Source organism: Panthera onca, chromosome B1, assembly GCF_046562875.1.
Source record: "Panthera onca isolate mPanOnc1 chromosome B1, mPanOnc1 haplotype 2, whole genome shotgun sequence".
Taxonomy (NCBI): Eukaryota; Metazoa; Chordata; class Mammalia; order Carnivora; family Felidae; genus Panthera; species Panthera onca.
This window is the reverse complement of record NC_138342.1, coordinates 169,212,668-169,787,716: the sequence shown is the minus strand read 5'-3', so window position 1 is coordinate 169,787,716 and position 575,049 is coordinate 169,212,668. Positions and strand designations below refer to the sequence as shown.

The window sequence follows — 575,049 nt, the reverse complement described above, 5'->3', positions numbered from 1 at the left end:
GTGTGTAGTTGTCTCAGGTAGTAGGGTAAATATGCTCCCTGTTACTCCATCTTGGCTGGAAGCAGACGACTTTTCCCTGTCTTCTAACTAGACCAGGCAGTAACCAACTCTAAATATGAAGGTCTGCTGCCTGCAGTCTTCCCGTTCCAAAATGCTGTCAGTCAGTGTTAAGTTGCAGAAAACTGAAGCTACATCCTAGCTGTGTTAAGCAAGAAAGTACTTAATACAAGAAATTTAGTACCTACCAAATTGTTAGCTGGGCTAGAGGAATAGGCTCTGGTTTTGGCTTCCAGGATGATTCTCCCTGGAATAAAACCACCAAATCGGTCTACTGGAGGAGCGGCTTTTCCTGCCCCAGTGAGGAAGCCTGGGAATCAGGAAGCGGCCTCAGGAGGTGTTGACTTCAAAAGCACACCACAGCTACTACACCGGTGATCAGGAAGCTGCCACCATCTCTCAGGAGCCTCTCAGCTCCCATGAATCAGTAACCGGGCTTGAGAACAGCAAGTCTGAATGTCTCTGTCACTACATCTCTCTTCCAAGACCCATGAAGCTACCACCCAACACAGGAATTTTGCTACAGAGAAGCCCCAAAGGAGTCCCAATTGTGGAGACAATTGCATCAGCCCAGGAAGTAGTAGGCCTGGGCTCCAGGAAGTGAGCCTCTGTCTCCCTTGTTGCATCTTTTTTTAAAAAATATTTTTAAATGTTTATTTATTTTTGAGAGAGAGAAAGAGCACAAGCAGGGGAGGGTCAGAGAGAGAGGGAGACACAGAATCCGAAGCATGCTCCGGGCTCTGAACTGTCAGCACAGAGCCTGACATGGGGCTGGAACCCACGGACTGCGAGATCATGACCTGAGCTGAAGTCAGAAGCTTAACCGACTGAGCCACCCAGGTGCCCCTCCCTTGTTGCATCTTATTGGTGAATTTGAATTTCCACCCAGAAACCAAACTACATCGGAGTCTGGGAAATGCAGTTTTTAGCTTCCAGCCCTCACAGTTCTGGATGGTACCCTTGCAGGAGGCTGAAGAGGATGCCTGCCGAATGGCGATCAGCATGTGGTAAAGAAGAGCCTGCTTCAGGAATGGGATGAATGTGGGAAGTTGGACCAAAACGCACAGAACCATGACTTATCAGGGCAAAGCTGGGTTCCTTTTTTCCTTTGTGTCTTGATAATAGTCTCCTTGTGTGGAGTGGGGCTCTCTGGATGACTAGGGGGTTGTACTGTGGAGGAGGTATCCCAGAGATGGAGGAGGTCTGTGGGCCCTGGGCCTTCACCATTGGTGGTCCCCAAGTCCTCAACTGGTGGCAGCACAAGCAGAAATGGCCATATACAGCCACATCCATCAGGGTGACAGTTTTGTCAATAATTTCCTAGTCTTCATCTCTAGTGACAATGATCTAATAACCTGATGTAAGTACCAAGCTTGACTGAATAGGGATTGGGAAGGAAGAAAAGCAAACCCTAAGGTAGGAGGAGCACATGGCAGGTATTTTATTGCTGATATGCTCAGTTGTACAGAGCAGAGCCCTATCCAGGGCTTCATCTATAGTTTGGAGATCCTGGATGGGCTTTAGGAAAGTCACAACCCCCCTAAATTATTTGCAAATTTACTTCTGCAAGGTGTTTTCTGGATTCCATACCTTCTTTTTTTTTTTCATTCTCTTTGCAGCTCCACGAATTTAAAAAGTTAAGATTCCCTGAGGCGATAGTCATTTAAATTATTTATTACTAAAAATATAATAATAATAATTCAAAAAATAAAAGATGGCGGCACCTGGCTGGCCCAGTCAGTTAAGCGTCCAACTTCAGTTCAGGTCATGATCTCATGGTTCGTGAGTTCGAGCCCCACGTCGGGCTCTGTGCTGACAGCTCAGACCTGGGAACCTGCTTTGGATTCCATGTCTCCCTCTCTCTCTGCCCCCCACCCCCACTCATGCTCTGATTTCTCCCTCTATCAAACATAAATAAACATTAAAAAAGAAATTATTTATTATTGTTATTATTATCATCTGCCTCTGGAAAGCAAATTGTCTCAGTAGTTTTTGAAATTGTCATCGTTTCATTAATGTCACAATGCTATATTATCATGCCCATTTTCAAGCTATGAAAGCTGAAGCCCAAGAAATTTGAATTTACTCTAATTCCAAATTAAACTGGCATATAGCTGGCACTCTGACTGGAATCTTCTGGGTTCCTCAGTCTTCACTTAACCCATTCAATCATACTTCTTGCCAGCATACAATATTTGATGCTTGCCAGCATACAATATTTGATCACTCACTGACTGTCAAGACCAATTTTAGAAGCAGAACACAGGCTCCCACCTTTGGCTTGTTTATGGTAAGTCAGGGAAAACGAAAGGGTCATCCTGTGTGCCAATGACAGACAAAGGGAGGGAATACTAGAATGAATAGCTTGAGTCAAGGAAGCATTCTTAGAAGATCTGAGCCTTTAAGCTACTTGATGTTTATTGGTATTGTTGTGGATAAGAAAGGGCAGAGTGTTCAAGGTGAAGGTGGAGAGCTGAGCTCGGGGCTGAAGAGACAGCAGAAACCAACATTACTTGAGCATGTACATACTCTATACCTGAATCTCATGGAGTCACCACAGTCCTAGGGGGCTGAGATATTATTATCTCCAGTTTATTTACCAGGAAACTGAGGCTCAGAGAGTAAGTGGCTTATACACAAGGTTTATATACAAGGCTTAAATACAAGGTAATATACTTATGAATCATAATAAAAACCAAAAACCTGCCTTCAGTGGAGTAATGGAATAAAAAGAAACACCCAAAACTTCAGAAATTTAATCTAGGAAATGTGGACCTGGTTACATGTACCTATTTTATTCTTTTTAATATTCTTGCCACGCTAGCAAAATGTTATTTCCTAAATTTCGGAATTCAAGATTGATATTTTGTTGCTATACTCATAATGATAATAAAAAAATCTGCATTAAAATGTAACATAGAACATGTACAAAAAATTAAAATGGGCCAAGGACCTAAACATAAGAGCTAACCCTTAGAATATTCTAACTCTAAGAATAAAATATAGGGGAAAATTTCATGCCATTGGATTTGGTGATGATTTCTTGGATATGACACAAATAGCACAGACAACAAAAGAAAAAATGGACAAATTCAACTATATCAAAAGTTTTTAATTGTGTCAAAGTATTACAATCAACAGAGTAAAAAGGCAACCTACAGAATGAGTAAATAATTGCAAATTGTATATCTGATAACAGATTAATATCCAAAACATATAAAGAACTATAGCTCAAGAACAACAAAAATAATCCAATTTTAAAAATGGAAAATTGAAAATAGACGTTTTCACAAAGATATACAAATGGCCAACAAGCACATGAAAAGATGCTCAACATCACTAATCATTAGGTAAATGCAAATCAAAAAGACAATGTGATGCTACCACAAACCCACTGGAGTGAATGCCATAAAAAAACGGAAAGAAAAGAACAAGTGTTGACAGGGATGTGGAAAAATTGGAACTCTTATGTATTATTGGTGAGAATGTAAAATGGTGCAACTGCTAAGGAATGGTGAGTTCCTCAAAAACTTAAAACTATAATTACCCTATTCCCTAGCAATTCGACTTCTGGATATGTATCCAAAAGAATTGAAAGCAAGATATTTAACAGGTATTTGTATACCCAATGTGAACAGTATTATTTACAACAGCCAAAAGGTAGAAAAGACCCAAGTGTCCATTGACAGCTGAATGGATAAAGAAAATGTGTATTCAGACAATGGAATATTATTCAGCCTTTAAAAAGGAATGAAATTCTCGGGGCATCTGGATGGCTTAGTTGGTTAAGCATCTGATTTCAGCCCAGGTCATGATCTCACGGTTCTTGAGTTCAAGCCCCATGTCAGGCTCTGTGCTGACAGCTCAGAACCTGGAGCCTGCTTCAGATTCTGTGTCTCCCTCTCTCCCTGCCCCTTTCCCCACTTGTACTCTGTCTCTGTCTCAAAAATAAGTAAACATTAAAAAAAAAATTAAAAAAAAAAAAAAATAATAAGGGGCGCCTGGGTGGCGCAGTCGGTTAAGCGTCCGACTTCAGCCAGGTCACGATCTCACGGTCCGTGAGTTCGAGCCCCGCGTCAGGCTCTGGGCTGATGGCTCAGAGCCTGGAGCCTGTTTCCGATTCTGTGTCTCCCTCTCTCTCTGTCCCTCCCCCGTTCATGCTCTGTCTCTCTCTGTCCCAAAAATAAATAAACGTTGAAAAAAAAAAAAAATTAAAAAAAAAAAAATAAGTAAACATTAAAAAAAGAAAGGAAATTCTGACATATGCTACAACATGGATCAACCTGGAGGACATTATACTAAGTGAAATAAGCTAGACACAGAAAGACAAATACTGTGTGACTCCACTTATATGAGGTACTTGGGAGTAGTCAAATTCATAGAGAAAGGAAGTGGAATTGTAGTTGCCAGGGAGGGGCTGGGGGAGGTGAGAACAGGCAGTGGTTATTTAATGGGTAAGAAGTTTCAGTTTTGCAAAATGAAGAGTTCTGGAGATTGGTTGCACAACAATGTGCATGTACTAACACTACTGAACTATATACTTAAAAATAGTTAAGATGGGGGATGCCTGGGTGGCACAGTTGGTTAAGCGTCCAACTTTTGATCTCGGCTCAGGTCATGATCTCATAGTTTGTGAGTTTGAGCCCCACATCAGGTTCTGTGCTAATGGTGCAGAGCCTGCTTGGGATTCTGTCTCTTTCCCTCTAGACCTCCCCTGCTTGTGCTCGCTCTCTCTCTCTCTCTCTCTCTCTCAAAATAAATAAATAAACTTAAAAAAATAGTTAACATGATAAATTTTATGTTAGATGCATTTTACTATAATTATAAAAAACAGACCAAGTAAAAGATGTTACTTAGAAGATTATTTCAAATATCAAATATTTTAGCACCAAATAAGCTGACTAGTAAATTTTCATTTCTCATAAATTGGTTTAATTAAGTATGACTCTTAGTCACTCCACTTTCTTCTTACTTGGTTTTTTAAACTATAAAAGATCCTGATAGATCAGGGTCAGAATACCTAATTGTAATCCCAGCTTCATCCCTTCCCAGCTGTGTGAGGCAGGTCTGCTGGACTAGACTTTACTAAGGGCCTTAGTTGTCTCCCTGAGACTGCTCTCAAAATAATTCCCAACCTTCACCTCCATAACCCTGAACTCTACAAAAGGAATATCCCATGGTGTGTTAAAGGCAATACCATTCCTGACCATATTGTCATCCCCACACCCAGACTCCTCATTCCCCAAACAGCATTACTCTCTGGGTGGTAAATAATTCGTGCCAGAGCAAGAGGCCAAAATGAGTATTTCATGCACTTGTACTTGTGTTTCATTGGAGGAAGGTGAGGATATGGGAGCAAACAGTTGGGAATCATGGAAAGCAGGAGGAGCCAAGTTGCATCCCTCCCACCCAGCCCTTTGCCCTGGCTGCATTCTATTATATGTTCTAGGATGAGCCACTTATACTTTGTTTGTCTCAGCTGCCTCAGAAGTATTCATTCACTCATCTATTTGGCAAGTGTGTACTGAATAAATACAAAGGGAGCTGGTCCTTCTTGATCTTCTGGTGGTATCAGACTCTCTGTGTATCTTACCCCACTTAATAACAGAGACCTTGAGGAAAAAACTTTAGTCCCAAGTCACTGATGAGGAAGCTGGGTCTCCAGGAGGTAAAGTCAGTTGCCTAAGATGAAGCCTGCTTGTCAGTAAATGGTGGAATTGGAATTCAAATTCATCCTATCTAATACCACACTCGCTCTTTCCACCACACTGCATCACTTCCTGCCATCTGCCCAGCAGTATCCAAACATGAGTAGACTCTAGACACTCAGTGTCCAGTGCATGGCACACCGTGAGGTTGTCGAGTAGAAGCACAAGGGTGCCACAGTGAGATATATATATATATATATATATATATATATATATATATATATATATATATATATGAAAGAGCTAATGGTATTGTCTCCATATGAAGATCAGGGAGTCAACCAGATTACTTCTTGCGTCATTGTCTTGGGGTCTTTTCCAGCTCTGAGATTTGTGACTCTATGTCTTGAGGATGCTCCTGGTCTGGAGAATTGCTACCCAAAGTGTGGCCCATGGACTAGCCACATTGGCATCCCCTGGCAGCTTGTTAGAAGTGCAGTGTCAGGCCTCATGCAGATCTACTGAATCAGCATCCACATCCTAGCAAAATTCCTAGACTCTAGAGCACCCATTGTTATAGCTTCTCTGCTAGATGTTCTCTTGCCCTCCACCCTTCAGCCTCTGGATGCTCTAGAACACAACTCTTGCTGGAGGCCAGGAGGCCTCTTCTCCATTCACATCTACTTCCATGGCCTTCTGTCTCCCTGACTGTTAAGGGTGGTGAGTGCCGGCTTACGTCTCCTCACTCCTTCCAGGGAACGTGAGGTCTTCCAGGTAACATATGGTAGTGCTCAGTGGCTTGCTCAGAGACCTCAATATTGCTTGGCTCAACCAAAAATAAATTGGAAAAGAAAATTGAACATTGCATCAATTTGAAGCAAGTTTATAAATTCTGCAGCTAAGCAATACCAATAGAAAATGATAGATCGCTGCAGAGCAGGGCGTCCCTGCAGTGATGTATAGTCACATTACCTGAAATACCGTATTACATGATTCTGCTTTATTACCAGTGTTGGTGGCAGACAGAAAAACAGATTACACTTGAGTTCAAATCGATAGGAACTTTATTTACTGGCCTTTTAAAAACATATTTCTGCACTTTATAAAAACATACGGTAGATGCTATTGATAGAGCTTGTCTGCTTGTTAAAAAGCAATTTGCCCAAAACGAGGCTTTTAAGCTGTAATTTATGGCATTACCTTTTACCTCCTTTTTTTCAGGGTCCTGTTTGCCTGGCTGTGCTTTGACGACTTCCTTAGACTTTTCTTGCCTTTAATATTCTCTCCCACTTATCATCTCCCTAAACTCCGAGCTCCCCAGAGCCTTAAAGCAGGAGGGAGAAGGAAGCAGCATCTCCTCTTGATGGAGGCTGGAGTCTCTCCCCAGAGTCCACCCTCCTACCCTCAGCCTCCTTGCTGTTCTGGGTTTTGAGGGGCCTCCTGTGGGTTCAGATGGCGCAGCCTCTCCCTCCTTCTGTTTTTCACTCCCATGGACCCTCCTTTGCTCTCCCTCCTCCCTCTGAGAAAGGCACTTCTCTCCCACTAGCCCAGATTGCAATCATCCTGAGTAGTAGGAATATCATCCCCATTACATAGCTATGCAAATTCATCCAAAGAAGTCAAACTCAGATCTTGGGACTCAAGATCAAATCAAATCAAGTCATTCTTGAGGCTGCAGGATCCCTGTTCTCTCAAGCTCTTAGCTAGGTGCACTCCCCCCACCCCCCAAACTCAGATTGCTGTCACTGTCCCTGTTGCTGCTGGGTGAGGAGTGGGGGATTTGGACCACTAGTGCAGAGTGGCCAGTGCCCCCACCTGGCCACTGCACTGGGACAGGCATGCTGTTTGGGGGCTGCAGACTTTCCCCAGGACTGCCAAACAGCAGAGCCCTGTATGGCTCAGAATAGAAAGGGGTCACACTCATCCTTCCCCTGAATCTTGGCCTTGACCTGAGACCTCAGACTTCGGATGTGCTGAATGCTTTGTACACATGATGCCATTTAACCCTTACAATTCTGTGATGAGGAAGCCTGGGGTCAGGAAATTTAAGAGCCCCTCAAGGTACCCCAGTGATCAGATGCTATGATATTGAGGGCCAAATTTAAATAACTATTGGCTGCATTAAGTGGCCTCCTGATAACCAGCCTGGATTTAGGATTTGTCTTTTGCTTATTCCAGAAACGTGGCAATTTGCAGGCAAAGAAGGGGGAAATGTAGCCAGGTCATTGATCAGGAACCCTTGATTCCTCATACCCAAGCAGCTGGGTGCTGTATCAAAGTCCATGGTGGGGGGCTGCTTCTGATCAGGTCTGTGTGTCTATCTGTGAAGTGCAGAAGTGTCCATTTGCAGCAGAGTCTATATTTGTCTAGTAAGGGCTTTGCTATTGAAGAAATGATTGACAAATGAGTGAATGAGTGAGTCAACAAATAAATACTACTTCCCTCCTTGACCTGTAATCCTATGTTAATGATGCGTAAAGATCACAGAAGAGAAGCAAGCCTGACTCCTAACAAGGGATGATAAATCAACATCTTACAGGATATGTGACTAGAAAGTGATGAGGCAGATTCTTTGAGGGACCCATAAGCTGGCACAAAAAGCAATTCCCAAACACAGGTGTTCCCGCACTCTTACATCCTGGCCATGTGCATGGGACACAGGACTGGCTTCTCCAGAGGATCCCCAGGTGAACACAAAGGAGTATTCATTAGGATGTGAGTCCTGACTTCATTCAGAAAGTTGTTGTCACCTTTGCCGGAGCCGCTTCCATAGCGACAGCTCTGCAGAAGCCAGAGAGTGGCGGTAATGCCTGTGACTGCCCCGTGTCCTTCCAAGAGCGGCATCTTCAGAGTTTTTATTTGTTTGTTTGTTTCACCCTAAGACTAAAGAGTTCGGTTTCAGTGAAGCGTTTGCTTCAGCGAAAAGGCAAGTGTCAGCTTCCTGGAAGAGTAGAGAGGGCTCACAGCTGTGTCCTGTGCCTGCAGCAGAGGAAGGGTATGAACAGGGACTGGCAGCTGGAATAACTGAACTCAGCGCTCATGTTGTGGAAAAGGCCAGTCACAGCCTGATTTTTGTGTTTGATTTCAAAGGAAAAGGGAGGATGCTGGAGTCAGCCATACCCAGGTTTGAATTCTAATTCAATCCTGTACATCTGTGGGACCCTGAGGAAGTCACAACTCACTAAGCCTCGATTTCCTTGTCTGGAAAAGGGATAAGTAAGAGATTGCCTCACAGTATCGTTAGAAAACTAAATGAGATGTAAAGTGCTCAGCTTTCATAAACTCTCCATAAGCAAGGGCTGTCTTACTAATTAGCATCAAGCAAGACCGTGCACATGCCCTAGGGGCAGGTAGTATCTGTTTTCACCATCATCTCAATCTTCACTCTTATTGCCCAATACACCACCATGTGCAAAGACACAATATTCCATTCTTTCTTCTAAGAAGTGAGAAGAAGCGTATGCTTCATTTGGGAGAGTGCAGTGAACTCTGTGTTAGATGCAACCTGATCATTATCAGTAAATGTTGCTGTGACTCAGGACAGAGATAGCACTGCAGGGCAGGGCTTTCTGGAATAGGTAAACCTGGCTGCACTTTGAAGGGCGAGTAGAAATTACATGAGCAGAGAGAAAAGGGGAAGACTTTTCAGACATGGCAGGGGGAGGATAGGCAAAAATTCACATCAGAGGATGCAGCAAAATTAAGGAGACAACATCAGGAGAATATGGAAGTGGTGTGGACTTGAACTGGTTATGTAAAGGCTGGGGACAGTGAGAAGCATACTCAGAGGAGTTAAAGGGAAGTCAGAAAGCACTCGGCTTTGGTGGGGATGTCCAAGTCAAGGAGACAGATGCTACCCTCAGAATGGATGCTGACCTTCTCCCTCTTCCCTTCCCTGATGTGCTCAACAGTTGTGAACTGAGTGAATCTCATCAATTAGCTCTTCCTTGATTAACCTCCCAGCTGGAGCCTTGGCCATGATTTGCACTTGCTTCCCCCTGAGAGCCAGTGCACTCCCCCATCCCACTGGAATGCACGTCCTGACATTATAATAAGCTCTGCAGAGAAGGAAATGCTATCATCCTGGGTGGTGACAGCGGGCTCCAAGCCCTGCCAGGTAGCTTTAGCAACTTTCTAGTCTTCCTTGTCTTGTTAATTAGGAGAGTCTATCTCACAGATTTGGGCTATGCATCTCAGATAGTAGCTCTTCAACCTTCATAACTGCTCTTAACTAGGTGGTAGAACCAGGTGCATTCCATATGCATTTTAGAGAGGCCCCTGTGTTTAAGATCTGTTATGTGAGCTCTCTCCGTAGTGCGGGAGCTAGAGGAACTGCTGATGATGAGAAGCAGAGGGACACTTTCTATGTGCCTCTGCAGTTGCCTCCAAACTTGTTATCTCTTCAGCCCTTGAGCCAACGTGTGTCTACTCAATCCCCTTCCCCAGCTCCCTTCTTGTATTCAAGGGCATATGTCCAGCTGTCAGGGAGCCTTTGCACTTCAACATACATATTTGTGAACACCAGAGCTGAGAACTGGTGAGATTGGCTGATGGTGGAGATTCCCCCCTCTTTTTGTATTCCCCGCAAATAGTATACAGTGATCAAAGTTTAAGCCGCCCGAGATGAAATAATTGCTTAACAATCATATAAGGCGAAATGATTCAACAAATGACAATAAGGGCCTGTGATATACAGAACAGATGCATGCAGTGTACCATATTATAATGTGCTAGTACAAGATTGACAGCACAATAATAGGAGTGAGCAGCAATTCAGCCTATAATTCCAAACCAAATGTGAGGCTGTCCACAGAACTCAAATTCTAGCAGGCTGCAAAATTAGAGGTAACACCGCGCAGGGTTCAAGACGACTCATTAGCAGGTTGGCAGAGTGTTTCAGGAGCAAATTTGTCTGTCGAAGGAACTAATTTTGTGCCATCTTCAGCTCAACTTTTTTTTTTTTTTTTTTTTTTTTTTAATGTGCAGATACAATCTTCCCTGGAGAGAAATTCAGGGGTGGGAATGTGAGATCTGGTTGTAGCCCATGGGGCACAGTGAGGTTGCTGGTGTCAGCTTTTGAGTGGCCACTATTGGACGAGTAGTGTGGGCGTGTTCGGCAGCGGGGGTGGGGGGGTGCGTGGAGCAGACAGCAGTGATGATGACAAACACTATTCAGAGTCATCTCAACACGAGAGAGTAAAGGGACTCCCGCTGGCTCTCAAGGGTTGATCCCACATCAGAAAGGGTTTGGATCAAGGATACAATTAAGGTGTGATAAAGATCTTTCCACATCTTGAATTTCTGAATCTTTACATAAGCATCATAATCTCTGCTTTGTACAGGTGCCCTCATTGTTTCAAGGGTGCCCAGGATTTGTCTAAGCAGGTGTAGTAAGGCACAGAGCCAGAAACAATGGTCATGAAAGAAAAATTTTTATACCTACACATCCCTAGAAACAGAAGGCATGGCAGAGGCCACGCAGCACCAGACAGGAAAGCACCAGGGTCAGTCAGGAGGCACAGGGAATGAGAGGGGAATGTGGACACGAAACCTTTATTGTGGCTTCCACAGGAGGGTTGTCTGAGGAGGAGTAAATAGGTTTAAGACTGGCTAGTTTGAATAATTGTAGTAGGCTCTGGGGCATAGGGGCCAACCCAAGTCCTGTGTACCTGGCCCTGGGGAGATTAGGGTAGGGGATAGTGGCTCAGGGTGTGATAAAGGAGATGATTGAGGGGTAAGGACACTAGTTTGGTTGGTTAGCCTATGAAAGTCATGCTCTGCTCTCAGGACTTAGCTAGCTCTGGGAGGGGCAGTCCCCCCAGGGGCAGTGAGACCCCAAGATGTCAAAGCATCAGGACATAGAATAAAAGGATATGATTGGCACACTTTCATAGCCCCATCAGCTACCTTCCATTTCCTACCATTTCCTCTCCTTGTCCCTTGCCCCAGACCCCTGGCGAAAGCAGGGCATGCTGACATCACCATCTGCACAGATGAAAAGCCATGGTATATTCCCCACCACCACCCCAAACCTGGACCTGCGAGGTCAGGAAGGAGAGAATTCCACTACCCTTTAATCAGTGGAACCCTTGCTAAGCTTCTTCTGGTCCCTGGTTGCTTGGGGGCTGCCTGAGCGTGGACAGCACCAGCCACATCTCCAGGGCTGACTCAGGGGTCCTCTCAATTCCACCAGTAACAAGCTGTGTGGCAGTGACAAGGCTGCTTCACATTTCTGGGCTTCAGTTACCTGGTCTTCAAAGAAACAGGCTTGATCATAGCTCTAAATGCTTTGTTTCAATGAAAAACTGGGGGAAAGGATAGAAGCAGCAGAGAAGCTAAGGAGATAGGGACTGGCATGTAATCCTCACATAAAACCAGGGTTATCTGCAAAACCAGAATAGCCACCAAAGCCTCCTGAGCTCCCCTCCTCCATCCGTTCTGTGGAACTGAGACTCTCGAAGTGATGGTGACTGATGATGGTAATGATGGTGACCATGATGATGGTGATAATGATGACAGGAGTTCAGCACCTGAGGGTGGCCAGGCTTCTAAAGTACTACCTTGTTTGGGGCGCCTGGGTGGCTCAGTCGGTTGAGCGTCCGGCTTCAGCTCAGGTCATGATCTCACAGTTTGTGGGTTCGAGCCCCGCATCGGGCTCTGTGCTGACGGCTCAGAGCCTGGAGCCTGCTTCGGATTCTGTGTCTCCCTTTCTCTCTGCTCCTCCCCCACTCATGCTCTGTCTCTCTCCTTCAAAAATAAATAAAAACACTAAAAAAAAAAATTAAAGTACTATCTTGTTTAATTCTTACAACCCTAGGACGGAGTAGCCACTCCAGTTTAGAGAGATTAAGTGACTTGGGACTAGGTTAAGTCACTCACTGGCAGCTACACAAGCAGTAAGTGACAGAGCCAGATATCAAGCCCAAAGCCTCATTCCTAATCACTGTGCTCTGCTGCCTCCCTCTGTCATGGGCAGATCATCCCAAAAGGATTTCATGAAGTGTGTCCCAAGTAGCAATAGATACCACTTCTAGGAGGGGTGACCCCAAGGAGGGAGAATGAACCCCAAAGGAAAGGCATTGCCCCATGGGGAGAACCCTGCTTAGATGTCCTTTAGGATGCCTGACATGGCTCTAGGCAGTGAGGACACATAGCCGTGATGCCCCCGCATTCAGGGTGCTCTCAGCCCGGTGGAAGCAGACAGGTAGTAAGAGACAAGTGAACAAATAAATACAGTAGCTGTAGAGAGCACCAGTCTGACAGGCTCTGGTCTGCCCGGTGTCAAGGTCTACAAGTTGGAAACCACCAGACACCAGAGAAAGGTCGAGTCTTTCATCAGGCCGGAAGGCTGCTGCTGCCTTCAGTGACCAGGCCAGCTCTCAGGACTCAGGGAGTCACCAACTGGATCCCATCAGGTCAGCAGGAAGCCAATGTCAGCAAAAACAGAGATTGCTTGTAGGGATTTGGTTACGCAGGTGATGGGGGTCTGAGAAGTCGAAGAGAGGATAGGAAGCAACACCAGGAAGCCATGGGACAAGGGAGGCTGTCGCATTACCAGTCCAAGGGATGCTGGAGCCCTGTAGGGCCTAGCAGACACAGCCAAGGCCAGAGACATTGCCCGGCACTGAAAGAAGAGGTAGGAATATCCTGGCTTCTCCCTTCTCTTGCCTTCCAGTCTGCCAGTGACTCTCAGTGACCCAGCCAGACTAAATCCTAAAGATATGGGAAGTCTAGGAGACTCCACCTACAGGGCCCAATTTTCATACTCCTTCCCCCTCCCCTGAGCAGAGCAGAGCTGGAAAGGCAAGGGGTGGGCCTGAGTTTGAGCAAGCAGGCCCAGGCCCTACGCTTTCCATCACTGTGGGAAACAGCTTGGTCTTAGGGCCTACAAAATCCCTTGATGGGGCAGGGGAACCACTTGCTTTGAGTAGAGTCTGGAGTTGGGGCGTTTCCTCACCCAAGTCCCATTGGGCTTATGCCCTCTCTCACTGCTCCACCTTGGGCACCCCATACCCCGTCTCTGCAATGCCCACTAAAGGCTGCACATAAGGAGAAAGGCCTCTTCTAACCCCTGTCTCTCTGGGACATGAGGAGGGGGGGGAAGGGCAAGTGAGGAGAGCTGCCTGGCCCTGAGTATGAACAGCAGGGGTGGGGACAAGAGCACAGGAAACGGGAGATGTCTCCTAGAGCTGGCAGGCACCTACTAGTAACAGGCACCTGCTCAGTGAAGGGATGCAGACTCCACTCTTAAAAGGCCTCACTATCAGGAACAAAGCAATGCGGTCCAAGTATAAAACAGAATATAGTGGAGTTAGGAGAAGTTTGAACAGTTTTCCACTCTAAGGTGGCCATACATAGCGCCTATCAGCATGTTTCTTACAGAGTAATAACACCTCACATTTATGTAGCCTTTTGAGCCTCTCAAGTTCACATGTCATTTGACTCTCACAAAACCCCTGCAAAGTAGATAGGGCAGGGACAGTGAACAAGTGGACGAGGTGACACCAGTGCTCACTGACAGGTGGAGCCAGCCTGAGGCTCCTTTCTGCTCAGCTGGGTCATCCCAAAGGCCTGCATGCCCGTGCTTCTTGCTCTGTCATCCCCTCCCCATCATCTGCTGTCTTCTGTCCCATCCCATGCCCCAGAGTCCAGAGGGAGGAATGTAGCCCTGTAGACAGCTGGCCACATTCTCCTCCTCAGCCCTTTTCCCTGGGCCCATGTGTGGGTGCACCTATTCCAGTTTGCAGCCAAACTTAAGTGCATGCAGCAATCTAAACAATATTTTCAGCTGCAAGAACAAAAAATGATGTTTTGCACCACCTTTTATGAAAATGCAGCATGCCTCTCTGTGTGATTTAGAACGTTACCATATTTTATGAAATAAACATACCAGAAGGTCTTTTTTCTTTTGTTCTTTTGGGGAGGATGAAGAGATTTTGGTAATTAAAACTTCCATCGATCAATGCTTAGATCTCAGAGATCATTGCATTGTGGCTACAGATGTGTGTTGAATCATGCGGTTTTGTTTTTAAGTGTATGTGTACCCCAAGGCCTAGAGTGACACCTTTCCCTGCATTAAGTAACCCTGCACTGCGCTCACCATCTTCCTTGACCAGCATGAGGCTGCACAGTAATATGTGGGTGGGAGTCCTGGGCCTGCCCCAAATCAGCTGTGTGGGATTGAGTATGTGGCTTAACCTCTCTGGACCTCTGTTTTTCTCTTGGTAAAGTGAAGAGTTGGAACTTGGCAATCTCCATTTTTTTCCCCACATCTTTTGATGCTTCAAGTTGTTGACATTCCCCTTGAGAGCCGGTCATCTTTGATTAACTAGCTGATTCATGTATCTAAGACACACTAATGGAGTGCCTTGTGTGTGTGCCAGGCCCAGTGCGAGGCTTAGAAGTACAAGGATGTCTAAGGTCAAGTCCTGCCTCTGGGGAGCTCCCAGTCTGGTGGGCTAGACAGTCCAGAAGCAGACATATTGCATGAAAGCATGTTGAATGCCTTTCCAGAGATAGGAACTCTCGTTGTGTGGCCTGCTGTCTTTCCTCACCATCAGCTATAATGAGACCACGAGGGAACATTAGCTATAGCAAATCCTTTCCCCCCGAGGAAGGGCCCATCTCTCTTTCTGCCCTGAGAAATCGAGTACACGGAGGAAATACCATAGGTGGGCCCATAGGCACACTGAGTTGGGAACAAGAGCCATAATTTGTAGCTCTTGCTCTCACCCATTGTTCTCTGATAAGAAGCAGATCAGTGTCATTCTAAACGGCCCCTTAGAGCCTTTAGGGTCTGCCCATGGTGGTTGACCGTAATAGTGACTACAGCTAAAGAGCAAGAATACTCTGAGAAGGAGGGATATTTTTCCCTGGGCCTCCAGCATGGCCTGGGCATTCACTTTGCTGCTCTGTTCCAGGAACTGCGAGCTTCCCGTGATGAAGCCAGGGAATGCCCTCCTGTTAGTTCTGGCATTCCACTCAGGGCTGGCTGGGAGTGAAGAGCCCCCGGGAGCAGCCTAGAGGCAGGAGAGCCTTTTCCCAGCTCGCTCTGACTCCAGGGGCACCAGGCACCCTCCTGTCTGCTCTGTGATCAGAATTGAGCAACCAGATGACTCAGAGCCTCTGCTGGTAGTGATCTCTCTAATGTGGCATGTCAGGTAAACTGAGCAGAAAATCGAGAAAGTGTGACCCAGAGACAGGTGCCTTCTGCAGCACCACCCGGTTCCACCCCCTCTCAGAGCTGTCTGAACATCCACTGCCCTCCAGCCCCTCCCCCAGTTGCCATACAGATTTGACCTGCAGTGTAGGTTTTAAGCAGAGGCCCCCAAATGCCCTCCTACTGCTGTATTCTCTAACCTCCTGTTGGAGGGACTTTAACCCCTTCCTCCCTTGCCGTACTCAACCCCGCTTTCCGCTCCACCCCTTCCAGGAGTTGCTGGTGCAGTCAGCCTCCTGTACTGGTGATGGGTTTGTTTGTACACACCCAGCCTGCAGTCGTGCTGGAGACCCTAAGAGTCTCCTTCCCCAGCCAAAGCTCATTTAAAAGGGAGTGTGGGAGGAGATAGCGGTGCTGGGGACAAAAGTTGAGCATAGGCCCTTTGATTGCACTGCCTTCTTCCCTGCTTCCCAGTTACTGCTGAGCCATACACAGTGGCTGGCTGGCTGGCTGGACGGATGGGTGGTTGGGCAGATGGATGGACAAATGTCCCCCTCTATTGTGGGGTGGGGGAGCTGTCGTCTCACCCTGTGTCTGCCTCTCCTCCACTGAGCATCCCGCACTGCAGGTGTCTCTGAGGCAGTGTTTATGTAAGCAGAGCTTACATGTTCTACAGTTAGACCAAGAAGCTGTTGTCAGTTTGAGGAAAGCCCCTCGCTGCCCACATGCTTAGTTGTGCCCAGCAGGTTTCCTAACAGGACAGTTGCTCTGGGGTAGGTGGGCTCCCCAAACTTGAACTCACTGGGCTGGCCTGGGGAGCCTCAGGCTTTCAGGGCACTGTGTCTGGAACGTGTGCCGCTCTTCTCTCTGCCCAGTCTGGCTTCTTGGCAGTTTGGCTGTGGAGACTGTAGTAAGCCCCAGATCTGGCCGGCCATGCACAAGAATGTAGTAGCTAGGTTGGATTGGGTTATTTAAGGGCAAAGAAGCCCAACCTCTTGAAGGCATGAAAGTTCCAAGGATTACCATCCAACCTAAAGGCTCAGATGAGTTTCATATTGTCCCTCAGGTTTGAATCTTGGGAAAAACAGCTCTTTGATTATATGCTTGTTATACATTAATAGTCCCTTTATTCCAAAGTCCCCTGACTTCATCAGTATGTACATCCAAGGATAGGGAGGGAGGGAAAAAGTCTTTGAGCCACTAAAACAGTTGAAATGGCTCAGAAACCTATCCCTGAGGTCGAGGGGGCTCAGTTTGGGGTTTAGGGGGGAAAAGGGTTCAAAACATGATGTCCATTTAACATATGTATGGGGCAGAATAAAATCCCTGAAACTCAAACCATAATTAAAATAGCTAATAGGATGCCTGGGTGGCTTAGTCAGTTAATTATCTGACTCTTGGTTTCAGCTCAGGTCATGATCTCATGGGTCATGAGTTCAAGCCCCACACTGGGGGCTCTGTGCTGACAGTGTGGAGCCTGCTTAGGATCCTCTCTCTCCCACTTTCTTCCCCTCCCCCTCTTGTTCTCTCTCTCTCTCTCTCTCAAAATAAATAAACTTAAAAAAAAAAGATTTAAAATAGCTAATGTTTATGGAGGGCTTCTCTGTTCCAAACACATGCTATGTAATTTACATTTAGATCCCCTCCCAAAGACACTATGAAGGAGGTGCCGTTGTTACCCCATTTTAAAGATAAGAGAGATTAAGTAACTGCCCTAGGGTTACACAGTGGTGGCCAAAGGAGAGGATCCACCGAGTCTTGAAGTCTTCCTTTCTCCCTTAACGTCACAGAAATTTGCTTACGTTTTTTGGCCAACCAAACCAGGTGTTGGCTTTGCTCCCTGGAAGCTGATGTCTTACCTGAGACATCATGTTTAAGTGGTGGAGGAAACAATTTCTAGCTCATTCATTAACTTGCAGTTTATATACTTTATGGACTGCTTATTTACCCAGCCTAAGTACCATAAGCATACTTTGTCATCAGGGAAGCATGTTTATGAAGTGCCCCTGGGCTGTGAGTTGAGGCAGAGATGGGATGTGTCACCACTGCATCATTGGATAGTGACCTCCTTTCCTGAGTTTCTGGCTTCTCAAGTGCTCCCAAGTAATCTCATGTAAATCCTTTCCTGGAATGGGGCCTAAAGACAAATCCTGAGAAGCTGGAGAATGAGCTGGATACCGTCTGTTCTGAGTAATTCATTCATTCAATCCTTCAACAAACACTGGCTGAACCTCACTGTGGACACTGTGTACCGGTGATGGAGAAAGTCATTAAGATCTCACTCCTGCCCTGGAGGAACTTGGCAGCATCAGTAGGGGCATTACTGCAGAATGTCTGGGATGTATAGGAGCTGCATAATAATAAAAGCAGTGGTCACACACGAGAGGACATTGGAGCATAGTATTGAAGACCAGGAAGACCACATCTAGAGGGGTTGGAAGAAGCGTCTCAGGTGGAGGGAAGAGTAAATTGCAACAAGATGTGGAGAGCCTGGGGTGTGTTCTGAAGCATAGCATGCAACTTTGGCCGATTTCAGGACAGGGTGGAGGGTAGACGAGCAGGACAGGGGGGCCCTGGCAGCTGGCACCGGACGCCCCGGCCCCTCATCATGGCCACCCTCCCCCCTCTCAGACAGCAGAGGAGCAAGTCAAGACTGTGAACAAGGTTCCGAGTATTGTGCCACCGTCAAGATAGAGCCGGAGTTTGTAAGCAGCTTCTTGTTTAAAAAGGGATCGTGTTTAAGATTATTACTAAAATAATATCCCACACGATTAGGGACTAGGGGTGGAGGGAGTGAGGTTACCTTTTGTGGGCAGAGAGAGCGAGAGAGAGCTTAAGAATCATTTTCGCAAGAGCACTGGTGAAAAGGCTGCACACAGCTGGCTCCAAGGGATAAATTCATTATTTCACCAACAGGATTGACTGCCAACACACTGGAGGGTAAAGATGTAGAGGCTGTGGGTGTATGGCCCAAATGGGGAAACAGGAAAGCAGCCAGAGACCCCACCTAGAAAACAGAATGGGGAGGTAGGCCACCAGACCCTCCATTTTTTAAAGCCCTGATGAACAACTGAAAATTACTTGCCCCTGGAAAAAAATAATAAATTCCACATTATCATTTCAATGGTTCCTCACATAAATACCAAAGAATCAGAAAAGCTGGTGCCTCATGTTGCTCCCAGAACCTAAGAAATGGTATCTTTCAGTTATCGGATTTTATTTCTTTGCCGCGTTTCATTTTATACATATTTATTCACGCAGAACAGAAGCGCAGCGTTATTGAGGATGCCATGGGAGCGGAAGGAAAAGCTGTTATACATAAGAATGCACCGCATTTACATTGTCGCACTTTGCAACAATTGAACTATATGCAACTGGTTTTTTTTAATAATAAAAAAAAAACTGGTTTGCATTTAATTTGCTGATTTTTTTTCTAACTCTTGAATTTTCCTATGCCATAGAAATGTGAAAGGGGAGGGGTCAAGATCCTCGCAGATACAGAGGGTTGGGGGCTAGCAAGAGGCAGCTTTCATGGGGAGGGGTTGGGGATCCAGAGCAAGTTTATAACTATTTCTTTTTTAACAGATGCAGTTAACTGAACTGCAAAACATTCATCTTCCGATTTAATAACTCATTCTCCCTGCATGGAGACGGGGGTATTATAGTCCTGGATATTGCTTTTCTGGCTTTTGAGTGTCAATGATGAATCCCCATCTTCTAATAAAATACATTTTCATAGTAATTGAAATAATAATTTTTTGCCTCTTCATTTTCCCAGGTACTTAAAAAGGGGGCTTTTGACTTCTTTCCCTTTCCCTTGTCCTGACTTTATTTTCTTTTAACTGAAATTCCTTCCGCTGTTGAGATGCAGAGTCTGTGCTTCTGGCATCAGTGTCCCAGTGGCCTGCACGCTTCCCTCCCGCCCCCAGAAGCAGCCACAGGATGCAGAGGTAGACCTCCCCCATCAGACCATAGAGCTAATTGAGGGGACTGGAAACATCAAGACCTAGAATTCTTGGCTGGGTTTGGCATCTTCATTTGCTTACAAGTTTAAGGGTCTCTATGGAGGGACAAACGTGATAACCAGGCAGCTGAGAGGAGCACAAAGAGGAGCAGGGAAAGGTCCTAGCTCTACACCTCCTGAAGCTCATGCACTAGGCTGCCCCCTAAATCTCCCCCCTCCCTTCCCCGACACCCTCAAAGTCAAGATCTGGGACTGCCCTTCTGCATTCCACGTGCATCCCTCAGGCTGCAGGTGAACTCATCCTTGAAGAGTTAAAATGAGTATCAGTGTGGGAGCACCTGGTTGGCTCAGTCGGTTAAGTGTCCAGCTTCCGCCCAGGTCATGATCTCTCACAGTGTGTGGGTTCGAGCCCCATGTCAGGCTCTGTGCTGACAGCTCAGAGCCTGGAGCCTGCTTCGGATTCTGTGTCTCCCTCTCTCTCTGCCTCTCCCCCCGTGCACGTGTGCACGCTCTCTCTCTCTCTTTCAAAAGTAAACATTAAAAAAAAAATTTTTTTTTAATGAGTATCAGTGTGTTAAGGACAGTATTACTTTCTCAATAAAATTTATATATATATTAAAAATAAATAATATATTAAGTATATCAAATAATCTGCAGCTCTGTCTGCAGGGTTACTTTAAATGCTGCATTGGTGAGATTGTATGGAAAAATGTGAAGTTGTGTCCTACAACATCTTTTCATCCTTTCCTCCATGGCTGACAATGACAAGAAGAGGGGGGAAAAAAACATAACTAGGACTGCAGAGGGTTTAAGAAGAACAATCGAGGTATGGCCTCTCTGGTAACTGTACCAGCTTTGGAAGATTTTCCTGGCCCTTTCTCTTCATACCCATCCAGGGAAGAATGATTTTGGTGAAAACTTGCTCAATTTAAGCTATAGTTTAATGTGGTCTGTAGGAATTCTCCCCTTTCTAAAGTGTCTAATCTTTCCTTACTCTAGTAAAAAGAATTTGGAAGTCGGGAATCAGGGTTTGGAGCCAGTCTGGACAAGGAAATCAAAGTAGCTGTCGGGTATATATGGTCAGGGTGACTGAAAGTGTTTGGAGGCACTGCCTTCCTTCATAGCAACAGAAATAATACTTTTCTGCCTGTTTTCCAATGTACTTAGAAAAAGGCTTTTGACTTCTTTCCGTTTTCCCTGTCCTAATGGAAAACACATGTGGCCCTGGCCTGTCTGGAGGGAGTAGGCTTCACCCGCTCCTTACAAATATGCAGGCTGTGGTCAACACACTCAACACCTTTGTAGGAACTACAGAAAGGAGTCCCCCCTTTTGGCCTGATTCATCCCTAGTTCAGGAGGCCTGGTTTGGCAAGGGGAGCACGGGCTGGATTTCAGCCCCTGGTCATGACCTTCCCTGGGGGGGCTTTTGTGTAGTTCACATTGCTTAACTCTACTGGCAGTAGATGGTAGCTTTTGAGTTAGACTCAGGTTCAAATCCTGATTCTACCATTTTCTAGCTGTGTTACCTTTGGCAAGTAGTTTGATTTCATACATTATAGTACCTATATTATAAGAATGGTACAAGGACTAAATGAGATAATATATGTAAATCTCTTGGTGCTAAATGTGTGGTGACTATTATTATTCTAGAGAGGCCTTTTCTGATCCTTCAGTATCCATAAGAGGCAAGAGTGAAAATACGTTTCCTAGGACAGAGATGGGGATGACACAATGTGGGCCCAGGCCTGGATGTTAATTGTCCTTCAGGCAGAAGTGCTCGGCTACAAGATCTGATCTGGTAAATATCAGAGGGGCAAGAAAGGAGAGAAATCCAGTGGCTTGTGTGACCTCAGCTTCCAGACAGAGGCCAGACTTCCATTCCTGCTTCTGGAGTCATCTGTCCCAGCTACTCTTGCTTTTCTGTTTCTCCATCCCTTACCCCCATGACCCAGCAGCATTTCAGGGGATTAAAGGTTCCTGCTTCTCCTGGGACTTTGGAACTGGGGGTGCAAGAGCAGCCACAAAAAGTCTTTCTTGTATGTCCCTGTCCGCATTCTCTAGTGGAGCAGGAAAGGAACAAGTCCAGGGCATCTGCAGAGCATCTTCCTGAGTGTCCTCCCCCAACCCCCCCCCCCCCCCCCATCTAGGGCCATCTTGATGTCAAGATTTTTGAGATGAGGGTGGTTCTAGAACAAAGCTCCTTCTCTGGCAGTGACCAGGGGCTTTTTTGGACAGGTGAGAAGTAGCCATTCAGAGTCTGTTAATCTACTGCTTGGAAAGACCTGTGGCCCATTCAATATTTTCTGCAGGCTTTGTTTTTTAGAATAGTTTTGGGTCCACAGCAACAGCGAGTGGAAAGTACAAGAAGTTCACCTATACCTTTTCCCCCACTATCAACATCCTGAACCAGAATGTTACATTCATTGCAATCAGTGAATCTGTGCTGAGACATCGTTACTACCCAGAGTCCATAGTTTACATTGGGATTCACTCTTGGTGTTGTACATTCTGTGGGCCTGGACAGATGTATCATGACACATATCCATCGTTACAAGATCATACAGAAGAGTTTCACTACCCTAAATATCCTCTAAGCTCCACTTATTCATCTCTCTTCCCCCTGGCAACCAGTCATCTTTTTAGCTGTCTCCGTAGTTTTGCCTTTTCCAGAATGTCATATTGTTGGACTCATACAGTATGTAGCCTTTTCAGATTAGCTTCTTTCACTCAGTAATAGGCACTTGAGGTTCCTCTGTGTCTTTTCATGACTTCATAGCTCATTTCTTTTTAGCACTGAAATAATATCCCATTGTCTGGATGTAATACAGTTTATTTATATATTCACCTACTGAAGGACATCTTGGTTGCTTCCAAGTTTTGGCAGTTATGAATACAGCTGTTATAAATATCTGTGTACAGGTTTCTGTGTGGACATAAGTTTTCAGCTCTTTTGGGTAAATACCAGTGAGCACAATGATTGAATTATATGGAAAAGTTACACTGTCTTCCAAAGCGGCTGTACCATTTTGCATTCCCACAAGTGATGAATAAGAGTTCCTATTGCACTACCTTCCCACCAGCATTTGATATTGTCAGTGTTCTAGACTTTGGCCATTCTCATTGACATGTGGTGGTATCCCATTGTTGTTTTAGTTTGCAGTTGTGTAATGATACGGTGTTGATCATCTTTTCATATGCTCCCCCTTTTTTTAAATTTGCCATAAGTATATCTTTTTTGGTGGCCTGTCTGTTCAGGACTTTTGCCCACTTTTAAATTGGGTTGTTTGTTTTCTTATGGTGGAGCTTTAAGAGTTCTTTGTATATTTTGGATAGCAGTCATGTATCAGCTATATCTTTTGCAATGATTGTCTCCCAGCCTGTGACTTGTCTTTTCATTCTCTTGACCCCATTCAATTTCATGCCCTCTTCCTGCGTGTCCAGCAGACCCACAGCTCCTTATCTCCTTGCACAAGCTGCAAGGAGGCCAGACTAACTAGAGGGGCATGGCCTCCTAGGGAAATGAGTGGGCCTGTGAACACCTTTACCTCAAACCAATACATGTTTATTCATTCCCTAAACACTTAACATTGTTTTAACTCCTAGGGATGCATCAGTGAACAAAACAGGCAAAGCTCTGAGAATTGTGGAGCTTACTTTCTGTTAGGGAAGACATATACTAAAAAATAAACATAGAGACATATACTGAAAAATCTACATAACCATATTATATAGCTTTCTGGAAGTAAGTCCAATGTGAAAACAATTTGAGCAGAACAAGGGAGATTGGAGATGCTGGCCTGGGGGAGGTTTTCCATCTAAATAAAGTGGCAGGATGGGCTTCATCGAGAAAGGGACATTGAAGCAAAGAGGATGCCAAGAGGGCACAAAAACCAGGCAGAGGGATCAGCCAGTGCAAAAGGCCACAAGGCAAGAGTGACCGGTGTGTTTGAAGACCTAGGACCTACAAGGAAGCTGATATGGCTGGAGTGGAGTAGAGGCAGCAATGGGAGAGGATTTCCTGATGGATTCAATGTAGGGGTGAGAGAAAGGAGAATCATGACACCAGGATTTTTGACATGAGCCACTAAAAGGATGTCATTAACTGAGATGGGGAAGAGCAGGTCTCCAGGTAATGGTGGCTGAAGGCAGAGATGAGGAGTTTTTTGGACATGCTGAGTTTTTGCTATTAGATATCTTGGTGGAGATGTCAGGTAGGCTGTTGTACAGATGGGTTTGGAGTTCACGGGAGTTTGTGTACAAGATTCTGGGCTGAGTGCTGTGGGAAATAGGGAGAAGAGTAAAACCCAATTCTTCCACCGCTACCTCTGTCCAGGGATCCCTAGACGGCAGCACATAAAACAGCCACCCCCACCAGAAGGCAGCTCTTTCCAGTCTCCCTGGAGTCTTGGAGGCAGGTGAACAAATCTAAGCTACCAAAAATTACAGTAAGGAGACCACCCCAAACACCGTTACTGCTCATTAATAAGTCAGGAAGAAGGGGAAACCAGGGTGTGGCTTTCCTTTCTCCAGCAGCAGTAAAATAGACACTTGAGAGTTTTGAAGATTATCACAAGAGCTCCTCACAGTCCATTTGCCTTTCCATTCACCTAGAGGCAGGTAAAGGAAGAGAAGGAAGGCTGATGGGGGGGGGGGGGGGGGGGCGGGGCGGTGCTGACAGCAGGGACAGTCACTTCCCCTCTCCCTGCTCCTTTGGCTGTGCCCCCAGCCACCTGTCAAGCAGCCAGATCAACCCCTGACGGGGCCAGGCTGGGCTGGGTCCTGCTCTCTGTGGTCTGTGTGTGCACAGGGCTAGCTGTTTCAAGAGAGGAGAGCTATTACTATTCACCACATACTAGACCAATATTAGGTCAGATCCCTAATATGAGTAAACCAGGTCCCAGGGTTAACATGCCAGCTGTGGTCCTCACTCTGAAGTATAGTCAGTTGCCCAAGTAAGAGCCATGTTTTCACATTAAACATCCCTGAGTCTCTCTTGTTCAAGTGGCAGATGGTGAATTTCATGCAATGACGTAAGCAGAGGCCCCTCTATTTCCAGCCTGGAACTCAGAATCTGTGGAAAAGCTGCATCTCTGCATCCTGAGCCCTGAATGCTGCAGCTCTTGGGGTCAGGATGTGTCTGAGAGAGCTGGGGCCAGGAGTGGGGGGAGCAGCGAACTGGCCTTTGTCCAGAGTTGTCCAGCAGCAAAAGGGGGACCAGGGCGCTTTGGGAGGCCTGGGATGGATATGGAGGACAAGACCTGCCATACAACCTGAAAATCTAGTGCTTTAATAAGCCAAGGCTGATATTGGAACTGGTGTGCCCAGGGACCTCACAGAGATGGGCAGCATGGCGCAAGTGGGGGTTATTGATGGAATGTCTTTGCAGGCTCGGATCTGAGCAAAAGTAAAACTGAGTTATGACACCAGGGCCAGATTAATGAAAATGTGCATGGGAACAGCCCATCCTCAGTGATTTCCACCCAGCACTTGGGCATTTTCTGACCCAAATACGTTGACAAAGTCTAATGTCCTACATGCAGCCCTTTCACTGGCAAAGACAGAAAAAGATTTATAACACAATAATAACCTTCAGGAATTTCAGCCCACTCCTAGGCTGCTTGCCTTAGATCCCCAAGGGAACTGACCCCTCCAGAAAGGTCCTAGGACATTATTCAGGATTTGGAATTCTCTATCTGAGGGGCTTCCCAAGAAATGTGACTTGAGGCCTCATCTCCCACTCTTTCGCCCTCTTTGCTCCTGGCACACAGACTTCCTTGCTGGGCTCTGGCCTCTTGCCATGACTTTGCAGCCTTGGGGTACCCAGTTCTCTCCCTTGGGGTGCCCTTCCCATTCTTCCCACTGGACTAACAACTCCTCTTCCATTAGGGCAAACTCAAGCCACACCATCTTTTGGAAGCTTTGCATTCAAGCTATACTTTAATAACATTTATTGCCCTTCTCCTCCTTCTCCTTCTCCTCCTCCCCCTCCTTCTCCTCCTCCTCCCCCTCCCCCTCCCCCTCCTCCCTCTTCTCCTTCTTCTCCTTCTTCTCCTCCTTCTCCTTCTTCTTCTTTTTTTCCTGAGCGTTTATCTGTCTTCTAATTGGGAGCATACTAATACTGTTTTGTGATCTGCTTTCTCCCTCCCCCTCACTTAAGGCTATATAGTTAAGGGAAAAGGGGGCAGTGTAGGGTAGTGGTTATGTGTGGGTGGGCTCTGGAGTCAGACTGTCTGGGTTCAAATCCTGACCGTGCCACCACAGTCCTGACACCTGAGCAAGTTACAGAAACTGTTTCCGTGTTTAGAACAGTGTGGTTTACACTGAATTTTAATCTATAATTTTGTTTTCTTCTTTTCTCACTCAACTGTGAGTTCCTTGAGGTCATAGAGTGACTCTTGTTCATCCTTCTGTCCTCAGCATCTTGCTCCTACATGATAAGCATCCCCAACATGTTCAATGGATGGAAAACCCCCAAAGAATAGGGCCCAGCCCTAGGAATCAGATGGAAGGATCTGATCCCGAAACAGGATCAAAGATTTGTGTCTGAGGCCCTGTTTGTTACCCGGATTAGCTAAACGGGACAATCAATTACGTTTTCTGAGGCTCCCGGTTCACCTTTTGTCGAACGGAGACGACAGCGTGAGTGCGAGACAAGCAGGACGGCTTACGACCCCGCTCCGCAAAGTAGGACTTGAGATCAGTGAAGTAACTGTTTTCCTGATTTCACGGGGCTCCTCTCCGGCTCCGGGCGGCGACGGGCGCTGAGCCGCTGCCCTCAGTTCGGGAGAGGAAGGAGCCGGACGGCAGGCGGTGCGCGGCTGCGGCTCGGAATTCGCGGCGCGCGGGGAGAGTCAGGGGTGCGCCCCCACCCCAGGTCCGAGCCCAGGAGGCCACCCCGGGCGCCGCGGCCGCCCGGGTCCCCGTTATCAGCCTCCTCCTCCTTCCCCCAGGGCCCAATGTTGCGCCCACCAGATCCGGTGGGGCGGGGTGGGGGGGGGGCGGGAATCCTCTCCCCTTTTCCCGGGGATCCGGGCGGGGAGGGGAAGGTGGCGGTGGCTAGAAATGAGGCTTCCTTTGCCTCCTACTCTCCGGCAAAATCCGATCTTTTCTGAGCAGGATGGGGCGGGGGCGGGGGGCCGCGTGTGCTCCCGGGCGGAGGGAATTCCTTCCCCGGCGGGCGGCGGCACCCGCAGCAGCGCCTTCCCTTTTTTTAGCTCTTCCCCGAGGCTCCTTCTCGGCGCGGCCGGGGGTGGCGGCGCGCTCCACCTCGCTCTGGAGAGACCGTCGCCCCGCGCCCCGCCAGCCTCCCGGGCAGCGGCAGGTGGAAAGGGCGGCGAGGCGAGGGTCCCATCGCCGCCGCCGCCGCCGCCGCCGCTGCCCGTGGGTGGGCAGCCGAGCGCCTTGCTGGAGGGAGACCCGGGGTGATTCCCATCCGCCCGCAGCTCTTCCAGGGCTGCCCTGAGCAAGGATCTGTTTTGTCATTTTGAAAAAACACCTTCCCCCCTCCCCGCCCCCCAGGCTGTTTCAGAAATGGCACTGAGTCAGACCTGAGTCACAGGAGGACGTGGGCCCTCTCCCCCCTCCCCCCGCGGTTCTTCCCGGTCCCGCCCCCAGCCCCGCTGTCTGCCCCCGCCCGGCTAAACACCCCCGGCGCCGCGGCCTCAGACACCGCGGGGGCCCCTGCCTGCCTCCCCCTGTCGCTGTGCTACCTGCCCACCCGCCCGGGGTGTGGGCCCTGCCGCGCTGCCCGTCGTTGCTGTGAAGACAGCTCGTCTGGGGACAGTAGTCCCGTCCTCAGACCGTGAAAAGGCCACAGTCTGTCCCCTGCCTCTGGGCACGGCAGGCCACCTGCCCCTGACCTTCTCTAACAGATGGTGCGTGCAGGGCGGTCAGGTTGAGAGGGGCGCTCAGCGGTGGCCACAGGATCTCCCATGGCAGTTCACTGTGATTTGTAACTTCCCTCGAGGACCTGGTCAGCTTTTTCCACCCCTGGCTACCTATTTTCTCACCCCTTCCACCCTTTCCTGAGCTCTCTGTGGAGAAGGTGCTACACAACTCTATTTTTAGTCCTAACAAGCTGCCTGCCTGAGCAGCTTCCATCTGCGGCACTCAGAGCCCTTTACAAATGCTAATGAATGGAAGCTGCTGCCTCCAGAGTAACTTAGATTCATCTTGCTTCCTCATCACCATCCCCCACACTCTCCCAGTGGGGAAACTGAGGCATGAGATTTAGGCTTGGAGAAGTGACCAAGGCAGTGTCAGAGTCCCAAGTTTCCTATGGCCTGCTGGTCGTTCTGCCTTTGCTAGTGCCTTCTGACTCCTCTTAACTTCATAATCAGTGCTAGGTCCCGAACTAAGTTCAGAGGTCAGACAGTCCCTGTCTTCACCGAGCTGAGGTCCAGTGGAAGAGGTAAACATAGAAGTTGATCATTACAGTACAAGTAAGTGGCCCCACAGAGCCGTTTTCTGCAGAGAGGGAGCATTATATGAGTCACAGAAGTCTCACCTAGCTAGGGAAGGAGGAGGGGAATGGGGTTAGTGCTATTAGTGTCCTATTTTATAATCCAGTAAGGCTTCCTGGAGGAGATGATGCCTGAGCTGAGTCTATAATTGAGAATTGGAGTTAAGCAAAAGGCAGGGGGCATTCTGTGACCAAAGAACAGGGTAGAGAAAACAGCAGTTTGGAGTTGCTGGAGGTGAAAGTGTTGCACATGCTGAGGTGGGAGGTGAGACTGGAGAGTATCTCTGTGCAAACAGGGAAAGGATCTGGTGGGGTCAGGGTCTTTCTTAAATGCATCGTTTTGGTGGCCAGGATGAAGAGTTTGATGGGAAAGGAGTAGAAGCCAGGAGACCAAACAGAGATGATAAAAGCCTGGATCAGGTGCCAGGGAGAGGTGCCACAAGGAGGACAGGGTGCATTGGAGAAATGTTTGACAGTTACTTTACTGGAAATCCAGGGGGACACAGTCTCCCCGTCCCTGTGGCCCACTGTTGGACTTGCAGGACAAACATCTCCCTAGGACTTCAACCAGATACCATCACCCAGGTGGCATTTTTCCCTTTTTGAGCTGGATGCCAGGAACTCCTGAGGGGCAGGACCTGCCTTCAGTGTCTGCTGTGGCAACCAGCAGCCGTTACAGACAGTCTGTGTTTCTGAATGTTGGTTGAATGAATGGTCCCTTGATGGCATACGGGTCATTAAAAGGAATGGGAAATACTCAGCAGCTGCAGGTGGATGGATGTAGGCTTGCAGCACCCTCACCACTGCTCATCCTCGCCAAAGTGAAAGCCCCCTGCACACTTTGAGGGAAAGCCAACCCTCCCTGCGTGGCTTTCGCTGTGAAACAGAAATTGCTGCCAACTGCAGCAAATGCAGCTTCAGAAGCTGTAGGAAGCCTCCTTACCAGTTTCAGGGCCCTCCTCTCCAACCAAAAAATCATGCAGCCATTTTTGGAACACCTGAAATGTGTTCCAGTTGAAGCAGACGGTGAAGAACATGAGTGTGTGCAGTGGCCCCTGGCATGCACTGAGAGGAGGGTGGCATAGAGGGACTCACCCACATTTGACAAGTTTTGTGTATTGGGGTGGCAGGAATTTGAGGATAGGCCTTTGCTCATTTAATTCTCCATGTTGTCTGTATCATGTCAGGAGATTCCCAGTGCTGCCTTTTGCTGCAAATAGCTTCCCAATACTAAATCCCAGTAGGTCTACCCTGGCAATAAAAGGTCAGTGTGCTACTTAAGAGGGGGAGCTCTAGTCTAGGCTCAAACTCCCATCTCCTCCACTCCTACTAGCTGTGTGACCTTAGAGAAGTTAAGCGATTCTGCCTTTTGAAACCTCAATTTCTCGTCTGTGGATTGGGTATATTCTAGAGTTACTGTGAAGTTTAGAAGAGTTAATGCCTATTTAAGCACTTAGAACAGTCTCTGGTACATGGTAAGTAAGCCCTCAATACATATTAATTGCTATGACTATTGACGGAGTCCTCTATCCTATATTTGGTATGGCTGTACTTACAGCACCTGTACCAGCTAATCAACCCACGTTGCTGTGTGGGTATCCCATAAAGTCTTACCTTGGTCCCTTCCTTTAAGTCTTGGACACTTAGGTAGAGAAGTACTTACCCTGTAATCTCTGAATTGCTATTCTGGGGGCAAGAAAATATACTCCATTTAGAAGAAAGTCTCATTTGTGATCAAAGATGAGATCTTCTTGTAGAGAATTGATTAGGACATAGAATCATAGAATGTTAGAGCTGGAAGACATCTTGGAGGTATGAATTCAAGCTGATGTTTTTCAGAGACCTGGAGAGATTGCGTTACTTGTGTGACTAGTAGAAACTAGAGGGCAGGAACCCAGGTTTGCTCCCTGTGTCCCCTGGTCACCGCTGCTCCGCTTCCCCAGGCGCTTCTCTCACCCCACACCCACAGGCCATCATCCCAAGTCCTCTTGGTCTTTGCTTTTCCCTCTCCCATCTCAAGTCTGGGCCAGTTTCCTTTCCCTAGTCCAAACCAGACAAGTGTTCTGCTGCTGTGTCGTTCAGGGTTCAACCAGGGAGACAGATCCAGTAGGAAATACATAGTAGGGGTTGTTGCAAGGAGCCAGCTTACGAGATTGCAGCGGCCAGCTAGGCAAACCCACAATCCACAGTGCAGGCCATCAGGAAGGGCAGGTCAGAAACTCTCTGGCAGGGGCTGACGCTGCAATCCACAGGTGGGAATTTTCCTTTCGGGAAAATTCACCTGATTGAATCAGACCCACTCAGATGATCTGAGATGATCTCCTTTTCTCAAAGTCAAGTGACTGCGGACATTAATTCCAATTACAGAATACCTTCAGAGCAACACCAGTGTTTGAATGAATGACTGGATTCTGCAGCCTAGCCTTACTGACACCTAAAACCGACCACCACCATCTTCTTGTGGTCTTGCTCTCTGTCCTCCTTTCAGCCTGACACACTGCTACCGAATTCATCTTCCAAAAACTCTGTCTTGCCCTCCTTTTCAGTTTTCCACCATGGTCCCTGGGTTCTAAGAGAAAGCCCAGGTTGCCAACTGTATCTCCCGCTTAAACTGTCCATTCTAGTCAAACCAGTCTCTCCTTGGTCTCTGAGCAATAACCGTCTCTGTGGCGTTCCTTCCTCCCATTGCTTCTCACTGCCTGAGCCCCACCCCTCCCTCTAAGGCCATTCTGTTTGCTTCCTGTAGCCCCCTGAGTTCTGTCTTTCCCTCCTGCGCCCCAGGCACCCATTCTCAGCTTCACTCACTTGCTCTTTAGCCAAGCAAGCAGAAGAGATAAACTCAGGGTTGGTGGGAGAAGGACAGAGAATCACTGTTAGTGCCCTTCCCTTCCCCGAACCAGCCAGTACACTGGTCAAATCCTAACAAACTGCTCCTAAGATCTTATTACTAAAGTGAAAGATTGGGTCTAGGTTATTATAAATGGCAACTGAAACAATTTTCTCTCCATTTCTTTTCATTTCCCCTGCCCACCGTGTCCACTCCACACCTCTCTGTCAAGAGATGTTCTTAGTTCTTGCTATCTCTTTTTAATCAAGTCGGCATGCCTCGGACCTAAGGAGATTCAGAATCCAGATGGGCTGCACAACACTGATGGAGCCCGAATGCAAAACAGGTCCCTGACATCAGAGAGCCTCCTTTTCATGTTTTAAAGAGATTCTCTAACAGGTTCTGCTAAATGTAATCTACATCAAATCTTGCCAAACCAAGATGTTCATATCAGAACAGCAGAGCATGAAGCGTTTTGCCTGGCTAGGTTTGCGGGCAAGTTTCTGGAAAATCTGATATCACCTAATTTCCCTTATGGATGCAGGGTAAGGTATTTATTTAGCCTCTCTGTGCCTCAGTTTCATTATCTGTAAAATGGAGAGAATAATAGATATTTGTTTATCCCAGATGAAACCTATCTCTTGGGTTTGTTGTAAGGATTCAGTTAGTCTGTAGAAAGCACTTAAAAAACCTGGCACATGGAAAGAGCCCAACACACCTTAGCTGCTACTATTATTAGCTGTCACAGAGCAAATTAGATGTCTCCTTCTGCACATGCTGACATCAGCAGACTAAGGTAAGATACTTTTATAATGTCCCCCACTCCACCATCGGGGGCTTGGAATCTCAGCTTGTGACTGGGCACGCAGATCAGGAAACGGCTCTGGCAACGAGGCAAGCACTGCCTTCTAGCTAGTTGTGTTACTCATCGGTCACTTAGAAGTCAAGAAGCCAAAGCCGGAGCCTTGCATTCCAAATTTAGCTCTATTTGAACAAATATCTATTCATTATTTCTTAATGTTGGGTATGTTGTGCTAGGTACTGGGGGCGGTGAGAGAAGATGTGGCCCAGGTTCTCCGGACCTTACAAGGGAGGTAGCCTATGTGGAAACCGTCCAGTAGAGCCCGAGGCAGCATGGTGTGTCATGAATAGAGCCAGTGAGGGCTGTCTTGGAGTCATTCCTGAGAAAGTGCCGGGAAGCTGAGCTTAGACAGACTAGGAGGGAAGACTCTGGCTACTCACCACTCTGTTCCTGTTGCCAGCACAGGACCTGGTGCACAGCAGATGCTCAATAGAGCTTTGTGAATGACTAGCTGTACACAAGGGTCTTGAAAAAAGTTTCAGCAGGTAGGTAAGCTTTGAAGGGTTTTAAGCTTTGTAGACAGAGTAAGATTTTGAGAGGGTGAAAAAGATAGAAATGGATAAACAAAATGCAGTATATACACACCATGGAATAGTGTTCAGCATGAAAAAGGGAGGAAATTCTTACCCATGTTACAACATGGATGAACCTTAGGGACATTATGCCAGTCACAGAATGGATGCATAGTGTATAATTCCACCGATATGAGGCACCTAAAGTAGTGAGATTCTTAAAGACAGGGAGTAGAAAAGTGGTTGCCAGCCAGGGGCTAGGGGGAATAGAGAGTTGTTTAGTGGATATAGTTTCAGTTTCCACAAGATGACGTAAGTTCTGGAGATCAATCACATATCAGTGTGAATGTACTTAATACTGAACTGTACTCTTGGGGCGCCTGAGTGGCTCAGTCGGTTGGGTGTCCGACTTCGGCTCAGGTCATGATCTCGCAGTTTGTGAGTTCGAGCCCCGGGTCAGGCTCTGGGCTGACAGCTCGGAGCCTGGAGCCTACTTCAGATTCTGTGTCTCCCTCTGTCTGTCCCTCCGCTGCTTGCACTCTGTCTCTCTCTTTGTCTCAAAAATAAATAAACATTAAAAAAATACTAAACTGTACTCTTAAAAATGGTTAAGATGGCACGTTTTTATGTCATGAGTATTCTAGCACAGTTTTAAAAAAAAAAGATGGGGAAGGAAACTGCAAGAACAAAGGAGTTAAAGAAGGTAAGGAGGCAGAGTGTAGGATGTGTTCAAGGAAAGGATGCTTAACTGATAGGATCAGAACTTAAAGTATAGGGAGGGAGGGACATGGTAGGAGATAAGGCCAGATGGAGGCCAAGTGGGCCTCGAATGCCATGCCAAAAAGAGTGGAGTTTAAAATTTTGACTTTGATATCACATATGGCTGAGGTGGGTCTTAACAATATTCTCTTTAACCTTGGCTACTATACAATCTTCATACATACTCCCAGGGCTAGTGTGCCAAGCTGTTATTCCAGTTCTATGCTAGCTCAAACTCTTCTGCTAAGCAGACCCCAAGGCTTACCTCACCTGCAACAGTGAGGGCCCGCTGCACCTGGGTGCCTCTCGGTGCTTCCTCTGCTGCCTTTGGTTTGAACTGATCCCCCATGGAATGTTTAAGCTCCAGCTGCACTAATGGAAACTAGTGAGATCTCAGCCTGATTAGCCAGACTCCTTTCAAATGAATATTCGTAAGCATCTTCAGTGTTACAAGCTCAACACTTGACAAATTACTGGCTCTGAATCATACACTACTTGGATTTCCCACCCCTGACTTTGTCCCGGGGTGCGGGCTCCAGGGTGTGTGTGTGATGGCCAGATGATAGGGTTCCCTGGTAGGTGCTGCCTTGTTTTGCCTCATAGGCTGGGCTGTTCTCAGTATAAGACAAAAAGCTTACTTGTTGAAAGTAGAAATGAGTTGGCCTATGACATTTTGGAGTTTGTTTTCCTTTTTAAGTGTTTGGGGGTCATGGGGATACCCATGCAATGCCGACTTCTAGATGGAGCTGTGAACCAGAGGGCCAAAGAGAAGACCTCTCCATATAGCTCTGCTATTTATTTAACATGCAATTTTAAGGCTCCAGTTATCTTCTCTATGTCTCCATTTTTCACATCTAAAATGAGTGTAATAATTTCTATCTCGCTTTCTAAGGATATCAAGAAGATGAATGGGGTACAGTTGATGACATACTTTGAAATCTGAATCACAGGGTGAATATTATTGAATGTGAGCATAATACTATGCATTCTCCAAGGATTCTGGAACTAAACATTTGCCTGTGAGGGTGTATTTTGTATGCCCCTTATTGCTACATTTACCAAAATGAGAACAGAAGAAGAAAATTCTTGTTCTGAGATTGATGATAAGCCTTAAACTAAGTGGTCATTCATTATAGCCTGACTAATTCTCTTCTTGAGCAGCGGTGCTAAAAGCAGTTCAGCTCCTTTGATGCCTTACTGTTTTGCTGCCCAGCCTCTGAGAAAGGAACTTGATAAGACATGCAGGAATCTTGACTGTTCTTTCACCATTTCTGCACCCACATCGTCCTGCTTTGACCAGCTGTATTGTTGGTGCAGTTGAAGCTGCACCTTCTTACTGGAGAGGACCCCTCCTTAGTTATAATTGCAGAACAAAATGTTCCAGCCCTGGTCACCTCAAAGGATTCTACCTTACGGGCCCCGCGCCCTAGAAAATGGTGACAGAGATGGTTGGGATAACAACAAAGAGCTTGCCCCATCCTTAGTCCATTACACATGGCCTATGCACCAGGCACCAGGCACCATGGGGCATCTAAAAGTCAAGCCAAAGGGGCGCCTGGGTGGCTCAGTTGGTTGAGTGTCCGACTTCGGCTCAGGTCATGATCTCGAGGTTGACGAGTTCGAGCCCTGCATTGGGCTCTGTGCTGACAGCTTGGAGCCTGGAGCCTGCTTTGGATTCTGTGTCTCCATCTCTCTTGCCCCTCCCCCACTCATGCTCTGTCTCTCTCTGTCTCAAAAATAAATATCAACATTAAAAAATAAATAAATAAAGGTCAAGCCATGAACAACCCCTATTTCAAGTAGTTCTCACAGGTGGCTCTCCTCTTATCCCTTATGCAGTGCTTCCTGTTCATCTCCATGGCTCACTGTTGCCTGACTCAATACATTGCTCTACATGTGTACAAAATGAGACAGACAGAAACTCATCAGGAATACTTCAGTATTTGACCTCAGCTACTGGCTTTTCAGCTTAATAACTTACTTCCACCTCCCTCTTTCATTATGGACTCTGCATCCTACTAGAATCAACTCTAAGTTCACCCAACTTAGGGTTCTCCTGTGGCTTCAGATGAAAAGTTCATCATATGAGCCCTGAGTTCAAGGACCTTACTGAACAGGCTTGCTCCTGATCCGCCATCTTGACTTCTCATTCTGGTTCTGGTATTTACTTGCTATGAATCTTTCTCACTGCACATAGGCCAGAATACCCTGGGCATCTACCCTTCCATTCCTGGTGGTTCTTCAAGAACTTAGCCCTGGCCATGAGTGTTTCTGAAATGAGTGATTGGGAGCCAGAGGCAGAGAGAAGAGTGTAGCCTTTGGTATGCAATGGAGGCATTAAACCAAAGTTTGTGTATGTTTCTGCACTCAGCCATGCATGTGCATGTGGGCTTACACCACTTAATGCACTTTATTTTTTTTAATGTTAACTTATTTTTGAGAGAGACAGAGAGAGACAGAGACAGAGACAGAGACAGAGCACGAGTGGGGGAGGAGCAGAGAGAGAGGGAGACAGACTCCGAAGCAGGCTCCAGGCTCTGAGCTATCAGCACAGAGCCCAACTTGGGGCTCGAACTCATGAGTCATGAGATCATGAGCTGAGCCGAGGTTGGATAACCAATAGACTGAGCCACCCAGGTGCTCTACCACTTAGTGCACTTTAAAAGTAACCCAAATATTTAGGATTCTGGACTATTCTGATTTTTTAAAAAGGAAGGAAGAAAGGGAGGGAGAGAGGGAAAGAGAGAGGGAGAGGGATTAAATACCCTTACTACAACACTAACTAAGAGATGACTGGTAATAATAATATCTTATGTAAATGCCTCCCAACTTTTATATCTATAAATTGTATCTTTATATACTTGTTTATAATTTAATTTTTCACCTAATCGTGTATCTATTTGTGTCATTAAACACTCATCTATTGTTTTTAATGACTGAATGGTATTCTAGGGGTTATGACTCTACCAGACTTCATTTCACCAATTCTCCTTTTTTGGACATGGGGCTGTTTCCAAGGATTTTTTTCCTTTTACTATTATAAATAATGTGGTGTCGGGAAACTTTGGCCTAAATCTTTGACTACATTTTTTAATTCCTTAGGGTAAAATCCTGTAAGAAGAATTAATAGATCCAAGAAAATGCTCCTTTTCAGGGTTTTAGATATTCAGTGCCAAATCGGCCCCAAGAAAGTTAAGCCAATCTCTACTCCCGTAACTTCAACCCTTCACCAACACTGGGTATTATAAGTTGTTAGAATAACTACCAGTTGGTAAGTGAAAAATAGTATCTCCCTCTTGAGTACAAACTAGGTTGGATTTTTTTGTGTGTGCTTTTTAGTCACTCGTACTTATTTTGTGATTTCTCTATCCATTGTTGCCAATTTTTTTCTATTCAGATGTTTTTCTTAATGATTGATCAGAGCTTTTTTTAAATACATTAATAATATAATCCCCTCTATCATATAAGTTGCAAATATTTCCTTGGTCTTTTGTCTACTTTTTACTATATTTATGGTGTTTTTGTTGTTAATGTTTTGGGGAGGGGTTGATGTAGAGGCATTGTACATTTTGGCATCGTCAAATCTACCATTCTTTTTGCTTTATGATTTCTATTTTGATATCATTGTTGGGAAGACTTTCCCCACGGTTAAAGCATTCTTTCCCATTTAGTTTAACTCTGAATTCTAGGAACAGAATACTTCAAGCTATTTTGTCTTCAGAACCCTGAACTTCAGGAAGACACTGCTTCCAAAAGACCCCCAGGATAAAAGGGAGGAATATGGAAAGTATAGATCTGAACACAGACCCCACATCTAATTGACCCACTGAGAGCTGGAAAGGAACTTAAACCTGTTCTAGTCTTCCAGTGACAGTCTGACAAGCCCAGACTCTACTTAAACATTTCACCCAGGGATTTTGCTTCTTGTTCAAATCTTTAGAAAAGTTCCCTAGGTTCAGAATAGTGTCAACGTTTCCCCAAGCATCCCTCTCTTAGGGGTTCTGCATGCCACCAAACCATGTGGCCTTTTCCTTGACATGTCCACCCTGTGCAAGGGCAGAGGGAGAGGGGAGGGGCTGCCTCCCCACCACGATGATGGCAGTGCTTCCAGTCAGCAACGGGAACACTGGCTGCAAGGCCATGTGCTATTCACACCTGGGCCATGACACCTCTGCTGGGGTTTGAAAATGCCTTTTTCCCTGTGTGTGTGTGTGTGTGTGTGTGTGTGCGTGCGTGTGTGTGTGTGGTACATGCTCACTTGTACCAGCTTGCACACACATTTTCCTCTAGTTAAGCCTAAATGGGAAAAACTGTCCCTGTAATTTTGAAGAGGGGGAGGGAGCAAATAAAACCTTCAGTAGAAATAGGAAGAAAAAGATGTGCACTGAGCATGTGCAGAGTAATTTTTCTTCTGCATGCTTTATTAAAGAATTATATGACATAATTACATGTTATAATGTCTTTACACATATTTATGGTAATTACGTCAATGCACATTTGATGTTCTATAATTACAGTAAATACACAACAATCCTGACAAATCACTTGATCAAGAATTCAAATTCCCTAAGTGAAGACGGGGAGAAAAGACATTAACTCTTCCACTTCCTGATTGCCCCAGTGCCTGATTATTCTTCTGCCTTTTCCTGGAAGTTTTGGAGGTTCTTTATGTCCCTGGGTGTCATCAAGGTACAATTACATTCATTTCCACCAGGGATGTTCCTGAGACTGGTCCCTACAGCAACACCACTTATTTTTATTTATTTGTAGTTTCCTCTACAACACTGTTGTTATGTTGATTGTGTAGGAGGAGTGGGTGCCAGGCCCTGATAGAGCCCCAGGAGCAGGTAGGTAGGGAATGTGTGTTTGATGCCCTCAGAGAAGAGAATTGCCCTGTCAGATGTGGGGAAATACCAAGAAGGTGCCAGTCAGGATTCATCTCCTGTGGAAATTGGAGCCTTATGGACAGAAACAGCAGTGAGAATGAATACCACAGAAGCAAGTGCCCTTTCCTATAGCCTTTTGTTGATCTCTAAGCCACTTTTTAACTCCGTAAAAACTCCTAAAGGATGGGACCATGTCCAATTCCCTAGTACCTGAAATCATGCGTTGAGTTTTTTTATGGTGAGGCTCTGATATCACACACACACACACACACACACACACACACACACACACACACAGCATGGCATGCATTAATTATACTAGATGGATAGTTTTCTTCTCTTCTATGAACACTTTTCATTGTCTCATTGCCTCTGGATTCAGGTGTTGCAGTGGGTAGGGGATAGGGGGGTACTGTTCTTGCTAAGTAGTACCTGTGGCTAGTTTATCAGAAACCATCAGGCATAATTGTTGTCCCTACCAAGATGCCTCTCCTGCAATCTGTCTAATCCCTTGTAAGGTCTGGAGGAAGTGTTTCTTTACCTGTGCCCTGACAAGATAAGAATCATCCAGATAAAAACCAACCATAGATTCAGACTGTCATGTATTTAGCCCAGAGTAGGAGTGTTGGGTCTTCAGGAGGCTATAGAAGAAACCGAGGCCAGGATTTGGGCTCCACATCCCCAAAGGGACATAACAAATGACTCACCATACTGGGTTTCTTTGGTGGAAGGAACTCACTTGAGGCAGGTTATAGAATTAAAAGAAGGGCTAGTGGTTTGTGACCCTCTGTCTGGGGGAAAGGGCACCTGCCTACCTACTTCAGGGGCCTTGAGCTACTAGATGTTAAAGAGTTTGAAAAGTTAAGAACTTTCAATAAATGTAAGGAATTTTTAGCAAACTCCTTCTTGTGCCTAGCACTGACTGCCTTTAGTATGGAAGCAAGAATAACACTCCTGTATGCGCTCACCGATTTCATCCCACCTCTGTGACCCGGAGAAACTAATTATCCCTGGAACAGGTGGTCTTGAAGGGAAATTGCACTGATCCCCCCAGGTGGAAAAAAGAAATCTGTTACACTGGTTCAGGCCAGTGTCGGAAAGGACTGAAATGAGAGCTAATGATTCATAAAAGTCACAAACTTATTGACTAATACAGTTCTTAGTCATGAAGTCTCCATATTCCATACATTCTGAAATCATGGCAATTACAGATTTAAATGAAGCTGGAATCCTTAGTGCGGAAAATGCTTGTTTTAGCCCCAGATGGGGGCTAGAGGTGAGTGACCCGTTACTCCCCTGGTAATGAAAGTGCCTGGCAGCCTGCAGGCTTCTCAGGATGGTAATTGCTGCGGGCTGAGATAGGGATCTCACTGCGCTAATGATGCCCTGTTCCTTTTTTGAGGCCTGACTCCACTTTTCCTCTAGCACCAAGATTGCAAAGGAATGCAGCACGGTAGGAATGAACACATTAACACGCACATCTTAGCATTTTGCATTTTTCAAAAATGTTGCCATCATGTTTTAGTCTCTTTTTTTTTTTTATTGTTAATTGCTTAGGACCTGGTAAATTTAGAGGGATGCCTCATCCATGTATTTCAACATGTGAGCAAGTGAAATGGAAACAGATGTAGCATTTTCTTTCTTTCTTATTTTTTTTTTCTTTTCAGTGAGGACTTTGCACGGCCAGGAACCATAATTCATATTTTCTTCACACTCACAAAAGACTCTGCTGGAACCAAGTTTGTGTTGGGAAACAGATTTTTCCAGGCTCTTTCTGGTTGGGCGTTGTTGTGGTGTGTTTCTAACTGCTGTTCATTTACCAACTACTAGAAAAGGTGGGCTTGGAGGGAAAGTAGACCAAGGCTTGCTCCCTTTTACATGGGCTCAGAAAAGAAACTGGGAGGTCTGTGCTCCTTTGAAGGTCTTTGAAAGTGAGAAGGAGTAGGAACCCACAAGATTCATGCTTGTAATCAGAGCAAAGCCATTCATTTCAGAAAAGCAATTTCTTGCCTCAAAACAACAGGTAGGGGGAAAAAGAAGAAAGAAACTCAGCGCTTCTACTTTCTAGGGGTTGATGCTTTGGAGGTGGAGGGCAGGAGTTTGAAATTAAATATTCGGAAGAGAATCAGCAAGAGGCAAAATCTCCAGCTAGAGATGTCCATTAAGTTGTAGTGATGGGATTGCCAATAAAGTCCGTTTCAGCAGTGCCTCCCCCACCCCACCCCCGCCCCGCCATGTCGCCCCATTGCCACCGGTGTCATTTGGGAGTTCAATAACTCTCCGAGAGGGCCTGTGCTCTATCTCTACAGGTCTGTATAATCCTTGGCTGCTGAGCTACCAACTGCAGTCTCTGGGGACTGAAAAATTAATTTCTTTCCCTGCCCCACACTGCTGATCCCAGCTGGCCTGTGGCTCAGCTGGGACCTGGGGTCAGATGCACGAGACCACCAGGTGCTTGGAGTAAATGATCAGGGCCTTGGTCTGAGTAGGCTTCTAACAATACGGAAATGGCATTTTCCACTTAACTCAATTGCTGTGCACCTGGCTGTCTCTCCGCACCAAGATTCAATTATCAGGGCGGGTGAGTGCTCCCCCTTACCCCATGTCCTCGCCTGCGCTTTCTGAGGAGCTGTGTAGTGTCCTCTCTTTCAGGCAGCTAAGGGTGATGGGATTCCAACAAGCAAGAAAGAGGAAGGATTTTTCTACTCATGTTCAGCTTCAGAACTAACTCTGATGTGCAGTAGGTGGCGCCGTGGAAGAGTGCTGGAGCCGTCTACCTTTGTGGCCTTGGGCAAGTCACTAAACCTTCCTGAGCCTCAGTTTCCTCCTTTGTACAGTAACAAAATGATAGCTGATGATCTGCGATCTCAGCATCCGGTTCTAAAATACCAAGGAGTTTATCCTACCATATTCCACTGAGGATCCCAAAGTACTTCCTTGATAGGAAGGTGTTCAGTCTCAAAAATTAATTAAGAAGAAACTGGAATACAAAGTCATGAATAATGGGCATTTGGTAAACCCAGTAATCAGGGTGGCTGGAGCTCAAGCCGGATTGTTGAACTTCCAGCCCAGGGTCTTCTGCATCCCCTTCCTCAGGAAGCCTGGAGGTCTCTGTAGAGTCCTACATGTCAGAACTTACTAGAGGCACCTTGCAAGCCAGACATGGATGGGAGGGAGGAAGTAGAGACTATCACCCAGGGCAAGATGCATTTGGCATCGTCCCCAGAAAGTTGCCTCCCCGGGTCCCCAGCCTCTCGATCCTGAGTTTGTGAAGCTGTCAATGGAAAGCAGATCCAAGTGTTGCTGGTTCAATGATGCTTGCCCAAATGCTGTTTCCTAAGAACTGTTGGATGCCCAAGATGCCTTCTGAGTCTGTTTTCTTTTTCCAACAAGCCCGTTTCTTTTCCTGGAAGTGGGACATGGCATGACGCCGGTGGAATCTGAACCCAAGTCTATTCCAACTCCTTTCTAAACTTGGATCCCACTGCAATGAGAAGGTTTGGGAACCCAGCAGAGGCCCCTGCCTCCTACTCCTCCCTGAGGGTCCTGGAGGCTGTGGCTCTTAGTAAGCACTGTAGGCATGCAGCAGCCTTCGTGCTTATAAGCTACACACGGCTCCATATATTAGTGCCTTATGTCATTTTCAAACCACAAAGGTATCAGTACCTCCATGATTGAAATGAAGAACTAAGACCAGAAGTAGTAAATGGAAGACTCCACATTCAGACCAAGGCCCATAACCCTTGTTCTTTTTACCACACACACACACACACACACACACACACACACTTGCTATGAAGATACGCTCTTTTTCACACCAAGGAGAACCCTTCCTAGGTGGCACAGCTTTGAGTCACTTTCTTAAAAAGGCAGTCCTGACCCCTGGGACAGATCATAGCTTTTGACTCACCATTGCTTATCTTCCTCATTATTTGAACATGACTTTCTTCTCTGGCTTCCCAGCTCTGCCAGCTGGCTGCTGTGAGGAGGCCGTGGCTTTGTTCTCTCCCAGATGCACTTCAGCCCCTTCCTATCACCAGGCCACCCCTTCTGTCCTGTTACTCTAGTTTGAAATGCTAGCCACTAGTACCAGCCTCTCCTCCCCTCTCCTTCCTGTCTATGGTCACCCCAGCTATCGTGACCCTAAACCAGGGGAGGCTCTGTCACGCACTGGCCCATGTCCTACACCCACCACTTCTCCTGGTTGAGCCGCGGATCTCTTTGTCTTAAAAGGGGGATCATAATAATAATGCCTTCTTCTCTCACAGGGTTTCTGGGAGCCCCATGAGTCAATATGTGTGGGTGCACTTGGTAAACTGTAAAGTGCCCAGTCAGACCAAGTCCCTCTGTGCCCACTACCCCCACCCCAACATACCCTCTGTTTCTTTCCACCCAGCTTTTATCAAATGGCCACACATGCCCTCTCCTTCTCAGAACATGCTCAGGTCCTTTCTCCCAGCACCACCCACAAGGTGGTCACATTCCACAGCAACAGAAGACAGACTAAAGCCATGGACTTATGAACGTCTCAGCTTGGCTCCATGTGAAAGAAATCAGAAGATTTGATTTTTGACATCTTTTAATTTTTTTTTTTTTTTTTTTGCATAAAAAGTAGATGTGAAGAGTGAAGAGTTGTAGTAACACCCCAGGCCAAGTAACACGTTCAAGACAGCATGGCAGGTGACACACAGGATGTCAGAGAGCGTGACAGCAGCACTGGGGACGTGAACAGCATAATGCCACACGTCAGCGTTGCCGGCAAAGCCAGTATAACTTGGCAGTGGGCATGGAAGTACCGTCTGGGTCGGAAGATGCCAAGAAGGGCTGGTGTGTTGTCATTGGCACAGGCAGCACTAGATTCAACCAAGGCTGCTGAGACCGAGTTGCGTGTCTTCCACCCACCTCGCTGCCCTCTAACCGACCTCCGGTGGGTAGCTTCTCTTTCCCCTGCCTGTGCGGTGGGATTTCCACCTTCACACCTGCACAGTAAAGCCTCTTGAGAGCAAGGCCCACGTCCTCAATGCCTTTGGTCTCCACCAGACCAGACCGGAAAGATGTCTTGCAGGTAGAAGGCACAGAATATCTATTAACCAGTTGACAGGCATAATTTGTTTTTACTCAGTGCCTCAACTTCTCCACTTTTAAAATGGGAAGATGGAAAAATACTTCCAATCCTCTTCTAAAGGATGGATAACAAGAAATACAATATCCATGGGGAATGTTTAAGTCATCTTCATTCCTTTTCTTTTCTTTTCTATTCTTTTTGAAGGAGAGAGAGTACGAGCCTGGAAGAGGGGCAGAGGGAGAGAGATAGAGAGAGTATCTTGAGCAGGCTCCATGCTCATTGTGGAGCCCTACTTGGGGCTCCATCCCACGACCCTGGGATCATGACCTGAGCCGAAATCAAGAGTCGGACGCTCAACCGACTGAGTCCCGGGCGCCCCTGCATTGCCCATCTGTTGCCGCCTAAAGTCAGTGTGGTCCCAAGCACTGGCTGGGAATTATGCTACCTGGTGCTTTCCAGAGCTCTGCCGGCAGACTAGAGTAGGGCGAAGGGGAGTGAGATCCTCTGGCTCTGGAGTAGCAGTGCTGGCGCTTCTGTGAAGAGATCAGAGGTGGGACAGTGCACCTCTCTGCCTTTAAGGGATAGTTCTTCAGTGGGAAACTATTCTACCACCTGGACAGTCCCATCTTTTTTTGCCAAACCCTTTTTTTCTTGGTGACACCCATCTTTTCTTGTCCAAAAACACTTCTTCCTTCCTACCTGCCTCTGCTACCACCAGAAAAACCAGTGTCTCCACCTTTGGGACTCCCTCTCCTCCTTTCCACTTGCCTATTTTTCTCTGGCTACCAGACATTCAAGATTGATCTGTTTCTTATGGCTCCAAGTGGAATTTGACTACGTGCGTGGAAACAGCCAGGCAGAGCTGACAGCTGTCAGACAGCACAGCCCCTGACATACGTGCCTTTCTCTGAGCCCCCTCAGGATTCCCCCTTTACGTTCCCTTTGGCTGGTCCCACCTGCTCATCCTCCCACGGTCCAGCTGACCTCGCCACCACGCAGCCCATCTCCACTCCCGACAGCCCTCCCCTGCCTTCCCACTCGTCACAAATCCAGGATGGGGCACCGAGAGAGCTTCACTCCCTTGGATAATGAATTGAGAACTTACAGCCCCTCGTCTCTCTCTGGCTGGTGACTGACACAAATGGAATTCATCTTTAATCATCTGTTAACTCGTTGTCTATTATAGCTCTTTAATAGCACCATAGATATTCTTAATGAAGCATGATTTAAGGTATTTACAGCACATGGACCGACAGACATCACTCACAGTGTGCAGGTAATGAGGCATAAAACGGCTTTTGAATTCCCCCCAAAAGAGAAAGCGACACAGAGAGAGACAGAGAAAGAGCTTTAGCACTGGGCTAAAAAAAATAAATAAATAAAAGCCTGTGTTGTAAGGTTTGTTTTTAAATGTTTAGGCATTTAAAGTCATTTTAGCTCTTTCGAGGTGTTTGGCTGGCAGAGTTCAGCAATTATCCCTGCTGAGAATGGGAGGCTCAGAACCCGGGCTCTCTCCAGCAGCCACCTCAGACCCAGGCATCTCTCCTGGCATACTTTAGGGTCTGGGGGAGGCACCAGGCAGGTCCCCAGGGTGGCCCTGAGTTCCTCCACGTGGAACACAGGCCTTCCTCTGGTTTCTCCACTGACAGTGTTCCCTGATGGTGTTCTGGGGCACCACATGTTAGAACAATAGTGGAACAGGTGGCAGGTGACCCCCCCCCCCACCCACGGGAAGGGGTCAGGGGCTGGGGTTGCCTTCCTACCCACCGACATGCAGCCTGGGGCTGCACTTGCACTTACACAAAACGAACCCTGAGATAAGTGGAGGACCTAGCCTGTCACCCCATCCAACCCTTCCTTTCACCAATGAGGAGACCTAAAGTTATCCAGCTAGTTTGTGTCCAAACTAGAGCCAAGCCCAGGTCTTCTCTCCCTTGGAGATGGAAATCCCCTCACTACACGGCGGTGTTCTTTGTTCCTGGCAAACAGCCCCCACAAAAAAGACCTCACTTTAAGACAGGATTTAAAGGGACTAGAGAGATGGGGTGGGAGACTCTTTCCCAAGGATATGCTTTAAAGATCAGGATCTCCAAAGCAAAAGAGCCCCTTAAAGACTTGTGTGCCAGGGCACGAGAGGGTAGCACTACACACCCCAGCTTCCAGCTCTGAACCCTGCTTGTCAGCTGGCCCTAGAACAGACTTCTAACATTGCTTCTTCCCTTCTCTCTGCCCTAGAGGGATGGGCCAACACACCTTCCCTGTAGACAAGGGACGTTGTAAGGGAAAATAAGTAGCTTGGGGGATGGGGAACAGAGATGAACATCACTCACAGGGATAGAAGCAATGTACTTCTATCTTGAGGCCTGGTTCCCCAAAATTCCCTTCATTACATTGCCTTTGCAACTGTCCATTGTCACTGGTACATGCTGTCTACATTTGGTCTGAACCCAAGGGAAGGGCCGAGCAAACACTATATGTCATATGTGTCATTTGCACCAAGTCCCCTTTCTGCAACTACCCAGTGCTGACCACTCGTGGGTCATGGTAGATACAGACAGGGAATAGGACCCCCCAGGCCCATGTGCTCCCTCTCAGGAGGGAGTGGAGTTGGGATATTCTGGTTTGGTGCCATGCCTCGCATCCGCCTTTGGTGGGCATAGACCTAGGCTCTCTGCCACTCTAGCCTTCTCTTCTCCCAGAAAAAGGGCTGAGAATCACAGTGAGGTGACTTTTGTTACCCCTGGGTTACAGCCAAATGAGGGGACTGAGGTGGGGAGGATCTCTCAGGATGGAGTTACAAGGATGCCCATGTTAGCTTAACTAAGGTTACTAGATCCTTTCCCAATCCAGGGTTCAGTGTTTTTAAAATCAGGAGCCCCTAACTTCTAACTTCATTTTACCTTTTCCATCCTGGAGAAGGAGGCACAGAGGGAAGAAGGGATTGATTCATGTCACGTGGCAGAATTCTTGGTCCCAGCACTTCCCAGGCTGTTGCCTTCCTGCTAAACCAATCTGCCTCTTGAGTATGCTGTCTCTTCTTGCATCTCTGAGGGGCCAATGACCATGAAAGAGTGACATTTTGAGGACACAGAGAGAAGCGGGTCTACTGTGCTCTCCCAAGGATGGAGGTCTGCATAGGAGAAGGGCATTGAGCTCAGCTCAAAGGATATTCCCCCTGGCCTTTCTAGCCGCCCCCCCTCCCACTTTTTGATGTTTATTTGCTTTTGAGAGAAGGAGAGAGACAGAAGCATGAGTGGGGAAGGGGCAGAGAGAGGGAGACACAGAATATGAAGCAGGTTCTAGGCTCTGAGCTGTCAGCACAGAGCCCGACACGGGGCTCGAACTCATGGACCATGAGACCATGACCTGAGCTGAAGTCAGATACTTAACCAACTGAGCCACCCAGACACCCCTCTAGCCCTTTTTGATATGTTCTTCCTATCCCAGCCTCTGCAATCCAAGCCAGTATGTCCCAGACCTTGCCGACCACATCATTCATTCATGTATTGATTCATACATTCATTCCATGCCTGGCCAGACATTGTGCCAGGTCCTGAGGATAACCAAACATCTTGCCCAGAGGAACCCTTGGTTTGGTCAGAAGACAGATTCCTAAAGGAATGATAACTAGGGTAGGGTGGGGACAATGAGTGGTGCCTTATGGGGCATGAAGGTAGAATGAATCTGGGTGGAATAATATTTAGGATGGGTTCTCAACCTTAAGTTTGGCAAAGCATTTCCCCTAGTAGGGCACAGAGCTAGATACAGAATGAGCCAGCCTTCTGATACGTGTAGACTCATAGAATGGCAGGATTGCAGGAAGCCCTACAGTTTCCCCTACAATATCCCCACCATGTGTTTGTGAACTTATTCTTCTCCCCTACCCTACCCTTACTCCCAAGCAGCCCATTCCATGTCTGCTCAGCACTGACTCTTAGAAAGTCCTCATTTGGGCTCAGTTGAAATCTGTCCCTCCACCTCTTCCACCAAGAAGCCTGCTTCTCCCTGTCAACAAAGAGAAGGCTTATGTTGGGATTTCAGGTCATGGGTGGCCAGCAGACCCCAGATCACCCAGGACTGGAATTCCATCCACATTGCTGTCCTCACCCCTGGACACTGGTCATTCTGGCTCCTTGTGACTCTCACTCACACATGACCCTGACTTCTACCCTTCTTCTACCTTCTAGAGAACCCTGGTTCAAAGTGCTGGGGGGAAATAAGATTGGCCCAGCCCAACTTTTCTTGGGCTGGGCAAACACTAGCTGGTTTATGGACTGCATGCCCCAGCCAACTGCCCACTGTGGTCCAGTCAACTAAGGACCATAGGTGGAGAGCAGAGAAGAAAGCATGGTCAAGTTTCAGGTACACCAGCCTCCTGCTGTGGGCAAGGCAGCAGCCCTGCCAGTAGGTTAGGGGCACACCCATAAAACCCCCTTAGCTAGAAAGGACTTCTCTGTCTCTGAACACCCAGAACCAGCATCATCCCCTGTCAGAGCTAATTTTCTAAATAGAAAAGAGTTGAGAAGTTAGAATGCAGCTTAGTGAAAAGGGGAATAAAGCATGCAAAACTTTATGGGGAAACTTGAAATTTTCTAACCAGACAAAGCCTCGTGATTTGAGATTTCCTTGTGGCATGGCCTCATCATAATTTAAGTAACTTCCTTTTTCTAAGCTGAATTTATACAGCTTAGACAATTTATACAACATAAGTGTCTGTGGAGCATTCCTGGGGCCTCATCTCCGTGTTTCTTCAGTAATTATTTCTGGGACAATATAAGCACGAAAGTTCATGACTTCTGTAGTGGGCTTTTTCCCCCTGTTTCCTGACCACCTCAGTAAGGACTCTGCCACGAATCAGCACCTTTGTGCCGATTTCTGAGGAGGGTTTGAGATAACTGGTTCTGAAGATGCAGAAGCTGAGGCCCCGAGAGTGAAGTGGTTGCTAGAAATGTCACTTCCAAGTGGCCACGGAAGAGACAAGAATGAATGGGGAGACAGGCCTGGGGCTCCTATGAGTGTCTTTTATTTTTTCTTCACAATATCGCCTTCACCCTTGATTTAGCATCCAGGCTCTTCAGGCTTCCCAGACAACTCAAGATGGCCCTTGTCATAAGCTAAAGTCATTACTTAAGAATCTTTCCAATAAACATGTATGTCTGAGGGTGAAACTAGTGAAAGGAGAAGGCTGCCATTCAGCCACAAAACATCTACTTGAGACCAGGCCCATTAAGGCTTTTTTTTTTCTCTTTTCCAGATGGTTCTGTTCATGGATTGTCCACACAGCAGGTCATTGAGCAACTCAGGTGTGCCTTAGGCTCCCCTGGGCCTTATTTCTCTCGTTTTATTCCCTGCTGTTAAGAAACGTTTTTAGTAAAGCATGTGCATGACACTTAGATGGGGCCACTAGTTGCCTAGGAAACTGTCCATTCTACACATGTTCCCCTTCCTGGCATCATTTGGATCCAGCTGCCTCGATTGGCCTTCTCCTTTGGTACTCCTTTGACCCCCTCCCCAATGTTATTATGCCAGCTGAGTAGATCCTAATAAGGACTGGCTGTGTAATTTGTGGGGCCCAGTGCAGAACGAAATTGCAGGATCCCTAGATGAAAAGTCACTGAGAATTTCAAGATGGCAAGGAGAGAGCATTAAACCAAGCACTGCCCTTGTAAGGGCTGCACCAGTTCTAGGCCTGCCTGGCACACACTTGGCTGTGGCTCTGAGGGCTGTTGAGATCCTGGCTGGTGACAGAGGCAAGCTCTTTTACTTTATTGTAATAGCTTTCCAAAGCTCCATGTGCTCAACCCTGAGATTTGTAAGGTTCTCCCTATTGACCTCCAGAGGGCAGGACTCATAATTGTAGGAACCAGGAATTACTTTTTGTTACCGATCTTCACTCTTCTCAGAATATATACATAATATTTCATATCTCCTTCAGTCCAAAAAGAACAGAATTGGCACTTTGGGTCAAAATGAACCACTGTCTGCCCAGCTGTGAATGCCAGCTGCTGTAGCCACTATGCCCAGAGACTTTGAGTGGCCCTGGTCTCCTCTCTGCCTCTAGGATCAAGCTTCTAGGATCTCTTTCTAAAAGTCACAATCTACCCAAGAGGCCATTGTGAATTGAGAGTCCACTAGTTTGTCCAAAACTTTTAAAGGGAAATTTGTATTTTCAAGCTGTCTCACCTCTTAGGTAGTGAAGTAGATGAATTTACTGCTCATTGTGTAGCCTAGCACTACCTTTTATCTATACTAACTGCTTGCTTTTTCAAGTGTCAAGAGTTCCCTCTAATTCTGCCTTCCAGGATTAGATGAACAAGGCTGCGTTTGAACATTTGTTCTCTTACTGATTTACATTACTTTGATCATTCCTTATCTCCTTCTCCTGGCCTCATCTGGCCTCTTCCTCCCCATCTCCCCTCCATTATATTTGACTATTTTAGCGGTGCTTTTCTGCAAGATGTAAAACTGGAGACAGTGCCTCCAAGCACACATGAGGACTCTACCCAAATGCAATGCACTAATTTATGCATGTTTACTTCCAGTTGAGCCTGACCCTTTGTCAGGCTCAACTTCCAGGTCACAGAGGCCCCTTGGTGTCTTTAGGGAATGTGATATCCTTTTCTGAGTTGTCCTCCCAGAAGTACCCAAGATTCTTTCTGCCAGGGCCAGCCTGGATTTATCCCCATCCAATGGCATTTTCATCTGCCACGGGATTCCCCGATCATCTGATTATGTGGGGGTTTCACTGCAAACTTCCTCTCTCACATAATGTACATAAAAGTGTAGAATAAAAGTCATAGAATTGAGCCCCAAAAGGATTTAGTCTAGAAGTGAATGGAGAAAAATATCCTTCTGTTGCTTGTTGCTGTCTCTAAGCTGTTCCCTATCAATGACAAAATATTTGGCACCAAAGGTTCTTAATTTTGAAAGTAAGCTTGTCAAAAGCTTTTGAAAGACTAAATATAATTTCCTTTTCCCGCCAATTTTTTACCCCCTCAAAAAGCTATAACAGATTAACAAAGCACTCAAGAGCCCCAGTTTTGGAATCTGAGCTGGGTTGGATTTTTGCCTTTGCCACTTGGGCAAGGTAGTCAATTTCCCTTAGCCTCAGTTTTTTCATCTTTAAAATGGAAATAATAATGCTGACCTTATATGTTGACTCTGGAATTAAGTGAGGCAAGGGATTTGAAATGACTGGCATATAATAAGGCTCAGTTAATAGTAGCCATTATTTTCTTTTTTTTTTTTTTAATGATTATCTATTTTGAGAGAAAGAGAGAAAGTGCGCAGGAACAGGGGAAAGGCAGAGAGAGAGAGGGAGAGAGAGTCCCAAGCAGGCTCTGTACCACCAGTGCAAAACCCAACGAGGGACTCAAACTCACAAACCATGAGATCGTGACCTGAGCCGAAACCAAGAGCCAGAGGCTTAACCAGCTGAGCCACAGGGGCGCCCCATGTATTATTTGCTTGTTAATCTTTTATTACTAATTGCATCAATTTGTACATCTAGGGTTTACTTTTTATGGGAAGAGCATTTGCTTAAAGGTTAAGTCCTTGGCTATCAGCACCAGTGCTTATATATTTCATTCATGCATTCAGAATATACATTTATTGCACATCTCATGTATATAGAAGACACTAAGAGCCCACCACCAGTCCCTGACCTGGAGGAGCTCATACGGAGGTGATGGAAGCAAACGCACCAAAAATTCCTATCATTTTATTCAGCTTTAATACAGACATTCTCTCAAGGAACTGATGCAGATTATCTCCCATCAAGTCTTTAGCCAAAGGAGAAAATGTGGGTTTTTCCAAGATAATTCTGGAATTTTCTGAATAGGCAGGAGTAACTTGAAACCCTTCCCTTTCCAATATCCTAACAAGAGGACCAGGTTTTGGGGGGACCCCTGCCAGCCAGCAGTGCCATATTTTTCTCCATACCTGTGTATTTCAAAAATTCTTAGATAAAGGCCCCTCAGTCTTGATGATTCACTGAGTCTAGTTTTAAAGTAGATCTGGAAAATCCTGATCAGTTTATAGGGTAATCTGAAATGGGAAAGACAAGGAAAATTTATTTAGTACCTGAGAATAGATTTGCACTGTGATCATCATCAGAAGATGGTTCCCTGATATCCACCTGAGCCTTTCCAGAATCTTTTTAAAATCATTTTATGGGTTTTGAGAAAAGGATAGCATACACAAACACACACACACACACACACACACACACACACACATCACACAATTTTCCCCAACAAATGTCTCCTTTGCAGCTGACCAGTCCCATTCTGTGCGTTTCTTTCAAATCAAAACACTTCCTTGAAATTGGAAGAAGCCCTAGAAATCACATGGCTGTGTTCCCTTAATTCATTTCCTTCTTTCTCCATCAGATTCTTTTTCTTTTTTTTTTTCAAAGTTTATCTATTTATTTTGAGAGAGAGTGTGTGTGCACAAGCTGGGTTTGGGGCCAGTGGTAGTGCAAAGAGAGAATCCCAAGCAGGCACCATGCTGTCAGTGCACAGCCCACCATGGGGCTTGATCCCACAAACCGTGAGATCATGACCTCAGCCGGAACCAAGAATTGGTCACTTAAGTGGCTGAGCTACCCAGCTGCCCCATCCATCAAATTCATTTCTTAAAAACTCAACAGTGCCTTCCTCTTCGGCCATTCCAAAGGGGGTTTAGGCAAGGGGGTAAGACCACTATTCTTAGCTTCAGAGGATGAAATGTGATACTTGGTACTGAGCCCCTCACATAGATAAGCTGGATGGTGGGAGGCAGGCACCAGAACAAAGACCCATTAGGTTGTTGTACTCACAGTTATGTCTTGTATAGCACCCTACAAAAAGATGGAAACCTCACATGCTGTGCTCACAAATCAGAGTGCTTCAAATCCACAAGTATTTGTACTGGGCTTTTAATAGTTAACTGTATTTTGCACACCACATCTTAATTGCCCTTTATACTTCTCCTAGCCCCATGCCAGCAGAATTCTTAATATTTTGTAGGACTCCTTCATTCTCGTAATAGCCCTTCCAACAAGAGGTCATTGAGAAGATCCCCTCCCATTTTGCGTGTCAAAAGAGGCCCAGACTAACCCAGTCACATCCCTCATAACCTTCTTGATTCCCCAGTATTCCTTCCACACCCGGATACCACCTAGCTCCCTGGAGTAGGACATGCCATGCCATCTCAAACGCCTCTGTCTCTTCCTCAGGGCCCCACCCCTTCACAGCACCTCCTCATTGGGTGGCCCGATCGGGGCTCCACCCACCTCAACTGGGACCCTATCCCCTGGTGACCAACACCACTTCTAAAAGGCTGAACCACCAGCCCAGCCACTCACCCCCATCTGGCTGGGCTTGGTCACCCCAAACAAGTGTGAAAACGCCACCTTTGCAGGCCGGAATCCGAAAGAAATTGGAAACCTGCTGTTAGCTTCATTCCCACTCTCTTCTCATGTTTGCTGTTATTTTTTAACACTTTTTTTTTTTCTCATAAAAGCACTATCCTCTTCCCCAGAGCTTGCCTGTAGCGAAGGCATGGTCTGTACAACTGCAATTATTTCAGAGAACAGATGGAGTGAGGAGCAGAAAGTCTGTTAATAGTAATAGAAATGCTACATGTTAACCTGGACAGCACATGATGACAGTCCCATGACTACCCGTTCTGTTCCCACCAGCTGGGCAACCAAAGTAGGAATGAGATATTCACAAACACAGCCATCAGCCACGTAGCCACCTAAAGTTAGAACTCAAATTCCTTCACACTAGGGGCCTTGGCGACTGCTTAGGCCGAGAGCAGAGGAGGCCAAGCCATAGCTCGGTGCCAGGCCTGGCAGGATGGCCCCAGCTCCATTTCCATGGCCAAGGCTACCTAGGTCAGCCGAGGCCCAGGCCTGGCTTTTAGGCAAATGCTGAATTTGCTGACCCCAGCCAGGAGCCAATCCAACTAGCTCTTGGGAGGAAACATTGGGTCTGGCTGAGCTGATCTTACGTCCTGGGAGGCATGGGTGCATGGGAGGCCTGATTCAGGAGCCAGATCCTCCAGCTTCCCCAGGCTGAAGCCAGGAGACAAAGGAAGAAGCTCCACAGAAAGGGACATAGTATCAGGGCCAGCAGTACACAGGGCTTGTCCAGCTATGGGATCAGAAGTCTTTTTCATTCTTCTAGAGCTTGAAAAATCCTGGCATAGGAAATGGATACATTTATTTCAAAGGATCTTTGTTAACCACCTACTATGTGTAAGAAAATATGCTAGGCACTTTAGGAACAACAAAATCACAACAGTCCCTACCTTCAAGAAAATCATAATCTAATAAGAGGGACCGAGACAAGCCCACATATAACCAGATACATAGCAGACTATGATAAGTGCCCAGCAAAAAGGTACAAACAAAATGTTATTGGAATTCAGATACTAAGGGCACCTTGTCTGGTTCAAGGAGCTCAGGAGAAGTCTTCATAGAGGAGATGGGTGGCATCTGAGATACGTCTTGAAGAATGGAAAGGATTTTCTGATGGGCACAGAAGTAGGAAAGCAAGTGTGATCCCTGGAGATCAGAAGCATCACCAGTCTTCATGGGCACGTGTAGTGCTGTGGTGGGATTAGCCAGGCAGGTTACATGAGAGCAAGCTATAGGAGGCCTCAAATGCCAGGTTACACAGTTTATATTTAAGTCACAAATCTGGCAGGCTGTTCCTTAGATTATTGGGCAGTTGTGTGCTTGCAGGAGCCAATTTTGTGCTTCTGTTTTCAACTCCACATTCTGTGACCTCACGTTGGTAACTTGGATGGACCACAGTGTGAATATTTACCCACGGAAATGAGGGAGCATTACAAATCAGGCTTTGTTTTTGTTTGTTTGTTTTCCAGACAACTGGTTTACCAAGCCAGCAGCAAATGAGTAGGAAAGGCAGCAGAGAGGTCAGAAGGCCAGGGAGCCCACTGTTGAAATACTAGAAGCAAGAGCTGGTGCAGACTCACCCACGGGTGTCAGAGAGAATGAGGAGAGGTGATAATGGAGTCTAGAGAGACCCTAAACTTGGAAACTAAAAAGGACTGGGCATGGTTGGAGAGGGAAGAGCCAAAAGATGATTCATATTTTGAATTTGGTGGCTGACAAAATGGCAGTGCCATTCATAGAAATAGGTAAGCCAGAGGAGGAACTGGTGAGTGGGGTGGAAGTGAATATAGCTTGGGAGGTGGAGATATCCTTCTGATAGATTAAAGAAATGATCCAACTCAGTGTTGCTTTTGAGCTCCTCCTTTCCCATTCCCTTCCGTCAGTCTCCTCTTTTCCCTACCATGCCGTGCAGATAATATCTCAATTCATCACTTGATATGCTGTGATTTCTGTGCCTGTGTGGCTGCATGCGAGACTTTGGAATCTGAATAAGTTCCTTAGCTTTATTAAGACAGAAAAGTTGCAGTGGACCAGAGCACAGGCTTTGGGAAGTGGAGAGAGTGCAGTGAACTTGCCAGGACTTGAACTCACCACTCTGCCACCCATGCTCCCTTGAGCCCAGAATCCACAGCCAGAATCCCATGAGCCCAGCGAACTTCCTTCCCCCAGCCATCTTGAGCAGGCAGATGCTGTGGAGGGACTGTCCTCCCCAGAGGACTGGCCAGCGCAGTAGCAGAAGGCACTTGATTCAGAGATGCTGGAACGTGTTGCCAACAAATACGTCTTTGTAGTGTGTGTGTTTTAGATTGCACAAGTGTGCAGAGACCTAGGTGTGGAGGAATCCGTAACACGCAAACAAATACCATATTGTTGTAAATAGAAGTCAACCCTAAATATGCCCCTCTGCCTTCTGACCTGTGCCTGCCCTTCTGTGAAGCGAGAAGAGGGTGGAATTGAGAGACCAGGCACATGGTTTTAAATCCCAGCAAAGCCATTCGCTTGTTCACAATGACTGGCATTTATTGATCACTTGACATGTGCAGGGTGCTATTCTGAGCCATCTATTAACTCACTCAATTTGTGTAACAATCCAAGATAAAAGCATTGTTATTATCATTATCTCTATTTTATAATGAGCCCGAGGCCCAGAGAGTTTAGGCAACTTGCCCAAGTCACACAGCGACTGAGTAGGATTCACATCAATCACTAAAGTGTATTGCCTCAGACAGATCCTCTAATCCCTCTGAGCCGCAGTTTCTCCAAGGGTAGACTCAGAATGGTAATCTCCATTTGAAGGAGTTTCCCATGCAGTGGCCCCTTGTTTCCAGTAATGTGACTCTGGCCACACCAAATCATGGCCTTCACTGACTGGGACCCAAGTCACCTGCAGCCTCCAACCCCAACATTCAGCCCTTGCCAAGTCATCATTCTTTTCAACTACCACCACCACCATGAAGGCTTACCCTCCCACCCCAACCCTTCCCCATTCTGCATGGAAGTATTTGGTCCCTCACCTGCATTCCCATAGCCAGCGTGTCACATTGTACTGTAGTTGTTTACACATCTGTCTCCCTTGTTAGTTTGTGAACCGTTCAAGGACATCTTTGTATAGACAGTGTAGGATGTAGCCCCAGGTAGCTGAACTAGTTGAAGGAATGAGGACCTTTGGCCTGAACAAAAGGTATTTGTGAGGCTATGGTAACTGCCTTCAAATGTCTGAAAGGCTGCCATGTGTAAGAAGGACAGGACTTGTTCAATGCAGTTCTTGAAGAAAGAACAGGATCAAGCGTGAGTTGTAAGGGCCAAGTTTTGGGCTCCATAAGACATAACCCTTTCTATCAATCTGAACTGTACTTGAATGAGTCACGTCCCCAGGAAGTGAGGGACACCCATCACTGGGAGCCCCATGGAGACACTAGACAGTTGCTGGCTAGGTTTGCTGTAAAGGAAACTCTGCCCCCAATTCCTTTCAGTATTTCAGAGTTCTGTAATCAGTCACATTTCCAGGTAAACATAGTCTCCCTGGGGACATGAAAGAGAGAGAGAGAGAGAGAGAGAGAGAGAGCGCTATATCTGTGCATGCCCCAGTGTCCCCAGGCTAGACTGGAGGTGCCAAGGAGTTCCATCTCTCTGGGTGCAGGCAGCTGGAGATGGGCTATTTGGAGGAAATCCTCTGCCTGTCAAGGTAACTGCTAGTCCAGAGACCACTGGGAACAAACACTGAGGCTATTTGTTCACAGTAACAAAACTTGACCCATGGACCTTGCTTCACAGTCTTAAACACTTTTAATTCACTGTATTTTTAGAATAATCCTGTTGTGTGAGACACATATTATTGCCATTTTGCAGATCAGTACACTGGACCTGGGTAAGAGTAAATAACTTACCCAAACACATCCAGAGAACAACCGGGGCTAGAATCCAGGTCCTGTGTCATTTACTTGAGTAATCTCACAACATCAAGATGCCTTTCTGAAGATCAGCCTCTGACACTCACTTTTAAAACCAGCACAGTAAACTGATGTGTGTTTTAGGTAGGAATGTGTTTGGGTCCAAGGAAGAAAATTCCCTCCCACAGGAACTGAACAGGTTTATTTGTTTCATGCAGCAAGTTGAGGGGCCAGGCAGATTCAACAGCTCAAGGACCCAGATTCTTTCCATCTTTCTGTTTCACCATCCTTACCACATAGGCCTTCAACTTCATGCTTGTCCCCTCTTTGTCACAGGATGGCTGCCACACATCCAACATCACATTCACATTCCATGCGGGAGGGAGGGGAATGGGTAGAGACAAAAGAGCCTGTGCCTTTTATTCAGGAAGATATCCCTGCCCAGGGACTTTCTCCTACATCTTCTTGGTCAGAATATGGCCCCCGCTTAGTGAAGGAAACACTGGGAGATCCAGTATTGCAGCTTTAGAGCCTCTGCAGTAGAGAAAAGCAAGGAAGAGGGATAGCTGATCCATAGTGACTACACAACACCTTTTCCAAATTGTATCAAAGCATGACATGAGCCCCAGTTCCCAGTCTGAGGTGCCTCTGTCACACAGCTCAGGAAGTGTCTTTGTGAGCAGCTATGGAGAGAAAGGCTGTCCCCCTGGATGCCAGCCTGAAATGTGAGTCTATTCCTGGGGATGAAAGGCTTTAGGCTCAAGGGGCAACACCCGAACTGCATCCTGGCGGGACCATCAGCCCTGGTGAGGAACAGCTGTTACACTCAACCTCCCCCAGGAAGAAGGCTCTTAACTAGATTTCCCATACAGAACTTTGTGGGGGAGGTTCAAACACAACCAACCCACCATGGGCTAAATTTGTATTCCAACCAACATCATAATGAATAGTGGGAGCGGAGGGTGAGTTGTGTTTGTGACTTCAGCTTCTCGATTTGGTGCTTGAGCCCCTTAATCTTCAGGGCCTCAGGCACAAGAGACTCCAGCAGGTCAGGGGAGGCTGTCCTCTTTACATGGAGGGCGCACGCTCTTCTCTGAGAGTGCACTAAGTAAGAGGAAAGAAGCCTGGATTTTAGTCAGTGGCAGATTTGATCAGGGACCTGGGAAACCAGACTTTAGGATTTTAGTTCTCACCCTTTAGTCTACATTAGTGTCACCTGGGAAACTTCCAAATTGACACCAATGCCATGACCCCATTCCAGACCTTTAAGTCAAGGTCCCAGCCTTGGTAGCTTTGAAAAGCTCCCCTAGTGATTCTAATATTTACTGGGGTAAGAGCTACTGCCTTGGAGAAGATGGGTCTTCACTCAAGTTGACCACAAAACTTAATCATATCAGGTCAGCTCAATCTCCCACTCAAGGACAAGCAAGTGCTGTAGGCAGCCAGCCACATCCATAATCCTATCTGAAAATGACAGAAATGCAATCCTGGTTACTCCCCAGTTTGCTGTAGTCTCCAGGTGGGCTTGGTGACTCTCTGAGTCAAGGAGTCAAGGACCCTGTTGTAAAATGTACTTGGGATTTGTTTTAGTCAGCTATGATAAGGCATGCAGATGGAAATGATGGTCATGAAGGAAGGTGTTTATACTCACAGATCCCTAGAGACAGGAGTCATGGCACACCACACAGGGCCACATGGGGAAGCATGAGGGTCTGTCAGGAGGCAGAAGGAGTGAGGAGAAAGTGTGGGTGAGAATCTTCACTATAATTTTCATGAAGGAAACAAAATGGGTAAGGGAGGATAGTCAGGGTAGATGGGTTTAGGATTGGCTAGTTTGAATAGTTCCAGTGGGCTCTGGGGCATAGGAGCTGCCCCTAGTTGTCTGGTCCCTGGCCCTGGGGTGAGTAGGGAAAGGGGACAATGGCTCAGCTCGATCAAGGAGGTGGTGAAGGGCATGAGCTCTGGGCTGACAGGCTTGCATTTGAAGAGCATGCTCTAAGGTGAGTGTTTGCTGTCCAGGAAGTGGCACCCCCTCCAGGGTCAGCAAAGCTTTAGATGTTAAAGTATCAGAAAAGAAAAAACATGATGAACATAAGCACTGTCTTCTCAGTACTACCAGGACTTGGGACTATCTACCCAAATCTTGTCATTTTCTGTTCAAATACTTTTCATTTCTCCTCTCTGTGAAAGGCAGGCACACATACTCATTGAATGGCAAGGTGGAGGGAGAGGGCCTTGAGACTCAAGGATGCACCCCCAAATCAGCCCCTTTCCTCAGGGAATCTGCACTACAGAGAGTGTGGCTTGCTGGCCTACTCTGGGAATGACCACTCTTAAGCCATGTGACCCATCCCTCACATGATCAGCTGTCACCGTGCCCACTCAGATCCACCCTCCCCCCAGCACCTGCAAGCATTTCATCTCTAAGCCCTGTGTCTGACCATGTCACCTCACACCCCCATTTACAAATCTTATTGGCATACGTGACCTTGCCATCTGCCTCATCACCTTTGCTGGCTGCCTCTGATGCCCTCTAGGCCTTGGCCCTCGACCTTGGGGACTCTGGGTTCCAGACACAGAATAACTTGCTCCCCCCTTCCACATCTCTGTGGCTTTTGTGCATGCTGTTTCTTTTGCCCGGCATGGCTTTGCTCCTGGACAGATCTTCCATTCACCGGGACCCTGCTCAGAGGCAACTTCCTCTATGAGGCTATCTTTGGTCACCCCAGGCAGAGTTAGTCACCTTCTCAGGTTGGCTTCCACAGCAGTAGCAGTGTGCCTGCTTAGAGCACAAGGGTACTTACATTATTTGTACATGCGTCCAGTGCCCCATGAGACCGCTGTCTCCTCAGAGGCAGAGGCCATGTCTCTCTCATCTCTTATCCTCAGCCCCTCTCATGTTGCTTAGTACATGGTGAGGGCTCAGTTAATGCTTGCTGAATGAATGAATGAATGAATGAATGAATGAACGAACAAACAAGTGAACAATTGAACCACCTGGGCCAGGTACAATATTCGTTTCATGTATTCATTCAAAAATATTTATTGAGTGTCTTCTATGTGCCACACATTGTAATCTGGGGGAGATATAATTGAGCAGAGACAGACACCATCCCTGCTTCCAAGGAGCTTATAATCCTGCGGAAGACGTAGACATTAATCAAAACGTGTGCCAATGAATGGGTTATTGACTGTAAACTGCAGAGAGTGTCTGAGGGAAAGAAACGTGAGCATGTTTAACAAAGAAACTTAGCATGGAACAGGAGGAGGGGGACCTTTCTCCAGAGAAGTCACCATGAGCTCTGAAGTATGAATAGGAGTTCACTAGATTAAAGAAGGTGGGCTGGGAATGAGGAAGCATTCCAGACACAAGGAGAACATATGCAAAGGCGGTGAGTGGGAGGGAGCATGGCAGACCCTAGAAATAGGAAGGTCCGTGAGAGCAGAGTAGAGTGCAAGGGGCATGTGCACAAAATGACAAGGAGAGGTGGGCAGAGGTCAGATTATTCAAGACCTTGTGAACACATTAAGGTTGTGTGGAAAGCCAGTGAAGGATTTTAAGCACCAGGATCATATGATCTTCCTTGTGTTTTGAAATGATATTCTGGATCCAGGTGGAAAATTGATTAGGGAGTCAAAGCGAATATGAAGAAACCATTTAGGAGGCTATTACAGTAGACAAGAAGAAAGATGATGGCAGCCTGGGCTGACGTGGTGGTGGTAGAGAGGAGGGGGAGTGGGTGGAGTTGAGAGATGTTTGGAAGGAAGAATTGACAAGACTGCTGGTGGATTGGAAGCTGACTCCTGGGCTTCTGGTTTGCAATAGCAGAAAGGGGTGCCTTCACTCATGCAAACAGAAAACTCTGGAAGACCAGCAGTGTTGTTGGGCATGATTAGCATGAGGTGCTTTGAAACAGCCACAGGGAGAGAAGTGGGTCATGGTGCATAGGGTCTGGAGCTCAGAGGAGAACTGGGGGTCAGAGGATAAACATGGCTGTGGTTTGAGACTACTGTGAAGGAGGTAAGAGTGACAGATCTTAGAGAGCTTAGGATCCAGCCATGAGGAAAACGAGCCATGGGGAAGAGAATGGCATTCACAGAAGGCATTTCAGTAAGGAAGAGGTGGCCCACCTTGTGATGTGCAGCTGAGAGGAACGCCAAGTATGATGAGGTTTGGAGAGTGCCCACTGCATTCGGTGACACTAGCAAGGGCTATAGCAGAAGCATCGGGGCAGAGTGGGTTAAAGAATATATGGGAAGTCCCAGGGATGAAAGTACAGCACAGGGAATACAATAGTGCTGTATTAACTCTGTATGGTGACAGATGGTGACCGCACTTACTGTGGTAAGCATGAGTAGCGTATAGAACTGTTGAATCACTTTGTTGTACACATGAAACTAATAGAGTGTTGTATGTCAACCATACTTCAATAATTTTTTTTTTAGAAAGAGTAAGTGGGAAGTAAGGAAGAGGAGATGGTATGTGTTGACAACTCTTCCATGGTGTTTGCCTATGAAGTGGGGGAGGAGGTGAGCACAGGGAGATAGTCAATATACTGGGAGCAGGGACAGTCACCAATGGTCAGGATGCCCTTTGAGGTCAAAGACTAGTCCTGGTGGGCATAGTTGAAGAAGTAAGCTGAACAGAGAGGAGGTTGTGGCCAGAATTTGTGAATTTTGGAGATGGAGCAGCTTCGGATGATGAGTTTCAAAGTGTGACTGTTGATGGTTGAGATAGAGAAAGAGAAGATTGTCTGAGATAGGGAGGCGCGGGAACCAGAGTGGCCACGGCCCTGGACGGATGTTCCACAGGTTTGCTGAAGTCACTGTGACGACAGCAGGATGTAGGGAAGAAAATATCATGAGCAGGTACCAGTGACTTTGATGAGTGAGGAGGAGCAACCATGAGCTCATAGGTGACAGCAAACAGGACAGAAAGAGAATGTATGGTTGAATGGCCTGAGCCACAAAGAAGGACGTGGCAACAGGGAGCAATGACACCTCCTGGTCTACTGACCCTGGGATTTGTGGGGCATAAGAGAACACACACCAGTACTTGAGAGTGCTGAGGGGAAGGGGCCCTCCAGGTGAGGTTCAGGCAAAGGCAAGGAAATAGAGCAATTTATGGAGAGACAGAGGACAGAGGGGAGATGTGTGTTACTCAGTGGCATTTTTGCTGGGCAGAGTGGAAGTGTCTGAAGGTGGAGGAGGAGTGAGGACTGACTCTCAGGCAAAGAAGAAAAGAGTAGTTAGGGCATGATGGTGTGGTAGAGGACCAATGGCTGGGAAAGAGGTCAGGGGGAGAGGCTTTGGCTGTTTTCAGGATGGGACGCAGGGGAGATTGGGGCTCAAAAGTCTCTCTCAGCATGGGCAGTGAGGCAGGGGACAGAAGACTTGGCTCACTAGGCTTGGGGGCGTCAGTGTCAGTGGGTGCTTTCTGCTCACCTGGATTGTGGTGACTATCTGTAAGGCTGACCTTTCCCTGCTGGAAGAATCAGTGTCACCGGTGAGCTACAGTTAGTAGACAACCCTAAGTACAGATGGTAGCCGAGGGCAGAAGCCGGAGGCTCAAGGATAAGGCATATCTAGCTCTGTCCCCTGTTCAGAGTAGAGTTCAAAGTCAATAGCCTTGTCTTCTCACTTTCCTTCCTTCTTTTCCACTCTCTCTACTGCTCCCATTTCCCCTAACCCCCAGTTGGGATACACCTATTAAAATTCCTTCTGGAATAATAAGAAGAATTACAAAGGCACAAAGCTTTCTACAGACATTTCACCAAAGATATAGGAATAGTCAGTAAGGACATGAAAAGATGCTCAACATCACTGGTCATTGGGGGAAGTGTAAATTAAAAACATGATGAGATGCCACTTTACGCCTGCTAGAATGGCCACAGTCTAAAAGACAGACAGTAACACGTCTTGGTGAAGATGTGAAACCCTCAGACACTGCTGGTCGGGTTGCACAGCGGTGAGACCACTTTGGAAAACAGTTTGGTGGTTTTTAAAAATGTTAAACATAAATCTACCTTATGACCTAGCAATTCTACTGCAGATATTTTCCCAAGAGGATTGAAAACAAATACCTACACAAAGACTTGTAGCAAATGTCCATAGCAGCATGCTTCATAATAGCCAAAAAGTAGAAACAACCCAAATGTCCATCAACTGGAAACATGAGATGCATATCAACATCCATATGATGGAATACTATTTGGCAATAAAAAGGGATAAAGCACTGATACATGTGACAACATATTTGAACCTTAAAAACATTATGCTGAGTGAAAGAAGCCAGGCACAAAAGATTACATATCATATGATTCCATTTATATGAAACGTTCAGAAAAGGCAAAAAGGAGATTCTAGAGACAGAAAGTAGATTAGTGGTTGCCTAGAGCTGGTTGGAGAGAACAGGGAGTAACTGTAAATGGCACAAGGTTTCTTTTTGGGGTGATAAAAATGTTCTAAATTTAAATTGTGCCGATAGTTGCACAGCTCTGTTAATTTACTAGAAATTTTTGAAATGTATGCCTAAAAGGAGTGAAGTTTGTAGTATGGAAATTATACTTCAATAAAGCTGCTTTAAAAAATTTACCTGGACAAGGGCACCCAGGTGGCTCAGTCGGTTGAGCGTCCAACTTTGACTCAGGTCATGATCTCATGGTTCGTGAGCTTGAGCCCCACATCAGGCTCACTGCTGTCAGCATGAAAGCTGCTTCGGATCCTCTGTCCCCGCCTCTCTCTGCCCCTCCCCCGCTCGCATTCCCTCTCTTTCTCTCTCAAAAACAAATAAAACTTAAAAAAAAAATTTTACCTGGACAAGTACAGATCTAACTCTGCTTCTCTATTGGCACCATCGCCTGGAGGCACCGTGATTTTTTTAACGTGACTTCCCACTCCTTGCTCACGTCCTGTGCCATGGAGCCCACGGCCCAGTCCATCAATTGCCCTTGACCTAAGTGCCCCCCACACATGGAATGAGGATTCCTGAGCTCTCCCTGCTGCAAAGGGACAAGGCCATTACCTCTCAGCCAGTGAGAGAGGGACTAGAGGCTGATATCTCCAAGATAGTACTCTATGATTACTATACATTTCACTTTGTTTTACAATTTTAGTTTATTTTTAGCAGGTTGTACAGTTGGCCCTTGAACAATGCAATCTTGAATTGTGCAGGTCTGCTAATCCACAGATGATTTTCAGTAAGTAGAGTACAGGGCTGCACATGTATTTTCTCTCATGATTTTCTTCATCGCATTTTCTTTCTCTAGTTTCACATAAGAATACAGTATGTAATACATGTAACATACGGATGTATGTTCACCAGCTGTTTACAGTAGTGGCAAGGCTTCTGGTCAACAGTGGGCTATTAAGTTGGGGGCAGTGAGAAGTTATACATGGATTTTCAACTGCTCAGAAGTCACCCCAACCCCGTGTTGTTCAGAGGTCAACTGTATGTTCACGTGGATCAAAACCTGATGGGGCGCCTGGGTGGCGCAGTCGGTTGAGCGTCCGACTTCAGCCAGGTCACGATCTTGTGGTCCGCGAGTTCGAGCCCCGCGTCAGGCTCTGGGCTGATGGCTCAGAGCCTGGAGCCTGTTTCCGATTCTGTGTCTCCCTCTCTCTCTGCCCCTCCCCCGTTCATGCTCTGTCTCTCTCTGTCCCAAAAATAAATTAAAAAAAAAAAAAAAACAAAAAAACCTGAAATAGTAGAACTGGCATGTATAAGAGACCTCCATCCCATCTCTATATCTCATCTGCCCCATTACCATCACCACTTGCGTCCTCTGTTAGTTTTTTGGGTTTTTTTTTTTTTTTTTTTTTTTTTTTTTTTTTGCTTTTAAGTATCCTGAGCCTGGGTGGCTCAGTTGGTTGAGCATCCAACTCTTGATTTCAGCACAGGTCATGATCCTGGGGTCATGGGATCGAGCCCCACATCAGGCTCTGCACTCAGCCTGTTTGGGATTCTCTCTCTTCCTCTCTTTTCTGCCCCTCTCCCTGCTCGTGCTCTCTCTCTCTAAAATTGAAAATAAATAAATAATAAAATAAAATATCCTTCCAGAGCTTGTTTATGCAAATACAAGCCACTGTAAAGAAATATCTTATTTTCTCTTCCTTCTGTAAAAGCGAGCTCCTAGATACACTGCTCTGCAATCCTGCTTTTTTCACTTAATTTATCTTGGAGGGCTTTTCATATCAGATCTTAGAGAGCTTCATTGTTTTTAACAGCCATAAAGCATTCCATTGTGAGTATGTGCCAGTGTTTATTAACCAATCCCCAACTGATGGACACTTGAGTTATTTCCTACTTTTGCTATTACTATTCAGCTCTGTCTGGAGCTGAAATGAATACTTTATATACAAGTTATTTCATAAATGTGCAGATATCTTTAGAGGGACAAAAATCATAGACATAGGATTGCTGAGCCTAAAGGTAGATTGCCCCCACCTTGCTTCCCCATAGCAATGCAGGAGGCTTCCCCACAGCCTCGCCAGCAGAGCATACTATCAAAGTCTGAGATTTGCAGAATGTTTGACAAGGATATTGATTCCATCTTGCTTTCTTCAAGTAGAACTGCTTTCTGTTTTATTTTTTAATTTTATTCTGTTGTGGGAAGAACATGAGATCTACCCTTTACCAGATTTTGAAGTGTACAATACAGCATTGTTAACTACAGGCACAGTGTTGTTCAGAGCAGATCTCTAGAACTTATTCATCTTGCAAACTCAAACACTGTACCCGCTGAACAGCTACTCCCCATTTCCCCCTCCCCTGACCCTGGCAACCACCGTTCTACTCTACTTATATGAGTTTGACTATTTTAGATACCTCATATAAATTGAATCACACAGTATTTGTCCTTCTGTGACCGGCTTATTTCACTTAGCATAATGTCCTCATGGTTCATTCCTTTTGTTATAAATGACAGGAACTCCTTTTCTAAGGCTGAGTAATACTCCATTATATGTATAGACTATAATGTCTCAGCCATTCATCCACCGATGGACATGTAGGGTTTTATTTACATCCTGGCTATTGTGACTAATGCTAGGACCAACATGGGAGTGCAGACATCTCTTTGAGGCCCTGATTTCAATTCTTTTGAATAAATACCAAAGCGGGACTGTTGGCTCATTTAAACAGGATTAGTTTCACATGATATCTAGACACCTCGGAATCCACTGAATGGATGTTAGAATCTGAAGGTGAGTAGACCATCTATTAGTCCCCTCCTTTTCTAGGAATAAGCCAGAGAGGAGAAAGACTTAGCTAAGATCCCAAGCCCGCAGTGCAGCAAGCAGGTCTGCGTGACACCCCCAAAGAAGTACAGAACAGTTTCATCATAGGCAAGAAAACATGTGGCAAGTACAACAATCTCTGGAGACAAATCCATTGTTGAAAGTATTGACTGCACATTCTTCTCTTTAGGCCGCACCTAGAAGATGGACCACCATGGCCAGACGTTAAGGTCATGTGCCAAGAGACTGGTTCATCTCTGTCACCCCACCTTACACCAGCCTGTCGGCTCCAAGGACCGGCAGAGAACAAGCGAGGGCCAAGTCAGACTTCCAAGGAGTCTAGCTATGAACCACGCTCTTGAATAGCCTGTTTCCCAGTTTATCTGCTGAACATCACCCCACCTCTTAAATATTTGCTAGGGAGCTTCTGTTGGCAATTGGGGTCTTTGATCAGCACGGGAGTTTTGACCTGCTACATTTCTGACCTGGGCCGGTTCACCCCTCCTTAGGCAACCTGGTGGTCCCCGCTCCCGGGAGGTCATCATATTGATGCCAAACTTAGTGCGGACACCGGGTCGGCATAGCGCACTACAGCCCAGCACTCCTGGGCTCAAGCGATCCTCCTGCCTCAGCCTCCTAAGTAGCCAGGACTACAAGCACGCGCCACCGCTCAGGCACAATTGGGGTCTTTGAAAGGGCTGAAAACCAGCTCCCTGATTGCACTGAGAGAGAAGGTATAAGACCATCACCACAGAAGCCCTCTCTTCCCTGCTAAGTTTTAGAAGAGGTCTGCTATGGGGTCGCTTAACAGGGAGGGATCTAGGGTAAAACCTCAGGATGTAACCACCTCAGACAGAACTGTGCAGCAGGGACTCACCCACAAAGACCAGTCTCCTGGTTCACCACTTAAAGAAGCAGACACCAACGGGGGCACCTGGGTGGCTCAGTCGGTTAAGCGTCCGACTTCAGCTCAGGTCACGATCTCGCGGTCCATGAGTTCGAGCCCCGCGTCGGGCTCTGGGCTGATGGCTCAGAGCCTGGAGCCTGCTTCAGATTCTGTGTCTCCCTCTCTCTCTGCCCCTCCCCCGTTCATGCTCTGTCTCTCTCTGTCTCAAAAATAAATAAAACGTTAAAAAAAAATTAAAAAAAAAAAAAAAGAAGCAGACACCAGTGTGGGAGAGCTTCAGGTGGGGGTCCAGAGGGGCAGTGAGGAGCCGAGGGGGGAGGGAAGGAAAAGTAGCCTGCCATAGAAAAGAATTCCTCTGGGCATTGTTTGACCAGAATTAAAATAGGGTTTAATGATGAGAAAATCATTTTAGAGGATATCATTCACACTATTCTGCAGCTTATTTCACCTTCTAGTATATTTTAGATATTTTTCCATATTAAAAAATCATTTTTTCTATGTGTAAAAACAATGCATTTTATTGCACAAATTGGAAAATGCAGAAAAATACAAAGAAGAATATAGTTCATAATTATCCCATCACTTAGAGATAGCCAACGTTTTGGTTCTGATTTTTCTGGTCCTCTTTCCATGGAGGGGTATATATAGTTTTCCATGGAGGGGTATGATACAGTTTTTGGTTAACAAAGACAATGAAATCATATTTTACATAAGATTTTGTAACATACCCATTGTTTCCACATACTCTGGGAATAAATATAAAAAGTATATATGTCCATTTTGTAGGCAAAATAGGATTTTAAAATAATTTGCATATCTTTGATTACTAATGAAATTGAATATTCATGTTTGTTGATCATTTGTGTTTCTTATTTTATGAATTGCCTATTCCTGTTGCTTATGTATGCCTCTATTGGGTTCTTATTCTCTTTCTTATTGATTTAAAAAGTACTTTACATATTAAGGATATTAATCCTTTATCATAGATCTTGTAAATATTTTCTCCTAGCATTGTCTTTGAATTTTATTTTGCTTCCTTTTTTTTGTCATATAAAAGTTTCAAAATTATATCTAGTTAAATATATCAATCTTTTCCTTCATGCCATTTACTGTTAACAGTTTGGTGTGTACTTTTCCAGACATTTTCTATGCATATGCAAATATATCTATAAATATATATATAGTTAGATATATAAAGTTTTCCTGCACATTTTAGATGATATCATTCACACTATTCTGCAGCTTATTTCACTTACTAGTATATTTTAGATATTTTTCCATATTAAAATATAAGGATCTAATTCCAACAGAGTATTCCATTATATGAATTTAGTAAATTTCATTAAATCAGTTTTTAAAGATTTTTTTTCACTTTCACATTTAAATCTGAAAATTTTTTGGCATATGAGAGAAATAGAGACTGAAGTTTATTCCACATGGTGACCCAGTTGTCCCAGCAGCACTTATAAAATAATCTATCCTTTCTCCACTTGTTTGATAATTTTATCATATATTAAACATCATATCTTTCGTTAAAGCTTGATCACCTATTAAATACACATATATTAAAGACATGGATTTCTGTCTAGATTTTCTACTTTGTTTCCACTGCTTGTTTGTTCCTAATCAACACCACATTGTTTGAATTATTGTAGCTTTATAATATATTTTAATATCTACAAAATCAATACCACTTCCCTGTTTTTCAATATTGCTTTGGCTAATTTTTTTCTTTTTCTGAACTTTAGAATTATTCCATGAAGTTCCCAAAACATCTCTTTAGGATTTTGATTAGAATTGTATTAAATTAGGTAATTAATTGAAGGATATTAACACATTGGCAAATTATTATTCCTTTTCTTTCTTTCTTTTTTTTTTTTTTTGAGATGGTTGGGGAGGGAGTGTGCAGCACACATGCAGGAGGGGGAGGGACAGAAGGAGAGCGAGAGAGAGAATCCCAGGCGGGCTCCACGCCCAGCACAGAGCCCAATGTGGGGCTAGATCGCACGACCATGAGATCATGGTCTGAGCTGAAATCAAGAATCAGAGAATCAAGAGTCAGGTGCCCAACCAATTGAGCCACCCATGCGCCCCCTGCAAATGATTATTTTAATTTAAAACCATAGCATGTCCCCATATCTATTCAAGTTTTCTTTTTATGCTTATCAGTAGTGTTTTGGTTTCTTTGTCTAAGTCGTGGATTTTTCATCAGGTTTATTGGTAGATATTTTATAGTTTTTATTACAATTGTAAAATGGCATTTTAAAAGTATATTTTCTGACTGTTATTAATAAGTACTGATTTTGTGTGCATGTCATAAAAACTCATTACTGAATATCAGTCTAGTTGTTTCCAACTGATTCTTTTGGATTTCTCATGTAAGCAGTCATGTCACTTGCAAAATAATAATATAATAATAATAATAATAGTAATTAAAAGACAAAGAGCAGGGGCACCTGGGATGGCTCCGTCGGTTAAGCGTCCGACTTCAGCTCAGGTCATGATCGCACAGTCCATGAGTTTGAGCCCCGCGTCGGGCTTTGTGCTGACAGCTCAGAGCCTGGAGCCTGTTTCAGATTCTGTGTCTCCCTCTCTCTTTGCCCCTCCCCTGCTCATGCTCTGTCTCTCTCTGTCTCAAAAATAAATAAAAACATTAAAAGAATTTTTAATAATAATTTTTAAAAAGACAGAGGATAGATGTTATTTCTTTTAGAGTATTTACACTTTTTTTCTTTTTATTTTCTTATTGCTTTGGCTCCCTATTCTTGGGAGTATCAGTTGTACAGTTTTTCCTTCTGGAATTCCATTGGAATCACACACACACACACACACACACACACACACACACACACACACACACACAGGCTCTTTGGGATATGATCCTACTTTGCCCCTAATATTTTCATCTGATTATCCTTTCTTCTGAGTTCTTAGAATTTCCTTGGACTCTGTCTTCAAATTCTCTCATTTAATTTTCTATAGCACCTAATATGTGGTTCAGTGATTCTTTAGGATTTTAACACTCAACTGTGTTTTTATCTCTAACCTACTCTTTGGCAAGTTGCCGGATCCCCCAGTTGTTGCAGCACGCACTGCTTGTGGTCCTCTCCCTGGATGGCTGTGTTTTATTGATCCCACCCCACTCCTTCTTCAACAGCCCCACCCCTCGGGGTCCCCAGTTCCACCCTACCCATTCTTCTATTCTCACTGTACCTGTTCTCCCTGACAGGCTCATCTGTCCTCACGCCCACTACTCACATGCTTAGTCGTGAGAGAGCTCCTACCTCAGAGCTCCATGTCAGAGATGTCTCTGCCTGCATGTTTTAACACCAAACTCACTGTCTCCCAAATTTGTTACTCCTAATATTCACGGCACCATGGTCAGCTAGTTGCCCACGATAGAATGTCAGGGTCATCCTGAACATCTCCCTCTCCTCTATCTGCCCTATCCAGTCACTTCACACTGTTGATGGGACAACACAAATGCCTCTTTCTGTCTTTATCACTACCACTCACATTTTTAAGCTCTTGCAGTCTCTCTTCAGGGTATCCCAGTTGTCTTTTTTCTCTCTCTCTTTTAGTTTTTTACTCAGTGTTACCATGCGCCTTCCCAAAGCACACATTTAATCATGTCAGTCATCTATTCAGTTTCGGTGGGTCCTATTGCAAAACAAATTCTAAACAACTTAGGACATGTAAGACTGTTTATTATCTTGTCCCAGTAACCTTTCAGCTTTGTCACCTGCCATTCCTTTCCAGATGTCTTATGTCCCAGCACACCAAAATTCTTGCCATTCCGCAAACATCCTCATGCCTTTGCACAGACCCTTCCCTTTGTCTACAGAGTTGTTTTCCTGACCCTTTACCTGCTTATTCTTCAAGATCAAGTTCAAAAGACAACTCGGTGTGCCTGGGTGGCTCAGTCAGTTAAGCATCCGACTCTTGATTTTGGCTCAGGTCATGATCTCACGGTTTGTGAGTTCAAGCCCCACATCAGCCTCCATGCTTGTCGTGCAGAGCCTGCTGGGGATTCTCTCTCTGCCTCTCTGCCTCTCTCCCTGTCTCTCTAAATAAATAAATAAATAAATAAATAAATAAATAAATAAATAAAAATTTCTTTAAAAAGACAACTCTGTGAAGGCTGCCTGGACTCCTGAGGTAGAGAGGTTTAGGCTCCCTCCTCTGTACTCCCTTAGTAATTGGTAAATGTTTCTCTACTCAAGCATTCGCATGTTGTTCTACAACTATGTCTGTGTCTGTCTGTTCAGATCAAGAGGAGTCCCAGCTCTTCTCTTTGTACTTTACTCACATCTTACTCTCCCACTCCCTTCTCATCCAGACTACTGAGCAGTCCGAGTCCCTATCAAGTGAAACCCACCTACCACTTATTTCTCAACTGCACTTTACCAGTTCAAAGCACACAGATGTGGAATGCAATATTACCTAGTAACCTTACGACAAACCTATGGTATAGTCAGTTTCTCACTTTCCAAAATGACTATTTCACACCTTCTTCTTTGTACCCAAACCTCCTATAATCCCTATTCCCCTGATGACCTTGCCTCTAATTCACTGAGAAAATAGAAGTAATCAGAAGACAATTTCCCCATTCCTCACCATCACATTTTCCAGTTCCCTTGCATCTGAACCTGTATCCTCTGTGTCTACCAGAGGCCGGTCCCTCCACTTTTGCTCTGGATCCTGTCTCCACCCACCTTTCCAGAGTCTTGGCTTGTGCAGTGATCCCCTTTTTCCTCTGTCATCTAGATCTCCCTTTCTTCTGGATCATTTCCACTGGCCTGCTGACATGCTTGACTGTCATCTGTCTCCTAAAAAAAATAAAAACAAGTAAAAAAAATCTCTTGGCTCTTCCTTCCCATCTAGTAATAGCCACTCCATGTCTCAGCTGACCTTCACACTAAAATTATCATCCCGTCTCATCTCCACCTATTCCAATCAAACCTCAGTCCTTTCTACCTCACTGAAACTGGTCTTGCCAAGTTAACACTGTTCCCAAGTTGTCCAATCACATTGTCACATCCGTGTCTTCATCTTGCCATACCTTTCAGCATCATTGAACACAGTTCACCACCTCCTCCTTTGGGAAACACTTTCTGGCTTGGCTTTCATGATCCCTACTCTTCAGGTGTGCCCCCCCACCCCGGATTCAGTCTCCTTTGTCAGATTTTCTTCTTTTCTAAACATTAGCTGTTCTAGAATCTGGTCCAGAGACTTCTTTTCTGCCCCATGTCTAACCTACCCATGAAGAATCTCATTATTTTATGGGTTTAGGACTGTCTATATGTCAGTGACTCCAAAACTTACATGTCTACTCCTCATCTCTCCTCTAGACTCCAGACTCTGACTTATATACTTGATTATCTTTTTCAGAAGTAATTCCAACTTAATATGTCTAAAACAGAAATCTCAATACCCTCCTTCAAACAATCTCATTGCCAAGTCTTTTATGTCACTAAATGGCACCATTCACCCAGTTGCTCAAGCCATAAACTCATGAAACACCCTCAGATTCTCTTTCCCCACCCTCTACTGCCCCACTGTCCCATCCATCCACAGATTTTATCTATTCTCCCTAAAAATACTTCCCCAATCCATCTACTTGTTTCTAGCTCTATTGCTACCATTCTAGTCCAATATACCACCATCCTTCACTAAGACAACAGCCTCCTGACTGGCCTCTTGGCTTTATCTGTTACCTCCCGCTCGCCATTCATTCTTCATCCAGCCACCAAAAAATCTTTGAAAAACATAAATCAGGGGCACCTGGGTGGCTCAGTCAAGTGTCTGACTTCAGCTCAGGTCATGATCTTGGAGAGCTTGTGAGTTTGAGCCCCACATCTGGCTCTGTGCGGACAGCTCAGAGCTTGGAGCATGCTTTGGATTCTGTGTCTCCCTCTCTCTCTCTCTCTCTCTCTCTCTCTGCCCCTCCCTGGCTCATGCTCTCTCTCTCTCTCAAAAATAAATAAACATTAAAAAATTTAAAAAAACCCATAAATCAGAGCGTATCACTCTCCTGGTTAAAACCCTCCATTGGTTCTGCATTGCACTTAGAATAAAACCCTCCTCCTCACCCTACCAAGGTCTACCAAGCCTTCTGTGGGCTCTCAACCACCTCTCCAAACCTGCCATGTCCATTCTCTCCATTGCTTGCTCCTAACCACATGATATTTTTTTAAATGTTTATTTATTTTTGAGAGACAGAGACAGAGCACGATTCAGGGAGGGGCAGAGAGAGGGGGGACACAGATTCTGAAGCAGGCTCCAGGCTCTGAGCTGTCAGCGCAGAAGCCAATGTGGGGCTCAAACTCACAGACCGTGAGATCATGACCTGAGCCAAAGTCAGAAGCTCAACCCACTGAGCCACCAAGGTGCCTCCCACATGGTATCCTTTCTGTTCCTCGAATGCTTGCTTTTTCCCATCTGAAGGCCTTTGTAGCAGCTATTTGCCCTTCTTGGAACGCTTGCTCCCTCTCATCCCACTCTATTTTGTTTTAATCATAGTACTGATCACAATTGGGCATTTCCTTGTGGTTTTGGTTTGTTTGTTTTTTGAGTTAAAAAAAAAATCTGTGTCTCTTACTGAGAATAAAAGCTTCTTGAAAGCATGGCTCACACTGTCTTGTTCTCTGTTGGATGCCTAGCCTGTAGAACAATTTCTGGCACATAGTAGGTGTTCAGAAAATGCTTTTTGAAGGGATGAGTGAATCCTAGTATTCCTTGCAATTGATACAATTCCTGACACAGACTAAGTTCTCCTGTGTTTGCTGAATTAATAGATAAGTTCCTCCAGCTATACTGTGAACCCCTCCCCCACTCGTGCTCTGTCTCTGTCTCTCTAAAAATAAATAAACATTAATTTTTTTTTAAATTTCTGCTTCCATCACAGCACTTAGCATGATGCTAGGGACTTCTGGATGCTTAGTAACTATGCTTGTTTGATTTATTCTTCTTCATAAAGGGAAAGCCAAGCTTTTCAACTATCTACTTAATAGACTTCATTTGTCTGAGAGTAAACACATGACATAAGAGGAATGGCACAAGAATGAGGATGGACTGGGTAGGGGTTGGTCAGCCCCTCTTGGCTGGAATAGAGATAAAAGGAGAGTGTGCACCTTGCAGCTTTCCTATCAGAATTCTAGTCATGGTGCTACATTTCTTTGTGATGAATCTGTTCCAGGGTGCAACCTACATCCTGGTGATGGTGGATCCAGATGCCCCTAGCAGGTCTTCCCCCAAAGCTCAATTTTGGAGACATTGGCTGGTAACAGATATCAAGGTAAGCAGGCCAGAAGGCGCTTTCTGATTCACTTGGGCTTATAGCTGGAAGATTACCGTTCTGGGCAGTTTTCAGCTCTCATTCAGGAGGGCTGGGGACTCAGGTTGCCCCCTACACTCAGCTGTCACAGCCCCTTCCAGGTTTTATAACACTTTTGAAAAAGGTCCAGGATCAGTGGTGCACAGGTAAACCAGGTGGGGAGAGCCCTAACTTGTAGTGTTTGCTGATTTCTATGGTGTAAATACTTCCACCATGGCCAATTTCAAGTTACTGATGATTTAACAGTTAACTCAGATTTTCTGAAAATTTAACAGTGGCTCCAGCACACCACCACGAGGGGCCTGGATTCGGAGGCACAGGGGTGACTGTGTGGTCCAGGTGGCAGAGCCGGCAGGGAAAGTCCTGCAGGGGGTCCTCCTGATGGGCTGAGGGGCAGTCTCCTTTTCTTTGTACAGAAACAAGTGGCCTCCCCTCATCTGTGTCCCTTGGCCATCACATAATTGTGAAGGAGTCTGGCTCATCCTTTCTGGAGTAGGTCTGAGGAACACAGATCTGGAGGGTTGGTAACGGGCATTATGTAGGGCGGGGGGGAGGCTGTATTCCCAAACAAGTTTTGGAGACCCCAGGCTACACTGTATTAATCACATTCCTCACTGACGGGTTTTTTAGTGCTTTTAATATTCTAATATACACTATATAATCTGCATTTATTTTCCAGCCTCATTTTCCTAGTGAATCTTTTGTTCATGAGCGCCTGGCCGCACACTTTGGGAAAATCCATGCTAGCTTCAGCCGTTCATGCATCTGTGCCTAGAGAGTTCACAGACGGCCTTTGCATAGTCATCAAGCCGTAAGATAGTGGGAACCCAGGGGCACCTGGGTGGCTCAGTCTGTTAAGCATCCAACTCTTGGTTTCAGCTCAGGTCATGATCTCGCAGTTTGTGAGTTCGAGCCCTGTGTTGGGCTCTGTGCTGACTGCACGGAGTCTGCTTGCAAGTCTCTCTCTCTCTCTCTCTCTCTCTCTCTCTCTCTCTCTCTCTCTCCCCCTCTCTCTCCCTCTCTGCCCCTCCTTCTCTTCCTCTCTCTGTCTCTCTCTCTCAAAATAAATAAAAATAAACTTAACCAAAAAAAGATAGTGGGAACCCAGAACTAAAAGACTTAAGTCTGGATCTAGGTTTGACAGGTTCCCAAATTCATCATCTCTATTAAGTCACTCGGAGTCCCTCCGGGTATTTCATCTTTGTCTGTAAGATGGGAACCATGTTACCTCCTCTATACGGTTGTCGCAAGAATCCAATGAGAGAGCATACTGAGAGCACTTTGGAAAACAGAGAGCACCACAAATGTAAGGAGTTTGTGTTTTTCCTTCCCCCACTGTGGGTCAGAGGAAGGGGTATCAGTGTGAACTATCCATTGATTCTCCTGAGCAAGGCAAGGGCTCTCACAGCCCCTAGAGTCGGGGGCTGGTGGGAGAAGCTATCCTGTCAGCCAACCCCTGCCAATGACCACGGGCCCTTCACGGGGTGCTTAGGTAGACAGCCCATCCTCAGAGGCAGTCCTGGCTACACACAGGCTTGAAGGAGCCCCCTCCAGGGAGGCCTCCAGCAGGCTTTTTGGACAGTGCCTGAGCCAGGCTCCTGAGGGAAAGCAGGAACATTGCTTCAACACACTTCCCCTGGCCAACCACCCGTCAGCCTGGTAAAGAGCCTTGGAAACACCATAAACGTGCAAAGGGGCAGAGCTGGGGGATTTTCATGCCATCAAGGCTGGGAGAGAAGCTGAAGGCACAAAAGGGAAAACTACTGGATCCGGCCCCAATCTAGAGCATTGCCAGTTTCTATACTTGGGATTCCCAGGCAGTCATAAGGGGAGAAACTCTCAAGAAAGGAGTACTGCTCCAGACATGACAAGTGTAGTGCAGCTCTTCACACACCGGGCTGTCCATAAGAGGGTTCTACTGGGCAGTTCTGAGGCAGATTTCAGAAACCGTGGTGGATGGGATAATTTCAGCATTGAGGGCACCTTGGGGCCATAAGACTGCCTCTCTTCCAAGCCTGAAGCCCCCCGCCCCACCCACTGCCCTCACCCCAGTATGCACTCAGGACAGTTCTCTCACAGAAGCTTTGCAGGGCAGACATGGGTTCTCAGCAGCCCAGCTGAGAAGCAGAGCAGGTGGCAGGTGGCAGGTGGCAGGTGGCAGCTGTCCGGCAAGACCGATAAGCCGCAGAGCTTATCAGGGCCACCTGCCCGGGTGTGGCCCCCAGCCTTCCCGCTCAGACCGGAGGAGGCTTGGGTTTCAGGCACATTTTCACCCACTTTCCCTGATCCAAGTGTCCAGCAGGAAGCAGCAGCTCTTGTCAGCTGTATCCACTCAGCCTGCCCACCAGCCCCCAGATTCCTTTAGCTGCATGGCCAGTATGAAAACCAGGCTCACTTAGGTCTCAGGCTGTGGCTCTTGGCCAAAAAAAGGGATGGCTCTAATCAAACCCAGAAGCACTTCCTTTGTGTTGGCGTTAGCTGAGGCTGAGTAGGTCTCAGACATTACAGCATGTTCAAATCCACTGGTGAATGTTTTAAAATGCAGATTCCCAGGCACCACTTCCGTCAGTCTGGAGAGAACGAGGCATACAAGTTTAACAGGTCTCCAGAAGGAATTTAGCCAATCGAAGGAAGACCACAGAGTTCAGTCTGAATGCTTTGGTCATTGTTATCACCCATCTGGGAGCAATTTTCAAGTGACAATCATTTTCAACCCTTCCTTTTGATCCCCATGATCAGGGCATGTGAACTAGGCATTATCCCCATTTTATAGGTGGGAAAGCAAAGCCTGGAGAGGTTGGATGATGCAGTCTCTCAGCTAGGTGGGTCTTCATTCCAAGGCCCCCAACTCCAAACTGCACACCCTTCTGGCCATACCACATGGTCTGGTTCACACTACATCTCTCCCATCAGCTCCATGGTGGCAAGAGGCATGCCACCTTGCCCTCTCTGTAAGATGGCAAACGTAATCTCTGTGGTTCTCCTACCATTCCAGGGCTCTCCTTCTGGTTCCCTCTTATGGACAGATGCTTCCAGGGAACCTCCCCAAAGACTGCTATCTTGGGAAATCAAATACACCTGGCTAACATTCAAACCCTTCAGGAATTCTCATCCTTAATATGTTGGGCTAAACGTAAACCCAGTGGGGTGCCTGGGTGGCTCGGTCGGTTGAGCACTCAACTCTTGATTTCAGTTCAGGTCATGATCTCACGGTTGGTGGGATCAAGCCCCATGTCAGGCTCTGCACTGAGCTTGGAGCTTGCTTGGGTTTCTCTCTCTCTCTCTCTCTCTCTCTCTCTCTCTCTCTCTCTGCCTCTCTCTTTCTCTCTATTCTCTTTCTCTCTGCCCCCTCTCCCCTGCTCATGCTCTCTAAAATAAAAAACTAAAAAGTGAGTCCTATATATTATCATTACCCTCAGCAGTAAGTGGCCTCAACAATAAGGCACACCATAAAGTCACTACAGACATAAAGTGATGATGGTCCTGTGATTCACAGTGACCACAGAGGTAGAACCCAGGCTGGCCTTGATATTAGGAATACAAACCTAACTGCGTGGTGGGTGGGCCATGGCCATGGGAGCCCCTCAGTAAGGACAATTTGGGGGCCATCTATCCAGGTGGAAACAGAAATAATTTCTCAGGAATACAGGAAACATCTGCAGCTCCCTGCCCTAAAGAGAGGCTGGCAAGTGTCTACTATAGGGTGGGATAAAGCTCTAGACCCCTGGACAACTTGTACAAAAACCAGAGAGAAGTCCACCAGGAGGAAGCAGGCATTCATGTTACCCTTTGTTCACTTAATTCAACAAATATGGGTTGGCCATTGTTTGCAAGCATAAAGGCAAGGACTCTGGAGCCAGACCACTGGGCTCCAATCTGACAGTATAGCTATGTGATCTTGGGGGGCAGGGTACTCAACCTGTCTTTCAATATGCTCACTTTAAAAGTGGGGATACCAATAGCCCCTGCCTCCTCACCCTGTTGTTATGGAGTTCAGATGAGTTGTTTTAAGTAAAGAGCTTAGAACAGTACCCAGAACACATAGCGAGCTGTATGTATCGTTGGTGGCTGTGATGTTACCCTTACTGCTCCTAAGTCAGGCACCAACACTGGCACTGGGGTTAGAGATGCAAACACAGCAGGGGAAGTCTCCGCCTTCTATGGGTTTCTACTCTAGTGAAGCAGAGGAAGGAGGCTGAGGCACAGGGGCTCTCTCAGGGAGGAACTGGCCACAGCCGCGGGTTCCTATCAGCTTGGAGACAGGACTGAACGTCAGACCTCGAACCTGGCCCGACCAGGACAGGCAGGGACTGCTGCAAGCAGCATGCCGTCCTTCTCCGCCCCCTCTTTGAAAAATCTCTCATTGAACAAAAGATTTCCAACAGAGCATTGACACACAACGTTTCTCTCCCTGCCATGTCCTCAGCTTTTCCTTTAAGATGTTCTTGAGTTCTGATTCAATCGAACTAATAGTCTTCATGCTAAAGCCTAATTAAGATATCAATTAATTTGCATCATTCATTTCAGAAGAAAAGCTTATTGGTTCATCTTCTGTTTGTCTCTGAAATTAGTGCTCAGGGCTTTTCATGCAGATATTTTCATTAGACTTTTTATTGTTAATGGGAATATTGAACACAGGAAGATGGTATATTAATACCTTCCACAAAGAATATCATGATTGGTGACAAAGAACACTAAGAACAATTAAGGAGACAAGAGTGCCTTTTTTCTTCCAAAAAAGAAAATCTTCCTAGAAACCGTCAATGATTCTAAAATTCGCCCTGAATCTCTTTTTTGTTTCAAGAAAGAAAGCGAAACGGCAAGTTCATGTTTCCCTTTCATTCAGTGCCCTCAACCTTTGGCAGCTGTAAGCACAACCAATTCTGGATAGAATTAAAAGGACTTCTAAGGGTCCATTATTCTGTCTACTTTTCTGTAAGGTTGAATTTTTCCATAATGAGAGCTTGTTTCCTAAAGGACCTCTAAGTGTGTTAGGTGAATAAGATACATGGGAAACCAAGTAAAGCGGGCAAATATCTTAGCCTCTTGCCTTCCAGTTATGCGGTTAGCACAGGCCAGGACACCTCTGCTTGAATCGTCGACCCCACTACTGAGTGATCTCAGGCAACTTACTTGACCTCTCTGAGACTGCAGCTTCTTGTTTGTATAACTGACATAAATCATTAGGCTTCAGGGTTGAGATAGGAAGAGGAAATTACATATGCAAAGAGGGGAAGCCTCCCTAGAGAGAGGCACTACAGAAAATGGCAAATTTATCCTGCTCCTAACCAACTGAGCAGCAGATCCTGTAGAAATTTGAATATACTCTGTGTGTGTGTGCGTGTGTGTGTGTGTATGCGTGTAGTATCAGAATATTATATATATATATATATATATATATAATATTCTGATATTATATAGATTCCAATTCCAAATAGATATACTCTGAAGCAAGCTAATGATAATACACGGAAGAAGAATAAACAATCTTTATCAGAACCACAAGTTCTGATGAAGAGATCAAACCAAGGAAATGGAATTAATTAGTTACTTTCTTTAGACCTATATTTTCAGTTTTGCAATGATATTTGTGCACTTGTCCATGCGTGCTTTGCCCTGTATTGTGAGGGTCCATTAATTTAAGTAATAAACACCTACAAGGCATGGCTTATGCTCTCTAGAGATCTATGGGCCATAAAGAACATTTGGTGATGGGGACAATACAGGGGGCCCTGGTTATAAAGAACATGGCCACCCTGAAGGGGCAGGGAAAGAGCCTGTACTTCTGGGTCAGATGAACCAGTGGAGCCTCCAGACTCTTCCACGTCCAGATGGAAATTCCTGAGCCTCAGTTTCTTCATCATTAAAATGGGAATGATAATAATATCTCTCTCCCAGTGTTGAAGAAGATCAAAACTCCTGAAACTGAGCAGAATAGTAGGACCTTGATAAATGTGATTCTTTCCCCTATGACCCCCAACTTGGAGATCTGACTATAGCAGCCACTTATAATTGAGCAATTTCCCTTAGGCTCTTGGACTCATCCTTGCAAAGTAAGAATTCTAGACAATGACACAGACCTTATGGTAAAAACAGCTCATCTTTTTGCCTTTGAAGACTGCAGGTGGGTTCAGGCCAGCTTGGAGGACTTGACCTGACCAGGATTTGCTTAGATGAAGGTAGCAGTAGTTGGAGTAGTGGGGTCAGTCCCATTATTCAGTCTCTGGGAACTGCCCTGTGTACCCCACCCCCACCAGACCACAGCCAGGGCAGGGGACTGGGCTACAAGTGACAGTCAGGCCTACAGTGTGCTTCCTGCCCCCATCAAGACTGCACTTTTTCCTCGACACCTTCCATTTTTATTTTTCACACAAGCCAGCACCCTTCGGCTTTTCCTTATCACTCACAGTCCCCATCTTGCTGTCATTGTCCCACCCCAAAGATGCCTTCGTTCCCATTCAAAGTAATTTAAATAAAATGTTGCTACAAAGTGGAATATTCTCTTTTGATGAATGTTTTTAAAGCCCTTTAGGTTTTCATGGTAATTTGCGGTGTAAAATTATTTGGAGATAAGAGCCAAATTAGCTCTCGTATGCTGAGGTCGCTGTGTCCTGTTATCCATGTGAGCAGTGTTTAAATATAATCAGCCCTCAGACTAATGCAGCATAATTGTTCATTTGAAATAGCTTTTTTTACTCCATTCAATGAGTCATTAAAATATTCAAGGGATAATGCAGTGAATTGGAAATGAATTTATCATATTATCCCATACATACTGTAGTGCTTCAGGTAACTAAGGAGAAAGAGAGAGAGAGAGAGAGAGAAAATATGAATAAAATGTGTACAGGCAGGAAAGGGGCCAGTTTATACAGGAATATGGTCAACAAAGCTTTTTAGTTGGTTTATGGAAACTATGTATAGAGAGGCTGACCGGGAGGGTGAAAAAAAAAAAGGAAAGTGCTGTTCTTCGAAGAGCTCGTGCGCGCTCTCTCTCTCTCTCTATGTCCCTCTCTCTCTCTCTCTCTCTCTCTCTCTCTCTCAGCACTCTGAGAATCTGTGCTCCACCATAGCTCCACTGTTAACTTATTTTTATCAAATATGTTTATATCAGAAAGTCGTTATGGAAACCAATTCTGCCATCCAGGAGAATTCCTGGATCAGGCAGAAAATTCTCTCTCTCTCTGTCTCTCTCTCTCTCTCTCTCTCTCTCTCTCCCTCTCCCTCCCCACCTCTCTCAGTCTCTCTCCCCACCCGCCCAACCCTGTCACACACATACTTACACTCACGCACATACACCTCACTCACACACACCCATGGACACCCCCAGAGGGAATAGCACTGCCTTGCTTACCGATTCTGAGCTCAGCTCTGACGGGCACAGAGGGCGGCACCCTGGCTCCCCTTCATGGCCACTCTGTAAAATAGATAAAACTGAAACAAACAACCCTGCCCTGACACCAGGAACCTGGGCTTGTCACGGTCCACTGGCCTCGGTCCCCCACCCCTGACTGAGCACACGTGCTTAGGAAGAGACAAAGGGGGATGGTGACAGCACATTCAAAAGAGTGATCCTTGCTTAATTTCAGGAAAGTTCTATTAGTGTGCACTGTTTATATCACACCTGGGAGAATGTCTTCTGATCTGGCCACACTATGTTAAGAAAGAGTGAGCAGCATGAGGAAAGCAACCAGAACGGCTAGGCTCTGTAAAAGCTGTGTCAGATGAGCAGGACCTGAAAGAGGCAGGGATGGGTAGCCTGCTGGAACAGAAGGGGAAGACACAAGAACTGCCTCTACAAATTCCTTGAAGATTTCATTAAAAATTTGAAGGAATCTAGTTGGAAAACAGGGGAGATCCTGCTGTGCTCCACGGGGCAGAATTAGAACCGATGGGTGAAATTTACATGGAAGTAAATTTTGGCTCCATATAAGAAAGAACTTTCTAAGAACTTGAACTGCCTAAGAACTGAGCATATACTCCACAGAGGAGGGAGCTTCTTATCGCTGAAAGTACTTATTCATGGGTAACCCAGGGAATTCCCCTACTACGTAGAAGGTTGGAGCAGATGACCCATAAGATGTTTCCACCTGCGTATTTCCTCTCCTGGCTAGTAACACTCTTCTTATAGCTTCTATTCATATAGCATATTAACAACAGCAATAATAACTAAAGAAGGAAGAGTAGAAAGGGAAAAGAGAAGAGGAAGAAAGAAAATAAGAAAAAACATCGGCACACCTAGCATGTGGTTTTGGGCACTGTGCTTTATTTACATGAACGTCTCATTTAAATATCTTAACAAAAGCCCTAAGAGGAAGATAATAAAGACAAGAGAAGAGGGGTTGTGCAACTTGTCCAAGATTGCACAGCAAGCAGTGGCTGATTGGGATTTGAATTTAGAGCCTAGACATACGATCATGACGCTGTATGGCCTCTCCAGAGTTTAGGTGGGTTCTACACCCACTCTCAGGCCTGGTCCACATGACAGCTGATGTCAGGGCCAGTTGTGGCTGCTAAGAGTGCTGGTGTGAGTGGTGTGGTTTGAGGTGCCTGGTCCTCAGTCCTTAGCCTCTGTCCTTGGCCACACCTGCCTCAGCCATAGCACAGCCCTGATTCTGGGCCTTGGAGTGCAGCATACACCCAAGAGGTAAATTCTCTGACTTATTGGGAAGCAAATTAATTACCTCCCTGAATCTGTTCCCTCATCTGTAAAAGAGGACAGTAGAATCAACCTTGCAGGAACACCGCAAAGACTTGGGAGAAAATGTGTAGAGCACAGCAACACAGCACCTGCCTCGTGGTAGGTGCTACTTACGTGCCGGTTCTCTACTGCTTCTGTCTGCTATCACCCTAAATCCTCCACAGGAAGCTTAGAAAGTAAGGAGCATATGTCACCTCCCAGATATAGGGCAAGGCCTGGCCGGGAGAATGGCCTGTCCATGTGGTTACCAGTTGAAAGACCTTAAGGGAAAAAGGCAACACAGGCATAGGACTTAACAGTGAAGTGTTGAGTCCAACTATTTAACATGCTGTGCTCAGCACTGTGTCTTTTAAATAACAATAATAGGTGATAGACAAGAGAGACAGATTTTTAATAAATAAATGTTAGAAGAATTTAAAATGTGATTTCTTTCCTGCTCTTCAGTTGGAAGGACAAGGCTAACATACAGGAAATGGAGAATAGAACTCATAGGGTATAGTGTCGACTCTACCTGGGCTCTTGAGACTCAGAGAGCTATAAAAGTTCAGAGCGCTTTTCTTTCCCCTTTGCAGTGAGGCATCTACTCCTCCTTCAAGATTCAGCTCATGATAACCTCCAGCTTTGTCCTTCTTTGGGTTGTTATTATTTGTGAGTCTCTTTTCCTGATTAGACCATGAGTTCCTGGAGAGCAGAATTGTATCTTATGTCTCCAGCACTTAGCATGATCCCCGGAACATAGAAGGCCCATAGTAAGTGTTGATTGAATCAATTGATGAAGGCATGAAGGCATGAAGGAATGAATATGAGAATGAAGGAAGGATGGAAGGATGGGCGGGTGGGTAGGAGGATGGATGGATAGATAAGGTGACATCACTCTATGATGACTTCACAGTGGAGATACAGGTTGAGCTGGGCCTTCAATTGTGAGCAGGCCTGAAAAGTCAGAGGATACCAGAGACTGTATTCCAGGAAGGGAACAGAATAACTAAAAGCTCAGACATTTGAATGGGATAGGAAAAGAAGAATCATAAACATAAAAGCCAAGACACTTGAGTCAATTAAAGCCCTTATCACTTCTCTCTAGATGATTATTACAGAAGTCTACTAATTGGTCCCCCTCCTGTACCCCCCACCTCCACCAAACGTATCTATTTTTCTAAAATCAAAATATGATGATGTTACTTCCCCGGTTGAAGCCCTTTGGTGACGCCTCAGTATCTGAGGACAGAGTCCTATCTGGCCTGAGTGTTATTTAAGGCCTCTAAGGATGTGGCCCCGCCTGCCCCACTGGTCCCCATTCTGAGGATGTGGCCTGCCTGCCCCGCCAGCCCCCATGATGCTCCTGCTGAGTGGCTTGTGGTATCTCACACCTTCTGGGTGGCTCAGGCCTCTGTGGACCGTTCTTGCTCCCCTCTCTGTAGAAACCCTGTCTGCAACCTGTAAACACTTACTTGCTTTGCACAAGTTAATTTCTCATGAGTTAAGACCTTCAAAGCCCAGAAAGAACTTAGATTTATGGTCACAAAAGCATTTCCAGAAATAGGAGAGGAAAATGTAAACTCCCGAATTTAGGCTGGTGAGTGTGGTATCAATCCACATCAAAATTCCATAACCATTTGATAAACAGATGGTCCAAGACAACATAGAAAACAGTGAACACTGGGAGTCAGCATAGGGTCACTAAAAACAAGTCGCACCTCACCACTCAGATGTCCTTGCTGATAAAAGCACTGATCCAGTGGACCAGGAGGAGGTCCACAGCACAGCTTGACTAACCAAGGTGTTAGACCAAGTTCATCCTGGTAACCTTGTAGGCAAGGGGGAGAAATATGGCTTTGGTGACTATTGTGGTAGGTGGGTTTGTGGCTTGTTAACAATTCCTGAAGAGTGTTGACTAATGTCAACCTTACAGGTGGTCCCTGGTGACACAACACAGGACTCTTTCATGGCCCCATCTTGTTTGATATCTTTATAGATAGATAGCATGCTCACCAAATTTGTAGATCACACAAAGTTTCAAGGAATTGCTGGCATGGTGGCTGACACAAGACAGTTAATTTTAGCAAATTGCAAGGATGGGCCTGCAATGAAAAATTTAAATGTAATAGGGGTTAATCTAAAGTTCTATATTTAGGTTCTAAATCAATTGCACAAGTACAAAATGTGGAAGATCTTGCATGGCAGGAGTTCATGAGGAAAAAGGCTCCAAGGAGTTTTAGTTAATTTTTAAGCTAATTTTAAGCTAATAATAGAATGTTAAACCATAATGCAGGAGTTAAGAAAGTTAATGTCGTCTTAGATCACATCAATGGAAGTAAAGGCTTTTAGATCATTGAAGATTATAATTTCCCTTTTTCTGCATCGGTCAGACCACCTCTGTTCACCCATTCATTCATTCACTCATTCATTCATTCGACATGTGTTCAGCACAGCTTGGGTGATAGTTTTTATTCAGGCACTGCAGAGTTTCAAAACTCTGTTTATAAAAGTTTCAAAAGTTTATAAAGTCAAATCCCTTCCAGGGAAGAGCAACCTGTCTGGTGAGAGGAGTAGAGAAGTAAATCAATGACTACGTACAGTACAGAGGGGGAGCGTCAGGGTGGAGTTAAGTCCCAAGAACCTGGGGGAAGAGGAGGTGAGCCCCTCAGAGGAGGTGACCCTTGAGCAGAGTAGAAATTTGGCAGGTGAACGGTGAGGAAACAGTATGTAGGCAGAGGAAATAGCAGGAGCAAAGGTCCTGAGACAGAAACCGGCTAGGGGGAGGGGGGGAGTGGTTTCCGGGAACAGAAAGGACCAGTGCAGCTGGAGCAGAGTGATCAAGTGCACAGGAGGTGAGCAGTGAGGGAGGCTCTGAAGGACAGAGGGTCTTAACCTTGACCTCTCCCTGGTTAGAATCACCTGGGAGCCGTTCTCCAGACCAGCTAAATCAGAACCCCTGGAAACAGAGGCTTAACAGCCCTTAATTTCTGTTAAGCTTTCCCAGATGATACAAACGTGCATCTGGGTGAGGAGGGGGAAATGGGAGTCACTAGACAAGGAGTACAAAGTTGCAGTTGCACAAAATGATTAAGTTCTAAAGATTAATACTGTACTGTACACTTAAAAATTTGCTAAGAGGGTAAATCTCATGTTGAGTGTTCTCAGCACAATTTTTAGAAATTTATTTAAGTTTATTTTTTTTGAGAAAGAGAGAGAGAGAGAGAGAATGCAAGCAGGTGAGAGGCAGAGAGAGAGAGAGGGAGAGGGAATCCCAAGCAGACTCCTCGCTGTCAGTGCAGAGCCCCCAGTGTAGGGCTCAAACTCACGAACCGCGAGATCATGACCTGAGCCAAAATCAAGAGTTAGACACCCAGCCGACTGAGCCACCCAGGTGCCCCTCAGCACAATTTAAAACAAACAAGGAAGGAAGGAAGGAAGGGAGGGAGGGAGGGAGGGAGGAAGGAAGGAAGGAAGGAAGGAAGGAAGGAAGGAAGGAAAACCTATGTGCATCTGGGAATGAAAACCACTGTCGCAGGGCTTTGTGTCCAGGCCTGTAGAGGGAGTTTGACACATGGTTATTGGAGGCCTTTAAAAAGAGGTTGATAACTGTTTTGTGTATTTTTGTTGCTGTTTAAGTAATCTCTACACCCATCATGGGACTCGAACCCACAACCCAGAGATCAAGAGTCGCATGCTTTACTGACTGAGCCAGCCAGGCACTCCTGCTTTGTGTCTTTGAAAGATCACTCTGGGGTGCCTGGGTGGCTCAGTCGACTGAGTGTCTGACTCTTAATTTTGGCTCAGGTCATCATGATCCCAGGCTCATGGGATCGAGCCCTGCATCAGGCTTCACACTCAGTGGAGATTAAGATTCCCTTTCTCTTTGCCCCTCTCCACAGCTCTCATGTGCGCGCGCACACACACACACACACTCTCTCTCTCTCTCTCTCTCTCTCTCTCTCTCTCTCTCTCTCTAAAATTAAAAAAAAAAAATCACTCTAACTGCTGTGTAGGGTGGCAGCAGGGTGGCCACAAAAGGTTGTGTCACTCCTTTAGGAGGGATGAGGGTGATTTGTACCACGTGACAGCAGTGGGCATGGAGAGGACAGCTCTGGGGTCTATTTGAGGTTGAGGGCCTATTGAACTTGCCAGTGGATTAGACATGGTGAGCGAAGGATGGTCCAAGGATGGCACCTAGACTTGGGGCCTGAGCAGATGGCAGTGCCATTTACTGAGATGGGAAACACTGGAGGATGGGCAGGTTGGGGTGTAGGAGGGGGGAATCTGAAGTTCTGAAGATCTGAAGCAAGCAGTTAATTCTGAGATGCTCTTTAGAACAACACCGGAGATTTCAAGTAGGAGACTGAAATGAAGCTGGAAGTCAGGGGAGATGCCAGAGGAGGAGGCCCGACTTTGGGCTACATCAGGTGTGTTTAGAGCCATGGGGCCTTTTAAGGTGGTCTCTTGAGGAGGGGAGTGAGTATATTGTCTTTGGAGATGTTCAAGAAGAAGCCGCCTGCCAGGGATTGAGCAAAAGGTTGGACACAGTTGGCTCTAGACTGCTTCCTCCAGCTCCCAGCTCCTGGGATTTTGTACTAGAGCCTGCCACCAGCCTGCCTAAAGCAGAGCACCATTCTGGGAGACGAGTGCAGAGAGGCAGTGGACCAGGGCTGTGGAGGGCCTTGGAGGCCATGAGGTATTGGTTCTAGTTAGCAGAAAACTGGGTGACTCTTTGAAAAGAGCTCGGGATTCAGAGATGGGTGTCCTACACCACTTGCTACCTGGATGACACTGCTCCAGGTCTACCCCTCCGAGGGCCCCAGTTACTGCCAAGGCAAAGGAGCCGGTTAGGTATTTGGGCCATAACATCCAGCTCTGAGAGTTTAATACCTTACTTGATCCTCTAATCAGCAAGCCTCAACCTTTCTTTCTGCCAAAACGTTGTTCTTATGCACAACACGCCCCTGGGTCTCTGAACACAAAAACCAAGCTCCACGTTCCGGGCAGTTCCCTGTGTGCCTGCTGTCCCAGTCAACAAAGTGTTTCAGAGTGCCGGAGAGAGTGGCGCTAGAGGGAGGATGTGGAAGCTGCTCCAACTGATTGTAAAAGGTAAACCATTCACTGGAGCTTTATTATTAGCAACGCCGGCCTTGGAACCTACATCCCTAGTGATTTTCAACCCACAGCTGGAACTAGTGTCAGGACAGTGTTGCAAACCTCAGCTACAGACCTTAGAGGATCAGAGTGGGCCAGTGAGCAGGGCGAGGCCTAAACAGCTCTGGTTTAGAAGAAAGTCAGCCGCAGCCTGCCGTATCAACTGGAGAAAGACAACCCTGTGGCAGGAGGCAGGCTGGGGGCGGCTGCAGGAATCCAGTCATGCCAGGGTGAGCAATAGGCCTTGAGTAGTGGGCAGTAGGATGGGGAGGAAGGTCCAGGTGTTCCTGGCTCTTTCCTGCCAGCCTCAGCCCAGAAAGACATGGTGGAGTCGGTGTGGGGCGATCAGAGACTGAGGGGCAGGAGACAGCAACCCCCACCCCACCCACCCTGCAGTGGGCGCTGTTGCTTCCCAGAGAGATGAGGAGGAGGAAACCACAGTCCAGAGCTCTCTGGAAGAATCCAGGACTCTGCTTGGGTAGGGGGAAGGGGCTACAGGGAAGGACCTAAATCGGGTGGAAAGACAGACCCCCCAGAGCTCCTTGGGCTGCTGCCCTGTCAAGCCCTTGGCTAAGAATTAGCTTTTTCCTTTCAAAGAGGGTGGAAGTCACTGTTTTCTTGTCTCAGTTGATGAACAGATTCTGGGTGGCAGGAGTCACCATAGAAACAGGTGCTATCTTAAGCAAATGAGCCTTATTAACCTTAAGAGTGGTGGAGTTTTCACAAGATTGCACATATAGGGTAGGAGGAGAGCTGAGTTTGGTTGGGGGAGGGCCACAGTGCTGGGGAGCCATGCTGTGGTGACTCTGGGTGTGGATATGTGTGTGTGTGTACATGTGGATGCATGTATGTGGATGCATGTCTGCATGTGCTTTTGCAAAACCATTTCTCAGGGAGTGAGCTCATGTTCTGCCTTTTCCCTAACAAATAAACACATCCCCAACAGAAACTTTGATCTCCTTAGGAACTGACCTCCAGGTAGCAGAGATCAAGAGCCCAGCCTCCTCCCATAACTCTTTCCCCCACTGCTGTTTCTAGTCCCTGCATTTACTGCATGTCAGGAACAAGTGCCTCCTTGAGGACCCGGCCACCAGTTAGCAGGGACCTCTGCTCCAGGATGCAGCGTGGTGCAGTAGTAGACTAGGAATACCTACATCAGGTGAACCTGGGTCCATATGGCTGTTCTGTGATTCTGAACCTGCCTTCATGAGCCCCAATCTATAAAAGGCAGAAACACAGGGCTTATGTGAGACTCCAATGAGATGATGTATACTGACACAGAGTGTCCCCTGGTTCTCCCCCTGTGAGGAAGGGGATCTCGCCTCTCAAGCACAGCTGTGACCTCACATAGGTTTTCCAAACCAAGGTATCTTTCCCCAGCATTACCTCATTGTACAGGTTTCCACTCATACCTGCTATGCTAGGTCCTGGGGGAGGTCAGGGAACATTAGGACAAAGAGACTGCCTTCAGGGGGTTACCATCGTTTGGGGGCAGAAGAAAGACTTAAAAACTAAGGAACAAGACCAGGAAGTACTGAATCAGGTAGAGAGAAGAGCTACAGCAGCTCAAAGGGAGTGGGCAGGGAGAGGGTAGGAAAGGGGGGTGGCCAGGGCTCCAACAGCCAGGGAGGGCTAGGGTGGGCAGGGAGGAGATGGCCAAGAAAGAAGGGCATATATTCATCTCTTGAGGCAAAGCCAGCCAAATTCTGGACTGCTCCCACGTTGTGAAGGATAAACAATGAGCTGACACTCTCCCACAGGATCTGGGAGATGTGCATTTTGGCTCCAAGAAGCAAGTCTGCTGCCCTCTGCAGCCCCACCTTGGGCAGGACACTCACCCTCCCCAATCTGGCTCCAATTCTGGGGAATGAATGTGAACTGTCATCCCAGGGGCTCTGAGGACTAGTCCCATGAGGCCCTGCATTGTATACCCTACAGCCTGAGGTGCCACTTGCCCCAGGAGACAAGATGGAATCAGCCTGCTCTGGGAGGGGCACAGCACTGGGGCACCTTTATTTTCCTTTGCCATGAGGAGTAAAGGGTCCCAACACATGCCTGAAGCTGGGATAGGGTTGGCATCATGGCTGAGGGATCCTCCCCTCCCTCACAGATTCTAGATCTCTAGAGCTGGAAGGGCCCTCAGAGTTATGTGATCCTAATCCTCCATTTTACAAATGAAGAAACTGAGGCCCAAGGTCATCTAAGCTTATTGTGCAGGATGTGGACCAGAATTGAGTCCTCCTGCTCTTTCCTTTCGCGTCCCAGGTGAACGAGACTGTCCCTCTGGCTAAATGAGAGAGGCTGCCGCCTTGCATGTGCCCTGCGGGCCTGGGGCACTCACTGGGTGACTGACTGGGCCTCCTGGGCTGCTCAGGTCTCACCTCCTTTCCCTTTCCAAATCAAAATTTGGCATTTCATGAGCTTCACCTGGCCCCAGCCAAGGACTGCAACTGTAGAGGCTCTGGGTAAGATCTCCCAGTCCACCCATCTCTGCCTCCCAAACTCTCTCCCCCACTGACTTTAGAAGTGCTTAAAATTCCTTAATGGCAGGGAAAGCATTAGGCCACAATTGAAGGCAAGGCTGGAACAGCTGCTTATTAGGGGAGAAGTCATGGTTTGGCTTAAGCCCCAGACTCAAAGTGGCAATAAACAATTCTGGAGTGTTGGCTGGGCCACTCATAGCAATCCAGAGCAGGGGGCCCCTGGGCAGTGAAGGAAAGTGAGATGGGGGCAGAGACAAGGAAGGAGGCAGATCTGAACCTAGCCATGTCTCCCCAAAAGTTTCTCCTCCACCAGCTGCCCCCTTCCCATGGGAGACGACACATAGACATTAATGCCATTTAAAAGAATTTTATTCCTCATAGTTCCTAAGAGAAGGGGACATGCCATACGTGCCACACCATGCAGAGCCACCTGGGGAAGCGCTGGGATCAGTCAGGAGGCAGAAGGAGCAAGAGGCGAGCATGGTCCACAGTCTTTTATCTGTGGTTTTTACTGGAAGGAGTGGATGAGGCAGGGGAGGTGAGTTCGAGCAGTTTTAGGATTGGAGAGTTTGAGTAATCTCAGTGGGCTCTGAGCTATGAGAGTGGTCTCTAGTCTCCTGGTACCTGGCCCCAGGGTGATTAGGACAGGGGAATATTGGCTTGGTGTGTGACAGATGTAGGATGTGGTTGGCAGTATGGGCTTTGCATTGGCTGGTCTGCATAATGGGTTGTTTGCTATCTCTAGGAATTAGCTAGCCCTGAGAAGGACAATCTCTCCTGGATTAGCAAACCCCTGGAATACCAAAGCATCATAAAATACAGAAGAAAGAAAAGGAAGGAAGGAAGGAAGGAAGGAAGGAAAGAAAGAAAGAAAGAAAGAAAGAAAGAAAGAAAGAAAGAAAGAAAAGAAAGAAAGAAAGAAAAGAAAAACCTGATTAACATACCGGGAGCCCACTTCTCTCCAAAAACTGCTCTTTTTTAAAGTTCTGCTCAAAATCCACCTTCCTTATTACTCCAGGACCCCTCCCCTTGTCTGGCCTCCCACCTAGCACTTAGTCTGTGCCGCACAATTTAGCACTGGCTTCCACGCTGTCTTGTTTCCTAGTTGTCCCAGGGCACTTGCCCTAGTTTCCCAGCCCCGTGGGAAGACTCTGCTCGCCTTCCTCCTGCCCTGGCACACATCTGGCCCTCTACCCAGAACACAGCCATTCTTCTTGGCATTAGCCCTTCGCAGCCACCATCCCAGCCAGGGTACTCACCCTGACCACCTCACCTTTCATGCTGTCATCTCCTGGCTAGGCTGTCAGAATACACTGTGTCGTCCCACCCACAGACAACAGCAAGACACTCTTCTCCCACTCCTCTGACCACATGGACCCCGCAGCAGTCTGCCAGCAGCCTCCTCCAGCAAATAGACACCCTCCACCAACCGAGCACCCACCACTGACCACCGTTCCCGCTCACCACTGACGACTTCCTCCCACCTACAGACCTCTTCTCCTACCATCCCCCTACCTGACGAATACACTCCCCACTTCTCTCCCAAATCAATGTCCACTCAGTTTCCAAACTCTGCTTACAGCCCACCACATCCCCTTCAGAATCACTCTGAACTCCTGCCAACCAGTTCACTGACTTTGAGTTGGATAATTCGTCCCCCTGGGGAAATGAGGAGCTGGCCTGCATGGTCCCCTAAGCCCCTTTCAGTTCTAACCACCTGGGGTGCTGGCATTCTCTGCAGAATGGCAGCATGTAGGCAAAGAATAGGGCTTTTGTGCTTGGCATGTCCTCTCCACAGAGCCAGGGCAGAATGCTGCCCGGAGGAAGCCTCCTTCTTATTGACCAAACTGTCCCTAGTTACGATAGCAAGGGACAATTCCGTTCAACTCAAATACAATTAACTGAGCACTCCTGATTCAAGATTCTGCTGGGCATCATGGGGACTCTAAAAGGATAGAATTAAATTCCTGCCCTCGAGGAACTCAGACTCACTGGGGAAATGAGTTACACACATATATACCATTCAGAATTGCCAGGGGAATTGGGGAACTTGTCATCAATATTTTCCAAGTTAAAAGAGCCAACCTGAGTCACTGCTTTTAATTTTTTTTTTTTAATGTTTATTTTTGAGAGAGAGAGAGAGAGAGAGAGAGAGCAGGAGAGGGGCAGAGAGAGAGAGGGAGACACGGAATCCGAAGCAGACTCTAGGCTCTGAGCTGTCAGCACAGAGCCCGATGTGGGGCTCAGACTCATGAACCGTGAGATCATGACCTGAGCCGAATTCATCCACTTAACTGACTGAGCCACCCAGGTGCCCCTTGAGTCATTGCTTTTAATTCTTACTTTGGGTTTGCCAGCACTCAACACTAAGTATCTGACAGTATGCCTGTGTGAAGTCATCCATAAATATCGAGTGTCCACCATGGTGCAGGCACTGTACTGGGAACCTTGGGCTTGGAGACCCATCATACCTCTGGGATTTAGCCACTATTCTTCCAATTTTAAATATTCCCACCTTGTCCTCTTAACCATAGAAATGCTCAGAAATTTCCACATTTCAGCATAAGAACTATACCTCCTAAAATGTCTTTGATACTTAGAAGGATAAAAAAAATCTTTTCAACATGTCTGTTGATTTCGGGTTCAGAAAATAAGATAAATCCATTTATATCTTATACTAATGTACCGTATAGAGTATTAATAAACCACCCAATAAATGTAAAGAGTTTCAATAAAAAAACTTTCAGAGAGAGTATGAAAGACTTTAATATATGTAGAGATAACATAAGTTCACACATCAGTATTTTCCAAATTAATTTTTATATGTGCTCTTTGTTGATAAGGAAGGGATTTTTACTGCAACTTGACAAAATGATTTTTATTGGAACTTAAGGTTACTTTTAGATATTAATACAGGTTATAAAACTGTAATTATTAAAAAGTATGGTACTGGTGGGAGAAGATAGACACATCATTGAGACTGAATAGAAGGATAGGAAACAATTTAAAACAGCATTTGATAAAGGAGTCCTCTCAAAATCAAAGAGAAAAGACTGATTATTTAATAAATGGTTTGGGGATGACTGGCTAATCATTTGGGGGGAAAAATAAGCTCTTTCTCATACCATGATCAAAATAAATTCTAAATGGATTAAATATTTAAATGTTAAAAATTAGACCATAAACGAACCAAAAGAAAATATAGCTTAATATTCCTCCAGTCTAAGATGGAAAAAACCTTAATATGTATTTGCAAAGGCAGAAGTGAAATGATCGACCGATTTGACATCATAAAACCTTCAAACTTCTGCAGGTCAAAACCTCTGTAGACAAAATCAAAACACAATCAACGCAGTGAAAAAAAAGTGATATATAGGACAAAGGGTTACTATCCTCAATAGATGAGGCACTTACAAATTAATAAGATCAAAATTGTACATAACTCACAGGGCTGTTGGAAGGAATAAAGGAAATGAAGCAGTATAAGAAGGTGCTTAGGGGAATGCCTGACATACAGAAGGTACTCAATTAGTGTTCGCTGTTAATTTATTTTTTAATAAGTAGAAAAATGGACAAAAGACCGCAATAGGAAGTTCTTTAAAAAGAAATAGAACATAAACATAGGAAAAATGAAAATGTACACTGTTACAGAAGTCCAGTGAAAACAAGAAATCACACACCAACTGTGGCCATTAAACTGGCAATGTTTGGGTTTTTTTTCTTTAAAAACCAGCAATAATAGCATCCGGTGTCCTCCCGTATAATGCTGATGGGCATGTAAGTTATGGAAAACACATTTGCAGGGTTATTTGGTGGTATGTATCAAAGATCAGATGCTTTCAAAATGAATGCATCCTTTGACCCAACAGTCTCCTAGAAACTTATACTAAGGAAATTATAATGAATGTGAGCACAGTTCATCCACAGTGCTGTTGAAAAACCAGGAACAACCTATCTGTCCAACAAGAGATGATTAGCAAATAAATTATGGCCCACAGAATATTATGCAGCCATTAAAACGGCTGAAGATGAATAGGTAAGGCCATCAATAAAAATACTTGTGCCAAATGGTTGTGAAAAAATAAAAAGCAAATTAAAAATAATTATACAGAGCGTGACCCACTTTTGTTGCGTGGGAAAATAGGCATGGCAAAAGGAAGCTGGAGAGTATATGCACCAAAATATTCATAGTAGTTAAGTCTGAGTAGTAAGATTATGAGTACTATCTTCTTTTTTCCAAAATGTTCTATTTTCCAAATATTTCCAGATTTTTTCCAAATTTTCTGTCATCTATTGTTTTACAATCAGAATTTTAAATTTAAAATGCTATTTGAAAAAAATTACATTGCACAGAAAGAAAATATGATTATCACAACTATGGGGAATGTAAGGAGAAGTGGGTAAGGTCCCTGTTCACAGGAGCCTGGTTTCTTTTGAGAGCATTTAAGCATCACCTCTGCTGCAGAGCCCCAAGTGCCACACCACCCCATGCCCCCTCCACTGCCTTACACCCCTCCCCACTGTAGCACCCCATGCACACCTCTGTCACAGACCTGGCACCAGTCAGTACAGGTTTGCTTCCCTTTCCCCCTACCGGGCTGGGAGTTCCTCACAGGCAGAACCATTGTCCTTCATCTGTGTCCCCAAGAATGCAGGGCCAGGTCCTGAGTGTTCATTGTTAGAGCAACCTAAGCCTAAAACGAAAAGAATGCCTACCAACGTAACGTCAAGTGCCTGCTGAGTTACATAGGCAATACGAAAACTCCTAAGAAGGAGACGTTGGTTATGATTGGGATGAATAGGGAAGGCTTCATGGAGAAGGAAGACACTCCCAGAAGCATGGCTAGGATGTGCCGGTCGCACTTATCCCTACCCCTAGCTCTTTCATCTCCACCTTATAAGCACCAGAAGTATTCCGCCCTGAGCCCTGAGAGGTGGCCTTCCCTGAGAGAGGGAACCCCAGAGCCACCCTTCTTTGCCACTGTTGGCCCCAAATGGTCTGTCTCTCCCGTAATAAGGAAACACTGATCTGTTGACATAGCCTACTAGCTCACTTGATGGATGTCAATACAGATTTCTGCTCACTTATTGGAAACCCTGTGTTAAGACTCCAGTGGATTTCAGTGTTAGTCCCCCTAAGGCAGGAGCTTTATCTGACTTGTTCATTGCTTTACTGCCAAGACCCAGGACAGTGTTTAATGAATAGGAAGTGCTAATTAAATGTTTGTTGAATAAATTAAATATGATAACTTAAATATTGGCTTACAGGAGTCTGTGCTGTATTACACATATATGTGATGAATATATATATATATATATATATATATATATATATATATATACACACACACACACTTCTGTAACTGCCTTGTGAATATGCATTATGTGTTTGTACATAAGTAGAGAACCCTAAAACAAATGTGCATGCATGTGCGTGCATGACACACACACACACACACACACACACACACACACACACACACGCACGCACACACAGACTTTGGGAAAATATCAAAAGGAGAAGCCCACAGCTTTCTCAGGAGTCAATTGCATCCTTTGAGATTCCAATAAAATAGAATTTGGATGGTGTCACAGATAAATTTGCCTTTCTAAAAGCTCCCAAGTTAAAATTTGAGAGAGGCTTGAGCATGAAGACAGGATGGCAATGACTAGATATGAATCTGCTTTATTTGTGTGGCTCAGAAATCCTCTCAGTACCATTTGGGTTGAGGAAAGGGGACAAGATGGGAAGAGCTGAGACTCTTGCCGCCTCCAGCCTCCTCCTCCGCCTCACAGCCTGAGGTTCTACAGAAGCCCATGGGCAGTGCAGCCCCTTCTCTTCCACCCCAGCCCACCCCCAAAAGCCCATGGAATTCAGCGTTCTGGGGGTGGGGGGGAGGGCGGGGGGAGGGGAGGAGAGAGTCTGCATGAAGGCAGCATTTAGATTAATGGTGCCTGTGAAATTACCCAGCTTAGCTGTCTATTCTTCTCGGGGCCTCCGGCCAATCAAACGGTGCTGGCTGCAGCCTCCCCCACCTGCCCCCCAGTAAAAAAGTTACTGCTGTCATATTGTTCCGACATCTTAAGCCCTGGGGGATCGTTGTGTGTCCCAGTCACTCACAGATCCCAGTGCCTCGTGCTAAAGACTGTATTTAAGGGTAATATAAACAGTTTGATCTTTAAAGTACCCTGGATGCATAATATCTATACATAGTTCTTGAATTTTTATTCTAAAAACAATTAGCCAAAAAGCCCTTTTTATATGATATTTGCAACTACACTGACAGTAACAGCAATTAAACCCCGTCTGTTTGCTGAGAAAGGAGCCAACTCTCCATTTCTCCAGAAGCCTGTAAAATGTACAAATTCAGAACTAGAAAACTAAGCCTCCAAAGGTAGCCACCAGACCCTTTAAGGTCAGGCCCTAGCCCAGCTTTTCTAACCCTCCTCAACCCCACATGAGCCCATCATTCCAACCAGCCACAGCAACCGCGAAATAGCCCTAGTGTTTTCCCCACTGCCAAGCCCTTGCCATGTATGCCTGCCAGGATGTCTTCCTTCCTCTTCCCTCTCTTACCCCACTCAGACTTCAAGGCACCCTTCAAACCGTCCCCCATGATGAAGGCTGCCTAGTGTACTGACCCCAACAAAGTGCTTCCACATGCCTTGTAGGGTAGTCTGTTCTGTAGGTGTCTGCTCCCCTTCTGCACTGTGATCCCCTTAAGGGCAGGACTGCATCCGGTTCTGTGCCTCATATGTGGAGAACAAATGAATGAGTGAGTGAATGAATGAATCATCAAACAGTCTGCACAACTGAAGGCTAGATTGGAGGCTAACACAACGTGGGGGGGCTTCCAGTATATGGAAGGAAGACTGTGTTTCTGGGCCTCAGAGTTAGAAATGGGGGTGGGGGTAGGCAGACTTCCATTTAGACATAAATGGAAGTTCTTTTTTTTTTTTTAACATTTATTTATTTTTGAGAGACAGACAGAGCATGAGCGGGGGATGGGCAGAGAGAGAGAGAGAGAGAGAGAAAGAGAGAGAGAGAGACATAGAATCCCAAGCAGCCTCCAGGCTCTGAGCTGTCAGCACAGAGTCTGATGCAGGGCTCGAACTCACAAACCATGATATCATGGCCTGAGCCGAAGTCAGACGCTTAACTGACTGAGGCACCCGGGCGCGCCTAAACCACAGTGCGTGCTTGTATACATTGAGGTGGCTCTTACTGAACACTGTCTTAAATTTCCTCCGTGTGCTTTCCTGGTAAGGGAAGCGTTTCTAAGTTCTTAACTTTTTCCCATGTTTTGCTTTCATTCAGCAAACATTTTTTGAGTGGCTACCCTGTGCCCCCCTCTATTCTTGGTACTTCGGATGCATCAGTCCACAAAACAAAGATCCCTCCTGTCATGGAGCTTACTTCCTAGAAGAGGGAGACAAACAGGGACAATAAGTAATCTGGTGTGTTAGAAGGTGTAACATAACATCTAAGTAATCTGGTGCGTTAGAAGATGTAACTACTTGGGGGGAATACAGTGCAGGACTGCAGAGCCAGAGTGCTCAAGGAGGGGCTCACTGAGAAGGTGAGATTCAAATGAAGACTTAGAAGAGGTAACGGAGCAAGGCAAGCAGAAATCTGGGAGGAGAACCCTGAGGGAGAGGGACGAGCCAGTGCAAAGAACCTGGGGCAGGTGCTGCCGTGTCCCAGGAAGAGCTGGGAGGCCGATGTGGCTGCAGGCTTGTGGGGGACAAGTGAGGATGTGTGGAAGAGGAGATCCAGGAGGTGAGGGGACCAGATGAGGCAGGGCCTGGTGAGGGCTCAGGCTTGTTCTGTGTGTGTATCAGGACACCCTGGGGCATGTGAGCAGACGAGGGGCATGTTTTTTTCTTGAGTTGTAGTAGGATCCTTCTGGCCTGCTTCATGTCAGGGAAAGGAGCAGGGAGACCTGTGAGGAGGCTATTGCAATAGTCCAGGCAAGAGATGATAGAGTGACCGTGGTGGTCAGCTGGCCATAGGGCCACAGAAGAAGCCAGGCCTGGCACCCTCTCTCCTGCATTTGGAAGAGGGCCGCAGCATTAGTACGTGACCATGCACTGCAGGACGTTTGCAGCCATCTCCCCAAAGTTCAGCTTCGCAAAAATGAAGTGACGCGGCAGGAACAGCCCTAAAGCCCTGGAGCAGCCTTAAACTGCACGGGTCTCCAGGGCTTGAAACGAGAGGAGGAGCGCAGAGCCCTACCTGAGAGTGCTCAGGGATCCGGTCACCTCATAAGCATCAACAGGGGCTCTCTGAAGGCACAGCCTGGGAACCCGGAGGCCATCTAGGCCTGGCCATCCAGCACCACACTGAACCAGTAACTACCCTAGACTTTCCCCTAAGCTTGAATTTCTTCATCAGAAACATGAGAAGAATGGGGCGCCTGGCTGGCTCAATCAGTGGAGCGTGCAACTCTTGATGTTGGGGTTCTGAGTTTGAGCCCCACATTGGATGTAGAGATTACTTAAAAATAAAAAATTTAAAGAAAAAAAGAAAAGTGAGGAGGGTAGGCCCCATGTTCTCTGGGGCAAATTCCATTTCTAAAATTCTATAATTTCAGAATTTCTCCACTCCTCGACTCAGTGACAGCCTACTTTCGATTTTTCTAATGACTTAAAAATTTACATGAAGACACTTAGTGTATAACTCTTTCTGCTTAGTTTTTTGGTTACATTATTCCAGATAATACTCTTCTTGCTTGCCAAGAGAAGAAAAAAATGACATTAATTAAAGATTTGGTCTGTGTCCTAATCAAAAATTTTTAAAATGAATGTATCATACTGTACATTCTGTAATGTAGCTTTTTACTTAGCAATATATCATTAACATTTTCCCATGTCAACACATATTCTTCTAAACCATGATTTTTAGTGCAGAAGTAGTTTACCATATGGATGTACTATAATTTACTCAGCCAATCCCTTACTATTGGACATTAGGTTGTATATGTTTTTTTATATTATTACCAATGCTACAATGAACAAAGTTGTGAATACCCACTCTTCATTCTCCTCTGTAGTGACTTTTTAGAATAAATTCTCAAGAGGCCGAAGGTTTCACACATTCGAAGGCTTTTTGCCATCCGTACGAAAATGCCATCCAGAATTTCGAAATTATATCCATTTAGAGTCTTGCCGATAGCTTAGGAATAACCATCAAGACAATCCAAATTCAGAGTTCAAAGGAGACCTAGCAGTGCTGTGGTACGGCCCCTTCCTCTCCTGAGTGAAGAAACTGAGGCACGAGAACGTGTGGGATGAGCTGGGTGTCCTGCACACTCCCCACGAGCATGTGTGAGACTTGGGACGTAGCTGGGAAGCACCAGACACTATTTGTACCACTGCCAGGCCCTGCCAACCTTGGTGCTGCTGCCAGAATACGGGGGCTCCCAGAACCCCCTGCCTCCAGCCACAGCCACCCCACCCCTCATCTGTCTTTCCCAGAGCAGGTGGCCTGTGCATTTTCTCCTTCTTGACTTCCTGTTCACCTCTCCCATGCAGACACTGCTCCTCCTTTGACCCTCGCCCTACCACGTCTGACAGAGGACTTGTCATCCTCATCCAGTGACGTCTCTGTGACCATTAGGCTAGAACTCCCATTTTGAAACACGCTTCTCCTGAGCGACTATGATCTTCCTCCCAGCCTCCCTCCACCTGACTTCCAGTGGCTATTGCTCCCAGGTCTCCTAGCACCCTTTTCCCATCAGACTTTCCCAGGATGGGCTCGTCCATACCCGCAGCTCACAGCACACCCCACATCTCCTCTTCCTGAGCCCCAGACTGGGTGCCTGTTGCCCATGTGTCTCTCTGGATGCCCTTCAAATCCATTCTCAATGCATTTAAAGTGAAACGGATGCTCTCCCCACCGCTACTCCACCACCCTGCTCCTGACCCCTCTCCTCCAGCATGGTAGCCACCCTGGGCAGAAATCTGTGGCTCACCCTGGAGCTTCTCTTCTCCCTGCTTCTCCCATTCTCTCATTCAGCCAGTTCCTGTGCCCCCTGACTCTCTGGAGCCCACACTGTCTTTTGCAGGCCCTCCCCCAGCTCCCGTCTGGAGTAAGGCAGTCACTTCTCAACTGGTCACCTGCTTCTAGTCTCTGTGCCCCCAGCCTGCCCTCCATCCCATCCCTGGAGATGGCCCCTAAGAGCGGCTGCCCTCATCAGACTGCTCCCCTGCTTAACCCCCTGACTGCTTCCCACACAGGGTAAAGCCGCCCACCTTGGCATGGCGTGTAAGGCCCTCCCTGACCAGCCTGGCCTCCTCAGCAGCCTCATTTGTCGCCCCCACATGGCCCTCCATTCCCACCCCAGCACTAACTTCCAGGACTCCTCCTTGGCATGTGGTCATTGAAGCTCTTCCCCACCCAGCCCACAGCTCAACCCTCTTGTCTACCTAGATCATCTTTCAAGACTAAGCTTAGACATCTCGCCCTTCACAAGGCTTTTTGTGGCCTCCCTCGCTTTAGGCAGCATTAAGCCCCCTCTCCTCTTGCAAACTTCCACGACTCATGCATTCCTCCATTACAGAACTGAGCACAGAAGTGCAAGGACTCGTAGTAGTGCCGTAGTGGTTTATTTCTCTGACTCCCCAGCTGGACCCAACTACCTGGGAGCAGAAGCCACGTTAATCCTTACCCTCAGGGAGAGTTTGTTGACTGAATAGCAGCGGAAGAGAAGAATGAATGTTATCATTACTACTTAATGCCTCCTTTCCCTTTGCCATCGTCGGCCAACTGGGAACCTGGACACAGAATAAGTTTTGACTAAAAGGAGAGGATATGAGGACTACGGACACAAAAATGACCTGACAAAACGCTGGTATCCACTCTTCCTCTTCCGCCAATTCCCAGAGCCGGAGGGTGTCTGCCAGGCAAGATCAGTTCGGGATTTTAAGAGAACTGTGTACTTCTTGCCTCTCTGACCACGTCCGCAGTACAAACTCTTCACCCTAACTTAGCTGTCACATCTAGTATCAGACCCCAGCTCTTCAACTTCACTCACTGTGTTCAATTCTCCTACAGATACTGCCCCTCTGCCCATCTGTGTACGTCCTGCCCCCGACCCCCCGCCAGGTTAGATCCAGGAGTTGTTTCCAGAGGAACCGGCCCCTGAATTAGAAGAGCCCAGCCCTCTTCTCTTGGTATGACTTCCCAGGTATTGATCATCCACTTTCCCTACCAGCTCCCTTGCCCACAGCCATAGAGCTTTGTGAGAAGTCTGTACTCTGACGAGTAGCCTTTGATCAGCCGGTTGAAATCCGACTGTTGGAGGAACTGAACAGAAAGAGATGGTTTCCTCTCTGCACCCTCAAAGCGCCATGGCAACTTTTTAAAAACCACCAAGAGATGGGTTTTCAAAGTCCAGAGATATACCTAGCCTCTTTCCGTAGGTCACACCATAATTCTCAGGAAAACGTGCCCCAGAATGCCATTCTCTTGTAGAGTACTCTTTCCCAGGTGCCACTAGTCCAGAACCGTCCACAGTGGATGGCTTAGTGGTTCCCTTGCTGGGAGACAAAGGGAGGATGGATGAAGTGGGGGGGAGGGGAATAAAGGGAAGAAGAGCCAGCATTTATTCTACCTCTGCCCTGGGCTGGGCACTTTCTGCACCTGCGTTATGTCAGTTCGTTGTCACTACAGCACTGTGACACAGAAGGAGACAGGGAACAGAGGATTCACTTACCTTATCCAGGGTCATGTAGTTGGTAAGGAGCAGAGCCAAAGTTTAAACGCAGCTCCAGGATCAACTTTGAGCAGCAGCGTCCCTAGGAAACCGCACTCTGCCGGTGGGTCCTGTTGCTGCCCTCTCTACCAGCACTCGCTAATGACTTCCTGGATGCCAGGCACCATCTGTAGACATTCTCTCCCTGGCTCCTCACAGGACCCTGTGTGCTAGCTGTCGTTCCCATTTTAAATGAGGACGCAGGCTCAGGGGTTTGGTGGCTTTCTCATCACACCACTAACGAGTGGCCCAGCTGGGGCCATCTGAGTCTTGGGCACCGCTGACCAGGCCTGCCTCCCCGACTGGGCTTCCCCCTCCAGCGCCTCTCCCTGATCACAGGAGCAGCAGCTGTGGCAGGGCATCAGGCCGCAGGCTTGTCCCAAACCAGGCTGGACCTTGACATTGGTCCACCTGCATCCTTGCCTTTTATCATCCTACCCCATCCCAGAGATGTGGCCTTCTGCAAAATCGGAGATTGCTCAGGATCCCCATTGGAGGATGCCTATGATCTTGATGTGGCCCCAGTTCTGTTCTGGGAGCCGGGTAGGAGGAACCGAGGCAAGGTCTGGGCCACGTTCCCTCAGGTGCCCCAGGAGGTCAGGGACGATCACTTGAGGAAGTGGCCACTCCCAATTCCACTGCCTAAGGCCTGGTGTCCTTGATGGTGGATGGTCAGAGAGACATTCCCTGGGTGAAGCCAATGCCATGGAGCGGCAGGGCCCCCGTGGGTCTATGCTAAGCTGTTCTGTTGTCTAAAAGTGGATCCGAACAGGGTGACAGAGTGTTTGGGGCACACCGGAGCCCCGAGAAGTAGGCCCAGCCACAGGTCACAAGCCTGCAGCGCGTGTTTGTGGTCATGGGGAGGCGCTGCATGGCCCACCTCAGCCCCCTTGCCCAGGTTGTGTCTTCAGCACCCCCAAAAGATAACAGAGCCCCACATGGAGTTCAGAGCATCTCTGATGGTCCTCCCTTCCTGCTCCCTGCCTTTCTCCTGGTGTCATTGCTGTTGACAGAGGATTATGTAACCTCCAAGGAAGGGAGGCCTGGAGTTCTCCCCAAAGCGGCGAGTGAATCCGTTTTTGCTGCCGTCATTTTCTCAGCAGGAATCTGCTTTATGCAGACTGGATTTAGGGGTTTTTCCTGGATGCTTCTGTTTCATTTAACATGCAAGGGCTAATAACTTGTCACAATTCAATAAGGCGGTGGTTACAAACACCCGGGCGGCTGCTTATTTAAATGCAGGTTTGTTAATTAGCTTCTCTTAACAAGGCGTGTGCTAAATCAGGCACCCGGCTGGCAGCACCCAAGCCTGGCATGTCTCCCAAGATAGGAGGTTGGCTACGGGGTCACATCCAGTGGCTGACAGCAGGGCCAGAATCCAAGCCTCCTGGCTTGTCCTGGCCACCCCAGTGCCTCAGTTTCCTTAAAAAGCAAGTTATCGATGACAAATCTTAACAACGGCAAAATAGCCCCAGTTTGTCTCTTCCTGCCTGTCCAGGTCCTCTTTCCTGCCTTTGAGGCCTGAGCCCACCCTCCCCTCTGTGTGTGTTGTTTGTGTTTACTCTTGTTGCTATTCTCCCTGGTCCCCACCTCTTCCACTGAGCCTTCCTTCTCTGTTCCTTCAGCCCTTTCTGGCACCTGTCTTCTGTCACATATCACTAGGTGCTCAGTTTTGGTAGTGGGGGTTCTGGTGTTGGGGACAGAAACAAAGATGGAGCACCTGCTCCATGCCAGGGTCCAGGTGGGCACTTACCATGAACTATCTCTGTAATCCTCACAACAGCCTATTGCTGGGGTGCCCTTGGCCTCCTGGGCCCAGAGCGCTTATGTAGCCTTCCCAAGTTCACTTGGCAATCACTCTGGGACTCCTCCGGCCTGGCTCCAGGGCCTGTGCGGTGTCCACTCCTGGTGTGCAAGAAGCGCCTGAACAACAGGCGTGTTAAGTGAGTACTACTCATTCCTGCTGTGGTCATGATCTCTTCTCTGAGATCTCATGGAGCACCGTGACCCTAGTTGAATGCTGGTTGAATCCTGGAATCTGATTCCACCAGAGCCCAAGCACCTGACCAGCAGCCTCCAGAAAGCAGCCAGGAGCCCCCGGGAGCCTTCAAGGAGTCTCTCCAGGGCAGTCCCAGCACCACAGGCTAGTGAGGACACTGAGGTGGGGCAGAGGGAAGGGGCCATGCAGAAACCCCAGGAGGCAAGCTTCTGCAGACCCTTGTCCTTCCTGCTCAGATGGTGCGCCACCTCTCCTCAAAGGGAAAGAGCGTTGAAAGCATTGAGAGAATTGCTAGGCATTGTTCCTTATGCTCACAAAAGGACTGAGAAAAGATCTAAATATAGAAAGGAAGTCAAAGTGAGGCGGGAATAGGGGAAACAGAGCCCTGAGTTGCCCCCAGATTGCCTGCCCCGTCCCCACTGAAGCAGGAGCACCACCCAGCCCATGCCTCTGGACCCACACCTCAGTGGGCCTGGCTCAGTGGAGAGGCCAGGTGTGCTCATCCCATACCCTCTGGCTGCGATTGAACCTGAGGTCTGAGCAGGAGGGCTGGAGGGGATCCAGGGCGTCTTCCCTGTGATCCTGGGATATGGGCACTGCAAAACTGACCCCGAGGCATGTTGCATGTGTGGGCTCTCTCCCAGGAGTATCTGAAGACACACTGCTTCCAAAGCTGGGCCAGCCTCTGATATCAGGAAGAATCCTTAAGGATTCTTGGAGGTCACTGACCCCAACCTGAGGAAAGAGAGGGGCCTCTCACTAAAGAAGTACACAAAGAGGCACACACAAATGTATACAATTTTGCAATTTCTGGTCTCTTGGAAACCCCTTGAAGCCTGTTCATGAATCTTAGGTTAAGAACCTCTGCTTGAAGAAGACGTTCTAAGAGACCTTTCTCCTAATTAGAACCCCTGTGTGCCCCCATAAGATTTCCTGTGTGTGGTCCATGGACCCTGTGTAAAAAGCGAAGTGTCCTAAAACTCTCTGATGGATGGTTTGGGCCTTTTCATGCCTTGAAGGCAGAGGTCTGGATCCAATGGTTTTGCAAGGACTTGTACAATGCATGTAGTAGATTCTCTACAGAATTGTTTTGAATGAATGAGGGAAAGGTTCCTACATGCTCTGTGATTTTGTGCCATACCATTTTTATAGCTCACCCCATCACCCTGTGGTATTGAACCCCATGGTCGGCATCTTGTGTCATCAGGACAGTCCCTGGGGCCTCTGAAGAGGGAGTGCAGAAGGGCGTGCCAGGTCTGGGCTTCTGGGTCCTCTTCCCAGTGTCTCCAGCACCCACTCTGAGAGAACACCCCCACTCCTACACCAAGTGTGTTTCCCAAGCAATCTGCATCCATTCAAGGCTGACACAGGCAAAGGAGCCAGAGAGGGACCGAGAAGACCTCACTCCAAATCCTAGACCCGTGGGAAGCTGTCAAGAGCAAGGAGGGTCCCAAGGCCCACAGGGCCTGTTCACAGGGTCTGGTGGCAATGTGGGTATCTCCAGCTCCAGGTTTCCTGGGCCTTGCTGAAATAGGCCCAGCTCTGCCACCTCCCCACCAACAGAGTGAGGAGAGCCTGCCATGTCTAAAGTCCAACATGGGTGCCTCCAGACGTGAGCTGGGAGCTCTGAACCTGAGCCAAACTCCAGGCCTAAAAATGTGAGGGTCTAGAATGGGGGCTAATGCCAGGCAGGGCCTTTGGTCTCCCAGATTTCTCCTGGTGGCTGGGCCACTTGACATTGCCAACTGAGGCGGGGAGTGGCTGTGTGGGAGGCCGGGTACAGGGGGAGGGAACTCCTACCCCCGCCCAGGCCTTGGATCATTTGAAAGGCAAATGTGCCGGGTTGCCTAGGGAACGGGAGAAAAGGGACTTCCCTAGCACCGGTGACTAGTAAGGGATGGAGACGGGAGCTGTGATGCCGAGAAAATTGTTTCCAAAAAAAAAGTAACAAGCGGTGACTAAGCAGCCCTGGTTATGTAAAGCGATCCCTGAGGAAGTGTGGGGAAAAGCCTGGAACCCACCCCCGTGTCCCTCCTCCCCACTCCCAGCCCAGTTCCTGCTGCCTCCAGGAGTTTCCAACAGCCCCTCCCCCTTCCCTACGCCACCACCCCCCCACCCACCTTGCTCCTCCACAAGGCTCTCACCGGCAAAGACGCCCAACATGGGGGTGGGGGGCAGGGCACAGAAGAGGGACCTGCCTTCATTGTCCCACAGGAAACTGCTCCTATCGGCTCTGGGACCACCACTCAGTCAGTACAGGGCACCCAGGGTCAGCCCAACAGGAGGCAAAGGGTCATTTGCCATCTCTGAATCAGAGGGGCTGTTCCACTCCGAAGACAAAGAGTTCCAGACTTGCTCCTGGACACACCTGGTTGCTATCTGTGAGCTTAGGCAAGTTACAGAACCTCTAGGTGGAAGTTACCATCTACCCCACAAGGCCTTGGAGGTAATGAACTCAGATGCTCATGTGCTGATGCAGGCACAGGGCAGACACATATGGGCACTCAACATGTGTCAGTTTCCATTCCCCTTAGCCAGCATACCTTAGAGACCCTCCGGTTCTTTCCTGGAAGGGAAAGTCTGAGGCTGATCATTAGGCTCACTAGGGATCCAAGGAGTCTAACCATCACTTCAAAGCCTTTGTCCACGGTCGTCCAGTGGATGAAGGGTTGCTGATCTGGCCACTTGATCTGCCGTCAGGCCTCATAATTCCCACCCCAGGTAGTTGCTAGGACCCTACCTCTGACTGCCTGAAGGGCATCCTCCTGAGAGCATCCCAGAAGAGCAGTGGGACCTCAAAGCATCAGCGAGATGTTGTCGCCCCAACAACCCCTATGTGCAGCCACTGGCTTCTCAAGTCTTCCCTATTCTGCATCCTCTGGGAAGAAAGAGGACCTGGTTGCTCTGGACAAATGGATTTCAAGGCATGAGCTACTCTGAGCCCCGGAAAGCTATAGAAAGGGTCTGGGAAACAAGGGTCTCTGTCACCAGTGAAGGTGACTGGGCCTGAGTAAGGAAGGAAACTGCAAGATGTCTGTGAAGCGACCCCACTTTTAACTACACCCAGCAGACTACCACGCCACCCTGCCTCTCAGGACGGTTTACACAGCCAGTCCAGACCCTCAGCCTGGAGTGAAAGCCGTTTCCTCTCATTTGACCTCCTTGGAAAATAAAAATAGCTATTCACCAGGACGCCTGGGTGGCTTAGTCCATTGAGCATCCAACTTTGGCTCAGGTCATGATCTCGCAGTCTGTGAGTTCAAGCCCCATGTCGGGCCCTGTGCTGACAGCTCAGAGCCTGGAGCCTGCTTCAGATTCTGTGTCTCTTTCTTTCTCTGCCCCTCCCCCACCAGCACCCTCTCTCTCTCTCTGTCTCTCTCTCTCTCTCTCTCTCTCTCTGTCTCTCTCTCAAACATAAATAAACATCAAAAAATTAAAAAAAAAAATAGCTAGTCACCTTCTGTATGCCTATATTTCATAAGCCCCAAACGCAAAGAAAAACATCGTTTAGAGATCAAGGCCTACATTTTCCCAGAAGCCCAAGGGATTGGGAAAGGCCCTTGTTCCTTTTTAAGCACTTCTCTTGGATAGACCCTTAAAGGGTGCCCTGAGTGGTGAGGACAGATTTGCCATGGCTCTGGAGCAGCTGGGCTGACTAATGGAGACCCCTTGGCCCTGTTGCCGTGTAGACACTCTGCCCCCCGCTGCCCGCTGGCAGATCCTGTTCCACTCTGTCCCACACTGTGCTCACACCCTGGACTCAGGTGCAAATCCATCTCCTCCCAGGCCTCCTGAGAGGCAGGCAGTAGGGTTTTTTTCTGGAGTCCTCCACACCTCTTCTTTTTGCTCTTGCATTTCAGCTGAGTCTCTTCTCCTGGAGCCTGGCCTTCCTTACCTTCCCCAGGGCTAAGCACCATGCTAAGCCTCCAGTAGGTATTTTGCTGGGTGAACCAACATGCCCAGTGGAGAGACTGCTCAGCCCCCTGAAGAAAAGCTCTTCCTTTCTGTGAGGAGGCAGTCGGGGGGCGAGGGTGCAGCCCCAGCCCTCATCCCCTGGGCTTTTCAGTGCCCCCATATAATGGCGGGTCGGGGGTACTGGTGGCCTGTGCCCTAGATGACCCAAGACCCTTAGAGCTCTTTTCCTGGCACCTCCATAACACCATAAAAACCCCACTGGTCCTGAGTCAGAGTCCTATATGTATCTAGCCTGATCACCTGTAGCTGGGTGACCTCTGACAAGTCACTTACCTCTCTGTGCCTCAGATTCTTCAGCTGTACCTTGAGGCCGATACCAGTGTCCTCAGGGATGTAGGGAGAATGCCTGAGATGGCCAAGGTCCTCAGGAAACATTAGATAAGTCCAAATGTGGGGTACCTTGGACCCCACAAGGGTGTAGGGTTCTCCTGTGAGGAGTCAAGGTCCCTAAAGATTTCCTTTCTTGGCATCTCAAACTCTCCTCTAGCCTGCACAGCCCTCACAGAGAGCCAGGCAACTGACTGGGTGAGGAAACCCCGACCCCCACCTCCCCCACCTCCCCCACCCACCTTCCCACCACCTCCTCAGAGGCTCATAATTGATATTGTGAAGATTAGTCACCGCGCCAGCACAGGGCTGCCTCCCCCACAGCCCAGGCCCCCCCACACAGGCAGACTGGCTGAATGCTTAATTGGAGTTCCTCACACCTCCGAGGACAGCCTCTGACAAGATGACAAGACTCAGAGCCCCGTGGCAGGCCCCTACTGAGGGAGGGTACTAACGACGAGCTGATGACCTTGCTTTCCCCAGAAAGGCACCCTTCAGATGGCCTCAGCAGAGAGGGAGAAAAGGCTGGGAACTTGCCTCAGTGCCCAGCACCCCCAACAAGACAGCACTTCCAGAACCTTCTCCCAAGAGGCTTGCTGGGAAGATCTCCACTCAGGTGTATTCATCTTAGTAGAAACAGTGGCTCCAACCACTTTACCCTCCCAGGATCACAAGAGAGGGAAATGGGGACAACAGAAAGGCTGGGAGAAGTCACTTGGGTGGAGCCACTCCTACTATGTGCGGGACAGTGGGAGAGGACTGGAGGAGGCCAAGGGACTACCCATGTCCACTCCATGTCCACCTTCCTACGCCCATGCTTTTATGTGCCCCACCACTGCCTCGAAAGAAGACTGAGAAAGGCATCTTGGAGGCAGAAGGACTGGCCTCATCATATGACTGTCCCTGCGTCATTGGAGTTATTGGGTCAGGGGAGTGAGGTCACTTGTCAGTTATCAGTGCTCAGCTGGAGCACAGCTGGGTGAGGACAATCACTACAGAGCCCAGAAGAACTCAAGACAAGCAGGAGAGCCTGGGTTCAGATGGGCATCCAGCTCCTGAGGTGCAGGGGGCAGCACCCCACATTCCAGAGGCAGAAGGCACCAAGCAAGAGGAAAGGAACAGTGGAGGCTACTGCCCAGGGTACACTACTATCCAAAGGGTCCACCACAGGACTCTGTCAGCCCTGAGTGAGAAGGGGGTGAGTGACAGGAGGAATCAGGGTGTGACGGTGGCCCTGGGAAGGGGAGCTGGGGGCTGCAGTGAGGGAGCTGGCTATAATTTCTTTTAGGGCCTGGGGAAGCCAGAAAGCAAAAAGAAACCTCCCACATGCCCTCAGCCTCCCCAGCCTTGCCCATCTAATTGGATTCCCTCTGCCTCCCACGAGGTTATCCTTAGCGCCAGGAAAATGCCTCATGGTTGGATGCTCTTCCCCCCCCCCCACCGCCCCTCCTGAAGAGGAAGTCTGGGACTGAGAGCAGCTCTGCCATTCACAACATTTCCCGTGCCCCAGTTACCGCCCCAGCTCTGGGGGTGACAGGAGTGCCGTGCTGGGTGAGTGAGGAGAGGAGTCTGACAACCACAGAGCAGGGCAAGGCAGGCTGGGAGCCAGAGAGTGAGCTTGCCAGCCTTCTCCTTGCTGTGACCTGGAGACCCTGCCAGACAGAGTCTCAGCTAAAGCCTGCCCATCTCCTTCAGGGGCCTGCCTGTCCCCTGGGGGCTTGGGGGCTGTGCCTCCTTCTCCTCCTGCCCCTCTTACATCCCAGGCCAAGCTCAGCTGGGCCCTGGCTCAGGCAATTCTCACAGATGCCACTCATAGTCTCAGCCTCCCTGGTGCAAAGGCAACCCCACCTGTCTCTTAGGGCTCTCCCCTCCCAGGGTCCACGACGCACGACCACAGTTGTCCTTAGCACTTGTGGTTCTCCAGCTGATCCTGGTGGCCCTGCTGCTAGAGTTCCCCTAAGGACAGGGCCACGCCCTGCACCTCCCTCCTATCCCTCTTGGGGTTGGGTTCAGAGAAACACTTTAGTGATTGGTTCTACACACTGTTCTAGGCCCAAGGCCCAGACTTCTTCCCAAAGGGCCTGCCTAACCTGTGACTCAGGGAGCAAAAAAATACAGAGGAACTTTTTCCTACCAAGAGGCATTTTCTCTAGTCTATGAGTTCCTGGAGGGCATCCACACAGCACCTGGTATCACACATCACAGGTGCTCAACAGAGGGAAGTGGGGTGATAAGAAGGCGTTATGACACTGCCTTTCTGCCTCATGGTCTGCACGGTGTCACTGATGTCCACTGAGGACAGCCAGCCTCAGCCCAGCTTCTGGCCACACTTACCTGTCCCCGAATATGGCCTGGGGCTATCTCTCTACCAATCCCAGATGGCCTTTTGGGCTGAGCAGGGAGAAGACTCAAATGTCAGGTGAAGGTGCTGGCTACTGCCAAAGCCATACTGCACTCTTCTGTCCCAGCTCTGCCACCAACTGGCTGTGTCACTCTGTGTGACTCTTACGTCGAGTGCTTCCAAGGTACCATCCAGCATCAAAAGATGTGCTTTATCCCATGGTCACTGAAAAGTGCCCTTTAGGCAATGTTTGCCACACACCTCGGTCTCCACTCTCCTTGCCCTATACCTATTTTAAGGAAATGTTATTAAAAAAACAAACACTTACATATGCCTGGTTTTACCATGTCAACATTCTCAACGCAGATATACCTCTCTCGCCCCACTGGCTCTCCTCTTTTCCTCCTCCCTGCACCCCTCACCTCCCTGCCTCCCTCCTTCTACCTCTAGCTCTTAGCTCTAAGCCACTGTGCCTCTGTTCCAGTCTCTGTAGAGGGAGGTGAAGCAGGAGAGGGGAAGGGGATACAGCAGCTACTGGGGGAGCCCACGTTTCTTCCTGTACAACCCTCATCGTTCTGATGGCAAACAGCGTTCTGGAAGAGCTTCTTTGGCCTAGGGTGGTAGGTTTTGTCCTCTCCAGAAGTTCTTCTGGAACGCCCACCCCGTTTTTCCCTTCTGAAAGTGAGATGGGATTGGGGTGGGGAGGGGAAGTGGGGAGGATGAGGAGAAATGAGAGGTGGGCCAGGGGGGGACGTGGAAGGACTGAAGAAAATTAGAGTGCATGAGGAAGGAGGCATGCCTGCCCTGCTGAGTCTCTTTCGCAGCCTTTCTCGTGTTTTCTCTGGCCCATGCTGCTTGTCTGCGCAGTTGTCCTCTGTGCAGCCCCTCCCCTCCAGACCTCAGCCGCTGCTGCGCCCTGCCCCGCTCTACCAGCACCCTTCCCTTTCTCCACCCAAGCATGCCCTCCCCAGAACCCATCACAAGCCATCCGTTTTCCCCACCCACCTGAGCAGTGGCCGTGTGCCACCCTTCAGAGAGCCCTGCCTGCTGGTGTGAGGCCACCTGCCAGTCACCTCCTGGCCCCTCAATTCAGGTGCTCCGAGGAGGAGTTCGCTGACTGGAGCTGCTTAGCCACCACCTTGGGTGTCCAGATGAAAAAAATGCCCTGCCAGCCCGTCTCCGTCTCCTGTTCATAACTGTTACTAAGCTTCTTATGCTGCCACCACCAAGTGATTGTGTTTTAACCAGCGGGGAGGTAGGTGGGGGAATCAGGGCTAGGGAGGAGTCGGTGTTGCTATAGGGAGAGAAATAGCACCAAGAAAATACAGGTGAAATAGCAGAGAGAGATGGCCCGAGCAGGGAAGGGGGCAGAAGAGGGTGGAGCGGCCGCCTAGGTGAAAGGCCAGTGGTCTGAAGGCTAAGAGCTTGGCTGCTGGCCCACCAGGAAGGCCAGCAGACCCTGCAGCCAGCCTAGCTGCTGTTCACAGAGCCTCACGTGCTGGGCCCCCACCGAAAAGTCCCCCCAACCACACGGTGTTGCTACTTGAAAGACTGTATCAGCCAGCTACAACATGGATCATTCTTTGTACCTTGAAGAATGTTCATGTTTTCTACCAAATCCCATCTATGAGAAAAAGAGGGATGAAAGGATGGCAAAAGGTTTGCAATGGCTTCTGGAGGCCCATGTATCCCCAGGTCTCTTTGGTGTGATTCTTCCACCTACCATAGGAGCCCCAGCGTCAGCATTTCAGGATTCTGTTCTTTAGAGAAACTGCTGCCCCAAACTGAGGCTTTCTAAGTGCTGATCGGCCATAAGGGTGGAGAAGGGGAGGATCCAAGTGGCCCCGGGGCCTTCCAGAGGTTATGGTGTCTGCCCTGGGCAGCCCTGGCCACAGACCCACCTACCTCCCCAGTTGGAGATGCCCCTGTATATGCGTACGGACCCCTGTTGTTTCAGAGGTGAGCCCAGACGACCCTGGCCAGCCCTGGTAGGGACAGATGGGCCAGACAAGCTCCCTGCCAGCGCCTCCAGAACGGGAAACCCCCCAAGAGCCAAGGAGTCGGGCAATCCTTCCTGCCCACTCAGAGATTCCGGAAGCCCTTCAAGTCTGGAGAACCCGCCTCCCCAACCTCTCTCTCACTTCCTCTGTCTGTCTCCTCGCGACTCCTGTGAGTGCACAGGAGGGCTGAGGGAAGCCCCGTGTGCCTGTGATGAACGGAGCTAATTTCTGGTTTGCTGGTATGCCGCAGAGACGCTGCCTCCGTTCCCCTCCTTCCCAGCAAACCCTCTCCCACACACAGACAAATAGGCTGCATATTTAATTGGAATTCCTCACACCTACAGGGTAAAGCCTTGTCAGTAGAAATAGAGCCCACAGCCAGCTGGCTTCCCCCATTCCACCCACCTTGTCTCTTAAAAAGAAATCCCCCCCCCCCATACGTGAACACCCACCCACGGGCCCTTGCACGTCCCTCCCAGCATGGTTGTAAAGGAAGGATTCGTTGGCAGTGACGCTCCTTTCCTGGGCTGCAACAGCTGGGCCCACCCCGCAGAGACCACCCAGAGGCTTCTCCCTGGCAGATGGACCCTGACTGCTTTCTCATGGCCCACCTCCAGAACCCCCTGGCCAAAGCTCTTAGCGCTCCACAGTCCTTGAAGGGTACTGACAGGCACCGGCTGCTTGGCTATCAGAGATCAGGTGATACGGAGAAGGAAGGTGAGGGGAGCCATAAAGTCCTAGAACATTACCCTAGAAGAGACCTGGGAGCCCCCTCTCATGGTACAGTTGGGAAAACCTATCACGCAGCTAATTTATGGCAGTGCTGGGCCAAACCTCGTTCCCGATTCCAAGGATGCTGCTCTGCCCCTGCCCCTGTGGTGTCTCTCCCCATACAGGGAAGGGAGATGGGACACAGAGGCTACCAGGCCAGAGGAAGAGGGGCAGGTGAGAGACTGGGGCCATAGAAGGGCAGGGGACCAAGAAGGGGCTAGACACATCAAGGAGTCCTTACTGGGGAAAGTCAGCTGGGTTTATTTCCCATATGGCAAAGGAGAAAGAGGTCTGGGTGAAGGAGCTGGGGCAACGAAAGTTAAAGGCAGTGGCAGGCCTGAGGCTGCACTCCTTAGGACAGCCTCGGGGACACCCAACTCAAGCTCTGCCCAGGAACCACAGCTGGCGGTCCTCGTGGGGACAGATGGGCCAGAGAAACTCTCTGCTAGCATCTCGAATTCTGAATAGGAACCCGCCCACTACACCCGCTCCTCATGGTGTGACCCGGCACTCAGGATCAGCAGTCTCAGCTGGGTTTTCAGGGCCTCGGGCCCCCATCAGTGAATATTCTTGTGCCTCTTTCCTCTCTGGCGAAATGCTTCCCGTCACATTGAGCCTGGCACAGGGCCACACCAAACCTGTGTGTCAGTGAGCAGACAGCTGCCTATGGGGCTCTGAGGAGCACTGTGACATCCTCATTCTCCCCCACAAAATATCATCTCGGTTTGCCTGAAAGTTCACCATTAGTGACTCATTTCTTTGGGTTAAACATAGCCCTCCCTTTTTAAACGCAGCTGCTCTAGGAAAGGGTAACTCATTGAGTTCTTCACACCCTAGTGTGAATGGGGATCTACGTGTGGGGCATAGAGGGGAGGAGTGGAGGTAGAGAAGGAGACAGGAGGAAGGGAAGCTACTGAAAGGGAAGAAAGCAAAGAAGGGAGCAGCAAAAAGCGGTCCTGGCCCCACCTTGAGTGCTGCCTTCCATAAGCCATCGCTGCCCCACATAAAGAACCCCTTTCTTAAGTGCTACACTCTGATTTACAAAGCATATTCATGTCCTGCTTGCCTGATCCTCATAGCTCTGTGAAGCCAGAAAAAGGGAGGTTTTTGTGCCCATTGTACGATCGAAGAGACTGAAGCTCTTGGGTCAGGAGGACTTGCCATCTAGCCAATGAGCTGGAGAGCCAGGACTCTACACCCTTTGTACGGAAACCTGTTGAGTGCCCTCTAAGCTCACCTTCTCCCCAGCTCACCCACAGTCCTCTGGCCAGAACAGGCAAGGTCCCACTGGAAGAACAAGAATGAAAACAGTGCCAGGAAGGGTGCAGGGGACAGAGGTTGTAGTGCAAGGTGCTCCACAGTGGGGGATGCAAGTACACCCCGCCTCACATCCTAAAACCCCCAACTGAGATTTGGCATGGAGAGAAGACGTGGATGGAGGGCAGAGCCCCCACTCACTCACTAGTAAAAGTCTCATGCCAACATCAGGTTGTCCCATAGCTCCTTTTGTTGACAGCCTCATTTCCCAGGCATCCACACAAGGGCCAGGAAGGCCTGGAGAGGGCTTTGCTGGCCTTGGACATGAAAAGGGGCTGGTTCTGGATGGAGTAGGGTAGGTTTGACCCAGAAAGGTCCCTAGAGAGACAGTGAGGGAACTGTCTCCAGGAGCCCTGCTGAGAAACCCCACAGACTTCCAGGCCCAGCTTTTCCTGCCTCTCTCCTATCCCTTTTTCTATTCCCACCTCTTTCTTCCCTCGAGTCACGGTTCTGTCTTCAAGCTTTCTACCCTGCAGGAAGTGGTCTGTCCGCCATTTTGAAACTGTCCCCTGTGCCTCTCTCTTAACGAGCCAGGTTAAATATGCTGTAATCAAAGTAATAATACACCTGGGCTGGTTCTCGAGAGAACTGCCTTTTGTACTGCGATAGGACATTAATAGCAATTATTCTGCTTTGTAATTGGAGCTTTAAATACTAATTCAAACAGCCAGAGGAAAACCAATTAGTGCTAATTTATCTCTATGTGTTTTCCAGAGCTGGTGTCTGTCACACTGTGAAGAAATAGGTTGGTAATTAGTACAGTTGGGTGGTAGATAGAAGTAATTATCAGATTCTTTCATTTTTCTTTGGAAAAAAAAAAATGGGTAGGGGGTAGGGAAGGCCAAGATAGGTTCTGGAAGTCTTTGTTCCCTGAAGTTTAGAAGGAGGGCCCACATTAGCTCTGGATCCCAGCTTCAGCATCCCAACTGTACAGGTATTTGAGAGACAAGTGGACTCTGGTGGAGGTGACTTTGAAGGCCTTAACAAGGACCCTCCAGCTAATAGGCTCATAGAAGTACCACCAGCAATGTTACAGGAAGCAGAGTGTTTCCTATTTGCCTGGGGGAAACGTTTGTGAGCCCCAAACAGACCTCAGGGTAAAGGGAGCAGTGGGCTCTGGATCCCAGGCCAGCTTCTCAGTCTCCAGCCGTGTGGTCTGAGTGGAGGCTCTAAAACTCTGTGAATGTTGGCTTCCCCATTTGTAAATGGACAGAATGATATTTCACAGGGTTGTTGTAAGGACTGAGTCAAATAAAATAACGTACGTAACGGGACTAGAACCCGGTAATGATAGATATGAGCTGTTGGGTGCTTACAATCTGCCTGGCACTCTTCTAGACGACCTTGTATGTGTTATTATTGCCAACCCTCCAAAGCCATGCGCTGACCCACTGGAGAGTTTCCTCTCCTATCCATACAGGTCACTAGCTATACAACTCAGGAGACGTTATCAATTTCATTAGGCCTCAGTTTCCTCTTCTACGTAATGGGGGTAATATAGTACCTTCCTAATAGAGTTATCATGAAGATCAGAGAAGACAATGATTGTGAAATCTCTTAGCCCAGTGGCAAGCATGGAGCAGGGGCTCCATTATCGTTATCAATATTTGAATAGTATTGTTCCATTGCATATGGCTTTGTTGTCATCTAAACAAACCCTCTATTGAATAGAGGTAGAGCCTGGATGGCTCAGTCGGTTAAGCATCTGACTCTCAATTTCAGCTTAGGTCATGATCTCATGGTTCATGGGATCAAGCCCTGTGTGAGGCTCTGCACTGTCAGCACAGAGCCCGCTTGGGATTCTCAATCTCTCTGTCTCTCTGTCTCTCTGTCTGTCTGTCTCTCTCTCTCTCTCTCTCTTTCTCTCTTGGAATAAGTAAATAAACTTAAAAAAGAACAAAGAAAAAAGAGAGAAGTAAATATGGCACTATAAATACATTTCATTAACTTAACCCACAAGGATTTATCAAATGCCTGATATATATACTCACTACTATAGAGAACCTGCTCACACCATTTACAAATGTAAGGCCAGCACACCCTGAACAACAGAAGATGGGACAATAGTGGCCTTTCATGGAGCCTCACAGTTTACAGAATGCCTTCACATATGATTTCAATGCCTTTCCACAATTGAGTGGGTTTCAGAATTGCTGAAATCCCATTTTACAGGTGGAAAATGAGGCTTGGAGAATTTACGTGATTTGCTCAAGAAAGTGGTAAAATCAAAACTGAAACCCAGGCTTTTTACTACAAAACCTGTGCAGGCACTGGCTGAATGCTTGTTGAACGGACGAATAAGTGCACTTTCCACGAAACCATAGCCTAAGCTGCCAACAGGTGTCTCGTAGTCCTGTGTGAGGAGCAAGGCTAGTCAAGGAAAGGGGGGCAGAGACACAGACATCTCAGAGGAGAGGTGGGCAGTGGCAGAGCTGGATGGCTTTGCTCCACCTGGGCAAGGCTTCTTGTTGAATTAGTACTGACATTGAAAAATTGGGGAGTTGCCTTTCATAATCTGGGTGAAGATCTGACAACCCAGGCTGTGTCCCGTTCTCACCGACCCCACCCCCTCACACACACAGGGGACCTGCCTGGACCCTGTGAGCATAAGAGGTGTGACCCCTGGGCCAGGCCTGCAAGGATCAGCAGCAGCAGGAGTGCAGGGAAGGGGAGGAGGGTGTAGAGGATATAGGGAGGGTGTAGCTTCTGCCAAGACCAGAGGAAGAGTGGAACATAACAGTGTTGGAGAAGCAGGGAAGAGACTGGTCTGCTGGGGAAGGGAGGGGCCGTGCTTAATAAGGTTTGCTTTGGCCAGCATGCAGCCGAGGGCATTTTTGCCCCAGACTACCTCCTGCAGTTACTGACTACTCCAGCAGCAGGGGCAGGCAAGGGCTGCCTTGCAACTGCACTCTGCCCACAAGCCATTCTCCCAGTCTGGGAGCTTCCTCCACCCTGCCGAAGGGGAGCCTTCCTTCTAATCACACAGAGACGTCCGCCATATGCTTGCCAAGCTGTGGGCTTCTACCCAGAGGGACTGTGTTTCCTGTGGGCTAGAGGCTGCCCTAGATTTAACGTGTCAGAGTCAGTGTCTGAGAAGGTTAGGCTGGCCAAGGGGGCAGGGTGGAGGAGAGGGAAGTCAGAGACACCGAGGGGAGGAGAGTGTAGACTAGTACAGCAGCAGGAATGGGAGATACGGAGAGAAGGAAAAGGGTGTAGGTATGTGGGTGTGGGCAAGTGACTACCTGGTTATGTATCTAAATAATGATAGTTACCTGTGGCTGGAGGAGTGCTGGGTGATTCTGATGTTCTTCTTTTTGGTTATCAGTGTTTTCTAAATTTTCTATAATGAGCATATTTCTCTTTTATACCAAAAAACAATGAAACTTATTTTTAAAAAAGGAAGGGACATATGCTGGAGACATTTTGAAGGAAAAACTGACAGCATTTAATAAGTGGCTAGATAAGGGTGATAAAGGAGAAAGATGAATCAGAAATAACTCTGGGGCTTTGAGCCTGGGTGGCCGGGAAACTGGCAGAGAAAAGTGAGCTAGTTAGGGGAGTGTTACAGAGCAGGGAAATGACCCGTTGGGTTACAGACTGCGACGCCCCAGCTGCCAGCGAGACATTGGAGGTGTTCATACGGCAGGAGAGGCAGAGCCACCACGCAGAAAGGAGAACTGAGGCACAGAGGCAAGGAGCCTTACCCACCAGGCTGCAGGGCAGCCCTGAGGTCAGGAATAGAACTCTGCAAACCCTCACCAGATGCTTGTCCAGAGTGGGGCGGGGCCTTTGAAAGAGACGCCCCCGGATAGGACCCTGGGGTAGCCCCCACTGTGGACCAGCCAGCCTTCCCGGCCTTGGAACGAGACCATTTGGTTGTGTGAGGAACATGGGCCTGAGAGAGGCCAGGACAGGCCTATTGCGTGACAAGAGAGCCTGGCCGGGAATGAAGGCTGTTGGGCCTGAGGCTGCAGAAGACAGAACACCCTGGCTGGGAGGTCCCAAGGGTCCCAATGTCATTGGTGATAGTGATATAGGGATGGAAAGCGAGGGAAGTCATCTCTGGAGGAACAGAAGCCATTTCTCACGAGAAGGGTTTGCCTGAATCATAGTTCCCAGCCCGCTGTCCACAAATGCCTTGTCAGTGCCCAGAAACCCATTCTGCCTGAGGCTGGCTTGACCGGGCTGCAGAGGCTTTGGACCTGCTGGAGCGCCAGAGATCAACGGTCCCAAGGCATACAAACACCCAGCATGGGGAAAGGTTGTTCCCTCTGTCCTCCAGAACCATCTGCCTTGTATCTGCTGGTGACACGGTCTAGGGTGGGTCTCCTAAAGGCTCTGAGTAAAGAGTTGCATCCTGACCAGCATCATCCAGTGGGCTAGCAGCAAACCCACCAACTCTTCCATTCGAGTCAGCCCTCATCCCTCTTCCTGCAGCCCTGTCCCCTGCCCCCCTGTGCCAGCCCACCAGCCCTCCAGCACGGGCTGACACACTGAACCACCATTGCCTTAAAAGACTCTGCATTGACTGAGCCTGAGGCCCCACCCGAGGCTGCGTCACTGTTTCCTTGGTAACCGAAGGGGTGGGTGAAAAGTAACACACAAAGCAAACAAAATGAGCTCCACCGGGGTGGTCAGGAGAGTCACCTCAGCATCTTGGGGCCACAGATGGGGGTGGAGTGCCCAGCTCCTCTCACTGAGGCTGCTCTGGGGGGCTCACGCCAAAGCCCAGGCGAGGAGCACCTTACAACGCGGGGCAGTAGGGTGGGTGCTCTGGCTCTGCGCTCAGCTGCGTTGCCGGGAAAAATGAGATTATCTGGTAAGGGTCCCGCCTCTGCATGCACTGGGCACTAGTGAGGCCGAGATGTCAGCCCCAAAAAGTCATCAGCCAGGAGATAGCTCTGAGGAGCACAGAGCCATTGAGAAGAACTCGTGGCCAGTCACTGCCCACCGGAACTGACCTGATGTGACCCCAGTGCTCCCAGGGCTCCTACATTTACCATCCTCACTCAAGGCCCCAGGCCATTTGGGAAACTTCCAGCAGGTGCCGTTGGGAAAACCCTGACAGGTGTATGCCTGAGACTCCAAAGTGCCTCTCATAAAATTTTTTAATTAAGTTATAAATATATACATCAGGTACCCAGATCGTAAGTGTAAAACTTCAGTGGTTTTTTTACCCATTGTCTTAGTCCACCTGGGCTGCTAGAACAGAATGCTAAGACTGGGTGGCTTATAAACAACACACGTTTATTTATCACAGTTCTGGAGGCTGGGGATCCGATATCAGGGTGCAGCATGGTCAGGGTCTGGTGAGGGGCTTCTGGGTTGTGAACAACCAAATTCTGTAAGTGTGCTCACAAGGAGGAGAGCCAGGAGGAGGGGAAGGAGTCTTCTCTCCTCCCATAAGGGCACGAATCCCATTCATGGAGACCCCACCTTCATGACCTCATCTAATCCTAATTACCTCCCAAGGCCCCATCTCCTAATACATTGGGGAGTAGGGTTTCAACATACGCATTTGGGGTACACAAACATTCGATCCATAACAACCATGTAACCACTACCAAGATCAGATGTGGAATATTTCCCATAAGGCTCCCACAAGCCTCTTCCCAGTCAATACCCCCGCCCCTAAGCTGACATTTTTCTGACTGCTACCCCCCATCAGTTGAGCCTAATGTAAATGGAGCCAGAGAGTGGGTGCTTCTTCGTGTCCAGTTGGTTGCATGCTACTGTATCGTGAGAAGCAGCCAAATTAGCGCAGAAGGCAGTGGTTCGTTCTTTTCTTTCACTCTACGGTGTACCTAGTGTTTCTAAATTTCTCAAAGCCTTTCACGTTTGGGTTCTCCTCCCAAGTCAGCGGCTGGCTGCTGTTATGTCCACTAGGCCGTGCGTGACTGTGGACACCCATGGCCAGGCACGCCCAGGTTGTCCTCAATTCCAGGAGGCACTGTTTTCTATCCCACTCAAGAAATCACATAGCAATGTGAGTAGGTATGATGGTATTATGGGGATAACCTTGAATTCCCTCTACTTTACCAAACAAGCTGGGGGGATTATTCGAAAACTGCGGCACTTTATTATTAGTAACATATTTGTTTGTGATACATCTCACAACTGCTGGTACCACACCAGCGTGTCACAGCTTTTAGGCTGAGAACTGCTAGTCTAAGTGGTGTGAATTCAGAAGTAAAGGAAGGCCATTTCCTGCCCCCAAAATATCTCTTTCCTCTACCCCACTGCTTCCCCAGAAGTTTTCACCCCAGTCAATTTATTGTGCTTTATCAAGTAGCCCCAGTGTCCTCTTTTAAAATGCAAGAACTCCTGAGGGGAGAGAATGCATTAAACCCACAATGTCTTAGTGTGACTTGTAGGGGGGCTGGAAACTCACATGTGCGGAGGGCTGACTGCATGCCTTGCGTTGTGTGGTACAGTTTTCCTGCATTTCATTCCCACAATGAGGTCATGAGGATGGTATTATTCTCCCCATTTTGCAAATGAGGAAAACTGAGGCATGCGGAGATTAAAGAACTTGCCTAAGGCCACACAACTAGTAGGTTGCAGAAGCAATAATTCAGACCCAGTTTTGTCTCCTCTGGAGCCCCTGTTGAGGCTGGGTGGACCAGAAGTATGGGGCATTTGTGAGTAAGGAGAAAGAAGGACGCAGAAAGGACAAGGGCAAGATTCTGTGCTAAGGAGAAAGGTGATAACCCTGGCCATAAATCAAGGTGCTAGAGAAAAATAGAGTACCTGATACTGGATTCCACATTCCCCCAGGCACTGCCACCCCAGAGCCAGCGGCACGTGCACCATCAGGGCTCTCTGCCCACCATCAATACCGACACCTCCTCCACTCTTGGTGACCACCAAGGCCAGGTGCCAGGTCACATCCCTACAGACATGTTCACAGGTGTTCCTGTCTCTAAGGGGTCAGTTCCTTCATGCACTTTTGGGGTGCAGAAGAATGCCTATTTGGAGACTTTATAGAGTGTTAACTCCATGCCAGCCGCCCTAAATGCATTATCCAAATCTCTGCAGCAGCCCAGTAAGAATGGGTATCCCAAGGCCCCTTTTGTCAATGAGAAAGCCAGTGCTTCTAGAGTTCAGGAAATCGCCATGGGGCTGCAAGTTCTGTGAGGGCAGAAGCCATATCCCTACTGGATGTCACCTATTGCCAGCATCTACCACGACACGTGCCATATACTGGGTGCTGTTACCTCTCAGTCACTCAGAGGTGTATGACGAGGTCTACATGACCCTGACGAGCATGTCCTCATCACCAGATGGCCTCACTGCAACAGGACTGGGCAGAGATCAGCATGAGGGTGAGGAAGTCCCCTCTGGAGAAGGAGGCATAGGCTTAGGAGGAAGAGTGTGTTTCAGTTAGGCCAAGGAACTAGCTGCCTAATATGTTGGTGTGAGGCAAGAGCTCTTCCTCAAAAATAGGCACTGTATCACTCGTAATTCCACCATTATATGTTTACTCTCTTGGGTCTTACATGTTGAGGGTCACGACTGCACAATTCACCAAACCCATTCTGTACCAGGCACTGTGTTAGGCTGTGAGATGACAAAATGGATACTACACAGTGTTGTACTCCGGGTCTAGAAAATGAGTGTGCAAAGCCCATGATTGATTGCCTCAGGCTATGGAGAGAGCCCACCTTGGGCTTGGGGCTAATATCTAGAAGGAACTTAGAACAGTACCTGGTATGAAGCACTGATGAGATAGTCACATATGCACATGCATACCCACCAGGGGTCTTGTACAGGATCCCAAGATGGGGAATCTTGTGGAATGGGTTTCGGTAAGAGAGTGACAACATTAAAGTCATTTTCTATTGTGCTAACTTTGGCAGCATCAGTGACGGGAGGGATGGACATATGGAGGGGCAGTGGGCCTGGAAACTAATTTAGTACATTCTGGAAGATTCACATATCATCAGCCAGCACCCTAGCATAGCTCAGCAGAGAATGACCTGGACTTGAGAAGAAACCACTGTAAAATGTGGGGTCGGGACTAAAGGAAAAAGTGTGTTCCAAACAAGTGGACAGATATAAAGGCAGCCTTCTCAACTTACTCAGGTGGAAGTGCACACATATACACACAGACAGACATGCATGCATGCACACACATTAATTGTATTCAAGAATGGGGAGCTTAAAAAAAATTTCATACCTGGGCCCCCTCCACCCAGTGGAATCCCGGTCTCAAGTAACAAGCACCACAGGGCGTATTTGGATAATGGACCCAAGGCGTGCCCTGGACTGAAGCTCAGCTTTGCTGCCATTTTTAATTCACCCCTGGTATATTAAATTTCTTTGAATGATTTCACATAAGGAAAATGGGCTGGAAAAAAGTCAGTTGAGGAACATGCAAAGAAACTGATGAATTTCCCCCCGGGGAAGAGAAGCTCTGAAGATAAACTGTTAGTTCTTCTGGATGTAAACTCTGTGAGACCAGGGAGCAGGTCTTTCCCACTTTGCTCTTCTCACCTGGCAGCAGGGGCAGTGAAAGCTGAGCAATGAGTGAATGAAATAGCTGAAAGCAGTCATGTAGGAGGAAAAAGTAATGTTGGGTTTTTTTAAGTTTATTTATTTTGAGAGAGAGAATCCCAAGCAGGCTTCCCACTGTCAGTGCAGAGACCAACGCGGGGCTCGATCCCACAAACCACGAGATCATGACCTGAGCCGAAGTCAAGAGTCAGACACTTAACTGACTAAGCCACCCAGGTGCCCTGAGAAAAAGTCATCTTCCCTTTTGGGGCCCCAGGGGGGGAACTACAAGCATGGCAGTTATTCCCAGGAAAGAGATGAACTTCCTAAGGACAGAATAGCAGACTTAGTAGATTATGCTTAGAGGTTAGGCTTCACAGGTTAACTTTAGTTCCCTTAGTAGGCTGAGCACTGCTTGGCAGGTATCACCTGGTCTCCTCACAAAACCCTGTAAGGTGGGCACTCATTCCCATTTTTACAGATGAGGAGGAAATGGAAGCAAGGAAATGTCAAATCGCTCATCCACGGTCACATAGCTGGGACGTGACAGTATGGGATTTGAACCCAGGCACTCCTGCTCCAGTGTGCACTGCTCTTAAACACCCACTTCTAACCATGAGAGCTGCACAATGATGATCCGACCACTGTGGGAGGGGGTCACCTACCCATTCATCCCGGGAGGAGCCAGAGCCAAGAATGAACAAGTCTTGGTGGGGACGTTGGGTAGGGGATTCAAGCAGCAACCAGAGGGGGTGGACTAGATGACTCTCCAGACTTCCAGCTCTCAGAGAAGGTAACTCTGTGTCTCAATCTGTTTGGACTGCTATAACAACTGCCATAGACTGGGTGGCTTAAAAGAAACAAACATTTATTTCTTAGAGTCCTGCAGGCTGGGAAAGTCCAAGATCAAGGTGTCGGCAGATCCAGTGTCTAGTGACAGCTGTCTTCTCCTTGTGTCTTCACAGGGCCAAGAGAGCAGAGAGAGGAAACAGACTCTGGCTTGTCACTTCTTAAAAGGGCACTAATCCTATCATGAGGACTCTGTCCTTGTGACCTAATCACCCCCCAAAGGTCCCACCTCCAAATACCATGACACTGGGAGTAGGATTTCAACATCTGAATTTGAGAGGGACATAAACATTCAGTCCATAGCACTCTGTCATTGAATGCTTTTGCCCTTGGTCATTCTTGGGAAGGAAGAGTTGCTTAGAGTTAGTCTGTTTGAAGGGGGGAAAAATGCTGACCTGGGGGTCAGGACTCCAGGGTCCAGCCTGAATTGCAGGCAGCACTGTAATATTAGGTAAATTACAAAGCCCCCCTGGCAGAGGTTCCTCCACTGTAAAACAAAGAGGATAGGAAATCTCTAATCCTTTCCACCCCAAGATCCCACCATTCTTTGATTTGATGTGGGGGAGGAAAAGGATGATCGCAGCAGAGAGATGGTCCCCACTCTGCTACTTACACAGAAGGAACTCTTCCTCTCTGGGACCCTGCGGTTCCTTTTCTCTTTAAAGGCATGATCATTGGAAGCCTGACCGAGAAGAAATCAGTTCGGTCAATATCAGGCCATCCATCTCCATGGAACTTGGCCTTTTCCTTCTTTAGGACTGAGAATCTGACAATCTAGGGCATCTCAAAATTGATCTTGCTTTTTCTCAACCACGGACAAGGACTGATGTCAGAAATACCCAGAAAAACTGATGGAGCAGAATTCTGGCTACATCTGTAGATAGGCATTTTGAAGGGCCACACTGCATTTTTGCTGGAATGATCCCTGCCACATGGTTTTCCACCCCTGTGTTGCTTTTATAGATGTATATTTATATACATATAAATATCTCTTTCCCTGAGGGACAATGAAGCTCAGCCAAGTGGGAATTCAGTGTGATCCAGTAGAATTTGTCACAAAGGAATTTCACTGGGGTGGGGAGCAGAAGTTGTATATTCAGGGCATCACCTGCCTAATAAAAAATTGCACAGCTCCCAAGAACATGAGATTTTTTTTTCTTTTAAATTAATGTAATGAAGGGTGTGTTGTTTCTTCCATTTTTGCCTATTTAATTTGCTGCTTTTTTTTTTGAGACAATAAGCAAACTAACAGTAGGAGTTAAATAATTTGTTAAAGGGTGGGGACTAGAGAGGAGTTGGGGTTTGGAAAGGGGGTTGGGGGACTAGAATCTGCCAGTAGCAGCAATAAATGCAGAGTTATGCCTCAGGCATAATATATCAAAGAAAATATAATGCATCCAGCTTAAAACTAATGATTGCCATATAATTAGATGAGAAGCATTGTGCTATAAATGTGTATTCTTTAGCGTGCTGTGATTTTACTGTAAAAAAAAGAGAGAGAGAGAGAGAGCAAGAGAGAGAGCGAGAAAGGAGACAGAAAAACACAGAGCCCAGCAACATACTATAAAAAGAACCTTCTGTTGACTTCTCTACTGTTTAGTATTCCTTGGCTGTTCTCCCTTGGGAGTGTGTAATTAGTACTTTATGAAGAGTACATTTAAAGCAGTTTAATATTCACCTCATTCAATCTGAAACAATGTGATCCATGCTTAGACAAATCAGTGCTCCTTGCTGACATAATCTGTCAGAACATTACCTCTGAAAAGACCTTTCAAGAGGTTTGGATGTTAATTAGTTGTCTATCATGTATAAACAGAGCAGTGAGCAGAAGGGGCTCCGACAGGCCAGAGGGATACGTTGGGAAATGCATTTTGTATGAACACGGCTTGCAGGGGGGTCTTCTGGCTCTGCCCGCCTCTCCCCACACCCCCGCCTCCCCCCTGTGTCAGCAGCCACATCGGCTTTGGACCTCTTCTGGGTGAGAAAAGAGCTTTCCAGTTGGCTTCAAGGGACACAGCTGGCCCCAGAGGGGACTGTGAATGCTAAAGGGCTTTCCCCACACACCAGCCAGCCACCCCTGCCCCCTGAGGTCCTGTGGCTCCCCAGGACAGGGCCACCTGCAAGGCGTGACAGGAAGCGTGACCTCACAGACCTGCTTGGGCTTCGGGGCCTGTCTGGGTCCCGCCTCCTGTGGATGGAGAGAGCCACAAGGAGGGAGAAGCCAGGCCTCCTGATGCCATCTTCCCACTCACCTAAAAGCTCTCCTTCTCTGGGAAGCCAGTGGGCAGTCCATGGTGCAAGAGAGGACTCGTACACACGGGAACTCACGCACATGTAACTTCTTTAACACCCCGGACTCACAGAATGCCAGCAAGGTTCCAAGCCTACAGGGCACATAGTCCAGGCCCTGCCTCCAGGGTGAAACTTTGCTTAAGTGTGTCCTGCAAGGACCAGGTCCTGCCTGTGTAGGGCTGTCTAGGGATTTGAACTAGCCGTCTTTAATTCTGGACTTAGCCATTCCAGTGTGAAGCGCTTCCTAACATACTGAAGATGCTTACTCAGTAGTAGGTCAGGTCATCATTGTGTTGTTCGTGCCAGGCTCGTGATTCCAACATGGTGTGGCAGCTGGCAGCAGGAACCTCCTTACCTCCGACCAGGGACAAGTGTCCCTGTCCACTCAGCTGTCTCCTTACTCCCAGGCACCCCACCTTCTGTCAGTGGCCTCAACCCCCACAGAGTCTTTATTCAACACCCATTCCATAAGCATCCACTAGCACCTACTATGGGCACTGCACCATGTTACATTCTAGGGCAACACAGATGAGTTCTTGGCATAGGAGGCATTTACAGACCAATAAACTTATCATTACAGTTTGGGGTAATTGTAAGTAGTGTTAAGGGAGGCAATATAATTTAGTGGTTAAGAGGGAGGGCACGGAGTCAAACTGCCTGGACCCAGATCCCAGCCTTCCCACTTAACAGCGAGGGCAGGTGATTTAGCTGCTCTAAGCCTCAGTTTCCTTGTCTGCAAGATGGGGGTAAGAATAGCCACCTCGTAAGTTTGTGAATATTAAATGGGATAAAGCAGGAAACCACCTGGTGGAAAGCATAGGGTGTAATAAGTATTCAACTAATGTTTGCCCCTCAAAATAGTACAATAGGAACACAGAATGCCTAAGGTGGAAGAGGGGGGGTACCAACGGTGCCCAGGCAGTCTTGGAAGGCTCCCTAGAGTAGGTGACGTTTGACCCGTGTTTTAAAGGACTTAGCAGAAGTTCACCAGGTAAAGATGTGATAGAAGGGCTTTTTCTAGAGAGGAATGTGCACCACTGGCAGAAGGGGCACAGAAATGAGCAGGGTGTTTGGGATCTGAAGACATGACCTTGTGCTTCGTGTCACGCTGCTGAGTTACAGCCTGGGAGGCTGGTCCCAGGTGAGGCTTTCAGAACCAGCCATGGGATGGCACAGGTACACAGAAAGGAGTGCTCCAGGTTCCATGGCTGGGTGACAGTGGGGTTCTTCTGACAGCTGAGGAACCTGTCACTTCTCCTTGTATTTCTCAAAAAGAAGCGTCAAGATCTCCAACACCCATAGCCTGGTATCTAACCTAAGCCTGAATACCCAGACAGAACTAGGACATCACATCAGAGGAAGCAGGAGCACTGGCTCTGGTCCGTTCTCACCCCACTCCTGCCCCTGCAGCTGAGAGCCGCAGCCCTCTGCAGGGCCCAGGCTTGCTGGGAAGACAGGCACGCAGCCTCCAGCAGGACGCCAGGAACGCAGAAAGCGCTCGGTACGTGGTGGGTTTTATTGTTAATGAAAAGAGCTTGATCAGGTCCACGCTTGTTTCAGAGCTGCTGTTTTACTTGACAAGAAGCCTGGGCTCTGGAGGACCAGGTAGTCCCCAGAGTTCTCTCAGTGAAACTCTGGGCCTCCCTGGACCTCGTTCGGTCTTTGTGGGGTCCCCTGTAGCCCGGCAGACTCCCAGGTCCTCACCTGCCCCTCAGCAGAACCCCGGGCCACTTCCTCTGAGACCAGGCCTCGTACACCCTGTAAAACATCCCAGACCCTAGGAGAATTCTGTCCCCCTACCACACCAAGGACAGGGCAAGCCAGCTTGAGCTGTATGTTCCTTCCCTCTCTCATTGAACGTAACAGTGCTATCAGCTCCCACCTAGCAGGTGCATAGACGGCGCCCTCACCACAGCCCTCTGAAACAGTCACTATTACAGCCACAGGCAGGCAATAAACTAAGTCTGAGGAGGCTGAATGACTGGTCCAAAGGCGTATAGCTAAATGGGTTCTAGGCTTTTCTATTTCCAAACTCCCCTCCACCCACCTCTATCGCTAGATTAGGGGCAGCGGACTACAGCCTACAGGCCAGATCGGCCTGTTTTTGTAGGACCTGTGGGCTAAGAATGGCTCTTACATTTTTAAAGAGTTATAAGTAAAGAAAGAACATGTGACCCAAACCGGCAAAGCCTCAAATACCCACTCCCTGGGCCTTGGCAGAAAGTTTGCCGACCCCGCACTAGAGCCCACCAGGCCGCTCGGGCAACATTCGACTCAGTAGACACCAGAGACTAGGGATACCAAGTGAAAAAGCCACGGTCATTAAGTTAGACGTTTGAGCAGGACGGTCCTGCTGTGTGACCCACCGCTTCAGAACCATTTTTTAAAAGGTGCTTACTGAAATGAAGTAGAGCTACAGGGAGCACCAGGAGTTTCTCTCTGTGCAGGCTTTATAATTTATGGTGAAACGTTTCGTACACAGTGTCTATTTCATGAAGTTATTCATATTTTGTGTGAAAAGTGGAAAAGCTGAGTGATGAAATGACTAATTTAGGGGCCTCTGGTGAATCCTCTCCCCTGGCCTCATAACCTCCAGGCCAGTGTTCTTTCCCTCACGCCATGGCTGCCTCCAAGCCCCAGGGCATCTGGGAAGGGAAGCTGGGGTGCAGAGAGGCCATGTAGGGCTGCAGGAACCTGGCCACAAGGGGAGCAACCATCAGCCCCAGCCGCCTCCCTCCCTCATACAGATTGAATTGATATGCATCTCAGATATCTTTTCTCAATACAAGCTCGACTATCTTGGAGCTATTTCAGCCACTGAGTCACCCCTCAAGAAGAGCACCCCAACTGCTATATCTCATCCATCCAGCCAAATAACTGTCCAGGAGGGCAACAGTGCCTGGTTTCCAGGCCCAGCTGACCCACCAGCTGGCTGTGTGATCTAGGGCAGGCCAGCATCCCTCTCTGTGCCTCCCTTTCCTCCCCAGGAAGTGGAGTCAACAGTTCCCCCCCACCTCCTTAGCCCACATGGGACTCTGTGAGAGTGAATGAGATCATGTCTGTGTGCTACTTAGTGGAAGGAAGCAGCAGGAGTACAAGGTAGTATTATTTTCTGGGTCGGCTTGGGCAGTTGCCATGAAGTTGCTGAGATGTGTAAGCATTTCAAGGCCTCAGGAACGAGTCCCAGGAACGCCATGGGAAGGCAGTGTGTCAGAACCAGCCAGGGCTTCCCGGTCACTGAGATGTGAGTTCAAAGCCCAGCTCAGCCACTTACCAGCTTTGACAAACGTCCTTGTCACTTTTGGCCTCAGTTTCCTCACTGATAAAATGGGGATAATCCCAGCCACAGAGGATTGTTTGTTTGAGGAGTATATAAAATAATCCCTGGCAATGATTATTATTAATGCTCTGGACCTTTGTCAGGACACCTCTTCGTGTCTCCATAAACTGTCTCCAAATAAGTGCAGAGGCCCTCCACCCAGGTACCCTCAGGACAGCTTTCCATAGCAGGGATGGGCTGAGCTTCCCAAGTACTACCTCCTTTGGACAAAGGAAAGTGAGAGCTCAGGCAGTGAGCACAGGCCTCTCCCAGCATCCCCTAGCAGCCTGCAACCTGCAGGGCCAAGGCCCCAAGGCCAGGGGACTGGGTGAAGCCAGATGTGCCCTGGAGCCCTCTCCCCTTGGAGAGTGGTAGAGAAAGTCCCCTGAGTTCTGAACCTACAGGGTCAACCTCCGCAAGCCAAAATTCCCAGCCTGGCCAGCTGTCCAAGGTCAGCAGGCCCTAACCCCCTTATCTCTCACCGGGTACAAAATAAAGGGCTTCAGTGAGCCTCCGGGCAAATGGTTCTTGGGACAGACGTAAATGAACTGTCTTCCTATCCTGTTTTTGCAAGGCAGGAAGGGACATGAAAGTGGGGGCAGTGGACTCACACGGAGAAGGTCTGCGTGGGAAGGAGTAGCATTGGGGCAGTGGTCGAGGTTGGTGGGACCAAAGCCAGTGAGGAAGCTGAGCTCCATCCAGCAGAGGGTGTGAGAACCAGCCACAAACTGGCCGAGGCCTCATGCGGCTCACAGCAAAGCTGCTGAGCCAATCTGGCCAAGACAGTCTGAATTAGTCACCAGTTTTGACAAGGAGGTAAATTGGTTACATAACATCCTCCCTCACCCTCCATTGGCTCTCCTGAGCTGAGCTTTCTCGGGTGAAGGGCCTAAGGCAGGGAGGGTCCCTTTCTGGGAGCCTAGGGGCTAGGGTTGGCTCACAAGCCCTCCCCAGGCCTGCTCCAGCCCCACAGAGCCAGAAGGAGGCGCCAGCTGTTCACCTCCTGTCTGAGTCTTTGCCTCCCTGCCTCCAAAACAATCCCACGCTAGTCTTGCAACCCTAAGACTTTGGGCGTTAGCAGGGAAAATGCCCCAGCAAAGAGTTACATATGTTTCCCAGCTCATGGCAGCTCGGTGGCTCTCTGAGCACTAAAGCCCACTTCCCTACTGAATTTATCATAAGACATCACAGTGATAATTATGATCAATAAGCATTTAGGGAGCACCTCTTGTTGTGGCCCTGTTGAAGGCACTGTAGGGGCTAAAAGATAATAGGACACATGTGTGCAGCAGCAGAAGCAGCTTGGAATGAGAATGCCTTTCCTCCAGGGAGGAGGGCACTTTCACAAAGAGGAACACTAAGCAAGTGTCCCCATTGCCTGCTGAGGGTCACATTAATCTCTAGGTAAGGTTTGGAGAAACCAGCCTTGACCTGAGAGACACCCAGAACGGTGCAGGTTTCTGGCAGCCAGATTTTCTCACTGATTTACTCATGCACTGCACACAGCTGAATGAAGAACAATAAATGTTTAACGATATTAATAATAGGTGATAGTGACAATGATGACGATGAGGAGGAGGAGGATGACAATGATGAAGCTACTGTTAGAGAAAAACATATGAGTCCCATTTTGGCCCCAAGTCCCTGGGACTTCAGTTCTTCCTCCCTCCCAATCGGTGCTCCTGTTACAGTCACTAGAGAATAGAAAACAGGAGTAGAAACTTGAGAAACATTTAAGAATCATTCGTGCAGACCTTCTGACTCCAAGCAGGACTCGACTAATTCATCCAGGAAGAGTCACCCATTGCAGCAAAGGGGCAAACACAGGAGCCAGTGAGTGGAACCAGGGGCTTTGGGACCCCTCCTCCCTCTCCCAACTCTAAGTCAAGGGAAAGTCCCCAGCCCAGGCTCTTGGGGGACAGTGATAACACCAAGGGCCACATTCCCTACTCATCATCCTATGATTAGGAGCTGGAAGAGATCCAAGAGATCATCTAGTCCAGCCTTCCCATGGTACAGATGAGAACATTGAGGCCCAGAGAGGATAAATGACTCACCCAGAGCCACAAAGCAGAGCTGGGACTGAAACGCCCATCTCCTTTCATTACCCTGTAAAAACCAGACAGAAAAAGATGATGGGGGGCACAGATGTGGGGAAACTACCAGCCTTCCCTATCTGGAGAGGTCTGAGTGACCCATACATAATTCCTGCCTCTCTGGCTGATATCAGGCAGCTCACAGCTTTGCACAGAGGGAGAAGCAGCTTCCCCAAGGAGGGCGTGCAAACAACCATGATGCCAAGTCAGTCTGTACAGTTTCTAGAACAATGAGCCTTTCCTCTCTGCTCAGAAAGGCTTTCCTCTCCTCTCAAGAAAAGAGCTAAAAGGGTAAACTACCCTCAGGCCTACAGGCAAATTCCCGATGAGAAGTCTGATCCAGCTTCTATCTCCCAAAGATCTCTGTGGGTGTCTACTTGGGATAAGCTTTCCCAGCAATATTTGAAGCCAATTAGAGAAAATTAAGGGATTAAATAGGAAACCTCATGTCGGTTTAGGCTACAAAATCGTTCACTCATTCAACAAACTTCTGCAGAGTGTCTACTCCAAGAGAATTCCACGATGAAAGAGATAGGGCCTCTGCTCTTAGTCTATCTGCAGCCGGGTAGGCAAGAAAAGGGAGCAGCGACCACAGGGACTTGAATCGCTACAATGGAGGACACTGGGGGAGCAGCAAGGAGGGAGGACTATCTGGAGTGGGGAGGTGAGAGGTGGGGGCAGCTTCACGGAGGAGAAAGCACCAGACCCTGGGCACTCGGGAGCCACTGCAAAGCCAGAAGCCCATCCTGAGCAGATGCAAATTGACCCATTTGCTTTCATTTTTCACTTTGCCGTTTGTCCCTCCTCTTCCCCAGAGTTCAGAGACATTCTTTTTTCCATGTGAACATACCTCCTCAGCCACCCCTAGCCTCTGTCTTTAGACTGTCCTTTCCCATCATTTTCCCCATTTGAGACCCAAACCCAGCCTATACCCTATTGATGAATAGGTAGATGTGGCATTGGAGGTTGTGGGGAGGGCCGCCACCAGACTCACCCTGGACAGATGTGCTCTGTTCCCCACACAGCTGTCTGGGCAGCCCATCTGTGCTCACTTCCTGCCTCCCAGCTCCAGCCCCTCACACCTCCCACGCTGGGGTGGGGAAGTCTGGTCCGAAAGCCAGTGTGGAGGCCAGGCCGCCCGCCAGCACAGCAGAGCCCATAGCCCAGGACCCTGGCACCCACCCTCCGCCCTCCTCCACAAAGAATGGTGCCCTAGGAAGGGCTTCAGCAAGGTGATCACTCTGGAGGGCTCTGCCTTGGAGTTTAACCTCAGCCTCTTGGCAGCTGCGGGAGCTGTCTGGCTCTCAAGTTCGCCCAGCACTGTTTGTCCATGTTAAACACACCGACATCACTGATCTCATGTCATTATTCTGTCAAAACTAAGAAGTCTGCTTCACTCTGGCCAGGTATCTCCAAAGGAAGAAAAAATTATTTTCAAAAAGAGTTTGATGCAAGAGGATGTCCCAGCTAAAAGTCCATCCCAATGCCCTCGAATCACTGACTCCTTATAGAAGTCCTTGTGGCGCCCCACCCACCCCCCTTCTTTGCTGGGAGGTGGGAGGAAATGGGAAATCGCTGGAAGAAGTGACTTCTCTGTTTCTGGGATGCTCACAACTCCCTCCTGCCCCCTGAGAAGGGTGTGTCTTTCTCTGGGACTATAGTGATAGTGCAGGTAGCTCTGGGGCTCCCATGGGCTGAACGCTACTTTTTTTTTTTTTTTTTTTTTTTTTTTTTTAAGAGAGAGCATGTACATGCAAGTGGGGGAGGGGCAGAGGAGAGGGTGACTCTCAAGCGGGTCCATGCCTACTGCGGGAACCCAATGCAGGGCTTGACCTCAGGACCCTGAGGTCATGACCTGAGCCAAAATCAAGAGTCGGACACTTAACCAACTGAGCCAGCCAGGCACTCCTGAACACTCCTTAACAGCAGGAACTGTAGCCCTGTGGCTCCCAGCCTGGATCTGTGCATGGTAGTGACTTGATAAGAGTGTGCTGAACTGAGCTGCTAAGCTATTCCCTGACCACAGGCCTGCATCAAACAGGCAGGTGAGGAATCTGATTACCCCTCTTCAGTTTGCTCATAGGAAACTCAGATTGGCAATCAGGAAAGGAGAGACATAGCAGTGATATATCTACATGATGGAGAATGGGGATGGAAAATATTAGAAGAATGGGAAATTTCAGTGTAAACTAACAGGTATCTCCTACTGAACCCAGAGCCTTTCCCTGAATACTGGGTCCTGGTGCACTGGGAATTAGACAGAAACCTGATAAATTGCTCCCTTTCCCTCAAAACAACAATGTCTTAGGAGTATATACAAACTCCAGAATCCTACGCTCCTGAACAGTGGGATTGCCTGGATGGAAACTGACTTCTCCAGGCAGAAATGACCCCCAGAACAAGGGCTGGTGCCAAGCAGAAGAGCACAGAACTCACCCAGCCTCTCCGGTTTTAAGAGGCGATTGCCTTCCTTGACCGCCATTTTTAAATAAGAGGAAATTCCAATTCACCCACTCTTCCCACCACATCTGCAGACATACATAGATCCTGTATATGACTTTAGGTAAGGGGCAGTGCCGGTCTTTCTGCCAGGCTGGAAACCCATGAGCCATGGGTGTTGATTCTGCTTTTTTTGTTGTTGTTCCCTTAAGATGAGCTGCTTCAGGGTGACCAGACAACCTTAAACGTAGGTTACTTGCTTTTGAAACTGTTTTGCTAAGTATCTAGAAAAGAAAATTTCTTTCACAAAGACCTCCATGTCACCACTTTTTCACTTTACAAATTGAGCCACCGTAACTGTGACAGAGTCCCTGAGATTCAGGTCCCAGCCTGAAAACTCTGATCACTTGATAAGTCTGAGCCTGCGTAGCAGAAAGAGAAGATGGATGAGTAAATGGCTAATGATGGATGGTGGCTAGGAAGGAAGGCAGGCTGCTAAGCCACTAAGCCAGAGCAGGCCAAGAGGCCAAGAGCCCCCTGCTTCTCTGGGGCCTTTGAGGCAAGCTCTAGCCCAAAGGAGGCACTCCTTTGTTTTAAGAATGGTAATTTAGGCTCCTGTGGTTTCACACACACACACACACACACACACACACACACACACACTTCTCCTCTAAGGCAAGCCGCCTTTCTAGCAGCCCACTAATTATTTGGGGCCTCTCTCCCTACTATAGATTTAAGAGAAAGGTAAAAAGCCATATTCACCTGGATCCTTCCATTAGTTCATCATGATAGGGAAGCCCTAGGATTGTACAGATGTTCCTGAGTTTTAGACCCAAAGTTCCTCAAGGCAGCTAGGGCTTGGAGGGAAGGGACAGGGCCTCATTCTGACCACCTCCCAGGAGTTGCAAATTGTCTGGAGGTCCTCAGAGATCCCCAGGTCTCACACGGCATAATAGTGTCTATAGGTTTCCGAATTGGGGACCCCAGCCTTTGCCCTCCTAATCTTGGGATCTTAGTTCAGGGTGGCCACCCTGGCCTACCTGAAGCCTATCTAGGAGCAGGAGGCTTGACCCCGGCAGCCCCTGCAGCACGGATTCCCTGGGACAGATTTCACAACCCAGCGCTGAGTTTTACTACAAGTTTCAGACAAAGAAGGTGTGTTGGAGTTGAGAGCATGCTTCTGCCCGCTGCGTGGGTGTCAAGTTCAATACCTTCTTGTCAACACTTGAATGTGTTGAACATCACTCACAAGGGCATTCTTTAAGAAACCTATTAACTTAATTACCCAGGTTTTTTTTTCCCCGCTCTCTCCCCCTATCCATGCATCTCATATAAAAGTTTGGCTTTCTTCCTTTCCGAGATATTTTTGATGTAACCTCTCTCCCCTTGGCACAATACCGTCTTGTTTATTTCTCTAACAGTCAGAGTGGCTGCCACTGTACAGACTGCCTCCTTTACTCAGGTCTTAGCCCTGAGGGAAGCTAAGAGAGAGCAAAGTGTGACCCTGGTGGTGGCAACTGGGGGTGGGGAGGATGGGTCATCTTGCACCCTTTCTGATTGCCCAGCGGGAGTGGAAATCTAGAGGATGCAAACAATGAAGGGCAAACCAAGCTCCTGCAAGGTATACCCCTCCTTCCTGCAGAAGGTGAGGGAGGAGTCACCCAGAGACACAGGCCAATCAACAAGCATTTATTAAACACCAGCCATGTGCCCACAACCATTTACCTGGATTTTAGAAGAGAAAATTCTGCCCAGATACATTTTTCCAAATTCTGGCCCCATGTACCTCAAAGCCCCTGGGAAAATGAAATAATTAATTTATTATAAATCATCTCACGCTGGGAATCAGGAGAACTATGTTCCCAGACCCATGCTGCCTACAAGGGCCCTGAGTTGGTTCCTCAGTGAAATGCAGAGGGCGGGGGTGGAGGGGACCTCACTGAAGGATTTCCCTTTAGAAGGACCCCCTTTAGAACTCACCCATGGCTCATCTGTGCTTCCACAGCTGCCTGAGGCTACCCACCCATATGGGGAATCTGCTCAAAGAAAGGGAAGGAGTGGCAGTGTTCAGACAGAGAGGCAAATGGGGACCATCTCAGAGAGTTGATCCATATACTGTGTTTGGTGGCCCTGCCCTGGATGGTGACTCACCTGTCCAGGGAGGAGGAGATGGACAGAGGCAGGGGCTGGGGCAGGCATGGCTTTCAGTGCTGGGGGGTAGGTGAAGGTCATGAGCCTAGGGAAGGCAGCTGTGCTTCGAGGACCGACATTACACAGAGGGGGCCTCTTGCCCACAGACCTAAAGCAAGAAGAGCTACACAGAGACCCATGTGTGGGGAGACGTGTGGGGGAGGTACCAACCAGCCAGACCTCATCGTATCGTGAGAAATCTGGGCTGCCAGCTATGATAAAGGAGGAACACACCCCACAGCTTTCTTGCCAAAACCATGCATAACCAAAAAGCAATTTTCAGATCTTTCTAACCATCCTCACTCTCTTTCCTATTTCCGGGAAGCAAAAACACTGGAGCAAATTCAGAAATTCCAGCAGGACTCTGTGGTATCTGCCCTCTGTACCCACACCTTTCTCAGTTCCCTGACCCCAGATTGACATATCCCCAACCCCCACAATAGCACCCCACCCCAAACTCTCAGTGGACCAGTGAAGGTCTACAGAGCCAAGAGGCACTGATGTAGTGAGTCCTGTGTGTGGAATTACAGAGTTAGAAGGGACCCACTGGGTCATCTGATCCAGTTTCCTGGCTCCAGGCAGGTCTGCTTCTGAATCATTCTCTTGTAGTGGCCTCTCTGTTCTCCTGTAGTATAAGTGATGGCAAAGAAAGGCCTGGCCTGCAGTTAGAGCTTCGTAGCTGCCCAGTCAGGGAGGGTTCTCTTTTCCCAGGAAGCTCTTGCTTCTGGGGAACCCCGAGACTACCTGATGTTGTTCCCACCTGTCTCTCTGACTCAGGGCTGATTAAAGTCTGGTGACCTCTGATTCAACCCCCCATTTCTTCACTTACCCCTAGCGACCACCTCCTTCTGTGTGCCATTTAGTGCAAATGAAAGGTCAGAGAGGGGAGAGCTGGCAGAGACCAAGGATTTGACCCCAAGTTCCTAAAGGTTGGAAGGTTTACATCACAAGCCCTCAGTGCCCTCTCCCCCAAGGCATCCAGCATGCAGTTTCGCTCTGATGCAACTCTCTACAAGGCGGGTCCTGTGACCTGAGATCCCCGAGGCTTAGATACCTTCTGAAGCAAAAGAGAAGGCATCCTCTTCTCTTTACACTGTGGTCACGCCTCATCATATACTAGCTGGTGGGCTTCTCTCCCCTGCCCTCAGAGGGCTCCTCTCAGTGGTCCCTCTGACCTCAGCCATAGGCTTGGAGCCTCCATCACACGCAAGGAGCCTGAGAACAGCCCTCTCTCGAGGAATCCTTTCCTTCTTTCCAGATGTGGGGAGATCTGCTGTAGCAGAAGCTTGGAAGGAGGACAAAGCAGCAAAGGCTGATTTATCTTCCTTCTACATACCTCCCTACTCAGTGTATGCACGTGTGTGTGTGTGTGTGTGTGTGTGTGTGTGTGTGTGCATGAGTGTCCAAGGCATTCAAGTTGACTAAGAATCTAAGCATTGCCTAAGCCAGGGCCTGGGTCCAGGTGAAGCCCCTCCTCCTTTCTCCACCCAAGCTGGGACAGACATCCCCTCCAATGCCAGGGCCAACATCGCTGTGGGAGAGCATGCATGTGGCCTGGGGCTCCTGCTCCACAGTGGCTGTGTGCACACACACTCATTCCCTGAGAAAGCCCCTGGGGCCTCTGTGGGAAGACTTTCCGGGAGACATTTATGGCAGAAGAGGAAGTCTGGGGCATCATCAGAGCAACCTGGGCCAGGGAACAGGCAAACGCCTGCCAGGAGTGGAGTCAGGCTGCAAACTTCCCCTAATTACAGAGCTTTTAACCCCTTTTCTAGTCACAGGCCATTCAATCAGACAGGGTCAGACTGATAAGCGGGGTCTCCAGAGTACCACTGCTGCCCCTCATAGCCCCCTCCGCCACATGTGCATATCTGTATATGTATGCATGTGCATAGGTGCACACACATGTATGTGTGTACACACACACACACACACACACATACCACCTGCCCTGCTCCTCATACTGACTCACCCAGATTGATGGTAGCAGACTCCTGCCCAAAAGAAGCATGGAACTCAGAGCCGGAAAGAAACCTTGAGGTTTGGGCACCTTCCTCAAGAAATTATCCTCATTATTTTACAGAAGAGGCTACTGAGGCTCACAGATCCAGTATCCATGTTTATCCAACTCCAAGCCCAGAACCCAGGCCTCCGTGGCCTCTTACTGGTCAGGAAGCTGAGCATGGGAGAGAAGCTAGGTCCACACAAAGGCACTTAGGGGATGGGACATGGCCTGGACAAAGGTGGGGAGTGCCCCCAGGGACCTCCCCAGAGTCGAGCACTTGGTATCACTTAGAGCTCTGATGTCTAGTTCACTAGCCACTAGCCACATGTACCTATTTAAATTAAAATTAATTAAACTTAATAAAGTGCTTAAAAATTCAGTTTCTTTACAGCAGTAGCTACATTTGAAGTGTTCAAGAGCCACATGTGGCTAGAGCTACTATATAGAACAGTGCAGATCTAGAACATTTCCATCACCGCAGATTATTGTATTGGGTGGACCGTGCTGATCAGGCAAGACAGACTGCAGGACCAGATGGTCTGAAGAAATCTGTTTCCTGGTGGAGGGCTGAGGTCTCGTTGGAAGGAAGGAGAGGAGGAGGGAGAAGAGGGCAGAACAGAGGACTCAAGAGAAAGATGCTGGAGAGAGGAGAGAGAACAGAGGAGGGGGAGGCTGGCGTAAAAGAGGAGGGGCAGGAAGGAAAGGGAAATCCTGTGTCTGTCCCTGTGGCTGGGGTCTGACCAACTGTTCTAGTCCTGGACGACTGACATATTCTCCCTATTCTACTCCAGAAGAGCCAGAAAACAGAGTCACAGACTGCACAACCAGGGGCCATAAATAGGGCGTCTGATAGCTTTCCAGACCTAAAGAGCCCAACCTGTCCCCAAACGGAGCACCCCTTGCACCCAGGACTCTCTCCATCCCCAGGGTGGTTTGCACACCTGGGCAACTGGACTGGCAGAGAAATGCTCCTGCCCCTTGCACTGGAAGGGCATGCCCTGGGGCCCTTTTACAGCTCACTGCAGCAAAAATGTTTCCAGGAAGGAAGGGAGGAAGGAAGGAAGGAAGGAAGGAAGGAAGGAAGGGGAAAGGAAGGGAAGGAAAGGAGGAAGGAAGGGATGGAGAATCTAGTGAAATAAAAATGCTTCTCGTGCCACAAGCTGGGTGCGTTTTTCAAACCAGGAGACAATACCTTGATTCAATTCCATAGACGCATAATCCATTTTGTCACTTTCTCACACATTCTTCTAAGCGAACATTTGAGAGAGGGAATTGAACCAGGCAAAGAGTATCATGTCTGAAATCAGAAATGCCTGGGTTTACTTCCCATTGTGCCACCTAATGACCAGGACAGGTGGCTGCGCTCCCCCAGCCTCAGTTGCCTGCTTTGCAGGGCCATCGGGCTGCTCTAGCGCACTGATAGGTGTGGAGCACAAGGACCAGGCAGACACTCGTGTGTCAGTCCCTCCTCCTCCACTGCCCCAGGGACTTACCCGCATCCTCCCCCTGCCACAAGAGCAGGAGAGGATGTACAGAACAAGATCCCCTGGAGGAGCTCAGGGCCAGGGGAGAGGCAGAAGAGCCAGCAGCTGCAGATTAGGCTGAGGAGTCCACGCCATGCAGCACGACAGAGCCAAGCACAGTGTGAGGGAGGAAGCCCTAGGGGAAAGGCAGTTGAGGAAGGCTTCACAGACACAGAGAAGTATGAACCGGACTGAAAAGAGAATCTGTGGAGGGCATCTGACACTGAGAAACCACATGAGCCAAGCTCATAAGGAACCTCAACTCTCCCTGAGAAGAGCCCCCAGCCTCAGATGGGAAAAGCCTCTAGCTTGAGCCTCGGGCCCTCCCTGAGTCACCTGGCCACCCCCATCCCTCCAGGTCCCACTTCCCCAGAGGGGGTTTTCAATGCCTCGTTATAGCCCACACCCCCTCTCAATGGCCCTTGGGGTCCCTAAGTCAGGAGGATGCTGGAGAAGTAGCCTGTCCCTGTCAGAAGAGCTTCCTGCCTCCAGGCCTGGATGCGATTCGGGAGAGATGTGGGGAGATCTAAACTGGTCTTACAGCCAAATTTAAGCACATCCAGGGTCACCCGAGAAGATTCCAGCAAAGGGGACACAAGTCATCTCTTCAGAACTGATTTCCTTAACACAGCCCCCTTGTTATGAGGTGTAGGCAAAAGAACACTGGGCTATGAGTCAGGAGGTTTGGAGCACGGGCCAGGACACCTGGGTTGCATTCCCAGATATGCCGCCGATTGGGACTGTAATCTCAGGCAAGTCACTTAACCTCTCAAGAGCTTGCGTTCCCCACCTGCAAATTGGGTGGGGGGGGAGGTGATACTCTCTGCCCTTTCTGCCTTCTTGTAAAAGGAAGATTAGATGATACAGTGGCACAAAGGTGCCTGACACACGTCCAGGATGGTGGTGATTGCTTTACCAACCATGACACCACCTCCCAGTGACTTACCTTAGCTGCCAGCTCCCTGCTCTCCCAGAGCAAAGACTTAAGACTTGTGCTTCTGTATGTTCCTTTTCTAGTCTGGTGCCCCCCAGCTGAGATGCTAAGTGTGACCTGGGAGCAGTGCTTTTTCTGCCCTACATTGTAAAGGGGCAATTGTGTCCAAAGGGAGGGGACGTGAAACTAGGGTATTGGCGAGGGGCACAGGAACCTGCATTCTTGGGAGTCTCTGCCCTCCAGTGACCTCAATTATCTGCAAATGGCCTGGAGGCAGGGCTGGGCCAGCGCCTGGATGGGAACACTGAGGCTGCAGGCTGACTCACTCGTGAGTTTCTTGCCAGTGGCAGACCCTGTCATGGTGGCCCGTGGCTTCTCTGCAGGCTCTGAGCAGAAGACCACGATTAGACAGTTCCATAGCTCTGGGGAAGGCAAAGTGGACTGTCTCCATCCTTGGGGACTGCCCATCCCACCTCCCTCTAATGCTACCAGTCCCAGATCCCTTGACTCCTCCCTACCCCGCCCCCCACCCCCCCGGAGGGGCTTGTTCATGGCAAGTGGACTGCTGGATTGTGTATTTCCACTTCCCATTTCATCCCAAGTGATCTCATGTTCCCCTGACCAATTTCTACAATCAGATTTGGGAGAGGTGTGGGGCTCGGAAAAACTTGAGTCTCTTCATGGAGCTAATGCTGGGAACACAGGGGCAAGTATCTCTTTAAAAATACTCCCTGCATAGCAGGTCACACTGGCCTGTAGCCACAACACCCGGGGCTGTGATCTCATCAAGCTCCAGGAAGCCAAACAGGGTCAGGCTTGGCTAGTCCCTGAGCGGGAGACCTCCCAAGCAAAACACAGGTGTTGCTGGTGATTCAGCAGGCTGAACCCCTCCCTGCACAAGTCTAGCTCTTGTCAGGTGTTGGATGATTCTGTGAGCTCCTATCAGTACCTGGGCAGAAGGGGGCATGGTGCAGGCAGCGGGTGCTAGACGCTCTTTCCTTGCGCTACGTGTTACAGGTGTCGACACCACCGTTCTTAAGAATCAGGGCGAACATGCTTCCTCCCTCCCTAACCCCTGCCCACTTCCTAAGGTTGGTCAGCCATCGACCTAAATTCTCGCAGCTGTTTCAAACAGATAAGGGATGGAAGAGGAAAAGGTAGCCCCCAAGGGGCTCAGGAACCAACTGGCCCCCACCCGAACAGCTGGGGTCTGTGGCTGCCACCAGGCTCTGGGTCTCAGGCCTCAGGATGGTCCCTTCTGGTTTGGGAATGGGTGAAGATGAAAGGGGTCCATGAAATGAGGGCAGTCATTAGGCTGTTTTATGAGTACACAGATGTTCATTACACCCCAACCCCATCATTAGAGGCTGTGGCAGGAGAGAGCTCGGGGCCCCTTCTTTATTGCAGTAGAAACCGAGGGGTTTCTCCCCTAGAAGGGACCTCTGCTTCTGCTTCTCAGCCAGGGGTCCTGCCCAGGAGAAGGTCAGTAGCCTCCATTCCAGTCCTAACTCACTCCCTCTCCTACTCCTGCCTCAACTCAAGGAGGTGATATGGGCCCTGAAAGAGCCCACGCCCAGTAGCTAGAGTCTGGAAATAGGGGCCTTTCCATCCCAGTGCACAGTTCTCCCTCCCCTCCCCCCGCCAAGCACCACTATCAGGTGGGGAGTCTTTCTGCTTCTTCCAGGAAGCCCTCCCTGCCCTCTGTAAATCCTCTTGCTAGCATGCATCACATCTGTAACTACCCCTTCATTGTGTTACTGTCAGACTGTAAACCACCCGCACACCTGCACCGCACTTGGCACCTAGCACAACAGTAAATGTGGACTTCATTGATATCAGCCAGGAGCCAGGGCAGGTGACCTGGCAGAGAAAGAGGGATTCTCTGTGGCCCCCATCCTTCCCCCTCTGCCTTTTCCCACAGTGCAAAGGATCTGAGGAACCTGCTGCTTTCTTGAGGCCACAGTCAGCAAGTAACATAAACAAACCATCTGCCGTTGTCTAGACAGTGCCCCCACTTACCTCCCAAATGTAACCCCTTTGCACAAATCCCACTGAGCACCTGCTTGCATCTTTCCTTGCAGGCTGCCCCCTTCCTGTAGGGGAGCACCCAGAGAGAGAGTCTGGCGGGGCCAAACCCACTCCTGCAGGGGTCAGCCCTTCATGCATGACAGGACTGCAGGCTGGGAGGCTTGCCCCTCTTCCCCATTAGGGCTGCAAGCGCAGTGGTAATAGGCTGGAGCCCACCCTGCTGGTGCAGGCCATGGAGGCCGAATGGAGCGTGGCCAGACCCCACAGAGAGGAGGCAGATTAATCAGCTGTCATTTGCGTTCATTAAAGACCCCTTGCTTGTGCACTGCAGCCTTAGATGCCAGGGCAATTGACTGCTCACAATAAAAAGTTCTGGGGAGAAGTTTGTCTCAGCTCCCTGTGGCCTAGCCTTGGGATCAGCCTGGCATCCTAGAATCGCAGACTCCTGGGGTGGAAGGCCTCTGAGGTCCAGCCACATGGTTCAGGGATAGGCAGACTGAGCCCCAGATCCAGAAGCTTGGGGAGTCAGCAGCTGTGGAGGCCCCTTGACCCTCTTTGGGATTCTTCCCTGTTATCACCCCATCCCCTTTCCTCCCATCTCCTCATGGCCCTGGGCACTGTCACCTGGAACTGCTGGGCCCTCCTCAGGCTTGTGCAAAGACTCATTTCAACACACTTGGAGACCGATGACAATCCCCATAGGGCAGGAAGCCAAGCACAGCAACTGCCCCAAGCCTAGCTCTCCACCTGCCTTCCCATCAGCCCACGGGGCTCAGCTGAGAGGCCCCCCAATAGATGACCACCCCTAAAAGGACAGCCTAGTGACCCGGGCTCCACTGGCCTTGCCAGAGAGGGCTGTAGATCTCCTTTCTCTTCCCCAGGGTTATGTCAGTCCCCAAGCATTCCAGAGGCAGAGCAACTGTGAGGCCAGGGTGTTTACAGAGTTCAGTCTCGGTTGTTTTTGCATCGTAATTGCCAAGCTCCCCAGATTGGCATTTGCCTGCCGGGCACTGTAAAAGGTGACACAACAGAATGAGAGAGCAAGCCCCAGTCCTGGCAGGCCTCCAGCGGGTCACATTCACATTTCCCTTGGCCCAGAAAAAGGAGCCTGGCCTGACACAGACAGGCAGGGGTGCAAAGGCCCACCACACAGGCCCTGGCATGGCCAACGAATGAGAGGGCAGACTGGCAGCTTGCCAGGGATGACGGCTTTACTTGGGCATCTCAGAGGGGGGAAACCTGAGGAAGTCACTTAATGGCAGGCCTCCTACTAGGACCAGGCCCCCAAAGCAGACCCTGACCCACACACCTGGGGAGCCTCATGCAACCCCCCTCTGGTCTACAGGCTACAAGGAAGAACAATGCTGTCTTGCCTCTTCCTTCCCGGGAGGTCCCTGAACACCTGGGGAATAAACGTTCCCCAAAGAGCGTCAGGAGTGAGGAGCATGATCAGGGAGAAAGGAGCTACCATGGGCGTGTCAAACATCCCCTGCTAGTGCCCATCAAACTGCACCCAGGTCCCCCACCCAGGTCCTCCACCAGCAGGAGGGACTGCCCTGCCCAACGCCAGAAACTCAAATGTCCAGAACAGCAAGTGACACTGAGAGTCACTGATCTGGGGCTGTTTCTGCAACTCCATGTGGGGGTGCTGGAGAGAGGATGTGCCTGGTGTCTTCTCAGTCCTGGCCAAGCCCCAACGCCTCCAGTCCACCCATCTCTGACCGCCCAGGAGCCTGACCAGTCCAAATAGTCAGACTTGAGAGCTGGGGCCACTTCAGGACCAGTCAGTGCTGCCGGGGAAGGGTGATTCCAAAGGTTCCGAAGCCTGAAGGAGACCTGTCAGGGACAAGAGCTGGGCTGGTTCCCACCATTGCTGCCACCAGTCCAGAGACCCCAGGGAAAGTGGGCAGAAAGGTCTGAGAGCAGGACTCTGAGGCAGCACTTCTCAGACTTTAATGTACGTATGAATCACTGCAGGTTCTTGTTAAAAGGAAGATTCTGATTCACGTGTGTCCAGGGTAGCGCCCGAGATTCTGCATTTCTGACAAATTCCCAGGTGATGCTGCTGCTGTTCTGAGTAGTGAAGGGCTAGGGCAGCAAGGCCAAGTTCACTGTCAGCCCCTGTGGAAAGAGCAAGATGTGATTTGAATGAGACTTAGCATTTCTATTTATTGTCACACTTTCTAATGAGTACAGGGCTTCACAGAACCACCAGGTCTTGCCAGCATCTTTTCTTGCTCAACATCCTGATCCCCAAGCTTTTTTTTCCAGAAAGTCTGTCCATTCCTCCCTCCCTTCTTTCTTTCTTTCCTTCCTTTCTTCCTTCCGTCCTTCCCTCCTCACTCCTTTCTTCTTTCTTCTTTTTCATAAGGTCTTACCAGTCCTGGGCCCTCTGGCAAGGAAGGAGAGAGGAGGCCCAAAATTACGGATTATGCTTTATCTTCCCACTAGAACTGAGTTTGGAAGCCTAAAGTAGGGCAGAGGAGGAAGAGAAAGCAGAGAACAGCGCCCAGGAGCCTGACTCCCACCATTGCTACCTGCCTTCCCCCAGGAGGCCACAGAGGGCCCGTGACTGCTGGGCGCCCCCGTCTACACTCCATGCCCGCAGCCCCCCAGCCCCATTGCCTGCTTCTCTAGGACTACCAGCTTCTCTTAGGCGGCACGTGGAGAGGGCAGAATGGCCCAGAGGCAGCTGGCAGTTTCCTGAGACAGGGTTGGGAGTGGTGAGAAACCTCTCAGGCAAAAAGAGAGGAGATAGAAGGACTAGTGGAACCAGGAGCCAGTAGAGAAGCTGAACCACGTGCTCTGAGAAGCCTCCCGGCAATTGTGAAGGTGATCCCCACTCCACCAGGGGAGCCCCCAGATCCCAGAACCCAGGGGAGCCCCCATCAAGCTCTCGCAGCCACCCCGGAGTGGTCCAAACACCAGTGCCCCCAATCATCCATAAGCCCTGGGGTACCCTCTCCAGGCCAGGTGGGCACTAGGGGACTGCTGGGCCCCCACTGGTCCAGCTGCCCCTGGGAAGCAAAGGTCTGACCTGGGGTCCTCGTCTCAGGTTATTGGCCCTCGCCAGTGTCTCCTGTCCTCCCTCCTGGGGTGCAGCCACCATAGATAGGCGCCAGGCCTGAGGATGTAGCTTGCTCCCTCCGGAGGGTGCAGTTTCCCAAGCCCTGTTTATTTGGGGGATTAACTACCCCCATTTCCCAACTGTTCTGCCTCTATACTGCACAGAGAGGCGAGTGGACCACCCTGCAGCTCGATGCTGGAGTGCTGGGAGGGGCAGGGTTGGTGCTCCCCGCTCTGCTGACCACCTCTCCTGCTAGGGCTCCCCTTCCTTCCTACCTCCCCACCCCATCGGCCCTCACAGGGCAGCACAACAGCTCTGTTCTTACTCACAAACAACAGTCCTAATCAGCCATCTCTTTGTCCTGGTCTCCTGCCAGGGGCCTGGAGATTCCCACACCCGCTTGTCCGAATCCTGCAGTCCAGGCTTTAGCCTCACCACCGGCCCCTTCCAAACGCCCCATCACCCTGGTCTTCCCATCATACTCAGCCCCTGACATCCTGACATGCCCACCAGTGCCAGGCGGCCTAGGAGAGGGAGTGTAAGTGTGTGTGTGTGTGTGTGTGTGTGTGTGTATGTGTACTTTGTGAGTATGTGTGTGTGACTATGTACGTGTATATTGTATGTGTACATGTACATGACTGTGCATCTGTAGGACTGTGAATATGCATTTGTGAGTGTGCTGTGTGTGTGAATATGTGAGTATATATGTCAGTGTGTGAGTACATGTATGTATGAGCACATATTTTATGAGCATATCGTATTTGTGAGTGTGTATATGTGAGATGCGTGAGTGTGCATGTAAGCATGCACGTGTGTGCATGACTGTGAACATGTGTTTATGTCAGTGTGTGTGTGAGAGTGTATGTCCATAAGTACACAAGTGCAGAGAGCTGCACAGCAACGTGCATGTGTGAGCATGTGAGTGTATGTGTATGAGCATGCATGTATGTGTGTGTGTGAGCATGTGTATGTGACTGTGTGGACATGTGTGAGTGTGGGTGCATGTGTGTGGGTGCATGTGCATAAGTAAGCATGACAGCCGTATGTGTGGGAATGTGTGTGTGTGAGCATGTTGTGTTTATATGCGAGCGTGTGTGTGGCTGTGAACATGTATCTATGTGAGTGTGTGAGGGTATGTGGGAGCACATGTGCCTAAGTATGTGAGTGTGAGGGTCGTGTGCGAACATGTATATGTGAGCATGCATGTGGGGGGCTATGAGTGTGTGAACACATGTATGTGTGAGTGTGTGTGTGAGCAAGTGTGAGTCACTGTTCTCCCCTTCTCTGACTCTCACCCTGCCCCCCCACCTCCCTGCCAAGACCCAGCCTGCGAATGACCTTCAGACTTCATCTTCTCTCCCTGCTCCCATGAAGGAACCCAGTCCCTCCTCAGCTCCTGAGGCTCCTGGGCTCCTGTCTCAGCCCCTGCCACTCCCCTTCCTCCCCACCAGTTTTGGAAAAGTCTTGCCACTGTTTTGCTTCCCTTGCTCCCATCGCCCAGCAGTTTCTGGCCAAGTTTCCACCTGACAGCAGAGCCCCAGCAGCCTCTTGCCTCCCTCATCCAGGATCCTCTGTCTGCCCCGTGAGGGGACTCCCATTGGAGCCCTTCCTTCCCGACAGCTCTCCCTCCTGTCCTTCGTTTTCTCTGTCTGCGTGTGTGTGTGTGTGCGCGCGTGTGCGTGTGTGTGTGTCTGTGGGTGGGGGGAAGAGAAAGGAGCGAGGAGTGAAAGAAAGAAGGAAGCCGGGCTCAGATGGTGTCATTAAGAGATATTAATGCCCCTCATCAAGGCATATTAATAAACATTATGTGTCATGCGCTCCGCACACCCCGGGTGAGTGCAGACCCAGCGGGACGGGCCCACGGTCACAGCCGAGCAACCTCTGAGCCCACGGCAGAGCCATCAGCCTCATGAGACCAACCCTGCCAGGAGACTTCTCAGGACTGCCACGCCAAGAGGGAGCTGGCAGGATGGGTTCCCGTCCCCTCCCACCCCCTGCCGCCCCACCCCACCCCTAGTGGGCAGCCCCGGGGAAGGGGGACCATGATGACCCTTACACTGGGTCAGCACTGGGAGACCTGAGAATATTCCACTTCCTAATTTCATCTTTACAACAGCTCTGTGGGAGACCAGGACAGATATCATTATCATTGCCACTTCATAGGTACGGAAACTGAGACACTGAGAAAGTAAGCGTCTTGCTCACAGTCATGTAGCTAATTGGTAATGACATTGGACTGAAGCCCAGGTTGCCCTTTCGGATGGCTGTGTTAACGACTCAGTCACTAATGCGGTGGGGCTGCTTTTAACTGGATGGCACCACTCCCCTAGTTCCTGCAGCTGCCAAAAATCAGACCACGAAGCACAACTCCTTCAGCAGAGCAGGCGGCCTCCGTCCTCCAAGTGGTGGGTCTCCTGAGGGTCACTGCTCCTTAGCAGGAAATGTCCGGGAAGATGGGGACCAGAGGGAGCTAACCTGTGTAAAGACGCTGGCGAAGTGCCTGCACATTGTAAGCACCCGGCAAGAGGTGTTTCCCCTTTCTTTATGTGGTGACCACGACCACATAAATATTAAATTGTTGGCTCCTGAGGAGGTTTGAGCAGGCGGAAGGCCAAATGGCCCGTTCGTTTTGTTTGTTTTTTAGCATTGCAGTCTGGTGCTATAGCAGGGTGCAAAACTGGTTATTCACTGTGACAACCACAGTGGTGTTTAAAATTACATAAGGTAGTCTCTGTGTGTGTTTAAGAAGATAAGAACTAGTGTTTAATAAGATCACTAACCAAAATAGTTAAGATGAGAGGAGTTGGGGAACTAAAACTATAAGTTTCAAGAAATCAGGGAAATATGCTCACAAAGAATAGCCAATTCTCTACATGCTTCCAGATAGTGGAGGCATTCCAGAGACCTGTTGTTGATTCTGAAAGCCTCGGTTTTTGTTCCATGTATCTAGAAATGGTCATCTTCAGTCTAAACTGACATCGATGCATAATAATTATATTTAGCTACCGACTCATGATATTGCTTTCAAACTATCTAATATGTCTTGTCTGTTTCTAAGTGGAGCAGGTTCAGTAAGAACCTGTGATCTTTATTCCGTTTTCCTTCCCATTCCCCCTCTCTAACCCTGCTCCAGAGCTGCATCCATAGAATGGGTGATCTGTGGTAGGCAAGGGGCAAAGAGGAGCGGATCTGCCTTCTCCTGAGGTCTAAACCAGTCTCTGAGCTTCAGAGACTGAAAGAGGTTCAGGAGTGTCCTCCACAAGAGGTCAGAGGGGAGTCCAGCCAGTGCAGGCCCCAAAAGGACCAGAGGCTCAAACCTGGTACCCGTGTGACAAGAAGCTTTGGGACCCAAATGCAAGGAAGGGAGCCATGGTGTTCTCAGAACAGTTATCTCTATACAGAATGATCTGGGGGATTCTTTTCCTTTCTAGAATTTTTTTTTTCTTTTTTGTGTTTTAAAACTTTTCTACAATGAGCATGTGGTACTTTAACGATCTGAAACAAAATTATCATTTGTAAAAGAGAGGTGTTTGCGTTTGGAGTCCCAGACTCACCTGTTCTGAATGAGGCCACAGTGGTGGAGTTCAGCCCCACGCAGCTCTGACCTGCCACGTGGGTAGTGCTCCAAAGCCCGGCCCCATCCAGACACTTTCTTGACCAGAGACAGCTCCACTGGCCCACTCTGATGACTCTCCTGGGTACACGATTGCTAAGCATATGGAAGAAGTCTTGCCTAGGGGCTGTAGACCCAAAGTGTAGGTTGCTGGTGGCTTTGATGCTCAGGAGCATTGCCTGCCATTCAAACCTAACCCGTTTACATTTCCAGCCTTATCTTGAGCTTCTTCCAGACCCACCTGCCCTTTTCACGTCTTGTTTGCATATTTATACATTCTTAATATAGTTCCCTCAAATTAAGCTGCCCCTCCCCTATCTGTCCACTGGAAAACTAAAAAACCCCTAAACGTCCTTCAAGGCCCAGAGAGAGTACAGCCTCCTTTCAATGGATTTTCCTAATCACTACCCCCAGACAGTTACAACTTCCTTTCTCTGTGCTCCTCCAGCACTCCTCACAGACTTCAATTATTTAGGCCTATAATAGAGTTATTTCTTTGTTGGTTTACCTACCTCACTAGACCACGAGTTCCTCAATACCGTAAAATGGGTCTCATTCATATTTCTGTCTCCAGCACAGGGCTTCTCATTCATTGACTCATTTATCTACCCATCTCCCCAGCCATCATTCCTCAGGGCCAACTCCATGCTAGATAATATCACATACACACAGGTGCGAGACACTGTGACTTATTTGGAAACCACATGCACTTCCACATAGCCTGGAACAAAGGGCCTGGACCAAAGGGCCTGGACAGCCTGTACTTTTTAAGCCACAGACAACCTTGACCTTGGCCTTGGGAAATCTTGCCTCTTAACCCAGTGTCATGAAGAACGCTGAACCCCTGGGAAAGGCTCCTCTCTCTCATCTGGGTAACCACTTACTCCAAGAAGCAGATAATAACCCCTCAGCCACACCCCACCGCTCCCCATTTTGGCATCTGGATACCCGAGGAGGTAACTGACTCCAGATCTGAAGCCTAACTAGGACTCAAAACCCAGGGGTCTGTTGCGAGTCAGTGCCAAGATACCAAGTCTGCAGGCTACCCACTGGCACATTATCTAAAGACTGTTCACCACTCAGCCCCACTGCCCATGAAGGTGCCAGGAAGAGGACTATCAGGGCTTTGATGATGACACTTCTTGAGGGAAACTGGGTACACAAAATAATTGGCCATCCTACACCCTGGAGTCTAGAAGCACTCAGTCCCCAAGAGGGCTCAGGTGAGTGACTCCTTCTCACCACTTCCCACAGACTCCATTTCACCTCCCTCAGCGGCCAGCCCTCCTTTCCCTGGCCTCAGGGCAAAAAAGCAGGCCACAGGATTAATTGATCACAGCCTCTCCCTTAAGCAGGCACCGGTCTTCAGGGCTGGGTCCTCTCCAGGCTGGTGTTAGGTGGCAGCCACAGCCCCTGGAGACCTCAGAGCCCGGGAGCTGTCAGTGCCTTTTACTTACCCCTTCTTAATTGCAGAATACACAGATTGCTGGGTAGCACTTTCCAATCCTGTGCCTTTTCCTGGATCCTTTGCCACTTGGCAGCTTGCAGGCAGCTGTGCAAAACAGCAAAGGAACTTTCTCATTTGGTGCCCGTGTCAGAGAGCCTGGAACTCTGTTTCCAGTTTCCCTTTTTTCTTTCTTCCCCTGCCGCACCCCAAGTACTGTTGCGTTCATTTCTCCCTTCAGTCTCCCTTATCCCCACAACATCTTTCTGTAACTCACCTTTCAAGTTCAGGACTCTTCTGACAGCGCCACCCACCCTGTGATCAAAAAGTGAAAGTTACCACTCTGACTGAGGTTTGCAGCCAGGCAGGAGAAGTGATTGAATCTTCCTGTCTAGATTGGAAGAAGTGGGTGAAGCGATTAAATCATCTCCCGCAGACTCTAGGAAATGTGCTGCTGACCCTCTACCCCAGGGGTCAGCAGGCACCAGTCCCTGGGCCTCCACAAATGCCCCGGTGGGCGGACAGTTGCCTGTAGGTAATTGAAGGGGAATGAGGAAACCAGGCTGGCCTCCATGCTGGGGGCCCCACCCACCAGACCTCACAACCCGAATCTGGCCACCAGTCTCAAGAAGCCTTTACCTAAGGCTTCTCCAGGCTGGGGAAGGGGTGCCTCTGGACCCTTGATTCTCAGGAAGTGCCACTCTCTGGTGTCCCCATGGACAAGAAACAAAAGATAGAAGTGACTTTCATCTAGTTGGCGCATCTGTTTGTGGTACTCCAAGGGCTTAATATACCCGGGACCTCTGGGACCTGGCCCGGAAGGGCAGAAGGATCCAGGTCCAGACAGTAGCAGTGTGGCCCCGTCAGAAGATATGGGACAGAGTCAGGAGTAGAGGCTTCTAGTCTTGGCATAAAGGCCAGCTACCCATGGCACCTTAGACAAAGCCTTCATTCATCTCTCTGCTCCTTCCACAAACGTCTGTTGGACTTATTATTTTAGCGTGGGTTCCCCCAAAGCAGAGCCTGAGACAAGGAGTCTATTGCAAGTAGTATATTTTCAAAGGGACGCAAGGAAGCACCAGCAAGGGGGAGGGTAAGAGAGCAAAAGGAAGGCACTCAGTCGAGGTTCATGAGCAAACAAGTTCCACTATGGGTACCTGGAGCCAGTGTTGAAATATGCTGCTCCATCATTCCCCCCAAGAGGTGAGGAGCTGGAGTATTTGTGCCTCATTTCCTAGCAGCCATTGGTTAGGAGCTGTTGTCAGAGGATATTAACACCCCCCACCCCCCAACATGTCTGCCCTATTGTGCAGGTGATAAAGCAGGCTCTGGAGGCCAGAGGTGATGCTGTGACTCTCTGACTCTTGGTCACGTTTCACCTTCTCTTAAGCATCTCATATGCCAGCTCCCAACTAATGTCTATAAACCCAGAAATTCCTCCAGAGAGTCCATAGAGTCAAGCTTCTTCTCTGCATTTAGAATAATTTGTGCCTCTTCCTACACCAGGCAGTTGTGCACATACCCTACATGCACACACATGCACACATGCACACATTCATACATGCAGGTGCACACATATTGGGGACCAACTTCTAAGAAAAAGAGGAGACTGTTCTTATATCCCGGGCATTTAAGGGTCCTACTGAGCAATCTTCCACCTCTACCTCTCCTCCCCTTGCCAGAGGATGCTAATAAGGAAAAGAGTTGCCTCCCTAAGGTCATCTAGTCTCTAACACTTAGAAGGGCCCTGGGTATCCTCCTAAACACACTGCCCTAACACCTCAGGTGTTCCTGTCCTGATACCCTGAGAAAGCCATCTTGGGCTTTTCGGTGTTCTTGAGGATCAGAAACCCAACAATTTCTATGCTGTTTGTAATTTCTATAATTATTTCCTTTTTTTAACCTTAGCATTTAGACAAGCTCCTTTTGAAAATGTCAATCTGTCTTAGCTATAGTAAGGGAAAGGAGGTTTTGTCTGGGATGGGCCCATCTTAAAGAGGAGCAGCATACCTGGGGGAGGGGGAAGGCCAGGAAGGAGGGGTCCAGGTGAGGAGGCCAGGTGTCGGGGAGCTCTCAGCAGCCCCTTCCCCACTGCAGACTCTCTTTCCAAAGCTCTTGTCTGCTCAGACTTGACAGGTGTGGGATCTGTTCCTTAAATGCTAGGTTCATTGCCCACCCTCAGGCTCAGTCCTGTCTCCCTAGGAAGTGTTTAGAACCATAGATTCCCACTGCCCACCCCATCCCCCCACCCTTGAAATATCCCAGAATCTCATCCATCCCCAGGGATTTCCAGCTTTCTAAGGTCATCTCAGGCTAATTGTGGTACTCCAATCCATGAAGACATTTCGGAAGAGCTCATGGTTTCATATGGGGTTGGAGGGCGGGGCAGGCAACTATTTAACCATTTCTGCTGTGGCCGCAGTCCTCCACGTGATATCTGTGTATTTTAATAATAGTCTTCCTAAAACAGTGCCTCCTGGGGAAGTGATAGGGTCATCATGACGTTGTAGGAAAAGCATAAGATGTCACTGTGGGTCAAAAGACACAAGATCTTGAGCTAGTGGGTCTCAAAGGTCCGAGGGTCTAAGGCGCCTTCCTCCTGGAATATTCTGAGATTCTCCCACTCACTGCTCTGTGGCTCTGGACAAGCAGTTTGAGCTCCTTGGAGTCTCAACTTTCTCACCCTTTGAATTTGGTTTCCTAAGGCTCCTACCACGTGTTGATTATATGGTAGAAATTTTGCCCACCCCCAGGACAGACCAATGGGGGAAGGCTTATGCCCAAAGGAAGCCTAGCCCATCCTCAACCCAACTTGAGTACTTACCAGCCACACTGACCACATGCTCTGCAGGGGCGCCTCTACAGCCTGGCGCTTCCTTAGAGCCTTCCTGCCCTTCCTTCTAAGGACCAGTGCCTGTCTGTATAACAAGCTCCAGAGAGACCCTGAAAACTCTAAAGCCATCAGTGCCCTCTGCTTACGCTCCCCCAGCAGCAGCCTCAGCTGAGCTCTCCGCCAGGGGAGGCAGGCAGGAAGGACTGCTGGCTTTACTCAATGAATCGGCGGGTGTGCGGGTGTGCGTGTGTCTGTGCCAAGCTGGCCCCGGTTGATGAGAAAAGACTCCCTGGAGTGAAAGGGAGGGGTAGGAGGGCCTTTCCACCCTGATCAGGGCCACAGATCAGACTTTCCATGCTGTTCTGCACAAACTCCCTGACCTTACAGGCCCCAGCCCCCACCCTCAACCCTCCCTGCACTCACACAGAGGAGAGAGGCCTGTTTATCACTCTGGGTGGGACCCAAGCCTGTGGGGAATTGAAAAGAAACAGCCAGCTTAGGTTGCTATTGTTTTGTTTAAACAAACCGCTGGCTGGGCTGACTTGGAGAGGAGTGAGGGGGAGGCTGGGAGCACAGAGCAGGCTGGGCTGGGCCGCTCTGGGCTTAGTCCCCATCTCTCAGTCGCCCTAGAGCCACCAGAGAGCTATTTCGGGAGAGTGGGTGCTAAGGCTTGGGCCCTCACGTCTTCTCCTGGGAGAGATGGAAATCAGGGGAGGGGCCTCCGTTCCCCAACCCCCTCCCTCTACCCTGGCGTCCCCTGGCTTCTCAACCCCTGGCCACACCTGGGCCCTCTGCCAGCCCTGGGAAAGACGGCCCGATACTGGGGGAGTCAGGGACCGTGCAGGAAGCCAGCCAAGGCAGAGCTGGCCACGCACGGCCCTGCTGTCCCAGGGACTAAATTTGAAGGCTGCCTGGACGCTCCGGAGCAGACAAGACTGCACGAGGGGGCTGGAAGGGTGCCAAAGGACAGAGATCTCACCTGCCCAGGGTGAGGAAAACCAAGTGGGAAGGGGGCCCAAGGTGGAGGGACCCATTCTTCTGCCGTCCTCTGCCCTTTCTCCCAACCAGGGACGAGTCTGGGGGAGGGGATGTTCTGGCAAAGGAGGCCCAAAGTGAGAACGGTTGGTGGACAAGCTATATCCCAAAGGGGAAGAGATCAGGGGGCTTCAAGAAGACGGGGGTGGGGCTCTGACTTTGTAGAAGGTAGCCCGCACTAGGAGCTGGGTCACCCAACTGACCCCAAGAGTCTCCACAGAGAAATGAGAGATCTCTTAGCTCCCTGCTCCCAAACCCTCATCCTGAGCACCTCTGTGAGGGGAAGGAGCAGAGGCTGCCTCAGGAGGGCTTGGTGGAAAGACAGCCAGGGCACAGTTAGGTGTTGGCAGAACCAGTGAAGAGCCATGCTAATCACCATCATTAAGGCTATAAAACCCCACACCTAGGGGCCCCGAGCTGTGGCACAGACCCAGGGGCCCTGCTCCAGTCCCTTTCATCTGAGCATCTCCCAGTCCTGCACAAACAATAATTAGCACCCGCCCCCGGGATCGCCTCATTATCCCACAGACGCGGAGCAGAGGAGAAAAGGGAGGGGAAGGAAGAAGAGGGAAACTGAGGCCAAAGAATCTGCCCAGAGGTTGTGGGCTGAGTCCCATCAAGAACTTGCCTCAGAATCAGCGGTCCAACCTCCTCCTGCCCTCCCTGCCCTTCTGGTTACTCAGAAGCCACTGGCCTAATATTCTGAAGGCCCCAAAGAGAACCTGAGAGGATGGGCTGGCTTAGCAAGGCTGTGAGGATTGCCAGCCCCTGCCTTAGATCTGACCAGACCCCACAGGCAGAGAGTCGTGTCCTATGCCCAGTCTAGGGGCGCAGAAGATGGGAGTGCCCTTCCAGAAGTGTCCTCTCATGTTCAGGGGGTCCATCCCTCACCCCCAGGCCACCCTCAGCGATGCCTGTGTCTGTCCTCTCTCCCCGGACCCCCTGAGGCGCCATTCCAAACCCTATAGCCGGTTCTGGCAACGCATCCCAGGAGCAGCCATACATGTTCCTACTCCTCCATCGTACTCCCTCAGGGAGAGAAAGAAGTCAGCAAAACCTACTTGGACTGAAGTGTGCTGGTATGGCCTTCCGCTGCCCCAGGAGTCTCTCACACCTGTGTCTGTCTCTCATTTCAGGGTGTTGATATGAAGAAAGGGAAGATTCAGGGCCAGGAGCTGTCAGGTGAGTATGACCCTCAAACACCCCTTGCCCCAGCCAGGGCAACGGTGATGGCCACCAGAACCATAATGAAGCAACTCAATGTTGAGACTTCGCAGTGTGCAAGTGCTGGCCCAGGAGTTTACTTGTATGCTCTAATGTCATGTTCACAACTGTGCTTTGAGACCACTGCCACCAGTATGTCTGTTTTAAAGAGAATGAAACCGAGGCACAGACCCACCTGTCCCAAGTCTCATGACAAGTAAGAGGTGGGGCCAGCGTGAAAGGCAAGGGTCTTCAGGAGAGTGACTGGCAGAGATTGGTGGGTCCCTCTCTTCCCTCCGCCTGCCTTCCTGTGTTCCCCTGTACCCAGTCCCACGTGATCTCCTTGCATGGGGCTCTGTAGACCTCCCGGAAAGGGCTGAGCAAAAAGATAAATGAGCCTCATAGTTCTGTGAAGCAACACAGGCCAGATAGGCCTGGCTTCAAATCCCAGCTCCACTGTTTACTGTCCACCTGACTTTACCTCTCAGAGCCTCAGTCTCCTCATCCAGAAAATGGCGACAACACCCATCTTACCAAGTTGTGGTGAGGGTTAAGGGGATATCACAAGGGAAAGCACTTAAGGCCTGGCACCAAGAAGTGGCTCGCCATGTGTATCCCTTCCCTTCCTCCTCATAATCTCTCGCCTCTACTCTTGGAGGGGGGATTCTTCAGGAAAGCCCTGGTGAGGGGGGTTCAGTCTCCCATCTCTCCTGAGGATAAATTCCCAGTTGCACTGAACCAGTGAGTTCCAACCACAGCCTTATGCACACAGATGCACAGACACCAGCCTTTGGCAGCGTGGCACACACCCACACTCCAGTGAGCTTGGCACCCAGCAGCCCCTGGCCTTGCTCAAAGCTGACCCGGCCGCATCTGCCCTCCACACACCATGCACGTGAAGGACACACGCCGGCACCCACCTATGCTCAGCAGCCTTTCTCAGCGTTGGCAGTGTTTGTGAAAAAAAAAATAATGACCCACATCTGCACACACACTGACGGAGACCCTCCAAAACAGCCTCAGCGAACAAGCACACTCTCCCAGCACTCGCACCTGCCCCAGCACAGACCCCAAGTCATACAAACTCACAGGGCTCCTGGCACACCCTGTGCTGTGCTCACTCTGAACACATGCACGCGTGCGTGCACGCACACAACACACGCGTGTATCAGATCTGCAACCAAAAACTCAGGGAGAGATGAATAGTCAGGAATTCCCCTAGCTGCGAGCATGCTGGAGGCCCCAGTGGCCGGAAGTGCACCATGAGGAACAATTCCAACAGCTCCAAATGGCGAGTCCCTCTTGTCTAATGACCAGGAGAGGGAGGTGACCATAAAGAACCAAGCTCCCTCCCACCAGCATCCTCGCTGCAAACACTCCATCCCCACCCACCCCCAGGAAGATTCTTGGCTCTTTAGAAAGGGAGATGAGGCGAAGGGGAGGAGGCAGAGGCACACGGTTTGGCAGGAGGCCCCACTGGAACCAACCGCAAAAGTCTGGCCCATAAAACCCCTGCATAGACTTGGGGAAAGAATGAGAGATGTCCCCGCCCCACTACCCCCCTACCTTAGAAAAAGATCTGCCTCCTGCACCGAGGGCAAAGGGGAGGGAGATGGGCCTTCTCCTCCGGAAGAGCCTGAGTGGGCTCCCAGTGCCCCGAGCACCCAGATCCTACACTTCCATGATCAAACCTTTGAACCGAGTCCCACCCACCCCCGTAACCACTTCCAGATCCTCCGGATCCAGCCAAGAAATTGGCTTCTTTGGGAATTGAGTTCATAAGGAAATGCTGAAAAAATAAATAAAAATCTGCTGCCAAACACTCTCACAGAGGAAGACGGGTTTCTCTTGAGGCAGGAAATCCATCAGGATAGACTAAAACAGCAAAGGGATAACACCAACACCCACCAGCCAAGTAAGGCCCAGGAGTCCCACCAGTGCCCAAGACCTTCAAGCAGCTCACTCCTCCTCCTCCTCCTCCTCCTCCTCCTCCTCCTCCTCCTCGTCCTCCCACCACCACCCAAAATAAGGTGTTTCCTAAAGGAAACTACTGAAGATGAGATCCTGCGAAAGATAAATCCTAGTAGTTTGCAGTGGGGTAAGCCCCCGGCTGGGACCCCAGGAAGGTCAGTGGGGACCATGGAAGGCATAAAGAATTATCTTGAGAGAAAAGAGCCAGGGGTCTCTGGGCTCTGTGCGGTGTGGGGCCCATCCTCTGTCCTTCTTCTGCCCCTAGCCTACCAGCCTCCCTCCCCACCAGCACAAAGTGGCTTCCACCGCTACCAGTTCTTCGTCTATCTTCAGGAAGGACAGAACATCTCTCTCCATTCCAAAGAAAACAAAACTCGAGGTAAGGCCTCCCCATCTGTCAAAGCCAGTGTAAATTCTGGGGTGGAAGTGGATGCTTTGTGCATTAATGGGGAAGCTGGGACCTTGACTCCTTACCCATGAGCTTTGGAGGCCGGAGTCAAAGGGTAGTGTTTCTTGAAAGTAGACTGGAATGAGTGTCCTAAAGATTTTAACATCAGATGTGTTCTCCCCCCATAAGTAAGTCCCGCAGATCACGATGGTGGCTTTAGCTGGCCCGGAGCCAGGTAGAGAACCATGTCCCCCATTCAGCCTTGAATGGCATGTGCAGGCAGCTACCCCACAGCACTTCTGCAAGTAATTGTACGCTCTAATTGAGTCTGATCTGGGCAAGAGGGCCCTGGAATGCCACCCTGCCAGTCTGTCTTCGTTGGTCATTAATTGTTCTGTCTGCCCAGTATTGCCACAGTGGTGGGGCAAAAACTTCCCAGCCATAACCCTTCCACTAGCTTCTCTGAGCAGCCCTTCTGGCCTCCTGGAGAGAATCCACTCCCCGTAGCCTCCTGATGGCTAACTGAAGGTGGCCTTGGTCCCCCTCCAACCAAAGCTGGGGAGCAGGAAGGAAGACTCATGGACATCTGGACACTGCCATGCCTCAGGCAACTCACCTGACCCTGTGTGAGCCATGACCCCTCACTGAGCTTTAGATTTCTCTCCAGGAAAATGGGAAATAAAGTATCTCTGTGCACTCTATCACCTCCCCCATTTGGGGGAAGGGAAGAAAATGTGGAATGCACAGATGCCATCTTGGGAGTGCAAACAGCACATCCCCCAGGCTGGCAGGAAGGTGAGTGGGCGAGTGGATGTCATCAGCCATTTGCTCTCACCCAGTGACCTTGACCAACTTCCACCCACTGGGAAGCCAGGAAAGGTATTGTTACAAGCCTGTTGCCCAAAGGCCCCAGAGGAGAGGAAAGTGGAGCCCCGAAAGGTATTGGCTGAGTGAAGGAGGCCTTCAGGTGTGCTGAGCAGGAGCCACCAATCACAGAAGGCTCCGGGCTGCCCTGAAAGCAGAGTTGGTGCAACCTTTCCACTGGTGAACCCTTCCCAGGTGCCCTCAGCATCTTGCCAATCTGTAAATCTGTTTTAAACCGCTTTCCCAAAGACACGCTTTCAAATTTGGATACAGAGAGAAAAGGAAAACAATAATGTATCTTGCCCAAGCCAAGATGAATTTCTCCAGTTCCCTGGATCACTCTCGCCAAAGACGTCATGAGCCCCCTTACACCAGTCCAGGCACTGTGCTTTCTGAGGGCTGAGAACTGGCACCTGAGCCCACGACGGTCCCCCAAGAGTACAAGTCTCACAAAGTAAGGCGTGCCTGAGTCCCACTGTTAAGACATCAAGATCACAATGCCCCCACCCTGGGCTAGGATAATGCTCAGACTGTCCCCTGAAGGAGGCTCCGGCAAGATCAAGTGCTTTCTGAGGGGCGGGGTGGGAGGGGAAGGAGAGAGCAGTAGGTGAAGCCAGGAGAAGCATGAAAGGGGGCAAAGGGAGAAAGGAGGTGCCTACCGCAAAGACACTTGCCGTCCACCGTGGCTGGGGTCCTCAGGTTCCACCCGTCCTCCAGAAAACACAGTGGCTGGTGTGCCCTTCCTGTGACACTGGCAGCAGGCAAGGAAGCTCTAAACCTCTGCGGCCTGACACCCACCATCAGTCCCTTTGAATCTTTGCCAAAACCACAGTTTCTTGTGCACAGCCCCCTCCCTTTACGTGAAAACTTAGGAACTGGACTCGCATCTGGGCAGGGTCCCTTGGCTTCTGTGTCATTTTGCTTGCCACCCGAGATGGAGGTGGGAAAATCATCCTCCCAGATGGGCCAGGGTACCCGTCCCATCATAGGACACCTTCCTGTGTCTAGCACTGTGCTAGCGGCTTAGGAGAGGATAGGATCACATAGCACAGGGAATGTTCCCTGCCCTCAGGGGGCTTACAGTCTACTTTGAAAACACTTATATAACAATGCAGAGCAGCTTATAATTAAGCACTTAATTGTGTGTTTCTGGCTGTAAGGACAACGGGAGATCGAGTGGATTTAGGGATAGTCCATACCTTCCTAAGATCCCCTTCTCTTCCAGAAGACACACCCTCTTCAGCTGGGAACAGTGCAAAGGTATTTTACTGCAGGGTGAGGAAATCTGTATTTCCAGTCTCCAGCTAGTGATTTGACTTTTGAGCAATTCAACTACCCTCTCTGAGCCTCAGTTCCCCCATCTAGAAAATGAGGGGTTGGATCTAGATGATCTACAAACCTATATGGCCCTGAGGCTACATGGAAGAGGTGCGGCATGGGCTGGGCCTGGGAGAAGGAGGCCATTTGAATCCTTGAGTGAAAGAGAAAAGGCGCTCTGGGCTGGAGAACCACAGATGCAACGATTATTTTGGAAAAGTGAGAAGGAGCACCCCTTGTGAGGAGCAAGCCCAGCAGAGGCCTGACCTTGGTGGGTGCCGTGAAGTGCCAGTAGGTCTTGCCCATGGGAGAAGTAATACACAGCAACCCCTCTTTAGAGGTGACTACGCTGGAGTGGTGGGCAGGCCGGAGAGGAACAAGGGCACAGGAGACCACCAAAGGTGCGGAGATGCATGCCCAGATGAACCCACGGGGCGTGGCAAACGTAGAAGCCGCCCTTGCACACTGTCAGAAGTCCAAGGCCAGGCGCTCTCTGAAGCACCCGCACAGCGCTTGGGGACTCATGGAGCCCCAGGCTGGACCAGCCCCCAGGAGACCAGAATATGGAGCCAAGGAGCACAGGCCCTAGGGCTCACTTTGGTCTAGTTTTCTTTCCGTGGGAAGGCGTCCTCGGAGGAACAGGGGAGTCCTAGGATATATGTGCTGTAACCAACCACTTGTGTTTTCTGGATGCACAGGCAGGAACAGCTTCCAGAGACTGGAAGGGAAAGTGGGTGTGTAAGAGCCAGGTAGAGAGGCATCCATGAAGGGTAGTTGACCTGAGCCAGTCCTACTGAATCCTTTCCTCCCTAGGACTTAGGCGTGGATGACAGTTTAGGTTGAGAAGCATGTGCGACATTATTCTAGTTGAATTTGTAGGACCGTGAGGGCCAGGGAACATTGCTTAGTGCCAGGGGCTGAAACCCTCCGCAGGGTTTCTCTTTATTCCGTGACCTCAAAACAACATCTATAGGATCAACAAATGGGATATCTTGACATCCATGTGTCACCTTGGACAAGCCACCTCACATCTCTGGGCCTCAATTTCTATATCCTCAAGATAAGGGGTTGGACTAGTTGGGTCTACCACTGAATGACCCATAACAGATTTGCTCCCAGCTTACCGAGTTCCCCCCACCTTGGAGTTCTGCGGGACAAGTGCAGGGAGCAAGTGACCAGTCTTGAAGAACCTATCCAACTCCACACACTTCTGGATGGAGGCCTTCAATCAGATATTGGCCTGCCAGGACCACAGCACAGGCCCTGGAAGGGCAAGCCAACTTTCTTCTAGTTTATGAAATCCTGCCTTCCCATTCCTCCTGCCTTTACACAGCTCCTTCTCCCCGCCATTTTCCCCTCCATGCTGGGCACGATTCACACATGCCCTCTGCATTCGTTGGGATGACAGTAGGTGCCGAATGTGTGTGAGGCAGTGTTCTAAGTGCTGTGGGCACAGAATTGAGCCATGTGGACCAGGTCGGTGTTCCCATGGATGCATGGTGTCACCCGGTGTAACCCTGTGGACAGTTGGGAGTTCACAGAGCTAGTGAAGGGAGATAGATAGCTCAAGCATGACCACATCCCCAACAGGGAACAAGAGTGAAGCTGAAAGAGCCTGACCTGATGCCCTCTGACCATGGCTGGCCCAATTTCACTGACATTTGTCCCAAAGGCCACACCGCCCCTTCCTAAATTTGGGCCTGTAACACATTGGACTTGTACCTCTGTCCAACCCCTCTCACCCAGCTCTAATCCCTCTCCCCTCCACCTTGTATGCCCAAAGCCCAGTCTGGCCTCTGGGCTCATCTGTGATTCATGACGGTTTGCCTGCGCATCGGCCTCACAGCAGCCTTGGATTCGGCAGGTGGCTTCCACGTTGTAGAGGAACCAACCAAATGAGTTGAGGGGCCATATCTGAAGAGAGCCCGCAGACAGCGCTGATTCGCACCTCATCCATGCACCCTTCTATACCACACGCTGCCACATGCCCACTAATTCCTGCTTAGTTCCCATCAGTGCCCACCATGCTCCCCCTTTGCCTGCTGCTGATCAGGGCTCACCATTTCTCCCCTTCCCCAAGCCTGGTGGCCCCGCCCCCCCCTGCAGAATATGAGTCTTGCTGATGGCCCCATCGTGCCTTCCCACGGGGCAGTCTTCTCTCAGCCGACAGGACCCTGCCCTCCCCTGCTGCTGTCCGTCTCCACATGCTCCGTAACACTTGGTTTTGCCTCCTTAGTCACCTGCTTTTATCTCTTTTGTATTAACCATTTTTCACTTGCACAGGCCTCACTGCCACCATGAGACTATAAATTCCTTGAGGGAAGAACTCACCTCTGCCATATGTTTCCTTTTTACCACCTGTCCCTGTGCTCAGCCCCCTGTGAAATTTCAGTCAATGAGGATGTTTGTGTATGGGACACACCCATGTACACACACACACACACACACACACACACAGCTGCACGTTCTCACACCCCCATATTCAAGTCATCGTCAGCTTCCTTTAACACCCGGAAAGACAGCTGCCTCTGTGAGCACCGTGTCCACAGATGAGTTTTGGCATTCACATCCTCCTTGTCCCAACCAGGTGGGCAGGCAGGACCACTTGTGCCCAGCCTCTCCACCAGCCTGCCCTGCTCCTCCCTGGCTGGATCCTGTAGGGCGACCAGGACAGTGGCCATTCCTTCTGCCAGGCGAATAAGGAAACTGACACCCAGCACAGTGAGTGGCTTGGTCAACCAAGGGTCCACAGTTAAAAGCAAATTACCTTTCTTCTGACTCCTGGGGCGAGGCTCTTTGCTCCTATCACTTACTCACCCACATTCCTCACCCTCACCCCTCTCTCTCCTCACCCAGACCACCTGGGCCCTGGTGTGGGGACAAAGAAAGAGCAAGTCTATCTTGGAGTCCCGAGTGTCCTTGGCCAGCAGCAGCAGCCACCCAAGGCAGCGTCCCCTCACACCCCCTCCCTGGAGAAGGTGATAGCCAAGCACTGTGTAGACACTAAAAGTCCTGCCGAGCTATGGCCTGTGTGGTGCCACACCTCAGCCACCTGGCCCAGAGGTGTCACGAGCCGGCCTCACGGCCTCAAGCTCCTCTCTCGAGTGAGCGGGGGAAATCCCCTCGCTGCCCCACAAGATGACATGCCAAAGCTTGTTCCAGAAGCATCTCCAAGGCAGTGAGCCCAGGATGGTGCCACAGCACCAAGGGAGCTAACAGGCCACACCAGTCTCGGACACCTCCTTACCGAGGCAGCCTTGGAGGCCTGCAGAGAGACTGCGTCTCTGGGAGGGGCAGAGAAGGGTCCTTGGGTTCTGGACCAGGCAGCCATAACCCACTCCCCAGCATCACAGACACCTGAACTGAGCAGCTCCTGGGTGAGCCACCCACCCATAGAGGTCAGAGAGGAGGGATGGGCTGAGGCTTGCCACACAGTGGGATTTAAGGCTTGCTTGTGGCCTCTAAAGGCCTGAGGGGCACCATGGGTGATTGAAACAGTAGGCACTGTGGGGAAATGTTTGAAAACACAGGCCAAGGGCAGGAATGCAGCAGAACTCCGAGAAGTGTCAACAGTAGGAGGCATTGATGTAGAGGAACTGAGGCTGGGAGAAAATCCACAGGCCTGGTGGCAGTGAGCTAGAAGTACATGGTATAGGCAAACGTAGAAGGAAGAGTGCCCTGCCTGCAGACCATCCCCAAACACGCACACAGACACACACAAACACACACAGCCCACTGCAAAACAGCCCCTACCCCCTGCCATGACCTCCCATGGTGGTTCACCTGGCCAGGCCCCAGAACCCACCCCCCCCCCACCCCACCCCAGGCCCAGCCCCTGAATCACTGTGTGGGCTTGTGTCAGGCAGTGGGGCCCCACCCACCTGGCAGAGCGGGTAGGACTGGGGGCCTGGCGGCGGCCCAGATGGGGCCATCCTGGGCAACTCTCAGACAGGCACCCTGGCTAGGAACTGCCTGCAACCTCCACAGGCCGCAGGCAGCCCTCTTCAGGAAGCACGCCCCAGTCAAGCCAAACATCAGTCGTCCAAAGCGGTATTGAACAGATCAGCAGGAAACCACAGATAATCCCCAAATTTCACCCAGAGTTCCAGCCAGCCACCACCAGCAAATACTGGAATGGAGCAGCGGAAGCTTAAACTGACAGGTTTGAGCCTCCTCTCTTGCTCCCTTCCCCACCCCCAGCCCCAGCCTCAGGACCAAGGGGGACATCCTGGGTGATCCATTTCCCCGGGTAATTAGGAATTGCACTTCCACTCTCCAATCCTCCCGAGTGCTCCAGAGGAGCTGGGTGACCGCTCCCCACCTCAGAACCATCCCCCACCCCCAGCATCCCCACCCTCTCACTCCTGCCAAAGTCAAAGTGGTCCCCTCTACCCCATGCCTCTCAAGCCAGCAGGATCAGCCACTCAGCAAATATTCTCCAGGAGTAATTGGATGTGATGGAACGAGGGCTTTTCAGCTCCTGAGTGGAAGTCTCTGGATGTCATTTAGTGGCACAAAAAATAAGAGGCCCGGGCCTCCCGCCTACCACCACCAGGACATCATTAATCTCAGCAGAAAGGCATCAGTGCCTCTATCACTGCAGCCAGCCCTGCGAAGAGCCAGACAAATTACAGACCTGAGCCAGGCGCACGATGGGGCGGTTATTAGGCTGGCGTTCAATTTTTGTTTTTTCTTCGGGGCCACTGTCCCCTAGGGGGAGAGTCAGGGGTGGGGGACAGGGAAGAGGGTGGCCACCTTGGTTAGATACACCTCACCCGCCTTGGGAGACAGGGCCACTCAGTGCCAGTAGAGGCCCCAGCAGCTCAACTCACAAAACAGCTCAGAGGAGGCCAAGCCCAAGTCTCAGGACCCCACCCCCTTGTTCTCCAGCCACAGGAATGGAGGCCTCCCTCCCAGTGGGGGCTTCCCAGCCCCCACTTGCCAGGCTGAGCAGGAAACACTTGAGGGCCCCAGGAGGACCAAATGGCAAGTCATGTGGGAAATGTCCCTGGGCTACAGGTAGGACACACAGGGAACACTGCCCTGTGCTATTGGGAAGGCCTAAGAGTAGATCCGCTGAAGAGACGAGGGCGAAGCTAAGGATGGGACCCCATCCGCCAGGAGCTGCAAAGCTGTGCTGCTGGCCAAGAGAAGGCCTGAGAAGGCCTAGCTTGTTACTAGTCCAGGGTTCATTGTCTTCTATTATAAACCCGTTGAGGACAGGAGCAGGGCCTCCATCCAGTATACCCCCCCATGCCTAGCGGACACCAGGCTGCGGCTCCCAGTTGGGCTGTCAGTCTCCCCTCAGCCCAGAGTTCTCACATTCCAGCAGAGGAGTCACCCATCCCATGCCCACAAGTCCTCCGAGGGGGAGGGGCTGGCCTAGGAGAATATTTCTCAGTCCCCCACAGACTGGGGAAGCTGGGGGCAGAGAGTGACTACAGCACCTGCCCCAGGGCAATTCCCACACATTCCAGCCATTGCTGCCCCTGGGACTCAGGGGCAGAGGATGAGTAACTGAAAGCTTAGAGCCCCTCTCCCAGGTGTTGAAGACACTGCCTAAGGGAGATCAGGCACACAGTAGTGGCTCCGAAACCTCCCCCCACCTCCGCCCCACAGCTTTAGGTAAGCTGACCCAGCACTCACTCCCCTTGGCCCATTTGTGGAACATCTGTAACATCTAACATCCTTCATCGCCAACATCTTCCCTATCAGCCCCAACCAGTGGGTAAGAGATCAGCCTCTAGTTTTTCGGAACGAGAACGGTGTGCCCTACGGTTGCGCAGGGAACAATGGGCACATCACGTGCAGCAGCCCCGCCCTGAGGAGACCCGGCCTATGTTCCAACCACTGGGTGGTTCAGGAAACAGGCGTCAGACATCCTCCTCCTCTCTCCCTCCTGCCACAGAGCCCTTTGCAGTACACTCACTACCCCTGCCCTGGACCCAGGAAGAGCCCATCCTGGGTGGCCCCAGGGTCCAAGGGGAGTGGCCTGAGCACAGCCAGCATCACCACCCTCTTCCTGCATGGCAGCAGCTTCTCTGCAGCTCCAGGATCGGAGCAGTGCCATACAGGATGGGACTTTCCTCCAAATGGTGACCACGAAGCCACAGCCTCCAAGCTCCCCATCTCTCCACACACACACACACACCCCTGAGGGCCTGACTCACCCCTCTTCCTTCTAGAACTTGCAAAGGGTCAGTTCCTCTTGCCCTTTGTGGCAGGAAACGGGGGCGTGAGGAGTCACAGCCAAACCAGGGGAGGAGGCAGCAGGAGGCTAGCAGCCAGCAGCCTGTACCCACTCTCCTGAGGGACACAGGGCCTGGTTTGAGGAGCTGCCTAAGAACCACAGCATTGTCGGACATGTGACCGGGAAGGAGCTGTGAGGCTCCCAGGGCACTCCAAGCTCAATCAAGAGAAGTCCTCTGAATTAGGGAAGAGCAAATCTGCAGCAGGGGAGCGAGGTCTCCCTCGGGGTGCAGGGGATTTCTTTCCACCAACTTGCCCTGATCTCGTGATGAGAGTTTCAATTCCCTCCTGGCCACCAAGGTTTCTTCCTGCCCTACTCAGTGGGGAAGGCCCCCTTGTCCCCATGCCTGCCACACACCAGTTCACCCATGAGCCCTTTTCCTGGCTTGCACATGCATAGATATGCATGCATGTACAGACATACACACCTGCACGCACTTTCCCAGGCTCCCTGGGTGTGAAGGCCACCAGGCCAGTGCCTCCCCACCTCGCCTCCTGGTGGAAGACCCCACAGCACTCAGTTGCCCACCTGTCACCCAGCAGCCTACCCCCAGGAGAGACTCTCCCAGGGCCCAGCATCTCTCCCGAATCCGAGCATGGAGTCACCAGATCGGACCTGAGGGAGCATGAAGAGGCCCTTCGCTCCATCATTGCCCCTAAGAAGCATTCTCACTGGAACCCCATCTTGTGCCCCATCCTCCCATGTGAGCACCGGGGATAAAAATAGTCTCCCCTTATGAGGATTAAGTAAGTGTATGAATATGCATGGAGTTTCTGGCACATAGGAAGCGCTATATGGATGTGTTATGACTATTATTATTATTATTATTATTTGCATTATCCTTATTATTGTCTTGTTTCTTTGGATTAAAACATTTTTGTTTTCCTTGAAAACCTCTTTGAAATGCAAACATCCCCTGCGGGGTGGTGTGGGGAGGAAAGGATGATAAGTGGAGTAACAGCACATCAAGGGACTTGCTTTCTTCCTTGTTAAAAAAGGGTAGTGGGTGGGGGTACCTGGGTGGCTCAGTCGGTTAAGTCCAACTCTTGACTTTAGCCCAGGTCATGATCTCATGGTTCGTGAGTTTGAGCCCCGCGTCGGGCTCTGTGCTGACAGTGCACAGCCTGCTCGGGATTCTTTCTCTCTCTCTGTCCCTCCCTTGCTTTTGCACTCTCTCTCAAAATAAATAAATAAACTTAAAAAAAAAAAAAAAAAGGTAGTGGGTCCAGACAGAGGACCACAGGCGGGTAGATGGGCAGCTCTGCCCAGGCTGCAACCCTCGCCCCTGTGCATTAAAGATTACTCTCCTCCACCTGTCCACTGCCTAGCTCTGCTCCAGGCAAGGTCTTCCTTGAGCACTCCCTCCACTCAGGGAAGGGTGGTCAATTTACCCCTCACACACCAAAAAGAAAAAAATACAGGATGCCCAGTTAAATATGAATCTTAGATAAACAAGGAATGAATTTTTGAGTAAATTCCATGAGTATGTGGGACATACTTACAAATTAGTTGTTGTTTCTCTCAAATTCAGGTTACAGTGGGCATCCTGTGTTGTAGCTGGCAGTCATGCACAGAGGGTGCCTGAGGCCCAGGGTTTGGGAAACAGAGCGTGGGAATATGCTTGTGACCACTTTCCGCAGCTTCTCCCCAGTGCCCCGGGCTGCGCCCTCCTTGCCCTGCTTCTAGGCCTGTCCACACTTGCCCCAGAAGAGGCCCCTCCCCCCCACACACACAACCCCGTGCTCTCTCTCCTTGAGGAGCACCTGGGCACCAGCCGGGGACTTCTTAACCATACTGCAGGATCCAGGTGCTCAGGAGGAGGCAGAGCCCTAGCCACGTGCCCTGCCCCCCAACCTCAGCCACAGCCAGGGATCTGGGGAGGAGGTTGAAAGACTGACGCAGACACTGGGGCCGGCCTCAGCCCCAGCAGCTGGGGTGACCACGTGTGAAGACAAGAAGCCTTTAAGGCCTCAGTCTTGGGGTGAGGAGAGCCCGCAGAAAAAGAGAGGTGGGTGGAGACAGTGGGTAGCCCACCCAATGGGGCATCTTTCCGCATGTGAGAAGGCAGAGTCATGCCAAATAAAGGGCCCTGGGGAAGGAAACCAGTCCAGATTCACTCCTCATTGTTCCCTGGGGAGTAGTCTCTTCCCAGACACTCTGCTAACATCCAGCTAGGAGCCAGAAGCACCTGGGCACTCTGCCCCCCACGGCCCAACGGCCAAGGTCCTTACTTGCTGAGGCCTCCACGTCCTCAGAGCGGCCTCCCTGTCAGGCCCTGCCGCTCCCAGGCCATGGTTCTCTCTCACGGCCTTCCTCTGGTCTGTCCTTCCAGGCAATTGGAAGATGGACAAATTCCTGAACCGCTTCCACCTGAGTGAACCCGAAGCGAGCACCCAATTCATGACTGAAAATTACCAGGATTCCCCAAATTACCAGCCTCCCGCAGGAGGAAGCAGTGAGCCCACGGACAAACCCAAACAGAGTTAACTGCCGGCCAGACATCAGGCTTTGTGTTGCAGGTGTGTGTGTCCACAGTGCCCATCAGTGATGGTCTGGGCATGGAACCCCTTCTCTCCCAAATTAAAAAAAAAAAAAAATCATCCAGGGCTTACTGGCTGGATGTGTTGCTTCCTAACCTGTTCTCTTTCAAAAACTAAGAAGAAGAAATCAATCGATGTCCAGCACTAGGAACCTGGGGCTTTGCTGTAAATGCAAGTGTGTGGGGTGCGGGTGGTGCTGGGATATAATGGATAGGAAGTGGGGGTCCCTAGGCCTCACCTGTCACTGAGGCACTGTGTGACCTGGAGCAAATCACCTATCTTCTCTAATCTGCTTCCTCTGTTGTGAAATCGAGGTAGGAAGGAGAGTTGGGGCAGTTGGTTTGTCACCATGGTCCATTCCAACTCTAACAATTCAGCATCATTCATTGAACAGGTATTGGCACCAGGTATGTGCCTGACCTCTTCCACTAGATGCTGGGGATACATATGGGAACAGGGTAGGCAAAACCTAAGGCTTGCTTCATGGAGCTTACAGTCCAGGATGGGAGGGAAAGGTTCATCAGGTGACCACAACCAAATTACAACAAATGTGCCAAGTGCTATGAGGGCATGAAGGGAACTGCTTTGTGGTGGAGGGGGCATGGTCAAGGCTCAGGTGAGGCCTGTCAGAGGAAGTGGGGTTTAACTTCAGAGCTGAAAAGTGTGGTAGGGGTTAACTGTGAATGGGGATGGGTGCCGGAGACCGTGCCAAAGAGAGGGAACACTACCTCCGAGCTCCCGTGGCTGGCAGGGGCATGCGTGGCATCTTCCAGGCCCGTAGGGTGGCCACCTGGACAGATGGGCAAAGACCATGCCACGCCTCGCAGCCATGCTAAAGTTTTAAAGTGTACTCTGAGAGCAATGGGAAACCACTGAACAATAAAATAAGTAGATTGGAGGGGAAGAACGAGTATAATCTGATTTGTGCTTTCAGAAAACTCTGAAGAAACTCCCTGGTGTCTGCAAGGAAAGGATTTTCGTCCCCTAACTCCCCTGGATGTCCTCTGAAGGTCCCGTGGCTTTCCCACCCAGGGTCCCCTTGGAGGTACCTCTTTTGCTACGGTCTCGTTCCCAGGCTAAACTCAAGTTCCTCGACTCCCCCACCCCCAGCTCCAGTCCCCTCAGCACCCCCACCCCCTCACTGCGCCTCCACACTCAGTTTCCTTCCAAGAGTTAATAGCCCCCGCTCTCCTTGGCCAGAATACAGCAATGTCGGTGATTCATGTGTGCAAGGTGCCTTGAGATCCCCAGATGAAAGAGGCAGGCTGCAGCTGGACACAGGGCTGTTGCCTTCTTAGAGCCATGCCCCACATTAGCTGGAAGGCAGAGGGGCCCCGGCCAGCCACTCAGCCCAGCTGAGCATATCTTAACTAGTTGGAGGATTTTAGTGGTGGGGCTCTGAAGGACGAGATGAGGTGGGAGACTGAGGTTGTGAAGGGAACCGGACCATGCTTCCTCCCACCATTGATGGATTTGGCTCCCATCCAGGTGATGGACACTAAAGTCGTGTTCTGTCGAAGGGCCTTCTGATGCCAGCCCAGGCAGTAGGAACTCCCCGTTCTCCTCACCTTGGCAGGCAAGCTTGTCGGCAGCGCTAAAAGGAGAAGCAAAGGGAAGTGTCCATGTGCAGTGTCACGGCAGGCAGCCTCGGAAGGGACGCTCTGGGTGTGTGCGTGAACCTCACACTCCTGAGCCCTTCTCCCTGCAGCCCCCACCCCACCAGGCCTGGAGTGTAATTGGCAGCCCCCGTTGGTGCCCAAGGCCAGGATAAATAGCAGGTCAGCTTGCTAGAGCAGGCCCAAATCGAGACACATCCTCCCCTCTTCTGCTTTTAATTCCTTGTGGCTAGCATGTTTATTTTGGGTGAGGAAAAAAAATCGGATGTTTATCCTTCGAGGAAATTATCGGCTTGCTTTCCTTCCTCCCCCCCCCCCGCTTCTTTTCTCCTGGTTTTTTGGGCTTTGAGTTCAACTGCAGGAGAGACCCCCACCCTCCTGGCCCCAAAACGTGAAAAAAGAACAAAGCTGGCCCAGGCTCTAGGCTGAAGCCAGCCCTGCCAGATGGCCCCTGAAAGCCACGGAGAAGGAGGTCCAGTGTCAGGAAAGGGAAACCTAGAGGCCAGGGACACCTTGGAAAAGTCACCCTTGACTCAGTTCTCTGCCTGCACAAGACTTTGGGCCTCTTCCCCCTTTTCTTTTCACTGCCTCCTCCAGGAAGAAACAAAATGAGCATGTAGATTGCTTCGAGATCTCTAATGAAGCAGTTAAGAAAGATGTAAGGGAGCATTGTTAGTGAGCCCTTTGCAGGGGTAGGAGAACTGACATTATTATTATCATCATTATTATCAGATAGTGTTTGTTGAGCACTTTCTGCATGCCAGGCACTGTGCCCTAACAAGTGGCATCGCATTTAACGCATTCCTGCCCTGCTTCCCTGCCTTCACGCAGATTCTCTCCTTCCATTGTCACAACCTAATAACATAGCTGTTGCTCTTCTCATTTTATAGATGAGGAAACTGACATTCTGGTTAAGTTGAGGAACGCACTCCCTGTTCCGTAACTAGTAGCACTGGCATCTGGTGTTAACTTAAGCCTTCTCACGCTAGGTACTCAGAGATAAGCAGTGCTCTCATTTTACTCTCTGAGCTACATAAAATAAAGGCCAGACCTTCTATTTTTTCAGAAGTGAGGTGGGGCAGAAGGAAGGCTGGGAGTTTCAGAAGAATTTAAGGGGAGTCTCACCCAGCATCTTCCCTACCCCCAGCTTCAGCTATTCTAGACCAAGTGTGATTTGTGAGGAGGGCCAGCTCCTAGACGTTCACGGCAACAGCCTGGTCTGCCACCCACCCCCCACCACCACCTGCCCAAGGCAGCTACCCCAACGGTTTACCGCCCTCAATGCATTGAATCACCCGTCTCCCCAAGAAACTCACCTGTGTGAAAACTGCTCTCAGGGAAGGGAGAGACGTGGAAAAGGAGGGAAGGCCATATGGGAAGACTTCCCGGTGACAACGATGATGATAATGATGATGGCAGTGGTGGTGGTGATGGTGGGTCCAGGTTACCCCTGAGAAACCACGGGAGAGAAGGAAAGCCTGGTAGATGCTTTAAGTGGTGTAGTTTAAAACCTTTTCTTACTTAGCAGACTTAAATTCACATAGAATCTCTACCATTGATAGCTCTGTGACCTCAGGGAATTTACTCAACTATTCTGGACCTGTTTCAACTGCAAAAAAAACAAAAAACAAAAAACCAGTATAATGAAAAAACCATGGAAATAAGTGCCTTTCCTAAAGATCTGTTGCAACAGTTAAATGAGATAGCAGGCAAGGCACCCAGGCGCAGTGCTTGGCATGCAGGCTGTTGAGTAAATGCGTGTTTTCCTCTCCTTCCCTGCCTCCACTCCCCTGCTCTGCTCCCCACCTGGGCCAGAGCAAGTAGTGTGGCTTCGGGTAGTGAGAAAGAGCCACCCTCCCCAGATGAGAGTCCTTCCCAAGAGCCCCATCTGAGTCTCAGTGGCCCCAGGGAAAGGGCTGACTGCCAAGGGATCCTCAAGCCCCAGCCCAGCATCCCCCTCCCAAGCTCAGCGAAACATTGGGAGGCTCGGATCAGGGAAGACAGCCCAGTTCCTTAGCAACTAACAAGCATTTCTCTGTAAAGACAAAGACCCTTCACTCAGAATGCTCCTTCCTACCGCCCCCCCCCCACCCGCCTCTCCAGGTGTCTGATGCACTTTGCAGGAATGGGGCTAGGGGCTGCCCACCCCCTGCCCAAGTTTAAGGCCTTTGCCCCACCCTCCTGGCCATCCTGATATTACCTGTAATTATCCCACAGCACCTTTCATCCTGGTGCTAATTAACCTTCCCATTTACCCCCAGGAGCTGCTTGGAGACACGTGAGGCATGCATACACACACACACACACACACACACACACACACACACACCCTCCTGCATGTACATATATACACAAATGCCCATATTCCCCCTTCAGAGACCCTTGCTCCATTTTCAAGATTAGGAAACTAAGGTTCTAGAGAGGAGCCAATTCCTTGAGGGTTCCCATTTGCCTTCTGAGTACTCAGAAGGCAAAACAGGAGCTGAATAGTCTGGTTCAGGGAGAGGGGGACACAGGGTCCCCCTTAGCATCCTGGTGGGAGAGGGACCAGGAAAGAGAAAAGCCTTTGGAAAAGACTTGAAGAAAACTGAGCCAGGACAGAGGTCTCGGCTCAGTGCCACCTTGGGGCCACCAGACACAAGTTGTCCTGCTTAACACAAAGAGGACATTTCAAAGGGAAGAAAGGAAATATTTTGATTAAAAAAAGAAAGGAAGAGACAGAGGCAGAAAAAGAAGGAAATAGAAAAGAAAGGCATGGCCATCTGGTCGGATGTAGGGACCTGAATTTAGTACCATTCACTGCTGTGTGAGCCTGGACAAGTCAGCTGGCCTCTCTGGGCCTCACTTTCCTCATCTATAAAATAGCTTGGGATGGGTGTTTCCTGAGGTCCCCTCTAGCTGAAAATTCTGCAACTCTATGTGCCTATTTTGGGGAATGGTAGAAAAAGCCACTACTACTGTCCCTTTGGCCGGATAGGAGTGGGGATAGGTGAGAGGAAGCCACCAGAACCAGGGAGAACCTTGGGATTGAGAATAAAAAGGAGCCAAATGCATTTGGCTGCAGAAGTCCCTACCAGGAGGGCCAAACTAAAAGGTTTTAGTCTGGGGAGCTAAAGACCTTGGGATTTCAGGAGAACCTGCTCCCAGAAGCAACAACCAGCAACAGAGCTCATCTTCCCCAGATCCAGGCAGGAGGAAGCCCATTCAGAGAGCCTGGTGGAGGGAAGGTGGAGAAGCACACGGCCCTGTGTCTGCACCCAGTGGCCACAGAGCCTCCTGACATGTTCCAAATGAGGGCAGGACACAGAAGCACTTCCTTGATTCCTCACAAGCTGGAGTCTGCCCCACTGGCATAAGTCACCTGGGCAGGGAGCAGAGGGTTCAGAGGAAAGAGGCTGAACTTATCAGAAAGGCAGCACAGCAAGGCGTTGAGTTCCCACTTTCGTTTCCATTCTCTGAAGAAAATGGACAGTGGGCTTGACCCTTCAGGGCCTGGACGGAAGGGCAAACATGAGCAGCACCTTAAAGGAGTCCAGACGCCGTCTACCCACACACCTACACATTCATACACCCTCACCCACACCACTCACTTCACTCCCTCACATGCCCTCACGTTCGCTCATGTGCTTGCACACTCATTCACACACACACACACACACACACACACACACAGAAACAGCTGGATGTGCACTTTCGAGTCACCATAAAGCAGCAGATCCTTTACAGAAGGCAATGGACGTCAGCCATTCTCCAGCATCGATGGGGGCTCTGTTGTGCGCAAAAAAAAAATGGAAGAAACTGAAAAAGAAACCTAATGGGGCCCTGCTCACTGGAAGGTCTCCCTCAGGAGTCCTGTGATTGGGAGACCTAAGGACCTCAGCTCCGGGGGTAGGAAGGCGGGCTAACAAGTAAGAAAGGGAGAGGCGCTGGAGCCAGGAAGAAATAGGGCAGCCTGTGGAAGGTAGAGGGGGCTTGAGGAGAGAGGCCTCACAGGGCTGTGAGGGTCCTGAAGTAAAGCGTAAAGGCACCGGGGGAGACAGAAAACTGGCCGGCCCCTAGCCAGTGTCCCCCAGGTACACACTCACATCTGCAGTTCACTACCCTGGCCTCAAACCCTGGTCCACTGATGGACCTTGTGTGCATTTGCCCACAAGGACGCGGGTCACCATTGTCCAAAGCTCTCCTGTCTTCCTCCCCCTGCACCCCAAGAACCAGGCCAGCCCACCCATACATATACAAACGTGCGTGCGCACGCTTACACACACCTCTACTATCCGCATCCTGCACACACATACTGTAAATATACCAGCCCACGCAAAATCACATGGTGTATGCACCCGCTAGACACTCCAGGGTTTCAACTCTGCCAAGCTCTTTCTAGACATCATACAAGCTGTGTGTACATGTTGTTCAGCCCGGGCAGTTGTGAACATAGGATTCGCATGTACATGCAGTCTCCATATGTGCACACCCACATTGTTCACAACCTATATACACACCAGCCCACCAGTGACACGGACATAGCACCCTTTGGAGTAGACTTAGGACCAGACAAATGGATTTGGGGCAGTGGCTGTGGACGTTGTGCGTGTGTGTGTGTGTGCGCGCGCGCGCGTGTGTGCACACACGTTTGTGAGGGGTGGGGGGATTGGAGAAGGGTAAGGGGGAGGTTCTGGCAGAGGAGGGAAACCAGGCCTTCCCCTGAAGTCCACAAGGAAGGCACCCAGACACACACCCATCCTCCCAGTGGCCCTACCTCGCCTGCTGCCAGGCCAAGGAAAGGAGAAGCTAAAAGTGGCCAGTCTGAATTACTAAATTGGTCCTCAGCAGAGAAGGGGAAACGCGTCAGTTCCCTGGGGAAGTGGCCGAGCCCAGGGTGGCCACAGGTCCCTGGGCTTCTACTCCAATGGAAAAAAAAAAAAAAAAAAAAAGTTGCTCAAATAGATCTGACGCTTTGTTTTCGAACCCAAAATACCCTGTGGTGGCTGCCGGAAGTGTGACCGCGCGGGAGGGAAGTGGGGCAAGAAGGGAGGGTTAGTTCGAGTTTCCATTGCGGCGACTTTTTCTTTCGTTTGGGGTCTAGAAGAAGCTCTCCCACCAATCTGAGAGACGGTTTGTACAAGAGGGGAGTGCAGCTCTGAGATTCGGGGCTGGGGTACCCACAGCCACAGTCACCCTTGGCCCACTGCCATTTCTTCCCCAGAAGCTGCTGAAAACTACTGCGTCCTCTGGAACTGTCAGAATTTTATCTCTGGCCACCTGGTGGCAGGCAGGAAAGCTGACCCAGGGAAGAGGGACTGATGCTGGGGGCAAGGGACCAAGTGACTTTGCCTTCAGAGACCTGACCTTCTTTAGCGGACTTTGATGTAATTTTTAAAGCAAAGATTGTACTTATTCAGAATTTTTCAGAGGGCACACAATAAAGTAGCCAGACTACAGCACAGACCCACATGTTCTAATTTCTGACTTTATTATCAGTGGCACTGAAGCTAGCTCCAAAATGCAAGGATGGGGAGAATTACTACATAAAACAGGATCTCAACATGTACTCCTCCTCACGCTCTCCCTTTCTCCTTATTTTTTCTCATATCACCTACCACCACCTCCTATATTTTTGCTATCGCCCATCCCCACCCTAAACACTCACTAGGCCTCGAGTCTCCCCACAGCAAGGACTTCCCAATTCCTGACACATAGTAGGTGCACAACAGATCCCTGTCAAATGTGGACAGCAATCGGACAGAGGGGCAGAGTCATCAGTTTGTTGCCTCACAGGGACTTGTTAATTCAGAAGCACAGAGGCCTGCTACACCTGTAGCAGGATAAGTGGCAGTAGAGGGGGCTGGGAGGGGGGGCACATTAGGTAAACAACGCACAATCAGTAGTGGGTGCCTGCCTTTCTGGAACGTTTGGAAGGTGGGAGGGGACGCTCATCGCAGGATGACACAAATAAATGTAAGAAGATATACAGGATTGTGGCAACCTAGAAGTGGAGTTTGGTTATCACCGGGAGGGGGTGTCACAGGGGAGGCTTTCCTGAGTAAGCGGGCGCTGAACTATCTGTCCCTCGAGGACATCACAGTCTAGGAGAAAACGCAACGCGGTGTGAGAGGTAGGGTAGCGTAGCGACGGGATTGCTTCTGGGGAACTCCGAGGCCACGGGCTCCTGGCCCCTGGATACGGAGGATTCCAACCGGTGGCAAGGAGGCCCAGCGGCGCCGCTCTCCGCCAGGGGTGCCTGTGAACCCGGGCCGCAGTTCAGAGGCAGCCGCGCGCGCCCTCGGTCCCTGGGTGCTATTTACCAGCCTTTAATGACGGCAGGGTAATCACCTTAATGAAAAACTCCCTCCGGGCTCGGTGCAGCCAGACTGTGATGAGGAAACCGGGAGGCATTCCGGAGCCGCTGGTGACTCACGCTGAGTGTGCCGTAAGCCGGCCTGCCATTGGGCGCCAGGGACTCCCGGGTCCCCTTCCCGGCTCCACCCACCACTCCAGGGCCGACCCTGGGCTCATCCTGGGCCTGGGCCGGCTCTCGTGGGCCAAGCCACCACCACATCTGATTCGCCTGGCCAGGCCCATGGCGGAAACTCCTTTCCCTGCCCCTCCCGGGTCTCCAGCACCCCCTCCTCGTTCATGATCCGGGCTCCCCAGCTGCCTGGGTTTGGGAGGGGGCCACCCTGCGATGTGTTCAAGGCACCCCTGAAGATTCTGGGCTCTGCTGGGCTTTGTATCCACTCTCCTAACCAGTTTCAACACCAATGCCTCAGTTTCCCCGGGCTGAGTAGCCTCAGCTCAAGATGCTCCACACCACCCCCCACCCTGCCCCCGGGTGGCTGGAGTATTAATTACAGTTTGTTCCTGACTTTGAAGATGAAAAATGCCAAGGATCATTACCACTCAATTAACGGGGCTATTACCACTTGAGTTTATGTATGATTAATCCTACCCCGCCCCCAACCTGGGGCCCATGTTGCCTTGGACTCCCTAGGCTCCTTCTTTCTCCTGGATTTCACACCTGGAGTTATCCCCCTTTCCTATCTCTGCTCATAGAATCAGGAACGGGACCTGAAAGAGTGTCTGGCACATTCATTCTCCCACAAATATGTATGGAGCACTGCTATAAGCCAGATTCCAGCTAGGGATAGAGCAGTGACGGTCACAGACCCAAGCCCTTGCTTTTCTGGACCTTACATTCTAGAAGGTGCCAAACATCTGATGGGATCTAGCATATCCAGGCTCAGTACTGTCTCCCTTCTCTCCCTCTGCGGTTCCTCATCCATCTGCACAACACGCCATAATCAGGCCGGGGCTAGGCACTCTGAGAGACAGAAGTCCTGGAAGGACAATGCTAATGGCTTCTAGTGTCAGAGATGAAAAATATTAAGTTGATAGGAAAATGAGGGAGGGAGAAATCACAGCCCTTGGCACAGAATCCCCCTCCCCTACTCTCCCCTCCTGTCTGCTCCCCTCCTCACTATGGGTCTCAGCCCCTCCTCAGGGCCTTAATTAAGCCCCCCTCCCAGTCGGGCCTTCCCCTCTTCCTGGACAAGTCCCTTCTATACGCCCAAGGTGGTCCTTGCCCCTCTGAACCCCCTGCCTGTGCCTCCTTTGGGACGCTTAGCAAGATTGCTTGGGCACGCTCACTTCCACAGAGCCTCACTCCTCATTCACTATAAGCTGCCTGCTCACTGACGGCAGGAGCTCAGTCTCAAGTCTGATTCCCTCCACAAACAGTGCCCAGGAAGTGCTCCCTAGATGTTTGCCTCACTGAAGCAAGAGAGCTAAGTCCCAGGCCTAGAAGCACTCCTGACAAAATGGAATTGTGGTGGACAAGGGGTCACCCACTGTGCAGGGGGCGCTGGGGCAGTAGAAATGAAAGGACCAGGTGGGAAGGGTCAAGTGGATCAGACCACTCCTCCAATAGACCATGTTTCAGAATCACCAAGGTGGGCCCTTGAACTGGATCAACAAGTTCTTACAGGGGCCCCCACTGGGGCAGGCCCAAAGACGACTGAGTTCAGTCTCTGCCCTCTGGGAACTTGGATGCCATCTCTTGTCTTCCAGTAACTTTCTGGGTAATCTTGGGGCAAATAATTCTAAACATCCCAAATAATTCTGCAGTATCTGAGAGAGAAATATCATGCCCTTTATCTTTTGTCCATCTGCCCTAAGCCCTGCCAGGGAAGCTCATGCCATCAGCCAAGCTGATGGGCAGACTTCCAATGGGCCCCAGCTGGCAGGTATTGTTCCCCCATCCCCCAGGGTGACAGGACAGAGACCGATGGGGCAGCATCAGTCCTTTACCCCAGTGGCTATAAAAAAGGGTTTCATTTTCTAGGACAGCTAAGGCATGACAAAGGTCAGGAAGCCCTGCCTAAGCCATCTTGGTGAAAGAGGATGCCAATACAACTGAGGAGCTCAAACTCAGGGCCCAAACGTCATTAACTGCTTTTCCCCGGATCCCAGATTTTTGGCTGCATGGAACAGCAAAGAAGAACCCAAGAGTCTATCCCCAACTCCTCACCTTGATGGATGAGGCAAAAGACCCACTCGTCTGAGGCTGAGGAGGGTCCTGAGACAGGGAGCTGGTAAGAGGCAAAGATCTAAAGACCACAGCTCTCTGGTTTCCCAAAGGTTTTCCTTACAGGGCTGGGAGGAGAGGAACCTGCCAGCCTCTTGGATCCAGCACCTGGCCCACGGGTGAATCTGCAATCCAACAAGAAGCTGCTTGTGTGGGGGTCTGTGGGGGGAGAACCTATTCTCATCTCTCTCCTTTTCTCTCTCACTCTCTCTTTGCCCCCCCCCAACTGCCTCCCCCCCCACACACACACCCCCCATCCCCTCGCAGTCACACATTTTCTGGTTCATTTCAGATGACAAAGTTCCTCTTTCCAAAAAGTCCCATCCCCCAAGAGTCCTTTCTGCTAAGACACCATCCCTCCCACCTGAGAAGGGGGCTGTCCCACAGTGGCCCCCAGGGGCAGAGACAGGCTCTCTGAGCACATGACTCCACTTACCTTCCATGAGCCCCTAAGCTACCACAGCAAAGTTCCCATTACAAGGCCTCATCCCCTGACCTACACCTCCTTCTCTGCAAGGATCCCAGACCAAGCATTACAGAGCCCCAGACTTGGTTAGGAATGCTAACCCAGCCCCTCCCAACCCTTTCTACAATGGAATCTGAAACTCAGGGTTAACGGGGCTGGGAAGAACTTAGAGGTGAGTTGTCTGGTCCAGTTCCTACCAGAAGCCCAGGAATAAGAGGACCTGGTCTAAAGTCACATAGATCATCCATGGCAGAACTCAGAGTCCTGATCCCAGGCCAGGGCTTGTACTTTCCACTTACCCATATAGTAGGTTTTTTTCAAATCTTGCCTTCTACCCAAGACCTTCCTTCCCTCCCTGCCCCGGCCTGGCCCTAAAGTCTCATCCTCTTGACCCCTGTGGCAGTTACTCACAACCTTGGACCTGTGCCTAAAGATGGGTCTCCAGGACCACTTGGGCCCCTTCCCAGCAAATGTTACTTTGTGGCAAGACTTTCTCCCTTTTGGTCACCAGACTCGCCCCAAAATTGCTGGAAGCTTGATCAAAAACCACCCTGAGTCAACATGACTATAATAAGTTACTTTGAATTGAGACACAAGCAGGTGTTTAAAATGGAAGCGCATGGTTGACGCAGAGAGGCCCCTGTGGTCTCTGAGACAACCTAGGGTTACGGGACCTGAGCTCAGAGTGGCACAGTGGCCATTCCACCTACCGAGAGCCCCGCGGAAACACTGCCCACCCGCCCCAATCTCCCTGAGTGCTGTAGCCCCCCGACTCTCCCTGAAGTCGGGGCTCCTCCCCTACCCCATGCTGTGTCGAAGCTGGTTCTGGGAGGCACCATTCCAGTTGATCTTTCTTCTCCCCTTCACCTTCTCCATAGACTGTATATACATCCATCCTGTTACCCACCTCTGCCATCTCATTTCTTCCTCTGACAGCCACGATGGGGACAAAGGCTGGAATGAAGAGCAGTTGCTTGGAGTCACAAAGCCCTGAGTTCAAATGTCAGCTCAGCCACTTCCTGGCCTAGTATCCTCCAATTAACAATTCAGACTGTTTCCAATGCGTTCATCTTTCATTTTTTCTTTAAAAGCAAAATGTTAAGGGGGCAGCCCTAAAAGCCTTTTCACTGGGTTGTTGTATAGAATAAAGACAATGCTTAACCGACTGAGCCACCCAGGCACCCACTAGAATAAAGACAATGAAGTATGTCCACAGGGCTCCCATGGTCCCATCTTCTGTGGCTTCGGGAGGACCACCACCCTCAAAAGTCTTCATGGCTGTCAATAATATTTCCCCTCCAAAAGCTTCTAGGCAAAGCCCACCTAGCCTCAGCTGACTGCCATTATCAGACAAATGGCAATGACCTCTAGAATGCCAGGGAGGGCTGGCCAGGGAGATTCCACCCATGACCCCTCCCCTGTGAACATCCTGTGGGGCACCCCAAAATGGAAAGCAACTGAATACCTTTGAGACAACTGTCATTCCAGAGCAATCCCACCAGGATGGGCCCTTAGACATAGGTGCCTGGAATGATGTGAGGAACCGCAGACACTCTCTGTAGCCCAAACCTCCCATTCCTTGTAGTGACAAGGGCCTGGTAGTCCACAGTCAGACCTCATTCCACCAGCATTAATGCACACCTACCATTTTCCAGGCATCAGGCTAAGCACTGGGCTTCATTCCTCTGGGTTATTTGTTACCCTCTCTGACCATTTTCTTTTAAAATGCAAATGGCTCCTGAGAAGAGCAGTACAATAATTGCTAGCACCCCAGATTGGATTAGCTGGGGTGGGGGCGGGGGTCTTGTAAGACAGGAGAAAAGGACTGGATATCTTTAGTGAAAGGGGACCTAAATAAAGTTCAGAAGTGACTGCGGAATTAAGGAGCAAGACAGAGCAACAACCTGGCCTTTTCCAGGGGTGAATTTCCAGGGCCACATCTACTCCTTCCTTTATCCTTCCGCTAAGACAAACACACCTGTCGCCCCCACAAGCAGTAGCAGCCCCCACAAATGTAGCCGGTGAGGCTAGCTGGGTTCTGTGGGAGAAAGCAACCAAGGGGCGGCCTTGGCCCCACTGCAGAGGGGCCGGGCCTGCCTTTCACCATCTCCAGGCTGAGGACGCCCTGAACCAGTGCCTACTCGCTCCCCGACAAGTCCAGGGCTTGGAGTTCAGGTAATTAGGCCCTTGGCAATCTCACCTGAGCCTGCCAGTAAAACTGAGACAATCACCCTCAGCCCCTGTTTAGGAGGGAGAGAGGAAAGAAGAGGGGGGAGGGAAGGAAGAAAACTTTCCTTCTGTACTAAACTCAAGCCTTGGCAACCAGAAGGGAGAAGGCCATTCCATTAGTCTATAAGCAGCCATTCGAAACACCCCACACCCACTTCATACCCAGGGTTGTCCTCTCCTGCCACAGAACCCTGGCCTCTGTCTGCCACCATCATCCAGGGTAACAGGGGGCACCTAGAGGGGCTACAACCTGAACAGGAGCCAGGCAGTGAGGACCTATGCTGGCAGAGAGAGTCTTTCCCCCGTGTGGCTCCTTCCATGGCAAAGGAGGGATGCAAGAGTCCGCCACCCCACCCCAGGAGCCAGAGCCACCCTCCAAGAAAGTCTAGAAGGATGCTCCAGAGTGTTAAAGTGCAGATGAGTGACTTCGTTATACCCTGCCTTATGTCACTCCTGCAGAGTGAGGACCTTTTTTTCAAGCATCTCTAAATTGGCAGAGTGCCCAGCGGGTACCTGGCGCACAAACAGGACTTTCTTTTCCCCCCCAAATAATAAACTTTAATACTTCTTGCATATGATCACACAGCTATGGGATACCCGGCCCTTTTTACTCCCTATATCATATCCATATCCTATATCCTTATGCTCACTCATAAGAGGGGAAAGCATTTTTCTGTCACACGGTAGAGTCGGGGGAGAATATAGTTCAACAATATTGCCGTTTATGGAATGCTTGCAAGGGGTCTAGCATAAAGACTCTATGAGGATTACCTAGCTTAATGCTTCCTAAGGGATAGGTACTATTCCAATTTACAAACAACCAAACTGAGGCTAAGAAAGAAATTCAGAAATTTGCCCAAGGTCACACTGAAGTTTTAATGAATACTTATTTAATTGAACTGACGGCTCCCATTCTTTATCAAGAACTAGGAAGAAGGATTGGGCGCCTGGGTGGCGCAGTCCGTTAAGCGTCAGACTTCAGCTAAGGTGGTTATCTCCTGGTTGGTGGGTTGGAGCCCCGAATCCGGCTGTGTGCTGACAGCCCAGAGCCGGGATCTTGCTTCAGATTCTGTGTCTCCCTCTCTTGCTGCCCCTCCCCTGTTGGCTGTACTCCGTCTCTCTCTATCAAAAATGAATAAACATTTTTAAAAATGTTTAAATAAAAAAATAAAAAGGAACTAGTAAGAAGGAGGGGAGAGGCAATCTGTGCCCAAAGACCCCTACCCAACCTCACCAACAGGTAAGCAGGGGGTGCAGCCGGCCGACGAGCTCTGCTACTCGGGTGCAACAAGTCCAGCTACCCTAAAAGTGTTTGAGGGCCATCTCTGGAGTGGCAACACTCCTCCACAGCCTCTGGGGTCCTGGAAGCTTTCAAGGATCCCAAATTCTCCCACTGACTCTGCCTTTCCTAACGTGGGCCCCCATCGAACAGGACTAGGGTTTCCAGCTCCTTACTCCCCTCGCCTGGGGAGAGGTCTCAACAGATGGCGAGGAGGTGCATCAAGGCAGGGTCCTCCGGAGTCGAGCCTGACAGCCTGTAGGTCTCCGGCTTCCTTCCCGCCACCCCCGCAGGCTGAGCTGTGCCTCGCGCGGGGAAACAAGGGCACTGCAGTCAATGCTGGGGCCTGCCGCACGCCCAAGGCCGCGGACCTGGTGGCGTCTCCTGGCCCTGGGCAGGAACCCGCAGAGACCCCTGCCACCTCCCGGTGCACGCTTAGCACAAAGCGCCACAGAAAAGGCCAGGTGCGGGCGTTACTCGCTAGTCACCGCGGCTCCCGGCCTCTCGCTTACTGCCAGGCTCTAAGGCCAGAGGCCCGAGCCGCTGGCTAATTTTTCACGCCCCCCAGACCGCCTCCCTAGGTGACGCTAGAGTCTGTGCGGTTCCTTTAAAGGCTGCGGGTTCCGTTCCTCTTTCCTTTTCCACTGGATGCCAAAATATGCAAATCCGGGGACCGGAATCAGCAGCCAAATCGAGGAGAAGGGGCGCGGCCGGCGCGTCACCGGATCCGCTCCTTGTATGGCTCTTCCCGGCTTGGCCCGCCGCCCCGCGACCCTCCCTGCAGCCGCCCGGGCCCCTCCCGCGCCCAGCCGGGCTCACACTGCCGCCCACGCCCCCGGGCCGGCCGCTCGCCCCCCTAGGGAGGGAGCCGGGGGCGGGAGGCGCTGCATGCCCTGATTCCGGCCGGAGCCGGGGACCGCTGCAGAGCGCTCTCCCTCCCAGCGCCGCGCAGGCGGAGGAGAGCCCGGGGGCTCAGTGCCTCCCCTGTATAGGTGTGGGGAGCCAGGCGGGAGCGGCGGCAGGGGCGGGGTGAGGGGGCTCGCGGGCGGCGGGAATCCCTCCTTTCCTAAGAACCGGAGAAGATCCGGGGGAGGCCGGGCCCTCCCACCCCCAGTTCTCCGCCGAGCGGAGGGGAGGGGAGCGAGGTTGTCATCCACCCCCACCGCAATGTGCAGCTCGGGAGTTCCTCCCACACGTCCCCGGCCCGCGTGGCCCTCCCACGGAGTGAGGCCCGGGGATCCTCTCTTCCTCCTTGTCAGCACTCCCACTCCCCCTGAGAAATGCACGTTCCCCCAACCCCGACTCCCCAGTGGGGGGGGGGGGGCGGGGGGGACACGGGATTCACCGCGCCCACACGGCCACCGAGGAGGGAATCCTCCCACGCCAAGCCGGTGCCGGTGTGATTCGGGGTCGCTCCCCCACGCTCCCTTTCTCTCCTCCCGCTCTCCCGCGGCCCGGCCGGAGCAGGCCTTTGGGGAACGTAGCAGCCGCCCCCGGAATCTGCTGCCGCTCCGGGAGGTGACAGCGTTCCGGTCGGCAAACTGGAGGCCCTTGACTGCGGGGCGCCGGCAGGCAGCAAAGGGGACAGCCCTGTGGAAGGCGAGGGGGAGGGTAGAGAGAGACTAGAGGAGGTGGTTCAGAGACTGTGGGTTCGGCAGGCTCCTGCTGCAACTCAGTGGCGGGCCCTTCGCAGGCAGCAATAGACAGGGACTGTGCCTGGGCCTGCTGGGCCCTCCTGCCATCCCGTGGCCAAAGGGGGTGTTTTGAACCGTTAGAGAATTATCAGGGGTTTGGTGCACGTGTTTCCTGTTCCCTCAACTCCATTCCTACTTCTCCACCACCCAAACCGCACATCCTCGACCCCAAAAGTGCGGGTTTCTCGCCTCCCGCGCAGCCGCTCTGCAGCTACGAAGCTCGCGGCCACCGCGCTCAGCTAGGAGTCAGCGCAGGGTCAGGGGCCCGGGGAGCCGCGGGGTGTGGGCGGAGAATCAGAGTGAGGGCAGCTCGAAAGTGATCGGGATGCTGGATCAGCGATCCCTGACACGCTGGAATCCTCCTCAAAGGGACGCTCTCTCTCTCAGTCTCGGGCAGGGTCCTAGATACGAGACTCTAATGCGGCGGGAGCCGGGTCGAAGCGCACACCTTCCGGGTTCCCCAGAAGTTCCCAGGTTGCAAAGGGACCTCGCCCGGTGTTTCCAACTCCCCTTCTCCCTGCTTGGGGTGTTGGGGGCCACTTGCAAACAACTCCATCCCACCGCCCCGCGCGGTACCAGCGCGCTCTCCTAGAGCGCACCTAAAATAAACACACTGGCGGCTATTGCTTTTTCCACCCTGCGCTGCGCGCTTTACGCTTTGCGTGCAGTTGCTTCCCTCCTTCCTCTCTCCTCTCGAATTTTCCTTCTTTCTTCTCTTCTATTTCTCTCTTTCTCTCATTTTTTTTAAGATCCGCGAGCGTTGCGGGCGCCGCACGTTGGCTGCGGCCCGCTTCCTGCTTTCTAATGTTCCATTGTGAGGAGCTTCCATTGTGACGTCGCGCCCCTTCGGCTGGGCTTTGTCTGTCCATATATGGGCAGCTACGTCACGGAGCTTTCCCGGGGCTCAGATAAATAGGCTGGTGGAGTTCCCTGGCTGGGAGCTTTTGGGCAGCAGTGAGCTTGCTAGGAAGCGGCGGGGCTGGTGGTGGTGGTAGCAGCGGCAGCAGCAGCGGCAGAGGCGGCGGCGGCGGCAGTGGCGGCGGTGGCGGTGGCGGATCGGGGGGCGGGGGGGCCGCCGGCGCGCATCTGTTTGTGAGATCAATACTGAGGCCGCTTCCAACCCCTCGGGCCGAGATTCCCCCAGCCCAGGCCCACCCCCACCCCCCGCACACGCCCCCCCCCCCCAGCCTCTTTAAGGCACCAGCTGAGGCACCCAAGAGGATTACCCCCCTTTGCCCTCTCTCCCACCCACCCCAAAAAGAGAAGATCCCCTCCCCTGGCCCACCCCTTCCCCTCTTCCCTCCCCCTCCCCCCGAACTTTCCCTCTCGCATGCTTTTCCCCTGCACCACGGATCGCCTCTCCGATGCCGCTTGCCTGGAAGCTGCGTTAGGAGCGAGCGGCGGCGGTGGCGGCGGTGGCGGCGGCGGCAGCTCGGGAGTGCTATGACCGGCAAACTCGCCGAGAAGCTGCCGGTGACCATGAGCAGTTTGCTAAACCAACTGCCTGACAATCTGTACCCCGAGGAGATCCCCAGCGCGCTCAACCTCTTCTCTGGCAGCAGCGACTCGGTAGCCCATTACAATCAGATGGCTACAGGTAAGGGCGGCGGGGAGGCGGCGGCGAGGCAGCGAGGAAGGAGAGGGAGAGAGAAGAGGAGGAGGGAACGAGCTATCGATGGATGGATGGATGGGTGGATGGATGGATGGTGGATGGATGGATGGATGGATGGAGAGATGGGGGGCGCGCTCGGAATTTTCCAGGGGGCGAGTTGCTTTTCCCACCCACTCCTCCCGCCCTCCCCGATCGGGAAGGCTCGGTTGGCGACGCCACGATAGAGGCTTCGGTTCTCCCGGGTGGGGGCAGCCGCCGACCAGAGGGAGGTAGGTGCGAGCGGCTCTGGGGTTCTCCACTTAAGGGGCGCGATCGCCAGGCTGCGCGCAAGGCGTGGTGCTATCGCCCCCTTTCCCGGGAGGAGCCCAGCGTCCCTTTCACCCGCGCTCCCCCCCCCCCTCCTTACTCCCTCAGCCTCCCACCCGGGATGGAGCCATGTGCGGCGTGGAGTCCCCGCGGTGGGAGAGGTACTGCGACGCTGCCTTTCCGGGGCGTTCAGCAACGCCGTGGGGGTGTGGGGACGGCGGGGAGAGGGAGGGGGTCCACCCGCGCGGGGGCCGTCACGGGGGGCGATCCCTTGGCCGTAGAGCTTGGGAAGAGTGGCCACTCCCGCCATAGAGGCACGGGCCGGTTTTCCGCCGCCCTCCACCCTCACTAGCTGAGGCTGGGCTTTCTCCCCCCCAGCAAGAGCCGAAAGCTCCTTCGGGCCTGGAGAAGGCTGGGGCCCTGGAAGGCTGCGGGAGAGCTCCCTTTGCGGGCAGAACCCCTCTACGCGCCGAGGACAAAGCGTCGGAGCGCTCCGGGTCAGCGACCCGGGCGCGGTGCGCACTGGGGGCTTCGTCGGGGCAGGAAAGGCGCGGCGTCCCGGCGCGGACAGGGCTAGGGGAAGAGGCCGAGTTGTGTGCGCTAGAGAGCGAGAGCCCAGCGCGCTCCGGGTCTGAAACTACCTGTAGCTGCAGCTACCTGCCCGCCCCACCTCGGAAACAACAACAATGCTTCTCGCGCGCGCGCGTGTGTGCGTGTGGTACGTGAGTGTGTGCGCGGCGTGTGCGGTGTGTGTGCGGCAGCCACTCCACACCCCGATCCGTAGTATTTTGCTGTATCCAGGTTGCGCCCGGGAGCGCGGCACCGCCCGCTTTGCGCCGGGGCGCAGCTGTCCTCCTACCCCATGCGCTGTTCACTCCACCCGGCCGCACCCTCCACACCTGAGCAAGGACCCGGGCGCCCCGGTCCGGGAGCCGTCTCGGCTTCACTCACCCCTCCCCTCTCTTCCCCGCTCTCCGCAGAGAATGTGATGGACATCGGTCTGACCAACGAGAAGCCCAACCCGGAACTCTCTTATTCGGGCTCCTTCCAGCCAGCCCCCGGCAACAAGACCGTGACCTACTTGGGAAAGTTCGCCTTCGACTCCCCTTCCAACTGGTGTCAGGACAACATCATTAGCCTCATGAGCGCCGGCATCTTGGGAGTGCCCCCGGCCTCAGGGGCACTCAGCACGCAGACCTCCACGGCCAGCATGGTGCAGCCACCGCAGGGCGACGTGGAGGCCATGTATCCGGCGCTGCCCCCCTATTCTAACTGCAGTGATCTCTACTCGGAGCCTGTGTCTTTCCACGACCCCCAGGGCAACCCTGGGCTCGCCTATTCCCCCCAGGATTACCAATCGGCCAAGCCGGCCTTGGACAGCAACCTCTTCCCCATGATTCCTGACTACAACCTATACCACCATCCCAACGACATGGGCTCCATTCCGGAGCACAAGCCCTTCCAGGGCATGGACCCCATCCGGGTCAATCCGCCCCCTATTACCCCTCTGGAGACCATCAAGGCATTCAAAGACAAGCAGATACACCCGGGCTTTGGCAGCCTGCCCCAGCCGCCGCTCACGCTCAAGCCCATCCGGCCCCGCAAGTATCCCAACCGACCCAGCAAGACCCCGCTCCACGAGCGGCCCCACGCGTGCCCGGCGGAGGGCTGCGACCGCCGTTTCAGCCGCTCGGACGAGCTGACCCGGCACCTGCGCATCCACACGGGCCACAAGCCCTTCCAATGCCGGATTTGCATGAGGAGCTTCAGTCGCAGCGACCACCTTACCACTCACATCCGCACGCATACGGGCGAGAAGCCCTTTGCCTGCGAGTTCTGCGGGCGCAAGTTTGCGCGCAGCGACGAGCGCAAGCGCCACGCCAAGATCCACCTCAAGCAAAAGGAGAAGAAGGCGGAGAAGGGGGGTGCGCCCTCTGCGTCCTCGGCGCCCCCCGTGTCCCTGGCCCCTGTGGTCACCACCTGCGCCTGAGGCTTCGGCCCCCAGATCCCCACTTTTCCCCTCCAGTGTCTCCCAGCTGCTCGCCTGAAAGCAGCGGGAAAGCTAGCCACGGAGGCGCAGGGGCCGCGCCCTGGCCTCTCCATGGACGTAAGGTCCCTTGTTCCCCTTCGATGTCCCCCGTTTCCACCCTTTCACACCGGCCAACGGTCGGGGGCCAGGGCAGGAGGCGCCCTCCCTTCGCTGCCCCCCCCCCCCAACCAAGGCGTGGGGGCGGAAAGGTGGCGTCTAGCCCGCTTTGTTCAGTTCGGATCGTCTTGATCCTGGGGCCGCTGGGCCGCGCCAAGGACCTGCGGGGGACTGAAGGCGGGGCCCGTCCAAGCCTCGCCCGACCCAAGCACCTCACGGTTCCCCCCACGTCTCCCTCGGTTCCCCCTCGAAGACCCGAGAGGGGGAGGGGGTAAGGAGCGCACCAAAGCGCAGAGCTTGCTGCCCGCCGCACGCACGCGCGCCTGCGTGCGGGGATGCGCGCGAGTGTGCGTGCTCGCGTGAGTGTTCTGTGTGTGCGTGTGTGTGTGCGCGCGCGCGCACACACGTGTGTGTGTGTGTGTGTGTGTGTGTGTGTGTGTGTGTGACTCTTGAGCTGAGCTGGGCTGTGTCCACCCCAAACTCTTCCCCACATCGGGTCCCCAGGCCGCTGGGGGAATGTCCCAGGTTGGGGGCCTGCACGTGGCCGGATGAGACGGTCTTCCATCTGCTCGGAAATAATGTTTCTTACAGAAATGCCTCGGATGCCGCCGCCGCGGTGCTGCTACCGCCGTTTAGGGTTTGGCCTCTCAGCACCCCTCCTTTTCCGAGCGCTTCCCTCTTAGGCCTCAGGGCAGTTTGATCTGCGGGGAGAAGGAGCGGCCATCACTAAGCCTGCCTTTTAACCAACAGATTTCCTCAACCCCACTTTTTAAACTCTACGTTCCTGAGTTTGCCCTCTGCCCTTTCTCCCGCTCCACTCCCTTCCCTCTAAGCCTTCTCCCATCTCTTTCAAAATCTTCTTCCGGAAAGGCAGGCCTCAACCAGCCACCTTTTACCATCTTTTTGTTTTCTCTCGCTCATACCCATTTCTCCTCCCGCCCCCCCCCCCGCCCCCCCCAGTGATGGGAAAGCAGGCTCATGTTTCATCCTTTGCCATCCCCAACACAACAGGTAGAATTCAGATCTATGTACTGGGGTGTGTGTGTATGTATGTAGGTGTATATACACACATATATACATATATACATATATACAACATACATACACACAATAAAATCTCTAAGGTACTTGGCTATCCAGTGCAGTGCACCGGCATAAAGAGAATTTGTAGGTATATAAGCTTTAAATGATTTATTTTTTATGAAAAATGTAACTGATGAGATTGTATCTACATAGGTGTGTGTATGTATACATGCACATATATATGTATGTATGTATACCCACATATACACACATGCACTCATCTCTGTCCAAATTTTCCTCAAAGATATGGGTATTTTTGCATTAATCCATATTGCTGAATGAGGCATATCTTTTCCATACCCCGGTCTCACCTACTCCCCACCCTACCTCACCTCTTCTCAGGCACCCCCTCCTCCCCAGCACTTCCCCCCACACAGGGGTGACTCTTTTGGAGTAGTAGGGAAGGTTGCTCTCTGACACAGCTTCCAGCACAGTCTTGACTGAATGTACTGTTCCCTCTTAGCGTGTGGTCACTGAGCTGCCCAGAGAGAAGGAACAAAGGTCTGGAGTTTACAGAATGTCTGTTTTTAAAGTCACTTTATGCGTTTCCCACTTTTTTTTTTTTAAGAAAAAAAAAAAGCACCGGGTTTTTGTTTTGTTTTGTTTTGTTTGTTTTTTGGGTTTGTTTTTGTTTTTTTGGTTTTTGTTTTCTTTGGTGGTGGATAAATAATACTAAAAGGAGTCTAGTGAAAGGGACAAAAAAAAAAAAAATCAAAGAGCAGGGGGCTTGTGAATTTCCAGGTACTTGGACTTTTTGTAGAAGGAGAGAGAAGAGGACGAAGTTTGCCAGGAGGGCCCATATTTTTTCAGCTGAAGGGTAAAATCTTTCTTTGCAGAGACAGTATTTTGCTGAATACTTTTTATAATGTGATGATTATTAAAAACAAAATTTTTGGTCACTTCAAAGCTGGAAGGAGGAATCAAATATCCTTTAATATTTTTTCCTTGCTCCTTCTGGTTTATGCATGCCACTGCATGATCATCTGAGTTTTCCTTTGTTTTAATAAAACTGTTCTCAGACATTTAAGCTTAAACTAAGAGAAAAATAACTTTGTTGCCAAAAGGTTGTGCTATCCAGATTTTTTATATGTCTGCATGTTTTAAAAAACAACAAAAGAAAATGCACTCTAACTTATGTGAACTGAGAGAAAAAAAATCAGGTTTTAAACAGGAAAACCTATGGGGAATGATATTTTTTGAAAGACTTTTGTATAAAGTTGAGTACTTAGAAAAAGACAAACCAGATGTAATATATTTTGTGGATGTTTTTATTTCTTGGATTTATAGTACCTTATACTAAGGTTAACAAAATATGCTTGATATTGTGAAAAGGTGAAATTCTTCACCAATATTTCATTTGCTCCTTTGTCACATTGTTATGCCAATATAATATAGTTAATGAAAACAGCATTTTTAAAAACCGAAATATTGAAATGGTGTAATGTTGTACCATTTGCACTGTGAGCAAATGCTAATACAGTAAATATATTGTGTTTGCTGACAATCAGCCGGCCTATAAATCTCCTTATTTTATTTCTTGTTTTCATAGTATAAAGTTTTGGTTTGGCCTGTTTTTTGTCTCGTTTTGTTTTTGGCTGATGGTTGGCTCGGTAGCTTCCTATGCCTGGTTTTGCTGTGATTGCTCTGTAAATTCAATGTAAAACAAGGAATTTGGCGATGTTAGAAGCTGGTCAGAATTTTGCGCGCTCCGGTGTTTCAAGTCCAGTGTCGAGTGTTTACTGTGGTTCTAGGAGGATAGGATTCTCCTCCACCCTTCTGGGAGTCTCACACCGCCAGAGAGATTAGGCAGATCAGATAAACTCATGGGAATCAGGACTAGTGACTGGAAACTTCTAGAACCTTTCTTCCTGATTTCTAATGGGTATTGAGGGTGGAAGGGAGGGGATCTTCTGGCTTATGAACTATCTCTCTCGAGGTAACAGGGGCACCAGAACAGGACCCTATAGAGTCACTACAGCCACACTGAGTAGTGCTCTTGCTAAAGGTTTTGAAGCCTGAAAAACAGGTGGAGACTTGACAGGGGTTCTTCAAGGTTGGCAAGATAACCAGAGAGATTGGAGGCTCTGCTGTGGTCAGATAATTGGGGAAAATCAGATTTAAAAATTATACAACTTCAATCCCACTTGGACAGGACTCTCAAGGCCTCACTGTTTGTAGCTGCCTGAGAAAGATGGTCTTGGCTGAAAAAGCTGCTCTTATGAACTACCCAGGGATCCGATGCTTCTGAGAGAAGAAAGAATATTTGGGATTTGGAGAACATACATGGAATATTTTATATAGCATTAACCCCTTGCATCATACAACTTCTATCTCCCATAAAAGTGATACTTCCCTTACTCTATGAGCTTCCTTGCCCAGAACCTTCCCCTTTCATAACTGAGTTTATTTGCCAGCCCTAGAGCTTTCTCTCGTTCTCTGAAAGAGATACATACCCTCCACTTTCTTCATGTGTCCCCGTCTCCATCCTGCTCCCTCACCTTATTTCCCATTAGGTTTTAGAAACTTCTACCCTCCTGAGACTTGTTCTAGAACAGTCTTTGGACGGATCAGTCCTATCTTCTCCCTTTCTTCCTACCTGCCCTCTAAAACACTCACTCACTTGGGCTTCTGTGTCATGTATTTCGCATATCATCTGCCTCATTGAAGCTTAGGGGCTTGGTGTCTGATACTGGGCTATGTAAATGTAGCACCACATTGCAACTGGGGGACAGTGTCTCCATGCCTGAAGAAACCATACAGTGACAGGAACTTCTCTTGCCGCCCCAGTCAGGCCCATCACACTGAAAAATGTGGGTGGTATTTCTGTTTGGCTGTAGTTACCAAGAAGTTGAGGGCAGACCAGGGTGGAGGTGGTAGGCTGTGGCCTTAGAAAAGAATGTTTTTGAAGTGAGAGATCAATAAAGAGAATGCAGTATGGAATCTTAACTTTTCTCACCCACACAATTCCAGGTCACTGGCTGCCATCTTGAATTCCCTTCTCTCACCTCATGAAACTTTCAGAATTCCAAACAACTACAGCCCCAAGGAGGTATCCTTTGTTAACAAAGGGCATCCAAGATGGCTGAAAAGTCCTAATGATTGAGCATATAATCCACCTCTATGCTAAACTAGACATTTCCTTTCCAGATTTCTATGTGTTTTTCAAGTGCATATTATCAGAGGAAGATAGCGTCACTGGGTGTCTTCATAGTTAGCATCCAGCCCCACCTGCACCTTCTCCAATCACATCAGGCCTTCAGAGTTACACTTTCGTCAACAGTGTACTATGCTGCATGATTAATAAACTCACTTCCCATTGGTGCATATTACTCAACCCAACCTGGTTCAACCACTGGGTTACTGGACAATATGGCAGCCCGCCTGGCTGGCACCAGCCCTGTGTGGTGTAATCTCTGATTCATACTTTATAGCTAGATAAGACTGTCCCAGATAGCATCATACCAGCAACCCAACCTGCCTGGGTTTTGTAAATATGGGGAGAGGAAACTCAACCCTCAACTTTAGGGATGAAGTAGGGAGATGGCAGAGGGAAAGCCTTGGCTTGGATGGAGCTATCATGAGAAAGGATCAATGCAAGCTTTGCCTGGAGCAAAATCAAGCATAAAAGTGTAGAAGAGGTAGAGGCACAGCTCTGTCTGAAGCAACCTGTAAGGTGTTGAGGGGTGAAATGGAAAGATCTCTCTCTCTCTCTCTCCACACACACACACACACACACACACACACACACACACACCTCTGGAGCAGCTTACTGAAGGCAATGACTCTGCAAAATTTTACTCAGGGAAAGAGGGTTGGGTACAAATGAGATACTTTGTGACAAGTGAGGGCAAAGAATGGAGTATGTTTTTAAATGGTGGTGACAGTAGTGATGAGTGTGTATAAGTGTGTGTCTATGTATTGTTCTCAAGTATATCAAAAGGAAAGCAAGGTGGATTCTGACGATAGCAAAGTGGTAGCTTATGGCCAGTCGCTACTAATCCCTTTTACTAATCCAGAATTTGCCTGCCATAGGTGAGGGGGTTGTGAGCTGCCCTTTCCTGGCCTTGATTGGCTCCCTTGGTGTCGTGGGATAATAAGCAGAGGGAAAGTAGGAGGCCTCTGTGTGTCCCAAAGACTGGGAGTCATACTGGCAAAATCTTAATGATCGGGAGAAAATGACTTTCTAAAAGGTGCCATGAGGTTTTCAAAATAGGTCATAATCCTAAATCTATCCTAAGTGGTCCTTTTTTAGAAAACCCATTCTTTGTGCACAGAGAGGAATGAGGTCTCCAGAGGAAGAGGAAAGAGCCAAGTGAATCTCAGAGCCCCTTGGCCACACCAGACCCTGGAATGATGCTACGAACAGTCACTGCTCCATCAGTCATCCACAGAGGCCAGAAACATGTCTGGTCTTGTCAGCTTCTCCCAACATCCCAGCTTTTGAAACTTCACCATTCATTTTGCTTGAAGGTTCCTTCCTACCCCATCTCTCATATTTTCAACAATTGATCATTTTCACAGCCTCTGAAAGAACAGAGGTGGGCCAGGTTTGGGGGCAGTGTGATGAGGCTTTCCCCAACTTGCACTAAAGTCTCTGACATGTCCATGCCAAGGCAGGAAGGGACCAGACCCTGACTCGCTTGCCTAAGATCCTCATTCCCCATCCTCAACATGGCTACTTCGTCTGGCTCCTGGAATTGGGACACCGCCACCTGCCACCACCTCTGCTGGCCACCGGGGGCACAGTGCTCGTCTGCCCACTGACCTGGGTGTGAAAACATTATTTCTACCCTTCCAGAAAACATGCAGATGGCTAGAAGAAAGGTTTCTGGGCAATCTTACTAAGGAACTAATGCAAACAGAACATGGCCCAAAGCCACGACCAAGAAGAATTAGAGAATACGAGGTTCTAGACGGTGCTGGCTACTGAACAAAACGTTCTCACTTCTAGGTTGGGTGGGAGTTTGGCCACCATATGGTTTCTTTAATGTTGCCTATCCTGCTTCTTGGACTTGTCTCCAGGAAAGCTTCTAGAACATTCTCATAGGACCAAGACATGGGGCTTCCCTGGTTTACCGATATCCTCCTCTACTCTCAAGGTCCTGAACAAAGGACAAAGGAAGTCACTCTCTGGGCCTCAGAATGCCTCTCATGGACCTCAGGCAGCCCACCCTCTGCCTACAGTCTCCTCCTTCAGGAGGGCCTCTAAGACTCTACAAGTGTCCCATCCTATCATTTCCCCCAATGATGTTCTCTGGGCCCCGCTCATTTTGCATGGAGCGTGATCACTAATCCTTCAGGCTGGCTCTCCCTGTGAGGCCTGCCCAGGGCCCGCAGCCATCTTTACCTTGGGCCTTTCACAGCGGCATCATGACCTAACGAGAAACAGACTGCCTTTTCTGATGCAGTAAACAGCTGAATAGAGTTCCTATTTGAGTTACCCACTGAGTTCCTACTTACAGTCTTAGGAACACTCCCATTTTTCAACTCCCTGGAGGAAAAGACTTGTTTGACACTACTGAGGCTGGGGACACCCCAACCCTCCTCAGGGAAAGTTACCCTTGTCTGTGGACCTGTATTCTCTGGGGTAGCTGCCCACCCAGATACATCAGGTCCCTATCTCCACCAAAGAGAGGTTAGTGACCAGAACAGAACTGGGCCTCCAGGCACATTGGCTTCTTCTCAAGCACACACTGCAAGAGTTCTAGCACTTTCTGCTCCTCAGTGTTTTGCCCCTCCAGGTTGTCTAGGTACCTAAAGTTCTTCCATTTCTCCTTGTTCCCTTCTCCTCACTGCTTAGGAAGGTCAGGCCATCTAGGCAGGAAAGCAGAAAACTTCCAGTGCCTGTGTGACCCAAGAGCACTAAGGAAAGTCTCCTTTGAGGCACTTGTTCCTTACTCAGGTCTCCATCCTGAGAATTGAGAGGTGCTGTGATAACCCAGCAGCTACTCGGCTTTTCCCTTGGGGCCCTGAGCCCGCTTTGGAATCTCCACCTCATCTTAGATCTGAATCTCAACTCTGCCACTCGCTTACAGTGTGACCTTTGACAAGTTTCTTAGTCTCTCTAAACCTCAGTTTCCTACTGTCTTAGCTTTGCTGTTATAGAGTCAAATGAGGCAATGTGTATGATGCCTGGTTCATTGTGGGTGCTCCACAAATGTTACTTATCTTCCTTGTCCCTTACCCTGTCCCCTTTCCCCATCCTCCAAACACAGATGCAAGAAAGAAGGCTCTGTCTCCACCAAGGGTCTGTACCCAAATTCAAATACAGTCAAGGGAACCTACGTGTCTTCACCACCCGCCTCCAACTCCAGCCCTCCACTGGACATCTGTATTCTGAAAATGGATCCTCTCGACCCCACCCCAATCCGCCCAGAGGACACAAGTCCTGTCCACTCCCGGCCGCAGCTGCTGTTCATTGTTGCCATTTCCTGGCTGGCTCCTGACCCCATCCCAGGTCCTCTTGTCTCTCTCACTTAGATGGGTGGATGTAACACCTTCCTGATGCAGTATCATCTGCAAAGTTAATTAATGTGTCATTGGGCTGTTGCCTGCTTCCTGATCCTTATCAGGGATTTAAATAAAACACAGCAGCCCCAGTTCCTCCCGTCTGTCCCTCTCTCTGGATCTGAGGCTTGTTCTTAGTCATCCATCCTTGACCTCAGCCTTCTGGCCAGTTCTCAGCTTCCAGCCTCAGGGCTGATGGAACTGCCCCTGCCCAACCCTAGTTTAGGAGCAGAAGCGCCATCCAGAGCTTTAATGGCAGTGATGTTCTATGAGAGAAGCATGGACATCAGGGCCTTTACCTCATCCCATCCCCTTAGGTGGGTTCCCCTGCATTTGTAGAGTCATAAGGGACCTTAAGAGGCCACTGAGTCTAACACCCTCTTTTCCAGGTAAAAAAAAAAAAAAAGTGGGGGGGGGGGAGGCCTCCAGAGGTTCTGTGACTTTTCCAAGATCACATCCAATAAAGGAAAAGCCAGGATCTCAGATTCAGACTATCAGTGGGAGGTCCCATGGAAAGCTGCTGATTGCTTCATTTATTTAGTAACTGTTTGTTGAGGGATATAGTAGTGAACAAAGAATCCTTCCATTCACAAAGCTTCCCTTCTCCAGGGCAGAAGCAGGTAAAAAACAAACACGTATGTTGGATTGTGATATGTGCTATAGAGGAAAAATACTGCAGAGCAATCGGAATGAGAAGTGCTGGGGAGGGGGTTACAGTGATGCAGGGTGTTCTAGGGTGGCCTCACTGGGTGGGGGCCTTTGTACAGATGCAGGAAGTGCCAGAGGTGGCCATGTGGACATCTGGGCAAGAAGGGACAGCAAGTATAAGGTCCTGGTGGTGGTATTCTTGAACTATTCAAGGAGCTGCATGGGGCCAGAGTGGCTAGAAAGAAGAGAGGAAAGGGGTCAGCCACAGGAAGAAGGGGAGAAAGCAGGGTCTATGTGAGGCTGCCAGGCCCTCTCCCTCTGCCCAGGCTGCCTCTCCTCTCTGGCCTCAACACTCCCCCTCCCTGCACCGATCCCTGCGGCGATCTTCTTAACCTTACTTTTATGTCCTCTCAGAGGCCAGTGATGATTCCTAAACCCTGGTTTGGCCAAGGAGAGAAAGAACTGCCTCCTTCAAGAACCCCAGCCTGAGAACCCTTTCTCTTCCTGTTGACATTTGCCCTACTGCTGAGTCCCTAATAAGATGGATGCCTCTTCCTGCTGCCCAGTCTCAGAATGGGACTCCCCCTGGGCCTCGGGTCTCAGAAATTGCTCCTGCGGAGCCAGCTTCCTCCATCTATGGCTGGACTGGCCATGTTTCCTGCCTTGGCAAAGAGCTGGCAGCTGGCCAGGTTCCTCCAATACGGTCATATTCTCACCCCTACCCCAAGCCTTGAATTTACGAGATGGGACAGCCCCCAAATCACTTGGTCCACTGTATACCTCACCACGAGCTCACTGCAAATCCTGGCGCTGTGGCATTATATCTATAGACTTGTCCAAGAAATTTTTCATTTGGAAAAGAGAAATTTCTTCCCTCCTCCTTTTTTTTGGTCTTCTGTGTCATGTCTTTCCAAAAGCCCCCCTCAGTGTCTGTCTTTCCCCGGCAACTTGCCATCATCCAGGGCTTCTTCACATGTCATTCGCTCATCCATTAATTCAGCAAAACTGTATGGAGTCAGGTGCGTGCCTGTCCATGGGGCTAGGAGGAGTCGCAGGCAATACAAAGGTGAACATGAACAGGACACCGCCCCTGCCCTCGAGGGTCTTCCCTTCTGTCGGGGGAGAGGCAGACACATAAACAGATGGTTTCGATATCCTGTGATGGTGGTCCTTGATAGAAAGACACCTAAATCAGAGCCTGGCAGAGCAAGGGTCGGGAGGAAGGAAACTTCCCAGAGGGTCTCAGAAAGTCCTCTTACGTGTCTCTCAATCATAATGAAACCACCAAGGTACTGGGCACTCACTACATGCCAAGCGCTGAGCAAAGGTCTCTTCGTAAATTATCCCATTGGACTCTAGGTAGAGTGGATCAACCCCAGGATGCTCACCTGGTGCCCTGTGGGGCTGCTCACTCTCTTATTGCTTTCCCTGAGAAGGAAAAGAAAGTCCCAGTGGCCCACGGGCCCCAGGAAGCAACACAGCAGCTTGGCATCTCTGGAGAATGCCTAGCTGGCTTGGTGGAGGTTGTCCAACCCAGATGACACTTCCCTGTGTTATATTCTGGTAGCTTCTTCTTGCTCCAGGGCTGGGGGAGGGCATATGTTGGGAGATCCATCTTCTGATTCTCCTTGGTCTGCACAGAGCATCCCTCTGGCTGACCTCCCTGCCTGTTCCTCAGTCCAGGACCTGAGACGGTGAGCTGCAAGGAAAGGCTACCGCACATCCTCTTCTCTGTGGGCACTTAGAATCCTACTTCCACAATTCCAAACACAAACCTCTGCTTTCCTTCCCTCAACCCATCCACCTCCTTCTCCTTTGCTATTCACTGGAGAGCTCAGACCTCTCAGCCAAAAGACCAAAGCTCTAGCTTTGGCCCCAGCGTCGCCTTTCTCTCTGCGTTAACCATATCAGACCAAGAGATGTGAGATATGACCAAGTCAGTCTCATAACCTGGCCAAGCCTCTGTTCTCCCATCTGTAGAATGGGGTTAATACCCCTATTCTACATGGCTGTTGAGAGGTCTGCTGCAATGTAAAATTATGAAAGAGAGCTATCCTGTCCCAGAAGCCTGAAGAAGAGTGTTGAGGAACACTTTTCTCCTTCTACAGGTGAATATTCCAGGCAGATATTCTAGGCAGAGCTGGGAGCCAGGTCTAAACTAAAGTCACTCTTCTTACTAAGTCAGATGAGGAAACTATATAGGTTCAGATGGGTCAGAGGTGACAAGCCCAGAAATGATCCCTGCCGCACTGTTAGAAACCGTACCTTCTGGGTCTGAAATCTTCCTCCAATGAGAATGCATATCATCAAACAGCTGTACATCTCTGGGACTCCTAAATGGTAATCCTGCACTGCACCAGGAGTACCATGGTGCATGGTACCATGGTACCAGTCCATGGCTCCTGATCTTGACTTTGATATTTGGACAAAGCTATATGATGTTTGCAAAGCCATAGTCCCCCTCTGGGTCTTAAAGTCCCCATCAGAAAAGTGAGTGGTGCTAGGGGCGAATCCATATGGCTCTTCAAGCTTGGATGGGACCTTGGGACCTGGGACCTTGGAGGTCCCAGGACCCTGTGCACATAAGACCCACCCCTCCACCTCATAGCTGGGGGATGAGCCCCAGCCCAGCAGGGGCAGGACAAGGAAAAGGCCTCTGTTCTTGTCCTCCTGGGCCCAAACTTGATCCTACCTGCCACTGCTCAGAAGCTCTGACCTCTTTCCATCCCTACTGGCTTCCTGGCCTAAGCCAAATATGTATAAGATGCCATTTAGTGAGGTCCCCTGGTCTGGGACCTGTGGCCTGTGGTGCATGGATCAGCCCCGGGTCCATGGACTGGAAGGCGCCAGAGGGTGGCTGGCTCCTGAACAGAGCCACTGCCCTGGGGAGGGAACTGCAGGATTGTGGAGAACTCAGAGTTCTGCCTTTAGGCCTCCACCCTGGGAATTCTTACTTCTAGGCATCCTCTCTTTTGGGATATTAGCCCCCAAGAGCCTCTGCCTCTCCTACAGGGCCCTCATCTCAGGAGAGGCCTCCCAAGATGTCCTGAAACCTCATTCATTCCTCCCATCCCCAAAATCCAAGCGCGCTTCCCCCCATCCTCCTCCCAAGCAGGCTGCCCGGAACCACCGGCCCCTCCCTGCCAGCTGCCTTCTCTCCTTTATCTTGAGCATCACCCATTTATTCCATCCCTCCCCGCATTGGAGCGTCTGCTGGGTTACCCAACCACCTCTAGGTCAAGCCTGTGTCGGATGGGTTGAGTCATTACCTCCATCTCCTCCCCAACCCTTCCAGGTCCCAGGGCTTGGTCTGGTTTAGCAAGCTGGGAGGGAAGGCTTCATCCCTTCCATGTGGGGAGCCTCCGAGGCCCCCACAGGCCTCTTGGGACCAGGATTTTCCTGGTATTTGGCCTGACTTTGTCTTCCCTGGAACAGTGCCTGGTGGGCACTCCTATGTCTTCAGCACTATAGTCCCTCCCATCACCAACTACACCACCCAACAGATGCCCTGAGTTTGCTTCCCGCCCATCTCTCCACCCCAGCTCCTTCTCTGGCTAGTCATGGAAACTTGGACTCCGCGACTAACCTCTCTGGGCCTCGGCTGACACTTCCATAAGATGGGAATAGTAACACTGCTCCCGCCTCAGACGGGACACCGGGCCAGCTGCCTTCCTGAGGCCTCCTTCCAGTTTTCTTAGGTCTGCTCACCCTCAGCTCTTTCTCGCCCTTGCTCTAGAACACCTCATCTGCCACCACATGGGATTCTTAGTTCACCATGCCCCTCTTCCCCGTGTACCAGCTGTCCTCGGCTCCTAACTCTCTCCCGTCCCCATCCTCCTACCTTCGGGCCTCTGCGGGCTGTCCTGTAAAGGTCTGCAAACAAGTCCAACAAAGCCCCTGAGAAAAAGCTCCCAGAGAGTCAGGTCACCGCTTCCCTCTGCACCCTCCCCACATTAACCAGGAAACCTAGAGGATACAGAGCGCAGCCCAGTTTCCCCCTGGGGACAGGAAGGCACAGCCTTCTGGTGCCAGTGGGGCCCTGGGCAGTCCCCTCTGGGTGCGGCCCAGCTTGCACAGCCCCCCATCTGTGTGTGTGCCCCCTGCACAAACACACGCAGCCCCCGCTCAATTCTCCCACAGCCCAGGCTCCCCAGCTTCCCCTCCCCCTCTCCGTTCTCTTTCTGTGCTATGCTCCTGGAACACACCCTCCCGGCCCACCAATCCTACACAAGCCACTGTGCCTTACAAGCCTCAGCTCCAGAATTTCCCAGCTTTCCACTTGCCCAGCCTGCCTTAGTGGGAAGGGTCTCTGTGGTCTGCTCCCTAAGCCTCTCACCCCTTTCCCCTCCCTAGGAGGAAAAGCAGCCCAGGCAGCCCCTTCCCAGCATCTGGGTGAGGGGACAAGAAGGAGGAAGCACTGTCGGTTCTTTTCCCTGAGACTCCTAGATTTTGCACCAAAATGCAGGGTGTGCTCCTGTTTGCATTTTTTTTTTTTTGTTTCCTTTCTGAAAATAACCATGAAACTATCATTTCCTCCCACTGCCTTTTCCCTATCTTATTTGGATGAGCAGAGTTGCTGGGAGAGGTGGTTTGGAGCCACTGGCGGTCTCCTTCTCTGACCCGGGTCCGGAGAACTCACAGGTGGCTTTCAAGCAGGTGCTGCCAGAGGGGCGCCAGGCCCCACGGTGGGGAGGGCAGGAGCGCAGACACTGGGCACCATGGATCCCTGTGAGTGTCTCAGGCAGAGACCTCCGGGACACCAGCTTTTTGCCCTGCCTGGTCCCGGAGTTGGCAAATACCAGGAACAACTCTGCCCTGGTTTCCCCTCAGCTATAGCTTCTGGGTGTGGGGGAGGGACCAGCAGCTCAGCCCCCTCCCTTGGCTGACTGGAGGGGAAATCACAGTGGTTGCAGACTCTCAAAGTGGGGGAGGGGGGTCAACACAGGAGAATCTATCCTTAAACAAGAAGGAAAATGGTATGCACGGCTGGGGGTATATTTCTCTTTGTCCATTTTGTTTCCATCCAGCGCCTCCTCCCATTCAGCCATTCGAAGCGTTCAGGCTGAATGCCTCCAAGAAGCAAGCCTCTAAAGATGCCAGATCCAGGTTGGGGTGGTGGATCAGAGAGGCCCGCAAAGGAACCTGCCGCTCATTGCACCTGAGTGCCTTGAGGCCCAGCCCGCTCCCCATGGCTACCTCCCCCAGCCTGTGCTGTGGAGGCACGGGCCCCACAGGTCTCAAGCCTCCTTAACACCTCAGATATGTGGCAGTGGGGAGAGCAGTTAGAAATGAAGGGGCGAGAAGCCAGGGCTCCTTGCCCTGACTACTTTCGCAAGGCACCCCATCCCAAGGGCTCAGGGCCGCCCCGCCCCCCAGGGTTCCAGTCTCCAAAGTCCACTGCTGCTTGCCTTTGTTACTGCTTGAAGACTGCCCTGAGGGAAGGGCCCTGGGGTCCTGGGGGGTGGGGGTGGGGGTGGTTACAATGTCCTCCAAGGCAGGGGAAGAGGTTGGAAGAGGGGCTAATGCCTGGGCAGCACCGAGACCTTGGCCTGGCCAAGGCAGGGGGAGTCTGTGCCCCCCGAACCCCCGCACGCTCCACACCCTCCCTTAGCCTCTCTTCCTGGGCACTGCGAGCCTTCTTTAAGAATTCTTTCCTGATCGGTCCAGAGATAGAGCAGGCTAGGACTGGAGGTACACTGGCCTGACCTCAGTGGCACTGCTGGTTCCTCTTGCAGGGCAATGAGACCCTTTCTACATGACCCTTCTTGCTGGGCACCACCTTCTCACTGCACATGTACCCTCTGAAAGGCTAGAGTAGTAGTGTCTGCCCCATCCACTGACCAGCTTCTCTGGGTTGGCCTGCTACAGTGAGGACCCCATCTCTTTCTTTGAGTGTCCTCGACTGCCCAAAAGGCAGAACCCCTGATGTGATGCCCTCTCTACCCCCACAGTCCTTCCAAACACATCCTCCCCATGCACCCCTTTGGTCCTGCCCGATCTTCTCCAGCAGGACCCTTCTCCTCCCCCCTCTTCACTCCCTGTGCCAGGCTGAGCTGCTGGGCTATTTGGGGCTTTGGCTGGCCCCGCAGTGTAATCAGTGCCCAGGGATAATTGCCACCTGCCCTGCCGGTGTCTGGGGGCTGTCTCGGCCGCAGCAGCAGGGGGCGGACACTGGGCAGCCAGGCCTGGAGCAAGGTCAGGCTAGGGCAGTCCTCCCCACTCCCTAGATCTGCTCTCACCGCATGTGGGATCTGCAAGGATTCCCTAGGCAAGCCATCCTCTCCTGGGGGCTGTGCTCACCTGGAGCACCCTGTGGCTTTGGCCCAGGGTGGAGGGCTATCCCAGCCAGGGGACAAAAGTCCTAAGGCTACTGTATCACCCACAATCAGCTCAAAGCCTGTCTTCCCTGTACTGGTCTGATATCATTGGGCACCCCTTCTGGCTGCAAGCCGACCTCTGGGCGGTACCACAGCCGGAGTACGGGCTTTGCAGCAAGAAGGACTTCTGTTTGACCATCCCAGGCTCTCCTGTGACCAAGACCAACAAGTTCATTGTCCTTCTTTAGGGAGACAGCAAGGGTTAATGAGATGGTATGTGAGTGAGTCTCCTATAAATGCCAGCTCCCCCCACTGACCCCCCACTTTGCTACTTTCTTTTCTACTCCAAGGCAGTTTACATAACCTGGTTTTAAACACCTGTCATTGTCACTTGGCCAACTCTACGACCTTGGGCAATTCGTTCAGCCTTGGTTTCCTCATATATAAAAAGGATCCTCAGAGGAGCTGCCTCATCAAGTTACTATGAAGAATACATTATCTTAGGGCGCCTGGCTAGCTCAGTCGGTAAAGCGTGGTGACTCTTGATCTTGGTGTTGTGAGTTTGAGACCCACATTGGGTATGGAGATTCTCTAAAATAAAATCTTAAAAAAAAAAAAAAGAATATATTATTGAATACATGTCACATGCTTCACCCAGCACCAGTAACACTCCACAATGATGGTTATTATTATGGAGAACTGCAAAGAGCAGAGAATGGGGGTGGGGAACATGAGGAAGCCAACTTTGCCACACTCAGAAAAGACATGCCAGGGCTGATGGGACAACTCACACAGCAATCCCAGTGCCTGGACATCCTCCACAGGAGTGAGAGGGACCTCCCTCGGGACTTCTCCTTCTTGCAACCCCGTCTGCTCTGAGGTGATGCCATATAAGCTCCTCGCGGTCATAGAACACCCAGCACCAGGGGACATTTTGGTTTTTTAAGAGAATCAGCAACAGCAAAATCAAGATGAAGTAGCTTTGATCTTGGGAAACGTAGAAATAAAATTGTTTCTTCTCCTTTACTAATATAATCCAAGGGTTATCTGTCCTCACCTTTGGGACTCTTTACATGGATATCCATGAGTGGCTGGCCAGTTGAAGGGCCATTCAGACAAATTCCTTCTTCCCAGGTGGGGAGAATGGGCCAAAGGGCTGAGCCAAAAGAACAGGATTCGCAGGGCCGTCCTGTCCCTCATACAGCCCAGCTTCAACCCTCCCTGCCTTAGTGCCTTCCCCAGAGAGGTGCAGAGCTCCCATCGCTGGCAGCCAGGACAACAGGGCAGACTGGGAGAGCGCGTTGGCTCCTCTGCCCCATCGGCACCAAGGCAGGAGCAAAGAAGGCCATGCAAGGTGCCCGATACTGCCGCCTTGAGGATGGAGAGGAAGGGAGAATGCTGGAGTATGGGGCATGGAAAATGGGACTGTCCCCACCTGCAGGAACTGCTCAACCCCAGGCTGAGCTCTGAAGCCCCAGCCCTAGGCAGCAACTGTCTAGCCCCACCACAGCCTGGGCCCCAGCCCTGTGTCACAGCCATCGTGGGCTCCCTCATCCTCCTCAGCCACCAATGCCCCACCTCAGGGGCTATGTCTCAAGTGACTTCACTCTGTCTTCCCCCTTCCAGGTGTACCCTGGACCCACCTGGAGGAACAGCCACCTGGAGCCAACTCAGACCCCAGGGAGCATGGGCTCAATGCTCCCCCTGCCAGTTCTTTCTAGTGGGTGCCTCCTACTACAGGTGAAGCCATCAGGGGGCTGCCCTGGGAATGATGCCTGGGACACGTGTTGTCCAGGGGCACTGTTTCCCCTGCTGGGTGCACTCTTTCTCACTCATGTCTCCTCCTTGGCTTCTGTGAGCTAATCAGGGAGAAGGAGGGGGAGGAGGGGGATGCTGCTCGCCTTCCCCGTTATCTGCAGCAATCCACGGTGACTAATGCTCCCAGTTGGTAAAAAGGCAGTGTAATCAAAACACTTTTTTTTTTAGTCCTTAAAGTTAGTCATTCTCCCAGAGTGGAGGAAAAAAAAAGCCCACAGCAGGCACCATGAAATGCAAGCTGAGAGGCTCACGCTGCGGGTGGAACTAAAGCATTGGCCATGGGAGCTCCCTGTGGGTCTGAGGCTCGGGCTTTCTTCCTCCTGGCCCTCGGATAGCCTTCCTGCACACCCTCCTTTGTCCTTGCTTTCCTCGACATCTGGGCTGTCTGATCCCTGAAGGACTTCCGTGCCAAGTCAGGATCTGCCCTCTGCTCTCACTCACCCTGCCAGGTGCTGCCACCTGCTGGTCCTCAGCTTGCCAAGCTGGAGGAAGCATATAAAAGCGCCCAGGATGAGGCCGAGCACCAGTCCCTTGTTAGGTGCCTGGTCTCCTGCGAGCCTGCCCTCCAGCCCCAACCCCACCATTCCATTTGTGTTTCTCCTATCTGCAGGCGTCTGCTGCTCCCTCCCACTTGGCCTTGACAGAACTATAGGTTGTCAGAAGTGGTAGGAACTTGAGGAATCACCAGTGACAGGTGATGTACCACCGCGGGGAAGAGCATAAGGCTCAGGGCCAGGTTGCTCGGGTCAGAATTCCATTTCCCTACTTACCAGCTGTGCTCTGTGTTGATCACAGTAATAGTACCTACTTCATAGGGTTGTTGTAAACAACTAAAACAGAACCACTCACTCACATCGTGAGAGCTCAATTATTAGCTCATAATAAAAACAATAACAACAACAACAAAATAATAAAGTAGAATGCACCTCCTTAGTCACCCAAAGCAGACATTGCTAATCAATCACAGAACTTCCCCGCCAATGGCAGACTCCAGAAGCCTCAGTATGGCACTCCAGGCAGCCAGTAACCAGCAATTGGAGCTGGCAAGTGGGATGGCACCCATTTGCCATCCCAGATCTAACCTGGACTCTTTATATTACAGTCAAGAAAGATGAGACGCCCCCCAAGGGGGGAAGAGACTCCCTCAAGCTACGTGGAGACAGAGCCAGGGTCAAGACAGTTATTCCTGGTCCTGACTGCTTAGCTAGTGCAGCCTCTGACTTGCCACTTTACCATGACCTTTGAGCCATTGAGGTGTGCTTCCCACCACTGGAAACTCTTACCCTCATAGCTTCCATCTTCCTCCACCCTTGCTCCTCTCCCATGTCCTTGGCCCATGGCTGCCCAAGGAACTCTCGTTCTGAGGCATCTCGCTGAGCAGATACAGAGCCAAGTGGGTAGTGAAAACATATAGAAACCTGAGGGTCTTAGTCATTAATTTATGCTGCAGGAGCCTCCTGGGCACCAAAGACTTTGGGGCTGCAAGGGGGCTCAGCCCACCAATTTAGCCCCTTACCAGTCAGCCCCTTGAGTCTCAGCCCTTATGTTGTGATGAAACCCCTAACGGCCCGGCTCCAGTTTTGGAATCCTTGCTCTTAGCTAATTAGAGGCTGGCGTGGTGAGATAATCAGAGAGTCAGGCCTAGACCTCTGTGTGCAGAGGGCATATACGACAAGCCCAGAGAGGAGGGTCAGTGGGGGCGGGGGGGGGGGGGGGGGCTGCTTACCAATTTCTGAGTGAAATGCTCCAAGAAGTAAGGGGTGTGGTGGCACAGCTGGTTCTCTGGCTGCTTTCCCTCTGGTGCACAACTTTGTCTGCCCAGGCAGATCTTTGCCACCTGAATACTCTTTGAACTTCAGGCTCAGACTCTGGGGGAGGAAGCCGTGTTCACCAGGCTTGCAGCCAGAAGCATCCACTTCTACCCAAGATCCTCCACTCTCAGCTTCCACATAGACACTGAATTTGCTCCTTTTCCACCCCTCCCCTGAAGGGGCAGGATCAGCCTGGGTGGTGCCGCTCTTTGGTTCTGAAGAAGGACATAGCTCCCACCCTTGGGTCTGGAGACCCTGCAGCTGAGTTTTCTAGGGCAGTGGGAGGTGTTTGTGCTTCCTGCTGTTCAGCTGCCCAGGGATCAATGCCACATGGCAAGTCATGCTCATGGAGGGAAGCTTGTGGGTCCACAGGGCAGCAGGGGACCTGGCCATCCATCCTCAGCGTGGCACACCTCATTAAGGCTGAGCAAATGAGCCACAGATGAGAAGTCAGAGCAGGGGCACTTTCCAGACAGACTCCTAGGAGGCCAGCATCCTTTCCAGTACCCTCCGAGGTCCTGCAGGCCACATTAAATAGCAGGGATTGGAGGTAAGCAACCCTAGCTTGGCCACAAGCTGAATCCTTCCCTTCCAGAAGATTCATGTTTGGCTTCCTCCCAAGATGTCACAGATTCCTCAGAGCTGCTCACTTCTCTCAGCTTGCTTCTCTGTGCAGGCCCCACCCCACAGGCTTTCCCCATTTTTCTATTTCCTGAGGGCTTCTTCAGTCAACAAGACAGTCAACTTAAAACCTCAGAGTGTTGGCAACTTAGGTGATATCCAACCACTCATCTTCTAGACAAGGGGGTCAAGGCCCAGAGAGAGGATGTGATTTCCTGAGGTCAGTCCTAGTGTCAAAAGACGGAACTAGAACCCAGGGCTCCTTCAGACTCTTAATCCAGAACTCATCATTCTTGTCCCATAGGATGTGTCTCCTACCCACAGCCTTGAAACAGACTTCCCTTGGGACATGGTGGTTGCCTAGGCTAATACTTTTAGAAATTATTTAACACTCTGGGACAATAACTAAGGGATACAGAGTGTGGGAAAAGGAAGAAGCAGGTGGGAGAGCCATCTGCAGGTGTTAGAATGTCAGATGGTTCCTAAACCACAGCGTCCACCACACCTTGTACACAGCAGCAGGGACTGTCCCTCCCTTTGCCCACTCTGTGCCCTGGCTGCCTTTTGGTGACTTCCCCTCATCTTTATTCTTCAAGCCTTCTCTAGTGCTCATTTTGGCCTGTTTCCTGAGGAAGAACATGGTGATGAAGCCGATCTGTGTAACACACTTGGCTGGAAAACCTCTGTTAAGTCAAACTCTAGACCCTCAAAGATGGAAACAGGAAACACAAATGAGAGACTGTCTCTTGTGGACGATCCTCTGAGCCCCCTACTCCTCCTGACCTGGGAAGTCAGGACAAGTAACACATGTCTTCTGTTCAATGACTTAGCTGCTCTCCAAATGACCCTAAAACACTTAAGATCCATTTGAAGGAAGAGAATTCTCAGAGAGAAGGCCCTTGTGGGCCCAGCAGTTAACCTGTACAGGCCTCACTGCCTGCTCCTCTCTTCTAACGCAGAGAGGTTCTTAGGGGTGAGGAGGCCAACATGGCCCTGGACCCCAGGCAGCTTCTGAGGCACTAAGGACCTGAATTCTGACTTTGGGAGACCCAAAGTGAGCCGTTTACCTGGAACTCAGTCCCCTTCTCAGCTAAGACGGGTTTGCTCTGCCTGGACCCTCTCCAGCCCTCATCTAGGATTAACCTACCTAGCCTGATTAGCCTTCAGGACTTGAATTACACATTGGTGTCTCCTAGAAGCCTTCACTAAAACCCATGGGCAGCTTGCAGGAGCCCCTTATAGGCAGCCACAGTGCCCTGTCCTTTTCCAACCTATGTTATTACTTAGTTGCCAGTTACTTCTCTCTCTAGGTAAGTAGCTCTGGGAGAGAATAAGGGCAGGATCCTTACTTCTTTTTCATGGTTGTATCTTTTAGGTTAACACAGTGCCTGGCACATTGCAGGAGCTCAGTGAATATTTGTTAAATGACCAAGTAAAAAGAATGGGACCATTCACATCATCTGGGTTCCGTAGAGGGGAGCAGAGGGAAAGACTGGGAGACATGGAGCAATCCTTACTCTTTTTTTCTCTTTTGTTGGTTAAAGCTACAGAACATTTCCAACCTGAAAAGCACCTGTTTATATTCAGAGCCCTATGCCATCTCACAGAAGGGAATAGATCCATTTGTTTCTTTGTTTGTAACAGGTAAGGCATGTGCAGGGTACAAAATTTCAAAGATATTAAAGACCATACAGTGAATGTAAGTCTCCCCAGACTTCAGATGACCCCATGGCTCCTTCTCCCATCAACAAATACTGCTACTGTCTCTGGATTAGAAATCTCTTTACAGACAGAAAAACTGAGGCAATAACAAGGTTAAGAGGCACGTGTAGTAAGCGAATGAGAATTTTACAAGCCAGTGTCTCAGGCAGAAAACGCACCCGGGGGTTCCCACGCCGCCGGCACAGGCTGAACCCCAAGCCCCGTGAGGCAATACCCCAGGTCGCGGGCCGGGGCAAGTGCGCGGGACGCCCGCCGCCGCGGAAGGGTTAACTCCCCGAGCCCCGCCCACCCCCGCCTCTTCCGGGCACAGTGGGCGGGGTTCACGTCACTTCCTGGAGACTGGCTGAATCCGGAAGTGATCCCTGAGGACCCTGTAGCGGCCGAGGACCCCGGCAGCAGGGCCAGGTTCAGGACCATGAGCTGGTGAGTGAGGCCGGGACAGCACAGCCGCTGGAGCCCCAGGCCCGCCGTGCGCCTTGCCCGCGCCCACCTGAGTCCCTTCGCCCCCGCTGCCTGCCTTGCCCACACGGACCCTCCACCCAGGGTCGTTCGAGGGCCCTTCCTCCGGTGCTTTCCCGGAGGCTCCGTCTGTCGGCAGGACTCACCGGGATATGGGGCGGGGGATCTCCTTGGCCTGGAATCCTGCGTCTGTTTCCTGACTCTTTCTCTTCCAAGCTCGTCCCGTCTTTTCCCAGCTGCTTGAAGTGAGGAACTTTCCTGTCTCCTCCTCTTGTAAATATCCGCTGAGGTGGAGTAAATGCCTTCTTTCTCCCTGTGGGCATCTTTTCACCGCTCCCGCGGCCCCAGAGCTGTAGCCCTCACTGGCAGTCTGGGCCCAGTTCACTGATCAAAAAGCCACTCGCTTTCAGATGACTAGCCTTTGCACCACTTGACAGTCTTCAAAGGACAAAACTTGCTTCTCTTTTGGAAAGGTCCAGAATTGAACACCCACACCCACACTCCCAGTGTGGGATTGGACTAGTTTTAATCATTTCCAGGGCCATTACCCACTCACTGCTTTCTCTTGAAAATAGCGGTTGGTAAGCTTAAACATTATGGGGACTAGCAGGCCATGAGAAAAGACGCTAGGAGTCTCAGAGATGTAGAGTCACGACTCCAGAGTTGGAAGGTACGTTGCTATATGTGCTAGGTTCATGGTAGATACTTCATAATATTTAATGGTTGATTTATTTTGTAAGACTCAGTTTGCCCAAAGGGCCTTACCTTCAGGCCCAAGGACCTGCATATCCATAATGCGAAACCTCAGAGGATCCAGCCGTAGTTTGCTTGTCTGAATACATTGACCCCACCCCCCCGGGGATGTACAAGATGAATCAAACCTTTTGGAATCCAAGATCCATTAGCATCGGGAACATGTTTGCCACTCTGTCCTCATAGTCTAGCTGTTTCTTTTCACAAAGTAAATGTGTGATAACTAGTCATGAATGAATGAAGATAGTAGAGTATCCTTCAGGAAGGCTCTTAACGGACTCACATTTGACCATTAGTGGAGACTAAGCTCTGGCGACAAGCAGCTAATGTCAGTCAGTGTTCAGGACAATTCTGTAATACAAAATTTAAACCATTTCTGTCCCCTCCTCCCTCCTGTTTCTTAGACAAAGATTGATGGACAAACGTTGGACAGTTGGTGCCTGCACACGAGGGCAGCCTGGAGCAGTGCCCTAATAAGCCCCAGTAGGAACTGCTCCTTTTCCCTCCACCTTAGCTCCAGGAGGCCGATACGGGGCTAGAGCCTTGAAAGTTAGCTAACTTTCCCATCTTGTTATAACCTAGTTAACGATGGGCGAAGTAGCAATCCTTCAGTTCCCTTTCCTAGAGGAATTACTTCCTTAAAATGTCAGCCTGGGTCTCCCAGCCTTGTGATACAGATGTCCTCTTGCCTGCTGCACCTTGAATCGTTGGAGTTCTCTTGCTTAATTTTTCAAGGTAAGAAAGCAGGAAGTTCAGTTGTTTTATATTGCTTACATTGGCATTTACAAATTTAAAAATAAATTGACCTTTTCTTCACAAATCGGGAGGAGAACAGAGCCCAGACCAGAGTAGAATATTCTCTTGGTGATCTGAGGCATGCTGTTCCCACCCATCTTGAAGAAGCTTTTTTCTGAAAAAGTAGTAGCCTATTTCCTGAGGTCTGTCAGGCTGCAGAGAATTGAAATTGACAACTAACTGTTCAGCAAAAGCTGCGATTTTTATCCTGTAGAATTAACTTATTAGTACATGTGCAGCTTGGCACCTCTTTGGACTGAGGGTCAGAACCAAAAGGGCGGCTTTGTCCCTCAAAGCTGAGATTCCTTTTTCTTCTTCTTTAGAGGGCGACTACGTCATCTCTTACGTGGACCCTGACCCTATCTCCCTGAGAGGGGAACAGCACCGGCGCCTGGGCACACAATCACACTCAGTTCCTGGCTCAATGGCTGGCAAAGGGACCAGGGCTGGGTCCTTCTGATTCACTCCTGGAGTGGTTTTCCTGCTCCCAGAATGAATCCATCCATTCATCCAAGACTGGAATTCTCAGTGGGGGAAGAGACCAGAGTGACGTAGAGCCATCATGGGAGGCCGATGCCCAAGGTCGAGTTCACCAAGCACATGGGGTATGCCAAGCCATCATTGAATAAGGCCTAGGGGCACTCAGCCCCTGGTCCCCAGAGGGTAACCATTGTTCTGGGCTAGGCCAGGCTTTCAAAATGTCACAGTGAGAAATGTCCAATATTGATGCCCTTTGCACACTGTGGATTTTGCATGAAGAGTAAGAGGTCTTTGTTCCCCGCTTCCTCTGTGCATGCAGCCCGCCCACCCCGTTTGTTTTGTGGGTACCTGCTGCCTTCCTGTTCATCTACCCATGCATTCACCCACTGACCACCCACGTGTCTTTAAGCCAGGCTGTCCAGTGGTGTGCCCTGCGAGGAAGGAGGCATTTTATGTTCATATGTCAGATCACTGATTCACCATTTGGGCTTAAGTCAGGTGCTTCCCTCTCCTCTCCTTCTGCTGGTCTCCTCTCTCTTCTTATGTGTATGTGTCTTTATTATTGTATGGAGGGAGAATTCAACAGAATTAAGAAGAATCTGGCTTATTTACCTGGCTTCGCTGTCATCAGGGGTTATAGCCTTCCCTGGAACCACATGCCTTGATGCTCTTTGGGTTCAAGGTCAAGGAAAAAAGTAGTCCTGGAGGAAATCTTCCTATACTAGGGATCCAGAGGTTTGACTCAGAATGAAGGAAATTAGAGTCAGTGCAGAAAAATGTGGCTGGGAAGTAGAGGGCTGAGTTCAGGTTCTGGTTCCCTCCTTCACAGTGTGGCCTGGTCAGGCATTTAACCTTCCTCGGTCTTGTTTTCTCCACCTCTGACATGGAATGGATAATCCAAGCTGACGCTGCCACCCAAGCCTGTTGTGAAAAAAATGGAGACTATGCAAATATGATTGTTTTCTGACTCTTCTGGGCTCTTCTACCTCTGTCTGCCCCTTAAATATTGGTATTCCTTGGGACCTGTCCCCCCCATGTTCTCACCCTATATGCCCTCCCCATCATCTTCAGGATAAAGGCCTGACTCTGGGCCGTAACTTATAAGGCCTTTCTGGATCTGGCTGTCCACATTACTCCTGTGTCTCAGCTTTCCCCGGCCTCTCGTGCCTCTGCCCCTCTATATGCATTGTTCCTCTGCTGCAATGCCCTTTGCTCCCACCCCTCGCCGCCTCATCCACCAGGCCAAGGTGCACTCATTCTTCCAGAATAACGGCAGGCTTTGCCTCTTCTGAGGGTCTCCCCTGAACAGCCCCCCACACCCCACTAAACTGAGCCGGGTCCCCTTGCTCTGACCCTCATTAGCATCTGGACTTGAATCGTTGGTTTACTTGTCAGTGACCCCCTAGTCTGCAAGTTACTGAGAAAGGGACTGTGGCTTGGTCATCACTATATCCCTAGTAGTATTCCCAGCAATCAGTGCATGTTTACTGAATGTATGAATGAGCACTTTTTTTTCCATTTCCTGGCTTGCCTCAGCTCAGGAAAAGTTTTCAGATAAAAATGTGCAGAACCTATAAGCCACTTCCTCAAATGAAGAGCCTCTAAGCGTGCTGTTGTTAAATCAAAGAGGGAAGAAGTGTCCTCAGCGCCTCCCTGAGGCTGTCTCTGATTGTTCTCTCCTCTCTCCTCTCCACCCCCTCCCCAAACTATCCTCTTCCGAACTTGCATAGAACTCCTGTAGCACTTCCACATCCTTCCAGGGACCAAAAACGTGTTCCTCTCCCACACAGACTCCATGGCGGCAGGATCTACAAGTTCTTCACGTTTGTGTATGCGCACTGTTTGCACATAGTAAGTACCTAGTCAGTAATTGTTAAATGAAGTTAATGGACTACAAAGGAAAGAAGGTAAACTGCTGGGTTAGTCTGAACCATCCATTCTGTTTCAAACATGTTCTCAGTGGAATCTCTTTTCCCTCTAGTATTACTCTTGCTATCATGCATTCGTATAGTGCTTTCACCTTTTCAAGTTACCTTCCCATCCATTATCTGATTTCGTCCCCACATCTACCCTTGGCAGTATGTAGTTCGGGTCTTATTATCTCCCTTTGACAAGTTATTAGAATTCACTCACGGAGTACCTGGGAGAGCTAGAACTAAAATCTGAGTATTCTCTGTGCTTGAAAAGTGGAAGACCATTCCCAAGCTGATTGGGTCCCAAAGGACGCTATTTTACTTTGCTGGTCTGTATGAACACTACCAGGTTGGTAGTGAATTACAGGAAGTTGTCAGTTTTCACATGTAAAGTGAAGAGGAAGTCCTGTGTCCTGCAGACCTCCAGGTGTTCTGGACCATGTCAGCTTTGTGGTACTCTGAGGCCTCCCCGCCTTGGGTGGCCCTCCCACTCACTTCGGACAGGCCAGACTCCCCCCAGGCTTTTTCTTCTATACAGAGCATGGTCATGCCCAGAAGGCAGGGACCCCCTGGAAGAGCCTGTGAGACCCTGTATTTGACGTTGCTTTGGGCACAAATGTAAAACATCTCACTCTTGTTCCAGCTGTTTGTAATGAGAGGGGAAGGGGCTCTTTCCAGATTTGGGAGTAGTTGGAAAGAGGCAAGTATGTTGAATCCCACAGCTTCTTCATCAAGGATGTTTTCTTCTGTGTTACACTCTTGACGTACATGTGTTGAAGTGGCTTTGGAGTTGGCAGTTAAGCTGTTGCTTCCCCAAACCCACTATTTTGGTAGTTAGTCCATTAAACAGGACCCAGTATAACATGTTGCACACAGATAATGCTCAATAAAATTTTTGTTGATTTAATGCTCATTGAACATTTATAATGTACTAGGGCCTGTGCTGATACTTAATACTGGTGGACAGTCAGAAGGCTGTAAGAATCGATACTTATCTTCAGCCAGTGTCTGGAAAGTGCCCGGGATTCATAGGAATGACAGCCAATAAATGTTGGTGTGGCATCGTCAAGAAAGATTTCAGAGGATGTGATTTGTTACAGTGGGGGGCGAGGGGTCCACATTAGAAGAATAGTGTGGAAAAGGTGTGTGGAGACGGAATGCATCAAGAGTATTTGGGGTGGATGGTCAGGAGACCAGCTTGGGTTTAGCAAGTAGTGATTTGGGTAGAGGCTTCGTTGATGGTGGTTGGGGCCCCACTGTCAGTACTCTGAGTGCCATGCTGAGGGACTGACATTGAGCTTAAGCTTTTGAAATTTGAAGGTTTTGAGCAAGGAAGTGGCATGGGGAAATCAGTGAGTTAATCAGATTAATTTGGCAACAGTCTGTACTTCAGGCCAGAGGAAGAATGGAGCCAGGGGGCTAACTTGGACAGTGGCTTCCAAAACTTTTTGACCACAACTTGCAGTTAGAAATACCTTTGAGGGGCTCCTGGGTGGCTCAGTCAGTTAAGCGTCAACTCTTGCTCAGGTCTTGATCTCAAGGTTGTGAATTCAAGCCCCATGTTAGGCTCTGCGCTGGGCATGAAGCCTAAAAAAAAAAAAAAAAAAAAAAAAAGGAGAAGAAAGGAAAGAAAAAAACCTTCATTATTGCAGCACACAAAAACATTTATACTTCAAATAAAAGTTTCACATGGTATATGTGTGATGCATTCCTATATTTTCTATTATGTTCTATTTCATTTTTAAAGAATGATGCATTTCAATTGATCCCATGTCTAATTTGGACCCGGTGTGTTGTGGGCAAACACACTGGAATAACGTATAGCAGTTTACATGATTGATGAGTGATCCCATTTAGAAACACACTGATCTAGGTGTTTATTACAAATATTCAGGCTATAAGCTAATAGCTATGACTCCGTGTTGTTGGTTTACTTAGTTGTTTTTCGTGGGTTATAATAAGAAATACGGAAGGGGCAACTATGAAGAGCACCAGCAATGTACTTTATAAGAACTTAATCCATAGATGTGAAAAACGTCATCACTTTATAGAAAAGAAAACCCAAATGGACAAAAGCCTATACCAAGATGTTGGTTTCTTAGTAATCAGGGAAAAGCAGATTAAAGTAACAATGAGATGCCATTTCACAGCCATCTGGCTGGCAAAAATTTTAAAGTCTGGCAATGCCAAGTATCTAAGGATGAGAATCAGGGGGAGCTCCCATCCACTGGCATCGGGTGCAGGGTGGCGTAGAGCGTGGAGGTAAAAATTGACACAATACAATCACTTTGGAGATTTCTACAGTCACCCAGAGAAACCTGAGCTCTCCTGCAGCAGGTGAGTGCAGGGGAGTATTAGTTGCTTCATTGTTCATAGATGTCCAGCCTATGTGTGCTGTCTTTACATAATGAAACACGTAGTCAAAATGAATGAAGTGCAGCTATATCTATCAACACGGACAAATCTCAGAAACAGAATGCTGGTCATAAAAAGTTAGTTTCAAAGTAATACATTCAATATTGTGCTATTTTTATAAAGTTCAGACCTATAAAACCATACTGTATTGTGCTCACGGATTTAAACAAATGTAGTGAAAGGGTGAGAATAATACATACTAAATTCAGGGTCGTGGTGACCGCTAAGGTCATGAGGAGAGACAAGGAAATGGAATCAGACTGTAACACTCAGGGAGCATCAACAGTATCTGAGCTGTTACGTTGCTTAAAGAATAAGATTTGAAGCAAGTGTGGCTCAGTATTGTAAATGCGGTAACAGTAGGTGAATACAGGAGTATTTATTATGTATTCTAACTTTCTGAGTGTTGGCAATATTTTATAATACTCTCTGTTAACTTTTGTCATGCCTAGCCTGACTGCCATCACGACTAGAGCTGACCTCACCGCTCATAGCAAGGGAATTATTGCCTCCTACGGCCGGTAGGTGAGGATGTCCCAAGACAGTGGGCCTAGGAGCAAGTTTCCGAGTTTCCATCTCAGCCCTCCTCCTCCTCCTCCTCCTCCTCCTCCTCCTCCTCCTCTTCCTCCTCCTCTTCCTCCTCCTCTTCCTCCTCCTCTTCCTCCTCCTCTTCCTCCTCCTCTTCCTCCTCTTCCTCCTCCTCTTCCTCCTCCTCTTCCTCCGTTCTGCTTCCAAACCTTCAGCAGATAAGAGAAAAGGTAGACTGAAAGCTCTTTGTACAATCCTTCGTTGGTAAGAGACAGAAGTGAACATGAGATTAGAGCTCGTGCCTCAGAAGCTAAACAACTGGCCCGGCACTTCGCAGTCTGTGGGCATCTGAGCCACCGTGGCCCCATCAGCATGGAAAGCAGGCCCCTGAGGCTTGTCTCCGGCTTGTGGATTAAGCAGGAGAAGACTTTCACCTCGCAATGCCTTCTGTTTCCCTTTTATAACATGGAGAACCCATTTTCTAAAGAGCTACAAAATAAACAAACAACCTCCCTCCCTGAATTGCCTTCTTTCCTCCCTTTTCTTGACCTTTAGATGCTCCATCAGCCTCCAGACTTCTGTCACAGATCCTTTTACTACTTGGGAGGAAGTCCCCATTCATTGTTGGCAAATGGATTCACTTGGGGGGCCTGGCAGTGGCTGATTGCCCCCCAAACAGAAAAGAATTGTTTCAGGTTTCCTAACCATACTTACCTCTGTGTAACTGAGTGTGAGCCACTCCCTCAGGCCTCAGTTTGATCTTCATCATCAAAATATCACCACCACTGCCTTTACTGCCAGTATTTACAGGCTGCTGACCTACGACAGGATCTGTTTTGAGCACTAAACTCATTTGGCCTTCACGGCGACCCCACATGATAGCTATGTTATTGTCCCAGTCTATAGACAGGGAAACTGAGAGACAGAAAGGTTAGGTAACTTGTCCGAAGCCTCACAGCTGGCGGCTGGCAGAGCAAGGACTTAAAGCCAAGCAGTGTGGCTCCAGAGCACGCCCCCCTATCCAGCGCACTGTCTCTTGTGAGGAGTACAGGAGTGGACCGCTTTAGATGAGCGGATGTTTCTGAAGTACCCAGCCCAAACCAGCAATAGTAGATGCTCCATAAATGGTCACTTTAATTGGATGATTTCTGTGATCTCACGTTCTGTGAGATCACACTGACCATTCTGTGATTCATTCTGTCTAAACTTCTCAGAGGTCAGCGTGGGGAACAGTGGAGAAGAAGGGATCACAGCTGAGCTGGGGGACTGTTCTAGTCCAAGTGACAAGTCAGCCAAGTCACAGAGTCATGCCTTTTATTTTTAAACACACACATACCTCCTCGGACTGGTGGCGAGTAGGGTAGTGTGTGTTGCTCTGGTTTTAGATGTGGCTAATTTCGAGGAAGGACTGCGGTGGGGGGTGAGAGGGGGCGCTGTGGTCAGAGGTGCTGGAAATGGGTATTTTGCAGCTCAGTTCATTTCCCCTTGTGATGGGGTCTCTCACGTCCTTGCTCAGGCTGAACTTCGTGTGGCCGGTTGGCATCATGGCCAGCTGGCCCTGCAGAGGGGATGACACCCAGCAAGCAGCTGTTCTGCCGGAGCCGGCTGCCTCTCCAGAAGCCCTGTCCGGCACCCGGCTCTCTGTTCTCTCTCCCAGTGTCAAGGTGGTGATAGCCTTGGTGGGGCCTCAGACCAGGGAAGGCAGTGACCCAAGGACAGGGTAACAGAAGGGCCGGGACGGGGGAGGGGCTTGTCCTTCCAGCCTTCAGAAGCTGCTGCCTCTCGCCCACCTTCCTGCTCTTGCCGAGACAGTGACTCAGGCCCAGACCACTCCCCGGGGAGCCAGGATTTCAGCCACTATCAGCTGCCGCCTACTCTTTGCTCAGCCCTCCCTCCGTTCTCACCTCCCTCACCTCCTCCCTGCCCCCAAAACTGTGATCCATCAGAAAGTGTGGGGTGGCATAGACTGAATCATTTCAGGGTTCTTGCCACCCCCAAGCCAGGCCGAGGCTTATTCACATTCAGCAGAAATGAATTCCAGAGGCCAAGGTGAAGACCAGGGAAGAATGTGTAGGTTTCAGCTTCTTTCCACTCATCTTTGTAATGGAAGCAGAGGACTCTCCAAAGAAGGCGGGGCTAAGGGATCTGCTGGGGTGACCAGGGGATCCCCACCCAACTGCCATCTGGGCCTGCCTCTTGTCTCAGCCTCTGCAGCAGAGGGGGTGGGGAAGCAAAAGATTGAGAAACCTAGCAAATTGAAAATGCAAAAGAGCTGTTTTTGTAAATAGACATTACACAAGAGCAGGAGCTTTTTTGGAAAGGTTTTACTGAGACAGACAGAATTAGCCAACTGGCATCGTGCTGCTAATAGAGATATTTACTGTTTGAAAAAGTGTATTTGTAGCTTTGGAGAACATCCTGTTGACTTTTCTTTATTGTGAAAGTAAATCTTTCCCCCTTTCCCTCTGTATACATAGAACTTTTTTTCTGTTTTGAGGTGGGGCATGTTGGAGGTTGGAGGAGAGTACGCTTGAGAGAACTGCTCTCTGCATTTTGTTGCTCAGACCAAAATATCCCTGCTCCTGCCCTCCGGTGCTCATATTTACGGAATGGCAAGTAGAACCAAGTAAGGAATCCTACTCCAGAGGCCGGGAGCTCAGAGCCCTCTTGATTTCTTCCAGGGCAGAGACATCCTGTGGGGAGCAGGCCCTGTCTTCTCTCCGGACCTCTGCTTACCCACCCCATGCCAAGGGGAGAGCCTGAGGAAAGCTGTGAGGAGGAGGGGAACTGAGGTCCCGAGGCCCAGTGAGCCTTCCCGGGTCCTGGAGGACTGTCAGCCTCGATCCACCACCCCAGTTGGGCCGAGGAGCCACTGCGATGCTGTTGCTCTTGCCACACGCCTTCCAGAGCAGCTGTCTGTCCCGAAGAAGTCCCTAGAGCCACAGGGGGAGATCAGGGAGGCAGTGGCAAGAAGAGGCAGAAGAGCTGCTTGAAGGGTGGCTGTTTTGCTCTTTCTACTCGCTTTCCCGTCGCCACCTTTGACTGCTTCAGTGGTGGTGGGGCACCTGCCCCAGTTTTCTGGCCCTTCCTCCGACAGAGGGGAGCATATCGACCATTTGGCAGCCTTGGAATAAGCCCAGGAGACTCTTCTCCCTTCATATTTCCTCTTAAGCTCTTTGAAATGTTGGTTTTCCCTAAACCCACACTCTGATAACATCACCTGGCTTTACTGTGGACGCCAAAGGCCACCTCCGTTTCCTCGGTCTCCACGAGTACACTTTCCCCTTTCTAGCTTTTGTTTGAGTTGGATAAGGACTGGGAGACCCAAAGACAGTGATATTACCTTTATTTGTTCTTTCTAAAGCCTTATCTGAGAGTAACTTTTTTCAGGAAACTTAAATTAGAGTATGGTATTATATAGGGCCCTTGGGGCCATGTACTTGTTTATTTGTTGAATCATTTATCCAGTGTTTACTGTGTGCGCAAAACTAGACCATGAGCTCCATGAGATCATAGAATGAGTTCGTCTTGTTCATCCTGATATTGCTAGAACCTAGCAGAGTTCTAGGCATAAAGGAGGCCCTCGATAAATATTTACCGAACATCCATTCAACGAAAGGTTGAAAATAACACTGTACCTTGTACGGTACTTACAGGAGTTGCAAAGAACCGTAACATTCAGTCCCTGCACTTGAGGGGCTTATGTGGCATAATCAGAAAGCAAGATGCATACACAGCAAAGCTAGTTAACCTGACCCTTTACCAAGCAGAGTTTTCTTCAGTAAGGAAGCAGTGGCTCGGTCTTAGGAAATACATTCGCACAGTTCATCACAGTACTGGGTCAAAGAGAGCAAACTGGTCATCTAAATGTATGCTGAAAAAGGCACTGTGATATAATTTAAAAATCCAATCTTTGTGTCTTTTAGGAAACTAGGAACAAAAAGATATTTCCTTGCTATTAGAAGTCTTTCTGAATGGAACCAGTAGCCTTCTTCCTATTTAATAGTGAAAGATCAGATTCGAACCATTCTTACTAAAGTCAGAAACATTTTTCTCCAATTTCTGGCCAATGCTATAACACACAAGACAAGAAGTGGGTATGAAACATTGAGAAAGAAAAGGGAAATTTTATCATTATTTTCAAGTGATATGACTTGGCTATTTAGAAAATCTAATTCTGGGGGTTTTTTCCTACCTGAGTTTCTCAGGCTGTATAGCTTAAGTATATAGGTGTGATGAATGGTTTCAGGGTAAATATTTAATACCCAATGGCTTTCCTGTGTACCAGGACAATAAAATGAGAAAGAGAATTCCATTTGCAGTACAACCAAAAATTAAAAATCTCGTGGAATGTACCTAAGACCTGTGTAGGGCTAAAAATTTCACATATAAGTGTTACTTTGGGATCTTGGTATTAAACAAAATAAAAGTAGAGGACCTATATGGAAAAACTCTTAAGACTAAAAGACCTAATAAAAAGACTTGAATAAATGGAAAGAAATGTTATGGCCCTGAATGAGCAAATGTAGTATTTGTAAAAATGTAAGATCTTCAGAAGTTAATCTATAAATATAATGCATTTTCAGTAATAAGTATCTTGATTTTGGAGGGGGGCGCACCACCTATGATTTTGAGGTTCATCTTAAAAAGTAACACAGGGGAGGGGCGCCTGGATGGCTCTGTCGGTTGAGCTTCTGACTTCGGCTCAGGTCACCATCTCATGGTTTGTAAGTTTGAGCCCTGCGTCGGGCTCTGTGACAGCTCAGAGCCTGGAGCCTGCTTCGGATTCTGTGTCCCACTCTCTCTGCCCCTCCCCCACTTGTGTTCTGTTTCTCTCTGTCTCTCAAAAATAAATAAATAAATGTAAAAAAAAGTTAAAAAAAAAAAAAAGTAACACAGGGGCACCTGGGTGGCTCAGGAGGTTGAGCATCCAACTCTTGATTTTGGCTTAGGTCATGATCTTGCAGTTTATGAGATTGAACCCCATGTCGGGCTCTGCACAGAGCCCTCTTGGGATTCTGTGTCTCCCTCTCTCTCCGCCCCTCCCCCCCAAATAAATAAACTTATAAATAAATATTAAGACAAATTAAAATAGCCAGTAAATTACCTGAAAATGAAATGTAATGAGAAGAGATCTGTTTGTCTAGAAATTAAGAGCTGTTATAACCCTAAATAATTAAATCTGTGTTACTGGCCAAAGAGTAGACAGGTCTGTGGTATGGAATAGAAGTATTTAACCCTAATAAAATGATTTTTCAAAGATAGTTTATTTTTTAGATTATGTTAAAATAACTAAACAACTGACTGGCCAACATTCAAACTCTAAATGGAGTGATGATTTAAATATAAAAAATAAACCACTAAAATTCATATGAAAATGCAAGGGACACAGAGTAGCCAAAACAGTCTTGACCAAGTTGGAAAGCTCAATACTTCTCAATCTTGAAACTTACAACAAAAGTCCAATAATTAGGACATTGTGGTACTAGCATAGACACGTAGATCAATGGCATAGAATTAAGAGTCCAGAAATAAACCTTTACATTTATGGTCAGTTGATTTTTTTTTTACAAAGATGCCAGGACAGTTCAATGGGGAAGGGAGAGTCCTTTCGACGGCGTCAGGACAACTGGATATCCACATGCGAAAGAATAAAGTAGGACCCTTACTTCACACCATATACAAAAATTAACTCAAAATTGATCAAAGACCCAAATGTAAAAGCTAAAACTATGAAATCATAAAAGGAAAACATAGGGATAAGTCTTCATGACCTTGAATTTGGCAGAGAATTCTTAGATGTAATACCAAAAGCACAAACAACAAAAAAATGGATTAGACTTCTTCAAAACCTAAAATGTTTGTGCTTCAAAGCATACCATTAAAAGAGTGAAAAAAAAACCCTCAAAAGTGAGAGAAAATATTTGCAAATCATATATCAGATTAGGCACTTGTACCCTAAATAAAGAACTCTTACAGCTCAACAATAAAAGAAGATGGGGCGCCTGGGTGGATTAGTCAGTTAAGTGTCCGACTTCGGCCCAGGTCAGGATCTAATGGTTCATGGGTTCAAGCCCCACATCAGGCTCTCTGCTGACAGCTCAGAGCCTGGAGTCTGCTTCAGATTCTTCCTCTCTCTCTCTGCCCCTCTCCCGCTCATGGTCTCTCAAAAATAAGCAAACATTAAAAAAATAATAATAAATTTTTAAAAAGACAACCCATTTTTAAAATAGGCAAAGGGTTTGAATAGATGTTTCTCCAAAGAAGACCTACAAATGACTGCTAAGCATATGAAAAGATGTTCAACATCATTAGTCATTACAGAAATGCCAATCACACCACAGTGAAATAGCCCCCAGAGTGGCTAAGATAAAAAAGACAATGACAAGTGTTGGTGAGGATGTGGAGGAATTGGAAACTCCATACACTACTGTGGAAATGTAAAATGCGCAGCCACTTTGGAAAAGTCTGGCAGCTCCTCAGAAGGGTAAACGGGTAAACGTGGACTTACCATATGGCCCAGCAGTTTCACTCCGAGGTATATACCCAAGAACAATGAAAACATATGTCCACACAAAAATATGTACACAAATGTTCATAGGAGCAGCATTCATAATGGCCAAAAAGTAGAAACAACCCAAGTGACCACCGCTCAGTGAACGGATAAATGGATAAGTGGATGTGTGGCTAAATGTCGTGTATCCCTGCAATGGACTATTATTCTGTGATAAAAGAGGGATGAAGGACTGATACATGCCCAAACATGGATCATCCTGGAAAACATTTTGCTGATTGAAAGAAGCCAACACAAAAAGCTACTTATTGTATAATTCCATTGGTATGAAATGTCCAGAATAGGCAAATCCGTAGAGATAGTACATTACTGGTTTGCCTGTGGGCTGGAAGGAGAGGAGAAAACGGGGCATGATGCTAATAGATACAGGGTTTCTTTAGGGGTGATGAAAATGTCTTTGAAATTAGATCATGGTGATTGTTGCACAACTCTCTGAATATACCAAAAACAACCAAATTGTACACTTGATGAACGTTATGGTGTGTGGATTATACCTCAATAAAGCTCTTATTTAAAAATTAATAAACCAGCTTCGAAGCAAAGATGACAGATTGAATACGTACATGTAATTTATCTCCCTCACAAATCCCACAAAAAAAGCACAATAAAGTGATTTTTTTTTTTTTTTAAGGCATAGATCTACAAATTCAGGGAGGATAGAGACATCAACAACATTTGGGAATTGGAATGCAGTTGCATGCAGTAACTGACTTAGTTCCAGGAAAGCCAGATCCCAAACTGGCATTTAGGAAAACCACAAGCCATCATGACTTACATCACAGAATCCTCAAAGGGTCAGTAATCGGTGGCACTGGGTACTTCCAGAAGTGGGGTGAAGCCGAGCGCTCGGATCAGAAGAACTGGTTGAAAGCTGTTTCTGAGTAAGTTTAGAGCCCTGCCATCTCCTCTCCAACTTCGGTGTCCCTGGGAGACTGTCCCTGCCTCACCCTAGCAAAAGAATGAAGGGGCCCCACCCCTTGGAGAGTATGAGACAGGGAGTTCCTATACTAGGCACACAAAGGTGGATTTACTATGTAAAAACTATTTAATAAAATTTAAGCTTCAGGGCCCCTTGCTGGCATGGACCTTGTCCAAGACCCAGAAGGAACCTTAGCTGTGTGTTCACATGATCCTCTGTTTTTGCAAACATCAACAATGTGTTTATACTGCATTCAGTTAAGAAAACGTCTGCCTTCACTTCCTCCTTTTGCTACTTGATACTACCCCTCATGTCAGGCAGCTTTGGAGTAGCCTAGGCCTTTTGGGATGCGACTGGAGGGTTGAATTGGAAATATGCTGTTTTAGCTGCAGTTTGTAGACATTTTTTGAAAACTTTGATAAAACCGTGAGAAATTTCAGGTTCCTGAATTGGAAATATACAGAGGGCACCTCTTTTGGTGATCTTTAAATGTATTTAAAAACTAAGGGAAAGGGGTGCCTGGCTGGTTCAGTCAGTAGAACATGCGACTTGATCTCGGGGTTATGAATTCAAATCCCACATTGGATGTAGAGCTTAATTAAAAAAAAAAAAAGTTGTATGTCTTTCACAGTGTTATATAGATCCATTGTATCTCAATAAAGCTGGGGAAAAAATTTTAAAGAAGAAAAAAACTAAGGGAAAAGTTGGGTAAAAAATAACACAAAACAAAAGTGACACAGGTGAGCAGTTAAATCAAGAGATATTCTGAAATCAAAGTGCAACAAAACATTTTCAAATTGTACTCAAACCTAGTCATTCATTAAGAGAATGAGATCAGGGGTTTGCCTGGGTGGCTCAGTCGGTTAAGCATCCGACTTCAGCTCAGGTCATGATCTCGCAGCCCGTGAATTCAAGCGCCGCATCAGGTTCTGTGCTAACAGCTCAGAGCCTGGAGCCTGCTTCGGATTCTGTGTCTCCCTCCCTCTCCGCCCCTCCCTCATTTGCACTCTGTCTCTCTTTGTCTCTCAAAAATAAATAAACGTTTAAAAAAAATTTTTTAAGAATATTTCTTAAAAAAGAATGAGATCAGTTTTAAAGAGGAGCGATGGTTTGATAATCTAGTTAATAAAGAGGCACAAATCATTAGAACACATTGATAAAACAATTTAAAGTTCTTAACACGAAAGATAACGAAGATGACAAAACTCATGATGGGCCCTCCGCCAGCGACATCAGGAACAGAGAAGCTGGTTACCCCCATTAATTCAGAGAGTGGTTAAGAGTAGTCATTATACAAGAAACCTTGAAATGTGTCCTGAAATCTTACAGTTTATTTATGAAGGAAACGAGATTTTCCTAAGTTTTACAGCAAAATTTTTATTATATTTATATATTACTGGTAAGCTGGAAAAAAAAAGCTTTTCTGAACTGTCAATGATAGAAAACAAGTTTCAGTCAACCATACTAGAGGAAAGGCTGAATTACCTTTCTTTTCTCTACGAAAATGATGTTACCCACTCGGTGTCACATGAAGAGGCAATCATAGACTACGCAGCCAAAAAATGCAGGGAAATGAATACAGAGGTGTGTCAGGCAGACGATTAATAAAAATTTTAGGTTATTCTTGATTTTTTGATTTCATGTTATTTGTCAGCTTTTATAACTTGTAATTTATTATGTTCTTTTCTCTGTCTAAATAAACACTTTCATGCCAATTTTAATATTTTTTAATGTTTTTAAAAGATTTTATTTTTAAGTAATCTCTACATACAGCCTGGGGCCCAAATTCACGACCCTGAGATCAGGAGTCCCACGCTCCACAAACTGAGCCATCTAGGGGCCCCATCCAATTTTGATATTTGTAAATGCATTTTCTTTTTCTTTAAAAGGCATACAAAATCATATAAGCTTCGGGCCCACAAAGCACAGATCCACTGTAAGCCCAGCTGAGGGCAGGACTGCCATCCTGAAGGCAGGAGGGTGAAGTGAAGAAATGCGTGGGGAGTGCCAAGACAACCCTTCCCCTCCCCCATGGCACCTGCACGCATGGCATGTGCTCGAGTGACCTCTTCTACTCACTGAGCTCTCGGAACAACTCTGCTGGGCCTTTACTCCCATGGCGAGAGACTGAAAAATTCTCTAGGAAATCTTACCTGCCCGGGAGTACAGATACTGACATCAGGGGCTCCCCACAACACTGCTCAGCCAGGTCACTGCACACAGTACGCAGACAATATCTGAGCGCTCACAGCTTCTGATCAGCTGTCTTGTCTCCAGTCCCGTATGTGAGCAGACACCCAAGATTACCACACTCCCAAGGGGAGTGTTTAGTGTGAAAAATGGAGGCAAAAGCAGAAAACAACTTGAGGGGAAACTGAGACTGAAGGAAGGCAGAAGAAACTTTTTGTAAATCTGTCTATTAAGATCATCAGAGAGAGATGGGGCGCCTGGGTGGCTCAGTAGGTTGAGTGTCCGACTTTGGCTCAGGTCATGATCTCGCGGTCTGTGAGTTCGAACCCCCCGTCAGGCTCTGTGCTGACAGCTCAGAGCCTGGAGCCTGCTTTGGATTCTGTGTCTCCCTCGCTCTCTGCCCCTCCCCCGCTCATGCCCTGTCTCTCTCTGTCTCTCAAAAATAAAGAAACATTAAAAAAGAATTTTTTTAAAGATCATCAGAGAGAGAAGCCATCCATGAAATAAAACAAGATACCATAAAAAAAAAAAGGACATCCTGAAAAGTAAAAAGACCTCTCAGAAATTAAAAATATGATAGCAGAAATGAAAAACTTTACAAGTATTAGAAGATACGAAATGTTGAAAAATAAAGAAACTGGAGAAGCAACCAAGGTGGGTCAGCACTGGAATTACAAGAATTTCAGAAATAAATGGGGCACCTGGGTGGCTCAGTTGGTTAAGCATCCAAGTTCGGCTCAGATCATGATCTCATTGTTCATGGGTTCCAGCCCCGCACTGGGCTCTGTGCTGACAGCTCGGAGTCTAGAGCCTGCTTCAGATTCTGTTCCTCTCTCTCTCTCTCTGTTCCTCCCATGCTTGCTCTCTCTCTCTCTCCTTCAAAATAAATAAAATTTAAAAATTAAAAAAAAATGAATTTCAGAAATGAGAAACAGAGAAAATGGGGGAAGACACGAGCCACAACAAAGTTTTTTAAGCCCAGAACGAAAGATTACAAATTGCCAAATTGAAAGAATTTGGTGCGTATCCCAGCACAGTGAGTGCAATTAGACCCACGAGGTACATCACTGTGAAAGTTTATACCACCAGGGACAAACATGATTCAAGAAGCTTGCATGAAGAATGGGTAGGTTGCCTACAAAGGATAGAAATCGGAGTGCTTTAGACTTCACCACAATAGCACTGGGAAATGAGAAGCCAGGGAAGCAAAGTCTGTGAGATTCTGAAAGAAATGAAGTCCAACCTACATTCTATACCCAGTCAGACTAACTGGTGTGAGTCAGAGCAAAGAGGTTTTGGTTATGCAAAGTCTCAAAAGGTGATCTCACACACACTTTTACTCTGCCCAAACGAGGAGTAAACCAGCAAAGAGGAAGACCCGGATTCCAGGTGTCAGAATTCCTATAGGAGGCAGGAGAAGGGCGAGCCTGGGCCTCCAGCTCTACACCAGGGGCCGAGGCGACCCGTCCTGACCGGAGCAGCTTGGAGGCTGCCTCGGACACCGCTTCAAGAAGTGAATACCTGACACGAGTGAATGTATTAAGAGTAAATTTAGACAGTAAATACATAGAAAATTCAGCACATGAAAGAAAAAATGACAATTTTAGGAGCAAAAGCATGCAGTGTTATTAGTTACGTATTGCTGTGTAACAAATTCCCCCACAACTTAGCGTCTCCAAACAACAGTACCAGTTTCTACAGGTCAGGAATTTGGGAGTGGCCTAGCTGTGAGGCTTGGCTCGGAACTCTGCAGCTTCTGAAGGTTTGGCTGAGGCTGAAAAATCTGCTGGCTGCCACATGCAGGAAGGACAAGAAATCACATTATTCTCCCAACAGTTTACTTATTGATCTGACCAAATCACGTAACTGCATCGAGAAGAAGAGATTCGGATGTGCCTTTGTGTAACGGGTAGAAGCCTGCAAGAGCTTGGTCAGTTGGTTGGTTTCGTTAAATCTTCCCCTTGCAAAAGAAAAAGTCAGCAGCTAGTGCCTAAAACCTAACCAGAGATAGAAATAGACGCATTTTTATTTAGAGATACAAAGGTACGTGCCAAAAAACCCAGCAGAGTCGAAAAGTGCTTGTCTTGGGCAAGTGAGATTAGGGCAGGGGGAGGGAGGGTAGGACCTCATGTTTCACTTAACAAACCTTGTTGTCCTATTAAACCATGCACACGTGTAACTTTGATAAAAGCAAACTCAGATTAATTGCACAAAAGGGAAAGGCAAACGCTAAGCCAGAAAAAAAATCCTGATAAACAGGCCAAAGGGCTAGTGGTAAAATGTAAACCATTTCAATCTTTTAAAAAATGTAAACTGTCTCAATCTGCCTCCAGGGCAATTTGGCAAATGTATCAAAGCCTTAGACATGTATATATCCTTTGACCCAGCAATTCCAATTCTAAGAATTTATCCTATGTGACTAATCCTTGATGTACACAAAGATTTAGCTATTAGTGTTTTTAATAATAGAAGAAAAATTGGAAACAGTTGAAATGATCATTAGTAAGTGATGTGGATCACAAAAATAAAATAGGGATATATAATGAAATACTAGGTAGCTCTTAACAGGGCAGGCTGATGACAACCACATCTTGGCATATAGAAGCCTTTATGATATGTTTAGGTTTTTTAAGTTATATAAATATGCATATGTACACATGTCCATGTATTTACACACAGATTCAGGGTGTTACTGTTTGTGTGTGTGTGTGTGTGTGTGTTTCCATGTTTTCCAAGTGTTTGACACTGATCAGGTGCTATTTTTGTAGTCAAGGAAAAAAACAAGGGATTTTTTTTTTAGTTTATTTGAAAAATATGGAAAGTGCAAAGAAGAAAACAGTAATCACACTCTTACCACCCAGAATTAACCACTATTAACATTTGGCATATTTGCTTCAGATTTTTTTCTTTCTGCAAACTTTTAAAATATAATTAACACCAAAACATTAGCCTTGGTTATCTTTAGATATGAGACCGTGTGCTGTTTTGGTTTTTTCCTTCTTTTCCTTCCCTTTCTCCCTCTCTCTTTCTCTCTCTCTCTGTCTCTGACTTTGCTGTATTTCCCAAGTTTTCTCTGATGAGTATGTTTTACTTTTTAAATGGGTAAACTTCAATTAATATAAAAGGTAGGCTATTTTTCAATGCCAAATGAAGTCTTAGACATTTAGAAGAAGGTAAGCAAGGTTTTGGACTTGAGAACAGCTTTGATCAAGCTGGGAGAAGGGAAGGCATTCCATGTGGGTGTAATGGCCATGTGTCCCAGTTGCCCTGGACAGTCCAGGTTCTTTACCTGTTGTCTCAAAGACATTATCAGTGACGTTTTTGCACTCAGCCAACATGATACCTGGAACCTATCATTTGTTCAGACGGAGCCGGGTCAGCACAAGCCTCCTTCCTCCCGATAATGCTGCCCTCCTCATTCCTTGCATTTCCAGTCTTTTCAAGAATAGTGAGCCCCTTTGAAATTCCACAGTATTTTAAGGTTAGGTATTTTGATCAGATGATTTTCCTTAGTTCCTTCAAATAAACATAACAAATTCATGGCAAAGAATAGCAGAGAGAAAAGTGGATTGTTTACTCCTGGTTCAGTCGTGAACCAGCAGGATGACCCTGGGCTAGTCACTGGACCTTTCCAGATTGGTTTTCTCATCTACAAAATGAGAGGGTTGAACTGGAACAATTTCTATGGTAACTTGCAATTCTAAAAATACTGTGATTCCAAATTAAGATTTAGAGAGGCTGTGGCACCACAAATAATGGCATCTAAGTTCTTCATTTCTTTATAGCTAGTCTGTAGTACTAGACTCCAAGTTAGAATCATTGTGAAGACCACTCTGAGAATTCTGTAGAATTTCACCCTGCCCCGTGTTCCTGGAACAGAGATTCAGTTTAGAATTCAAGTTTCCATCTCCTCTGTTTTAGAGTTTAAGAAATAGCTCCAGGGGCGCCTGGGCAGCTTGGTCAGTTAAGTGCTGACTTTGGCTCAGGTCACGATCTCACAGTTCATGAGTTCAAGTCCCACGTCAGGCTCTGTGCTGACAGCTCAGAGCCTGGAGCCTGCTCGGGATTCTGTGTCTCCCTCTCTCTCTCTGCCCCTCCCTGCTCACGTTCGTCTCTCTCTCTCCCTCCCTCTCTCTCTCTCTCTCTCTCTCAAAAATAAACATTAAAAGAATTTAAAAAAGAAAGAAAGAAAAGAAAGAAAGAAAGAAAGAAAGAAAGAAAGAAAGAAAGAAAGAAAGAAAGAAAAAAAAAGCTCCAGAGAGACCGTGATTTGTTCGCATCACAAAACTAGTCAAAGGCAGAGATCAGTTTTCTGATTCCTGGTCCAAAGCTTATTATCCCACAACATGCTTCGTGCAGGCTCAATCTTCTCTCAATGCCACCAGGACCTCATTTGCACTGTCACCAAAATAGTCCTTGAGGGCAGTTGTTCACTGTCCAAAACCATTGTGTCAGTCAACTCCAATCCCTGATTTGGGGAAAAGTAACTGGGGACACGAGGAGGGGACTATGGAGCTCAGCTTCCTTAACCTCTGTTCTTTAGATTTGAGGAGGGGAAAGAGCAATTTCTCCCTTTCTCTTCTTTTCAGTTTCAGAGCTTACCTTTCCCCTGGTAATTATATAGCCACTGATTATTTGTTTACAGAAGCCACGTGAATCAGCCAGCCCCCAAAGGGTTAATGCTCCCAAATTACCGGGCTGGGTTAACAATAAACAGGATGTCCTCCAGAAATTAAATTTAAACCACTGTGACTCAGGCTGGCCCATCCTCTCGACCGGATCGTTGTCTGGGGTTATTATCGGTGGTTAATTATACCATTGGGTTTAGCAACAGTGTTGGTCAGTTTGGGCCAAGAGAAAGCAGGCTTGGGCAGAAGGGGGTGCGGAGGGAAGGGGCGGGTGCAGCGGTGGAAGCTGGAAGCGGGAGGTTTGAAAGGGAGGGACTGCAGCGTCCTGAGCACTGAGAGAAGAGTGGGAGTGGAGTCGTGCCCTGGGGACTCTCCTGCTGACTCCCTGTGCCCTGAGCTGATCCCAGGGGTGCTTCACTCACTGCTACCTTGGGGGCTCTGGGGAGCCTCTTTTTCTCCAGCAGTTGGAATGCACTGTGTTTGCTCCTAGCGGGACCACGCTTCTCAGAATTGTAGAATCAGAATTTTTCATGCCTCAAGGAAGCTTCTGAATTATCCAGTCTAACCCTGTCCTTTCACAGAGTGGGCAATGAATCCCAGGGCAGTCGTTACCTGCCAGGGGGCAGCCCGCTCCTCAGAGCGGGAGACGGTGGGGGGCAGTGGAGGGGGGCCTAGATTTAGAGGCTAGATTCTTGACCCTCCTTCTGTTATGCCAAACTGCCTTCCATTTCCAAGTGGAGAACCTGAGGTGCAGAGGGCAGACCTGGGCTAGATTCAGGTCCCTCTTTGAGTTAGCCACGTTTCACGTTGTCAGTTCTCACCAGAAATAACCCAGCCTGGCTGGGCCTTAATGCCCTGTAGTGTATCCTCTGTCTCCAGCCACGTAACAAGTCCTCTATAGAGAAGTAGCGAAGCACCTAATACAGACGATAAGTGGTTCTCATGGTGTTTTTAAACGCTTGTTTTCAAGGATGATAGCTGCCCCAGCGAGCCTGTAATTCTGACTTTGCAGCTCCTCAGGGCACAGATTTACAATGACTGTCTGTCGTGTGGTATCTCCCCTTCCCTGCCCTCACCTTTGCAACGTGTTTCAACACCTGGCTACTAGTAGGAAAGATGCTCTGGGGCAGAAGGTGGTGCCCAGGACCTCCATCCGACACTGTTCATGGGAAGATCACCCTCCAGAGCCCAGCCTGGCTGTCGACGGCCCTAGATCCACAGGGCGTGTGGTTCGAGTGCCAGGAGCAGACCACTGGCTCTCATTACCCTTGAAGTCAAGTGGCCTTGACTTCATCAGTTCTTTTCAGCTACGTCCTTCCCCGTTTCTCCTAAAATCCCTCTTTGTCTCTTTCTCTCCTAGGATTCCTTTCAAGATTGGGCAGCCTAAGAAACAGATTGTCCCTAAAACAGTGAGTAACCCGATTCTTTCATTCTGAGACTCCGTCTGTCTCACATGGTCTTTGCAGAGAACCAGAGGTTTGATTCAGCACATCGTGGGGCTGGGGAAGGCAGAACCCGGGCTGCCTCATTCCCAGCCGTGTCGCTCTGGAACCTCACTTAGACTGGGGCTTGCGGAGGCCTCCTGGCCTGGGACATCTTCCTTCTGCAAATCAGGCTGGCTCGTCCCCATCCTGGGGCAGGTGGAGGAGGTGGGTGACAGGTGGGTGACAGCCCATCTCTGCAGTCTGGCGTGGCACTCTGCACTCTCCTGAGTGGGCTCCTGAAACCTAGGCCCCTGCCAAGGACATGTCCCAGGCCTTTATCTCCAGCCACCTCAGGCTGTGTGAAGACCAGGAAGCTTCTCCAGGAGGCTCCAGGTCCCTTTCTCTCCACTGCCAAAGGAATTCTTAGCCAGGACCCAGAGTCAGGAGGGCATGATTGAATCCTACCTCCTTGAGAACCCACGATTTTTATCTCTATTTTATCTCCAGAATGGGAGAGGAATCACAGATTTTTAGAAAGTTTAGAGCTGGAAGCCCTTACAGATCATCTAGTCCAACCTGATTTTCCTTACGAGAAAACCAAGGCCCACGAAGCCACCATGACTTTCTAAGGTTGTAAAAAACCTAACACTAGGGCAGCTGGGTGGCTCAATCAGTTAAGCATCCAACTCTCAAGCAGAGCTGCTTGAGCTGCTCTCTCCCTCTTCCCCTCCCCCACTCATGAGTGCTCTTAAAACAAAACAAAAAAAAATTTTTTTTTTTTTTTAAACCCTAATACCGACAGAGCCAAAATTGGAACCCAAGTCGGAGTCTCTGTTCAATGCACATTCCACTGCTCTATGCTGCCTCACTCAGGCTGTGAAGGTCTGCTGAGGTTTGGGAATTCTAGTAAAGAATGGCCTCTTGAACTCCCTCACCCCCAAATCTAATCAGGCTGTTGGTTTCACCGTGGGAACCCATAACTGTACAGTATCTCTCATTGTGACAGTTCCAGCAACTGTCAGCCTGCTGGAGCCCCTGACGGTTCTCCTTGTCTTAATAACCTCGGCCCTCCTTGGCTCAGAACTCAGGACTACAGGAAAGCTCCTGCTTCATTTTGGCAGGAAGGGAAGTTCAGCACACATCTGACCAATGGCTCAGTCTTTGGAAAATCCAAAGGCAGGCCACTTAAAAGGAAATGGGCTGCGTTTCTCTTTCAAGTGAAGGCAGGCCGAGGACAGACTGAGAGTTTACCTCCCATGCAGAGGCTGACCATCTGTGGAGGCTCTCAGCTGAAGCGCAAAGAATCTGGGCGTGCAAATGTTGGGCTCTAGCCGGCTACAGGAAGTGGGAAGGTGTGGCTTTGTGTCTCCAGAGTTTAATCCAGGGCAGATCTGAAAGGGAAGTGGTTTTGAGAAGGGTCTTTTATTCCCAGCGCTCACTACCAAAAAACAAACAGGCAAACAGAAAACCCTCCCAACACCCTTACCTCTATAGAGATAGCCGTTGTTCTCTACAGAAAAGTATAGGTTAGAATTCAGTTTCTAGCTTCTTTGCCAGTTTGTTGACGGAAAGATCTCTGGGTCTTTTAATCTGAGGAGTGGCAAGGACTCCCCAGAGGAGGGACAAATGGACAATCCCAGCACCTATGGACGGCCCTACAGACAAGCCCACAGATGGGCCCGTGGCTTCCCTCTTCCCCTCCTCACGTCAGTCTTGTTTGGGATGGAACTGCGGTCCTCTGACTTCTGGAATCTGCTCCCCCAGTCAGACTGGGCACCAAGTAGTGATTAAGAAGCCAGATGTGGTAGGTTTCCTGCCTGGATTCCCACTGGCTCCGCCACATGCTGTATGTGACCTTGAGCAAGGCCCTTTACTGTCTCTGAGCGTTGGTTTCCTCCTTCATAAGTGAGGATCTTAGTACCTATGCCACTGATATAGTATGAGTCTTGTGTACATGAGGTCATGTGTATGAACCACTTAACACAGTGTCTAGCACATGATGAGCCCTCAATAAATATTAACTACCTTGTGGGAAGATAGTTGATTTGACTCTTTAGAAACCACCGAGGACTCAGCCTGTTCCAAGCAGCCGGATCCCCTACTACAAGGAAATGGTAGGCCGGGCCTTTGATCTCTCACAAGGAATCAAAGCCGACTTAGGCTTTGGAAGAGAGTTACTTGCTCCCTCAACTCCCCAGAGGCACCGAAGTATAGGGAGCGAGAGCCTGCCTCTTCAATCTCGTTCTCTGCCGCACAAGCCCCTCCAGGCCCCCATCATAGGCCGAGCCCGGGCAGCCGTCTCAGCGCCTCCGGCAGCTGCCCCCAGACAGTGGTGACGCACTACCGTTCTTGCCCAGGCACCGTCAGAGGCGCAGATGTGGCTGCCTGCTGCCTGGAAGTCATGGCGCCCCCGTCATGGGAAGAAACGCTCACGTTATCTTCAGGGAGTTTCAGGAGGTTTTTGGCTCAAGGTACCCAACTGTCAGACACAAAGAAAGCATTGTGTGTTTGCTCTCACTGTTCTTCTGCACCCAGGTTATTAACACGAATTCCATTGTTGTCAAGGCTCTGGCGAGGGAATGGCATGTTCTCTGCAGGGGCTGGCCACTGGATGGAGGTGGAGGGACAAAAGCTTGCCCACCTCCCAGTCCGAACTCTCTGCACCCTCTGCTTACACCCCTCCTGCCCCACCACTCCCATAAGGTAGCCGGAGCATCTTGGCATGGCAAAAAGCAGCCGCTTCCCCGTCCGTAACCTTCGAGGAGGGAAGAGCTCTTGGAAGCAGGGGTCACCCTGGGTCTCGCACACGAAGGAAAGCACACTCTTAGACTCCGAGCTAGGCAGGCATGCCACAGCGTCAGGGCAGGGGAGCATCCTGCCACACGGAGCCCCCACTTGAGGACAATCTCCACTTGCAAAGTGGAGAGCCTCTCAGCCTCACTTGATCATGTGGTAACACATGATCCACCAAAGGGAGGCTGCTTTCCGCCCCTAGCACCCCTCCAAGAGGGGGCTTCCGAGATCACCCAGTGTGTCCTCTGCCTCAGCCAGCTCTGATCCGACACGGCTTAGCTCCGGGGCTAGAGCCGGAACCCTGCCTGCCGGTCTCCTTCTTCACTTCACCCCGAGTGTCCGTTTGGGTGAGACCTCAGCCCACTCATTCATTTAACGAATACGGACTCCTGCTCCATGCCAGCCTGACCCTAGGCACGGGGGGTAGAGCGCTGAGCAGCACAGTCTCACCCCTCCACCTTGAGCCTTTGCAAATGCCCAGAGCAGCGGGCCGTCTGGTGCTCATTCCCCCTTCGCTAACCTCGCCGCCCGGCCCGGCCCGCCCTGACCCGCTGACAGCCGTGCACATGTGTTTGCACTTGCATTGTTGACTGGGGGCTAATCGCCTTTTTGGCAAAAGCATCAAGCATTCAGAGATGTTCAGATCTTCCGTGTTTGGCTGTTTCCCTCAAAATGGAGATACCTTGCACTAGGACTCCAGTGTGTCTCCTTATTCCCTTATCCATTATCCGAGGGGCCAGAATCCTGGTGGTGTTGCCTCGGATCTTTCCCCAAGGGAGGAGAGCGATCTTGAGAGCAACCCACACCTGGCTGCCAGAGGCAGAAGGGGGACACGTTCATGAACATCTCAGGCTCTCACGTGGCCATGAGCAGCAGCAGAAAGATCGAGCTCCACCCCGACATACTTCTCAGCTGCCGGGGTAAGACCTCAAGCGACTCCCCAACCAGAATGTTCCAGCCCAGTTGGAAACCCGCAGTCGCTCGCTCTCTGTGCAAGTCCAAGCATTCCCAGCCAGGGGGACCAGGTGCTCTCTGACATCCCACACACGCACCGGCACACTTGGGGATTGCAAAAGAGAGCGCCAGGAGCCAAGGCCGGAGCTCTCTGCGCCCGCCTCCCTCTGGGAGCACCCACTGCATGTTCTTCATCTTTAGAAAAGCTGGACTCTGACCAGGACATCCTTGACTTCGTCTTTTTGGAAAAGAATACTTTTAATATGTAAAGACTCTGCTCAGCCGTCACATCCTACAAAATAAGAGGGGTGATATGTCCAGTTAAGGGAGGCCCAGGTGTAACCCCCAGGCACAGGATCCTGGCTTAGCCCAATCAGCGTTCATCCCAGCTATCAACTGACCCCGTGCCTTGCCAAAGGGCCACAGACCAGTCTGCACCCCCAGACTTCTCTGGGCACCCCCAGCACCCCAGTGCATGGGAGAAGAACAAGGAAACCCTATCCACAGGCCAGGCACCGAGCTCTGTGCTCTACACAGACTGTTCGGTGATCCTCTAAACAAGCCAACAAGACGGACACTGCTACCCCGTTTCCTTGGCAGCCATTGAAAATCTTCCCAGGGGAAGGCCGAATGGAGTTATCCCATTCCTCTAGAAAAGTACGTGAGACTCAAAATGTTAGGTAGTATTTTTAATACTGCACAGCTGGTATCAGAGTCCATCTGTCATCCGTCTCTGCTCATTCCTGTCTACCACCTTCCTCGATGGTGTTGGTGGAGAAAGGGCTGGACCGTCCCAGCGCGGGCTTGCTGGGCCCGGGCGAGGCCTCGCTACCCCAGAACAAATCTCCCGCCTGCATCGCACCAGACACTCTTCCGGCCTTTGGCTGAGACTTTGATTCCTGCCCAGCTACACATCCCCTGGGACAGGTAGCACTTTAAGCTTTTTTCAGGAACATACGCTTTAGTGGGAGCGAAGTTTGAGCTTCCTCTTAAGAGTAGCTTTTGATGGATCATAGGAAGGTGATGATGAAAACATTGCATTCCTGGATGGAAAAACAGGGGGTCTGTTGAAAAGAGGGCAAAGACTGTAGGGTGGGGGAAACCGATGGTGAATTTTACTTCACGACTTTGTGTCAGACCCCAGGTGCTGGGGTCAGAAAGTAAAAGGAAAGACCCTGTGTTCCTGCTTCTAAATTTTACATTTCAGTTGAGGAACGTGAGGTGTGTCCATGCAAGGGCGACATGTGGTTGTGCCCCGGGACCTTAGCTAAGTAGGTTCTCCATGCCATTCTCTAGCCCCCGTCCTCCACGGGGCTGTCCATGGTTTAGGTTAGAGGTGTATTTGTTTTATCTCCCCTGCCAGGACCCACATCTGTTTATTCACCAGAGCATCTCTCTCACCTGACAGATTGCGTTGCACTTAATAGGTGCTTAATAAATGTTTGTGAGGTTATTAAATGTCATTTTAAAAAGGGGGCCGGTGCTGAACTAGGAGTCTGAATTCTAGCCTTGGTTTGCCTCTGACTAGCCCTGCGTCCTTATTAAATCACTCCCCGTCTCTGGGCTTCGTCCTCTGTGTTTATAACATGAAATAGTCGGCCTGAATAATGTTTTGCTGTTCTGTGACTGTGTTGAGTTTACCTAAATGCACATGAGTGTGGGGTCCGTGGGCTTTCAGAATGCTCCTTCATGGGGCACTGTGACGGAAGGGTGCGCTGGCAAAGAACAATGGGGCCTTGACACTTTCCACAGCTTTGGGCTCTGTGACCTTCAGCCTGCTGTGAGAGTGAGGACCAGGGTTTAGGGCTCTCACTGGAAGGCATCTCGGGGAGCAGCCAAGAAGGCACCTTTCTTGGGTCGTGGCTTTAATTCATCAGCAAATACCTTTTCCCCTTTTTGGTAGAATGCTTGTTAAGAGGACAGGCCTTGGAGCCATGCTGCCTATGTCCAGATCCTAGCCCTGCCACTCACTAGTCGTGTGAGCTAGTGCAGCATACGTCCCCTCTGTCCTAGGGAGCTCCTTGGTGCAGTGAGGGCCACAAGTACACCTGCCTCTGCAGTTGTGGGGGAGAAGCCATTCACAGAAGCATGCGGCGAGCACCCCGTGAATGTTAGCTGCTCTTAATTGAGCGCCTCAGCCCAGAGGCTCAGCACGCCGGCCAGGGAGCTCTTGCTGCCTCTGCAGAAGGGAACCAGGACAGGCCTCGGTCCCCTCCTCTCGGCTCTCAGGTGTCATATCCCTCACAGGCCACTCTCCTGAGAGGCCATTGCCAGGGCCCTGTTTGACGGATGGAGAAATTCAGGCAGTGGACGTGCAAGTGACTTTCTTGACTTCACCTGACATGCAGGTGGCAGAATTGGGATCAGGACTTACACCCATCTGATGTCAGTCTTGCTGGCATCGGGGAAATCTGGTTACTTACCAAGAATTTTAAGAGAGCCTTGCCGGTCAGTAGCAATAGTATTTGTGCTCGGTACATTCCAGCACACAGAGCGCGCAGACAGGACATTTCTTGGTCCACCCTGAACCTCACAGTTGGTAAGCCCTGTGAGGAAACCAGGGCCAGGAGTAGGAGGGGACCCGCCTGCTTCCCCCCCTGCGAGTCTCAGTCACATTCACATTCCAAGCACCTCACCTGCCTCGCGATGGGAGGGTGAGGAGAGAGGGAACGCAGCCCAGGGCCTGGCTCCCTGTGGTAGAGGAACAGAGCCACAATCCGCTGCTACTTGCCTGGCTGGCCCATCTGGGAGGGGAGTCTTGTGCCCTAAATCAAACACTTAATTAATTTGGGAACACAGGGATACTGTGTCGTTAACGATCTGCTGGAGCTTGTATGAACTGGACCGTGTTGTTTTCTGCAGCTGGGGGGAGGGTGGAGAGGGAGTTTCAGTAGGCTGGCAGATTTTTTCCAGCGTGTTGTCATTTCTCCGATGATTGAGTTGTCTCTTTGGTTACAGGTGGAGAGAGATTTTGAAAGGGAGTATGGAAAACTCCAGCAGTGAGTGTCAAAGCCCAGAAGGATGGAGGCTGGGGGGAGTGGGGGGGGGGGGCGAGGGGGGGAAGGGCAGGAGCCTTCCACCAGGTCTCAGTTCTCGCACTGCCCCTTCCGGCACCTCCATCAGTGGGCCGCTCAGCTGTCCCGTAAGTGCCGCGGGAGCAGAGGGCAGCTCAGTTCACAGCCTGCCAGAAATTCTCCCCCAGCTGATGGCTATGTGACAGTCGTTAACTCATAGCCTTTGGGTGCTTGGCCTCATGCAGAGCCAGTAGCAGCCCTTCAGTTGGTGGGAAAACTCCCCATGGAGCAGGGGCCCCCTCTCCTGGCAGGCCTTCCAGGGCATCAGGCTGGGCTTCACTCAGGTAGATGGGAAGGAAGGGGGCTGAAGCAAGCTGACGATGCCAGGTGCCTAAGCCTGTGCCCCTGCCTTGCAGGCTGGAGGAGCAGACCAGGAGGCTGCAGAAGGACATGAAGAAGGGCACCGATGCTGATCTGGGTAGGTGGCATAGCCCAGAGCTGGGCCGGGCCTGGCCGGGTCACGGGTGGACCTCTGCCCCTCCGTCACGTCAGGGCTGGCTCCTGTGGTCTGTGCACAGATGCTCATGTCACCACTCATCCAGAGGACATGGGTGGGTCTGAACACGACTGTCCCTGGCATCTCCAGACTACGTGTGCAGCGAGCCAAGGGTCTGATTACGGAGCCCATCTGTTATTTGTTTTGTGGATAGTTCCAGGTTCCCTGGGTGGCATCTTTATCGTTCGCCACTGCCTTTCCAGTACAGGAGAAGCTGTGACCTATTGCTTCCTTTCTTTGGTACTTCTCCAGATAGACTGCACTGTCAGAGCACAGATGAAGGGAAGGTTGCGTTTTCAGAGTGGGCAGCTTTGGAAGCTGTGGAACGTCAGGGATCCATGAAGTGGAGAGCATGGTTTTCCCCACAAGAAATCAAAATAAATGGGCGACCCCTGGGGCCCAGGGTTCCTGGCCTCTTCCGCCCCCAGTCAGAACTAGAATCTGGGCAGAGAAAGCCCTCCTGAAGCAGTCACAGTCAGTGCATCAGGGTCACCGGAAGGCCCGCCACGAGGCAGATTGTCCAGCCCACCCCCAGGCAGTGCTGAGGCAGCTGGCCCGGGGACCTCATTTTGAGAACCACTGCCCCAGACAATTGAGGGAAATCAACTGCCTGGACAAGATCTAAAATCCCATTCTGTGTTCCCAAACAAGATCATCTGTGCACCGCCAGTCCCTGTTAGGTCTTTGTCAACCCTTATATTTTGAGGTGGCATCAGGGTTCCAGAGACCCACGTGGAGTTGGAGACCCACATTCTCTTTAAGGTTCAAAGACCACCAGCCTCCCAGTTGGTGCTGGGCTGGCCACACCCTCCCAGTCCCTGAGAATGGAGGCTCTATGGCCCTGCCCTGCGGCACTCACTCACTCACATAGGCCAGTGAGGACTCCCAGTGGGATTCCACACTGTTAATTGACTTCAGATGGTTCTAACAAAGACAGAGGCAGAGGCCTGAAGTGTGAGGCTTTAGGAAAGAAAAGGAAAATTGGGAAGGAAGTCTCCCCTGCCCTACCTTTTCAGGATTTTTGTCCTCAAATATTAAAAAGTAGTGGAAGAAATTTTTCAAAAACGTTTCCAGTTTTGTCCCAAGTTTCTATCCTTTAATTATACTGTGTGTGACCATTTCATGATCCAGTCCAGTTACACATGATGTTTGCTCCTAAGCCTACAAAGTCACCGCACAGATTTGAAAGAGGGTTCTTAGCTCCACTGCCTCAACATTTCTGGGAAGTATATATTTCCAGGCTTCTCCCATACGGTGCCTGTTTGCTGGGTGACTGCAGCAGGCTACCAGATTAGAGGGAGGCCCAGGACAGGGCGCTGTGTGAGCCAGTCATCCACTGTGGGCTTCTCTGCTGGCATGTGGAGGAGCCTGAGTGGAGAGGGACCCGCTAGGTTTCCGTTTCTCCCACCGGAAACAGAGAAGTAGGCCCTTGGGGCCAAGGAGTAGGCGCGTGGGGCCAACGCGCTCCCCACATGGCAAGGCAGGGGCACATCTCTGGTTAACTGGAGTGGACCTCATTTCATTGATTCAAAGACATTGTTTCGCTTTTAACATCTCAGAAATCAACACACCGTAACATAATTCGCAGCATAGTTTTTCTTTCTCAATGGCTATACATTAATGGTGTGTTACCATCTTAAATTCAGTGGCATAAAGTAGTGAGGAATACATTCAAAAACGTTTCTCCTGAAACCCTTAAACTGGTACAGACACTATGGAGCAAGCATGCCCCTTCTCCAGTCTCTCTGCCTGCCCCTCTAGAATTTTTTTGTTGGTTTGTTTGCAAATAATGGAGACCCGAAAACTTGTATGGGACTGAGAACCCCAAAGCTGCCAATAGATCTCCATCCTGCCTTGGAGCTGCCCTCTGATTTCCAGGCTCCCCATATCCCCATATCCTCTGTCAAACATGGTGTAGAAACATGTGAACAAGACTACAGCAGGGCAGTGGCCTCCATCTGTGGGGAAATGGTACCACAGAAGACCTTTAACAACATAAGCAGATACCCCAGCAGAGCCTTGTGGGGCCTGCCCACAGCTGTCTCCAGGCGGATCACCAGGAGAGGAGTGGGCGGCGAGGCGGGTGCCCAGGGTCTAGTCCTGGCTCAGCACTTACAGCTGTTTGACCTTGAGGGAGTTATAACCTCTTTGGAGCCTCACCCTCCTCATCTGTAAAACGGGGCCAAAATACACTACCTGAAATGTCTCCTGCGTTGTATGAGCCCTGGATAAAACAGTGGGGGCACGGGAACCCTGCAGAGGCAGGATGGAAACCTGTCAGCAGCTTTGGAGTTTTTGGTCTAAAGTACAAGTCTCTCAGTCTCCACTACGTGCAAACAAAAGTCTACAGGGGCAGGAAGAGACTGGGAAGGGGCCGTGCTTGCTCGGTAGGGTCTGTACCAGCTCCAGAGGCTCAGAGGAAAACAAGTTTCTGAGTGTATGTCATTGAAACCAGGGGTTGCCTGGCCACACCAAATCTGGCCTCATTTTGTCAATAAAGGGGCATTGGAACAAAGCCACACCCATTCTTTAGGTACTGTCTGTGGCAGAGTTGAGTAGTTGCAGCAGAAACCATGCAGCCCACACAGCCTGCCATCTTGATTTCTAGCCTTTATGGTATGTTTGCCAGCCCTGGTGGGGCACACTCTTACTCTCGTCCGTGAGAGGTTCCCAAACCAAGCTTCATGCCCAAACCACCTGGAGAGTTTTTTTAAGATACATGTTTCTGGATTACAGACTTACTGAGATAGACTCTTTAGAGCTAGAAAATAGGTATTTTTTACAGCTTCCCGCCCAAAGGATTCTGTTAAAACCCAGAGTTTGGGAAATGAAGTCATTGCCAAAGGTAAAGGTGCTCCGAAGAACTACCCAGAGCAGCCTCAGATGGCCAGGAGCAAACACCATCCAGTAAGGACCGCTGACTTTCGGCTTGTGGTACTCTGTAGCTTTTCTGGCCTATGGCCGGGATGGCGGTCAGGGTATGGCCGCTGGACTGAGGAAGGACAGGGTCCTAAGGACAAGACCTTGAAACCTGTCCCTTCATAGGTTCACCAAGCTTTGACTTCTTACAGCCTTATCCAAATCTGCTGTGAAGATATCCTTGGACTTGCTCTCCAATCCCCTCTGCGAGCAAGACCAGGACTTCCTGAACATGGTGACAGCCCTGGACACAGCCATGAAGCGGATGGACGCCTTCAACCAGGAGAAGGTAGCTGGGGTCTTGCTCTCCCCCTTCCCGTGGCTTCTGCCTGGGTGGAGCGCCCGTGCAGAGTCCTCCCAGGGCTCGGTCTTCCGACGCCCTCAGTGCTCTGACGCCCGTGTGTCACGAGCCCCGTGAGCTCGTTCCTGGACCTGCTTCGGCACCCTGTGCTGCCCGTGACTCCCACGAGCTCGTATCGCTCACTGTGAGACCCCGAGGGAGGCAGGGCAGCTCTGCTCACCCGGAGCCCCTCACACATTCTGTAGCTGCCCACCCAGCCTGCCCCCTGAGCACGGCTGTCAGCAGCCTGCAGACGGTGCTGGCGGGAGGAGAACAGACCTGGAACAAGAACAGTACTCCCTGGTGCCCTCGACGTCCTGGCCATCATCGTCCTCTCCGCCTCGCTCCAGCTGTGGAGTCAGGGGTGCCCCCCACCCCATCTCGTCCCCACCCAGGGCTCTCAGGACAGCCCTGACTGTCCCCTTTCTCAGGAACGTAGATCCTCCCCTTTTAGGAAGAGTCCGGCTTCCCCTTGGTCTTGATTCATTGGGTCTTTCTTTCAACAGGTGAACCAGATCCAAAAGACCGTGATTGAACCCTTAAAAAAGTGAGTAGTGGTCATCTGGGGACCACAGGCCTGAGGGAACTAGGCTGGGGGCGCTTATTGGAAAGGCAGGTCAACTGGCCGACTGGGGACCGAATATCATTTCCAGCAGCCTAGAACCCCAGACTCCCAGGGAGCTGACCGGAAACTCAACAGGGACGCTGGCGATGTGATCTGTGGCCCCAGAGCACCCGCCCTGCCCAGTGCACTCAGTGACTCGTGGTCTGCCCCAGCAGACAGCCTCTAGTCAGTGGTCACTTTGCCATCTTTCCCTCTGTTCCCGACTGAGAGCCAGAGGTCTCAGAGCTTGCTGAATGAAGCGAGCAGAGCGCTTGGCCAGCCCTCAGCGGGGATGAGCAAGGCCTTTCATCTCCCCGCCGCACCGGGAGAGCAGCTGCCTGCGGCGCCCGGCTTCGGAGATGTGGGGGTGGCTGCACATGGGGAAGGGCGCAGCAGCAGGGTCCTGCCTGGGAAGGTCCCCAAACTCGTGACCCGACAGGGTCAGAAATTCTTCTGCGAGGCTCATCTTCTCTCAGGCAGGCTCTGGGCAGCAATCAGACAGGCCTATCCCCCGGTCCCCTGAGGTGGTGGGCTGGTGGGGGGGGGGGGGGTGCGGGGGGGGCGGGGACAGGCAGGAGCATTGCCTTGAAGCTCCAGATCACTTCTTCTGCCCCCCTAGCCTCTCCCAAACTGACTCTGACCTAGAAAGGCTCCCGCTCCAGCCCGGCAGCTGCACTTTATTACCTCTTCTGTGGTGGTCCCTGGCAGCTGCCTCACCAGGCCTGGGTAATGAGGCTCTGCTAATTACCATTAGGCCTGGATCGGGGCCCGGAGGGAGATGAAGAGAGCAGGTTTTGGTCCTCTAGCCCCTGGCTTTGAGGTTACTGAGCTCTTCACTCCCTGTTCAGGTCCAAGGGGTGGGGTTAGGGAAAGCTCTTTCTGAGCCAGGCTGTCTGGAGGCTCGGCCCACCCTCCTTCCCTGGGCCCCTTCCCCTACCCCCTGCTCGGGCCCAGGTTGCAGGGCCACACGAGGAACTGGGTGCCGAGGAGGCTGGTGGCTCAGGAGGGAGGTGGCAGCAGGGGCTCCGTGGCTGGTGGCTTTCTGACCGGGTCCCCAGGACCGAGCGTTCGCAGTTGGGTGGGAAGGACCACGGGCAGAGCAGACCCTGCCCCTGGCGTTCCAGGAGCTGCCACAGAGACACCCATGGCTGGCAGAGCTAGGCAGGGGACACCAGCTCAGAGAGCTAGGGGACTGACTCCAACCTCGATTTCACAACCAAGGAGGCGGCCTTGAAATCTGATGCCTGGCTTCTAGAGCCAAATGGAGAGAAATCCCGGCTGCTTCCCACCGCCCCAGCAGCCCACCACCTGCCAGGAAGGTGGGTGAGTGGCACAGGAGGCGGGCACCATCTCCGCAGCAGATCCGCTGACCTCTGCCTGAGCCCCCCGGGCCTGCCTGCCTACCCGGCCGGCTTCTCCATCCCGTAACCGACATGCGATCTCCCCCAACCACATAAAACCGGCACTGCCTGTTGCCGCCTCTTGCCAGGAGAGAAGCTCCCAGGGACCCCAGTACCGGAAACAGGAAACTGCAGCTTTCCTGTCCTCTGATGAAGAACATCACCACATGGCCACCCTGCCGCCCCCAGCCTCCCCCCAGGGGGCTCGGCCTCTAATCCCCCAGTCTCTGGGCTGTGTTCACATGGTCGGATGGGGATGCTTTCAATTTCCCTTTCCTGGTGGGTGGAAGATCCCGGCTGTGTGGGCACAGATTGAGGAATGGCAGGCATTCCCCACCAGGGCCGGCTGCTCCCAGCCTACCTCCCAGCCGGCCTCTTTCTCCCTCCCCCTTTCCCTCCTCCCTCTCACTGCCTCCTCACCCCACTGCTTACCCAGGGGAGGCAGTTTGGTTGAACCTTAGGACAGTCACCTGGGCAGAGCTTCAGCGAGGGTGTGGTGTAGGCCCAGCCCTGTTCTGCTTTCTCTGGAGGGCGGACACAACACAGATTTTAGGAGCTTGTGACCCAGTGTTGAAGCCATGATGGCGCTCTCAGGAAGAAAGACCAGGATGGTCCATAAATGCCGAGGGGGCGCTTTGCAGCGGAGTGGGGAAAGTGCTAGGCGGGCAGTCCCAGCTGGCCCCCAGCCAGCCCATGACCCTGGCCAGCGCCCTGCTCCTCCAAATCTGTTTCCCCATCTGTGGAAGGGGAGGCCTGAACCCAACCCCTGCAATGGCATTTAGTTGTCGTTTCTGTGCCTTTGATCCCAGCCCTGGGAATCAACCCCAGCTGACAACTGAGGGCGAGCAAAGAGACGAGTGCTCTGGGGTCAGAGGGCATCCGGAACTGCTCAGCCACCAGCATGGTGGTCGTCCCGCCTGGCACCCACAGAATGCATCCCTGGTGCTGCCCTCTTTCCTAATAGGAGGAAACCCTCCACCTGTTGCTTCCTGCCCCATTCTTGTCCGTGCCCACTCCTCCCAGGCCGCCAGCAGCATGGACAGCAGAGGCCCAGGCACTGGGGCCACCTAACCAGGCCACTTCTAATGAGAGAATGAGGGTGGCCACTTGTGGCCTCTAGTCTGGTTGGGGTCAAGAGGGTGGTGGTGGTGGTGGTGGTTTCTCAGGCCCCGTTGCACCTGCTTCCTTGAGTCACAGGCCTCTCAGCTGCTGGTCACACTCCTCCCAGGAGGGGAGAGGGGCTTGCCTAGCAACTGAGACCCCCTCAGAGCTGCCGCCTGAGGCACAAACAGTGAGGCTGGTCCCTGCCCATGGTCTTATCTGTTCAGACCTACCCGGGATAGGGGGCCTTTGTCCTGAAGGTACTACTCCCCACACCCAGTTCACACAGCAGCAAGGAGGCTCCTCTGCTGGCAGATCAGTCATTCAAGTATCGATTTGATGACTGATTTGTCTAAGGGCATGTCTTACCCACTTCTAGCCTTTCCAGTTAGGTAGTGAGCCCATTAGGTCACCCAGTCAGTTAGAAGGACTCATTTTAGTGTCCTTTCTTGGGGATAAGGCTTTTGTTTGACCAGAACCTACTGCCTGTATCTATAGCCTTGGCTGGGGAATTCAGTGCTTTGGTCAAATTTATGCTCTCTGTTCTCTGGCAGAAATCTTCATTACTCTTATGTCACGGGCACTCGTGATTTGTTGGGGCTTTTAAAAACCAAATTCATGATCATGCTTCTTTGAGAGGCAGACTTGGAAAATTGTTCTTCCTGTGGCATGTGAACTGCCTGAAGATGGCCCGGGAGCTGACGGGCACCTCTGGCCCCAGCACTGTGGAAGGGGAGGTCCCACAGCATGTTGTCCCGGCCGCTCCTAGAGAAACCCAGTCTTCTGGCCCCGAGTGCCCCCTCTGTGCCTCTCAACCCCGAATAACCACTGTGCCACCATTTTCCTCAGTTGCGGGGCCCGACCTGCAGGGTAGATGCCTCCTGCCGCCTCCTGCCCTGCAGGCTTTGCTCGCCCCATCTCTTCCCGTCCAGTTCCAGAAAACCTGCTTGCAGGCTTGCCTTGCCTTCTCCAACACTCTAATCAAGGGAAATACAGCGTCCCTGCCTGGGATGCAGTCCTGCCCGGTGTCTGTCTCAAGACCTCATTGCTCTTCCCAGTCAAAGATGATAGTCATCACAAAGATGATGCCCACAGGGGCCAAAAGTGTCCGCTCCCACTCTTTGTGAGTGGCCCACTCCTCAGCATTCCCTGTGGTCCTTTTTAGTCCCGGTGGGGCAACAACATGTCCTTGAGTCATTTTCCACAAACATCTGGTTCAACGGTTCAGCCATTTCAGTGGCAGAACCAGAGGGTTCCTGCTTTTCTCACGGTCAGCTGATAGAAATAGGCCAAGGCTAGGTTTCGACTGCAGTTGTCACTGCTAGTGCCACCATGAGGTGGCAGGGAGGTGCCAGAGAACTGGGATGCTTGAGCTCTCTGCTAGACAGTCACTATCCTGGTTGTGACCCTGGACAAGTCATGTCATCTCTCTGGCCTCAATTTCATTTGATTGTGTTAAAGGAAGATGTTGGACAGATTATTCCCAAGAGTCTTCAGCTCTCCCATGCTCTGTGACAGGTCTCTGTCATGTGCGGGGTCATATGAGATGGGTGGGGAAGGGGCAGTGGCCATGCCAGTGGCTTCCTTGCATTCCTGCCCCTGTGGCTCACTCTGATCAGTAGAGTGACCCTTAGTCCTACTTCCTTCCTGTGGCCTTACCCCGGACGGCATTCTCAGCAGTGGGTGCTCCCCAGGGGCCACGGCCTCATCTGTCTTACCCACGTGAAATCCCCAAGACCTAGAACAGGGTCTGGCACTTAGTAGGCACTCAGTATGTATTTTTGAATGGACGCCGAGCTGCTGGGCTGCGGCTCCAAGAACAGCCTGTATCCGACTGTGCGGCAGGTTTAGCAGTGTCTTCCCGAGCCTCAACATGGCGGTGAAGCGGCGGGAGCAGGCCTTGCAGGACTACAGAAGATTGCAGGCCAAGGTGGAGAAGTACGAGGAGAAGGAGAAGACGGGGCCAGTGCTGGCCAAACTCCACCAGGTACTAAGAAGGGAGAGGGGGGTGTGGACAACGGGCCCCGTGGGTGACGTGTGGCAAGTTCCTCCTTCACCTGGGGACCAGCTTTGGGGGCTAGGAGACCAAGACACCAGATGTGATCCCCACCCCACCCCCGCCCCCAACGTACACATCGTGCCCCCAGCACACACTCTGGATAAGCTGCCAAGAGCTGTGACACCCAGTGTCTTGTCCCTCAGGCCCGAGAAGAGCTTCGGCCTGTGCGGGACGACTTTGAGGCCAAGAACAAGCAGCTCCTGGATGAGATGCCGCGGTTCTACAACAGCCGCCTGGACTACTTCCAGCCCAGCTTCGAGTCCCTGATCCGAGCGCAGGTGAGGCGGCTCCCCACCCTGCCCCAAAGGACGGCAAATGCTTGCTCCCCTGGGAGATGGTCCTGGGCTCTGTAGACACCCTCGCGCCCGTCCCCGCTTCCCAACTGGGAGGGTGGCTTAGCCGTTCTCCGCCAAGTCAGCAGTGCTGCCACCCTGCCCCCGGCACTGCGTCTGCGTCTGACTCTGAGCATCTGCTGGACTTACCGCCTGGGCTCCTCCGTTGCTCTTTGGTGAATCACAGTCCCAGGATGAGACCCCTTTTTGTCGAATGGCTTTTCCCTCAAGTTCTCTCTCTCCTCTCATTGTACCACCAGTGGCAAGAAGAGAGCCACCCTCTCAACACCTCACTTTGACGGGCAGGTTCTTCTTGCCTGGTGTGCTCAGGTCCAGCACAGAGGCCTGCAGGGCAAAGGCCCACACCCCTGCTTCCCCGCTCTAGTTGCTCCTCCTCGCTAGGCAGGAGACCACAGGCTCTCTTGACTTCTAGCAACCCTTGGAGGGTTCCCTACATCCTGGGGAGGGCCATGCTCAAGGCCTCTGCCTGGGTGCCAGGCCATAGGGCACCTTCCAGTGGAAAGGCAGGCCGGCCTCTGGCCAGGTGTGCATGGAGGTGCCCGGGGTAGCACCGGTGCCGGGCAACTGGAGGGTGGGAAGCAGGCTAAGGCCTCCCACCACTCGAGGGTTTGAGGACACAATGTCCAGCTGCGTGTAGCTCCTGCATAGCAACCCCCCCGCCCCCCCAGCCCCGGCCATTCTTTAAACTGTTAGCAGGGATTGTTCTCCCCATTGTAAAAGAGAGGAGGTGAAGGTGCCAAACCAAGAGGTCTCTGCCATGTGGGGCCCCCGCATCAGCCTCCTGCAGGCACTCAGCATCCTGCCACCTTTCCCACCGTTCCCCAGCCGGTGACAAAGCTAAAGGCTCGGCCCCCTCCTGCCCACTTCGGTGCTTGGCCTGGGTGTCTGGCGCCCTCTAGTGGACACACTCATTCCTTGCAGTCAACAAGGTGACGAAGCTGAAAGGCCTCAGGGCACCCAAGGAAAAGCCCGATCCTTACCTGCCCAGCCTATCAGCCTTTGGAGAACACCAAAACCCATGAGGCTGCATGCCTGTGCTCAGAACCCCGAGCAGGGTTGATGTTGGAGCTGGAACTTAGTGACCATGTTTTTGGCCGCTAGGGAGAAATGAGGCAGAGCACCAACATGCACAAGTGAAGGGGGGCAGGGAGGGGGGGTTCCACACCTGCCTCCAGAGCATTCTCCTGGAGACGAGGACTTCCTTCCAGAGGCTCAGCCTAGTCTGTGGAGGAATGTGTTTAAGGAGACCCGTGCTTTCCCTCCCTGTGCCACCACCACCCCTGCTCCCGGCCCCCTGCATGCTACCCTGCCCCCTCCATTCTGTCGCTCACGGGAGGAAGCTCCAGGGTGCCCAGACCTGAGGTTAGGGGCTAGGGATGCCCTGTAGCCGGGCAGCGGGGTGGATAGGGACTGTTTACTGCCTCCTCAGCACCAGCCTCCCCCTCCCGAGGCTGTCGCTGCCATTAGTCACTGGAGAAGTGAGCATTCCTAGTGACTCAGCCTGCGCAGTGCGGCTCTGGGGCGGGGAGTGGGGGTAGGGCAGGCCATCCCCTGCCCTCTCCCGACCCTGGTCTACGCCCCGTCCCCTCAGGGGACAGCAGCATTTGGAGACCCTCATTTAGCTCCTCTCAGCCCAGTGGAAATCTAGCTGTGGGGGTATGACAGACCCCTCCTCAGAAGCAGCTGAGCCATGGCCCTGCCACCAAACCTGCCACTCGGCCTGGCCTTCCCAGTGACAGCACTCCACTGTCTAGAGTGGAAGCAGTGTCTGAATAGAGTTTTGAGTAGTGTGGATCACTTTCACGGGAAGTGTTTGCCTTTGGTCATGGAGGTGGAGACGAGGCAGTGGCCCCTGGTCTGAGCAGCCCTCAGCCATCGGAGAGTTGCTGAGGGGTCTCCCCTGTCCTCAGCACACCCCCACCCCACTGCCACAGGCCTCTCCCATCAGCCCCGGTGCCTACACACATAGGGACACGGAAACGAGCTGGTCTGCGAGCCCTGCTTTCCAGCCAAACAGCCGCAGCATGCTTAATGGTGGGACAGGTTGGGAAGGAACACGCGGCTGGGGGGCAGGGGGGGGGGGTCACCTTTCTCACCTTTACCTCTAAGACTCTCAGGGTTCTGGGGGCCAGCCACGCCCCTTCCCCATGGACAAAGGTCTAGCTTCTTGAAGCACCTCGGGTCAGTTCCTGACTCCCTGGCTTCCCTTAGGACTCGAGGAGGGTCCTGCCAGTGCCCTCAGCCAGCCTCAGGCTGCACTGTCCTATATCTCCCGGCACAGGCCCCAACGCCCCTCAGCTGCCTGGAGGGCTCCAAAGTCAGAACCCCCGCCTCCATCCATCTCACCAAGGCCCCCTTGCCCCCCCTCCTCTGCCATCCTGGCAGCAGCAGTGGACGTTCCTGAAGGGCTGGGGTCTGTGGCTTCAGTTTCCCTACTTGCCCTGCAGTTTCAGGAGATGGGCTGAGAGGAAGGGCAGTGATGGAGGGAAGAGTGGAAGCCAGCCCCCTCCACCCAGCCTGAGCTCTCTGCTTAAGAGAACAAGCAGCATGTGGGCCTCTGGGACGCGCCCAGGGGGTGCAATGCTGAGGGGGCTTTGTACCCCAGGAGCCCAGCACCTGCCAACCTCCTTCTCCATCCCTGCCTCCAGGTTGGGTACTACTCTGAAATGCAGAAGATCTTCGGAGACCTGACCCAGCAGCTCGACCAGCCTGGCCACACTGATGAGCAGCGGGAGAGGGAGAATGAGGCCAGACTGAGTGAGCTCAGAGCCCTCTCCATTGTGGCTGATGACTGAGTCCCCACCACCGTTTCAGACTCCTGGGATACAAGTCAACCTTTCTGGTCTTGGCCCTTGTTAAGCTTAGGCTCAGGCGACAGCCAGCAAAAGGCTCTCCCCCGAGAGAAGTATGGGGACAGCAGTGGCCCCTGTTCTACCTCACCAGACCTCTGCAGTGAGCCTGGCACCAGGAGCCCCAAGCAGGCTGCTGCCTCCCCACCCATAGCAAGAACTCAGACAGGTAAGCAGCACAGAAAAACTCCAAGGGCTTTGTTTCCAAAAGAACCGTCCAAAGGGCAGCCTGGCCTAGGACCTGAGCAAGCTTCCAGCCTTCAAAGGCACAGGCTCTGTCCGCTCACCTGAGGTCTTAGCCTTGCCTGCACGGTTGTGATCTCACCTACCTCCAAAGAAAGACCCATCCTTGGGAGTCCACCCACCCTCGTTGCCTTTCCCCTTCAGACTCTTCTTTTCTGGGAGAGGCCCAAGACACTGCCTCTCCTCTAGCCCAGACTCCCAGCATGATAAAAACTGGTTTCACCCACTTCTATCCCTTAGGTCAAGTGCAGAGAAGAACCCCAAGCCTTGTAGGTTCCCTAGGAAACCAGACTCAGCTCATGTAAATAGGCTGTCAACCAACAAAATGTCACAGCCTGATTCACAGGCCTCAAAGCAAGAACAGTGGGTTTGTCTCACCTGAATATTTGGAAATTTTATTTTTTCAAGTAAAGTTTTCAATAAAATTGCCAGCTGTTACTGTGCTGTAACTGAGGAGAGAAGAGAGCCACCCCAGGTTTGTGTCAGGGTGGTGCTGCCCTCTGCTGAGCTGACAGCACCCCTGTGGCATAGTGTCTCTTGACCAGCAGGGGGCAGGACCCAGAGCACCCTGGGGCTCGTCTTCCTGCCACCCAGCCCCACCTTCTGGAGATGCTGCACCCCCCATCCAGCAGAGGCTAGGCTGAGGACTAGGAGGAAGGGGGCAGCACAGGGAGACCTAGAAGAGGAAGAAGGTAAGAGCTATGGAGGACACTTAGCTTGTTTTTGACTTTGGTTTATTTAAAAAACAAAAAGCCAAAAAAAAAAAAAAAAAAACCAACTTTATATACAAAGTCAAACTGAAACCACGGATTATGGAAAGAGGCGAGACTTCTGGGGAACAGGGAAAAAGGCTGGGCCAGAGCCAATACCACATTCTGAACACGGGGAGGTGCTGGTTTCTTCTGGCAAGTCCAGGGTGGCTGGAGCACAGTGCTCTCTGGCAGACACAGCCCAACACCAAGAGTTCGCCAGCACAGACTCCCATTTCTGCGATGGCCAAGGAAGACCCTTCCCCTAGGAACCTGCTCCTGTACCTGGCAGGACTTGTGCCATCCAGAGGAAGGGCTCTTACCCCCTGCCAGAGTCCACGTCTGTTTCCTCAGTTTATTGGCATCAGACCTTATGACATACTCGAAAGCCTTTTCCTCCCCTGTCTTATTCTAAACTGGAAGAGGACAGGAGAAAAGTCAGCACAAGACTAAAGGGCCCCAGGAAAAATCCCAAGGTGGAGGGCAAAATGACATTCGAGGGGTGCAGAAGGTGTTGGATTTAGTTGTTAAGTGGAACCAGGATTCCTCACGCATCCGTCCCACATAGCACAGACCCCACCCTGATGGCCTGAGCTCCTCTACGGAGGCTGAGCATAGGGGTCAGCCACCCCTGCCTGTGGCTCCCAGGTCCTGCTCCAGCTTCTTTCTGGAACCAAAAGGGCTCGAACGTCAGCAGGCTCCATCGCTGACCTCACGGGAGGACAGCTCCTGCACCAGGCCCCTCAGTTGTTAGGTGCTGGCTCCTCCTTCTCTACCCAGCTGTCCGCCTAGAACGAGAATCAGGACTCAGGACTCGAGAGGAAGGGCCAAGATGGGAGGACAGCAGCACTTCCTCCCGGGAGACCAGGCTGCAGCTGCTACCAACCGATTCCCCAAGAAACCAGTAGGTGGAGAAGGCAAGGCGAGGCAAAGCCCGGCAAGGGCAGGAGGACCAATGTGCGTGCTGGCTGGCTGTCACCTGTCACCCCAACCGAGCCTCCCGAATGACGAATGACCGTCAGCCGGCTCTGCCCTTAGAGGCTCACCTTTTCCACCATCCGCTGCATCTCCAGCTGCAGGGGGGTCAGGCGCCTCCGGAACTCCTGGAGCAGTCGCTGCAGCTGGTTCTTCTGCCGCTCGGCTGTCCGCGCCGTCTCCTCGGCCTCGGCCAGCCGGCTCCGCAGCTCCTGCATTTCCGCCGCCAGTGTCTTGTTGGTTACTTCAGTGGCTGAGAAGCGGTTATGGCTCTCCTCTGGGGGGGAAACGGCAGAAAGACTGCTGCTAAGCTAAGCACTGCCGCACAGGGCAACAGGCCCGAAGCGTAAGGAGGGACCCCTCTTAATCTCCACACCCACGGCTGCATGTCCTATGCGTGCCGGGTCCCTGCGACTTCGGGCCACTCACCCAGTTTCAGTTCCAGTGTGTGAATCTTGTTCTCCAGGTAGAGCCGTCCACTGTCCTGCTGCTCTGCGCGCTGCAACAGGTTCCCCACATTGATCAGGCTGCCGTTGTGGGACACCAGGCCTTTGTGTTCTGTGGGGGCGGCGCCCGGCTTTGCGCTTTTCCCAGAAGGAGGTAGCAGATCCAGGTTTCCTAGAAGGGGCCGAGAAAGAGATAGAAGGAAGAGTTCTCAGGAGAAAGCAGCGTGCCCCACCCATCCTCCACAGAAGGCTACAGGCACCAGGACGCACCAAAGAGCACCTCCTCAGGAAGCCCACCGTCTGTGCCCTCCTGGCGGCTGTACTGAAGGCTCCGGTACTGGCAAATGTTCTGGGTCACCACCCTGCTGACCAGCTGTTTGGCCTGCAGAAAACATACGCCCCAGACACCCACTGATGAGAAGACGCGAGCCCTTGCCCCCGTTGTATGCAAGCGCCTAGAACTAGAGCTCTCTGAGCCACCCACAGGAGTCCAGTGTCTGCATGTAACGTTAGGGGAGGCCGTCTTGGAAAGGGCGGAGAGGATGTGAGAGAAGGCACCTGCTCTGCACTGAGCCGGAGCCCAAGGGTAAGCAGGATCCTCTCCAAGTCTCGCCGGTGCAAGTAGCCACACCAGTTGGCGTCAAAGAAGACAAAAGCAAGGAGACAGTCCAAAGGGAGCACGGCAGAGGGGTCCAGCTCCTTGGGCTGCAAGAGAAACGAGGATGGACAAGATTTACAAAGAGTTCTTTCAGTGGCTAAAGCACCTAGGACGTAGCTGACCTAATGACACCGGGGCACCCTTCCGCCTGGAGACAGGCCCCCAGGCTACTTTTACACACAGAGGAAGTGAGTGCGCTCCTAGATCAGATACCTCACTCAGATTCACCCAGATGGAGATACTGAAGTGCCCTCGATCCTATGAACACCCCACTCCATGAGCCAAGAACCACATTCTGGTTTTTGTCAACCGGAATCAAATGGTAAAAGTTTCCCTCTCCCAGGAGTGAGTCAGAGACCTCGCTAATAGGCCTCACGGACTCTTGGGGGATGGAAGAGAGGCCTCACCATGTCCTGAAGAGAAGAGAACTCCATCTCCGATTGGTTTGAGGCAACCGACCGGACCTCAGAATCCTCCAGCTTGGCTCCTGCTGCAGAAAGCCTGAGATAAGCTTGGAGCAGGGACCACACGGGCCCAAATCCCACAGCCATAACAGGAAAGCAGTCCAGCCACAGAGCCAGGAGGCCGCTGTGTGGTGCCCGCACGTACCAAACTCCTCCTCTCCGTCGTCCCTCAGGAGCAGTAGTTCCGGATCAAGCGCCATCTCACAGAGGTCCTCGGATGCCTCACCCCGGGGTTTCTCTTCTTCCTCTCCCCCAGAAGATGGAGGTTTGGGCAAAAGCCCATCTTCCTTCTAGAAACAGACCCGGACGAGAACAGTCATCTCTAACTGCTAACAATTAGAACAGCCAACATTTGAGCATCAACCGTGTTCAGGCACTGTGGTAAGGGGTTTGTACACACGCTCCCATTTACTGCACTTCATTACGTGGGGTTCAGAGCACACCAGGGCGGCTCCAGGGCACCCGGAGTTTTCTTTGGGAGTCAGTCACGGTCTCGTAAGAAATTATATGTGTACTTGATGGCATCAGGCAAGAAACAGACCTATGTGCTTTAGAAAGGGCTAAGAAGATGCGGCGCTCTAGTTAACCATCAAGCAGCCCAAACACCCGTCCTCCCCACAGCATTAGTAACTGAGGCTTCTGTGCCACCCTGGCAGGTCAACCATGCCGCCAGGCCCGCCTCCCCTCTCCTCAGCACACCACCTCCTAGCTGCACAGCCAGGTGGGAGAGCGAGGTGCCCTGCTCCCGAGGACGTGCCAGGTGGCAAGGCACACACGGGCAGTGAGAGGAGCCCCGTGAGGCCCCCCAGCAGCGCCTGGTATGGCGCAGCACTACTGTGTGCAGCCCCAGTGCCTGTGCAGGGCAGCAGAGGTACTCACCGGTGGGGCGTCTGACTCGGCAGCTGTGCCCTCACTCTGTACCTCATCCTTGGACTCCTTGGCAGCCTCTTCCTTGACTGCTTCTTCTTCCTTAGCTGCCTCCTCTTTCTCAGGTTCAGGTGGGGCCACAACCTTTTCAGGAAGGCTCAGCAGCATCTTATAAATCCTATAGCCAAAATCCCTCTGCAGCATCTCCAGAAACAGTTCAGCCAACACCATCACCTGGTAGGAGAGTCAGCAGAGGTCCACGAGCATCAGGAAAAGGGGTGCCACACAAGCCCTGCCGTCCCAGATACCCTACTGCACAGCCCCCCCAGACTCCTACACTTACTTCAAAAGAGATCCTTTCTTTTGGCCTCCGGTCTTCCACAATACTGTGGAGGGACAGGTTTACACAGCCAGGGCGTGCCATGACAGCAGGTTCTAGAGGGGGTGGAGGGGCCTCTGGGAGATCGGTGTCCACTTCCTGCTGTGCGGTGGCCTCTGGGTTCTCTGCATTCTGTTTAGAGGCGTCTGCTGCTTGCTCTGATACATCAGCTGCCTGTTCCGTTGGCTCTGCTTCCTGTGACAAAAGCCAAGAGCGGTGACCACCTGGGCCCAGGGGTCAGGGCATCTACCCTGCCCCCTTATTTGTAAGGCTCAGTCTTACCACGGACACCTCTTGGGGTGGGGGAGCTGCCTCTGCAGCTTTCTGCTGGCACAGGGCCTCCCACTCTTCCAAAGTAGGCATGATGGTCCAGACGTCTGGCAGGTACACCACCACAGTCTGGAGCCGCCTCGGTGGGCCCGGCTGCAGGTACTGAAACTCAGCAAAGCGCCACCTGCTCACAGCAAAAGGAAGAAGGAAGAACTGACCCATGACCTTCACAAGCAAGTGCTTCAGTCAACACTTAATGAGCACATACTGCATACGAAGCTTTGAAAATACAAAAACAAAAGAGACCAAGTCCTCAAGAAATGGTTCATCAATGGAGAGACACAAATAAGGAGACAATTACTATCCAAGGTGCTACAAGCAACAAGGACCGCTAATATGGCAGAGGGATCACATCTGACGAGCCTTGGAGGGTCAGCTGGCCCTCAACACACATACACATTCCTAGTCATGCTCATGACCAAGGTGACCGTCACTGAGGGCCAGAGGGAGGAATGAGGTAGCACTAGGACACAGAAGAGAGCTAACAAGTCAGAAAGGCACAGGAACTTGACCTCCTGAACAGTCTCCCCAATACAGAGGGCCAGCCACAGACAAGCCTGGGGCAGCCACTCACCACTTTGTGCAGGTGCTCAAGTCAATGCCGGTCTGGGCTTGCGCACAGCGGATAGCGGTGCGGACTAGCACCTGCGGGTCGCCCTTGGGGTCGAGGCCATCCAGAGAGGGAGACCATTCACCCCCAACCAGCACCGCCTCTTCTTCTTTCCGGCCCAGCAAAAACTGCAAAAATGGATCCGAGATTAAAAACACAAAACAAAAACAAAAACCCAATTACCTGGATCTCCCGTGAGGCAGCCTACACCCCTGAGAGTGAAAGCAGCAGGATGTGGTGAAGAATCCCCCACACAGGGTGGGAAGCAGGGAGGGGTGGATCTCTCTACCCATGAACGTGAACCAGCCATGTAACTTTTTCTGACAAGAAGATCCTGAGCCATACGGTCCTGGTGAAGTGAGTGGTAGTGGTATTTCAGTTCTGAGACTGCTGGTTTCTACAAGTTCACGAATAGGAGCCAAGCTGCCGAAAACCTGACAGGGCCTGGACATTATCAATGACTGCATCCTGCCTCACGGACACCAGCTCTTACCTTAATCTGCTTCAAAGGATGTTCTGGTGTCTCCCTTGGCTCAGCCATGTCATCCACAAAGAGCATGCAACAACGATACAATTCCTCCAGTCCCGGGGAAGAGAGCAGCAGTACCTGTGCAGGGGCGGCGTGAAGGACACACTCGAGAGCTTTCTCAGCCTCCGACAACGGGACAAAGCGGCAGGACCTCAGCCCACTTACCTTGGAACTATAAGCGGGATCGCTGTCTGCAGGGATGGGCTCAGCACCAGTGTCTGGAGCTGGCTCCTTCTCAGAAGATACCTGGATACGGCTTGGATGATGGAGGGAAAAGGGCTGGCTCAGAGGAAAGGCTGACAGCCAGCTCAGACACACAGCCAGAAAATCTGAGGGAACCAGGAGGCTGCGGTAGCGGCGCTGGAGTTCTAAGAAGTCACAGGTGGGGCTGCAGGAAGAAAGCAAAGATCCAGACTGGGCAAGGCTAAATTATTTTTAAAAATGGAACCATATCATGAGTTTAGGCCCCACGTCAGGCTCCATGCTGACAGTGTGGAGCCTGCTTAGGATTCTCTCTCTCCCTCTCTCTGCACCTCTCCTGCTCTCTTTCAGAATAAATAAATAAACGAAAAAAATAAAAAATAAAAAATGGAACTATAAAAGACTTGGAGGGGAAAGGGCAAAATATTTTCTAACCTGGGAAAGAAGACGTCTCTGAAAAGAAAAAGATGGAGATTTGACCACTAAAATGCTTCAACCTCTAATTGCAAAATAAAGTCGAACTGGAGAAGAAAAAACAGAAAAACATTTACAATCCATGACAGCTAAGGCTCAACTGTCTTGATATGAGGAGCCCACAAATGACTAACAGAAAGTTGACAAGTCTGAGAAAACTGACATCAACAGATACTTAACAAAAAAGAAAAGAGACTTAACAGCCTGTGAAAACATGCTCTATCTCACTTAAAATTAAAGAAATGCAAATCAGAGGATCACTTTTCATCTATGAGACTGACAAAGATCCAAACGTTTGACAAGGTACACCGGCTGCAGCAGGAGGAAACAAGTACCTCATGCCCCGCTGGCGAGAACGTAGATCGACACAGCCTCTTGGACAGAACTGGCAATATACGTCCAGTTTAAAATCAGACCTTTGAGCCAGCTACTCCAGTTCTAGGAACTGATCTCAACAGAATACTTGTGCCTGTTCACACAGATGTTTGTAGAAGAATGTTTACTACAACAATTAAAAAGTGAAAATGGAGAACTGGCTAAAAAAAGTGTCTGTCCATTCAGTGGAGTATTGTGTAGTTGCTGAAAAGAATGCAACCCCAACCTAATAAATGTTAACATGGAAGAAATTCCAAGATGTATTAAGTGAAAAAGCAAAATGCCAAACAGTACATACAAGAAGCTTCTATATACATTCAAAAAGACACATTGTGTGTGGCAAATTGTTCGCAGTCACATTTGGACTGATGTGAGGAGGCTCTACATGCAGCCCTGATGCAGGGCTGATGCAGGGACCACACTGTCTTGTGAGGCAGGTGGCTCAGCATGGAGCACAGGAGAGGTCCTGCCTGGCCCCGTGGACAGGAAGCGGTGATGCCAGGTAGAGCGGGAACAGCCCTCTTTCCCTTGCACCTTGAGCAGTAGCCAGGAGGCCACCACCCCACCTCAGCTTGGGCTTAAGTGAACTTTGCTACTGGGGCAGTGGCTGGAGCCCTGCCTCTCCACCGCTAGATGGAATCTGGAATCGCTCATCTACCTCTGTCAGTGAGTTGCTAAGTGAGATAGGTAGGCTTGCAGGCCAGAGTCCTCATACACCGTACAGCACTTGAAAAAGGATTGAGAGGTTCCCTGGAAAACGAGTCCCAGGGCTCTTACGATCTGTAGTTTCTACTTGAATTAGAACTAGTATTGGGTACCCGAATTTGAATTGGTAAGCCTTAACGATAACCTGGCAGAAGTATTTCTGGTGATCAAATCACAGAAGTTCTATCAGGGAACCCATGTAAGTGGTGCTACGCTGGTCCAAATTTGAGACTTAGAAATTAAAAAACTGTCACATTAAAAAAACAAACAAAAAGGTCCCAAGCACATGACCCCATATACACAGTCTCTTGCATAGACTGTATTTCATTTACACAAGAAACTGTTACCAGCTGTGAGCCTCAGCCCCCACCCCAGCCTTGCCACTCACCTGTCCACAGTATAGGGAGTGAGATGGACCCGGTAAGGAGGCAGGTCATGCCGTGGTTTCTTAGCACCCCAAGGCTCTCCACCAGCCCGCTGTTTGCGTTTCTTGGAGTCATAGTCATCGCTGGAAGTTGGCCCGTCACCGGAAGGAAGAAACCACACTGTTACATTAAGATTCAATACACACTGGCCTGACAAGGAAACAGTCTGAATCCCCAACATCAAGGAAATGGGTAAAGAAGCCATGCCAACAGCCCTATGACACATAGCTATAAAGTTATTAAAATGAGTATTTAAATATTTCTAATAGCAGAAAACCACCCATGATAAGCAAAGACTAGTACACAGTAATATGTATACAGTAGTGCCTCAACTGTGCAAAATAACCTTTTAAAAACTGAAAAGAAATAAAGTATTGGGGCACCTGGCTGGCTCAGTCCATGGAGCACATGACTCTTGATCTCAGTGTTGTAAGTTTGAGCCCCACATTGAATATAGAGATTACTTAAAAAAAAAAAAATCTTAAAAAAAAAAGTATTAACCATAAATGCCTCTGGTAAAACTTGTAATTTTATTTTTTATATTTTCTGAACTTTAAAAATTACAGTGAACATATAATTTTTTGAAACGAGCAAAGATTTTAACTGATTTCTAACATGAGACACATATATGCTACCATGCAGAGGGTTCTATAAAGCAAGTTTTATTAAGAGACCATTCTTGTAACAAACCCTTAACAATACACGTTAAAGTCAGAAAAACACTCAAACCCTTTGGTCCAGTAATTCCACTCTTGAAAATTTATCCCAAGGAAGTTAATTCAAAAGAAAAAGAGGTTATAAACAGTGGAAAAAATTCAAACCAAGAGTAAGAAAACCATATTCACATCCAGCAACACCTGAACTTTTATAGTAAACAAATACAATAATCATACAGCCGTTAAAACAATCGTGAGGATTAAAATGCAATACGGAAAAAATGTTTAATCACCTTAATCATAATGTATAAAAATAATTTGGACTCTAGGGCACCTGGGTGGCTCAGTTGGTTAAGCATCTGACTCTTGATTTCGGCTCAGGTCATATCATGGTTGCAAGACCAAGACCTGAATGGGGCTCTGCACTGACAGCATGGAGCCTGCTTGGGATTCTCTCTCTCTCTCTCTCTCTCTCTGTCTGCCCTGCCCCCACACTCACGCATGTGCATGTGCGCTTACTCGCGCTCTCAAAAAAAATACGTAAAAGATAGTAATGTGGGCTCTAAAATTAAGACTTTTTAATTTTTTAATTAGAGTCATAAAAAGTATGTTTCCCTATAAAGACCAGAAAAGGACATAGGGAAAAAAGCAGCCGTAAATAATTTCTCTTTTCAAAATTATTTTCTAAAGGTGTTTAAGAATGATTATTACCTTTAAAGGGAAAGAGGAAATGACTCATTTTTATACTATTTTGGCTTTATATAATAGCATGTACTACTTTATACACTTCTATGATATAATACTTATTATAGTATCACTATGTTATGGATTCAATAAATAAAAATAGAAGAGGGGTGCCTGGATGGTTCAATTGGTTAAGCATCTGACTCTTGATTTTGGCTCAGGTAGTGATCTCATGGTTGTGAGATCTGGCTCCTGCTTAAGACTCTCTTTCCTCTGCCCCTCCCCACCTCTAAAAAAAAAATAGAAGAGAAAAACATTTAGACCATTAAAAAAAATGCCAGTTTGATGAGGGGAAAACAAACTCCTGTGTCTCTAGAGAAGTAAAATCAACTCTCAGGTCTTCCTGCCCAGGTAACTGGGCTGCCTGCAGTCTATTTGCCAGAAGGCCTCTGCTCTTCCCCTCAGACCTGCCTGCATTGTTTCCCTTGTCATTATGGCCCTGAGCATCGAAGTTCATTACATTTAACACAGAGGGGTTTTTTTTTTTCTCTATCTGCCTGGCTCATTTCCCTGCTCATTAGCATCTCCATCCAAAAGCTGCCTTCTAATCTCGCCTTTACAGAATGTCAGCTTCCACATTTCTAACACAGTAATTCTGACAGCTCTCTCCAGCTCACCCACGACTGGAGTGAACTCTTTGGGAAATGCTGTCCACCCCTAGTGAAACCGGACATCCCACTGAATCCTGGAATCAATGGCCAGTTTTCTCTCCTTACTGTGAATCGTCAGGAACACATTGGAAAGCAGTACCAGTGAGAGACATCTCTGTAACCTCAGCAGGATACTGAGATGGCATATCCCGCTGGACACACCTGTCCAAAAAACCTCAGTAGTTCAGTACTGGCAGTCCAACGGAGACACTGTTACCTCCATCCCAGAACCTGAAATTTAAAATAAAACTTGGCTTCCAGCCAAAATGCTAACACAGCCTGACTCCTTTGTAAACTGCTGTTGTCCCAGAGTGACCGAACTCCTACTGCCCCCTTTCCTACTTTGCAAATTCTCTGCACTGACTAATGGTGTTATCTCCCTGCCAGTGGTAATGTCTTCTTTCTCTAGAAACCATAACACAGAAGCATTATGGCGAAAGTAATACCAACAGGCCTTACACAGGGCTTAGCATGTCCAGGACAATCAAATGCATATGACTGTACAGAAAGACTGAATTTGAACCTAAAGCAAAAAGTCAATAGCAGCCATTGATTTCCACCCAAGCTACATTATCCCTGAGGGCACTTGCTGGGATTTGGTAATAAAGCCTTTAATAAACTCACAGAATGTGACAGGTAGAAACTCCTTGGAAACTGAAGACCAGGAAAATGCACAGGGACAAGGAAGGGGTGCAGGTGTATGCAAAATATATACCAGTCACTTGAGAACAGGACAAAGTGTTTCATGTAGTGGGGACATGGTGGAGAACCATCCTCCTAGTTACAAATCATAATGACCTAGCCCAAGGGAACCACCACTAGCTTCAGCAGACTATGCCCTCTGCCTAAACTTTTTCCCTGAGTTATTCCATGCTCCTTGTAAGAGTTCACATTGGAGTTCATTCTCAGCCCTCATCACGTAATAACCTACTGGCATCTGGAGATCTTCCTTATCAGTAGAGTTCTCATTTCAAAAAAGAACCTGAATATGAGAGACCTTTCTGGAGTGACGGGCATGTTTTATATCTTAACTGGGGTGAGGGTTACATGGGATTTCCCATTTGTCAAAACTGGTTGAGATTTGTGCATTTCAACCTATATAAAATTTGCCATAAAACATTTTTTTAATTAAAAAAGGTATAAGGCAGGGAATAGATGGACGTACAGATGAAAAAGAATGGAAAATATTGATACTTGTTGAGGCTGGATGGTGGGTATATGAGGGTTCATCATCTTTTTGTTTGTTTTACCTATATTTACAATTTTCCATAATAAAAAATTAAAATGAGGACCAACAGGAGAACTAAAACCAGTCTTAAGCAAACCAGTCCAGAGCTTAAGGATAAAAGCGAAACCTTTTAGAGAGAGAGTAAGGCGGAATAAGGACACAGGAGCTAGAGGGAATAGGCAGCATGCTCTCGCAGTCCCTGTAGCTCACGGATGACAGAAGATGGCCTAGGACACCTCCAAAGTCCCAGAGTCACTATGCCGGCTGCAGAGGGGCCATGAATCTATCTGCATGTTCAAGGCACACGCCTAGGCTTCAGGGCAGAGTGCAACATACACATTCTAACACTACACTGATGCGTAGCGTATATAAACAAACACGTTTTATATCAGCAAATAAAACCTACGCTACGATGTTATGTTTTTTGGACAATTACCATTTTCTTGATAGTTTTGATTTTTTGACACCTCAATCTTAAAGACTAAAAATAAAAGAAAATTATGTATTTTAAAAATTCAATATGGTATTTTGAAAGCTGAACTACATCAAATCCCTGCTTGCTGAACCAGTTTATATAGTTCTAATATTTGCAGATACATCTCAATGCATCAGCCTGCTTCAGGGTAAAGGGCCTAGCTAGAAAGAGACATCTAGCTGCAGAAAGAAAATGTTAGCGTCAACAGGTGGCAAAGAAAGAGACACTGTTACTAGGGGCAAATACAATATCTTCCCTGCTTAATCATTCTCTTACCTTCGGCCCTGATCCAATCGTCCATGAGGGCCCCGAGCAGGAAATCTGTTCAGGTGGCTCAGATGAAGTGTGTGGGATGTTTGGAAGAGACTCAGAGCTGCAGAGAAGAAATGGTTGGTGACTCAAAAACCCTAAATATCTGCCCAGCTTCCCTGTCCCTTTCTTCCAGTGACAGAAGTACCCACTTCCATTCTGAGAGCAAACCTGAGAGTTACAGGCCCATTCAACCAGAGTACCCTATAAAGCCAAATCCCAACATCCACGCCACTGGTACGCACGCTTCTGAGGAAAGAGCGGGGGAATCCGGTGAGGCTGGAAGATCAGCTGGGGCTGAGCTCCCAGAATCCCTTGCTTCTGGCCCAGGGCTGCCACATGTAGAAGGGGAGGTGCTGGGGATTTCAGCAGGGGCTGCAGAACAATAACCAGGAAAGTCAGGGCATCCCATGGTTGATCTGCTCACCACCTTGGAAAGATGCAGCCCCACCTCTTGACAAAAGTGAGGTTCTCGCCCAGCTTTCAGGGCACAGGGGCTTCCCTCCCTCCCCTTTCCAACGCACATGCCGAGGAAAGATGGATACCTGGTTGGAGAGCGTTTGCACCTTGACAGCATTCCAGGGCACTGCCTGGCCTGGGTTGTATGCAGCCTTCACCAGCACCTTCTCACCCAGCTGGGGCAGCCGGCCCTTCACCACACTGCCAGCACACAAGCCAGGAGACCCAGTCAGGAGAGAGACCCTGGCCAAGCCACCTTGACTGCCCCTATGAGGCCCTTCCCATCAAGATTTCTCACACCTTGCATAAAAACAGCAAAGCAATGGCTTCAGAGGGGTCCCACCAGCATGGTGACAGAACTGAACTGAATAAGCATTTCCAGAAGGGGACTAACCTCAAGCCTACCTTAGCTGAAAAAAGACCTCTTCATCCACCACCCCAAAGTAGTCATGCAAGCTGGTAACAATGCCAGTGAAGACCCGCTGCTTCTCCCCACCCTGTAAGAGAATAGTGCAGTTTGAAAGTCATAGAGAGCATCTGTCCACACTCTGCCATTAGCATCTCCTCTCCAGCCAAACCGCACCGGGCTCAGCAGAGTATTGCATCAAGGTTCACATGAAGGAGGCACGCGTGTGCAATAGTTATAATCTACTGTGGAGGAATGGGGGGAGATCACGCTGATTCTAAGGTCACCAGCTGCTTCTAGGATTTCCAGTTTTCTAATTCCCAGAAGCAGCCTAAAGATTTCCCTAGAGCCAGGACTTAGGACTCCCCAGTCAGAGGTGTCTAGTCACCTCCATCCTGGCTCAGGCCGGGAGTGTCAGGAAGGATGAACATAGCAATGCAAGAATGAAAGCACCAGGCACCCATGCATGCTGTGGTAGTCTTGAGTGTTGAAACTCACTAGAAAAAATGCCCAACCTACCTGAAGGTGCCTGGCATTTTGGGACAGGTCTGTGGCCACAGGAGGAGTGAGCAAACCAGGAGGAGGACCCAGAAGAGATGTTGAAGCTGCGCCTATGTGGACAGAGAAGCAACCTCCAGGAAGTGCGCCTACCATTTTGAGCACTGGAGTCAGCTCAAAGATACGGGAGGCCCAAAGAGCAAAGTGGCTCTAACCAACTCCTCCACAGGGTTTCACTGGCCACCACTGAGCTCATCTCCTAGTTTCCTATGAAACGCTGGCAACCAATCACACTCCACCAAGGAAACCCCAAAAGCCACATTTTAAGAGACTATCTCCAAAGCACGAACTACTACCCAGTTTGAAGCCCAGCAGGAATAAAGGTGATCACCTGAGAAGTTGCGTCCCCCTGGAAGCGGGTTGATCCGCTGGCGCTTAAACTGGGACATTGGGAATGCTGTCCTCTTTCAGAGTCTTAGAAAAAACCTTTAATTGAAAAAGCAGTGTTAACAGCTTAGAGGGAAATTTTCCAGGGACCCCTCCTCCCGCCCCCCACAAAAGTAACTGAGATCTTAATAAAGGTGAGGTGGGTACTGAAAATGAATGGAGATGGAGAGAACATAGAGGGGCAGGAAATGAAAAAATTACATTGTTCCAGTTTGCCTTCACAATAACTTAGTGGTGGGTGATACTGTCAAGCTATCTGAAAGAAAAGGAAACTGAAGCTCAAAGAGATTAAGAGACTTGCCCAGGGCCACACAGAACCAGTTGGTGACAAAACTGAGACTCGCACCCAGGTCTCCAACAACTTAACGCTCCTCTCACTATGCCACACCACCCGCAGATGCTTGGGGAGAGTGGGGGGATTGGAAAGAGCCCCAGTGGCATTCATTCATTCAAATACATCCGCCAAAACGCTCCACGCAAGGCCCGGAAAAATGGAGGAGGCTGGTGCTGGAGAGAAGGTGTGGGCCCTCTCCCCGGAAGCCCGGCCCGTTGTTCCCCGGACGGGCTGGTAGGAAGGTAGCCCTGTGGCTCGGCCGAACGCGAATCCGGCAGCGCGCCCGCCCGCGCTCCTGCTCCCGTGCTCCCTGGGCCTCCGCTCCCGCCTCAGCAGCCGCCGGCACCGGGCCTCCCGGGCCGGGCCGCGGCGGGGCCACCGTGGGAGGACGAAGGCGCGCGGTTTCTCCTCCTCCCGCCCGCCCCCAGGGCCGAGGCCGTTGCCAGGGAGACGGGACTTGCAGTCCGAAGGGGGGCTCGGCCCCTTCCGCGCCCCGTGCATCTTTGCTGCCCGGCCCTCGCAGCCCCTCGGCCGGGGGAGGGGCGAAGGGGCAGAGGGGCGGCGGGGGGCCCCCCAACCCACCTGCGGGCCAGGGCCGCGACACCGGGGGGACAAAGACACCCGGAACCACCACAGCCGCTGCTGCCGCCACCACCGGAAGCGCCTCTCCGGAAGCGCGACCACTGGTCGGAAGCTACCACTCTCCCGGATATGGTCCCTCCCTCCTCTCCACCGACTTCTCCCTTCCCCCACGCCGGTCTGCCATCCCGCTCCAACTGTGGAACGGAACTGCACCTTCCCCGATCGGATGCGCGTGAGGAAGCTGGGCCTCCGCGGTGTCCTCGCTTAAGTGTCCCATTAGAAAAACAGGCTTTAGAGCATTGGTTCCTTGTCCAAAGACAGCAGGAGCTGGACCCCCAAGTGGAAGAGAGCACCTATCACCCCACATCTGGCCTCATTCTGGCAGACCCCAGGGCTGCAGCTGCAAGAGAACCAGCCCCTCCTGAGTAAAGGAGGAGACGCCAGGTTTAAGCCAGTGACCTTATCCCTAGCCCTGTCCTTCCACTGATAACACACACACACACACACACACACACACACACACACACACACACACACACACACCCTCCTCTCCTGCCCTCTGAATATCTACAGGAGACTAAACTTTTGCTCTTTCTCAATTAGCAAACATATAGGAACCTGCCAGACTGTAGTAAAGAAACCACCACAACATTTTGGTAGACATTTATAATGTTCTCAGAAAGAGTTCCTTTAGGAGTGCCTGAGTGTCTCAGTCAGTTAAGCATCCGACTCTTGATCAGGTCATGGTTTCATGGTTTGTGGGCTGGAGCCCCACGTCAGGCTCTGCTTGGGATTCTCTCTCTCCTCTCTCTCTTTCTCTGCCCCTCACCCTGCGTGCACGTGCACTCTTGCACTGTTTCTTAAAAAAAAAAAAAAAAAAAAAAAAAAGGAAATATTTCCTTTAGTCCTCCCAGGGCTGGAAGATTAGGTCAGGAATTAGTGCCCTAATTCCCAGGAAACCTGAGACTTCAGTAAAGTGACCTGCTATAAGTCTTGCTGCTAATCACTGGCCGTTTTAGTCTCCATTAGCAACCCCAGTCCTCCCTTATCCTCTGGCCTTCCCATCATCCCTCCAGCTTGGCCTCCTTCCAACACCCATACCCTCCCCCTTCCTGTTCACAAAGCACTCTGAGACAGTTTCATCTCGTTTTATCTTCATTAATAAGACTGTGAGGTAGGTAGGGCAGGTATCATTAGACCATTTGGGAGATTAAGTAGGAAGCTATGAGTGTAGAGTCAAAAGCTAGAATGAGTCTCTGGTTTCAACTCTGATGTGTTAAGGTTATTAGGGACCAAAGCAGCTAAAGGCAGACCTTGAAGCTTACTCTGCTATTTTCCATGTTGTCCCTGACCTTTCTATTCCAGGTTCAGTCTTCAGGGGCTCTGCTCCACAGGCAAGACTCAATGCAGAGGAACCCAAGATAGCACCCTTCTCTGTCTTAGGGCTGCCCACGAGGGTGTGAGGAGGAAAGCAAGATTCCAAATCAGTAACTCTCCACTGAGGAATGAAGGTGGCCATCCTTTACCTCACCCAGACCAACCCTTTGAATGCATGATTCAGAAGACATGGTTGGATCCAGCCAGTTCACAACAGTGACAGACTTGCAGAGATACACGTATCACTTTGCATAAATACACATCTGTGACATGCTAGGCCCCAATAGATCACCAGGCCAAACATGCTCCATGGACTCCTGATAAATAAGTTAGTTCACATTGTCTAGGCCCAGGGATTTCTGGCAACCAGCAAGGCGCCCAGGGGCTGCCACACCCTGGGGCCACTCAGGGAACCAGGGCTCCTCTGCCAGGCTGCCCAGAGGAGAAAGGTCCAGCCTTCTCCTCAGAGAGAAGGGTGAGCATCAGCAGCTTTTCCTGGCAATGCCCAGAAACAGTAACAGGGCAAAGGGCGAGGAAGATGACTGCACTGCACACCCCTCCACCCAAGGTCATGTCCCTGCGCCAGGAATTCTCAGCATACAGAAAGGTTTTTGGCTCGTTGCTTCTTAACCACAAATGATGGCATAAAGGTCTTCCGGAGGGGCTGGAATGGAGGTCTTTCAGGGACACCCCTTGACTCAATCCTGTGAAAAAGGAAAGGAAGCATTAGGCTAGGAGGAGGAAACAAGGTAACAATGGCCCCAGAGTTGATGGAGCATTGCTTATCTGCCGTGGGGAGCCTGGGGATGTTGACGTAGAGCTTCTTATCGCCACAGAATTATTCAGCATTATCCCCCATCATCTCCTGTGGGATCCTCTGTGTCCCAACCTTGCTCTCCCAGCAAATCCAGGAGGTGGCCTAAGGTTCAGCTGTGAGGGGTGAAGGCTTTTGCTGGGCTTGCGTGAGGGAGACTCCCCATATGCTGGTCCTGGCTCTGTCACTGACTTGCATGCATGTAGATTCAGAAAGCGACTTCCTTCCCCAGCCCAGTCCCCATCCTCTTCATCTGTAAATGGAACACTTTAACTACTTTCTGTTTCTTCCACCACCCTCACCAAGACTATCTACACCTCTCAGATTTCAAAGGGACAAAAAAAAAAAAAAAAAAAAAAAAAACCCCACAATTGGCACTACAGTCTCAGCTTCTGGCTTCATCAGGCTCCTTCCTTTGCCCTAACCTGGGCTGGGCCTCAGGACTCACCTTGGGGCAGGGCCATCAGGAGGGGCAGGGGACTCAGAGTGTTTCGAGCTTCTCCAACGGATCCGGTTGAGCAGGACCTTGACCTTGTTCCAGTGGGAGAGATCCCGCTGAGCAGAGCGTGAGGGGATCACCACAGAGTTCCTCCCCACAACATACCCCTGCCTGAGCTCCCAGAGATAGCAGTCGCCACAGCCAGGACTGCTCCAATCAGGAATTCTGTCATTTTCCCAGAGTTTCTGGCTTTCAGGGTATCTACAAACCCAAACACCCCCTACCCTCGACTCCATCCTGTATCACCTGCCTCCACACATACCCATCACCTACCTTGTGTCCCTGGGAGGATGGAAAGATATGAGCTGGCTCTGCTGAAGCCTCTAAAAGCCTGGGAGGGTTGGCACCAGGAACCCCTACCTTTAGGGGTGAAGCTGTGTTGGCCCCTTCAGAAAGAAAATCCCATTACCCAGGGCCAGAAACAGGAAGCCACCCATCAAAACCAGGACTGAGGAGGTCCGCCCGGGGTGGGGGGCCCTGGGTTGGCAAGACACACAGGGAAACACAATGGCACCTCACCTGTCTCCTGGGTCTGGCTGAGCAGTTCCTGTACCTCACTGCCTGGGGCACAAGAAGGTGGAGGCGAAGGGTCCCGGGCTGGTGGCGGTGGCGGTGGCCGCTGCTGCTGCTCCCCCCACTCCCCCTCCACCGCTTCAGGATCCTGTGCACAGGAGAGACGGGTACTCAAGACCTGACTAGATGGCTGAGCCTGTTCTGAAGGCAGCCCTGCTTGCAGGGCTCCCAGCCCTCCTCTGCTTCCCCCACTCACCTGCCCGACCTGCAGCTCACTCGCCCCTGGGGGCCTCTGGGTCTGCAGCTGCAAGTAGAGCTGCTGGAGCCTTGCCATTTGCTCCAGCACTAGGCACAGGTGTTCCAGATAGCGGAGACCCTGCCCTGGGAGACAGGCCCAGGCCTTAGGCCCCAGGCCCCCCACCTGTGGGACAGAGTGAGGCAAGGAAGACTTCTGAACTCAACCAGACTCCCATCCTAGGCGGCCAGCAGATGGGAACAGAGGGGCCAGGGAGAGGAGGCACACACCCCTAGCTGGCTTCCCAGTGCCCGGCCAGGCAGGCTGCCAGGCCGTCCCCCATACTGCTCACCTCCACACAGCTGGGAGTGGGCTGAGGCAACAAGCCGAGACACAAGCCATCAATTAGAGGCAAGGAATGCCCCACCCCAAGAGAGCTCCAAGGAGAAGAAGTCAGGGAGGACCCACCAGCCACCAACCCACCCCTCCATGTAAAAAGACCGTTTCCACCGCACTCTTCACCCAGCCTGAGAGTTGACACTCACCACCTCTGCTCCTTCCAGACCTGCCTCTAGGTCAGTTTCTGCCTCAGCGGCCTCCTGTTCCCCTGCTCCAAAAGGGGGCATTTCACATTCAGGCTTGATAGGTGGCTTCAGGGAGTAGTGGTGTTGTGACATGCCGACAGTAGAAGTCGGGAGCTGGCGGGACCGCTCCAGCACCTGCTCCAGCTTATGGTTGGCCAGGAGCCGGCTCAGGTGGGCAGGAGGCTCCATGGCAGCAAGGGCCCGGGGATCAGGGCTCCCTGCGGGCTCAAAGTCCAGAGAGTCCTGAGGAAGACCTGGTGAGGTGGCCAGGGGGCTGTCCCCAACCACCATCTCCACTCCAGAGTCCCGAGAAGCCAGTTTGAGAAGTGGCTCCTGCCTCCTGACACCTCTCAGCTGGCCATCCCCTTTCCAGGAGTCCAGGGAGCAACCTTGAACAGCGTCCGGGATCCTTCGGTAGGTGCTGCTGACTCCAGGTACTACACAGCTGCGTGCCAGGTCCTCGCCAACCCCATCTGCAAGGACAGTCAGTATCAGGCTGGGCAGGCTGCCCTGAACACCCCCAGCATTCCTGGAAGCTGGCAAAATTCCCAGGGGAGGAGTGTCCTGGGCCAGAGGTGAAGGGAGGGGCCGGGACTGGACAGCCACGGCCCCGCCCAGATATCTCCCCATCCCTGGCTGGGAGAAGGTAGGACAAGATCCCTTCACAAATAGTCTTTGTTAAGGATCACAGACCCAGGATATGGGCAAAGCCTTGCAGGTCCTATTTATCAGCTCCTTATATGGCTACCCTCCTTTGAGGGAGTAGCTGCTTTCTTCTGGGGAGCCCTTGTGCTCTGGAGCCTAGGGTCAGCCTAAGACCTCCAGGTCATGAATGGGGAACCCCAGTCTCTTCAACTGCTCCCCACCGGGCAGCATGGCTACGACCTCCACCCCCACCCTCCAGCTTTCAGAGAGACGGGAAAGGGCACAAAGCAGGAAGCCTGGGGTCCAAACTAGCATCAGGATGCAAGATGAAGTCTCTCCTGGAGCTCCTGGGGGAGAGTAATAAAATAACAACAGCTACAACCATTGCGGCTTCTGTTCTTTTAAATGGGAAATAGTGAAGATTTTGCGGAGAGTTGGGGAGGGGGGGGAAACACACCCAACTGGAATTAGGAGGGGGTAGGAGGAGAAGCAGCGGCAGGGGTTACCCACGCGCTGGGTCCCCAACTGTAATAATGATGCACAAACTACGGCTGGAGAGGATGGAGGGCCGCCCACGTCTCACCGCCAGCCACGCAGGAGACCTGGGTGCCAGGCCAGGCCCCTCTGGCCAAGGAGGTCAGCCAGGAAGTCTACCTCGGGGACGGGTCCGCCGCCGCCGCTGGGGGGGGGGGGGGGGGGGGGGGGGGCTTTCGGACCTGCCGGCCGGGGCAAGGGCTGGGCGGAGAATGATCCCGATGGGGAATTATAGAGGGAAGTGGAGCCCGAAGGGAGTGAGACGGAAGGTGGTGGCTGATTTAACGCCCAAACCCAGAGAGTCTCCAGAGTGCGAGGCGCCATCACTCAGCCCGTCCGAAGGGAGGCGGCGAGGACGGGCGCCTCCGGCGGGGTGTGCGGGCTGGGGCAGGGGACACAGACCGGGGCCCGGGCGCAGGAGTCGGCTCCAGGGCAGGAGGCCCGGGCCGGCCTGGGGGTGGGCGACTCACCCCGGCCGCCGAGCGGCTCCACGGCGAAGACGCGCCGCCGGCCCAGCATGGCCCAGTTCCCGGCCCCGACGCGGCGCCCCGGCCGCGGCCGCTGCAGCCGCCCCGCGATCCCGGCCCACGTCCCCCAGCCGCTGTCGGGCGGGCGGCTTCGCACGCGCGTCCGGCCCCGGCTGGGCGCGGCCCCCGGACACTCCCCGCGGGGGCGAGGGGAAGGGGCGGGCAGTGGGGAGGGGCGCGCAGGTGTGCGGGCGGCTGGGGGTGGGCGCGCCGAGTGGGGCCGTGGGGGGCAGGGGCGGGGGCTGGGAGCCGGGTAGCGCGGAGCGCGGGGGGGGGGGGGGGGCGGGGAGCCGGGAAAAGGCCTGGGTCCCCGGTCCTTCGGGCCCCGGGCAGTCCCACGCTCCCGCCCCCGGCCGGGGAACGGAGGCCCCCGCCTGGGGACGCTGTCTGGCTCGAGGTGCGGGGTTACCGGGCACCCCCCACCCGCGGTTCACATGCTGGTCTGTCTTCCTGCCGCCGAAACGAAGCTGGGAATGGGGGTGGAGGGTCGGTAGGGACTGGACAGCCGTGCGGAAGGAAATGGAGTCCCACGTGCTGGCTGCACGCTTGTCCCTGCACTCCCTGCTGTGTGCCTGGGGCACGTCACTCGGCCACTCGGAAACCTGACGCGATAGAAGGGGGAAATGATTCCTGTCCACGTGGAAATCCTTTCCAACAACTGCAGAGCGCCTTGTTACTAGATCTGATCCCCTCCTCTTCCCGTACCTCTCCCGCACCCGAGCACCCTAAAGCTGGGGCCTGGTACGGTGGGGGGGGGGGGGGGGGGGGACTTCACGATCTAGGGAAGTGAGCCAGGCGAACAGGGAAGCAGCCTGGAGGCGGTGGAAGTGTGAATACTTCCCTGTCCCCCAACCCCAACCCTCTTTTGGCCCTTGGGATTCCACCAGCCCCCACCCTTAAAGGCTCCCAGCCTGCTTTCAAGCTGGTAGCCTAGGGAGCTGCCGAAGGTGACACAGCCTGGTGACCAGAGGGCTGCTGGCCTCTAAGAAAACCTCATCCTCCTGAGGAAGGGGACAGGGCTGGAAAAATCCCAGCAGGACCCAAATCCCCTGGAGGCAGATAAAGAGACTGGTGGACGTGCAAACTTGCACCTGAGCCTCTGGGGGAGGAGCTGGAACCAGAGCCCTTGGGAGGAAGCAGCTGTTAACTGGGAGGGAGAAAACAGTCTGCCCACCCCTTCTGCTCCATGCTCCTTCATACCCTTCCTCAAATACCTTACACAGGAACCTTCGCCAGAGAGCCACAAACTGTAAGGTTCCGACTGTAGAAGATGGGGAAACTGAGGCCTATATAACCAGATCTGAGAAAGAATGAGAGCCAAGTGCCTGAATTACCTGACATCTCTTAACACCTTGATTTTCAGGCCAAGCCCTTCTCTGCTAGCCACAGGTCGTCTGGGTGGCCTCCTCCTAACCCTGTCCTCCTAGACAGCACCCCCACCCCATTCTCTTTCCCAGATACAGGCAGGGAAATGAACGCAGGGCCTGGCAGGAACTGCTTCATGCAGGTCCCACAGGATGTGTGGCACCAAACCCGGCAGGCAGTGTCATACCCCACCCCAGCCCTCCCTGGGTCGGGGAGTTGGAGGGCTGGCCTATCAGGTGGCTTCCTTCCTCCAAAGTGAGAGGGTAGGGAGGGAAAGGGAGGGAACCTTTGTCGGATCTCGCCCTGAATTTGGAGAATGTGGGGCCAGATTCCAAGCGGTCTCCCTGGTGACTCTGGGGCAAGAATGCATCTGGAACAGGAAGCCCAGCCAGCAGGAATGTGGTGTCTCAGCACAAGGCTTTGTGTGGGCTCAAAAGAACCCCCACCCCCACAACACACACCCAAGCACACTCCCTTCCGGGTGGTGGGCTCCTGCACTGCCTGACCCCCATGTAGATGTGCCTGAGCCCTCATGTGATGGGGATCCCTCGCTGGGGGCCACACCCTTCCCTCCCATCTGCCTTCTGCGGCCCTGACTGGAGCAGCCGTGTGCCCAGAGCACAGCCACACCCTCGCTGCCCACCTGATGGGTGAGCAGCTGCCCTGAGTTCCTGAGATGCATGGTGGCTGAGCAGAGTCATTCCCTAGGCTGAGGCCAGGGATGCCCAGCTGCCCCTCCACCTCCATGGGGAAGTCCCAGCTTCAGGAAGCACATTTCCTGCAAGCTCAGCACTGAGCTATGCCCTGTGGGAGGAAGGGCAAAGCCAAGAAGGCAGAGGGCAGCTCCTGCCAGAGCAGAGATGGCTGGGAGCCATGGTGACCTCCCTGTGGCCTGGAAGGCAGCCTCTGGTGATGGAGGGGCAAGAGCCCCCACCCCACACCAGAAATTCAGAATTCAGACCCCAGGTTCCTTCCCCAGCATGCACACCCCCTTACCAAGTAGGAGTCCTCGGACCAGTCACTTTCCTCCCTGTCCGCAGTTTCTTCATTTACAGAACAAGGAATACCTACCTCTGTAGGTGGGTGATTAAAGCACTCAAAAAGTTCGTGCTGTTAGAATTATCTACCTTTGTGGGGCGCCTGGGTGTCTCAGTCAGTTAAGCATCCAACTTCAGCTCAGGTCATGATCTCACAGCTCATGAGTTCGAGCCCTGAGTCGGGCTCTGTGCTGACAGCTGGGAGCCTGGAGCCTGCTTCGGATTCTGTGTCTCCCTCTCTCTCTGCCCCCTCCCACTCACGCTCTCTCTCTCTCTCTCTCTTTCAAAAATAAATAAACATGAAAAAATTATTTTAAAAAAAGAATTATCTACCTTTGTAACTTAGGAACTGTCACCTTCCCATCTCTAACTGAAGGTGGCTATCTTAGATGCTCTCCCTGGGAAACTCTAACTTGAATCTGTCATCATTTCTGAGGTTATTCCCCAAAATGCCAAAAAAAGTAGAGGGTACAGTACTGGATAAATTGCAGTCATATAATTAGGTGGTCTCTCAGGGAGCCCAGGGGGTTCAGTCAGTTGAGCATCCGACTTTAGTTCAGGTCATGATCTCACGGTTTGTAAGTTCCAGCCCTGCATCAGGCTTGCTGCTGTCAAGACAGAACCCACTCTGTCCCCCTCTCTCTGCCCCTCCCCCACCTGCACTCTCTCTCTTTCTCTCTCAAAAATAAAGGTTAAAAAAATTAGGTGATCTCTCCCCCCGCCCTCACTGGGACACAGGGGGTGGGTGCTCACAGCTGGCTTGGGGTGGGGTTGAGGGCAGGGGTAAAAGATCAAAGACAGACCCCAACCTTCTTTGACAAATGGGTTTGACTAATAACTCCCATCTCCCAAAGAAGTTTGCCCCCAAGCTCGAGCTGGCTGTGTAGCCGCAAAGCACTCTGAAACCCTCCGACCCCTGGGAGGAGAGCTGCCTGCCACAACTAAAGAGGTGGATTTCAGCCTGAACCTGTCCAGCCTTCGAAAGGCATTCAACAACTCCCAGGCATACCCATTTCACAAGGGTCTTCATTCCCTACTTCTTCTCCTCTACTCCTCAGAACACCCCTGGCCCACCATGTTCATATTCCAGCCCACCCTTTCCAACCTGTCACTTCCCTGCTTAAAATTTTCAAAATGTTCCCTAAGCCTCAAGGTGAAGTCAAACCATTTCTTCTGGCATTCAAGGCTCCCATCTCCCTTTCCAGTCTTCTCTTGGTACCTCCTTCAGCCGCTGCCCTAAACTGAGCATTCCACCTGCACTCACCCCTGGCAGTGGATGTTTGTCTCCTCCACCTGCCCAAGTCCTGTTTGTCCTTACACACAGATGGTCTCTGCTCTGTACTCACAGGGCATAGGGCATGCCTGAATGTGCCACATCCGCTCTTAGCACTCATTGCCATGTAGCATTATTTAATTCATGCCAGCTCAGTGGCTGCCACTTGACTATTACCTTCAGGAGTAGATTTCTGTATTCTCACTGTGCCAGGACCCAACTGTTTACAGAGGGGTGAATTCCCCTTTTGCAGGCATTCTCCCCGGCCATGGGCTACATCTGACACTAGGTGGCATCAAGGAGACTATCCCATTGCGGACCAAAGTTCTGGCCCCACCCACTCCTGAACCACAGAAAGCCTTGATCTTTTCTATGAAAATAAAGGCAGCCATCCAGGCAAAAGGTGAGACAGTTAAATCAAGGTGTAAATTATATCAACAGGTGCCTGAGGAGCCAACACCAACAGTCCACCGAGATTCCTTCCCAAAAGAACCAGACAGCACAAACACCCTCTGGAGCCCAGCTTTGATCTTTTCTGTGAAAATAAAGCTGAGGCTGTGGCCCATTCCTCAGGCTAACTGGGGAACAGGGTGGGTCTGGAGCACCCATGCACCTTTCTGAAATGTCTCTGAGATGGGGGTGGTGGGTGAATAAAGCCTAAAATCTGGTAGGGGACCACTGCCCCCTGTGTCAACTCAAACATACCTGAGGGCAGGCACACCTAACACTAGTCACCCATTATTTTTGTTTCTGGGTTTTTTGTTTGTTTGTTTGTTTGTTTTTCAAATCAACTACCACTGAAGCCAGCAGGGTCTCCCAGGGAAGGGACACACAGAGCAAGCCTGGCTTGGATGTGAGGACCTTTGGGGGGTAGGTCCTTCAGGGTGGGGCTCCTCTGGTGTATGCTTCCCAGGCAAGACTAACCTGCAGCCCAGTTCAAGGTTATTGCTGGTGATTATCTTTCTCAAGTGCATGCAGACAGCCTTGGGGGAGTGCAAAAGATACTCTACATGTTGCCCCCTCTCCTCCCCACCCGGCTCATCTGGGTAGGTCAGCTGGGCTGGCAGCATTCACCCCAAGTAGAGTGAGGGGCACCGAGTGCCAGCCCAGCCAGTGCTGGTGGAGCATGAGACTGTCACTGAGCCAGGCCTGGATAGCATGGACATCCGGGCCTGCCTCCTGTTTGCTGCCCGCCCTCCGGCATTCCTCCTCTTCTCCAGGCTCCGGATGAGAAACTCATTCCTCTAAAGTACCAGAGATTATCCCAGTAAAACTGGCATCTTAATAAAAGAGTCCAGGAGGGGCACCTGGTGAGCTCAGTTGATGGAGCACGCAACTCTTAATCGTGGGGTTGTAAGTTCAAGCCCCATACAGGGTGCAGAGATTACTTAAAAATAAAATCTTTAGGGGTGCCTGGGTGGCTCAGTCGGTTAAGCGTCCAGCTTCGGCTCAGGTCATGATCTCATGGTCCGTGGGTTCGAGCCCTGCGTCGGGCTCTGTGCTGACAGCTCAGAGCCTGGAGCCTGTTTCAGATTCTGTGTCTCCCTCTTTCTCTGACCCTCCCCTGTTCATGCTCTCTCTCTGTCTCAAAAATAAATAAATGTTAAAAAAATTTTTTTAAATAAAAAAATAAATAAAATCTTTAGAGGCACCTGGGTGGCTCAGTTGGTTAAGCATCTGACTCTTGGTTTCGGCTCAGGTCATGATCTCACAGTTGGCGGGATCGAGTCCTGCGTCGGGCTCTGCCAGTGCAGACCCTACTTGGGGATTCTCTGTCTCCCTCTCTCTGTCTCTCTGCGCCCTTTCCACTCATGCTGTCTCTGTCTCTGTCTCTTTTAAAATAAATAAACTTAAATAAATAAATAAATAAATAAATAAATAAATAAATAAATAATGCAAGCCTCTTCATTAGAGGGTGTCATGTGGTGAAGCACCTGGTAAGGTTTGGTAAGGTTTGGGGATGTGGGGAATAAAGGGGAAAAATTGTGTCAATAAAAACTCTTTACCCAGTGGTAGACAGAGTTCATCCCCAGGGGCAGAGGCAGAGAAGAAGAGGAAAGAGCTACTTTGTTTCATCCATATATGTATATTTATAGAGTTCATATGCCAAAAAAGTTTACAGAGTGAATACCTTTAACCTCTGACCTATCCCTCTCTTTCTACATATTTATCTCTGTATCCCAACCTGCTTAATCCCTGTTGCACAAAGATATCCAATGCAGTGCCCACCTCACACTTTGGTGCACAGCCTGTTCTACAGGAGGAAGTGAGTATCCAGCAGAGGCCTGGGATGGTGAAGCTGTCCTCATCCACAGCCCATCACAGATCCCAGGCTCTAGCCTCACCCAGCCTGGAGGCAGGGGCCCCACCACCAACCACCACCCTTCCATGCCAACTTGCTATTGGCATGGTCCTGGTGCACAGGTGCCTACACGGTCTAGGGCAGGTTGAGAACCTAGCCGGGTACTCAGGCGTGGGAGCTGAGGGCGGGGGGCGAGGAGTAGCGCTGACGGGCATGCTTCTCGCAGTACAGCTCGTCTCCGACCCAAAAGTGCCCACGCATCTTCAGGTTCAGCCCACAGTCCGCACAGGTGTAGCAACCTGGGTGGCGGTACCGCCCCTCCTGGATGCGCACAGCCTGGTTCCTGCAGGGGCAATGCAGAAGGGAGAACCATTAGCCTGGGGGAGAGGGGGGGTGGGGGAAGGCAGGGTGATAGCATGATGCTGCCATTCTCATTCCCAGGGAGCCTAGTTCCTGGCCAGTTCCAGGCCCACAGTCAGGACCTGGAAAGATCCCCAAATCTCAGACACTGGACTCCCCAAGCCTTCCTTCAGGAATCTCACTTCAATAACCCCCAACCACCACCTCCGGGACTTCTAATTTTTAAAAAAAGGGGGACACCTGGGTGGCTCAGTTGGTTGGGCATCCCACTTTGGCTCAGGTCATGATCTTGTGGTTCATGAGTTTGAGCCCCATGTTGGGCTCTCTGCTGACAGCTCAGAGCCTGGAGCCTGCTTCAGATTCTGTGTCTCCCTCTCTCTCTGCCCCTCCCCCTCTAATGCTCTCTCTTTCTCTTCTTCTCTCTCTCAAAAATAAATAAACATTAAAAAAATATTTTTTTAAAGCTGTTTCTCCTTTACACATAGGCAAATAAACTCGTCCTGAATTTTCTGGGTTGTTAATGGAGCAGTGGTCCTCTGGGTGTGGTCCCAGGTACCGGGACCATAGCACTACATCACCTGAGGACAAGTTGGAAATGCAAATGCTGGGGCCAGAGACCTCCTGAAGAGGAAACTCTGGGGTACAGGCCAGCAGTCCCTCTAACAAGTCCTCAGGGACTGTGCAGCTGCTCTTTGAGAACCACCACATACAACACTTCCCTTGTGTCTGCACAGCAGGCATGCATAGTATCCCATTCTGGAGCTGAGACAGTAAAGCCTGCAGAGGCTAAGGGATTTACCTAAGGTGAGTCATCTGACCGTCATCATGGCATGTAAGAAATTTATGGCCGAGCGGGTGGACTTTCAGCACTTTTCCAGAGAATGTGGCTGCATTACAATGCCACCCTGTGAGGAAAAATGAACCTACCTCCTGAAAAGTCATCCTTTTCCAAAGGGGGTGAGGAAGGGGCAAGAACAAAATTTTCCAGGAGGAGGCACTGCATCTAGAGGCAGATCTCCAGAGGCCTTGAGATTGTTGCAGAGAAATCAGAAGCGTCATTTCTTACTCCTCCCAGGAGGGAGGAAGAAATCAGGGAGAAGGGGATGCGGCAGGAAGAAGCCAGCAAGACATTTTAAGAAGGCTTAAAATAACCAACATAGCCCATCACAGGTCTGCTGTGGAAACACCCCTCCAGGGTCCCTGACTGGTGTTGACTCCTCCGGGGGGCATCCCGTGCCCTGCCCCGCCCCACACCTCCCTGTCAGGGTGTGCCTGCCTCCCAGGCCGTAGACACTCACACAATGCTGGTGCTGCACTTCTCACACGTGTGGAGCTTGGGCGGGGTGGCCAGGGCCCTGGAGGTGGGCAGGGAGGACTGGGGGCTCAGCGAGCTGGGCAGGAAGGCAGGTGTGCCACCTGGGAGGGGTGGGGGCAGACACATCAGAGCTCATCCACCGGTCGCGGCACCCGGGCTGTGTTTTCCCACTCACACTCCGCTAGCACGGTTCCCAGGAGACTCCTAAAAGGTGCGCTTCTATGCAGACCCCTGAAGTAACACTGGGTGTGAAGGTGAGTGGGTAATGGAGGAAGGGAGTGATCATGGCAGTTCCCTGGCTGAGGCTGAGTTGGCCCAAAAGCTAGGGCAACCTGAGGAGTGTCTGCGCGGTGCCTCCCACGTCCCGCCAAGCAGGCATGGTGATATTGATTAAAAGATGCTGATGATAGATAGTAACAGCGCCACAACACCGTTATAAAGTTTTCAAAGGGTTCTTATGGGCACAGTTGCATGTGAGCCTTGGAACAACACGAAGACGAAGCACAGATGTTACTGGGCGGGTACGTTCCCTGTTTGCAGCCAAGGGCTCCGGGACTCCAGCGGTGAAGCCACTGACCGTCTGCACTCCCCTCACCCCGGGGCCTCTCCCAGGGCCTGCCAAGGCCTCCGGGTCATGATGCACAAGGTCTGCTCCAAACCGTTTCACCCTAACCCCAGTGAACACCCCCGGAGCTAAGTGTCAGAGTTGGAGCCAGCCACCAGATACTGTGCTGGTGAGGCTGCTGATCCCATAGTCCTGAATGTCCCATCCTCTGCCTCCCAGAAGCCACTGCCCAGGCCAGGCTTTCTCATCTCTCCCCTGGACTAGGCCGGTGCCCCCCCAACACACACAGTACAACTGCAGCACTGACCACACCTCAGGCGCTGGGTGGGCCTGCCTGTCTGCCCTCAGCCTCCACACTCTGCACATCACTGGCCCATCAGACAGGCACAGTGGATGTCTGTCGAGCAAACAACTGAATGGCTGGCAAGAGCCCATATCTCTTATGCACTTCAGCATCTGATGCACTGCCTGGCATCATTTAACCAGTCCTTCTAGGTGAGGGCACTCCTCAGCCTGGCACGTGAGGCCAGGACTTAACCTCTGAGACCACCCTCCATGCTGCCAGGCCCCCCTGTTCTCTCTCGCTCCCACACCAAAGCCCTCCAGCTGCCAACCACTGCATGCCACGGCGCTCTCTGCCACCATCTTAAGGCCCTTTGTTAAAATCTTGATCTTTCTTCAAGGGTCAAGTCAAATCCATCTTCCTCTACGAAGCCCACCCTGGAGACCCAGCCCCCACAGAGCCCACCACCCACCTTTCTCATTCCCCTTTGGCACTTTCCTGACCCCAGCCAGCACCTCTGGGTCCACCCCTACAACCCCCACCAGACTGAAAGCTGCTTTAGTGCAGGGACTCCCTTGGAGCCTATTCCTATGATGAGCACTTAGGAAATATGTGTTCTGTATCATGTCCAGTCAGGGTCCAGGGGTATCCTGCAGGAATCTCCTTCCTGCACCCAAGCCCCCAAGGGGCTCACCTCTCTCTTCAGCCTCCAGAGCCTCCTGCAAGAGCCGAAAGGAGCTGGACTGTCGGGGGGCCACCCGCCCCTCACGATTTTCCTGCAGCATCTTGTAGACTTCTGAATCCTCCTCCAGAAGGCGGCTTCCCCCCTCTGAGTCCACACTGCAGGGACAGGAGCAGCCAGGAGTGAGGGTTCCTTCCCGGGTATGAGGACCAGCAAGAAGGCAGGGAAAGAGTGTCCGGGGGAAGGCATTCTGAGGGAATTCAGAGGATTCAGAGGAAAGCCAAATGGGCTTAAAGTGGCCGGGGACCTCCCCCTGCCCAAATCCCTCTCTGGAAAGCCAATCTGTCTCCTGCCCCTCCCAGGCCCTCCAGGATTCCACCCCACCCTCCGGAATCCACCGGGTACCTGAGTCTGGGACTGGAGGAGTGGGGACCCGGGGAAGGCGGCAGCACCAGCACAGCCGAGTCACCAGCCGTGGCGCGGGTGAGGCTGGCCTGTGGGACAGAGAGGCACCAGGGGAGGAGTCAGTGGCTGGAGCCTTTGGCCCGCACACCCGTCTGGGCTGCCGAGCCAAGCCCGGCTGTTCCCCAGGCCCGACACCAGAGGGCCCCCAGCTCTTGCTGACCAACAGGCCCTCAGGCGGCAAGGGCCCAATACACCAAATCCTACCCTCGGGGCACTAGGGAGTGTTCTGCTCATTCCCAGAAGGGGAGAGAGGCCAGCACCCAACTATGGAGGTGTGAAGTTTCTGCAAGCAGATTGGGCAAGGGGCAGAACAAGCAGAGAGGAAGAAAGCAGATGCTTTTGCAGTGAGAAGAAAACACAAAGGGATGGAGTGAAGGGCCCAAGGACCCGTCTTGGAGTCAGGGATGGGGCAGCACAAGGGACTTCTCTCCTACACACACTTCCTCTCCTAAGAGGGCCCCAGGGTCTGGGCTGACCAACCTCTTCTGGCTGCCCTGGGAGGTCTAATTCTGCCCCGTGGAGCCTTAGGGGCCAGGCCCATTCTGGATCCACACCCCAGCAGCAGCTCCCCCTCCCCAGGTGTGTGCTATCCATCTTGGGCTCTTTTCACTTGCCACCTACCTAGAAATCTTGCCTTCAACCTCATTGTTGCTCTGCTTTCTGGCATGTACCTCTGCACCCTCCCCTACTACCCTGCCCCCTCTCCACGGCCATCCCCCACGGAAAGGGGAACCCCAGAGACAAAAAGACAGGCCACCGTGCACTAGCTGAGGGCACATTTCCCTGGAAAGCCAACTTTCTTCCATTTTAAAATTCAAAATCAAGGACAAGTTATGGGGTCAAATGACAAAACTGCATGGATTTTAAAGCTAAAAACAGAAACTGCAGAGTTTTGAGAAGAAAGCCCCAGACCCTCACTCCCCCAGCCGTCTTCCCCCAGTCTACATTCCTCCTACACTTGGTGGCCTGCGGTCAACTGACAGACGGTAAGATAATTTCCTCAGGAAGGACAGTCAGCACCAGTTACTTAAGAACGACATCCCATCTCGCTGTCCTGAGCCAGCATGTGCCCTGCACAGGGGCAGCAGCTCGCAGGGAGAAATCTGCCCAGGCTCCCTTTGTAAGCCCAGTTCTCATGCCAGCCAGAGGGGTGCTGTCTTCACATCTGCTCAGCAAGGCGTGTACCTACCCAGAGGTGGCAACTTCCAGTTTCCAGAAGGGTACTATGGAGGCTGGTGGTGTCCTGTGCCTTGGACTGAGCGCAGCCTCAGCCAACTCGAAAGCCAGCAGCAAAATCATGGCCACAGCAGACACCTCATCTATAGTCACCTCTAACCCCCTTCTTCCTTCCAGACCACTGTGCCCTGAGAGAGAGGAGCCCAACTCCCTTACTGGAGAAAGTTCTTCCCTCCCTCCCTCCTAGTCAGCCAGGGATACCTGCCTTCACAAAAGGAACCTTTCATCTCCAAGTCCAGAAAAGCTGTCCACCTGCCCAACAAGAGCTCATCTGTGGCCAACACCCCTCAACACGTGTTCTGGGGAACACAGGGATGTTAATAAGTGAGTGGCAGGTTGGGGCGGGGGGATTCCAGGAGAAATTCTATAGTTAAACAAGTTTAGACAACTAATAAAATTAAATCTATTTATCACGGGACTTCTTAGAATCTTTAAAGGTGCTAAAAGTACACAGTGACTCCCAAGAGGGAAGTGTGGGACCCCGACACTCCCACACCATCTGACCACAGCCTCACTGACAGACCAGAATGCAAACTTCATTGGATTAGGAATATCTGTTTATCCACCAACGCATCCCCAGAGCCTGGGAAGGGTGCCTGACACAAAGCAACTGCTCAATAAAAATTTGTTGAAGGAATGATCACGGTCCTTGGGGCCAAAGAAGGGAACCTGGTGCATGGGGACTGCTTATCCAAGGTTAGTTAGATGGTAGAGGTGGGACTAACCCAAGTCTCCCTGCCACCCGGCCCAGGGCTCCTGTTTATACCACATGGGTGGTCCTCAAATCTTTGGATGCATCAGATCCCTGAAGGCTCCTTAAAACACAGACTGGTCCCCCTGTCCACACTCTCACCCCTGCATCTGATTCAGTAAGTCCAGGCTGAGGCCTGGAAATTTGCATTTCTAACAGGTTCCAAGGTGTTGCTGCTGCTTTGGGACACACTCCCTGTACCACCAGCATCTCCCCTTTGCCCAAGTTTGGGACACCACAAGGAAGAAGGCCAAGATGGATGGGCCCTCTCCAGCCACGCCCTGGGCCAAGCACATTCCCAACTGGTCTCAGCCCAAAGATCTCCCAGAGAAGCCCCCCCTCACCGGGCCCAAACACGCCAGGTCTTGCTTACAAACTGCTTTCCCGTCTCCCTGGCTTATCATCCTCTAATCTAAACCCTACCCGGTCCTACCTCTGACGTCCAGCAAAATTCCTGACAAAGCCTTCTCAGGCCACCCAGCCCACATTCATCTCTCCCCTCCCAGAATGCCTCCTGCTTTTATAATTAAGACCACACTGTTTAGTACTTAATTGTTCCAAAACTGCTTTACATGTTTGTCTTATCTCCCCAACTACATTTTAAATTCTTTAAAGACAGGGATCTTATTGAATGCATTTCTATGCCCACATTGCCTGGCAGGCCACCTGGTGGGCCCATAGCAGGCCACTGGAGAGCCCCTACTGTGCAGCCCCCAGTGAAGCCCACTCCTTCCTTCTCCAGAGCCCCCAGTTTCTAATTCCCTCCCCCAGTCATCTCCAAAGACTCTGCTTTCTGGAATGCAGAATCAACCGGAGGTAGGATTCCAGCAGCTGGGCCTCATCCCTTTCACCCCAAAGGCTGGACATGCCCCCCACCAACTCTGCCCCCAGCAGCTGTGGCCCAGGACTGTTGGCCGACTCAGTCCCTCACTTCCTCACCACCCCTGCCCTTAGAGAGGAGAAATGTTAAGGGAGGTGGGGGGGTGGGGAAGGCTGTCACTAGTGCACAGTGGGATCTGGCAGGGGGGCATCCAGGGTAGAAGAGCAGGGAGAGGGGCAGACAGAGAGTAAGCCAAGTGCTACATGAGGCAGAACCACAGTCCCATTGGTGGTTCTCTGGGCTGAGTCAGACAAGGAGGAAGGGGGATGGGGTGATGGGAGTTGGGGGCAGGCATGGGGCTTGGAATGGGGAGGAATGTGTTCAAGAGATGCAGCCAGAGCCAGAGGGAACCATCCCAACAACAGCAGCAAAACTATTTCAGCCCTGGCCCAAGAGAAACACTCAGGAAGGGAGGAAGCTAGCAGAAGGGGGGAGGCGGCAAATGGGAGTACAAGAGGTAGAAGGCCACCTGGGACTGGCAGGGCAGGGCCCCAGGCACAGGAAGTGTGGCCTACCACCAGACACAGTGGCCTTCTGGCTCAGGAGAGGGGCATGCTTGTTGCTAAGAGATGAGGCGCTGGTTGCCCAGGTGGGACCTGCCATCTGCAGCCCAATGTGTGCCACTGGCAACCAGCCAGGACGGGAGGATCTATCCTCCCCACCAGGTATTCTTACCGGTCGACTTCTGGGGCGGCCCCCGTAGGAAAAGCGGTCAGCAGCAGCCAATCCCGGGGAATGTGCCAGGCTCTGGAAACTGAAATGGGGGAAATGGATGGTGTGCGCGCCGGGCATCCCACCCAGCCTGCCTCAGGGAAGAGGAGGGTGCCCTCAAACTCCCCTAAACCCAGTTACTCAGCCTGAGAGGCCTGGTCCAGACTCTGTGGCCACGGTGCTCACCCCCTGGGCTCACCTGCGGCTGACAACAGTCTCTCCAGGGAGGGCCTGCGGGCTGGTGGGGGGCAGGGCAGAGAACGGGCTGCCGGGCTGGGGGCTGGAAAAGACTGGGCTGGAGCAGGAAGACCTCAGGGAGGACTGGCTGTCAGTGTGCGTCCTCACGGAGCCCTGTGGAAAGAAGGACTGAGAAGGGGGTACCCGTCCCCTACCAGCCCTGCCCCTCAGGTCTCCCCTCATTTTGGGGTGCTGGAGTTCCCCGCAGAAGGCACCATCCTACCTGGAAGCGAGTCGCCAGCCCTTCCACAGAGCTTTCCCCATTGGTCTGCTGGGGGGAAGCAGCCCGAGACCTGAGGAGAGGGTAGGGGGGGGAGGCAAGTCACAGGGGTCCTGGCCCCCCACTAACGGGATAAGGGCCACAGATTGCAGCTGTTCCCACAAGATTCTCAAGACTAGTACAAGGTTCAAAACATTTGGACATCAGGCTGTCAAATTTCAACTTTGCCAAATTGAAAACAAACAACTATTGTTAACAACTACCATCATTTCTCAAAGGAATGGAAGGTTTAGCATCAGTATGTAGAATTTCAGCGAAAAGTTCAATAAATTCAATTTTAGTAAAAACTCCTCCTATTATCTCTTGTCTTTTTTTTCTTTTCTGTTTTTTAAAGTTTACTTATTTATTTATTTTGAGAGGGAGGGTGCAGGCAGGGGAGGGGCAGAGAGAGGCGGGAGAGTCCCAAGCAGGATCCATAGGCACTATCAGCTTGGAGCCTGAAGTGAGGCCCCATTCTGGGCCTTCACACGGGGCTCAGACTCATGAACTGTGAGATCCTGACCTGAGCCAAAATCAAGAATCAGACACTTAACTGACTGAGCCACCCCGGTGCCCCCCCCCCTTTTTTTTTTTTTTTTTTTTTTAAGTAATCTCTGTGCCCAATGTGGGGTGGGGCTCAAACTTACAACCCTGAGATGAAAAGTCACATGCTCCACTGACTGAGCCAGCCCAGAGGCCTTTTTCTTTTCCTTCCTTCCTTCCTTCCTTCTTTCCTTTCTTTCTTTCTTTCTTTCTTCCTTTCTTTCTTTCTTTCCTTTTTTTTTTTTAATTTCATACACACTTTGTCACTGGTCAGCATCAGCTTGTAGATCAACTTTGGGGAAGATTGCTGATTTCACATAAATAATTCTTTATCTTTCACCCATAGAAAAACTGAAGCCTAGAGAAGGAAAGTGAGTTTCCTAAAGCCCAACAATGGCTGGGCCAGCTGCTCACTCTCCTCTACCCAGCCAGAGGCTATTCCCCACCAGCTTTGCTGCTGATGGCTGGAATATCTTGGGGAGGATCATTCCTGGTCCCTTCTTCTTCTTCTTTTTTTTTTTTTTTTTAATTAATTTATTCTTGAGTGAGAGAGAGAGAGAGAGAGAAGAGAGAGAGAGAGGGAGGGAGCATGTGTGCTGCATGAGGGAGGTCAAAGAGAGAGGAAGAGAGAGAGAATCCCAAGCAGGCTCCACACTGTCAGTGGAGAGCCTGATGTAGGGCTTGAACTCACCAACTGTGACATCATGATCTGAACCAAAATCAAGAGTCAGATGCTTAACCAACTGAGGCACCCAGGTGCTCCATGGTCCCTTCTAAACATTTCTCCGTGAAACAAAGGGTGGAGCCAGCCCCCCTTCCTGCAGGACCTGGAGAGCCAGGGCAACAAGTAGGCCCAGCTTTCCACCAATCACCAAGGCAGCCAGCAAGAGAAGAACCCCAGGAGACCCCCTCCAAAGCCCTTCCCACTGGAGCCTTGAACAGGAGGACATTGGAGGGCTGGTACCAGCTGAGGGTGGAGAAAGGGCCTGCCATGTCCCAATCCCACTATACCGTTCCTGGTTGTCTGGTCACTTCTAGAGAGGTCAACAAGAACCTCAGTCACCACACACACCAGCCTCAGCCTCCCCAGGGAGGGGTGTGGGATCAGAGTGAAGGGAGCTTGGGCCTTGGCTCCAGTCCAGAGCACTGCTTCCTGCCACAGAGCTCTGGGTGCTCAAGAGGCTTCCTGAGGTAGGGAAGACTAGGAGGGTTTAGGAGCAGGCCGGGCAAGGGAAAGAAGAGGCAGAGAGTCTTGACCTGCCCAACATGGAACTGGAGGCTTGGAGGGGCTCGGCCAGGCCCACTCCCTGATGGGACTGGATCCCTCTAAGAGGGACCTGAGAGGAAATGGTGGTGTCAGCAGCTCCCTGTCCCTCCCCCACCCGACTCTGCAGTCTCTTGTAGATTTTGGTCCCCTTCCCAGCTGCCATGAGGTACTACTCTCCACCCTCCTCGTCTGGGTCCCACTCCTGCAAACACTCATGAGTCTGAGTGGCATGAGGGAGTCACTAAAGGGGCCGGGACATCATGGGAGCCAGCTTCTACAGCACTGTGGGATGGTAGAGGTGAAGAGAGGGCATGGAGCCAGGGCCCAGAGAGAGCCCAGTGGGGAAGGGGGGGGGGGGGGACAGAGAGGCAGGAGGTATCTGACTCAAGTTCAAGGCCCGCCCAGAGGGTTCTCCTGGCTGGGGGATCTTCCAGCATTCCTTCCCTGTGACTCACTATGATGCCCCACCCCAGGGAGCCACCTGTTCCCCTCCCCAACCCAGGCTTCTGGACTGAAAACCCAAGCCCAGGAATCTGCCTTCACCAACAAAGCCTGGAGAGGCAAAGGGGAAGGACAGAGGGGTTCTTTGGGGAATGAGCCTCCAAACTCCTCAACCTACTCCCCAGGACATGAACAAAGGCCATCCCCTCTTGGAGGCAGGGGCCCAGGAGACCCAGCCTAAGGCACACCTTTCCCCTCTTCAACCCACTTCATGCCCACACCCTGTGCCCTGCACACTTGGGAACCAGTCAAACCCGGGCATCCAGGTGGCTAATGCCAGCCTGCCCTGCCCATGGCTACATGCCCAGCTAGGTACAGGGACACCCCTCAGCCCACTCTGCTGCAGGTCCAGAGCCCAGACCGTCTAAAGATGAGCCAAAAGGGCCCAGGAAGGCCGGGCTGGGGCTAAGAACAGGGGGTGAGGGCAGCCACTGTGCAGCGGGCTGGCCGAGGGGAGGAGAATGCTGGCAGGCCCAGCAGAGGTGGAGGGCCTACCGGTCTAGCTGCAGCCTCAGGGGTGAGGGGCTCTGGCGGATCTTGCTCTGGGCCTCAGCATGAAGCATACCCTCAGCACTCTCCCCGTTGATGGCCACAATAATGTCTCCAGGCCGGAGGTCAGCAGCCTCAGCCTTGCTCCTCTCAGTTACCTGGAGGGGATGAGAAGCAAGTGGTCTGAGGCACCCCTGCTCAGACAGTGATGACATTATGTAGGGATGGAGGAGAGGGGATTTCTCTCTGTCCTGCCCAAGAAACACAGAACCTGGTTTGAACCAGACTGGCCTGTGTCCCCCTTTGTCTCTCTGCACAGCAGTGTCTGCCCAGCTTATCAGCTAATCCCCTCCAAAAGCTGGAGTGGAACCCCACCCCCCACCCCAGCACTGACACTCTAACAGGGGCCTCCAGAAGAAATGGCAGAGTTTCAGGGACTGTGCTTGGAAATACTTTTGGATAGAGAGCCCTGCCCGTGCAAATCACACCATGCAGGTGGCTGCCTGCACACAGGCCTTCTGCATGAATGCTCCCTGGCCTGGGCCTGGGTCAAGAGGAAACTGCCAAGAACTTGGGGCTCCTGTTCTCATAACCTCCCAAAATGGCTGCCAGCAGGTATGGGGTTGGTGAGCAAGGAGAAAAGAGCAGGCCCTGTACTTGGACCAGCTCCCTTTCACTCCCTAGTAGTCTGCTCCTGAAGTGGTCACCACATCCCCACGGCAACAGGGCCCAGGAGCCTGGTCCTCCCCAGGCTAACACTCCCAGAAGCAGGCCTTCTGGCTCCAGAATTAAAAAAGAAAGGTGCCTGTGGGGACCAGGTAGACAGAGTAGACCCTAACTTTGGGGGTACCACCTTAGCTCCTGGAATTAGCCCTTACCTTGGTCACCATGATAGGCGTGTGGAAATCCCTGCCCCCAGTGATCCGGAAGCCCCAGGGCCCTGGCCCCACCACATCCACTGTTAGGGCCATATCTGAGGAAGAAGGGATGGAGACACTGTAAGGTGATGGAAGAGGTAAAAGAGAGGGGATGACAGGTCCAGGGAGCAGCCAGTCAGGGGCTGGGCGGGTGAAGGGGAGGGTAGAGGAAGTGACTAACTCCCTCCCTCCCCCCCCCCAGTTTCACTTCCCCCGCCCTGGGAAGCCGTGACTCTGAGTTCCCCCTTCACCGCCACCATCTTCAGCAAAGCAACTCCCCAAAGGCAGGCTGTTAGGGTGCCTCACAGGGGCTTTTGCCGGAGAACAGGCGGCAGGGGCTAGCAGGTGGTAGGAGATGTCATGGTTTCCTGCCTCTCCCTCTCCCCCTCCCCCACCACAAGGTTAAGTCCCACCAGTGCTGGCTTCCGGTCCCCAAAACTGACTGCACAAGGTACTTCCTCCCCACTCTGGGGGAGGGCAGCACTCTGGGAACAGGAGTGATAGCAAACAAGGGGGTGATGCCACCACAGACTCTTCAAGTAGTTGGCTGGATGGGGACTGGCCCAAGGTCTTCAGGGGGGCCTCCTGGCTGCCTGCCTGGCCCCTGGCGATGTGGTCCAGATAGGCAAGACTGGGCTTCCCACCTCCTCCAGGGGCCTGCTGCCCTCTGAACAGCCCCGGCCAGGAGGACGGGCTCATCTGCCAAGTTGGGCACACCCACCCCCTGGCAATGGCCAGCAGGTTGAGCTGATTGATGCTGCCTGCTAGCTGGGGCCACAGGCCTCCCATCCACTGCCCCCTCCGCTGGGCAAGGGAGTGTCCTTGCACACCAAGCCCTTGTAGGATTTCCTGAGCCTCTAGTTATGGAGCTGGGAGCCAACCCAGGCAGGAAGCTGCAATGCCAGCCTGGGCCACCACCCTGCCCAGCACCCACCCTGGGGCTGCCCCTGGGGAGGCCCAGTGACTGCAAGTGCTGCCAATCAACATCAAAGACACTAGGGCCACTTCCCGTGTTTAGGAACCTGGGCAGAGGACGCCCAAGCAAGAGGAGCTGTCTGCCCTCTCCCCGGTCCTTGGCTTCCCCTTTTGCTCCGGACTAGCCCCTGTCCCTGCCTAGGTACCCAGGTTGGCGCTGGCGGTTCATAGACGCTTTGGAGTCTCAGACCTTTGAGCCTGCCTGTGGACTCCGCGCCCGGGGCCCCGGGGAGGTGCCCAGCCCGTCGGCCCGGCTCTCCCAGTTCTGGCACCTTCTGTGCTCCGAGGCCAAAGTACCCACGGGCCGGGGGCTGGAGGAGGAGCGCCCGGGACCAGGAAAGCCCAGCACGCGGGGCGCACCAGCCTCTAGGGAGGCTGCAGGCCGTGGGCGGAGGAAAGAGCCGAGGCGCTGAGAGCTGCGCAGAGGGGACGCGGCGCGCAGAGCTGCGAGGTCCCCGGAGCCGGGAAGCTCGTCGGCCGTGCGGACGGTGCGCAGGTGGGCGCGCTCACCTGGCTCCCGCTCACCTGGCTCGCTCTCACTCGTCGGGCTGGGAGGCCAGGCCCGGTAGGGAAGGGAGGGGAAGGAGGGAAGGTGTGGAGACACCGCCGCTCCCGCTGCCGCCGCTGCCGCCGTCTGCCCGACTCTGGGGAGAGCCCGCCCGGGGCTCCAGGACCTGCCTCCGCCCATGTGATCCCGGAGCCGCCCCTGCCGCCGCCCCTGGCCGGGGAGGACGCCTCCTCCGCGCAGCCCAGCCCCGGCGCTGCCACCTGGCCCGCGCCCCGCGGGGGGTGTGCGCGTGGGGGGAGGGTCTCTCCCTAGAGGCCCCTGAAGGCTGCGGTCGTCGTCCCCGAGGTGCCCTTCTCCTCCCGACTGCCCCCTGAGGGTGCCGCGGAGGCGTTCCGGTGACGGGTCGCGAGCCCCACTTCACAAACAGCTGAGACTGGCGCCCCTCCCGAAACTCCCCCAGGCCGGTCGCGCCCACCCGCCTTCGAAGGGCCCCTCGAGCACCCCCACACCCGGGGCGGGGGCGGGGCTGGGCCGGCTGGGTCTGTCTGCGGTCCGTCTGGCATCGCCGCCCACTCCGGGCTCCGACACAGGCGCGGGTGCAGCCCCGACACCCACAGATCCCCAGCCGCGGCCGCCCCTCCGACCTCTTCAACTCCGTTCCCCAACGGCCGGCGCCCCGGCTAGTCGGTGGCGCAGACTGCTGGGGTTTTCGGGCTGCTCGGAGCTTCCCTGTATGAGATGCTTCTCAAGCCTGCTCCGCTCAGGGAGACCTTCCAGGCCCAAGAGATGGAGAGACTGCTGGCTGGAGGGCGCTGGGCACTCTCCCGGGCTGATGCTCTTTCCGTTCCTAGCTGCCCTCCCCTCACGCTCTCTGCTGCCCCGCCTGGGGTGGGCCAGCCCCAACAGTCACCACTGGCCCTCGCTGCCCATGTGGCCAGCCCTCTGCCAACCACCTGGAACCCAGGCTCTAGGGCTCTGGAGAGGACAGCCGAAGAAAGGCCCCAGGCACCAGCTCAGTACCATCTGGCAAATGGTTCCCCAGAGCCATACCTGGCAACCCTCACCCTGGAGACCTCGGGGCCCACCAGAGCTGGCTCTGGCATCTCCCACCGGCCTCCCGTCTGCACTGTCTCTGCCAGGCTGGTTTGTTTTCAGGGAAGCACACCTGTGGGCACAGCTGTAACTTGCCTGCTTCAGGTATGAGTCATTCCCTCCAGGTTCCCTCTGCAAGGAGTGCCCTCACCATCCCTCTCGCCAACCTATGCCCTGTGTCTCGTCCTCCTTGCACTCACAAACCCGGAGACTCTGGGTCTCCCTCCCACAGCCTCTGTCCTCTGTGTGCTTAAGCCACTCTCCCACCAACCAGTCTTGGGCCTCCTGGAATGGCCACTTTGCCTGGTACATCCGCTCTACCTCCCCGACTAGGCTGGAAGCCCTTGAGGGAGCAGGAAGCTGCAGGACAGGCAAGCATAGCCTTGGGGTCACACAGACCTAGCCTCAAATGCATGATCTGCTTCTTATTGTGGGACTTTGGGTAATTTCCTCAGTTTCCCCACAGGTAAAGTGAGCATAATGCATACTTTAGCCTCCTGTTGCGTAGACTGTCCTCTTTCATATAAAGCTGCTGGCGTGCAGATTCCTCTTAGGGCAGGGTGGGGGGATTGGTTCACTGCTCCATTCCCAGAGCCTAGTACAGTGCCTGGCACACAGTAGGCACTCAATAAATGTTGAATGAATATTGTTTGAAATGATTGAATGGATTAATTTCCCTTCCTTCACCCCCAATTTGTGGCAGGGCCTCTGTTTTACACTTCTTTGTGCTCCTGACTTTGCACTGGTCTCTAGAAACATCTACAGGTTAATCTACAGGATTTCTGCTCTGTGGGCCATGCAGTCACAAAACTCATGACAAAGACAAAGTCGTCCGACCCAGGGACAAGATCCTGTGGAACAGAAGGGAGTACTGTCCTGCTCTAAGCAACTCTGTGGCCCTGGGCAAATCTATCAGCTCACCTCTCTAATGGCATGAGCATCCCCAGTGGCCTACAGCCCTTTCTGACTCTGACCCCACAGGTCCCCCTCACCCCTCAGGCCTGTGATCCTCCGGTGACCTCCTGCCTCACACCAGGTCAAGGCACAGAAGTAGTCATTGTACAGGCAGGTCTGTCGTGGCAGGCAGCCCAGGGGCGTAGGGTTGGCTTGCTGGGGAGGTTTCAGGGATCTATCAAAGAGGGTGTGGATTTGGTTTCTGCCCCAGGGAAAGGAAGTCACAACCCTGCTATCTTTGATGAGGGCATCAGGGAATGTGGAGAAGCTGGGACAGGGGATGAGGAACAGGCCAGTGGGTTCCTGGAGAATAATCATTTGCACAAGATGGGCTGGACCTACCAACTTAGAAGCAGATCACGGTGAGGACCAGGGTGGACAGAACAGATGGTGTGCACGTAGGTCTTGTTCTTCCAGCTGCTGTTTAACCAGTATTGGGGCCCAGGCCACACCCAGGCTATGGCCCTGTCATTCACAGGTCTCCCCCACCCCCATCCCGGCAGAGCAAGGCACCAGCACCTCTTCCCACCCACAGGCCTGGAAGACAGGATTGCCAGGAAGTATATAAAGGAGGCCCAACCTGGGGCGGCCCCAGGGAAGTCCTTGGCCTCCTGCATGACCTTTCTTCTCTGGGACAAGGACTGCCTGGGCATTTGATACACTTTGTGCAGACAGGTGGCAAGAGTCATTGGACCTGACTTCACATTCATGTGGCCCAGACAACTTAACTTCTCAGCCTCGCTCTCTTGTCCTATAAAACAGAATCATATACCTATCATTGAGACGCTTACGTCAGAGAACACACGTGTAGCACCTCATGCCCTGCTCAACTCCCAGCAGCTGCCAAGGACTGGAGTTTTCTTTCTTGGCAGAGCAGCCGGCCCAGACGGTGCCACTGCTGTCGCCTAGCAGGATCCACCAGGCCCCAGGACTCTGAAACCTTGGGCGAGAAGAGTTGCTTCGGGTAAGCTGTGCCCCACCACTCCCAGCTTCCCGCAATTGATGCTCAAAAACCCGAGCTCAAAGAAGAAAGTAAACAAACACACGAGAGCTTTGGTGTGGAACTGGAGCACACAGAAGGAAAACATTAGGAGCAGAAGAGCTAGAAATGTCATCTAGTCCAGCAACCCCATGGCCACTCCGGAATCAAAACAGCCTGCACACAAGGCCACATTCAGCTCCCATCTCTGGTTTCTCCCCACAATCAGGCCTTGCCCTGGGCCCTGTGACGTGAGTTCTCTCTCAGCATTGCTTGTCAGACTGCTGTCTGGTCCTGGGGGCTGCCCCATTCTGCCTGAGACCCCGGGGGCTGAGATCTTTAGAGACAATGATGGTGCTTTTCCAGCCTCCCCTTTCACACACACACTCAACATCCCACCTGGTTCCCAGCACAGCTGACAGCAGAGAGAATTCCCACAACGCTAAGCGGGAGGAGCCCTCTCCTGCCCAGAAGGAAAAGGACTGGCAAGGTCCCTGGTATCCAGATTTATTTGACATTCTCTTTCAGAGGGGACTTGGGGGTTGGAGGAGCTGGGGAGGCTGGAGGGCAGCACACATCAGTCTTCTGGGAAAACACCTGGAATAGGCCAGTCCTCTGAGGCCCACCCCTTCCTGGGCACTACAGCAGCAGGATGGCCCACACAGCCCAAGCCCAGGGCTGGCAGCCTTTGGGAAGAGGGTGCCTTCAGGCAAGACCTCTTACCAGGCCTTGGGCACTAAGGAGGTGCTGTGTCCCTCTCCCACCTCACTCCCAATCCCAGCTGGAGGCAGGAAGGCAAAGGGGCCAGCAGGTAAGCTGGACTGAAAGAGGAGGAATCTCCTCCAGGCAGAGGTGGCCTTTGGTCTCTGTTAGGTTAGGAAGCTGGTCCTTGTTAGAAGAACCCCATGGGGGTGAAGCTGGGAGCTGGTCCCTGTTAGAGGAAATGCCATAGCAGGGCGGGGTGGGGGGCTCCAGGGTCTGGTCTCAATAAGGCCTGGAAACAGTCTCCACTTCAAAGCAGACCTCTATATTTGGGGAGTGTGGTAGGGGAGGAAATAAAAAGGCTGTTGGAGGAATGTTTGTGAGTTGTGGGTGGGAAGCAGTCCAGGGGGCTTCGAGGGGGCTCCAAAGAATGGCTGCTGGAGTTGTCTGCAGATGCCAGCAGCTCAGGTCTTGGGGAAGGGAGGGAGGGGGGGATCTTCTCTCCCTCCTGTAAGTGCTACCGCTCCCCACCCCATCCTGGCTTGGCTCTGAGTTGCCACGGAGACCACCACTCAAACCGGAGCTACATAATTTCCAGGGAATGTCCCAAATTTCTGGGTCCTCCGGGAGACACCTGAAAGAGAAAAAGAGAAAAGGCATTCCCTAAACTTCTTTATTTAGTAGGAATGTGGGGGTGTGGGACCTTCTCCCTACTGGCAGCCCGCGAAACTGCATGTGGAGTCCCTGTCCCAGGGACGAAGGATTTGCTTTCCTCATTTCTGCCCCCTAGCGGGCAGCTGGGCAAAGCTACACTTCCTAAATTCAATGACTCGGAGTTTGAGTACTCTACAGTGTATAACTTTGCACACAGCACTGAATTACCTAGCCTTCCTCAGGAAAGTAAGCAGGAGGATGAATTCAGACCTTAAATCTGAGATATAGCAGACTTTAAATATGGAGGAAACTCACTGTTCTCACCTTTATTTTTAAAAACAATTTTAAAAAATTTTTTAATGTTTATTTTTTGAGAGAGAGAGAGAGAGAGAGTGCAAGCGGGGTAAGGACAGTGAGAGAGCGAGACACAGAATCGAAACCAGGCTCCAGGCTCTGAGCTGTCAACACAGAGCCTGATGCGGGGCTCGAACTCAAAGACCACGAGATCATGACCTGAGCCGAAGTCAGACGCTTAACCGATTGAGCCACCCAGGTGCCCCTAAAAATAAACTTTTTAATGTTTATTTATTTTTGAGAGAGAGAGAGAGAGAGAGAGAGACTGACAGAGAGACAGAGTGTGAGTGGGGAGGGGCAGAGAAAGAGGGAGACACAGAATCAGAGGCAGGCTCCAGGCTCCGAGCTGTCAGCACAGAGCCCGATGCGGGGCTGGAACCCACAAACCGCGAGATCATGACCTGAGCCTAAGCTGGATGCTTAACCAACCGAGCCATTCAGATGCCCCACCTTCAATTTATTTTTTTAAATGTTTATTTATTTATTTTGGGAGAGACAGAACCCCAAGCAGCCTCCACACCCAGTGTAGAGCTGGACGCGGGCCTCCATGTCACCACCATCAATGACCTGAGCCAGAATTGAGTCAGACGCTTAACCCATTGAGCCACCTAAGCGTCCTTCACCTTCACCTTACAGATGGGACAGACAGGCAAGGCCTAAAGAGAAGGCTGAGTGAATTCCCCAAAAGCACTTAGGGGTAGAGGTGGGAGTAAAATCCAGGCCTTGGGTCTGCTACAACCCCAAAGAAACCCATGTTCTGGGGGTGGAGAAGGGGGAATGCTAGAAGACACAGGAATATAAAATGAAAATAAAGTCCTGAACCTTCCCCTGCTAGCAGGCTGGCATCCTGACTTCCTTATGAGCAGCCTATGCTCACCCTGTCCCCAGGCCTTGCCGATACTGTTCCCCTACCTGGGATGCCTCCCCTAATCCTTCCCCTGCCCTTCAAGGCCTAGCTCCCCAACTTCCTCCAGGAAGCCTTCCCTGTCCAAAATGATAACCACTAGCCACATGTAGCTACCGAGCTCTTGGACTGTACTAGCGTGACTAAGATACTGAACTTTCCAAGTCTTTCCTCTAAAAGCACTGTGGCTTATACCACAAAAGTGGTGCTTTTTCTTCTTGTCTACATTTGCAAAGCTTTATTAGTAGTAAAGAAAAAAAATTCAAAAGCAGGGGCACCTGGGTGGCTCAGTCGGTTAAGCATCCAACTCTTGATTTCAGCTCAGGTCATGATCTCACAGTTCGTGAGTTCAAGCCCCGCATCGGGCTCTGTGCTGTCAGTGTGGAGCCTGCTTGGGATTCTCTCTCTCCCACTCTCTCTGCCCCTCCCCTGCGCTCTCTGACTGTCTCAAAATAAATAAATAAACTAAGTTAGTAAATCCAGCAAAAGCAGAAGTGTACAGAGGAAAATGAGGATGTGCCCCCCAAGCCCACCCCTCTGAGGCAAGCACTGTTAACATGTTAGTGCTCCGTGATCGCTGGTGTGTCAGAAACTTGGTCAGCAATGAGGTGCTAGGATTCAGATGAGAAACGGTGGGTTGCCAGGTCAAGAGACTGCCCCTGGGGCCACCAAGCAGTCTTGCCACCCTTTAGGCTCGGCAGCCTGCTGTGGGAGGGGGCTCTGGCTGCTCGCTACTCTCTGAAAACGCCCCTTCCTCTGAAGCTGAGGCCTGTATGGCCCTGCCCACTTGGAGGAAACAGGCTGTGTGAAGCCTGCTGGGTTGGTCACCTTGGACCAGGCCAAGGCCCACTTGAGGCTTCCTGCTTTAGTCCTTTGCCTGAGCTGCCCTAGGACCAGCCCTAAGGGCCGGGATCTTTCTCTACTCCCTCTTGTGGGCAGGGGAGCCAGCTGCTAACTGGGTGTGGGGGTGGGTATATTTGGATGTGAGACTTGGTCCTTTCCATCAGAGACAGGTGTGTGGTAGGAAGGACCAGGGCTGTGAGGGTCAGGAACGCTGCTGTCTTGAGTCCATGCTGACTTCATCAGTGACCCTAGGCTTGTCGGTCAGACTGAAAATCTTTGCTGAATCGACACTGGCAGGCCAACAGCCCACTAAATCTTCCCAGGGACCCCAAGATACCCACTCTGACCTGTCCCTTGGGTCATCCCCCAGGACCCTGGGATATTCCCCAGCTATCCTGCCCAGAACTCACAGATATCCCCTTCTGGTCTGGCCCTTAGCCCATCTCCCTGGGACCTTGAAATACCCCTTCCAACCTGCCACCCCCCAGCCCACCTGCCAGGCCCACATACCCACAAACCAGCCATCATCACACTGCTGCATGACGTCCACCCGATCCCCCTCCCGCAGCTCCAGCTCATCCTCATTCTGGGGCCGGTACTGGTACATCGCCCGATACCTGTGGGAGACAGCATCATGGCAACAACTAGAGTCTGGCCCCTGCCTCAGATCAGGCCCAGAGAGTCTAACTCAAGTGTTGCCATGTCCTCTGAGTTTTCCAGATAATCCCATTGGCCTCTGGCCCAGCTTCTAGAATGGCAACTCTGTCTGGCTTCAGTGCATCCTTTCCCAGGCCTGCACCCTGTGCTCCAAGCCCTAACTACCCCAACCCCTCCTCCTCCGAGCTCCCAGTGCCTTCAGGTCTGTTCTACCAGTTCCCACACTTCACACATACACGCACTGACCTCAGGGCTGGAAACACAGTGAGGAGACTGAGGCCAAGGGGCAGAGTGTGGGAAACTTACTTTAAGGACAAAGGGCTAGCAGAGACAGGTCAGGACCACCACAGACAAGTGGCCCCCCAGCAAATCATCCATCGGTGCCAAAGGCAGGAGTTTACCAAATCTATCTTAGTGGGAAAAGGGCAAGCTATGGGGGGGGGGGGGGGCGTCACTGTGCTCAGCACTGCCTGCAAGCAACACTCCACCCCTGACCAAGCACCCCCAGATGGTACTCACGGGGTCCAGTGTATCTGAGTGGTGTTGGGGGAGGTCCCCAGGTCCACGGGACGGCTGGAGCCTCCAGGATGGGACAGAGCTGACCCAGGGGTGCCTAAACCCTGGGGATCCACAGGAGGAAAGGCAGGCACATGCAGGCATGAGGGAGGGGAAGTGCAGCGGGCCCTCCCACTTTACCTCCTGCCCCCATCTCATCCTCTGAACCCCCACGGCAGAGAGGTCTGTCTGAGCATTGCACTTCACAGGGGCTGGGAAGCTGAGGCCCAGCTAGGGTAGGTGGCCGATTCTAAACACCAGCACAAAGCCAGGCATGGGACGTGCCTCATGCTCACATAGGTTTCCTGAGTGAATGGATGAGCACAGGAGTGAGCGTACCTGTTTGTGGACTATGTCAGCGTAAGAACCAATGATAACTTTTCCCCATCAGCTACTATAAGCTTTTAGTTCAAACCGACCTGAGTACCCTCTCCAGTGGGAATTATTATCCCCATTCCACAGTGGAGAAAACCTAAATCCAGAGACTGTATGTCATCTGCCTAAGGTCAGACGCAAGGGAATGGCAGACCTCTGACTCCCACATGACCCTGTCCTAGAAACTGATACAGGCCAATCACAAGAGTGGAGTCTATATGGTCAGGAGGTCGGGGCTGGCTTTGGGGTCACACCTAAAACTAGCTGGCTGCCCCATGCCTTCCTGGGCTGCAGCCCAAGAGCCAGAACCAACTTGAGAGGTCTGTGGTCCACAAGGCCAGGGTGGCTCTGCCGTGCAAGGTTCTGCCCAGCTATTCCACTGATCTGTCCTGGGGCAGACTAGGAAGGAATCCAAAGGATTCTGTCAAAGGAATGGAGGAAATAGTGTGAGAAGCAGGGATCAGCTCTCTAAGCTGAGGCAGGTCACCTTACCTGGCCCTGGGCTCTGGGCTCCTGGGTGGGGAAGGAGAAGCCAGTACGGCGGGGGGAGGTCTGGCTCCTCCAGTCAGGATCGACTGGGCTGTGTGGTGCTAATGGGGAGCTGGAGTGCCGGGCCAGACGGGCGCTGGTCAGACGGGGAGATGCAGGGAGCTGGGGGCCATCGTCACAGATCCGGACCCGGGGATCACGGCACACCTGCACGTAGCTGGCAGGGAAGATGCCCTGGCGCGCTGTGCCGGAGATGCGCCCCTCGTACCAGTTCTCATTCACCTTGCGGATCAGGCAGATGCGCTCCCCCTGGGGGTGCAGAAAAGCATCAGCATCTGCAAGGCCCTCCTGGGCACCATGCCCCTGCGGGTGCCCACGGGGGCTGTCTCATTTAAACCTAATGCCTTGCACAGAGCAAGTTCAGAGCAGGTCAGCAGGTTGTGCAGTCACGTCACTAGAAGGTGGTGGAATCAGGAGCCAAGCCCCGGCTGCCTGGGCTCTTCCCACAACATGCCGCACTGGGCACGGATCAAGTCCTGCCTCTTTGGGAAGCCTATGTGACATGTACCCCTCTGACTCCAAAGCACCCTCTCCCCGGAATTCCAGTCACAGGGGAACCTGGTGGCTCTGCCAATTTCAAGTTGTGTGGCCTCGGACAAGTTACTGTGCCTCTCTGAGCCTAGTTTCCTCACATGTTAAGTGGGGATAGCAATCGTGTTGCTGTGAGGAGCAAGAGAGATCAGTGGCCGACTGGTAAGAAGCACTGGACAGCCATTAGTCGCCACTGCCGTGACACGGTCCTGTCCCTGCCTTTTCACTGGGTGATCTATCACCAGTGCATCAAAAAACAAACTCCCAGGGACAGCCAGTGTGTCCTCAAGCCCACATGCTGACTAACATTAGGCAGGGCTGCCCTGGGGAGGATGGTCTCCAGCCCTCTCCCGCCCCCCACCTCTCATTACCCAGCCAGCTCCTTCCCTCTCTCTCCCTGGGGCTAGCTCTTCTGGAGGACCTTCACTAGGGGCATTCACGGTCTCTGCCCCCAAAATCAACCAAAACGAGACCAGCTCCCCGCTTTCTAGGACTTTTTCAAACTTCCTTATGATCTATAGTAAAAATTAACATTCTAATAACAACCCAGTACACACACACCCACATAAGTACATATGTAAGTGCCTAAAACTTTGATAAAATACCCTTTCTACATGCAAGGCATTATAAGATTTCTATTCTGTTCTTATAAAAATGCTGATTATGATCCTCACAGCCTACCAACCTGCAACTGAAAAAAGCACAACTACTCTAGAAGTTTCAAACTTTTAAAAAATGGGCTAAATTAGGGGGAAAATATGCAAAGAGATTAGGAAAATTTTTAAATACTGGGAGAAGATGGGTACATTTGACTCCTTAAAAAAATGTTTTAACTACACATATTTACCCATGTCCTCACCGGCCCCTGACCGCCCCCCCCCCCCCCCCCCCCACTTCCTGCCTGGCCGCACCTTGCGGAAGGACAGCTCCACCTCCAGATCCCCCTTGAAAGTGTACTGGGCCACTGCTTCTCCATACTCCAGCACCTGGTAGGTTGGAGGCTTGATGGGCTTAGGGATCTCATCTGCAGGCAGCACCTAGAGGAAGAAAGGTTAAGCCTGGGCATCAACTGGGCAGATCTGAGGCTCCCGGGAGGGTGAGGTAACAAAGAGAAGATGGTATCGGTGAGATGTGCCCCAGAAGCCAGCAAGGATACAGACAGCAGACACAAGCTTTGGGGTGGCCAGGGTGAGCACAGCCAAGGGGTGGTTAGTCCCAGAAGGCTACTGGAGGAAGAATTTCCCCTGTGGTATGTGGAGTAGGCAGTGGAAGAACAAAGATGGAAGTAGGTCCTAAGAGACAGTTTAAATTAGAGTACAGAAGTAAATGAAGAGTTCTAAAAAGCAGGGAACATCTTGCGACCTGATCTAAAAGTGAGGATCTAACACCACTGCCGATACCAAGTATCCTTCTTCCCTGTCCCTTCTACCCCACCAGGTGCCTAGAATCCCCACATTCCCTTTGCTTCACCCTATTCATAAAAAAAATCAAGAAGCTAGTAAACTATTTCATACTAATATGTAAATGACTAATAACACGGGATACTGCGTATATTTGGTGGAGTTTCAGAATCACAGAGACTGTTCTGAAAGTAAGGGAGGCCTACTGATTCTTATCAAATCAAGAGCCCAAATTAAACAATAACCCAATCCATGGGTCAAAGAGGAAGTCACAAAGGAAATGAGAAAATACTTTGAGTTGAATTAAAAAAAAAGCAAAACATCAAAACCTGTGGAGCATAGTTAAATCAGTGCTTACAGAGAAATTTATATCATTAAATACTCAAGGAAAATAAAGTTTTATTTATTCAAGTAAATTCTACTCCCAATGTGAAGCTCAAACTCACAACCCCAAGATCAAGAGTCGCATGCTCTACCCACTGAGCCAGTCAGGCACCTCTGGATCCTGTACTTAACCACTTGTCTCTGAACCTTACAAGCGCATCTGTAAAGTGGGGATGACTGATCTCTTCTCAGGTTAATGAGAGAACAAGGAAGGTACTACAGATGAAGAAAGTGATGCAGGTATATGTGATGTGATTAGAAAGCTGTCACACACTACATGCCCTTGCCAGTTGCCCTCGGGATCCTTCCCAAAGACAGCTTGAGAGAGCTGCTGAATGGTGAAAGTCTGGGCACAAGAATGGGGTCACTTGGTTCTCCTCCATGGGCTGCGCTCTACCTTTAGTCCTCATTTAAGAAACATGTCCTGAGTACAGGCAAAGTACTGGGTGCGGCCCTGGGGGGGGGGGGGGGGGCAAGGGCATGAATGAGGCTGACCAGGCCCCTGCCCCTGGAGTTCACAGTTTTACCTATCAGGAAGCCTGTGAGATGTGTGGGAAGCAGTCAGCTCCAGAGAAGGGCTGTGGAGGGGTCAGTGCGTCTGCACTCTAAGTCTCTGCAACCCATCCGCCCTCCAGGCCGCACTCCTGCTTGCTCTCCTGCTTACGTCCACATAATTGGCAGGGAAGATGCCCAGTCTACCATGGTGCTCCCCTTCCAGCCAGTTCTTGTCCACCTCCTTGTGGATGTAGACAATGTCACCCTTCTTCAGAGTCAGCTCCCTGCAGGCCAGAGTAAGGACATCCAGCAAAGTGAGGCCCTCCCAATCCTCCTTCCCTTCAGACCCTGTCTAATGCACCCAGAGTCTCACCCACCTCTGGGGAGGCCCCGGCAGCCCTGTCCTCCCCTCCTCCCATAGGGTGCAGAGACAGTCCTGGGGGTGGGGAGGAGAGAGAAGGGCACTTACTTGGGGGACTGTGCCTGGAAGTCAAACTTGAGTCTGGCGGCCTTCCTCTGGGCAGGAGGAGAGGACAGAGGGAGTCACCTCAGTCAAGCAGGCGGCGGGTCTGAAACAGCCATCACCGGGACCCACCCCAGACCCCCTCGCACCCTGACCCTAGTGCTTTCACCCCTCCTTACCTTCTTCTCTTCCTTCCTGGCTGGGCTGGCCCCTCGTTCAGAGGCACTAGGGTCTGTGGAGAAGCGCTACCTCAGCTTGGGAACGCCACGTCTGGGGGGGGCGGAGTTGGGATGGTGTTCCGCTCCCCCACCCCATGACAGGGACCAGTGGAAGCAGGGGGCTCTATGAACGTCCTGCCTCCCCACCCAACCCCCCCACCCCCCCACCGCCCCTCACCCCCAGCCCAGGCACCAGCATAACTGGTGCGTGGTGGCGGGCGTCTGGGTGAGAAAAAGAGCTGGTCCTTACCCCGGGCCGAGGTAGGGTAGACAAAGTCCCTGCGACCTAGGAAGGGGCTTGTTCCATCCGCCATTCTGTGGGGGCTCAGGGGCCGGGAGGAACCCTGGTAAAGTGCATTCGGGTAACTGGAGCTCCAGGCGGAAGCCGGGCTGCGCGGGACACAGCGAGTGAGCCACCTGTCCGGGGCCTCACACCCTACGCCGCTCACCCCTGCCCGCCCAAATGTCTCCCCGCATCTCCCGCCGCCTCCTCCCAAGGCGTCTCCCACGTCCCGGGCTCTGAACAGGATGTCCTACTTCCCCAGCGGTCGCGGCCGGGAAAGGGTGCGGCCTGGGGCCGCAGGAGGGCGCGTGGGAAGCGCGAGGCTCCCTCGGCCTCGCTCCGCCGCTGGCCGCGGCCACCCAGTCCTCGGACGGGGACAGGTTTCCCTCCGCGGCCACTGGCCAACCTCCCAGGCCCCTCCTCCCGCGCCCTCCGCGGGGCTCGCCCCCCTTCCCAGCGCGGCCGCCCCCTCCCCGCGCCACGTCCCCGGCGCCCCGCCGGGCCACTCACCGCGCTAGAGGCCGCGGCTCCCGGCACCGTCGGGGCACTTGGGAACTCTGTGCGGGGAGACCGGGCGCGGTCAGGGCCCGGGACGCCGGGGCCCCGCGGCAGCGGAGGCCGCCGCCTCCGGAAAAGTTTGCGGCTCGGAAGGGCGGGAGGGGTGGGAAGGGGCAGGAGGGACGCGGGGTCCTAGAGTCGCCCGCGCAGGCGGGAGGGCCGGGAACCCGGGAGGAGCCGACGAGCCGGGGGAGGAACCGTGGGGTGGCGGAAGAGGGGAGGCCGGCCCAGGAAACTGGGGCCGGGTAAGGGTTGGGGTCCCTGCGAGCCGAGGTCCGGGGGGGGTGGGGTGCGGGGCGGGGCGAGGCCGGGGCGGGGAGCCCCCGGCACTAGGACGTCAGGCTGACGTGGAGTCGGCCTGGAAGGGTTCTTAGGGGTCATTTGGAAAAGTCAACGCCCTGCATTTTATAAAGGAGAGAGCAGACAGGGATGAAGTCCGTCCAAGGTCGCGCTGGAGGCAACACCTCTGGTCTGCCTGCCCCTCCCACCCACGCTCAGCTGCTGCGGGCTCAGGGTCCCAGGAGGGGACTGGGAGGCCGGTACCTTGGGGGATGGCTGCCGGGTCTCAATTGACCGAAGGTCCTTGTCCAGCTCCGCGCTCAGCTTGGCCAGCTCTCTCTCCAGCAGGACCTGGGGGCGGGTTATGGGGAGAGACTTGGGCAGTAACGGGGGTGGGGAGAGGGAGGAAGGGGCGGGAGCGCGGGGTGGTGGAGGACACAGTGCGGGAGCGCTGATCGAAGGTCAGATGTGAGAAACCCAATGGGCAGCTGGACAAAGCACGCAGTGCTTGGGTAAAGGGCAGGCTCCCTGCCTGTGGGCCTGCCCAGAGCTGTCTCAGGGTATCAGGATGGCCTTTCCACAGCTTCTCACTGGCCCCTCCCATCTGACCGGGCTCGCCCATCCCTACTCCCATGATAGTACCTTAGTACTTCCTGATAGTGTCTGTTGTCTTGTTACTTCCCTGCTCCAGAGCCTATAAGGCTCCCTATTTCCTCTCTGATCAAGTCTTCTGTGCTTTCCACAGCCTATACTCCACCTGCTCTCCCTCCTGCTGCCCCTCCAGCCTTTGCCTCTGTGTCTCCCCACACTGAGTGCTCTCTCTCTGGCTCAACAAGCTCTCCCAAATCTTGAGAGCCCAGCTCCACCTCCAAGAACACTTCCTGACAAGTCCACACTGACCACTCCCTTCTCTGGTCCTGCTTTGGTCAATAGACATTTATTCAACACATATTTGAGTGTATACTGTATGCCAGGTACTGTCCCAGGTGCTGGGCGTACAGAGGTCAACTCTATGGGACTGGAGAGGGTCAGAGCTTTGGGTCTCTGGCCTTTGCCCACGGTCACTGGGGCCAATACCACCCAGGAGTCTCCCTCATTTGTCCCCCAACATAGCTGTCTCTCTCCTTCACCAACCTATCCTGCAGCACTCACCTCAATGGGCTGGGAGGGCTTCTCAACAGGGTCATCCACTAGCGGTTTCTTGGGCTAAGGGTGGGAAAGGTAAGTCAGAGGGGGTGAATCCCCTTTCCAAAATGCACTAGCTAAGGAGTATGACCACTCTCAGAGGGCCAGGAGGACACTCACCTTCTGCCCACTCTCTAGTTCTTGCAGAAATTGGTTCCAAGAATCTTCCGTCCAGACATTTTCCACTTTCTCTTGGCGTCTGAGCACCTGCATGGAAGTTGGTGGGCATCAGCTTGAGTAGAGGGGTGCCAGGAGACTGTCCAGGCTCAAAAAGTAGGCTTGTAGGCCACTGCCTCACCCCTGTGCCTGCCAGTGCCCTCCTAAGGATTCTGGGCTTTCATGGCTGCACAGGACAGGCCCCAAACTGAAAGGGCATTATCTATACTCTTTCGGCAGAGGGGACTGGCCAAAGGGCACAGCATTGGGGGTAGTGTGGGGAGGATGCTGGGAAGGCTACCTGATGTGGGGTCTGGTGTAGGGAGGATGCTCCAGGATTACAGTTGAAGGTGCTTCTAGAAGACTCTTCAGAGGGGTCCCAACTTCTTCTAAAGACAGGGGAGGACATCTCTTCAGTCTCCTTTTAGGGAGACTGAGGCATACGTGAAAACACAGCCCTGCACATACACACATCACCCCTCACTACTGGCTCCAGCCTGCGAAAGCAGTGTTACATAGTGGAAAGTTACGAGCTCTGAGTTCAAATGCCAGCTCTACCACTTAGCTGTGACCTTTTGGCAAGTTACAGGGCTCTCAGAGCCTCAGATGCGATACCTATGAGTAGGATTCCCACCTTCATGAGGGTGTGGTGAAGCTATGGCTAGACCTTTCCTACTGGCCTTGGTGAAATACTCTACATTCGTGTTCAGTCTGGCCCCATGGCTGTGGCTATGTATGTCTGTGCAGCTTTGATGAAGCTGGTCTTTCTGGCTGTCACAGCTGAGCGGTCTTACACACATGCCTGAGTGTGGGACCACATCCTAGTCCAAGAAGAACCCAGGGCAGGGGAAAGAGCCTGTGGCCCTGACTCAGGAGCCTGGGTAAGCTATTTCTGTTCCCTCAGCCTCAGTCCCTTAAGGGTTCTGGATTCAGTGATGTCATCTGTGAAAACACTCCAGCCACCAAAGCTCCACACGGTCACATTTGCCCTAGTTCCCCTCCAGGGCTCCTTTCTTGGCTGGTTTAAATGTTCCAGCCTCTGTTGAGTTTGAATGTTTCCACCAAGTGGATTCACGGTACCAAGCTTATCAAATGATGGAATGTCTGACCGGAAGGTGAGGATTTATTGGCTGTATGACTCTATTCTCTATTTTAGAAATAATGATATTAGTAATAACAGTGGTAATGAGAATAGAACACACCATTCCTAATTTAAGGGAGCTCTAGTCATATTTAATCCTGTATATTAGTGATATTTGTGGAGACTTGCTATGTGCCTTTATACTCACAACCACCTTGTGGTCCCCACTCAACAGATGGCTGAGATTGGTTAAGGTGCCCAAGGTCACATGGCTAGTGGCAGCACAGCAGCTTGAATCCAAACTCTGGGTTCAAATCTTGAGCTCTTAGCCTCTATCTTACTGATGACACTAAGAGCCACAGGCCAGTTATGGCCACGCTAATGAGGGTAATCCCTTCCTATAAAGGAATAAGAAACCCATTGATTTCACTGTGAGCAGAGCTCCTGATTCTCAAGGTCTGGCTGAGCCCCTCCAGGACCCTGGCAGCCTGGGCTGGGCTTGTGTGGTTTGTGCAGAACAAAGGAACTACATCCTTCACTTATGTGGAAGGGTACCTCTCTCATCCTCATCTCCCCCGACTTGGGAGGAAACTTGGGATCCTCTGCACCCCTTGTTTTCTCTAAGGCTGTGGAGTGAATGGCCACAGGTCCACGCCCAGCCTGTGGGCCACTCCACTCTCCACCCCATATGACCTGTGGATCTTTGGTGTGATGAGTTCCTGCTACCAACCACAAAAGAATCACAGGCATTCCTGACCAGGAATGGGTGCGGAGTCCACCCCTGCCCGCCATTCCCCTTTGGCCCTGGCTGCGAGGAGGGTATCTGGAGTGGTAGGGACCCTAAGGAGGAGCAGAGCTGTGGGGTAGGGCGGAGGGAGGGGGCACAGAGAGGCTGCACTGGCCATGGCCACCAGGGGGTGCCAGTCCCCACAAGGAAGCTAGCACCCCTCTGCAGCACTTGGGCCCCTTTCCTAGGATGGCTCACCCACTCAGAGAAGAGGCCTGGCCTGGCCTGGCAGCCGGTCTTTGCTGGGGCGCTGGATGCCTTGAGTCTGCAGAGGCCGCACAGGAGGAAGCCACTGAGGGTGGGAGAAGACAGGCCAGGGGAAGTGAGAGCTGAGCTTGAGGATACCTGGGTGACCATTGAAGGCTCTGGCACCCACGCTCACACATGCTGGTGGGTGGCTTGTGGGAACAGGGTTGGGGTTTGCACCAAGGGCTTCACACTCTTTACTAAATCTCCACAACTCTGGGGTAGGTAGTGTCCCCATTTTACAGATGATGAGAGAGAAGCCCAGAGAAACCAGAGCCAGGGCTAAGATGTCGACTGGACAGCGAAGCTGAGGTTTTTCATCGCCACCTACCAGGGGATTTGAAGCTCACTGAAAAAGGGCTATAGGAACTTCTCAAGTTGAAAGAAGCCAACGGGGGAGCCTCAAAGCCAGGCACGGCTTACGAGATGGGCAAATGCAGGCACTGAGTTGGGGCGGGCCACCCGCATCCCCTCACCTTTGGGTGATTCCTCAAAGGTCCAGTCCAGCTGCAGGTCTGCAGGAGCAGAAAGGACCAGATCAGGGATGGGGCCGCAAATGAGGACACCGAGCCCTGTGAGGCTCCCTCAGCTGCTCCCAGCCATCCTCCTGCTAGAGCAGGGGACAAGGGGCTGAGTCAGGGCCTGAAGAATGTCCCGAGGGAGGGAAGGAATTAGGAGGGCAGTTCTCTGGAGGGCTTGAAATGCCTCTGGCAGACGTCGGGCCTGAGTGAGCCAACCCAGGCAGCGGACTTGCCCAAACCCTCCTGTTCCTCCCTCCCCACGTTCCCACACACACCCTTTCCCTGACCTTTGTAAACCTGCCCTCACCATGTCAGGTTGGGGAAATTCCACCTCCCCTTCTCCCTCTTTCCCTTTCTGCACCCCCTTCTGGATGCCTGTCCTTCCCCCTTTGCCCAGACCCACTCCTCATGGAGCTCATGACTTTCCGGGGCCTCCTAGGAAAAGCTGCTGACCAGCCAACCCACTTGATCCCCTTGGCATGTAGACGTGCCACAACAGCACTTGTCTTAAATGCAAACCAAAGTGCCTCTCCCCAGATCCCATACGTCCTCCAGCTCCTAGACTGTTTGGCTTTCCTTTGCAAGAAACAGCTGTGCCATCACTAACTCACTGCCTCCAATGCCCCTTTTTGGTAAGCAGATTTCAGCTCCAACAGATTGCCCCCAACTGCTCTTATGAAAGACCCCAGTGACCTCCATGTTAACCAAATCAAAATGGTCAGTGTGCCTGGGTGGCTCAGTCAGTTAAGCCTCCAACTCTTGTTTTCTTTCAGCTCAGGTCACGATCTCACAGTTGGTGAGTTCCAGCCCGCATCAGGCTCCACTCTGACAGCGTGGAGCCTGCTTGGGATTCTTTCTCTCCCTCTCCGTCTCTGCCCCTCCCCTGCTCGCTCTCTCTCTCTCAAAAACAAACAAACTTTAAAAATATTTTTTAAAATGGTCAATCTGTCACAGTGGATCATTCCTCCTGGAAAGTTCTTTTTCACTTGGGCTTCCCTGCTGTACCTTCTTTGTCTGCTTGTCTGATTCCCGCTCATCTCTCAAATCTCTGAACATCCAAGTGCCTGGGGACTCAGTCCTTGGGCCTCTGTCTATCTCCCCAGGTGATCCTGTCTAGTCTTCTGGCTTAAAAAAAAAAAAAAAAATACTGTCTATTGCAGGAATTCACATTGGAATTAGTTGGGGGGCTTTAAATCAAAATATCTTTGAGTGAATCCCAGGTATTTCCATCTGTAGCTTAGGCCTCACCCCTGAACTGCCGACTTGCATATTAACTGCCTGCTTGACACCTCCAAGCAGATGGACCTCATCTAAAACTGAACACCCCTTAGACTGTACCTGTCTCACTTCCCTGTACTTATAAGAGGGGCGCTCTTTGACTTGCTCAGGTTTCAAGTCATCCGTGACGTCTCTCCTTCATGCCACATCCAATCCATCAGCAAATCCCCATGACTCTGTCTCCACAATCCCACAAGTCCCACTGCTACTGCCCTGGTCTGAGACACTGTCCGTCTCTAACCTGGATTAAAGCCAGGCCCCCTAAGTGGTTCACCGCATCCTGCATCCTCGTCTCCTCCCCACCTGGCAGCCGGGCCTCCAGAGTCTCCTCCGCACCCGGCAGCCGGGGCCAGCCTCCAGAGCAGGTCACTCTTCTGCTCAGAACCTCCCAGTGGCTCCTCAGCTCTTACGGAGTAAAAGCCAAAGTCTGATAATGGCCCTAAAGGCCCACTGTGACCAGATCCCATCACTCTGCCTCTGTCTCCCACCAGTGCCCCTCTCACCCCAGCCCAGCCTCTCCTTGCTGCTCCAGAAAGGCCTGCTTCTGCCTCTGGGTCTCTGCCACTCCCCCTGCTGCCAGGCTCCTCTCCTGGATCTGCAGGGCTGACTCCTTCCCTCCCTCAGCTCTGCTCAGATGCCACCACCTATCAGGGCCTTCCCTGACCAGCCCGCACTGGGCACTGACCTCTTTTTTTCTCCCTTGCCCTTACCACAATCTGCCATATTAAATATTTATCTGTTCATTCTGTGTCTCCCTCTGTCTTCAGCTTCACTGCAGCAGCGACATTCTTTTTTATTCCCTGTTTTATCTTCAGCACCCAGAATAGTGCTCAGCACACAGTAAGTGCTCAATAGGTGACCGGGGGGCTGATGTGACAAATGAGTGACTGCATGGCTTCCTAGAACTCTCAGAGGATACCAGGGACAGTGTCTGGTCATCGTCCCCCCTCCCCGCCCAAGGACAGAGAAGACTTTGGAGGCTCCAAACCCTTTGGCCTGTTTTAGGGACGCTCACCACAGAGCCTGGGGTGGTGGAGACCTCCCTGAGGAGGTACGTTCCCTCTTCTGCCCATCCCTCCCCCTGCCTCAGGGGTGGAGCCCAATCAGGCAGAGAGAGGGCCCTAGAAGCGTGTCTCACCTGGCATTTTCCGGTGAATCTGCTGGAACATTCTTCGGTACCAGTCCCTGGGGCTGTCAACACTCTGGGGTCAGAAAAGACAAAGTCAGACCACCCTCTTGATATGAAGCCACAGGAGTTTTTCCACACTGGTCATTTCTCTGGCCACCCTTGAAGCCCCAGTGGGGGGGCTGTTGTGATATGTCTAATAACAGTAACTTCATGTAGCACATTACATATGAACAAGGTATAGGGAAGGATCTCCCTCAGTGATGGTCCCGAGGCTGTGAGATTTGGGGTGGCTTCTGTTTTCCCTCTTTGCTTTTCTATATTTCTGGTATTTCTACAACAAACATATATTTGCACACAATGAAAAATAAATGCAATAACACAGGGGTGGATTGTCATTTCATGGCCCCTGCCTCACCGGAGGCTGAAAACAGCTGTGGGAGGCCTGTTACCAACTTCAGTTCCGGGTGGAGAACTGAAGGCAGGTGGCCGGCTCAAGACAGGCATGCAGTGGAAGAAAGGCAGGCTCCTCAGAGCCTGGGCCCTGGATCCTTCCATGCCTGCCACCGTGTGAGGCCTTCTCACTCAGAGGACTCTCGCTAGCTCATTCAGCCCAGTCCTTCACTCCTTGGCTGTGCTAGGCCCCGTGGCTATGAACAGAGGGGATCCCTGCCTCGCTCAGCCCTTACAGCAGGAACTCTGCTCCTCTGAGAACCTGGGGGCATTCTAGATCCCATTTCCCCCCACAGACCACTTGTGCAACTCAGACACACAAGAGCACCTGTAATTTTATGTGGCTTATGACCCCCCAAAACCCATCATGGTTGAGCCCTGCTTTAGTCTGAAATGGTTTGGGTGCATTCTTTGTTGCTCCCACTTTAATTCACAGAAGTGGAGATCAGCGCGGGTCCCTAGGCCCCATCTGTCAGTGGCCTCCAGCCCTGGACTCACAGATCGGGGGGCAATAGGCATGCCGCTCTCATCCACAGGCCCGATTCCTTCATACTTGATCCAGCGCTTGTCCCAACGCTTGTTGTCCTTGGTCCATGTGGCTGACCAGTTGTGGGGGTGCTGGGAGGCAGGGGTCTTCTGGCTCCCAGGGGGCTGGCTCCCAGGACCTGGCCAGGTCTGATACCAGGCAGGGTCTGTGGGAGTGTGCAGTAGAGCATTAGCAAAGGGCAGGGGCCCCACCTGGACTTGTTTGTCCCTTTGCTCTTCAGAACACTGATCCTGTGGGTGCAAAAAATTTAAACATCTCCTTGTTTGTTTGGACTGATGGCTTGGACCCTACAAACTTCCCCATCCCCAGCAAGACCACAGGCCTTTGTTTATTTTTTAAGTTCGAGTGAATGAAAGTGGATTTTTCCCGAGAAATCTGTGCCCAAGTCCACCCTATCCTTTCCTCGGGCTGCCCTAAAAGTCTTCAGAATGAGGGCTGCGAACCATTACTGGCAGAGAATGCTGGGGACAGTCCCAGCTGGGAAGGCAGCAGGGTGCGGCAGAAAAGGGGTGGAGGGGACAAAGAATTCAGATGCCAGCTTGCCACCTACTGGCTGTGTGACCTGGGGCACAGCAAGCAACCTCTCAGTGACTCAGTTTCCACTTCTGTAAAACAAGGGTAATCATGGCAAAAATCCAGGGAGATCCAGTGTGTGTGACCGTGCCGAGCACAGTGCCTGACACACACTCACAAGCCTCTTTTTTTCTTTTAATGTTTGTTTTTATTTTCGAGAGAGACACAGAATGCGAGTGGGGCAGGGGCAGAGAGAGAGGGAGACACAGAATCCGAAGCGGGCTCCGGGCTCCAAGCTGTCAGCACAAAGCCCGACGCGGGGCTCGAACTCATGAGCTGCGAGATCATGACCTGAGCCAAAATCGGACGCCTAACCGACTGAGCCATCCAGGCGCCCCTCAAGGCTCTTGATAAGGGACAGAAACTCATTCGCCAGATGTGGCTACGTCTCAACAGTGGCTACCATCCTCAACTTCCCCAGAACCTTCAGCCCCCAAGTCACCAGTGTGGCAGCAGAAGGTCTTCAGGCCTGGAAGGACCAGGGTTTGAATCTCGGTTCAGCCTCTGCAACTGAACATCCCTGAGACTCAGGTTCTTATTAGGAAGATGCCGATAATTGTAGCTTACCTTCCCAGGACTTCAAGGGATTAAATGAAATAAGGCTTGTGAATGTGTCTTTTCAGTGTCCTATAAGCTCTAAGTGTTCAACAATTATTTGTCAAATGAATAAACTACTTAACACAGAGCCTGCCTCAAGAAGATGCTCAATGAAGGAGGTCTCCCTCCTCAGGAGAGGGGCCTTCAGGGTAGACCTGCACCCAGAAGGTCCCAGGATCTTCTGGACCCCATGGCCCAGACTCTGGTGACTGGTAGGAGCCTAGGAGCTGACGGGCTCTCAGAGCTGCCTCTCCAAACTTCTGTTTGGCTGGTGAGTACAGACTGGAGCAGCCCCTAGGCCCTGCTGTGGGGTTTGGCCCCCACACCTTCGGCAGACAACATATGCTCACGTTCCTCCACACTTCCATCCCAAATCCAAGCTATTCCATTGTCTGCTAGAGGTCCCCCAGCCTCCCAAGACTGTGTCCCCTGCATACTTCCTTCCCCTGGCACTGGGGTACAGGATGAGGGGAAGAGATGCATCGGTCTGCTCTCCCACAGCACATTTTACACTCACAGGACACCAGTGCTCACACAGAGAAGGGCAGCTAGCTGAGCTTGGAGGCCCAGGACCTTGAGAGTCCTGCCATTGCCCTCCTGGCCCTCCTGCCCATCACAGGGTGGTACCGGGTCAAAGGCCCGCGAAGCTCTGATCCCCCCACCCCCAACATGGGGATCTTGGAGCAGACCCACCTGGGTGCCGGGAAGCATCTCTCCTGGAGGGTGAGTACCCATTGCACACGGTCCTGGGCGCAGGGTCATGAAACTGGAAATTAAGGGTGTTGGAGCCACCATTCCGGATCACAGGCACCTGTGGGGAGGGGCCAGGAGCAGCAGCTCAGGTTTCCGCAGAAGGGCGGGAACCATGGACAAGGTTTACCCCATGGTGAGCGCTGGAGGGTCAGCCTAACCCCTTTGTAGGTAGCCAGCAAAGCTCTCTAGAGCTATCTTCTGCCCCTTCCTTCCCTTTAATCCTCCTGCTCCCCCACCTGTCCTTTGAGGTCCCCATCAACTCTGGGCCCACAGTAACCCTCTCTTCACTGTCACTCACCCGTACCCCCTGAGAGGATGACCCTATGTGAGCCCGGAGATTGCCAGGGATGAAGTCGTCCAGGCTGAGCCCAGCGGGGAGGCTGCAGGGTGGAGCCTGCATGCTTGGATCAAGGTTGGAGGGCTCCTGGTGTGCCAGCTGCTCCTCTATGTGCCCTCTGTGGGGAAGGAAGGAGGAAGGGAAAGCCCTGCTGGGCTTGGGCTGCCCATGCCCTCTGGGCTCAACCTTGGGGTGGGGGGTTGGAGGGGACAGCTGTGGGAGGGGGTCAGGCCAGCTGGGTGGGAGTTGAGGACCCAGGAAACAGGCCTCTGCGGGCGATCGCCTGCAGGCTGCCCGTGCCTGCTCTCAGAGGCACAATGGGCTGCTTGTTAGGCCCGGGGCAGGAGCTCCGGGTGGGAGTGGGGGAGGGGGAAGTCAGGCAGGGAGGAGGGGAGGTTGGCCAGGAGCAGGCCCGCTGGACAAAGCCTTGGGCACACGGGCCTGCTGGCCAGCCCCTCTGGGGCTCTCACTGCACAGTGCAGCCCGCTCCCCCAGAGGGAAGGATGAGGGAACTGGGGCAGCTGGCAGAGGAGGGCCTGGGCACTCAGGACTTTGTTTCAGTTCCCTCTGTCTCCTCCAGTCCCTCTGTGAGCATCGGCTTGCCAGCAGGCACAACAGGTTACTTGGGCTGCGGGAGAGGCCCTGAACAACAGCAAGGCCACCGGCCCACTGCCCAACGGGGCCAAGGTTATGGGAGGGGGAGAGTGTGGGGGCCTTTCCAGGCAGCAGGAACCACTCCTTCTAGGCTCAAAGGACTATCCGCTCCCTTCTTTGGCCTTCTTCCCTGGAACTGAAGCCTCAGAGGGCTCAGGGTGCTGGTGAGGGGTGGGATGGAAAGCAAAGCCGTGGATAAGAACAAAGTGGGGGGTGCTTATGATGGAGAAGTGGTGTTGAGTTCCCCCCACCCCCATACACCATTTTCTTTTACATCTCCAGGCTGCTTTTTTTTTTTTTTTTAAGATTTTATTTTATTTTTTTAAAGTAATCTCTACATCCAACATGGGGCTTAAAATCACAGCCCCAAGATCAAGAGTCGCATGCTCTACCGACTAAACCAGCCAGGTGCCCCTATCCTCTAGGCTGTTTTGTTTTAACATTTATTCATTTTGAGAGACAGAGCATGAGCAGGGGAGGGGCAGAGAGAGAGGGAGACACGGGATCTGAAGCAGGCTCCAGCTGTCAGCACAGAGCCCAACGCGGGACACGAACTCACGAACCGCGAGATCATGACCTGAGCTGAAGTTGGAGTCTTAACCGATTGAGCCATCCAGGTGCCCCTATGCTGTTTTTTGAACAAGTCAAGGAACCTTGACTGATTCCTCCTTTTCTGTCCACATTTAGGGACACGAATCCCTCCTAGGAAAAGTGGAAGATTAAGTAAGGGTGGGGGGAAGTAGCAAAGTCCAAAGATTTAGCCAAGAAACAGGTACCTGATTTCTCGACTCTTCCCTCCACCCTCAGTTCTGCTTGCTGCTGGCTCAACCCCACAGACAGCTGGCATGCTTTAGGGAGAGGCTGAGGATACAGAGAGCTGGGCACACCTGACTGGCCAGCCTAGTTCTTCTGCCTCATGCAAAGGCTTGGCCAGGAGAAGGGGACTCCAGGCACCCAGGAGATGAAGGTGGTCAGGCTGCCCAACAGGGCTGTCCCTCCTCACGTGTGCTGTTGGACTGGACCAGAGCTGGGCCAACCTCCACTGCCGGGGCTGGACCCATTCTGGCCTGTGTGTTCGAGTTAGGCCTGTGTGTGCCTGTGGAGCTTGGGAGCTCGTGAGAAGGGCCAGGGGGCCTTGTGAGGTGCTGTGTTTGTGTGTGGTGGAATGTAAGTGCAGAGCTGTGATTGTGAAGTGTGGGAGGTACTGTGGGGGTGGGACACATGTGAGCATGGGGGGGGGGTGGGTACAGAAGGATGTAAGCTGAAGGGTAGCTGTGGGGGGGGTGTGCAGAGGGGGTTCATAGGGGTAGCACAAGGTCTACAGAGACTAGAGGGGATGAAGATACAATAGGGGGCTGTGATTACATCCTGTGCCCTGTTCCTGCTCGGGCCACAGGGGCTGGAGGGTACCGACAAGGCTGGTGGCAGGTCCCTGTCTCTGTTCTGAGTGGGGATTTCTTCTACCATTTGAAAGACCTACTGGGGACAGTGCTCTTCCTTGCCCATCCCTGGCTGTGGGGGGAGTGAGGGCTGAGGCTGGAGGAGGGGCAGCTCCCCAGCTGGATCCAATTAGGACTCCTACCAAAAGCAAAACATGCAGACACACCCCAGCTCCCGCTATTCTCCCTCCCCTTGAGGGGGAAATTGAGGCAGGGGAGAGTAGGAGATCCAGAGGCCTGGGGCAGGCTGGGTCCTAGCAGCAGCCCCTCCCTTCCCAGCTGACTGCTTGAAACCAAGATGCGAGGTCAGCATCTGCAGTCCCAGCCATCAGCTGACCCAGGCCTCCTTCCCCCTCCTGCCGTCCCACCCTGCTGTGCCCAAAGAGAACTGCCCTCTGGTAGGATGGGGAGAACAGGAGGTCGCCCCTTCCCTGCACCCAGTTTTTCAGGGGTTGCTGATCCTTGGTGGTGTAGCAAGCCACTTCCCAACACTGTTGCCTGTGGCAGCTATCCTCTAGAGATAGGCAGCTGTGGGTGGGGAAGAGTGGGCTGAGTTTTTTCTCTCAGTGGCTGTGCCAGCAGAAACTAAGAGCGACCTCTCATATGGAGATGGGGGCACGGAGGCACTGGTCCTGCACCTGGCAGAGGACAGAGAGGGTGCCAGGAAACCTCTGGGGTCCTCCCAGAATTCTGGCAGTCCTTCACCCCAAGGGCTGCAAGAGGTGAAGTAGCTCCCTGTTTGTAGTTGACAGACTCCTTTGCACCTCCAAGTACGGACCTGACCTTGGGGGCTTGGCCCTAGGCGTTTTTCCAGGTATTTCCCAGATACAAGTCCACGTGGACAAGGGCAAGTTTTCTCGAATTTCGCCTTTTCTAGATTGAGGAGGGACTTCTTCACCTCTTTCCACCCCAGAGTTGGGGACGAGACTCTAGGGGGAGGGGCACGCTGCCTTGCCTTCGGGTTGGGCACGGGTCCCTCCCCGCCTGCGGGGCCCCCGCCTCCTCGGCGCCCCCTCCCCTTAGCAGCACCTACCTTTCCCAGCAAGCAGGTGGCGTGGACCGAGGACGCCAGGGAGGGCAGGAGCATCTCTGCCCGGCTCCTGCCTGGTGCGGCCGCGGCGGGCTCTCGAGGAGGGAGGGCAGGGAGAAGTCCGGGCTGTGCCACCCGCCCTCGTGACCGGGTCAGGACCGGCTCCGCGAGGCAGGGCGCGGGAAGAGGAAGAGGGGGATCGACCGGGCCGAGGGCACGCGCAGGGAGGGAGGACCGCGACAAGCGCGCGGGCGGGCGGCGCGGTCTGTCTCCCTCCAATCTGGGCCTCTCCAGCCTGCGGGGCGGGGGCTCCGGCCGGCCGGCCGGGGCGTGCGAGTGCCCTCCGTCGGGGCGCGCTGCGGGGACGCTGTGGCCCCCTGCCGAGGGGGCCGGGCCGGCCGCGGGCGGCGCCGGGAGGGGCCGCCGAGGGTCCCTGGGGAGCCCGCTCTGGTTTCCCAGCTGCCTTCCTCGGCCCCCACCGCAGGGCTGGCATCGGGCCGGGGGGGCGGGGGTGGGTGGGGGTTGGCGAGCGCCACTCAGAGTTTCCAGCGACATTTCCAGCGTGTGGGAAGGCAGCCCTGCACGGCGGAGCCAGGACAGAGGGCAGGAATGATTAAAGGTCCCGGGTCAAGCCAGCAACTGATACCGAGCCAGCAGCCCCGGAGACAGGACCGAGATGCAGACAGGCTGGGGCCGAGATAAGGGCACCCCAACAAGTGGAGTAGCTCAGCGGACCGAGTTACGGTCCCGCCGCCTCCCTCCCTACTTGGGGAGACAGACTTTGTGATTTCGTAAGCGCGTGTCCGGGCGTGTGCAAACAAACACACGCACACAGGCGCGCGTGCACCAGCAAATGGGCGGATGCTCACACACGTGCAAGCACCGCCGAGGGCGGTGGCGGGAGGAAATCGGCCTTAGGGAGCGGCCCCCTGGGCGCGCCGCGCCCCTGAAGAGGATGAGGGCGGGGTCCCTTTGGCGGGGATGGGGTTACCAGGGTCTTGGTGTTCCCATACACCGTATTTGTTTTGATTTTGCTGCTTTTCCGCTGTTCCCGAGGCTCTGACACCAGTCCCAAGAGCCCGCGCCCATTGGCTCCCAACCCCTCTGGCCATCCCTTCTTTCCCCTCTCCCACAAGCCTCTGTGTTCCCACAGAGGGCGTAGATTTTACTGCTAATGGAAAGACTGGAGTACTTCTTAGCCCTTAGCTTGTCTCTAGGACCCCAAGCCCCAAAACAACCAAACAGCAAGTAGTTATTGGGCAATTTCAGATCCATTTTGGGAGTAATCAGTGATAAATTATAAAAATAAGAAAACATTTATGTGTACCTATGGGTGTAAGATTGGTGCCCTGGGGCCACCATGCACTTTAGAGTGTTTTCCAAGCACATCGTTCCACTCCAATTTGAGAAGGGAGAGAGAATGGAGAAAGATGAAAAAAAAAAAAATTTAATCCCACCATTATTGATGCTATTAGCTTTATCTTTTCTCAATTCAGTTAAAAGCGCTATCCCAGTGTGATGAAACAGCTTGAAACAATATTGCATGTGAAAGAGGAAGGAGGGATGTTTAGGTTGTGGAGAAGCTTGAGAGACAGGCATGCTGCTAGTTTCCAGTGTTTGCCGGACTGCTGGGGGGAAACAGACCGGCTGCACTAGCAGAAGTGAGACCCTTGGGTGCATACCTGGAAGCACGCCCAAGGTTTCCAAAGAACTTTTAGAATGATTACAGGGGTTCCAAGCCTACTGATTATGGGGCATCTTTATAAAAGCAATTGCTGCACCCAGCAGGGAGCTGAACGGGGTCACCTTTAAGGCCCCTTCCAACAATCCATGGTTCTCCAGGAAAGCTGAGGGGAGGGAGGGGATGGATAGCCCCGCCCACAGAAGACAGCTGCAGAAAGGAGCATAGGCCTTCTGGGACTTCTTGAGGACAAGCAGCAGGGCATTTTCCTGCCCCTAAAGCCTGGATACTTGCTTACCCACCCTGGGCAGCATCCTCTTGTCTCCCTCAGGGATAAAATATGTGCCCATTTCCCTTGTCACCAGTCTTTTCCCACCTGTCAGAATCCTTGCGACTAAGAAGGGCCACATCTCGTTCATGTTCTTCCTTGTTCTCCAAAGATGGTGAAGCTGAAGATCTTCCAATTCCAGGAATCCTGGCCATACCCTCTCTCACCAGCAGCGAGCGTCTCTTATTCTCTAGGGCTCTGACCTGGACTCCAAGATAAATATTTAATGTAGACGGTGCAGCTGAGCTGACAAAGGTCCTCACTTCCTGTTTCTCACAAAGGGAGGTAGCCGCCAGGGGCAAGGAGCTGGGGACTGGCTACCAGTTTCATCTCTATGGGAATAGGGAGTCCAGTAAACAGCTTTGTAGGAGGAGGCCGGGTAGGTCCCACTGGAGACCTGAGCCTTTCTCCCCAGTTGCTCTGACTTCTACCTGTCTACTCAGGCCCAGACTCTACTGGGCTTATCACCTCTCTCAGATCAGAACCTGCTCTGCCCTTGATCCGGTGGAAATTTCTCTCCTTCTGAGCCTTAGGCCATGTGCCTAGACCAAGGAGGAGCTAGAATAGGATCCCTGCAGGTTCCCTGGTGGCCATCCAGCCTCATGGCAAGGAGGATGAGAGATTGGTGGGGGCATAGAGCATAAGGAACCTTGACTGATTCCTCCTTTCCTGCCCACATTTAGGGACAAGAATCCCTCCTAGAAAAAGTGGAAGATTAAGGGTTGGGGGGGGGGGGAGCAGGAAGTAGCAAAGTCCAAAGATTTAGCCAAGAAACAGGTATCTGATTTCTCGACTCTTCCCTCCACCCTCAGTTCTACTTGCTGCTGGCCCAACCCCACAGACAGCTGGCATGCTTTAGGGAGAGGCTAAGGATAGAGAAGGCTGTCCCAGGTGACAGGCTGTTGTCAACAACAAAAAAATTCTTTTCATCCCAATACACCGTCTCCTCTGGTGACTCCCTTATCTAACAGGGACCTCCCTCCCTGTGACTCTTCCCAGTCTCTGGCACTGCCTTCTGTCAGGGGGCTGCCTCTGCCTTCTCAGAGTCACCTGAGCCATAGTAAACACAGTTACATAACTACTCTGTTTTTCCTAGCTATCTGATCCTGGTCGGGAGTATGCCCCACCCCCACCTGATCCTCGAGCCTGCCACCTTTTGTTCTGTGAATTATCCCATGACACTCATGTCAACAGAGATCTGTCCATGCCCACCACCCTGATTAGCCAAGAGACTCCCAATAGATCTGGCTCTTCACATGCAGCCTCAGGAGAAGAAGGTGGCTCTTCATACAGGAATATGGGTCACTCTGAAAACCAACCTGTGTCACCAAGAGGAAGGATGAGTGGAAAGAGCCCTTAAGTAGCTTTTTATTGTAAGTAAGTGAGCAGAGAGTTCAGTTTTAGTTCTCAAGTGAGGAAAAAGAAGCCAGGGATCCCAGAAGACATACACCTGAAGTCCCGTTTCTTGAGGAGTTTCCTTATCTAGTACTGGGAGTCTGGCATTTGAATGTGGCACTCAGATCCACCCTTGAGCAGCTAAGTGGCTTCCTGGCCCGGTGCCTCAGTCCTTCCACATTAGGCAAAGGAAGGGCATCTGCTATTCCTTCTCTTCTCCTCCACACGTATAAACTCTAGTATATTCTTTGGTTAGGCTTTGAGCAAATTTATTTGTACTCTCAGAAGAGTGTTCTCTTCCTGCCAGGGGAACAAAGCCAGCAGAGCAGAGCGGAGTGAAAAAATACCCACCACAGGTCAAATATGGTCAGTGCTGGGGCCCGGCGGCTGGGGCAAGTGAGTGGACCTTCACGGGGATGGAGGAGGCGGCTTCCAGGCCTGCCTTGCACAGATCTCCCCCTAGCACACACAGGACGGAACAGGCGACACCTATTTAGGGTCCTCTGAGTCAGTCCCATTTCAGCCCGAAGGCTGTGAGAGAACTCAGCCCTTTGTCCAACTGTCTAGTCTATATTCAAGGAAGCCTTTACACTGACATCACATCAGAGACTGTTCTCTCTCCCTCCTTTTATAGATGAATGAACAAGTGTCACGTGCAGATGTGGTGCCTTTGAGAAGAGCTGAGCTGGAGGGACCTCTTTTAGTTCTCAGGAAAGAAAGAGCAAGCAAATGGCTGTCAGCTCTTTAGAAAGCAGGTTTTATAAGGGATGGATAAATAAATGATGACCTCAGAGGGAAAACCCAGCCAAGTTAACTCAGCCACAAAGAAGGGCACACAGACCAGGAGCTGGAAAAGTAGGTCTGCATCAACCTTCTCTCCTAGTGCAGGTAAACTGAGATGAGGAAGACAAGACGGTTGATATGTTGATCAGAGCACAACTTTATGGTGTCCACTGGCCTTCAAAGTAGGACTTTGTCTTCCCACTCCTTGATTCTACGATGAACCTTCCCCTGAACTGCACCAACATTAAAAAGCCCAATTTCCCACTGTTATGAATCTACTAGATCAACATTAGTTTCTTCCTAAAACCTGCAAGTCACAATAGAAAAACCAGAAAGACCATGTAATTACATAAAGCAGGCAGTCAAATAGGGGTTGAGTCTCCATGTAGTGGGAGGTAAACATGAGTTTGCATTTTAGCTCTTAATTTCCAGTATTTTAAATAATTTTTTTCACAACTCTGGAAATAAGGGCAAACACTGCCTCATTTTACTCAATGTTTAGCTGTGGTATAAGGACATTGCTAAGTCAGGATGCTATTGGGGAATAACGAAGATCCCAAAATGCATACCCAGCTTATTAGAAATCTGGGCTTGTTTTTAGGCCTGTAAACTGCACTGTGGCCCTTGATGTGGCCGTACTTTTGGTAAAACTGCGTTACTTAGGCCTGGCAGGGCCTCGATTTAGACTTTCTGCCTCTACTGCCAGAACTGATAAAACTCCTTCAGATAACGTTTTCCTCTGCAAGGGCCCTGGGTGCTTGCCCTACCCTCAATCCTCCATTTATTTTCCCTTCTGAGTCCATAGCACCTCAGGGTAGTTCTACTTTCAAAGGAATCAAAAGGCTGGTCTTACACTTCCTTTTCTTGTTAGTTCAGCTCCACATTCAACGCCTCTCTGGCTCCTTTGACTTTTCCCGAGATGGAACTCATGCCTGTTATTATTAGGATCATATGCAGAGTTATTAAATTGCTACAATAAAAAGTATTTTTAATATCTTTTTAAAGACTATACATTTTCTGGGATGTCTTTCTTCCTTTTCTACAAGTAGTGGCCTCTGCCAGAGAAGCAACAGAAGGAGCTGGAACTTGAGTTAGTGGTGGGCAGAGTGCTGGGAAGGAGGCTGGGGCAAGGCAGTAGATTCTGAGTGGGAGAGCACCCTGCAGCCACCAAAGCCTGTCTAAAACTAAAGGAAGGGCTGAAGAGGGTGAAGGAAAGAGGTCTTTTTTTATTGTGATGAGATTCCTTTATCAGAGACCAGACCAGACATCAAACACCAGGCCTTCCCTTGACTTCTGGAATTACTAGGCTTTGAGCAAATGGATAAGAGCCAAATATAAGTGCCTCTAACAGGAAATAAAGGAAATAAAGACACAGGAAGCCAATAAAGTTATCATTTAATTTTAACAGTGCTTTTTTTTTTTAAAGATGACTTCCAATTTACAATAAAATTTGAACAAATTAATTTCTTGATCACAAAAAAGACTTGTTCACTTCTGCCAATAAATAACATTTTCACCATTTTCTTAAACATAACTGAAAGCAAGAAAAAGCAAGTAATCTCTCAGCACAAGCACATAATCTATCATTCAGAAGAGCCTTTAAAAAAATGACCATCACCAGCTACTCTTATGTCTGACCACCTCAGGAAGCGAAACCAGGATCCTTTCTTAGAAAATGCCTGCTGACATTTCTATTAGGAAAAAACAATATTGGTCACAGTGCACTGAGAAAGGAAAAGGTGCTCATGATGGCATCTTCAAAAAGGTTCTCTGACAGACCAAAAAATGTGTCTTTACTGCCGCAAATCAAAATCTGTGGTAGGCCTCCTTATTACATGCACTTCCACTTTAACATGCAAAACAAAACACAAGTTATTTGGAGATAGCTACGTCAAGGAAGTGAAGGGAATCTGGGCAAGAACTTACAGGAAGGCAATGTGCATGGCCCTACTTTAGAGCTGCTCGGAGGGATAGTCCACATCCATGTCCTTGCTTCTTGATCTTAAGCCACCTTGACTTGTCATGAGGGTGTAGAAGAGGAGAACATGCATAACCCTGTCTCAGACAAAGGTGTTATTTAGCCAGTCTGGCCAAGGTTGCTGGGGCGTGAGGCCAAGGCCTCCCAGGAGGGAATATCCTCTCCAGTATCACCTTTACCTTTGTGACTGCATACATGAAGGCAGCTAACCCTGGCCCCATTCACTCTGGCTGGCTAGACATAGGCAGGGCAGGTCACAAGTCTCAGAGTAACACAGGTTACCTCTTTCACACCCTGTCAATGGCACAAAGCTTTACTGTTAACGCAATTCTCTGTACAACTCAAGAATAACAACCCTGTTTTTCGGCTACACAGCTTTCTTCCCCTACATACACATCTGCTCTCTCTTCAGGCTTTCCTATGAGCATTTGATCACAGCAGTGCCGAAGAGGGGCTGTGGCAACACTGCTTTGGAACTACCCTCCAGGTCATCCAGACCCTCCTCCAGCTCCAAGGCCTCCAGCTCTTGTTGGGGGCCCCCAGGCTGCCCTTTACTCCCTCTTATAGCAGACTTCAGGAAAGCTGTGGACCAGGTGCCAGACAAGGTGGTATCTATCCATCATTATAACCACAAATGATTTAGGAAATTGGAGCCTCATGCCCACAACTGGGGCTTTGGGTTCACCTTTCCCCTGAAATCATTTCTGCCTACATATGAAAAACTGAATAATGCTCTGAAAAAAAACTTGGGTTCCACTGTTACTATAACAACTATAATAAATAGTGGGGATTCTAGAATGATATCTTAACAAGTCTTTATGGGTTCAGGAATACTTTTCAATAGAAAAACTGGAGGAAAAAACTGGTAATACAAAGAAAAACTATAAATTAGTCAACCTGGGGCAAGCTCTTCCTAATTATTTTAACTTAAATGGTTAATTCTCAAGAACTTCAATTTTATATTTATAGATAAAGTATGGTCAAAAATTCTGGAGATCAGCTACAATATGTACATAAAACAAAGGAGGGTGGAGGGAAGTGATTTTAGCCTTGCTCCTTCAGAGAGGCTGGAGAAGACCCACGAGTAATGACCATGAGCAGTAAGCCCAGCTGTGTGCCATGTAAGCATGGTTTATAATGTTCTTACAAAGGGCAGCTGCTTCAAACTTTGTTTTAAAATTACTTAGAAGAGGATCTGTGAGACAATGACAAAGCTGAAAGGGTCCCAAAGTTACCTAATTTTAAAAACTCCCACCCTTGCTCCTTAATAATATTAAATAATAATATTCTGTTAACAAAACAAATAAAAGGATTTTTCTTTTCCTATTTTGAACAGTATCAGGAAGTCATACCTAAGTTATTAGGATAAGAAATCAACTCTTTGTTATTGACAGGAACTTGTTTCATTGAACCGCAACTATTGTGTAGAAACAGAAAAGGCAATATAAATGTAGATAAAATTTACCAATGTTCCTGGAAGGCCTGATTTTCTATCTCTAGGCAAGAAGCCAGATCAAGCCCATCAGAGAGTGACAAGCAATTTTCACTCTGCTGGTCAATATCTAGTCACAAAAGGCCAGCAGACCAGCAATGTCAGACCCATAACCACGTGTTTGCCTTGAGGTTTTAAAAGAAACTGAGGCGGCATTTGTTTTAGTATTCCATTAAACACACACACCCCTTGGCTTATTGGGGGGGGGGGGGGTTGCTCTTAAATATTCAGAACACAGAGATTTAAAAAGGATGTATGTTCTAAACTTGTGTTAGATGAGTTTTTAAATTTTTATTTAAAAAAACGGGTCACCTGATCGATTTGAAATTTCATATGATGCAGACGTAAACACAAATGGAAAAACTGGTCCTTGGGAAGTGTCATTTTTAAAATGATATTTCAGTAAAGTATATAAAAGAGTCCTCCAACATGCCTAGGGAACTGATGTAAGAAGTGTTGTTTTTTTTCCCCAGATAAAAGAAGTTGAAGAAAATAAGGTCCCTAAGGACCTTAAAGTAAAAGAGAACAAGAGAAAAGTATTTTTAGTATCTTTAGAACCCGCAGGGGTATGATTTACTATAATAGAAGAGGCTTTGAAAATGGGAATACTGCAGAGCTCTGACAGCAGTGAAAATGTTTGTTTGAAATGATGGCCTTAAGGCAAACCCAGAACAGGCAGCCAGCCATCTTGGGAGCTACTGTTTAGATGAAAATATTCGAAAATATGTTAAAACCCTCCAATGAAGTCTAAAGTGAAGAACAAGTCCTGTTACCACAATATATATATCCATATATATATATACTTCCCCAAGGCACATGCCTTCTAAACCATCTTGAGTCACAGGTGTAAATACATATAAAGTATAGACTGACAGTCTCACTTTCAGAAGCTGTGTGTATTACACAGAGACACGTTTACCACACAACTTTCTCCATTGCTGAAACACACACCCCAGCTTTCTACAGAACATAAGAAATACCTTTATCTTTAGAATTCAACAAAAAACCTAACTTCCTTGTTGCTTTATTTTCAACTCACTCTGATTTTCTTGAATCATGACTTCTTACCCCTCTGGCTGATCCCTCAACAGCTCCCAGGGTACCTGTAAAATACATCCCCCCCCCCCCCCCCCCGCCATCTTTTTTTTTTTTTTTTTTTTTTTTAAGTACAGTCGATACATGTTACATCTCAGGTGTACAACTCAGTGATTTGTCAAGTTGATACATTATGCTATGTTTACCACAACTGTAGCTACCATGTGTCCTGTTACATTGTTATTATAGTATCCCTGATGGTATTCTTTATGCTGTGCCTTCTATTCTCATGATTTACTCATTCTATAACTGGAGGCCTGTATCTCCCCCTCACCCATTTTGCACCCCCTCCCCTGCCGTGCCCTCTGGCAACCCTCAGTTTGTTCTCTGTATGTATAGGTCTTTTGCCATCCTCTATCAAGGAAACTTGCTTTACTTAAAGCTTGTTTTTGAGAAGATAATGAAGACATTTCTAAATAATCATCCTTTTTACTAGTACAGTATCTTTTGCTTGTAAGGATTTGTAGTAACTATTTCACTACTTACTTGCTGACTGAAGCCCTTAAGAGTGGTTTCTACCTGTGGATTATATATGTATAACAATAGCCTCAGCTAGAAGAAAAGGAGAAAGGGGTAAGGGATTCCCTCCCATCCATCAACTGTCATGTGGACTGACCTTCTTATTAGGTGAGATTTCCAAAACAGTGTCCCTTCTAGAGTGGGACTCGGGGAGGGAGGAGTACGAGGCTATGCAGATGATGAATTCCCTCTTTGAATATAAAGAAATGACCATCGGTAAAGGAAACTATTCAAGACTTTGTCTCCCTCCTTTCATAGGTTTTACTCACAACCTAGTAAGAGGTCTTTTATCTCCTTCCCCCATATCCTTCCTATCTTTTTTTTATTAACAGAGTAATCCATGCCACCAGATCCCAAGCCTCAACATGCTTTCTCTCTCATAAATTGGGAACTGTTATTAGCAAAAGGTATAGGGAAACATAGATAGATGGGCTAAATCCTCATTCTTCTAGTGAAATTGTGGGTTTTTCTTTGAAAAAGGTTTCTGGTGTCCTTTAAGCTTACAACATCAAGTACTACTGTCTGAGATGCTTGCTGCAATGCTGGACTCCTACATGCCAAATGATATTAAGAACTGTGTAAATATGCACTTTGGTGTAGTATTGCCCAGACATGGACATTCACTGCAAAGCTGACAAATGAGCATTACGACATGGTACCTGTCACCAGGCTAAACCAAAAATGGGAGCCCAAGGATAACCAAAATTTCTTTCACTCACTGGTTGTTGAGAAGACTATTCAAACACTGTATCTGAACACTTGTTTTTGTTGATGGAGATTGACATACAGTTCAACCTAATGAGTGTGTAAGGTGGAGAAATATCCCAGTAACTGATACAGAAAATAGGAAATCCTCACTTGTCCAATGTCCTTTAGCAAGACTCCCAATTCATAAGGGGATCATTCTACTCTAGTCAGTTTCCTTTACCCCAGTGGGTTTTTAAAATGCTGACACAGGAATATAAGGACAATGGGGAGAACAGACGCAATAGCTAATACAATCGCACAGAAGGACACAAATACCTCTTATTTTTGAAAGTTCTACGGAGGACATTTATAAAATATTTAGAAATGTAGCTTCCTTTGCAGTTGGGTAAATTACCTGGGCTTCAAAAATGAAAGCAAAAGGATTTGGGATAAGAAACCTCCAAAATTCTAAGGGAAGTTTAAACCAACCATGCCCATGGTTGGAAGAACAGGTTTTGAATAATTCTAAGAAAATCTCTCATTGCTTTTTATTTTGTCTTACTAGAACATATTAAAAGGAATTGAGAGTCCAGAAGAAAGTAGGTTATATGGAAAACATTCTCCTTGGCCCTCAAAATCACTGGGTTTGGGTTATTCACTGAGAAGTTTGCCTATAATCAAGTTTTCCATAAGAAGAGTAGTTTTAGCCAGTGAAATCCAGGCCATCTTCTTCAACAGTACCCTGTAGAAAGGGAAAAGAAAAAACCCTCTTATGTTTGAAAAACTATTATTAGTCTGAAATGAAAGCTATCACCTTCCAAAAGAACAGGAGAAAAGCCTGGCTAGTTCAAGTCAGAAGCCCAGTGTGGAGGTTTCCAAGGCCCTTTTATTAGGGGAAGGTCCCCTGTGTAGCACAAGACTTCACATATGTATCAGACAATCAGATCAGTTCCTAAAAATTAGGAAGAAAAGGGAAAAACAAAACAGATGCACTTTTTATATATATTAAACATAAATTAAAAACAATTTATAAAATGGTCACCTTTCTTACAGCATAAATGCAAAGTGTATATGAATGCACCTCCAGGTTTAAGTTGTTAAAGTTGTTTTTGTTTTGTTTTCCAATAATAAATAAAATTTGTTCTTAAGTTTTCGATCCACCTGTGCCACAGCAGGGCTCTGTGTCATTGTTGGCTCTTCTCCCCCTGTCGCTCCTGTGCGCAGCGCTGGGCTGTGCCGGCAGTCTCACTGGCCCGTCAGGGTACTGGCTGTCTTTTCGAGGTGGCATCCGTTCGTTAATTCGGTCCAGTCCTCGGGCTTCTTCAAAACTCCGGATCCTGTGCTGAAGTGAAAACCCTCTGATGGCTACAGGAAAACAGGAAAGGGAGGAGCTCAGTTAGACAGCAAAGCAACAAGCTTAAAGCATGCTAGCACACAGCAACCTCCATAGAGAGTACCATACAGGGTTGGAGCAGACGTCTGGTGAAGGTAAATAGGCAATATTTGATCTGAATCAGACTTGTCTGAAGCTACTGCTTCCTTAAGGCTCAGAGGGCAGCTGACACTGTGGAAGTACTTTTCACAGAAGCTCTCTGTAATTAATCATGGCAGAAGCACGCCTGACAAATGGCTAAGAGGTTCGTTCCCAACTGTAACACATTTGAGAGTTTCTTATGGGCCTAAAACATGCTGAGTGTCAGAAAAAAAGGCAATGCTAGAATAACAGAACACGTTAAACAGAGTAGTTAACTTTAGCACAAACACCATATTGGCCACAAAAAAAGTACCAATAAGAGCTCATCTTTTTGTTTAAAAGGACAGCTTTTTGTCTTGCACAACCAGGAGCTGAATGTAAGTTAAAAGCCATCTGAAAAAGAGCCTCTGGAGATCTTTCTAATTGAATTTTTGTATCACCAAGGGAAGGCCTTCCCATTTTCAATCACCTTACTTAACAGAACAATTAAATTTATAACACATGTTTATCAATTCCAATGATTTTCACCATCAGATTCATAGATGATTTGTTACTTGAAACTTGTTTTCTTAGAAACAAAGATAATTTAGCCTGACTGCCTTAGTGCAACCTCAGAAATGAATTAAACTAAATCCCTGTCTACTTTTGACTCTGTTCTTGATGTCCTTTAGAATCATTAGAAAAAGAAGCTGACCTGTTTGAGTCTCTAGTAATCAAATAGAAATCACTTCCACATGGAGGGGCTACTGGATTAAACCACTTGATCCCTCATGACCACTTGCTTAAGCTTCAGCCATTGCATTAAAATTGATGGAGCCCAAGGGCACCTGGGTGGCTCAGTTGGTTAAGTGTCTGACTCTTGATTTCAGCTCACGTCGTGATCTCAAGGTTCATGAGATCGAGCCCTGTATCAGGCTCTGTGCTGTCCGTGCAGAGCTTACTTGGAATTCTCTCTCTCCTCTTTCTCTGCCCCTCCCCACCTCTCTCAAAAATAAACATTTTACAAAAATAAAAAACAAAAACTGATAGAGCCCAGAGAGGACTTCAGCTGTGGAGAAAGTCATTTAAATTAACACCAATACAGGACACTGAGGAAACACTTTATGAGCATGCCTAGAAATACTTAATTCTTTTCTCACTGTTACAGTTCTGGCGATGCAATAATTGAAGATTTCAAATGTTGACACAGCTCTTTAAAACTAGTAGACAGACACATGATCACATCTAACACAGGAATATGGCCATACCTTCCCGGGCCTCTACCGCTTCTACTGTGGCTGTAAGAGGCAGGAGCAGTGGCATGCAAAAATGAAGACAGAAAAAGAGTGAGTAAACCAACAGCATTGCTGCCAGCACAGACATCCCAGGCTCCCACCTCAGCCTATTCCCATTCATAACAAAAGTCAACTAGAGAAGCGAGGATTGCTGCGAGAAACTAAATTGCGGGGAAATGTGAGGCGGGGAGAGTGTCTATTATTTTTAACATTTCAGGTGGCATGGGAACCTTTTAAACTAATGGCATCCATAGCTAAGACAATGGGTCAGTCAAGCTGACTACAAACAACCAAGAGTTATGTTGCTTTACTTATTTTAAATAGCCAACTGCTAATTTACGTCTTGACATTCACGTATCAAAATAGCTTGAGTCAAATAATTTAACATTACAACTGTTCTTTAGTTTCTAACAGCTCAGATGGTATTAAATGAGCTGTTGCTGGGACCTATTCAAAACAGTTATTTAAAACTACTTCCTGCTCTTAAGCAATTTATGTGGGGTCCAACTGTCCTTTTTAATTACTTAATAAAAAAATGAATGGCCTTTGAATAACAGACTAGCATTTGGAAGGGAAAGGAACGTGGGTTATAAGTGAGCGATTATTTCTTGTCCCAGGGGTGGAGTACTAAGCTGGCAAAGGCATAAAACTACTCAATCCTGGATACAAATTCACCTGCCATCTGGGATTAGAGATACAGCAGAAGCTGACATTTCCAACCCATACGGCTTCCATTTACTGTGCTTCTATTTACTGTGCAGGAGGGCAGGCCAATTACTAAGGCCTTCTCCTTCGGTGATGGAAAAGGAAGCAATTTAAAAATTAGTGCCAACAGGTAAGTTTCCTAGTATCATCTTTTTAAAACAGTAAAAACTCGAATATATGAAAAGGTCACAGGTTGTAGCAAGAAAGATCCTACTAGAAGAACCCTCTCAGTTCCTCCAGTACCAATTTTTAAAAAGAAGTCAGGAAAGAATAATGAACAGTAACAGTTTGCTGTCCTGAAGTTTTACGTGTCAATAAGAGAGGAGAAACTGGAAGAACTGACAGTTAACTTCCTATCACAATGTGAAAAATGGAAACTTGGAATAAATTTATCAAGTGCTTAAATATGTCAACCATTTGTAGGCCTGTGGTAAAGCAATGTCACACCCTCCCTAATCTCCTCAAATAGAATAAACTTTCACAAGAAAACGATAGTGCCTTCAAACAGTATATCACTGGTGTTATTACAAAGCTGATGAACAAAGTGCAGCCTGAAACTGTATACAGATTGTTGTTCTAATTGGAGTTTAAAAGCTATGTGGTAAAATATGTACTAGTGTTGCACTGTTTTGGGTCCTCCTAGAACTGCTTTTTGCATTGGGTATTTAGATACCAGCCTGCATTAAAGGACATTATAAGAAATAGTCCCATAAAACTGAGAAACTGGTTTATTTTATTTATTTATATTTATATATATATTTCTTATTTTATTATATTTATTGAAATTTTCTTTGTTGAAATATCTTTCTTTACTGAAATATAATTCATACACCATAAAATTCACTTGCTTAAAGTGTACAATTTGATATAGAGTTGTACAACCAACAGGACAGTCTGTGGTCAGAACATTTTCATCACCCCAAAAAGAAACCTATTTACCTCCCGCCTCCCTTCCCCTGATCCTAGAGTCAACCAATAATCTACTTTCTGCCTCTACAGATTTGCCTGTTCTGGACATTTCATATAAATGGAATCACACAATATGTGACTTTAGTGACTGGCTTCTTTCATTCAGTCTAATATTTTTAAGGTTTATTTATGTTGAAACCTGCACCAGTATTTCCTTCCTTTTTATGACTGAATAGTATTCTATTCTGTGGCTATCCACCTCATCAGGTGATGGGCATCTGGGCTGTTTCCACTTATTGGCTCTAATGAAAAATGCTGCTTTGGGGCACCTGGGTGGCTCAGTCAATTGAGCATCTGACTTTGGCTCAGGTCACGATCTCATGGTTCATGAGTTCAAGCCCCACATAGGGCTCACTGCTGTCAGTGCGGAGCCTGCTTTGGATTCTGTGTCCCCCTCTCTCTGCCTTTCCCCCACTTGTACTCTCTCCCAAAAATAAATAAAACATTTTAAAATTAAAAAAAAGAAAAGAAAAATGCTGCTATGAACATTTGTGTACAAGTCTTTGTGTGAATATGTTTTGATTTCTCTGAGGTATTTAACTACAAGTGAAACAGATGCTCATAAGGTCAACTGTATGTTTAATCATCCAAAGAACTCCCAGATTGGTTTCCAAAGTACCACATAATTTCACATTTCCACCAGCAGCATATAAGGGTCCCAATTTCTCCACATCCTCACCAACACTTGTTATTATTCTAGTGGGTGTAGTGGCATCTAATTGTGGTTTTGATCTGTATTTCCTTAATGTCTAATGATGTTGAACAACTTTTCACATGCTTATTGGCCATTTGTATGTCTTTGGAAAAATGTCTACTCAACTTTTTTACCCATTTTTTAATTAAGTTGTCTTTTTTTTTTTTTTTTAGGGTTAATCCTCTCTTTTTTAAAATTTTATTGTTTTAAATTTACATCCAAATTAGTTAGCATATAGTGCAACGATTTCAGGAGTAGATTCCTTAATGCCCCTTACCCATTTAGCCCACCCCCCACCACAACCCCCCCAGTAACCCTCTGTTTGTTCTCCATATTTATGAATCTCTTCTGTTTTGTCCCCCTCCCTGTTTTTATATTATTTTTGTTTCCCTTCCCTTATGTTCATCTGTTTCGTCTCTTAAAGTCCTCATATGAATGAAGTCATATGATATTTGTCTTTCTCTGACTAATTTCGCTTAGCATAATACCCTCCAGTTCCATCCACATAGTTGCAAATGGCAAGATTTCTTTCTTTTTGATTGCCGAGTAATACTCCATTGTATATATACACCACATCTTCTTTATCCATTCATCCATCGATGGACATTGGGCTTTTTCTATACTTTGGCTATTGTTGATAGTGCTGCTATAAACATGGGGGTGCATGTTGAAACAGCACGCCTGTATCCCTTGGATAAATACCTAGTAGTGAATTGTTGGGTCATAGGGTAGTTCTATTTTTAGTTTTTTGAGGAACTTCCATACTGTTTTCCAGAATGGCTGCACCAGCTTGCATTCCCACCAACAATGCCAAAGAGATCCTCTTTCTCTGAATCCTCGCCAACATCTGTTGTTGCCTGAGTTGTCTTTTTATTTTTCAATTATAAGAGTTCTTTAAATTCTTTAGATACCAGTCCCTTATCAAATGCATGATTGTTAATATTGTCACTCATTCTATGGCTTGTCTTTTTACTTTCTTGATGATGGCTCAGTTTGCTACACAAATGTTAATTCTGATGCAGTCCAATTTATACCTAATCTGTTTTTTTATTTTATGGTCTTTGTCAATCTGTTCAGTTCTTGGCACTCCTCTTTATTTTGGTATTAGGAAGCTTGTAGTAAAAGTTGTGGCTATTGGCTTGTTTTGTTTTGTTTTCCTTTGTGCTCCAAATTCCCAGCTTCTTTACTTTACTTTACTTCCCTGTATTATGTGTGTACTGTAACTTACTCAAATCCCTCGTGGAACAAGGTAAGATGTAAGTGAATGCGTGCTATGAGGCCATATGGGATATTGTTGGTTGAAAGGTCTCCAAGTAAAGTTACAGGAACAATAGGGTAGAGGAGAGCGGAGAATGGGTGATGGGCACTGAGGAGGGCACTTGTTGGGATGAGCACTGAGTGTTGGATGCAAGCGATGAATCATGGGAATCTACCCTTCAAACCAGGAGCACACTGTACACACTGCATGTTAGCCAACTTGACAATAAATTATATTAAAAAATAAAACAAAATCACGTAAATAATTTTTTAAAAAGTTACAAGAACAATAAAAGGTCTTTTTTAGCTAATGTTCCAGTTTGCCAATGAACCTACAGAACTGAGACTCTGATGGGAAAATGACAAAATAAGCTCAGTTCCTGTCAATCAGTGAGAGAGATAAGGAAGTCTAAAAAGCTGGCTCCACCTTCAGTTCTGTTCTTATATATTCCTGAAGATGTCTATCAATGAAAAACCTTATGTGATTAAAACACTAATATTCCAATTAGGAATGAAGAAAACAATATACTTGGGACTGAGAACACAAGGCAGATCAAAGATTATAAACAAACAAATCTCCAAACAACACATCTATAAAATTCTCTTCATTATTCATCTCTGATTTGCTCTTTCAAGGTCCAGATTAAAACAACAACTTTGTGGATCAGCAAGTTTCCAAAACTTTTCAAGAAAGGCTGTAGAAGACACTCCCTTCTTCTTCACCCATGGTGTTTCCAACTAATTCCAACCTACCAAAACTGCTCTCAGAGTAGCTCACATGACTAATTACCAAAGTAACAGTGGGAAGTATTTCCTCACAAGAAACTGCACATTTATTTGAGAGAAAAAATTCAATCTAAAATAGTTTACTGATCCTTTTTATGAAACTAAACAAATTAAGAAAATTAGTTATATACTTCCAAGGAGAAAATGTTTATTTCCTCCTTCTAAATAGCTGAACTCTAACATTCCAGTATTTAATTTGAAAGAGAAGGAGAAAATCAATCCTATAAAAAGAAAGGGGAAAAAGGGGCTTGTTCCTAGTAATCAACATCAGTGGACTTTCCACAAAATGGAAAGGATTCCTGTAAGTAATGGGATGACAAGAAAAAAAAACTTAAATAGAAACAATTCAATAAAATAAGGGGGCAAAAAGCAGTGAAACTCTAAGTTGCTAATGCTTCGACTCCAGTTTTTGTGCCTAGAATTAATTGTCTTGCTTGACCAGATCTATGTCTATTCTGACAAATATCGATCTTTTCATTCCAGGATTCCATAAAGCCCTCTCCTTACAAGCCAGCACCCACACAATTTTTAGAACAGACACTCTGTTTGGATAGGTGACATGGCAGTGGAGTAGAACATGGCTTGTAGGCAGAGGCAAACTCCCTCTCTGAGACATTCTAACACCCAAAATTAAGGTATAAAATATACATTAGGTGAGGCATAACATGTGCACGAATCTGAAGTGAACAGCTCTATACGTTTTTATGTATGAATACACTTGTGTAACTACTACCCAGAGAGTGATACAGAATACCCCCACTACTCCAGAAGTCCCTTCTGCTCCTTCGGGGTCAATTAGTCTCCCACCAGAGGAAGTGCCATTCTATTCCGACTTCTATTACCATTTGGCTAGTTTGCCTATTCTTGAACATTCTGTAAACCAGACAGTCTGTGCCATTTTGTGCCTAGCTTTTTGAGTTTACCATAATGTCTGTGAGGTTCAACCCTGTTTTTGCATGTATTCGTAATGTGATTTTTCATTGCTGTGTAGTATTCCATTGTATAAATAGAACACATTTATCTATTCTACTATTGCTGAACATTTGGGTTGTTTCCCGTTTGGGGCTATTATGAATAAAGCCACAGTGAACATTCTTATGCCTATCCTTTGGAGGACATACGCACTGATTCTCTTCAATATATACCAGGTCTTATTGCTGGGTTGCAGGGTAAGACATATGTTTTTGCTTTACTGCCCAACAGTTTTCCAAAGTGGCTGAACCAATTTCCAAGTACACCAACAATGTATCTAGTTCTCTTGTCCATAAATTCACCAACACTTGGTGTTATTAGACTTTTAATTTTAGCCATTCTGGTGAATATGTAGTGGCATCTCACTGCGATTTTAATATCTATTTCCCAGATAACTTTATTAAGCATCTTTTCATATGCTCATTGGCCATTTTGATACCCTCTTTTGTGAAGTGCCTGTTAATATCTTTTGACATTAAAAACATTAGTTGTGTGGGGCGCCTGGGTGGCTCAGTCAGTTAAGCGTCTGACTTCGGCTCAGGTCATGATCTCACGGTTTGTGAGTTCAAGCCTGGAGCCTGCTTTGAATTCTGTGTTTCCCTCTCTCTCTGCCCATCCCCCGCTTGCACTCTGCCTCTCTTGTTCTCTCTCAAAAATAAACATTAAAAAAAATTACAGGGGCGCCTGGTGGGTCAGTCGGTTAAGCGGCCGACTTCAGCTCAGGTCATGATCTCGCGGTCCGTGAGTTCGAGCCCCGCGTCGGGCTCTGTGCTGACAGCTCAGAGCCTGGAGCCTGTCTCAGATTCTGTGTCTCCCTCTCTCTGACCCTCCCCCGTTCATGCTCTGTCTCTCTGTGTCTCAAAAATAAATAAACGTTTAAAAAAAAATTTTTTTTTTAATTAAAAAAAATTACAAAACAAAACATTAGTTGTGTTTTTCTTATTGAGTTTGTAGTTCTTTATATATTCTGAATTCAAGCCCTTTGTCAGACATACACATTGCAAAAAATCTTTTCTCAGTTAATGGCTTGCCTTTTCCCTTTCTTAATCATATAATTTTGTAAATAGAAATTCTTAAGTTTTTTTTTTTTTTTTTTAGAAATTCTTAGTTTTATGGAATTTAGTTGATTTTTTTTCTTTTAAGGTTAGCACTTTTTGTGTACTATATAAGGACTTTTTATCTACCCCAATACTCTCCGTCCTTTCTTCCGGGAGTTTTACTGTTTTTATCTTTTATATTTAAGTTATAATTCATTTTGAATTAGTTTTCATATGTAAAGAAAAGAGTCAAGATTCACTTTTCCCCCAAATGGATGTCCAATTGCTCCAGTATCATTTCTTCAAAGAAGCCCTAATTTTAGATTTTATGTTGACTGCTGGGTAATGGGAGCACATCTTCCATGAAAGCAGTATTTCTCAGACTCACCTGTCTCAATAGTCTGCTTTCCTCCTGAGAGGACACCTAGAGGGAGTGTTCCTGTAGGCGTCAGGCCCTTGAGAGTCAGCACACTCTCACTCTCTTCCCTGCAAAGGAAGGTGAAAATCCTGCATTAACGCCAGGGTGTCCACCACTCGGCAGTTCAAAGATACTAGAAGGAAGTTAAGAAAGGATGCACAGAGATGGAGGACAGGTTCTCCTTCTTCCTACCCCTTCCCTGACCCAAAGAAACTGATGTTTTATGAAAATATTCCAATTTTAAACCACCAGCCAGTTCTTGCTTCTCAATTAGAGGTACTTAATAGGCAGCCGCTGTTCTAATGTTTCCCATATATCATACCATTTAATCCTCCTAATAACTGTATAAGGCAGGTCTTGTTATTGTCACTCTATTATAGACAAGGAAACTGAGGCTCCAAACCATTCAGCTAAGAAGAGGTAGAGCCAGGATGTGAACAGGCAATCTGGATCCAAGAATTCACACTAAATCACTCCATTCACTATACCTAAGCTTGTACCAAATGAATGTTTGCCAAAACATTTCTAGTCACTTTAGTAGATAGGTCAGATTCAATCTGCACTCCACTTTGAAGACCTATCCAATTGTACTACACTTTAATTCTAAAAAAAACTGTTCTGAAATCAACTTCTAATTGTCTCTCAAAATACTTTTATCCCATACTGTAATGACAGATTTATCCTCACCGCAGAATTGAAAAGACCCGTGCCATCTTCCCAATGGCTCTGATTTTATTCTTGATGATCTCCTTTCGAACTGTAGTGCCTCCTTAAAGAATACAAAGAATAAGTGAGTTAAAAGAATGTGTTAACAAGGTTAGTTTTAAAATATGCAGGATGAAGTATCTTTCTAACTTAAAGAAATTATTGTTTTAAAAAAAGAAATCAAGGCCTAAGTTTGTTTAAACAAACAAAAATCCCAGGAAGTTCTAAGGAGCAAGAGAGAAAACAACCCAGAAGGGGGGAAAAAAAGATGGAAGTAAAAATGGAGGGGTCACAACAAAGACAGACTGGATGGATCTATGAAAGGTAGGAACTTATTTGTGGTTCTGAAATGTAGAACACAGCAAAGAATGAAATATACACATAGACAAAGACAGTTGCTACAGCAAAGATCTCTTTTGCAAATGCTGTGGGCCACCTTAGGATGCAGGGTTTGGCCTGCCAAATGGCAAGTGATGATTCAAGCAGTTGTCTTCTGCATATATACAGCTAGCTCTCCTGAACTTAGTGAGGGCTACTTTCATTCTATAATCCTCACTTACTCACAGACTGGTGAGTTATTGCCTACCATAGACAACTGTGTGGTACAAATCATGATGATGGGTAAGGTCTTTATAAAGCAACATCAAAAAAAGTTACCACAACATTTTATGGCCTTTTCCCATCTATGATTCAGGAAACAGCTCACGTATGAGAAGCCAAGGTCCAGGCATGCACCAGGTGACCACATTCAAAAGTCAGAAAGAGAAACATGGTCTCTCCTTCCTCACCCTTCCAGCTCTCAATATCCTGCAGAATTATATGGCAGGTCCAGAGAAAACACTCACATTAAAACAGAAAGGGAGGATGGAGACCCTGTCTGAAATTACTCAACTACAACTAAAAAGATCCAATAAAATTAATAGACTGTATGTGACAGACAGCGAGTAGTAAGCTCTTAGCACATTTTAGTCGGATACCTTTCCGATAGCTTGAAATGTAGTGATCTTCAGGGAGAAGAGACACCAAGAAACAAGGAGATGAAGATAGAAATATGAGAAGAGAAATTTAAGTTTACATGGAAGAGAGAAAAAAAATCAAAGTGAAATGCAATGAGAGAAGCAGGCTACTATCTTTATCAGCTCAGAAGAGACATCCTTGGTATCATGATAGAACATTAAATTACAAACTTCTTGTCAGCAGTTTTCCATTTCTTAAAGTTTATAGTTTTACATTATTTCACATCTGTTTTTATCTAACATATCCCATCCCCACAAATCATGAAAATAAACTTAGACAAAGAAAAATATATTACTTAGGAAACAAAACGATGCTGAAAACAAGGAACAAAAAACAAAGGACAGAATGAACAGCCTACAAATCTCGTAATAAGAGCAAGATGTTTTTGTTTAACGGATTCACTATCTTCCTATACCTTTTTGGAGATATTATAGGTTTTCCTTTTTTAAGTTTTATATTTTCTTGAGAATCTCAAGCTCATTCACATTGTTTTTTGCTGTTTGTATTGTTGTTTGACTGACTCCAAGACTTTCCTGAGGTGGATGGTAATCCTTGGTGTCGGCTCCTGATTAGGAATGAGGGCCTAAAAGGCTCTCAGAGTTGCCAGGTAGACTGCAGACTTGGAGCTTTACAGGTTGTGATCAGGGTGAACTTTTGTTAGGGAATTCTCTTTATCAGTATTGAGGATGCACATGGCTGCTTAATTCACTGGTTTGGGGCCAGGTAATGATGCCCTCAGCTGTATTCCTAGCCCAGAAATTCTTTGGTTACACTTTTTTTAGAGATTAGCCTCCAGACCTGGAGGAGAGGCAACTGCCCAGTGGCAATTAGGATTTTAACTGCCTTTGAAACAGCTTCTACCCAGTCTTTTTTTTTTTTTTTTTTTAGCTCAGTGCCCATCCCCTTACTCCCCCTAACCCAGTCCCCAATTCTAGAAACTGGTACTACCAATTCCTTTGCTTTTTGAGGATTCTGTGCTATAATTCAGCATTCCACATTACTTTAGCTTTCTTGAATTAGCTAAGTGAGGAACACAAATTATTCATGTTTCCCAGCTTCTAAAAATTCCTATAAAAATCTCCACATTTTTCTAGGTTTATCACTTTTTTATTGTGAGGTATGATAAACATACAGAAAAGTGCACAAAACAAATGTAAAATGTCTCTCTCTTCCCAAAGAAAATCACTCTCTTGACCTTTATTGAAATCACTTTCATGCTGTTCTTTATAGTTTTACCATGTAAGTGTGTGGGTATCCACAAACACTATGGTTTTCATTGTGTTTTAACTTTGTGTATTTGGAACAATCAAATATGTATTTCTGTGTCTGGCTTCTTTTGCTCAACATTATGTTTGTAAGACTGATCCATGTTTTGCCCATTATAGTTCATGGTCATTATTGTATACAATTCCACCATATGAATATGCCACAATTTTCCTTTTTACTATCAGTGGTTATTTGGTCTAATTCCAATTTTTGGCTATTGTGAATTCAACTGCTATGAATATTCCTATGCGTTTCTCTTTACTGCTATTTCTGTTAAGTACATTCCTAGAATTAGAACGATCAGTTACAGGGTATGTATATGTTCAACTTTGGATAAGTTAGATATTATCTACTAAAGTGGACGTACGAAGTTATATTTCAGTGTATGAGCATTCCTGCTGCTACACGTCCAGGCCAGCACTTGGTGTCATCTTTAATTCATCTTTAATTTTAGCCAATCTGGTGGGTGTATAGAATCAGCCAGTGTGGTTTTAATTTGCATTTTCACAATCACTAATGTGGATGGGTATCTTTTTATATCTTCACAGACCATTTTGATATTCTCTTTTGTGAAGTACTTATTCAAGTCTCGTCTAACTGACCTGGAGTTCTTCATATATTCTTCAAGTGAGCTCTTTGTTGATTGTGTTGCAAATACCCTCTCCCACTTTGTACCTTGACTTTTCACACTCTTAAAAGGGTCTTTTGATAAATATAAATTCATAAATTCTTACTTTTAATGTAGTCCAACTTATCAATAGTTTCCATATGGTAAGTGTTTTCTGTGACCTGTATTTAAGAAATTGTCCTCTTCCCGCAAGGTCATGAAGATATTTTGTATTATAAATACTAGAGGCTTTATTTTTTTGCCTTTCATATATGAATTATTAAAAAAATTTTTTTTATGTTCATTTATTTTTGACAGAGAGACAGAGCATGAGTGGGGGAGAGGTAGAGAGAGAGGGAGACACAGAATCTGAAACAGGCTCCAGGCTCTGAGCTGTCAGCACAGAGCCCGATGCGGGGCTCGAACTCACAGACTGCGAGATCATGACCTGCACTGAAGTCAGACGCTCAACCGACTGAGCCACCCAGGTGCCCCTCATATATGAGTGTATTAATCTGTCTGGGATTTATTTTGTGTTTGAAATATGATATGGGTCAGGTTTAATTTTTTTCTCAGATATCCCCAAAACACTTATTAAAAATACCATCATTTCCCCACTACTCTGCAGGACCACCTCTGGTGTAAATCAAGTGTCCACAAATGCTGTGATGTTTCTGGATTCTCTATTCTGTTTCAGTGCCCATCTGTCCTTGCACTAATAATCCTAAATGCTCTAGCTTTGCAGTAAACCTTGATCTTCTTCAAGACTTAAACTATTTCCACACTAATTTTAGAACCTATCCTCAGCATTTTCATACAAATTTTAGAATCTATCCTCAGTATTTCCATATAAATTTTACAGTCAAATGGTCTGTTAATAGTTGACTTTGTACTGAATCCACAGATCAATTTGGGAATAATATATCTTTACAATATTGAGTTTTCCAAAACTCAATGTACATTTTATTTCTTTACATTTATTTAGATCTCCTTTAATTTCTCTAATAATGTTTTATAGTTTGTTGCTTAGAGGTATCACACACCACTTGTCAGATTTATTGTTAGGGAGGATATTGTAAATGGCACATTTAAAATTTCATTTTGCTTGTTGCTGGTAATGGAAACACAAATGATTTTTGCTTATTAACTTTGTATCCAGCAGCTACATGCCCTTGTTGATTTTAACAATCTATAAATTCCTTTGAATTTTCTCTATACACAGTCAAATCACCTATAAATAATGATAGCTTTGTTTCTCTCTTTCTAATCTTTATACCCTATGTTGCTTTTTCTTGCCTTATTATACTGGGTATAACTTCTTTTTCTTTTTTTTTTTTAAACGTTTATTTATTTTTGAGATAGAGAGAGACAGAGCATGAATGGGGGAGGGTCAGAGATAGAGGGAGACACAGAATCTGAAACAGGCTCCAGGCTCTGAGCTGTCAGCACAGAGCCTGACGTGGGGCTCGAACTCGCGGACCGCGAGATAATGACCTGAGCTGAAGTTGGACGCTCAACCGACTGAGCCACCCAGGCGCCCCTACTGGGTATAACTTCTAATGCGGTATTATATGGAGGTATTAATAACTGACATCCTTACCTGTTCCCAATCACCAAGGAGAACTTTCAACATCTTGCCATATGATGTTTGCAATAGGCTTTTATAAATATGTTAAAGAATTCCTCTCCAAGCCTAGATTAATGGATCTATTGCAAAAGAAGGATGAATCTTACCTAAAGCTATCTCTGCATCTATGGTTTTTAATGCAGTGAATTATACTGATTTTTTAAATAAAATTTTTATTTTAGAATAGTTTTAGACATTCAGCAAAGTAGTGAAGACTCTATGGAGTTCACATACACCCCTCTCGCAATTTCCACTAGTATTAAGATTTTACATTAGTAATACTGATTAAATTTTTAATGTTAAATCTTCCAACTTGGTTGGGAGGCAGAATTCTTTTATGTATATTGCTAGTTTCAATTTGATGATGTTTTGTTTAGGATTAATGTCCTTTCACATTTTAGGATCACAGTTATACTAACCTCACTAAATTATAGGGGAGCATTTCTTCTTTTTATTCTCAGGAAGAATTTGTTTAACATTGATGTTGTTTCTTTCTTAAATGTTTGGTAAATCTGTTGGTGAAGTTATCTTCACCTGGAATTTTCTTCATAAAATTTTTTTTTTAAATTACAGATCCTGTTTCTTGGTAGGACTGTAATTATTAAGATTTTCTATATGGTGTCAGTTTGGGTAAGTTACGTTTTTCAGGAATCCGTCCATTTCATCTAAGTTTTAAAATTCACTGGTATAAATTTATTCTCATTATTTTTTTTTAAATGTTTATTTATTTTTGATGGGGGTATGGCACAGAGAGAGAGGGAGACACAGAATCTAAAACAGGCTCTAGGCTCTGAGCTGTCAGCGCAGACCCTGACAAGGAGCTCGAACCTATGAACTGGGAGATCATGACCTGAGCCGAAGTCAGATGCCTAACCCACTGAGCCATCCAGGCACCCCTATTCTCATTATTTTCTTAATGTCTGTAGGGTCCGATGTCTCCATTTTGTTTACTTGGTAAGTCTTATCAGGGATTTATCAATTTTATTAAGTCTCTTTTAAGAGCACAATTTGGTTATTACTGCTTTTCTGTATCTTTTTTCCTATTTTGTAACAATATTCTTTTTATTTCATGACATCTATTTTCTTTAGGCGTAAAGTGCTATCTACCCTTTGTCAACTTTTTGAGATAGATGCTGATTTTCTGCCTTTCTCCTTTTCCAAATATGTATTTAAAGCTATAAATTTTCCTCTAAGCATGGCTTTAGATACATCCAATTTTTGTTTCCCCCACCCAAGTTTAAATCGGTTTGAGTTTAAGCACTGATTTTATACTACAAATGTAGTATAAGATGAACTAAATTTACAACTTAATTTGTTCATGGAAGATGCCTTAAAAAAACATTGCAACTAAGACGTATGCAAGATTTTATATGCATTTTGGAAGAACTCACACAGAAGCAGCTGATTAGTCATTAAGCTTGACCACTTTCGCATCTTTTGGTCAGTTCACCACAGTCATGACAGAGGAGAGTCACTCGGACCTTGCTGTACACACTGAACCATTCTGGGTGATGATTCATCTTCTCTGCTTCAAGGGCAACTCAGGACATGAAGCCAAATGCCTGATTAAAATTTTTGAAGGAGGGGCACCTGGGTGGCTCAGTCAGTTAAGCGTCCAACTCTTGATTTTGGCTCAGGTCATGATTCCACGGTTCTTGAATTTGAGCCCTGTGTGGGGCTCTCTCTGTTAGAGGTGTGGAGCCTACTTGGGATTCTCTGTCTTCCTCTCTCTGCTCCTCCCCTTCACACATGCTCTCTTTAAACAAACAAACAAACAAACTTAAAAATAAAAATTTTAAAGAATTCTTTGTAGATGGCATCTCTTTCACTTAATTCTGACCATCCTGTTACTTTAAGGTCAAGTATAACTTACTTCCTCTCTTCTGCTGTCAACCAGTTAGCATCTGCTGACATGGCCACAAGGTTTAGGCTCCAGTCCCAAACCCAGGCCTGCCTGGTGTGCTGCCTGTCCTCAAGTTTTAATATGTACTACTTTTCATAGTCATTCAGCTCAAAATACTTTCAAATTTTCAACGTCATCTGCTATTTGATTCATTGGTTATCAAGTGTGTTTGTGTGTGTGTGTGTGTGTGTGTGTGTGTGTGTGTGTGTATATACTTAAAATTTTTTTTTTCCCAATGTTTATTTATTTTTGAGAGACAGAGAGAGACAGAGCACAAGCAGGGGAGGGGGAGAGAGAGAGGGAGACATAGAATCCAAAGCAGGTTCCAGGCTCCGCACTGTCACCACAGAGCCCAACATGGGGCTCGAACTCACAAGCCATGAGATCAAGACCTGAGCCAAAGTTGGACGCTTAACTGACTGAGCCACCCAGGCGCCCTGTATACATTTTTTTTTTTTTTTTAAGTAAGCTCTAGGCCCAACATGAGGCTTGAACTCATGATGCTGAGATCAAGAGTCGCATGTTCTATCAACTGAGCCAGCCAGGAGCCCCTATCATGTATATTCTTAAATCTCCCAATATTATGAGGGTGCTCTAGATTGTCTTTTTGTTACTGATTTATATATTAACTGCATGTGGTCAAAGAACATAGTCATTATGATTTTAATCCTTTGATGTCTGAAACTTGCTTTTAGCTCTGTAAATTTTTGTAAATGTTATGTGTATTTGAAAAGAAGGTGTATTCAGCACCTGTTGGATGCAGTGTTCTTTATATGTCGGTCAAGTTCATTAACTACATTGTTCTAATTTTCTACGATCTTCCTAATTTTGTCTGTCTGCTTATTCCATCAATTACTGAGAGGTATGTGTTAAATTCTCCTACTACCCACTGTGAATATTTTTATTTCTCATTATACTTCTGTTATTTTTCATTTTATATATTATGAAGCCATATTATTTAATTGTATATACATTTAAAATTGTTACATCTTATTTTTTAGATTCTACTTCATGTAATATTACTCTATCTGTAACAACTTTTCTTTGGTTAGTACTTGCATGATATTATTTATTCTTCTCCTTTTACTTATAAACTTTCTGTATCCTTATGCTGTGAACTTGTCTCTTATAAAACATAAAGTCTGGGGTGTGGCTCAGTCAGTTAAGTGTCCAACTCGTGATTTCAGCTCAGGTCATGATTTCATGGTCATGGGATCAAGCCCCTCAGTGGGATTCTCCTGGGATTCTCTCTCTCCCTTCTCTCTCTGTCCCTCCCCTGCTCGAGCACATGCCCTCTCTCTCAAAATAAATAAATAAAGTTAAAAAACAAACACAAAATTTAAAAAAATCCTACTTGATAATTTGTCTTTTATCCATTTACATTTAATAAAATTTCTGAAACATTTACCATGATAATTTATTCTATTTATCTTACTGTTATATGTACCTTTCCTCCCTTCTTGCATTCTTCTGGATTATTTTTCTATTGTTCCACTTTTTCTAAAACTTGAAAGTTACATACTTTTTTTTTCTAATGTTTATTTTTGAGAAAAAGAGAGAAAGTGGGGGAGGGGCAGAGAGAGAGGGAGGCAGACAATCTGAAGCAGGCTCCAGGCTCTGAGCTGTCAGCACAGAGACTGACATGGGACTTGAACTCACGAACTGCAAGATCATGACCTGAGCCGAAGTCAGATGCTTAACCAGCTGAGCCACCCAGGTGCCCCTTGAAAGTTACATACTTAAAAAAACTCTCTTTTCTTGAAAGTTACTCTAAATTGTAACACCCATTTCTTACCAAAGTATGACATGTTTTGTTTTGTTTTGTTTTGTTTTAGAAGTTTATTTATTTATTTACTTGGTAATTTCTACACCGAACTTGGGGCTTGAATTTACAACCCCAAGTTTTTTTGTCATCCAAAGTACTTTTACTATGATGCGTTTAAGATGTCATTGTTATTTTTTAAATTTATTCTGCTTTGGTTTACAGAGCTTCTTCGACCGATAGCTTAATGTCTTGACAAATTTAGAAAATTTTTATCCATTCTCTCTTCAAATAGTGATTCTGTCCCTGACTCTATCTCTTCTTTGGGACTCTAAACACACAGATGATATGCCTGTTCACTGTATCCTCTGTCTCTTAGGCTTTCTTTTTGGTATTTTATTTTTTCTTTTCATGATTCATTCATTCTAGATTGTTTTTTTCTGACTTCTTACCTAGTTCATTTATTCTCAGTTTAAGCTTTATTGAATCTGTTAATTCATCTGTCCAGAGTTTTAAATTTTATTTTACTTTTCCTTCCTAGCATTTTCTTTTGGTACTTTATCAACTCTGCTATATCTTTTATAATTCACAATTCTTTGCCAAAATTTTCAACCTAGTTTTTTTTTTTTAAGTTTATTTACTTATTTTGAGAGAGAAAGAAAGCACAGGTTGAGGAGGGGCAGAGAGAGAGAGAGAGAGAGAAAGAGAGAGAGAGAGAGAGAGAGAGAGAGAGAATCCCAACTAAGCTCTGCACTGTCAGTGCAGAGCCTGATGCAGGGGTCAAAATCACAAACTGTGAGATTGTGACCTGAGCTGAAGTCTGATGCTTGACCAGGTGCCCCTTCAACCTAGTTTTTTATGATCTTGAACACAGTAATCATTGTTTTGGTTTTGTTTTTAGCACAGTTACTTTATTTTAAATGTTTTTTATTTTATTTACTTTTGAGAGAGAGAATGAGCAAGCAGGAGAGGTGCAGGGGGTTTGGGGACAGAGGATCCAAAGCAGGCTTCTCACTGACAGCAGACAGCCCAATGTGGGACTTGAACCCAAGAACCATGAGATCATGACCTGAGCCTAAGTCAGACACTCAACCGACAGAGCCACCCAGGAGCCCCTAGCATAGCTATTTTAAAGTTCAGTCTGATAAAGCCAATGTCTGGAGAATCTGGCATCTGTTTTTATTTTTTGCTGTTTCTGCTGGTTCTCATTCATGTTGTTCTATCTCCTCATATGCCTAGTTATTTTGGTTGTGAGCCACATATTATATTTGAAAGGCTATTTGTAGGAATTTAAGGCCCTACATGATGTTATCTTAGCCTAGAGAGGTTTGCTTTTGCCAGGCGCCTGCAGCTACTTTATTTAAATTTCATGGATTGAAATGATTTGAAGGTAAACTGTAGTCCCTTTGAGGGCTGTTCTATTTCCAGTTCACCCTTACCTTTACTTACATGGATGCGACCTTCTGGGATCCCAAACCAATGAGGAGAAACTTACCAGCACTCATATCATCCTTAGCAAGCCATGAGCCCTAACTTTTTAGCTTCTATCAAGAGGGCTGCTCAACCTCTTACCCTCTCTTTTGAAATTCATTATCTCCAGGAGACAAATAGTCCCAAATGTTGGTTTTACCTCTCTGGATTTATGCCTTTTTCCAGATCTCAACTTGGTAATTATTTTACTTTGTTAGCTTTCTGAATGCCTTTAAAGCAAATTTTACAATCCTGTGTGTAGCTTTTGCAGTGATCTTAAGTCAGGGTTGATTTACACTATCTAGTCTGATATTACTAAAGTGGAAATCCTTAATTTATATCACTTAAATAAAACCAAAATTGTATTGTGGTTTTAGTGTGGTTTCAGGAAGGAATGGAATTAGAGGTGTGTTCAATTCACCATTATAACCTAGATGGTTATTCTTTGTTTCCTTTCAGAAAAAAAATTAAAAAGCATGTATCAGCTGATATCTTTACACCCTGTAAAAAATGAGAATGACAGGATTCTATTCATTCACTTTTGCACTTAACAGAATATCTAATAAATTTTCCATATTAGCACTGATAGCCTTACTCCATTCTTTTTTTAATAGTTGCCCTTCATATCACTGAATCTAACTCAACAAATATTTACTTTACCATGCTCACTGCACTACACTTGGCTTTAGGGCTATACTGGTAAGCCCTAAAACCAAAAACCAATTGTGTCCCAGCATTCAGGGAATTGACAGTTGAGTGGGAGTAAAATATATTAATCTTACAATAATATAAATAAACGCAAAATTACAACTCTATCAAATGCTAAGGAGAGGTACAGGTTGATATGAGACAGCATGACAGGGGTATTGGATCTAGTCAGGGAGGTCAGAAATGTCTTCCATGAGGATGTTACAATAAGCTGAATAAGAGCTGACTTGAAGAGAATGGGACAAAGGAGGTTTGCATGAAGAAAATAATATTCTATGTAGAGAATCAATCATATGGATATATCATAATTGAATTACCCACCTCTCCACTGAGGGACATTTAGATTGCTTTGAATCTGTTGCTATTATAACAATTCTTTAATATATATATTTGCAATTTTGTAATATATATATTTGCAATCCTTTTATATATATATATATATATATGCAATTTTTGGCATAATTTTATAAGCATACCTTTATGATCATCAAGAATCCTTTCTTAATACATATAATAGAGTTCACAATAACTTCCATGTCCACTTAAATTTGAATATAAATTCTACTAGATCTATTTCTTCCTCTTCCTCCAACTTAAATTCTTTATTTCGTTTTAATTTTCCTTGTCTGTACTCTTCCCTCACAAAGAATTGGTTCCTTCTAGTGATCTCTTATCTTACATAAAGTTACTCACAAGCTATGCTCCATCTGCTCCTCACCTTCACTGTGGAATCTAAAACATAAATATGTTTAAGACTCTATCTGCCCAAAGTAGGCTAGGCTTTCCCCGACGTAGATAATTTATCCTAACAGTTGAGTGAATCACTTTAGCACACAGCTTGGAAAACGAGACAGCCAGAGTTTTGAACTCAGGTACCACCATCTTTCCAAAATCTTCTGCATTCTCAGATAAGTTGGGACCTAACTTTAAAATCAACCCTCGGGGCGCCTGCGTGGCTCAGTCAGTTAAGCGTCCGGGTTGAGCGTCCAACTTCGGCTCAGGTCATGATCTCGCGGTTTGTGAGTTCGAGCCCCACGATGGGCTCTGTGCTGACAGCTCAGAGCCTGGAGCCTGCTTTAGATTCTGTGTCTCCCTCTCTCTGCCCCTACCCTGCTCACATTCTGTCTCTGTCTCTCTCAAAATAAATAAACATTAACAAATATATATTTAAAATCAAACCTCCCACAACACCCTAGGAAAAAAATACGTGGCTACATATATAACAAAATGTTACTACATAAAGATCCCTCACGCCCACAGGCCAATAAGAAAAGCAAAAAACAAAAAAATGTGCACATAACCCAGTAGGAAAATGGGCAAAAGGTATGCATTGACAAATTCACAAAAGAAAAACATATATGGTCAACAAATACAACAAAAAATGTTCATTAGTCATCATAAAAATACAAATTAAAATATAAAAAGCACCAGATTATAAAAACTATAATTGGAGAGAGCACTATGAACTATGCATCACACACAAAAAATATAACCTAGTACAACCTTTCTAGAGGTTATCTGTATCTGATTTAAATTATGATTTCTAGAAATTTATCCTATGAAAATAATCAAGAAAATGTTATTCTCAACATCCTAATATTGCTTCCTTTCTTTCATACCATATATCAACATCTGACTTGCACTTATCTATTGTTTCTCTTTCTTCCACTAGAATATAAGTTTATTGTATGCAAGGACCCAAACAGTACTTGCCATATATTAGGCATGTGATGAATAGTGGTTGTTGACAGAATGTATAAAGATTTATCTTTGAGAATTTTCCAAACTATGGGGTTTTAAAACAAAAATGTTGGAAAAATCCAACATCCAACAGCAGGGGACTGATTAAAACAAAAATTTATCAACAAGGACAACTATATAACTATTAAAAATTAGTCTACAAAAAAACTATAGGGGCACCTGGGTGGCTCAGTTGGTTATGCATCTTGACTCTTGATTTTAGCTCGGGTCATGATCTCATGGTTTGTGAGTTCAAGCCCCACATTGGGCTCTCTGAATGTCCAGTGCAAAGCCTGCTTAGGATTCTCTCTCTCCCCTCTTTCTGTCCCTCCCCTGCTTGCACTGTCTCTCTCTCTCTCTCAAAATAAATAACTATAAATGTTTGTGATACTATTATATGACCTCATTTTTGTTAAAAAGAAAAAATGGGAAAATATATGCAAAGACAAAAGACAGGTAACACAATATCACATCAAGATGTGAACAGTGGATATCTATGAGATGGCAGGATTATAGGTAACTTTTTTGTTCTTACTTACGGTTTCCTGTATTTTTCAAATTTAATTTTTCTGGAACGAACATAATTCTTTTTTAATAAGTCAAAAAAATTATTCAAAACGAACTAAAACCAAAACCAAACTTCTTCATTTCTAGTTCAAATGAGAAAAAGGCAAGTTTACCTTCAATTTCATCTTCGGAAATCAATTCATCATCAGAGCATATGTTGAGAACGTTAACCAGCATCTCTGTGACTATACAATAAGACAAAATAACCCAAAATTTATACAATTATTAAGGTACTTTCTCTATAATGATGTGGCTGTCTAAACATACATGTTAAATAAACATAGACAAAAATGATTTGTCATTATGCTACTAAGAGTATTCATAAAGAGTAGCATTAAATCTAGACCTTCAGGTTTATATAGAATTTGGGGAAATTACTTGCTTTGATGAAAGTTCGGTCTTGATGATTCTATTGCATTAATTACTTGATTTCATGAGACTGCTGTCCAGAACCTCTTCCTCACTGATATGTACATGAAAAGATTTCTTACCATTTTACAAAGAAGTTAAGCCACCATGTCTATGTCCAACAGACTTATTTTATATTTGCATAGCTTATTTGTATAGGTGCACAAATGAAATTCTAAGGACAGTATTTTCTTTTTAAATATCTTTACCACTGAAGAAATCCCTGAAGGAATGGTGTAGTGACTTATGTTATTTTAACATCTTGATCACAGTAGGATAGCTATTTTAAGTTGATATTTACAATAAGAAGAATATAATCGACTAGAACTTTAACTTAAAAACTAAGTACCATTTCAAAACCTTTGTAGAGAACAAAGAAAATTCGAAAATACTTCTTATAACTTTAAGAAAAACATTTCTGAACCATCAGGAGACTCATGCAAATATAAAAGTGTACTCCATCACTAATTAAGACAACTGATAGCCCAGATGCTTTAGTTCCTTACCTTTTTCCCCAACAAAAGGCAAAGACCACGTGAAAACATCCATAAAGTTTGGAAGCCAGTAGGGGTGTGGAGAACAGTTAAACTGCCTGATATTCATGACATTGTTTTCATATTTTAACACAGCAGCTAAAAAGGAAAAAGCAAGAGAATCTGGCACAGAGGAACATGACACAGCAACTGGCATGCTTCATACAGCTGCATACCTACTAAACAGAATTCAGGAACTTACTCTCCATTTGTAAATTCAGGCCTCGGTATTTAAGAGCAGATGGAAAATCTTAAAGCATTTTATACACCTCATTCTTTTAAGAATTACCCCAAGGAACAAAGTTATCTGAAGATCCCATATAATAAAAGTACAAAAGAAACTGAGCTCTGAAACTTCAAAGGGCCACTGCACAGTAACCATGTATAGAAATCTCAGGTTCCACATTAGAAAAATGTTGTCATAATTTCCCTTTATAGGCCAAATGGTTACAATTACAGCTCTCTTTTGAAGGCAAACATTTTTCATTAAATGAACACAGCCTATTTTGCTAGTCATTATCCAGAGCCAAAGATTTTATAAACTCTGGGAGTTTATAGTATAGCAATTATCAATTCACAGTGGGGGATACAGATGGTAAACTTAGAGCAATTTACAAGGCTCAAAAGTAGATTAAATAATCTACATATATAAAGAGGACTAAAACAGCCATCTCCCCTATACACAGCCAGTATATTGCTAGCACTGTATAAATGTTTAAATTAACCAGTTTATTTATTTGTACACATACTTTGGTACCAAACTAATTTTCTTTATATTTTAAAAGTTTTGAAATCCAATTTCTTGGACTTCACCATGAGCAAAAGCACTGTGATGTTGTTTGCATTATTCTCTTTACTCTTATTGTGATCATAAATAGAATCGGGTATGAAGTACTCCAGAAATGAGATACAGGTCATTCCCTGGTTCCCGTTTCTTTGCTTATTAAATGATTGCCTAGTGTGCTCAAAATGTAAGTTACTGGCTGTCTAAAATGTACATCATGAAGAAAATACATGAAAGTAAGATTGCCTGCTCTTAAAAACCTGCCACTAGATACAATGTTTTCATGTATATGTATTTTATTATGCACATATTTTACTCAATAATTCCCTCAATCTACACAGGAAAAAAGAGGTGAAAGGTGGGTCTTTACAGTGGATAATTATAAATGAAAGGATAAAAAAAAATGTTTTTGTGTACGTTTCCAGTGGAAACAAAAAAATAGGAATAGAAATCTTCAAAAATTATGACTTAAGGATCTTTCACATAATCATTGGAACTAAGAATTACTTGTTGGTACCAATATGCAAGAAAGAAAAGCAACAGAAGAAGAGAGAGAAAAAGAAAAGGGGAAGTGAATTGTCTTGCAAGACAAGTGGTCTTGTCTTTCAAGAAAAGAAGTACTTCTGTGGAGAGTAATTGAGTACAAGCAGACATTGGTTCAGATGCCACATTTTCTTTTTCCTAAAAAAAAAAATTTGAGAAAAAGCAAGGAAAATAAGAATGTTTCAAGATAAAGTTACCAGTTATATCAAAGTCAACAGAAAATTCCAGTAAACTGGACTGTGACTTTAAAAGTTTGCTAAAGGAATAATCAAGATCAATACCAGGTTAGAATGGGCCAAAAATGAGCTGGTGTTCAGTGAGTCAATAAAATGACTGCTGTTTTGGGTGGCACGTTTTAGTTGAGCACACCAATAAATCCACCGTGCAGTCAAGAGACACACTTACCAGCTGAGGTCTAAAAAGGGAGAAGGGACAGTCTTCATCACAAATATGAGGACTATAGCCACTAAGTGTCCTTGAAGAAGTTACCAACACAAGCAACACACACCATTCACAATGGAAGAAACAAGAAAAAAACTGAGTCTCTAATATATTGGGCATATTAGGAAGAAGGAAATAAGAAACAATGGAGTTAGGGAGAAGCTGAGTGTTGTGGCTAGGTAGCTAAGACTCAGAAAAGAATGACGAGATGTAAAGAACTATACGGCTGGGGGAGAACTTAAGCCAAAGAAGTGTTTTTAAAAATGAATAGGAAGCCACTGAAGGACACACTGAGATGACTGATTCAAATCAGATTGAAATGAGATGTGCCATTCCATAGTTTCCCTTTACACAGGCTCAGGTTATGTAGTGAGTATACTGTGGACTGCTTTTAAACTTGACTCCCCACCTGCATATACAAGGTATGACTATAAAGTAATGAGACTTAAGAAACCACCAACTACAAACACACCAGACCTTATATATGAGATGAGTGTGGTCCTTTGACATAGTCATACGAGGCACAACTGTAAAATGTTATAGTATTACAGCAATGTAGAGTTTCATGGATGCTTTTTAATATTTATTTTTATTATTCCAACTTATCTTCAACAACCCTATATGGCAGGTATTTTAAAGATACACTGAGGCTCAGAGAAGTTAAATATCTTATTAATGTGAAATTTAGTGTCATGTTTACTGTGGACTGAAAAGTGAAGCAGGGCTAGACTAGATCTTCTGACTCAGCTTATTAGTGCTCTTTTCAATACACCTTGCTGCCTTACCATATATTTAATCCAAAGATGCTGCCATTACTCAAAACATTTTTGGAACTCCTCTTGTGGAATTGCCTCCAGACCCATTTTATAAGCAACACAAGAAAAACCAGTCTCATTACCCTATAATCATACCTTGTTTCTGACCCCAAATGGTACCATCTAGCTTGATCACTCACCTTATTCACCAGTCTTGACTCCGAATAACTTTTGGCTGTTCCAAAAATCAAATCCACCCTCAAAGGACGAAGGTTTCCCATCACTGAGGATAATCAAAAGAATGTGTCGCAGATTCTGAAGGCAATGCCAAAAGAGGAGTTCCAAAAACGTTTTGAACAATGGCAGCATTGTTGGAATAAGCGTGTAGCTTCCCAAGGTAACTACTGTGAAGGGACAATACTCACTTGGATATATACGTTCTGGCATGTTTGTATTAAAGTTCTATTATTTTATAGTCATACTTTATAAACAACAAAATAGTTACAGAGGATGTTACAGAGGATATTACAGAGGAAGTCTGCCCTGCTACAAAACTTACAAACTACGAATCTTAAAAAATTAAAAAAAAAAAAAAAAAAAGAAAGAAAAAGAAGATTTCAGGGCACCTGGCTGGCTCAGTCAATAGAGCATGTGACTCTCAATCTCAAGGTCATGAGTTCAAGGCCCACATTGGGCATACTTAAAAAGAAAAAATTTCAATAGGATAAAGTCTTAGAATGAGAACTTCTGGATTGAAGGCATATTTATATTTAATCCTCTTTTTTAATATGGGAAATTGAGGTTTAGAAAAATTACATGACAGACCTAAAGTTACTACTAGTTTCTGGCAAGGATTGGACTAAAATGATTTTTCTTAATTTTTTATGGTATTCACTCTGCCTGTACCATTCCTCAAGAAAACCAAAAACAGCTTAATAATGTACAAACATTAAAACACCAAACAGTGACATTTTATTGAGGTACTGTTACAAATAAATTCACCAAAACTAGTAATTTATGGTGACCATTCTAACTTGAACCTGAAGTAATTTATTTGTCTTATATTTTGATTCAGGAGTACAAATCAAACCTATTATTTATTTACAGAGCCCAATACTCCTTAGGAAATGAAAACCAAGCAGTAGCCTAAATTCTAAGTTTCTTGGCCTTTGTTTCAACTAAGACCTCTTTTCTTTTTATTTAAAATTTACATATGTTTTAAAACCACACACACATATGATTAAACTAGAGCTCACATTTACTCACAAATTCAAACTCAAATATCGCTGGACTCTTTTACCTTTATTGTTATAGACATCTAGGTAATTGGGGGCAGAGAAAATTGTAATGAGTGATGGAAAGCCTGTTGTTTGGCTCTTCCTGTACATTCGATACCTGGAAGAGAAATAACAGTCCGTCTGTCTTAATAATAAAGGCAAAAACTCCACAGTGATATCTGGTACAGTATAAATCTAACTTACCCAGCATCTTGGGCTTCATGGGCTCTGATTATTGATAACAAATTATTGTTCTGCAAAAATTCACAAACTGCAGGGTAACTGGAATAGAAAATTAGAAAATATAAATCCAGAACTAAAACAACTGTTTTTTAATAGGAGGAAGGGGAAAAGTCAAGATGACATTAGTTGAATTTGTTTCAAAAAGGCAGGTTTTTGACATACCACTGGACTTTTATTGTTTGTCTGATTGTTCATTTATTTGAGAGACAGAGAGAGAGAGCAAGCAGGGGAGGGGCAGAGAGAGAGGGAGACAGAATCTGAAGCAGGTTCCAAGCTCTGAGCTGTCAGCACAGAGCCTGGCACAGGGCTCAAACCCACAAACCTCAAGATTATGACCTCAACTGAAGTTGGATGCTTAACCGACTGAGCCACCCAGGCACCCCACCACTGAACCTTTATTTATGGCTTAGCAATCATCACTGTTTTTCTACTTCGTGAATAACTCATTCCAGATCAAATATACAGGTAACAGATAACCTTACGACAGAAAAAAAGCTCCCTTATCTTTTAACTGTTTTTGTCTTAATCCATAATAATACAAAACCAAAACTTTTCTTTGTGTCTTGATATAAAAAAAAGTACCAGGAGAGAGAGAGAGAGAGAGAGAGAGAGAGAGAGAGAGTGTATGTGTGGTGTGAGAGAAAGACAGAGAAAGATTATTAGTTGCTAAAAATTGAATATACAATTTTCAAACTGTCAAATGGCTTGAAAAGTTAAAGAATCTACTAACGGCTTCACAGGTTATATCTATGCCAAATTAATATTATACAGGAATATTTTAGGAGTAAATACAAATATTACACCCAACCGTATTCTAATGAAAGGTCTGATATTTACATCTGCTCCTAACATTCTCTTTCAGTAATGTTATCTTTCTACATTTAGAAATACCTGATAGGAAGAACTGGAAAATACCAAATTATCCTGGAATTATCCAAGTGTTAATTATTTACCTTATCATTATTTATTTTGAGAGAGAGAGAGAGAGAGAGAGAGCGCGCGCACTAGCATGGGAAGGGCAGAGAGAGAGGGGGAGAGACAGAATCCCAAGCAGGCTCAGCATTGGCAGTACAGAACCCAGTGCAAGGCCTGAACCCACAAACTGTGAGATCATGACCAAGAATCATGAGCTGAGACCAAGAGTTGGATGCTTAACCCACTGAGCCACTCAGGTGCCCCAATTATTTACTTTATGTTTAAATCTTTGTTTCTTATGATGCTCATTAGAAAATATTAACTTTTAAAATAGATTGTACATTCATTTGGTATAAAATTGAAAGATACAAATGATTATACAATGAAATACCTCCCTCCCTTCTCTCGTTTTTTAAAAATTTATTTATTTATTTTTAGTAATCTCTACACCCAACATGTGGCTCAAACTCTCAACCCCAAGATCAACTGAGCCAGCTAGGCACCCCAAATGCCTTCCTTCTTCCTACATCTAGCTTCCAGCTACCCTAGAAACAACCAATGTTCCTAGTTTCTTTGAGTACTCTTTAAAAGATGTTCTACAGGCATGCCTTGGAGATATATAGTTGGTTCTGTTCCATACCACCACAACAAAGCAAATATCAAAATAAAGTGAGTCAAATGAATTTTTTTGTTTCCCAGTGCATGAAAAAGTTACATTTACACTATACTGTAGTCTATTGAGTGTGCAATAACATTATGTCTAAAAAACAATGTACCTATCTTAATTTAAAAATATTGCCAAAAAATACTAACCATAATCTGAGATTTCAGTGGTTTTAATCACTGATCACAGATCACCATAACAAATATAATAACAATTTAAAAAGTTTGAAATATAGGGAGAATTACCAAAATGTACACAGGGTCATGACATGAGCAAATGCTTTTGGAAAAATAACACCAAGAGACCTGCTCAACACAGGATTGCCCCAACCTTCAATGTGTAAAAAAACTCAGTATCTATGAAGTACAATATAGCAAAGTGCAATAAAACGAAGTATGCCAGGATTTTATATCAGTGTACAAAGGTGTTTTTTTTTTTTTTCTTTTTTAAAAACAGCTTCACTGTATAGTCTGGCACATTCCATTGTCTGAATGTACCACAAGGTATTTAACTAGTCTTCTATTGAACATCTAGATTGTTTTAAATCTTTTATCATAAATAATACAGCAGTGAGGGGCGCCTGGGTGGCTCAGTTGGTTAAGTGTCTGGCTTAAGTGTCAAAATTAACAGCATGGAGCTTGCCTGGGATTCTCTCTCTCTGTCCCTCCTCTACTCATGCTCTTTCAAAATAAATAAACATTTAAAAAGATAATAATACAGCAATGAATAACCTTGAACCATTGACCCCTGAATAATGTAGGGAGTGCTAACTACCTGCACAGTCAAAAATCTGTGTAACTTTTTATAACTGTGTAACCGTATAACCTTTTTTCACATGTATTACTCTTTTGAAGTAGGTGCCATGCCCAATGTGGGGCCTGAACTCACAACCCTGAGATCAAGAGTTGCAGGCTTACTGAGCCAGCAAGGCACCCCTCATGTATATAAGTTTTGACTCCCCCAAAATTTAATTACTGGCCTGCTGACCAGAAGTATTACCCGTAACAGTCAACTGACAGATATTCTGTATGTTGTATGTATCATATACTGTATTCTTATACTAAAATAAGCTGGAGAAAATAAAATGTTCTTAAGAAAATCATAAGGAAGGGGGTGCCTGGGTGCCTCCGCCAGTTGAATATTTGACTTTGGCTCAAGTCATGATCTCATGGTCCATGAGTTCGAGCCCCATGTCAGGCTCTGTGCTGACAGCTCAGAGCCTGAAGCCTGCTTCAGATTCTGTGTCTCCCTCTCTCTCTGCCCCTCCCCCACTCACACTGTCTCTCTCAAAAAATGAATAAACATTAAAAAAAATTTTTTTTAAATCATAAAGGAGAAAAAATACTTTTATAGTGCTGTATTATATTTATATAAAGAATCCATGTTGGGGCGCCTGGGTGGCTCAGTTGGTTAAGCATCTGACTCTTGATTTCAGCTCAGGTCATAATCTCATGGCTCTCATGATCTCTGTGATGACAGTGTAGAACCTGCTTGGGATTCTCTCTCTCTCCCTTTCTCTCTGCCTCTCACCCACCCTCTCTCTCTTAAAATAAATAACTAAACTTAAAAAAAAAAAATCCATGTATAAGTGGACCTGCATAGTTTAAATGCATCGTGTTCAAGGGTCAGCTGTACATACATTTTACACATTTGCACATTTATGTAGTTGATTCTTGTTATTTGCAGTAGCTATGTTCTATAAAGTTGTTGCAAAAACGGAATTAGTCAAAACTGAACCACTGCTCCTAGAAAAAATACACAGTTAGGGTCCTGGAGCCTCTGGTCACATTTTCATTAATCAATCAATACATAACCTTGTTTTATGTGTGTTTCTGTTTAAGGACATCTTATTTAATACATACTGTTGATTCATTAACATGGAACTCACGGACAACAATGTCACAAATCATTCCTGAATTAGGTTTATATAACATACACGTATTTTCTCTGCAAGGCACATCACAGCCTTCTTACACATAGAAATACCAGATAGCACTTAAGCACTATGCTTGGGGGCCATTTTACACAGCAAAATTGCCAACAAAAAATGTGAAAAATGTTGCACTAAATGGATCACAGAAAGAATGGTATAATGATAGTCTTGTAGTATGAAAGCTGGAAAAAGAAGGCAGAGCAGCTCCTTGTTAGCCTCAGTTAGGAACACACATGGGGTGACTCGAATTTTGCATTACTCTGCATGTGTGCATGTCTGTGAATGACCACGAAAGTGTTTAAGTGGTGACCTTGCAGTTACAAGTAATTCTTAGCAAGTAGGCAAATTTACAGCTCAGAATTCATAAATAACGAGGGTTGACTTATGGCTATAGGATTACATTTTAGAAGGAGAACTCCTGGTTCAAAGGCCCTGGGTGGACATTTATAATTGAGAGATATTATCAAGCTGATCTCCAAGGAGACTGTACCAGTTTATACTGTACAAACAATAACAATAAAAAAATAAATGATGCTCTTTATTTTAAGCAATGTAAAGAGAAGTAAAAAAAAATTTTTTTAATGTTTATATTTGAGAGAGAGACAGAGACAGAGACAGAGAGACAGAGCACGAGTTGTGGAGGGGCAGAGAGAGATGGAGATACAGAATCTGAAGCAGGCTCCAGGCTCTGAGCTGGGAGCACAGAGCCCGATGTGGGGCTCGAACTCATGAACCACGAGATCATGACCTGAGCTGAAGTTGGACGCTTAACCAACTGAGCCACCCACGTGCCCCAAGAGAAGTAAAACTTAAATGATTCAAAAAGGAATAAAACAAGGTTGCTTAGAAAAATGTTAAAACTATGGCAATTTTGAAGTTCTTTACTTTTTGTATGTGGATTTCACTTCATGAATATATTATCTTAGGCAATTAACAGATTTTTTAGGGGACTACATTTATGCATCACTTGTCACAGTAAAATATTGGAACTAAAAATATTTAGACTTCAAACCTCCCTCTACCTCCCTATTTTTGAACGGCAGAACACAATAAAAGCTCATGTGAGATTTAAGACAACAGCCAACTTCCAGGAAATGTCCTGGGCTTAGTTCACAATGTCCTGTTCTTTTTATATCTTTGCCTATAGCAGTGGTTCCAAAAGTTGGAGACCTTTTAAAAAATAACAGGATTTTCCTGTCTCAGACCTACTCAGTCAGAATCTCTGGGGGAAGAGTCAACAAACCCTTATTTTTAAAAAAGCTTATCAATGATGTTTGGGAACAAATAATCAAGATTATCTAGAGTCTGAAAATAACATTTAAGCACTGCAAGATACTCTGTTCAATCATGTTCAGTATATTACACTTAAGTATCATGAGGGTATTCATATATGAGGGCATAATGCCAATTAAGATATAAAACACAAAACAAACAAGAGTTTTCTGCCTTCTGTTAATTAAAAAATTAAACAGAAGGTCCTATACTATACAAATTAAAGATATAAAATACTTAAAAATAATTTCATGAAACATATTGCAATTGCCTTTCCTAATTTTATAACTTTGAGGATTAGCTTACCTGTAAAAATAAGAGCACCCTCGGACAGTGTTGTGGGTATAGTGCTCCAAGGTCTTTTCACTGCCATAATCCTCTGAGGGATCAGACCAAAGCAGGTCACACACTGGCCCAAAGGCTGGAGGTTCTTTAAACCTGTCTAACTAGAAGACACACAAGAGCCAAAAGAAGAAAAATCATGAAAGCAAAAGACCTTTTGGAAACTGGTATGCATCAAAAACCCAAAAGCCAAAAACCTCCCATCCACAAGAATGTATTAGGGGAAAAAGCAGCAAGCACCTTAAAGAACCGTTCCTTTAGGAAGAATACAAACACTTAACAAATTTGGATATACAATTTTTATTATTTTCTTGAAATAAATTTTTATAAATATCTCTGTCATCTAAGAAAAGGACTGCTTTACATCCTAATATTAAAAGCAGTAGTCATTTAATTCGAATGTGAAATCAACCACTATAGAGATATACTATTATTGAGAAAGGCTATGGAAAGTCTTCATTTCAACTGCCTAGGTAAGCTAAGGTTATCATCAGAGGAGCAAAGGTTTTACAATGGTTCTGTTCATTTTTTACCTCATCCCAATGGAGATTTCTAGTTTTATTTTGTAAAGGACTTTCATCCTTTCCATTCTATGCAGTGGAGGCATTTCAATGTAAGTTATCAATTTAAAGCCTTTAGTCACTGCTGCTTTGGTTAGCAGCGTAAAAACCAAGACAAAATGAGTAACTAAAATAGCTGAGGACTTCTACTAAGTGAAAGGAGAGTGTTTTTTTTAATACAGTTGGTTCAGAATTGCGAAACTCAAGACTTACAATGTAAAAGAGAAATTCTGGTTATTTTAAAGATGATAAGGCAGCAGAGATGTAGGCACACCCTCTTACCCTGAGGAAAGTGACTTTAATTCAGAGAAAAGTTTTATAAACAGAAAAATCTTTACTTTCAGTACTTACATAGACAGGTAAAAGAATACAAAGGTAGAGAAAAGAAGATGGTAACGTAGAACAACAGAAGTGAAAAAAGATTGATCATCTTTTTTTGAAGTCCTGAAAATAATAATCACCAACTCACGCAAGTATAGCAACTTAAACTCTATCATTTAAAATGTCAATGTCGACAAATTTCAGAGCTGGAAGTCCTCAGACCATCCATTCTAACTTCCTTATTTCCCAGAGAAGAAAATGTGACTAAGACTTAAGGGATTTGGTCAAGATTGCACAATTGACTGCAGGACAGGGATTAGAATCCTGATTTCCTTCCTTTCGTATTGCTACACAATTTATTTAAAGTCTCAGGACTGTACCCAAAATATGTTATGTTTCTACTTGGTAAAAGTACAGATTTCATTAAAATTTACAGAAATTTTCTGGAATAGCAAAATATTATCAGTAGTTATCTCCCAATAATGAGATTGTAGGTGATTTCCAGTTTCTTACTTTTAATTATCAGTATTTAAAAATTTTCAGACAGAGTCATATTAGCTGACTGCAAAAAAACAAAAAACCAAAAAAACTGAACTAAAGATATATATACTCCATGAGACTAATGAAAGATTACTTACTTTCCTAATGTCATCTAAACTAGTAATTTCAGGTGACATCCCTCCATGTACACACAGAAACTGCTGGTTTAAGAGGGCAGCAAGTGGAAGACAGTCAAATGTCTCCATACACGCATCATACACCTGTTCAGAATATTTGATTCGACCTATCAAAAAAGGAAAAACAGTCAAAGGAAGAAAAGCTAAAATTTACCATTACAGGACAGAAAATTATGAAGCTACTTCAAAGCCATTTATTTCAGGCAAATTTGAAATCACAGTCATCTTTATAAAAATACTCTTGAGAAGTTGTGGATAAAAGGTAAAAAAAATCTCCTTAAAGACAAGTGTGACCTTGGATTAACTTTCTATCTCTTTTGCCCTGGAAACCTGATAAGCTGTGTTACTAGGCAACATTGCTTACGGTAAAAATCACTCAATTACCTGGTGGGAAGCTATAGCTTTGAACTTCTGAGTGGGATGACTCAAGGTATGTCCCTAGGGGACCCTGGAATCTATACCAATAAAGCTTCTATGGGAGATATTAGCAGTTGTACTATATGAGGCTTCTAACCCATGGTGGCTCCCTGATCTGCACAATGTGGATGTTGTTTTCCTGCACCTGAGCTGTGACTTGGAGGGGGATGGGGAAGGAAGAAGTGAAAGGCAGAAAACCTTTGGACTGCTATACCCATTCCTATGAGGACTACTCCACTGAAAAGGGATGCCTAGCCCTGCCCCTTCCTGGACTGTATCCTCCTAAGTAGATGAATGCCAGTATGGCCCCTGGCAGTCCTGTAAGCCTGAATATTTTGTTGGGTCTAAAAAGACTCCTTGGGGGTACTGAAGACATGCAAGTGGAAACTGATGTTTTAAGAGTAATCAATAAAAGGGGAGCCTGGGTGGCTCAGTTGATTGGGTGTCTGCGACACTGGCCTAGGTCATGATCTCGCCATTCCCAAGTTCGAGCCCAGCATCGGGTTCTGTGCTGACAGCTCAGAGCCTGGAGCCTGCTTTGGATTCTGTGTCTCCATTCTCTCTCTGCCCCTCTCCCACTCATGTTCTGTCTCTCTCTCTCTCAAAAATAAACACTAAATTAAAAAAAAAAGAGTAATCAATAAAATATCAATAATCTTTGCTCATGATTTTTAAAGTCTTTAAGTAAATTTTGTCCTGATTCTATTTTATGTAAAAATGCTCATCTTAATGAATTGTATTTTGATGTGGTTGTCATGTTGGGGCTAAAGAACAAGGAAATACTCCAGTGAGCAGAGGGTACGGTCTCCACAATTATCCAGAAAGAATCCATCATGAACTAACAGGTGAGAAACTGAAAGATGGCTTTAGTTTAAAAAGAAAGGGAATATTTTCTTCTTCTTTGGCCTTGGATTTCAGAGTCAAGTCATGCTTGGAAGGGCATGTTGGTAGAGAAGGCCAAAGATCATGCAGGCAGGCAGCCCTACAGAACTGAGCTCCTTCTCTTCCAAGATTCTGTGAAGATGAAACAGAGCCTACAGGACCTAGAGCTACAAAGCTACAGCAAGCGAGTTAAGATTATGCAGTTGATGATTATTTGTGTATTTCCTTCTTGTATTTAAGTATCAGCGCCTGGTTGTGGCAAGCCATGGGAGAATAAAGTGAAGGGTAATGGTCTAAATTTGGGCCAGAGTACAATGCATGGTTGACAAGACATGTCTGGAGAGACATTCCTAAAGGGAAGGTATAAACCAAGAGACCATATCTGAGGTTATAAAGCTTTCTATCCTTGAATGTGAAGATTTTCTCTTTATTGTCAAGATTTGAGGGAGTTTGTGGGTTCCTTTAAAAACTTTCAGAGCATTCTCTATTACCATGACAGCAGTTCAGATCATCTATTTCACAACATATGCTAACTCTATTATGACAACCAAGTTAATAGGAGCCAGATCTTAGGCATCTTTACTTCTCCTTATAATTACATCCTTATATTCTTTTTATTTGAACACTATTAAATTTTGGCTATTATGAAAGTAGATTCATATTGGCCATAAAGTCTACGTAAGAAAAAAAATCAAACAAAAAATCCTTTCATTTGTGGCCAGTGATTGACTTTTTCTCCTGAAAATCCTTGTAGCCAGAGTTCCCTCTGTTGTCAATGTCAATAAGAAATTCCCTTATAAGGGGGAGCCTGCGTGGCTCAGTCAGTTGAGTGACTGACTCTTGATTTCAGCTCCGGTCATGATCTCGCAGTTTGTGGGATCAAGCCCCGCACTGGCCTCTGCCGTGACAGCACGGAGCCTGCTTGAGCTTCTCCCTCTCTTCTCTCTGACCCTCCCCTTACTCCTGTGAGCACGTGTGCTCTCTCTCTCTCAAAATAAATAAACTTAAAAAAAAAAAAAAAGAAATTCCTCTGTAAGAATCTTAAGCTTGCATATAGGCAGGGATTTTTTTAAATTGAAGTACAGCTGACATGCAATGTCATATTAGTTTCCGATGTACAACAGGGTGATTCAACAATTCTACACATTATGCAATGTTCACCATGATAAGAGTAGTTGTTATCTTCATCATATAGTTATTACAATATTATTGACTATATGCTCTATGCTATACTTTTCATCCTTGTGACTTATTTATTTTCTAACTGGAAGTTTGTATCTCTTAATCACCTTAACCCATTTGGTCCATTCTCCCATTTGTTTCCCCTCTGGCTACAGATTTGTTCTATGTAATAAGTCTGTTTGTTTCCGTTTTGTTTTTCAGATTCCACATATAAGTGAAATCATGGTATTTGTCTTTCTCTGCCTGATTCTCTGATTCATTTCACTTAATATAATATCCTCTAAGTCCATCTATATTGTAACAAATGGCAAGATTTCATTCTTTTTTTTACGGCTGAGTAATATTCCTGTGTGTGTGTGTGTGTGTGTGTGTGTGTGTGTGTGTCTGTCTGTCTGTCTTCTTTATATATTTATCTATCAAGGGACACTTGTGTTGCTTCCATATCTTGACTACTGTAAATAATGCTACAATAAACATAGGGGTGCATTTATCTTTCTTTTTTTTTTGTTTTTTTAATTTTTTTTTAACGTTTATTTTTATTTTTGAGACAGAGACAGAGCGTGAAGAGGGGAGGGGCAGAGAGAGAGGGAGACACAGAATCTGAAACAGGCTCCAGGCTCTGAGCTGTCAGCACAGAGCCCGACGCGGGGCTCGAACTCACAGACCATGAGATCATGACCTGAGCCGAAGTCGGACGCTTAACTGACCGAGCCACCCAGGCACCCCTGCATTTATCTTTCAAATTAGTGTTTGTGTTTTCCTTGGGTAAGTATCTAAGTGATAGAATTATTGGATCGTATGATACTTTTATTTTTAATTTTTTAAGGAAACTCCATAGTGTTTTCCATACTGGCTGTACCGATTTACACTCCCATCAACAGAATCCAAGGGTTCCCTTATCTCCCCACCTTCGCCAACACGTGCTATTTCTTGTCTTTTTGATACTAGCCATTCTGACTAGTGTGAGGTGATATAGCTCACTGTGGTTTTGATTTGCATTTCCCTGATGATTAGCAATATTGAGCACCTTTCATGTGTCTGTTGGCTGTATGTAGGTCTTCTTTGGAGAAACCTCTATGAATGCCTCAAAAGAATTCCTTAGCTTACTTCCAAAAGAATACCAAATCTAGAGAAAGATGGCAAGCAATACAGTATCTTAACTCCATTTTGTACATTAAAACAGGAGGTTACACAAGAAACAAGTATTGGTGAGGATGTGAAGAAAAAGTAACCTTTGTGCACTGGTGGTAGAAATGCAAACTGGTGCAGCCACTGTGGAACACAGTATGGAGGGTCTTCAAAAAATTAAAAATTGAACTACTCCATGATCCAGTTTTCGCACCACTGGGTATTTACCCAAAGAATACAAAAACACTAATTTGAAAGGATATATTCACTCTTACATTTACTGCAGCATTATTTACAACAGCCAAATTATGGAAGCAGCCCAAGTGTCCATCAACAGATGGATAAAGATGTAATACACACACACACACACACACACACACACACACACAGGAATATTATTCAGCCATAAAAATAAGGAAATCTTGCCATTTGCAATGACATGGATGGAGCTAGAGAGTATAAGGCTAAGTAAAATAAGTCAGTCAGAGAAAGAAATATCATATGATTTCATTTATATGGAATTTAAGAAACAAAAGAAAAAAAAGAGAGAGACAGAGAGAAAAACAAACCAAGAAACTGACTCTTAACTATAAAGAACAAACTGATGGTTTCCAGAGGGGAGGTGGATAGGGGGATGGGTGAAACAGATAAAGGGATTATGACTTATCAGGACTCCTGGTGGCTCAGTTGGTTGGATGTCTGACTTCTGCTCAGGTTATGATCTCATGGCAAATAGGTTTAAACCCCACGTAGGGCTGTGTGTTGATAGCTCAGAGCCTGGAGCCTGCTTCAGATTCTGTGTCTCCCTGTGTCTCTGCCCCTCCCCGACTCGGGCTCTGTCTCTCTCTCCCTCTCTCTCAAAAATAAACAAACATTAAAAAAATTTTAAAAAAGAGTACACTTATGATGAGTACTGAGTAATGTATAGAATTGTTGAATCACTATATTCTACACATGAAACTAAGATAATGCTACATGTTAACTATACTGAAATTAAAATAAAAAAATTTGATAAAATTTTTTCAAAAACCCAGGAGATGATGAATCAAATTAAGCAAAAAGGAGTTAATGCTGTATTAACACATGACCAAAATAGTTTACAAGATGCTATTTTCTTTAAAAAAACTTTTTTTAAGTTTATTCATTTTTTTTTCTGAGAGCGTGCACACAAGCAGCAGGGAAGGGCAGAGAGAAGGGGAGACACAGAATCTGAAGCAGGCTCTAGGCTGTCAGCACAGATCCCAATGCGGGGCTCAAACACACAAACCCACGAGATCATGATTTGAGCCAAAGTCAGACTGAGCCACCCAAGTGCTCCAAAATGTTATTTTCTTAAAGTATATGAATAGGTATATAAATACCAACATATTTGTTTTCTGAGGGGTTAGACTGAAGATGATATCTATATATTTTGTTTACTTCGTTTATCTGTATTTTCTCCAATAAATACATAACTTTCATAGTAACATTTATTATTATATTACCTTTATTATTGAAATTTGTTGAAGGCTCACAATTCATCTGTGCCATCAGGGAGCTATGTGTTCTACACAGCATGGTGGTCAAGAAAATGGAGTTTGGAACCTGACTGCCCTGATCTGAACCTTGGCTTACTAGCTGTGGTACTCAGCACAAATTACTTCATGCCTTGTGCTTTGATTTCCTCATCTATAAATGGGCATAATAACAATACATATCTATGTTACAAGACTGCTGTGAAGATTAAATGAATTCATATATGTAAAATGCTTTGATAATGTCTGGCACACAGCAGATACTATGTAAGTGTTAACTAATAAAATTATTTTATCTTCACAGAAACCCTATGAAACAAGTGCTATTAGTATCGTCCTTAAAAAACTGAAGGAACTGGGCCTACTTGCCCAAAGTTGCAAGCTAGTAAGTGGCAGGACTGGAAATTGAACCTACTTATGCTCTTAATACCATGTGATACTCCTCCCAATCATTATTTGAAATGAAATATCTACTAGGAGAATTTAAATAGCCAAATATGTAATTCCCAAACATTAAATTAGTTGACTCAGTGTTTTATTTTCATGACAAATTTTAAGCTACATCTCATAAAACAATCATTTCTATAATAAAGGAAAAATGCACCTCAGTCACAGGGATCACACAGATGATACAAGTTCTAACTAGTATCAATAATATAACATTCACAAAACAAAATTTCAACAATATTCTCTAAAGTGATTTTGAGGGGCTCCTGGCTGGCTCAGTTGGTGGAGCATGTGACTCTTTATCTCAGGGTTGTGAGTTCGAGCCCCACTTAAAAAAATAAAATCTTAAAAAAATTTTAAAAAAAGTAATTTTGAGAGTCAGCACTATTTGTAAGAAACCATGACCTGGTCTAGCCACTGATTATACACTTGTCTTCATTTTCATTTGCTTTCATTATTTAAAAAAAAAATTACATTTACATGGTTCAAAAGCAAAAGTCACAAAAGATTATATGGTGTCTCATACTCCTACTCCTCCTACCCACTCCCTGAAGGCAACTAGTGTTACTAGTTTTCTGGGTGTCTTTACAAAGATACTGTATGCAAACACACAAGATGTGTACATTTACTCTCTTTTCAACATCCTTTTGCTTTTTACATAAATGGAAGCATATGTACACTGCTTTGCACTCACTTTTTGTACTTAACATATTTTGGAGAACATCTTTATACGGAGAGCTTTGTAATTATTTCTTTTATATCTACAGAGAATTTCACTTTAAGGATATACCACAATCTAACCACACCTATCTCTTACTACTATAAATAATACTGTAATTAACGACAAACAGTATTTGTTTATTAAAAAAGAAAAAACTTGTCCAAAATATAAACTGTCATAACAATACGGTTTTCTTTTTAATGTTTATTTAATTTTTGAGGGACAGCACAAGTGGGAGAGGGGAAGAGAGAGAGGTAGAGAGAGTCCCAAGCAGGCTCACACTGTCAGCGCAGAGCCTAATGCTGTGCTTGAACTCACTAACCCCAAGGTCATGACTTGAGCCAAAATCAAGAGTCAGACACTTAACTGACTAAGCCACCAAGGCACCCCTATTTTTTGTAAATATTTATTTATTTTGAGAGAGAGCACAAGTGGGAGAAGGGCAGGGAGAGAGAAAAGAATCCCAAGCAAGCTCCACGCTGCCAGCACATAGCCCCATGTGGGGCTCGATTCCAGGAACTGAGGTAAAATCAAGAGTCAGTCACCCAACTGACTGAGCCACCCAGGTACCCTGAGAGGAGTATTTAAAGACCCCTGCAATATAAAGCAATTCAAAAATTGATGTAAGAGTGGCACCTGGGAGGCTCAGTCGGTTAAGCGTTCGACTACAGCTCAGGTCATGATCTCGTGGTTTGTGAGTTCAAGCCCCATGTTGGGCTCTGTGCTGAAAGCTTGGAGCCTGGAGCCTGCTTCGGATTCTGTCTCCCTTTCTCTCTGCCCCTCTCCCACTTGCACTCTGTCTCTCTCTCTCAAAAATAAATAAACAAAAAAAAATTTTTTTTAAAGAATTGATGTAAGGAAAAAACAACTCCTCCCTTACAAAATATTCTAACTCCCTTAGAAATACTCTCACGACTACAGCTGCACAATCTGGAACTAAGCATCACTTAGCAGTAATTATAAGGTGCTGATTCTAAAAGCCATGGTGGCCCTTTACGAGAGATCAGCTTATCACTGAAAATATCCATGCAAAGCAGCACACATGCTCCTTGCTTATAAGAACAAAATTTGAAATTATATTCGTGTATTTGTTCCAAGATTTATTCACATTTCAGATGTAGCATTAGAATGAAACAGGAGTATGTCTGTAGATAAGAGAAGAAAAGAAACCTGGTTTAAAGCATGTGAAAAGCAAATAAAAACCGAAGATAAGAAATTCTGTAAAAAATGAGAACACTTAAAATGTTTCCCAAACCTATTGTTCCATCTTCTAAAAATAGTCTGAGCCAATTTATACTAGTCAAAAAAAGAATTCTGATAAAACAGAGGAAGAACTGGATAAAATGTTGCCTAAAAAAACCTAAACCTTAATTCAGAACAGAGGCATCCTGAGGCAGCTTTCTTATTACTTATCTATTGCTAAATACTAATCATTCTAGGGCCTTTGTCAACTGCTTGATACGCATTATTTAATTTTCCCAGGTAAAGAAAGAGAAGTGTAATGAGTAATATCCCCATATTTGGCTTAGAAAAATAATACAAAATAGTTGCAATTTTTCAACTATTTGGTGAAGTGGTTCTCAAATGAAAAATAGTAGATATTTTCCAAACCTCTGGAGCAGGTGTGCTAAACTGCTGCATGCAGGACAATTATCTGGGGTCTTTAAAAAGCCTCTTAAATGCTTGGCACCCATCCAGGTGGATTTTAAGTTACCAGTTTAAAAGTTTATTACAGTAGTAGTACACGGTGGTGATGAAGCACAACTCCAGCAGCACCACAGGAAGATACAAAATCAAAAATACAAGTCCTGCTGACTCAACTCCCCACAGATAATCACTGCTATCAATTTCTTCTGCTCTCTCTCTATATATATATTCCTCATGTGTGTGTGTGTGTGTGTGTGTGTGTGTGTGTGTGTGTGTATGTGTGTGTGTGTGTGTATGCCCCTACACATTATGTATTTTTAATTTACAAAGGAGCACATCTAGGCCCACGGTGATCTTTCAATAGCTGCCTAGTATTCCATTTTTTAAAACATATTATCACTTATTTAAGCAGTCCCTTACTGATATTCAAATTCTCTCTCTCTCAAGGGCGCCTGGGTGGCTCAGTTGGCTAAGCGTCCAACTCTTGGTTTCCGCTCAGGTCATGATCTCACAGTCAGTGAGATCAAGCCCGCATCTGGCTCTGTGCTGACAGTACCAAGCCTGCTTGGGATTCTCTGTCTCCCTCTCTCTCTGTCCCTCCCCCACTCACATGCATATGTGTGTATGCATGTGCGCTCTCTCTCTCTCAAAATAAATATTTAAAAATAAATAAGCCTGGGGCGCCTGGGTGGCTCAGTCGGTTAAGCATCTGACTCTTGGCTGTGGCTCAGGTCATGATCTCACAGTTTAAGGTTCAAGCCCCACATCAGGCCCTGCACTGACAGTGTGGAGCCTGCTTGGGATATTCTCTCTCTCTCTCTCTCTCTCTCTCCCTCTCTCTGCTCCTCCCCCATGCTCTCTCTCTCAAAATAAACTTTAAAAATAAATAAACAGCTAAATTTGTGGTAATTTGTTATATAGCATTAAAAAACCTATACAATCCAAAAAAAACCAAAACCAAAAACAAAACACCTATATAATCTGCATGATAAATTCCTAGAAGCCAAATTGCTGGGTCAAAAATTTTTACAGAAACTCCAAAACTGCTGTTCAAATACTTTATAGCAATTTAAACATTCACCAAGAGATCTAACTTTAAAAAAAAATTTCCTGGTTATTACCTACTGATTTGAACTGTTTATTCTAATAAGTCCCAAGGGCTGGAATGATCTGTAGAGCAAAAGCCCACTTGTAGCTGACTGTTCTGTCAGAGGAATTTTTTTTTTTAAGTGTTCATTCTCTAAACTTTTTTGTAATAAGAATGACCTTTCCTTTCAGGGTCTACTAGGAGAAAGGCCATCATTACAACTGTCAACTTCAGTGTAGGAAGCTATGGTAACGAGAGTTAATATGAGCATATGAAACACTACCAAGTTGTATTAATTAAAGGGATTTTGGGCCAAGGATTGGATAAACTCTTGAGTCTCAGAAAACAAATTTAAAAGTTTTTTTTTTTTTAAGTTTATTTATTTATTTTGAGAGAGAGACACAGGAGGGGCAGAGAGGGAGAGAGAAAGAGAATGCCAAGCAGACTCTGCACAGCGACTGAGTGGAGTCTGATGTGGGGCTCAAACGCATGAACTATGAGATCATGACCTGAGCTGAAATCAAGAGTCGCTCATTTAACCGAGTGAGTCACCCAGGATCAGTTTTTTTCAACTTTGAATATTTTGGGGGGAATAAAACTTTAAATATTTTATAATAGATTCCTCCAAGATAATCATTGGAATAGGACACAAAGTGAAATCTGATCAAACCATCAGTTATATGACATTAAAACATTTGTATATATTTATTATTATTTGAGGAAAGAAGCAGATTTTAGAGCCAGACAATATCCAAGAATTTAGTTCAGCTTCCTTATTTTATACAGAATATACTAAATTTTAGGAATGAGAAAAGGTAAAATTTTGTGGTTTTTATTTCAGTATTTTCTTTTCACCTTATATAAAAATATAAAACTTCATTAAAATATAAACTGATATATAATCTTTTTGGAGGGCTATTTAGAGTATGTATCAAAAAGTCTTTTAAAATGTTCATGCTCTCTGACTTAGTAATTCTCTTCTGAGAATTTGTGCTAAGATACAAATCCTAGATGATCATTCATTTAACAAATTAATTCAACCACTATTTTTATTTTTATTTTTATTTATTTATTTTTTTAACGTTTTTTTATTTATTTTTGAGACAGAGAGAGACAGAGCATGAACGGGGGAGGGGCAGAGAGAGAGGGAGACACAGAATTGGAAGCAGGCTCCAGGCTCTGAGCCATCAGCCCAGAGCCCGATGCAGGGCTTGAACTCACGGACCGCGAGATCGTAACCTGAGCCGAAGTCGGACGCCGAACCGACTGAGCCACCCAGGCGCCCCACAACCACTATTTTTAAACATCTCCAATGAGTTATTAGATACTATTCTGGAAAAATAACAGTGGATAAAACATGTCATCATGGAATTTAACTTACGGCAGGATAGAAAAACAACAAACAAATAAATATATTTTTTAAATATAAATTTAATTTTTTTAAAGAATACTAAATAAAAAAGTTTTAAATGATTATTTATTTTTGAGAGAGAGAGAGAGACAGAGAGACAGAGAGACAGAGTGCAAGAGAGGGAGGGATAGAGAGAGAGGAAGACACAGAATCCAAAGCAGGCTCCAGGCTCTGAGCTGTCAGCACCTAGCTCAACGTAGGGCTCGAACTCGTGAACCACAAGATCATGACCTGAGCTGAAGTCAGACACTTAACCAACTAAGCCACCGAGATGCCCCTTGAATATAAATTTTATATAAAAATATATATACATAAATTTCAGGCGTTGATGGATACCATTAAAAAAAAGACAAGGTATGAGAGTAAAATGATGAGATCTTTAATTTAGAAAAAGGAACCAGGGAAGAAAGTCTCTGAGGAGATGACAAGAATGAAGTAAGGATGTAGGTCTTATATATAAACAGATAGCTATCTGGGAAGACAAGAAACAATAAGCACAAATGCCCTGGGGCAAGTTCTCTCAAGCCCAATTTAGTTACCATCACACTGAATGTTAAGAGTCAACTGTGAGTGCTGGTCAAAGAAATGTGCCAGTTTTTTTGGTTTTTTTTTTCAAATGGTTTAGCAATGGTTTGCCTTTCAAAAAAATTCTACCTTAATAATAAGCTTTTTTTACTAGTACAGTATGATTTATAGTTGGAAACAACAGAAATGTCATACAGCTGTTACTAAATTGGCTACATATATGATAGTGCATTAATAAGATGAAATACTTTTAAAATATTATAATAACATTTTAAAATCATGTTCAAAGATATTTAATGGTACTTAATGATTTAATTAGAAAAAGTTATTATAGGGGCGCCTGGGTGGCTTGGTCGGTTAAGCGTCCGACTTCGGCTCAGGTCACGATCTGAGGTCGCGGTCTGTGGGTTCGAGCCCCGCGTCGGGCTCTGGGCTGATGGCTCAGAGCCTGGAGCCTGCTTCCGATTCTGTGTCTCCCTCTCTCTCTGCCCCTCCCCCGTTCATGCTCTGTCTCTCTCTGTCTCAAAAATAAATAAACTTAAAAAAAAAAAAATTTAGAAAAAGTTATTATATAAAATGTAAAGAGCAATTTATTAAACAGTACATTTAATAGTCTAATTTTTTTGAAAATATGTATAGATACATATGTATTTCAACTATTTCATGATAGGTTTTTATATATGCAGAAAAGAAGACTATATCTCAAATAGTGAGATAATAGTTATTATTTTTAAGTGGCATGACTGTGGACAACTTTTATCTTCTTTGGACTTTTCTATGTTTTCCAAATATCCTAAATGTATTACATTACATAATAGGGAGAAACCACAAAAGATATTTTCAAAATAAATGTCTTAAAAGGTAGAATCTTGGTTCTTATCAGAAAATAAACAACAGAAACCATTTGGGTTCCATTAGTTTCTTTATTTGGTTTCTGTGCGATTCATTTTGGGACTGACAAAAGGGTAACTAAAAATGTTATGGGGCGCCTGGCTAGCTCAGTCGGTAGAACATGGGATTTTCGATTTCAGAGTTGTGAGTTCAAGCCTGTGAGGGGTAGAGTTTACTTAAACAAACAAACAAAAAGGTTCTGGAAAAGTGATCATACTTACATTCCTGTTTGAAGGTGAAATATTCTGTAAGATGCCTGCACTCATGATTTCCTCGAAGCAGAAACACTGTTTTGGGATGATTAATCTTTAAACTCCACAAAAACAGCACACACTATAAAAAGACAAACATAAGGATAAATTTTTATTTGTGACCATGACAACGCACAAAGACAATTTACGTGAATTCAAATGACTTAAATGACTTGTTGTAATGGCATATCTAATTGTCATTCCCAAACTGAAACATGAAACCTTCCAGCTTTTTGAAAGGAACAAGCTGTTGCCCTAGACTCCAACAGAGCATAGAGTAGACTTCATAGATACCTTTCCTTAATTTCTATTTCCACGGCTTTTCCAAGTATCTAGAGCTCTGTGACAAATCCACCCCCATATAAATATATATATATATATATATATATATCCCCATATATAAATATATATATACATATATTTTAAAATCTGTATTTTATTTAATGAGGAAATACCAGAGAAATTTCCACTAAATAAGGAACTAGACAAGGATATCCACTATCTCTGCTACTATTCAACACTATATTAGAGGTATTGGCTAATTGAATTAGACAAGAGAAATCAATTAAAAGCTTAAGAATGGGTAAAGAAAAAAATAAAACAACTCTATTTGAAGATGATATGATAGTATACCTGAAAAACTCCAGAAAAATCAATGATTAAACTAATTCAAAAAATAAAAGAATTCAGTAATAAGGCAGGATATAAAATTAATATCCACAAACAATAAATAGGACACATGGTGGAGAAAACTCCATTTGCAATACCAGCAAAAAAGACTAAACACACAGGAATAAATTTAGTAAGAAATGTGCAAAACTAATACCAAGAAAAATTTAAAAATCTCCTGGAAGACACAAAAGTAGGCAAGAACAAATGAAAAAACATTCCTTGTTGGATAGGATGATTCAGCATCAGTTCTTCCTAATTTATAAAACCACTGCAATTCCAATACCAACAAGTTATTTTATGGAGTTAGATAAGTTGATAATAAAATTTCTGTGGAAAAATAAACATGCACGAACAGCCAGGAAAAAACAAAAAACAAAAACAAAAAACACTGAAAAAGAGAAATATAATGGGGAGAGGGGCCTAGCCCTACTGGATATTAAAAGATACTGTAAAGCTTCTATAATTGGGAGCACCTGCGTGGCTCAGTTGGTTGAGCATCTGATTTTGGCTCAGGTCATGATCTCGAGGTTCAGTTCCTGAGTTTGGGCCCCAGCATCTGGCTCTCTATTGTCATTATGGACCGGACTTCAGATCTTCCCTCCCTCTTTCTCTCTGCCCCTCCCCCTCTCCTGCTTGTTTCTCTCTCTCTCAAAACTAAAGATTTAAAAAAATTTTTTTTCATTTTATTTATTTGAGAGAGAGAGAGAGAGAGAACACGAGTTGGGGAGAGGGGCTGAGGGAGAGAGAGAAAATCCCAAGCAGGCTCCATGCTCAGCACAGAGCCCATAGCAGAGCTCAATCCCACAACCCTAGTATCTTGACCTGAGCCGAAATCAAGAGTCAGACGCTCAACCAAGTGAGCCACCCCCATGCCCCTAAAAATAAATAAACATTTTTTTTAAATCTTAAAAAAACAAAACAAAACAAAACAGTAGTACTGGCACATATAGAAATAAATATACCAGTGGAATAAAACAGTCCAGAAATTAATCCAAGTACATACAATATTGGTATATAATAAAAGTAGCATCCTAAGTCACAGGGGGTAATGATGGACTTCTCAAAAAATGCCTCTGGGACAACTGGTGGCATTTCAAAAAAAAAAAAAATAGATCTATATTTCTCACATAATACATAATGAATGACAAATGGATAAGGGAGATAAATGTATCAAAAAACAAATATATCAAAATGAAGTCATACAAGCTCTGGAAGAAAAAGTGCTGAGTTCTTTATCCTTTAGTGTAGGGGAAAACTTTATCACTAATGACAAAAAACCAAATGCTTCTCGGCCTTTTGGCTAAGATAAAGTGTACTAATGACGAAAAACCAGAGGCAAAAAACGGATAAATTTGACTATCTACAAATAAAAATAATTTGCACAGTAAAAAAAAATATGGCGAAAACTGATAAAACAACATATTCATTTAACTTTTGACCACTTCTAGAAGCATACCCTAAAGATACACTTCCAACAATAAGAAAATACATATGCACAAAGTTGCAGTGTTGCTTATAATAGCAAAATTTTAGAAACAAACTAAATAACTATACATAGGATGTAAGGCTGAGCAAACACAATAAAGTACCATGAAGCTGAAAGAAAGAAAGAAAGAAAGAAAGAAAGAAAGAAAGAAAGAGATAAAGAAAGGGAGAAAAAAGAAAGAAAAGAAAGAGAGAGAGATCTCTATAAACAGATTTGGAGCAATTTCCAAAATATACTGTGAAGTGAAAAAAAGCAAAGTACAAAAAAGTATGCTACTGTTTCTGTAATAAAGAAAGGATATAAGAGATCCACATGTATTTACTCATTTGTGCAGAAGAAATACAGGAAGTATAAATCAGAAACTAGAGACATCAGTTACCTACAAAGGGCACAGAGGAAAGGGGTGGAAAGAAGGGAGCACTGAGAACACTTTAAGGGGGATGAGCAGGGTACAACACTTCTCAAAGCATACCTTTTTGGATAGCTTTGATTTTCTACAACAACAGTAATGTTCTACATGTGCCTCCACAAAACAGGTAATCAACCAGCATGTGAAAGAAACCCAAAATAGAATGCAAACAAGTAATAAACCTAACTGTATTATAAACGAAAAACAAAGCAACAAAGGAGGGTATGGGGAAAAAAGAACCCAAGTAACTTTGGAAAACAGCATTTTGACTGCATACTGCAAGGTAAAGACACAAAGAAATATACACAAATACTGTATCTCTAGTTAGTGAATCTGTTTTCAAAGCATGATTTGGCTGCTATATACCTACTTTGTGAGTATACTAGAATTGACCAGACAAGTGAATATATTATAAATCATGAGAGTAGGAAAGAGGTAAGGTTAGGCTGAATCTTGTGAATTTGGACTGAAATCAAAACTCACTTTTCTAAGGGTATATACAAATAGATAAAGAAACAGATAAAAATGTGGGTATATGTGCAGCTTAGTATGCTTATATGTATTTCCTAGCTCCTGATGAAAGGGACTAGAACCTCAAAATCACTATATGTATTGATTTTGGGACTACAAATAAATTTTAGCAGGGAGGCAGGTATGCAAAAACGGAATCTGCAAATAATGAAGAGCAATCATATATACTAATAATGAAGTATACATATTGATGAAGTTTTGGGGTGATGGTGGGGTGGTCTGGAGCCAACAGCCAAGAAATTCTTGAGGACGTCTTTGGTGCAAAAAGGTGATTTTATTAAAGCATGGGGACAGGACCCATGGGGCAGAAGAGCTGCACTGTGGTTGTGATGGGTTACTGATTATATGATTATATACCCTCAAGTTGGGAGGGGGTCAGGTATAGAGTAAGTACCTAAGGTATTGTGGAAGCAAGGTTTCCAGGACCTTGAGAGGCCAGCTGTTGCTAGGGAAATGCCATTTATTACCGTTTAGTAAAACCGTAGTCATGAGACCTTTCAGATGTATGGGGGGTGGGCATTAAGCTTGGAGTATGATTGCCAGCATATATCTTGGGGCACTTGAGATAAATGAAGTAGATTTACAGGATCCTGGAGGTTGAGATAAGGTTAAACTAAGATTCTCTTTTGTCCCTAGCAAAAATGTCATCCTTGAGGCAGCTGGGATCCTAGAGGGAGGTCACTCTGCTGGTTTCAAGGACTTGTCAATGGGCTGCAGGCAGCATGGAATTTAATTTTTCATTTGCCTTTGCTTCCCACATTACCATGGCAAGCCCTTTAACCCCTTTCCTTTGTTCTTGGGTAGCCAGGAGTGTCCACAGAATATCACGCATACTCCACCTGAGGTGGGAGAGGGGGTGCTTTAGCCTGCATTTTGCCCTCAGCTTGCCACACACTCCCTCATTACATATCTCAGTCTCAAAACACACGCAACAACTGACAGGACTATGGTAAGAATCAGTAATAACTGTAGTTGGCTCTTCTGAAACACCCAAAAAGTAACTCCTAGTTCAAGCAGACAAAAGTAATGAACGTCACAGGGAACAATTCAACAGAGAATGCATTAAGTTTCAAGTATACACAAGACAGTCATAAAGGGGTGGTTGGCTGGCATAGTTGGTAAAGCATGTAACTCTTGATCTTGGGGTCATGAGTTCAAGCCCCATTTGGGTGCAGAGATACTTAAAAAAAAAAAAAAAAAAAAAAGATAGTCACAAAAATCTACTAGGTATCTCATCACAAATAGAGTCCCCATAAATTCCAAAGAATGAATATGTCCAGGTTATGTTCTCTAAATAATTACACTAATAAAATCAATAACAAAATATTAACTTTATGAAAAAAATCTTGCATGACTAGAAACAAAAAACATACTACTTCATTGTGTTAAGGTTAAAGAGAATCTTAAAATATAAACTACTGAATGATAATAGAAACAATACGGGTCAAAATCTGAAGGACCCAGATAGAGCAGCACTTAAAGGGCAAATGTACACTGATAAGTACATTTATTTTTTTTTATTTTTTTTTTCGACTATTACACAATTATGCTAATATTTTATTAATTCAAAAGCACTTTACAAGAAAATATAAGTATGGCTTCCAATAGGAATGTTATACCTGGACTTGATACCAAGCTCACAGATTTTAGTTTTGCAAGGAAAAACAGGCTTTCAGGTTAAACAACAATTTGTTACCAAAACTTTAATCCCAAGGATTCTCACAAACATATTACAAATGACAGCATGAAAAAAAATCTTGCACAGTAACTCAAAGTTCAGCTCTACAATGTACCCTTAAACTGGCAGGACATTGGTATTTTGAATAGTTTCAAATTTCCAAAGAGAGAATGTTACATAGAGCTGTGTGTTCATACACAGCAATCCTGTTAAAATGAACTTATGACCTAAAGCAAAAGTAAACTTTCTTGAAACTTCCAATTCTACACCAACTGGACCACCTCTGCCCAGTACGAAGACAACTAGGATTCATTTTATTTTAAACCTCTAACCTAGTTTAATAGTGCAGCTTAATTTTTAGCTGCTGACTTGGGTTCACAGCAGCTTTTAAAGACTGTTCAATTACAGCTGCATGCACACTATCTCAGCTATGGAAAAACTGTTCAATTTTTGCCAGTTTTGTCTTCATAATCTGAAATGTCAAGCTTTAACTGGGCAGGAGTTAATAGGTTTATTATCAGTCTATGTAAGACTAAACTTCAAAGCAAATTCAATTTTGCTTAAGGGAACATTGTAAAGTAACAACTCTTAATATTACATGCCTCATATGATCCATTCAAATCATAGAGAATTACATCTTTATGTGTCACTGTTCCAAGAGACAAACAAATGTGAACAGCTAAAACATCTTAAAAATGCACCAAGCTTATGAAGTCTCAAACAAAACTTGAATTTTCTGTACATACTCCTGTCAAATGAAGTTATTTCCTGTACACCACTCCTCTTGCAAACTGGTCTTCTATTTCCTTTCATTTGACCTAGATCGGCTACGAGACCTAGAAAAGGATCGGGACGGCTTGTGATTTCTCTCCCGAGACAGTGATCTCTCTCTCCTCCTATCTCTAGAAAGGGACCTGCTCCGGCTGCGGGAGAAGCTTCTCCGTCTTGGAGATCTGCGACGAGGTGGAGGACTCCTTCTCCGATAATCATCTCGAGGGCGACGACCCCAAGAAGGAGGTGGGCCACGATTTCTACTTCTCTTTTCACCATTCGAGAGTTCCACTCTTACTCGGCAGCCACATAGTGTTCTCCCATCTAGCTCTCGAACAGCATCACCTGCATCTCGGGGATCTTCAAATTCAACAAAAGCAAAGCCGGGAGGGTTTCTAGCAACCCACACACTTCGGAGTGGTCCATAATAGCCAAAAGCTCGTTCCAATTCAGTCTTGTTACCATTGTTTCCAAGATTACCTACATAAACTTTACAGTCCAGTGGACAGGAATCACGATGCATTTCGAAATCTTGGGTTACAAAGCAGACGCTCAAAACCACACACCCTCGGATGGGTCTTCCCGCTTCCCGCTCCCCTCCGGCCCGGCTCCCGCAGATGCTCTCGCTGACCTGGCGTCCACGAAATGGCCAGTACATTTATTTTTTAAAAATAGATATGGAAATATGCTGGTAAATGCTTAACCTATATCTTAAAGGTCATATAAGAAACTCTTAACAGTGATTATAAGAGTGGAATGGCTAACATGTAAGGAGATGCTTAATTTCATCAGTAATTGGAAAAATATTACTTGAAACATAAAATACTATTTTATACCCATCATTTTTGTAAATATAGAAAATGAGATAAAACCAAATTCTGGAAAGAGGGCTATAAGGAAGTATGAACTCTTAGCTGCTACAGGCAGGCGTATAGATTAGTACAGCTATTCTGAAGAGGAATCTATGATGGTCAGTTCAAGTATGGAAGGTATATACCCTTTTCTCTGTCAATCCCACTCTTGTACATAAGCCACAGAGAAACTAAAACATGGTACCATCAGTAGATTTATATTTTTATGAATATTCATAACAGTAATGTTCATAGAAAAAAGAAACTGGAGGCAACCTAGGTGTCCACCATTGAGAATAAAGAACTAAAATGTCATAGATGTATACTATGGAATACTCTACGGCAAGCAGAAAGCAACGACTGAGAGACAGCAACTTGGATAGATCTTAAAAACATCATGATAGATAAAAACTCAAATCAACAGAAACAGGGCCATAGCGTGGTCACATTCATCTCAAGTGTAGTGCATTAGCATCACATGGGAACTTGTTAGAGACAGAGATTTTCAGACTCCAGGAATTCTGGGGTGGGGCCCAGCAATCTGTTTTTGAACAGGTGCTCGAGGAAATTATGATGTATGCTTGAGTTTGAGGACACTGAACACTACCATATTTATGTAAAATTAAAATACTTTTATCCACCAAAACCTTACATATTATAAAATTAGCGTAATGTATTATATGTCTTCTGAGGCATATACCAAATATAACAGAAACATATATAATGGCAAGAGGGGGAAAATATTAATAGAGATCATAGATAAGAAAAAAATAAAACAGAGAGGGACTTTGCAATGACTAGTAATAAATGTGTCATGATCTGAACAGCTTGATGAATTTAACTGAGATTTTCCCACCTCCCCAAAAAAAGGTTTCAAAATTCTAAATCCAGATGCTTCCCAAAATGCTTAATTTAAATCACCAATGTCTCTTGCCCATGCTTACAGGATTAGATTCCTAACTGGCCTCCCTGTACCCACTCTTAGGCTTCCACAGTTTACCACAAACCAGCCAGAGTGACTGTTTCAAAACATACATGTGAATATGTCACTCCCACCTCAAAACTATCTCCAATGGCTTCCTTTCGCATTCAGGATAAAACCCAAACTCCTTACTATGGTTTCCAAAGCCTGATATCATCTAACCCTTGCCTATCCCTCTGACACATTGCCTACATCTCCCCCCCTACTCATTTTTCCATCTAGCCAAACTGGCCTTGTTACTATTCCTGGACTGCATTAGGCGTGCTCCAGCCTCAGAGCTTTAATACTTGATGTGTCCTCTGCTGGAATGTACTCACCCCTCCCCCACCTCCCATCAGGTAAGCAGGGCTCACTCCCTCAGGTCATTCAAGTTTCTCTTCAGATGTTACCTCCTCAGATAAGCCTTCCCTAATCTCCATCTAAATTAGCTATCCTTGTGGGCTCTTTTAGTCCCTTACCCTGATTTGATTTTCATAACACTAAACAAATACACAATGCTGCCCCTTTCACTAGAAAACACAGTAAAAGACTTGGCTTTGTTTGTTCACACCCATCCCCAAAATTTAACAGTGTTTCCCAACAGAGGTAATACTGACTATGTGAAAAGCATGATCCTTTGTTGTTTAGGAGTTTCTGCATATTGCAGGATGTTTGTTTCCCTGGACCCAGCCCATTAAATGCCAGTAGGACCCGGACATCTCAGTGAATCAAGACAGTTGAGCATCCAATTCTTGATTTCGGCTCAGGTCAAGATCTCATGGTTCATGAAATCAACCCCCACGTTGGGCTCTGCACTTAGCATGGAGCCTGCTTAAGATTCTCCCTCTGCCTCTCTCTCTCTCTCTCTCTCTCTCTCTCTCTCAAAAAAAAAAAAAAAAAAATCTCCTTTAGCCCTTTCTCTTATTGAAGAATCAATTAAAAGAAACTAAAATTTAGCTTGCCCTACCTCAGAGTAAGTAGTTTATAATAGGTACAAATGAAGAAGGGATGTCAAAAAGCTCAGAAGTAAGTGCAACTTTACTATTTTGTTTTGTCAATGAGATTTGGATCAGTCCCTAAATGCCAAAACTCCTTAGTATTTGTACTAATCAAAGCCTGCATTGCTTCAGGAAAGACATATGCTTGCTCTGGGCATGAAAAAAATCATCTTGCCTTGATTATTTCACACAGGCTCAAGGAAAACAATTATTAAGTATAGAAAGAAAATATAAATACAGTGAATAAAGTTCTGTGAAAACAATGAGGCAATATGTATCAAAAATCTTTAAAATGTTCATAGTCTGGGGCACCTCGGTGGTTCAGTCCATTAAGTGTCTGACTCTCAGCTCTGGCTCAGGTCATGATCTCACTGTCATGGGATAGAGCCTCATGTCGGGCTCTGCCCTGACAGCGAGGAGCCTGCCTGGGATTCTCTCTCTCCTTTTCTATCCCTCCCCCACTTGCTTGTGCACTCGCGTGCTCTCTTCCTCTCTCTCACAAAATAAATAAACTTAAAAAAAATAGAATGTTCATAGTCTTTCATCCACTTCTTTTACTTATAAGAATCTAACCTAAGTAAATATCAGAAATGTTATTAATTCAGAAAGGTATTAACTGTAGCAATATGCAGAAGTAACTAGAAAACATCCACTTACATTACAAGTGATAAATATCCAATTAACAATTGTTTAAGCCATAAAGACATTAAGTATCTCATGAAACAAGAAATCTGGAGGTAAGATGTCCAGATTTAGTGTACCAGCTTAATGCTGTCACCAAGAAACCATGTCCTCTTTCCCTCTATGATCTGTAATTCACAGGTCTGCTTTTCATCCTTAGCACCTCCTCATGATCACAAAATGGCTGCTATAGTGTACCCACCCACATTTGATATGATGTAGTTAAACAGGGGTTCAGAAACTTTCACCTTGCTCATCTTTTCATCTGGAAACGAAGTGTTTCAAAGTGTGTGTCAGCACGCATGCGCACGCGCGCACACACTCACACACCTAAAAAGCACCCAGCAGAGTTCCCTTTATATATTACTGGGCAAAACAGAATCCCATGTTTATCCCTAGACCAATCACTGGTGACAAGGAATGGGTTTATATGACTAGCTCAGACCAACCAATTCATTCCCTGGGGCTGGGTTAAGGGCTTCCCCAAAGTGAAATCAAAGGTTTTCTCTGAAACCCCAATCTCACTTATCTGAAAAAAATAGAATTTTGATAGTAAGGAAGGAGAGAAAAGATAGGCAGTAAGCAGTATCAACAAACCAAACATCCAAAAATAAAGAATAGTGAAGTAAATTCTGATATTTTTACCATTAACCACAGAGAAAAGTGTTTTCAATACAATGCTGAGTGGGGAAAAAAAGACTACAAAAGGAAATGTCCAAAATGATTTCAATTTTCTTTAAAAAAGGATAAATACAAATGTAAAAGAAGAAAAAGGACTGCAAGAAAATACGAGATGTTGGGGCACCTAGCTGCCTGAGTCAGTGGAGCATGCAACTCTTGGTCCAGCGGTTGGGAGTTACAGCCCCACTTTGGGTGTAGAGATTACTTTTAAAAAATAATTTAAAATCTTAAAGAAAAAAAAAAGAAACTATAAGATATTAACAGTGATTATATGTGATTTATACAAGTTTTTGTTTTCTTAGAGTCTACATTTCCCAATTTTTCTACAAAAATGAACTATTTACAACAACAAAAATGTAATAAGGACTCCATTGCCTTATTTTCATCCATTTGACAAAAACAACATACTCGTACTTATCAAGGACACTGATAAAAAAAAAAACAACTGTGATCCAGTATATACCTATATCATGCTGGACTAAGCTGTAGCCTACAGAAGTTTATAACCTTGGTAGTTTATAAGTAGGTGACTTCCAACTAACACTATATACACCCTGAATTTTAGTTTTAAAACTGGTATAAAATAGCATTGTCACTTTAATGTTTTGATCCATTTACCTCTTAAGCTATTCCAGAAAAATCCTTTAAGTTAGTCAAACGTCAAATAACAGGATAAAGCCAAATACAAACTATGATTTATTAACATTCATTCATTGAGCAAATATTGATTGAGTGCCAATTATGTGTCAGGTACCATGCTAGTATGCTAGGTCTTAATATGAAGAATATTGCAGAAAATTAAACAAGCACTTTTATACAGTATTGAAAAATCTAGTTACAAGTGCATCTTTTCTAACAGACTGTCAGCTCCTATAGAAAGCATTAATCTTAAAAACAAACAAATAAAAATAGAAAGCATAAATCTTATTCATTATTTTATCCTCAGAGCCTGCCATAAAGTTGGCAATCAGGAAACATTTGTTGATGAATGAGGAAAAAATATGTAACAGAAAATATTCTGAATATAGTATGTGTGTACAAAAATCATTATGGAGTTTTTCAGTGTGTGCTTTATACTGAATGTATTAATGCATTGAAACTATTTGTAAATATGTCAGTTAACAACAACGAGAAGATGATTTGGCATAATATTATCTTTTTAAGAAGTTGTTTCATTAAATATAATGACTAATTAAAAATTCAGTAAGTTCTGTATTCTTCTCTTCAGCCTCTAAAACCTCTTCATGCTGGGGCGCCTGGTGACTCCATCAGTTAAGCATCCAACTTTGGCTCAGGTCCATGATCTCACGGTTTGTGAGTTCCAGCCGTGGAACTCTGGGTGAGCTTGAGCCCAGCTCTGGGCTCCGTACTCTCCCTCTCTCTCTGCAACTCGTGGAATTCTCTCTGCCCCTCGCTCACTGGCTCTCTCTTCTCTCAAAAATAGATAGATAGATAGATAGATAGATAAAACCTCTTCATGCTAATCAATACCCAAAGAAGTAAACATTCAATGTGTCTTTCAAACATCCACATTTTTGATTGTCTCTTGAAACATGATGTGAATAGGAATTAGAAAGCTTTTCCTTTTTAGACTATGTTTGCTTCCCTTTTTATTTTATTTATTTATTGAACTACAGTTGACATACAATATTAGCTTTTGGTGTACAACATAGTGATTCAACAATCCTATATATTATGCAATGCTCACCACAATAAGGATAGTTATCACCTGTCACCATATGAAGTTATTACAGTATTTTGACTATATTCCCTGTGATGTACATTTCATCCATGACTTATTTATTTTATAACTGGAAGTCTGTACCTCTTAATCCCCTCTACCTATATCCTGACTTCCTACTCCCCTCTCCTCTGGCAACCACCAGTTTGTTCTTGGTGTTTATAAATAAGTCTGCTTCTGTTTTGTGTGTTCACTTGTTTTGTTTTATAGATTCCTTACCTGAGTGAAATCATAAGTATCTGTCTTTCTTGGACTTATTTCTCTTAGCATAATATCCTCTAGGTCCATCCATGTTGTTGCAAATGGCAACATTTCATTCTCTTTTATGTCTGAGTAATTTTCTATTATATTATATCCATTATATATATTTATTACATCTTATTTATTCATCTATCAATGGACAATTTTTTAATTAAAAATTTTTTTAATGTTTATTTTTGAGAGAGAGAGAGACAGAGCATGAGCAGGGGAGAGGCAGAGAGGGAGACACAGAATCCAAAGCAGGCTCCAGGCTGTTGGCACAGAGCCTGACTCAGGGCTCAAACTCATGAACCGTGAGGTCATGACCTGAGCTGAAGTCAGACAATTAACTGAGCGACCCAGGTGTCCCTACCAATGGACACTTAGGATACTTGGAATAGAGAAGCATTTCAATGATACAGTCTGCAGGTATCATCTCCACTCATCTCAGGTACGTACTTGGAGACCTTGGGAATTTACTGAGCAGCGGGGCAAGAAGATAATTTTCTTAGCTTCTACCATTAACCTTTGTCCTCACAGATGACACTAAATTAATTTGGGGCACTGGCACATAACTCTGAACTTCTCTGATTCATCAATTTAGACACATCTATTTAACTAAAGAGTTTCTGCCAGCTTTAGAATAACCACTGCTTCTTTAAGCACTAGGTGAGAGAGTTGACTTGGATTTAGGAGTGATGCTGCACAAATAAACTTTTAACCACTAGAAACACACTAAATACACTGAGACCATCACACTATGAGGGAGAGGCAGGACTAAAGACTACAAGAACAGCAAGCGGACTCAATTTCTCATCTCATGCTTATTCTTGGGCACATTATAAATTCAATTACCTGTACTATTTCAAAAGTTACTTGCCTTTTATTTGCCAAGCATGTACAGCTAAATCAATTGATATTAAATATGAATATGGTTCCACTGTACTCAAGTCTTTGCATGATGTTCTAAAATAGTTTTATTTTTTATACACAACAGCTTATACTTTAATTCCAATCATTTTTTCCCTTCATTCAGTTTTCAAAATACACGAAAGTAAATTTTGAGTTTCCATTAACTTCATTAATTTTAATCATTTTTTTTTATTCAATGAACATTTATTAAGTGCTTACTATGCATAACAGTATCAAAAATTATTCCTACAGTAAACTAAGTGCCTGGTGGTTTAGCATTGGAAGTTAATCTAAGAGTAAATTACAGCTCACCAGCTTGTGGTTTTAGAATTAGTGTCTGCTAATCCAAATCCTGTTTAGGGTGAATAGCAATTTATGCCATTTATATACAGCCTGTACACTATCTTCAAAGAGGAAAGGTTGGTAAACATTTGACTTACCTGCAAAGCTGGGTTTAATATAGCCCCTTCTATATGTCTACCACATATAGAAGCTACAAGAAGGAATAGAACTTTCTTACACCAATGAAAACATTTTTCTAACACCTTAATTACTAAAAGTAACAAGGTTTATAAGTTCTGCCAGTGTTCTCATTTTAATTTCTTCTACCGAAGAACAGAAAGCAAAGTTCTAAAAAAAGGTAATGAAAGTTCCCACGTATCCAATTTAATTTTTACCTCTATACTGAAATAGCCTCTGTCCACATAGTCACCCAGAAAGAGGTAGCGTGTGTTAGTAGGTGATCCTCCAACTTCGAACAACTTCATCAAGTCAAAGAATTGTCCATGAATGTCACCACACACTAGGAAAAAAAGGGCATAAGGTGAGGTGAAAAATGATGTCTTAGAAGAGAAAGGGCAGTACATCAATAAGATCACAGTTTAACTTTTAACTGAAATCACTTTAGCTTTTGACTGGATTGTTCTATAATTGTAGTCAATCTATCAATACTGAATAGTCCCATAGGAAATATGAGATATTTTAAGTTGTATTTCTTCAATAAACAACAAACAATCCTAAGACTACCTCATAATTCCTAGAAAAATTATCACACATTTTAGTTGGTTATTTGTAATAATTTTTCAAATAAGCTCAAATCTAAGTGCCACCCAAATATTTCTCATACCTGTGATTGGAGAATCTAGTTCTATCATAGTCTTCTCTTGTCTCAGGATAGCAGCCCCATCATTGATTATCTTTAAGGCTACTTCCTCTTCCAGTCGCCCTTCCTTCACCAAATGGTTTCTTAAGACATCAATTTTAGGTTTCCCATTCTCAAATACTTCCTTCAAAGTAAGCCGTTGGGTTGGAGGAAAGGGGACAGCTAGAAAGAGAGAAAAAGTAATTCAAAATACTTAAATGCATAGAGAACTGTGAACCCATTTTTTTTCAATGTAACAAATTAAACCTAATACATCACATGATTTCAAATCCACAGCAACAGAACCATGTGGGGGAAAAAAATCTAAGATACTATATGTTACAGAAGATCAATTCTAATTTTTAAAAAGGCCACAAAGTCAAAGTCAGTGTGTGGATGTATGAATTATACTGTTTTACATATAAACGTCAAAGACTTGAAGCCGATTCAGAAAATAAACTAAAAAATAGGGGCGCCTGGGTGGCTCAGTCGGTTAAGCGTCCGACTTCAGCTCAGGTCACGATCTCACGGTCCGTGAGTTCGAGCCCCGCGTCGGGCTCTGGGCTGATGGCTCAGAGCCTGGAGCCTGCTTCCCATTCTGTGTCTCCCTCTCTCTCTGCACCTCCCCCATTCATGCTCTGTCTCTCTCTGTCTCAAAAATAAATAAACGTTACAAAAAAAATTAAAAAAAAAACAAACAGAAAATAAACTAAAAAATAAAGAACTAGATGATATGAGTTATCTTTTACTTATAGAAAAAGTATTAAAACTGAAACTGTGGTTAAAGAAAATGAAAGGAAAGAAATTTCAACACTAAAGGGTATTTATTTTTCCAAAGAACTGGCCTAATGGAATTGTGTTCTAAAAGTCTGACTTCAGCTCCTGATCGGGGCAATCACAGATGTATACTTTATTATTAAAAGGTAGCTGCTTAATGGGAATGCAAGCTGGTGCAGCCATTCTGGAAAACAGTACAGAGGTTCCTCAAAAAAACTAAAAATAGAACTACCCTACGACCCAGCAATTGAACTACTAGGCATTTATCCAAAGGATACAGGGTGCTGTTTCGAAGGGACACATGCACCCCCATGTTTATAGCAGCACTATCAACAATAGCCAAAGTATGGAAAGAGCCCAAATGTCCATCGATGGATGAATGGATAAAGAAGAAGTGATATATATATACACAATGGAGTATTACTCGGCAATCAAAAAGAATGAAATCTTGCAATTTGCAACTACATGGATGGAACTGGAGGGTATTCTGCTAAGCAAAATTAGTCAGTCAGAGAAAGACAAATATCATATGACTTCACTCATGTGAGGAATTTAAGATACAAAACAGATGAACATAAGGGAAGGGAAGCAAAAATAATATAAAAACAGGGAGGGGGACAAAACAGAAGAGACTCATAAATATGGAGAACAAACTGAGGGTTACTGGAGGGATTGTGAGAGGGGGGATGGGCTAAATGGGTAAGGGGCACTAAGGAATCTATTCCTGAAATCACTGTTGCACTATATGCTAATTTGATGTAAATTTTAAAAAATAAAAAATAAAATCAAAAATAAATAAATAAATATTAAAAAATTTTTTTTAAAAAGGTAGTTGCTTAAAGTATTACTGATAATAAGCAAACACTAACTGGATGGAGCTATTTCTGAGAATTACTTGCTATAGTAACACAGCATAAACTTGAGAAGAATAGATAAAGAAGGTCTAGCTGTGTTTTCTAATCTGAAAATGCTAAAAACTAATTTCAGTTTATGCTGGGTATAAAGTTAATCTAATATGGTGAATTACCAACTTTAACAGAAAAAACCTTTGACATTTTAGACTTGACCATCATTTCATTTACCTACTCTACTGTATAATGTATTCTAATTCTCTATGATCTAATATCCACAAGCCTATAAACCATACATTTAAACAAGGGGTTCATTGTAATTTGTGATTTATGCCTGATGGTTCCACTTCTACTTTTATGAAAGTGTTATTAAGAACCAAGTTAAGGGAAGCAAAAATAATATAAAAACAGGGAGGGGGACAAAACATAAGAGACTCTTAAATATAGAGAACAAACAGAGGGTTGCTGGATGGGTTGTGGGAGGCGGGATGGGCTAAATGGGTAAGGGGCATTAAGGAATCTACTCCTGAAATCACTATTGCACCATATGCTAACTTAGATGTAAATTATAAAAAATAAATTAATTATAGAAAGAAAAAAACATTAAAAAAAGAAGATACATGAACAGTCAATAAGTCAATAAAAGATCTTTAACATCCCTAATCATCAGGGAAATGCAGATTAAAACCACAATGAGATACCATTTCATACCAAGTAGAATGATTATAAGAAAAACACAAAAACAGAACAGAAAATAAAAAGTATTGGAAAGGATGTGAAGAAATTGGAAAAAAACAAAAACAAAAAAAAAACCCAAGTTGGGGCACTTGGGTGGCTCAGTCAGTTAAAGCGTTCAACTTTGGCTCAGGTCATGATCTCACAGTTCCTGAGTCCAAGCCCACCTACATTGGGCTCTGTGCTGACAGGGCAGAGAGAGCCTACTTGAGATCTTCTTCTGTCTCCCTCTCTCTCTCTCTGCCCCTCCCTCACATGCATATTCTCTCTCTCTCTCTCTCTCTCTCTCTCTCTCTCTCAAAAATGAACATTTAAAAAAACCTAGAAAAAAAAAAAAAGAACCAAGTTGAGGGGTGCCTGGGTGGCTCAGTCAGTTAAGCAACTGACTCTTAATCTCAGCTCAGGTCATGATCTCACAGTTCATGAGTTTGAGCCCACATTGGGATCTGCGCTGATGGGGCAGAGCCTGCTTGGGATTCTGTCTCTCCCTCTCTCTGACCCTTCCCTGTTTGTGCTTTCTCTCTCTCTTTCAAAAGAAATAAATAAACTTTAAAAAAAAAAAAAAAAAAAGAACCAAGTTGAGGGCACCTGGCTGGCCGAGTCTGTGGAGTGTGTGGTTCTTGATCTCAGGGTTTTGAGTTGAAGCCCCATGCTGGGTGTAGAGGTTACTTAAAAATAAAATCTCTAGGGGTGCCTAGGTGGCTCAGTTGGTTAAGTGTCTGACTTTGGCTCAGGTCATGATCTCACAGCTCATGGGTTCAAGCCTGAAGCCTATTTAGGATTCTGTGTCTGCGTCTCTCAAAAATAAGTATTAAGCCATCCATTGATGAATGGATAAAGAAATTGTGGTTTATATACACAACGGAATACTACGTGGCAATGAGAAAGAATGAAATATGGCCTTTTGTAGCAACGTGGATGGAACTGGAGAGTGTTACGCTAAGTGAAATAAGTCATACAGAGAAAGACAGATACCAAGTGTTTTCACTCTTATTTGGATCCTGAGAAACTTAACAGAAGACCATGGGGGAGGGGAAGGAAAAAAAAAGTTACGGCGAGAGCCAAACCATAAGAGACTCTTAAAAAAACTGAGAACAGGGGTGCCTGGGTGGCGCAGTCGGTTAAGCGTCCGACTTCAGCCAGGTCACGATCTCGCGGTCCGTGAGTTCGAGCCCCGCGTCAGGCTCTGGGCTGATGGCTCGGAGCCTGGAGCCTGTTTCTGATTCTGTGTCTCCCTCTCTCTCTGCCCCTCCCCGGTTCATGCTCTGTCTCTCTCTGTCCCAAAAATAAATAAAAAAAAAGTTGAAAAAAAAAAAAATTTAACAAAAAAAAAAAATAATAAAATAAAAAATAAAAAATAAAAAAACTGAGAACAAACTGAGGGTTGATGCAGGGTGGGAGGAAGGGGAGGGTGGGTGATGGGTACTGAGGAGGGCACCTGTTGGGATGAGCACTGGGTGTGGTATGGAAACCAATTTGACAATAAATTTCATATTAAAAAATCACAATCAATCAATCAAATAAGTTCAAATTAAAAAAAAAAACATTAAGAAAAAAATGTTTAATAAAAATTAAAAAATAAAACCTCTCAAAAAAAAGAGAGAGAACTAACTTGAGGGGTGCCTGGCTGGCTCAGTCACAGGAGCATGCAACTCTTGATTTTAGGGTTGTGAGTTTGAACCCCACATTGAGATTACTTAAATAATAAAAAACTTAAAAAGAAAAAAAAAAAACAAGTTGAAATCTACAGGCACTATAAAAATTTTAGACTTGAGGGGCGCCTGGGTGACTCAGTCGGTTGAGCATCCGACTTCTGTTCAGGTCGTGATCTCATGGTCTGTGAGTTCGAGCCCCATGTCGGGCTCTGTGCTGACAGATGAGAGCCTGGAGCCTGCTTCGGATTCTGTGTCTCCCTCTCTGCCCCTCCCCTGCTCATGCTCTGTCTCTGTCTGTCTCAAAAATAAATAAAAACATTTAAAAAAATTTTTTTTAATTTTTAGACTTGAAAATTCAATGTAAGTTTCATCATGCTCCTAGCTACAACTTGACTAATTTAGGCAATTCAAAGCTTATTGAAAAAATGTAGCTATCCAAACAGCAAATATTACTTTGAGAGGACCACATATATCCCAGTTTAATCAGGGCAGTCCTAGATTTCCACTGCTGTCCTAGCATAACTGTTAATAGCACCCCCTTTTACTCTCACAAGTATTCCAATTTGAAAGATAAATCAGTTTAATTTGTGTTAATTTGTATAAGATATTATGATGAATCTTTTATTTATTTATCTGGTGAGTCTTTAAGACAGAGTGAAAGGTAAGTCCTAAACAAACTTACTTAAATTTTTACTAAAATGTAATGGCAATATGGTTGTGGTTAACAACAAAAATCCTTTATAGTTTAGAGATTCTTACTGAAATATTTTCAGATGAAATTATATGCTATTTGGAATCTGCTTCACAACAGTGGGAGGACAGGGAATAAGCAGGGGTACAGATGAAAAAAAAAACTGGTAAGGAGTCAATAATAACTAGTGAGGCTGGATGATGTTTACTTGGAAGTTCATAATACTATTCACTCTACTGTTCTAATATGGTTGAAATACTTAGCATAAAAAGGTGGAAAAGTTGCCCAAACTAAGAGTATATCTTTTTTTTTAAGTGTATTTATTTTCAGGGAGAGCAAAAGAGAATTCGTATATGCATGCAGGCATGAGCGGGAGAAGGGCAAAGAGAAAGGGAGAGACAGAATCCATAGTCAGCATAAGGCCCGACTCTGAGCTTGATCCCATGAGCCATGGGATCATGATCTGAGCCTAAATCAAGAGTCAGACACTTAACTGACTGAGCCATCCACGTGCCCCTAAGAGTGGAAGTCTTAGAGAAACTTTCTTTAGAGAAACTTACATGAGGTTCAATCAAGAGATATACTTAATCGCTTGTTTGTGACTTCAGAGAACCCTCAGTCCTATGAAATCTTGATCCAGAAAAACAAATGGAAGATACCACATTTAATCATTCCCCTTTTCATACCTAGTTTACCTCTTTTTCAGTTTTCAAACTCTTACTCTCAATTTCTAGCTAGCCAATCTGCCCTTCCCCATTTTGAAATGAACCCCATAAGAAGCCAGCTTGTTTTTAATCCCCACTTTGTAAATAATTGAAATTGGTTAACAAACTAAAAATAAAATGAAATAATACAAAATCAAATATATTGGAATTGACAAAAAAGGTATTATTATATATAGAGGTAGTTCCAGAGACAAGAGATCCACAAAATATTACTTGACTTCTACCAGTAGTATTATACCTACTAATAAAAATTATTTTCCTCCATTATTGTTGCAATCAGGTAACAGTTTACAAAATAGGAAACCATTTTTCTTATGTATCATATAAGTTATGAAAGAGATAAGCAACCTAAAGAACTTCCGAGAAAAAAAGTTAGAAAGATATTTTTTCTTTCTTTCAAAGTCTCTAGTTGCAATTTACTTAAAACAAGTAAACAAGTCACCTAATTAAATGAAAGCAAAAGCAAGGTTGAAATGGATCAAGGGGATTATGCCCAGCTAAGAGAAATGGGACACAGCTGATCCAGGAACACTAAGAGGAATTAAGATTGGCTTGAGACAACATACATAACAGAAAGTTCCAGAAGAATCCTAAGTTTTTAGGTAAGGGCAAATAAATTCAATTTCCTTCAAATCAAAAGAAAAGAATCTTCAACTTTAAAGGAGTGGGTCCTATCCCCTCTCAAGTTACTCCTAGCTATGTTTAGAAGCCCTAAATTACAACTTCCTTCCTTTATTAGATAGTTGTATACACAATATAGTTGAGGTTGATTCATAGAAGAATAGGAACAGCCACCATCCTGAGAAGACTAAAGGGAATCTAGCTAAGTTTGGTCATGATAGGAAATAGCAGGAACTTTCCAATTAAATTTTAAAACCCCATTTTTAAGGGCTTCCGGCTGGCTCAGTCGGTTAAGCGTCTGACTCTTGATCTCGGCTCAGGTCATGATCTCATGGTTCATGAGACTGAGTTGGGCTCCTAGTGACAGTACAGAATCTGCTTGGGATTCTCCCTCTCCCTCTGCCCCTCCTCCACTCGTGCTCACTCTCTCTCTCTCTCTCAAAGTAAATAAACTTAAAAATAAAATAAGTTCTCGAGTGAAATTTTAAAACTCTATTTTTATTTATTTTTTATGTTTATTTATTTTTGAGAGAGACAGAGAGAGAGAGAGACAGAGTGTGAGTGGGGAGAGGGGCAGAGAGAGAGGGAGACACAGAATCCAAAGCAGGCTTCAGGCTCTGAGCTGTCAGCACAGAGCCTGACTCAGGTCTCGAACTTACAAACTGAAATCAGAAGCTTAACCAACTGAGCCACCCAGGCACCCCTGAAGTAAGCGTTTTTAAATGAAAGAACCAAAATGTCACTAGTGTCAGCGCTCAAGTTACTTACTGCTTTACTGGTTATATCATATCCTAATTTGGGGGGGAGAGCAGTCCCTTCATCTTTAATATAGGTCTGTTATTTTATAAACTACAACCCTTACCAATGAGAAAGGAGACTTAACAGAGGGTTGAAGGGTCTCAAAACACCACTACACAGTTAAAAAAAAAAAATGTGAACCGAAACATCACTTATCCAGAAATGTAATAATTCATGGGTAATAAAACTACAGTATTTTTCTTTTTTTTGAAGAGTAGAGGAGGTACTTGTTATTCAAAGATGACTGGTACTAAGAAAGGCCACTTAAAGTGTATCCACCTAAAATAAACATACACAGTAAACTGTGGGGGAAAACAATTTGGCATTTTATCTTTAAATACGAAACTAAGAATTATGAAAATGTTTCATTTCATAATACAATTTACAGCATGATCATAGAGTTGTTTTTACAAATACAACCAAGGATTTCATCATAAAACTTCTAAAAAATGATTAGCCTAAATTCTCCTTTGACTCTTAAATCCAACAGCCTATTTAATATCTGCTTGGAGGTTTAATAAGCATTTAAAATTTAACATGTCGGGGCGCCTGGGTGGCTCAGTCGGTTAAGCGTCCGACTTCGGCTCAGGTCACGATCTCACGGTCCGTGAGTTCGAGCCCCGCGTCGGGCTCTGGGCTGACTGCTCAGAGCCTGGAGCCTGTTTCAGATTCTGTGTCTCCCTCTCTCTCTGACCCTCCCCCGTTCATGCTCTGTCTCTCTCTGTCTCAAAAATAAAATAAACGTTAAAAAAAAAAAAAAATTAAAATTTAACATGTCATGGAAACAACATAAAAGTGGACTGATGGATGAATGATAAAGAACTTGTGATACACACGCGTGCGCGCGCACACACACACACACACACACACACACACCAGAATATTATTCAGCCATAAAATATGAGGAAGTCCTACTATTTGTGACAACATGTATGGACCTTGAAGGATTTTGCTAAGTGAAATAAATCAGACAGAGAAAGACAAATACTGTATGATCTCACTTATATGTGGATTCAAATCAAAACAAAACTCACAGAAAAAAAGAACAGACTTGTGGTTGCCAGAGGTAGTGGTTGGGGCAAGGGAGGTGAAAATGGAGGACTATAATCAAAAGATAAAAAACTTCCTGTATAAGGTAAAAAAGTACTAGGGATATAATGTACAACATGATAACCACAGCTAATACTGCTATATGATAGAACAGTTGTTGAGTAAATCCTAAGAGTTCTATTCACAAGGAGAATTTTTTTTCCTTTTTTTTCTTTTTATTGTATGTATATGAAAAGATGGGTGTTAGCCAAACTTACTGTGGTAATCATTTCAAAATACAGTGAAACCTTGGTTTATGAGCATAATTTGTTTCAAAAACATGCTTGTAATCCAAAGCACTTGTATATCAAAGCAAATTTCAAAAACCATTGGCCCAGTTGTGATCATGTGATATTGAGTGTCACGTACTACTCATTATGCAAGACACTGCTACTTTATCAAGTTAAAATTTATTAGAAATGTTTACTTGCTTTGTAGAACACTCACAGAACAAGTTACTCAAAATCCAATGTTTTACTGTATATCTAAATCAAACCATCATGCTATATGCTTTAAAGTTATACAGTGATGTATGCCTATTATTTTTCAATAAAACTAGAAAAAAAATAACATGTCTAAAATTAAACTTATTATTTCCCAGACTGCCTCTAATCTTTTCCATCTAAATATATGGAAACATCGCTAAACCCAGGTGCTTAGGCCAAAAACCTGTGGGATCTTCCCTTAATCCTGACTTCCCCAGTTCTCCCCAAATCCCAATTTATCAGCAAGACTAGCTCTTTTTTTTTTTTTTTTAATGTTTATTTTTGGAAGAGCACAAGCAGGGGAGGGGCTGTGAGAGGGGGGGACAGAGGATCCGAAGTAGGCTCTGGAATGACAGCAGTGAGCCCAATGTGGGGCTTGAACTCTCAAACCGTTAAGATCATGACCTGGGCTGAAGTCAGACACAACCAACTGAGCCACCCAGGTGTAAGCTCTGTGCCCAACATGCAGTTTGAACTCATTACCCTGAGATCAAGAGTCACATGCCATGCCGGGGTGGCTCAGTCAGTTAAGCACCTGACTTAGGCTCAGGTCATGATCTAGCGGTTTGTGGGTTCAAATCCCTCATGGGGCTCTGTGCTGACAGCTCGGAGCCTGGAGCCTGCTTCAGATCCTGTGTCTGTGTTGCCCTCTCTCTCTGCCCCTCCCATCTTGTTTGCTCTCTCTCTCTCTCTCTCAAAAATAAATAAATGTTGGGGCGCCTGGGTGGCTCAGTCGGTTAAGCGTCCGACTTCGGCTCAGGTCACGATCTCACAGTCTGTGAGTTCGAGCCCCGCGTCGGGCTCTGGGCTGATGGCTCAGAGCCTGGAGCCTGCTTCTGATTCTGTGTCTCCCTCTCTCTCTGCCCCTCCCCCATTCATGCTCTGTCTCTCTCTGTATCAAAAATAAATAAAAACGTTAAAAAAAAAAAAAAAAAAAATTTAAAAAAAAAAAAATAAATAAATAAATGTTTAAAAAAAATTTTTAAAAAGTCACATGCCCTACCTGATCTCTACCAACTGAGCCAGCCAGGCACCCCTAGCTGATTCTACCTTTAAAATATACTTTAAATTCAAAAAGTCTCCAGCTAGCCCTCATTTATGTTGGGAGTACAGTGTAGGCAGGAGTTCCAAGCAGATGCAGTCACACTGAGTTTCTGTCTTTTGAAAGTGGGGGAGGTTTTCCAAGGTGTATATTTTTTTGAGGCAGCAGTTTTAATTGCTTTGAATAAATACTCCCTAATAAAATAATAAAATAAACTCTGGATTCAATAATTTTTAACACATCCGTCACTACTACCTTAGTCTAGCTATGACTGTGTCTTCCAGATTACTGCAACAGTTTTCTAACTGGTCTCTTTTTCCACTCCTCTATTCTTGGCCTTTTACAGCAACTGAAGTGACCTTTCTCCCCCAGCTTCATTGACACAATTAACATGTAACAATGTGTAAGTTTAAGATATACAGCCTGTTGATTTGTGGTAAGAATGTTTAAGGGGCGCCTGGGTGGCTCAGTCTGTTAAGCGTCTGACTCTTGCTTTTGGCCCAGGTCATGATCTTGTGGTTTATGGGATCAAGCCCCACATCGGGCTCTCTGCTGACAGCTCAGAGCCTTCCTGGGATTCTCTCTCTTTCAAAAAAATAAACATAAAAAATAATTTTAAAAAATTCATGCAGTGGCATGTTTAAAAAATAAGAAGAGGGGTGGCACCTAGGTGGCTCAGTTGGTTAAGCATCCAACTTTGGCTTAGATCACAATCTCACAGTTCATGAGTTTGAGCCCTACTCGTGCTCTCTCTCTTGCTCTCTCTCAAAAATAAATGAACATTAAAAAATTTTTTTAATAATAATAAGAAAAAAAATAAATGGCTGTCCTATATTTTCCAAGCTATTACCAAATGAGAATATTTATTCACTTATTAGAGGGAAAACATTAAAGTAGATATATTCCTAAATGTTTCAAAATAATTTAGGGTGCTATATTAGAAGTTGCATAAACTAAATATTTTCTGATTAGCCAGTTGTTAAAAAATAATCAAGATTTTTTCCTTCTAAATAAACAGAAGGGATAAAAATGCAAAAATAAACTATCCATGTAAAGTATACATTTTTAAAATACTTGATTCAAAATAAAATGGCAAGTTCCCAGTTTAAAATGAAGCTATCATGGTACTAAAGATTTTCAAGTCTAGCTTTTATCTACTTTGAACCCTAGACTCAGAAGTCCAGGTTGATTTCAAGATTATGCAACTCTGAGATCAAACTTCTCCTCGTGTGCACAACAACTTCCATTTCAGTTCCTTCCCAGTCCCAGAAAGGTGTTTCTGGAATGATTTTTTTCATCCCATTGTTAAAACAGAAACTCTCTTGACATGGTTGATGACCACATCCAAATTACATTTTGGACACTCTGCAAGGAAAATTACATAACAAAATATCTGTCTTTCCCTCCCCTCTCTCCTCAAAAGCAGAAGCACAGTAAGTAATAAACTATTTTCACTGCCAAGTAACTCAAGAAATGATTTTCCGTATTATTTAAAAACTCACATAGCAAGACAGGAGCCTGGGTGGCTCAGTTGGTTGAGCCTCTAGTTCTTGGTTTCGGCTCAGGTCATGATCACATGGCTGGTGACTGCAATGACAGTGTGGAGCCTGCTTGGGATTCTCTCTCTCCCTCTGTTTCTGCCCTCCCCCTGCTTGTTCTCTCTGTCTTAAATAAATAAATAAATAAATAAATAAATAAATAAATAAATAATCACATAGCCAAGAGAGCCCAGTCTAGGGGCACCTGGGTAGCTAAGTCAGTTGAGTATTGGACTCTTGATTTTGGCTCAGGTCACGATCCCAGGAACATGAGATCAAACCTGAGTTGGGCTCTATGTAAAGCCTGCTTAAGATTCTCTCTCTCCCTCTGCCCAGGCTTGCAGGTGCTCACTCTCTCTCTTTCTAAAAGAAAAAAAAAAAAAAAAAAAGCCCAGTCTGTCAGTGTTTCAGCAGAAAGACACTGCACTGAGAACTGATATCAGTCAGTACCTTCAGCTGAGACATTCTGGCATGATAGTCAGTATAAGAAACCAGGAGAAGAGGTGAGAGGGGGCACATAGTGCTCTGTTTTACTAAGTCTGGAATGTTCTTTTGAGAAATTTTTTCAAAGCGTTTTTTTCTCCTAAACTGCTGCCCCCACAGGGATGCCAGAACCAGGGGAATCTTGTCCCAAGGAGCAAGAGGGAAGAGCCAATGGAAACACTGATGTCCCTGGCCCATTGATAATAATAATAAACAAGGTACAGTGAAAACTCAGCTGTCAGGGACCCTTAGGGAGTGAATCAATTTGAGCAATGGAGTTTTTTGTGTGTTCTTTTACTATTTCATTAAATACTGAATTATGAACCTATATCAATACAAATATATACAACAAATATATACAACTACAAGCATATATAAAATTTTAAAAATAAAAAACACATTTATGAATCTAAAACAAACTTCTACAGAATCAATGAAGTTATTTTAATGGTTAGGACAAAAAAAAATGACTAGGCAGTAAGTAATATGTCAAATGCCTCTTATTTAAAATCTACAAGCGTTCCAGTGTTAACTCTATTTAAAAATAAATCCATACAGGGGAGCCTGGGTGGCTCTGTTAAGTGTCTGACTCAATTCCAGCTCAGCTCATGATTTCATAGTGCATGAGAAATAAAAACATTTTTAAAAATTAAAAAAAATAAATCCATACAATAGGATCTAATCTGTGACCAAAGAATGCATTAGAACAGGCACTAAGGAAATATACCCAAGTATTAGTGCTGGGTAACAAGATTCTAAATTATTTTATTTTTCTTATTACTTTCCTATTTTTTTTTAACTTTCTCCAATGACTGACTTTTATTTTTTTAATGTTTATTTATTTATTTTGAGAGAGAGAGTACACACCCAGGGGAGGGGCAGAGAGGGAGAGAGAGAATCCCATGCAGAGCCTGACCTGGGACTTGATCCTATGAGCCATGAGATCATGACCTGAGCCAAAATCAAGAGCTGGATGCTTAACTGACTGAGCCACCCAGACGCCCCTGTATTACTTTTATAATCAGAAAAAAACATATACTTAGGAAGTCAGTATATATAATTATTTCATATATACATGATTATAATAATATTCTTTTAACTGAACAATAAAAACTGGAAGAAAATGATAAAAGTATAAGGAAGAGTGTTTGGACTACAGGTGATTTTTGTTATTTTTCTATCTGCTTTGCCCTACATTCGAGTTTTTCCAAGTTTTTATAAACTTTATTGAAAGAAAAGTAATAGACACTAAGGGGGAAAAAAGCAATCCCATTGGCAATAACTTTCCTTCTGTTATTCAGTTTTACGAATAAGACTTTTCTCATATCAGCAGAGCTGTATCCCAAGCTGACTCTTACCAGTAACATTCAAAAATTCAACCTCAAATTTAAGTTACACCTATAAACCACCAAGAGTTACTAAGATGACCCAGAGGCTTATGCTTAAAATGTTAAAAAGACATTATGGTAGGCTGGAGGTAGGCTCCCCAAGATTCATGGCCCATGATATACACACATCTCATCCCAGTTATTCCAGCAAACAGTGATGTAGGTACTGCTGTGAAGGAAGTCTACACACATAATTTAAGTCCCAGGGGTGCCTGGGGGGGCTCAGTTGGTTAAGCGACCGATTTTTGGCATCAGCTTGGGTCATGATTTCACCATTCATGAGATTAAGCCCTGCATCGGGCTCTGCGCTGGCAATGCAGAGCCTGCTTGGGATTCTCTCTCTCCTCACTTCTCTCTGCGCTCCCCCCCCATTCTCTTTCTCTCTCTCAAAATAAATAAACATTTTTTTTTTAAAGTCCCAAATCAGGGGCCCCTGGGTGGCTCAGTCGGTTAAGCGTCCGACTTGGTCTCGCAGTACTTGAGTTTGAGCTCCCTGTTGGGCTCTGTGCTGATGGCTCAGAGCCTGGAGCCTGCTTCAGATTATGTGTCTCTCTCTCTCTGCCCCTCCCCCACTCATGCTCTGTCCCTCTCTCTCTCTCTCTCAAAAATAAATAAACATTAAAAAACAAAATTTAAAAGTTCCAAATCAGCTGACCTTTAAATGAGGTTATCTAGATGGGCCTGGCCTAATCATATGAGACCTTTAAATCTGGATCTAGAGGTCAGATATGTAGGATTTCAGAGATTTGAAGCACAAGACGGATTTCATGTGCACGTTCTGCATTGTTGGCTTTAATAGAGAGGGCCATTTAGCAAGGAATGCCAGGTGGTCTCTGGGAGTTGGGAGTGACCCCTAGTTGACAGACAGCAAAATTAGGGACTTCATTCCTACCACCACAAGAATTGCCAACGACCTCAATGAGCTTAAAAGCAGATTCTTCCCCAGAAGCTCCACATGAAAACTCAGCCTGGTGGGCACTCTGACTTCAGCCTTTGAGACCCTGAGCAGAGAAATCCATGTCATGATTGGACTCTGACCCACAGAACTTTGAGCTAAAAATTGGCCATTGAGTTTGTGGTAATTTGTTACACAGCAATAGAAAACTAATGCAGAGGCACCTGGGTGGCTTAGCTGGTTAAGCATCTGACTTCAGCTCAGGTCATGATCTCCCAGCGTGGGTTCAAGTCCCGCATCAGGTTCTGTGCTGATAGCTTGGAGCCTGGATCCTGCTTGAGATTCTGTCTCCCTCTCTTTCTGCCCCTCTCCCACTCTCTCTTTCTCTCTCTCAAAAATAAATAAATATTAAAAAATAAAAAAGAAAGAAAACGAATGCAGAATTCTTTCAAAATTATTTTCTACGTCCCTTCAACAATTATAAACACAGTTTTAAATACACAAGAAACTAACATGGGCTGTCTCTTAGAACTGAAAACAGAAGCCACACCTTATAACTGTACTATGACTCATAAAACAGATAAACTGAACAGAACTAAACCACAACATGCAACACAGACTATCTATGCTCAAACTTTTTATTTTTCCATTTTTCTCCTTATCTATTTCATCCATTCCCCTACCTATCTCCTCTCTGGCAACCACCAGTTTGTTCTCTGTATTTGAGTCTGTTTTTTTGTTTGTTCATTTGTTATATTTTTTGAACTTCACATACAAGTAAAATCACATGGTATTTGTCTTTCACTGTCCAACTTACTTCACTTAGCCTAACACCCTCTACGTCCATCCATATTGCCTCAAATGGCAAGGTCTCTTTTCTTTTTTATGGCCAAGTAATATTCCACTGTATGTACATATATATGTATATAGACATACACACACACATATACACACACCCCACATCTTCTTTATCCATTCATCTATTGATGGACACCCAGGCTTAGACTGCTTACATATCCTAACTAATGTAAATAATGCCGCAATAAACATAGGGACAGGTATATCTTTCTGAATTGTTTTCACTTTTTGGGGTAAATGCCCAGTAGTGGAATTACTGGACCACGTGGTATTTCTATTTTTAACTTTTTGAGGAACCTCTGTACTGTCTTCCATAGTGGTTATATCAATTTATATTCCCACCAACAGCGCACAGGGTTCTCTTTTCTCCACATCCTCACCAACACTTGTTATTTCTTATGTTTTTGATTTTAGCCATTCTGACAGGTGTAAGGTAATACCTCATTGTGGTTTTGATTTGCATTTCCCGGATGATCAGTGATGTTGAGCATTTTTTCATGTGTCTGTTGGCCATCTATATGTCTACTTTGGGAAAATGTCTATTCAAGTCTTCTCCACTTTTCTTAATCAGATTTTTTTTTTTTTTTTTGTATTGAGTTCAAACTCCTTTTAACACCAGATCCTTCAAATCCATATGTTCCAAGATAAGACCTCACACAAACTAATTTAATAGTAACTGCACAACACTACATCTGATCTTACACTAGAACTTCACAAGTTCTACCAACTCATCTATTACACAAATTCTATCTAATCCTTGCTCAGATTACAAACTTCCACCCTAAAATCTAACAACAGTCCCTAATCTAACAACAGTCTCAATGAGCAGCCTTTCTTAACTGTCCTCCCATTTTGAGAAGATCCCAAGTTCCTCCAGTTCTCTCTGCTTGTTGCAGCAGGTTAAATAAACCTAACTTTTTTTTTTCTTAACTACAAATAAATCCTGGATGATCTTTGGTAGGTGGTTTATGGATGTCCTACTATTTAACAATTGGCATTTCCAAGATTCAGCCGACCTCCTTTTCCTGGGGAGACGTATGACTCTCTGCCACAGTGTGCACGTATGTGACCACTGATTTCTACCTGCTCAAGGCCATCCTGCCTGTGACAGTGAGGTATCTGAGCCTCAGTAATTTTGTTGAGCACTTCAGGATTGAGGTGATAGTTGGGTCCTCTGACTTTAAGTCTTATCGATTATACTGTTCATGAGTGAAGTCTGGCTTCTACCTAATTAACAGCATTCCTATCATCTGCCTACTTGCTCAGTATCTTTTTTTAAGTAGGTCTATGCCCAACATGGGACTTAAACTCACAACCCCAATATCAAGAGTCACATATTCTACGGCCTGAGCCAGGCAGGCACCCCTTTTTCAGTATCTTGAGTGTCATGCATCTGTAAGACGAACTCCACAGCATAGGACAGACATAGGCCTAATATGTATATCTTCCAGCCAGCTCCAAAAGCTGACAAGTCCAGGAGGTCTTATCAGACCAGTGTCTTTACATAAACTTTGTACTGGGTCACATTTCCTAAAACTTCTTAAGGACTTCCTTAGTCCTTATAATCCTGAGATATGTTTTGCTTAGTTCTGTCTGCCTGGAGCTGAGGTTCTGCTAAGTCCTCAAATGATGACAGCCAATCTTTGGTGTCACTTCATGTCTTCTGGAGACAGGTGGTTGCAAAAGCCCCATCCTCACCAATTACCGTAGGTCACATAAGAATCTTCTCAGTCTAAATCCACGCCTACTCTGTGCTTTCTCTATCTACTTCTTTCCTGTTTTCAGATTATGAATATAACTCAACAATAATTTCACGAAGGAAAAATTCTGAATTACAAATGTCTTCTTGGGGAAATTTTGACATGAACAAGATTGTTTGAGAGGCACCTCGAAAGCAAAAAAGGAACCAGAACTCTGATATCCAACGGTTTGCATTCTTTAAATGCAATTCAAATTCTAAAACTGCCTCCCTGAAGGAATTCCCAAACCCCAGGGTAAAAAGCAGAAAGTTTACTGAAAAAAAAAAAATCAGCCTTGCGTAGGCCTCCCAAATCAATTAGTCCATACTTTGATGTGCCTACAAGATGCAAAACCTGGAAAAGGCTAGTTGGCATCACCCTAGAAAGAATTTCAAGATTAATCCTTAAGAAACAATTAAAAGCCCTTAAAAATTTTAACTCTCTGGGAAGCTATGAGATTACTCAGTGAGAGCAATTCCTAACACCTCCAGAGTTTCCTTCTCACTTTAATATTGTCTTGCAGTTACAGTGATTTTGGAGGAATAAAAAAGAATGTGTGTGAAGACAAGGGAATATGAATGCATAGTATCAGAAATGCTTTTGTTTATCTAGAAATAAAAAGGATAACTTTGTCTTAAATACGTAACGTATGATTTACCACAAAAAAGAAATGGTAATTATGTGGTGTTATATGTCATTAGCTAATCCTATGGTGGTAATCATTTTCCAAAATATATAGCTGTATCAAATCGACACATTGCATACCTTAAAATTATGCATGTTATATGTCAATTGTATCTCCATAAAGCTGGAAAAAAAGAGAAATTTCTGGTTGTACCAAGATGTGAAAGAATCTAGTGAGAAACAAATTTGACAATACACTGTAAGGGAAGAAGGTCTAAGAATAAGTACACTTTATTTGTCTGGGTTTGTAACAGTTACAAAAAAAAGAATTTGAAGGAAGAAATATATTAAAATTTTTGACAAAATTGGTCAAATATGAGAGGTTTATCATAAAAAATAAAACCTTATAAATCCTTTTAATGTAGCTTCTTCATGAATAATAGACTAAATCTAGAATTTAATTTTCATTTTGTTAAAAAAGAAAAATTAGGGGTTCCTGGGTGGCTCAGTCAGTTAAGGGTCCAACTCTTGGTTTCAGCTCAGGTCACAATCCCACAGTTCATGCGTTACAGCAATGTTCAGTTCTGTGCTGATGGCAAAGAACCTGCTTGAGATTCTCTCCCTCCCGCTGTCTCTGCCCCTTCCTCTCCTCTCCCAAAAATAAGTGAATAAACATTAAAAAATATAATAAATAAATAGCTTTGCTTTGTTAAAAAAAAAAAAAGCAAATGTTTTGTGCCCAGATAAAACATCCCTTACATCATCAAAATATTCTGTTAACTCTCTCTGCTTTTTGAAATAGTCTAGTCATAAACCTTTTTTTTTTTAAGTTCCTTACTTTTAGGGAAAAGTTAACTGTCATTTATCGCTGTTTTTGAAGATACTGCCTGGGGGCACCTGGTTGGCTCAGTCGGTAGAGCAGGAGACTTGATCCTGGGGACTTGAGTTTGAGCCCCACATCAGAGGTAGAGATTACTTTTAAAAAATTAAAAAATAAAATAAATTAAAAAACTGCCTATAACTGTTTCTTTGGATAGTCATGATTTACATTTTGTCAAATGAAAATTCTCTTTGATTTTCTTCTTCTCCAAATTCAGAATAATAAAACTGTTAAGATGCTTCTGACACCTATGACATCTTTGGGTTTATGCTAAATGATCATTAGGCAACATAAAGATTTGGTCCTTCATCTTATTAAAAATGTTTTTAAAGGATTACAGAAATTATTAGCTTTGTTTGGCATTCTCCAATTTTTAATTAACTCAAAACTATTATGAGAGCTTTTTTGCTTTATTAAAATTGGGTTAAAAGAAAAAAAAAACCTGATAAAGAGTTCAACCTTCCTAAGTTAATCATGTGTGAGTAAAATATGCTTCAATGTTTGTGTATCTTTCAGGTTAAAGGAAACAAACCTTCATATACAAAGACTGACACAACAGCTGTCTACACAGATTGTATCTCGAGGCTTAAATAAGTTTGTACTGGTGAAATTCATGATACATTTTATAGGGTAAATAAAAGGCCTGGAGATTTGGCATAGCACATTCTTACTTTCAGGATAATCAGTGACTAACTCCTTATAAAACTGATTATGGGGGCACCCAGGTGGCTCAGTTAGTTAAGTGTCTAACTCTTGGTTTCAGCTCAGGTCATGATCTCATAGTTGGTGAGATCGAGCCCTATGTCAGGCTCTATGCTGACACTGTGGAGCCTGCTTGGGATTCCCTCTCTCCCTCTCCCTCTCTGTCTCTGCCCCTCTCCTGCTTATGCACTTGCTCTCTCTTTCTCTCTCTCAAAATAAATAAACATTAAAAAAAAAAACACACCTGATTACATACATCAGTAGAAGATTCTGGTTAACAATGCTGGTTAATATAATAAGTTAACTAAAGCCTATAGCTCAATATCCACAAGTGGTTTCTGCTTTTTCCTTACATTCACCTAAAGTTGCCATCTATAATCTAAGATCAAGTATTGAACTGTGTGGAGATATATCGAAAGAACTTCTATAAAGGTATGCATCATGCACTTACAACTATTGATGCTGCAGAGAATGAATTACATGTACTGCTGACATCATTGCTACAGAGAGACCTTGTGGCTGAATCTGGGTTTTCAGAACTGTTTTGATCCAAAAGAAGACAACAATGTGAATAGACCACCTATTTCCAAGATCATCAGAACACAACCTCTCAGATGCCCAGAAGCCACTGATTACCATGTACTTTGCATGATTTTGTCCTTTATCCTCATGGCTATTTTCTTCTCTGCCGGTTCAAGATTACAGACTGTCAGGCACCTGGGTGGCTCAGTAGGTTAAGCACCCAGCTTTGGCTCAAGTCATGATCTTGCAGTTCATGAGTTCAAGCCCTGCATCGGGCTCTCTGCTGTCAGCACAGAGCCCACTTCAGATCCTCTGTCTTCGTCCCTCTCTGCACCCCGCCCCCCGCTTGCTCTCTCTCTCAAAAAAATAAAATATTAAAAAAAAAAAAAAAAAAGAGGGCCACTTGGGTGGCTCAGTCGGTTGGGCGTCTGACTTATGCTTGGGTCATGATCTGACAGTTCGTGGGTTTGAGCACTGCATTGGACTCTGCACTGACAGCTCAGAGCCTGGAGCCTGCTTCAGATTCTGTGTCTCCCCTCTCTGTCTGCCCCTCCCCTGCTCACAATCTCTCTCTGTCTCTCAAAACTGAATAAACATTTTTAAAAAAGAAAGAAAAAGAAAAGATTCCAGACTGTCAACAAACACCCTGTCCTTTATTCTTAGTACTACCAACACCTTTATCCTTGACAATCACTTTTACATAAAGGATGAATTCTTCAGACACTGGTAAGGCAAATAATCCACATTCAAAATTAAAGGAGAAAAATTTACTTGGTTACTAAACGAAGATCCAAATAGATAATGGTACATATAGGACATTATTTCAAACTTTAATAGTAACTCGTTTGAGGTTTTGTTTGTTGCAGAAACCATGTATGTGTGATTTCCAGGGTCTTAAATGCTACAGTCAGATATTATCATGCCAGATGATTTAACACATGATCATCTAAGAAACAGAACAGGGTTGTGGTGTTTACAGAGGTCAAAATTCCTACCATCAAAAGCTTGATAAACATTCACAACCTACCTAACAATGATATAGATCTTGACTGATCACTTCCCCTAAAGGTTAAATCCTCCAGCTTAGAAAAAAATGATCAAAAGCAGAGACTAAGAATTGAAAGAGAAACCACAAAGTGCTCACAAACACTCTGAAAAACACCATGACTTATAAAACAGATAAACTGAACCAAACCAAACCACAATGTGCATCACATACTATCCAAGCTCAGATTTCTTTAAACATTAGCTCATTATGTTCCAATACCATAGTCAAAGTGATCTAGCTATAACTTCTCAGGGACTCTTGTGTACTAAAGATAAAACCATTGCCTATCCCAGCAACTCACCTAAATTACAGATTTTGGCCAATCCCTGCTGAAACTAATTTCCACCCTAAAATCACTTTATAACTAACCTCAGCTCCTAAAACCCTGTGTATCTTCTTTGCTAACTGCCTCCTTCTGAGATGCCCCACAGTTATTCTGGTGTGTGTCATTCCTTGCTGTAGCAAGCTAAATACATGTGAACTTATTTTTGATTACAGATATGTTCCTGGTGGTCGTTGGCCGTGGGCTTTAACATTCCCAAGGCAGGCAACTGGTGGCCCAGAATTGGGAATAGGAAGAAGACTTTTTGCTGTATACCTTTTTATTATTATTATTTTTTTTTTTTTTTCTTTTTGAGAGAGAGAGCAAGAGACAGAACAAGAGACAGGGCCTCCGAAGCAGGCTCCAGAATCCGAGCTGTCCACATACAGCCTGACCCAGGGCTTGAACTCACAAACCATGAACTCATGACCTGAGCCAAAGTTGGACACTTAACTGACTGGGCCACCCAGGCGCCCTTGCTGTATACCTTTAAAATTTTTTATACCATGTTATTATATTATTTATTTAAAAGAATAAAATGAGAATCTACAAATATATATAACTCTTATCATAAATGAGTCAACCAACAGTTACACTACCAATATACAATCAGTAACAACTCATCCAGGAATCATAGTATTGCTGGCTGTCAGCAGACAGGAAAACTCACTACCTGTTTCTATAAGGCTAAGAGGGATTACAGAACATGAACAGATCATCAATATATCATCAATAGATCTTTATGTCAAAATTCAAAATCTCAGGGCACCTAGGTGGGTCAGTAGGTTGAGCGACTGACTCTTTCTTTTTTTAAAAAAATTGTTTAATGTTTATTTATTATTGACAGACAGAGAGCAGAGGAAGGGGAGAGAGAGGGGGGAGACACAGAATCTGAAGTAGGCTCCAGGCTCTGAGCTGTCAGCACAGAGCCTGACGTGGGGCTCGAACTCACAGACTGTGAGATCGTGCCCTGAGCCGAAGTCGGTCGCCTAACCAACTGAGCCATCCAGGCACCCCGAGCGACTGACCCTTGATTTCACCTTAGGTCATGATTTCGGGGTTTGTGAGATCAAGCCCAGCCTGGTCAGGCTCTACTCTGTCAGCACAGAGCTTGTTTGGGATTCTCTCTCTCCCTCTCTCTCTGCCCCTCCCCCACTCTCTATTGCATTCTCACTCTCTCAAAATAAATAAAATTTATTTTTTATTAAAGATTTTAAGTTTATTTAATTATTTTGAGAGAGTGAGAAAATGTGAGAGAGAGCAAACAGGGGAGGGGCAGAGAGGGAGGGAGGGAGGGAGAGAGAGAATCCCAAGCAGGCTCCATAGAGTCAGTGCAGAGCCTGACTTGGGGCTTGGCTTGACACAGGGCTCAGTCCCTTGGACCGGAAGATCATGACCTGAGCCAAAACCAAGAGTCAGACGCTCAACTGACTGAGACACTCAGGTGTCCCAGCAAATTTTTCTTATAAAATGTTCAACAGCATAATGAATACCCATGTAGTATCAATTATCAACCTTCAAACTACTCTTTGGAGATTTCTTTAAATCAAAGATACTACATTATAACTCAATGCAAAAGAATTTTTTAAGACTAAAGAGCACAAAAAACAGTAACTACCACAAGACAAAAACAAATCTCTTAGAATGTCAAAGATAACCATTTAAAATTTTGGTATATATCTTAACATTTTAAATATTTAAATATATTATTTTATAAACAGTTATACTATACAATCTTGTAATCTGTCTTTTGTTAAATTTTGTAGTAAACTACTAAAATCTTCTCATAACAACAAATGTTCTTCTATAATTTTCAGACTGCATCATGGAGATAACATAATTCACCTAACTAATCTGCTTTATTAAACATTGCAGATTTTTTTTTATTTTCTTTGCTCTTATGAATAATGTAGCAACAAGTATCTTTGTTCATACATTATAAGCTCACGTGTTTATCAGCCATTTAAATGTACTCATTTATAAATTATCTATAAACATTGTATCCTTTGCTCATTTTTCTTTTTCTCTTTTTCTGTGATTTGCAGGGAGGTATAAAAGATCACTAAAAACACACCCACATATTAAAGCTAGCAATAAAGGGCAGATATTTTTTTCCCTATTTAAAAGGCATTTCAACTCTAAGCAATGTTTATTTTTTAAGTAATCTTTGAACCCAATGGGGGACTTGAACTCACGACTCCAAGATTGAGAGCTGCATTGTTTTTCCAACTGAGCTGGCCAGATGCCTCAACTCTGGGCAAATTTTTATTTTACTTATGTTTTTAATATTTTATTTGCAGGCAATCTTTACACCCCATGTGGGTTCTATGCTGAGAGGAGAGAACCTGACGTGGGGCTCGAACTCATAAGTCACAAATCATGACCCGAGTCAAAAATCGGGCATTTAACCAACTGAGCTACCCAGATGCCCCTACACTGAATGATTTTCAAACCAATTTTGCATTTCTGGGATATACCCTACTTGCTAATGATGTGTTACTCTTATAATTCATACATTCAATTTGCTTTAAAAAAAAAAAAAGTACATTCAATTTGCTAAAAAATATCCGATGCTAAATTATTTATATTGTGCTAAACTGCTAAAACTACAGTATCCACAAAGCCTTTTCAATATAGGTTTTAGATTTCAATTTTCTTAACTGGATTTGCAATAATAATAACGACCATGATGTTTACTGTTTGTGTGCTAACTACACAACAGGCATTATGCTATGTGCTTTAAATTTTTTTTTTTTAACGTTTTATTTATTTTGGGGACAGAGAGAGACAGAGCACGAACCGGGGAGGGGCAGAGAGAGAGGGAGACACAGAATGGGAAGCAGGCTCCAGGCTCTGAGCCATCAGCCCAGAGCCCGACGCGGGGCTCGAACTCACGGACCGTGAGATCGTGACCTGAGCTGAAGTCGGACGCCCAACCCACTGAGCCACCCAGGCGCCCCGCTATGTGCTTTATATATACTCTCATTTAACCTAATAACACTCTATGAAGTATTATTTTCTCTTTTTGACAGGTGTGGCAACCAAGGCTTAGGAAGTTAGAAAATTTGTCTAAGACCTCACAACTAGCAACTAGAGGAGCTGGACCTTGATCCCATGTCAGCGGAGTCCAGAGCCTAAGTAAGCTCTTCTCCCTCTTTCGCTACACTGCTTTACCAAATAATCTCTAATACTTTTTCTTAATGTACAAATCAACATGATATAACATGGGAAGGAATGAAAATAAGCCAAGTGGCCACTAAAGTGTAAGTCCAAATGAGAACTATGTAGGCATAACACACAACAAATACACAAAACATACTCTCATGGAAAAGAAAAAGATTTTACACAATTCTAGATAAATTAGCTATAACTGCCTCTTTTATATTAAAAAAAAATCCCACACAACAAAGTGAGTGACAGTAAAGTGATTATTAGTGGTCATCTTGAATCCACCCTAATTCTCAGACAAATATACAAAATCATTCAAAAACTTCAGAACTTCCAATGTTGTTAGTAACAACTTCACACCGGAATTGCATAAGGAGTACTAAGAATCTGTGGCTCTATTATAAAAGAGAAGAGAGATTTAAAAAAAATTACTAAATTTACCTTTCTAGTGTCAACTTCAATATGTGAAGTCTACACATGCTAAGATTGCACTGTTCTTCATAATAATGAAGCATTTTATACTCTTATCATTCTACCTACTATTGCTATTTGTTTTTAAAGTAGCTAACTTAGAAGAATTCACTATCTCTCTTCCTAATAATTGGAGCTAGGAAAGATTGGATACAATCACCAAATCTTTCCTGTTTCTTTATGAAACTCTGGCATTTTACCTTCATCTGCAATTTACAATTCAAGTCTAATTATCCAGTGTCATCCTCATAAAAGCTGAAAGACTGTATGATAGTAAAAAACAAAACATTCAATAACTGAATAGATCTAAGTTTCTATAGCTAGCCTTCCTGGAACTGGATAATAATATCTGCTAAAGTCTAAAGTTCTGAAATCTATAGGATACAGAGAGCTGGAAGGGTTCATTAATTAAAATTCAAAAATACTAGGGAAGTAGTTATATTCTGAGTTAAATAATTCAATATTTATCTGGCACCTATTACATGCTCACATTGTGTAAGTCATTTATAGATTACACAGTTTTAACACATAGCAGCACTTTATGGTCTACTTTTTTCTTTTTTTAAGATTTTATTTTTGGGGCACCTGGGTGGCTCAGTCAGTTAAGCATCTGACTTCAGCTCAGGTCATGATCTTACAGTTTGTGGGTCTGAGCCCCACATCAGGCTCTGTGCTGACAGCTCAGAGCATGGAACCTACTTTGGATTCTGTGTGTGTGTGTGTGTGTGTGTGTGTGTGTGTGTGTCTCTGCCCCTTCCCCACTAGCTCGCTCTCTCTCTCTCAAAAATAAATAATAAATAAACATTTAATTTTTTTTTATAAGATCTTATTTTTAAGTAATCTCTGCACTTTTAAGTGATTATTTTTAAGTTATCAACGTGGGGCTTGAACTCACAACTCTGAGATCAGGAGTAGCCTGCTGCACCGACTGAGCCAGTCAGGTGTCCCATGTTCTATTTAAGTAGGCAAAAGAATTCACATAAAACAAGATTTAATATGAACACAAAACAGTTAAACAATACATTGTATGGTACAGGCTCTTAGCATGGAAGAATATAAAGGGATGTCAGCTGTAGCTACAGAAATCAAGGAAGGACATCAGAAACTTGAGACTTGAGCTGGATCTTCTCAAAGTTCCAAAGCCACTTCCACACTTTTTAGGTATTTGTTATAGCAGCACTTGACTCTTGGCACCAAAATAAAAGGTATACTAAAAGAGAGAAAGGAAGAAATGACAGACATACATCTAATATACTGCATGTATGGATATTTTTAAATCTTTTTAAGTGTATTTATTTATTTTGAGAGAGAGAGAGGGAGAGAGTGTGCGTGAGCAGGAGCAGAGAGAGACAGAATCCCAAGCAGGATCTATACTATCAGTGCAGAGTTCAATGTGGGGCTTGAACTCACAAACTGTGAGACCATGACCTGAGTAGAAATCAAGAGTCAGATGCTTAACCCACTCAGGCACTGAGGTGCCCCTGTATGGATATTTTTAATGAAATATTTCAAAAATAATTTTACATAAAATGGTATAGGAAATAATATTAATAATTTAAATGTTGCTACCTACCCATATACCTAACATGTAGATTTAAAATATTGAGTTTGCCATATCTGTTTCAAATATTTTTAAGAGCTAAAATGTTGCTTGGGGCGCCTGGGTACCTCAGTCAGTTAAGTGTCCGACTTCGGCTCAGGTCATGATCTCACGGTTTGTGGGGTCAAGCCTCACGTCAGCCTCTGTGCTGACGGCTCAGAGCCTGGAACCTGCTTCAGATTCTGTGTCTCCCTCTCTCTCTGCCCCTCCTCTGCTCACCCTCTGTATCTCTATCTCTCTCTCTCTCTCAAAAATAAACATTAAAAAAATTTCTTTTAAAAAAAGAACTAATAAAATGTTGCAGATATAACTGAGCAACCTTCATCCGATTCCTTCCTCTCCAGAGGTTATTACTACATTTAAGTAGTTGTATATCCTTCCCACATGTATATAATTTGTTATATCTATACACAACACAGTATATTTTAAATTTTATATAAACAGTATCATACTGTGCATCCTTTTGTAACTCACTTTTTTTTTTTGGAACTTACATTTTTATACTCGACACTGCTTTCTAGACTTATCTAGAATGGGGCCACAGAAGCCATTTTTCTGCATTTTTTTAAAGCTCCAGAGCTGATTCTGATTAGTTGAGGACCATCATTCTAAGCCTATATATATTCATCCAAGAAATTTTTAGTGCTCTCAAATTGCTAACATATTATTTTTTTTTAAGTAAGCTCTATGCCCAACATGGTGCTTGAACTCAAGATCCTGAGATCAAGAGTCAAATGCTCTGGGGCACCAGGCTGGCTCAGTCAGTAGAGCATGTGACTCTTGATCTCAGGGATATAGGTTTCAGTCCCATGTTGGGTGTAGAGATTACTTAAAAATAAAATCTTAAAGAAAAAAAAAGTCACATGCTCTACTGACAGCCAGCCAGGTATCCCTGCTGATACATTTTAACCTAGCTTTTTACCATGATTCAGTTGTTGTTAGATTACCTGTATTTCAATAAAATTTTTTTTACAGTGCTTCCAACTCAGAATCAAAAACCCTAATCCAACCAAGCGTACACATGATTTAAAACAAACAAGGGTGCTTGGCTGGCTCAGTCAGAAGAGCATGTGACTCTTGATCTTGAGGTTGTGAGTTTGAGTCCCATGTTGGGTGCACAAATTTCTTAAAATAAACGAGATTTTTATTTTTTAATTTGTATTTATCTATGTATTTATTTTTGAGAGTGTGAGCAGGGGAGGGGCACAAAGAAAAGGAAAGAGAAAATCCCAAGCAGGTTCCATGTTGTCAGTGCAGAGCCCCACAGGGAGCTCAATCCCAAAAACCATAAGATTATGACCTGAGCCAAGATCAGGCTGGACACTTAACCTATTTAATTGGACACTTAACCTACTGAGCCACCCAGGTGCCCCATAAATAAAACTTTTAAAGAACATAATAAACAAACAATATTGAGTTTCTTGAAGAGGATGAGTGTGGCTACAAAGAGGCAGTAACACAGGAGTCTTGTGGTGAGTTACACTGATCATGGTGGTAGTTATGCAAGTCTACGCAAGTAAAATTGCATACAGCTACACATACATGCATGCGTGCACAGGTACATGTATAACTGGTGAAACCTGAATAAACTCTATGAATTGTGCCAATGTCAATTTCTCGGTTTGGTACAGTGCTGTGGTAGTGTGGGATGTTGACACTGTGGAGGACAGAGACCTACGGGAGGATGCGTAGGACCTCTCTCTGTACATTCTCTGCAACATCCTATGAATCTATAATCTAAAAACAAAAACCTCACAAAATTTTTAAACTAAGTTTCTAAAGCACACTGAAGAAATTCTGCAGCCTCTTCACAGGCAAAATCAGTTCAATATCCTGCTACAATATAGATCTACTACATAAATGATATTTTTAGGTAAATATACCTAATATCAGGTGCAGAGCTGCATACAAGAGAAAGAAAACATTGATGATGACCACTTTAATCCAGCAGCAACTATGAAATATAAACCTTAAAAGCTATTGGCCTATAAGCTTTATTTTTAGATTATTGTGTGGTCTTAACCCCCATGGGACACCAGGATTTACCCAAATAGCTATCTCTGTTCACTACAAATAACCCTGCTTTCATTCCTATTTTAAGCCAGCAAGCCTGCCCTACTTTTGCAGATTTAGTTCCTAATCTACTCTCCTGCTTTTCCAATCATGAACCAGTTAAACACCACTGAAAAGGTTATGTTAAGTATTATTACCGAAAGTCATATGTAGCTTTCAGATCCTTTCATAACCTACTAGAACAAGTAGTTTTATTTCAATGATCTGACATAGCTCTTTGAGATCATTCCCTCTATTCTCTGATAGTCCCAGAGCACACTTTCAAAATATTAGGAACTAGCCCTCCCAGAACCAATTAAGTAATAATCACTATCAATGATAATCTGATAGAAACAGTAAGGTTATAGTGACATTCATAGTTTTTAATAAAACAGCATGCAATAGTCAAAAATAACTAGCTTCCTTTTATGGATAAATCTACCAATTACCTTTATTACTCTGGCCATTCACTGAAACTCTTATTTTATTTATGGTTTTTCTTTTAATGTTATTTAGTTTTTTGTTTTATCCTATGTTATTTTTAAACCTCCACAAACCCTTAGGTCACAAGAACACAACGTACCTATGGATACACACAAAAAAACCACAAATTGAGTCTTATTTCTTTAGGCTACTGATCAATGTCCAAAGTTTAAACTTGAAAGGATTGTCAATTTGTAGAGTGAGGAAGCAAAGATTTCATATCAGATATAGTCTACCATTTAGACGTCTGCTCTCCATGGTGGTATTAGTCCTAGGAAGCTCCATACTTCTAATCTCTGTCACGCTTTTGGGAAGCTAATATATGCTGAGTACTTTTCAAGACTGTATTTAAGCTTAAGAGAGAAATGTGTTTCTTGTAGGAATTCATCAAATATGTTTATAAATTTATGATATATGAAATTCTACCTATACTATAGAAGGAAATTTCCTTATTTTTTTTACTATATGTTTATTTTTGAGAGGCGGGGAGAGAGCACAAGCAAGGGAGGGGCAGAGAGAGAAGGGGACAGAGGATCCGAAGCAGGATCTGCACTGAAAGCCTGATGCGGGGCTAGAACTCATGAACCCTGAGATTACGATCCAAGACAAAGGCACAAGCTTAATTACTGAGCCACCCAGATGCCCCAAAGGAAATTTCCTTATCAAGCATTTTAGGTTTAAATCCTTTCAAAAGTCCTAAGGAGACTACAGTTGGAAAACATAAAATACAACACTCTTAAACATTCATTTCACATATGCCACTTAAAGTCAAACAGATCTGCTATCAAATCTAAGATTCAAGATTAACTCCTTTAATAAAGAACAGCTAACATTTATTAAGCACCCACTAGAGGTACTATGCATTACATACAATAGGGGAGGGGCAGAGAGGGAGACACAGAATCAATCCAAAGCAAGCTCCAGGCTCTGAGCGGTCAGCACAGAGCCCGACGTGGGGCTCAAACTCATGAACTGCGAGATCATGACCTGAGTCAAAGTCACTCAACTGACTGAGCCACCCAAGCGCCCCCTGTTATCACTCATTTTAAACTCAAAGCAAGGAAGGGCACCTGGGTGGCTCAGTCAGCTAGGCATCTGACTCTTGATTTTGGTTCAGGTCATGATCTCAAGGTTCATGAGTTTGAGTCCCACATCAGGGCTCCACTCTAACACAGAGAATGCTGGGGATTCTCTCTCTCCCTTTCTCTCCCTGCCCCTTCCTCTGCTCGCTCTGCCTCTCAAAATAAATACACTTAAAAAAAAATAGTAATAGAGGCACCTGGGTGGCCCAGTCGGTTAAGCGTCAGACTTCAGCTCAGGTCATGATCTCATGGTTCATGGGTTCGAGCCCCGCGTTGGGCTCTGTGCTGACAGTTCAGAGCCTGGAGCCTGCTTCAGATTCTGTGTCTCCCTCTCTCTCTGCCCCTCCCCTGCTCATTCTGTCTCTCTCTCTCTCTCTCTCAAAAATAAATAAACATTTTAAAAATTCTTTTTAAAAATAATAAACTTCAAGCAAGGAAAATAAATAAAAAAGTATCAGAGCTAGTAATTAGCAGAGACTGTGCCCTTTTCTACACTATCTTCCATAAAATAAGCTTCTTAAGCTTTCACTTACTTAAACATTTACTAAGCATTTACGTGCTAGGCACTGTATCCAGCATTAATAATGCACAGTTCTTGCCCTTGAAGAGAATAGTTTAATGTAAATAAATAACAAAAATATTTAGAGAAATTTGAAAAGCAATGAGACTGTTCATAGGAGCAATATCTAACCCTTCATATATATATATTTTTATATATACATATATGTACACAAATATATGTACACATACATATATGAACCCAAAGCAGGGCTCAAACTCAATAACTTGCGAGATCATGACCTGAGCCAAAATCAAGAGTCAGACGCAGGGCACCTGGGTGGCTCAGTCGGTTGAGTGACCCACTTCCACTCAGGTCATGATCTCCTGGTTCATGAGTTCCAGCATCACATTGGGCTTGCTGCTGTCAGGCTGTCAGCGCAGAACCTGCTTCAGATCCTCTGTCCCCCTCTCTCTGTCCCTCCCCTGCTTGCGCTCTCCCCAGAAATAAATAAATTAAAAAAAAAAAAAAAAAGAGTCAGATACTTAACAAACTGAGCCACCCAGGGACCCCAGTATCTAACCCTTCTAATGATGATGATAGCAGCTAACATACATTGAGCACTTACTAGGCTCCTATCACTGTTTGTGGAGTTTATTTAATCCTTACAACTATCCTGTAAAGTGGGTTATATTATCCCTTTTCTTCGGATAGAGAAACTGAGGAAAAACAAGATTAAGTGACTGGTCCAAGGTCATACTGCTACTAAAAGACGCAGCATTTGAATCCAAGTATGTCTGACTTCCAAGCCCGTGTTCTAAAAACCATTATTCTAGACAGCCTCTTAGTAAAAGGGAAAACGCTTCTCAGATGTCCTCTTAGCTAAATCTTGAAAGAGAAATAGGACCTGGTCAAGTTGGGGCACAAGAGTCTATATAAAAATAATACAAAGAACCCATTCACAGATATAAAATTTCATGGCATTCTAGGGACCACAAGCAGTAGTAAAGTTTGGGAACAGGGGTATGAAATGAGAGGAGAAAGTAACACACAGTTTAGCATGAGGGGAACTATAGATCAACAGAGTTTAGAGTTCATTCTGTGGGCAGAACAGGCTCATGAAGGATTTCAAGCATAAGAATAATCCTTTACATTATCTACAGATCATGATGGCAATATAGACATTAGATTAAATAGCCCTAGCACAAGGCTACTGCAATGGTATAAACAAGAAGTCAGAGAGGGAGATGAAGTAGAAGGCTATGTGCAAACCAAAAGTCCATAGAACTGAGTCTGGAAGAACTGGATGTGAAGTGCAAGGGACAGGACAGGGTCTGGCCTGACTCCCAGGCTTGTCATCTGAGCCAGTGACTAAATGGGTAAGTGGTGTGATTAACAGGGATGGGGAAATGCACTTAGAAAATCCTTTCTATCTCCTCTGCTTATTAGTGCTTTTGAATATTTGTTTTATCCCTATGCCACCTTTTCCCACTTTTTTCATAATCTCTTCAATAAAATTAAAACAGGTCTCACTTTCCACAATTTCTATTTGTACAATGTTTCAATTGTCTATAATTCTTTTAATTTTTTTAATGCTTTACTTACTTTTGAGAGAGAGACAGAGTACAAGTGGGGCAGAGAGAGAGAGGGACACACAGAATCCGAAGCAGGCTCCAGACTCTGAGCTGTCAGCACAGAGCCCAGCCCAGGGCTCGAACTCACAAACCGTGAGATCATGACCTGAGCCGAAGTCGGGCACTCAACTGACTGAGCCCCCAGGCGCCCCTCAATTACCTATAATTCTGAGTTACATTTATAAGCCAATTAAGCTTTGGGTTTTTAAAAACATATAGCCATCAAAATAATCTTGCTATTCCCTTAATAGAATCACCATCAATTGCCCTAGCAGTTTTCAGCTATCTCTCTTCCTCTTTTTTGTTTTACCTCTTTCAATTCTTTGAGGTTTCTAGTTTTACCCACCCTGTCTACTCCTTAATCAAATACACTTTGTTTTTCTCCATCCTCATTTCTGCATGTTTTTCCAAACCCTATGTAACTGCAACAACCTCTTGTTCTGCTAAAGAAGTTACCTCTACTTCACATCAGGTATAATATACTTTAAAATTTTCTTCTTTTAAGCTTTCCCTAAGACACTACTGAATCCTTAAATATGATGGTAGCCTTTCCGAAGCCTTTCTCTCCCCAACTTTGTATTTTGAAAAACTGAAATCCTATAAGAAAGTAAAAGATTAGGGGTACCTGGCTGGCTCAGTGAGTGGAGTGTGCAACTCTTGATTTTTTGTGAGTTGTGAGTTCAAGGCCACGCTGGGTGTAGAGATTACTTAAAAATAAAATCTTGGGGCGCCTGGATGGCGTTTGAGACCCATGTCGGGCTCTGCGCTGGGGGCACAGAACCTGCTTGGGATTCTTTGTCTGCTTGGGACTTTCAGTCTCCCTCTCCCTCTGCCCCACCCCCTGTTCAAACTCAGGCTTTCTCCCTCTCTCTCAAAACAAATAAGTAAAAGCTTTTTAAAAATTTAATTAACACCTTTAAAAAAAAAAAGTAAAAGAATAGTTAAATGAATACACATTTGCTCCTTACCTTTTCAACATGGTAAACATTTTGCTACTTTTACTCTCTCTCAACAAATACATAATTTTTTTTTCTGAACCATTTGAAAGCAAATTGCTGACATCATGACATTTCAACATAAATACTACATCAGGTATTGGCTAAGAATAAGAACATTCTCCTTTATAAGCACAATAGCATTATCATCAGATCCAGACATTTAACACTGACATGTTATTATCTATTATATACTCCATATTCAAATTTCCTCAGTTGTCTCCAAAATGGCCTGTACAGCTTTTTATTTTCCCAATCCAGGCTTGGCAATATACCTGTCATTTCTCTTTCATTTTCTTTCATCTATAATAGTCTCTCTGCCTTTTATATTTTTTATCACCTTGACATTTTCGAAGAGTTCAGACCAGTTGTTTTAGAGAAATCCCACAAACTGGATTTGTCTGATTGTTTATTATAACTTGATCCAGATTAAACATTTTTAGCAAGGATTATATAGGTAATTGTTGAATAAATTCTTGAATTGTCTCCCAGTATTTATTTCATTTGTTTCAGTCTGTTGGGCTAACACTGTCTAGACTGCACAAAATCTCATGAATTGTTCACATTCAATAAATCTAATAATGATCATAGAAAATGCACATTGCCTTGGCCAGCTTATACAGCGTATCTTTCTGTCACCAGGCTAGAGATCTAGTTACCAAGTTGTACGTTTTTCTAATAATAAAGACTCAAGAAACAAATTTCTTGATAAAAATCTAGTTTGTATCAAATAAATAAAACTAAAAGTACTCTGTGCATGTATCTGAATAATTAGGTAGATTATAAAAATACCTAAGTCAGATACCACCAAGGATGAACTGAAATTTTTACATCTCAGTTTTGCAATTTAAAATGTGGCTAAGGGGCACCTGAGTGGCTCAGTTGGCTAAGTGTCTGACTTTGGCTCAGGTCATGATCTCGCTGTATATGAATTTGAGCCCCACATCAGGCTCTGCACTGGTAATGCAGAGCCTGCTTGGGATTCTCTCTCCCTCTTTCTCTCTGCCCCTTCCCCACATGTGCTTGCTCTCTCTCTCAAAATAAACTTAAAAAAAATAATAAAATGCAGCTAAAATTTAACATGAAAACTTTAAAACAGAGTATAATAGTCTATTAATGATTGCACCAAAGGATGATAATGATTACCAGACACCCCTTTATTTCCATTAGTCCTTCCAATTAAGTAGCAGCAAAGCTCCAAAATGACTACAAATACCAAGAATTAGCTGAACAATTTTGTCTCTCATAGATATGTCTAAAAATTATTTTTTTCCCCAAAATGTTACTTTAATGGTAAGGTATTTTATTACCAAATACCACTTCAGAAAGGTTTTCAATTAATTCTTTAATTCATCTTAACTACTGAATCCTTAGCATTTTTCACTCAAATGATCCAAAAACTTTATTTATTTATTTATTTATTTATTTATTTATTTATTTATTTGAGAGAAAGACAGAGCGGGAGCAGAGGAGGGGCAGAGAGAGAAGGAGACAGAATCCAAAGCAGGCTCCAAGCTCTGAGCTGTCAGCACAGTCCAACGCAGGGCTCAAACTCACAAACCACAAGATAATGACCTGAGCTGAAGTCGGATGCTTAACCAACTGAGCCACCCAGATGCCCCAATGTTTATTTTTGAGAGAGAGCGCACACAGGCATGAACAGGGGAGGGGCAGAGAGAGGGGGTGGACAGAGAATCCAAAGCAGGTTCCATGCTGACAGCAGGGAGCCCGATGCAGGGCTTGAACTCATGAACCACGAGATCACAACCTGAGCTGACGTCCAACGCTTAACCAACTGAGATAACCAGGTGCCCCCCAAAACATTTAAGTTTTATTTTTTTATTTTGAGAGTGGGAAAGGAGCAGAGAAAGAGGAAGAGAGAGAATGCCAAGCAGAGAGAGAGGGAGAGAGAGAATCCCAGGTGTTCCCCAAAAACATTTTTTTAACTTTACTAAAAGTGGTAATATGTTGCTTTATAGAAGAAAGCTTTATTACCACATGTGTTATAAATAAAGCTTTAATCACAACCATTAACATACAGGTAAGAAAGAACACCTTATTCCTGCTCAAAAAAGATTTAAGTGTTTACATTAAGATGTCCTTTCCAAGGTTTGAGACTTCCACTGAGAGGTATGAAACTCAAATAGCATAGATTTCCAGTGTTTAAATGTTGTGGTGGCTTGTTAATTACAATGGTAAACTAAGTATAACTTAAATGGTGTTGACAAATTCAACAGATATGTACTATATGACTTGACCACATTAAATATTTATACTTAAAAATGTTTCTTCTAGATTGGCACTGTATCAAATGATTGAAAATACAAAGGACCAAAATATGAATACAAGCACTTTCAAACCGTTTTCATATTGGTTGAGATCATCATGAGTATTTAGGTAAAATTATAATATTTGTGTTAAAATAATATGAAACATTTGCCAAGTACAAGCTTTAATATATGTGATCCATTCTTCTTTGAATTCAAAATACACTAGCAGATAGAAATACATGAAAAGTATTAAGAGAACTTGTTTCTGCAGGGAAGGAAGGAATATGACACCTTTGTTTTCTTCCCTTTCTGCCTTTCAAATGTTATAATAAGCAGGATTGAGCTTACATTGAAAAGAAAAAAACTTGGCGGGCGCCTGGGTGACTCAGTTAAGCATCCGACTCTTGATTCTGGCTCAGGGCATGATTTCACAGTTCAGAGATCAAGCCTCTTGTCGGGCTCTGTGCTGACAGTATGGAGCCTGCTTAGGATTCTCTCTCTCCCTCTCTGCCCCTCCCCTGCTCACCCATGTGCACATGATCTCTGTCTTTCAAAATGAGTAAATAAACTTAAAAAGAAAAACAAAAACAAAAAAACCTTAGTAAATCCATTCTCCTAATAAAAAAAAAAAAAAAAAAAAAAAGGCAAGAGAAGGCAAAGAGATGTGGAAATAAATGAGGAATAGGTACCAGAAACTGAAACAGGGTTCAGGGTATACCTGAGAAAACAGCAATTTCTGTCCATACTATTCTTAAAATCCTGTAAGAAAACCATAGCCACACTATTCCAATTGGCAGGATATTAAAGAACCAGTAGCCTCCAGTGTGTGCTACCAAGGACACAATTCTTTCTGTGAATATACAATATACTTGAATTCCAAATGAATGGGAGCAATATATCAGCATCTTATTGAAAATAAGTCAGACTTTTCTGTAAAACACCATTTGGCCACCAACAATGGATTCTCCACATCTGTCATGTAATTCCTGGTGAAATTTCCTTGCTGCTTCTGAAAAGATTCAGCCCAGGGGAAAAAACTGTTTTTATAACAATCACTGTCAAAGAAAAAAATTCCCTCAAACAGAAAAGAAACTTGGAAACCAGAAGGAAAAAAAAAAATCAAGCTGAAAGATTTTCACAATTCAGTCATTTGAGTTTCCAGTCACCAAGAGTGATACCCCAATGCATATGGACTATTCTAAAGACACTCAGAACTGTTACTTTAAAAATTAAAAAAAAGGGGTGCCTGGGTGGCTCAGTTGGTTAGGCGTCCAACTTTGGCTCAGGTCACGATCTCACGGTTTGTGGGTCCGGGTCCCACGTCAGACTCTGTGCTAACAGTTCAGAGCCTGAGCCTCCTTTGGATTCTGCATCTCCCTCTCTCTCTGCTCCTCCCCAACTCACGCTCTTTGTCTCTCTCTCAAAAATGAATAAACATTGGGGCACCTGGGTGGCTCAGTCGGTTGAGCGTCCGACTCTGGCTCAGGTCATGACCTCACAGTTCATGAGTTCGAGCCCCGCATTGGGCTCTATGCTGACAGCTCAGAGCCTGGAGTCTGCTTCAGATTCTGTGTCTCCCTCTCTCGCTGTGCCCTTCCCTCATTCATGCTCTGTCTCTCTCTCTCAAGAGTAAATAAAACATTAAAAAAAATTTAGATCCAGACACCTTCAACTGCTAGGGAAGAAACCAGCTGCCAAGAAAGTACTAGGCAGAACTGTACTGGTCTCTCTTCACTTTCTTTCACATGGGACTCCACCCAGACAGATACCCTCTAAACTGTAAGAGAGAATGGGGCACCTGCCTGGCTCAGTCAGTACAGCATGGGACTTTTGATCACGGTGTTGCAAGTTTGAGCCCCACATTGGGTATAGAGATTATCTGAAAGTAAAACCTTAAAAAAATAAAATAAAGTAATAAATTATAGAAGAGATAGTTTCAGTTTTCTAACATAATTTCATGTACTTTCTAATTCTGGTGTTTTTCAAATGTTAACGATTTCTCTACCTACCACTTCTGTAGAAACTGATTTATTATCAAACTACTATCATGTTTCATAATACTACCTTGTCTTTATTTATTTATTTTGAGAGAGCTTATTTATTTATTTTGAGAGAGCGAGAGAGCGTGCAAGCGAGCAGAGGAAGGGCAGAGAGAGAGAGGGCAGAGAGAATCCCAAGCAGGCTCCACTCAATCAGCGAAAAGCCTGACACGGGGCTTGAACTGGCAGTCTGTGAGATCACTACCTGCGGCGAAACCAAGAGTCAGACGCTTAAGCTACTGAGCCACCCAGGGGCCCCCATAATACTACCTTGTCTTAAGCTTTTCATGTCAGTTATATCATTTGCATGGCTCAGATGCCTGACGAAGAAGGTATCATTAACCCTACTATGCAGATGAGATTGTAGAAAAAAGAGAGAGAGAGAAAGTTTCAAGGTTACAAGTAAGTTCCAGAGACAATAAAATCTAGGTTTTTCTGATGATCAGCCTAGTCCTTCATTTTAGGAAAGTTGCTTTTCAAAGGACACTTAAAATACTAATCACTCCCTCCTACCTACCCACTCTTCTCCAAGATTTGTTCAAACAAAACAATTAAGTAGACTTTTAAGTTAACAGGAAATGACAGAACCAAAAATAACTCTGGTGTGGTCTCACCTCTGAAAAAGATTTCCAGCTGTGAATAACTGCAGACAACTCTGGCCAGGCAGGATAACATCGTATCAGGATTTAGTACCCAGTACAATGGATCTTAGCTATATTATACATACAGTGACACCTTACTTTCTTAGAACAAACCTCAACTATTTCAAACTCTGGAAAACCCAGAAAAAAAGCAACATAAGTCACGGAGAAGCCAAAATTGCTGTGGTCAAGTTCTTACACTAAAGTGTTTGGTTGTTGTTTTTTTTTTAATGTTTATTTATTTATTTTGAGAGAGAAAGAGAGAGAGAGAGAGAGAGAGCCAGGAAGTGTCACAGAGAGAAGGAGAGAGACAGAATCCCAAGCAGAGCTCCAAGCTCACCTCAGAGTGCTACGAGGGGCTCGATCTCACCACCTCAGAAGAGTCAGCTGCTTAAAGACTGAGCCACCCAGGTGCCCCACACTAAAGTTTTTATATACAAGATAAATCCATACATTTCTAAGGCGTTGAAATCACTATATTTCATTTATTTAAGACTAATCTTATAAGTATACAACATGCATTAATTTATAAGTTCGCCAAAAACCAAACTTAAATGATACAGACTACGAGGTTGTTTTCTTAACTATGAGCATGCCTAGCACTAAGACAGCACCTGCCTTTTAACTATGTTTTATTTTACTTTACTTTTATATTTTAAGGGTCTAAGAGGGTTATTTTAACATCTCTTTTATATCTTATGATGGACATTACATTCAACAATGGCGATCAGAATTTGATAATACCTGAAGGTTTGAGGACTGCCACTAAGCTTCGCTCAGATCCTATTTATTCTGACTTGACACACAATTCTGGTTTATCTGGTTTCCCTGCCTACTTCAGCTTAGAAACAGCAGATTAGAAGGGCATATTTTGACAGATAGAAAACAGTCTTGGAGGAGATAAACTAAAAACAGACAAAAGCATTAAATGGTATAGCAGTAAGGAGTCATTTTGGTACAGGAAGAAACTGCCAACACCCTTATACGGCAGAATGCACCAGCCATGTTAAAAGCACAGGACAGAAATTAATGTACACAACTGACCTTGATTCATCAAAAAAGGTTATGTTTAGTATATTCTTTATCTTAAGAGAAGATTTATACTTTTTATGGGTTATATGCTATATAAACTGACATTAAAATGGTCAAAATATTTAACAGTTAAAGGGCTGTCAGTTATATGAACAATTCACTTAGATCCTTAATAAAACCAAACAAACTGACAAATCTCAAAAACCCATTACCTTTACTAAACATTATGTAGTGTATGTTTATGATCATCACTTATGCTCCTGGCTTTTTAGAGGGGAAAAAACTAAGTTACACACTAGAATTATGTAGTGTAGAAAATCAACATTTATGATGATTCATGTGTTGGGGGGGGGGGGGAGAATCTAAGTTAAACGCTAAAATTCTCCCCCTTCACTGAACATTCAAGAGACTTTTCCACTTAAAAAATATATGCATTCTTGTCACCAATCTTAGTTTCCTTTCTCCTTCTAATTATCAAAATGAAAAAATAAGAGCATTTTAATAGTTTTCCCCTCGTACAGCTAACCCCTTTATCCAGAAGCCACTAACAGGGCTTGTCGAGGTATACGCCCTTCTTATAAAATCGTGCTATCAAACCGATTGTTAAAACTCGGGCGAGAAGAGTTGTAGTTAAGTGTTAACGCTAAACAAAAGTGCATAAATTAGTGGTTATGTTTAAACCAGTATTCTTAGTTTAAGAATAGAAACAACAATGTAAAATCGCACAAGTATTAGTAAGGAACAGTTTAGTTTTGGTTAGACCTCTGAATCAGAGAACATCCTTCTCCAAGTCTCTTTGGCCAAAAAATAAAACACCAACATCATGTCAAGAGACCTGTGAATCCCTTTCACACATTCCCAAATGGATTTATTTGTATTTATTTCACCACACTGTTTCTTTTAGTAACAACAGTGACTTGTGATGATCTCTAGAAAGTGGGCCAAAAGGTACGCGTAAATGTCCTTTAAAAAAGGTGGGGGAGGGGCGAGATAATCAGATCCTAAAGACGGGGAGCGGAGCGGCAGAAGATCTGACTTGGAAGAATCTGCTAAAGTCCCTGCCCACGCCACTCTAGATGGCTTCACCAGATACAAGACGAGAAAAAAGGAATTGTTTCTTTTTTAAAAAGATGGGGATCCTGGCCCTTTGGGGTGGTGGCAGAAGAAATCCCCACCCCACCTGCAAGTCCAGCTCGACCGGAGATAAATCAGCAATCTCCAGCAAACTACGGGTCAAGGCGCAACAGAAAATGCCCGGGGCCCCGCGGGGAGGGGATCCCCCTCCTCTGCCCCATAGCCCCTCCAGGTCCTCCTCCTCCCGGACGGAAGCAGCCTGGGTCGCCGCCGCCCTCCCTCCTCGGCTCTCCCCCTCCGTTCTCCCGCCACCGCCCGGCCGAGGGCCGTTTCCCGCGGGTGGACGAGGAGGGCCCAGCCCGCCCAGCACCTTTGATGACGCGTTCGGTGGTGGAGAGGTGGAAGTTCCTCCCAGACATGGTCCCCTCAGCCTCCTCCCGGCGCCAGGCGACCGCCGGACGTGCACCTCCGCCTTCGGGTCCAGCAGTCTCAGCTCCCCGGGACCAGTCAGCCCGCCGTGACCCGGCCCCGGCCCCTCCGGGAGGCTCAGGCACCAGAAAGAGGTGGCCGCGGCAGCCTGGCCTCAGAACCCCACCGACAAGATGCTAGCCCACTGGCCGCTCCCTCCTGAGGCGCCGAGTCCCGAGCACACCGGGCTAAGGGAGGCAACCGGGGCGGCCGCGGCTGCTCGCAGCCCGGGCCCGCGTGCGCGCGCGCGCGCCGCCGCACGCCGCGCTCCCAACTTCCCGGCGGCCCGTGCGCGCGCGCCGCCGCTTTGCCGAAGCCCAACGCGCGGTCCCGCTGCCCTGGCCGAGGCGGCCACCTGACTTCCCGCCACCCCCCCGGTCGTTGCGGACCCCACTCCTGAGGCCCGAGGGCTCCGCGGGCGCTCTCCGCGCTCGCGTGCTTCCTTTCTCCCCTCCTGCTTCCAACGGTCCGTCTTCCCTTCTCCTCAGTCTGCCCTCCCCGCAGCTGACTCCATCTGGGCTGCCTGCCGCTGCCCGGACCTGCAGCACCTAACACCAGCCCCCGGGTCCTGCACGGAAAGCCGCAGCGAAGCAGCAGCCATCTTGTGCCCCGGCCGCCGCGACCCAGCAGCAGCTCGGTGGAGGTGCGAACCTCACCCTGGGCCCACCTTGCCGAGAGCCCTTGTCTTCCCAGACCTTACCCACGGGAGGCCTCCCTCTTTTTCTTCTGGTCTTCCGCCCACTCTGTCTGTGGGAGTCCCTAACAATTTGACCACGCTCCTTCCCATTGGTTATCCTCCCCCGATTCATCAAACCCATTTAAGACCTGATTTCAGTTTTCACATTTGTTGAGTGCAGTTAGTATTGTAAGAAGTACGTTCGTGTCCATGCCAGTTCTAGTCCAGGACGGGGGGGGGGGGGGGGGGACTCAGATTCCAAGTGGCCTAAGACCCTACGAGAGGCTCGGTGGCCTCCTCACTTCCTTGCCACCTTCTAACAGAAGGGAGGGCAGCCGCTCCAGGGAGCCCCTGAGCCAGACCTCCACCGTGCAAGGAACTGACCTTATAATTATGCTCTGCGTGTCCCCTACTCTGCTAGAAGCAACACCTCTTCCCCTTTGACACAGTGACACAGTACCTGTTTGCCCCGCTCATGCTTACTGTGGAACACGATGGGCAAGTCTCTAGAGTCTTAATAATCTAGCGCATCTCTGGGTTAAAAACCGACCTTTTCTTTCCTTACGTTATAAGTCTAGAGTAGAAACTATGACTGCCTTCCCTCACTGAGTATAGCTTCCAGCAAAGTCAAAAATATTTTGAGTTTAGCAATGATAATGCGATATTGAAACCGAGATACAAGAAACAGAGTCAAACCAGTCTTAACAGTTATAATGGTGGCCAATAAGTCATTTGTGGTTATACACATTTAAGTTAAATAGAATTAAAAATTTGAATATTCAGTTCCTCAAGTGCATTTCAAGCGCTCAATAACTCTGTGGCTAGTGGCTACCCTATTGGACATGGTAGCATAGTACATTTCCATCATAGCACAAAGTCTTTTTGGACAGCCTCTAACTAAAAGATTATAAGGGTTAAAGCCTAAATCTCCATTAATATAGATTTATGTATTGGGAGGAGATCTGGGGGTATACATTGGAGGCATCCCTTGAATTATGCCTGGCAGTTTTGACCTAAGGCCGTTCATAGCAACCCCAACAAGGTAGGAGCACTTTGGAAGCTGGGTTTAATTTAGTACTGTTTTCTTGGGTCTTGACTTAAGGCTTTCACCCAAGAGAATTGTTCAGATACGCTGAGGAAGTTCTTCATTTAAGAAGTAATGAGTGGGGCCCCTTGGTGGCTCAGGTAGTTAGGCGTCCAACTCTTGGTTTCGGCTCAGATCATTTTTTTTAATTTTTATTTTTTTAAAGCTATCTTTTTAATTGTTAAAAAATGTTTATTTTTTAGAGAGAGAGAGAGAGAGAGAGCACAAGCAGGGAAGGGGCAGAGAGAGAATACTAAACAGCTCTGTCCTGTTAGTGCAGAGCCTGATTTGGGGCTCAAACTCACCAACACTGAGATCATGTCCTGAACCAAAATCAAAAATTGGACACTTAACAACTGAGCCACCCAGGCACTCCTCCACTCAGGTTATGATCTCATGGTTCATGGGTTCAAGCCCTGTGTCGGGCTCTATACTGACAGCAATGGAGCCTGCTTGTGATTCTCTCTCCCTCTCTCTCTGCCCCTTCACTGCACACTCTCTCTCTCTCAAAATAAATAAACAAAAACCTTAAGAAAAAAAAAAGTTGGAGCGCCTGGGTGGCTCAGTCGGTTAAGTGTGTGACTTAGCTCAGGTCATGATCTCATGGTTTGTGGGTTTGAGCCCTCCATCAGGCTCCATGCTGATGGTGTGGAGCCTGCTTGGGATTCTCTCTCTCTCCCCCCGCTTTGTTCACCCCTCCCCCACTTGTGCTTTCTCTTTCTCTCAAAATAAATAAACTTTTAAAAAATCATTTAAAAAAAAGTAATGAGAACACCACACTTCTATCAAACAGAGCAAATCTTTAAAGTTCAAAACTAAAGTGGTGCCTGCAGCATAGTAGAGGCTAAAATTCATCTGAAGAACATAGCTAAAAAACAAAAAATGGTAAGAAAACATTGCAAACCAATGTGAAGAGATGGATTTTTCAATAATAATAATAATAGTAGTAGTGGAAAAGTTACCATTTGGATCTCAAGTTGGAGCCACTCCATAATATTAAAATAAAGTGAATCTTGTTTAAAGAGTTACGTCGAAGGGCACCTGGATGGCTCAGTTGGCTAACTCTTGGTTTATGGCTCAGGTCCTGATCTCACAGCCCCATGCGGGACTCTGCACTAAGGTGGAGCCGGCTTGGGATTCTCTCTCTCTGCCCTCTCCCCCTGCTTGTGCGCTCTCTCTCTCTACCTCTCTCTCTCAAAAACAGATAAATAAACATTTTTTAAAAAGAAAGAATCTTAAAAAAAAAAAGTTACATGCAAAAGTAAAAGAAAAAAACCTGGAAGAAAATGAAGTTATCCTACTTGGTTGATTGGCGTAACTCCAGAGCTAATAGATGCCAACAGATGCTGATGCTCCCTCCCCCCATTTATCAGATCAAAAACAACTTAGTTAATTCAGATAAGGACTTTCTAAGCTCAAAAGTACTGAAAGGAATCACAAAGGAATGTTACGTTTGACTACTTGAAAAAGATAAACACAATTAAAAGGCACAAAAGCAGGAAGATATTTGCATCTCGGAAGTCAAGATAAAGAACTTTCACTATTCAAAAAAAGAACTCTACAAGTATGGGTAAAGGCCATAAGCAAAGAGTTTATAAAAGAATAAACATTAAAAATGTTCAACTTCAGAAGAAATTTAAAAAATCAATTTAAAACAAGATGCCATTTTTCACATAGCAAATAGGAAAACATTTTGAAAAGGTGATACTGTCAGCAGAATTACAAATTAGCACAACTTCTCTAGAAAGGGATTTGTCAGTATCAATAAAGAAGAGATTACATATGGTCAATGAAAAGATTCTGTCAACATCATTTGTCATCAAAAAAATGTAAAATAGGCCATATTGAGATACCATTTCACTAGCCTACTAGAGTAATTGAAACTAAAGATTCTCAATACTGGGGTGTCTGGCTGGCTCAGTCGGTAGACCATGTGACTTTTGATCTCAAGGTCATGAGTTAAAGCCCTTTAAAAACAAACAAATAAAATACAGCAGTTTTTTGTTTGTTTTTTTTTTAACATTTTATTTAAGTAATCTCTACACCTGACATGGTGCTTGAACTCATGACCCCAAGATCAAGCATCGCATACTTTTCAGACTGAGCCAGCCAGGTGCCCCACCAAAAAAAGATTCTCAGTGCCAAGTGTTGGGCAAGGGTGAGAGCAACTGCAACTTTCCCACGTTACTGATGGGAAAGTAAAATGCTATACCTACTTTGGAAAACCGTTGGGAAGGTTCTTATAAAGTTAAATATACACCTACTCTATGACTCAGTAATTCTGTTCTTAGGTGTTTTACCTGACAGCAGTGATTATTCAAACAATGAAATACTACTCAGCTAATAAAATAAAGAATTACTGGTACATACAACAATATGGATGAATCTCCAAAACATTGTGGGGAACAAAAGAAGCGAGATACAAAATAAGACATACTATATTATTTCATTTGCATAGGAAAATGGTTAAACGAAATATGATATCGGATGGAACATTATGTTTTAAGAAAAACCAACATATTTAAAAAATTTGGGGGGAGTGCCTGGGTGGCTCAGTCGGTGACTTCAGCTCAGGTCATGATCTGGCGGTTCATGAGTTCAAGCCCCGCATTGGCCTCTGTGCTGATAGCTCGGAGCCTGGAGCCTGTTTCAGATCTTGTGTCTCCCTCTCTCTCTGAGCCTCCTCCACTCACACTCTCTCTCTCTCTCAAAAATAAACATTAAAAAAAAATGAAAAAAAAATTTTTTTTGTTATCTGTACGTTGCATGTGGGACTCGTACTCACAACCCCAGGATCAAGAATGGCATGCTCCTCTGACGGAGCCAGCCAGGCACCCCCAAAAAACAGCGTATTTTAGACTACAAAGATATTTGATATGAGAAAAGCCTCAGGAAATAATAGAATATAATAATGTACAGTATGGACCCCCTTTGTGAACAAACAAGCAAATGTATGCATAAAAAGGCTAGAAGGAAATATTTGTTCGTTCAATAAACATTAATCAAATGCCAACTGTGCCTGCTGGCCCTATGCCAGGCGGTAGGATACAGTGATGAACTAAAATTGACACAGTTCAAACCCTCACGGAGCATTGTCTGTTGTGGAAAAGAATGTTAATAGTAGCCATCTCTGGGTAGTGTGACTTAGGAGAAGGGTGGCTTAGGAGAAACAAATGAACAATAATTTCTGTATTTTACAAATTGTCGGGACGCCTGGGTGGCTCAGTTGGTTAAACATCCGACTTCAGCTCAGGTCACGATCTCATGGTCCGTGAGTTCGAGCCCCGCGTCGGGCTCTGGGCTGACAGCTCAGAGCCTGGAGCCTGCTTCTGATTCTGTGCCTCCCTCTCTCTCTCTGACCCTCCCCCGTTCATGCTCTGTCTCTCTCTGTCTCAAAAATAAATAAATGTTAAAAAAAAATTTAAAAAAAAAACAAATTGTCTATGCTGAGGAAGTATTACTTTATAACTAGGTGAAAATAAAGAGCTCTTTTCTTTCAAAGACCTATTGTCCTGGCCTATTTCCAGTAGTGTTACATACTCATTTGGGGGATTTTCTGACAGATTTCTCTGATCAGAGCCACTCAATGAAAATATGAAAAGAAAACTCTAATTAAGCTCCTTCCCAAATAATTTTTTTAAATAAATGAGATTCAAGCTTATTGGTAGTGGTGATGCTTTTTTTTAGTCATGACATTAAGAGTTTCCAGCAACAATCGAATGTTCTATTTCATTCAGTTTGTACACCCATTCACCTGGCCAGGGTATGTGGTGTTTTTATCTAACTAGCAAGTCTGGTTCTCTTTCTTTTTGCTTTCTGCATTGGTTATGATTATTAGAAATCACCAAGACCCAGGGCCCCTGGGTGGGTGGCTCAGTTGGTTAAGCATCTAACTTCAGCCCAGGTCATGATCTCACAGTTTGTGGGTTTGAGCCCCGCATCCAGCTCTGTGCTGACAGCTCAGAGCCTGGAGCCTGCCTCGAATTCTGTGTCTCCCTCTCTCTCTGTTCATCATCTGTTCATGCTCTGTTTCTCTCTCTCTCCTTCAAAAATAAAAACATTAAAAATTTTTTTTTAGAAATCACCAAGATCCATGTGTAATTGGCATTTCTACTAATCTCTTCAAATCTAGGTTTCCATTTTACAGAGCTTGCGAGATTTGGTGTATTTCCTTATGAAACTCCCAAGGCACTTCATAAATCTTAATTAATGACCAGCCCTTCTGAGAAATAATTATTAATGCTTTCAATTTAACAAATGTACAGGGAATCCTAGTTTCCATTGTTGTATAAAAGTAACCTGGTTTCAGTTTTGATTTGTATGAAGCCATTAAATATTAAACTTCTGTGTTAAATGCAGGTAAGAGAACTATAGAATTTTTTTAAAATTAGAGTAAAATGAAGGTTTCTAAAATGGCTACACAGGGGTGCCTAAGTGGCTCCGTCAGTTGAGTGTCCAAATTCAGCTCAGGTCATGATCTCTTAGTTCATGGTTTCGGGCCCTGCATGAGGCTCTGTGCTGACAGCTCAGAGCCTGGAGCCTGCTTCAGATTCTCTACCTCTCTCTCTGCCCCTCCTCCACTCATGCTCTGTCTCTCTCTTTCTCTCAAAAATAAATAAACATTAAAAAATATTTTAAAATGTCTACACAGAAAAGGTCTTTTATGGTGTATACTTCCTAAATTTATATGAAAAGCACTGCATAATTTTTTTAAAGCAGTCTCTATGCCCAATGGGGGCTCAACCTGAGATCAAAAATTGCATGCTCTACTGACTGAGCCAGCCAGGCACCCCAGTTAGTAATACATATGGTATAGACATCATATACTGTATTATATTTAATTCATATCTTCCTGAGTATGCTTAGTTTCGATTAAATTACCTTGGTGTGGAAACTCCACAGTCTTGATGTCTAAAAAAATTAGTGAATCAAAAAATATATATATTTATATATTTTGTAATGGAAAAAACACAGTCCAAAGCAACATCCTACTAATTATGATAGCCTGATATCAAATTAGGAACCCCTCTAGACAGTTGTAAGTAAAATCTCATGAAAGTTCTGCTGACTTGTGTAATGTGTAATATGTATTCATAGGTTGATATTCAGCCCATTTTGGGGGGCAGTATGCAAACGTCTTAGCAGTGGTCTTCCTGGACCAAGGTCTCCCTTCCTGGACCAAGGTCTCCCTTCCTGGACCAAGGTCTCCCTTGGTCTTCTTGGGAGACTCCAACACTGTGAGAACTGTGATGTGACAAGGAGCCCCAAAGCTGCCATCATTCCCTATTACTTTTGTTTACATCATTACGAAGCAGGAGATAATGGTGATAGTCATTATTGGCTACATAATACAATCGTCTAGGAGAGCAGAATTTAATACCTCTCTCACATCTGGGCCCCACAAGCGAAATGGCACTGACATTCATCAAGTCACTTGTGCCAGAAATGTAGAATGGGCGGGCTGTTGGAGGAGGAGGCAAGATCCCTCACAGGACATATCCTGTCAACTGATGCCCTCTACAGTCCATTTTGCCACACAACAAATCTTCCCAAACTGAAAACATAAATCTGATTTATGTCATTCCTCTGCCTGAAACCCTCAAGTGCCTCTTCCTTTCTCCAAAGTGGCCTGTCTCTTTGAACTCAGCTCCAACCTCATTCCCTATGGCTGCTGAAGTTCAAACATGGTGGCCTTGTTTATACTGTATATACTAGATTTATACAAACTGGCCTCACACAGACCAAGCTCCTTTCTGTCCCAGAGCTGTTGCATTTGCCATCTCTTTTGCTTAGAACATTCTCACAAAGCTGCCTCTTCATTGTTTATGGCCAGCTCAAATGTCTCCTCTGATTATGGCTAGCTCTAATGCCCCTCCTCTGATCACTGTGCTAACTAAAGCTAGGGCACCCCCACCACTCTCTTACCTCATTACCCCAATTTACCTGTAGCACTTGTTTCTTTGGGTCTACCCTCACTCCTTAAGGGAAGCGCCTTCTTCTGTCTGTTCACTGGCACTGCCATTGTCATTGCTGTGTCTGGCATGAAGTCGGAGCTCAGTAATTTGTTGAATGGGCGGATATCTTACTCTTGTCTGGAGCAGAAGTTCTTTTTTATTTTTTTAAGCTTATTTATTTTGAGGGAGAGAGACAGAGAGCAAGCGGGGGAGGAGCAGAGAGAGGGAGAGATAGAATCCCAAGCAGGTTCTGTGCTGTCAGCATAAAACCTGACGTAGGGCTTGAACTCACAAACTGTGAGATCATGACCTGAGCCAAGATCAAGAGTCAGACGCTTAACCGACTGAGCCGCTCAGGCACCCCTGTAGCAGAAGGTCTTAACCTGTGGTGCAAGGCTTTCAAATCATTCCTTCCCAACTGTAAATGAAATTAAGGGTTTGAGTACATTTGCAAGTGCTTTTGGGAGTGTGTGAGAGAAATGTTGGAAAACCTTTATTTTTCAGATTCTCAGAGGAATCCAAACAGCAAAATGTTAATTACCACTGGTATAGAGTTATAATTTATAAAGCACTTTCTCATACGTTTAGTTCTCGTTCCATCTATGGAGATAGATAGGATAGAAATGGTATTTTCTACTTGACAGATAAAGGCATTGAGGTGCAGTTCACATAGCTGGTCAATAACAGAATGACAAATCCATTCTTTTGGCCTAAACATCTTGTGCTCTTTCACGTGAAGACAAAGACAGAATCCAGAATCCTGGGCTAGTAGTTTTGCATTCATTCTTGCTCATCTTCATTGGCTTTAAAAAGCACCAAACTTAACACTTTTTAAAGACTTCCTTATTTAAACTAGCATATGAGGCTGCATTAAAATTTTCAATGAAAAATTATTACCATCAGCTAGATCAAGGCAGTTTTCAGGGAAAATTTTAATGTATGAACCGAGGAATGCAAAATAGTTTTCTGCTAGGCTAAGTAGAGCATAATTAGGAAAATCAGTTTGCAAGAATAAATATAACAACCCTTAAAATCAAATGAAAACAATGTTGAGATCTCTAATGTTTCAATTTTATCTACTCTTTTAGTTATGATACACAATTGAACCATCTATCTTGAAAAATCAGTTTAATCTAATTTTTTTTAAATCAGTTATTCCAGGGGCATCTGGCTGGCTCTATCCATAGAGCATGTGACTCTAATCTCAGGGTTGTGAGTTCAAGCCCCATTTTGGGTGTGGAGCCTACTGGAAAAAAAAAAAAGTCAGTTTTTCTAGAAAAAAGGCAAACCTGAGTTAAAAATTTTTTCAACGTTAATTCATTTTTGAGAGACAGAGAGACAGAACACAAGCCGGGGAGGGGCAGAGAGAGAGGGAGACACAGAATCCGAAGCAGGCTCCAGGCTCCGAGCTGTCAGCACAGAGCTTGATGCAGGGCTCGAACCCACAAACTGTGAGATCATGACCTGAGCCGAAGTCAGACACTCAACCAACCGAGCCACCCAGGTGCCCCAGGAAAATCTGAATTTAATCTCTTTTCTGCTCACACAATTTTCAAGAGAAGGGGTGGGGATGTGGAAACTACATTATTTGGAGAATTAATACAAAATGTTTAAACTATGTGAATTTAGCAGCCTGAGAGAGTTCTTCTCAGGGGCCACGTCTCTACGATACAACCAGCCACTGGCTTCAAAAGAGCTTGTTTTATTAACCTCAAGAAGTTATAGAAAAACATGCCACTTGAAAGAATTTCCTATTCTGGGAAGATACACTAGATCAAAGAGACTTTTTTCCCTCCTCTCTAGCATCTGTAATTAAAGACCTAAACCTTTATTTTAAGCAACAATAACAAGAAGTCTATTGAATTAGTTGTTTCCCTTAAAACCCACAGGGTTAACATCATGTTTGGCAGGAATTTTCATTTAACCGGCTTGGGTGTCATTCTTAGATTTTGTTGCATTTTAAACTGTTAGTCAAGCAGAACACATGTTCTTCCCCTGGGCCCTGCCCCGCTCTGTGTCCAGTCTCTGCTTTCCGGGCAGCCTGAGCACAGCCAGGACTCAAGCAGGACACCCCCATCTTCCATGTTGGCAGCCATGGAAGGGAGAAGACCAAATCTGCCAGCTAGCAGCAGCAGCAGCATCGTGGTAGCAGACAACCACCACCAAAGTATCCAGATTTTCTCTGGTGAAGGCCAGTTCTGGGAAGATGTGCTCTGGGATTTGAGAGCATCACCTGGGCAGCTTCAGTGCCTTCTAGCTGTGGCAGTGGACACCGAGGGAGATGGTAGTGTGGCTGTGACAACCACTGGGGCAGCGTCTTCGTTTAAGACAAAGATCAGAGCTGGCTCACAGGCCCCCCCCGGAGTGGCCACCGCATTGTGGCCGACAAGTTCTGTCTTTACCTCCCAGCCCAATGGCACTTTGTAGGGCCCCATCTTGTAAACAGGAATGCAGTTGTAGTGAAGCATTTCCAGTCATTCAGTGGGGGTGTACAGTGCCAGTGGAGAGTTCCTTTTCAAGTTTGGCTCCCGTGGGAGTAGCTGTGGACCCCAGAGGGATTGTGGCTGATCCAAGTATTCGACAGCTCCTTCCGCTCCTAGATCAACAAGACTGCGGAACCAGTGCAGGGGCCATCGGGACAGGCACTGGCCACATGGTGGTGGCTTTGGCTGATAATCACTGATTTAAGACCTAGTAGCTACATCGGGGTCCTGCCTGGTTCCAAGGGATAGCGGTAGGGGGGTCAGTCAAGAGGGTCTGGCCAGGAGGTGGGCCAGACCCGGCAGCACTGAATGTGGGCTGCACCATTTGTCCGGTGCCTTCCCTTTCCTGCCTCCCAACACCAGGGTTGCACTGTTGTATTCTATTCTTGCTTCGGTGACAGAGTGGGCCTGGACTGTGGTCCAAGGATGTGTGCAGAGCTTTACCACCCTACCCACCCCGTGCCCTCAATCCGCATCCTTCTCCCCAGCCTGGGGCCAGAACAGCCTCTTACTCTCTGGTTGTCTCCCTACCACCCTATACACACTGACAGAGACAGCAGTACCCCACTTCTCAAATGTGCACACACAGAAAACCAAATGCAGGGCAATATGTATTTTAAGAGCACATCTCACAGTTAGAATTACTTCATCAAAAGAGGTCTTGTCAGGGGCTCCAATAGGAATTGCCTGATGGCTTTCTAGGATGTGTATAGTATTTGTAAAAACCCTTATGGATTATTGCCTGAGTTTATTCTTAGTGTTCCAAAACAACTATAAACAAACCACAGACAGAGAAAAAAATCCAGAGCCCAGTGGAAGAAAGAACTACTTCTTGGCTTGTGATTGCCAGAGTCAGAACACTTCTGGGTTATTCCTTAACTGTAATTGATGCTACCATCACGGAATCCCACCTACTGCCAGGGTCAAGGATTGCTGTTATACAGGGCGGATAGTCTCTGTTAACTTCCTTCCTCCATTTAAAACAAACCGTGAGTGGGGGCACCTGGGTGGCTTATTTGCTAAGCATCCAACTCTTGATTTCTGCTTAGGTCATGATCTCACAGTTCATGAGATTAAGCCCCACGTCAAGCTCTATGCTGACAGGGCAGAGCCTGCTTGGGATTCTTTCTCTCCTCCCTCTCAAAAATTATTTAAATAAACATTACAAAAATTCTAGGTTGAAAATAAATAAAAATAAACCATGATGGGTTCCTGGCTGGGCCCGGTCAGTAGAGAATGAAACTCCTCATCTTGAGGATGTGAGTTCAAGTTCCACGTTGGGTGTGGAGCTTACTCAAACAATTACAAAACAAAAAAAACAACCACGAATGGGCATATGGCAAGAAGGGGCTGTAGTGTTGGTAAGAAAAATGATTTTTTTTTTGACCAGCAGTTCTAAACATACTTAGCCAAAGGCCGATAAGGACCTATGAATCTTTTCCAACCACTAATATTTTTTGCTGTAAATGGAATGTTAATCCATTTTATTCCCGAAGGATGAAAGGGATTCACTTCTGCTGGTATTTGAACCTATCATTCTTCATAAGTTTAGATATTTCACACTAAAGCATTAAGAATAAAAAAAAAAATCTTAAAAAAAAAGAATAAAAAATCTTTAAAACAGATGAGCACTGGGGGATCTGGCTGGCTGGAGCTTATGACTCTTTTTTTTTTTTTTTTTTTAAGTTTATTTATTTTTGAGACAGAGAGAGACAGAGCATCGACGGGGGAGGGGCAGAGAGAGAGGGAGACACAGAATGGGAAGCAGGCTCCAGGCTCTGAGCCATCAGCCCAGAGCCCGACGCGGGGCTCGAACTCACGGACCGTGAGATTGTGACCTGAGCTGAAGTCGGACGCTTAACCGACTGAGCCACCCAGGCGCCCCTGGAGCATATGACTCTTGATCTCGGGATTGTAGGCTTGAGCCCCATGTTGGGTGTAAAGATTACTTAAAAACGCTTTGTCCACATTTGGTGTCTCTATTATTTCTTAAAGGGGGCTTTGCTCAGATCACATCTCAGCATCACTGCATGATAAAGAGTGTGCTTCTAGAAGCAAGGCAATAGAAAAGCATTTACCTCCCACCAAAAATGTCCCAAATGGCCTAGCTGGTTAAGAACATTACAAAGAATGGTCTAATATCTAACTTTTAACCTCCTGAAGGACTTGTTTACTCTGCTTAGCTCTGTTCCACCTGGGTCACAAATTCATCTCTCAAACTTGTTTCTAAATGAAGGAGGACCAAGGGTACCTGGTTGGCTCAGTTGTTACAGCAACTCTTGATCTTGGGGTCATGAGTTTGAGCCCCACATTGGGCATGGATATTACTTTTAAAAGTAAAAGCTTAAAAATGTTAAGGAAAAAAAAGGAGGGGGAACCTGGGTGGCTCAGCCAGTTAAGCATCTGACTCAGGCTCAGATTAGGCTCAGGTCCTAATCTCACAGTTCACGAGTTCGAGCCCTACGTAGGACTCTGTGCTGATAGCTCAGAGCCTGGAGCCTGCTTCTGATTCTGTGTCTCCCTCTTTCTCTACCCCTCTCCTGCTTGTGTGGTCTGTCTCTCTCAAAAATAAATTAAAGCATTAAAAAAATTAAGAAAAAAAAATGAGTAATAAGAAGACATAAGCAAAACCAACACCAAAGACAGAAAAACACCAATGGAATAGCTGCTGGTGGAAAAAGATTGTTTTCACAGACCTTTGAGACATTTCTTTTTTTTTTTCCCATTCATTCCTCCTATGTGGCAGGTGCTGAAATCACAAGAAACCAGATATAGCCTCCACCCAGTAGGAACTTGGTGTCTGAAGACAGATTACAGCACAAGCCCACTGACCGGGATATGTACAAGGAGGCACCAATGCCAACCCAGGAAAGCTTTCCACAGGAGGCATACAAGCTGAAGAGTGGAGTCAATGTCATTTTGAAGAACTCTGGCAGATGGCAGGCCCATAGAGTAGCTGGTTAATGCAACTTAGAAGACCAGCATGAGCTACATAATTTTTGAGTTTTAAATAATGGAAGGGTTGAGCAATAGGCATTTGGGATTTTTCTAGTGTGGTAATAAGGTCACATCAATTCTTATACCTTACTGCTCATTTTTGTTGTGGAAGAAAAACAACAGCCCTGGCCCTATGACTAAACTGGAGTGATAACAGGTTTAAACTTTTAGGTCCCATGACAGGATTTTTCCCTGTTAAGACGTATAGGAGGTGTGGTCTAAATGAACCAAGCATACTCTATGAGTTTCAAATCGTAGAATTACACATGGGGAAACAGCACTGACAGAAAGTTCTTCTTAGGAAACACAACAGTTCTTCTATCATGCAACAGCAGTCAAGTCATAGGCTCCATAGAAGATAAATTAAAAATTATTTTTTAAGATTTTAAGTAATCTCTACATCCAACATGGGGCTCAGACCTACAACCCCAGATCAAGAGTTGCATACTCTATCGACTGAGCCAGCCAGGTACCCCCGCTAAATCATTTTAAAGTGAGCAGGTTATACCTAAGCTTCCTCCTAAAATCTCCCCTCCAAATGTAAGGCGGGGCAGTAAAACAAAGCTTTAGAAATCAGTGAGACACCATTGCCACCTTGTGTCCCTCAGCCTCCATTACACCCACATTCCTTTAAAAAATCACACTTGGGATTCAGCAGTATAGAATATAGCTTTATTTATAGAATCTTACAAATAAAACATTTACAGTCCACATAAGTTATTTTCTTTTCTAATTTATCTCATAACACCTGAGTTATTTAAAAAAATACTGTGATGGAACTGCAGAACTGTAAAAGGAAATATGAATAAAAACCTCACCTCTCTTTTGCAAAAATCAGACAGTTTTTAGTCTTTTAAGCAGATTTCCACAATACTACCATCTCTTTGGAAGAGGACTTACCAAAAACAAGTCTTAGGATACCCAAACAGAGATGCATTCTCTTTTAAACCCAGGTGAAGGACCAAATGAGGGAAAGCCCCAAGCTGACACTAGACACAAAAGACACTGAACACCTCAGGGGGCAAGGACAGAAGGCAACCCGCACTCCAGGGCAAGAGTAAGAAGCAGCACAACCCTGCTCCTGGGTCACTGCTCCCGCATGGGACATGTGCTTTCCTTGCTGATGTTAGGAGCTGGTCATCTGGGGAAAGACGCTGAAGAGGACAATGCCGGGGGCAAACAAGACCTCACAACTTGCTACTCCTCAGACTTCTAATATGTACAAATGCTTAAAACAGCAAATCTAGCACTTAAAAGTCAAAAAGGAATCGCCACAAACTTCTACGCCTGAGGCAACTCTGCTGCCAATGGCAACATTTGCTCGCTTGTACTAGCTTGTACTATCCAAGCGCCTCCACCCCTGAGTTCCAGCCAGCACTGGCCTCTGGGCCAACTACAGTTTAAAGAGAATTTCCCTTTGAGGCAGCGGTCTATAAAAGGAAAGTTCTTAAGTTAATATGGATGTGCACGAAAAGGGAAAGCACCCTACTACTTCGTGTTTTATTTTTTAATTTGTTAAAGATTACATTTTCAAGCTCTTCTCCTAAAACTAGAAACCCACTAACTCTAACTTAGTATTTTACTCCAAGAATAACGGTATTTGTAAGGAATGGCAGATCTACAGGGAATGCTAAAATTATACATTTCATCTATCAATGTGAATCAGGGAAAGAAAAATCTTGTAAAGTCTTAAAGTTTGAGTGTTATTTGCTACTAGCTCCTGAAAGCAATGTCAGACACTGAGGAAAATAAAACAGAAGACAAAGAACCGTTTTAAAACAGTAACAACAATAATAAAAATAATGATAATATAAAAGTTAGATTCCAACATTCAAGGAATTGGTTCTTTGGTAAAATTGGACCATTAATCCTATCAGGAGTCAGTCCTGATATTTACTCTAGAATCTTGAGAACTCAAGTTTTCCTTCTTATTCTTCAGCCCATTCTCAAATCTATCAAAGTCAACAGCAAGAGAAGGAGACAAACTTATAAAGCATCACCAGCAATTTTCCCACGCATACTCTTTTTCAAGACTATTCCTGGTTTGAGGGCCATTTCCCAAGAAGAAAAAAAAAACAAAATAGATGCCGCTTTTAATTACTGTATAGTGGAAAGTCTTCCTGTGTAAGAACAGAAAAACTCACAGGTGTTGGCCACGACCAGCACTCGTCAGTCATGCACACAAATCAGTCAGTGAACAAACACAGCCCCTGGGCTGCAACTGTGGGCACCACTAAGAAAGGCTTCTGGAGAGACTGGCTCCCCAAAGTGGCTAAAGAATCTCACATTATCAATATGATAATAATAAATCAATTCACCTAGTGAACCTGGAGATGAGCTCCCCTTGAAGCCAGAGTTCTGAGGAGAGGGCTCCACAGTGCTTGAGGCTGGCCTACAGTCTCTCGGACAAGTCTAAAAATCCATCTTCTGAAGAGGGTTAGAGCAATTAATATTCAGTTCGGTACAGGACCCGCCCTTTCTTGTTCGGGGTGAGGAAGGAAGGGGAACCCAGGCCATGCCGCTAACACGTACTCTCAGCGTCATCAGGAAGCCCCTATTCTGCAAGCATCTGCAGTGCCCCACCCAAGTTCTGGACCTTCCATCTCAGAATTCTATTGCTCATACTTTTATTTATGTAATTAGCAGATCCTAAATTGTGCCCACACCGATTCCATTGCTGATCACCTTTGTCTAAGAAGCCCATAAGCTGCACTCCATAAGTGCACAAGTAAACTTGCCACTTTGCAGCGGAAGTGTTGACCGGGGGAGGGAAATTTGTGCAGTCTCCCCTCTAATACAAGATTGTAAATGTGCTCCAAATGTGCTTCTAGGGAGGCAGCTAAAGTCTCTCAGAAGATGGGAGAGGGGAAGGGGAGGTGGAAATGACAGTGAAACCAATGGATTTCTTGCAGGTCTCCATTCTCCACCTTCCATTCTGTCAGTGTCATTGTGAAAGAAGGGGACGTCCAGGCAATAGAACCCACACAGCAGCTCACCAGCAGCGAGCCCTAGCTCACCCATACAGCTGTGAAGCGCCAGCTGCAGCCACAAAATCAACATCGCAACCCAGTGGGAACAAGTGACTGCCACAATAGGACACACACTGTCAGTTCTCCTCATCCCCCACCCCCCCACTCAACTTCGGGATGATCCTTGCCTCCTCTTGCCCTACACATGTGTTCTAACTTTCAGGTCTTTTTGAGAAAACAGGCAACTGAACAGACCTTGAAAAAATAGGAGGGATTCTTGTCTCCTATACCTTTTCTGTAAAAACAGGTGAATTTATTCCAAAATGGGACATCTTGAGGTCTAGGACACACATTTAGATTCACAGGCCCTTAAACTACAGATTCACCTCCTGGTATTTCTAACCAAGTCATGAGCACTGGCTATATTTTTGCATTGTAGGGCAAGGATTAAAAAATTTCTCAGTGCTGGTTCAAAGAGAAAGAGGCCAGGGTAACCAGGGAAAAAAGTTAGGCTTGTCTGCTAAGTAAGCTGCATTCAGGTTCCAGGGTCACTCTGAGAAAGGGGGAGGAAAGGCAGAGAGGCACTATCTAGAGACTGGTTACCAGGGCAGCTTATTCCTAGGATTGAGCATGTTTAAAAACAGCTGACATCTGAATGCGGGAATACAGTCCGTGTCACAGTTTTTAATACAATTGCCTCTTCTGAGGTGCGTCGTGGTTGCCGAGTCCTTGGGCCAGGGATTGGGCAGCCAAGGGCCAACTTCCAATCCCAGAGGCTCCTGGCAGGGCCCTACCCAATCTGGATCTGCCCTGAATACATAGTGAGGACCAGCATGATGGTGAAACCAGTCAGGAGGCCCAGGTTCTGGATGACAAAGGGGATCAAGATGCTGCCATTTCTTTCATCCTCCTGGCAGACCTCATTCATCTCAGGGAACTGAGAAAGAGGAGAAAAACAAGAGAGCTGCAGTTTTTCTCAACCTGGTACGTCCAGGACGACTCAGCAAGAGAGAGATAGTATACCGAATCATCGTTATGATACGTATCCTAAAAATATTTGTTAGAATATTAACACAACAATTGCCATATGATTATAACTTAATATATGTTATCTACCATTATATAATACACAATTATTATATAGAGACTATGTAGTTAAGATATATGACTATTAGCAGCAATAGCCTTCACAGCGTTGCCCACGGTAGCTACCAGTACTTTTCAACTATTGAGGTAAAACAGTATTATACATGCATGTAGCCCTGGAAAGGTTTAGATGCTGGCTAAAAAATTACTGCTTTGATAAAAATAAATTTTTTTGCTGTGGACTTTAAAAACATTTGAGAAGATCTTTTTGTTACCAAAATGCTGCCGCCACCTCTTTGGGAAATTGAGCACCTGTGGAAGGAACCAGAGCTTGGGGCTGTAACACTCCTAGGACTCAAGGGCCCCGCTGCTGGCCAGTAAGGCAGGGGACAGAGAGCGGACCTTCTCATTCAAGCAATCCAGAAAAATGTCTTAACCGTGGGGGAGTGGGGAGCTCCCCACAAGAGAGGAGAGAATCTAAAATGCTTCCAGGGAGTGAGAATGGGTCATGGTGGTCAGCACTCTTATCACTGCAACAAAAGTATTATTTTCGAGGGACATGGAAAATAATTCATGCAAAATATGACCTCAAAGAACAGGTCATGCCAACAAACAAGAAATCAACCTTGTTATGCAAAATATAATGAATAATGAAATACCAATCAGGTATTTCATTAGCCAACTCAAAGCCACTTAAAGGGGCTACACCAAACATCAGCGGGTACCATTATAATGCATGCTTTCAGGCACCGCTGACACTGGCAACACTCATTAAGAAGTGCTGAGTTGGGTTCAAGCATCTTCTTTAATAACATATGCTGGTAAGTTTTTTTGTCCTTTAAAAGCTAATATCCTCCAAATGAGTGTGCTTCAATCCTGAGGCAAAGTAATGACATGTTTTTCATCTTATCAAGAAAATAACGGACTATTTTAAGTTTTTATTCTACTCTTATATGCTGGACCACATTTATACACAGCATGAGGTAAGTCAGGTTCTTTACAAATGGTATTTTGATAGATACTGTATTATGTCTGTGCCATATGTGTGCCCACTCTTTTAAGGACAATGTTATATTATATTAATTTGGATAAAATGTGATTTGACAACTGATTTAAATAAAATACTTGCTTCACTTAAAAAAATAAGTAAAATCTAATGTCCTCTTAAAAAGCATTGAACTGGGGCGCCTGGGTGGCTCAGTCGGTTAAGCGGCCGACTTCGGCTCAGGTCATGATCTCGCGGTTCGTGAGTTCGAGCCCCGCGTCGGGCTCTGTGCTGACAGCTCAGAGCCTGGAGCCTGTTTCAGACTTCTGTGTCTCCCTCTCTCTGACCTTCCCCCGTTCATGCTCTGTCTCTCTCTGTTTCAAAAATAAATAAACGTTAAAAAAAATTAAAAAAAAAAAAAAAAAAAAAAGCTTTGAACTATATGCCTTAAATAGGTGACCTGTGTGGTATATGAATGATTCCTCAATTGAGCTATTATGAACAAACTAATTCATGTCCTCTTAGCTGCCTCCCCTCCAAAGAATAACCTAGTGCAATTCTGCCTACATGGCATGAACTATGGAAGACTTACCATATCAGCCAGAGCAATATACAAAAACATTCCTCCAGCCAGTGCAAAGATCCAGTTGGCAGAGAAGTGGCTGCCAGCCAGGATGCCAAAGGCCAGACCCACGTAACAGCAGCAGGCAGAAAGGAAGTTGAAGAAGAGAGCCTGCTGGATACTCATCCCAGCATTCAGCAGGATGACAAAGTCTCCTAAGGAGGGATAACAAGAGGGAACGTGTGTGGAAGAGTTACACCAGGTCACGGACAGAGAGCACAGTGAGGACAGACTGCTTGAACTATACATAACATCTGGGTGAAAATCAAGACGGCCTCAGACCTGAGAGCGCAGGGACAAGTCTAAGGCACCCCTCCTCTTCACCTCTTCACATCTAGGAGTGGTCTCCATTTGCAAAACTTAGCTGCATACTTTCAGCCTAGAGGCTGAAAATAATGCACAGGATTTTCAACATAGCCAACCAACTAGCAGTTGCTAGCAATTGCTCTTTTGCTTGATGGTGAAGTAGAAGTTTTTTCCTCACAACTATACTGAATGATGTTTTTAGGAAACAAAATGGAGACTGAGAGAAGTTAAGTAATTTGCCCAACGTTACAAGCCAGTAAATTGGCAAAGGTAGAACTTGACCTTGAGTCCCTGAGCCTCCAAAGTCTAGGTCTTTTATACTCTTGCTCTGCTAAAACTAACCCCCTAACTCCAGGTTCATCTACTTCTTCCACCCACCAGACCTCTAACAGACATCTCAGCCTCTGGGAGACTAATAGGATGAGGGGTGCCTGGGTGGCTCAGTCAGTTAAGCGCCCCTCTTCGGCTCAGGTCATGATCTCATGGTTCATGAGTTCAAGCCCCACGTCAGGCTCTGTACTGACAGCTCAGACCCTGGAGCCTGCTTTGAATTCTGTGTCTCTCTCTCTGCCCCTTCTTCGCTCACGCTCTCTCTCAAAAATAAATGAAAAATCTATGAGGTAAGTATTATTATTAACCCCATTAGAGAGGTGAGGAAACAGCACAGGATATGGACTGGGAAGGGAAACAAACATCCCAATAAAAATCTTCATCATTTTCAATGATCAATTTTCAATTATGAATTCAACTGGTAAGAATTGGTGGTTAGATTTTACATAGCACAGAGAATGTGTTAAGCAGTTACAACAAGCATTCTGAAGTTGGGGGCGGGGGCAGTGGGACACATGAAGGGTGCTGCAGGGGACGCCAGCGGTGCAGGCACACTCACCTAGCTCATGTGGGAACTCCTCGCACAGGATGGCCACCGAGGTACTGATGCCTTGGAAAACAGACACGGTGAAGGAGGCACCAATAGCCAGGCCATCGATGAAATTGTGGAGGCCGTCGCTCAGGGTGATCATCCAGGCCAGAGTGCCAATATCAGAGTAGCGGACACCTTTCAGCCAGTAACAGGCACTCTGGGAAGCCTGCAGGTCCTACAATAAAGCCCATCCCCACGGCCCCAGGTCAAAGGATGAATGATGGACCTTCAAGGTAGGCCCAAATCATCAAGGCCATTACTGGTTAAAGGCCAACAGCAGATGGCCCACTGACCTGGACAGAGAGTGAGCCCACGATGACCTTCTCGTCCATCATGGGGGCCTTCCCATCCAGCTCACTGCTGCAGTGCTGAGGAATCATATGGTCCAGATCCCCGTTCTGCAGCTTCTCGGTCACCCCCTCCTCCTGGTCCTTCTTGGAAGGAAGCGTCTCAGAGGCATAATGGCTATGTCCATGATGATGCTGGAGGAACCATGGGGAAGGGTCAGCACGACACTCACCAAAACCACAAAGCTTCTTGAGCACTGGTAGGTGCTCCCAGCACTGGGAAGACCTCATTCCCACCATCAGAGAAAACATAAGCAGGCAATGCACACAGAAACCAAGGGAAAGCTGTTATAGAAAGCTGAACTAAGGTGAATGTAAGGGCTTAGTGTAGGACAGAAATCAAAACAGTGACCTCATGGCCATCACTTGGTCCAACGAGGTGGTATTGCTAGTGAGGTTTAGAGCTCCTCCGTTGCACTGGATAATGTTATTCCATTCGGCAACTGATCACTGTGTGCCAGGCACCAAAGATACCTTTTTGGAACTATACCGCAACAATCATTCCTCTGTTCTCTGCGGTGGCACTTTCTATGTAATGACTATGTACTGAGCCCCTCCTTCACCTCCTAGAGTACAAAAGGTATATTAAAAAAACAATCTAGAATAAAATGAGGGGATATACCACTGCCTAGCAAAAGGCACGCAGGGCCAGATCTGGCTTCTGGTCTGTCCTCAGCCTTTGCTAATACCCTCGTGAGGGGAGATGGGAGATCTATTCCTGAAATCTGTCGGTTATAATCCACTCTTGGGGGAAGAGGGGGGACAGCAGGTAAGCTCACTGCATTGGTGACACCACTACCAAGACATACAGACATTTCTCAGATGGATGCTTTCCCTACAAGCACTTTTCCCTTTACTAACAATTAGGCCTCACCTCATTTTTCTGCTTAAGAAGCATCTTCAAGATCTTCTCTGTGAAAAAGAAAAGATAAAAGCCCCCAAACACCACCGCAGACTTGGAGACATAATAATCTTCCAGAGGGTTGAAACCAAAAGCCTGTGGACCCAGGAAAACAAAATGAGTTTAAGAAAATAAAAAAATCTCCACGGGTCCCCTCTCATCTCTTAACCACTTCCTTGATTCTAGGAAAGGAAAGAGACGCACTCTTTGTGATAGCTCTGCCGCCTTACCCCTTCCTGCCCTTCCAGCAAAATCGAGCCCTTGACTTTCCTTCATGCCATATCACCAGGGCCTGTTAGGGTCTCTCTAGCTCATTTTCTGATGCAAAAGATCAGTCCCCTTTAGAATTATACTCCCAAGAACAGCCTTGGATATGGTTTTCTACTTTTAATTAGGACTCTGTCTTCATTTTTCCTTTGCTACAAGGGCAGAACCTGCCTGCAAATTCCATACTTAAGGAGACACTTATGTTTATTTCCATTCCTTATCTAATGTTCCCAGTTGATCTGCCTGTAAACACAAAGAGAGATGGTGTAATTATACTTTCTAAAATGGGAAATCCATTCCCCAGTTAAATAGTAAGAATTGTGGCATCTTCTTGACCGCAGACCTTCCAGTGACCACAAAGCCAAAAAAGCAGACTGTGTCACTGCACATGTCAATTTTGGGGTTTTTGTTTTGGGTTATTTCTGGAAACTTCACTTATCAAGGGGGGCAAAAAAGAATCCATTGGGAAAACCACTGGAGTAGGAATCAGGAGAATCCCACTCTCAGTGATATTCCTGACTTGTGGTGGGGCCTTGGGTAACTGTCCGGTGACTTGCTCCCTCCATTTTCTGACAGGAAGCAAGCCTCTCAAATAAACCAGCCTTCTCACGAATAGGTCAAAGATAAAAGTGACCATAAGCACCGGGAACGCTGGGCTGCTTAAAAGATGTTTCTCCTTTCTGTTTTAAAGGGACAAAATCCATCTCTACTCGCTTGTGTAGTTTTCTAAGAGACATAAAGGTCAAGTTCTAGTATGTCAAGAAACAACACACACAGGCCCAATTTCCAGGAGAGGCAAATCATCTTAAGGAAGAGTGGAGTGAAAACTGTCCATTGACAGTTCTCTGCAGGAAGCCATGAAGAATGGCAGAGTACAAAAGCATGGCTTTAGCAGTTCTGACACCTGGCCTCTAGGATACGTTTTCTTGTTCTCTATTAAATGGGTAAAACCCTACTTCTCTAGACATCAGCTGATCTAAGAAGTCAACTAGGAAAACACAAACCCACATTATGGAAAACATAAGGTACTATCAGAATGTGGCATCGTCTCTGTGCTTCAACTCTGGCTCGGCCCAGGCCTGTCAGACCACCTACAAGGAGACACCTCCTGCATATACTCATTAGCGGGTCTACTGCAGAGATTACACCAAATCAGATGAAGCTTCTCCAAGGCTGCCTGCCAAACATTACAAAGACTAAGCTCCTCCTGTTCTGTGGAGATTTTCCCACTAACCTTGGCAAAGGGGCAAAGGTGCCATCAATGTATGTGAAACCAGGCCATTTTATTTAGATTACCTTTGTCCCAAAACAACCTACTGCGGAGAACGCATCGTTTTATTGAGATCTAGGGATTCTGTCGGTTTTTCTGTGTGTGTGCCTGCAGCCTCAAATCGGGAGCCATCAAGTGATCTAACTGCACTACACCTTTTCACCTAGCAGTCAGAGAGCATGAACCAGGCACCAGGCACTTTACAAATACTAACTCATGTAGCCCTCGCAATGCCAACGTGGGATCAGTCCTATCATTTCCCCCATTTTGCATATGAGGAAACAGAAGCACAGAGAAGTTCAATGACTTGCCCAAGGTCACAGAACTTGTAGAAGGGTAGAGCTGGGATTCCTACCCAGCTCCCAAACCTATACTATGCTGCCTCCTAACTCATGAGTCAATCTCAACTTCACTTTCCACAAGGAAGGGACCTCCTTCCTGTGCCTTGTATAGAAGTGGAGGGTGCTCCCGCTGTGCCCCGCAGTCCCCCCCAGAGACTGGCATGCTCCTGTGTGAGAAAGCCCTGGCTTGCCATACCTCGGGGATGAGCTGGAAGAGGGCGTTGGAGTAGAGGGTTCCAATCGCCAGAGCTATGAAGTAGAGCAGCAGCCTCTTGTAAAAAGTCTTCTTCATGAAGGGCACCACGCTGGCCCCCATGAGGGAGCAGAGGGAGATGACGGTCACACAGAGGAGACCGTATCCCCACACTGCCGTTGGGGGAGAACCAGCCCCACCCAGGACAGGGAGAAGGGCAAACGCCCCATTTCACAGCGACCACCATTTAGGGAAAACATGGGGTGGAAAGGACGGGGAGGCAACGAGGAAGGTTTTGGTGGATATTAACAAGGAAACAAAAAAGGAAAAATCAGAGAGACAAGTAGGGAGGGAGAGAGAAATAGAAAATTTGTTAGTGATTCAAGTCTGATGAAATTTCCTTCAATCAGTTCAGAAGAAATGAAGAGGAATTCAAGGTGGCCTTGGAACCCGTGGCTCCCACCCCAGCTGCTGCCTTTGGTGGCCCAAGTGACACCTGGAGGTGCACCTGCCAGCTGGTGTGGCTGCAGGGCGGGGCACTGCCTCCTCACACAGCTGAGGTGTGCTCAGGCCTATCCACAGGCTGCCCATGGCAGACTTTGGACTCAGAGGGCTCTCTTCAATAGGAAACAAGATCAAGGAGACAAAGAGATCTCATTGTGCTGGCTGCCATGTTTGCTTTTCACATGTGGCTTATACCATATAGGCACACGCACTTCCACCTGGACTTGGTCTGGTTTTGCAAGATAAAACAAAGTCAGACGTGCAGGGCAGATGGATGGAGAACCAGTAAAACCCAATGCCCATATAACTTAGTTTCTTAACCTTCTCAGGTTTGTTTGTCTCAAGTCTGTTTCCATTTGCTCTGAGAGAACTCCAGCATGGAGGACAGAGTTCCAAGATCACCTTGTCACAAAAAATATCTCCTCTATCATTTCCCAGTGTCACACACTCCAGGTAGGACAAAACTGAGCCAGGATGAGGCACTCCCCTGGGAGCCCCAGGGGCGGAGCATGTACAATTATTGTTTTCCATTTAATAAGCAACAAGGCATTTCATTTTGAATCTTTAAAAAATTAATAAATTCAGTTTCTGGAGCTGAAAAAAAATAAAATAAAAGCCCAAGATGAGGTCTCCCCTTGAAGCACTTGTTAGATTCATGTAGAGTTTTGAGATAACATGGAGATGGTTACTCTTAAACCAGATTTCTTCTCTCACTTAGAAGGAACAGGCAAGGCCTGGGCTTTGCGTCTGGCATCTATTCTGGTGAGAGTCTTTTGATTGGCAAAGGCTGGGCAGCCAGAGACATGGGCTCTTTATGAAAGGCAGCTGCCACCAATCCCCAAGGGGGTCCCCACACAATCACCCCTACTGCATGTGCACAGCCCTGCCTGAGCTGACAGAGTGGGCAGACTATCAACTTGGGTCTTTTTTTTTTTTTTTTTTTTTTTAGCTCCTCAGTGGTCACAATTAAAAAGCAAAATTAACAAATATTTCAAACAGTCAAGTAAGGGCACCAGGAAGTCAGTCCTATCCCAGGAAAAAGTCAAGATGCAAGGTATGAAGGCCTGAGTGCCCCTTTCGTTTATCTTGGAATTTTAATTTGTTTTCGTTAAATAGTTTTTGTTCTGTTTGGCTCTCTATGCTACGAATTATGGCCTACTTGGGGTGGGGCGGAAGGATCCCTCACTTTTTAGGGCAATTCTATTGACCAGTTGGTAACCTCTTTTCCTTCCACCTCATTCCAGATGGGTGATCCCTTGGTGGCCACACCTGAACACTGTCAGGGCCTCTACTTAAGGCACGTACAGAGTACCAGGACTTGGACAGTGACCACCAGCTGCAGTGTTCCTCCTGAGCCCTGCAAACGGGGCAGTGGAGAGGCAGGGACTGGGAAAGGGAGGCTGAGAGATCTCCAACAGGGAGGGCACATGCGGAGAGCCTTGCATCTGACATCACCTGAAGAGGCCACAGGCCAACCTGGGTGCCCCAGGAGGGAGAGAAGTCCCTTGAGATCCAGAGTCAGAAGTCATTTGTGTTCCCTGATATGAGGGAGAAGTGAATGTTCCAGGTGGCAGTTGTCAGGAGCCTCGGAACACAGGGTGGGGGCAGGGCCATTAGGTAGGGGCTCAGCTGCAGGGCCCCCAGGGAAAGAGGACGCGCAAGTTTCTGTTCTACTGCACCTCTGGGATGAGCTGGAAGAGCGCGTTAGAGAGCAGCGTTCCAATGGACAGGGCGATGAAGTAAGTGAGCACACGGCTGAAAAATGCTTTCTCCGTGCACGGCAGGACGAGGACTCCCAGCAGAGAGGCCAGGTTAATCAGTGAAACACTGAGGAAGCCAAAGCCCCACACTGTGGAGGAACAAGAACAGACGAGGGCCTCCATTACTGAGGGTGGGGGTGCTCTTGCTGCCTGGGGTGGCCCATTCTCAATTCAGCTACCATCAGGGCAGACAGAGAGCACCAACCCGTCAGTACATTAACGGTTGAGTCCATCTCTTGCTGGGTGCTGTGGAGAAGCCTGAAAACAACCCAGCAAAGTCGCTATCCAAAGAAGCTTACCTTTTAGATGGAGAAGCAAGTGAAAACAGTAAAGTCCAAAAAACCATAGGAGTGAAATGATGATAGCAGGAAACAACAAAGGCAGCATATGCTAGGTACCAAGGGGTGGGCAGCGCACATCAGTGCGACAGGGTTTCAGAAGGGCAACCCAGGCCCGCAGGAGTCACAGACACTCACAGACCATGGTGAGTCCACTGTGGCTGGAGCAGAGGTACTGGGCAGGGTGGGGGAAAGGATAAAGTGGGCTGGGGGCAGCTAAACTGAAAACAAAACAAAACAAAAACAAACAAACAAACAAAAAAACCCAAGGCCATTAGTCCCTTGTAGTTTAATAAAAACAAAAATGAAAAAATAGCCAAAAAAACCCCACCAGGCTGGTCCAAAATCCCAACACTGAACATTGAGCAGCCGGTCTGACAACATGCTGGAGCAGTCTTGGGAATGCAGAAGGTATCAGTGTAATCATTACTCTGATTCACTCCCCTAGTGGTGATGAGCTGGTCACTTGTGAGACCTTCCGTGAGTGGCACCATCTATCAGCCCAGGGATCCACGTGACATGAGCACGGCCCCAGGCCCCTGCCTTCCTGTCCCAGCTCACCTTCAATTGCGCTTGGCTTCCCCTCTTCTGTCTGCTCATCCTCCTCGTTCTCCTGGTTCTCAGAGGAGCAGGCTCGGGAATCCAGCTGCTGGAGGATGGTAGGGCAGAACTCCTGGAACTCTCTCCTTCCAATCCGTGACTGGTTGCTGAAGTTGTGGGCAGCAAAGAGGTCTCCAGAACTAAAACACTGAGACAAAGTGGGAGAGGCAGGAAGCCTCTCAGAACCCAAAGTCACACCTCGCCCCTTGTAGCAACCGACAGCCTTCCACGAGGAGAAAATGGAGATGGAACCCTTCCAAATCTTGGGGAATCGGTAGACTAATCTCTAGGAACGAGAGCAAGGTAGTCCCTAAACTTGAAAAACTGATAGGTAATCTCAGAGATCAGCCATGCAGTGAAAGTCACACACTTTACACACACCCATTCATACAGGGCTGCCCAGAAGGTCTGGGAACAACTGAATTCCAATCTTTGTGACCAGGGTGTGGTTTGTGGAAAACATGATCTATTTGCATACCTGAAGAAACAGCTTCATTCAGATACCAAATCTGGCTGCACATCACAATAGCCTGAGGAGCTGTTATATTAAAATGCAGATTCCAGATACTTCTCCAGAGCTGTTATTGAGCACTGGCATCTAAAGAAGAACAGCAGTCCCCAAGACCCTATACATGGTGTCCCCAGTCTGAAGAACGTGTTGACAGAGATTAGTGGAGGAAGGAAGGAAAATCTAAAGATGCAGTGTACCTTGGAGCAAGTATGGGCTGGCCAGAGGACATGAACGCTCAGTCCCCTTGGGAGGTGTTAGGTTAGTACTCTCACATACCGTTCCTGTGAAACACTGCAGTTTTACTTCTAATTATACTTTATAAACTTACACATCAGTCTTTATCTGAGGCGGTTTTACATGGATCCGTCCTAACAGCCCTCTGGGTGTGGTGACAAGTGAGAGCTTCTGGGCCTACAAAGCTGAGGGCTGGACTCTGGTGACCCCAAGCTACTGCTGCCGTGCCAAGGGGCCCTCTGGGGTCAGTCTGCAAGAGCCTGTCAGGGCAGCCTTCTCCCCAGCTCAGACATTACCGCGTGCCTGTGGTTCTGCATCCAGGCTGCCTGGCCCCCTGGCTACGTGGCCTCTCCAAACTGTTCTCCTTCAGGCTGAAGCCCCCGGATGCCTAACCCACGAACCTCCCTCGATTCCTCTAGCATACACTCCCCTCCCTCTCTCATTTCTCAACTCTATGAAGACTATCCAGCCCACAGAATTTAACACTTCATGTTATTATCAGATGACTCTGTTCTCAGTTGGTTAAGCTCCCCATCGTGACAGCAAACTCTTCAACATGACTCATTTTTCTCTTTCTCACAGTCCTCAGCACAGGGAACAAAGCAGATATATAAAGACACTGCTGGCTGACTTACATTTGGCTGCCACAAATAGCCTCAGACTAGGATTAGCAAAGATGATATGGAAGAAAGAACAAAGAACCTGGGTCCCAGTCCTGAGCTCTCCAGGAGTCACCGTGAGACCCTCAGTATTGCTTTCTAAACAATGAAGACTTTCCACCCGCACCTGAGGCAGTGTGAGGTTCACCTGGGATTGCAGGCAAAGGGCCTTGTAAACTGTAAGCCCTATGAGAAATGCTAGCTGTCAGGGAGCTCCGGCTTGCCAGCGGTTCCAGGTGATCCCAGTGCAGCTGCAAGGAAGTTTGTGGAAGGCCGAGATCCCCCACTGACAGCTCCCTCCGGTAAGGGCTTCAAAACAGCCATTTGGGAGGGCAGGAGGTGCTGCTGGGGACTCAGACTCACTGACCCAGACAACGGGAGGAAGAAGAGTTGGCCCCTCTGCTCTGCCATCAAGGCTCACCTGCTCCAAGCTGCTTGGGCTCCCCATGCCTAACCAGACTGTGACCCTAGGAGGGCAGACAGTGCTCAGCAACACTTGGAGCCTTACCATCGAGAGGTTCCTCTGTCCCTGCAAAGGTTGGGTGACATTGTCCCGGCCCACTCCCACATCCAGGTGGTTGAGCAGGGCCTTCAGCTCCTGCAGGGTAAGGCTGTTCCCCTCCCCATATCGATGCAGGAGGTCCTGTAGGAAAGAGGCTGCGCTGATGGCTGGTGTCCCCGTGGACATAGAATGAGCTTCAGGAACAGCAGCACTCCATAAGCTGAGCAGGATCAGCAGGAAGCAGTCAGGGAAGGCTGGGTGTAGCAGCTTCATGATGGCAAATAAGCCTGTAAGAAGGAAAAGCAGGTGAGTGAGAGGCTCCAGAAACCGACACTCTCCTCTGGCTTCCCCACCAGACATGGCAGCCTCACTCCAGACAGCCTTCCCTTCCCCTCTAACTCTTTACCCTTCCCTAATACCTCTACCAAGCTTTTGAGAAAAACACTTCTCTTCAAAGCATGGAATAAAAAAATAATAAAAGGACAAATTCAACAGGTTTGACTAAACTTAAAAATACACAGTAAAAAAACTACTTGATTATGCTTAAAAAGTTTTTATCTTCTAGAGATTCAGAAATAATCGTGGATTAAAGGATATCTTACCTGGAACTTGCTTCAAAATAACAAAGGAGGGAGTATTTGCATTGGGAACATAGATGAGACACAATCAGGCATCAGGCATGAGTTAATAACTCATGAAACTGCTCAATTAGGTGAATGGGAATTTATTATACTATTCTACTTTTTTTTTTTTTTAAGTAGGCTCTATGCCCAATGTGGGGCTTGAACTCACAACCCTGAGATCAAGAGTTGCATGCTCTACCAACTGAGCCAGTCAGGAGCCCCTATACTATTCTACTTTTGTACATTGGAAATTTCTCCAAAATAAAAAGTTAAATTATAAATAAATAAATAAATAAATAAATAACAGGGCGCCTGGGTGGCTCAGTCAGCTAAGCGTGCAACTTTGGCTCGGGTCATGATCTCAAGGTTCATGAGTCCGAGCCCTGCATGGATCTCTCTTAGGAGCTCACTTAGGATCCTCTCTCTCCCCCTCTGCCTGTCCCTAACTTGTTCTCTCTCTTTCTCAACAACAAACAAACAAAACCTACAACTAAAAGAGGGTTTAGGCCAGGGGAATAAATACACCATCAAACATGACAAAGGTTTACCTATACTGCCTAAATTAGAGAACATGAAAAAATACTGAGATTCTCTCGTTTGTTAAGAATAGAAACTTAAGGGGGTAGAGGGATGGGCAAAACAGGTGAAAGGGATGAAGAGGTACAAACTTCCAGCTATAAAATAAATAAGACACAGGGATGAAAGGTACAGCTTGAGGAACATAGTCAATAATTCTGTAATAAATTGGTATAGTAACAGATGGTGACTACACTTACCTTGGTGAGCAATGTGTAATGCATATACATATTGAGTCAATATGTTCCATACCCAAAACCAATATATTGTATGTCAACAACAGTTCAATAAAAAAAGAACACAAGTTTAAAAGATGGACAGTGCTATATTGCTGCTTATTAAAATAGCAAAACAGATTTACAAAAGACACACCTGAATGTTAGTGAGGTTAAACAATAGAGTAAGATATGGCTGGTGGCTATATAAATCATGAGACTCGAAAAGTTATATGATAATAAAAGCATTTCAATCCTTTGAATTATTAAGTCTACCTTTGGAATTTATACCAATAGAAGCAATCCAAAAATACAAAGGCTGTAGGCAGAAAATTATGATCAAGCAAATTATATCCATTTCATTGAATAGTATGCAGCTATAAAAACGAAACCATGAGTTTCTTTTTTTTTTTTTTTTTAAATTTTTTTTTTTTTTAATTTTTTTTTTTTCAACGTTTTTTATTTATTTTTGGGACAGAGAGAGACAAACAGAGCATGAACGGGGGAGGGGCAGAGAGAGAGAGACACAGAATCGGAAACAGGCTCCAGGCTCTGAGCCATCAGCCCAGAGCCCGACGCGGGGCTCGAACTCACGGACCGCGAGATCGTGACCTGGCTGAAGTCGGACGCTTAACCGACTGCGCCACCCAGGCGCCCGGAAACCATGAGTTTCATGTAAAGCAAACAAGCAGAACAATTATGTAACAAAAGTAGGAAGTGAGAAGGACCAGGGAAACATGCCTAAAGTAGCAGGGCTGATGATTTTCTTTCATTAATCACTTCCTCAGTATAGTTATAATTTAATTAGTGAAATAAACAAATACCAGGTAGGGAAAATGAGCCTCCTATTTAATCCAGACCCGGGAACCCCATCACTACAGGTGTTTCCATACCTCCCAGACTCCCAGGGCCCTGGCACTCTTCTCACTGGATCACTCCACCTCAGGGCCTTTGCTTGTGGCAGAGGAGCTAGAGCAGAGTGGTTAAGAGTAGGCTTGTTTGGTTTGCATCCTGGTTCTGCCACTTGTTTACAAAGTGTGCGATCTTGGGCAAGATATTTAAACATTCTAGAGTCACTTGCAGTAGTGATGCAGGGGTGCCTAGCTGGCCCAGTCAGTGGTGTGTATGACTCTTGATCTTGGGGTTGCGAGCTCGAGCCCACATTGAGTGTAGAGATTACTTAAATACAACTTAAAAAGAGGAGTGATGCAGCTTACCCTGGCCTTTTGTGTCAGAAAGACCTGGCTTGAATTTCTGCTGGCCAGATTAGTGACCTTGGGCAAGTTACTTAGGTTCTACCTGTTTTCTCATCTATAAAATGGGTACGTACCTCACTGGGTTACTGTGAAAATTTAATGACATGAGCTATAGCAAGTCACCAAGTGCCTGACCTACATACAAAAAGCACTCAATCAAATGTTGTGATTTGATTATAATTAATCCACTTTGACTCCCTCCCAGCCCAGATACTGAGCTGCTAATGGAACTACTGGGAATATCCCTATGGCTAACTTTATTCCAGGCCTGTAGCACACACATCCCACGGGTCTCCCCAACAAATATACCAGGGGACATTCCAGGCTTTAGCTGCCACACATGGGGCATGCACAGCATCTGGAGACAGAAAAATATCTCTCTTCAAAGGAATGTACTTTGAGTCACACAAAGGGATGGATTAGCCATCAGCAAAAATAGGAGTAAAGTGTTACTTTGAGACTAACAACTCTCAAATCTACACTGAGAACCAGAGGCTAAGTTACAGTCAGCAGGTGGGATCTTAGGCTGAAATGGCTAAAATCCACTGTACAAAGAAAACCGTCCTCTACCTGGCCACACTATAATCTGAGGCATGCGTTGTACTATCAGAGCGATGGAGAGGAGGGCCACATGGATTTGTCAAAGGAGGGCAAAGAGATGATGAGGTCAGCAGCTGGTGTCACCAGCACCAACGCCGCTAAGCCCGTGACAGTTATGGATTCCTTGAAGAGAAGCTGGGATACTTATCTTCACCTAATAGATGAGGAAACCTGGTTTCAGAGATTAGGAAACATGATCCATAGGCAACAAGTCAAGCAGATTAAATTTTTCATGAACTGAAGCCAGTCTGAATGATGGGAAAGTCAGCGTACTCTGAACCACTTCACCACTGTATGGAGACATAAAATACGCACCCTGGGTCCCCAAGGAGGTCCGCAAAATCCTGCAGGTCTCTAGGCAGCTCTTCCCAATTTTATTTGTTTACTTATTTAAGTAAATTAAGTAATCTCTGCATCCAACGTGGAGCTCGACCTTACAACCCAGAGATCAAGAGTCGCATGCGCTACTGACTGAGCCAGCCAGACACCCTAGCTCTTCCCAATTTCTATCAGTGCCAACAAGCACCCCAAGTCCAGGCATAGCATGCGCTGAAGACCTGTGCAAGGGACCCCACAGGTACATGTTAGAGGCTAGCCTGTGTTACAGGGTGCCTTCTTTCTGTACAATCACTTCAACAAAACAACGGTCCCCACTTCAGCTATATTTCTCAAATTTATCTGCAGCAACTCCAAAACATCCAGAACAAACAAACAAAATCACTTCAAGTGTGAGACAGCCCACATAACTTGAAAAGCTTTGCCTGTCTGGGCATTCATGTCAAAGTAAGCATTTACAAAGAGTATCTGTTCTCCATTAACTCCGCGGCCCCTTGGCCCCTCGGTGTGGCTGGGAGAGCCTCCTGAAATGTACAGGCAGAACCTCCTGCCTGACCCAACACTCAAGACATGACCCACTCCCCTAAGAGTCTAAAAACAACTAGGAGGGCAGTTCAGAAGTCCTGGTCCAGGGATCCTGGCATTGCTAAAGACACTTCAAATTCAAGTGACCCTGGCCTTTTGGCAGACACAAAAGGGGAGCTTTCTGTTCCAATGGAGATTTTTTTCGTTAGCTGATAGTTATTTTTAGGGGAAAAAAAGAATTTATAGAAGATTGTCTGGAGGAAAAAAAGGAGAGAGGAAGAGAACACATACAGGTCTTGATGCAGCTGTAGGGTGAAGCTAGGCAGGGGTCCTCACCACATGGGCCCAGCTGTGGGAGGAAGCCCGGGTCTATTAAGGCTGTGGAAATGGGTGGGCCCCTGGGTGGACTCCCCCCAGTCCCAGGGAGCCAAGCCAGCTGCCCTCAAGGACACCTTCCAGGAGTAGTAAGAAGAGTGAACAGGGCAGGGCATGAAAACAAGCTGGAAAGAGACAAAGGCTCGAATGTCCTCTTGGTTCAGAGGACCAGGCCCTCCCACTAAAGACAAGTTGGAGTCTCTCCACTCCTTTGTTCACCTGGCTTGGGTTCAAAGAAGTAAATTATTTTAGTGCCTTTAGGTCTGCCTCCAAGGCGCCAGAGCCAATCCTCCTAGGGGGAAATAAAAATCCTAAAAGAAAGTCAGCAAGAGATGCTTGCTCTCAGACCTTCTGTGAAACTTTAGGTTTCCTCACCATCTTGGAGGCTCCTGAATTAGGATTCCACTTGCCTGCCATCCCTTCACTGGATCCAGAAGTATCTCATCCTAAAAATGGCACTTCTGTCCCGTGGACATAGTTTAACTATCGCACTTAACAGGCTGCTGGTTATCTATGCCCATTTACTAGGAGCAAAAACATTTACTTCTAGCTAGAGTGTCAAAGCAGCGACTGATTATGACGCTTGGTGCAGAGGTTGGACATTGGGACCCAACAGGCCTGGGAGTGCCAGACCTTCAAACATCCACTCCCTTCCCCGACTACCAGCTGGCCAAAGAGACCACCATTCTCACTCACTCTTGGAGCCTTCTGGGTTGAGGAATGAAACACGAACATGGGCTCCAGAGACAAACATGGGTAAGGAACAACTGTTTCCAAGGGCACTGGTAAGCCACAGGAAATGGGTGAACAATGTTGTCTGTAAACCCACCTACTTGTGCCTATTCTGTGCCCCTAAAGGCATGGGCTATGTGGGAGCACAACAAATTATAAAGCTAGAACTCTTAAGCTGAGGTCTTACCTGCAGGTCGAAGGGTAGCAATCAGAGGAAGGGCAGCCTCAACTAGGTTTTTACAAAAAGCACTTTACTTAAAATTGAGAAAAGGTTGATTGTCTATACAAAAGAAAGACAGAAAGACACTGACCATGGGGGTTGAAGGGGTGGAAGAGGAGGTGTGGGTGGAGGGAAGGGGAAACTATAGTGATAGAAATGATGGCTCCCCAGAACCCCTGGCCTTAATGAATCACCTTAAGCTTTCCCCTCAATTGTTTTCTCCCCCACCTAAAATCCAAAGGATGTCAAAAGAGGTGTCTAGTTCTCTTATGTTCCTCTTGGGAACAGACAGCAAGGACACTAAGGTACCTATGACCTCAGTACACATTCAGGGCTCCAGGCCTGTGACTAGCTACAAGGCCCCAACTAGCTACAAGGCCATTCCCCACCCCTCGAGGGTTCTTTCCTGGTCAACAAGTTCACTTCTGTAGAACACCTTCAAATAGATTGGTCTTTCTCCAGTCTCTACCCCCACCCCATTCTAAGGCTGTGACCTGTCAGCCCAGTAGGAATGTCTCCCCAGGAGACACTCCCCACTAATGGTTAACTATTGCAGATGGGTCCAGGTGACCCAAGGGGGCAACATTCCTGAGCCTCCATTAGGAGACATGCAAAACCCTGAAACTTGCAGACAAAAGACAAAGCCAGGGGGAGGGGAAGAGGAGGGGGAGGTCTTGAGGAATCAAATCCTCCCTCCCGCCCCGGCGTTCAGTCTTAGTGGGTCCAAGTACCAAAGAAGTGTACTTCTAGCTTTGGCAACAGAAGGACCACTGGACCTGGTATGAGAAGGCCAGTTTGCAGCAACTCCAAGCAACGCACTGAGCTCACTAGATCTGTTTCCTTAGTTCAGAAAGAGGAAAATAAACATGCAGAGTTTTGAGTATTAATATAAAGTATGTTGAAACATTATATGAAAATAAAGACTTCTGAGTTAAGATGGAGAAATGAAATTGGCATCACAATTTTCCTTCCCCTGATCATTGATATTTGAGTACCAAGGGGCACCTGGGTAGCTCAGTCAGTTAAGCATATTCTTGATTTAGGCTCAAGTCACGATCCCAGGGTCATGGGATGGAGCCCCATTGTCGGGCACCATGCTGAGTGTGGAGTCTGCTTGAGATTCTCTCTCTAGCCCTTTGCATGCTCTTTTTCTCTAAAATTTAAAAAAGAGGGGTGTCTGGGTGGCTCAGTCGGTTAAGCGGCCAACTTCGGCTCAGGTCATGATCTTGCGGTCCATGAGTTCGAGCCCTGTGTCGGGCTCTGTGCTGACAGCTCAGAGCCTGGAGCCTGTTTCAGATTCTGTGTCTCCCTCTCTCTCTCTGACACTCCCCCGTTCATGCTCTGTCTCTCCCTGTCTCAAAAATAAATAAACGTTAAAAAATAAATAAATAAATAAACTTTGAAAAAAAAAATTTTTTAAATAAATAAAATTTAAAAAAGAAAATTTTTTTGAGTAAAAAATCAGAAAAAAAAAAAGAAAAAAAAAAAAGACACCAACAGCAACCAAACACAGAGATGGGCATAATCTGATCAGTAACTTCAAAACCAGAGGCAAGTTAAGAAATGCAGGAGGGGGACGCCTGGGTGGCTCAGTCAGTTAAGCATCCGACTTCAGCTCAGGTCACGATCTCGCGGTCCATGAGTTCGAGCCCCGCGTCGGGCTCTGGGCTGATGGCTCAGAGCCTGGAGCCTGCTTTCGATTCTGTGTCTCCCTCTCTCTCTGCCCCTCTCCCGTTCATGCTCTGTCTCTCTCTGTCTCAAAAATAAATAAACGTTAAAAAAAAAATTAAAAAAAAAAAGAAATGCAGGAGGCACCATCCATGGCTTCTCTCCTAGGCCTGGCCCAGCCCTCACAGCCACAGCAAGGACAGAGGAGCCAGAATTCTCACTGACCTCTCCCAAATCTGCAGGCAAACAGCTGCCAAATCTTTTTTCTCTTCAATTAAGGAGTAGTGGGAAAAGTTGCTGGGAAACAAACAGGTGACACTGGAACAAGAACAATGAGCGACTCTCCTGGAGGGAAATCAGGGCCCCAAGGCCACATACTGAACTGGGGAAGTGATCCAATTCCCAGTGAGTATTCCTCCCCTTCCAACAGACCTGAACGCACCTCCTATATACGTGGCCGCCCACGCCATGGGGGCTGCTACCAAAACCCAGAATCTGGGGCAGATCCAGCTCCCCCACCGCAGCTCCTCTCCACTCGCTACAGGCCACAGAAAACAGGTCATGAATACCCGGCCCTCAACCCTGCTGTCGTTGTGGTGGAGGGGCAAGTCAGCCTCAACGTAGTGGGAAGAAAGTCTTGTTTTAGAACCGACAGAACCCAACAGCACTAGCATGAACACGATGAGAATAGCAGGCGAACCATGCAAAAGACAAAGATGTCGACCCAAAGTAAAACATTAACTCCAGAGAAAGCAATTCCTCACAACTGCTTCACACTGCAGAATAAGTTAATTAGAACATTAATGCAATAAAACCAGAGCTCAAAGGTGAAATTAGGGGCGCCTGGGTGGCTCAGTCGCTTAAGCCTCCGACTTCGGCTCAGGTCATGATCTCAGTTTGTGAGTTCGAGCCCCGCATCGGGCTCTGTGCTGACAGCTCAGAGCCTGGAGCCTGCTTCGGATTCTGTGTCTCCCTCTCTCTCTGCCCGTCCCCTGCTCACACTGTCTCTCTCTGTCTTTCAAAAAAGGAATAAATGTTAAAAAAAAAAAATTTTTTTTTAAAGATGAAATTATAAAACAAAGTGACATCAAAGGGGATGCAGGCTTACTAAAAAAAAAAAGAACAAAACATCACTAAAGAGCCAATAAATAAATTATCATGAACAGAGAACAGAATTCTGCCAGTAATTTAAAATAGAAATACTGACAAAAGAAGGTCTGAAATAACCACAGTGAATGAGGAAGGAAAAGACAGATTAAAACATGTAATGAGGGTGGCTCAGTTGATTGAGTGCCCAACTCTTGATTTTGGCTCAGGTCATGATTTCACAGTTCGTGGGATCGAGCCCCATGTCGGGCTCTTCGCTGACAGTGTGAGGCCTGCTTAGGATTCTCTCTCTCCCTCTCTCTCTACCCCTATCCTCCACTTTCATTCTTCCTCTTAAAAAAAAAAAAAGTTGCAGCGCCTGGGTGGCTCAGTCTGTTAAGCATCCAACTTCGGCTCTGGTCATGATCTCACAGTCTTCGAGTTTGAGCCCACATCAGGCTCTGTGTTGACAGCTCAGAGCCTGGAGTCTGCTTTGGATTCTGTGTCTCCCTCTTCCTCTGCCCCTCCCCTGCTTGCACTCTCTCTCAAAAGAAAAAAAGAAAAAAGAAAAAAGCAATGAGGAGCACCTGTCTGGCTCAGTTGGTAGAGCACATTGACTCTTGGTTTCAGGATGTGAGTTCAAGCCCCACAACTTAAAAATCTGACGCAGAATGCTAAACTTAAAAAAGACATTTTTGGGGAAGCTGGGTGGCTCGGTCCGTTAAGCATCTGACTCTTGGTTTTGGCTCAGCTCATGATTTCATGGTTTGTGAGTTTGAGTCCCACGTCAGGTTCTGCACTGACAGCATGGAGATCCTCCAAGCTCACATCTTTTGGGGATCCTCTCTCTCCCACTCTCTCTGCCCCTTCTGTGCACTCGTTCTCAAAATAAATAAATAAACTTAAAAAAAAAAAAAAAAAAGACATTTTCAGGCATCTCAAAGAAAAATTTCCCCCAAAATATTTTACTACAAAAATTGATACATATTAAAACTTCTCTTAAGTGGCAGAAAATTCAGACAGCCTTCATCTTCACCAGAGCAACCTTCAGTATCAGAAGAAAAGGCAACAATGTTTACATCATTGAGAGACACTGTGAAGGAGAAACCCACATACATTGTTCCCAACCAAGATGTCACACAAATCTATAAGGACAACAGGCAGAAATTTTCAAGCATGAAAGATGTCAGAGGCTATAGTCTCCTTCCCAGAGTGAAAAAACAGGAGAATGAAATTAGCTAATAAAAATAAAGGTCACAGGAATGCAGAAACCATGATAATGCACTGATGGTAAACATTAAAGCCCTTCAAAAAAGAAATGAAGATTTGAGTGTCTGACTCTTGACTTTGGCTCAGGTCATGATCTCACGGTTCATCATATCGGCCCCAAGTCGGGCTCTGTGCTGACGACTCAAAGCCTGCTTGGGATTCTCTCTCCCTCTCTCTCTGCCCCTCCCCTGCTCAAAATATTCTCCCCTAAAAACAAACACACACACACACACACACACACACACACACACGGGATTATGGCTACAGGACAGAATCTAAATGCTACAGAAATGGACAAATTCACTAATAACAATTAATACAATCAAAAGATGAGGGGCACCTGTGTGGCTCAGTCGGCTAAGCATCTGGCTCTTAGGCTCAGGTCATGATCTCACAGTTCGTGAGTTCAAGCCCTGCATAGGGCTCTCTGCTGTTAGAGTGGAGCCTACTCTGGATCCTCTGTCCCCACCCTGTCTCTGCCCCTCCCCCATTTGCACTCTGTCTCTCAAAAATAAATAAAACATTAAAAAAAAAAAAGATGAGAGGGGTACTGGGTGGCTCAGTTGGGTAAGCAACCAACTCTTTTTTTTTTTTTTTTAAAGTTTATTTATTTACTTTGGGAGAGAGTGAGACAGCGCAAGTAGAGGAGGGGCAGAGAGAGAGAATCCTGCTTGGGATTCTCTCTCTCTCCTTCTCTCTCTGTCCCTGCCCCACTCTTGTTCTCTCTCAAAATAAATAAACTTAAAAAAAAAAAGTGCAAATGCTAATGTCCTCATCTTTCATAGCAGAGTCAATAAATACTATCTAAAATGGGTAGTTAGAGGGGAGCTTGACTTTGGCTCGGGTCATGATCTCATGGTCTGTGAGTTCCAGCCCTGCTGTCACCACAGAGCCTGCTTTGGATCTTCTGTCTCCCTCTCTCTCTGCCCCTCCCCTGCTCATGCACTCTCAAAAATAAATAAAACATTAAAAAATATAAAAATAAAATGGGTAATTATAGATATGACTCACAAAGTTTTTTAAAACCTCTTTCATGAAATAATCTCTTGGCAAAAAACATTTCTTTAAAGCTTAATAATTCCTTTAATTTTGCTAGTTTCCTTTTCTTCTGTTATATTCAGGGAAACTTTAAATACTTTTTTACAGGATTATTTATTTCTATATGCATGTATCCATGAGTATGCCTGGAGGGTTATCCAGAATAGTATTCATTTAATAGTAGTGATGACTATTTGAATGGTGGGATTTGGAGTATTTGCCTTTTTTTTTTTTTTTTTTTTTTTTTTTTTTTTTTTACTTCAACTCATTGATGGGAGGTGGGGGTATGGCAATACAAGAAAACATGGGTGGTTATTTTTATAGTCATGGGGTTAGGGAGAACTTTGTAAGTATGGCACAAAACGTACAACTTGTAAAAGCAATGATCAATACATCAGACTACAAACACTGCCCAGTGTTCTATAAATAATGAGCATACTCCCAGTGTTCATGGTCAAACTAATAACGATACAGTGGTCTGTTTAAGTACCAATAGACCCACTTAGAAAACCAGTCGTCTCACAGAGTGGTCCTCAGGTAAATACCACCCTACTGGCTCTCTGGAGTTCAAAGAATTTTGAGAAAAACTACCCAGTCTGCGGCCCTCCCCACCCACCAGATGAACACCATCCAAGAAGCCACTCTCCTCCAGGGCAAGCTGAAGCCCCTTCCCAAGGACAGGGCAAACATTGTAGCCAGCAGGCGGCCTCACCCAAGAGGCCCAGGACTCAAAGGGCCCGTTCTTCTGCCCCCTCCGGCCTTCTGCTTTTTTAGCTCTCTTACAAACCCTAAAAGGACGTCTTCTCTTCTCTCAGCTCCCACTACCAGATCCTTAGCCTCAAGCTTTGGCTCAACCAAGGCCACCCAGCATGGGAGATTTCCAAAAACAATGCAGAAGGTCTGGGGGCAAGGAGCAGGGTGGTGTTACCAGGAGGCAGTGCCTTTTTACTTAACCCAAGAAACCCCATCACTGGGAGGGGCAGGATGAGAAAACACACACAAAAAAGTGGGGACACAGAAGCAGGGAACAAAATTAGAAGCAGCAGCTTGCTGCTCTCTGTCGGGTAATATTTACTGAGCCCCCACTGTGTGTGTCAGTGCCTGTGGGAGGGAGACTGGGAAGGGCAGAGCCTGGTGTCGGGCCCAGTACAGACAGCTGGAGGTGGGGGAAAGGGGTGGGGGTGGGGTGGCTGGCGGCTGATTTAGCCACCTGCTGAGCCCTGAGTGAAGGAAATGACTGCCAGGTCCAGACGGCTGGACTAGTAGGGGAGAGAGGGAGTGCATTTGCCAGGCTCCACCGTTCAGCAGAGAAGTCTTCCAAAACTAACTAACTGAGTCACACAGCCTGGGGAATAGTGGCCAGCTGGGGCTTCCCCACCAGAGGCCAGGGCAAGAGTCACCGCTGTTCTGATCATTCATCCATCACCACTTCCCAGACACTCAGTTGTAAAATTCTGACCTGTTGTCCCTTAAGTCCACTCCTGTTTGTCAGGCCATGTGGCTCAGGAAACATGGTGCTCACGTCCACCACTTACGTCACCTGCTTGAAGCAAAACTCTCTGACTTGTTATTTGAGGTCAAATAAATAAGAAAAATATATCATCTAGTGGCCAAATCATCAGACAACATGACAAGTTGGGCAGAACTGGGTTCAAATTTGGGGCCTGCCACAGGGACACTTACCGTGTGTCCCCAGCACAATTAAGCTATGAAATGTCCCACCTCGCAGGGCACTTTGGTAAATGAGAGAGCTTAAGGGTCACAGCTTTAGGTCTGTTCCTTCTGTTCCGTCCCCAGAGCTCTCAGGCCAATCCCTTCACCCAGAGCTGACTCCTGCCTATTCTCAGAAGGCAGCTCAATTATCTCTTCTTCCAGGAAGCCGTCTTGGACCAGACTTTGGGGACTCTTTTCCAACTACTCTGGACTCCCCATTATCTGGTCTCCCAGGGATCCTTCCCAACAGATTTTTGTTCCTTGAAGGCAAGGAGGGCCCTCCCTTTAGCCCTCCCCAGAACACAGTGCCTAGACCAGTGCTGGGCAAACAAGGAAGAAGCAGAGGATTTCTGCTAGAAGGCATGAAGTCATCACTCCTACACCCAGATAGGAACAGTGAACTCAGTGCTTCCTTCCAGAGACATCCTGTCGCCCCCACCTGGGGCCTACAGACACTATCTGAAGTCAGTGGCCAACACCACTCACTCTCTTCCAGACTAAACAATCCCCATTCCTTCAATTTCAGTTATATTCATTGAACTAAAAGCTACCTACACCCATCAGACTCAAAAACTGAGTGCCAGAGTTAACTTATTCAAGACATATTCATTGCATGCTGGCTTCATACGAGGAATAACGCTCAGTACTGGGGATGCCTAGTACCTGTCTTCACAGAGCAGGGAAAGCAAACAATTCAACTTGTAAGAACAATGATGAAAAGGTTTACCTGTTGTTCAGGGTTCAGTTAGGCTATTTAAGCAGAAAGGGATTTTGTGTACCATATTAAATGGCTTAGAGAATCACGGGAAGAGCTGGAGAAACACTGCCGATGGAGGAGCTCCTCCCCCAATCGCAGTACAGAGATGGCTGCTGCCATCGTGTAGTTAAGGCATCAAGAAGCTGCCTGCTCCAGAATTATGTCACCCCTGCCACCGTCTAACACCCACAAAATGGACATCCTGGGGTCCATCCTGAGGAAGAGGAAAGCCATACATGTAAGACTGGAGTGCAGCTAACCGGCAAGTCCAAGTCACAATGGCAATTTTAGTGCGAGGATGCCTGGCAAGTTTTTGATTCTCCACTTTCAGTGGGTTGGACCATAATTTATTATCCAAAGTAGTGGGCTTGATAGTGAAAGGAGGCGCCATTAATAAACACATGGGGAGAACAGAAATAAACCGCAGACCACGGATGTCTGGTGAAGAAGCCAGTGCACACTACTCATCATGGATCATGACAAGGAGGGGTACAGGAGGCTGTGGAGAACACAGCAGGACAGTCAAATCTAGTGTCAGAGATCGGAGGAAGCCTGCAAAGACATATTACTGTAGCAGAGACATGAAGGACATGTAAAAGCAGGTCAGGTAAAAGTAAAGGGAATGGGGGTGAGGTGGAATGTTCCAGAATGTAGCTGAGTTTGGAAAGACTCAGTTAACATAGTGCATGTAAGGACTTCAGAGTCCCGTGGGGCCAAGGCAGGGACAGGCCATAGGCCACGTTAAGGTGTCTGGACCTCATTTTCAGTAGAGACGTGATCAGATTTGTGGCTTTAGTTTATCAGCCTGGTTGCAGTGTGGAGAAGGGGCTTGAGGTGGTTAAGAACCGAAGTTGGGGGACCAGGAGGTTCTCTGGTGGCCAGCTGAGAGAACACAGCACTCAGTTTGGTCTAAAGAGCCAGGCTTCTTTCTCCCTGTTTCAACACAGCCTGGGTTGCTTCCTCTGCCACTGCAGCCACTGGCCTCAGTTTTCCATTAAAGAAGTGAATAGGCTCCTCTCTAGCCGCTACTAGGGGAGGAATAAGCCACAACATTGTCCTCATAACCAAAGTATCAGAGTGAGTTCGAGAAGACCAACCCACCTACCGCCATCATTTCCTAAATCACGCTGAGACAAGTCTGCTTAACTGTCCTGCTGTCATATGAGGGCCATTTGTAAATGCTAACTCCAAACTCCCTGGCAGCAATGCTGTGGGCAGAACTGGCCACCAACGGCTCTGACAAGAAGTCTCTTATGCTGTCTTCTTCCCGAAATGGGTTAGGAATTATCCTCTGAGCCTCAGGCTCCCTCTGGTAGGTGAGGTGGGCTCTTCTCAGACAGTGAGCCTTTATAAGACCCTGAGCTACAGCCAGCAGAGGCATGCTGGGTTTCCCTGGCGCAGTGAAGCTCTCTCTATAGAAGCCAGGCCCTGGGCAGCTCCACAGCTCGGTCTGCAGGAGCCTATCTTTGCCCTGAGGCCAGCTGCTCCACCCACCCCTCCCCTCCAATGTCCTGCTGCACCACTACTTCCCCCTTCACAACCCTTCCATCCTCAAGCCCGCTCAAGCCCCCCACTCCTCCTCAAAGACTCTGGACCTTGCCAATCTCTACAGCTCAGATGCTGAACTGTGTGTGATTTTTCCAGAAAAGTGGCTCTCAAAGTGTAGTCTCTGGACCAGCAGCATCACCATTAGCTGGGGAAATGTGTTGGAAATGTAAATTCTTAGCCTCACCCAAACTTGCTAAATCAGAAACTCTGGGGTGGGGCCCAGCAATCTAGTTTAAGAAACTCTTCAGGTGATCTCGATGCATCCTAACATCTGAGGACCACTGCTCTCAGAGCAAGATCTAGAGCTTTCGTTAGAGTTCCAGAGTTCTTCACCAAAGAGGGCAACCCCTTCCTGCCCAGCAACTGCTCCTGCACATGACCAGAGGCCACTATAGACAGGCATAGGCTCCATCTGGGGCCTTAGATTTCTCAGTGACCATCAAAGTAATTCGTTCTCAGCAGAGTAATAAATGAGCCTTATTCTCATGAGAAAGGGGATTATTGGGGAAAAGAAAGAAAAAGCCCATATTTCCAAATCGGGGAAAGTGGCAGGAAAGGGAAGGGCACTGAGTAATTACATTCCTGAATCGTAATTCCTCCATTTTCCCTCCCACTGTCCAAACTGACCACATGGCTCATCACTGGCCCAAGGTTACTGGCAGTCACCATCTGATTACTGAAGCAAAAGGCTTTACCACATCCTCTGCTTCCTCACTGTGGGCCTCGCCATGTGACCAGAATGTCCCTCTTTCTACCATTCCTGAAGAGAAACCAGTGCCACCCACAGCTTCATGCTATCTGCTTACACACTCCGTCCCTCCCCCCCCTCCCCTCCCCAGCCCCATGCCACCTTACCTGCTGCTATAATGCTAACTTTGGGCACTCTCCTCTACCCTACAGCAAACTCGGAGCTCAGTCCCTCCACCCGTAGTTAAGGCTCCGTGCAACTAGGCTCTATCTTTTCACCATAACCTGCCTCTACTCTCTGGCCTGGACCCTGGGTTCCACCCGGAATCCTGCCTCTGCCCCACTTTACCCCAGCACCTCCTGTCTCTACAACCCACAGGCTAGGAAGTCTGATTAACTTGTTAGAAATGCCTGTCAGAAAGTCTGCATGTGTTTCCAGCACTTTCTCCACAAGGTTATGAGGGCCTGGATGTGTTTTGTTTGTTTGTTTGTTTTTTTAAAAAAAGAAGGCTGACCTGCAGGCCAAAGCTCCTTCCCTGACCCCAAACCCTCCCCAGCACAGGCCCTACCACCCCAGTAAACACCCTTGCCTTCCTCTGGCTCCCAACAACCCCGTCTTGATGGTATCCTCTCCTAGAAGGCCAGGCTGGTTTTAATGTTTTAGGCTAACTTCCTAGGTCTTTCATAACAGTCCTGGGTTGCTAGGACCTAGAGAAGTACTTGCTGCATGAATATGTAAATATTCATTTGAACTTGCATATGGTATGCAGATATACCCCCACCTTTTCTAGAGATTACAGAATGGCTGGGATAGACTTCACTGCCCGCTTACAGCCAAGGAGTCAAGGGCAGGAGTAGACGACTATCTTCCCAAAGCCCCCTCTGTAAAGAAGCAAAGGAGAGCATGAGGATCTGACCCTTTTCCCTCCAGATGGTCCCTTCTTTGCCAGAGCTCTAGAGAGGCTGTCAAGAGCACAAACAGATGGATTCCAGAGCAAAGGCAACCAGGTTTCTGGCTCCTATCACACTCAGATACAGACCAGGGCCAACAAAAGACCCAAAGGGTACAGCTCCCCTTCCCCAGGTTAAAATATCCTCAAGGCTGTGGGTATGGCAGCAGTCTGGGCATTGTGGTACAGAAGTGACTTCCTATTTCCACTTGCCCTTCCACTCCCCTACCTCCTATAACTGCTTGCCTATTAAAAAGGGATCAACATTCTGACCAGACTTAAAGGCTTACTCCTCTCTCGCCAACCCCAACCCCAACCCCAATGCCAAGGGGCAATCAGACTGCCTCCTGGAAAGGGTTTCTGATTTTAGCTTGCAATTCAGACATGCTGTAGTTTGGGTAACTTTCCACCCCAAACAGAGAGAAAAAAGAGAGTAATTCTTAGGGCTGTATTGTTCACAATAACAAAAGCCTTGGAGGCAACCCCAAAAGCCCATCAGCAGGAGTGGATGAATAAACTAACCAATTCTCACAATGGAAGAATAGTAAACAAAAGTGAGTCAGCTACTGCTACATTAACACTGAGTGTACATTACAAGATGTTAATAACAACTGCCTTGTGAATACCACTCATTCTTCAAGATCTCTCCCCTCCAGGAAGATTTGGAAGGACTGTCTGAAACTGAAGACACTACACTGTAAACTCCCTGAGGACAAGAGCCCATTCCAGTTTTCCTTGTAAAGCCGATGGGGTACAGGGAATTTGAGTGGAGGAAATGTTGAAAGGCTGGTTGAAATGAAACCTCTTAGCCAGCCTTCCAGATTCCACTGAGCACCTACCCCCATGCTGTCAGTCCTTTCTTTTTTAAGTACACACATGTAAAGTGCCCAAATCTTAAGTGGATAGCTCAATGAAAGAAGTCATCCTTTTAAAGTAAAAATCTGATCACAGCACTTTCTTTGCTTTAAACCCTCTGATGGCTCTCCAGTACAAATGGAATAAAACCTAAACTGTCCTCTGGCCCTTGCCAACCCCACTGACATTTTTTTTTTTTTTTTTTTTTTTTTTTTTTTTTTTTCCCACTGACATTTTTGAGGCCTCTCATTCACTAGGATCCAGCCACCCCAGCCTTCTTTCTGTCCCTTTAACGTAGCATATGCATTCTGAGCTCAGGGTCTTTGCACTTGCTGTTTCCTCTGCTTAGAGTGCTTTCCCCCTAGATTTTCATAGGCCTCAGTTCAAATGTCACCTCTACAAAGTGGATGGCAAGGTGACTCAAAAGGAAAAAAAGTCCACTTTCAGTCATTCAGAATCCCAACACACATTTTCAGTTTCTTCCTAGCATATGTCACTATCTATAAAATAGTCTTCTTTCTCTGGTTTTGATTACATATTTATTTTCTGTCTCTTACTACTACAGTGTAAGCTCTACAGTGGTGCAGATTCCAGGTCTATGACCCTCCCAGAGGGTGGAGGAATGAGTGGCTGGCACTAAGTCAGCCCCCAAAAAATACCTGCTGAATGAAAGTGTTAATTTCCCAGCTGCCAACAGTTTAGAATCATATTTGGTCTCTATCCACAGTTGAACTATTAACAACCTTAGGGACTGGGCCCCTTCTCCTGTAGCTTAAGTAGAGATGAAGACCCCTAGAGAGCCAGAGAAGTTTGTCTGGAGCCGGAATAAAAAACATAAGGCAGAGAAACTGAAGAGAAACATCAACTGTAGTGGGGGACCCAAGAGGAAGGTGGTGGGGGAGAAACAGGCACAGGCAGGCAGTCACCCTTCCCTCCAACTCCGTAGACAAACGTGCGACGATGGGCAACCATCTGATAATCCTGCCGAAAATAACATGATAACTTTTCCCCCATGGCAGGGGAAGAAAAGGACCTAAGGAAACTCCACAAGTACAGGCTGTTTCTAGAATTTCTCAGCTGCTGATGGAAACTGTGAGTCTCAACCTAGTTGCACATAACCTCTAAATGTGCCAACTGCACACATCCTGAAATGCAGGGGGAGGGGCTCATGAGTGGCTGCCAAGAGGGAGTGGTGTGAGAATAGTCAAGGTCACAAGCATAATCTGGCTGGCAGGGCTGTGCACACACCACAGTTTGGCCGTGGTCAAGGCCTCAGCCATGGGAGGCATCCCCACAGTGTCTGCAAGATGTGGGGGTGGCTGAAGAGAGAGGTGCAGGGCCTGGGACACAATCTCTGTTCCTAGGGCTGGTCAGGTTACTCCAGAAGCCACTTTGGCTAGTGGCCCAAGTCTGGAGGAGTGGGTGACTTTGTACTTTTTGCACCTTTCTGGGAAAGGTGATGACAACAGTCGTGGCTTGCTGCCCCTGGAAACTAACCAGGGGCCTAGTATCCTGAGAACTTGCGTGGCCTCTCATATGGAACATCTCCAACATTGGAGAAAAATGGTCAGCACTGAAACATATACTTGCCAATCAATGTCACCTGGGCCTGGGATGGCAGAGCACAGACACATGCCATTGTGAGCAGGGGGAAAGAAAGAGGCAGCAAAGGATTTCAGGGCCTAACGCCTCTGGCTCATCCCCTGGAAGAAAAGCAGAGCCAGCTTCCCCAGGCCAACATGGTTCCACCTCGCCCCAGGCCTCACGTTCTCTGTGCTCTAAGAAAACTGGAGTCCACAGGGCTGGCTGGGAGCCGTCTAGTTTCCAGGAAAGGATGAGAGTGCCCTGCCCCCCATGATTTACAGGGCTTTCTTGACTAGCAGGACACAAACATACCCCACCCCCTTTCCTCACAAACCAACCTTTCAGGCTTCCGATAAAAAAGAGAAAAAAACAGCTGTTGGGTCTGTCTTCCCCTTCCTCCCTTTGGGAGGACAGCTCAGTAATCCTGGGGCAGGGGAGGTGGTGGTGGAGAAAGGCCTTCAGGTAAGCTGACTGCCTCCTCCCTCAACCTCCATCTGGCAGCAGGGCACACAGGAGAGGCCCTAAGGGGTAAAGGGGGTCTTCGCAGAAGGAAAGTAATCAGTGAGATCCAGGAGCAAGTTGTTCCCCAGAGTGGCAGTCAGCAAATATTTATTAAGAACTTACTACGTAACATGCTAAACCACCCTTCTGAAGGTTTAACTAATTTAATACTTCCAATATCTGTGTACAAGAATGCCTATTTCCTAAGATACTCACCAATATTGACTATTAAAATAGTATTCTAGGGGCACCTGGGTGGCTCAGTCGGCTAAGCGTCCGACTTAGGCTCAGGTCATGATCTCGTGGTTTGTGGGTTTGAGCCCCACATCGGGCTCTGTGCTGACAGCTTGGAGCCTGGGACCTGCTTCAGATTCTGTGTCTCCCTCTCTCTCTGCACCCCCCTGCTCATGCTCTGTCTCTCTCTCAAAAATAAATAAAACATTTTAAAAATTTTTAAAAAATAGAGTCAAAGTAAATATATCACACATATCCTTTAAGGTTTCTGCTTTAGGTAGTATGCTTGGAAAAATCCTTCCCCACTCTGAAATTATAGAAATATACACCTGTATTTTCCTGATTTATTATTATTATATTTTTTATGTTTATTTTTATTTTTGACAGAGTGCAAGCAGGGAAGAGGCAGACAGAGGGGGACAGAGGATCTGAAGCAGGCTCCGCCCTGACAGCAGTGCAGTAATGTGGGGCTCGAACTCAGGAACCACGAGATCATGACCTGAGGTGAAGCCAGACGCTCAACCAGGTACCCCATGTATTTTCTTGCAGTTAAAAAATTTCAATCTGTCCTCTAGAATTTGATTTGTCACAGTGTAAGAAAGAAAATTTAACTTAAAATACCCAATTATCCAATATAACAGTCTATTCTGTTTATAAACCTCAACCATAGAGTCTATAAAAGATAAAAGAACAGCGATAAAGTCAAATACAGGTGGCTGTTGTAGCTAATAAAACATGGGTGCCATCTCCTTCCCTTCCTCCTTCCTGCTCAAGGGGACAGGCTGGCAAGCGAAAACAAGAACAAAGTCCTACCTGCAAAAGGATGGCGAGCAGAAATATACACAGAGGAGAGCCTGGGACTCCCAGGCAGCACCAAGCAGGAACATGGACCTCCCACAGATAATTGCCAGATGCTTTATATGTTATCTGCTAAACCAGCATGGATTGGACTCTGTCATTTGCATCTAAACACCCCTGTAACTTACCCACAATCCTTTCTTCCTTAATTTTACAGTAAGAATTGCTAAGATTTATTGTTGTCTACTAGGCACCATGGCTAAGCAATTTGTTCTCATGCTCATTTAATCTTCTCAACAAACTTAGTTACGATAGAGCCTACAGGACTTCCCTAACTATAAAAGGACCAAGGGCAGCTTTTCAGAGTAGGAAAAGACACTGCATGAAACTCCCTATTTTGGAAACATAGAATATTTGCTCAAAATCAGACTGCAACTAGTAAGAAACAATGTCATTATTTGCTAAATTCCTACACGTATTGAGGTCTGGTTTTGGATGTTTCTATTTTGTTCCATTTACCTATCCTGTCCCAATGTCACCAAAAAAATTTTTTTTCTGGTAAAGCAAGTCTAACTCCACTACTTTCTTCATTTTTTATTTTTTAAAAGATTTTATTTTATTTTGAGAGGGGGTAGGGGAGAGGGAGAGAATAAGAGGGAGAAAGGGAGGGGTGCCTGGGTGGCTCACTCGGTTAAAGGTCCGACTTTGGCTCAGGTCACGATCTTGTGCTTTGTGAGTTCGAGCCCTGCGTTGGGCTCTGTGCTGACAGCTCAGAGCCTGGAGCCTGCTTCAGATTCTGTGTCTCCTCCTCTCTCTGCCTCTCACATGCTCATGCTCTGTTTCTCTCTGTTTCTCAATAATAAATGTTTTTTTAAAAAAAATTTTTTTTTTAAAAAAAAGAGGGAGAAAGTGAGAGGAGGAGGCTAGCATAGAGCTTTGATGCAGGGGTCCATCTCACTACTGTGAGATCATGACTTGAGCTGATATCAAGAGTTGGACACTCAACTGACTGAGCCACCCGGCGCCCCTAAAGATTTTATTTTTAAGTAATCTCTACACCCAATGTGGGCCTCGAACTTATAACCCCAAGATCAAGAGTTGCAGTCAGCCAGGTGCCCCACTATTTTCTTTCAATTGTTTTTGGCTATTCTCATACATTCATTCTTTCAGAAAAAAACTTTTAAGTCATCTTGTCTAGTCCCAATACTTCCCTTTGGGAATTCGTCCTATGGAAATCATTTTGAAAGCGGGTACTAGGCTTTAAGGACTGTCTACCTTTGGTTCAGGTCATGATCTCGTGGCTCGGCTTGTAAATTTGAGACCCGCATCAGCATCAGGCTGATGCTGACCCTGCAGAGCTCACTTCAGATCTTCTGTCCACCCCACCCCTTACCCCTCCACTGCTTGCGTTCTCTCTCTCTCTCAAAAATTACTTAATCATTTTTTTAAAATAAAATTAATAAGTACACAATAGAAGGGGACTACTAGAGTAAGGTACCGCAATCCATATAACAAAATGTTTATAGTTTGAGCACAGAGGTTAGGAGTTTCAGTTCTGGGTGAGACAGACTTCAGTGTCAATCTTGAATCTGCTTTTACTGGCTTCAGGGCTTGGGTCAAGTCAGAAATTCAAGACTTATTTTCCTTATACAGAAAAACAAAGCCTACTGACAGTCCCTCCTGAGAAGCAGGTAAGAGAAGTAAATGAGGGGCACCTGGGTGGCTCACTAGGCTAAGTGAGTCTTGATTTCAGCTCAGGTCGTGGTCTCATGGTTCTTGAGTTTGAGCCCTGCATCAGGTTCTGCCCTGACAGCGGAACCTGCTTGGGATTCTGATTCCCTCTCTCTCTGCCCCTCCCCACTCATGCTCTCTCTCAAAATAAACATTAAAAAAAGAAAGAAAGTAAATGAGACACTGAATATAAATACATTGCCCAATCCACAGTAACTGTTCGATAAATGCTAGCTATTTGGGGAAAGATTAACATGGAAAGATGTTCATGATATGTTAAGTGGAAAAAAATAAACAGAGCCTATAAAACTATAGGCACAGACATTCCTTAAAATGTATACATTCACAGAAAAAAACTAAAAATGCATAATTGTTATCTCTTGATGGTGGCTTTAATGGTAACTTCTGTTACCTTTTTATTCACCTGCATTTTCTACAGTGAACATGTATTACTTTAACAAGAAAGTTAACTTTAAGAGTCCAGTTAGGAAATGGGAAAGGCTTAATGATGACCAGGTGGGAAGGTTTTTCCCTCCCCTTTTTAAAGATCTTCACTTAAGAGTGTGGAGATAGATTGCAGTCCTCCTCTGCCCTGGGCTGGACTACATCTGTGCCTGGTTCCCTAACCTGGCAGCCCCAGTGAGCAGGGCTTCAACCTCAGTTCTCTGGGATCAGAACTTCTTGGGTGAGATCCAGGTACCTGTACATCTAGTTCTGAGAGATCATTTCAGGACTGCCGGACTAGACGCAGACTAGTTTTAACATTCTGTGATTTATCTAAACTCTTTGAAGTCAGACCCCCTCCTCTGCCAAATGGGTCCCACAATCTCTGCCCTGTCTATCCTACAGGGAAACTAGCACTCAGTGAGAGCTCCTTGCAAAGGCAAGTTGTTGGGATTGCAAAGTGTCTGGATTCCAAGCATGAAAAGCCTCTTAGGGCAGCTTTATAACTTATACTTGGTGGGGTGCCTGGGTGGCTCAGTTGGTTGAGTGTCTGACTTTGGCTCGGGTCATTATCTTGAGGTCCATGAGTTCATGCCCCGTGTGGGGTTCTGTGCTGACAGCTCAGAGCCTAGAACCTGCTTCAGATTCTGTGTCCCCCTCTCTGCCCCTCCCCTCCTCACACTCTGTCTCCCTCTCAAAAAAAAAAAGAAAAAAAATTTTTTTTGAAATTTATATAATTTACACTTGGTTTCCAGATCTGTGTCAATATGATGGGAGCAGGCAGGCTGAGGCCAGGCCCTTGCCTCAGTATCAAGGCCTGCTTTCTGTCTTGATTTTAAAAAGAAACCTTCCTTTTCTTTTGCAGCTCTGTGAATGACAGTCTACAAAGGACATTTCCCCCCATTGTGAGTGTAGTGGGTTGAATACTATCCCCCCAAATCCTTATCTACCCAAAACTTCAGAATGTGACTTTATTTGGAAATAGGGTCTTTGCAGATATAATTAGTTAAGGATCTTGAGATTAAATCATCCTGTATTTAGGGTGGGCTCTAAATCCAATGACTGGTATCTTTACAAGATAAAAGAGGGAGATTTGGACAGAGGGACACAGTGGAAGGAGATCTGAAGATGAAGGCAGAGACTGGAGTGAGCCAAGGAACAGCTGGAGCCAACAAAAGCTGGAAGAGGCGAGGAAAGATGGCCCCCCAAGCCTCTGGGGGGAGTGTGGTACTGCTGACACCTTAATTTCAAACTTCTGGCCTCCAGAACTGGGAGAGGGTACATTTCTGTTGTTTCAAGCCACCCGGCTTGTGATAATTTGCTAGAGCAGCCATTGGAGACTAATATTTTGGCGCTAGAATTAAGGCCTCATCACTTTTATCTGGGGTTCTCTTGGGCTGGCAGACAGAATTCTAAGATGACCCCCAGGAACCCTCACCCTTGGTGTGCGGGCACAACCTACAAACAGGAGATACCACTCCCGTTATTATGTTACATAATCTGGTGAAAGGGATTTTGCTGGTGTCAGCTAACCAAATTCATTGATCTGAAGACAGAGAAATTGTCGGGGCGCCTGCGTGGCTCAGTTGGTTAAGCATCCAATTTTGACTCCAGTCATGAGTTGCGATTCATGAGTTTGAGCCCCTCATAGGGCTCTCTCCTCTCAACACAGAACCCACTTTGGATCCTCTGTCTCCCTCTCTCTGCCCCTCCCCCACTCATGCTCAAAATAAAATAAAATAAACAAACATTAAGAGAAACTAAAGAAAAAAAAAACACAGAAATTACCTTATATGACCAGAACTAATTAGGTGAGCCCTTGAAGGAGATAGGCTCATCCTGGCAAAAGGGATTTGAGGCATAAGGAGTCACCTTGGGAGAAAGTAATCTTGCCAGTGCAGAAGTCTAGCAGACACCAGTTTCACCAAGTGATCCAGGAAAACATCACCAGTAATAAGACATACTGGCATCATGAATGCTTTGATAGGATGCTCTGAAAAGGATGCAACATCATTTTTGTGATGTTCTTGCCCCAAATGCACAACCCCATTCTAAGAAGAAAAGACACAGGAACTGTTACACACTAGAGGAGATTAAGGAGAAGTAACAACTAAATGCAACGTGGGATCCTGGAACAAAAAAAGGGCATTAGCGAAAATACTGGTAAAATTCAAATAAGGCCTGCAGGTTAGTTAATAAGATTTGCCAATGTTAAAAACCTTTTTTTTTTTTTTTTTTTTTTTTGCCAATGTTGATTTCCTGTTCTTGATAAAAGCACTATAGGATGAGGGATAGAAGGAACTGTTACATTTTTTGCTACTTTAAATCTAAAATTAATTCAAAATAAAAAGTTTAAGAGGAAATGGTCCCTAGGTTATTATAGAGCCATAATGCAGACCCAATGCTTAAGGAGAAATTTTGATGCTAAGGTTAGGATCCCTGCAATTGTATCATGAAAAAACAATTATAAGGAAATGTGCAATACGTTAACAGAGGTTGTCTCAGGGTGGCAGGATTACAATTCTTTTTCTCCAATACTTCTTTATACTAAGCATGCATTACTTTTTTTATTTTTTTAAATGTTTTATTTATTATAAGAGAGCACAAGCAGGGGAGGGGCGGGGGGGGGGGGGGGGGGACAGAGGATCCAAAGCAGGCTCTGCGTTGATAGCTGGGAGCCCAATGTGGGGCTTGAATTCACTAACTGTGGGATCCTGACCTGAGCCAAAGTTGGACACTCAACCGAATGAGCCACCCAGGTGCCCCAAGCATGCATTACTTTTGATAATCAGAAAAAAATAAAATTTTCTTTCTTTTTTTTTTAATGTTTGTTTTTGAGAGAGAGGGTGCCAGCAGGGGAGGGGCAGAGAGAGGGGCAGGGCAGAGGATACAAAGCAGGCACTGACAGCAGTGAGCCGAATGCGGAGCTCAAACTCAAACCAAGAACCGCAAGATCGTGACCTGAGTCGAAGTCAGACGCTCAACCCACTGGGCCACCCAGCCGCCCCCAAAATAAAATTTTAAAAAATACCAAACAGTTGCTTGGGGGTGCTGTGGTAGAGGCTTTTAAGGTAGAGAGGGCTGTGTTAAGATGGGATAAAAAGGTGTTCCCTGCCTCTGGAGGGCTAGAAGGAGGCAGGAGGTAGCAGAGGACTGGTGCAAAGGATATAGATTTGGGGCCACAGAGTTGTTCTAGGTAAGTGCAGTGTGAACCCCAAGAGAGAGGGCGGGCTGCTGAAACAGAGCAGTAAGTCTTTGACATGGTAACAGCTAAGTGTTCTGGGAGAGTATCAGTACCTTAGAGCCCAGAGCCCTCTAAAACCCCTGTATCCAACCTAAATTTCCAGCCATGCCTGTCACCTGCTCTTTCCTCTATCAGCCCCTGCCCTAAAATGATCACCCCCTGCCTCAGGATAATACATCTTTCTGCCATTATTCACACAGCCCTTCTCTCTAGGACTCCTCTTCCTGTTCTCCTTTCTCCATAACTTTCAAAACGTGGCTTAATTCCACCTCCAGGAAGCCTTCCCAGACCACTCCTGCCCTAATCACTTCACCTTCTCCCAGCCTGCTTAAGTAGCTCACCTGTTCCACTCAAGGTCGCTTAACAAACCCACAAGATATCACATAAACTTCCACATGTTCTTGGAGCATCTCCACATGGGTTTACAAGCATCTTCAGAACAGAGACAGTGTTTTGCCTGTCTTCCCCGAGTGGAAGCTCTCGGCTGAGCTCCACTGGCTTGTCCCCCTCCCCCACCCATCCTTCAGCTAACTGCCCCTCTGCTGCCACCAGTCACAGTCACATTTACCAAGTCAGCTGTGCCTATGCCCAAGCCTCTTCATGCTGGTTCCATTTGTTTTTGTGGTTATAACTGAACTGAACAGCAACTGAAATGTAAGTGCAGAAAGGAAAAGGTTTGATTTCTATGAAAATTAAGTGATCTAGAACAGCAATTCTGAAATTCTGGTCTTTGAGGACAACCTGGGGTCCCTGAGACCGTTTCAGGAGGGCTGTCAGGTAAAAACTATTTTTATTATAATAATATTAAAATGTTGAAAGCCTTTTCATGCTCATGTTTCAGAGGCTAAATGAAGTGTGGTGAATATAGTGGTCTTGAGTTTTGTAGAGATTTCCAAGGTAAAAGTTTAGGGTATAAACATGTGTGTTTTCAGAGATTAACTCAGTTTGTTCTCAGGACTTCAACTGAATATTTACCAGCAAACTTACATTAGACTTATTATAATCTATCTCATCATGTAATAAATCACTATTTTGAAATCCTGCAGATCAGCAAAAAATGTAAAAGCAATGCCATTCTGTTCTCTCCTTTTTTAATGTTGGAGAACATTTTCATTAAAATATGCTTTTAATGTTAACATGTAATGACCTTATATTATTTTAAATGAAAACTTTTTTATTTTTATTTTTTTTAAATTAAAACTTTTTTAATTTGCTTTAATTTTTAAAACAGTAAATATCAATAGATTTGGCACATACACAAAAGACAATAATATTAAAGAATCCTAGATCAAAAAGTCTGAGAACTGCTCATCTAGAAAGACAGGTTACAAATGAGGGGAAAAAAGACTAAGTTAGGTGAGTGTATTCAAAAAGTAGATTTCTGCATGTGGAGTGATATGTAACGTCTTTTCACTTCTTTAAGAAAAACTAATAAACGGATATATATATATTTTTACCCAGCAACCTCGCTTCTGAGAATTTCTTCTAGTCATAATTACACTTGTAGGAAATGCCATTTGAACAAAGTTAGTCACTGCAGCATCGGACATAACAGCAAAATAGACAAAATAATGGAAACAACCCAACCCAAGTTCTGGGCTGGGGAGAGAGAGAGGTGACCCACGTATCTTGGTTAAAAAATTATCTCACTTCCATATCCTGAATATTGTGCAGGTGTAATAAAAGAATGACCCAAGGGTTCTATGTGCCCATATGGAAAGATCCTATACAGTTGCTAGGTGAAACAAGCAAGGTGCTAAACAACATGTCTAAAGTTCTAACTTGAACCAACTGTAAGAAAAAGGGGGCTGGGTACAATGTTTCACTGCCTGCCCGGTATGTTGTGTGTACATGTATTGTTGGTTTTTTAACCTTTTGATTTTTGAACTATGTGAACATATAGACTAGTGAAAAAAATTTAATAAAAGGAAACGTGAAACTGCAGGTGATATGTGTAGGTGTGATTTTTATATACAAGTTGCAAGTTTAATTAGAGTACCTAGAAACCCAAAGAAAAGGCCTCTCAGCCCTAAATCAGTTTTGGCGAATAAAGAAAAATAGATGCATATGTTTTTAAAGTAAAATGAATTGTTTAAAACATGGATTGTTTTGGGGCGCCTGGGTGGCTTGGTTGGTTAAGCGTCCGACTTCGGCTCAGGTCATGATCTCACGGTCCATGAGTTCGAGCCCCGCATCGGGCTCTGTGCTGACAGCTCAGAGCCTGGAGCCTGTTTCAGATTCTGTGTCTCGCTCTCTCTCTGCCCCTCCCCTGTGCATGCTCTGTCTCTCTCTGTCTCAAAAATAAATAAACGTTAAAAAAAAAAATTAATAAATAAATAAAACATGGATTGTTTTAAAACTCCCTACTTTAAGCTGACTTTTTAAAACTACTGAGTGCCTTGACTAAGAGCCCCTAGGGACCCAATGGTAACAAATTCAAGACTGTCACCTTGTTCCATCAAACCCCAGCACTCTCCTGGAGGAAGGTAGTTAGGAGGCCTGAGAACACAGTCAGATCTGGACTTTCCAAGGCAGGGAATGTGGTTTCCCACAGCTGGGCATGTCAAGCTCTCTCCAGGCTGATTCTGTGGCCACTCTCCCTCCTACCCTTGCGGGGGTCCCAGAGAACCCACAGGGAGTTCTGTCTCTGGATGTCAGCTGGGCCCAGTAAGGGGATGTCTCTGGGAGCCTTGGTGACCACAGTAAGGGTAGGTGTCAGAGACCCTGCGGTGAGGCTGCCCTGCTGGCTCCCCTGGAGTGCACAAGGCCCCTGGCTGGCAGCAGACTCTGGACTCCTTATCTGCTGGCGTGCCGCCAATCTGCCAGCCTCGAGGTCAGAAAAGTCCCACTGTAGACATCTAGTGAGTCCTGGCTGGGGCCACAGTGGCATGACCCTTCCACACCCCATCCTCGCATGTCTCAAGGCATTCTGGAAAGAGAAACAGGACTCCTCCAGAAGAAGATGACTGTGCTGTGATTTCTATCTACAAAAGCAAAGGACCTTCCTTCCCCCTAAATAAGCACCAGAGATAACTGGCTCCTTTCCTCTTCATGTTTTTAAGGAAAAGACTAGAATCATCAGCAATTTCATCATTACACTTAGGAATAAAAACAGAACCTGTCTTTGGTCTTCTCCATCAAGCTTCTTGGTCACTAGCAAGCAATGTGACTTGGGAATACCAATTAACCTCTCTAGACCTAGTTTCTTTAGTTGTAAAACAAAGAGACTAGACTGGAAGATTCCCAAAGTCCCTGCAGTTCAACATCCTATTGTCTGTAGTTCTGCAAAATGCCTAAGCATTACTTTCTTCAGGCATCCACTGCAAATAGTTTGAATTATTTTAGCACAGTAGGGAGAAGGAAGTCCCAATTCCCAGACATATACAATCTATTCACAGCACTACCATTTAGATCCCAAGATCCTGTGAATATTGTACACGGATTCAGGTTCCTCTGGAATAAAGTGGGTTTGAGCAGGTAGGGAAAAAGGAAGACTGAGCAGGGTTTGAAAAGAGAACGAGCCCAGTGACTGATATATACCCAGTGCCCAGACCCCCAACTCAATGTTAGTCCTTCCAGCCTATTATCAGCGCAGAAAAGGAATACTTCTATTACCTGAAGAAATCAGAGTAGCTCCCAAAACTAAAGGTGGAAGAAAAAAAATCTCTTTTCCTTTTGCCCAGTGATTCTGTGGGACAATCTCCGGCAGGGCACAGAAAAGTGGCCTACTCAGAAAGGCAGGGAAATTGCATCCATGTTCCTAAGGAGGAGATGAATCAACACTAAGTCTGAGCTCATACCACTCCTACAACCCAACCTACCTAAAAGCTTCTGGGACCCCTAAATAATCCACCCCATCCCACACAGATGATGATAATGATGACTGTGATGATGACAAACCTCTACCATGTCCCAGGCACAATCACAACATGCTTCACGGCAGGGAGAACAGGCTCACAGAGGTTAGGAAACCTGCTGGAGAGTGACGGAGCCAGGATTTGAACAGATTCATCTAGCTCAAAAGTCCAGAATTTTCCTACCACCTCATACCATCTTTAGCAGAGTGCTGTCTTCTCTGAACTTAATGGGAACACAACAGCGTGGCCTCTCTTGTGTTGCTACCTTATTCTTCGTGTCTGGATGTTCTCTCTCCCCATCAAGAGTCTACAGGAGCCAGGCCTCATCCCCTCTTTGCACTTGGCAGTGGCTACTCCAAGGGCTGAGCACAGACCAGGCCCTGTGTACTGGCTAACCAGAGAGGTGAGGATGCATCTGAGAGTCATAGAACCTGCAGTTCTTATTCTTCTTGCCTAAATGACAAAGCCAATAATTCTGGTTGGTGCCCTTTAGTCATACTTAGGGACCAGTGGAAGAAGGAGTACCACTAGTCTATCTCCTAGCTATCACATGATATATGGAAATTCACCTCTGAGCCTCCAACAAGAAATGGAATATTAGTTTTTAATTCCACCCTATAAAAGTCACAATTCTGGACATTCTGTCTCTTGCTTCATCATCAAGATCCTCTCAGTTTCTCTGGCTCTTGTTTAAGACTTAAGGATTAATCACAGATGTTTTGGATAAAAGATCTATTCTGACCTTAGCACTTACCCCTTCCCAAGGTCATAGGGCAAGTTAGAGGCAGAGCTAGGACAGAGACCAGGGTAGCCAGGCCAGTCTCCAGTACGTACCACCACCACCACTTCCCAGCAGCCTACCCACGTGGCCTGGGGTTTCCAGGGAAAAATGACTCTAAAGACAAATCCAAACCCAGGGTAAGTCCAGGAAGAAAAGTCGGGTGCAAAGTTGCTCCTGCCCCTATGTTCCTTATGCCCCAGGTGAGCACTCTGCCCTCATCAAAGCATGCGTCCTATTGGACACCCAGGCCCTGGCAGACACTAGAGCCTCAAAACCGAAGCCACAGCCCCGAGCTGGGAAATTTTTCTTTTACTTTAACTGAACTTCAGAATCATATCCTGAAACTGCTTGGATGGCTATTTTGTCCCATTGCCCTAACCCACCAAGAGAGGGCAGCCTGAGCCATAGCTCCCAACTTGGTCGGTAGGACCAAAAATAGATTTAAAAAAAAAAAAAAAAAAAAAAAAAAAAAAAACCGTGCCCATGGCTAAAGCCAGCTCAGGGTTTATCAGAGTGGCTCCAGTGCCATTCTCCAGCTCCTGCTACTAGTCGGCCGGAAAATCCGCGGCATTTTTTTTTTCTCCAGCTGGTAGGTGATCTGGCCAGGGTAGGAACACAGTTCCCAGAAAGCAAAGTCCGGAGGCCAGTGTCCCATCGGAGCTGCCCCAAGAACTGCCCACCAGATTTGCCCATCTACTCCCTCTGCTTTTTCTGTCCTCCTATCTGCGGGTTTCAGGAAGCCTCTCGGCTTTTTAGTGCGGCTGTCTACGTGCCGAACACCGTTCTCGATCTAGCTCCCACATCCCGCGATCTCCAGTCGAAAGGAGTGCAGCTGCGAACCCCCTCCCCTCACCACAAAGTATCCCCCATCGGGGCACCCCAGCCAGGTGTCGCCTCCATCCTGCGTCCGGGCCCATGTGCTGATCCTCCCGGGCGCCTCCCTGCTCTAACCCGAGGCTTCGGAATCCGGAGACGGGCTCTCGGTCCTCGGCGCCGCCAGGCCCCCACTCCCACCCCCACCCCCACCCGGTGACCCCAAGCGCTGGAGGCGCGCCGCTTGTCGGCGCGATGCCGCACTGTTGGGCACTGCGCGGTCCCGCCGGTACGCACGCTCTCCGCCCTCACCTGAAGCTCAGGCTGACGCCACCGGGGCCCCGCGCAACCTCACAAGCCTGGCCCTCCGGCGGCCCGCAGCGGCAACGGCAGCGGCAGCGGCAGCGGCAGCGGCAGCTCGGTCGGTGCGTCCGCGCGGGTAGCCCGCGTGCCCTCGCCCCCCTGCCTGCGTCCGTCCCCGCCACGACGCGCATGCCCCGCTATATAGCCTGCGCGTCAGCGACAGGGCCCACCCCCGTCCCTGGGCCCCGCCCCACCCTCGCCCCACCCTGCTCTCCCCAGGGCCTGCCACGTGGGGCCCCGGCCCACGATAGGGCGACGTGCGCGAGCTGTCAGCCCGCCGCCCGCTCCACTCGGCCCAGCGCCGGCACCTCGCCGGCCCAGGCGGAGACCTAGCTCTCCGGGATCCTAGCCGGACCAGCTTCATCTTGTAACGGTTCTGCGAATTCCATTCTTCATTCACTTAAGCCCACAGACTGACTCCTCCTTCCTCTGGAAACTCCCATTTAGACCTTTCCCTCTCCACGTGGGAACCTCTTACAACCTGGCCTCCATCCCTTAGCAGTAAGACTGCTACTCACCTAATATGTATGTCTATATTTTAACACTTTTGATTAATGTAAAAAGCTTCTCAACCTCCAACTCAATTCTGAAATGTGCCCTAAAAGGGGACGCCCCATAGACGATGTTTCTTCTCCATATTTCAACCAGCCAAAAGAACAAAAATTAAAATAATTTCCTGTTCAAGTTCCAAGTAAACCATACTATACTCACTTTCCAATTAAATGTCGCACAACCCCTCCTCCCCCCCCCCCCCCCCCTCAATAATCAGGCTCTTTAAGGGAACCACATTTCTGAATCCCAGTCAGGGAGAAATGTTAATTTGGGGGTGAGGCGTGTCCTAGGAGTCTCCTCCGTTGTGGGATAGTCCTATTGAGATGGATATCAAGCCTCGGAAATGGAAATTTCTTGAGAAAATAAGCCACCCATTAAACGCCCATTGTTCTATTCTGGTGGACATCACGATTATTTCCTCTACAGCTAAGCCAGCTGCCACCTGGGTCTAGGGGACCCACAGGAAAGGTCTTCTAGCAGAACTGTAGCCAGTTGGTATCCAGGTACCAGTTGTAGCTCAATGTCTGATGCCTAGCTGGCACTTAGTGTCTCTGTGAATTTGCACAGGGAAGGGGCCCCGTATCCCATGCTGCAAATTCTGGAGAGAAGAACCCTCAGGCTGGCAGTGCAGACAATCCCTGGAGCATGTAGCAGAGAGAATCCAGAGTTCAGTGGCAGCTTGTTCCTAAGGACTGGGTAGAGAGGGAAAAAGAAAGCCTTGAAACAAAGCCAGAGGAGGCCAGATTGTTTATGCCACTCGTGAAGAGACTAGCCCGGCCCTGGTTGTTCTAAAATTGAATTATTCTCATCCTGCAATTACAGTCAGTGCTCCAGTTGGGTAAGGGGTGGGGTGATAGTCCTCTCATTTTCCAAGTGATTTCAAAGTAATGGTATCTCTTGCAGAATTTCCCTCAGAGCCCCTTCATCTTTGTAATAACCCTTTATACTTGTCCTTCTTGGTTAAACTCAGTATTTTTCAGACATTATGTCATCCATTGGGACTTAATCCCATCTCCAATGGGCTGTCAGAAATGGTCCAGTCTATACCATTCCTTCCTTTTCTTAAAGTACTGGAAAGGGAATGAGCAGCTGAGCCAGAGATTAAATCAAACAAGAATGCTTCTAACACATACAGCTCTGAAAAGTTTTTAAGGCTATAAATGCATATTACACAGGGGTGTTAATCTTTTCTTAAACCTGAGGTCCAAAAATAATCCCATGGCTTTTCCAGGCAAGGTGTCAGCACTACACACAGGGAAACAAGGCAAGAAGCCTCCTGTCAGACAGGAGGAGGCAGGACAAGACACCCCACCACAGGGCCTACGACAGCATTTCACTTGTTTGCAACCAGACTGAAGGGTAGAGTTGCCAAAGTCCACCAAAACTGATAAGCTATCAGTAATCCATTAGGGGAATACAATTAATTATTAACATAGCTCAAAATCAAAAGGTTTTAACTCTTCACATCCAGCCCCACACAAAATTCTTCAGGTGAACCGTAAGTCTCTCCTTGTTGCTGAGTAGTACTCAATTTTTTATGCCTGGTGCCATGCTTGGGCCCACAATTCTATATTTCTCTCTGCATAATATGCCTTTTTCCTCTCATAAGCCACATTTCCACTCATTAAAATTCTAACTTTTCAAGCTACTTCCCTTCAGAAAGCTTCTTGATTCTTCTGTGGCACATTTTACCTATCCTTTCAAACTCTTTTGACTGTAACCCACATTAAAAAATATTTTACACGGCAACTCCAGTATAAATAACATTATAGCAAACAAATGTTTTCCAGAATTTCCCTAATACAATAATACCTTGGTTTGTGAGCATAATTCGCTCACAAATTCCGGAAACATGCTTGTAATCCAAAGCACTTGTATATCAAAATGAATTTCCCCACAAGAAATAATGGAAACTCAGATGATTTGTTCCACAACCCAAAAATATTCACGTAAAAATGATTCAATAATATAATACAAAATAATAAAGAAAATACAAAATATAAAGAAAAATAAACAAATTAACCCACACTTACCTTGAAAACCTTTGCGGCTGATGTGAGGGTTATTGTGTAGGACAACTTTCTCTATCACTAACTGAATCACTGCTCTCTATTGGCTCAATGGAATCTTCTTTTCAAGCAACTTTAACAAGGCACTTATCCAATGACACTTGCTTTTGCCTCTTTTTGAGGATTTCTTGGAAATGTGACATTGCATTGTCGTTAAACAGTTTCATCACTCACACTGCTACAGACTTATTCAGGTGGTGTTTTTCTACAAAATTTTGCAGTTTCCCACATTTTACACACCTCCCTAATATCATTTGAAGTGAGTGATTCGTCCACCTTTTCCCCCTCCTCCTCTGAAGAAGAAATGCAGATGTAGACTTCTTACAAAATCTTGCAATTTTGGCCACTCACAAACTTCCTTCGTACTTCTCAGTGATTTCCTACTTCCACCATAATCATCTCCTTCCTCTTACTGCCTTTCTTTTCAACATTTTTCTGCACGGGGGCCATTGTATACCCTTGCACGGATGTTGACTACAGTACAGTATTAATAAACTCTTGTCATATCCTATATTTAATATAACTGGCAATAAGGCAGCAGAGGAAAGGGTCTATATCTGCAGGCAGCCTGACCTAGAATGAAGTCAAGCATTCTTAAGCTTACTCTTGTATGGAAAAGCAAAGGACTGTCCATAGGTGCTCTGAAGTGACAAAGATAGACTAGTGCCAGTTGTGGGCACCTTCCAATGTTCTGAAAACTCACTGATTTCTGCCAAACACTGCGGCCTGAGACAGCATCAGAGTATGGAAGACAATCACCCACAATTCCGCAGCGAGAGACAGAGAAGAACCATTTGCTCAGTTTTGATCATGTGACATTTGGCATCACATACTGCTCATATTGCAAGACATTACTTTTTATCAAGTTAAAATTTATTAGAAATGTTTGCTCATCTTGCAGAACACTCACAGAATTACCTGCAATCTAAGGTTTCACTGTACATGCAATGTACTGATATTTTATATTTTACTTCAATTTCAAGTTTATTTAGAGAGAGAGAGAGCGAGAGTCTGTGTGCACATGTGTGTGTGCAAGCAGAGGAGGGGCAGAGAGAGAGGGAGAGAGAGAGAATCCCAAGCAGACTCCACACTGTCAGCGAAGAGCCAGACTCAGGGCTTGAACCCATGAACCCTGAGACCATGACCTGAGCTGAAATCAAGAGTTAGACATTTAACCAAATGAGCAGGTGCCCCTGCTTCAATTTTTTTTTAAAGTGATAACAAGCCCACTAAATTGATTTCAGGACCCAATATTGGGTTATGATGCATAGAATTAAAATATTTTATATGGTTCAGGCCTGGCTGGCTCAGTCTGTAGAACATGCAACTTCTTAATCTCAGGGTTGTGAGTTTAAGCCTCACATTGGGTATGGAGCCTATTTTAAAAAAACAAAAAAACCCACCACATTTTATGGTTTATGGTACTTGCATTTCCCCCTTATTTCAGTTTTGTTTCTAACTTAATTTGACCTTAAACTGTCTGGATTATCAAAGATTTCTGCATCTCCTAACATAACATCTTGCACGTAAGAAATTCTCAGCATTTGATGGATGAATGAATAGGCCAGCTCACTAAAAGTTTGAAGTTGGATGATATTTAAGGGAACTAAGCACAAAACCCTGACATTTTCTTGACTATTTCCCTTTTGACAAGGTACCACAGCCAGCAGCCAAAAGATATGCAGATTACCCATAGCTGAAGCCAATGAAACAGCCTTGGGGAAGAAGCCAGAGAAATAAAACCCCAGCTATGAGTGTGTATAAAATGGGATGGGGACTCAGAAAACAAAAATTCGCTCTGTGGTTTCTGTTGACAAGGTAGGCAACTTGATCAGCAGGGTGGGCCAAAGATCCCCTTTCTACTCCTCAGCTCTCAGAACAGTTGAAAGAGACTGGAGAGAGAAACCAATGACCAGGTAAGACAGTTTCAAGGGGAAAAATGAGTTTTCCATGTTAATTAAAAAAAAAAAAAAAAATTTTTTTTTAATGTTTATTTACTTTTGAGGGAAGGAGAGAGAGAGGAGGGGGGAAAGAGAGAGGGAGAGAACGAGTGGCGGTGGGGCAGAGGCAGATGGAGACACAGAAACCAAAGCAGGTTGCAGGCTCTGAGCTGTCAGCACAGAGTCCCACGCGGGGCTTCAACTCACAGGGCTCCAACTCACGGGGCGTGAGATCGTGACCTGAGCTGAAGCTGGACATTCAACCGACTGAGCCTCTCAGGTGTTCCAAGTTTTTCATGTTTTTGAATGTTTTAATGAATTTAAGAGGATCAGAGGAAATGTAAGTTTCTGGTTTACCCAAAATCATGTCAGAGCACCAGCACTCCACACTCTGTCAGCCAAAAGAGCTAGAATCCTTTCAGCCTCAGTCATTTCTGTTCTCATCTAATGCTTTCAGCAGACCAAAAAAAAAAAAAAAAAAAAAAAAAGCCAAATGGCAAAAATAACACTTGATTAAGTAACAACTATAGGAATTTTCCCATTTCGTCTAAGATAACTTAGTTTGTTGGCATACAATTGTTCATAGTATTCCCTTATAATCCTTTTTATTTCTGTCAGGTCAGTAATCCCCTATCCTTCATTCCTGATTTTAGTAATTTGAGTCTTTTCTTTCTTTGCCAAACTAGCTAGAGGTTTGCCCGCTTTTTAAATATTTTCAAAATTGATTTTGTTGATTTTCTCTCGTTTTTCTATTCTTTCATTAATTTCTGCTCTGATCTTTATTAGAAAATATCATTGTTTTTGCCCTGTCCCTTGCATGAATGTTTAGCTGGGAAAAGAATTCTAAGTTGATGCTGCATTTTTATTATTCCTTTTGTGTTAAGCATCTATTGTTGAATGAGGACAGTCTGCTGCTAGTTTGATGAACTTCATAAGCAATGTCTTTCACCTCTTAACTGTTGCTAAGATTCTGTCTTTAGGGTTCTATAGTTTCACTACAGTACATCTAGAAGTGAATGTGCTTTTCTTTATCCTCAGTTTCTCCAAGTAGAGGATTGATATTTGTCTTGAATTCTGGAAAATCCTACCTTTTCATATTGTGTCACTCATTCTCCAAGCTGCAAGAGCTCCTATCAGACAAACATCAACTTTCTCATTTTCTTTTTTTCCTCCTCCGGTGACTTTTCTTGCATAGTTCCCATTTATACCTCTTTGGGCTGCAATTCAATTGACTTTGCACTTGTTTCTGCAGGGCTCAGCGTCTCTCACCAGTCTGAGCCAATCTTCGTGGTAATTTTTCAGCTTGTGATCCTTCCACGTGCTCCTAATATAAATTCAGCCTGCACATACCTACATGTGGCCCAAGCTTTGAGATCTCTCACGAATGCCTTTTTACCCCGGAGTTCCTTGCTGCTGATGGTTGGCAGGGACCCTTGACTCCCCTTCTAGATTCCTGCTCTCTTCATCCAAGAGATTTCAGTCCTGCGATCCTGTACCTCATACGGTGTGAGACCGTATCTTCTATCCTTAACTGGAACAAGAATCCTGGGGGCTCCTGCTCCTGCATTTTTGTCTGTATCCCTGGAAGCTGTGTTGGAATCAGCTATTACCATTCTGGCTTCCCTTTCTTTCTTGTACCTTGATATTTTCTTTCCTTTTTCCTTTCCCATTCCCCATTCCATTTCCCCCCAAATTCAGCTACCTAACCGAAGGAAAAAATCTTTTTTTCTATTTTGGCCAACATTTGTCAGTATGGTCAGTTCAGTCTGCCATGTTGCCAGAGGTCTCCCTAGTTCACTCACATAAAAAAAAATATTTTATTTTTTAGAGCAATTTAAGGTTCACACAAACTGAGTGGAAAGTAGAGATTTCCCATGTACACACAGCTTCCCCCACTACCAATATCCCCTACCAGAATGACCCATGTGTCACAACTGATGAACCTACATTGACACATCATAATCACCCAAAGTCCATAATTTATATCAGGGTTGATGCTTAATGTTTCACATTCTACAGGTTTGGATGAATATATAATGACATCTATCCATCATTACAATATCATACAGAAATGTCCTTGCCCTAAAAACCTGAGCTCTGCCTGTTCATCCCTCTCTCTCCCCAACCCTGATCTTTTCACTGTCTCCATGGTTTTTCCCTTCACCAGAATATTTGGAATCACACAGTATATACCTTTTCACATTGGCTTTTCAGTTAGTAATAAACATTTAGGTTTCTTCCATGTCTTTTTGTGGCATGATTTTTTTTTTCTGCTGAATAATATTCCATTATCTGGATGTACCACATTTTATTTATCCTTTCACCCACTGAAGGACATCTTGGTTGCTTCCAAGTTTTGGCAGTTAACAGACAGAGCTGCTATAAACATCTGCATGCAGGTTTTTGTGTGGACATAAGTTTTCAACACATTTGAGCAAATAGCAAATACCAAGGAGTGTGACTGACTGCCAGAGAATATGGTAAGAGTAGGTTTAGTTTTTGAGGAGTCTGGCTAAAGGGTTATCAATTTTGTCTTTTCAGAGAAAGATCCTGAATTCATTGATTTTTTTTTTTTTTTTTTTAGTTTCTATTTCATTTATTTTTGCTCTAATCTTTATTATTTCCTTCCTTCTACTGGTTTTCGGTTTTGTTTTCTAGTCCTTTAGGTGTGAAGTTCGGTCGTTAATTTGAATTTTTGTTTCTTGAGGTTGGCCTATATTGCTATAATCTTCTCTCTTAGAACACCTTTTGCTGCATCCCAAAGATTTTGTGTTGCTGTGTTTTCATTTGTCTCTCCGTGCATTTTTTAATTTTCTCATTGATTGCTTCTTTGACCAATTCATTGTTTAGTAGCATGTTATTTACCTCCATGTATTTGTGTCTTTTCCAGATTTTTTTCTTGTGGTTGATTGCTGATTTCAGACCATGGTCAGAAAAGATGCACAGCAGGACTTCATCTTCTCGAATTTGTTAAGATTTGTTTTGTGGCCTACCATGTAATCTGTTCTGGATAATGTTCCATGTGCACTTGAAAAGAATGTGTTATTCTGCTGGAATGTTCTGAATATAGCTGTTAGGTCCACCTGGTCCAATGTGTCATTCAAAGCCACCGTTCCCTTCTTGATTTTCTGTTTGGGTGATCTATCCATTGATCTAAGTGGGGTATTAAAGTCCCCTGCTACCATTATATTACTATCAATTACTTTCTTTATGTTAGTTATTAGTTACTTTATGTATTTGGGTGCTCCCACCTTGGGTGTATATTTACAATTTTTATATCTTCATGATGGATTGTTCCCTTTATGATCATATAGTGTCCACTTATTTTTTAGTTTTTTTAACATTTATTTTTGATAGAAAGAGACAGAATGAGCAGGGGAGGGGCAGAGAAAGAGGGAGACACAGAATCCGAAGCAGGCTCCAGGCTGTGAGCTGTCAGCACAGAGCCTCACGTGGGGCTTGAACCCACGAACCCTGAGATCATAACCTGAGCTGAAGTTAGTTGCTCAACCGACTGAGCCACCCAGGCGCCCCATATCGTGTCCATTTTTGCTTAAAAAAATTTTTTAACTGGAACAAAGCACACATAACCTTTGCTACTTTAACCATTTTATTATTTTAAGTAATCTCTACCCCCAATGTGGAGCTCGAACTCACAAGATCAAGAGCATGCTCCACCAACTGAGTCAACCAGGCAGCCCCTTGACTTTTATTAGTCTTTCTTTTAAAGTCTATTTTGTTTGATGACAAGTAGTGTTATGCCAGCTTTCTTTTCACTTCCATTTGCATGATAAATGCTTCTCCATCTCTTCACTTTCAGCCTGCAGGTGTCTTTAGGTCTGAAGTTAAGTCTCTTCTAGGCAGCATATACATGGATCTTGCTTTTTTATACATTCAGTCAGCGTTACCTCTTTTGGAGTGTATGTAAAAAAACTGCCAAACTGTCTTCCTAAGTGGTTGTACCATTTTGCATTCCTACCAGCAATGAACAGAAGTTCCATATCCTTGTCAACATTTGATTTTGTCAGTGTTCTGGATTTTGGCCATTCTACTGGGTGTGTATCTTGTTTTAATTTGTAATTCTGTACTGACATGTGATGCTCAGCATCTTTTCATATACTTATTTGCCAAGTGTATATCTTTTTTTTTTTTTTAAGTTTTTAATGTTTATTTTTGAGAGAGAGACAAAGTGTGAGTGGGGGAGGGGCAGAGAGGGAGACACAGAATCGGAAGAAGGCTCCAGACTCTGAGTTGTCAGCACAGAGCCTGACGACGGGCTCAAACCCATGAACTGTGAGATCATGACCCGAGCCGAAGTCAGATTCTAAACCAACTGGGCCACCTAGGTGCCCCTACCAAGTATATATCTTTAATGAGAAGTCTGATCATGTCTTTTGCCCAATTTTTAATCTGGCTGTTTGTTTTCTTCCTATTAAGAGTTCTTTGTATATTTTGGATAAGTCTTTTACCAATATTTTTGGCAAATACTTTCTCCTAGTCTATGGGTCATTTTCTCATTCTCTTGATTTTCCTCATTTTTTAAAGAAACAAAATAAATCCAGACAGGAAAACTAAGAAACTCAGATAAAGCTAGGTATGGAGCCACAAAGTGAAAGTAGGGTCTTCTCCAATAATCTCAAATCACTGAGAAATTTCAGGCACAAATTTTGTTTTCAATGTAGAAAGACATTTAAAAAACTTCTTCCTTTTTCACATCATTCAACAAAATGTTGCCCAATGAAAAGGGCCCTATAACATTGTACAGAAATTAGGTTCTGTCTAGGGGTGGCTAGATGGTTCAGTCCGTAGAGCATGTGACTCTTGATCTGGGGTCATGAGTTCAAGTCCCATGTTGGGCAAAGAGCCTACTTTTTAAAAAATTGGTTCTCTTGAGAATAAGTTCAAGAAGCACTGCACCATTTCAGAATGGAGTTTCTAAATAAACTGAAAGAGATGTAGTAGTGAAGCAAGCAACCAGGGTGCTTTGGGAAGGTATTTTTAAGGGGGTACAGACACACTGTAAAGTATATGGAAAGAAGGGCAAGCATTAGAATAAGGGGAGAGAAGAGGCCACTCTTGGAGCTTTCACATAGGCTAATAGAAACTGTCTGATGGGAAAACAGATTTGAAAAACAACACATACACACACACCCTTCAATTGTCCCAGAAGTAAGACTATTAGTCTTATTTTCCAAGAAATCTTACTACCAGATCACAGTGAAATTACCTAATATTACTGAAGCTGCACCTTGCTTGCTGAGTAATAAATCAGTAATTCTAACAAATGCTATACAGCTCTACAAAGGAAAAGAACTATATCAATATATCAACAGCACTATTTCAAACACAACCACATGTTTATACAAATTTGTTTTTATTTATTTCCCACCCCACAGCCCAATCATTGCACATTAAGACTGAAAAAAATGGCAAGAGAACAGGAATAAAAAGTGAAGAAATTTTGTATTATATTCAAGCATTTGTCTTTTCTGATTATATAAGAGAAAATGAGTATTAGGAAATCCAACTTCAAAAGAGAAATTCAAAATGCTTCCACAGAGAATCAGAAAGCTGATCTGTTGAGACGGAGACCAGTGGTCCAATTTGTTTGATTCAGTGGGTTTTAAATTCCAGGCTTTAGCCTTGCCCTATGTCCCACACTCTAAATGAAACTAGGAGTGCACTAGCAACACTCATTCAAAGTTCCTCAACCTCTGTGGGGCACTGCAACAAACTGAAAACTTGCTTGCTTTTATTCTTCTAAGGAGTTTTAAGCTAAAGTTTCTCTTCTCAGACACTATTATATAAAATGGGAGTTTCTGCTTTGTCCCCTCCCTGCCATCACACCAAAAAATAAATAAATAAATACAAATTTGAAATGGGTAAATAAAATTGGCGTTTAAAACCAGTTAAAGCAAGTTAAAACTGAATTAACCCTGAAGGGGTCAGAGGATTTTAAAACAGGGAAAAATAAACACAAAAAAACCCCACAGGCATATTGACAATTTTCTAAGCTGAAATGTCTGGACTCTGGCAGGAGTGTCATGTTTTCCAAAGCTGACTTTTGGAAATCTTAAGCTGGATTCAGAAAAATTCCTAACAATATGAGCCAACAGCCAGGAATAGGTTATTGAGCAAGGGAAATGAGTGATTCCATTTACAAACACATCAACGAAAAGAAGGCCACACATCCAGGAAAAAGGTTTAAGAAAGACTCACTCCATCATGAATCTTCCTAGCTGTTGAATTTCACTGTGTTCTGATTCTTAATTTAAAAGCTGAAACTTTATTAAAGATCAATAACAAAGAGCCAATGTGTGTCGGGGGGGTGGGCGGGGGAGGTGGTGTAGGAAGAAATCAACATGGTACACTGTAAAGCAACTAAAATATACAGAAAAAAACTTCATCTGGCCTTTCTCAGGAGGCCAAGGAATGGCTAAATGCCCCTTTCAAAGCTTCAAAGCCAACTCAAGGCACAGGTGTCATAAACTCAATTCCCAGACAAGATTAGGTCAGTAGGACTTGACTACGCCACCAGCTGGTTTTACTACATGCCTTTCACACTTACCAGCAATCACAATATCTAGAAAAACTTTGCCTCACAGGTGTTTTTACTACCTTTCTCAGTTGCCCAAATAAAGTAACTCTCTACTTCAAGAAACTCGGAATGACTTCATTCATTATCACCTCTGGCACAGAAATAGGAAGTGCTTAGTAAGCATAACTTACAAGGTGTAACTGCTGTTTCTGCAGGTTTCCACAGCTCATGTTGGCTATGGGGGATTTTAGAGGTTCCCTTGTATTCACCCCCTCCATATATACAGGACCTGTACTGCCACCACTTGCTCTACAAAGGCAACAAGGAAATTTCCAGCTGATATTTAGAAATAGAACTTACTTCTTGGTGATATCAGGTATAAAAGAGAAAAAAAAAGAAAAAAGAAATCTTATTCTACCAGGTTGGTAAAAAAAAAAAAAACAAAAAAAAACAAAAAAACCACAATAACCCACCGCCAACACAAAAACCCCTTGGGTCCCTCTTGATCCTGCCTGAGTTGCAGCTGAGTTCAGAAGTCTAATCTCCCTAAGCACCCATATCCTGGCTGCCCAGTCACAGGAAGAACAGGTTTTCGCACAGCTGGATGGCTGGTTCATGATGCAAGATCTGTCCTGACAGAAAAGCTAGCTTGTGGGCATACTTGCAGGGAGCTGGGACTCTGATGGTGCCAGGCCAGTTCCAGTACATGTGGCACAGCTTGAAAGTCAACCTGTAGGCCAAGAAGAAAATAGGATCCAAATCACTCTCCACCTTTAATTTTGGGACATGATTAGGTACTAATGGGTGTATGACACACAGCATGCTTTCCAGAAAACTGGGGAACTAAGAAATACATGATGCAACTTTTGGGAATCATTACTTTTAAGTGGAATTATTTAATTTCATTTCTATTTGTAAGTAAGAGGACATGGATAAATTCCCTCACTTTAGGTACCCTCATTTTTAGACTGAAACAAGGAAAACAACAGAATTTTTTTTTTTTTTTTTGCCTCAAGAATAGGCTGAAGAATGCGTTAAGTACCCCAGCAAAGTACTGAAATAATCTGAGCCCAATGACATTGGGTCTCAAAACTGGCTGTGTGTTGTAATTATCCAGAGTAGTTTCTTTTCTTAAAAGAATTATTTTTTAAAAAAATGTTTGGAGCACTTGGGTGGCTCAGTTGGTTGAGCTTCTGACTTCGATTCATGGGTTTGAGCCCCGTGTCAGGCTCTGCTCTGACAGTGCAAGCCTGCTTGGGATGCTCTCTCTCTCCTCTCTCTGCCTCTCCCCAACTCATACTTTCTCTTTCTCAAAAATAAATAAATAAGGGGCCCCTGGATGGCTCAGTCAGTGGAGCATCTGACTTCAGCTCAGGCCATGATCTACAACTCGTGGGTTTGAGCTCCACATTGGGCTCTGTGCTGACAGCTCAGGGTCTACAGCCTGCTTTGGATTCTGTGTCTCCCTCTCTCTCTCTTCCTCCCCCCGCCCCTACACTCTGTCTCTCTCTCTCTCTTAAAAATAAATAAACATTAGAAAATTGAAAAATTGTTTTAAGTAAAATAAAATTTTAAAAATGTTTATCTATTTTGAGAGAGAGAGAAAGAGTGTGTGCAAGCACATGCAAGTGAGCAGAGGAGGGCCAAAGAGAGAGAATCCCAAGCAGCCTCCCTGCTGTCAGCACAGAGCAGATGTGGGGCTTGATTTCATGAACTATGAGATCATGACCTAAGCAGAAATCAAAATTCAGACTCTTAACCAGCTGAGCCACCCAAGCACCCCCAGAGCAGTTCTTTTTTTTTTTTTTTAATTTTTTTTAACGTTTATTTATTTTTGAGACCGAGAGAGACAGAGCATGAACGGGGGAGGGTCAGAGAGAGGGAGACACAGAATCTGAAACAGGCTCCAGGCTCTGAGCTGTCAGCACAGAGCCTGACGCGGGGCTCGAACTCACAGACCGTGAGATCATGACCTGAGCCAAAGTTGGCCGCTTAACCGACTGAGCCACCCAGGCGCCCCCAGAGCAGTTCTTAAAATACGAATGCCTAAGAATGCTTGGGGTAAAGCCTGGGCATCAGCTTTACCAATGTTTTGTTTTAAGCTCTTCAAGTAATTTTAAAGTGCACAGGAATTACCAATCACTCTTCAAAAAAAATACCATTATGAAAGACATGAAAAAAATTAAAGGGTAAATATTCCAGTCAGGTGGCAGTGACCCCATCTTAGCTAGTTGGCCATGATTAATTATGAGAAAGAGTAAGTTATTGGTCAGCTCACCTCTGCATGTGATCAGGACTCAGGTTTGCAGTGTTGAGAACACAGACATAATGGGTAGGAATGCCACAACCCTGCCGTACGTGATGGGCAAGAAGGTAGAAGTCCACCCTAGGAAGGAAAAAATACAAAGGAATGATACGGTCAGATTTGGCCAAAGAGAGCTGAAAAAGATCTTGGTGATCATTTTGCCTCCTTCACCTAAGGCTCAGAGAGGTCAAATGACTGGATCAAGGATACACACAGACCAAACCATATTACAGCTCAGGAATCTGGACTCAACAGTATATGGTATTAGAGGGGTACCTGATTGGCTCAGTTAATAGTGTGTGACTCTTCATCTCAGAGTTGTAAGTTTGAGTCCCACGTTGAGTGTAAAATTACTTAAAATTGTTAAAAAAAAAAAAAAAAAAGGGAATGGTAGCAGAAACTACCAAATCTGTGTGCAGGAAGTTAAAAGTATACATAATCTTAGGAAAAGAATGTGCGTTCAATATTTTATACTTAAGAGGTAAAAGATTTATTGTTGGTTTGTTCTTCAGTTGTTTTGAAAATATTTTATGACCATAAAATCTCTGGGGATTCCATTCCATATCTCTCTAGTCAACCTCCCCATTCCAATACCCAAGGAACAAATAACCCCTCCAACCTATTCTTGCTGAAATATAATGTTTTCCCCACTTACCACTCACAGCTTGTTATGGTATGATCTACCACAGTCCCAGGGGAGGGAGTCACAAAGTGCTCGGTAGCAGCCAGGTACAAATTGGTACTGATTTTCTTCTGAACTACAAATACTACCATCTTGGGCTGATAATTCTCAAAAGCTTCAAAACACTTCTGTAGCTGAGGAATCTCATAGTTGGCAACTGTCTTTAGTTGGCCATCAGACACTCCGTCACGGTATACCACAATCTTCTCTGGGAGACAGTGGTTCACCTGAAACGACACCCTCCTGAGGTGAACTATGGAGTCTGGGGTTGATGACCGCAGGCAGTATGAAGCTCACTCAGCACACAGCTTGGCAATCTGGCAGTAGGTCCCTCTGACAGCTGGGCCCAAAGCCACCATGTCAGAAGGGAAGGGAGGAAAAGCTTCTAGTCATTTCTAGACTTCCTCAGGGTAGTAAAACAGACCTGGTACAGCAAAAGTGTTATAAACTATGAAAGTAAAATAAGCCAGTGATGAGTCACATACATAAGGCCCATACTCAAAAAATATGAACAAAGTTGAAAGAAATGGTAGGAAAATTATGGGATGAATCAACCTTCCTTTGACTTGTATTTCACATGAATTACCATTTAGGCAAAGAACAAGGTAAGTGTTAGAGAAATTCTAACATAGGACTGCACAACCCACAGATCCATCTTCTTCACATTTTTATGTACAAGCAACATCTAAAGTTGCTAACAAGTGAAAGGATCCCTTACAAAATATTATCCTACAATCAGGTATAATGTGAAACATTTTTACTAAATAATTAAAATTAGCATACAGTTATGGTAAATTATCCATGGATCCAAATCAAATTTGGATGCTGGATATTCAATCAGTTTGAAGAATAATGCTTTTCCCATTTAGAGAATATTATTATGTTCTAGCTGTGTTTGATTTCAATAGTTCAAGAGAATAAGCTGTTCTTTTTTTTTTTCGGGAGAGAGAGAGAGAGAGGGAGAGAGAGAGAGAGAGAAAGAGAGAGAGAATGCTCATGTACATAGGCAGGGGAAGTGCAGAGGGAGAGGGGGAGAGAGAATCTTAAGTAGGCTCCACACCCAGCCCTGAGCCTGACACATGATTCTATTTCACAACCATGAAATCATGATCTGAGCTGAAATCAAGAGTCAGATGGTTAACCAAGTGAACCACCTAGGTGCCCCTAAGCTGTTCTAACTTTAAACTAGAAGTTCCCTGAAAAGTGCTTTAGTTTAGTCCACAGTCCGTAAGTGGTAGTTTGATTCTAATCAAGTCGTATAGGTTATTCACAATTCCCCTCAGAAACCTAAATTATTACTGAATTAAATATATATACACTATACATTCTTTATACATTTATTCTTTTTAAGTTTCAATTCAAAGAATCCTATTTTTTTTTAAATGTTCTATTTATTTTTGAGAGACAGAGAGAGAGAGAGGAAGAAAGAGCATTGAGTGGGAGAGGGGCAAAGAAAGAGGGGGACAAAGGATCCAAAGTGGACTCTGTGTTGACAGCAGAAAGCCTGACGTAGGGCTCAAACTCACAAACCATGAGATCATGACCGAGCCAAAGTTGGATGCTTAACCTACTGAAACACCCAGGCGCCCCAAGCATCCTTTTTTTAAAAAAAAATGGTTACTTGGGGCACCTGGGTGGCTCGGTTGTTAAGTGTCCAACTTTGGTTCAGGTCATGATCTCACAGCTAGTAGGTTCCAGCCCCGTGTCAGGCTCTGTGCTGACAGCTTCAGATTTTGTGTCTCCATCTCCCTCTGGCCCTCCCCTGCTCACACTCTGTCTCTCTCAAAAATAAATAAACGTTAAACAAAAATTTTTTAAATGTTTATTTTTGAGAGAGAGAAAAAGTGGGGAAGAGTCAGAAAAAGGGAGAAAGAGTATCCCAAAAATCTGCGCTTACAGCGCAGAGCTGGACACAGGGCTTGATCTCACAACCATAAGATCATGACCTGAACTGAAATCAAGAGTCAGACACTTAATTGACTGAGCCACACAGGTGCCCCCAAAGAACCTTTTTAAAAAAATGTTTATTTTAGTACGTATTTTGAGAGAAAGAAAGAGAGAGAGAAAGAGCGTGCACATGCAAGTGGCAAAGGGGCAGAGAGAAGGAGAGAGAGAATTCCAAGCAGGCTCTAGGCTGTCAGCACGGAGCCCAATGCAGGGCTCGATCCCATGAACCGTGAGATCATGACCTGAGCTGAAATCAAGAGTCAGAACCTCAAACGACTTGAGCCAACTAGACGCCCCTCAAAGAATCCTTTTTAAAAATAATCCCCTAGAATCTTGCTGAAGTTAAAGCTCAGAATTTCAAATATTTTTATAAATGTGCCTTTTTTTGAGACACCTCAAGTATTACATTTACAAATGTGTAATTCACCTCACAGTCCCAAACTGTAATTATTGCTCTTGTTTGTATGACTTTTCTGTTTTTGTGTTGTCTTTGGCTGTCCAGAATCTATTCTATCATTTTTGGTAAGAACGTTTAGTTTCCTTCTCCCCTCAACAGGATAAGTCTGCTGGGACTATTAATTGAGGTGCCTTCCCCTAATCCAGGATATCTCAACACTCATGATCTATGGAGCTAGATTATTCTGTTTTGGGGGGCTGACAATGTTTAGAAGTATTCCTGGCCTCTACCCACTAGATGCCAGTAGCAATCACCCCCCACTAAAAATGCCTCTAGACATTGCCCACTGGGAGGACATAACTGCCACCAGCTGAGGACCACTGCACTAATCAAAGGACATAAAGATGACCCAAGTTATGCCAGCATAATGCACCTCCTTGCTTTGAATCTTGAGCAGATAATGAAAATCACTTGGAGTATGGTCCCTCTGTGGTGGTATCTCTTTAGGTCCCTGCTTCTGGAACTCCAGGAGCTACCCTGACTCCTGTCCATTTCCCAGTTTGATGTTAAGCCTTCTCACCAATCATCTGAGACTCTCCATGATTTTACCAATTAATTCTCACTTTGCTAAAGGTAACACATTTCTATGACTTCTCAAAGATCCCTTACTGATACACTATGTTAAAAGGTAGACACTGATACACTATGTTAAAAGGTAGACACCAGGGGTACTTAGATCAGGAAGAAACCGTCATTTCAGAGAAGGAAACAGAGTGGCAGTCCAATGGATCTGGGGTCAGGAGACCTGGGACTGAGTATGATTCTGCTGTTCCTTGGCTATGATCTCAGAACACTGTTTCCTCAGTTGAAAAATGGAGATAAACCACCACCTTGCCTTCTTGTCAGAGTTGTTAAGGGGGATAAAGTAAAAAATATACACAGTTGACTCTTGAACAACATGAGTTTAAACTGTGTGGGTCCACTTATATGTGAATTTTTTCAATATAGTACATTACTGTAAATGCATTTTCTCTTCTGTATGACTTTCTTAATATTTTTTTCTCTTATTTTATTGTAAGAATGCAGCATATAATGCCTTTAGCATACAAAATATGTGTTTCATCTACTGTTTATGTTATTGGTAAGGCTTCTGGTCAACAGCAGGCTATTAGTAGTTACGTTTTTGAGAAGTCAAAAGGTATACAGTTTTTTGACTGCATGGGGGGTAATAAGTACTCCTAGCCCTTGCATTGTTCAACAGCCAACTGCATATATTTTTAAAAGTTGTTCAGAATGCACTAGATTAAGGAAATACAGATATTCCAAAGCATCGAGAAGTAACATAACGAGATAAATGGAGTGAAAAATAGAATCAAATTCATCTGAAGTATTCACTGACATCACCTCTTTCTTTAAAATTTGCTAAGCAACCACTCAGTGTGAGATACTATACTTGGCCCTATAATATAAGCTGCCAGTAGAAGTGAAAGATGATTCCTGTTATCAAGGAGCTTAAAAATCTAGTAATAGTCAACAATGGTAACTCTTCTAGGTCATCTAATCCATACTCTTTTATTTCATAAATGGTTAAGATTAGGGTCTAGACAAGGGTCAGGATATAAGACAAATCACAATATTGAAACATAAATGTTAAATGTGTATTATTAAACCACTTCAGTACAAGAGTAAATAAATTAATAATAAATTAATGAGTACCTTGAAAGCAGGACTGTGCCTGTTTGACTTGTATTGCTAGCACTGAGTACGATGGCAAGGATCAAGTAGAAAATAAATATCTGCTGAAAGTTTGAGATGTTCTTTTAGGCATGGCTCCATTCGTTCATAAAATAAACACTTAATGCCACTACATACAAGCAATTGTGTTAGTCTCACAAAATTAAAAAATTACTTTGATACAATCCAAATGTTCATGGAACTCAAATTAGAACTGGAGAGACAGACACATAAAGTAAATGTTTGCAATAAATTACAAATAACATAATAAAGATAACATTTGTTGTCTGCAGGGAAAAGTCAACATTATGCCTCAGGAAAAGGTGTAATGAAAGAATCAGCAGATAATTCAGGCAGCAAAGAAGGGTAAAAGGTTTCCAGGCATAACACAAGCAAAGGCCTAGATTGTGGCTGGACAAGGGGTAAGAAAACAAATAGAGACCACTATATTATCAGTCATACATTTGAAAACTACTCTGGCGACCATCTACAAAACAGATCAAAGATGATTAAGAATGAGTATTAGGACCAGATCACTTCCAGTTGAGGATGTCAAATGAGAACACTGAAACCCTTCACTCTTATGGTAACACCACAAAAATCAAAATAATATAAAAATCACACTTACATATGGGACTATCAAAGACCAGTGGAAGCAAGAAAGCCTCGATGAACTTGAACAGAGAGGAGCCTTCAAAAAGGAGCAGTGAATTTCTGAAGCATCCATGAGACAAATGACAAGAGTGAATGTGGGTAGCAGGAAGAGGCGGCCTGAGGTTGCAGAAATTTTACCAAGAACAGACAAGACTGACAGGATTCTGGGGAGATGGCAGAGGAGGAAGAAAAGGACATTCTCTCCCCACCTAGATAACAAATGTACTAGCAGAATCTGTCTGATGTGAATAATTTTGGAACTCTGGAGTTTGTTGAAGGCTTGCAATTTCCCAGGGAAGATGTGGACAGTGAACTGCGGTTAATTTCCACTCTTGGTACAAAAGCTGTCCTATACCTATGCTCACCCACACTGCAGGGCCCTGTCCTACAAACACTGGGATCTGTTCTCTGAGTGCTGCTTCTGATCACAGAAGTGCAGACAAAGAGGCTGGCAGCCATTCTTGTTGCATCTAACTCTCCAGCTGAAGTGACTTGCAGGGTATTTAATGGGCAAGTGCCATCCTCCCCTGACCCTTCATTTTTCTCTTTATCCTTTTTTGGAAGTCAGACATTAAAGACTGGAACACTCAAAAACAACTGCATAAATGTCAAAAATCAGAAAGTGACAATGCATGCTCAGATAAAAGCTCAAAACACTGAAAGACCTTAAGTTCCAGCACAATCATAACCTACACCAGTCAAGAAATAAAAAGTAACAAACAGAGCAAAGGCCTGAAGAAGGGGGCCAATCTGATTTCCAAAGTTACCACATTATTAGATTCAAATGTCGTTTGCAACAAAAGTCATAGAGCAAAGAAAGAAACAGGGAAGTATGGACCAAAGGAAAACATTAAATCAATAGAAATGTCAGTGACGAAAACCTCATGGCAGTTACACTGACCAAAGACCTTAAAACAATGGTCTTAAAGGGGTGCCTAGGTGGCTCAGTCAATTAAGTGTCTGACTTTGGCTCAGGTCATGATCTCATGATTTGTGAGTTCGAGACCTGCATTGGGCTCTGTGCTGACAGCTCAAAGCCTGGAGCCTGCTTTGAATTCTGTGTCTCCCTCTCTCTCTGCTCCTCCCCTGCTCACACTGTCTCTATCTCTCTCAAAAATAAACATTAAAATCGTAAAAACAAAACTAAAAAACTATGGTCTTAAAGATGCTCAAAGAACCAAAGGGGGTGTGGACAAAGTAAACAATGTTTGGAAAAAGTGAAGTATTAATAAAGAGAAAACCTAAAAAGTAAACAAAAATAACTACCAGAGCTGAAAAGTACCATAACTGCAACTTCACTGGATGGATTCAAATACAGATCTGAGCAGGTAGAAGAACGAACCAGCAAACTGAAGATTGTATAATGGAAATTATTGTTCACAAATAAAAAAGACTGAAGAAAAGAGAACAGTGCCTAAAGGACTTGGAGGACACAATCTAGCAGACCAATATTTGCATCTTGGGACTCCCATGAAGAAAAGAGAAAAGGGGTAGAGAGAATATCTGAAGAAATAATGGCTGAAAACTTCCTAAATCTGATCAAACACATGAATATAAACAGTCAAGCTCAATGAACTCCAAGTGATATGAATTCAAAGAGAACCACACTGATACACACAATTAAATTTTCAAAAGCAGAAGATAAAAGGAATCATGAAAACAAGATAGAAGAAAATCATTGCACGCAGAAAAGATTATCAGCAGACTGCCCATCAGAAACTCTAGAGACCAGAATGTAGTGGGTTGATATATTCAAAGTGCTAAAAGAGAAAAACTGCCACTCAAAACTTATACCAGCAAATTATTTCTTTGTCAAAAATAAGAAAGAAATTAAGACATTCCCAGATAAAGGCTCAGAGAGTTTCTTGCCAAGAGACATGCCATGCAAGAAATGGTCAAGGGAGTCCTGTAGGATGAAATAAAAGATGACTCGACAGTAATGTGTAGCCATAGAGAGAAATAAAGATTTCAATAAAGGTGACATATCATTGTATTATCGTAACAGTGGTTTGTACTACATTTAAAAATTTTCTACATGATTTATGACTCAAGTAAATTTAAAGAAAAAAAAAGCATTAGTCTAAGACTGAGTATTATTTAACTTTGGTTTATAACTCCAAATCTTGTCTTTTTTACAAAATTTAAAGACAAATGTATTTAAAAGGATTATCAGTCTATATATGAAGGCACAAAATATATAAAGGTATATAATTTTATGACATCAACATCTAAAGAGGTAGAGATAGACCTGTAAAGGAGCAATGTTTCTATATGTTACTGAAGTTAAACTACTATACATTCAAATCAGAGTGTTTTAACTTCAGGATATTAAATGTAATCCTCACAGTAACCTCATACAAAATAGCTATTGAACATACACAAAAGGAAATGAGAGTCCCCAACAAAATTAACCCAAGGAGGTCCACACCAAGACACGTAATAATTGAAATGGCAAAAAGCAGTGGTAAAGAGAATTTTATTTTATTAAAAGAAATTTTTTTAATGTTTTATTTTTGAGAGAGACAGATAGAGGATGAGTGGGGAGGGGCAGAGAGAGAGGGAGACACAGAATCTGAAGCAGGCTCCAGCCTCCGAGCTGTCAGCACAGAGCCTGATGCAGGGCTCGAACCCACAAACTGTGAGATCATGACCTGAGCCGAAGTCGGACACTCAGCCAACCAAGCCACCCAGGTGTCCCTAAAGAGAGAATTTTAAAAGCAACAAGAAGGACGCCTGGGTGGCTCAATTGGTTGAGTGTCCAATTCTTGATTTCAGCTTAGGTCACGATCCCAGGGACGTGAGGTTAAGCCTCACGTGAGGCTCCACGCTGACAGTGGAGCCCAGTTAAGATTCTCTCACTCTCCCTCTGCTCCTTTTCCCCACTCATGTGCTCTCTAAAACAAAACAAAACAAGACAAGACAAAATAAAATAAAATAAAAATAAAATAAAATAAAATAAAATAAAGTAAAAGAAAAAAAAAAGAAGCAAGAGAAAAGAAAACAGTTACATATAAGGGGAACCTCAAAAGCCTATCTATCAGCTGATTTTTCAGCAGAAACTTTGCAAGGCAGAAGGGAATGGCATGATATATTCAAAGTAATGAAAGTACAAAATCTGCATCTACGAATACTCTACCTAGCAAGGTTATTAATTCAGAATAGAAGGAGAGATAAAGAGTATTCCAAACAAAACTTAAAGAAGTTCATCACCATTAAATCAGCCTTACAAGAACATTACAGGAAATTATTTGAGTGAAAAAAGGCCATTATAGAAGAAAATTAGGATCACAAAAGCAGTAAAATAAATTCTATCTATAAAAATCAGTCAAGGGAATCACAAAATAAAAGGATATAAAGTAGAACATCATATACATACACCATGGGGTGGGGAAATAAAAATTTAGTGCTTTTAGAATGGGTTCAAACTTAAGTGACCCATAAGATGTTATATATGAACCTAAGGGTAACCACACATCAAAAACCTGTAACAGATACACAAAAAATAAAGGAAATGGAATACAGGCCATCAAACCACAAGGCAAAAGAGCAAGAGAAGAAAGGAATAGAGAAGAACTATAAAAACAGCCATAAAACAACAAATGTTAATAAATATATACCTGTCAATAATTAATTTAAATTTAAATGGACTAAATGCTCTAATAAAAAGACATAGGGTTATTGAATGGATAAAAAAGCAAGATCCATCTATAGGTTGCCTACAAGAGAAATCACTTCAGATATAAAGACACAAAGATTGAAAATGAAGGGATGGAGGGGTGCATGGGTGGCTCAGTCAGTTAAGTGTCCAACACTTGGTTTCAGCTCAGGTCATGGATCTCATGCTTTATGGGACTGAGCCCCATGTCGGCCTCCATGCTGACAGCACAGAGCCTGCTTGGGATTCTCTCTCTCTCTCTCTCTCTCTCTCTGCCCCTCCCCTCCTTGCATTCTCTCTCTCTCAAAATAAATAAACGTTACAAAATAACCCCCACAAATGGATGGAGAAACATTTATCATGAAATAGAAGTGAAAAAAAAGCCAGGGAAGTAATATCTGTATTAGACAAAATAGACAAAGGAGGACACTACATAATGATTAAGGCAACAATCCAACAAGAGGACATAACAATTATAAATATTTATCCACCCAACAAAAAAGCACCTAAATATATAAAGTAACTATTAACAGTCAAGGAAAAAAATTGACAGTAATACAGTAATAGAAGGGAACTGGAAAGACATTCCATGTTTATGGATTAGAAGAACAAATATTGTTAAAATATCTGTATTACCCAAAGCAATCTACACATTTAACGCAATTGCTATGAAAATACCAGCAGCATTTTTCACAGAGCTGGAGCAAACAATCCTAAAATTTGTATGGAACCACAGAAGACCCTGAACAACCAAAGCAACCTTGAAAAAGAAAAGCAAAGCTGGAGGCAACACAATTCTGGACTTCAAGTTCTATTACAAAGCAGTAATCAAAACAGTATAGTACTAGCACAGATATAAGACACATATATCAATAGAACATAATAGAAAACCCAGAAATAAACCCATAACTATATGACCAATTAATCTTCAACAAAGCAGGAAAGGAAAAGGACAGTCTCTTTAACAAATGGTGTTGGGAAAACTGGACAGCAACATACAAAAGAAAGATACTAGACCTGTCTTAATCATACATAAAAATAAATTTGGAACGGATTAAAGACCTCAATGTGAGACCTGAAAACTTCAAAGTCCTTAGAAAAGAGAGAGCAAAGGCAGTAATGTCTCTGACATCAGCCATAGCAACATTCTTCTCGATATGTCTCCTGAGGCAAGGGAAACAAAAGCAAAAATAAAGCATTGGAACTAATCAAAATAAAAAATAAAAAGTAAGAAGAGGCCAGGCAAGCTACTGGCAACTGTGGGTTCAGGAAGGACAGGCTGACATCTGGAAGACCCCTCTAAACAATAATCACTTGCTCGAGTTAGCACTCTGCCCCAATCTCTTCCCAATTCTGCTAAGAAAAGAGAAGTGAAGGTGGAACTGAAAAGCAGAAAGAACCCATACCACATATTCTACAGCTGCCTGCAACTTTTCATTCCAATGGCAATACCTTGGCTCTTCCCCCTCTAAAGTCAAATACTAGTCAAGAACACTTTAGCCCTACGTAGTCCTAGCCACAGCCAGAATCACATCAGCAGCAACAAGGGTTGATCAGAGCTGAGTTCCAGCTTCTTAAGCTCAGGCAAAGTAACTGATGAACTGAATATCTGCTGATTACTCATCACGAGTGATAAAGCTGAGGTGGCTTGGTTTTGATTTTCACACTTGAGCAGAAGTAAACACTGGCATTCAGACTCACATACTAGGTTTCAATGACCCCTGAGACACTGAACTAGAGAGGCCGAGTAGGTAGTTGGAGGTAAGAGTAGGAGTTCAGATGAACAGTATAGGCTAGTGTGTTCTCTGGGGTCCCATCTTTCTCTACTCAGAAGTCCTTGAAACATTCTAGGGAGTCCATAAAGTCAAAAATATGTTGCTGCTGCTGCTGCTACTACTACTACACTATCTGCCATTTTCTCTGTAATTCTCTCATAAATATATACTAGAATTTTCCAGAGAGTAAATGATATGTGACATCACAACAGATTAAATGTAGATTATTAACTTGTGGGGTGCCTGGGTGGCTCAGTTGGTTGACTGTTCCACTTCAGGTCAGGTAATGATTTTCTGTCTGTGAATTCAAGCCCCACATTGGGCTCACTGCTGTCAGCACAGAGCCTAATTCAGGTCTTCTGTCCCCCTCTCTGTGCCCTTCCCCTGTGCTCTCTCAAAAACAAACATAAAAAAAAAAAGAATATTTACTTGCATTTTGTTAACCCAAATATTAAAGGCTTTTGCAAAAATGCAAAGCAATGGCTCTCTTCTCACTAAAAATTTTGGAAATAGTTATCTTTAATTAAAAATGTTATATTATTGGGGCGCCTGGGTCACTCAGTCGGTTGAGCCTCCAACTTCAGCTCAGGTCATGATATCATGGTTCATGAGTTGGAGCCCCACATCAGGCTCGCAGCTGTCCGTGTGGAGCTCACTTTGGATCCTCTGTTCCCCTCTCTCTCTGCCCCTCCCCTGCTCATTCTCTCTCAAAAATGAATAAACATTTAAAAAATGTTATATTATTGGGGCACCTGTATGGCGCAGTCAGTAGAGTATACAACTCTTGAACTCAGGGTTATGGTTCTAGCCCCATGTTAGGCATAATGCTTACTTAAAAAATATGTAAAATAAAAACAAAAATACACTGAGTTTACAGTTTTTCTTATTTTTATGATATAACTGATACAGAACATTCATTTCAGGTGTACAACATAATTATTTCATATTTATATATACTGCAAAATCATCACTAAAATCAATCTACTTAACATTCATCACCACATAAAACAATTTTTTTCTTGTGATGAGAACTTTTAAGATCTAGTCTGTTAGCAACTTTCAAATATACAACATGTGATATTTATTAACTATAGTCATAATGCTGTTCTTTACATCTCTTTGACTTTTATCATTTTATAACTTCTACCTTTCAACTTTTTCCAACCGTTTTGTCCACTCTCCTTGCTCCCCACCTCTGCAACTACCAATCTGCTCTCTATGAACTTAGGTATTTTATTTTTTTGTTTTTTAAGATGACACACATAAATAAAGTCATATGGTATTTTTCTTCCTCGGACTTATTTCACTTAGCATAATGCCCTGAAGGTCTATCCATGTTGTTGCAAATGGCAAGATTTCATTCTTTAAAAAAAATTTTTTTTAACGTTTATTATTGAGCGAGAGAGAGAGACAGACAGACAGACAGAGCATGAGCAGGGGAGGGGCAGAGAGGGGGAGACACAGAATCCAAAGAAGGCTCCAGGCTCTGAGGTGTCAGCAGAGCCTGACGCAGGGCTCAAACTCACAAACTATGAGACCAAGACCTGAGCTGAAGTCAGTTGCTCAACCGAGCCACCCAGGCGCCCCTAAAAAAAATTTTTTTTAATCTTTATTTACTTTTGAGAGACAGAGCCTGAGTGGGGGAGGGGTGGGAGGGGGAACGACAAGAATCTGAAGCAGGCTCCAGGCTCTGAGCTATCAGTACAGAGCCCGACGCGGGACTCGAACTCATGAACCGTGAGATCGGTACCTGAGCCGAAGTCGGACACTCAACCAACTGAGCTACCCAGCTGCCCCAAGATTTCATTCTTTTTTAATGGCTAAGTAATATTCCATGGTGACATATATACCACAATTTCTTTATTCATCCACTAATGGATAATGACGTTGTTTCTATATCTTGGCTACTGCAAATAATGCTGCATATACCACTTTAAGTTAGTGTTTTCATTTTCTTCAGATAAATACCCAGAAGGGGAATTGCTGAATCATATGGTAGTCCTATTTTTAATTTTTTTGAGGAACCTCCATACTGTTTTCCATAGAGACTGCATCAATTTACATTCCCACCAACAGTGCACAAGTGTTCCCTTTTCTCCACAACCTTGCCAGTATTTCTTACTGGTTTTTAAGCTTATGTATTTATTTTGAGGAGGAGAGGGGCAATGAGAAAGGGAGAGAGAATCCCAAGCAGTCTCTGTGCTGACAGTGATATAATTAACATAGTGCTCTAAATTAAATAATGAGTCACTTAACCGACTGAGCCACCCAGGTGCCTTCAATGTTTTATATTTTTAAATTTAATTTAAAATAACAGTAAGAGGGGCATCTTGGTGGCTCAGTCGGTTAAGTGTCTGACTCTTGACTTCAGCTCAGGTCATGATCACATGGTTCACGAGATCAAGGTGGGGCTCTGCGCTGAGCATGTAGCCTGTTGGGATTCTCTGTCTCCCTCTCTCTCTCTCAAAAATAAAATAAACTTAAAAAATAGTTAAAAAAAATAAAAGTTCCTCAGTTTTCACTCTGAAGAAGGTAATTATTAATAGACATATACCATATAAACAAAAACTCATGAATTTTGAAGAATGTAAAAGGTTCCTTAGACAAAAAATTTGAGAATGGCTGGATTAGAAATATAAATCTAAATATAGATATTAAATAAAGCCATGATGAGTTTAAAGCTTGCCTGCAATGCTTCAGGTGGTGGACCAGGAATACTGAGGAAACCTTACAACTGAAAAGCTGGACCAAGTACATAAACATTCAGGGGAAGGCCTTAGATCCAGGTAGCATCAGTGAGAGAATGGGGGCCTAAGGAACTAAACCAGGCTTCTGTATCTGTTCTTCCCCTGGCAACAGTTGCTGGTTTTATGATTCCACAAAAGTACCTAAAAGTGGCTAGAAGGTTTGGAGGTGTTTTCTTTTTTTGAACAGCTTTATTTCGTTCTAATTTGCTATACCATAAGCTCACCCCTTTTAAGGTATAAAATTCAAAGGATTTTATGTTTATAGAATTTTGCAATCTTCACCACTAATTTTAGAACACATTGATGCCTCAACAGGTAATCTCACACATATTAACAGTCACTCCACATTGCCCCCCACCCCTCTTGGAACACATCAGTGTACTTTCTTTTTTTTTTTTTTTTTTTTTTTTTGGATTGGCCTATTCTGGACAGAATCATAGAACATGTGGTCTTTTGTAACTAAATAATTTCACTTAGCATGTTTTCACAGTTCATCCATACTGTAGTATATATCTGCCCTTAACTTCTTTGTGTTGCTAAATAAATTCCATTGTGGGATAGACCAGATTTTGTTTGCCAGTTCATCTGTTCATGGACAGTTTGGATTATTTCCATTTGCAGCTATTATGAATAGTACTGTATGAACATTTGTGTACAGGTGTTTATGTGGACATATGTTTTCAATTCTCTGAGGTATATACCTAGGAGAATTGCTGAGTCATACAGTAACTCTATGTTTACCATCCCGAAGAACTGCCAAACTGTTTTCCAAAGTAGCTCCACCATTTTACAATCCCATCAGCAATGTATGAGGATTCTAGTACCTCCAAATCCTCAACAACAGTATCTTTTAAAACTGTAGCCACTGTAGTGTGAGGTGGTATCTCACTGTATGTTAAGAGATTATTTTTAGACCACTTTTAAGTTCACACAAAAATTGAGGTGACAATACAGAGTTCCACATACTCCCTCCCCTACCTACAGTTTTCCCCCACTACCATATTACATTAAGATGGTATCTTTGTTACAATTAATGAGCAAATATTGACATAGTTATTAAGTAAAGTCCGTAATTTATATTAGGGTTCATTTTTTGTGTTGTATGTTCTTTAGGCTTCGACAAATGCATAATGCCATGTGTCCATCATTGCAGTATCATATATAATAGTTTCACAGCCCTGCATATTCCTTGTGTTCCCCCTATTTATGCTTCCCTTCCTTATACTCCTATACCTCTGGCAACCATTGATCTTTACTATCTCCATTGTTTTGTCTTTTCCAGAATGTGCTAGAGTTGGAATCATGCAGTATGTAGTCTTTACAGGTTGGCTTTTTTTCACTTTGTAATATGCATTTCAAGTTCTACCACATCTCATAATGAATTGGTAGCTCACTTCTTTTTATTGCTGAGTAACATTTCATTGTCTGGTGGTACTGCAGTTTATTTTTCCATTTACCTGAGGGACATCTTGGTTGCTTCTAAGCTTCAGCAATTATGGATAATACTGCAATGAATACCTTTGTGAAAGTTTTTGCACTGACATAAATTTTCAACTCATTTGGGTAAATACTAAGAAGTGCTACTGCTGGATCTTACAGTAAGAGATATCTTTTTGTTAAGTAGGTTCCACTCCCAACATGGGGCTTGAACTCACAACCATGATATCAAGGAGTTGCATGTTCTACCAAGTGAGCCAGCAAGGCACTTCAGGAGTATTTTTAATAGAGTTTTGAAAAAAAACTGCCAAATTGTCTTCCACTGTATCTATACCATTTTGCATTCCTACCAGCAATAATGAATGAGAGTTCTTGTTTCTTCACATCCTCATTGACATTTGGCATTGTCAGTGTTTTGGATTTTGGCCATTCTAATGGGAGTGTAGTGTAGTGTTATCTCATTGTTTTAATTTACAATTCCCAATGTTATATTGAGTATTATATTGAGTGTGTGTGTGTATGTGTGTGTATATGTATGCCTGTATGTGTGTGTGTGTACTTATTTGCCATTTTTATAACTTTTTTGGTGAGGTATGTGTTCAAGTCTTTTGCCCATCTTTTTTTCCTAATGTCTGTTTTGAGAGAGACAGAACAAGTGGGTGACAAGCAGAAAGAGAGGGGGAGGGAGAAGGAGAGGGACAGGGAGGGGGAGGGGGGAGAGGGGAGAGGGAGAGAGACAGAAAGAGGGAGAGAGGGGGGGGGGGAGGGGAAGGGAGAGAGGGAATCTTAAGCAGACTCCACACTATCAACACAGAGCCCAATGCAGGGCTCGAACTCACAAGCTGCAAGATCATGACCTGAGCCAAAACCAAGAGTCAGATGCTTAACCAGCAGAGCCACCCAGCTGCCCCCAAGTGTTTTGGCCATCTTTTAATTAGACTGTCCTAAGTTTTAGGAGTTCTTTATATTTTAGATAATAATCCTTTATCAGATAGGTGGGTTTTTTGCAAATAGTTTCTCCCAGTCTATAGCTTCTCTCTATTTTCTTAGTGTCTTTCACAGAAAAGCTTTTATTCTTTTTTTTTTTTTTTTAGTTATTTATTTTGAGAGAAAGAGCAAAATCAGGGAAGGGGTACAGAGAGAGAGAGAGAGAGAGAGAGAGAGAGAATATCCCAAGCAGGCTCTGCACTGTCAGTGCAGAGCTGTATGCAGGGCTTGAACTCACAAACTGAGAGATCATGACCTGAGCTGGCATCAAGTCAGACAACCGACTGAGCCACTCAGCCACCCCTAATCTTTTAAAAAAGTTTTGTTTATTTAAGTGATCTCTAGACCCAACATGGGGGATGGGGCTTAAACTCATGACCCTGAGATCAAGAGTCACATGCTTTTCTGAGCCAGCCAGGCACCCCGGGGAAGTTTTTAATCGTAATTAAGTCCAATTTATCCTTTCTTTTATGGATTGTACTTTTGTATCTAAAAAAGTCATCACCAAAACCCAAGGTCGCCTAGATTTTTTTCCCTATGGTAACCTGCTATATCTCCAGTTGGTTTTTTGTTTGTTTTTAAGATTTTATTTTTAGTAATCTCTACGTCCAGCATGGGGCTTGAACTTACAAGCCTGAGATCAAGAGTTGCATTCCGTATTGACTGAGCCAGCCAGGCACTTCTCCTATGTCACCTTTTAGAAGTTTTAACATTTTGCATTTTAAATGTAAGTTTGTGGTACATTTTAAGTTAATTTTGGTAAAAGGTATGCATTTAGGTTTTGTGTGTGTGTGTGTTGTAGGCAGACAGTTGTTCCAGCATCATTTTTTGAAACGACTATCATTTTGGGGTGCCTGGCTGGCTCAACTGGTGGGGTATGTGACTGTTAAATCTCAGGATGGTGAGTTCGAGCCCCATGTTGGGTATAGAGATTACTTAAAAATAAAATCTTAAAAGAAAAAAATGTTTTTTAAAAGCAAAGACCAGGGCTGCCTGGGTGGCTTAGGTCAGGATCTCACAGTTCATGAGTTCCAGCCCTGTGTCAAGCTCTGTGCTGACCGCTCAGAGCCTGGAGCCTGCGTTGGATCCTGTGTCTCCCCTTCTCTCTGCCCCTCCCGGCTCATACTCTGTCTCTCTCAAAAAGAAAATAAACATAAAATAAAATTAAAAAAGACCACACTTTTTCCATTAGTGTCTATGCTCCTTTATCAAAGATCACTGGACTCTATTTGTAGAAGTCTATTTCTGGGCTCTCTATTCTGTTTCATTGACATCTATTTTTCTGGTCAAGACCACACCACCTGGATTACTATAGCTTTATAGTAACTCTTTAAGTTGAGCAATGTCAGTCCTCCAACTTTGTTCTTCAGTATTGTGCTGGCTATCCTGTGTCCTCTGCCTTTACGTGTAAACTGTATACTTTGTAGATAACCACAAAATAACTTGCTGAGATTTTTACTGGAATTGCATTGGCTCTACAGATCAAGTTGGGAAGAACTGATATATTAATGGTAGTCTTCTTATCAATGAACATGAAATATCTCTCCATTTATTCTTTTTTTTATCACAGTTTTATAGATTTTATCATGTAGATCTTATACCAACTTTGTTAGATTTATACTTTAATTTTTTGGTGCCAATAAAAATAGCATTTTTAAAATTCAAATTCCAGTTGCTCACTACTGGTAAATAGGAAAAAAACTGACTTTTATATATTAGCCTGGTATCCTGCAACCTTATAATTCTTGTTCATTCCAGGTTTTTTAGTTGTTAATTCTGTGAGGTTTTCTACATAGACAGTCTATCTGCAGTTTTCTTTCTTCCTTCACAATATTTATATATTTTATTTCCTTTTCTTGTATTTTTGCATTAGTTAGAACTTCTAGTATGATGTGAATAGGAAAGGTGAGAGGGGAAATACATGTTCCCAATCTTAGGGGAAAGTATATACTGTTTCATAATTAACAATAATATTAGCAGTAGGGTTTCTGCAGATGTTCTGTATTAAGTTTATGAAGTCCTCCTATTGCTAGTTTTCTGGGAGTTTTTTTGTTGTAATTTTTTTTTTAAACATTCTTAAGGTTTTTTTTGTGTGTGTGTTTTGTTTTTTTTTTTTTTTTTTTGAGAGAGAGAGAGAGAGAGAGAGAGAAAGTGGGGGAGGACAGAGAGGGAGACAGAATCGAGAGAGACAGAGAGGGAGACAGAATCCCAAGCAGGCTCTGCACTCCACACTGCCAGCACAGAGCCTGATGTGGGTCTCAACCCCATGAAATCATGAGATCATGACCCGAGCCAAAGTCAAAGGGTTGGACGCTTAACCGACTGAATCACCCAGGCATCCCTGTTGTTGTTTTAATGTTTATTTTTAAATATTTTTGAGAGTGTGCATGAGCAGAAGAGGGGTAGAGAGAGAAAGAGGTCTTCCTCACAGATTTACTATTATAAAACATACTTCCGTGTCTTTATTAACAATTGTTATCTTAAAGTCTATTCTGTCTGGTGTTAGTACAGCCACTCCATCTCTCTTTTGGTTATTATTTGTATGGTATATATTCTTGTTCTATCCTTTACTTTCAATCCACTGTGTCTTTGAAACTAAAATATGTCTCTTGCAGAAAGCATAACCATGTATTTTTCACTTAATCCATTTTCTAATTTTTTTCTTCTAATTTCTATCTTTTGAATGGAATGTTTAGTCCATTTACAATTAAGGTAATTACTAATAAGGGAAGATTTACATGTGCCATTTCACTGTTTTCCACATGCTTTGTAACTTTTTTGTCCCTCTGTTCTTCAACAACTGCCTTATATTTTCTATTAAACAGACACTTTCTAGTTACCATTTTAACTCCCTTTTTTATATTTTTCAGAGTGCTTTTCATAGAGTTTTCCCTGGAGATTACAATTAACATATTCACTTGGAACAGTATCATCTAGTTGACTAATATAAAATTAATTCCAGCAATATTAAAAACTTTGCTTGAAAAAATAAAAATAAAAAAAAACTCTTGTTTGTATGACTCCATTCCCTCCTCTCTCCTTTGTGCCTTTATTGTCAGACAAATTGCATCTTAATACACTGTATGCACATCCACTCACATTTATTGCTTTATGCAGTTGTCTCTCAAAAATGGAGTAGAAAAAAAGTGACAAAAATACATTTTTGCTCTCTTTTATATTTATCTGTATGGTTATCATTTCTGGTGCTACTGAGTTTTTCATGTGGACACAAGTTACTGTCTAGTGTTATTTCCACATGAAGGACTCCTTTTAGTATTTCTTGTAGGACAGGTCTACCAGTGCCAAATTCTCCCAGTTTTTATCTGGAAATGTCTTTATCTTAAAAAAAACTGACATAAATCACATACCATGAAATTCCCCATTTCAAAGTGTATAACTCAGTGGTTTTTAATATGCTCACCAAGCTATGCAGTTACCAACATTAATCCCACATTTTCATCACTCCCCACCCCCCAAAACCCTGTACGCATTAGTAATTACTCCCCACTCTCACCCACATCCTCATTCTCTGGAAACCAGTCATCTCTTTTTCTGTCTCTATGGATTTGCCTATTCTGGACAGTTCATTGAAATGGAAGAATATAAAATGCAGCTTTTTTACATCAAGCTTCTTTCACTGAGCTTAATATTGTCAAGGTATCTCTCATTTTTAAACAGTTTTTCCTGGATATAGAATTCTTATTCAACCTTTTTCTTTCATTATTTTGAATATGTCATCTCACTTCCTCTTGATCTCCATGATTTCTGATGAAAGATCAGGTCTTAATCTTACTGAAGATGCCTTGAATATAGTAAGTGGCTTTCTCTTGGTGCTTTCATGATTCATGCTCTTTCAGCAATTTTAGTGTGATGTGTCTAGGTGTGGATATCTTTGAGTTTTTACTACTTAGTATTCATTGGGCTTCTTGGATAAGTTTGCTACTGGTTTTCATCAAATGTGAGAATTTGGGGCTATTATTCTTTCCAATATTCTTTCTTCTCCATTCTCTCTGTTCTCCTTCTGAGAATCACATTATGTTTATGCTGGTATGATTAGTGGTGTCCCAAGAGATCTCTGAGTCATTTTCTTCATTCTTTTTTTCTTCATTTTCCCCACAATGGATAATCTCAATTGACCTGTCTTCAAGATTGTTGGTTATTTCTTCTGCCTAGTCAAATCTCATATTAAACTCCTCCAGTGGAATTTTCATTTATTGTATTTTACAACTCCAGAATTTCTGTATGGTTTTGAAAAATTTTTTAAACATCTTTTTATTCAGATATAATTCACATACCATACACCCCACCAATTTAATGTGTAAAACTTACTGACTTTTAGTATATTCATAGATATGTACAATATTACATCAGAAACATTACCACCCTAACCACCGTTTCATCCCCTCTCCCCACCTCAGGCCTAAGCAACCACTGGTATACCTTTTGTCTCTGGTATCTCTCTCTCCTGAACATTTAAAAAAAATTTTTTTTTAAGTTTATTTATTTATTTGGAGAGAGACAGCACAAGTGGGGGAGGGGCAGACAGAGAGGGAGACAGAGAATCCCAAGCAGGCTCCATACTGCCAGCACAGAAGCCGATGTGGGGCTTGATCTCACGAACCATGACATGATGACCTGAGCTGAAACCAAGAGTTTCAGTTTGGAAGTTTCAGCTTGGCAGCTTAACCAACTGAACCCCCCAGGTACCCCCTGAACACTTGAATAAATGGAATCTGTGGTCTTCTGTTCACTGAAATGACTGGCTTCTTTAATGTGGTATATAACATTTTCAAGATTCAAGAAATGCATGCTATTTGGCTCACCTGTTCCACATTTTCCCTCTCTTCCTTTTTTTAAGTTTTTAAAAAATTATTATGCTTTCTCTTATTTTGATATTTATATACTTTTATTATACTTTTAGTGGCTAACCTGGAAATCACAACATAGATCCTTAACGAATCTAGTGTAATATAAATTAGTATATTAAACAATTCAAGCAACTAAAAGCAACGGAATTTCATTTACTTCCTCCTGATGTATGCACTATTGTCATTAATTTGAAATTTTTTTTTTTTAACGTTTATTTATTTTTGAGACAGAGAGAGACAGAGCATGAACAGGGGAGGGGCAGAGAGAGAGGGAGACACAGAATCTGAAACAGGCTCCAGGCTCTGAGCTGTCAGCACAGAGCCCGACGCGGGGCTCGAACTCACGGATCATGAGATCATGACCTGAGCCGAAGTCGGCTGCTTAACCGACTGAGCCACCCAGGCGCCCCTAATTTGAAATTTAAACACACACATGAATATATATCAGGATATATATTATCAGGATAGTATATTATCTTAGATGGTATGTATTCATTCAAATTTATCCCATTTTTACCACTTTTATTCTTAAAACCATTTCTAAGCTGCTCTCTAGAATAATTTTCCTTCTAGGTAAAGAATGCCATTTCGTATCTTCCTTCAATACAAGCTTGCCAGTGACAAAAAGTCTCAATTTTTTTATTTGTCATGGAATGTCTTTATTTCACTTTATTAAAAATTAGTTTTAGTGAATACTAGATTCTATGATAGCAATTTTTTTTTTAAGATTTTATTCTTTTTTCAATAATGTCTATATCCATTATGGGGCCTGAACTCACGACCCCAAGATCAGAGTTGCATGCTCTACTGACTGAACCAGCCAGGCACCCCTGGCAGTTATTTTCTTTAAGCACTGTATAGCTATTAATTTTATTATCTTGTGGCTTACACTTTTCCTTTTGACAAGTTAGCTTTTAGTCCATTTGTTGCTCTTTTAAAGTAACCTTTCTTTTATTTTCCTTTCACTGTTCTTAACACACGTGTGTGTGTGTGTGTGTGTGTGTGTGTGTGTGTGTGTGTGTGTGTATTTGTCTTTCAAGACTTTTATTACAATGTGCCTAGTATAATTTTGTTTTTATACATCCTACTTGGGATTTTGTGGGTATCTTGTATCTGTGCTTTGTTATTTTCTATCATGACTCTTGGAATATTCTTTATCATTGTCTTTTCAGGTATTTCTTCTGTTGTATACCCTCTTTAACTTCCCTCTGGGCCACTTATGCATATATTATATTTTAACCCTTTATCTCCCATCCCTTTGTATCTCAATGTTTCAGTTTGATATTTTTCTTATCTTTCAGTTGACTTTTTTTTTTTTTGGTTTATTTTTGAGAGAGAGAGAGACAGAGACAGAAGAGAGAGAGTTCGTGTGCATGTGCGCACAAACTGCTAAGGGGCAGAGAGAGAGGGAGACAGAGGATCTGAAGCGGGCATTGCACTGACAGCAGAGAGCCTGATATGGGGCCTGAACTCAGCAACCGTGAGATCATGACCTGAGCCAAAGTCAGATGCTTAACCAACTGAGCCACCCAGGCACCCCATCTTTCAGTTGACTTTTTACTGCCTCGATTAAGTCTAAACTACTGTCACCCATTTTTATACAAGGAACAGACTCTAATCAAATATGACTAGTAGTGCTTTTATAAGAATATATTGGGGGGGTGCCTGGGTGGCTCAGTTGATTAAGCATCTGACTCTTGATTTCAGCTCATGCCATGATCTCATGGTTTGTGGGACTGATCCTTGCATCGGGCTCATGCTGACAGTGCAGAGCCTGCTTGGGATTCTCTCCCTCTCTCTTAGTCCCTCTCCCACTTGTGCACACATGTGCTCGCTCTCTCTCTCTCAAAATAAATAAATAAACTAAAAAAAAAAAAGGAAGATATCAGGACACAGATCCTGATATACACAGGATGAAGACAGTCATCTATAAGACAAAAAGAGAAACCTCAGAAGAATCCAGCCCTTCCAAGAAACAGTAAAATATGGCCCATTCACATGAAAAAAAAAAGTAGTCAATAGAAACTGCCTGGGATAAATCCAGATGGCTTTACTGGACAAGGACAAGGACTTAAACCAGTATTTTATTTTATTTATTTATTTTTTACAATGTATTATTTTTTTTAATGTTTATTTTTGAGAGAGAGAGAGAGACAGAGAGCGAATGGGGGAGGGGCAGAGAGAGAGGGAGACACAGAATCTGAAGCAGGCTCCAGGCTCTGAGCTGTCAGCACAGAGCCCGATGCGGGGCTCGAACTCATGATCTGCAAGATCATGACCTGAGCCGGAGTCAGACGCTTAAACGACTGAGCCACCCAGGCGTCCCCAAACCAGTATTTTAAATACTGCCCAGGGGTGCCTGGGTGGCTCAACTGACTGGGTGGCTCAGTCGCTTAAGCATATGGTTAAGCATCTGACTTGGGCTCAAGTCATGATTTCACAGTTTGTGGATTCGAGCCTGGCGTCAGGTTCTGTGCTGACAGCTCAGAGCCTGGAGCCTGCTTCAGATTCTGTGTCTCCCTCACTCTCTGCCCCTCCCCCATTCGCGCTGTCTCTGTCTCTCAAAAATGAATAAATGTTAAAAAAAATTTTTTTAAATACTGTTCAAAGAACTAAAGGAAACCAGATCTAAAATCTTTAAAGAAAGCATAGGAAGTGTCTCACCAAAAAGATCATCAATGAAGAGAAAGAAGTTACAAGCAAGAACCAAATAGAAATTCTGGAGTTAAATGGGGTGCCTGGGTGGCTCAGTCAAGTCAGTTAAGTATCTGACTTCAGCTCAGGTCACGGTCTCATGGCTCATGAGTTCAAGCCCTGCGCTGGGCTCTGTGATGACAGCCTGGAGCCTGCTTCGGATTCTCTGACTCCCTCTCTCTCTGCCTCCCACCCCTGGTTTGTAATCTGTCTCTCTCTCTCTCAAAAATAAACATTAAAAAAATTTAAAAAAAAATTCTGGAGGTAAAAAGTGTAATAACTGAAAGGGAAAATTCCACCAGAGGGGCTTGACAGCAATTTGACTAGGCATAAGAAATAACCACTGAAGCAGGAGATCGGTCAATTGAGATTATCCAGTATGATAAAGAAGAAGGGAAAAGAAGAAAAATGCACACAGCCTCTGAAACAATGTGATGTCATCAAATATACCAAATACAAATAACTGTAGTCTCAGTAGGAGAGGTGAGAGAGAAAGGGTCAAAAAGGATATCTGAAGAAACAGTGGACCCGAAATTACCAAACTTGATGAAAAATTTAACTGAACATCCAAGAAGCCTACAGAATACAAATTAGGATAAACTCAAATTTGATCTTCAACATCAGCTATTCTCTAGGTCTCCAGCCTGCTGACCCACTCTGAAGTTTTTGGACTTGCCAGCCTCCATAAATTATGTAAGCCTTAACGTAAACAAATCTCCTATACACACACACACACATACACACACACTACTGATTCTGTTTCTCTGGAGAACCATAATATAGAATTAGCACACAAAAACAGGAGAAGAATAGAATCACATAAGAACAAAGTTTTTATGTACTACCGAAATCAATTTGGTATTAATCTGAACAAGATTGTTAAAAATTAATATGCAAAAAAAGCATCTGATAAAACCCAACATGCTTTCAACATAAAAATGCTCATCAAATTATGAACAAAAGGAAACTTCCTTAACATGATAAAACAAGTTTACGGAAAACTCGCAGTTAACATATACTTAATACTGAAACACTTAAAATTATTCCCTAGTAAGTTCAAATTTATAGATTCAAAGCAATCTATAAATTCAGTGCAATCCTTATCAAAATTCCAATGGCTTTTTTTTTTCAGAGATGGAAATTTCATATGAAATTCTAAGGGGCACTGAACAGCTAAAACAATATTGAAAAAAGAAAACCTGGAAGACTCACACTTTCCAATTTCAAAACTACCTAAAAAATAAAAAACAGGGGTGCCTGGGTGGCTCATTCAGTTGAATGAGCTCAAGTCATGATTTTGGGGTTTGTGAGTTTGAGCCCACATCACGCTCTGTGCTGACAGTTCAGAGCCTGGAGCCTGCTTTGGATTCTGTGTCTCCCCCTCTCTCTCTCTCTCTGCCTCTCCACTGCTTGGACTCTTTCTCTCTCAAAAATAAAAATAAACATTAAAAAAAATAAGATCTATCAACATTATAAAAAATAATAAATAAAAATAAAAAAACAGTAATCAAAACAGTCTTGTACTGACAAGAATGATATTTAGACCAACAGAATTTAGAGTTCAGAGATAAACTCTATGAAATAAACATCTATGCCCAATTGAATTTTTAAAAATATTTATTTTGAGAGAGAGTGAGAGCATGCACACACACAAGCAGGGGAGGCACAGGCAGAGAGCGGGAGAGAGAGAATCCCAAGCAAGCTATGTCAGTGCAGAGCCTGACAAGGGGCTTGATCGTACAAACTGCATGATCATAACCTAAGCCAAAATCAAGAGTTTGACACTGAACTGAGCCACCCAGGCACCCCTATGCCCAGCTGATTTTTTAAATTTTTTAAAAAGTTTATTTAAAAATTTTTTTAATTTATTTATTTTGAGAGAGAGTGAGCAGGCCAACAGGCAGATCCAGAGGGAGAGAATCCCAAGCAGGCCCCACGCTGTCAGCACAGAGCCCAACACAGGGCTTGATCTCATGAGCCATGAGATCATGACCTGAGCCAAAATGAAGTTGGACACTGAACCAACTGAGCCACCCAGATGCCCCCCAACCGAACAAGGATGCCAAAACCATTTAAACAAGGATGCCAAAACCATCTATGGAGAAGGAATACAGACTCCTCAACAAGTGGTGCTGGGATAAGCGGATAACCACATGTCAAAGAATAAAGATGGATCCCTACCTCACTCCATATACAAAATATAACTCAAAATGGATCAATGACCTAAATACAGGAGGTAATACTCAAAATTGTTACATGAAAACATAGGGATAAATGTTCATGACCTCAGATTTGGCAACAGATTCTTAGATTTGACACCAAAAGCAAAAAAAGAAAAAGAAAAATACAAAAATTAGACTTTATAAAAACTAAAAATTTTTATGCATCAAATTAACATTATCAAGAAAGTGAAGACATCCTATAGGATGGGACAAAATTTTTGCAAATCACTTATCAAATAAGCATTCTGTATCCAAAATATGTAAAAAAAAAAAAAACTCTTTACAAGTCAACAACAAAAAGACAAATAGCTCAATTAAAAAATGGGGAAAAGATCTGAAAAGACTTCTTCAAAGAAGATATACAAATGGACAATAAGCACATGAAACGATGTTCAACATCACTGGTTATTAAGGAAATGCAAGTTAAAACCACAGTGAGATACCACTTCACAATGGTTATAGTTAAAAATGGAAAACAAAGTATTGGCAAGGATGCAGAGAAATTGAGACCCCTATACATTGCTGGTAGGAAAGAAAATGCTGTAACCACTGCAGAAAAGTTTGCTGGTTCCTCAAAAAGTTGAATACAGAATTACCTTATGGCCCATCAATTTTACTCCTAGGTATCTACCCAAAAGAAATGCAAATATGTACTCAAGCAAATACATAATCAAGCATGTTACAGCAGTATTCTAAATAGTCAAAAGGTGGGAACAAGTCCAAATGTCCATCAATAATGAATAAACCAATTGTGGAATAAATATGCAATGGAATATTATTCATCCATACAAAAAAACAAAACTTGCATGAGCTACAACTACATGAGCTACAACTTGCATGAGCCTTAAAAACACACTGAAGCAATAAGACAGACACAAAATGCCATGCATTTTACAATTACTTCTATATAACCCAAAATCAATAAATGAGAGACAGAAAAGGACAGTAGACATAATCAGTAAGTAGGGGGGAGAGTAAATGGGGAATCATTCATTATCTTGAGGATCAAAAAGAGGTTGGAACTAACAAGCAGTTATTTTGGTGTGCTTGTTTGTCTGAGGTGACACCTGGATCCATGAAATGACATTGGGGGCTACGGCAATGCAGAAATGGGTTGAATCTCGATATTTCTCTTACACCCTCAGAAGTGCAAAATGCCAACAGGAATTCTTCTGACAAGAGGAGATACAGAGAATGCAGATGGTTCTGGGGTAGATTCCCTGAGCGGAAGGCCTTGCACATAGTTGGCAAGTTACACGGACCCTGGTAGCTCCAGGAGGCAACAAACAGTTCTTGACATAAACAGACATCTATTGTTGACTGGGCTATGCATACCTGCTGGTAGATATAAATGTTCAAAATACTAAACAAAAGGACTGAAACAGAAGATACTGCACCAATTTGGACTGCCAACTCACATTTCCTCAGACCAAGGAACATATTTTCACCCTCAGAGTAACAGTTTGGTAGAGAATAGAATGGGCAATTGAAACGTTTTTTGTCTAACACCAAAGGGATAAAGTCGAGAAAGGCTGATTTGCATGCTTTCAAGAGTGTGTACTAACATTCAACATGAACAGGGCCCAGAAAATGTCCCTCCCCTTCCCTGGGGGATCTAGAGAAGAGGGAGTGGAGAAGAATGCTAGTATAACAATATTTTGTTTTCCCCACAAGATCTCAATATTCTTTTTTCCTACTGGTTCTCAGACCAGAGCTGAAACTGCAGGTGTTAGAACTGGGATGAACTGTGTATTCGTTCACTAGGTCTACCATAACAAAGTACCACACTAACTGAGTGGCTTCAACAACACAAATGCATTGTTTCACAGGGCTAGAGGACAGGAGTCTAACATCAGGGTGCTGGCAGGGTTGACTCCTTCTGAGGGCTATAAGGGATAATCTGTTCTACGACCTCCCTCCTCTTAAGGCCTCTGGTGGCCTTAAGTGTTCCTTGGCTTGTAGATGGTGATCTTTGTCTTCACATTGTCTTTTGTCTACCTGTATCCACCCCTGTGTTCAAATCTCCTCCTTTCATTAAGACCACAGTCATATTGGATTGGGGCCCACTCTAATGACCTCATCTTAACTCCATCTCATCTGCAAAGGTCCTATTTCCAAACACATTCACTAGCACTGGGTGGTGGTTAGAACTTCAGTATCTTTGTTGTGGGTAGGAGGAGATACAATTCAGCCTATAACAATCCCTAAGCAAAAAACTGTAGTCAGGGATGCCTGGGTGGCTCAGTCGGTTGGGCAGGCTACTTCAGCTCAGGTCATAATCTCATTGTTTGTGGGTTCGAGCCCCGTGTCAAGTTCTGTGCTGACAGCTCAGAGCCTAGAGCCTGCTTCGGATCCTGTGTCTCCCTTTCTCTCTTTGTGCCCCTCCCCAGCTTGTGCTCTGTCTCTCTGTCTGAAAAATGAATAAATGTTAAAGAAAAAAAACTGTAGTCGTATATATTTTTTATAACTATATTTTTAAACCTTTATGATAAAATTCCTAAGGGCCTCATGAGGTGGACTGTGCTTTGATCCCCTCTAGCAAAATGGAGGTTCACAGGAAATACAGCTAAACTGCATTTAGCTAGGGGCGCTTAGGTGGCTCAGTCAGTTGGGAGCCTGACTCGGCTCAGGTCAAGATCTCACTGTCCATGAGTCCGATCTCCGCATCAGGCTCTGTGCTGATGGCCTAGAGCCTGTTTTGGATTGTGTGTCTCCCTCTCTCTCTGCCCTTCCCCCACTCACAGTCTGTCTCCCTCAAAAGTAAATAAACATTAAAAAGAAAACCTTTATAAACTGTATTTAGCTAGAGGTCAGAGAGTTCACTAATTCTGAACCTGTGTAACCCTTCCCTATTAATGAGAATGGATTGAGGGGGAAGCACCTGCCATGCTAGCACTGCTGTCAGCAATCTACACCAGCACAGTGGCCAAACCTAACACTGGTTCCAAAGGCAGAAATGTTAGGGTAGAACTGGAAAGATGAAAGAATGGGAGCTGAGGATAAAAGAATGAATCAATCGTTATGCAATATTGTATTTGTATCTCAAATAGGCTTAGAGTAAGAGATGATCCTATTGTGTGTTAGCTCAAGTATACCAGCAACCTGAAAGGGTGAAGCCATGTTGCTGAGACTACTTTTGCTTTTAGAACCTGACAATGTCAAATGGAAGTCTGGAAATGTAACTGGCATAGTTCTGGGAGACATTTTGGTCATGTAATATGATGAAAAACTAGACTAATTATTCATGCCTGAGTGGGACTCTAGCAACATGCCACTATCTTTTGACTCATATTTCAGATTATATTTACTACCATATCACAATGTGATGTGACACTAACCTCACTGGTAAGATTCAGTTATATTACTTAAACAAATCTTATGATAATCCTGATATTGATAATCAAATATATTGGGAAATTGGGTTAATGCTTCTTCAGGATATAAAACTGATGGAACAAATGGCCTGAGAAAGAACTAGATTGGTTAACAAACCACCAGCTACTTTCTATGGCAAAGAGTTCTGTACAAATTTATTGTGTACAAACAGTGGCAAATCGGGGGGGGGGGGGGGAAGGCAATTAAATTAGAACAAAAATATGAAAATGTATGTAACAACTTTAAAAAGAGCAGATTAGTTGTTTTTTTAAATCTATCCTTACTCCACACTGGCTCCTCCAATTATAAGGCATATTCATAATGATATACTGGACAAATGAATGCAGTGAACGTGATACTGCATAACTTTCAAGGCTAAGGTATAAAAGCAACATGACTTCCACGTGACTCTCAGTTTCTTGGAAAGCGTACATCTTGAACCCTGCCACCACAATGTGAGGAAGCCCAAACTAGCTCATGTGGAAAGACCACATGAAGAGGCACCAGAGCCCACTGCATCCTGTCCAACTTCTTGACTTAAACGTTATAAATGCCCACTGCATGCTACTAAGTTTTATGGTAAATCTGTTACACAGCCATCAATAACCAAGCAGTGCTCAAGTAATTTACAACCCGGAGAAATAAGGATGCAAATAACTAATATAAGGCAGGATATAACATCACTACACAGAATATAAACAAAGGGCCTTGGAAGAGGAAGGAACATAAAGAAATAAGTCTCTTTACGGGAAAGAGCAGTGGGGAGAAATGGAAAAGCCTTCACAGAAGTAATCTTTGAGCTAGGCCTTAACAGACAGAACTTGAAGGAAAACCATAGCATCAACAACAAGGAAAAGGAAGGTGTGGGGAGGGAGTTAAGATGGCAGAGAAATAGGGGAACCAGGATTTTCCTTGTCCCTCAAACACAGCTGTATTGAGGTCATTATCACTTGGAACACCCAGGAAATTGATCTGTGGAGTGGCAGAAGGATCTCCACAGTTGGAGGGAGACAGCTTGGCAGGATCAAGGCTTCCCCTCACCTTTCCTTTTGTTTCCCAGGGTTACTTCAACAAACGAATCAAAGCATACCTGGTTGAAGGTCTAAACACCCCACTACTACAATCAAGGAAGAGCTCTACAGAGGACTGACTAGTGGGATAAAGCAGCCAAACCACAACAGAGTGCATGCAACACACGCCTAAAACACTTGCTGAAGTGCCAGGCTTTAGACAGTGTTATGATTCCTTCTTAATATAATACTCTCAGGTGCAGGACACATAACAAGCTTTTAAAACATGCAAAAGACAGAAACTTAGCCAAAATGATAAAACAGAGGAATTTTCCCCAAAAGAAAGTTCAACAAGAAATCACAGCCAGAGAATTGCCAAAACAGATATAAACAATATATGTGAACAAGAATTTAGAGTAATGGTCATAAGACTAATACTTGGGCTTTAAAAAAGCACAGAAGACACCAGAGAAACTCTTGCCTGCAGAGATCAAAGACCTAAGAACTAGTCAGGATGAATTTAAAAACGCTATCACTGAGATGCAAAGTAAACTAGTAAACTAGTTACAGTGACTAGGCAAGGATGGAAGAAGCAGAGGAGAGAACTGGTGAAACAGAAGATAAAATTATGGAAAATAATGAATCTGAAAAAAAGAGAGAGGAAAGTACTAGATCATGAACTACGTGATTCCTTAAACAAAATCTGTATCATAGGAGTAATAGAAGAGAAAAAGCAAAAGAAAGGAGAAGATTTGAACAAATTATAGCTGAGAATTTCCTTAATCTGGGGAAGGAAACAGGCATCCAAGTCCAAGAGGCAAAGATAACTCCCTTCAAAACCAACAAAACAGGTCAGTACCATGACATATCATAATGAAACTGGCAAAATACAAAGATAAAAAGAGAATTCTGAAAGCAGCTAGGGACAAAAGGTCCTTAGCCTACAAGGGTAGACACATAAGGTTAGTAGCAGAACTGTCCACTGAAACTTGGCAGGCCAGAAGAGAGTGGCAGGAAATATTCAGTGTGTTGAATAAGAAAAATATGCAGCCAAGAATCCTTTATCCACCAAAGCTGTCATTCAGAATAGAAGGAGAGAGAAAGACTTTCCCAGACAAAAACTAAAGGAGTTTGTGACCACTAAACCAGCCCTGCAAGAAATCCTACGGGGACTATGTGAGTGGAAAGACCATCAAAACAAACATGAAACCTACAGATAACAGAATGGTACTAAGTTAATATCTTTAAATTATGATTCTGAATGCAAATGGACTAAATAAAAAGGCACAGGGTATCAGACTGGATAAAAAGACAAGATCCATGCTGTCTACAAGAGACTCATTTTATTTAATATTTAGTTTTGAGAGACAGAGAGAGAGCTACAGAGCACACGCATGCATGCTGGGGAGGGGCAGAGAGAGGGAGACACAGAATTGGAAGCAGGCTTCAAACTCTGGAGCTGTCAGCACACAGTCTAATGCATGGCCTGAACTCACAGACTACAAGATCATGACCTGAGCCAAAGTTGGACACTTAACTGACTGAACCACCCAGGCACCCCTAAGAGACTCATTTAAAAAAAATTTTTTTTTTTTTACATTTTATTTATTTTTGATAGAGACAGAGCACAAGCAGGGGAGGGGCAGAGAGAGACGGAGACACAGAATCTGAAGCAGACTCCAGGCTCCAAGCTGTCAGCACCGAGCCCGACGCGGGGCTCGAACCCACAAACTGCAAGATCATGACCTGAGCCGAAGTTGGACACTCAACCGACCGAGCCACCCAGGCACCCCTCTGAGAGACTCATTTTAGACCTGAGGACACCTGCAGACTGAAAGTGAGGGGATGGAAAACCATCTATCATGCTAATGGACATCAAAAGAAAGCTGAAGTGGCCATACTTGTATCAGACAAACTAGATTTTAAAGACTGTAACAAGAAATGAAGAAGGGCATTATATCATAATTAAGGGATCTATCCATCAAGAGGAGCTAACAATTGTAAATATTTATGCCCCCAACATGAAAGCACCCAAATATATAAATCAATTAATCACAAAGAAACTTATTGATAATAATACCATAATTGTAGCAGACTTTAATCTTTATTTATTTTTGAGAGACAGACAGAGTGCGAGCAGGGGAGGAGCAGAGAGAGAGGAAGACACAGAATCCGAAGCAGGCTCCAGGCTCTGAGCTGTCAGCACAGAGCCCGACGCGGGGCTCGAACTCACGGACTGCAAGATCATGACCTGAGCTGAAGTCAGATGCTCAACCGACTGAGCCACCCAGGCGCCCCTAGCAGACTTTAATACTTCATTTACAACAATGGACAGATCATCTAGGCAGAAAATCAATAAGGAACCAAGAGCTCTGAATGACACACTAGACCAGATAGACTTAACAGATATATTCAGAACACTTTACCCTAAAGCAGCAGAATACACATTCTTCTTTAGTGTGCACATGGAACATTCTCCAAATAGATGATATTTTGGGTCGTGACACAGCCCTCAACAGGTACAAAAAGACTGAGATCATACCATGAGTATTTTCAGATCATATTATGAAATTTGAAATCAACCACAAGAAAAAATTTGGAAAGCCCCCGAAATACATGGAGGTTAAAGAACATCCTACTAAACAATGAATGGGTTAACCAGGAACTTAAAGAAGACATAAAAAAAAAAAAAATACATGGAAGCAAATGAAAATGAAAACATGACAGTCCAAACCCTGTGGGATGTAGCAAAGGCAGTCCTAATAGGAAAATACAATGCAATTTAGGCCTATCTTAAGAAAGGTCCCAAATACACAACCTAACCTTACACCTAAAGAAGCCAGAAAAGGAGCAGCAAATAAAGCCCAAATCCAGCAGAAAAGGGGAAATAATAGAAATTAGAGCAGAAATAAATGTTACAGAATCCAAAAAAATAAAAAAACAAAAACAGTAGAACAGATCAATGTTCTTAGTTATCAAACTAAGAACTGGCTTTTGGAAAAAATAAACAAAATTGATAACCCCTAGCCATACTTCTCAAAAAGAAAGGACCCAAACAGATAAAATCACAAATGAAAGACGAGAGATCACAACGAACACCACAGAAATACAAACAATTATAAGAGAACTATAAAAATCATATGCCAACAAACTGGACAATCTGGAAGAAATGGACAAATTCCCACACACACACACACACACACACACACACACACACTATCAAAACTCAAACGGGAAGAAATAGAAAATCTGAACAGACCCATAGCCAGCAAAGAATTTGAATCGTTTATCAAAAAAATCTCCCAAGAAATAAGAGTCTTGGGCCAGATGGCTTCCCAGGGGAATTCTACCAGACATTTAAAGCAGAGTTAATACCTATTCTTCTCAAACTATTCCAAAAAATAGAAATGGAAGGAAAGCTTCCAAACTCATTCTATGAAACCAGCACTACCTTGATTTCAAAACCAGAGACCCCACTAAAAAGGAGAATTACATGCCAATATCCCTGATGAACCTTGATTCAAAAAAACTCAACAAGATACTACCAAATCGAATTCAACAGTATATTAAAAGAATTATTCACCACGATCAAGTGGGATTCATTCCTGGGCACAAGACTGGTTCAATATTCGCAAATCAATCAACATGATACAGCACATTAGAAGAAAGGATAGGAACCATATGATCCTGTCAGTAGATGCAGAAAAAGCATTTGACAAAGTACAGCATCCTTTCTTGATAAAAACCCTCAAAAAAGTCGGGATAGAAGGAACATACCTTAACATCATAAAAGCCATATCTGAAGGCCCACAGCTAATATCCTCAATGGGGAAAAACTGAGAGCTTCCCCCCTCAGGTCAGGAACACAATAGGGATGTCCACTCTCACCATTGTTGTTTTACATAGTGTTGGAAGTCCTAGCCTCAGCAATCAGACAACAAAACGAAATAAAAGGCATCCAAATTGGCAAAGAAGTCAAACTTTCACTCTTCGCAGATGACATGACACTACATGGAAAAACCTGAAGGATTCCACCAAAAACTACTAGAGCTGATGCATGAATTCAGCAAAGTCGTGGGATATAAAATCAATATACAGAAATCAGTTGCATTTCTATACATCAATAATGAAGCAACAGAAAGAGGTATCAAGGAATCAGTCCCATTTACAATTGCACCAAAAACCATAAAACACCTATGAATAAACCTAAGCAAAGAGGTAAATGATCTGTACACTGAAAACTATAGAAAGCTTATGAAAGAAAATGAAGAAGACAAAGAAATGGTAAAATATTTCATGTTCATGGATTGGAAGAACAAATACAGTTAAAATGTCAATACTACCAAAGCAACCTACATATTCAGTGCAATCCTTATCAAGATAACATAAGCATTCTTCACAAAACTAGAACAAAGAATCCTAAAATTTGTATGGAACCACGAAAGACCCCAAAGAGCCAAAGTAATGCTGAAAAAGAAAACCAAAGCTGGAGGCATCACAATCCTGGACTTTAACCCATAAAAACAAACACATAGACCAATGGACTAGAATAGAGAACCCAGAAATGGACAAATAAATGGCCAACTAATCCTTGACAAAGCAGGAAAGAATATTCAATGGAAAAAAGACAGTCTCTTTAGCAAATGGTGCTGGGAGAACTGGACAGCAACATGCAGAAGAATGAAACTGGACCACTTTCTTACACCATACACAAAAATAAATTCAAAATGGATGAAAGACCTAAATGTAAGACAGGAAACCATCAAAATCCTACAGGAGAACGCAGGCAGCAACCTCTTTGACCTAGGCCACAGCAACTTCTTACTCAACATGTCTCTGAAGGCAAGGGAAATAAAAGCAAAAATGAACTATTCGGAACTCATCAAGATAAAAAGCTTCTGCACAGCAAAGGAAACAATCCACAAAACTAAAAGGCAACCAACAGAATGGGAGAAGATATTTGCAAATGACATATTAGATAAAGGGTTAATAGCCAAAGTCTATAAAGAATTTACCAAACTCAACACCCAAAAAAACAAACAATCCAGTAAAGAAATGGGCAGAAGACATGAAGAGGCGCTTTTCCAAAAAAGACTTCCAGATGGCAAACAGACACATGAAAAGATGCTCACCATCACTCATCATCAGGGAAATACAAGTCAAAACCACAATAAGATATACCACCTCACACCTGTCAGGAGGGCTAAAATTAACAACTCAGGAAACAACAGATGTTGGCAAGAATGTAGAGAAAGAAGAACCCTTTTGCACTCTGGTGGGAATGCAAACTGGTACAGCTACTCTGAAAACAGTATGGAGGTTCCTCAAAAAATTAAAAATAGAACTACCCTACGACTCCGCAATTGCACTACTAGGCATTAATCCAAAGTATACAGGAGTGCTGATTCAAAGGGACACATGCACCCCAATGTTTATAGCAGTGCTATTAACAATAGTCAAATTATGGAAAGAACACAAATATCCGTCAATTGATGGATTAAGAAAATGTGGTGTATATATACAGTGGAATATTACTCAGAGATTAAAAAGGCTGAATGCTTGCCATCTGCAACAATGTGGCTAGCACTGGAGGGTATTATGTGCTAAGTGAAATAAGTCAGTCAGAGAAAGACAGATATCATGATTTCACTCATATGTGGAATTTGAAAAACTCAACACATGAACATAGGGAAAGTGAAGAAAAAATAAGATAAAAACAGAGGAGACAAACCATAAGAGACTCTTAAGTACAGAGAACAAACTGAGGGTTGCTGGTGGCGATGGAGTAGAGGTTAAATGGGTGACAAGCATTAAGGAGGGCACTTTTCAGGATGAGCACTGGGTGTCCTTATGTAAGAGATGAAATCACTGGGTTCTACTCCTGAAGCCAAGACTACACTGTATGTTAACTAACTTGAATATAAATTTTAAAAAAAAGGAAAAGGAAAAAAAAATGAAGGTGTTAGAACTTGGTGACAAAGTTTTAGTGTATCATACAGGTCTCCTTAGAGACAGAATTCAACTTTTTTTTTTTTTTCCTTATCTCTAACACTGAAAAACATCAAACTGTTTGAAGGACAGTGTAGGGAACATTAATCTAAAAGGAAACAAGGTGGAGTTCTAGTGACTGACTGTAATCATATGAAATTATTAAATTTCTTGCTGTTAATCTCCATGCAAAGGGCTAACTCTGACCCTAAGAAATGAAAGCCACTTATCAACGCTTCCTTTGATGTACTGGCCAAGGCAAAACCCAGTATTTTGCTTGCTCATTGTGCCAGACCCAATATCAGTTTAATGACAGCAATTCTCTATGGTTAGCATTCCTGGGAGTTCTAGGGGTGATTATAGGGAGGCATTTGTCTTGAACCAAAATGAAAAGTGCCTAATAATAGTCATAAAAAGCTGAGTAAATTCAAAAGCTTTAATTGCTGAAATTTACCCTCACTTCCCTGATAAGGGCATGAGATTATATCTATAGGCATCAGGCTTATTACAATCTGGGGAAATAATCATTACTTACCCAGCAAAATCAAAGCATTTATCTCTTTATGCTGCTCTGTACAAGTAGAAGCCTGAAAGCAGTCCCTTTGAGCTGCCTGTTCAGCAATGACTAACTTTTCAGTCTGTTTAGGAGATTCACCTCCAATATGGGATCCCTCCCACTAAATCAGACTTCCTCTTAAAGTGGTCAGATAGGTAGTCCTTAAAAACAACTCTAGAATTTCTGTTCCCCTTACCTCATAAAACTTTTTTAAGGAGCCCACCAGGCATAGCTTCAGGCTATCCACAATCTCCTGATGAGGCATCTGGAACACCACTCGTGAATACCATTTTGTGAGTGTGCTGTGGAGGAGGTAGTAAAGAGAGAGAGAGAGAGATGAACACACACTCACAGAGGAAGGCTCACAGTCTGAATGTCAGCACAGAGGCGCCTCTATGCACCGATACGGTATCTAGTAAATGCATTTATGTTACAGATAAAAACATACGTTAATATGAGAAAAGATATATATGTAAGTCATACACAGAATGTAAAAATATAGGCATAATTGTGGTATTTGATACAAAACTGCTTCCAACTGAAAAAATTTCAGATATCCACCAACAGAGGACTAGTTAAATAGTGTTCTGGCATACAATAAATTCCATGCAGCAGTTAAAAAGAATTGGTTGAGATTCTTTGTATTGATATGTGAAAATATCTGCAATATACAATTTAAGTACATAAAACAAGAAATAGCATACATAGCAATATGCCATTTTGTAAACATACGTGCACCACCTATACGTGTTACTATGCACATAAGTGAGAATTTGAAAAGTATATATACTTCAAACCTTTGGTGGTGGTCAATAAAAGATGGTCCACAAGGAACCTTCACTTTCTAAATTTCTGCAGGTATCTGCATGAACAGGTCTTGTTTTTAATCAGAACAAACAAAAAAATCCCTCATTCCTAGGGGGAAAAAAACACCAAGACAGAGCCCCCATTCTGAAGAAGACCAGACCACATTTGAGGCAACAAACTTACAGACCTGACAAGCTTGCTAAACAGGCTGCATAAACTAATAGAAAGATAAAGGAGAAAATAGAGTTAAGTATTCTTTTCTAAAGTATACTTTTACTATAATACAAAATATTCAAAAAGTATTTGCTAGATTTACAATAAGATTAGGCATCAAAATGAGGTAACCAAACAAAATGGAACTGAGTAGACTTACAGATTGATGCTTGCAACAAAGCCAACCACGGAGCGCATGCCTCGGTTGGGGTCATGGTAAACATCCATCCCAATCACCATTAATTGTTTCTGGGTTAGAAAACAAAAAACAAACCAGAAAAACCAAGCAATCCATCACCCCATCTTCAATTATTATCTGAACCCCAAAAGCAACATATGAAAATGAATTCTGGAGGAAGAAAGAGACTGTAATCAACTTGACATTTTTTTTAAACACTATGAATAAGTCAGAGATGTAGAACAAGGATCAGCATGCTTTTCCTGTAAAGGACCGTACAGTAAATAACACTGGGCTTTGTGAGCCACAGTCTCTGTAGGAACTGCTCAATTTTGTCTGTCATTACAACAGAAGAGCAGCCACAGTTAGTCTGTAAAGAAGTATAGCTATATTCCAATAAAACTGCATTTAAGGACAATGAAAATGGAATGTCATATAATTTTCATGTGTCAGAAAATATCAGTCTTATTTTTATTGGTTTCAACTAAGGTTATAGAAACCATTCTCAGGACGTGGGCTATACAAAAGCAGGCCATGAACCATTTAGACCACTAAGCATGGAGAATAAGGATAACTCTATGAGGAAAACTAGGAAAATAGCTAGGTAGAAGTCTCTGGAGAGCTAAATTGAATGAAGAAAACATCTCAGCATCACTCACCAGAGGAATATCCACTCCCCAGAGCTCACCACCCAATTTACAATTAATCTGAAGTAAAATTTTCTGGGCCACACTCCGAAGCCTGGTTGGCTGACCAATGGTTCGAACATTGATGACCTATAATAAAGGGGTGTGGAGAAAGGGGACACTATAAGCCTGTCAGACGATATAAACAAGCCTGAAGTAAACACCACATTTGTTTAAGAAACCCCAGTTAGCAGGCAATACACTATGCATGACTAGCTCTAATTCTAGGATTTCTATGTAGGCATGCACGCGCACACACAACACACATCAAAACAAAAAGACAACCAAAACCCAAAAACTTTCAAAAGGATCTCACACAGAATAAATTAAACAAACAAACAAACAAACCTACTTAGGATTAACAGCTTTCCCCTTTCAGAGTGAAGCCTATACTCTCAGAACCCAGTCATGTGAAACCACCCAGCAGCTCACTCTCTGAACCAGCAAGAGTACTCATTTGTGGATATGAAGGCAGTATTTATTTACAAAGAGCCTCTGCTTTTCACCAGGTTACTCTAATAAGGGGAACTTTCCACCAGAAAGGTTACACATGATGGCTTCTAATAGTAACTTCAGTTTTTGAACATCTGTACCCCTCTTTTCAAAACCTCAAGGGAGGTTATAGAGTTTCCATGTATGCCTCCTGCCGAGCTCTCCACTCACCTGTGAGGGCACAGGAGCCTGCACACAGCACAGCTTTTTAATAGCCCCATAGAGGTCGTCACGTGTTCCCATGATGATGCAAACAACCATCTGTATCTTCCTCTTGAAGAGATAAAGTACATATAAGTCAGGCTTTGGAAGTCGCAGGGGACCTTGATGGGACTCCAGCTGTGGGCAGTCTAAGAGCCTGTGAAGTCATAGGACCTTTAAGGCAAAAGGGACTGAAACAAAGAGGGTAGACACTCCAACCCCGAACAGGTCCTTGAACCTTTGCTGGATTCAGGGCTTCTTTGCAGAAATACGGGATAGAATACCATAAATTATCTAGAGGTGGCCCTGACTACCTGAGTTCTTCCTTAGGAAAATTAAGATGCCTGAACAAGGCAGGCTTGAAAATTTGCAAAGATTACTTTTTAGTTGCTGCTTTCAATTCCCTAGAATGCTTTTACCACTCTCTTCAGTAAACCAAGCACCTTATTACATTCATACCACAAAACTGAGCAAACATGGAATGCAATACCACAAGAAAAGATTCAGAGCCAAGCACAAAGAAATGAAGCTATTGCCAAATCTGTAAGTGGCTTTTCCTAACTTCCTGGTTAGGAGAGAGAATGATATTGCCAGCAGCATATCTCATATAAACATCTGTGATCCCTCACCATTTAAGAGATCCAACACTGGAAACAGAGGATCTTTCAGCATAAATAAAGAAAAGTAGCACGGAAGGGAAATGAAAGTGCCAATCCTTTATGCCAGAAACAGCTATTAATGGTAAATCAATAATATATTATTCCAAATCAAGATTAGTGTTAGATTAAGACTTCTCAGAGAACACACGTTCCAGCAATCACATCAAAGAACTTCTGAAGTCACGTAGAACACAGGCTGCACACTGGGAGCCTATGGGTTGGATCTATCAAACACATGTAGCTTTTTAGTCCCTGCAATGAGTTACATGTTGTTTTTTTTTAATTAACATTTAAACATATGGAGGGGCACACACATACAAATCCAGATTTTTTGCTTCTACTGAAAAACAAATAAATAAAAAATTAATTTGATAATGCTGGGCTTTTATCTGCAGTCATGGGGTTGATTACTCTCTTAAGTTCACTATAGTCCCCTCCTAGCCCACTACACTTGTGTTTCTCATCTGGCTCCTGCAGACATGTGTGGGATAATAAATAAATAATAATAATAAATTAATGAGTAAATAATAAAAATAATAATAAAAAATAATAAAACAGCATGCCCTAAAGATGACAAAGAGACAGTAAGACCAAGATGAGTTAAGTTTGGTAAACATGAATGAAACTTCTATCCATGCTGCATGAAAACTGTTGGCAGTACACTCTTCTAAAGAGAACATGAACAAGTATGAGATGGGGGAGTTGATGCACTACACTGGGCAATTCTTCTGAAAGCAGGGCAGAATTATCAATGATCAGGCTCAGGGGGTAGCCATGGCAGAGTACAACTAGCATGGGGAACCAGAAGGAAATTACAAAGACAGAATATGAGGGTGCTGCTCTGGGTGATAACCCAGAGTTGGGGATCAGAGAGATCCCAGAAAAATCTAATTCCAGTACTGATCTCACAACAATGGACTCTTCAAGTCAAAGACTAATTACTTCCCAAAACATTTGCTCTGCTTTTGTTCCTTAAGCTTCTTCCTCCGTTTTGTGTGCAAACAGGTAAGAACCGCAGGCTTGAACTACTGAGTTATGAGTGCTATGACCTGCTCAGCTGCAGCGCTCACAATCAGCTATCAGGACCGAGCTGATGGCCCAGGTGCCAGGTTCATCACCAGAGCAATTCAAATCTTAAGCCAGACCAGACCATGACAGTGCAGTACTGAATTGTGCAAAATGGCACTGGGCCCAAAAAGTTGCTTTCTGAGCACAACATGTTCTATACAGATAACGAACTAGAGTTAAGTCAGCTATTCTCTCCGTCAATTACGTGAAAAAAGAACACCAGAGTGAGAGAGACTACTGCCAACATAGAATGAGAGAATCAATTAACCAAAGGGCATGAAGACTACTTGGTATAGTATTTCATGTGTACATGAGTAAGACACAGATTTCTGGACATCATAAACAGCAGACTGATAAGCAAGATAATTTAAAATCAAGTATGCAACAATTTTAAAACAAGCATTCTACTCATATACTCAAATTAGTTTATTACCTCAACTCCTAGCATGGATTGAATGGTTCTGACATAGGTCTCAATTCGATCATCCTTTAGTTCAACCCAGGCTGGTGGGCTGAGGCGCATACCAATGGGGCCAGCTATCTTTTCCAACATATTAACCAGTTCTCGGGCCTGATCCATTGCTCTCTTTGGGTAAAACAGTGCCCAGAAATGCATGGGGACCTAGGAATAACCACAAGCTATTTTTAGCACTTCCCACAACTTAAACACTCCAAACTCACACCCAGGAGATATTAGTCTAGAGAAGAAACTGCTTTTAATTCTCCTTTGCTTGAGTCCTTTTTGATCTAATTCCTATAACTAACATAGTTGTGGGTGATAAATAAACTGTGGCATACTCCCACAGTGGAACACTGTACACTTGTAAGTACACTTTTCCTTTAAATATATTTCAATAAAAAGTTTTAGAAACAGATGTACTTTATGCATGGCCAAAGAGACCACATTAGGCAAAAACATTTAAAAATACTGATACACAATTTTGTTCTTCAGTTCTCTTGGTAGGAGACTGTTTTAATTACTTCTTTCATGGATAAAAAACATCTTCAAGGAACTCCCAGGGAAAATCCAGGAAGATAAAGGAAAATAAATGGAAGACTGGGTACTAGGCCTGCACTATATGAATTACCATAGCAATCTATTTCCTTTTCCTAAGTCTACGGCCAACCAAAGTGCTTCCCTCTAACAACTCATCAATTTGCTCTATTTGAAGGACCCCTGTTTAGCAGATAATTCAGGATGGGAATTCAGTTGGTACTCTCCCTCAAAAAGAAGACACTGAATCATTCGTGCTTTCTAATTTCCATATTTTTAGTAATACTGGTCCTCTCTTCACCACCTTAAAAGTCACTTACAGTCAAGATGGAAAGGTCTCTGGTTACTTCCTTAATCCAGTTTAGTTCCTGAGATGTGATAAATGAAGTATTTCTTAAGTTAATTCTTTCCATTGGCAGAACACGTCCTTCAATCTATAACAGAAAACAAAGTACACATGACATGAGTCATTTGCAAACACTAATTTAGGAAAAAACACTGACGCTGTTCTCTCTTGGGCCTTGTCAACTCCACTGTATAGACCTGTTCCTGGTATAACGCCCGAGAATGGCACAAAAATGAAACTGCTAGCAATGAGTCCAGGTCAATAAAACCCTGGACAAATACAGGTAAAATTTTTATAGGCAAGGCTTTTTAATTATTGAAGTTTCCAACATGGTCTCCCAAAACAAGGATTAGAAAGCATTATCTCTTTAGAAGTAGACAATGCATATAAAACAACTATAATTTCAAGATAAATAGGAATATAATCTTTAAAAATATTTTAAGGGACAAATTGCAAGTAGAAAATTAAAAGTAAAATTTCTTTTTTTAAAAAGAGTTCTTTTAAAGTTTATTTTGAGAGAGAGAGAGAGAGAGAGAGAGAGAGCGAGCACGCGCACATATGTGCAGGGCAGAAAGAGAGGGAAACAGAATCCCACGCAGGCTCCACACTGTCAGCGCAGAGCCTGATGTGGGGCTTGAACTCACAAACTATGAGATCATGACTTGAGCCAAAACTAGACACTTAACCAACTGAGCCATCCAGGTGCCGAAAAGTAAAATTTCTCAATAAGGCTGAACATAAACTATACCTACTATTATACTCTAAAAAGAAAAGCAGGCAGGAAAAGACATAAATATAATGAAAGAACAAATTAAAGTTAGGAATAAGTCAATCAGATCTAAATATCCAAACACAGGAAAATAATTTAGTTGATATAACAGCATAATGAACTATTTTGCAAACATTGCAATCAATTTTCTATAATTTATTTTTTATAATCTACATCCAAGTTAGTTAGCACATGGTGCAACAATGATTACAGGAGTAGATTCCTTAACTCCCTTACCCATTTAGCCCATCCCTCCTCCCAAAACCCCTCCAGCAACCCTCTGTTTGTTCTCTATATTTAAGAGTCTCTTATGTTTTGTCCCCCTCCGTTTTTATATTATTTTTGCTTCCCTTCCCTTATGTTCATCTGTTCTGTGTCTTAAAGTCCTCACATGAGTGAAATCATGTATTTGTCTATGACTAACCTTGCTTAGCATAATACCCTCTAGTTCCATCCACGCAGCTGCAAATGGCAAGATTTCATTCTTTTTGATTGCCAAGTAATACTCCATTGTGTGTGTGTGTGTATATATATATACGTATATACATATATATATATGTACACCATTGTGTATACAATGTGTGTGTGTGTGTATATACATATATATACATATATATATATATACATATACATACATACATATATATACATACATACATATACATACATACATACATATACATACATACATATACATACATACATATATATACATACATACATACATATACATACATATATATACATACACACATATATATACATATATATATATACACACACACATATATATACATATATATATATACACATATATATACATATATATATATATATACGTATACGTATATATATATGTACCACATCTTCTTTATCCATTCATCCATCGATGGACATTTGGGCTCTTTCCATACTTTGGCTGTTGCTGATAGTGCTGCTATAAACATTGGGGTGCATGTGTCCCTTCGAAACAGCATACCTGTATCCCTTGGATAAATACCTAGTAGTGCAATTGCTGAGTAGTAGGGTAGTTCTATTTTTAATTTTTTGAGGAACCTCCATACTGTTTTCCAGACTGGCGGCACCAGTCTGCAGCCCCTTTGTAACAACATGTAATATGATCCTGTTTTTACAAAAAAATAAATAGTAATGTATGCATCATAAAAATTGAGTCTGGGGCGCCCACATGGCTCAATCAGTTAAGCATCTGACTTTGGCTCAGGTCATGATCTCAAGGTTCATAAGTTCAAGCCCTGCATTGGGCTCTGTACTGGCAGTGCAGAGCCTACTTAGGATTCTCTCTCTCCCTCTCTCTGCTGCACCCCCACTGCTTGCGCTCTCTCTCAAAATAACCTAAAAAAAAAAAATCGAATGCAACTACACTTAGTGGTGATTATCTCTGGGGATGTATAATTACAGAGGATTTTTACTTTCTATGATCTCTACCATTTGCTTATTAAAAAATAACAGAGGCGGGACACCTGAGTGGCTCAAACGGTTGAGCATCTGACTTTGGCACAGGATCTCACAATCCGTGGGTTTGAGCCCTACATTGGGCTCAGAGCCTGGAGCCTGCTTCAGATTCTGTCTCTCCATCTCTCTCTGTCTCTCCCCTGCTTGCACTCTCTCTCTCCCAAAAATAAATAAACATTTAAAAAATTTTAATACAAAAACGTAATAACAGGGGCGCCTGGGTGGCTCAGTCAGTTAAGCATCTGACTCCAGCTCAGGTCATGGTCTCACAGTTCGTGAGTTCAAGCCCCACATCAGGCTCTGTGCTGATAGAGCGGAGCCAGCCTCAGATTCTGTGTCTCCCTCTCTCTCTGCCCCTCCCCTGCTTACACTCTCTCTCTCTCTCCCAAAAATAAAAAACATAAAAAATTAAAAAAAAAAATATCTACTTATTTCATCTATAATCAAAAGAAATTTCAATGATTTAATTACCATTATCAAAATCTAACATAAATAACAATGCCCATATTAGCAAGAGTGTAAGGAATCAAACTCATGATATGAAAGTAAAAACTTGAACCTTAAACCTTGAAACTTGAGCCTAGAAGGCAACTGGCAATATACAACAAAAGCACTAAAAACATAAGTGTCCCCTGACCTAATAATTCCACTTCCATAAATTTGACTATGAAAATAAACATGTAAAAAGATTCAATTACAAGGCTCTTCATTGAATAACTATTTCTAACAGAAAAATACTAAATTCAATTTGAATGTAAAAGAAAAGGAAATTGTTAATAAACTATCTGGCAGCCATTAAAATGTTCAGAAAAATATTAAATGACATGGAAAAACTGAGGGGAAAAAAGGAAACTATATGAATACATGCTATGTGTGAGTGTGCGTAAGCATGTAAGCATGCACAGACACACACACAAATCCAATGAAGGTCATGTACCAAAATGTTAAGAGTAGTTATCCTGATACAGCAAGATGAACTTTTTTCTTCTTTGGTTTATGTTTTCTATGTCTTCAAATTGACACTTAATAACATGAAAACATGTTCAGGATATGATATTAAATGAAAAAGAAGATGTAAAACCATACACAATATAATCACAACTTTGTAAGAAAAAGATTTATTCTTACAGAAAAATGTGTAGGGAAAGGAAATACACCAAAGTATATTTTATGTTATTTTGTTATGTTATGTTACGTTATTTATTTATTTTTTGAGAGAGAACATGTGTGAACAGAGGAGGGGCAGAGAGAGAGAGAGGGAGAGAAAGAGAATCTTAAGTAGGATCCACGCTCAGCTCAGTACAGAGCCCGACACAAGGCTTGATCCCACAACTTCGAGATCATGACCTGAGCCGAAATAAAGAGCTGGACACTTAACCAACTGAGCTACCTAGGTGCCCCTGAAGTTATCTTTTATAAATATCTAAAATAAGTCACCGAGATATCATCTTTGGATGATGAAATTACTGATGTTTTTATTTCTTTATGTTTTCTAAAATTTCAAATTTTCCTTATTCACTATCCATTACTTTTATTAAAACAGAGAAAAAGAAATTAAAAAAAATTTTTTTTTAACATTTCTTTATTTTTGAGAGAGAGAAGAGTGTGAGCAGAGGAGGGGCAGAGAGAAAGGGAGACACAGAATCTGAAGCAGGCTCCATCCAGGCTCCAAGCTGTTAGCACAGAGCCCGATGTGGGGCTCGAACTGTGAGATCATGACCTGAGCTGAAGTTGGACGCTTAACTGATTAAGCCACCCAGGCACCCCGAGAAAAAGAAATTTTTAACAAGGAGCCAATTCAAAATGCAAAAGAATTACAGAAAAGACAGAATTAATTATTTTGGTATAATCTCAAAAGCAGGTGAAAAATAATAACAGCTAATGTTTACTGAGCACCTGCTATGTGTCACATATTATACGAAAGATGGTACCATTTAAATTTTTATAATTCAATCATTATCGTCACTTTATAGATAAAGAAACTACAATATGCTATGCAACTTGTTCAAAGTAATTAAGATGGCAAGTGGTAGAGCTGAGATTCAAAGCCAAATAAAATTTTTTTTTAATGTTTATTTTTGACAGAGAGAGAGAGACAGAGGGGGGAGCTGCAGAGAGAGAGGGAGACACAGAAGCCAAAGCAGGCTCCAGGCTCTGAGCTGTCAGCACAGAGCCTGACGTGGGACTTGAACCCACAAACCCTGAGATCATGACCCGAGACAAAGTTGGATGCCCAACCGACTGAGCCACCCAGGCGCCCCCAGATTCAAAGACAAATAAGCAGATACTGAAGGCCAAGGACTCTACCATCTCATGCTGCCTCTGTCCTACGGATCACACTGCATAAATTAATACAACATAGCAGATTCCAGCAAACCGCAGGTAGAAAGGGCTGTAAGAAAATTCGATTGTGTAAGACTAAGACTCTCTATGCCTACAGAAAGCATGACAATAGTATATTCAAAGAATCACAAGTTACTTCTTGGAGAAGAAAAAAAAAAAGAAAAGGACATACAGAACGTTAAGAATTATTTGGGTTGGAAACCTGAAAATGAGGTAAATTGTAAGTCAATATTCCTTGTGCCATCTGCCTGACTAAAAATTAACACCTCGGAGCCCTGGGAAATATAGAAGAAAAATCTGTAAGAGCTAGTAGCAAATTAAGATAAGGAAATTCAAATATTAGGACTAGGACCCAAAAAAAGTGTAATAATAAAGCAAAACTCCAAAATAAAGATAAGGTAGGGAGCTATCAGCCAGTTTCATTCATTAAGCTCTTAAAATTGCTGGTCAATGCTGGTTCCTACTCCACTACATCTTCCAGTTCACCTTATGTACATCCTTCTGGAGACAGAGTCCCCAGCGTGCCAATTCATTGCTAGCTGTCTCATTCTTTGAAATTCTCTGCAGCAAGCATTCCAAAGCATTATGGTGCTGTTTGGGGCTCAGGTTGATCTGCTGGGTTAAATCCTAAATAAAATTAAGACAGAGATAATGTTATAAGTATTACTTCCTCCAACATGAAGTTAAACCCCAATGTGTCTAAAACATTTCCAAAAGAAAACCTCTTTCCCATTGAAATCTGTAGAATTTTCAAATACCTCCAAGGATTTTAATAAACATCTGTCAGAAATGTGAATGAGGTCTACAGTTAAAACTTTAACCATAAAAGAATTTGAAATGTTATTGTTTCTTTCTCCCATATGACCTTATCTCTTTCTCAAAGCCAGGTTCTGAATTTAAAATTCCTAAGAAAGTCTATGAAACAGGAGCAAAGGGGGCTTGATTATACCTATTTAATATTTCGGAAAAATATGGGGGAAAGCGTTCTGTACCCAGCACAGAGTCAAACATAACAGAATGGAAAATCACATCCAGTCTTAATCTTCATGTCATACTACAGAGCACTATATTTAACGTCACCATAAGACACTTTTTGTCCAATGTTTCAACAATAGGTGCTTTCTAAATGTTATTGTTGAATAAATATCTATCTAGAAGGTGTATATGAAGACTATCACATAAGTGAGTTCTTTATTTTTCTGAGACCAAAGAACAGTACAGTTGTTCCCTGCGAGGCAGTCATTAGCACCAGTCAACGTGGCTACACAGATAGCTCTGTGATCATAAAATCATTAGGTGACTGAGCCTTGTAAGGAAGGAGCCTTGACCTATGTAAGAAACAGAGAAGGAACAAAAGTAAACATGAAAGAAATCTCTTACAAGAATGTTAAGCTTCACTTCAGGCTCTTGACGATGTTACTGAAAATAGTCTGTGGCATTGGAGACAGGAATGGATCCAAGGGTAACACAGACAAGGGCTGAAAAAGTGAGGCAGCACAGTAGTTCAAGTGTGGAAAGTCCCAAGCGCTGCAGACAGAGTGGAGGCAAAGCACTCTGACTCTGGATTCATGCTGCTGCGCACGTCTCTGCTTCTCAGCTATTTCCTACGGGGGCTGAGCCTGACACCTCCTGGACACTCCAAGACCCAAAGATAAACTTTTATCCTTTCACGTCAGCCTCTGACTTGTGGATTGCCTTTTGCTACATTATCTCCTCCACTCCTTCAAATAGACTGAAGGCTTGTAGCAATGCTAGAAAAACTCAGTGCTCTCAAAAAACCTCATGATCATATGACTAGCTTACAGTCATCTATTTGATTGGTTAGGGTTAAAACAGAGATACTTGTTTCCTTTTACCTTATAATCCAATCATTCCATTGTTCTAACACTCTTCAAAAGGGAAATCTGATCAGCTTTTTCATAGCATGTGGGAAGGGACATTGGATCATGTTTTATAGAAAGGAGAACTGGAGGCTGGAAGAACAGACCTACCAGGTGATGCCACAAACCTGCCCAGGTCTAGCTCAAGCTGCTATCAAAAAGGACTTCCATTCAACATGGGCAGTTCTCACCTTCATGGCTCTGAAGTCCTTCTTCATCTTCTCAGGGATTCCAGTCATGAATGAAAGCTCAGGCAGCAGCAGGATTTCGCCTTTCAGCAGCTTTGAAGAGAGAATGGAAAGCAAAAATAGGGAAGTAGAAGATTGTCTTGTTCCTGTGACCTGACAGACATGCCATGCTCATGGCTGGGCCTGCAGGGACATAACTGGCACACTAGGGAACATAAAACCCCAAAGAAGAGGGCAATGAAACACTGCAAGTATTTTACCCTTTTCCCTTCAGTCACAATACTTTGAGCCTGTTGTATTAGGTAAAGGGAAAAAAAAATATTTTTTAATGTTTGTTTATTTTTGATACAGAGAGAGACAGAGTACAACCAAGGGAGGGGCAGAGAGAGAGGGAGACATAGAATCCGAAGCAGGTTCCAGGCTCCAAGCTGTCAGCACAGAGCCCCATGCTTGAACCCAAGCTTGAACCCATGAACCATGAGATCATGACTTGAGCCAAAGTCAGAACCCTAACCAACTGAGCCACCCAGGCACCCTGGTAAAGGGGAAAATACTGATATGGTAAAAAAGAAAGGAAAAACTAGAAGAAAACAATCTGTCCCTCTTGGGCCTCCATACAAGCTAAGGTGATACCTCCATCTCATCTAACCCACTGATCTTCAGCTTTCTCACCTAAGACCAAGGAATCAGTATCAAGGCACTTTCCCCTGGCCCCTAGCCCTGTTTGTTAAATGTCTACAACTTCCCTAATGGATGCAGTGCTCTAATCTTTAGCAGCAAATTCTTTCTTCCTTAACCTAACTTGCTCATATGGATACTTTTAGCTCCTCACTACAGGGACTTCAAAAGCAAGTCCTAGCCGTGCACAGCATTCCCCAACCACATTGTAACTCTGCTCCAGGGTCCCCAGCACCATGGATGAAGATGAAGAACTTAAGCTGGAAGTACAAATCTGACACTCCCCACTCACCATCCCTTGGTTATTCTGTCTCTCACTGGGCCTGTGGATCAGCAGTGGCTGGTCCTCTTCCTTAATTGTGATCCCATAGTTTTTGCTAGAGCAGGGCAGAGGCAGGAAAACATTTCAGAAGCAGCATCACTACTCTTAACAGCAACACAGTCTGACTCTCCTAAATAGCACTGAGGCACACAATTTGCATAATACCCTTGTCAAGAATCCACTAGAAACTCATCATAGCGTATTTATAGCTGGAAAAGGCAGGCTCAAGTTAACACTGCAATTAAATGGAGGAGAAATTGTCTAATAGTCCAGGGAAAAATTTGCTTAAAACTGTGAAGGCTTGGGCAACTGGAAAGGCAAAATGACAGTCAAATGATTAATGACTCGAATTTCATCTCTCCAACCAGACTTCTAAACCAGCAAAAGAAATATAATTCAAAGCCCTGGCATTAATTTATAAAGTAACTTCCAAATGCACTAAAAGAAATGAAATTGTAAGGGTAGCATATTCAAATCAAATCCCACAAACAAACTCATTCAACCTTAGGTGTATTACCAATCCAATTATTTTAAAAGTGTCCTGCTGTTTGCTACTATGGAACTCAATATCCTGCAATAGAATGGTAGATTACATTCCACACCCTCCCAAAGGCACAAGCCCAGTCAGTCTCTTCTTTCCACCTGTAGTATTCCAAGAATGTGATCTCCTTCCCATCAGACATTGTGAAGGTATCTTTTGGTGTCTTATTCCAATCCACATCATCAATGCGATAGGTACGATTGTTGTATCGGGTTATAACAATATTGCCAACCAGAAGCTTAGTGCACTCATCCTGGAAGTTTTCTTTGTTCTGCTGATACATGGCATGCCTTTGGAAAGAGACAAAAGACTGGTCATCATATTTGTACATGCAGAGCACAGTGAAAAGGATAGGGGATGCAAGTAAGTACCTCAGGGATATGATCACAGCTATATAGCACCGGAAGGCTCCAGCTGTCTCTTTAAAGAGATAGGACTCTCATCTCTTTTCTTTTTAACATTACCAAAAAAATCAAAATCAATAAAAAATAGTGAAAAGGTAAAAGTCAAAAACAGCAACTACAAATTAGTAAAATTCATAGTTTGCCTTCAAAAAGGGTATTTATTCAAACAAATCAAACAAAATAATTATTTTGTATCATCATTATTAGGATAGTCTACAGTGGAACAACAAAACATTCTTTCAACTATATTTGCCCTTTTGAGCTAATGGAAAGGATTACAAATACCTATCATTATACAGCACTGGTGAAGATGCTGAAGATGCAGATGAGCAGACTCACCATAGGCAAATGTACCCTCAAGGTAACCTCTAAACAATGCCGTGAACAAGCCAACACAGGTAACTCGCAGGAAGCATGTGTGAATATGCCCAGGGAGTCCAGGAAAGTTTACAGAGGCAGCTGATACTTGAAGAAGCAATCTGCCAAGCAGAAATGCCAGGGGGCAGAGGAATGAGTGACACTCCAGGCAGAGGCAGCAGTATGCATGGGACAAGCAGGGATCTGGGGATGGGGAGGACAAGGAGGTGGAACAGGGACAGAAGATGGTAAGCACAGGCTGAAGATAGGCAGGGACCAGATGTGAATGTCCTTGTAAGTCAAGGATCGGAGCTTGGACTTTGTTCTGTGGGTCAGTGTCACCCAGGGTATATTCTTCAGAAACACGGATCCCTTGAGAAGTTGTGAGAAGTGTGGAAAAGGTTGTACAATCAAAAAAGTTGAGTCCATTCTGCATATTATAAGCCCTGCTTAGAGATTCACTGCATACATTAGCATATCAGGCTACTAAAGAAACGTACTTAGCTTGATTTACCTCCAATGTATTTAACCAGATTCCTCCCACCTTTTTCCTTTTTACCTCACAGAATGAACATTCAGTTCATTACCACTCTGGATAATTAGTGTCCTGCAGAACTCTCCCTAAGAAAGACTACAGTAAGTGATGAAAATCAGACACCTGAAGCAGTTCAACATTGATGACAGACCCAGGGCCAAAATGCTTGGGTTCAAATCTTGTGTCTTACACTTACTAGCCTATGAAACTTTTGAGCGAGTTACTGCTCTTTGTGCCTTGGTTTCCTCATGTGAAAGTGGGTCAGTGAAAGAACCTAACTCATAGCGTTGTTGAGAGAACACAATGACTTTATATAAATGAAGCGTTGAGAACAGTGCCTAGCACAGATAATAGAACTGTGTTAAGTGCTTGCAAATATCATTTCCATCATTGCCATTAGTGCTTGATACATGCCGGATGCAGTGTGAGTGTGAGTGTGTGTGTGTGTGTGTGTGTGTGTGTGTGTGTGTGTGGCCTTATACTGTCTGCTAGGTTAAATACAGAGGAGAGATGGCTACAAACACAGTTCGCTATACATATGTAGCTGTGGAAATCAAAAGTAACCACTAGTATAGAATCTATATTCAAACACTTTTTAAGCTGTAATTTATTTTCAAAATCTTCCATGACAGTTTTTAGTATTCTCTCACCAAAGCCCATTCCCCTAATCATTGTCTTTGCATTAGAAAAGGTACGTGGAAGATGTGGAAGAGGGAGGCCCAATCAAGAAAAAGCTAAAAATGGACTGAGGAAGGCAGGAGATAAAGAATATAGACCTATATCTTGTTACTCCAATATTCAACATTGAAAAGTAGATAAAAATCAATGATTTTTAACTGTACTATTTTACTCTGACTTCTCTACTGAGATTAAAATAAAAAATAAAAAATAAAAAATCATGCTGAAAAGAAAGCAGACCAAATAACAAAAAAACAAAAAATGAGTCTATGCCATATAATTCTACTTACAATTTCTAGAAAATTCTAGAAAATGCAAACTTATCTCTAGTGGCAGAAACCAGATCAGTGCTTGCTGCCCATGGTGGGTAGAGAGAGGTCTGAAACAGACATGAGTAAATTTTGAGTGGGAAATGGATATGTTCATGATCTTCACTGCGATGTTTCATAGGTATATAAGTATAGTAAAACTCATCAAATTGTATACTTTAAATGTATAAGGTTGATTGTGTCCACTGTGCCCTACTAAATCTGAAAAAAGAAAAAACAGAATAGAATAAGATCCAAATGAGACTGGAATATACATTAGGATTGAGTGTCCAGTGATCACTAGTGGCATTTCAAGTTAGTGAGGGGAAATATATCCTTAAAAAATGGATAAGAACACTTGCTAATCATTTACAAAATAAATTCTTATTAAGTTAATGTTAATGTGTAAGAAATTAAGTAATAAAAGTAGATAATAACATAAACATTCATATCCTCCTGGAAATTAAAAAGAAATCATCACAAACTTTGGAAAAGATAATTTTGTACCCACAGTAACCAGTAGCCATAAAATCCAGTTTAAAAAAAATTTTTTTTAAGTTTTATTTATTTTGGGATAGATAGAGAGAGAGAGAGAGAGAGTGGCAGAGGGGGAGAGAGAGAGGGAGAAAAAGAAAATCCCAAGCAGGCTCCGCACTGTCAAAGCAGAGCCTGACGTGGGGCTTGAACTCAAGAACCCTGAGATCATGACCTGAGCAGAAGTCGGATGCTTAACATATTGAGTCACCCAGGTGCCCCTAAAAACACTTTTTTAAATGTTTATTTATTTTGGGGGGGGGGGTAAATAGGGGAGGGGCAGAGAGAGAGAATCCCAAGCAGGCTCTGCACTATCAGCATGAACATGAACCGTGAGATCACGACCTGAGCTTAAGTCAGACAGATGCTCCACCGACTGAGCTATCCAGGCACCCCCATAAGATCCAGTTTTAATACATCTGTATCAAGTCACCTCTTGCAAGCTATCTAACCAATGTCAACCCCTTGTTTCTATACATTGAGGAACGCCTTAATCCAATAAGCATCCCACAGAGTACTAATCAATCAACAATAGACTGCCTGAGCAACCACTTTCTACTGCTTGCCCCTCTGCAAGACTGCCGTCCTGAACTCCATACCTCTCCAATACTCTATGTAAGGTCAGCAGTCTTTTACTGCAATAAGCAGGAACTCAGCCTTTTCTTTATTTCAGATAAAACAGAAGTCTCATCATTCTTTGGCAATTCTGAAGGTTTCACCAAGGTAACTATGGAAGCTCTTCCTCAGCAACACTCCAGGAGTTTCAGACCAACAGATGCACTCACTGGGCCTTTTGTGCTTAACTCTATTTGTCCACCAGATCTGCTGCAGTGAGTCAATCCCAACAACAAGCTGAGCTCTGACTAGTTTCATTAGGCTTTGGCTGCCTAATGACCTTTCAGGTTAGAAGTCATTGTTTGGCAATCCCTATCAAAATAATGCCAGCATTCTTCACAGAACTAGAACAAACAATCCTAAAATTTGTATGGAATCAGAAAAGCCCATGAATAGCCAAAATAATCCTGAAAAAGAAAACCAACCCTGGAGGCATCACAATTCCGGACTTTAACCTATATTACAAAGTTATAATCATCAAGATAGTATGGTATTGGTACAAAAACAGACACGTAGACCAATGGAAAAGAATAAAGAACCCAGAAATGGACCCACAAATATATGGCCAACTAATCCTTGACAAAGCAAGAAAGAATATCCAGTGGAATAAAGACAGCCTCTTCAGCAAATTGTGCTGGGAAAACTGGACAGCGACATGCAAAAGAATGAACCTCGACCACTTTCTTGCACCACACACACACACACACACAAAACTCAGAATGTAGGAAAGACCTAACTATAAGACAGGAAGCCATCAAAATCCTAGAGAAGAAAGCAGACAAAACCTCTTTGACCTAGGCCACAGCAACTCCTTACTCAACATGTCTCTGGAGGCAAGGGAAACAAAAGCAAAAATGAACTACTGGGACTGCATCAAAATAAAAAGCTTTCGCACTGCAAAGGAAACAATCAGCAAAACTAAAAGGCAACTGATGGAATGAGAGAAGATATTTGCAAATGACATACATGATAAAAGGTTAGTATCCTCTAAAAAGAATTTATCAAACTCAACACCCAAAAAACAAGTAATCCAGTGAAGAAATGGGCAAAAGACATGAAAGACACTTTTCCAAAGAAGACATCCAGATGGCCAATTGACACATGAAAAAATGCTCAACATCACTCATCATCAGGGAAATGCAAATCAAAACCACAATGAGATACCACCTCACACCAGTCAGAATGGCTAAAATTAACAACTCGGGCGACAACAGATGTTGGCAAAGATGCGGGGAAAGAGGAACCCTTTTGCACTCTAGTGGGAATGCAAACTGTTACAGCCACTCTGGAAAACAGTATGGAGGTTCCTCAAAAGATTAAAAATAGAACTACCCTATGACCAGCAATTGCACTACTAGGTATTTCTCCAAAGGATACAAGTGTGCTGTTTTGAAGGGGTACGTGCACTGTTTATAGCAGCGCTATTGACAATAGTCAAAGTATGGAAAAAGCCCAAATGTCTATCAACTAATGAATGGATAAAAAAGATTGTGATACACACACACACACACACACGCACATACATACAATGGAGTACTATTCAGCAATCAAAAAGAATGAAGTCTTGCCATTTGCCAATAATGTGGAGGGAACTGGAGTGTATTATGCTAAGCGAAATTAGTCAGAGAAAGACAAATATCATATGACTTAACTCATGTGGAATTTAAAATAATGAACATAAAGGAAAGGAAGCAAAAATAATATAAAAATAGGAAGGGGGGTGCCTGGGTGGCTCAGTTGGTTAAGCGTCAGACTTCAGGTCAGGTAATGATCTTCCAGTCTGTGTGTTGGAGCCCCGCGTCAGGCTCTGTGCTGACACACAGCTCAGAACCTGGAGCCTGCTTTGGATTCTGTCTCTCCTTCTCTCTCTGCCCCTCCCCCGCTCGCATTCTGTCTCTCAAAAATAAATATTTAAAAAAAAAACACAGAAGGGGACAAAACATAAGAGACTCTTAAATACAGAGAACAAACTAAGGGTTGTTGGAGGGGGTGGTTCTGGGTGGGGGGGATGGGCTAAATGGACAAGGAGTATTAAGGAGGACACTTGCTGGGATGAGCAATGAGTATTTTACGTAGGAGACGAATCACTGGATTCTACTCCTGAAATCATTATTGCACTATATGCTAACTAACTTGGATGCAAATTAAAAAAGAAAAAAAAAGTCATTGTTTGGACCCAAGTCTTTGTTTTGAAAATTATTTTTGCCATTAACTTGATTATTTTCCATTTGCTTACTTTGCTTTTGCTGTTATTTGTCTAGATGCATAAAGTCTTCTTTCATATGTTTTTGTTTTGCCCTAGATTTCCTTGTCTCTGTTAAATGTATGAGGGTGTTCTATAAAGAATGCATGGAGGCATAAACCAGATAAAGCCTGGTTCAGAGACACTTCAGAGACATCATACTTGAAGGTCCATGAATCCAGCAACCAATTTGTAAAAAAGCAAGTGGTCAAACGTTAGTTAGGAAGGCACTTCTTGTCTTGGCAATTTGTGAAAGAAGCTCACTGTGTTTATTTAGTTCAAATTCCAGGGTCAATGATAGTTGGATCACTGATCTCATGGCCCTTTCTATCTGTGCTTGGAACCTGAAATACGGTTCACAAACACACATCCTTAGACAACTTTAGTGCTTCTCTTTCTTGTTTGTCATTAAGTTTGCCTATGTCAAAGGTCTCAAACTCTGCCTGGAAGAATTTCTCCTTCCAATATAAAGGTATACCATAGTTGTTCTGATTCTGGCACTTTCCTTGATAAATGTAAAAAAAATTTTGAGTTAAAATTACAATGTCAAAAGCGCACACAGAACATTCTCCAATATATATCATATGCTAGATCATAGAACAACTTCAATAAATATAGAAGGATAGAAATACAATTCTGTTGTCTGGCCACAACAGAATGAAATTAGAAATCAAAAACAGAAGAAATTCAGAAAACTCACGTATATATGGAAATTAAACAACACACTCCCCTAAATAATCAATGGATCAAACAAGAAATCATAAAGGAAATTAGAAAATATTTTGAACTAGATATAAACGAAAACACAACATACCAAAATGTACAGGATACAGCTAAAGCATTACTTAGAGGAAAATTTATAGCTGTAAAAGCCTATATTAAAAAGAAAAAATATCCCAAATAAACTAACCTTCCACCTCAAGACACTGGAAAGAGAAGAGAAAACTACACCTTAAGTATGCAAAAGGAAGGAAATAAGAGTGGGAGTTAATGAAATAGAGAACAGAAAATAAAGAAAATCAACAAAACCAAATACTGGTTTTCTGAAAAGGTCAACAACATTGACAAACTTTTAGGTAGACTACCTGTGAAAAAAGGAGACTTGGATTTCTAAAACCTGGAATTCAAGAGGGGACATCACAACTGGCTCATAGAAATAAAAAGAATTGTAAGGGAACACTTTGAACAGCAATATGCTAACAAATTAGATCACCTAAATAAAATGAACAAACTCCTAGAAAGACACAAATTACCAAAACTGAGCCAAAAATAAACAGAAAATCTGATAAATATCTAACATGTACAGAAATTGAATTAGTAATTTAAAAACTGCACACAAAGAAAAACCAAAGCCCAGATGGCTTCTCTGTTGACTTTCTACCAAGCATTCAAAAGAAAATGAATTCTAATCCTTCACAAACTCTTTCAAAAAACAGAAGAGGAAGGGACTACTTCCCAACTCTTCCTATAAGGCTGGTATTACCGAGATATCAAAATCAGACAAAGGCCTCACAAGAAAGATACAGATATTGTTTAGGAATACAGACAAAAATCCTCAACGAAATACAAGCAAACTAAATCTAGCAACATATAGAAAACAATCATATACCATGAGCAAGTAAGATGTATCCCATGAATGCAAGGTTGATTTAATATCCAAAGATCAATTAAAAAAGATTTTTTAAATAAAATTTATTTATTCTGAGCAAGAGAGCAAGCAGGGGAGAGGCAGAGAAAGGGGAAAGGAAGGAGAAGGAGAGGGAGAGAGAGAAAGAGTGAGAGAGAGAAGTCCAAGCAGGTTCTGCACTGTCAACACAGAGCCTGACGTGGGACTTGAACCCACGAACTGTGAGGTCATGACCTAAGCCGAAATCTAGAGTTGGACATTTAACCGACTGAGCCACCCAGGCGCCCTAAAAACAGGATGTTTTTTAAAAAACAATCATCTCGGGGTGCCTGGGTGGCTCAGTCGGTTGAGCGTCTGACTTTGGCTCAGGTCATGATCTTGCGGTGAGTTCGAGCCCCGCATTGGGCTCTGTGCTGACAGCGCAGAGCCTGGAGCCTGCTTCTGATTCTGTGTCTCCCTCTCTCTCTGTCCCCTCCCCTGCGCATGCTCTGTCTCTCTCTCTCTCTGTGTCAAAAATAAATAAACATTAAAAAAAAAATTAAAAAAAAATGATCATCTCAATAGAAAAAGCAATTGACAAAACCCAAGAGCCTTTCATGATAAAAACACTTCATAAACTAGGAATAAAATGGAACTTCCTCAATCTGAAAAAGGGCTTCTAAAAAAGCTCACAGAGGGGTGCCTGGGTGGCTCAGTCGGTTAAGAGTCCAACTTCGGCTCAGGTCATGATTTCACAGTTTACAGGTTCGAGCCCCGCATCAGCTCGGAGCCTGGAGCCTGCTTTGGATTCTGTGTCTCCCTCTCTCTCTCTGCCCCTCCCCTGCTCACTCTCCCTCCGTCTCTCAGAATAAATGAACACTGAAGGAAAAAAAAAACCTCACAGATAACATACTTAATGGTGAAAGAGTAGAAAAGAAACTGACTGAGCACTACTTTCAAAATATATTCAGGGTGCACCTGGGTGGCTCAGTTAGTTAAGCTTCCAACTTTGGCTCCAGTCATGATCTCCCAGTTCATGGGTTCAAGCCCTGCATGGGGCTCTCCACTGGCAGTGTGGAGTCTGTTTGTAATTCTCTCCCTCCCTCTCTCTCTCTCTCTCTCTCTCTCTCCCCCCTCCCTCCCTCTCCCCCACTCGCACTCTTGCTCTCAAAAATAAATAAACTTAAGTTTTAACACACACACAAAACCAGGAGTCAACCACTTCTCACCACCTCCACTGCTGCCATCTTCATGTCGCCACTGAGACTCCTGATTGGTCACCCCACTTCTATCCCTACCCTTTTAAAAGTCTCTCCTCCACGCAGCAATGGGAGGGATCGTTTTACAACTCAAGCCACATCATGTCACTCCAGCCACAAGTCCTGCACTTCACTCAAAGTAAAAGATAAAATCCTTACAGTAGCCTTTAAAGCCCTATACTGTCATTTCCTCCATCTTCTCCTTCCTCCCATCACTCTTTTACTTGCTCTGCTCTAGCCACCCTGGGTTTCCTGCCACTCTCTGAATGAGCCAGGCATATTTCTGTCTTTTAAAGGCCTTTATCCTAGCTGTCTCTCTGACAACAAGTCCTTTTGACCATATATTCACCTGGCTAAATCCCTCATCTCCTGCAAGTATTGGCACAAAGAAACTTGACCACTCTATTTAAAATTACAGCTCTCCAACCTACCCCATCCCACCCCTGGTACTCCCATCTCTCCTACCCTGTGTTCTTTTTCTTCCTTCCAAAGCTCTCAACACTTCCAGTACGCTATACAATTCACTTACCTGACTACAATGTAAACTCCATGAGAAGAGGAATCTTTGTTATGTTAACTGATATATCTCAAGGCTCTGGTATGTAATTGGAGCTCAAATGCATATTGAATGAATCAATCAATTTATCAGATAAGCAAAGATTTATAAGCCTGATAACACCCAGTAGTTGTACACAGATGGTGAAAAAAATGAACTAACGTCTTCTAGAGGGTAATTTGTCAACGTACATTTAAGTATTTTTATTATAGAAATATTTATCAAGTTTCTATAATGTTCAGCCCTTTCATTAAGTGACTCCACTTCTAAGTACATAGCCTTAAAGACTCCGCGATGAACGCAGATTTAATCTATAAGATGAGATTTCGTGAAGCCATTACAAATTGTACGCATCTATATTTACTATAGTAAATGATTCACTATAGTAGCACATTTAAACAAAATCCAGGGTGTCAGTGTTTTTTTTTTTTTTAACTTTTTCTTAACGTTTATTTTTGAGAGAGGGAGAGAAAGAGAGCGCGCATGCACACACGAGTGGGGAATGGGCAGAGAGAGCGAGCGATACAGAATACAAAGCAGGCTCCAGGCTCTGAGCTTTCAGCACAGAGCTGGAAGCAGAGCTTGAACTCGTGAGCCATGAGATCACGACCTGAGCCAAAGTCACATGCTTAACGCTTAACCGACTGAGCCACCCAGGTACCTCAGGGTGTGAATGTTTTAAACCAAGCCTTCTTAACCAGAGCATTAAATACAATTCCTCCTCAAAGTACAGCAAGTAATACCTACCTCAGCAAGACTTATCAATAGAGCACATATATTCAGTACCCTTAATCAGTTCTACAATTTAAAACCCAAAGAGAACAATGGCCAATCTGTATTTGTTACCAGCTATTATTAAACTTTTCAGAAAATTGTTAGCTTGTTATAAGTTGATCCCAACATTCACTCACATGACATCCAGCACTGAATCATTCCGAATGACCTTATGGGAGACATCAGCTAGCAGAAAAAGACCTCCATCTGTTCTTCGGATACTAGCTGCATAGCCTGGCCAGATCTGCAACCTGAAGGGACAGATGAGTTTTATCTTAGGGTTCTAAAAGGGCCACAGATACTTCCCTGCCCCACTTGAAACAAGTGAGTAAATACCATCCACCTCCCTAATAACAATGGAAAAAGCACCACGAATCAAATTAAATCAACATCATTGTGAACTTACTAAAAAAACTAAATTGTGGAACAGATTTAACTGATAAATTGTATTCACAATCATAAAATACTGTTGAGATTTCTGTACTAAATATGGTAATCACAATGAAAAATTTCTTTCCAGAACATTCAAAAGTAAGGAAGAGAAAAACACCACTGACCTGTGCTGCTGTAGAACCATAGCACTTGTAGGGTCATAAAAGTTTCTCCCTACAAGCTTCATATCTAGAAGTTTCATTACCCTGAAATAAAGAGCAAAAATGGGTCTTCCAGAGAAGAATGAAAAAAAATTAAGCTCTATTACTCTTAGTTATATTTTCCTTTTGAAGCCTGAAATGCCAAAAACGTTGGTGTCCTTTGCACAATATAGCTTTTATGCTGAGAACACCCTTGCCAAACGAAAAAGAAAAATTATCAAAGCATTTATCCTGGAGTACATACAACTGACAACAGCTTGTCTTAGTTACTAGGTAACCAAAAACTGAGTTGATTTCCCAAGTTCCATTTACATTATTTTTCACAATTAACTAAAAAGAATGCAAGAGAGTCAATTTCTGTTTGTAAAGATCACTCTGGCATAGGAAGTTATGTTTGTCCTGGTAGTTCAGCTTATTAGTTAGAAATCAGATTCTGTGTTTCATTTAAAAAGAGGTGGTGCAGGAATAAGTTTTATCAAAATTTGGATCTTATAAAAAGTTAAAAACATGAACTGTATCCAAAAATTCAAGGGACCTAGAAAAAATTCTTCCAGCAAAAATTTTTGTGCACTACCACTTTGAATAGCCCCGTCAGTAACACCATTAAATTACGCAATATAAACATCTACTTTTAAAGTTCCTGAATGATTCCAAGGAACCCATCCTGCTACTGACCTTCATTATACCCAAATCTGGCTAATCACTTGACATAATTTTTGAATAACTTAGCCTCAATACCATCCATTTATTTATTAAATGTTTCCAAACTCATCCCTATAGGAACTGTGGTATATAATACCATCCAAGCTTCTTGAAGAGCACTGTTACAAACACAAGACTGTGATTAAAGAAAATAAGCTGTTTTCTCACCGACGGAAAACAACATTGTAGAAGGGAATGCACAAGTCAGAACAGGGCTCCAGGATCTTTGTCAATTGAATCTTAATGCTGATCTCTGCATCATCAGTTTTCCTTTGACTTTTTAACTCAAGGACCTAACAAATAAATATATGCAAGTAAAAAAAAAAAAAAAAAATGACAAAACTACCAAGCCCTAATCTAATCAAATGTGTTCTAGAAAACACTAAAATATCTTAACTATATTTTCCACTTTCCCCTCACCTTGCTGTCCACACTGAACAAAATCATAGCATGACAACAAAGATTTAAGAAAGGATTTGGTAAGAGAAATGTAATGGAGAACTGACTAGCAATAGATCCCTTTCCATCTGAAATCTTAAACCATTTCCTATCACTGAGTTCACAGGCTTCAAACCACTCCTCTTATTTAAGAAGGGACTTCTTGGAGAACTCAGATGAAAAAGTGGCTTAGTTTGACATTTCGTTGTTATGGAGAAGTCTGTCTTCCCTCTAAGAATAGGAAAGAACAACTCAAACGTCAGGATGTCTATGACTTCCTACCACTCAAAACAGCAGAACTCTCTTAGGTTTCATTCCAAAATACATTTCCTATTTGGTCTCACTTGTTTCTGAAGTTTAATAGGCAGATAGAGAATGGATCCATCAAAAGCAGTAACGTTGCCGGTGACAGCTTGATGGTCCTTCAGCATGCCAAACCTCATGCTTTTGCACTCCACATTGGGGCTAGAAAACAAAAAGGATTTTACTTCAATTTGCTCAAATGGCAGCCTTTACTAAATAGGTTTGTTAAGAACCAGTCACTTGTAACTACTGCTCCATCTAGTGGTCGTATGAAAAATTCAAATACAGTTTACCTGACTACAAAAGGAACTTCAACCCAAGAATACCTGCCCACAGAAAAAACAACCCACTACCCAAAGACAACTGCCTTAGCATGTCAGCATATGTTCTTCCAGATTTTAGACAAGACAGAAAACTTTTTCATTAAAGGACCTGATAGCAAATATTTTAGGTTTTACAGGCCACATGGTCTCTGGTATAGCTGCTCAACTTGACCAACACGTACCTAAACACCACAAATGGTATGTACACCAATGAGCCTGGTTATGTTCCAGTAAAACTTTATTATAAAATAGATGGTGGGGGGGCGCCTGGGTGGCTTGGTCGGTTAAGCGTCTGACTTCGGCTCAGGTCATCATCTCACGGTCCGTGAGTTCGAGCCCCGCATCGGGCTCTGTGCTGACAGCTCAGAGCCTGGAGCCTGTTTCAGATTCTGTGTCTCCCTCGCTCTCTGCCCCTCCCCTGTTCATGCTGTGTCTCTCTGTCTCAAAAATAAATAAACGTTAAAAAAATTAAAAAAAAACAAAAACAAAAACAGATGGTGGGCCAGATTTGCCCTGCAGGCCAGTCATAGTTTGCCAATCCCTGCTCTAGAACCTACAGAGATACACACTTTAAAAAGAACTTTTTAAAAACATGATTTTATGGGGTGCCTGGGTGGCTCAGTCAGTTGAGCACGTGACTCCTGATTTCCGCTCAGGTCATGAACCTGGGGTCATGGGATCCAGCCCCAAGTCTGGCTCCGCACTGAGCGTGAAACCTGCCTGGGATTCTCTCTCTCTTTCTGCCCCTCTCCCCCACTTGCACTCCAAAATTAACAAAAATAAATAAATAATAAAAAGATTTTACTCTTGTTTTTCACTTATGGCAATTTCTACACTTTATTGATTCATTGTCACAAATCTTACAGCTTTGAAAAGCTCCAGTAGCTACTTTGGTACAATGACTGTCCCATTTCATCTCAGTAACACACCATCTCTTCTCTAACTGCAAAATTTAAACAAATCTAAGGCTTAAAAGGGTGAAGTATGTTCAAGTACATGATGAAAGATTAAAAAATTGGGGGCTCCTGGGTGGCTCAGTCAGTTAAACGTCCAACTTCGGCTCAGGTCATGATCTCACAGTTCGTGAGTTCAAGACCTGCACTGGGCTCTGTGCTGACAGCTTGGTGCCTGGAGCCTGCTTCAGATTCTGTGTCTCCCTCCCTCTCTGCCCTTCTGCTGCTTGTGCTCTTTCTCTGTCTCTCAAAAAGAAATAAATGTTAAGGGGCACCTGGGTGGCTCAGTAGGTTGAGCGACCGACTTCAGCTCAGGTCATGATCTCACAGCTCATGAGTTCGAGCCCTGCATCGGGCTCTGTGCTGTGCTGACAGCTCGGAGCCTGGAGCCTGGAGCCTGGAGCCTGCTTCGGATTCTGTGTCTCCCTCTCTCTCTGCCCCTAACCCACTCGTATTCTGTCTCTGTCTCTCTCAAAAAGAAAATAAACATTAAGAAAAAATTTCAAGAAGAAAAAAAGAAACGTTAAATTTTTTAAATAAAAATAAAAACGTCAAGTGGTAATCGAACATAGCTGTCCCCAAAACTAAACACGCGCATGCTAACATCACATTTCAAAAAGCTTCTCTAAAAAAAATTCATATACATGAAAGGCACTATGTCCTGAACACAACACTTAAAATTGTCTTTCTGGACTCCCTTCACATAATACAAGGAAGCCACAGGATGACCACTCCACTATAATACACCTTCTGAGTATCCTCTTCATGGCCTGGCATCCTCTTCATATTGCAGCTTCAAAGGTCCAGATCTACAATCTTAAAATTTATAAAATCCATGTCTTTTTCACTGTCAGTCAATGCAGAGACCTGTGAGGACTCATACTCCTTTCTGCATCATGAACATTTGTCAATCCATTTCCACAGAGAGGGTTCTTTCCTCTTGTTAATGCTCATTCCTTTCCCTTACATTCCAGAGCAGGGACTACCCTCCCTTCTCAGGGGTTCAATTTTACCCTCTTTTTTTAGTTCCTTCTCTTCATCTGTAACGTGCTCAGCTTTAAAGCCATCATCCTGGTACTCTAATTATCATTCCATTTCTCATTCCTCTTACATACTTTTTAAATAAATGGCCAATTTATTTTGTTTTTTTTTTTTTTTTTTCAACTTTTTTTTTTTTTTAATTTATTTTTGGGACAGAGAGAGACAGAGCATGAACCGGGGAGGGGCAGAGAGAGAGGGAGACACAGAATCGGAAACAGGCTCCAGGCTCCGAGCCATCAGCCCAGAGCCTGACGCGGGGCTCGAACTCACGGACCGCGAGATCGTGACCTGGCTGAAGTCGGACGCTTAACCGACTGCGCCACCCAGGCGCCCCAATAAATGGCCAATTTAGTGGCTGCTTCCCATGGCCTACGCTCTCCTTGTTTTTGTTTTTGTTTTTTTAACGTTTATTTATTTTTGAGACAGAGAGAGACAGAGCATGAATGGGGGAGGGTCACAGAGAGGGAGACACAGAATCCGAAGCAGGCTCCAGGCTCTGAGCTATCAGCACAGAACCCGACGCGGGGCTCGAACTCACGGACCGCGAGATCATGACCCAAGCTGAAGTCGGCCGCTTAACCGACTGAGCCACCCAGGTGCCCCAAGGAAGGGCTCCTTTGAATGAGGAGTAGGTGGTTGACTTTGGCCACAGGAAAAAAAGTTAACTGAATTTACTTTCAAGAGCACCCTTGTTGATTTCCTAGTAGCTTTGTTAGAGTTATGGAGAAAAAACTAGACTAAAAGAACCAAGGAGGGGCACCTGGGTGGCTCAGTTGGTTAAGCATCCGACTTCAGCTCAGGTCATGATCTCACAGTTTGTGAGTTCAAGCCCCCAGTCGGGCTCTTTGCTTTTAGCACAGAGCCTGCTTCAAATCTTCTGTCCTTCTCTCTCTGCCCTTCCCCAACTTGTTCTCTTTCTCTCTCTAAACAAACTAAATAAAAATTATTTATTTTTAAGGATAATAAAGGAGCCCGTCCTTTGGTCTTTATAATCTATCTTCAGGGTATTTCCTCCTAACTGTTCCTTTCTTCTCTCTTACACTCCACGTATTCCTCTTGTACCAATTAGCAGCTGTGCTTCAAAAATTCAGTCTTCCGTTTTCCTATTTTCTCCCCAAAGATACTCCAAAACACTCATTTTCACAATTCCAGCAATAACCTCCAGCTAATAAGTTTCCTGAGATTTTAAAAGAGAACACAAAGTAAAATGAATTCTTAATTTTTAAGAATGAGAAACCCTGAAGTTACGGACATAATATTAAAGTTATTCTCTCTGATTTTCTCACTTTTAGATTTTTTTAAATGTCTATTCATTTTTGAGAGAGAGAGAGTGTAAGTGGGGGAGGGGCAGAGAGAAAGGGGACAGAGGATCTGAAGCGGGCTCTGCGCTGACAGCAGCAAGCCCCATATGGGACTTAAACCCACAAACAGTGAGATTATAACCTGAGCCAAAGTCGGACACTCAAGTGACTGAGCCACCCAGGCACCCCTCACTCTCAGATTTTGTCGTAGACTGTCACTGGAGAGCCATGATGGTAGGAGACTTATTGCAAGGAGGATCTGCGTTTTGTGAGATGTGGGTCTCACGCCACTGGGGGAGAGGGGTCTCTCCTTAAGACAAGGAATACAAAATAATAGATACAAAATAAGTTAAAAGATTATGGAAGGGGTCTATGCAAGTAAAAGGCCCTGCACTTAAGCTTCATTAACTTCACAGAAAATCCACCTTACAGGCGCATAAAATGGTAAAACAAAAATAATAAAATCTGAAATGGTAACACAGCTGAATATAAATAATGTTAACCTTAAATTTAATGCAAAGACCAGAGTTTGTGCATTATTGTAGGCAGAAGTTCATTATGAAATATGCAGAAAAATACTCAGTTTTTCCAGGAAAACTATTTCATTAATGCTAAGAAGTGAATACAGAGAAAAAAAGCTGTGAATACCTGAAAGTCACATGATATTGATAGACTGCTTCATTATGACACTGTATTTTGATAAGATTCAATCCCAAAGATTGAGGTGTACCTTTTGATCCTTGCTTCACAAAAAGCTCTCTGAAAAATAAACAAAAGCATGCATATATACCCAAAACAAAAGTGCAAACCCATACCACAAGAAAATAAATAAAAAGAAATAAAGAAACATTGAGGGAAGTAATATTTTACACTTAGCTTACACAAGACACACAAAAGCAAGCTTTGAAGGCTAGAAGCTAAATTCTTAGCAATCTCTAATTAGAGAGGCAGGTTCACCTTCTTTGCTCCAGTAATATAAATGGAATAATCTAGGCCAGATAACTAAGAACACAAAAATTAGTTCCACTAAGATAAACTGCTGCAATATCTTTCCTAGATGACTTCCTTATCTTCAATGTGACAAAGAACTGCTGTGTCTGAATTGAGAAGAGAATGAAAAATCATTTGAATCACTCTCTGGTACATGCTATCTATACCATCAACCCATTTTACTTCGTTAGGAATTGTCCCACCTCTTGTCATTCCCCCCACTGGCAAAAAAAAAAAACAAGAAACACAACAAACAACCCTCCAGTAGCTACCACCCACAAAGGAGCTTAGATACAACAGAAAACAGTATTTACAATATTATGAGAAGGCCTCTCCCCACATCAATGCCAAGCAGAGAAGGCAGTGCTCCGGACTTACTTTCCCTTGTGTTCTACAGTCCCAAGTAGAGGGTGATCCAGAGAGTGTGGTGAGGATGGGGGCAGAGGTGGTGATGATGACAGCTGGGCAGGATCCTGAGAAGTCAAGCTGAGAGTAGCAGGAGCCTTGTATACTCCTCTGCCTATACCACCAGCTGCTCTTCCCAAAGGGAATAAAGACATATCCGAATTCCCTCTTCCAAGCATTCTGAAACATTGAAAAGAGAACAAATCAGGATTTTCTTGACCGTCTAAAACCCATCTAAATGATTCCTCCAAGTCTACATTCTTTTCCTGGAGGAGTCAGCAACAGGGACCCAACCTTGGGATTCTCTCCAGATCCAATACACCTACATGACTCATTTCGCTAATTTCTATTAATACTGACTCTCAGGGCCAACTTTCATGGCACAACTGAGGTGGAAGTTAGAATCAGCCAGGTTAAAGAACCACACAATCAGGTTAACTTAACAGAGCAAATGGAGTTGTAAACTGCTCAGTGGAGAACTACTTTTTACCCTTTTCTAATGACTGATTACATCAGTGGCTCCTAATTATTCTTGCAAAATATCCATTCTTTAATATAAAACCATGCATTGTTTATAAGATAATACAACCCTTTTCAGAGTTTCTCTCTGGATTTACAGAGCTATTTCATCTGAATTTGACACTTACCTGAGAAGGCAACTTTACCTACCTATTCCAACCAAAACAGGCCTCTGCCATCTTGTTATCCCCAGCTGCCAGCACTGAAGGATCCGGAAAAGTGGGATGGGGTTCTTCTTTGTCCTTGCGTACCATACTGGTAGACAAGCCTCGACCTAAAATGCCTCTACCTGAATGGAAGGGCCAAAACCCAACTATAACTGTGAGCTGACGATGTTTTAAAGTACAATTATTTTCCTGAAGATAAACTGTATGAATTTAAGAACAAAGCAACCATACAAACATACCACCACATTTTTTTTCAAATTAGTTTTTCACATACCTAATGGAGGCATTTCCCGTTTCAGAGGGGTCCGAGACACTGTTTCAAGGCCCAGTCCTCGGAACATGGAGACCAAATCCACACATTCCTATGAAAAGAGTAGAGTTATTCTAAGATATATTTCAAAAGTTATTCTAAGATGCAGAATGTATTTCATTTCTAAAATGAAATAACAGTGTTATTTCAATGACTGGAAGTGATGCACATTCTGTAATGCACATAGTGAAGTGTTTAAGAAGATGTAATAAAAATCATCTTTGAATTCTATACATGTTACAACCATAAAGGAAAAAATGCTTTATAAAAAAATTATAGGTATGTTTAATAAACCCTTTAAAAAATAAAACATTTATTTATTTATTTTGCAGGAGAGTGAACACGCATGGTGGGGGGAGGGGAGGGATGGGAGTGGGAGAGAGAATCCCAAGCAGACTCCATGCTCAGTATGGAGGCCAATTCAGGGCTTGATCCAATGACTTTGAGATCATGACTTGAGCCAAAATCCAGAGTCAGATGCTTAAGGGACTGAGCCACCCAGGCACCCCAATAAACACTTTTAATAAACACTTATAACTAACTACATGTGACTATACATGACATTTATAACTATATCATATTAGACTGTCAAGTATATATACAGCTATAGCCCATGATTTGATGTATAGAGTAACAGAGTGCAATTCTTCTAGTTTATTTCCTATACACCCAAGGTAAGAGAAAACACATATACTAGTTAATGTATTTTCAGAAAAACTGGATCATTTAAAAGTATCTGAAGTTTGTGGGGTTTTTTTTAACAACCTCTAACAAAACTTGCTGTTTTCTTGCAGCAGTTTTGAAAGTTTACTGCTGTTACACCTGTTAGAGCTGCCACTTATAGACTCAAGCAAGTCATCTGAGTAAAAATACAACATAACGTCATCAATTTTTCTTCCTACAGGATATTACATTTGACACTGTCAACTCTTAAAATTGTCATAACTGTTTATCAGCTTCTTCCTATATGTGCTAACTCCTTATTCTTTGAGATTTTTAAATTACAAATACCACTCTTAAAATTACTGTATAATTAAAAGATTAAGAATGCATATACATGCAAGAGTACACACATTAAAAGCAATGGCTAAAGATCTTTTTATTTAAGATTTGGGCAAGGAGCCTTCTGGAAAAACTTTCTTAACAATTATTACCTCAGAAGCAGGAGTGTCTGCTAATATCACAGAGCCCAACCCAGCATGAAAATCTAAACACTTAGAAAAGAACAACGAGCTATTATCTTTAAACTTGTCATTTGTGTGTATGCATTTATATGTATAGATGCTAGGGAACTAAAGCATTTACCCAACTCTATTTAGCATTCTTTATGAGGCACTTTTTCTAAACTCTTGCAACTTTAGGATTTGAAACAGATGCCCGGCATGCAATTACTTGTTAAAGAAAAACCAACCCAACCCAACCAATCAACCAAAAAACCCCAACCATTTTTTTTTCATACAGGGCTTCAGTTTTCTAAGCACTTTGAAATCTCTTATTTCCTCTGATGATAAGCTGTATGCTGCTACCTCTGCATCCAGACATGGTCTTACCCTTTGTGCTGGCCCACTCCGTGGGCTTGGTTCCCCTGGCTTCCCAAATACATGGCCTCTGCCTGTAGATCCTGCCCTGCCCAGCGCTGAGTCCAAAGGTTTAGGAGCTTGTGGCCAAGAGCCAGGCATCCGTACACACTGAGATGGGTTCACAGAAGAGCCCCTGAAGGGTGGTTGGACAGGATCCATTGAACGGCTGCAGAGGACACTGGTGTCAATCCTATTCTGATAAATTACCTGCCAACATTTCATTTCATAAAGATTAAAGATTCCCAATTGTTTTCCTTTTCCTTCAAGACAAATTCACAAAGCATTAAAAACATAGTTGGGTTTTTTTTGTTTTAGAGAGAGAGCGCATGCACACAAAAGCCAGGGGTGGGGGAGGAAAGAGGGAGAATTTTAAGCAGGCTCCACACTCAGTGAGGTGCCCAACGCAGCTCAATCCCACGATGCTGGGATCATGACCAGAGATGAAATCAAGAGTCAAACTCTCAACTGACGGAGCCACCCAGATGCCCCGGAAATATAGTTTCTTTAGGTCAGACCAGTAATACAACCAGCCTCCTTCCTATATCATGTTCACTTCAAAAGCTCTATTTAGCCCAGAATATTTTGAATATTCTCCATCAGCAAGCCCTTAAAAGCCAAGCTCTCCTCAAAGGTACTTGTATTTTCTACCCAAACAGCCTCTCAGAGAACCCAGTCCTGCGAGTTAACTACCTATTGCACAAGGAAGCACTTTTTATGTATGGACAGGATTTTGGTTTATGAGCAAATTCACAGTTAACATAATCATACCACAAAATTATTCTGTCAGCAAATATTTACGGGTTTTGCTTTGTTTTTGGCCTCTCTTTTCTCTACTAGACTCGTAATTTTTTTCCCAGTCTACTTTCACATAAACTATTCCATCTCCCCCTTGATCTCCATAGTTGCTTCTCTGAATCTTTATCCAATTCTTCTCTATAAAACTCTTCTTTCAAACTCTACCAGAACTGAAGTCTCTAGGATGCGGACTCTTCTGCTTTGAGCTTGCAATACCTGTTGAGTCTCACAGATGACATTTAACACTCTTTTCTCACCCAGGTAACCAGGGATAAGACTCTTCCTGGCTCCTCAAATCTCAGGACCATCAGTCCTCTTCAAAATCACTTTATAATCTATAGAAGTCAGGACTCCTTCTTTAAAGAGCTTCCTTCATTGCCCTGATCCCTTAACTGACAAGGAAACCTCTTAACTTTTGCAAACTTGCCTTAAGTATTAGCTACAAAAAATCAGGCCATCCGCATACAGAAAAGACTGACAGAATTCCTAAGTCAATACTACAGATGGTTATAGTTCAGGATCTGGGAAGAAACAAACAAACAAAAACCACAAAACAAAAAAACAAACTTTTAATTTTTAACTAAACTATAAATGTAAAACTAAAATGGCAGGATATGCCTCCCTTCCTTAAAGGCTACAATAGTACTCCCCTTTAATTGTTTAAACTCCTTTTCAGTTGCCCTGGCCTCCTTGCTCACATCTTCCCAACAGCACCCAAAGAATTTGTTGTCTAACCAGCACACACTGAGAGGCGCTATAATACCTACCAATTACAGGATTTCTGGAATCCTCCTCTTTCTCAGCCCTTCCCTCATCTCCATCATCACTTCTAGGGATTCAGGCTCCTCCTACAGTATGCCCTCCCTCAGTATGGACTTTTCTCCTTTGATTAGTGAGCAGAGAGCCGGTTGGTTAGAAGGCGCGATAGGGACGGGCCCCAGGTCAGGCCTATCTTCCCGACCTCTCCAGGTGGGAGCTCTGGGCTGGGGAACTATGACTTGGGGCCTAACCAGAAGGGAGGCCTGTGAAGGCGAATCCTACTCTCCCACCCCAGAACAAAGTCCTATTCCCAAAACCAATAGCTCTGTCGGGGTTCCCACTCCCCGTTTCCGTCTAAGTAACTTTCACGCTCTCCTCTGGCCACAAGCTTCCCACCTTTTCCAGTCCTGCGTTCCTCCTACACACCCAGCCTCAAATAACGACTTCCCGCCCCCGCCCTGGCCCCGGCCCAGGCCCCGGCCCCACCGGGGACCCACAGCCCCTCCCGCCTGGGGTTGGGGGGTGGAGGGCGTAGAGTCCGCAGTGGGCCGAAAGGAACCCTCCCCGCCCCCACTTGCCACCTGGAGCTTGAGCGAAAGCCCACCTGGCCTGCATCGGGAGCAGCTGCGCCTCCCTGGCCTTCCAAACCTGCGTCCCGTCCGCTCACCAATCTCCAGCCGTCGCCCCGCTCTGCTGGCCTTCAGGAGAACCCGGTGCTCAACGCCCCCGACACGCCGAAAGGCCCACATGCTCCAGACCAATTTCTGATCTTCTCGCGAGGCCTCAAGGGCTGAACCCATTGGCCAAACGACGTGCCACTCACATGATGCAGCCATCTCATTGGCTCGTCTCAGAAAAGAACCTCTCCCTTTCTAGCAGCTTCGTTCTACAGAAGGTTCATCACCAAAGAAGTGCTAGAAATGGGGGTCCGGAAGTTAGGGGTAAACCTAATTAAATGTGTTTTTTCTAAGCTCTAGACTCCGTTCTGTGGGCAACTCCTGTTAAAAAAATTTGTCCATAATGTAAATGACTTGCCCCATCCTTCTCAGTTAGAGGATATAGGAATATAGGTGATGAATAAAGGGTAAACTTGAGTTTACATTCAAACTCAAGGTCACCTGATTATGTGATCTCTGTGCCTCGCTTTCTTTATATATAAGATAGAAATAAAAACATCCATTCACAGGGTTGTATGGAAATACATCATTAATGGGATGATGTATATAAATTACTTACCAGAAGATTGCCTGCAATAAATGTTGCTTACTATTATTATTTATGGATGTTTGAATCTGTTAGCCAAGAAAAGCTTTCTCCAAAGTATATAAAAGTATTGGTGGTTAATTTTGCAATTACAGAATATTTTCACCCAAAAAAATAAAGATTTTTCCCCCACTCCAAATATTTTGGCAAATAACTACACCCTTACGTAAACCCAGCTTTTCCAAGGTGGATGGGTTTAAGCTTCAAGAAACCTTGGCTGATGCTGCTGAGACATGCAAATACTCTGCATGAAATAGCACTAGAGAAGGCTTTTCTCTAATTTCATATTTCATAAACCTCAGATATTTCATACCTTGTTTTAATCCACACATTCAAGGAATCTCCTCTTTTTCTCAAATCATAATAGAGTTTGAAAATTATTGGAGCAGGAGGATTTACAAAGCAGGGATCTATCTGCAAGATACCCCTTTACTGTTTGTAGATATTATTTGTTTAACGTTGTAACGTTGTAAGTTCTTCTACCCTACTACCTTCCTGCCTTGCAATGTTAAAATGTTATGTTCTAATAACATATATAGTAGGCAGAATTTTGTTGCCCATGCAAACATTTAGTAGCAAGTGCACTCAAAAACAGTAATAAAAACTGTTTTGTTTTGTTTTTTTTAATTTTTTTTTCAACATTTTTTATTTATTTT

General features: G+C 46.0%; 10 protein-coding genes, 2 long non-coding RNA genes and 1 pseudogene across 44 annotated transcripts in view; 3 read left to right on the top strand and 10 right to left on the bottom strand.

The window, feature by feature from the left end:
• The window catches only part of PEBP4 (phosphatidylethanolamine binding protein 4), a 226,450-nt gene extending 45,150 nt beyond the window's left edge, over positions 1 to 181,300 (top strand). For 2 of the 3 annotated variants that reach the window (XM_060653301.3, XM_060653300.3), the window contains 4 exons: positions 73,839 to 73,937; positions 156,076 to 156,121; positions 158,379 to 158,492; positions 169,265 to 169,562. In XM_060653301.3, coding sequence (XP_060509284.1) covers positions 73,839 to 73,937; positions 156,076 to 156,121; positions 158,379 to 158,492; positions 169,265 to 169,419 — 414 coding nt within the window. In that variant the 3' untranslated portion in view covers positions 169,420 to 169,562. Of the gene's footprint in view, positions 1 to 73,838; positions 73,938 to 156,075; positions 156,122 to 158,378; positions 158,493 to 169,264; positions 179,677 to 181,071 lie in introns of those variants that run through there. The other variant, XR_013555053.2, reaches the window with a different exon arrangement.
• On the bottom strand, positions 144,877 to 152,016 carry LOC144616110 (uncharacterized). Its single transcript, XR_013555052.1, has 3 exons — positions 151,349 to 152,016; positions 151,085 to 151,179; positions 144,877 to 145,068 (listed from the first exon to the last, which is right to left on the bottom strand). It is a non-coding gene; the product is annotated as an uncharacterized LOC144616110 (long non-coding RNA).
• LOC144616111 (uncharacterized) lies at positions 170,976 to 179,886 on the bottom strand. Its single transcript, XR_013555054.2, has 3 exons — positions 179,613 to 179,886; positions 172,405 to 172,538; positions 170,976 to 171,066 (listed from the first exon to the last, which is right to left on the bottom strand). It is a non-coding gene; the product is annotated as an uncharacterized LOC144616111 (long non-coding RNA).
• Positions 181,301 to 186,258: 4,958 nt separating the features above from the next.
• Positions 186,259 to 192,057, top strand: EGR3 (early growth response 3). 3 transcript variants are annotated; one of them, XM_060653294.3, is made up of 2 exons: positions 186,259 to 186,934; positions 188,236 to 192,057. In XM_060653294.3, exons 1-2 carry the CDS (start codon positions 186,781 to 186,783, stop codon positions 189,243 to 189,245), a joined length of 1,164 nt encoding a protein of 387 aa, XP_060509277.1. In that variant the 5' UTR covers positions 186,259 to 186,780; the 3' UTR covers positions 189,246 to 192,057. The 3 variants fall into 3 exon arrangements, with proteins under 3 accessions (XP_060509277.1, XP_060509276.1, XP_060509278.1); XM_060653293.3 differs by lacking the exon at positions 186,259 to 186,934 and adding an exon at positions 186,941 to 187,218; XM_060653295.3 differs by lacking the exon at positions 186,259 to 186,934 and adding an exon at positions 187,237 to 187,416.
• Positions 192,058 to 210,164: 18,107 nt separating this feature from the next.
• Positions 210,165 to 252,629, top strand: BIN3 (bridging integrator 3). Of its 2 annotated transcripts, XM_078445448.1 has the most exons (10): positions 210,279 to 210,351; positions 214,206 to 214,266; positions 232,943 to 232,991; positions 239,712 to 239,752; positions 240,184 to 240,245; positions 243,395 to 243,531; positions 244,089 to 244,129; positions 248,533 to 248,674; positions 248,890 to 249,024; positions 251,748 to 252,629. In XM_078445448.1, the coding sequence occupies exons 5-10, from the start codon at positions 240,218 to 240,220 to the stop codon at positions 251,892 to 251,894; spliced, it is 630 nt and encodes a 209-aa protein (XP_078301574.1). In that variant the 5' UTR covers positions 210,279 to 210,351; positions 214,206 to 214,266; positions 232,943 to 232,991; positions 239,712 to 239,752; positions 240,184 to 240,217; the 3' UTR covers positions 251,895 to 252,629. The 2 variants fall into 2 exon arrangements, with proteins under 2 accessions (XP_060509279.1, XP_078301574.1); XM_060653296.2 differs by lacking the exon at positions 214,206 to 214,266 and having other exon boundaries at positions 210,165 to 210,351.
• A 295-nt stretch (positions 252,630 to 252,924) lies between these two features.
• On the bottom strand, positions 252,925 to 267,349 carry CCAR2 (cell cycle and apoptosis regulator 2). Of its 4 annotated transcripts, none has more exons than XM_060653274.2 (21): positions 267,167 to 267,349; positions 266,195 to 266,289; positions 265,825 to 265,916; positions 265,305 to 265,396; positions 264,986 to 265,100; positions 264,686 to 264,815; positions 264,408 to 264,504; positions 260,342 to 260,461; positions 258,364 to 258,586; positions 258,163 to 258,276; positions 257,634 to 257,797; positions 257,012 to 257,183; positions 256,694 to 256,924; positions 256,363 to 256,584; positions 255,629 to 255,773; positions 255,427 to 255,506; positions 254,920 to 255,066; positions 254,632 to 254,743; positions 254,345 to 254,533; positions 253,987 to 254,192; positions 252,925 to 253,728 (listed from the first exon to the last, which is right to left on the bottom strand). In XM_060653274.2, the coding sequence occupies exons 2-21, from the start codon at positions 266,250 to 266,252 to the stop codon at positions 253,684 to 253,686; spliced, it is 2,754 nt and encodes a 917-aa protein (XP_060509257.1). In that variant the 5' UTR covers positions 266,253 to 266,289; positions 267,167 to 267,349; the 3' UTR covers positions 252,925 to 253,683. The 4 variants fall into 4 exon arrangements, with proteins under 4 accessions (XP_060509257.1, XP_060509254.1, XP_060509255.1 ...); XM_060653271.2 differs by having other exon boundaries at positions 255,427 to 255,509; positions 267,167 to 267,348; XM_060653272.2 differs by lacking the exon at positions 267,167 to 267,349 and adding an exon at positions 266,597 to 267,094 and having other exon boundaries at positions 255,427 to 255,509.
• Positions 267,350 to 268,303: 954 nt separating this feature from the next.
• On the bottom strand, positions 268,304 to 273,628 carry CB1H8orf58 (chromosome B1 C8orf58 homolog). Of its 4 annotated transcripts, none has more exons than XM_060653286.3 (7): positions 272,838 to 273,627; positions 271,150 to 271,661; positions 270,626 to 270,790; positions 270,376 to 270,517; positions 270,130 to 270,242; positions 269,806 to 269,912; positions 268,304 to 269,247 (listed from the first exon to the last, which is right to left on the bottom strand). In XM_060653286.3, exons 1-7 carry the CDS (start codon positions 272,884 to 272,886, stop codon positions 269,136 to 269,138), a joined length of 1,200 nt encoding a protein of 399 aa, XP_060509269.3. In that variant the 5' UTR covers positions 272,887 to 273,627; the 3' UTR covers positions 268,304 to 269,135. The 4 variants fall into 4 exon arrangements, with proteins under 4 accessions (XP_060509269.3, XP_060509271.3, XP_060509272.3 ...); XM_060653288.3 differs by having other exon boundaries at positions 269,806 to 269,888; positions 272,838 to 273,626; XM_060653289.3 differs by lacking the exon at positions 270,626 to 270,790 and having other exon boundaries at positions 272,838 to 273,628.
• Positions 273,629 to 278,635: 5,007 nt separating this feature from the next.
• On the bottom strand, positions 278,636 to 291,981 carry PDLIM2 (PDZ and LIM domain 2). Of its 3 annotated transcripts, none has more exons than XM_060653292.3 (10): positions 291,833 to 291,978; positions 290,294 to 290,388; positions 289,422 to 289,573; positions 286,580 to 286,649; positions 286,319 to 286,470; positions 286,084 to 286,162; positions 282,482 to 282,570; positions 282,089 to 282,234; positions 280,530 to 280,647; positions 278,636 to 279,214 (listed from the first exon to the last, which is right to left on the bottom strand). In XM_060653292.3, exons 2-10 carry the CDS (start codon positions 290,384 to 290,386, stop codon positions 279,037 to 279,039), a joined length of 1,077 nt encoding a protein of 358 aa, XP_060509275.1. In that variant the 5' UTR covers positions 290,387 to 290,388; positions 291,833 to 291,978; the 3' UTR covers positions 278,636 to 279,036. The 3 variants fall into 3 exon arrangements, 2 of the variants coding, with proteins under 2 accessions (XP_060509275.1, XP_060509274.1); XM_060653291.3 differs by having other exon boundaries at positions 291,818 to 291,977; XR_009615955.3 differs by having other exon boundaries at positions 279,100 to 279,214; positions 282,089 to 282,326; positions 291,818 to 291,981.
• Positions 291,982 to 295,331: 3,350 nt separating this feature from the next.
• SORBS3 (sorbin and SH3 domain containing 3) lies at positions 295,332 to 324,011 on the bottom strand. Of its 9 annotated transcripts, none has more exons than XM_060653277.3 (23): positions 323,921 to 324,011; positions 322,848 to 322,926; positions 319,865 to 320,019; positions 314,646 to 314,802; positions 314,288 to 314,405; positions 312,376 to 312,569; positions 311,437 to 311,500; positions 308,976 to 309,014; positions 308,452 to 308,545; positions 306,687 to 306,774; positions 306,350 to 306,436; positions 306,197 to 306,250; positions 305,309 to 305,395; positions 304,718 to 304,764; positions 304,175 to 304,314; positions 303,886 to 303,938; positions 303,713 to 303,759; positions 303,413 to 303,527; positions 301,876 to 302,001; positions 300,377 to 300,682; positions 299,474 to 299,574; positions 298,808 to 298,914; positions 295,332 to 296,176 (listed from the first exon to the last, which is right to left on the bottom strand). In XM_060653277.3, exons 1-23 carry the CDS (start codon positions 323,935 to 323,937, stop codon positions 296,115 to 296,117), a joined length of 2,337 nt encoding a protein of 778 aa, XP_060509260.2. In that variant the 5' UTR covers positions 323,938 to 324,011; the 3' UTR covers positions 295,332 to 296,114. The 9 variants fall into 9 exon arrangements, with proteins under 9 accessions (XP_060509260.2, XP_060509261.2, XP_060509262.2 ...); XM_060653278.3 differs by having other exon boundaries at positions 314,288 to 314,360; XM_060653279.3 differs by lacking the exon at positions 322,848 to 322,926 and having other exon boundaries at positions 323,921 to 324,006.
• On the bottom strand, positions 323,373 to 429,118 carry PPP3CC (protein phosphatase 3 catalytic subunit gamma). Of its 7 annotated transcripts, none has more exons than XM_078445454.2 (16): positions 428,126 to 428,484; positions 393,517 to 393,586; positions 388,233 to 388,430; positions 387,784 to 387,908; positions 374,465 to 374,576; positions 362,353 to 362,498; positions 360,798 to 360,937; positions 355,669 to 355,746; positions 355,488 to 355,582; positions 351,638 to 351,763; positions 350,837 to 350,908; positions 339,034 to 339,060; positions 338,039 to 338,120; positions 337,322 to 337,419; positions 330,487 to 330,516; positions 323,373 to 329,130 (listed from the first exon to the last, which is right to left on the bottom strand). In XM_078445454.2, the coding sequence occupies exons 3-16, from the start codon at positions 388,258 to 388,260 to the stop codon at positions 328,910 to 328,912; spliced, it is 1,380 nt and encodes a 459-aa protein (XP_078301580.1). In that variant the 5' UTR covers positions 388,261 to 388,430; positions 393,517 to 393,586; positions 428,126 to 428,484; the 3' UTR covers positions 323,373 to 328,909. The 7 variants fall into 7 exon arrangements, with proteins under 7 accessions (XP_078301580.1, XP_078301576.1, XP_078301581.1 ...); XM_078445450.2 differs by lacking the exon at positions 393,517 to 393,586 and having other exon boundaries at positions 323,373 to 328,507; positions 328,927 to 329,130; XM_078445455.2 differs by lacking the exons at positions 393,517 to 393,586; positions 428,126 to 428,484 and adding an exon at positions 429,049 to 429,118.
• LOC132691709 (serine/arginine-rich splicing factor 3 pseudogene) lies at positions 379,129 to 380,686 on the bottom strand (annotated as a pseudogene).
• Positions 429,119 to 442,075: 12,957 nt separating the features above from the next.
• SLC39A14 (solute carrier family 39 member 14) lies at positions 442,076 to 488,243 on the bottom strand. Of its 3 annotated transcripts, none has more exons than XM_078445456.2 (9): positions 488,063 to 488,243; positions 456,741 to 457,021; positions 454,790 to 454,976; positions 453,810 to 453,979; positions 449,529 to 449,651; positions 448,601 to 448,789; positions 448,275 to 448,482; positions 447,050 to 447,234; positions 442,076 to 445,323 (listed from the first exon to the last, which is right to left on the bottom strand). In XM_078445456.2, exons 2-9 carry the CDS (start codon positions 457,005 to 457,007, stop codon positions 445,177 to 445,179), a joined length of 1,476 nt encoding a protein of 491 aa, XP_078301582.1. In that variant the 5' UTR covers positions 457,008 to 457,021; positions 488,063 to 488,243; the 3' UTR covers positions 442,076 to 445,176. The 3 variants fall into 3 exon arrangements, with proteins under 3 accessions (XP_078301582.1, XP_078301583.1, XP_081651752.1); XM_078445457.2 differs by lacking the exon at positions 453,810 to 453,979 and adding an exon at positions 451,630 to 451,799; XM_081795626.1 differs by lacking the exon at positions 488,063 to 488,243 and adding an exon at positions 459,042 to 459,066.
• A 9,788-nt stretch (positions 488,244 to 498,031) lies between these two features.
• PIWIL2 (piwi like RNA-mediated gene silencing 2) lies at positions 498,032 to 574,764 on the bottom strand. 4 transcript variants are annotated; one of them, XM_060653314.3, is made up of 23 exons: positions 573,735 to 574,762; positions 571,547 to 571,742; positions 569,961 to 570,048; positions 569,670 to 569,808; positions 568,974 to 569,180; positions 568,254 to 568,364; positions 564,029 to 564,149; positions 563,415 to 563,539; positions 562,509 to 562,589; positions 562,089 to 562,202; positions 552,185 to 552,373; positions 551,513 to 551,597; positions 550,546 to 550,635; positions 548,961 to 549,101; positions 543,864 to 543,977; positions 542,983 to 543,171; positions 540,793 to 540,894; positions 540,103 to 540,219; positions 539,426 to 539,514; positions 538,442 to 538,547; positions 502,173 to 502,426; positions 501,491 to 501,598; positions 498,032 to 499,942 (listed from the first exon to the last, which is right to left on the bottom strand). In XM_060653314.3, exons 1-23 carry the CDS (start codon positions 573,743 to 573,745, stop codon positions 499,786 to 499,788), a joined length of 2,934 nt encoding a protein of 977 aa, XP_060509297.3. In that variant the 5' UTR covers positions 573,746 to 574,762; the 3' UTR covers positions 498,032 to 499,785. The 4 variants fall into 4 exon arrangements, with proteins under 4 accessions (XP_060509297.3, XP_060509298.3, XP_060509296.3 ...); XM_060653315.3 differs by having other exon boundaries at positions 573,798 to 574,762; XM_060653313.3 differs by having other exon boundaries at positions 571,547 to 574,762.
• Between the last annotated feature and the right edge of the window lie 285 nt (positions 574,765 to 575,049).

Coding starts and splice junctions, on each gene's coding strand:
- EGR3 (XM_060653293.3), top strand. CDS start 187,017: ATGGATGGATGGGTGGATGGATGGATGGTGGATGGATGGATGGATGGA. Junction 187,219..188,235: donor CAGCCGCCGACCAGAGGGAG/GTAGGTGCGAGC, acceptor CGCTCTCCGCAG/AGAATGTGATGGACATCGGT.
- BIN3 (XM_060653296.2), top strand. Junction 232,992..239,711: donor AACAGATTGTCCCTAAAACA/GTGAGTAACCCG, acceptor CTTTGGTTACAG/GTGGAGAGAGATTTTGAAAG. Junction 249,025..251,747: donor AGTCCCTGATCCGAGCGCAG/GTGAGGCGGCTC, acceptor CCCTGCCTCCAG/GTTGGGTACTACTCTGAAAT.
- CCAR2 (XM_060653271.2), bottom strand. CDS start 266,252: ATGTCCCAGTTTAAGCGCCAGCGGATCAACCCGCTTCCAGGGGGACGC. Junction 265,101..265,304: donor GAGGTCTTTTTTCAGCTAAG/GTAGGCTTGAGG, acceptor GTGTGCTGGCAG/TGTGGTGAAGGGCCGGCTGC. Junction 264,816..264,985: donor TGCAAACGCTCTCCAACCAG/GTATCCATCTTT, acceptor ATTGTTCTGCAG/CCCCTGCTGAAATCCCCAGC.
- CB1H8orf58 (XM_060653287.3), bottom strand. CDS start 271,818: ATGGGGAGATATCTGGGCGGGGCCGTGGCTGTCCAGTCCCGGCCCCTC. Junction 270,243..270,375: donor CAGCCAGACCCAGGAGACAG/GTGAGGTGCCAT, acceptor TTCTTTCTGAAG/GGGCCAACACAGCTTCACCC. Junction 269,248..269,805: donor CCTGATGGCCCTGCCCCAAG/GTGAGTCCTGAG, acceptor CCTTTTTCACAG/GATTGAGTCAAGGGGTGTCC.
- PDLIM2 (XM_060653292.3), bottom strand. CDS start 290,386: ATGGCCCTAACAGTGGATGTGGTGGGGCCAGGGCCCTGGGGCTTCCGG. Junction 282,571..286,083: donor GCCGCCCCAGAAGTCGACCG/GTAAGAATACCT, acceptor TCTGTCCCACAG/GCCAGCCTCACCCGCGCCAC. Junction 280,648..282,088: donor TCTGGAGGCTGAAGAGAGAG/GTGAGCCCCTTG, acceptor CACCCCTCCCAG/GTGGCACACCTGCCTTCCTG.
- SORBS3 (XM_060653275.3), bottom strand. CDS start 318,362: ATGTCGCTGGAAACTCTGAGTGGCGCTCGCCAACCCCCACCCACCCCC. Junction 308,546..308,975: donor CTTTGAGGAATCACCCAAAG/GTGAGGGGATGC, acceptor TCCCACCCTCAG/TGGCTTCCTCCTGTGCGGCC. Junction 304,765..305,308: donor CCCGGCAGCCATCCCCCAAG/GTACCGGCCTCC, acceptor CTCCCCGCACAG/AGTTCCCAAGTGCCCCGACG.
- PPP3CC (XM_078445449.2), bottom strand. CDS start 428,174: ATGTCTGGGAGGAACTTCCACCTCTCCACCACCGAACGCGTCATCAAA. Junction 339,061..350,836: donor TTCCGAAGATGAAATTGAAG/GTAAACTTGCCT, acceptor TTCTCCCTGAAG/ATCACTACATTTCAAGCTAT. Junction 338,121..339,033: donor CATTTCAAGCTATCGGAAAG/GTATCCGACTAA, acceptor GTATTCTTTAAG/GAGGCACTACAGTTCGAAAG.
- SLC39A14 (XM_078445456.2), bottom strand. CDS start 457,007: ATGAAGCTGCTACACCCAGCCTTCCCTGACTGCTTCCTGCTGATCCTG. Junction 454,977..456,740: donor GACAGAGGAACCTCTCGATG/GTAAGGCTCCAA, acceptor ACTTTGTCTCAG/TGTTTTAGTTCTGGAGACCT. Junction 453,980..454,789: donor GAAGCCAAGCGCAATTGAAG/GTGAGCTGGGAC, acceptor GTTCCTCCACAG/TGTGGGGCTTTGGCTTCCTC.
- PIWIL2 (XM_060653313.3), bottom strand. CDS start 571,798: ATGAAATGTTGGCAGGTAATTTATCAGAATAGGATTGACACCAGTGTC. Junction 551,598..552,184: donor ACATTCTTGGAATACTACAG/GTGGAAAGAAGA, acceptor GCCCTGCTCTAG/CAAAAACTATGGGATCACAA. Junction 540,895..542,982: donor AATCCATGCTAGGAGTTGAG/GTAATAAACTAA, acceptor TATCTCTTCAAG/AGGAAGATACAGATGGTTGT.